We start from the raw sequence: 576,716 nt of genomic DNA, 5'->3' as shown, positions 1-576,716 counted from the left end.
TCTACAGCTCCTACAGTTATGTCCACTACAGCTATTACAGCCGAAGCTAATTTAACCCAGCCAGGAGATACTGGGGGTCTTACTCAAAAACCTGTAGAGATACATCGAGCTAGTGAGGGGTCAATTAAGTCAGCACAGACTCAGGACATGGATACTAATATGAAGAGAGCTAATGTGACTGTTGAAGACGCTGAAGACGCAGTCTCTAATCTAAAAGACCAGCCAAGCAACCGAAACTTAGGCTCCACAAACATAGATACAACGAGTGTGACTATTGTAAATGCGGGAAACGTCCTGCTCTGATCTTTATCTAGGAAAGGGTAGGACTCTGCGAAAGTTGATGTCTCAGGAGCTTCCGGTGTAGAGTCTAATCAGGATGAATATGAGGATCTGGTTATTGAGGAAGGGGTTGAGGGTGATGAAAATGAGGATGACTCTGTTACAGTCATGAATGGCAAGACTATCAGTCTACTTAAAAGGGGAGGGAAGGCAAAAACTAAGACCAAAAAGGGCAGAAGCTTGAACTTTAATCCCATGCCATCGACACTAGCATCTACAAGCGCCAGGGAGAAACTCTTGAAAGATCAGAGTCCATTACGTAAGTGGATACAAGCCAAGGGTGGTGTTAAAACCTTGGCTAAGCGTCTTTCTGGTAATAACCTCACGGTGGGTATGAGCAATACTAAGACCCCCTTTGACTCATTAACAGCAGGTGTTCCAAGAGTGGTAGATGATGAGGATTCTGTTTTAGATACAACAGAAGGTGAGACAGTGGAATCACCATCTCCTCAACCCTCTGTCTGTGTTGATTCAACCCAAGCCACTTTTTTGACACCTTGCCCTTCTGCGATACTAACTCTCCCCCAAAAATCACACCCAGAATCTACAACAGCTCCTGCTGCTGTGGGTACTTCTTTGGATCTGATTTTGCAGACCTTTCTGGAGCACCTTCAAGAGGTTCTGCATAACTTCTCTCAGTTAAGGGAAGATAATTGTAAAATGCAGAGTTGTCTGCAGGAGGTCACAGGTAGACTACATAATGCTACAGAGGAGATAGTCGAAATCCAACAGAGGATTGTTATGGTTGAAGAAACTTTGGCTACTACGGTTGTTTCTTCAGAATGCCAGGACAAAGACATTGTAATGCTTAAAAATAAAGTTGAAGACTTGGAAAATCGCCAGCGGCGCCAAAATCTGCGCATTTTTGGAATTCCCCAGGGATCCGAAGGGGCCGACGCTCGGGCGTACATGGTCAAGCTACTGCACAAAGCTTTCCCAGATCTCTCTGATTGGGATTGGGACTCCCAAGTACAGAGAGCTCACAGATTGCCCATGTTCGCTAAAACCAAGGATAGCAGATATCCAAGGCCCATCCTGATCTATCTGGGGAATTTTTTACTGAGACAAGCAATATCCATCAAGGCTAGACCTAATACTCCAGTGACGGTAGATAATATCACGTTTTTCACGAAGTCCGACTTGAGCAAGGCCACAATGGACAAGCGATGGGAACTGAGAAAATTGATAGATCCTTTGAAATCGAAGGGGGTGATGGTCTATCTACAAGAACATGCTAGGCTAAAAATCATAAAGTCAGGTCACACCCGCATTTTTAATGATTTCAAAGAGGCCGAACAATTTCTCGCATCATTAGCAAATGATCGCTAATAACACCAGAAGTATTGTACTTTATTACTTAAGAGACTTGATTAGTTGTTTTACTTCCTTTTCTCCTCTATCTTTGTTAATTTGATACTACTATATGAAATAATTTGTTTTCGTTTTTTTGCTCTCTACTCCGATAATACGATACTTAAATATGTATGATAGAACGCGGAGGGGAAGGATCCTGGGAGGGTCCACACTGTCTCGCTGCCCAATCAGCGGCAGCAGAAGATAGGGTTAGGCTTCCGGGTAGGTACAGGGTGGGGGGAGGGACATAGGTTCAGACCTAGGGGTGGTTGTGGGAGGGGAGGGGGTTAACTAAAAAGAAGATCACAGGCAGGAACGAATTATGCTACAAATTTATAATTTCAGAGGGGGTATATATGCCATTAGAAGCGGTTATTCCGAACATTTTTGATTTAAGAAATGTGTCAAGTTAATTGCCTTGCATGGAACGTATCAGGGTTGAATAATAGGAGTAAAAGGCAGCTTGTATTTGAAGAGTTAAGGATGTATAACCCTCACTTGGCACTGTTAAATGAAACACATATAAGATACCGAGATAGGAAAATGCTGGCGCAAGGGGGGTATGAGTTGATAGCTAGTACATCTCTAAATACCTCGATACGTGGGGTAGCTATACTAAAGAAAAAAACATTCAAGGTTGAGGTTAATAGGGTAGCTTCTGACAAAGCGGGTAGATGGGTCATCGCTCAAATCGCGTTATCAGCTGTTAAGTATAATATATGTGCAGTATATGGGTCCAATCATGATGATGCTGCAGTTTTTGATCGTTTAAATATAGAACTGCTAGGGTGGGAGGGAGAGATATTAAACATGGGGGATTTCAACTGTGTTATAAACTATGCAATAGACACAACCAAGAGTACCCCCTCGCAGCGAATGTGTAAGACTAGGGCATCCATTTTAGAGCTGGCCCGTATACATAAATTAAAAGACATCTGGAGACAGCTACACCCTACATTGGCGGGATACACTTACCATTCTATACCTCATAAAATGTATTCCCGTATAGACATGACCTGGGCAACGAGCCAAATCACTAATGGCTGTAAAATGGAGATCTGCCCAAAGGTAACGTCGGACCATAACCCTATAATGGTAATTTTTAAGGTACTCTCTTCAAAGAAAGAACCCAGGCTATTTTCTTTACCCAGACACCTCTTATCTGATAACACGTTCATTTCTTTTCTGAAAGCTCACATTAAGGAATTTTTAGAGTTTAATATTGATTCTACTAAGATTACTACAGTCTGGGATTGTTGCAAGGCCAGTATTAGAGGATTTGCACAGCAATATATTATTCAGCAGAATTTTAATCAGAAAGCAGAGACTCAATGCTTAATCTCAGGAATTAGAGGGTTAGAAGAACACCTGGCCGAGATTGCTAGAAAAGAAAGCGCAGGAGCCCCGAATAATTTAAACAAAGATAGACTTGAACTTAAAATAAATACGCTGCGCTGCGAGACTAAAAAATTCTTAAGAGATGAAGTTACTGCTAAATTACACAAATATAAAATTACACAGTATGAGAGCGGTGACAGAATAGGAAAAATACTTGCTTATAAAATAGCCGACGAACGAGCCACATCTCTAATTAAGAGTATAAAAGGAACAGAAGGTACTATTTATACTCAACCCGATAAGATACTGCAGCAATTTGCTGATTACTATACTAAGCTGTATACCCCCGAGAATGTGCCTCCAACTGATTTGGTGGAGAATTATATCAGAAATAACTGGCAATCGGAGAATGATTCGATATGTATGGAAGAGTTAGAAAAAGATGTTACTGAAGAAGAATTAAAATTAGCCATTTTCTCCCTTCCATCTGGAAAGGCTGCTGCAGATGACACCCTCCCTATTGAAATTTATAAATTATGCTGGGAAGAGCTTGTGCCTATACTTTGTTTGGTTATTAATCAGATTGTTACAGAAGACGGGGCCCCGTCATCTTGGAATACCGCCAAAATTATATTTTTTTTAAAAAAGAATAAAACTCCCACGGAATGTGGATCTTATCGCCCAATTTCTTTGATCAACGCTGATGCCAAGGTTTTTGCCAAATTATTAGCTTTGAGACTGTCCCCTATTATGCCGAGAATGGTTAGCAAACATCAGCATGGTTTTGTATCAGGTAGAGATACGACGCAGCATGTAAATACGGCCATCACAGTGCTTGACATGGCCGCAGCTAACTCCACCCCACTCGGTATTATACTACTTGACGCTGAAAAAGCATTTGACCGAGTGGGGTGGGACTACCTGTGGTCAGTTTTGAAAGCAATGGGGTTTAAAAGTAAGTTCATTACCAAGATAAAAGCACTTTATTATTTACCTAATGCATTAATTGGATACGACTGACTACTTTCTACTAAATTTCCCATTAGAAGAGGAACCCGGCAGGGTTGCCCTTTATCACCCCTTTTATTTGCCCTCTCCATGGAACCTTTTATCAACGCCATACAGCTTCAAACTATGATAAAACCATTTACCTTTGGGGCAAACTCTCTTAAAATAACAGCATACGCCGATGATTTGGCAATCTATACAAGCGATGTGACTGAATCCATGTTAGGTATAGTTAAAGAGGCAGAAATCTTTGGAAAAGTTTCAGGTTATAAGCTAAACCTAGATAAAACACAAATAATAGCTAATTATAAACCGCCAATACCTGTGGTAGGAGTATGTTATTCTGCTACTTACCTAGGCATTAAGCTAACTTCCAATATAATGGAAATTAATTCACTGAACTATGATGCTTTATTAAAAGAAACTGAGGCCCTCCTTAAAAAATGGCATAAGGTAAGTATCCACCTCAAGTAATAATCATTATCCTTCTCAGAGTGAACAACTAAATGGCTGCAGTAGATCAGAGCTTAGGTGCACTTTGACGCTGACCACTATGGTGCGCAGGCCAGATGCACCATTCAGATTCGTTCTGACTTAGACCTTTAAGTGCCAATACACCAATGGAGTGCACTTCTAAAAGCCCCCATGACTCACTGGGTGTGAAGGTAGAAGCTAACAGCAGGGTCTAATCCAGATCCAGTTGCCACTGGTCACCAGGGCACTTGCAGGTATGGCCTCTTGTAGCTAGTTGTTTCACTGTCTCTTCAACAGGAAGCCAGCCTTATGTCTTTGGAGTGCACCACTTTGTCCTGATTACAAGAAGAGAGTTCATCAAGTCTTTAGGGCTCTTGTCAGGTTTCAGAGAGAAGATTAAGTCATTTTTTATTCTTCCACAGGTCCAGGAGTGTTCTGAATTGGGTGCGGAGAGAGGACAGTGTTATGCCTTGTGCACAAGCTCGTTCGGGCTGGGGAAGTAGGGATGACCTCTGGAAATGGGGTAAACAATAGGGTAAAGGTTTCCAGAGGTAACACTACCCACTTTGGGCATTTCAAGACGCCAAATGTCTTTGGACACACTAAACATGGGGTCAGAGGACTGGATGTGTGTGGAGGGGGTGAATAATGGCAATCCTAATGTCCTCCCATATCTACAAATAAAGTCCAGGTCAAAGCAGCCATTGTACCACTCAATAAGCCTGGAGACAGAAGTCTGATAAAACAAAAAGAAGTGCTTTCAGCAAGCAGACAGTAGATACACAAGAATTGGTTTGGCATTCTGTTAGCCTCCTTTGAAGCCCGCCTCAGGTTTTATATGAAAAACCTAAGCAGATCAGTCAAGCAGGTTTTGAGGCTCCAGTAAGATTTGACACTGTAATGTTAAAAAGAGGCCCACTGTTATTGAAGCCTGTCTGACTGGGAGGACAAATGAATGGGAAGGCCTGGGTGTTAGCTACATCTGCTTGTGACAAGGTAGGCCTCTGGGAAGTTTATGGAGCTTTGGGCCCAGTCAATAGGCCAGCCTGTCAAGGGCACAACAAATCCTCCCTAAACCCAAATCCTTTATCACAACTCTGGGAACAAGTTCACAACTCATCAAGAGAGCTATTCAAATGCTAATTACTGGTTGGAAGAATTGGGAGAGCAAAATTCAGATTAGCATCAAGGAACTTCAGGTAGGTAAAAAGTAACTTTCTAAATGTTATTTTTCCTTTATACTTGGGTGAAATATGATTTCACCTTTAAATTGTATTTTTAATAACTATTAAAATAGGTATTTAAATATTTTTCCAGCTAGTGCTATTCCAAGATGCAATATTCGTATTTAATGCTGGATCCCACTGTTTTCCTATGGAACAGCATATCTTGCTATTGTGAAAATCACTTTGGGGGCCTTTTCACTGTAAGGATATGTCAAATAAATGTTTACACATCCTACATTTAAATACCATGCCCCCTGCCTTATAGGCAATAAAGCCTACTAAGGGGTGACTTTTACATATTTAAAAGAAAGGTTTCAGACTGGTAAAAGGTTTTTTGTTTGACAGGTTGAACTTGCAGTTTTAAAACTGCACAGTGAGGCTATAGAATGTATACATGCAGTCATGTTTACACTGTCACTGTAATGGATGGCACAATGGAAACTGCAGTCCACTTGTGGAATTTAACTGACAGGTCGTGGGTTTTCTTTTGTACCAAATATTAGGGACTTGTATGTATGTTACATTTGCCAATCAGGGGAATGCCAGTTTAGTTGGGGTTAAATGCACAGCGTTCTATAGCCCGTAAATAAAAAAATAGAGGCAAATATCTGGGGTATACCGCGCATAAGATAGTAATTTCCTTCTGAGCAAAGTAGGGTTCTTTTAGTTTTCCTCTATTACACTATGTCTATGGGTTCTTTTAGTTTTCCTCTATTACACTATGTCTATTGTTTTCTATTTAACTCATACTGAGCAATGCAAAGTACCAAATCTCCAGTCCATCCCACTTATTGCATTGTTATGCTGGCTGCTCAACTGGGTAGTGACAAAATTGAGGATGGACTCCTGTGGAGCACACAGCAATGTGCCAGCACTTGTGCTCCCCTATACAGTGAATGGGACAGGGCCAAGACTGATTTGCATATGGGACATCTCTGCATGTACTTGCACAACATACCAAAACATTATGGACTGAAATGTAAACAAGAGTAATTACCAGTGTCTCAGATTAATTCATACATCCCATCCATTACTTTTTGTTTTGTGGGTGAATAACTCTAAATAGTACGGGTAAGCCCAAATTTCAGTTCATAGCTCTCTGTGCCATAGGACTGAAGCTGCAGCTCACTGATGGGACTAAAGGAGGCTGAAACCAGGTAGGAGTTGCAATTGTTCCCTATAGAGGAGACTTGTCCTAGCATTTTGGGCTGGACTGTACATTTTTGTGGTGTGGCCAAGATTAATATACATATGTTTTAAATATAAAGAAATATAAATAATGGCCTAGAACACAGCAGAGAGTGGTGGTTCAGATTAAGTCAAACAGCCTGTCCATCACTGTGCGAGAGAAGTCACTGGTTTAATGTAGGATAATTGGCCAACATATGAGTGAGGTCCATGGCCCTAGGTTTCACCTTCAATAGGGTGAGTTTGCCCTAAAATGTAATTCACAGAATTTAAAGATATCTATGTTATAGAAGCAGAAATATGGGTTTCGGAAACGAAACCCCCCACCATTCATTCTGGACTACCATTCAAGCAGAAGTTAGGTAGTCACTGTTAGGTTGTAAAAAGATCATAGAAAAATTCCGACTCACATTTCTCAGTTCTCTCTCCATCTGGCACAAACCTCATGCCCCCCTCAATGCTGCAGCTGGCAGTCCATCAGTCCTCTGGGCTCCAACTCCTGTTTTTTTCTTTTCTTGTGAGCTGCAGACTTCTTGCAATCATGGCTGCTTGATGTTCATGAGGTTCTGGGTGGGTACATTATTTGCTGATTGCTGAAGTCTTTGTTCACCCCCTTGCCACTCTAGCACTTGGAACTTGCACATTAATGATGGAGTCCACACACAGCCGGGCCATTTCATCATTGGCTTTACTCCATGGATTCTTACTTTCATGTTCCAGCCACATAATGTACACATGCATCGCTCTACCAAAACCACAAGAGTCTTCATAGCTTAGCCCTATGGTCACTCAGAATCAATCAAATAACAGTGGAAGAAACTTCACTCTGGGAACATCACACAAGTGCAGATCCAGGAACGTCGCAGAGACATTCACAGGTGACAGACAAGGTGCAAAATTTTGCTTCAAGTACACAAAATAGGCTTTGCACTTCATGCTACAGATGCTTTGAATTACTGCTACAATGTTGCCTTTAAAGTCCCTCTCCCTGGAGTTACCTTGGCTTTACTAAGAAAAATTAGTTGAAGTGCAGAAAATTGATGCCAAGGAGGAGAAATAAATTAAGCAAATAAGCCAATAAACACATTTATTGTCTCATTATGTGCCCCACATTAATATTAAAAAATGGGGGCAGGTGATAATTGAGTCTAATGTCACATTCTGAGTCGAGCACTAATTACTCTTGCACACAGGGTTTCCCCCACATAAATACCCCTAAAGTATCCATTTTGACAGGAAAAACAAGGAACTGAGTGCAAAAACTGCCCAGGGTAATATCATAACTGTTGGGTAACAGTATATCAAGCGTCACACTGGAATTATGCAGCAGGATTGAGTAAACTATGTGGCAGGTTTGAGTGAATTATGCAGAAAGAAAAAGCTAATTCTGCGGCATAATGCAGTGCATTTTATAATAGTATTACTTCATAATTTGTCATTTTTAAAGTCGAGCCTGCGAGAGCATATGCTAGCTCATGTGTCTTGCCATGCGAGACACTGTTGATAACAAAATGGGCTTGGTGCCCGCCTGTTGCTTACCATTTGTTGGCTTATGTGGCACTCTTCTTTACAGTTTCATAATTCGTCAAGGCTGGGCTTACATCATTTTCGTTCCTCTCCGTGGATCAGGGACCAAGCATTAATTGATTCAACTTAATCAGTTCCCGTCCGCTGCTCCCGAAGTGATTGAGGTACCATTTTGTTCTTTTTTACGTTTAGTGTCCTGCCAACAGAAGGTGTGTGATTGCCTGACTGGCAATGACATACCCAGGAGGACAAACAAAATTGCAAAGAGTTACTTAGTATAGTTAACTTTCTTTTATTTTGCCAAGTCTTCTTTTCTCACTTTGCACTCATGTTGTCTTTTGTTTTTGATTATGGGAGCTGTTCTCAAACGATGAGACTTACCTTATTGCAAAACAACATCATTTCTTTCTTATGTGTACTTTCTGAAATAATGCTTTAACACATAATAGTGCGGTACACTCCAATTCACTCCACTTCAATCTGCCCCACTCAAATCCACACCAATCCACCACAACTCACCCCACCCCAGCCTATTCTTCCCCACTCCAGTGGATTACAATCTGCCCCTAATCCAAAACATTCTGCCCCTCTTCAATCTGCCCCACTCCAATCCAAAACATTCTGTCCCTCTACAAACTGCCCCACTCCAATCCAAAACAATGTGCACCACTCCACTCTGTCCAACTCCAATCTGCCCCACTCCCATCCAAAACAATTTGTCCCACTCCAACCTGCCCAACTCCAATCTGCCCCACTCCAATCCACCCAACTCCAATCCTCCCGATTCCAATCTGCCCCACTCCAATCCTCCCCACCCAATCCAAAACAATCTGCCCCACTCCAATCCAAAACAACCTGCCCCACTCAATCCAAAACAATCTGCCCCTCTCCAATCCAAAATAAATGTGCCTCACTCCAATCAAAAACAATCTGCCTCACTCCAATCAAGAACCAATCTGCCCCACGAGAATTTACCCCACCACTTCCTTTAACAATCTACCACACTCCAATCCGCCCCACTCCAATCCATCCCACTCCACTCCAAATCAATCTGCCCCACTCCAATCTGCCACCCCTCCAATCTAAAACAATCTGTCCACTCTGATCCACCCCACTCAAATCCAAAACTGTCTGCCCACTCTAATCCACCCCACTCCAATCTGCCCTAGTCCAATCCTAAACAATCTGCCCCATTCCAATAAAAAACAATTGGCTCCACCTAAATCCATTCCACTCCAATCTTCCGCACTTCGATCCAAAACAATCTGCCCCATGCCAATCTGCCCCACTCCAATTTGCCCCACTCCAAACTGCTCCACTCCAATCTGCCCCACTCAAATCCAATCCATCTCATTCCAAACCACCCACTCTGCCCACTTTACCCCACTCCAAACCACCACAATCCACCCTACACCATTCCAAGCCACCCCTTCCAGCCCAATCCAATCTACCCACTTCAATCCAATCCACCTCACCCCAATCCAATACATCTCACTCCCACCTCAATCCACCCCAAATCCAATCCAATCCACCCCTATCCAACCTAACCCAATCCACCTCACCCACTCCAATCTAATTCACCACAATCCATCCCACTCCAATCCAAAGCAATCTACCCCACTCCAATCTGCCCCACACCATTCCAAAACAATCTGCCCCACTCAATCCAAAACAATCTGACCTTTCCAATCTAAAACACTCTGACCCTCTCCAATCCAAAACAATCTGCCACACTGCAATCCAAACCACTCTGCCCACACTCCAATCTGACCCACTCCAATTAAAACAATCTGCTCCACTCCAATCCAAAACAATCTGCCCCATTTTGCCACACTCCAATCCACCCCACCCCAATTCAATCCACCTCACCCTAATCCAATCCACCCCACTCCAATCTAATCTACCATACTCCAATCCACTCCAAATCCATTCTACCCCACTCCAATCCACCCCACTCCCATCTACCCCTACCCCAATCCACCAAACTGCAATCCAGTTCACCCCAGTCCATCTCAATCCACCACACTCAATCCAATCCACTCCACTGTAATCCAATCTACTCCACTCCAATCCACCCCACCCAACTTCACCCCAATCCAATCCACCCCACTCCGTTGTAGTCCACCCCATCCAGTTGACCCAATTTCAATCCACCCACTGCACTGCACTCAAATCTACACCACTGTACACCAATCCACCTCACTTTACCCCAATCCAATCCACCCAACCCCACTCAATCCAATGCAGCCAGCCCACCACCCTCCAATCCACCTCACTCCAATCCAATCCACCTTGTTCCAGTCCAATCCACCCTGCTCCAATCCACCCCTCGCAAATCTAATCCACCCCACTCCAATGCAATCCACCCCTTCGAGTCCAGTCCAATGCTCCCTCTCTACTCCACTCTAATTCACCCCACTCTTAAACACCCTACTCTAATCCAATTCTTCCCACCCCAAACCAATCTAATTCACTCCACTCCAATCCACCCAAATCCAATCCATCTCACCCGATTTCAATCCACCCACTCCTATCCAATGCACCCCATTCAGCCCACTCACTCCAATCCACCACACTCCATTCAATCGAACCCACTCTACCCCAATCCAATCCACTCCAATCCAATCCACCCCATTAGCTCAATTCACTGCGCCCTACTCCACTTCAACCCACCCTAATCCAAGCCACTCCACTCTACTCTGTAACACTGCACTCTATGACACTGGACTATACTACACTCTCTACCACTGAACCACTGACTACTACTCTCCTCGACTCAACTCTATGACTCTTTACTCCCCTACTATACTCTTTGACACTCTACTCCAACAAATGCAGTCAACGACACTCTAGCCCCCCACTCCACTCTAGGACACTCCAACTCACTAACTTTTAGCCATGCTGAACATCAGCCACAATGCTGTACAGCATGGCAAAAGCACATTGCCAAAGCCACAAGCTCTTGTATAGGCCTCCGAGCTCTCCCCACTGCCACTGCTGTCCTTGGACTGCTCCTGCCCTAGGAGACTGCCCCGCTGCCATCAGACCACTTTCCCTGGTTCCGGGCCCCTATGCCTGCTGTCAGCAGACTTCTCCTTCCATGCTAACAGCCCACTAGGTCCCTCGCCGCTCTCGCCGCTCGCCCACCTGTTCCTGCCTCCTGTCTGCCCACAGTCCCCTCTCCCAGTCTTCCCCACTCCCTCCTCCCCAGTCCCCCTGAGACTTATTTAATGAAGGCAGCAGCCTGGTCCTAATTGAGCAGGCTCCCATGTCTCCCTGCTGCCACTGCTGCATGGCAAAAGCACATTGCCAAAGCCACAAGCTCTTGTATACGCCTACTAGCTCTCCCCACTGCCACTGCTGTCCTTGGACTGCTCCTGCCCTAGGAGGCTGCCCCGCTGACAGCAGACCTCTTTCCCTGGTTCCAGGCCCAAGTGCCTGCTGACTTTCTCCCAAGGCTTTCACCCCCCCAGGCCCTTGTCACACTCGCCCTTCTCTTCCTGCCTTCAGCTCTGCCTAATTTTCCAACTCTGTCCCTTAGGCCTATTTAATGAAGGCAACAGAGCAGCCGAAGCCACAGGCGTGTTGAAGGTGTGCCAAAGGCAAGCCCATCTATGCCCGTCTGTGCCTGGACTGTGCCCAGTGCCAGGACCCCTGGTCCTCCCACCATCCACTACTACTCCACCAATGAGCTCCTGGACCTCAACACCGGACGCCAAGACTCCCGCTGCTACATTTCCTCCCATAATTCCACTGAAGGATCCTTCACCTGTCTCCACTGCTGCGTCTCCTGCCTCACAGGATCACCTACGCACACGGGACCCAACACCACTACTTCAGAGAAGACCAACAACAACTGAGGGAGCAATTCCAGCTCCCTTAGCAAACATGCCACGCAAATTTGGGACACCGTCACCACCCTTACCTAAGACGGTGCTTTCATCATCGACACATGGCTCAACCTTTAGCCTCTAACCGACATTGCAACACCATCTTCTCCTCCAGCTACAGAATCAAATTCACCCACACCACAGAGCTCTCCTTGACCGACCACAAAATCATCCATTTTACCATCTCCAACGCCCATCACACCATCACCCAGCACCAAAGCACCACCCACTTCCGCATTGGGAAAAGTAACTGGAATCTCAGCACCACACCTCCCGACACATCAGTTGCCCTTGACCTGGCCATCCAGTTCTTCTCTGTTTGGATCAACAAGTGCGCCGACAAAGTCGCCTCACTGAAGTCGGCAAAAGAGCAGCCGAAGCCACAGGCGTGTTGAAGGTGTGCCAAAGGCAAGCCCATCTATGCCCGTCTGTGCCTGGACTGTGCCCAGTGCCAGGACCCCTGGTCCTCCCACCATCCACTACTACTCCACCAATGAGCTCCTGGACCTCAACACCGGACGCCAAGACTCCCGCTGCTACATTTCCTCCCATAATTCCACTGAAGGATCCTTCACCTGTCTCCACTGCTGCGTCTCCTGCCTCACAGGATCACCTACGCACACGGGACCCAACACCACTACTTCAGAGAAGACCAACAACAACTGAGGGAGCAATTCCAGCTCCCTTAGCAAACATGCCACGCAAATTTGGGACACCGTCACCACCCTTACCTAAGACTGTGCTTTCATCATCGACACATGGCTCAACCTTTAGCCTCTAACCGACATTGCAACACCATCTTCTCCTCCAGCTACAGAATCAAATTCACCCACACCACAGAGCTCTCCTTGACCGACCACAAAATCATCCATTTTACCATCTCCAACGCCCATCACACCATCACCCAGCACCAAAGCACCACCCACTTCCGCATTGGGAAAAGTAACTGGAATCTCAGCACCACACCTCCCGACACATCAGTTGCCCTTGACCTGGCCATCCAGTTCTTCTCTGTTTGGATCAACAAGTGCGCCGACAAAGTCGCCTCACTGAAGTCGGCAAAAATATATAGAACACCAAGACAACCCCAGGGCTCAGAGCCATCAAATGCAACTGTCTCCTACTTGAGAAGCGATGGCACATCACAAAGGACACCCTCCGACAGAGCCGCACATAAAACAGAACTCAGCGACTACCGCCGACGCATCAAGGAAGCCAAAAGGGCAGCCATCACGGACCGCATCGATGCCGCAGCTAACCACACCAAGGAACTCTTCAAAATCATCAAGGAATTCTCCAACCCAACTCCCACAGAAAACATGCTACATCCCTCCCAACATCTCTGCGACTCCCTATCCAACTATTTCTACAGCCAGATTGCTGACATCTACAACAACTTTATCCCCTAAACCACCTCGCTCAGCTTCGACAACCTCATCCAACCAACGAACCCCAGTCCAGCCATACCAACCTGTTCTCCAGTCGACATGCAGACCATCTTGACCATCATGGCCTCCATCCACTCCGGGGCACCAACCGACCCCTTGCACCACCATCTCTTCAACCTCCTATGCAACACAATCAGCCCTGAACCGACAAAACTCCTCAATGCTTCCATCACCACAGCATCCTTCCCAGACGAATGAAATCACTCAGAAATCAGACCCCTTCTAAAGAAGCCCTCAGCCAATACCAGGGACTTCAAGAACTACTGACCGATTTCCTTGCTCCCATACTCAACCAATGTATTCGAGAAGGCCATCAACCGACAGCTCACGACTACCTGGAACAAAACAGCCTACTCAACACATCCCAATCAGGATTCATGGCCAAGCATAGCACCAAGATCGCACTTATCGCCGCAACAGATGACATTAGAACCATCCTCAACCAAGCAGGTACAGTGGCCTTAATCCTCCCCTACCTGTCTGCAGCAATCAACTCTATCACCAAATAAATCCTCCTCGACAGATTCCACAACATCGCATTCAACAGCATGCCCTCAAGTGGATCATCTCATTCCTCTCAGGATTCACCCAGAGCACCCGTCTACCTCCTTTCACCTCTGCTCCCAAAGACATCATATGCGGTATACCCCAAGCATCTTCCCTCAGACCCACTCTGTTCAACATATACATGACCCATACGGGACAGCTGCCTCAAACTAAACTCTGACAAAAAGTAGGTACTGATCTTCGGAATGAACATCCCTGCAGCTGGTGGCTGGAAGAACTCAGACCCATACGCACACCGACTGACTACGCTCGTAACCACTATGTAGTCCTGGACAGCCAACTGACCATGAAACAACAAGTCAAAGCAGTTGCCTCCTCCTGCTTCCACAGCCTCTGCATGCTCGGTAAAATCTTCAGATGGATTCCAGTATACACCAGAAAGACGTCACACAAGCCCTCATCACCAGCCGCCTTGACTATTGCAATGTTCTCCACACCAGTATCTCCACCCAGCTCCTCAGAAGACTCCAGACAATACAGAACATGGCAGCCAGACTCATCCTTGACCTCCCCAAGTGTACCCACATCTCTCCTCACCTCTGAAACCTCCACTGACTCCCTGTCCAGAAAGGAAGCCAGTTCAAGATGGTCACATACGCTTTAAAAGCTCTCCACAAACAAGGACCATCTTACATCAACCATCGTCTGAATTTTCATCTTCCCTCGAGACACCTGCGCTCCAATTCACTCGCCCTCACACATGTCCCCTACATCCATCCCACCCACAGCAGGGGCCGCACATTCTCCAACATTACTGCCAAAGCCTTGAATGACCTCCACCTCTGTATGGCAACCTCCCTGGCAGACTTCAGAAAGAACTGGCTTTGCAACGCAGACGCAGCAAATTTAGCAGCCAGATAACCCTCGGGTGATATTTTGAAATTATTGATTAATTGATTGATAGGCAAGACCTTTTGGCTATGCCAATGCTTGTTAAATATGGTAAAGCTGTCTGGAACGCTACTACTAGTTTAATACCATAATATAGCAATAAGCAACAGAAAGGTGAACAGTTCAGCTTTGCAAAGAACATTTCACTGCACGGCAACACGTGTTGCTGCACTTTAGTAACGAGATGCGTTTGAGTTAGAAATTTTTTTGAGGAGTAAAAATCTTCAGATTATATGGCGGAGGATGGATTAGGTACCAAATGCTGAAAATCTATAATTATGTGAAAATCGCCACCGGCACACAATCGCATAATTCCAGTGACCCGAGTATATCCCTGGATGGCCTTTGCAACCAAAAGTTCTACAGAAAAAGAGCCTCTGTCCATGAAAGCCAACTAAGGGACACATTGAATAAAATGTGCACTGGAGCAAAAATGGAGCAAATTCTCTTTTGCGCTGTTTTTGCTACAAGTGTGATAAGGAAAGTATCAAACAGATTTGCTTTTAGATGAAAAATTCCGGAATGAAGCTGAGCGGTCATAATAAATAACTGCACAAATACGTTTTTCTCCACTTTTATAAAGTCAAACATGAAATAGATGTTAGTATATATAAGACAACCTACATAGTAATAAATCGGGTAGGTACTCAAAATGCTGTTTTCTTTACTAATAGCCAATACTTATATAACATGATTTGTACGAAAATTTAATGCCGTTTATTTATTTCAATTGCTTCACAATCTGTATTCTCCTATTTTATTCTGGTGCAAAAAAAATCTTCATTATAGGGATCAGAGCACGATCAGAGGCCGTCTTAAAAAGGTGTGCAGGAGAGAGAGAGTCCATTACTGCTCATTGTTTTCTAGCTGTGCTGTCTGCATTACATGTACATTCACCACTAACGCCGAACAATTCTGAGTTAGATGTGTATGCACTTTAGAAAGTTCAATCCCATAAAAACAGTGAAAATGCCGAGCCCTTCACACTTTCGTGGCACCTGCCCCCGTTTCAGCCATGTTCTATCAAGCGATAGCAAACAGTGCAGCTGAGCAGAGGTGCCATCTTGCAGCGGTGCAACGTTTATTTAATTGTGAGTGGCAGCAGCCTATGAGGCGAGCTCTTCACATTTTCGGCTGTTCGAGGCAGTTAACGGACAGTCAGTGTTTAGTTTGCATGTTGCCACCACAAACAGATTCGCAGGAGGGGGCCAGCATCGGAAGGGAGGCGAGCGCCGGCGAGTTGGAACAGGCTGGAGTCGGAGCCGAGGCGGTGCAGCATTGGGCGCTGGCGGCAACGAGGCTTTCTGAGATAAACTAGGAGTTCCTGCGTTTGGGAAAAGGCACAGAATGTTACACGCCTGGGTGGGAGTCTGTGCAACGCCCTCAAAGCAGGTGTGCGCCATTCTGCCTGAACACAACAGGGGAGTACAGACGAAGGCCCTTTTGAAACCTCTAGAACGTAACTTTTTTGGAGTTCCGGTGGCGCAATGTGCCTTGGCATATTTATAATGCCACGTAAAGCTACTTACGTGGCTTTTCATGGCCTGATAAATATGTGCTCCTTTCACGCAGAAAACTGCGTGAAAGGGGCGTTCCATGGGTGTTGCTGTAGGTGTTCCCAGCAACACCCATGCAATCTGACACATTCCGAGATTTACGAGAAATCGTAAACCTGGGAATGCTTCTGAACCTAGGGAGGCGCAACCAGGAGAAATTTTTCAATTTCTCCTCTTGCTTTCCTTTTTCTATGTGTGCTGCATTCTGCAACACACATATGAAAAGGAAATCACCTGAATTGATTGATTTTGTGCACAAAGGTGTCCCTTCTTGCACAAAATCAATCAGCCCCGCAACGCAGGCACCCTTGCAATGGTGCTTGTGTTGGCGCAGAGCAGCCCATTGTGCACCAGCGCTGGGTAAAAGGACAGCAATGCATCATACCACATAGATATAGCTCATTCCTGCACTTTTGTTATGATGTACGGCAGCACATCAATATTCCTTGCCGCACTGCCCTACGTCAAAACCACATAAATGAGACCCCAAAGGTGCAGCAGGTGCTGTAGCACCAGGGCGCCAAGGCGTGAGAGGCTCACTGAGCTTCAATTATGGATGACTTTTACTACCCAAACAAGGCGTAGTGAGGCTATTTTTTAAACAGTGTGAAGGGAACACATCTCTCTTCCTTGCATTAGGGCCTGTTCCGCCACTGGAAAGCCAGAGAGGTCAGTGATGCTGCATGGATGTAGACGATTCTCAAAAACATAAGGAAATCTATACTTTTAGATTCTTCCATACAATTTTTAAAAATGTCTGCATTTCTGAGTCATTATAAAAATACCCAGAAGAATCTATAGTAATCTACCCAAGTTGTATATCGACCGACATATTACTATTCCATACACGCACTCCTATATCTCGTTCAGGGTGCATACAATCCGTAGCGTTACAGGGGGTTTCGAAGCATGCAAAGAATTATATCCGACTAAATAAATCCACTACTTGCACCGCCAAAAAAGTGATGCATGGGGATTTTCACTCTTAAATGCACAATTACATATTTTACACCAAAGTGAATACATTGGGTGTAAAGAGTTATTAAGAATTTTTGAAAATAATCGAAAAAGCATCATTAACCTAAGGAATGCCGAGCACTCCACTGACAGCACCCATGTTTTCACCTTGAAAGCTAAACTCATACCGGTGGAAAATCCACCACACTGGTGAATTTTCCACAGTAGTTCCTACTACAAGTACAAATTTCTGACACTGGATCCATCATTTGCAGCTGACAATTTTTGCACACATATATGAAACTTAGGGCATATTTACGAGTAAGTGACGGAGCGCGGCGTTAGCCTCCTTGGCTTAATGCCACGCTTAATGCCATTTACAAGAATACAGTGCAGCCCTGTGTTTTCTCCTGCACTGGTACTAATTTAGTCGCCTAGAACCAACACAGGCACCCTTGCATCATAGTGCAAGGGTGCCTGCATTGCAGGGGAAGATTGTTTATGTGAAGGAAGGTGTCCCTTCCTGCACATAAACAATCTGAATTGGTGTTTTCTAACTTCTATGTGTGCTGCTTAATGCAGCACGCATGGAAACAGCAAAAACAAGGAGACATTAATAATTTCTCCTTGATGTTCCAGGTTAAGACCAGATTTTCCCTGGTCTTCATTTTGGCGCTGCCCCATATTTATGGCACCCTTGTAAATATGGGGCAGCATCAAATCAATGGGTGTTGTGGTGGAACGCCCACCACAACACCCATTGCCCACCTCTTGCACGCTAAATATGGCGGGAAAGGTGGCCTTATTTACAAGACAGCGTTAAGCCACATTAAGTGACTTAACGCTGCCTTGTAAATAAGGCGATGCGCCTATTACCCCCACAGCATTAGAAAAAGAGACGTGGTGGTGGTGATAGAGGCTTGTAAATATGCCCCTTCTGGAATATAATGGGCTATCTGCCAAAAAGTTGTGGTGGCCCTTTCCTTAAAGCTTTTGTTTCCCCTGGCTGATTTAGATGTGGGGGAACCAGTGTGTTACCAATAGGAGAGACACAATTGTCCCCACTGTGAAAAATTGTCCCATCTGCCAGCAAGAATGCTTTCAAATTAACTGCCCACTTTACATGAGCCTTACAATGCATTTCTCACCAGTTATTTTCCTATCTAGCACGTGGTGCACAGCACTGTGTTCCACGCTAGAAAGGCAGTAATGACCCTCACATCCTCAGAGAAAACTCCCAGAGTACCAGGGCAAAAATCCCACTTTGAAGGTCTAATGCTGCGGTTCCCAAAGTGAGTGTGCGCCGCGGCAACCCGGTGCGCCGTGATGAGCAGCCAGGGGCACCACGCCGCCACGCAGGATGTGGGTGATATAAATTGCAGCCCAACATGCGGGGGGGGGGGGGGTTAAAATGCCATCTTCGGAATGATTTTGCCCAGCAAAGCCATACGCATCCATGTGTACGTACGCACTCACGCGTCGTAGTTAACCTGCGTAGGCTCACCATTACTGCCTTAGCAAGCTTGTACCGTTGGACGAAACGTTGCTGTTGACCCCCGTGCCCTGCCCTGCCCTGCCCTGCACTGCCGTGCCGTGCCTCTCCTCTCCTCGTGGGACCCTGTTCAACTAAAATCGGTAAGCAAGCACATCTCAAACGAGGAAATGTGACACACAAACTCGTCAGCGTCAAAATATGTTCTCATTCAAATACCTCATCACTACACTCTCCCTATGCAGACACGTTATGCTGCCTGACTCCCCAGCACTAGCTTCCTTATTTTCTCTCCCCCTCGCCAGACCGTATTATTTCTCACCTGAATCATAATTCTCAGATAGCAACATGGGAATGGTATGCGTCATTTAAAGCAATACCGCCACCCGAGTGTTGAAAATAAACCTGTATGGGCATCCAAGCCCAGACCCCTCCCCTCCACCTCAACACAGCAGGACCTGGGGAGGCTGGGCGGGCTCGAGAACATGCATAGGAATAAACTCTCAAGGTGTTGTGTAACCTTTGGCATGTAATCATATAATTGACACAACAACTCCCCATATGCATTGATTCCTAAGACATGCCTAGTGCCTATTCATGTAATATACACCAACTAGAAACAGATTAAGCATTTCATGTTATACTTAAGAGTGCAATACAAATCACAATGAGCAACAATAACCACTGGAATAAATTAACATTGGGTACAGCAGCAGTGTGTTGCCCGGTGTAAAGAGCTCTACCTAGTGGCAGTAAAGCTATGTCAATGTAATAATACAACGATTAGAGCCTCCTGACGTCCTACAGGTGTTGTGGTGGACACATGGAGAAAAGAATACTATATCCCTTTTCCTATGTCACTAATAAAATTGTACATTGTCAGTCCACAACGTGGTTTCCTATGCATAGTGCAGCCAGACATATATTGCGGATTAAATTCCATATCGAGGAGGGAGGGGCAGGGCTGATGGCTAAAACCTGCTCGATAAGGTTGTATAACTGCAACTAAATGTTACCTTTCTCATATTACCAACAGCTAGATTGAGAGCTCCCTGGGTAAGTGTTGCCCTTGGTTTGAAAAATAGCTCAACATGTGTAAATATGGATGTAAATTACAAACTCAACAGGAGCATAGATGTTTCTGTCAACTCCCTTTAGATATGCTCCCTAATTTACTCCAGACCTAATACTCGACTCTCTTACCCCCATCTAGCGACGTCGCGTGGAGGAGTAAAGTATGTTCAACTCACCCATCACTACCTCATCCCTGTGTAGCCCACCTAGGCTACCTGACCTATACCGTGGGTGTACCGCATTAGCTATTCATAATCTTGACACTAAATATGTACTACTACTTGCGGCAGTACCAATGATATTTCTAGATTTAATTTATTTGTGTTTATTATTTAGTGTACTTTCATCAATTACGGATATACCCAGAAGTGTCAGGGCACTGTACAATATAACCAGTTACGTTACATCAGATAACTGTTACAGGGATAGAACAAACAAAAGCGTTGAAGCAACACAGGCAGAAGGCCACAATCTCAAGCACTGCAAGCACAGCTTTACAAGCAAAGTAAGAATAAATGTGACAACATTTTTAATGACAAAGAACTTCCTGGCGAACAATCCTGCAGCAACTGTTTCCATTATAGCCGGCCCACTGACCACAGTGTGATAAACCAAATTAACCATTCGATTTCCGCCACGATGTGTGATCCTACAAACTCATCTTGCTGAAGTCCTGCAGTGATAAAAAATTAAAGCAATCAATACCTTATGCCCGCCCCCCCACCACCCAACACTGCCCCGTTCACTTCGTGTTTGTCGACCTTCTCTTTGCCGCTCTCCTGCTGAAAGACAAAACAACACGTAAAATTCCTCAAGCCTGAAACCCCCCCCACCATCGTTAAAACATAATACGGCTCCCTGCAGTATCACAACGAGGGGGCCTAGTACCCATAAGGTGATACTGTTCTAATAATACCAGACACCTGCGTGTGAAGCGCAACAAAACCCCGAATTACCAAATTCCCAAAACATAGACAAGCCCACCCCCTGCACCGCGAAGGGCAAGGGGGCAGCCCCTCCGAGCCGCAGCAACGAGCGTGGCGAACAATGCTGCCCCGGGGGGGTTATGTCAAGGGCTCGAGGACAGCGCATGCGCACAAAATGCACGTGCGCGAGTCCGCGACAAAGACAGCGGCCATATTGCGCCCAATACAAAGTCTTACGTGGGCCCCAACCACGAGGACCGACACCAGGTCAAGGGAAAAGCACCTGATCCTCGACTGGCCTTACGAGATCTGCCCAAAGCTGGATCATCCCCAAGCTGCAAAGCAAGATCGAGCCAAAACCTGTACTGCGTGTACCCGACACCATGAGGACATGCATAGCAGCAGGGCGGCCCCACGAGAGAGCGCCAGCACAAGAAAGGTGCGCGCTGCCCCTGTTGAGGCTCAAGGAAGACCCCAGCCAGCCCGCAAGCCGAGAGAGGAGGCAGAAGATCCAGCACAGGCCACCCTGAAGACCCTGTTGCCCTGGACCAGCACCGGCTGAGCGCAGGAGCAAGGTGAGCCCCCTGCCTGCAGCACCACCCTCCCGCAGCATCCCGCCTCCACCCCAAAGCAATCCCCGGAGACAGCGAACCAGGAGCAACACCGGCACCGAGCCACCCTCCCGCCCGCATGCAAGACAAAGCCGCACATCAAACGCCGGGCACCCTCTACCCGTGCACGGGGAAAGCCAGCCCTGCCCCCCACCGCACCCCCACCCTGCCACCCATCAACCCAGGCCAGCAAAACACGAAGACCAGAGCACCTGGGGCTGAGGCCGCGTGCCGCCAGCACTGAGTAACCCACCACCTCCCTCACCCCTGCCCTCCCCCCGCACAGAGAGAGAAAGTCAGTTACACCGGGCGTTATCAGCAGCGACCACGGGGCCACACCACGTCACAAGCACCCCCCCGGAACGAATACCCGCACTCCCCACCGCCCGCCAGCAAAAGGCACAATAACCCGAGCAGCAACGACCCCACACACCATAACCAAAGAGCCTTCTTACTAAAACAGCGCACGGGCAGTCGCCAGCTCGGGGTCCGGGAGGGCAGTGGTCAGCATGTCGCAGCAACCAGGAACAAAGAGGGCGCTTGACCCTCGCCCCCTTGGATATATACCCCCCTAGGACCCCTTCCGAGGCCAGAAGTGACATCACTGGGGGACCATCCGGTCCCTCCAACACTAGACCGCAAATAGGTCTGTGCCATACTATGGCACTAAGGGTGGCCGCCCTCGTAGGTGGCCACCTTTGGTGGCCCGGGCAGCCAGTCAAACGAGGAAATGTAACACACAAAATCGTCAGCGTCAAAATATGTCCTCATTCAAATACCTCATCACTACACTCTCCCTATGCAGACACGTTATGCTGCCTGACTCCCCAGCACTAGCTTCCTTATTTTCTCTCCCCCTCGCCAGACCGTATTATTTCTCACCTGAATAATAATTCTCAGATAGGAACATGGGGGTGGTATGCGACATTTAAAGCAATACCGCCACCCCCAGTGTTGAAAATAAACCTGTATGGAGGCACCAGTTGTTGCTATTATAACTGAGTCTGAAGCATAAAATTGCATTAGCCCAAATAAATTATGTATGTATCTTTGTTGCTTAACGTCTCTTATGGGTAATACATAACGGATGCATTTGCCTCGATGACGAGGTTGCACACAGGAGCACTGTTGCCTCCTTATGAAAGATTTTGGTCCAAAAAAATATGACTAGAATGAAATCATGTAAAATCAGATGTCCTGTCTTTACCACCTACCTAAGAGAAACACTTAAATTGCAATATAATTTCGAAGCACGCTGGTTTACCTCGCCAATAAATGTATTGGATCAATTAGTATTAACACGCATCTCACAGGCCCATACAACTTGTTGGAAATTACTTGTGATCCAGAAGGAAAAAAGTAAATGAAAGCCTTTTTGCAATAAATGAGATCCTCCAGAGATGCGGATCTGCGGAAAAGACATAGAACATTAAAAAAACACGAGGAACGCTACCATCAGCTCATTTGCCTCATACACCAACATGCAAATCCGACTCTGAATAGGAAGGACTTGCTTGCTCCTTTTACCCAGGACAAGCAGGCAGGATGCATTTTATTGATGGATGACATCTTATCAGGTACCTTACAGGAGGAAAAAGTGACATATGTTCAAGTTACAAAAATGTACAAACTACTAGTAGAGTTATAATACTGCAATAAATGGCAGACACTCAGGCACAAGAACAAACGTTATGTAGGCAATGGTGGCACTTGTGCAAATATCTAAAGCAAACAAAATGTAAGAGGTAGCAAACAGTGTTACAAGAGAAAAGTGACATGTGCATGTTACAAAAGAGTTCCAAACACAGGTAGAAGGATAATACTGCAATAAATGGCATACACTCCAACCACAAGAACACACTGGGAAGGCACTTCCATAGTCATGGAGAATAGAATTTTCTGTACTGGAAGGTCTTCCTTCAGATAATAGAGAGGGTGTGAGTTAAATTTGGAAGTGTCTTTCAAGGAGGAGAACTTTGAGGTCAGTTTTGAAGGCCTGGGAGGAGGTGGTGGCTCCCGAACACATGCAGACAAAATGGGTTTTCTCTGAGAAAAAGGCCCCGAGCCGGGCGAGTTTGTCACTCCCTGGTGAAACTAGTGACTGGTAAACGGAGTGTGGCTTATCCAGGGGCCACCATGTCCCGGGCGCCTCCATGCAGCAATACTTTGATGAACATGCTCTCTGTTCATGACTCCAGTCTATCTGCGGCTCAAAGCTGTTCTGCTGCGCTCCCATTGTTGCTTTATGACAGGTGCCATGCACAGTGCCTTAAGTTTTTGCACTAATGCAAGCATTCTGTACTTGGCCCTTGATGCCCTGTTTTGGTGCTGACTGCTGTGCGGTAAGCGCGTGGTTTTACCAAATGCCGTTCAATTTCAGTGGGGGAGGCATGGGCCCTCTCGACCAGTAGTAAGGCCCACCAGGATGTTGCAGATGGCTCAAGCCCCCTCCAGGAGTGAGAGGGAGGGTAGGAATGGAACCATAAATGCGGTGGGGGTATTTAGACTGGGGGGTATATTTTATTATACAGAAGTTTTTAAACTATTGTTGTGTGGTTAAAATAATTTGCGTGTAAAGATATTTGGCTATTAATCTTGTATTGTTTCTCACTTAACGAGTTTTTATTAAACAACTGTTATCATCTTGTTTTGTTACAAATATGATTATAATACCTTCATTGCGTCCCAATTACTTTAAGGAAGACAACAGTAAGTACTCCCGAGGTCGGATTACATCCGGCCCACCGGTAAAAAAATGGTGGGGAGCCACGGCCAACTGCCGATTAGGTCAAGGGAGCCACAGGTCAAACAAGTTTGGGAACCACTGGTCTAATGGATGCCTGCAGACCTCAAAATGAAGACCTGGCCTATTGTCAAGAACTCCTCAGTAACTGCTGATGCAGGTAAAGTTAGCTTTAACTCCTTAGCTTCTGAGGCTTTACCCACCCTCGTGTTGAGCACTTTTTTTTTATGTTTGAGCACTTAAGTCTACATAACATTGTTTCCACAAAAGGTATTCTTTTTTCACACATTTTGAGGATTCTAAGGGTACCTTGAGTTTATGGATACCCCAAGAGGAAACAGAGAAAATAGCCTAAATATAGCAATTGTTTTTTTTAATGGGAAAATGGGACAACATTTTGCTCAATAAACTGCGAGTTTCCCCCCCTAAAAATAGCATCAACAAAAGATTTTCTGTGTTATATTTGTCATCTTCCTAGCATTCGGAAACCAGCAGAGTTGATAAAGAAAATTATTATTTTACCCCAGTGTTTGCATTTTTCAAATTGGTAGTCAATGTTTTCTATTCTTTTCAGTTTCAACCTACCTCATGGTGAAAACAGGTGTAAAACTGAAGGATAAACCAGGAAAGCTATACATTTCTGAAAACTAAGCGAAATTTGGAATTCAGCAAGGGGTCATTTATGTAGGTTATTCATCGGTTGCCGGCAACATTGCTGGGGTGAGGTCAGAAAGACTGTTGGGCTGGGGAGAAGAAGAGGCCCATTCCAAGCCTCCTGAATTTTGAAGATATAATAATATAGCATAGAACTATCGAGGCCAGAATATTGAAAAAAAATAACAAAAGGTATGTGCATATAAAGGAAGTGTAGAGGTTCTATACCTAAATCCACATATCTGTACCTTGACTATATATATATATACATATATATATATATATATATATATATATATATATATATATATATATATATATATATATATATACGCTAACGCTCCCGCAGCACACTGCACAAGACAGCGCTCTCCAGGAGAACAAACGGACTCAAAGTCTGCGTGGTAGGTTTAGCAGAGTTTTTTTATTATTTTTTCATAAGCGTGATCCCAAAGGTGCCACGATATATATTCACTGAAAAAACCATAGGTTTTACAGACATTATAGTTAGGAATTAGCATTAAAAAAAACTTTGAAATTCACTAAAAAAACATAGGTTTCAGGGATGTTATAGTTAGTTGGACGAATGTCTGACATAATATCGACAGACAGAATATCTACATACAAAAATATCGACACAAAAATATCGAAATCAAAAATATCGGAGTCATATCTTCATAAAGGTAAGTACAAAAATATCGAAAAATTAATATCGTAGTACAAAAATATCGAAATTAAAAATATCGTTTTTTTAAATGTATTAATAATAATGTAAAAATTATTTTAAAATACATATAATTTTACAAATATTAAATAAAAATATTAAAACATAATTTAAAAATTAAAACTAATAAGTATACATTTAAAATAAATTAAAAACGTAATAATTTATTGTAATTTTATTTTTTTTAATTTCATTTAATTGATTTAATTTAAATTTATTTTATTTTTACCCTGTACGCCTGTACCCCAAAATCCCAAAACTGACCCTGAACCCTAAAAATATCCCTGTCCCCAAAAACCCAAAACTGACCCTGAACCCTAAAAATACCCCTTTACCCAAAAACCCAAAACTGACCCTGAACCCTAAAAATACACCTTTACCCAAAAACTGAAAACTGACCCTGAACCCAAAAAATACCCCTTTACCCAAGAACAGAAAACTGACCCTGAACCCTAAAAATACCCCTTTACCCAAAAACTCAAAACTGACCCTGAACCCTAAAAATACCCCTTTACCCAAGAACTGAAAACTGACCCCGAACCCTAAAAATACCCCTTTACCCAAAAACTGAAAACTGACCCTGAACCCTAAAAATATCCCTTTACCCAAAAACTGAAAACTGACCCTGAACCCTAAAAATACCCCTTTACCCAAGAACTGAAAACTGACCCTGAACCCTAAAAATACCCCTTTACCCAAAAACCCAAAACTGACCCTGAACCCTAAAAATACCCCTTTACCCAAAAACCCAAAACTGACCCTGAACCCTAAAAATACTCCTTTACCCAAAAACCCAAAACTGACCCTGAACCCTAAAAATACTCCTTTACCCAAAATTAATTAATATTATTTAATTACCAATTAATTATTAATTAACAATAACAATAAAGTAAATATATTAGCACATTAGCTGTAATTAATTTAATGTAATAATTAATATTATTTTTTCCCAATTAATTAATTAACAATAACAAAAAATTATATATATAAAAAAATTACTCTAATTAATGTAATTAACTAATTAATATTAATTAATTACCAATTAATTAATAATTAAAAATATGTACAAAATTATATTAATTAATTAACTAATTAATATTAATTAATTACCAATTAATTATTAATTAAAATTATTTACACACATATATTAATTAATTAATTAATATTAAATTACTTCCCACCCTATTCCCCTATAAACCCACAACCCGCTCTGATACTAAAACGCAAAATGTAAACAAATTTACATTTTTTCAAACATACATTACAAAACATGTTTAACAAACATATAAACAACATAATAAAATACATAACACTAAACAAAATTTCGATATTAGTAAAATTCGATATTAGTAACATACATACCTTAAAAAAACGATATTCTGTCTGTCGATATTTTGGACATCGATATTCTATACTGTCGAAATTAAAACATCGATATTATTGTATATCGATATTTTAATTTCGATATTTTGTCTGTATACCAGTTGCACATTTGACTCAAAGAGAACCAGAGAAATGTGCTTGTTATAGTTAGTTGAGCTAACTATAACTTGCGCCCCGCAATGCACTTCTTATGACGTCACATATTACATCATTCATGACATGGTCAGTGACATCACTGATGACATCTCAAATGACATTACTGATGACATCAACCAGTGAATGTGTTTTTCTTTAAAATGTAAATATGTTTTATATACATATGCCAAGGTTTATTAAAGAATGAATGGGTGTATAAGAGTCAGGATGGATGATTAAGTAGGTGTGTGACTGACTGTGTAACTGAGTGATTCATTATGTCTTGCTTAATACATGTGTTACCAACTGATACAGACATTCACACAGCTCAGGTTGTCAGTTGGTGTGTAAGCAGTTGCATGGTTTGGTTAGCAGCTAAATGAGCATCTATATCAGCTATGGATTGCTTGTCTGAGTATCTGTATGGGTGCCTGAGTGTCTTTGTGGGTGGGTGAGCGGTGTGACTCTGTGCATAGATATGTGAGTAGATAATTCACTGGGTATATGTGTTCAAGTCTATATCTGTGAAGGGCTCTATGGCTGGGTGAGTCTGTGTATGAGCGTCTTGGTGAGTGAATGGATGCCTGAGCGGTACATGTGTGAGTAACTGTATATGCAAAAAGGCAGTATATATGAGTGTTGGAGTGTGTAAATGAGTATATGTGAGACTGAGATATTGAGAGGGCCTGTATGGATAAATAAGTGAGGTGGCAGGTGTATAACTGTACAGGTGAGTAAATGAAAGTTTGATTGATTATTTCCATGACTGACTAGGTGTGTGAACAACTCTATCAATGAGAGGCGGTGTGGGAATGTCTGTATAAATATGTGACTGGATATGATAATGCTGCATTGATGGCTGACTGTATGTGTGAGTGACTGTATGGGTGAATGAATGGATGTATGTGTAGTCCTAGGAATTAGTGAGTGGATATGTACTAACTGGTATTGGTGTGTTCATGCTTTTGAAAATGATAGTCTGTATTTTAGAGTGGGGGTATTGAGTGTTATATTATGCTCAGATGAGGTGCATCAGATTTTCACGTGAATGATGTCATCAGTGATGGCATCAGTGATTAAGCATGGGCGAATTTTGCGAATTCGCAATTCGCGAATTTGCGGATTTGCGAATTCGCAATCCGCAAAATTCGTGAATTCGTGCAAATTTACAGATTTGTTTGTTTTTGCGTGTTCGCGAGGCGCTTTGCGTGTTCGCGGGTGTTCGCGAGGCGCTTTGCAATTCGCGAGGTTTTTTTTTTATGCCTGCTTAATCACTGCCACCCTCTCGTTTTTTATGCCCATCTGCCCTCTGTACCACTCGTTTCTGTGCCCTTCTGCCCTCTGCCCCACTCATTTTTTGTCCCCTTCTGCCCTCAGCCCCACTTAGAATGGCGCCGGCAAGCTGCCAGCGCCATTCTAAAATAGCTAGAAATAGCTTCAACAGGAAGCACTAATAGATAAAGTAAAGCAGGTGCTCCAGTTGAAGGTCAAATTAAGTTACACAATCATTAATCACCCCAAGTTTGGGGTGATTAATGATTGTGTAACTGAATTTGAGCAGCACCTGTTTTACTTTATCTATTAGAGCTTCCTGTTGAAGCTGACTTTTGTAACTATTTTAGAATGGCTCTGACAGCTTGCCGGCGTCATTCTAAAAGAGTTACAAAAGTCAGCTTGAACTTTTGACCCAATCCGTTCCGTTCGCTGATTTTGCGGGAATTTCGCGAATCTCGCGGATTGCGAATTTACCGAAAATCCGCGAAATCCGTGAGTGGAACGGATTTTCCGCCCATGCTTATCAGTGATGTCACAGACCATGAAATGAATGATGTAATATGTGACGTCATCAGCAGTGCATTTAACCTCCTTGCACCTCGATATGCGATTGCCACAAACCTTAAAAAAAAGCATTTGATTAGTTCATAACATTTCCCATTTTAACAGTTGGAGAACCCCACCAATTTTAGTCATTCTCTCTACAGCGTTTGCTGAGACACACCCCTTCTGCTCAGAGAGCTTTTTTTGGCCATTCAATGTTTACTAACAGCATCTCATTAGCGATAGTTGCCGCCCTCCCGGTACATGCTACATTAATGTAAACTGCGCATTCTGCGACATCAAAACTGCAACAGAAACACACATAAGTACACATCCTGGCCAGGCAGGAAGTGAACAACGCCAGGTCCCCGGAACAAATATTCACACCCCTACGCTGGCTTGGCGTACGCAAGCCGAGCCCACTTTGGATACATAGAAATAGGATTACGACAACGCCACATGTCCCAGTTCTTCCACACTGCCTAATGTGATTTGGCGGCTTCCACCTCACATATCACAATACTCAATAAAAAAAGGGATCAATAAGGCGTACGTCATCCTGGCAATCAACACTGGACATCAATTGTGAACCCTATTGGACGTCATGTTACAAAAGGGATCCATGAGGTGTACATCATCCTGCAATCATCACTGCATCTGAATTGTGAACACTGCTGCCTGTGGTGTTTGGACACAAAACAATGACAGCAGGTGAGCAGTGGGGCCTGGGTGCAATTGAGCGCGGTGTTGCGGGAGGAGTGGGTTGTATCAGCCTGGGTGCGCAGGTGCGAACAAGTGCACCTCCATAATGATGTGATCTCTGACCTCATTCAGTCACATGTCATTCTCATTTTAAGGAGGGCCTGCTGGACCGTACTGTAGGCCTTTTAGGGCACTGTAGTGAGCTGATTACTAAGTGTACATGCACAGAGGCTTGCACCAGTTCATTACACACGCACATTATGCTTCTAGCATGCGCTCTGTTCCTTTATATGTAAACGTTGGCATAACATATTATTATTTAACCTTGTGTATTCTCGTGCACTCCAACTCCTCTTTGAACCATGATTACCACTAACAGTTGGTAGATCCTACTTCAAGAAGCAAGGATACACTGAACTTCTGTTCTCTATTAAGCTTGAAATAAACCTTCATTTACCTCCAGAAGTTTCCACCAAAATATTTTTTCTCCTTTTTCGGACAATAAATTGGTTGCGCCGCAATGGGCGGAACGGGTGCTCATCCCGTGATGATGCCCTGGGCATTCTGACGCCTTCCATCGTGGTATCAAGACACCGTCCCCGACCGGGCACCTGCTGTGCCACCCTACAGAAGCACCCCGGAGTCGGAGCTTGCACCGGGACGTCGTTCAACACACCAATGGTGGCAGGTGAGCAGTAAAGCCTCGGTGCGCAGGAGCTACAATTGAGCACAGTGCCGGGGAAGCAGCTAGGGTACAGCACCCTGGGTACACAGGTACCAACAAGCGATGCTGCCATGCGTAATGATATGATCTCTGACCTCATTCACTCACATGTCTGTCTCATTTAAAGGACCTGCTAGACCGTTCTGTAGTTCATCAACAGGGGTGCAGGGGGAAAGTATTCGGTAGGGCTACCCCCCACTCAGACCAAGATTAAACAACAGATGCCCCACCAAATCAAACTCATCCGTATACCAGACCAATTCAAAAAGTATAGTATCCTAATTTAATACTTATACCAAAAGTGTGTAAAATAACACTACTTCAATGGTCAGGATGTATAGGTAACTTGACACACAAAAGACAACAACACGGGCCACCACATTCATAGACTTTGAAAGAATGTGAGAAATATGAAAAATATTAAAAATATGTGAAGAATAGAGTGAGTGCCTCATGGTAGCAACACCCAAGGGGGTTCCCGGCTAGCAATTACCGGTATACCCACTTCTCATCATTGGTCACTCACTGTATAAAAGAAAGCAGGAGTGCACATCTACACACTACAGAGTGCACACGTGAGAATATCGACAAAGACAAACCAGTGTGTACACATAAACACTACTAAACACAAACGTGTAACCATAGACCCCCACACAAACAAATATAAAACAGGGGAGAGGTTTGCTAGCTACTTATCCTTTATTCTGGTGCTGCAAACACCTCCCGTTTAAAAATGGTTAATTAAATACCATGCAGATTCTTCCTCAAGCCGACATGTTTCATTGCTCTTATTTTATGCAATTTCTTCAGGGCATATGAGGGTTTTTTCTATTCTCAAACTTCACATATACAGTATGTCATAGGACCTTGTGGTGAACCAATCAGTGTATACCGGTCACCACCTGTTGGACTCCGTGTCATTAGATCACGCGTCTGCCAATGGCTCCTCAATGATGTGAGCCACTACTGCCGAGTCCCTCCGGCGCTTCCGACGATCCTACTGTACTGTAGGCCTAAGCAAACGGACAGTGCTGCCCTACAGACACGTGTTGAGCGCACTGCTGTGGGAGGGGTGGGGTGCATCAGCTTGGGTGCGCAGGTGTGAACAAGCGATGTTACCCTCCATCATGATTTGATCTCTGACCTCATTCAGTCACATCTCTGTCTCATTTTAAGGACCTGCTGGACCGCACTGTAGGCCTGAGCCTGTGGGCACTGCTGCCCTACTGACACGTGTTGAGCGCACTGCTGCGGGAGGGGTAGGGTGAATCACCCTGGGTGCGCAGCTGCGAACAAGCGATGTTGCCGTGCGTAATTATGTCATATCTGACCTCATTCAATCACATCTCTCTCTCATTTTAAGGACCTGCTGGACCGTACTGTAGGCCTAAGTCAGCGCACAGCGCTGCCCTACAGAAACGTGGATTCAGAAAAGGGGGTGGTGATGAACAGAGTGTCTGAATTAAGCAGACCACTCTTACCCAGTCCAAAGATCAGGGCCTGATCCATCACCGTTATTTATCTCACTGCACCATCCCAGCTCAGAACCTGGCTATATGCAAATCAGTCTGTCCCTGGCCCAGTGCATCATGGGAACAGGGCAGACTAAACTACCAAGCCAATTCTTCACCAGAAAGGAGACAAGCTACCGGGGACCAGTTTCTGGCAAGACGTCTGAAATGCCAGAAACCGGTCCCCGGTAGCTTGTTTCCTTCCCAGTATAAGAATTGGCTTGGTAGTTTGGTCTGCCCTGTTCCCATGATGCACTGGGCCAGGGTCAGACTCATTTGCATATAGCCAAGTTCTGAGCTGGGATGGTGCAGTGAGCTAAAAAACGGTGATGGATCAAGCCCTGATCTTTGGACTGGGTAAGAGTGGTCTGCTTAATTTAGACACTCTGTTCATCACCACCCCCTTTTCTGAATCAGCCCTACAGAAACGTGGCGTTGCCTTTTAGGGCGCTGTAGTGAGCTGAGTACTAGGTGTACATGAACACAGGCTTGCGCCACTGCATTTCACATTCAGATTATGCTTCTAGCATGTGCTCTGTTCCTTTGTATGTGAATGTTGGCATAACATAATATTATTTCACCTTGTGTATTTTCGTGCACTCCAACTCCTCTTTGAACCACGATTACCACTAACAGTTAGTAGATTGTACTTCAAGAAGGAAAGATGCACTCAACTGGTGTTCTCTATTAATCTTCAAATAAACCTTCATTTACCTTCAGACGTTTCCACCACTATTTTTTTTCCCCCTTTTCAGACACTGAATTTGTTGCATCGAAATGGGTGGAGCTGGTACCCATCCCTTGATGATGCCCTAGGCATTCTGACGCCTTCCATTGTGGTATAAAGATACCGTCCCTGACCGAGACCTGCTGTGCCACCCTACAGAGGCACCCCGGAATCGGAGCTTGCACCAGCACGTCGTTGAACACACCGATGGTGGCAGGTGAGCAGTGAAGCCTCGGTGTGCAGGAACTACAATTGAGCACAGTGCAGAAGTACAGCACCCTGGGTGCACATGTGCAGGCAAGCGATGTTCCCGTAGCTAATAATGTAATCTCTGTCCTAATTCATACCTGTTTCATTTTAAGGACTTTCTGGACTGCACTCTTTATCGCGGACCCCAGCGTCCTAGACACACGAGTGACGGGAGGTACACAGTGAGAGCTGGGTGCAGTAGACCGACGCTTTGTCTCCTCCTACCTCTGTTCTTTTGACACTCCCTCCCCTTCTCCCTTCCACCCACTCCCTCTCTGACCCATTCTCACTATCTTCCTTTTATTCTGACTACTTTTTTTTTTCTCTTGAACATAGCACACATACTTATGTTTCCTATTTGCCTTGCAGGTTTTGTACGCTGCATCTGGAGGAGTCCCAGCCACTTATTTCATGTTGCACTGTTGTTTCTTCAAATAAAGTTGCCGTTCAATTTATTTGTGTTGTTTTAAAAAAGGTTTTTTTTTTTACCAATAAATAATTGAGTGTATACGTCTTCTTTTTCTTGTTTATTATGAAAAACATTTGTAATTTTGTGGTGCACCTACCAAATATAAACCAACAGACTATTACATAAATGAATCCTTCGGAATTCTACTACTGCAAGGGTTCTATGCGTGTATCACTTTATTACAACACCATGAGTACTGCTCGTGTGATTACAAACCATTAAGGCACTGCCTAGGACCACTGAGGCTTCAGGGACTGCCGAGGCCCACCCTGCATATTTAACCCCTTCCATGCTCATGATGAGCTCAGCTCGTCATGAGGCACAGTGGAGCTGTGCTCATGATGAGCTGAGCTCGTCATGACCACACTCATTAACATTGACCTTCAGCACAGGAGAAGATCCTCTCAAGCAGCCAAGGTGTTAAGTAAAACCCCGGAGGGTGGCGATCCCCGGACTTGAGTTGGCCTTCGAAGTCCCCCCGAACAATTAGTGAACAATACCTGGGAAGCGAAACGCCTCTGTGCTCTCCCGCACCTAATGTACATGTGAGATTAAGGTCCCCAGTTCTGCGCACACCCGCAAGATAATAATAGGATTGCATGGAACATTACCCACCAGGGGGATCATTTAAATGAATGGCTGAGACCTCGCTTCATTTTTATTCTCTCCATTTTTACCATCCAGATCCGCTTTATTGAAGCGATACGAAGTTTTCCTCCTCTCACTTCAATGAGCCAAACAAGGATTTGCTATCACAGGGTGGAAGCCATGCTCACGCCCTGTACTAGCAAACATAAATGTTCCGCAGATGCACACCCCGGGACATTGTATGAGCTGCGTCTGTGACGTGGCGCTCCTTAGGACCAAAATGCATTGGTTACTGCATAACTACAGAATTAAAATAAAAGCATACCAACACTACTTGCACACGTGTAGTACAACAACCAGAGTGTACTGAAGAGGCAGAGGAAGCCCAAAATCTAAAAATATAAATCCTACCAGAGGTCGGATGACATAGTTCAATGAGCCGACGACCCTGGGATGAGCAAAACAGCTACACAAAGAAAACGGGTGTTCAGCCCAATGCAAGCAAGCTCAAAACATTAGTGAGTGCTGCCTTATTTTTAACTTCTCCCGCTCGTCCCCAAATTGGTGTACTGAATAGGCAGACAACAGTGGATCCGATAACTAGATTTATTGCATGAAAACAAGACAGCTTAAACAGCCACCAACAGGACCAGACAGCAAGGCAACCATCTTCTCCAGCACCGTGTACATAGTCCCCAAGTTTCGCCTCATGACTGCCCTACATTCAAACATTACATACTTACATTCTACTAGCATTACATACTAACATTTTACTATGACTTACATTGGAATACAATGGAATACTACACAAAGCACATAACTTTACAGCAATGAGCTCATGGTTTCATCCAAGAGTTTTGAGACCGATAGGGGTGAGTAGTTCGTTTCCCACTCCCTGTATTGTATAAACGCAAACTAACACTATTTCCTTAGGCATTCTACAGCGCCCAGAGCACATCACTTTACAGCAATAAACTCATGATTTAGGCTCACAGTTTAATCCCTGAGTCTTCAGACCACTAGGGTGATTAGTTTGCTTCCAACTCCCTCTATACTATAAACGCATACTAACACTACTTACACAGTTATACTACAGCAGCCAGTATGCTACAGTGCCCAGAGCCCATCATTTTACACCACTCAGCTCGGTTTGATCCCCGAGTCTTCACACTGGTAGGAGTGAGTACTTCACTTCCTGTATAGTATAAATGCTTTGTAGTGGTCAGTAGTTCGCTTCCCACTCCCTGTATGGTATAAACGCCTACTAACACTACTTCCACACGTATGTTACAAATACCAGACCACATCACTTTACAGTAATGAGCTCACGGTTAGGCTCTCGGTTTCATACCCGAGTGTAGCAGGATCTCATCTCAGCACCATGTCACTCTTAGCAACACCGCACTTTCAAACCGGTAGGAGTGACTACTTCCCTTCGCACTCCTCCACAGAGGTTACAGTGCTCCTACCCTCCCCTTTCCTCCTTTTTTTGCCCCTTTTTCCTCTTATTCACTTCAACGGAATCACAAAATGGCGGCCAACACTTCCTAGTTGCAAACGCTTGCACCGTTCGCAGCCACTAAGCAGCAAGCTCGTGCTCGTAACGCCCCAGCCAATCAGATGGCAAAATTCCCAAATATCGATATCTGTACATTTTGATATTTCTCCAAAACTACTGAATGGATTTACACCAAATAGACAAAAGCGTGCTTTCTAGACCAAGACCCTTCTCACTGCCAAATTTGGGGTAATTCGTTCACCCGTTCAACCTGTAGCCTTTTTTAAAGTTTCAAATGGAAATCAACATGGGAAAAAACTGTTTTGGGACACCCCTTTAATCTTGGCCCCCCCTTGATGAATCACCCCCAAACTTTCAACATAGGAGCTGATATGAACAAAGAATTAGTTTGGAACATTTCATGAAGATTCATCAAACAATTGGAGTTCTGGACTATTTGGTTCCGTCCAGAGGTGTCAGGGAACAACACCCAAAGACCCCGGAGTTCCACCTGCCTTGGTGCGCAAATGAACAGAAACACGGGCTTCTCGATGGTGGCGTCAAAGACCAAAGGTTTATTACTGCAGGGACACAGAAGTCACAGAAACTACGCATGGGCAGTATCTAGGAGCCTGTTCAAATTGTACAAAGAGGGTTGCTCCTTATATACTGAATTTTGGCCTTCAGGCGAATTCTTCACATGTTGGTACATTCCCAAAACCCTTGTGTCCTAAACAATATATATTTGGCGTTACACAGGAACCGTCGATAAAATCTGATACCAAACATCTACGAAGAGGGGTTCCCACTAGTTCATCACAATCCCTTGTCAATATTGCATTCAGGAGCCGGACCGCCTCATCGTAAATTTCGTTACCTCCCCCTAATAAAGATTCAGAAAGAAAGGAACGGAGCCAGGTGTGGAAGATAGGAAAGCGGGATAAGAGATGTTTGTGGGTTGTAAATGGGCAAGGCTACCGGCTTCGGCCGCCTAATCATGATCGGGACAATGGACACGAGAACCAGTTCAGTTGGGCTGGCCTCGGGCAGAGGAGGCAGCCTTTGTCGAGTCATGTAGCTACAGCGTGATCTGGTTTAAGGTGCACGTGTCATGAAAGAGGTGAATCCCCGGCTAAGGCTACGTGTCCTTAATCGAAATGAAGTGATCAGAGGTTATTGCGTATGTGAGGGCAAGAAACACAAAATGGCTGCCATGATCTAAGATGGATGCCGTGGGTAGATCAGAAATGTGTTCATAACAGGAGTACTCTTGCTCGTATCGTAGCGAGAACACCAGGATATGCTACATGGATAATTTGCGGTTCGCTGATACCAATATTATGTATTTCCGACAACATTGAAAACACGGGTTCAAATCGTCACGGAACCTCAGACCCTCCTTTTGCCCTTACATAGGCAATTACTCAGTCTATGTCAGAATCTAATTCTATGCTCATCAGGTCAGTGACATGCTGCTGTATCATCATCCTTTCTCGTGCCTTTTCTCCAAACGCAGGTGGTTTCTTAAAACAGGTTGCAGCACAAAGGCTACACAGGGCTGGACCACACTGGATAATCAGGCAGCATGAGAAGAGGAATACTAAGATGACACCAATGACCATTAGAACCTTCCATCCCCACGCTGAGATCAGAGTCCAAAACCATTCCATGAAGGACCAGTTTCCCTTGTCTACGTGTATAGAGTCGGAAATCTTGTGTAGCTTAGAGATCGCCTCGAAGACTGTTGGAGCATTATTGGGAATAAAGACACAGCAGCTCGATTGGATCATTCTGCATACCCCACCTCGATCTGCAAGTATAACGTCTAGAACCATACGGTTCTGCAACGTCATGAGTCTATCCGCCTGAAGCTCAGCTGTCAAATTGCTAAGGGCACCAGTAGTTTCGGTAATAGTAGATTCAACTACCCGTGTTAGCTGACGTATGTTTCTACTATTGGCCATAGGCCCCCAGAAAGGAAGGAAGCCTTTGAAGAAGTCTCCAGCTTCCTGACCAGCAGTATCTTCCTTGCTGAAGACACCTCTCGCTACTCTGATCTTGTGGTAATCAGATGAAGCAGTGTATGTCGGAGGTAACAATCGAGCAATATAACATGAACCTGAAAAGTCAGCAGGCAACCATGTATAAGCTCTGTCTCGACAGATGAAGTAGGTACCCCTAGCAGTAAGGAAGGCAGGGGAAGAGTTAGCCGGAAACACATAAGTCTCTACGCACTCACTCCTCCCTAGCTGAGCTCTCGGATTTCTCCCATTACCTTGCAAACAGACCTGACCTCGGTGAGGTACGACCCAGACTGGAGTTGGGCTTTTACGCTTGCTTTCTCCCAAACTAAGGCGATACTCTGAAGAATTCCAACTTAAATATACTCGCAATTCGTCTCTAGGGTAAGATGGAGTATTATTGACGTCTTTGATCATGTCAATAATTCCCTGGACTAAGGCTTTGTTGGCAGAGTTATATTTAGTGGAACGTGGTGGACGCGGAGAATAGGTTTCAAGGGCATAAGCAAAGATGGTTTGAAGGGCCTGAAATGATCCATTGTAGCTGAAAGGCAAAACCAGATAGGGAATGCCTTTATCCATAGTGTGGGGTATCAAGCCACACACCCAGCAGTCTGTAGTGTTAACTATCAGTTGGTGTTGGTGCAAGAGCTGTACAAAAGTGTTATTAATGAATTCTGAGCGTCGGGCTTGCTCATGTTCAGGAAACGAGTGAAAAGAGTGTATAGAGGAAACAGTAGAAGTAACAGGATCAAGGGGAGGTACTGTAGTTACTGGCACAAAAATCAAACTTATACCGAAAACGATTCCACCCATCAACGTTATCAAAACAATTAAAAATGTAATGGCACATTGTATCAAAAAGCATTTGCTGTGAAGGATTCTGTAAAGTCTGTTTCTGCGAACATAAATCACATTTTCTCGTTGCAGCGCAGGAAGCTCCATCTTCTACAATCCGCTCGCGACCACTGATGATGTGTACGTAGATGAAAATGCCTCTATCAGCCCTGGGAGTTCCCAGAACCAACAGAAAGATCGACCTTGTGTCAGACCCCCGCAGATTCAACTAGGCACACAGCCACGACCCTACGGCTACCCAGACGGCAAGGCAATTTTAAAAACAATAAAACAATAGCAAACTTCCTGGCTGAAGGCAAAAGTTCAAAATTTCAAAATATCACAATGGGCAGTTGCCTGCTTTATTTGTCCATTTTACGAGGTCGTAAATTATATCTTTGCTTCGCAGGTACTGTTTGATCGGAAAATAGCGTATCCCTGGTAGCTGTTGCAGTGTTCAAGTTCGCAGATGACAGAGTTTTTTCTGATGCAGGGGACAAATGTTCAGAGTTCAAAGGAGTCTTTTCAGGAGGAGAGTCAGAGTTTGGAGTGTCAGTGATCAATTCGGTATCGCTGAAAGGGATGAACTTTGGCGTGCGTTCAAATTCGGAGGCACCAATTCCCTTCTTCACCCAGTCGTCGTAAGGAAGTGGCAAAGGTACACGCTTAACATGAGATGCGTGCACCCAATGCTTGCGACCAGCTACACGAACTGCGGTTCTTGTCACAAGCAGGACCTGGAAGGGGCCGATGTATCTGGGCTGAAGGTTCTTCGTCCTCGCGAAATTCCTTATTACCACTTGATCGCCTGGTTTCAGCTGATGCCCTGGACTCTACGGAGGCTTTGGTAAAGCATCGAAAACCTGTTGGTGAATAAGACTCAATTTAGCAGTCAAGTCGTGAAGGTAGTCTATCAACATAGGATATTCTAGAGAACAAAACTCCTTAGGCCTCGGCACACCCCAAATATTTGCCGGGCGGCCAAAAACGATCTCATACGGGCTAAGCCCCACTCTAGAATGTACGGTTGCTCTCGTTGATAACAAAGCCAAAGGAAGTGCGTCTGGCCACGGTAAACCTGTGGATGCTTGTATTTTAGCTAGTTTCAGTTTGAGGGTGCCATTGTAACCCTCCACTAAACCAGCAGACTGGGGATGGTTCGCACTGTGGAACTTTTGTTTCAGACCTAGGCCGGCACACACACTCTGCATAACTTTCCCTATAAACTCACTTCCGTTATCTGACCATACAATCCGTGGCATACCGAATCTAGGGAAATATTCTTTGAGAAGAATTTTGGCAGTTGATAGGGCAGTGTTGTCCTTTAGTGGGTATGCTTCGATCCACCTGGAAAAAGCACAGACTACCACCAGGACATATTTCAAATTATTACAGCGATCCATGTGAATGAAGTCTAACTGAATCACTTCAAAGGGGCAGGAAGGAGGAGCGAAGTGACCAGCAGGAGTTGGAGTTCCCTTGCCGGGATTATGCATCAGGCACACCATACAATTTTTCACCACTCTCTCTGCACACTTACTGATCCCATCATTCTTCCAGACTGGAGCCAACATCTTACAGATTCCTTAAGAACTTATATGCGCTACTCCATGCGCCATCGTCACCACTGCAAGCACATACGCATCAGGCAACATCCAACGCTGCTGTTCTGTCAAATCAATCCAACACCCATTCGAATCCAACTTGCCCGTACTTTCTCTCCATACACGTTTTTCCTCCTCAGTTGCCTCTTTCTGAATCTCTTTCACACTTTCCATTGTATCCTCACACATTCCAGACTCAGCAATCCATCTTGCAGACGTAGCAACATACATTCTACTCATCATGTCTCTAGCTGTCTGTTTAGCGATCTCATCAGCAAAAGCATTCCCACGACCAACATCATCCGTGATTGCTTTATGAGCACTGCACTTCACAATTGCAACTTCAGTCGGCAAGGTTAGAGATTCCAACAAGTCGTTAACTAGCTGACCATGTTGAATCTTAGTCCCATGGGACGTAATGAAACCTCTTTCTCTCCACAAACGGCCAAAACTATGGGCCACGCCAAATGCGTACTGACTATCTGTAAAAACATTCACTCTCTTTCCCTTAGCTAAAACACACGCTCTTGTTAGAGCTATTAATTCTGCAGCTTGGGCAGAATTCTGACTCACTCTTGCAGTCTCCACAATCGTCTTCAAAGTCGTTACTGCGTAAGCAGCAGTCACATCACCATTCTCTAGTTTAAAACATGACCCATCCACATACAACGTGCCATCTGGATCTGATAATGGAGTATCCTTTAAGTCAATTCGTCCTTTTGTCTCTTCCTCCGTTTTAAAACAACAATCATGTGGCTCGGAATCACTCGACTCTTGATTAGCCGGCAACAGCGTTGCTGGATTCAATACATTACATCTTTTGATCTGAATATGGCTCGCTAGTAATGTCAGCTTGTAACCAGATAGTCTCGCACTGGTAAGGTGTTGTGTCTTCGTTCGGTTCATGAGTGTATCCACCTCATGAGGAACCATGACCACTAGCATGTTGTTCATCACCAAACCAGCAGATTGTCGAATGGAAGCCGCAGCTGCCGCTGTAGCTCTCAAACAACTAGGTAACGCTCTGGCTACCGGATCTAATGTCGATGAAAAATACGCACAAGGGCGTTGTTTATCACCAAATATCTGTGTCAGAACACTCAACGCGCAACCTTCTCTCTCGTGAACGTAGAGCGTGAATGGCTTACTGTAATCAGGTGTACCCAATACAGGAGCTGAACACAATGCTTTTCGTAATTCAGTAAAACTCTCCTGACATTCATCAGACCATGGCACCGGACTCGGAACATTTTTTCCAGTCAAAGCTACCAACGGTTTCGCTAAAAGAGAAAAATTTGGGTCCACTGCCTACAGTAAGAGGCAATACCTAAAAAGGCACGTACCTCTCTCTGTGTGCGGGGAACACTCATCTGCGTAATTGCTTTTATTCTTTCTGGGGTCAACTTCCTTCCCTCCTTTGACAAGAGATGACCTAGGTAGGTCACTTCTTGGCAGCAGTATTGCATTTTCGAAGGTGATACCTTGTGATTCAAATTGGACAAGTGATGTAATAACGAGATCGTAGCTACTTTGCAAGTTTTTTTGTCATCGGCAGCCACTAGAAGATCATCCACATACTGTACTAGAGCAGAACCTGGAGGAAGGACAAAGGAATCTAACTGGCTCTTTAATGCTTGACTGTAAATAGATAGGCTCTCACAATAGCCTTGTGGAGCGCGTTTAAATCTGAAACTGCGACCTCCTAGACAGAAGCCGAAAATATCTCTGCTTTCCTCGGCTATCGGAATGCTGAAAAAGGCATTCTTTAAGTCGATAACTGAAAACCAAGTAGCTGTAGCAGGAATCAATGTTAACAAGGCGGTGATGTCTGGAACCACAGGAAACTGCGGGACCACAATCTTATTGACTTCTCTGAGGTCGATAACAAACCTATACACTGGAGGCTTTGTAGGATCAGTTCGTTTCAAAATCGGTAATACAGGACTATTACAAACATTTCCTCTAGTTTCTTCAACCACACCTTTCTTAATTAAATCCTGCACAATCAATAAAAGCGCACGCTCACCTTCACTAGATATTTTGTATTGAGGAATTCTTGGAAATTTCACATTTGCTTTCAAAGTTACTACATATGGTGGTATTTCTAAGAGGCCTACATCATTAGGACCAGTCGCCCAAAGAGAATCAGGGAGTGAACGCAGCTCTGGCGGGAGTGCATCCATTGACAAGTACATCGGAGAGATGATTCTTTTACCCAATGTAAGCTGTACCCCTTCCGGAGAACAGTACAATGTCGCATATAGTCGTTTTAACAAGTCTAAACCAAGCAGATTTTCATTACAACCTGTCGTCAAAATCAGGGGTGCTTTCAGTTGGCACGGTCCAACAGAAATAGACAAAGGACCAGATATGGGGTTGTAAACAGGGGCGCCTGAAAAACCTACAGAAACATTTGTTAAGCCGGACAAAGGTGCGCCAGGGAGTTTCGCATGAATGATAGAACTTTTTGCGGCACCAGTATCCAACAGAAACGGTTCGACTACACCTGATGTTGCTACTGCGACATAAGGCCCACTCTGATCCACTGGAACTGATACTACTCCCTCTCTCTGTCCATGGCTGTCCTAGTACCCATTTTGCTGAAATCCCTCATCTACTTCACAATAGTCTTCAACAAGATATTGTTGAGATCTATTTTGCTGGGCTGACTGTCCATTTCGTTGATCAAAGTGATTGGAAGGACGATCATTCGTCTGTGGAGGCATAGCACCTCGCCCTCGACCTCTAGAATTCTGCACAAAACCACCACGACCTCTCTGAGCTGCTGCTGCATTATTTTGCGCTAAGATCGGACATTCATTCTTATAGTGACCCTCTTTCTTACAGTACGCACACTGGTTCCACTGATATTGAGGTCTCGGTGAACTATAATCTGTCCTTTGATACGAACCCTGTTGCGTATTAGTCTGATTCATGCGAGGCGGATACGCCTGTTGCAAAAGAACTTTAGTTTTTAAATCTTTCGTTTTCTTGTCTGATTTCTCTTTTTCCTCTTTATCCCTATTTTCGTAATATTGTGCAGTTGCAAGTATTTGCGCAGTTGTAGAAACAGCCCACGCACTCTCTGAATCCTTTAATTTATTGCATAACTCAGGTAACAAATTATGCACAAATTTATCGACAAACAGTCTCTGTCCTCCTTCGGTGCTCATATCCTGACCACTATGATCTACAAAAGTCTCTTCGAACCTCGTGAAAAAGTCGGAGACACTCTCGTCTTTTTTCTGCCTGCATGCAGATAACTTGTCCCAATTAACACGTAATGCGGGCATCAGAGTCTTCATTAAGTCTATTATCCTACCTGGAAGATTAGCAATTAGGGGTTCGGGTTTGGCACCACCCGTTTGCTGACCATCCGCTGCAGTGATAGCTGCCCAATCACCACCTAAGGCAACTTGATGATCCTCTCTACGAATTTTAGCCCACACTGGTTGCGGAACTACATTGCCAAATAACATATCAATGTCCGCTAAGTTCATTATACAAGCCTCAACTGTCTGTGTTAATTCCTTGTAATATCCAGCAGGATTCTTACGCAGATCTGGCAAGGCTTGTTTCACTGCTAGCACTTCGGCTCGCTTCCACGGAATGTGTATCCACACCCTTTGGAATTGGGCCGGAGCAGCTACAATACCACGAACATTATCAGCTTGCACAGCTTCGCGCCAAATTGGAGGAACCTCCCTCATTGGATATTGGCGACTCAGCTTCGTCTTACCTTTCTCTAAATCTCTCGGTGAACGAAGAGATGGATCATTTCTAAAACTTAAGATCAGTTCCATCGCTTCTTCTATATTGTGGCCTACTATCATTCCTGCAGCAAAGTCTTTCTGAACCTTAATTAAGTCTTCTAGATTTGATTCAACATCATCTTCTTCTATCTCCTCACGTAACAACGAGCACATCTCATCAAAGACATACCGTTGCGTTGGTTCCTTCCACTGCATAAATGTATCTAGCACATCTCTCGTACTATATCTCCTACTCTTCGAAATCCATCTGAGAGCCGTGGAATCTAAAATTCCCCGTTCCTCAGTACTTGGAAGCTGACTACGTCTTTGAACAGAGTCAGAAGTAGGAGTCTTGATTAAAGTTTTATAGAAAGGAGACAGAATATTAGACACAGAATCAGTGATTCTTCGACGAACAGAAAGTGGAGTCAACACACTTGCAGATGTAGAGAACACAGTAGAGGTAGGAACAGATAGCGGAACAGTAGGAGTATCGAGAAAAATAGTTTGTGGAATAGTAGGTGTAAGCGAGACAGATACAGGCATAGAAGTCGGCAACCCAGGAAGAGGAGGAGCCGTAGGAACATTCACATTAACCACAGGAGGTACAGGAGCTTGATTCTGAGGGGCAGGAGCAGGAATACCAGGTTGTCCAGCAACCGGTAATTGAACATTCGGTAAAGGTGGAGCCGTAGCACCTTGTGCATACGGTGGAGGTGACCGTAACAGATAAGACAACAGAGGATCGTTTTCGGGGTCCTCTAGTATCTTAGCTGTTTTCGATGGCAAGGCAGGATAGCACTTGTCGATCGCTAAATTATGCTCTCTAATGGCCACCTCTATGGCCTTCTCACACTCGTTATCTTGCAACTGTCTAGTTGCTTGCTCTAGAGTCAACTCTTCTTTCTCTTTCTGTTCTTTCTTCAACCTTTTCATTTCTCTCTGTTTGAATTCTTTTCGCCAGTAACGGAAAGAATCAAACATTGCCGGCCGGGCTTTCTTCCTAAACAATTTCGCTTCTAAATTGTCAAGAATTTCGGGTTCAAAACTACCATGCAGTGGCCAACTAAGGACACCATCTTTCTCAGTGTAGCGGACCCACACCTCATTATAAGATATAGGACCCACACCATGTTTACAGTACAAGTCATATAGGGGAGTCCCAATCGGAGGAACCAGACATGAGTCCTCCAATCGTGAATCACTGTTGCAACCGAAACAAGACAACATACAGTTTCTCCGACTTACCATTTTTCAGTCCGGAACACAAAACAAACAAAACAAGAAACAGATATGTGCACCTGAACCAAGAACTTAGGCCTACCAAAACGAACTGATGTATCGATACCCAAACTAAACCAAATAGATTATCGTAACCAGAATAATCAGTGATAATCTTACGAAACTAAACCAAACCAAGAACCAAAAAGGATTTTAACAACCCTCACAAAGTAACCAACTAGCTAGCAACCACTAAATACTTAACTGAGGCACTGAAGACGTCACCAAGGAGAAACCCGTCACGTTTCGCCGTACTAAGGACTGCACCTCGGGTCCAAGACACGGCGACGGTCAAGGCAACGGCCCACTGCAGCCGTCCTGAACGGGAACCCTCGTGGAAGAGAACTTCGGGCCACTTTTGCGATATGCCGGGATCGATGAAGTGGGGCGCCTCCCTCAGGAATCTTCACACGAAGCTTCTCGAACTCTTCAGGCTTTTGGACCGGTACCGAATGACGTCGCCCCACGTTGGGCGCCAATTGGAGTTCTGGACTATTTGGTTCCGTCCAGAGGTGTCAGGGAACAACACCCAAAGACCCCGGAGTTCCACCTGCCTTGGTGCGCAAATGAACAGAAACACGGGCTTCTCGATGGTGGCGTCAAAGACCAAAGGTTAATTACTGCAGGGACACAGAAGTCACAGAAACTACGCATGGGCAGTATCTAGGAGCCTGTTCAAATTGTACAAAGAGGGTTGCTCCTTATATACTGAATTTTGGCCTTCAGGCGAATTCTTCACATGTTGGTACATTCCCAAAACCCTTGTGTCCTAAACAATAAATATTTGGCGTTACACAGGAACCGTCGATAAAATCTGATACCAAACATCTACGAAGAGGGGTTCCCACTAGTTCATCACAATCCCTTGTCAATATTGCATTCAGGAGCCGGACCGCCTCATCATAAATTTCGTTACCTCTCCCTAATAAAGATTCAGAAAGAAAGGAACGGAGCCAGGTGTGGAAGATAGGAAAGCGGGATAAGAGATGTTTGTGGGTTGTAAATGGGCAAGGCTACCGGCTTCGGCCGCCTAATCATGATCGGGACAATGGACACGAGAACCAGTTCAGTTGGGCTGGCCTCGGGCAGAGGAGGCAGCCTTTGTCGAGTCATGTAGCTACAGCGTGATCTGGTTTAAGGTGCACGTGTCATGAAAGAGGTGAATCCCCGGCTAAGGCTACGTGTCCTTAATCGAAATGAAGTGATCAGAGGTTATTGCGTATGTGAGGGCAAGAAACACAAAATGGCTGCCATGATCTAAGATGGATGCCGTGGGTAGATCAGAAATGTGTTCATTACAGGAGTACTCTTGCTCGTATCGTAGCGAGAACACCAGGATATGCTACATGGATCATTTGCGGTTCGCTGATACCAATATTATGTATTTCCGACAACATTGAAAACACGGGTTCAAATCGTCACGGAACCTCACAACACCAAAGTTATAAGCAAAACAAAAAATGTTCTTCCTACGGAAACTTGGTTGTAACTATAACTACCACTGGCGACTGCATGTCTGTATGTATATATATATATTTTTTATTTTTTATTTTTATTTATTTATTTCAGTTTTGTATAGCGCTAGCTGGACCCGAAGGTATCAGAGCGCTTCACATCAAATACAAATAAGCATCAACAAGACGAGTAGGACGAAAACAGGGCAGGGTGAACAGGGGGAAGTAAAAGTCTATGCAATAGCAACATGAGCGTACAACATGGTGGAGATCAAGGGTGAGACATCCAGCTCTCTCTGGGAGCATAGAGATAGTGATCTATCAAAGTCAAACAAGGGGTTCTAGTTACGATCCAGCCCGCTCAAGAAAGAGGGCTTTGAGTAGCATCTTGAATTTCGTGAAGGAGGCGGTCATCCTGATGTGGGGGGGATTGGAGTTCCATATCTTGGGAGCATTACCCGCAAAGGACTTACTAGATGTTTTATGTTTCTGTGATTTCAGAGGAATGAGTAGGAGCATGTTGGAGCTTCTGAAGTTCCTAGACTGACCGGCTCTATTGAGTTTGTTGGCCAGGTATTCTGGTTTGCCTGTATGCAGGGCTTTGTGTGTGAGGCAAGCTGTGCGGAAGCTGGCTCGTTGATCAATAGGAAGCCACCTCAGATCCTTATGAGCCGGGGTGATGTGCTCATATTTCTTAGTTCCCGTGACCATTCTAGCTGCAGCGTTTAGGGTAGTGGTCAGAGGTCCCAGGTGAGATTTGGCTGTTTCAGTCAGAGTAGCAATGCCATAGTCAATTCTGGAGAGTTCCAGTGCCTGAGTGGCCTGTTTCAGGTCTTTCGAGGGGAGGAAGGGTTTCAATTTGTAGAGAAGTTTCAGGTAAGGAAAGCACTTTTGGCGGTTTTAGAGATGTGCTCTTTCATGTCCAGTTTGGGGTCAAGAGTGATCCCAGTGATTTGACGGAGGTTGTAGGTACAAGAGGAACAGTAAGGGCGTTTAAGGCTTTGAGCCATTCAAGTATTTGGGGGTTTTCCTCTTTATTTGAGATGAGGAGCACTTCTGTCTTTTCTTCATTAACTTTTAGGTGGTTGGATGAGAGCCAATGTTGGACCTCTGTGAGTGTGCCGTTTAGTCTGTGGATGTCTGCGATCGAAGTGGTTTCCAGGTAGAGTTGTGTGTCTTCCGCATAGAGGTGAAAGGGGATGTTGGTGTTCCTTAGAACTGTAGTGAGGGGCTCCATGTAGATGTTGAAAAGTTGTGGAGAGAGTACTGACCCCTGTGGGACTCCTCTAGTAATGGGGAGGGGGTCCGATTTGAAGCTTTCAATTTTGATTTTTTGTGTGCGGTTGTTGAGAAAGGAGGCAAACTATTTGAGAACTGTCTTTTCCAAACCCGCTCTCTTCTGGAGGACATTGAGTAGCAGGGTATGATCCACTGTGTCATACGCTGCCGAGAGGTCTAAGAGGATGAGAAGGCTACATTGGTTGGAGTCGAGCGACATGTGTAGGTCATCCATCACATTGAGGATTGCGGTTTCTGTGCTGCAGACCTCTCTGAACCCTGACTGGTGTTGGTCAAGAAGATTTGCGATCTCTAGGTGATGGGTTAGCTGGGACAGCACACATTTTTCCAGAATTTTCGATAAAAGCGGAAGGTTCGAAACTGGTCTGAAGTTGTTCATGACCTTAGGATCGAGGCCGGGTTTTTTTAGGAGTGGTGTGACTTGACCTAGTTTAAGGCAGTCAGGAATGGAGCCATCGCTCAGAGAGCTGTTGATGATCTTGGCCCAGATAGGGGCTAGAGTAAGCTTCAGGTCTTTGGTCAGCCTCGAGGGTAGCTGATCAAGGGAGTGTGACTAGAGATTAGTGGTGGCAATGAGATCGCTTATCGCTTCAATTTGGATGGGTCGGAAGGAAGACCAGCGAGTGGCTGCATTTGTTAGTCTTGAGAGGGTAGAAGCAGTGGGGAGCGACTCTGTGAGGGCGGTGGGCAAGTCGCTGAAAGATCGGTCAATTGCGGCAATTTTTTTGTTGAAGAAGCTAGCAAAGTCATCACATTGGGATTTGGAGGCTGCTAAGCTGTCTGTTGTAGGAATGGAGGTTTGGTTCCTGATAATATTGAAGAGTTCTTTGGGGCGGTTTTTAGCCTTATCTAGAGCAGAGCAGAAGAAGGATGACTTTTTGTTTTTGATATGATTAAAGTAGGTTTTGCAAGCTGCCTTGTGTTGGTCCCGGTTGAGGGCGGTGGGGTTGTTCCTCCAGGATCTTTCCATGGCTCTTAGGAGTCTACGCTCTTCGTTGATGTCAGTGGAGAACCAGGACCTGGAGGGGATGCTTCTGGGTTCTTTTAGTTTTCTAGGTGCTAGCTTATCCAGGACGCGCTCCAGGTTGGAATGATAAAGCGAGGTGAGTTCCGTGGTTGAGAGGAGCTCCGTCGAGTTCAGGAGGAGTGAGCTAAGAGCATCTTCTAGCTTGTCAGGGGGGACTCTCGATATGTTTCTGACCCACTTGGGAGATGTTTGGGTGGGTGGGAGGGATAGAGCTGAATGGTTAATATGAAAGAGGATGGCGTGATGGTCTGACCAGTCCACTGGGATGATGTGGTCAATTAAAATAGTTTTTTTGTCCGCAATGATTGCATCCAGAATCGCTCCTCTATGGTGTGTTTCTTCTGAGCAGTGTTGGATCATATCGTGGTCTTGTAGAAAGGAGGTGAGAGATTGGATGAGCGGGGTATTGGTTTCATTCCATCTTAGGTCGAGGTCACCTAGAATTATTCTGAAGTCACTGTTGAGAGCGGTTTGAGTGATCAGATCCGACAGCTGATCGCCAAATTCAATAGCGTTGTCTGGAGGGTGGTAGAGGAGAAGGCATTGAAGTGGGCTGTGGTAGGGCGAGTTGATGTTGACCGAAAGGCATTCAAAGGAGTTATAAAGGAAGGAGGGGGATTCAGTAACGGAGAGGTCACTTTTGTGGATAGCTGCGATTCCGCCTCCTTTACGAATGGGCCTGTCTTTGTGGATAAGTGAGAAGCTGGGAGGCACCAGCATGTCCAATATGGGAGGGGATAAGGTGTTCAGCCAAGTTTCAGTGATGAAGGCTACAACTAGGTCATGGGAGAGGATGGTTTCGGCTAATTCCGTTGCATGTTTGACGGCTGATCTGCAATTGATAAGCATGCAGTTAATGGGGGGGGCCTGCATTCGAGTTCAGGTTGACAGAATTCGCTCTGGGTAAGGAGGAGAGATAGGCTGGGGGTCTGGCGGCTTTTCGGTGGGGTGGGTCTCTCCTCATTCCAGTGATGACTTGAATCGAAGAAAGGGGTGAGGGGTGCGGGGGTAGTACTTGGGCTGGCTGGTTAGGAGGGGGTTTGTAGGATGAGACGAGGGAGCTCACTTCCTGGGGGTAGAGGGAGGGAGAAGTTCTTCTGGGACTGTCAACTCGTGATTCAGTCCAAAGTTTAGTGAGAGGAAGCCGGGAGCCTGGGGGGGACAGGGACCCGAAAGGGGGAAGGAGTCATTCCTTATGGGAGGTTGCTGGAGGTGGGAGGTGAGACGAGAGAGGGGGGTAGCTGGAGTTTCTCTAGGGAGGAAAGGGTTTCTTTCAGTCCGATGGTCAGCGTGGCAATCTGGGCTTCTAGAAGGTCCAGGCGATGTGTTGTCATGAGAACTGGGGGGGGGGGAGGGGTTAAACTGGGCCTTGAGTGAGAGGGGCAAAGGCGCAAGACCTTAGTAGGGGGAGAGTAGAAGTAGGAGGGACCGGTTCCGGTTTAGAGAGGACTAGAGAAGGAGAGGTGTTTTGAGGCGAGTTGCTGTTAGGAGGGATAATAGGGGAGGGAGGGTCTGATTCGGGATTGGAGTTCTGAAAGGCGAGGGCTAATGAGGAGGAGGGGCTATGTGGCGAGTTATTGATCGGAGGATAACAGGGGTGGGAGGATCAGGTTCGGATTTCGAGATCGGGTGCTCGAGGAAACGAGAGGGGGGAGGGTTGTGGCCCCTTTGGGAGAGGTGGTTATCTTCACTGAGTGGGATGGTGTGAGCAAGTAGATTAGGGGTTGGCGCAGGGGGCTGTGACTCGGAGTTGCTAGAGGGTCTGGGATCTCTACGGGTAGTAGATTGGGGACCTGGGGTGTTTTGTGTTTGGTGGAGAGGAGGGTTGGGAGTCGGATGGGAAGGAGGGGGGGCAGAGTTCTGGGAGGTTGGGTGGACGGGGAGGGGGCCGGGGATGTAGGGAATTGGGGGCCGGGGCTGGGGGAGGCGAATGACTGGTGATGTGAATAGGCATGGGGGGATCATTGAGGTGAGGGAAGCCTGCTCTGCGGCTTAGGGGTTTGACGGGAGCCACTGGGGGGGAGGTGTGTGGCTGGTGAGGGTAGTGAGCAGTAGCCGTCTTTAGAGTGGGGAAGAGGGAGTCGAAGAACTCTAGGTTTTCGTCTTTCGCTTGAATAAGGAACTTTGTGCACATTTTAATAAATAAAAATAATCCTGGGTGGTCTGAGGGGCAGATTGGGGCTAAACATCAACAACCCGTCCTCTGGGGACAGAAATACTCTTGTCCCCTGGGGTGAGGATGGAGCACAGGTCCATGCCCAGGGGGGCTGCTGCCCCCAAACAGTAAATAGAAATATTGCCTGGCGGTCTAGTGGGTTTTCTGTACCCTGGTAGTAGAAAGACTGTAGTGCACAAGTAGAGTGGAGCAGAGGCCCATGCCTAAAGGGCGCACGCCTGCCAAACAGTAAATACAAGTATTTCCTGGTGGTCTAGTGGGCTGTTTGCCAACCCATGGGGGCAGATTGGGGGTAAACACACCATATACCCTCTCTAGGGCGGGCAGAAAGACCCTTGTGCCTGGAGCTGGGTGGAAGCATAGGCTCATGTCTAGGAGGCAGCTCCCCCATACAGTAAATATAAAATATTCCCTGGTTGGGTTAGTCGGATTTCTGCCCCCTTTGGGGAATACTTCCCCTGTCCACCTCCCCAGAGGGTGCACCAAGATTGATGTGTCTAGGGGTGAAGCGGAGCACAGGCTCATGCCACAGTTTTGTACTGCTGCTAAACACTTCCTCGTGTCTAGTAGGCTTTCTGACACACTGAGGGCCAGGTGGGGATACTTATCCCCTTTTCACCACCAAAGGCATAGAGCGACGGCTGTGCCATTGAGCGGAAGGGTGCTCATACACCACCCAGGGGAACCTACCACTCCCATACATTTCGGCAAACTACACACCCAAGGGAGTCCGGAGTGGTGTGACTTCTGTGGATTCCTTTGTGTGAGCTACCACTACCTGCACCACGGGAGAGGGGGTGGGAAGGGGGCAGAAAGATTGCTGGGATGGGAAGAATAGACCCTTTCCCAGTGGGTGTGTCCCTCAAATATTGAAGATATAATAACATAGTATAGAAATATTGAGAACAAAATATTGAAACCAAAATATCGATTCCAGAAATAGCATGATGGTCCCAGATGAAAAAGTCTTAAAATCTACCTCGCATTCTGGAAGTAAACTCCCAGAACACAGGGACACTATTTATGCTATTTCCAAAGATGACCCATGCGTTTGAAGATTCTATTTATGGTAAGAACATTACCAACATCATGCAGTCTTACCACTATTGATCATTAGGCCTCACTTGAAACATTGCATGAGCGACATGTTGTTACCTTAAAGTGGACCTAGAGCCCACACATTGTTTACCATCTGTTGGCTTTGTCAGGAGGTGAGTAACGATGCAGAGCGTGATAGTTTTCATGGCGCCATCAGGGCCCTGAAACAGGCACGAGATCAATCATTATACCTAAGGGGGGGTTGGTGTGGGGGGTGTTCATGTGTTCACAGTACCCTGTGTTGAAGCATAGCTGCCAAGGATTCAGATTGCTATGTGCAACATTTTCATAATTTCAATGTAATTATGAGTGGCATTTCAACAACTATGAGTGACACTTTCTCGCAAGCAAAACCAAGCAATGAAGACGAGGGAAACATAAATATCAGAAACTGGCGGCACAACCTGTAAAACTAGTTATCATCATTGGGGAAAAAAATGCTTTCTGTTTTCAATGACAGATGCTTTCAGTGCCATTTACTCGTACAGCAAAGGTTTATCTGGAGAGCAACAGAGGTTTCTGTGTAAGGCAACTCAGCAACTTAGAGCTAGACCTCGCGAAGGAAATAGGAGCAGCTACTTATAGCATCGGGTCCTGGACAAGGGATGTGCCCCACTGCCACTATGGGTGTGACTGGACAGAAAGAACATCTGTTGTTGTGGTAAGAACTGTGCTGATGTGGAGACCCTACAAACTGTGTGCAGCAACGAGTGCCACATTAGTGAGTGGGGAGGCGATGCTGTCATGTGTAGTCCTGTGACACTTTCCTATGGTTGCGAGAGATATTTTCAAGATTAACGCATGACTCTCTGGGCCAGGCTTACTTTATTAGTGCTGGCACCTGCGCGATTGGTGGCGGCGCTATCAGCTGTCCTGTATGATTGCTCTTCACCTTCAAAAGGAGTTTTGCACCAGAAGTTCACACGTGTGCAATCTCAATTGCTCAGGAAATGTTCGTAAAATACCAATAAGAGTGCAAAACTGTAGGGATCCACAGAAAGTCAGATCAGTGTCACACGAAGCAGCACGTTGTGGCTTTGTGTGGTAGCCTAGAAGCAAATGAAAAGAGATGCAAACAGTGGACAGGTAGGGGGGCAGGGTGACTGATTTTTCTGCTCGTAATTCGAGAATTTCCACAAGTGGCGCAGTGCTCACCTACACCAAACAAAAGTGTGTCTTAGCCCTACGAAACATAGAGGGCAGCAAGTGAATTCAAGTTGTGTTTACTCACTGTCATCCAGCAGACCCGGAATCTTGCCTACAAGCCAGAATGCGTCCTCATCTGCAGCATAAACAGCACATCGGTCACGTGTGAATAACATGGTGCACCACTTTGGGTGGCGCAGCCACCATAAGAAAAACCAGACATGCCGCCTAAAGCGCCAATCAGACATCATCACGGTCATACAATTGATGGCGCCTAGCCAGAAAACACCAGGCAAATCGCCACCCCCAGAGCCACTAAACTTAGTGTCAGAAAAGGGAGTCTCTGGTTGGCAGATTGTTACCCTGTCCAAGTAGGGACCCTTCTGCCTAGTCAGGATAGGGGGATACCCTTCTAAAATAACCCCTGCTCATCCCCTTGGTAGCTTAGCATGAGCAATCAGGCTTAACTCAGAGGCCGTTTTATACAGCATTTGCACATAACTAGGCTTTCCTGTTTTCAGTTTCTATTTTTGGTAAACTCTAGTGGTGTTTTTTCAGTGTTTTCAAGTGATTTTCACACCTTAAAAAAGCAGTGGTTATCACTGGTTACACATTTTCATGCCATTAAAAACAACAGAAACAGTGGGGCATATTATCAAGCCTGTGCGCTAAAATTATCGCCGCTTTATCGGCCGAAAACGGCCGATAAAGCGGCGATAATGGGCTTGATAATATGCTCTGTAGAATTCCAATCGAACCCCATGTTAGATGTCTTCACATCTAACATGTGCTTCGATTGGAATTCCATAGAGCATATTATCAAGCCCATTATCGCCGCTTTATCGGCCGTTTTCGGCCGATAAAGCGGCGATAATTTTAGCGCACAGGCTTGATAATATGCCCCAGTGTTTTTCCAGTGTTTATGGAACATTTTCTTTTATTATTGCTTGCTTTCTGCATTGATAGTGTATGGTATTTAGACAGTTTAAGTACAGTGTATATGAGGTCCAAATACATTTTTACAAATCAAACTTATCGTAGTACCCCATACAATACTTCTTCAGTGAGTTTTTGGTCATGAACTCTCGCGCTTTCCTTCCCATGTAAACTTTTATCTATGAACAGGCCCTCTCAACATTGGCACTTGAGACATGCAACGCCTAAATAGCCAGTATACAATTTGCTAACTCTGGCCACTGACATAGCTTTCCATCCCAATACTGGTGCACCTGAAGATTGTGATTCTCTGTGACAGGCTCTGCAACATATGCATTAAACTGGGAGCATATGCCCTTAAGGTTATTGAAGCAGTCAAAAATGAGGCTGCATTTTTGAAACTCCGGAGAAAATTTCGCCTTATGGAAGGGATCTATAACTTTTGCAGAGTACCACAAAGAGGCTTCCTTGACTTGAAATGTCATGGTTGGTGAAGGGCTATTTCTCATACATTATAAAATAAAAGTTCCTGAATTGCTCCTCAACATTTCTTTGCTTACCAAGTGGCAAGAACTCTAACATGGAACATGTTGCAGTGCCAAAGTCACTAAAAGTGTCGCCCAGCCTACTCTCAAGGAGATATTTAACATCTACACCAATTATGCTGAACACTTGGTAGACAAGGATGTTTTCTGACTCTAGTTTTTTATTATGTCCACCACAGCAGTCATTCTTTCCTGTAAAAATCTATGAATGCAGTAGTGTACTTTTTTCAAATCACTATCAATATGTGACCAAAGATCCTCACATTTCTTGTCTTTGGCATCATCACTCAGGAAAAGTTCTGTAAAAGGTTGCCACATGGCATCTAGAACTGAGAACCACCAGCTAAGGGACACCGGTAGGATGACTCTTTCTTTGATGCCATACAAAGCATAAAATGAGAAATATTTGTGTTTTAGTTTCCGCGCATAACAAAACAGTGCACCAGAATGGACTAAAAAGTCAATAGCATTCTTCATTAACTCTGAAGATTGTAAATATGCTTTCAGAAAACGATCTAACAAGTGGCAAGGATCCCTTACAGGGAAGCACTTCAGCTCAGGTATCGTTTTTGACAGGTCATCACACAACTTATTTACATAGCTGAATCACTGCAAATACAAACACTATTACTCCAATCTTTGTTGAACTTGGTAAGAAAGTTTTGCAGCAGCATTCCATGTTTTCCAAATGTCTGGTTTCATGCTTTCACCAGTATCCCAGATGCTTTGTGACTGCACTCTTTTCACATAGGCCTGTCACTATACCTTGCATTGAATGTTTAAAACCTGGGGTGTTGGCAAATCACCTGCTATCAATACTGACCCACTAGAAATGGGGGATGATGTATCAAGGATTTTTACCCATTCTCTGTGGGTAAATGTGATGGTGCATATTGGGAAAGATTCTTATGAAACCTACACTTTTCCTAACAGTGAAACACTCAAATGTAGCCAAAAAATCAACTATGATTTTGATATTTCCTGATTCTCTACAGTTTATAAAATAAATAAACAACACCTAAAACATGCTTCTAACCCCTAGATCTTTAGACCAAGGACCACATAACTGAAAAAAGGAAGAAGAAACAATATTTTAGTGACATCCCTACACAACAAAACTCAAGCAGAATAATGTTAGCCCAGTCTTTCTTACTACTATCTTGTATAACAAAGTAACATTGTATTGGCCCCTTCAGAAAGAAATAAAAATGACTCCTTCACTCTCCTTTTCCTTTCTTTGAATGGCATTTAGTTTGTGGTTGTGCAGGTTTTTTTCAGTGGCTATATGTTTACATTGGTGATAGCTATTTCCCTTCTGGTGGGGTTTTATCAGTTATTATATGTTTAAACTTAAAACCGGACAGCCTACACATAACATACAGTAATACAGTGAAACCACTACAAAATGACACCACACCAGTTTTAGAAAAATATCCAATATTTTATCTGTGCAAACAAAACCAAAAATGATACAAATCCACCATACAGTTCTTAGAATTATCAATAAGCAAAATTAGCCTTAAAATACAGTTCCTTGAAGTTGATAATTCCGTCCAGGGCTATCGTGGTGTCATAAACAACAAATCCAAACAGTTCTGGCTGACCACGGTGTTGTGGGCCAACTACGGTGTCGGAAACAACCGCTATACAGTATCTTTAGAAATGCAAAGAGTCAGGGACCTCGCAGCGAGCTTCAAAGAGCCGGCATTAGCAGGCATTGGTTGCGGAGATCAGTGAAGGAGCCGTCGGGCAGATCAAACTCTGTGCGGTTGAAGTCAGGAGCGCCGGCGTCGGCGGGCATCAGGGCTTCAGTGTGAAATGCAGAGGTGTGGCGTGCTGTGCACTCAGGTCGCTGTGCAGGCAGCGGCTGGTTGACGGTTGTCCAGCGGTGTCAGTGAGACCAGGGCTGCGGTGCGAAGTGGTGCGGTGTTCGTCGCAGTGCTGGCAGGTCTCGGTGCAAGCAGCGGCGTGGTCGTTGCTGAAGCATTGTCGTTGGCTGACGAACCAGAGTCGATGGGACCGGCGTCGGTAGGCCAAGGCGGCGGTGTGGGACAGATGGTGCGTCGTGTAACTTACAAGCGGTGCCCTCAAACCTCAGTGAAAGCAGCGGCATTGATGTCGGCATGAAGCGGCGTTGTAAGGGCGGCATTGTAAGCGGCGTTTTAAGGGATACCAGGGCGGCAGTGTGAAGCAAGGCGGTGCGAAATGCAGTGCCCACCGGTCGCTTTGCAAACAGCAGCTCGGTGGCAGCAGCAGCATCGATGAGACAAGGGTTTCGGTGCGAAGTGCGGCGGTGCCCTCTATGGTGCCTTAAAGACAAGGAGCTGGCAGCAGCGTTGTTGATGCCGTTGGGTTGCTTTTTATCTGCTACAGCACAAATCAGACAGTTCCCAGTGCTGGTAGCAGATGAACTTGCAGTCTTTGGTGTTACTGAGAGTTTTTCAACAGGAGGCAAGCTCTACCTCAAGCCCTTGGAGAAACTCAAACAAAGAAGTTGCAGAAAGTTCAGTCCAGTCCTTTCCCTGCCCAAGACAGAAGCAGACACTGCAGACCAATATAGCAAAGCACACCGCAAAGTAGTAGTTCCTCCTTACAGCTTTTCCAGCTCTTCTTCTTGGCATGTTTTTTGATCCAAAAGAGTTTTAAAGTTCTGGGGTCTGGGCGCCAATATTTATACCACATTTCCCTTTGTTCTCTTGTGATAATAAAACCCTTATCTTAGTCCAAACCAGTTCTGTTCTCTCTCGACCAGCTTCCTGGCAGGGGGTGTAGAAAGCATTGTGAAAGGGAGACAGAGCCCATTCAGGTTCAAGGAAAACTCCTCCCACTACTCTAAACACAGCCCAGGCCTAATCAGCTCAGCTGTGAGTCACCCAGGAAAGTCAGGACATGCCTCAACCCCCTGTAAATGCACATCCCCAGCTCCTGTCACTCCAAAACTAGACAATCAATACACATCCCAACAGAGGCACATAGGATGGCTAATCAAGACAATGGCCACTTTCTAAGAGTGGCATTTTCAAACACACAATTTAAAAACCAATCTTCACTAAAAGATATGTTATTAAATTAGAGAGCCCAAACTCTATTTCTCTACCATGTCCCAATGGAAAGTTATATTTGTAAGGTGTTACAAAGCAACTCCCATGTTAGCCATGGGACAGATAGCCTTGCAGTAGTGAAATACGAAATACACTGTATTTCACTATCAGGACATGTCACACACACCAGGCCCTATCCTACCTTTCAGATACACTGCACCCAGCCCAGAGGGGTACCTTGGGCCTACATGCGGGGTGCCTTACATGTAAGAAAAGGAAAGGTTTGGGCCTCGCAAGTGGGGCACTTGCCAGGTTGACATGGCAGTTTAAAACTGCGTGCAGACACTGCAATGGCAGGTCTGATACACCTTTGAAAAGCTACTTATGGGGGTGGCACAACCAGTGCTGCAGGCCCACTAGTAGCATTTGATTTACAGGCCCTGGGCACACACAGTGCACTTTACTATTTACTTAGTAGTAAATCAAATAAGCCAAACATGGAAGCACCAATCCATAAACATAATTTACATATGTAGCATATGCACTTTAGCACTGAATAGCAGTGGTAAAGTGCCCAGAGTCCTAAAACCAACAAAAATAATGTCAAAAACAGAAGGCCAAAAAGCAAAAAGCCTGGGTGTGAACCTGTTGGAAAAGGCAAGTCTAACGCATAGTCACTGTTGGGTCCTTATTGCATTTGTTTACACCGCACAGCAGGTCTATAAGAGACCACGTGGTATTGGGGCAACAGCACCAAAAAGTAAACACTTCTGTGTGGATGGTGTTGTGGTACATTTGTCATAAATGCTTTATTAAAATGGTGTGCTGCTGTGTATTTTAGACAGCAGGCAGGCAGCACAGCGCGCACTCAAGCAGCGTGGCGCTTTCTGCTTGAACATAACTCTTAGTCCTGCGCTCTTCGCATGTTTAGTCAGGGTGCTGCAAATTCCTGACATTGCATTTTAACCCCTTCCATGCTCATGACGGAACGGTTCCGTCATGAGCGTCGGTTGAGCTGTGCTCATGACGGAACCGTTCCGTCATGAGCCGATAGGCTCATTAGAACGTTCAGCACAGCGCAAAAATTCACGCCGCACTGAAGGGGTTAAGGCAGTGATGTGGATATCACACCTAAAATGTGTTAGTCTAACGCCTGATGCATAGTACTTGGCAGGGCTGTTGAAGTTCATGTCTACTAATGGCCTTTCTGTTTTAGCACAGTGCTCAAGGGCACTACGTGTCCCAAGAACCAGAGAGGCAGTAATCACATGCAGCTGGTCTGGGCAGGGCTCGAGCATATGAAGGCGCTCATGCACGCCAGCCGACATGCATAATTAATCTGGAAAAACGCACTTTTTAGGTTTTGCCTAGCCAATGCGTACAAAGTACGCATGTGCTAGGAAAAAGCTAATGAGTATAGTATGGGGGCAGGGAATCCGCCCCCGTCTTTCATTGGCTAGCTCCATCAATGGAGGCTAGCCATTGGAAGACACGTTTGTCCGTCAATGCAGGACCAGATTCGGGGGCGTTCCCGAGAATTTTTGGCTTTTTTGGCTTTTGGCTACGTCACGCTACGTCAGCCGAAAGCCAGTTCTCGGGAACGCCCCCGAATCTGGTCCGGCATTGAGCCGTGTTTTGTTTACTCTCGTCCTGCCTTTTGCAGGAGTGGGCTGCGCGATTTATGTTGCCGAGCAGGTAAGTGTGTACCCGTTCCCGCCCCCCCTCCCGCTGTCTAATTTGTTTTTAACTTTGTTTGTGTTTCCGTTAACCCGCCCCCCTCCGCCGTTCCCGCCGGCCCCTCCTCTCGCTGTCCGTGCCTTGTTGGCTAGGGTAATCGTGAACCCTGGCTTTCAGTCGCTCCCTTTAAAACCTCCCCGTGCTCGTTTTAGCTTCCAATCCTCTGCCTTTTAGCACAGTAGGGTTGGGTGCCATCATCCATGATTCAGGCGCGAGGTGGTGGCTCGAGGGTTCACAAACGTTTGTTGATTGCGGTCACAGTAAGTGAATACCATATTTGTGAAGAAGGCCGCAGCAGCCCTTGGGGATTTCCTGTTCAAATCCCTCGATCAATCACAGCCGCTCCAAAAAGAGGTACCGGTGCTTTACGGGCATGACTTCGACTGCCAGGCATAAATAAGCAAGGCGCAGGGCCCTCGCTCTGGGTCATCAGAGCATTACCTCAGAAACCTGCAGAGCCTGGGCGGTGCTGGGTGGGCTCACACATCTTGGAACACACTCTCTGTATGACTGAATGCAGCACTATGCAGCACGCATTCACTTTTTGCTGTAGGAAATGCTTTTCTATCGACTTTAAAACTTCTGTTCGCATTGGGAACCTAGAATGTGCAAGTGAAAGTGTTGGCTCTGTTCCAACCTTCGCCCTTGGTCTGATCGTTTTTTGCCGTACTGCAAATACCTCTGGCATAGATCACGCTACCTTTTGGACGGCAATATGCACCTGAGTCATGCCCCAGAGTGATTGCGTTTGGTTGTCCGTATGGGATATCCCAAAATCCTGATACTAGTAGAAATAATGGAGCTGTCTCTTGTCGTGTGGACCAGAATGAACAGTGCGCATTCAGAATCCAAGTTGTTGCCATGGCCGGGAGTGTGCGGCACGTCCTTGTCAAATTCCTGCCTTGACCCCGAGGCTTGGCTGTCCTCGCGTACGCCCTTCTGTGGAGTGCGCGGACACAGTGCCATTGTTAGCGGCCTGGAGAGGGGCCTATGGGCGGCGCAGGGCTCTTGCTTCTGCTGCATTCCACTCAAGAGATCCTTATCACCTACTGAACGCAGCGCTTCAAAGACTCTCGCAGAATAGTTGGCGTTGTAGCTCCCACCTCCGCCACTCCTATCATGTTTAATATGTTAAGGTGCCCATGAATTCAAGATAGTGTTGAATGAGTAACATTTCGCATTTTCTGAGAGGAAGATACATCGTTGCAAGTTCCATAAAGCACTGCCTGGATTAACTCGGATACGAGTGATACGCTCATTCTCCTCGTGTGATGTAGGTCAATGTCCTCTCTCTTTTGGTCTTCCTGTCTTTGAGATCACTGAACTAAAAATTCACTTGCTATTCTCCACAATCTAAGGGAAGGCAGGGCACTCCGTTCTTATATTAGTATCATGGGCTTCCCAGGAGTTAACAAACTATACGAGCAGTTCTTTGTCCATCTTTGTGTATTTGCTGCTGTATGTGTATTCTGTTGCAGTGTCTCTATGTGCCTGTCCTTTTATTTGTATGACTGTTGGAATGTGTCTCTATGTGCCAGTTTGTGGATTGTGCCTGCTTGATTTTATATTTCTGTGTCCGTTTGTTGGCGTTTCTCTGTGCCTGTCTTTCCTTGACTTTGTGCCTTTTCCAGTGCGTGTCTCTGTGCCGTTTTCTGTCGGTACCTGACATGAAGTATTTCCCTGAGCCTAAGGTTGTGCTTGGCGATGTGCGGGTTGGCCTGTTGTCCGTTTACCAGGATACTTATTTTGCCTATCTTATAATGTGCGCAAGAATTTATGTATATATTGTGTGCGGCAATTTTGTGTCTATTGTGTGAACGAGTTGTGGTGTACTCGGGTCTACTGATCTTGTTTGTCGGTTTGTCGCTTCTTGTCTGGCTACATGTGTCATTTAATTTCTTCATATATTCATGCGAGCATGTTGGGCTGCATTGTTCCTTATGGTGTGTGCACAAACCATGCTTCCAGGTGTTTGTGAGGTTGTCTTTCTGTCTGAGTGTAACTGACTCTGTTGTGGACTGTGGTAAGCATGCGAGTCTGTCTCTGTATTAGTTGAAGCTTGTTGTTTTAGATTTTGATTCCTGATTGCGACACAAGTACACGGATCTCAGCGGGCTGAGTTCTGAGAGTTCCCAGTTGATAACTAGTGATTGTGGAACGGTGAAACCAGCTATTACCAGCGAGTTTGGGTGAACTGTTTGGTAAGTAGCGCTCAGGACTTGAGGGATACCCGGGGAAAATGAAATAAGGATTACCCCTTTAGGGAACCTGGGTTTGCCATCCTGGCTTTGACGAATGTGCGGTTCTGATTCGAGGCACATGTTTTTTATCTGTCCCTCTTACAGAATTTGTCCCCTGTGACTCTCCTTCATGAGTTTGACAACTCACCGTTGCCTTTGAGTCATGCCCTAAACCCAGGAAGCTGATACAGTGAGTGCAGATAGTGCTTACTCTGTGAGAAGAGATGCAGAGCCTCTGAATACTGTTTTTGAGAGCCGAAGGGCTAGTTGGGGTTATGTGCCTTAGCTCCTGACATCTTCCTTAACCTGGTTCACGTTGTTGTATGTGATCCCCTGTCACATAATTCGTTGCTCCACTGTCACATAATTCTTTGCTCCCCTGTGATGCTGTGTGTGTGTGTGTGATGCTGTGTGTGTGTGATGCTGTGTGTGTGTGATGCTGTGTGTGTGTGATGCTGTGTGTGTGTGTGTGATGCTGTGTGTGTGTGTGTGTGTGTGTGTGAGAAGCGGTGTGTGTGTGTGATTCTGTGTGTGTGTGTGAGATGCTGTGTGTGTGGCTGTGTGTGTGTAGGGCTGTGTGTGTGGGGGTGGGCTCTGTGTGTGGCTCTGTGTGCGTGTGGCTGTGTGTGTGTGTGTGTGGGGGTGTGGGTGCAAATGCAATAGGTCTCGCATTTGCAAAAGATTAAGCTATTGACATTGTAAATGACCATGCCATTTATTTATCTGTTTTCAAAACTAACACATAAATAAACAATTTGTCATTTAAAGTGCCAAAAGCTCTAACTTTGTCAAAGGCAAAACCGTTGCATTGTACTTGGTATCGAATCCAACAGCGGCCATGATGCTATGGAAAGAAAGGACAAAGCATATTGACCCACTGTTGACACTATGGAAAGAATGGAGGAAGTATCAAAGAAAGACAGGTGGAGCATAAGAACCGAGCTAGGGGACGCTCATCCATGAAAAAGGAGGCTGCTGTTCTTTCCATGCCCTCAGAAAGTTCTCTTTAGGCCACAGCCCCCTAGATTTGAAATGGCTTGCTACCTACCATTTTCAGAACAAAGAAAGGGGCGTGGCAGTTATTTTGATGAGGAGAAAAGATAATGGGCCAGAAGGTGTGTGGGGGGGGGGGCTCTGTGTGGGTGTGTGTGGGGGGCTTTGTGTGGCTGTGTGTGTGGGGGGCTTTGTGTGGCTGTGTGTGGGGGGGCTTTGTGTGGCTGTGTGTGTGGGGGGCTCTGTGTGGGTGTGTGTGGGGGGGCTCTGTGTGTGTTTGGGGGGGCTCTCTGTGGGTGTTTGTGTGTGTCATTTGCGAGAGATAAAGCTAGTGGCATTGTAAATGACAATGCCATTTATTTATGTTAAAAAAACATAAATAAAAATAATGTCAAGAGCAATGCCAATCGCTCTAACTTTAACAAAGGCAAAACCATTGCATTGTAAATGCTTGTTGTTTCTTTGTTGTTTGCTGGCTCCCGCTGTCGGCTGCCTTTGTGTCATTGAGGAGGCGACGAGGTTCCCTTACTCCTGGCTGACAACAGTAACGGAATCCCAGGTAAAGAAACGTAATTTCAAATCCATAGAGATATACTGTGTATTGCTGAAGGAAGCGTGAATAGAGCTCAATTCTTATTTTGAACTTTTGAGTACCGCTTGGTGCTGGGCCCTGGAAATACTTAATTGGGATCAACAAAGCAGAATTCAAGGCAACTAATTGCGGGACATGAGAATCAATTGTGTTGCAGCGTGCTTTAGCCTTAACCCTTTCTCCATTGATATAATTGCATGCTGACAGTGCGAATTGCAGTCTGCAGCCTTTTCTTTTGTTGAGATATTTACTGAGTAGGTCGTTCTGCAAAAGTCTTTGGTGAAGTTGATCAAAGCAAATAAAGGCTGATAATCTGCAGACCCTGTGAATAGAGTGTTCGTTGGCAAAACGAAAAGCCATGCTTGCGGTATGTACGAAAGTTCCTGTTCAAATGTCAAAAGTATTTATGTTGCTGGAGTGAATGCATTGGTGTTTCATGTACTCTTTGTTTTTCAGCTGACGCATTCGTGGTAACACTATCCAGTGGGGGAGACCTTTTGAGACACGTACTTCGTAAATAGTCTGACTGCCGGTACTAAGTAATTATTGTATGCATCATTTTAGTACAGTAACAATTTAAATAATTACTATTTTGTTTTAGGTTTTCATTCCACGCTGTTCCTATCCCATACCCTTTCTCTCGCTTGATTCCCCCCCCCCAATATTCTGTGCCTTTATGGTAAGCAGAATTGGGGATATCGAGAGGCGGATCCATTTTGTACGTTGCCTGGTCCTGAGGAGCGTTCTCAAACCATCTAGTCTTGACAGGCTTCATCATCACAATCCTTTGCTTGCTTCTCCTTGGTCAGTGCACGCTGGCTTCACTTCCTCTTCTTGTATTTGTCAGACCTCCCAGGATATAGCGGCATGGATTAGCAAATTTAGCAGCACAAATATGGAAATTTAGCAGCACAAATTATGGAAATTTAGTGCCATTTTTGCGGCACTTTATTTTACTCATATTCATTCATTTTCAGCTTTAAAACAATGGAAACTGTTTTAGCAGAGTATTATACTTTGAAAGAGGCCCTGATGTGATGTCATTTCCTGTGATGTATAGGGCAGCAATGTGATTCTTATACAAAAACTAAAAATGGAAAACGTTTAGTGTATGTCAAATGTTTGTGCTAAAGAAGTCAAACCCTTTGTAAGTGTTCTTGTTTTTAAGACTCTCTCTCACTGCTCTTTTGAACCAGTTCACAGTCATATATATAGAATGTCCCTCTATAGGAAAAAATACATGCTTTATTTAATTGTGTACCTGCTAAATATGTTGTGTATAGGGAACTTCACCTAAAACATTGCACACTGTAAAGAAATAGAAACATACATCGAATTGAGAGTATGCATCAGGGATTATCTCTTTGTGCTGCAGAAGGAGGAACTAGATCCTGTTGATTATAATTGGAATGGAATGAGTAACTTATGTGATTTGCAAACCGAAGCCTTACCAGTTGGATGGAAAGACACTCGGCTTAGGAGGAGGAGCTACATGCACGCGAGCTGCAGGAGCTGCCAAAGCTACTGAAAACGCCAACCTCACGCCGCCCTGCCCCCGTGCCTTGCTGCCCATCCATCGCCGTTCACTGCTCACCCCTCCCAGGTTCCATTGAGTCCTGAGACGACAAACAGCAGGCGTCTAGGAGACAATGGAGCCCGCCATATCAGGCCTGTTCTGCCATCGCCCTCACACCTATGGACAGTGGTTCCAGTAAGGCTGTGTGTCCGGCGGCGGTTTGTCGAGGCTGCAGCTCTGAGAGCAGCGGACTTAGGCTCCACAGCATTTGAGAGAGTCCCTGGTTGAAGATACGGTCCGACCAGATTGAGGCTCGGCTTGCCACCAGGGTGTGCTCTCTCCCGCACTGTGCCTGCCTGCGTGCCGATACTTTTCCTCCTGCCCTTTCTGCCAATGGGTCACACTGCCATCCTCCGTCTTTTTAAATGGGTACAGCTTTCTCCCTTGCCCATCATCTGCCACCCTCCACATTACAAACAGGAAAGAGTAGCTGAGACCCTGAGAAATTGAGATAGAGCTGACCCACAGTACTCCCCACCTCCTTCATTTTCATAGACACTTAAGTAAAAATCGTGGCATTTTTACAAAAGAGCCGATTTCGCGGGCACTTTTGTAAAAATCGCAGCATTTTTATTAAAGTGCCGATTTTGCAGCAAACCGCGAAATCACGAACTCCTGGAGGGTCTGATTTGTCCATCCCATTGAGCATGGTCCAAGTACTTGTGTCCTTTCACTGCTCATGCTTGAGGAGGGACTTTTTTCTTTTTGTTGAAGCACTCCATAAGAGTGCATATGTTTGCAGGCCTTCTCCATCATGTGCGTCTTCCCTGTCTCTTACAAGTGTGCTTTTGTTCCCCTGTCTCCTGTCGTTGCTTGCCCCGTCCTGCCCCCTCTAACACCCATGTTGTTGCTCGTCTCATCAGACCCTCTTTGTTGTTGTTTGGCCCTCCTGCTCCTCCTGTCCTCTGTGTTGTCGCCTGCCTCCTCCCACCTCCTCCCGCTGCCCATGTTGCCCCCTACCCTCCGCTATTAAAAGAAAAATGCAGTGATGCTGCCAGCTGGAACTCATCACAGCGCTTTAAAAAAAAGGTGACAAACGTATTTGCAGTGTATTGCTCAAAAAGCAGAGGCAGGAAAGACTGCCTTGGGATTCCTGTCATTCTGTTGCATATAAAGGGCTAGAGTCAAGAAATGTTTGCCACAGCAACTCATTCTGTTCCACCCCACTAGCAAGGTGGAGTCAAATGCAGGTGCCTTATGTGGAACTGATTCTGCAGCAGCCCCACCATGCTTTCAGATGAACTAGCTTGCCAGAAATCATCCCAATTTCTTCTATCGCCCGGATGCCCAAGAGTGCCAGTTTTAAATAAGAAATCTTAGTGGTAATAGCTGCAATCTGTGGTTAACCCCACAATAAAGTGTTTAAATTCTAGGCCAACATAGCATTTAAACTTTCTGAGGTCGATACTATAAATACCAATACGTTGGGCAGTAGCATCAGTGGTACAGGACTATTAGGCTGCATTTATTTGAGGTACTGATGTGTGTTGTGCTTATCTTTATGTTCTTTGTTAAACCCAGACTGTGTGATGAATGATTGGGTGTCGTTCCTCCATCACCCACTCAAGTTAATAGAGGATACATGGGCTTGGAAGGGTTTGATGCACACTTCTCAAGACTAACTGCTGCAATGTCCTGTCTATGCCTAGAATCATGGATATCATTTAGGGGTCACCAGGAGTCGCAGTTGTGACCTTGCACCCTGGCACTGCCTTTGTTACCACAGGCATCAGAGAATGTAAAATCAGTGTCAAAGACACGGGGGGGGGGGGGGGGGTGAGTGCTCCACATTACTTATTGTCTTCTTGACTATGGGTGCTAATGAGACCCTGCTGTCTAAAGTGCAACTGGTGATGCAGATTACTGCAGTCAGACTTGTGTGCATCCTCCTTTCAGTCTCTTCCTCTGCTCCTATTTTACACTCTCTACATTGGCTACCTATTAGGAAAAGGCTCATGTTTAAGATGTGCTGCCTTACTCACAAATCCTCCTGCTTACTTACAATAGAGACGTACATACTATCTTCCGACCAGACTGTTGAGATCCATTGCCAAAGCCCTACTTCAAATTCCTCAGATTCGTACCTCCAGATGCGGCGGCAGGTCATTCTCCTATCTGGCACGCCTCTACCGGAATACGCGTCCACTACAAATGTGTTTGTGTACAGCACTAGGAAAGTTAAAAACACTTTTCGTTAGTTCCACTAGACTCATACTTCAGCACAGCACAGAGATATTCCTCTGGGATGATTTGCTACGCTCTACTAAGTAATGGGAACAGAACATAAAACTGTCTGCCTGTTTTTAAAAAGTGAATAATATTCTATTATTTACTATTAGTGTAATAAAAAATGGAGCACACTTAGGACCTGTAGTGGCAGCTGTGGCAAGTAAAAATGGTTTTAAATGTATGTCGTATGCATGCTTGAGTATGAAAGTGTGTTTAAGTGAGAGTGTGTGTAAGAGTGAGAAAGAAAAAAAAATCTGTTTGTGTAAGCCTGTGTGTGTGTGTGAGAGAGTGAAAGTGAGTGACAGGTAGTGAGTGAAATTGTGAGAGATTGCAACACAGATTTACTATTGTTTGACACAAGGCAACACTGCATCAAAGTTTCTGCGCTGACTTGCATCAAAGTGAGAGAGTAAATGGTCCAGATATGTTGTATTTTTTCTCTCCCCATCCACTGCTGCACTTTTGGCAGCAATGCGTCAATGCACATACCCTTGTTCCAGAGTGCAAAGAGTGTGCATATTCTGAAGCACAGGTTTTGTACTGGAAGGAGTACCTTCCAGTACAAACACTGTGCTTTATGCTTTTCCCACTTTATATGTGTGCTGTACAACTCAGCCCACATTCAAAGTTGGAAAAACAAGATGAAATAAAAAAAAATTCTCCTTGTTATGCTATTTGATTTTGGTGCAAATTCCTGTCTACCAATTGTTCTAGATAGGGCTTTGCATCAACACCCCTGGGTGGTTGCATGGAAACGCATATGCACCATCCATGGAATGCCCCTTGATACATAATAATGCAAAGCAGCGCTCAGACCAATTTTGCCTTAATTTGTGATACTATCCAATGCAAATCCTCCATTGTTGTGGTGTTAGGTCATGTGACATGCCTTCCTGGCAAAAATCTGGTTAGGGGGCCATATGATGTCCCTTCCTGTGATGTCATTAAGGTCACCAGGTATGTGATGTCACGTCTGCTGTTTTGGTTACTCAATGCCCATGCTTTCAATCTGCAACAGAAATGCAATATGCCAAGTGATGCTCATGCAGTGCAAGGAGTGTGAAATATTTGAATGGAATTGTTTACTAAAGGTTATGACCCTAAAAGCATCAACTGCAAGTGCATTTTATAATGCTGGATATCATTCTCTTATAGGTAATATCAGGCGGCGGGTAATGCTTATTGGACTGGAAGGGCTTCAATACCCCCATGTCGTGTTCCGTAGCCCGGGCTACAGGCCTGCAGCTGTGTGGGTTGCTGGCCATGGGTGAAGTGCGGCTGGAGAAGAGTTTGTCAGAATGAACATTTTCTTTTCTCTGATAGACAACTTATCTTGCTGCTTGCAGCATCCTAGAAGGACACAATATGTGGGGGTCACAGGTCCTTCAGAACATCCAGGACAAAACATCCACAGTGGGTTCGAATTGTGCAAGGCAGTGTGCTTTACTGATAATCTGTGTTTTAAAGAGAGAGAATGCTTGCCCATATACACTTGTTATGTGAGACAGCATCTGCACTTTAAAGCCTTCTTCCTCTGCTTTCAAGCAAGCTAGACAGAAATCCCAAATTGCCTTGAATCACAATTCCATTTACATAGTACTTACTACTAATGTATGGGGTAATAGGCGCTAAATACATGCTACAAAGGGAAGGAAGAGTTTTTTGTTTTCTAAATTGATTGACCATACAGCAAGCCAGACTTTTTTTTATCAAGTACAGGGTGTGATGAGGGGCATTTTGTGGTCTACGTTTTAAAAGTACAAAGTACTGACTAAAACATAAGCCATTACAAAAAATGGGGTCACCCAAAAATGGTCCTGGATCTGGGTACAGTCTGGTACAAAAAACAGTGGTCCTAAACCTTATTTATAAGCAAGAGGTCAATCAGTAATTCTTTGTATATTCGTTAAATCATTTCTTGAGCCTGCTAATGAAAACAACAGTCTGCTCATGATACTTAATAAATTATTCAAACAATAACAAGGAGAATGCAACAAACCAAATTCTAAAACCACATGCATTTTATTTTCACGTCAGGTGGTGAAGTAAACACATTACTATACACTCTACATTAGGTATTTACCATGCTTGAGACATGATTTACGGAATATACAAAGGATTACTGATTGACTAAAACATAAGGACATGCTAAATTATTTTGGCAAATTAGAAGTGTGGTGGCTAGAAAGCAAAGAGGGCCCATGGTAGCTGTTGCGGTCCTCTTGGTAAAATGTTCCTGGCTGCCTGTCGTTGTTTATCTGTGCAGTTTTATATTGAGCAAACCTGGCCCACAGGTATGAGCACCAGACTACATTACACAAAATCATATTTTTTCTTTTTTTAGGCACTGGGAGATTAAGTGATTTGCCCAGGATCACAGGATGTTGATTTGATGCTGAGATTCATTATATCAAATCTCATCACTTAGTATTGGCATCAGTGGTGGCTAGTGAGCTTTGAAAGTGGTGGGTGTACTACCTCCCAGAAGTTTACCCCATTTTGTCAAAATTTGCCTCACTCATTCTTATTTCCACTCACATTTAGACTCAGATTCACAACCATTTTATGTTGGGTTTGCATTTTCATCACAGCAGTGATGCAAACCTCTGCAACATGTATTACTGATAGTAATGCAAAGCAGTGCAAATCTCTGCCTTGTGTTACTCTGTGTCAAAGGATCATTGCAGGGGGCATTCCCATGTAATCATCCATGGTGTTTGACATAAAACCTTATCTACTAACAATAGTAGATAGTGTTTTGCATCAAAAAATAAACGACACATGAAAGCAGGCATTAAAAAGGAAAAATGCTTTTATTTCTCCTAACCTTTAACACTTTGCATGTGTACTGGACTGTAGTGCATAAATCTAAAGTAGGAAAAGGTTTAAAGGTAGTCAAAGCATAGTATTTTGTACTGGAAGGACACCCTTCCAGTACAAAACCAATGCTAGACTCACAGAGACTTCGTTACACTATTGCGTAAAGGTGTGTGTGTGGTGCTCGGTAGCCTAATTGTGTGCTAGGGAGAGAGCAGGATGGTGCCATATATTGGCAGATATGGTGTTTTCCTGCTCTCTCCCTCTCATGGAATGCAGAAACTTTGGGTACTGTGCTGCATTGTGTGAAAGTTTTGATAATCTGAGTCTTAGTCTCTTTTACCTCACTTACTCTTAATGCTCATTCTCTCACCTTCCCCTTGTCACTCATACTCCCTCTCAGTCACTGTTAATCACACACACATGTACTCATACTCACTCATTCTCATTCTCACTTACTAAGACACTTACACACACTGACTAACTCTGGGCCCTGGTTCATTTGCTCCTACTGCACTATTGAAAGCTACACCCACTCCCACTCCCTTGCACAAGCTCCAATCAATAACAAGTTCTAACCCACTCATACTCCTTCACTCACTCCCTCATACTCACTTTCAGTTATTCATCCAACCTCTGATTCTCTCTTTCATTTTCATTGACACTCTCAAACACACACACTTTCACTCAATCCCATTCACTCTCAATCACTCACAAACACAGTCACAAACACATATACAAACGCATGGAGAAAAATATTTTAGGTGGCATCTTGGAAGCTCCATGGTAGCAGCAGAGCAGGAATACTGTGCTGGGCATTGGAATCGGCAAGCCTTGATTCCCAACAAGGAGTTGGGTGGCACAGCAAGGGCAGGATTGGAAAGGGGAACCCACCTCAATATCTCCTGAGCTACTTGATAGGCAGAGCCCCTGGAATTATGCGTAAGGGGAGGGCTAAATTATGCAGCAGGGTTGACTAAATTATGTGGCAAGAAAATGCTAATTATATTACGTAATGCGGCACATTTTGTAAAAGTATCATTTCATTATTTTGACATTTTTATACTTGTTTTTCTGGGCACAGGTTGCACCTCATTGGTACCAATGTAAATGTGATACCTACATTTACCAATAAGCAGCAGAACGGTGACCAGTTAACCTTTCCAAAGGGACTTCTTGTATGCAGAAACACATGTCACTGGGTTTTTAGTAACATTTGAATCGTTTGAGCTAGAAAAAAGTTTGTTTATTATGCAGCAGATGATGGATGCTGCTGCGATGCTTGCCCTGATGATTGCAAAAAGGCTGATTACACAGCACTGGAAATCCTGCATGCCACCACGCGCGGGTAAATGGAGGTGCTACAGCGGGAAGAATATAGGGGATTACAAAAGCGTCCAATATCTTTAGACTGGGCACACTTGATAGAACTTTTTAAAACAGAGATGGAGGAGGTCTCGGGAGACTCACATACCCCACCAACAAACAGTGGAGTAGATAATCGACACCCCCCCACACATAGTGACTTAGTTGATAGCAAACATCCTCAATGTGGATAGCCAATTCCTTACCTCCTTTTTTCTTCTTTGCCCCTCGCATTACTGTTGTCCCCCCCCTTTCCTCCTCACTACAATCGGTAGTACTTATCACCTGGTACCCTTACTGGGATAAAATGCAGTACCTACACAGCGGCACTTGTTTTGGTTTCGTTTTGTTATGGGTTGGGTTTACGCTGGTGGGATAGGGTAGGTGGGTTGCATTGGCTACTTGTATAATGTGAGACTCGTATTATTGAAAATTCAACACGTATGAAGCAATATTTAACATTGTACTGTTGCAATTGTAAAGCCTAATAAAGTCTGTGTTTAAAAAAAAATGCAGCAGTTGATGAATTATGCGGCAAATGAGACTAAACCATAATTATCCAAAACACACTGCAGCCACACAATCACATATTTCAAGTGGCCCTGTTAATAGGACTGGAAGCACAGAATTATAAGAAGCTGGGACAGTGCAGAGAATACTGCCCCAGCAGCACTTTGAGGCTTTTCATTGGCTGCAGCGATGCACTGATGTGTCCCCTGACAGCTCCATTTTAGCAGGTAGAGTGTGCTGCCTGAGGCATGCACAATATGTGTGCTAAATAAAAAGGACTGTGCCTGTGTGAAGAAATCATAATTGACCTACACCTCTTAGACATCTCACATTCCACCTCCCAGAAGGTCCTTGTGTGCCTCTTGCGCTTTTTTGTTTGGTGGACAGACACATAATAGACTGAATAGGCTGATCAAATTGTGCATCAAATTGTGCCGATTGCTGTGGAGGGACGAGGAGGTGTTAGTTTCACTTCCGGTAGTCTGCCTTCTAGCATTTTGCTACCTGCCTTCTGTCCTTCATAAGGCGGGCTGTGCAGCGGACGCGGGCAGCGGCGCACCAAAGGCAGGCCTGTCTGCGCCCGTCCGTGCCAGACCGTTGCCAGCTGCCCTGACCCTTGTCCTTTCCATTTAAATGTTTATTTTATTCCCTAATGGTCACTGCCAAGATGTCCTTGCTTAGGTATTCCAGTCAGGAGTTTAAGGATCTTGATCCTTCTTTGTCTAAACACTTAGCTGGTTCAACAGTTGTTTCATCCTGTGGGGACCCAATTATCCCTTGTTCTCCTCTTCCAGCTCCTGTCTGTGAAATCTTAGCCTCTCATACATCCACCCTTACTAAAGTTTCCAGACCATTAAAGGCACTCTATTTTACTGCACGTTCCGTTCCCAAACATGCTGTGGAAATCTGGAGTCCTATTGACTCGGAATCACCAGATATTTGTTTTATTACAGTGACTTGGCTACATGAGCACGCCTCTCCAGATGTGGTCATTGCGTTTCCTCCACAACACAAAGTAATAAGAGTGGATAGGGGAAAGAAGAGAGGAGGTGGTTTACTCATTGCCACTACCCCGGCTGTGAATATCCCTTCTTTAGAGTCCATAAGTACATGTAATATGGAAATATGTGTCTTTAAAATTGATGGTCTGTTAGGAGGAGCGTGGAGAGTTGCATTAGTATACAGACCTCCAGGTTCAAAAAATGATTTTCCACATAAATTACTGGAGATCACCGCTCCTCATGTATTAGCCTCTGATTTTTCACTTTTGCTAGGCGATTTCAACTACCATGCTGAGTTATTACATGATACCGATACTGAAAGGCTAATTTCCACTATTAACACCTTGGATTTAGTTCAATTGGTAACCGGGCCAACTCACATTGCGGGTCACACACTCGATCCTTTGTTGACAAATTTGACAGAGATTAGGGTGGAGTCTCCAATACCATTATTGTGGTCTGATCATTTTTTTATTAAAATGTATCATTCCTGACCATGTTATCAATGTGGTCCCTTGTAAGGAAGTAGTCTGGAGAAGATCATAGAGTAAAGTCACTCTGCTTTTTTTTTCTGCCACTTTTAGGCCTACTCCATCTAGCCCTAATGATAACATTGATTCGTGTGCGATCTCCCTAGATAGAGCTATAATTAATACCTTGGATAAAATCGCTCTTCTTACTAAAGTTACTTTTAAAGCACGAGCTGCTCCCTGGTTTACCGACCAACTAAAGTTAAAGAAGCTCTCTTGTAGGTCCGCGGAGCGGAAATGGAGGAAAACCAAAGAACAGACAGACCGAGTATTTTACAAAGGTGTTCATCATAAGTATATGGAAAACATAAGGCATACAAGGAAAATGTTTCTCCTGAATCGTATTGAGAAGGCTTCAAACTCAAATAAAGAGCTCAATCAAATTTTTAAAGAATTTTCTACTCCTCCTGCTCAGTTTCAACTTTCTACTTCCCAGGATTGGATAGATTCTTTCTCTAAATTCTTTGAGGACAAGATTATGGCTATCCATACTTCCTTTCCAGTGCATGATAACTTTAATGATATGGGGAATTCTTCGATATCTCCTTTTGATCCCCCACATATTTTGGCGGAATTTACCCACTGCAGCTCTGCAGAGGTGACTGAAGCCTTTATTAAAGTAAAAACTGGTTCACCTACTGACCCACTGTCACCAAAATGTTTTCCTACCGTTGCCCCTGCTCTACTCGACTACCTCACTGACTTATTTAATAAATCATTTTCAGAATCAGAATTTCCTACATCATGAAAAACTGCCAGGGTCCGGCCCATATTGAAAAAATCTACTGCAGACCCTAAACTCTTAACTAATTATCGTCCTATATCGCTGCTTCCTCATTTCGGTAAAATGCTTGAGTTCTTGGTCAACAAACAGCTTGTTGTCCATCTAGAGAACCATGGACTGCTTGACCCTTCTCAACCCGGCTTTAGAGCAGCCCATAGCACCGAAATAGCTTTGCTTGAGGTAACTGATAACATCAGACGGGCATTGGACGGGGGCAGTCATCTATCCTCGTCCTGCTTGATTTATATGCTGCGTTTGACACCATCTCCCACAGCATTCTTGAGCGCCGGCTTTGGGAGATTAGTGTCAGGGGAAAGGCTCTTCTGTGGCTTAAAAACTACTTAACTAATCGTACTATGATAGTACAGGTGGGATGTACTAACTCCTGTAGTAGATCTGTTAAGATGGGAGTACCGCAGGGCTCCATTCTGGGTCCTACACTTTTTAACCTTTATGTGACCCCTCTGGCCAAAGTGATTCGTTCCTTTGGTTTTGAAGTTGTGTCTTACGCCGACGACACCCAGATCTTGGTCACTCTCGGTCCAGACCCATTGGAAACTAATTCTCGCTTTAAAGACTGTATGTCTCAAATTGAGAAATGGATGTGCACTAACCACCTTCAGTTGAATGGTGGGAAATCCGAGATAATGCTTTTTGGTAAGGCAGATGAGTATTGGAAACCTGATTGGTGGCCCTCTAGCCTTGGCCCTTGTCCTACTCCAACTCAGTCAGTAAGAAATTTGGGCTTCCAACTAGACAACAAATTGTCAATGAAAGACCATGTCAATAAGACTATTGATGCCTGCTTCGGAGTTATGCGTAGCCTGCGTAAAATTTGTAAGTGGATTCTAATGGAAGCAAGAAAGCCCCTAGTCCAAGGAGTTATCATCAATCGTATGGACTATGGGAATGCCCTACTGGCTTCCACCAACGAAAATATTTTATCACGGTTGCAGGTTCTGCCACATACTGCAGCTAGACTGGTACTTAATCTTCCACCTAGATCTCCATCGGCTCCCAGTTTGAAGCTTTTGCACTGGTTGCCCATACGAAAACGTATACGCTTTAAATTGCTCTGTCTTACGCACAGGAACATGTACGTAAAGGGCCCAGCTTTCTGGCCTAAAAAACTAACCCAGTATTTACCAGGTCGAATCCTGAGATCTAGCAATCAAGCACTTCTTGTGCCTCCTAGAATCGCACTAATACAAGTGGAGGGAGATCTTTCTCTTACCTTACGCCGTCTTTCTGAAAAAAATTACCCTTACACCTACGCACCTTAAGTGATCACAATTGTTTCCGTAGGAATCTAAAGACATGGTTGTTGACATCTAGCTGCATCTAAAATCTTATCCTCTCAGAGACATCCACCAGCGCCATGAGACTCTTGAGTGATATGTGCGCTCAATAAATGTTTTATGATTTGATTTGATTTGATACTGTGGCTAAACAGCAACTGTCACTTCTACCAACAAAGCTTTCTACCACAGCAGCATGGTTTTCACAAGATTTCTACGCCCTTGTATGTTCTACCTCTTGATCATCCTTACCGGGTCCGTCTCTGCAAGTTGGAATTGGTGGTTGGAAAACTTTGAGCCAAAGGAAGAACAGTGCCTGCTCCAAATCCAGGGGCTATTAACATTTCAAAGAATCCAAACAGGCATTGCATTGCCCATATATAGTCACCTGGACCTCAGCACTGTTCATCCTCCTCTGTGTTCTTCTTGTCACTCTCTTCACATGTGGCCGTCTTCTCGCCTGTTCTCTGTCATTCTCCCTTTTCATTTTTCTAAACCTGCTCCTTCCCATTGGATACAATTCACCTTGCCTCATTTCTTATTTCCTTGTCTCAGCCCGATCTTCCCTGCTCTTTCAACTTTTTCTCACACGAATGTAGACTAAAACAACATACCAAAATAACAAAAAAGCAATGAACATCAAGAAGACGCTCACACAGTCGCGGCCGGCATGAATCGCGGGTGGGGGAGCGGCAGGTTGCGCAGAGAGGGAGTCGAATGGAGGGGAGTTAATTTTAAATACATTTTTTAAAAGTCTAACTTACCTTTGCAGCTTGGTCCAGTCCCACGTCGTCCTGCATCCTCTCCTCCACACAGGAAGCAGCCAAGCAGGCAGACTCCCTCCCCTAAGCCAATCACAAAGCTGCAATGTCAGCATTGTGATTGGCTGGGACGCAGACCGCACAGGCGTCTATAGGGAGGCTGTTTTCTCCATGCAGGCTGGCTGCAGCCTACATGGAGAAAACAGAGTGCGTATGACTGTGGCGAGCCAGTCATCCCCTGCCCTGAAGCAGGACCGCCCACCCGCCCGCCCCCAACGGGGGTATTAGTAATACAACCATTTTATGTTTCTGGTTCTCGCACTGCGAGAAAGCAGTGGGGCGACGCTCCTCTGCCCACATGGAGGAGCCGCCCCTACTTTCACAGGAAATCCCACTGTGTGAAGGAAGAGAGTGCCATTGAGAGGGATAAGAAGACAGGGTAAATAGAGATCATCGCCATGTGTCCAAAATCTTGCAGTGCAATGTCCATTAATACATCACCATTCAAAAGTGTGAAGTCTGCTTGGTATCAAGAAGCTTATTTCGGTGCTAATGTTATTAAGGAAAGGAAGTTGGTTGTTCTTCTTGAGATTGGCTGATCACTTAGGCCTTGATTATGAGTCTGGCAGTCCACGGGCCGCCAGACCCGCGGGGCGACGCCGTAGCGGTCTCCAGACTGTCCTATTATGAGTCAGGCGGTGGAACTGCCACAGCCTGACGTAGCCACCAGGGAACTGTCGTTCCCTGGTGGTATTGCAGCAACAGGAGATCACAACATGATTGGCAAGACCGCAGCTGTCCTGCCAAGCATATTGCGAGTTTTCTCTCCGCCGGCAGTGACATGGAGGTTCCACCTCCATGAACTCCATGGCGGAGAGGAACCAAAGGGGGCCCTGTAGGGCCCCCTCTGTCTCCTCCGCATGGGGATGCATGCATTGGGGCACAACATGTGCACCCCTATGTGCATGCTCCCCAGTTCCTGCATGAAATGGACTTTTCAGTCCATGCTGTGCAGGAACTTTTTTGGGCATTCCCATTGCAGCACCCATTTCTAGAGGCACTGCCGTGGGAATGCCAAAAACCAGCCCACCAGACAGGAGAAACTCCTATTCTGGCAGGCGGTGCGGCAGCTGGGCAGACCCAGCGCCATACCACTACAGTCGTAATCAGGCCCTTAGAAGACATACATTCCACAGACAAAAGTAGGATCTTGTGCATACAGGGAGAGTGAGGCTCTACGACAAACATACCTTATCATCCTTTTGAGCTGAACTCACCCACCAGATAGAGCTGAGCTCCAGCACACATTCATCCGAGTTCCTGCATGCATAGTGCTGGACCCATGCACAAATGGAGCACAGACCGTGTACCCATGGGTAATTTCTTTCCCTGAGGTGGAGATAAGTTCATCCATACAGAGCACTGCTACCCTGGGCAGACAGAGCTGAGCTCTTCCAAGTATGGAGCTGAGCTCCATTGCAGAAAGTGGTGAGTCCCTGTGCAGACATAGATATCAAGGTGAGACAGTACGCAGCCAGAGTTGAGCTGTTTCAGCCTTCATTCATATAATGTAAAACCTGAGGTACTGTGTGAACTGAGAAGCCAGGACCAGCTAATATTCTGTGGGAGTATCATACATCTCTCACCCAGGTTAATCTTCCTGTTAAGGAGTGAGGAGGTCAAAGTGAGAGTGAGGATAACAGTGAGAGAGAAGAGATTGCGAGAACTGATTGAAGAGAGAGAGAAAGACAAGGTAGACAGTAGTGAAAGAGAACTAACATTGTGTGTGAATATGGACAGAAAGGTAAGAAGAAAATTAGGAAAGTATGACTGAACTGGAAAAGAACAGAGACAGAGTGGGAATGTTATGTTATGTTATGTTATGTTATGTTATGTTATGTTATGTTATGTTATGTTATGTTATGAGTATTTGTGAAGTGCATCTGTTCAGGTGAATGAGCACAGGCTCCTCACTAGTTGAGAGAGCAGGCATTGTGCACTGGCTAGAGCTACAGGAGCACTTTGAGGGTGGTGCAGCATTGTTAAGGGCACAGACTTTTCCAGATAAATGAGTCTACTCACAGGTCTCCTTCTGGCTATATCAATCGAATCCTGCAGAAGTGTCTTATGCTGTCGATGCTCACCATAACAAGATTAAATGCATTTTTTGCATGCCTTCTGTTCCTTCAATAATATGGTTACTAACTCTATTTCCCATGATAAATTTCTGTTGCAGCATGCACACATTCAAATCTATGCATCTTTACCTAACCTTCTTTCATTTGGGGAGAAACAAACAGTAACGGAGTGCGAGTTTAGCCTAGGTGTAAGTGTGCATTTTTACAAAAAAATAAATTTAGAGCTAACAAAATGGAAATTGGCTGTATAGTTGTAATTTACCAAATAGCCTAATTTCTCTCACAGCTATTTTTAGCCATTTTAAAGAAGTATTTCAGGGCCAAAAACTGAAGAAAGATTCAGCCACCATTTGAACACTCCCATGGATGACAGAAAATGCCACAATAAAGAGATTCTCATTCCCACATCGATCTCTGCTCTACACTGAGTACAATGGTGATTATTGAGAAGTTGTCACATCTTCAAGTAAAAATGCATGTATTACGTGATTTGGTGCTTTCATTGCACAAAAAGCAGCAGAATTAAACCCACATATTTTTAAGCAACAGTGAAATGGGAAAATATTTCAGTTACGTGTGATATAAAGATTTTGTCTCCACTGTGCAAAGGTTTTACATTATCCAGGCTCTTAGGATTATGCAGCTTTGAGAACCAAGGTTATCGAAACTATGCGACAAAAAATGCAAATCATGGGGCACTTTGTGAGGCAGAATTAGTTTCATCCTTTTGAGCTGGAAACACATTTGGTAAAATCAACATTTTTTGGGAATTACGTTTCAAATTCAGTAAATTCATAATTATGCTGTAAACTCTGCAGCCACAGAGTCACACAAATCCACTGGTCTCACCATTGCCTATTGTTCTATCAAGGGTTTGTGACTGGTTAACAAAACCAAAACATTTGAATTCCAGTCAATGCCCATTGTGATCGCATTTTGATTAAAACAGCTTGCCGTTGCCATCTCAGACTTCTGATGACATTTACAAACCACAGGCCCAAAAATATCACCAGAACCTCTCAATGGTAATATTGGAACAGGTTTCACAGTTACTCATTATGCATATTCTGAATGTACTGAACTTTAAACAATTCTGTATATGTAACTAGATAAACCTTAAGTAGGAGAAAATAAATGTAGGTGCTACCCATGTATAAAACCTAAATAACAAAATAATATGTATTCAGTCCACTCACTAGACAACATGAGGAATGCAGCCTAATGTCTATATTAAAACATCAACAGACCATGAGTGTTCACAAGGAGTGGTGATATTGAATGTTTAAAGCTTCATTTAAAGGTTCTAGTACATCAACTAAGGAAGAAGCTGTCTAGTGGCTAAGCTGTCGATCTGAGGACCTAATACAGCTTGGCATTGACTGGAAATTGCATAGTTCAGGGAAATAACTTATTCACAATGTGCCTAAACTTATAAATGTTCGAGATACTAATGCAAGTGTGCAACAGAAAGGTATAAGCCACCACTTGATGAATACAATCTAGCATCATCTGCCGTCACCTCCCATAACGGGCAACGCTCTGTTGCTCTCGGTTGCGGTCCATGCCATAGAAATGCCAACACATACATGCTTTTACATTGTGAGCAGATACCCAGCTTATTAATCTCTATGGATACCCTTTCCTTTTGAGCTGTTGGTGAGCCAACCTCATTTTGTTACAACCAGAAAGATGCTCCCTTGATTTTCTTTATCCCTATTCATTCTTCACACCTTAAGTCTATTTCTCAGTGTCTATGGGAACTCTTTATTTTGCACATTGGGAGATTCCTACACACACATCTTCTTGTTCCCTGGAAGCAAGTTATCATTATGCAATTTATTCTACCTTTGATCAGAAAAGACACTTTTCCAGTAAGCCTTCAGTGCTTTCATTTTTTACATGAACAGGACGTGCTTGGTAACAACCATCTTGAAGACATCTTATGCTCGGAGGACTGGCTGTCTGAACTCCAGCAGTGCTCGGTGTCTTGGGGGACTGCATTGGTGAAGACAAAAGATCTGGCTTTAATGTGCCTCTGAAGAAAAGATCAGGCCTGGACATATGCCTTTTCTATGTGTTAGACCATCAAACCCTGACTTATTGGCCTTCCAAATGTGTATTCTAATACTATCTCAACCTCCAGTGTGTGAAATGGTAGCCCCACCAACACTTTAGTACTAGCCCCCAGACTTTCAGGGCTAGTTGCGCCCCTGGGTATTATCATGTTGCATCCGGTTGAGTACCTCAGCAACACTACTCTATCTAGGTCCAAGTGACACTATCGTGTCCGATCTTCAGTGTTTGGATTCCAAATCTGTTCCGATTCCCTAAGAAGGCTGCGGCCCGCCGTTCGCCAATTTCAAGCCAATCTATTCAATAGGATCTGTTGGGTTCGACTGCAGCCTCCCTTGTTCTTTGCGCTGGTTTATCATCTGGTCTTGAACAAGAAGAATCAATTACTGAGTTACTGAAAGTAGTATTGGCAAAGCCAATAGGTCTTGCCTAAGAAAGAACTAGTGGATTTTTTAAAAGTCATTCTGGACATTAGGTGCACTGCTAAGAAACATGAATAAACATTGGCAAACCCATTTGCTCTCGTTTCCTAGGCGAGACCTACTGCTTTAAAAAATACTTGTTTTTTCCTTGAAGTCTTTCTGGTGCAGTACACGGGAGCTGTTATGGGGGGAAATAGGTCTTTTAAACCCGTAGACATCTTTAAGTGAGGCAGGCCAGCTATGGCTGGGATGCAGCTGTACCATGGCCCAACTAACTTTAAATAGGGCCATTTATTATTTTATTAGTTTGTTATATACAGATTGGTTTCTGCCTGATCATGGTAACTGTGTAGATATTTAAATTCTGTAACGACATATAATAAATAATAAAGACTGAATGGGCTCATTCTTCCCCAACAGTTCGTGAAGGAAATAATAAATGTGCTTTCTTTTGTTGACAAACTCTTGGGGAATTTCCCTTGCTGCAGTTTGCCCACCTGCATCGAGTGCAGTTCGGTTACTCTATGCTTTTGCATACTTAGATGACAGTCTTAAATCGAACAACCGCCTGTTCGCTCATCTTTAAGGGGGCGCGGGGGGAGGGGGAGGGGGATTTCCGTTCTCAAATGAGTAGAAAAAATGCAGATGTTCCATGACCACAAACTCGCCAGAGCCCTGTTTTTACAAGACTTCACTATGCAAATAACCTATTTGGCCTTGGGCTGTCTAGGTTGCGTGAACGCAGCGCGAGGCATAACAAACCAACTGAGATGTTAACAAACAAACTTGTTTTATATTCGCGTCGTGATAGTGTTTTGATGTAAGTAATCATGTGAACGTTATAGACAAAACAGACGGCGCAGCACCTTTACTCTCTTGGCTGAGGGTTGGAGTTTTCTGTAGGTCGAGAGTTCGAATCGTGACCTGGCAGACTTAGCCTGTCGTCTTTCCGAAATTGGTAAACCGAGTCCAGTTAAGCTTAGTGACAGTTACGCTTATTTACGTGCTTAGCGGCGGTAATCCGTCATTTAATGAATTTATAGAATAAAGATAGACTCAAGAAAACAGGATGATGCAATTTAATTTTCAGATAAAAGTTGCAATGAGGAGAGACCTTTTCCACAAAAGTATTTTTCATTGTGTAAGATATATGTTACTTTTAAAGGTCAGCCAGGTATGACGGGAAAATAAGGTGGATTTCCAGGATGGGGAAGACTAAATAGGAAGGGGGTTGTTAATAAAAAGGGAGTAAAGTAATAGAGGGCATAAAGGGTTAAAAAAAAATGTGAGTAAAACGGGAAGGAAAATAAGAGGCTTGAAAAAAGTGTGTAAAGCAGGAGTGGCAGTGAAGGGCTGATAAAAAAGGAAGTAAAGCGAAAGGGAAAGTAAGGGATTTGAAAAAGGAGTAAAGCTGGCATGTGAGTAAGGGAGTTCGTGAAAAAAGGGATTGGAGTTGGACGGAAAGCGAATGGTATAAAAAAGAAGTAAAGTGGGAGTATGAGGTTTGTAAAAAATGGTAGGAGCAGGAGTAAAGAGTTGCAAGAAAAAAGTAAAGTGAGAGTGGGAGTAAGGGAATTACAAAAAGGTAGTAAAGTGGTAAAGGGAATAAGGGGTATGTAAAAAGAGAGTAAATCAGGAGAAAGAGTAAGCGCGTTTGTAAAAAGAATACAGGAATAAAGCAGTGTTGTTTTAAGGATTTTTGGGGCCCCTGGCATGACATATTTTGGGGCCCCCTGTTTGTAAAAACTTTGAATTTTGTTTCCAACTTATGTGCTAATTGTAGTAGCCTGCATGATTTGCAAGAACCCAAAAAATCATTAAGATGACACTGAGCAAACAGAAGAAGAGAGGTTTGGATAAAGAACAGAGGGCTAACATACCGAAATCTGGTTACCTTCAGTTGTGAAGGCGAAAGTGTGCATGTAGGGGTAATCCAGACCCCTCTCATTTGTTCTGTGACATACATATGTACATTAATGCCTCCACCTGACTCTCTGGCCTGGGTACTTATCTCGTACAAAATAATGCTCATATATGATTGGTTCCCAACATCGAATATTTATCACAAGTAATGTTCTTCCAAGCAGAGGTGACAATCTCGATTGGTACAAAGAGGTAAATTAATTTACAAAGAAATACCACATTCACCTGTATGGATGGGACAGAAAATCACAGGCAAGTATTTGATCATGAAATCTGCAACCAGCAGTACACTGATCCTGGGCAAGGCAGGCACTATCTAGCGCGCGCCGCCATTATGGCGGTCGCGCCAGACCCCGGCAGTGAACCGGAAGCACTTTAAGTGCTTCTGGTTCACACGAACGCCGGACGTTTGGGGGAGACTGGTTTAGACCAACCTCCTGCCAGGTAGTCCCACTGCCCCTCTTAAAAAGGGGCAGTGGGTGCAGGAATATTCTCTTGCTCCTTGCGCCCCCACCTGGATTTCAGCTAAATTTAGTGACCCACTCGTTTAGAACTAGGGCGGCCACCGAAGCTAGGGCAAGGGATCTAAGGGAGGAGCAGGTCAAGAGGGTCAGCAGGCGGGCCTCTAACTGCTACAAGTACTGCGTGCGGCTGCACATGCTTTAACCCATCGGTTCCGTGCACAGTTAACTGCAAGTTCTTCATTCTGCAACTCAGAGAGAAGCTTGCGCAGGTACACAGTTACTTAGTGCTATGTGCTGTTGTGTATGTGTTAGCCCCCCAGTGGGACAGTGGCCTGATGATTGTTCTTTTCACGTTTGCCTGCAGTTTCTTCACCCTGTGACTCAGGGGGGAAGTCTGCATCGGCCCATCATCACGACAGGAGGAAGTCACCTTGTCACACAGATGGACGGCGATCAACAGTCCAAGAACGAACAGCTCAGGTGTTGGCCCAAGTGCATTCATGGGCCCCAGAACAGCAGGAAACCTGGGTAGTTGGTCATTCATATGTCCATCGTTTAAAGAAAATGTCTTTTGAGAAACCCGCGAGGCAGGGCGGAGCACCTTCTTTTTCACAAAACAGTGTTTCACTTATCATCCAAAGGGAATCAAGCATTTATGGAAGACGTCTTAGCATGGTTGGAGAGCACCAGACACAGGGCATGACCTCCTAGTGAGCGCAGGTGGAGGCCAGATAGTCTGGAAACTATGCTGGCCTGTGGCGGTAAAGTCATGATTGGTAAGCATACTCTTCTGCCCTTAGAAGCCAGCATCATGTAACTCTGGGGGCAGTGACAGCCGGTCAGTAGCCTGTCGGGCTGCGGGGGCCAGGGGAGTCTCTCTTTCCAGTAGGCCAGTGGCCACACTCGCACGCACATGTGCATCAGTGCGCAATTATGCAGAATTGCAGCCCCCTTTATGGAGTTAAAGGCCTAGGGCATAGGGGGGGCCCGGGAGAAAGTATCTGTCCGATAAGCTGTACCCCCTACGCAAGCTTACTCTGGTGGAGAAGTATTTGTAGTTCTACCGGAATCTGGGGCTGCCAGTGCACCCATTATGGAGTTCAAGGCTTAGGTCGTAGGGGGGGCCCGGTAGAAAGTATCCGTCCGATAAGCTGTACCCCCTACGCAAGCCTACTCTGATAGAGTAGCATTTGTAGTTTACCAGGATCTGATCTGGGGCTGCCAGTCATTAACCTTGCCGTAGGCTCTAGAGGGGACACGCAGAAAATAAAGTATATACATTTTTAGATTACGTTAGGAGTGGAATTTGTATTAGAGCATGTCAAGGTTAGACAAGTGACATGTGTCTATCAATGTAGCTGGACTTTCTGCGTAAAGTGTACGTAGTAAAAATGTATAATCAATGTTTTAATATGTAATAAATACGGCCATGGGGTCACTCCCCCAATCCAAAATAGTGAGGTTTGAAACCCTTGCCGGGGCGGGGTACCCATCCATCCAAGGGCAGAGTTGGGGGTTTCTTCTTTAAAAGGGTCGTAGGCAAGTACCAGGCCATATGGGTAAGGCAAGCGCTATCTAGTGCCTGCCGCCATTATGCAGGTCGCGCTAGACCCCAGCAGTGAACCGGAAGCACTTTAAGTGTTTCCGGTTCACACGAACGCCGGACGTTTTGGGGAGACTGGTTTAGACCAGCCTCCTGCCTGGTGGTCCGACTGCCCTCTCTTAAAAAGGGGCGGTAGGCGCAGGAACAGTATCTTGCTCCTTGTGCCGCCACCAGGAACGCACCTGGGCCAGCGGCAGCCTATAACTTGTTTTCCCCACCCACCATCCCTAGGGCAGGCAGTTTGAATGTGCATTACAGTAATAAGTGCTGTGCTTAATTTTTTGTTGCAGGTATCTGTGATATGTTCAAAGTGAATTCTGATGTATTTGGCAATTTGGTAATAAAAGTGTGTGTTGTATGATGATTTTTTGTTACAGGTAACTTTATTGGAATACTTGGTTAATATGTAATGATATATCAGTGAAATATCGTAGTAATAGGTGAAGTTTATAGGTCTATGTTGCAAGTAATGTTTGTCGTATTTTAGTAGTGTGTCCCTGGTCAGCGGTAAGGTCATGATTGGTAAGCATAGTCTTCGGCCCTTAGCGGCCAGCAACATGTAACTCCAGGGGCAGTGACAGTCAGTCAGTAGGATATCAGGGTGCGGGGGCCAGGGGAGTCTCTCTTTCTAGTTGGCCAGTGGCACCCTCACGTGGGTATGCGCATCATTGCGCACGTATGCAGAATGTTAGCCCCCGTTATGGAGTTTAAGGCTTAGGACATAGGGGGGCCCGGGGTAAAGTATCCGTCCGATAAGCTCAACCCCCTACGCAAGCTTACTCTGGTGGAGTAGTATTTGTAGTTCTACCGAGATTTGGGGCTGCCAGTGCCCCTGTTATGGAGTTTAAGGCTTAGGGCATAGGGGGAGTCCGGGGGAAAGTATCCGTCCGATTAGCTGTACCCCCTACGCAAGCCTACTCCGGTAGTAGCATTTGTAGTTTACCAGGATATGATCTGGGGCTGCAGTCATTGACCTTGCCGTAGGCTCTAGAGGGGACATGCAGGAAGTAAAGTATATACATTTGTAGATTACGTTAGGAGTGGAATTTGTATTAGAGTATGTTAAGGTTAGACAAGTGACATGTGTCTACCAATGTATCTGGACTTTCTGCGTAAAGTGTACATAATAAATATTAATAATCAATGTTTTAATATGTAATAAATATGGCCAGGCGGTCACTCCCCCTAATCCAAAACAGTGTGTTGTGAAATGCTTGCCCAAGGGGGTGACCCATCCATCCAGGGGCGGATTTGGGGGTTTCTTCTTTAAAAGGGGTCGTAGGCAAGTACCAGGCCATATGGCCATTCCGCTACCCTAACACTCAGCAAAGTGGTCTACGAAGACTTAAAGAGTACCTTAGCCTGCTCAGTGTCTGTGCACCTACACTTTCTCTGCCTCCCTTTTGGGGTCAACTTGAAAGCAGACAAAAAGGTGAAGGGAGCACAGCTGGGTCTGGTGAGCCAGTGGGGCCACTGTACTCTACAACTCTAGCGTGTGCCGAGATATGACTATCCCTACAGTTACTTAGTAGGAATGATTATAGCCGTAAGCATATGCTGCAGCAGCTACTCGGCCTCTAGGCTACATCTGAGTCTCACCTGACCCACAAAAAGCCCACTACAGTGGTGAACCATCATGTATTGTCTACTTACCCACTCATTCCACTTGGCTAGCAGGACTGAAACGCTTGGCGAGAATACCGTTACGGTCTGGGCATCGTATTCCCCCAAGTGCTGTAATATTTAGTAAGTAAGAATAGTTTGTAGTTTCATTTTTATCCCTTGGTGGACTGTTTAACCGATGCAAATTGCTTTAGGTAATACAAAAAGGCATTTGCACAGGGAAAACTGCAGGTCAAAGAGCCACCTTACTCAGAATCTGGTGCTTGCATCTGAGAGAGATGACTACATTATTATAATTCAACATATATTAGCACATTAGAAATGCAACTTAAAACGTTTAAAGTAAATTAATGAAATGGACGTTTAAAAGTGACTTACAAATTGTGTAATTACCTTTAGTAAAACAAATAATTAAAACTGAAAAATATTGTAGAGTGACAGTTGTGGACGCAATAAACATTATTAGAAATGTTCATTTATAATTGCATGTTTCCAACATTTTGCACCAAGCAACTATATTTAAGCCTGTGCATCGACTAGGCTGAGACTTTCTTTTCAACCTCTGCTCACAGTAAAGTACACTGTGCAATGGCTTAACATTGAGGTGAGCCTAGCAATGTGCTGACTTTAATATTATGTTGGATCACTGACAGAATATCGAGGAGCAAAATATCGACCTGGTAAAACAACGAATGACAGAATATTGACTTCCTATCTACAAACAGATAAGTACAAAAATATTGAATCCAAAATATTGTTGTAAATAATATAGTATGTAAAAATATAAAAAAAAAATGTCTTAAAAGTAATGTAAAATAATGAAATAATGAATATGATTCAGTAAAACATACTTAAAAATACTTAAATAACCTTAAAATTAATAAATATGTAATGTAATGAAAAAAATAAACATGCATTTTTATTTTTTAATACATATATATGTTAACTTAATAATATTAAAAAATATTAAAGATTTTTAGTGTTGGATAGCGGGAGGGTAAATTTTACTATTCCCACTCCAGTGAGTGCAACAGTAGAGAAATCATTGGATAGCAGGAGGGTAAAAATTACTATTCCCATTCCAATGAGTGCAACAGTAGGGAAAGCGTTGGACAGTGGGAGGGTAAAAATTACTATTCCCACGCCAGTGAGTGCAACAGTAAGAAAGCGTTGGATAGCGGGAGAGTAAAATTACTATTTCCACTCCAGTGGAGTGGGAATAGTAGTGCAACAGTAGGGAAAGCGCTGGAGTTAAAAATGACTATTCCCACTCCAAAGAGTGCAACAGTAGGTAAAGTGTTGGATAGCGTAGGGGTAAAAATTACTATTCCCACTCCAATGAGTGCAACAGTAGGGAAAGTGTTGGATAGCATAGGGATAAAAATTCCTATTCCCACTCCAGAGAGTGCAACAGTAGGGAAAGTGTGAGATAGCGTAGGGGTAAAAATTACTATTCCCACTCCAGTGTGTGCAACAGTAGGGAACATTTTGGATAGCCTGTAGGAATAATTTACTATTCCCACTCCACCAAATGTAACAGTAGAGAAAGTGTTGGATAGCGGGCAGGTAAATATTACTAGTCCTACTCCAGTGAGTGCAACAGTAGGGAAAGCATTGGATAGAGGGAGGGTACAAATTACAATTCCCACTCCAATGATTGCAACAGTAGGGAAAGCATTGGATAGCAGGTAGGTAAAAAATACTATTCCCACTCCACAGAGTGCAACAGTAGGGAAAGTGTTGGATAGCGTAGGGGTAAACATTACTATTCCCACTCCAGTGAGTGCAAAAGTAGGGGAAAGTTTTGGATAGCTTAGGGGTAAAAATTACTATTCCCACTCCAGTGAGTGCAACAGTAGGGAAAGTGTTGGATAGCGTTGGGGTAAAATTTACTATTCCCTCTCCAGTGAGTGCAACAGTAGAGAAAGTGTTGGATAACGTAAGTGTAAACATTACTATTCCCCCTCCAGTGAGTGAAACAGTAGGGAAAGTAATGATTTAATAACTAAATATATATAAATTAATTATCAATACCAACAAAAACATATTAAAAATGAATTACCATTTACAAATTATTTAATAATTAAATAATCATAAATACAATACATTTTATTTATTAAAAATTAATTACCTATTCATAATTAATTAACAACAAATTCATTTTCAATACCAAAAATAATAAGTAATAAAAGAAATGACCAATTAATAATTAATTAACAGTAAATTAATTATCAATACACAAAAATAATTTCAATAATTACTTAATTACAATGAAATTACTCCCCACCCTATTCCCCTCTAAACCCACAACTCGCTCTGAATAATAAATGAATACAATTAATATAATTATCAATGAATCAATTAATAAAACATAATGACCAATTAATAAAAAATAATTACCAATTAATAAGTATTAACAATACATTATCAATACCAATCAATAAAATTAAATAATTACTTAATTACAATGAAATTACTTCCCACCCTATTCTCCTATAAACCCACAAACCACCCCAAATAAATTAATACATTTAATATAATTATCAACTTATCAATGAATACAAATTAATTACCAATTAATGCAAATTAATTACCAATAAATAAATAATTAACAATCAATTTTTCATAAATATCAATAAATAAAAAAAAATACTTAATTACAATTAAATTACTTCCCACCCTATTCCCCTATAAACCCACAACCCGCTACGGAATTAAATTACGCAAAAATTAAATAACATAACATTCATTACTTCAAGAAAATGCAAACATACATTACAAAAATAATACATACTTTTAACACATATACTAACACTTAAACACTAAAAAAATCGATATTTTTAACAACTATATTATGACCGTCAATATTACTAACTTCAATATTATGAAAATCGATATTTCTTACCTGAATTTCGATATTCTGCACCACTATATTTTTGTGACTCAATATTATGTCCACTCGATATTTAAAACTCAATATTTTGCCAATTCGATATTAAAAATTCGATATTGTGACTGTTCACCATTATGTGCATGTATTTCCTCTCTCACCCCATGTTAGATAATTTCCACTAAGAATAACTAAGAACAAATGATGATGTGGACTTATAAATGTTCTTCAATATTAACTTGATGTATGTTTTCTCATTTTCTGACTAGTTTTCGTTTCTGTATTGAAACTCACTATGCATCTTTAGCTTAGGTAAGAGGGTTCTCATGGGAACCTTTCCTCATGTAACAAATATGTTCGAAAATTGTAACAAGCCAGATGATGAGAGTGCAGACTCTGGGAATCGAAAGAAGATGAATTGTTTGACTGACAACCCCACCTTACGAGCTGTTCAGATTGGATATCGAGTGAAGGCATCATCAAGGAGTCGATACATGTATTAAAAAGTTAGAATAACGAGTGTTCCTAGCTAGTTAACACACCACACCTTTACTTCCCTTTTTCCCATCCTGTAGTCTTGCTGCTGATTTTCCCCTTGGCCTGAGACTCTTCTTCATGGAGAGTTAATTTCTTTCCAGAGATCTTGAAGTGATTCCTTTATTAAACTGTGATCAATGCTATTGCACAGATCACTACTTTAAACAGTTGCTATGGCAATTTTGGGGAGTTTTCAGAGAACTACTCTTCATGAGAAGTTCTATCTTCATTTACAGCTCTTTTTCAATGGAACTCTTTATGGTTTTTTATTTAGAATAGGTCCCTTAGTTGGTTTATTTGGGGTCCTTTATGGACAGGGCCGGCTACCGGGCAGTTTGGAATGCTGCTAAGCTGGGGACTGATTTCCTTAATGGGGACCTGCGTGAGCTAAACAAAATTCGTTTTGCTTTCAGTATTTCGAAGCACACGCAGGTCTCAATAAACAAAATCAGCCCCCACTGCAGTAAAATCAGCCAGCAGCTCGGCAGCATTTCAAACTGCCCGGTAGCCAGTCCGGCCTGTTTATCAAACAAATATTTTTATTGCTGATTTCTAATCCCTCTTTCATTATTTCTGTAAATTACTAAACGGAATCAAAAGATAACATTCTTACCTTATTGATAATAAAATCCTTTATAACTATCTTAACATCTCGTCATTGACTGATAGTAAATTATTCCTCTTGCCTCAATGCTTCTATCACCCAGAGACTCGTCATAGTAATCTTAGCGCCAAGACGCCCACGGGCAAACGTATGCGCTCTACAAGTTGTATTAATAAATAAATAAATAATAAATAAATAAAGACTATGATGTTTTGATGATTTTATTCCGCTGAGAGCTCTAATTCTGAGCACAGTGGAAAAGGTTAGTTGACCTCTCCAGAGTCTGGTGGTGCTATTTGTAAGTGGGTGTATGTAAAAATCTGAACCTCAGGAGAGTACTTTTGGTCGCTAGCACACCTGAGCCCGGATCTCATGTGGGTTGTGAAAGAAGATTCTTGCTTTCAAGCGCTACAAGCCACCTTTAGCCACTTTTCTGTCAATCAAGGCAGCACGTGTTAGGTAGGGATCAGATATGGGCATGCTTACCTGCTTGGAGTACTGCTCCGGGACGGTGGGGCGTGAGATGCATGGCAACCATGATGTATGGTGTTTATAGGATTTGTGGGGAGTGAAGAAGCACAGGGGGCTGGCAACTAGTGGTGTAACTCGGAGGAAAGTATGATGATCTCTGTCACAATCTAAAATGGTGGCCTCAATTGAAATGCCAACTTCCATTCCCACTTGTGAAAAACCGCTCCACTGAAGTAACACATTTTTTGTACTTAATATAACTAGTCCTTCAAGGAAACAGGAAGTTATCTTGTAATCATGGATGCTACTCCCTGTCACTGTTTTTGACTTCTGAATCTAAAAGTTGGTGCTTTTTGTTTTGTTTTGGGATAAAAATTCTCCTCATATCTTTTTCAGCATTACAAATGCAATTTCAACAATAATGGAGACCCTTTTCTTAGCATAGAAGCAATTGCTTGGTGTACAACAATTACTTAGGTGGTGTTTCTTTCTTAGCCATATAGGTCAGGTGGATGGTGGACTAAAGGTGGGGGAAGATTCCTGTTATAACTCGTTTTAGCCCCTGGGTTTACGCCTTCCTAGACTCATTAATCCCCAGTTTACTGAGCTTGGTGTGGCCATGGGACAAGCGTGTTCTAGTTGACCAAAGTGATAGTGCCCTGTCATGCAGTGCTACTCCTGAGCCATAGGTGATTATGTACGCAACAGGCAGCAAGGCATTGTCCCTTGAAACCCAAACATTACTGGCAATGGGCAAAGGTATTCAAGGTATGGCCAAAGCCATACTGAATATAATGAACACATAATTCATTGCCTCCCAGCATGATCCTGCAAATTGTCTATAAATACCTAATTTTACATCAAGATAAAGTGGAAACCACCACTTATTTGAAAGGGGACTCACGTGGGTCACCCACAGGGATTAGGAGTTGGTACTTGTACAGTGATGGCTGGAGTGTAATTGTAGGAACTTCTGCCCGACCACAGCTCAGGGCACAGTGACCTCACTTGTTTCACCAGACAACTCCCCTCTTCCTGACCAGTGCATACTATGGGGCTGATTAGGATGGAGGATTTTCCGCATCCTCCGGGCCGGCGGAAGCCACCGCCGGCCTGGAGGATGCGGAAAATCCTCTGCGGAAAATCCTCTGCGGAAAATCCTCTGCGGAAAATCCTCTGCGGAAAATCCTCTGCGGAAAATCCTCTGCGGACCCACCAAGACCCACCGCCACATTAGCATGGCTGGTGGGTCCTGGTTTCCGTCCGCAGCTTTTCCGCCGCGGCTGGCTTACAACCGCAGGGGAAAAGCACTAATATGGTGACGGTGTCTCTCAGACACCGTCAGCCAGATTAGGATGTGCTTGGAAACATGCTTTTCCGCGGCGGCTTTTCCGCCGTGGAAAAGCATGTGTAACTTCACTGCGGGGGCCCGTTGCGGGCCCCCTAGGTCAAGGGGGGTGTGGGGGGTGCACATGGGGGGTACCTATGGTACCCCCCTGCATTTGTATGCAGTAAGCGGCAGGCACCGCGCAGTGCCTGCCACTTTCTACATACAAATGCAATGCGTGCATTTTTAACATTGCTGCAGGTGCAGCTTGAAGCTCCACCCGCCGCAATGTTAAAAATAGAGGATGTGACCGCCACCCTGGGGGTCACATGCTAATCTGCACAGAGGGAACGCCGCAGCCCATGCGGACATTCCCTCCTACTCAGGGGTCGCGGACGGACTCAAGTCCGTCCGCGATCCTAATGACCCCCTATGTTTTATGAACTTTCCCAATGTAAAGATTTTGGGAAAGTCAAGATGTTTTCCCCTCATGAATCTAGGTGGCCGGTGCTTGGGCAAGGTTCATCATTGATGGGTTGCAGCCATCCCCTGCTTGATGGTTATGACTTATTTTGACTGATACTCAAAGCCATGTTTGAAAAATATACAATTGAAAAATCCTCCATATCAAAACTCGTGGGTCTCAGTCAGGGAAGCTGTCATCTAATCACCTACATAGGCCAATTTAACTATTAGACAAAACTCAGCCAGTGAGCTAAGGGCATTTTGATTTTAAAGAGGTTTAGGAGACATGTTCAACGATGCTCTCACTCAAGTGATGTCACCCCTAAAAACTATTGATGAGCTCATATCTTTAGCAACCAGATTGGATCCCTGAAAGCGACTTCAAAACTGCTGGTCCAACCCCCACACTCTCACATTCTAGACTACACATTGGGTGCCTCATAAGCATTATAAATGCCACTGCACATCTCATCAAGCGCCTGAAGAAATATGATCACAGCACTCCCATTATGATGGAACTCCCCTGGCTCACCTTGCTGGCATGCTTGATCATCAAAACCAGCTGCAGCATTTACAAAGCCATCCCCACTAGCAGCCCAATCTATCTGGTTTACAAAGTCACCATACCTGGTCGCTCCCGGGACACTATCAGAATGGAGATAAAGTAGTTTAACAAATTAAAAACAAGGCAGCAGGCATTTTCCACCTATGCACTGGGGATCTGAAACAACATCCACATACACATCAGGACCACCACAACACTGTTAGAATTCAGGAAACATTTGAAGACATCTCTTGAAAGAACACTACATCTCAATACAATAAGAATACACTCTAAGCTACTTCTCCAATGACTTGTTGACTGCATTCTTGCCTTTGACACTGAACAGCACTCTGCCCCTTTTTTGGCTAGGCTCGCACTATACAAACACCCCAAACATCCATATACAAATTACATACCCATTTAGATACATACGGATATAAAGCAAAAGGGCGGGTCATGAAAGGGGCTTCTGTTGATAATTTCCCAGAAAACACATCCAACACTTCCACCTCTGAATCCATGAAATTAGGTAGTCTGAAAGAAACATAAATCCCCAAATATATAGAGAGATCACAGATTGAGAACTTATGTGGTCCCATGAAGCATCCTAGTTGTGTGTCAGGAAAAGCTCGAGCTGATCAGTAATAATAGGTTACTTGTGGATCAATCCAAAATGACCCATCTACCTGTTTACCATCTCAAACATAGCCTTCATAATATATTTATAGTTGACATACTAGCTAAGCTATTGTTGTCCCACTGTATTTAATACTCAATAATTGTGTGCTGTATTATACAACAAAAACTTTGCCTACACCCAACCACTTTTCTGAGAAAATTATTCTTAGAAAAAGGGGCAAATTTTTCAATGAAATTAATCAAAATCTATGATAGAAGAAAAGACAAAGTCAAAAAGGATGACTATGCTAGTGTACCTCAGTGCATGTTCATGGCCTCTGTTCGACTCGTACTGTCGCCGGTGGCCACTCGTTCGTGTGTTTTTCAAGCTTACTGGCTGATTCTTTCGTGGTGCGTTGCTTGTCAAATGCTTGCTATTGCAAAGCACTCCTACAGTCTGCCTATTTCCGGCTTCGGCAGCTGCCAAATGCACGCTGGAATGGAGGAGGCACCGATATATTAAGCGGCTCACACTATTGATGAACATGCCCTGAGGTACACTTGAAGCCACCATCTGTTTAATAAACATTAAAATAAGCTAAACTTGAGCTGGTCTTTGACATCATGAAAGGCCGGGACACCAGACACTGAGAGAAAATTGACAAAACCCTGATGACAGTCCGGGAACTAGTTTCCCTGGACTAGAAACGTGTCGGCACAACTGAGGGAGCGAACAATACCATTAAGTGTTGGAACTGGCATGGGCTGGTCACAAAGTCATCTTTACTTTAGGATTGTGCTCCTTTTTGACTTTGTCTTTTCTTCTATCATAGATTTTGATTAATTTCATTGAAAAATTGCAATTTTTTGTTTTTTGTATATTGTATTCATTGTGGAATGTATGACAATTGTAAATATGTGTTTGTAAAATGCGTGTAACGTAATTGTAATATAGTGAATGTACAGTTTATCCTTTTTTGTGAAAATTGAAAAAAATTGTGTATACAATTTATAAATAGACAGGTATAAATAAAAATACCGGGTCAAATCACAAATATCTGTTTGCCCCTCTTTCTAAAAATAATTTTCTCAGAAAAGTAGTTGGGTGTGGCAAAGTTTTTGTTGTTTGATATAATAGGGTCCAGCCTACGCCGCACATAACATGGACCTAACTCCTTAGCTTCATAAAGTATTATACTTAAAAGCATGTACATCAGAAAACAAACAAAGATTACTCCGTTTGCAGATGCCTTCCTGGTATGTTGATTAGTGTATATCAGTTTCTCCTGGATCTGGAAGACCATTAAGTTGTATGCCATGTATACCTGGTGGAGCGATATTTGTCAAAAATACCTTGAAATGCAAAAGGAGTTGTGATACCAGTGGTTGATCTAAAGCTAGACTTGCTCTACTGATTAGGTGTTTGTATTCATTGCCTGTGCCTACATTATTATGCCACACTTTTTAAAAGTATTTTGGGTCTCATTAAGAATTTGGTGGATAGGCTACACTGCCACAAACTTTGCAGAGTATTCTGTGTGCCAAACCCACAGTTCAATCGCTCTATTGAGAATCAGGCAGGCTGTATATTTTTTCCAGCAGAGCCCTGCTGTCTCCACCATTGGAAACCTTACATGAATGGGCCAACAGACTTGTGGTCATCTGTGAAAGAACATCAGACCATCCACCCTACATAAGGCAGACGTACATGTCTGGGATGGGTGGCAGCTACACTTGTGCATTCTCTCTAGACAATCTCAAACACAGGAAGAGCTGGGTGTGACAGAGGACTCATATGCATTCTGATAGACTTCCTAGGCAGGAAGGGGGAAAGGTAGCTCACACATTTACATCTGAATAGGCTGTGTTCTTTCCTCACACAATGGGCTGCTTAACCCCCACAGATATCCTGGCAGGCACAGTTGGGTTGCAATGAGTCCATGTGCACTTCAGAGAGTTATTTTGAAGTAATCCCCTACATCAAAGGCACTTGTGGGTATAAGTACCAGGGCTCTGACTCTACCAAATCAGTAGACTACTGGACCTTGGAAGAACTCTGTTGGAGTAAAGACTGATGTGCTGTAAAGTCTGCCACTTTGCCTTGACTGCCTCTTCTGAGGAACTGCTTCTCTGTTTTGCTGAGCTGCCCCCCTGCCTGTTGATCTCTGCCCTGCTGAGGACAAGGGCTCAACCCATCCCTCTTGAATTTAGTGTGACTCCAAAGGCTTGCTGGCTTGCCTCCTGTGTTCTGAAGTCTCAGGGACCCAAAAAACTTCCTGCAATCCCGCTGGTGCTGCTGGACTCTGCCATCTGTGAGTCCTACCCTTGACTGAAGTGCCCCGCGCTAGTCCAGGGCCTTCTAAGTAGGCTCTGCAGCTGATTTTTAATGTCTGGCTGGGGGCATTGAGTAGTATGGTTTAACTATTATCTCATACACTGACAACACTCATCTTGTCATAACTCTGTCCCACAATAATGAGCAGATGGCATCCTCTTTGCATGTGTGTGCCTGTTCGATGTTGCCATTTGGATGGACCTCAACTGCTTAATACTGAATGCTGAGAAGACTGAGGTCCTGGTACTGGGCAAGCAGTCAAACATTTGGTCTAACGTCTAGTGGCCAAACAACTTTGGTACTTTACCATCCCCAAGCTCAAGATTTAGAACTTGGGCATCTGGTTGGATGAGAAGCTCTTGTTCGATGCTCAGATTAATGCCCTTGCCTGAAAGTATTTTGGGATTTGGAGATCTTTAAAAAAAATACTTCTCCTTCTTCCTGAGTCTACCCACAAAACAGTAATCCAGGTGCTAAGTATATCCAGATTGGATGACTGTGATATTCTGTACTTGGGTGTCTCCTGTTGGGATTGAACAGGTTTCAACGTGTGTAGAATATGGCAGCTCAGACATTACTCAAGCTTTCCAGGTGAGACTCTCTAAGCACTGCAATGTAGAAGTTGTACTGGCTACCAGTGAAATAGAGAATCACCTTTAAGGCTCTCTGTTGTTGCTACAAAGCTCTTTCCTGTCAATATCCTGCAATACCTGCAGGATATTGTCACTCACTATGCTCCTAGCAGAACTCTGAGATCGGCCACGGCCAATCTGACCTCCGTTCCTAGAACAAGGAAGGCTAGAGCTGGTGGTTGCGCCTTCAGTTACTTGGCTCCCAGAATTTGGAACTCACTACCACTGTACCTTTTGATGGCACCCGCTGAACTGTCATTCAGAAAGATATTGAAACTTGGAGGCATATGTACATGAAAATGGTGCAGCGCAGTTATAAAAGCAATTATACTGCACCAAGCTGCATTATTTGCTAAGTGCAGAAATGCATCTTATTTACAACAATACAGTTCATTCCTGTACTCACCCCTTAGCCAGCTAAAAAAAGCAGCTTAGCGCAGGCACCCTTGCACCATATTACAAGGGTACTTGCATTGCAGGCATGATTGTCGGGACACCTTCCTGCATAAAAACAATCATCAATGGCGTTTTGTTCCTTCTATGTGTGCTGCAAAATGCAACACACAAAGAAAGAGCAACAAACGAGGAGAAATAAAAGTAGTACTCCTCGTTGCGCCACACTTACATCTCCCCCAAGGATGTGTAATTTTTTGGTACTGCCTCAGATTTACAGACCCATGTAAATCTGGAGCAGTTTAAAAAAGTAATGGATGCTGCATGGGAACACCTACAGCAATACCCATTGCACGCCCATTTGCCGAAGAAAAGTGCATCGAGGAGGGCCATATTAACAAGACAGCGTTAAGCAATGCAAAGTAGCTTAGCACTGCCATGTAAATATGGAGGAGGGCACAGCACCACCGGAGCGTCAAAAAAATGTACTCTTCGTGGCACAGTGCCTTTGTAAATATTCCCTTTGGTTTTTTGTTTCTAGTTAGACTTTTCCTGTTGTGCTCTACTTTTGCTGCACTCGGCTTCCTAACGCTGGGACACTTCTGATGAAGTAAAATGACACAAAATATTTCTGCGAAAACCAATGCATTGTCTCGACTGCATGAGAAATTCCACCTCATCCCTTTTCGATGCAGATGCAGAGGCTGCTAAACGACAGCGGACCCATAGCCGGCGTGGCTTGTCGAGGATGCTCTGCATTACATGATTATGATGCAATGCATTCACTTCAACGGAATTGGATAAGGATGCAGGGCCCTCTTTGCGCATCGCAATGATGACACAGTAGGCTCTCGATGTTGACAAAGGCTCCATCCCGAACAAAAAGAATCATGCCAACAACACAGACACCCTTGCACCATGGTGCAAGGGTGCATGCATTGGTGCACAGCTGCAAACCGTGCGCCAGTGCTAGGTGAAAGGACAGGAATGCACCATATCTTGTAAATACTGTTCTTTCCTGTCATTTCAAATTAGCGTAGGGCAGTGCAGCCAAACTCCTTGTATATATGCTCCCACATTTCTAGCAATGACCCAACAGCCAAAGGATTTGCTGACCTATTTCTAGAACAGATACTTTCTCTATCCATGCTATGGTGTATTCAAGGAAGTAATCATAGAAAGAGGACCATAGTTCATCATCAAATCCTGTAAGGATTTGAGCAGATTATTGTTAGGAATAATGGTCAGCCTATCATCTGTTTTCTATTCTGAGACAGAATGGCAGTTCAGAAAAGCTAGCCAAACAGTATAACAATACCCACATTGCTAACACATTAGCACAGAAGTCTTCAAACTGGGAGGCGCCCCCCCCCCCCCCCCCCCAGGGGGGCCTTAGGTGATCTCAGGGGGAGAGGCACCATGCTCTGGCTAAGAGAAGCATTATGCTTTGTATTAAGTGAGAAAAACATGAGCAGCAGTAAGTCACTGTGTAGTGGTCCATCACTAACATATTTTGTCATTTATATTCTGACTGAGAGTATGTGTGAAAGGGATAAAAGAACTTAACTGTAATGTTTAAATATGTTTAGACATATTTAAACATTGCTATTTTAGCAGAATAATTGTGAGAAAATTGAGGGGGGGCGTGAATTTTTTACAAGTGGGGCGCCACCTTAAGAAGTTTGAAGACCACTGAAATAGTATTTTCAGAATTTACATAAAGAAATTGAAAGGAACCTGATTGGGAGGTTAAGGGGGAAAGAGGACCTAATCTTTATATGAGCTAATATTTGAGCCTCAGAACAAGCTAACGTCTAAAAGTAAAAGTAGTATGGTGGACTAGAGTCTTGTCTAAGTTTCTATCCCTCTATTGACTGGCTGAGTCCAAAGACAAAGCCCTTGTCTGAGTAGGCATTTGATTAGTGACGTTATGTCTTTGGCAAATGGCTGTCAAATAGGAAAAATGTTTTTTTGCAAGAAGCCTCAATTGTGGAGCTGAGGCTTTTCCCAGGCTCAGAGATGTTGCGCTAGAAAGTCATTACATTGCACAGCCGGCAGTTCTGGCGGGGGAAGGGGTCACAGCCACCAGACTTAAAGTAGGCTACTTAACCCCTTCGCTGCTGATGACGAGCTCAGCTCGTCATCAGCTACGGTGGTCTTGTGCGGATGACGAGCAACCCGGCTTTTAGAAAAAAGCCGCACAGCGGAAAAATAACCGCTGCAGCGATGCGGTTAAATCAGGAAAGTAGCAACCTCATAAAAGGTCATTAGTGTGGCATTCAAAATAAAAATACATGTTGACTACTGATGTTTATCTTCATTAATTGGTTGTGTGCCGAGTGGTATTTCTATCTTGTCCAAGACACATAAGCATATTTTGACACTGCACATAATTACAAACATGTAAACAACTGCAGCATCCCTAGTAGCATAGCACATCATTCCAGGAAGGATTTGAATACGTATAAAAGCGGCAAAAAAATTCAAAAGAGAATGCCAAGAAAATTGTTTGTTTGACAAATGTGTTTTTCCATATCTGCAGCTCTCATATTTTTCTCATTTAACTGTTTTCTCCCAATATATGCCATGAGCTGTGTTGCCTCCAAACACTGACATTCTTTTTCCATGGTTGTCAATGGTGAGGAAAAAATTGAGTTGAGGAATGTCTAACATGAGTAAGATGTTGGAATCTAACTATGTGTGGGGTCATTAGCAAGGAGAGATGACTCTCACTTGAAACAGCTTAATTTCCCTTTACACATTCCAGGGTCTTTCAAAAGGCATTTTGTGTGGGAAATCTGCCCTTTCTCAATAGCCACCCTGGATATTTTGCATTTGCTGGATCCTATTTTTGGTTGCTGGCTGTAGAACTCTGCGCAATTTACCCCTTGTAGCCAGTGGCAAAGTGCATGTATTCCCTCTTTAAACATGATTCAACATGGTTGAATTGGCCTATTACTAATGAGTAGTTTGTGAATCCCTAGTTTCTGGTGTAACAAGCAGGGCCGGACTGGGAATCAAAACCGGCCCTGGCAAAGTGCTCGGCTGGCACCCGGGGGAGGCGGAGGGGTTGGGGGTGCGACCGAGCTCTTTGCCAGGGTTGGTTTTCGGTCATTTTTGTTACAGAGCCTATTTTGCAGCTATGCTGCAAAATCGGCCCTGTAACAAAATTTGCCCCCAGGGGCCCAAAACCCGCCCCCACCCTTGCGGCCCACCGGAGGATTGCCCGGTGCCCGCAACAGCCAGTCCGGCCCTGGTAACAAGTGCATCCTGGGTCCGGAAGTGAAATGTTACCCATAGACTGTAAAACATTTTGTGCTATCCACTAGTGTGAAAAGGAAAACATGGTTTCAGGCATACCATTGTAGCCTGACAACTGCAGTCTAAATCTGCAGTATGACCTGTTAAAATAGCCTTTTCCGACAGGTAAAAACCTCCTTTTAACCCAAACGTAGTCCCTATGGTCCACAAGGGAGGCTGCATGGTATTTAAAAGTGAGACGTAGAAAATTAATATTACCTCGTCTCTACAGTGACTAGGCCCTGAAAACTATTTACACTGTGGCAGGACTCGCTGTCCTATGTAGAAAACCAGAGTATAGATTAAAATACAAATACTCTATCTAGGGAATGTAACCAGATACAATAATAACAAAACTATTTTAATAGTTATTAGAAATCAAATTCAGTAATGAAGTTAGATTTTAATAAATATTAAGATAAAGCAACTTTTAGAAAACTATCCTTAATTTGCTCGAATGGTCAAAAGTGAAGTTAGCATAATCCTCTACCAGCTCTCATGATTGTGCCCAGCCTTGAATAGGTGTGAAAAGGGGTGAAATGCCACCCAAGATCAAACAATAGGTAGACCTCAATGGGCGGAGATTATTCAACTGAACTCCACTGAATATGCAGGGTGGGGCGATGGGCATCACTTTTGACACTACAGTGTCAAATCCCGCTTGACAGGTCTGTTGTGCCATATGTAATGAAGCATATGTAACACTTGGGCATGCTTGAGGGAGAAAGAACAGGATTCCAAGACAATTCTTCTGGATCCCCTGTCTGACTACTGAAGAACCCTGCTTTTGTTCTACCAGATGTCTGTCTCTGGGTTTGTTGTGGGTACAGAGGTGTTAGTGTGAGACGTGGGAACCATAGGATTACCATAGTACACTCCCCACACAGACCTCAACCATCCGAGCCCTCGTTGAGTGTGGTCATCTTGGAGTTGCCCCAACAATTGCCTTTTGGACATGTTTGCAGCAAGACAAACAGAAATTAATGCAAAGGTAGGCAGGTCAGGGCCTAGGAGCTATTACCCCATTGTTTATGGAGGGACAGGAGTCACCCCACCCACAATCAAGTACCAGGACCAAATGTGAAACCCACATCAAAACACTTTCTGGACCTGTGGAAAATCAGAAGGAGATTTGACCTGCTGTATGTAACATTTAGGAGAACTGAAGGACTGAACCTGCTCCCTCTTATACCCAGGACAAAGAAGTGGACTGCAAGGGTAAGTTGGCTGACCTGTGTGTCTACAGGGAGACAATAAACTACAACAGGCCTTTTCCTGAAAGTACCCAGATGACCAGTGGCAACTGGACCTGGACTGAACCCTGCTGTTGGCCTCTTCCTGACCCCCTGGGAGTCTCTAAGTGCCTCCCTTTAGAAGTGTACTCCTGTGGTTAATTGGGACTTCAAAGACTTAGTGCCTGATTTAGATCTCGACGGACGGGTAACTCAGTCGCAACGGTGAAGATGATCCCGTCTGTGAAATATAAATCCAATTATATCCAATGGGATTTATATTTCGTTGGACAGGATATCCGTCACTGTTGTGACTGAGTAGCTTGTCTGCCGAGATCTAAATCAAGCCCTAAGTCAGAAGGTCAAATCTTTAACCAGGACAAACCTGGTGGATAGATCTGACCCAGAATCGCAGACTGACTCAATTCTTACCTATGTCCTGATCCACCATGACCATTTACTATCATTGGCATTTTACTTTTTCTTGGTGCTATTTCTTCTAGAAACTTTAAAAAACCATGTCTCTGGTTCCCCTTATTGGATATTTGTAATTTTGCTGTCATTTTGTTTATTAACTGTCACTCTATTTTGCCAATTTGGTTTGAATTTCTATTGTTTCGCATTTTAACTTTATTACTGTGTTGGTACTGCATTAACACTTTACTTATTGACCTAAGTTATGCCTATCTGCCTTCTGTCATGACTACCGAGGCGGTTTGACCTCAGGATAATTTAGGGATTTTAAGCGTTCATCCTGACAAGAATTGTGACGATTTCCTGAGGTAGGCAGCTACACACCTTAATTAATAATCCAATCTGTTTTATGACTCCAAGGGCCAGATGTAGGAGCCCAAATACCGGTCAGTAACAGCCGATTTTGGCCGTTACCGACCGGTATTTGGGTATTGTAATGTAGGGGGCTAGAAAATTACAGAATCGGTATATTTACCGATTCTGTAAATTTACCGATTCGGAAAAAAACGAATCGGTAAATATACCGATTCTGTAATTCAATATGTAGGTGGCACAGGCCCTTAGAAATTCGTTATTTACCACCCAATACTATTGGGTGGTAAATTACGAATTTCTGTGTACATGCACATCTGTGCATGTACACCTGTACCATGTGACACACATACATGCCCCTAGGGCATGTATGTGTGCCACATGGCACACAAGCCAGAAAAAGGGGTGCAACAGGGTGTCAAAGTGACACCCTGTCCCCCTTGGAAATTCGGTATTTTTACCGATTCGGTAACTACTGAATCGGTATTTGCTATTGAATCCTATGGGCTTCAAGGCCCATAGGAATGAATGGCAAATACTGATTCGGTAATTACCGAATCGGTAATTAACGAATCTTACCGATTCGGTATTTTTACCAATTTTTTTTCCTACATAGCAATTACCGATAAGTAAATACCGAATCGGTAAAATTCTGTATTTACCATTCGGTAATTTGCTATTACCTACATCTAGCCCCATATCTCTTCACTGCACATTCTGTGCTTTGTCCATAGTTAGGAGCTCATTTTTGTTTTATTTTCTAATATTTGAAGTGCTGTTTTTTTCTGGACTGTAATTGTTTCAAGAGTAGTAAAATACTAAAAGGTATTTCTTTGAAGGAATATCAAGGGGGTTTATCTCCGCTTTTTTGGCTTTAAAAGCCAAGAAAGCGGAGATAAAATGATCTCCCTATTACCTAGCTGTCGCTAACACCAGTTAGCGACAGCTAGTAGGAGATAGCGACCATCTTGGGCCCCACTTTGCATGTCAGTGATATTTATCCCTAATGACATGCAAAGTGGGTGTGCCAAGATGTTAGCGACTGAAAACAGTCGCTAACATCGCTATCTCCTATTACCAACTTTTGGAGATATTCGCGCTAAGCATGAATATCTCCAAAAGCTAACACCTGCCCTGAGCAGTTCTTAGCCATGTTATCCAATGGGAGGTGGATAACATGGCTAAGAGCATTAGCTCGGTAATGCATGAATATCGCTGACTTTTCAGCGATATTCATTCATTTGCGGCGATTTTTATCGCATTTACGATAAACCTTGGTAATACCAAGGTTTATTTGCGGTAAAAATCGCCGCAGCTCAGCGGTAGATATTTGTCTCTAACCAAGCAATAGCGATAATTATCGCTATTGCTTAGTAATATGCCCCTTATTTCCCAGTGCCAGAACCATCAAGAACATTTTGCGATATAAATGACTTTGGGCAAAACAAAGCTTGAGAGGAAAATATATGTGGTTAGATATATCAGCGGTGCCCTCTGTATGTCATGTTATGCGGTTAATTGTAAAGCCGTTAAAGCAACCTGAAGTCACCTTCAACTGCTGGGGGAGAGGAAAAGAGAGATTAGGGGAGTGGAAAAATGCAGTCCCAAAACACCCATACCGCACTGACAAACAGAGCACTACTGCCCATGGATAGCCCGCCTTACATCATCAACATGTATGTCATCCCTTCTACCGAGTAGGGCAGCAAATCACTTTCTTAATTTCGACGTCCTTTTCAAACAATCATTGGTGTTTCGCAAATTAGTTGTATATGAATATTTGGTTGTATTTGGTTTTGTTTCATTAGCAGAGATTTTAAGTCTTTAGTTTAGTAACGGTAATTAAGGAGAAAGTAACAAGAGTAGTATCATACACAAAAAGATCTGCTTGAATAGACTAAAGGAAGGTAGAGTCAGTGTGGCACGCCAGGACAGCCTGTCATGAGCGAGATATATCTTAAAATTGCAATATGAATCTATAGGATGCGGAATAAGGGGAAAAACGTCAGGAAATAGTTGCACTCGAAACCCAGTGGTTCATTTTGACTGCGAATGACTCAACAGAGCTCAGGTATGTTGCTTTACAAGTAAAATCCGACTTCTCTTCGCCCCTTGACAAGCAGCGGTAGCTCACTTCTGGCACGCAAAGAAAGACAATATGCGCAGACACACCCCGAAAAGAACACATCACACAGTCTCCGCCGAGGCTCTCTTTCAACACACTGAGAAAGCAGAGGCTAAGACAAATCACACTATGCTTCACTTGACAAAAAGAATTCGAGAGTACGACAGCAAAATAAGGCGTCAAGGAGGCGATGTAGAATAAACAGGCAGGAGGAGCAGACAGACTCCGAAATAACATTGGCAAGGTCCCAAAAGGTTATTTAATCTGATTTAGCATTGGACTGTTTATGGAGCCAGTAGAAGTCTTTGTACTTTCTCTTTTTCTGTCGTCTGTGTCTATTTTGATAGGCCAGTGGGTGTATCTGTGCCCCCTTCAAAGACAGTCAAGGAGTGCCCTGACAAAGACCGTGCAGCGCTAGTGAAACTTAAAGTGTCCATTCAGAGGGCATGTGTCACCTTGTAGCACGTCACTGCTCTCACTCTCGCCGGGTTGAAAGGAGCATAACGCTAAAGCCTGCAGCCACTGCGGTGTGGGAGGGCCCCACCACGTTTTAACCTTCATGCAGCACCAGCCCATCCCTATTGGCTGAGGGGCCACCCCACCATCCCTCCCCCCTTTTACCAGCCAAGAAGAGTGTCTAGCAGGATGAACGAAGGTCAGCCTGAAAGACACTCTTCTTGTCCAGGCCAGTGAGCCAGGAGCTGGACATGCCCTAAACGTCCAGGCTTCCAGTGGCCAAGCTCAGAATTTCACAGCCCTGTGGGCATGACCTCCCCAGCCTAGCAAAAGTGCCTCAAAGTCCTCTCCCTGGTGATGAGGGGGAGTGTCACTGATTGCCTCAGACCTGGGTGCTTCAGTTTTAAGCCCTGAAGTGCCCAGGGCTGAGTGTTAATCAATGACAGCTCGTCACAGGGTGGTCTCACTGACTCCATCCCCACTCTGGTACCAGGTTAGCACTGCTGCCTTTTGTAGGTGAATGAGGGAAGGCAGCAGTCCCAACCCTCCTGGGACCTCTGAGGCTTGGGACTGCTGCCTTACCTCCTAGCCTGGTCTGCTGGCTTAGTGGACTCATGCAACCACTGTAGAGGCTTGTGTTCGACCTCATAGTCACAGGCTCAAATCTAAGTGTGTCCACTCCCCCTTTCATCCTTCTGAGGTTGTTAAAATGAGGACCATTGAGCTGGGTAACAATAAACATCTGTTATTCAGTGCCAAAAGGCCTACAGGTGTAGGTGTGCTTTACAAATACACGTTATGTTATTGGATGGCCTAAGGTAAGTAAATGAGGGAAAGCAGCATTCTCAACCCTTCTGGAACCTTCAGGGCTTTCCTCTCTGAGAGCTGTAGTTCCGTTAAATTGTATTTTTTTTAATGTTTCGTGCATGTATGTATGAATGCATATGTATTTGTTAGTGAGTGTGAATGGGTGTGCGTGCATGTGTGAATGCATGGATGTGAGTGAGGTGTATGTGTGCATGTGTGGACCCTCTCCATGGTAAAAGTACCAGCCCCCACTGCCTTTCAGGGCGCCCATGCAGGCCAAGGTAGATGCATATCTGTGAGATATGGAAGGCCAAGGGTTCCGTCCTTGAATTGTGCAGTGGAGTCCCATCACTGCACGTTACGCCCCTGCATGGGTCCATCAGTTCCTCCTCAAAGTTTGGAGCAACCAGCACACAAACAGAAAAGACTGTGAACAGTTTCTCTGTGGTACTCTTAAGGGAAGAGGCAATGATTTCAACATTCAACACAAACTACTCATTTTGTAGGCAACCCTCTTACGTTATGTGCTGCACTTGCTGCAGTGCATGCAATATCTTGTTGAGTTAGTGCATGTGCTGCAGGCAGTGATATTCTTTGATCATCAAATAGACATCCTCAATCCGTACTACCATACACTGTCATAACATGGACCAATGCATTATATGACCCTTGGTGTCCAGTGGTTGGAGTATGTTTTTTTAATAACCAACTGAATTTCCATAATTTTTATTCTGCTGGACCTAGATAGTCGAAAGGCTAACAAGCAGTGGCAAAACCAATAGGTCTCGGGTCTCGCCTTTGAAAGAGCTATTGGCTCGGCCAATGTGTTTTAGCCATGTTGTACACTAGTGTGGCTGCTGTTCAGAATGGTTAAAAGTTAGTGGCATAGAAGAGAGTGTGGTGGAGTGTCATAGAGTGAAATGGCGAAGAATGGAGCAGAGTGTCCTAGAGTGGAGTGGCATAGAGTGTTGTGTAATGGAGTGGTATAGAGTGGAGTCACTTAGAGGGAAGTACAGGTAAGTGGCAGAGAGTAGAGTGGACCGGTGTAGGGTGCATTGGAGTAGTGTTTCAGAGTATAATGGTGTACAGTCCAGTGGAGTAGAGTTCAGCAGCATAGAATTAAGCTGTATACAATGCAGAATTATAGAATTCAGTGGCATAGATTATGTTTATGTTTTTGTAGATTATTTCTAGAGTGCAACTGTTACTCCAAGGAGTGTCCTGGTGCTAATGCAGAAGAAAAGGTCAATTGAGGGAATAAGAGGGTTGGCCTTAGGAACTAGAAAATAGCCAAGTCTTGAGCTTTTTTCGAAACACTGGGGTAGCCTTGATGCATCTGATTGTCAGCTTAAGTTTATACCATAAAGATGGGTCCAGGAGAAAGAGAGATCTGCCCCTATACCTTGCCTTCCTAACCCACAGAACTTTGGCAAGACAAAGGTTTGCAGATCGAAGGTTTCTCCAGGGGGATATAGAACTTAATTCTAGCTCATAGATAGCCCAGGCCAGTTCAGTATAAAGCTTTCTGGGTAAAAAGCAAGATCTTAAAGATCATTCTTTTCCTCAACTGAAGCCAGTGAAGACCATGAAGAAGTCATGTTGCATGGGAACTACAGGGTTACCCGAATATTGCTCGAGCTGCTGTGTTCTGGACAAGCTACAGCCAGTCCATCAGGTAGTCGGGTAGGCTCATGTAGAGTCTACTCCCATAGTCCAACGTGTTGTGATCAGGGCTTGGACCTCTTGTTGTCTAGCTGTCCAGGACAAAAGATACAGAAACTGTCGCAACATACATGTATAGCGCCTGGTTACCCGAAGGCATCCCAGCGCTGAGTATCCATCACCGAGTAGACCTGGGTGCGAAACAGCAGTTGTCCATCAAATTTAATGCCCACGTTTTTCACCTAATAATTTTGGGTAAGTGGTGTGGGGGGTATCAGATGCACAGAAAGACTGCCAATATACCTCTGCATCATGACCGAAGAAGAGGAGCTCGGTCTTCCAAGCATATTATTTGAGTTAATTTAAAGAGAGCCACCTAAACACTACACTTATGCAATTACGGATTTCATCACCTGGAAATGCCTCCTTTTTCCTCCAAGAGAATAGCAGTTGGGTGTCATCTGCATATGACACGATTTTGGACCCTAGGGATTCTGCCAGGGTAGGCAAAGGAGTAAGATACACATTAAATTGTGTGGGACTCAATGCAGAGCCCTGTGGCACTCCTGCCCTCAATTATGAAAGTTGGCAGAAAAATGGGATCATCACACCTCTTGTCCTCTTCTCTCCAGAAAGGATGTAAGCCAATTCCAGGCCTAAACTGAAATTCCTACCCAGCAGAGGCAGGCCAGTAGGATATGGTGAGAGATCGTATCTAAAGCAGCCAATAGAGCTAACAAAACCAGCAGCGCCCTATCACCTACATCCAGTCTAATTCTGATGAAATCGACTACTTCCAGCAATGCTGTCTCAGTGCTACAGTCGGGGTGAAACCCTGATTGACTAGCATGTAACAAGTTATTGATTTCTAAGTGAGAGGATAGCTGTTGATTTACATGTTTTTCAAGAACTCTCAAGAGAGCTGGAAGGAGAGAGATCGGTCTGTAATTGGCCTTATCAGTTGGGTCCGCCTGTTTTTTTTTTTTTAGAAGAGGCACATTTTTCGCCTGATTCCATTTTTGGGGATAATAGCTGAAGAGGCATTTGTTAAGCTGCTGATTCACAAGTGGGTTAATAGCCTCCGCCCCACAGGATAGGCTAAAGGTGGGACCTGGATCCAAGGGGGAATCTGATTTGAGGCACCTTAATGCTGAAAGAGAGTCTTCCATGGGGATCGGAGAATAGGACTCAAGAACAAGCATTGGAAATGCAATAGGTCTCGCATTAGAAAAGTTGGAGCTATTGGTTTTGTAAATGACATTTTTTTTATGTGTGGGTATTGAAAATAGCAATTTTTTTTTTCATTTACAATGCCAATACTTTAAACTTTTTCAAATGTGACACCTATAGCATTTCTAATGCAACATGTTTTGTATGTACGTGACTTAGATGTATTCATCTAGCAAATACAAATGGTTTTAAAACATTTTAATTAATTAAGACTGAAATAAAAAAGATTGTAATTTATAATAGCAATATCTAAAACTATTTTAAATAACTTTTCTGAAGAATATGTTCAGTGTATTTTATTGTGACGAAAATCCAAGAACAGAGGTGAAATATTAACATATTTTTGTGACATTTGTAATAAAGCTTTAAACATTGATCGAACATATTTGAACCAGTTGTTGTTGAATGGTTGCATTGAGTGATGTTGTGAGGGTGATAGATAGATAGAGTGAGGTCGATAGGTAGAGTGAGTGCGATAGATAGAGTGAGGGTGATAGATAGAGTGAGGGCGATAGATCGATAGATTGATAGAGTGAGGGGTGATAGATACATTGATAGAGTGAGGGCGATAGATTGATAGAGTGAGGTGCCATGGATATAGTGAGGGGCGAAAGAGTGAGGGGCGATAGATAGAGTGAGGGAGATAGATAGATAGATAGATAGATAGATAGATAGATAGATAGATAGATAGATAGATAGATAGATAGATAGATAGATAGATAGATAGATAGATAGATAGATAGATAGATAGATAGATAGATAGATAGATAGATAGATAGATAGATAGATAGAGGGCAATAGCTAGATGTTGATATAGTGTTATAGAGAGGGCGTTGTATTAGTGTTATGTTTTTGTGTATGGCGATATATTGAGTGAGCGTAAATTTTGATGCTGGTGTTTGAGTTTATATTTTGAGTGTTATTTTGTAGTGGTGCATTGCATTTTGAGGTAGTAATTTGAGATTTTATTTTGAGGCTGCATTTTGAGTGTTGTGTCCGATTGTTTGTTAATTTTTTGTTTGTAGGTTGACTTTTTTTTTGTGGTGAGTTTTGATTTCGCATTTTTTTTTGTTTGGCATTTGGATGGTGAATTTATAAGTGTTGCTGTAGTGTTGTTGAATGTTATTGTGGTGGTGCTGAGTTGTGCTGTGGTGGTTGTTAATGATGCTGTGTTTGTTTTTAGTGGCGCAGTGTTGTTGCATATTTAATCTGTTATTGTTTTTATTAATATTGTGTTGGTGGAGAGTGTTTTTGTGGTAATTTTGTGTGTTGTTGAGTGGTGCTGTGCTTGTGTTCATTGTCGCTGTGGTGGTGCTTAGTGTTGTTGTGGTGGTGCTTAGTGATGCTGTTGTGGCAGAGAGTGCTGCTGTGGTGTTGCTGATTGTTGCTGTGGTGTTGCCGAGTGATGGTGGTGCGGCGCTGAGTGTTGATGGTGTCGGGGCCTGGGCTGTCCGGAGTAAAGAAGGAAGCAATGTGTAATTGTGTTACATGTCTCACAGCTCACCTGGACATGAAGACCCAGGCTGTCCTATTGAACCTCAGTACATCAAAATGCTACAGCAGCGTCACCAATTCTCAACCCAGACTAACTGAAGTGGGAAAACTTCACACAGCTGCAAACTGGCGTGCACCTCGAGGGGACGGGCCCTGGTGGCCACCTCCAATCAAAACCCAGATTTGTGCACATGCTCTCGAGCCTGAACAGACGAACACACAGAATGGCCGTGCACACAAGCGGAGCTCCGTGTGCTAGCACAAACCTGGAACACAGACCTGCCGTTCACACAAGCGGTGTTCCGTGTGCTAGCACAAACCTGGAACACAGACCGGCTGTGCACACAAGCGGTGCTCCGTGTGCTAGCGAGAACCTGTAATAGACGGCCCATGCACACAAGCGGAGCTCTGTGTGCTCGCACAAACCTGTAACAGACGGGCTGTGCACACAAGCGGAGCTCCGTGTGCTATCATGAAACTGGAGGCTTTTAAAGATAAGCGACTAGAAGGGGCGGAGTTAGCACCGCCCTGCATTGTATCGCAGGACTGCATAAAGCAATGGTTAATCCCACAATGGCTCGCAGCACTGTACCCCCTGCAGACTACAGAAGTAGCGGAGACCTGTGTAAACAGCCCAGAGGCGAAAAGATAGTAAAAGAATAGGCAAGGCAGATTTACTTCCGCCACCTATCAAAGCGCTAACTGGAAATATTTGCTTAAGAAGGAGAAAATAATAAAAGTTTGCCGAGCATGGTCAAAGCCAATAGCTGTGGATTTTGTATAGTGAAGACGAGTTTGTGCTCACACGGACACTCATGGCAAGGTAGAACAAGGGAAGAAATGGAGACGAGAGGAGTGTAAAGGGAGGGCGATTAAGATACTGTAGAGCACTCCCCACAAAGGCAGGACACAAGAGGGGAGAGATGTGAACACATGAGAAAGGTGGGCAGCACAGCCCTGGCTAGAAAGAGGTAGGCATGGAAAAGGGAGCGGCTTATAGACGTGCACAGGCGTATCATGTGTAAAGGAACAGTGGAGAAATCTGGGGGCGGGGGGAAGGGCAGTGCAGATCTGGCTAAAGGTGGGTGTGGGTACAAGGGGACACAGGCCAAAGGGACACATGGGAATCATGGGTAATGAAACATTGGTGAGATCGAAGGGCTGGGGGGGGGGGGGCGCAGTCCAGCCAGGTGCACGTGGACACAAGTGCACCATTAGGGACGCCGGGGAATCATAGGTAAAGGAACAGTGGTGAGATCGGGGCAGGGGAGTGCAGGGGGTAGTAGAGATGTGGCACGGGGGGCAGGACATGTGCTCTCTAGTCTTCGGCAGAGGCAGGAGGTGGCCGTTGAGAGAAGTCTGCATGAGTGAGATCTGTAGTGCGTGAGTGCACCAGGAAGAGGAAGGCACACATTATCAGAGCAGCTTCCGGGAAGAGGTCCTGCACTAAGGTGTGAGCTCTGAGAGCAGATGTGTAATAGGAGAGAAGAGGGGGTGAAAGACAAGAGGAGAAATACAACAAGAGGAAGAGAGCAGGCCGATTAAAGTGAGGGAAAACCAATTCCACCATGACGCACTCAACACTTTAAAGGAAGACTACAATGAAATGAGAAAAAAGTAATAGCTGCGTGCCTACAAAAACAAAGCGACCGCGGCCGCTAACCTCAAAGCGGCTGCGGTCGCTTTGATGTTCTTGTCTTAATTTGTGGGAGGAGTAGGGGGAGTGAGGCGCGCGTGAAGTGGCTGGTGGCAAAAGCTGTAGTTGTGGGCTTCTCCGCCAGCCGAGCCGTTTTCCAAAGCCTTTGGGAGCATTTTCTGCAGCCCCTACAAAAGTTCTCGCTTCGCGCTAGCGGAGACTAGAACTAATAAAGACGGGCTCAATACTCAGCTGAGAAAGTAAGCAATGCATAAATACAGATATCTGGAATTATCCGGCGGTTCTAGGTGTCAATCTGAGCAGGCAAGGAGCTGGTGCAAAGGGCTGTGAATATCTAGCAGCGAGATGGTCATTAGCACAAGCACCATTCTGCTGAAAACTGCCAAAGGCTGACAGTAAAAACAAATGTTAACATACAACAGACAATATACAATAAACAATCAACAAAAGATAATAAAACCACTAAACAAGAGCGTCACAAGAGAGTCACGCACGGACTGTTGCTGGAGGTTGTTGTTCCAGCTCAGGTACAGTCTACAGATCATCTGGTGACATCCAAGAATAAGACCAAAAGAGACAAGACGGAGGGAAGGCAGAGAAGGGGAGGGGGAGGAGAAATGCGACACGGCGGGCAGGGGAGGGGGCGGAGCGGGGAGAGGGTGTGAAAGCAGCAGGGGCCTGGAGTGCGGCTGAGGGAACTGAAGAAATGCGACATGGCAGGCACGGGAGTGGTGGTGTGGGAGGAGTGCGCCTGAGGGAAAATACGGTATATGAAGGGGGGTCCCAGTTCATACAAAATTAAATCAAAAGTACAAACTTATAACTTCATAAAGTGAACAATAGAGAAACTTCATAAGATTAAACTTAGAGAGATGCTATTTAATATACATCCTCATTTGGCAAAATAATTGCAATGTCTTTACAACAGAACATTTTTTAGAAATTCAATAACCTGCCCAGGACAGGGGGCGTGGAAAGGAAAGGAAGGGTGAAAGGTAGGAATAGTACAAAATAGTCAAACCAATTATGCAATTAGATAGTCTGTGGTCTCATCTACTTTTCACAGCTATTACCACATAAGACATGTATTACATTGTCATTTATTGATTCTGATACTAGAGAGCCTATCCTGTTACAGCTTGCACAGTCATAAATGATCCGTTGCTAACAGGTGGGAACAAACAAGGGCGTGTCGACGTTTCGACCCCAGACGTGCAGGCGACGCTATAGCCCTACGGCGGGGTCTTCCTCAGGACAGACAGTGTTAGGGTGTGAGGGTGGTGTGGAAGGGCACAAGGGGACGGTGATTTCCGTGACTTCGTCTGAAGCAGAAGGTGGGCGCAGGGCTCCTGATGAAAAAGAGAGCGTAAACCTATTTACGCTAATGCTTCGCTGTCTTACTTTCCAGTACAACGTTCCTCTTTAACAAAACCGAAAAGGCTTCCATTATTCAACGTTTTTATCCCGAAAGGAAGTTCGGAGAGCGGAATAAATTCATGTATTGTTTTACTCTTTTGGAAACGAGAAAAGCTTCCCTTCAAAAAAAGCGATCTATTCCACGTTCATGTCTCGAAGAGATGCTTTTGAGGACGGAACAAATCCGTGCTAATCGGGGGGTCTCTGTGCGCGCATGGACTCCTCTGCGCGTGGTGCAGGACGCCGAAGAAGGAAGTACTTGCAAGGCAGGCGGCTGGGGGAATGTGCACGCGCTTTTAAGCTCAATGCGCATGCGCATTGAGCTTGAATTTCACGGGCACTGCAAGGAATAGCCACGATTCCTTGCAAGTTGGTTAAAGACTGTTTAAGCCCCCATAGTCTCCCAAGCTCGATGCGCATGCGCATCGACAGGCGAGACCTAAAAATGACTTAGGGCCAGATGTAGGTGTCCAAATACCGACCGGCATTTGGACATTGGTATGTAGGGGATAGAAAAACTTACAGATTCGGTAATTCTACCGAATCGGTAAAATTACAGAATCTGTAAATTTACCGATTCTGTAAATTTGACAGATTCGGTAAAATTACCGATCGGTAAAAATACCGAATCTGTAATTTGCTATGTAGGTAGCACTGTTGACAGTGCTACAGGCCTTCAGAATTCGGTATTTTACCACCCAATACAATTGGGTGGTAAAATACCGAATTCAGGTGTACATGCACATCTGTGCACATACACCTGTGCCATGTGACACACAGACATGCCCTTAGGGCATGTCTGTGTGCCACATGGCACACAAGCCTGTACTTGGGGTGCTAGAGGGTGTCAAAGTGACACCCCCTGCACCCTTGCAGGATTCGGTATTTACTGATTCAGTAAATACTGAATCGGTATTGCCCATTGATTCCTATGGGCTTCAAGGCCCATAGGAATCAATGGGCAATACCGATTCGGTAATTACCGAATCAGTAAATAACGAATCCTACCGATTCGGTAAAAATTACTGAATTTTTACCTACATCTTATTTACCGATTCATAAATACCGAATCGGTAAAATTCGGTATTTATGAATCGGTAAATAAGATTTACCTACATCTGGCCCCTAATCTTTAGGAGGGGATTCTAACTGATCCAAAGCTGGACTGTACACTTCCTCATCCTCCCTTTAGGCTACCGTATCTCAAGCTAGCCTGGCTGATGAGGACTGTTAGCCCGAAACCTGTCCCAGGATGCTTGTTTCCGGTCAAGGGAGTACATGGCTTGGCAGTTCGGGCTGGACTGTTCCCATGAGGCACAGGGTCAAGACTGATTTGCATATAGCTTTGTCTGGACTGGGATGGCGAAGTTAGCTAAAGAACGATGATGGATTTGCATCTGTGAACGGGGGTGAGTGTCTGAAAAGTTTCAGCACCCCGTCCATCATCTCCTTGTGTTTGCTTTGTTTGCCCTAAGTTGGCAGCGTATGCACAGACATGGGTACCTTGCTCACTTTGCCACTGAATTCAAGCTAGCATGGCTGATGGGGGCTGTTAGCCCGAAACCGGTCCCAGGATGCTTGTTTCCGGTCCAGGGAAGACATGGCTTGGCATTTGAATATAACTGGGTCTGAACTGGGGTGGCAAAGTGAGCTTAAGCATGATAATGGCTTCAACCCAGATCTGTGACTGGGGGTGGGTGTCTGAAAAGTTTCAGTGCTCCGTCCATCATCTCCTTGTGTTGACTACCGTATCTATGCCATAATCCAAGTAATCGAACCTGGATATTAGCTATTTTCTCATGAAAGAAGAGGGCGAGTTGTTCACACCATTCATGGGAAGGTACTTTATGGTTTGTACATGCTTTGGGAGAAGTGAAAGATTTAATAATTTTAAAATTCTCTTTGAAATGATTTCCAACATTTAAATCTTTTGCCTCAAAGTAGAATTATTTTGCTAATTTAATTTCTCTATGATATTTTCCTAGAGCTGCTTTATACTCCACTTTTGCTGTAGGGCAGTAGGTCACCCTCCATTGTCTCTCTTTATGTTTACATTCTAGCTTTGTTATTTTGAGAGAATGATTATACCATGGGCAAGACGGCTTAGTCCGATGCAACTGTTTCGGTCTTACTGCGGCTACGGCTTAAATGAAGGGCTTGATCCAACTATCAAAAAGGCTAACGTTGTCTTTGACCTTGCCAATGAGAGGGGGTTTTCCCTCCTCCAGCCTACTGCAGTGAGCTTCAGGTTGAACTTTATGAAAGGGTCTTACCATACAGGATAAGTCTCCTTTGTTAGCAGGTGGGCCTCTAAACCTGACCCATCTGAACCTGAGCATGTGGTGGTCTGGCCAGACCATAGGGAAAAGAATGTCAACTTCAAGAGGTAGAGAAGTAAATATTTGGTCTGGAGTGTGACCAGGGAGATGAGTTGGAGAAAAGTTTGCCTGGGTAAGGCCCATAACGACCAAGTTCTCTAAAAGTACAAACTTTCTCGTACATTTTCACATTGCATGTGTAGATTGAAGTCTCCCCACAGGATGCAATGTACATACCTAAGGGCAAGTGGGGCAAAACCATCGCATAGGGAGGATATGAACCCTCCTGTGGGACCTGAGGGCCTATAAATTAGTGCCACAGACACAGATTGATTAGGGGGAGGGAGAAACAAAGACCTAAAACATCCACTCTATCCAAATTTATTGAGGGCAGGGGGACAAGGGTGTAACACTGCTTATAGATAATCGCTAGCTCCCCCGCCCCCTCTACCATTGTCTCGATCTTGCCTCAAGATTGTAAAGCCTTTGGGAACTGCCGTTCAGATGTCAGGGCCAGAGGAACCTGTAAACCAGGTTTCTGTTATAAAGAGAGTGTCAAGATCCTCCCCATACAGAAGGTTGTGAACATTGTCTGCATGTTTTGAAAGGGACCAAGAATTAATCAAAGCTGCTACAAAGGTAGAGATCAGCGCTGATTGGTTCTATTGTAAACTGGTCCCTGGATTGGTGTGGAAATCTCATGAGGTGCATTTGATCTCTATAGAATATAGAGTGTTAGAACAAAGGGTATGTGAGTCGGGGTTGGAGCCTGATCCCAAAGTTGAGAGGGGTTTTTGGAAAGCCATGGAGTACCTTTAATGGTGGCTCAAACATATTGGCTAGCACTGGACGCTGCCAGGCCCGGGTGGGTGCTGACAGGCTTGTCTTAGGCACACCTTTAGCACGCAGTTGGCGCGCCTGCACTGCATCATTGTTTAAGTACATCGGGAGACTTAGGTAAGCTAGAGCGTGCACTAACCAATTAAAAATGGCTGCTCTTGCTGTCCGTCTAGAAGTAAAAATGGCCACAGTGCACAAGCACTCTAAAACAATCAGCCCTATGAGATTTTTAGCTGCCCCCACCTCCCACTGTGCCAGAGAATGGCGTTGACCAACAACACAGGTCAGATTAAAATTCAAAAGCAGTATGTAATATAGTATAGTTATATATCACAGAATCATTAAAAACTCGATTAAAAGCTTACAAAACGTGAGTCAAGTAGCCCTCAGTTGTCCCTCGAGTGTTGCATTGTAAAGTGATGTGGTGTAGAGTTAAGTGGTGAAGGGTACAGTGATGCAGAATGGCGTGGAGTGGTGCATAGTAGAGCATAGTGCAGTAGAGTGCAGTGGCATAAAGTGCAGTAAAGTAGAGTGGAATGTTCAGAGTGCACTGCCGTAGAGTGGATTCATGCAGAGTAGAGTGGCATAGAGTACAGTAGCGTAGAGTGCAATAGCCTAGAATGCAGTAGTGCAGAATAGAGTGAGATAGAGTTCAGTCGCATAGAGTGAAGTGGTGCAGAGTACAGTAGAGAGCAGTGGTATAAAGTGAGATAGAGTGCAGTGATGAAGAGTAGTGTAAAGTAAAGTGGCGTAGAGTGCAGTGGTGTTGAGTGCAGTGGTGCAGAGTAGAGTGCGGTGGTATAGAGTAGAGTAGAGAGGCTTAGAATGTAGTGGCATAGACTGGTGCAGAGTAGAGTAGAGTGCAGTGGTGTACAGTGGAGTGGAGGGGCATCGAGTATAGTAGACAGGTGCAGAGTGCATCGATGTAGAGTGTGGTAGAGTATAGTGACAAAGAGTACAGCCGTATTGACTTCAGCAGAAAACAATACAGCATCATAAAATGCAGTGGCATAGATTAGACTGGTGCATAGTTGAGTGCAGATGCATAGAGTGCAGTAGTGCAGAGTGGAGTGGTGCAAAGTAGAGTGGCATAGCGTGGCATAGAGTGCAGTGAAGTAGAATTCAGTGGCATAGAGTGCAGTTGTGCAGAATAGAGTAGAGTGGTAAAGAGTGGAGTGGCATAGAGTGCAGTGGCGTAGAGTGGTGCAGAGTGGAGTGGAGTGGCATAAAGTGCAGTTGTCTAGAATGGAGTACTTCAGAGTGCAGTGGCATAGACTGCAGTAGTGCAGAGTAGAGTGGCATTGATTTCAGTGGCAGAGAGTGCAGTATTGCAGAGTAGAGTGGTATACAATTGTGTAGGGTGCATTGGAGTAGAGTGCAGTGGCATACAGTAGAGTGACGTAGAGAGCAGTGGCGTAGCCTAAAGTGGTGCAGCATAGAGTACAGTGGCTTAGAGTGCTGTAGTTTAGAGTAGAGTGGCGTAGAGTGCAAGGGCATAGATTGGAGTGGATGGTGTGGTGTGGAGTGGAGTGGTGTGAAGTGGCATAGCGTGGAATGGCATAGAGTGGGGTGGTGTAGAGTTAAATGGCATAGCGTAGAGTGGAGTGGTGGGGGGAAGAGTGCATTGGCATAGAGTAGAGTAGCGTACAGTAATGGCACAAAGTGGTGTAGAGTGCAGTGGCATAGAGTGCAGTGGTGCATAGTAGATTAGAGTGACATACAGTGTATTGCCATAGAGTGCATTGGCATAGAGTGTATTGACATAGAGAGCAGTGGCGTAGAGTTCAGTGTTGCAGAGTGGCGTAGAGTAGAGATGTGCAGAGTAGAGTTGAATGGCCTAGACTGGTGTGGTGTAGAGTCGAGTTGGGTAGCGTGCATTGGCATAGAATAGAGTAGAATGGTGCAGAGTTCAGTGGTGTTGCGTACAGGAGTGAACAGTAGAGTGCAGTAGGGTAGAGTGCAGTGGCATAGAGTGGCATAGAGTGCAGTGGTGTAAAATGGTGCAGAGTAGACTAAAGTGAAGTGGTGTACAGTGGAGTGGAGTGGCTTAGAGTAGAGTGGACTGGTGTAGAATGTTGCAGAGTATAGTGGCATAGAGTGCAGTGGCATAGAGTAGAGTAGAGTGGCTTAGAATGTAGTGGCATAGAGTGGTGCATATTAGAGTAGTGGTACAGATTGTAATGGTGCAAAGTAGAGTAGTATTAAGTGCAGTGTCATAGACTACGGTGGCGTAGAGTGCAGTGGTGCAGAATAGAGTGGCATAGAGTGGAGTGGCATAGTGTGCAGGGGCATAGTGGAGCAGATTAGAGTGAGGTAAAGTGCAATGGTCTAGTCTGGAGTACTGCAGTAGAGTGGCATAGAGTTCAGTGGCAGAGGGGCCGATTCACAGAACTAATTTAAGACAAAATCCTAAACTTACTACTTTTGGTATTCACAGATGTTAGGATTTTGTCTTAAGTTTCTCTTAAGACAGACTCAAGACCGACTTAATACAAACTTAAGACAGACTTAAGACAAATTTAAGACAAAATCCGAAGTTAAGTCTGTCTTAAGTCGGTCCTTAAGACAAAATCCTAACTTCTGTGAATACCAAAAGTAGTAATTTAGGATTTTGTCCTAAGTTAGTTCTGTGAATCGGGGCCAGTGAGTGCAGAATTGTAGAGTAGAGTGCCGTGGTGTAGAGTGGTGTGAGGTGCATTGGTATAGAGTGCAGTAGCGTACAGTTGAGTGATATAGAGAGCAGTGGCATAGACTACAGGGGTGCAGCATAGAGTGCAGTGATTTAAAGTAGAGAAGCATAGAGTGCAGTGGCATAGAGTGGAGTGGAATGGCATAGCGTGGAGTGGCGTGGAGTGGCATAGAGTGGAATGGCATAGAGTTGAGTGGTGTAACGTTTAGTGGTGTAGCATAGATTGTTTCAGAGTAGAGTGAATTAGCGTATAGTGGAGTGGTGCAGGGTAGAGTGCAGCATAATAGAGTAGAGTGGCATACAGTAATCAGGGTAGAGTGCAGGTGTCCATAGTAGATTAGAGTGACGTACAGTGGATTGCCATAGAGAGCATTGGAATCGAGTGTATTGACATAGAGTGCAGTGGCATGGAGAGGAGTGGAATGGCATAGAGTGGAGTGGTGTGGAGTGGCATAGAGTGGAATGGCGTAGAGTTGAGTGGTGTAACGTTTAGTGGTGTAGCATAGATTGTTTCAGAGTAGAGTGAAGTTGCGTATAGTGGAGTGGTGCAGGGTAGAGTGCAGCATCATAGAGTAGAGTGGCATACAGTAATCAGGATAGAGTGCAGAGGTCCATAGTAGATTAGAGTGACGTACAGTGGATTGCCATAGAGTGCATTGGAATAGAGTGTATTGATATAGAGTGCAGTGGCATAGAGTGCAGTGTTGTAGAGTGGCGTAGAGTGGAGTTGTACATAGTAGTGTGGAGTGGCCTAGACTGGAATGGTGTAGAGTAAAGTTGGGCAGAGTGCATTGAAATAGAGTAGAGTGGTGCAGAGTGGAGTAGAGAGGTGTAGGGAGCAGTAGCATACAGTGATGTAGAGTAGAGTGGTATAGAGTGCAGTGATGTAGAATTCAGTGGCATAGAGTGCAGTTGTGCAGAATAGAGTAGAGTGGTAAAGAGTGGAGTGGCATAGAGTGCAGTTGTCTAGAATGGAGTACTTCAAAGTGCAGTGGCATAGACTGCAGTAGTGCAGAGTAGAGTGGCATTGATTTCAGTGGCAGAGAGTGCAGTATTGCAGAGTAGAGTGGTATACAATTGTGTAGGGTGCATTGGAGTAGAGTGCAGTGGCATCCAGTAGAGTGATGTAGAGAGCAGTGGCGTAGGCTAAAGTGGTGCAGCATAGAGTACAATGGCTTAGAGTGCTGTGGTTTAGAGTAGAGTGACATAGAGTGCAAGGGCATAGATTGGAGTGGATGGTGTGGTGTGGAGTGGCGTGAAGTGGCATAGCGTGGCATGGCATAGAGTGGGGTGGTGTAGAGTTCAATGGCATAGCGTAGAGTGGAGTGGTGGGGGGAAGAGTGCATTGGCATAGAGTAGAGTAGCTTAAAGTAATGGCACAAAGTGGTGTAGAGTGCAGTGGCATAGAGGGCAGTGGTGCATAGTAGATTAGAGTGACATACAGTATATTGCCATAGAGTGCATTGGCATAGAGTGTATTGACATAGAGAGCAGTGGCGTAGAGTTCAGTGTTGCAGAGTGGCGTAGAGTAGAGATGTGCAGAGTAGAGTTGAATGGCCTAGACTAGTGTGGTGTAGAGTAGAGTTGGGTAGCGTGCATTGGCATAGAGTAGAGTAGAATGGTGCAGAATTCAGTGGTGTTGCGTAGAGGAGTGAACAGTAGAGTGCAGTAGGGTAGAGTGCAGTGGCATAGAGTGCATTGGCATAGAGTGGCATAGAGTGCAGTGGTGTAAAATGGTGTAGAGTAGACTAAAGTGAAGTGGTGCACAGTGGAGTGGAGTGGCGTAGAGTAGAGTGGACTGGTGTAGAATATTGCAGAGTATAGTGGCATACAGTGCAGTGGCATAGAGTAGAGTAGAGTGGCTTAGAATGTAGTGGCATAGAGTGGTGCATATTATAGTAGTGGTACAGAGTGTAATGGTGCAAAGTAGAGTGGCATTAAGTGCAGTGTCATAGACTACGGTGGCGTAGAGTGCAGTGGTGCAGAATAGAGTAGAGTGGCATAGAGTGAAGTGGCGTAGTGTGCAGGGGCATAGTGGAGCAGATTAGAGTGAGGTAAACTGCAGTGGTCTAGACTGGAGTACTGCAGTAGAGTGGCATAGAGTTCAGTGGCAGAGGGGCCGATTCACCGAACTAACTTAAGACAAAATCCTAAACTTACTACTTTTGGTATTCACAGATGTTAGGATTTTGTCTTAAGTTTCTCTTAAGACAGACTCAAGACCGACTTATTACAAACTTAAGATAGACTTGAGATGGACTTAAGAGACTTAAGACAGACTTAAGACAAATTTAAGACAAAATCCTAACTTAAATCTGTCTTAAGTCTGTCCTTAAGACAAAATCCTAACTTCTGTGAATACCAAAAGAAGTAATTTAGGATTTTGTCCTAAATTAGTTCTGTGAATCGGGGCCAGCGAGTGCAGTATTGTAGAGTAGAGTGTCGTGGTGTAGAGTGGTGTGAGGTGCATTGGTGTAGAGTGCAGTAGCATACAGTTGAGTGATATAGAGAGCAGTGGCATAGACTACAGGGGTGCAGCATAGAGTGCAGTGGTTTAAAGTAGAGAAGCATAGAGTGCAGTGGCATAGAGTGGAGTGGAATGGCATAGCGTGGAGTGGCGTGGAGTGGCATAGAGTGGAATGGCATAGAGTTGAGTGGTGTAACGTTTAGTGGTGTAGCATAAATTGTTTCAGAGTAAAGTGAAGTAGCGTATAGTGGAGTGGTGCAGGGTAGAGTGCAGCATAATAGAGTAGAGTGGCATACAGTAATCAGGGTAGAGTGCAGAGGTCCATAGTAGATTAGAGTGACGTACAGTGGATTGCCATAGAGTGCATTGGAATCGAGTGTATTGACATAGAGTGCAGTGGCATGGAGAGGAGTGGAATGGCATAGAGTGGAGTGGTGTGGAGTGGCATAGAGTGGAATGGCGTAGAGTTGAGTGGTGTAACGTTTAGTCGTGTAGCATAGATTGTTTCAGAGTAGAGTGAAGTAGCGATTAGTGGAGTGGTGCAGAGTAGAGTGAAGCATCATAGAGTAGAGTGGCATACAGTAATCAGGGTAGAGTGCGGAGGTCCATAGTAGATTGGAGTGACCTACAGTGGATTGCCATAGAGTGCATTGGAATAGAGTGTATTAACATAGAGTGCAGTGGCATAGAGTGCAGTGTTGTAGAGTGGCATAGAGTGGGGTTGTACATAGTAGAGTGGAGTGGCCTAGACGGGAATGGTGTAGAGTATAGTTGGGCAGAGTGCATTGAAATAGAGTAAAGTGGTGCAGAGTGGAGTAGAGAGGTGTAGGGAGAAGTAGCATAGAGTGGTGTAGAGTAGAGTGGCATAGAGTGCAGTGATGTTGATTACACTTGTGCAGAGTAGAATGCAGTGGGGTAGAGTGCAGTTGCTTAGAGTGGCATAGAGTGTAGTGGTGTAAAGTGGTGCAGAGCAGAGTAGAGTGCAGTGGCGTAAAGTGAAGTGGAGTGATGTAGAGTCTTGCCGAGTATAGTGGCATAGAGAGCGGTGGCACAGAGTGCAGCGGCATATAGTGCAGTATCATAGAATGCAGTGGCATAGATTAGAGTGGTTCATAGTACAGTACAGAGGCGTGGAGTGCAGTGGTGCAGAGTATAGTGGCATAGAGGGCCGTGACATAGAATACAGTGGCATGAGTACAGTGGTGCAGACTTGAGTAGAGTGGCTTAGAGCAGAGTGGGGTAGAGTGCAGTGGCATAGAGTTGTGCAGAGTAGAGTGGCATAGAGTGCAGTGGTGTAGAGTGGTGCAGAGTTGAGTATAGTATCTTAGAGTGTAGCGGCAAAGAGTGGAGTAATGCAGAGTGCAGTGACATAGAGTGCAGTAGGGTAGAGTAGCTCCTGGTGGAGAGTGGAGAGTGCAGTGGTGTAGAGTGGCATAGAGGGCTTTGGCGCAGAGGGCAGTGCAGTACAGTAGAGTGACATAGAGAGCAGTGGCATAGAGTGGAGTGGCATAGAGTGGAGTGGTATAGAGTGGCATAGAGTGGCATAGAATGGAATGGCATAGCGTAGATTGTTTGAGAGTACAGTGAAGTGGCGGAGAGTGGAGAGGTGCAGGATAGAGTAAATTGGTGTAGAATATAGTGGTGCAGGATTGCAGTAGCATAGAGTAGAGTGGCATAGAGCAATGGAATAAAGTGGTGCAGAGTGCCTTGGCATATAGTGTAGGCAGAGTGCATTGGCATATAGTGTAGTGGTGTATAGTAGATTAGAGTGACATACAGTGGATTGCCATAGAGTGCAGGAACATAGAGCAGAGTAGTACAGAGTAGAGTGCATTGGCATAGAGTGTATTGGCATTGAGTGCAGTGGTGTGAAGTGAAGTTGTACAGAGCAGAGTGAAGCGGCCTAGACTGGAGTAATGTAGAGTAGAGTGATGTGAGTGCTTTGGAGTAAAATGGTGCAGAATAGGGTAGAGATGCATAGAGGGAAGTGGCTTAGAGTGAAGTGGTGCCGAGTAAATTGGAGTGGCATAGAGTGGAGTATGTATGGTGTGCTAGCACACTGCCAATACAGATACCACATTTACAATTGAAATGACCCTTACATTTACACAGACATACGGTTTTACTAATAAAACTATCCAGTGCACAAAAAGTAAGTGTAGGTATGGCATCATCTAGTATATTGATTTTATTTTGGTCACATTAAAGTATTTCTTTCCATCACACTTCATAATGACAAAAAAGAGCTTTATTTGTGTTAACTGCTGATGTATTTTGAAATATTCGTACAGTCCATTTACAGGTATTTAAATTTAGTTTTGTTAGAAAAAATATACCACCCTGCATCCTTTCCTTTCATACTCCCTGTACTCAAGCAAAAAGGTCACATAGTTCTATTTACAAAATCCTCTCACTGCTTAGTCAGAGAATGAAAAGTAAACCCCAATCTCCATGTTAAATGAATAAACAGCAACTTGATAGCCTGCCATTTAAGCTCTCTCCTTGAACCTCTGAATTCCAGCATGGTTATTTGTGGGGGTGCTCAGTAGTGGCCCACCCCCTGTCAAAGTGGCGGGGTGGGCCAGGCCAGAGGAGGGAGGTGGGGCGGGAGGTGGTTAGGTGGAGAAAAAAAGTTTTTAAAAAAACAAAAAACGTACCTTAACGCAGCCGCATCACGCCCTTCCTGCTTCTAGCCATAGACACAGGCTCCCAGCCTGCCCTGCAGCCAATCCTGAAGCTGCTCTCGAATGAGAGCAGCTTCAGGATTGACCTGAGCGCCGGTAACTTGTGCTCCCAGACAGACTGGGAGCCTGTGCCTGCTCTCTCGGGCTGAAGAGAGCTTAACTGTGCATGAGGGTTTGGCTGGCCAAACCCTCAATCGCAGTGAAGGGAGTGCCCACTACTCTCCCACTAGCAGTGTCATCCCCTGGACCTGCCCCCAAGACTCGTCAGATTTCTGGGGGCGGGTCCAGGGGATTAAAATAAAATGATAATAAAACAGGTTTATAACCCATTTTATTATCATTTTATTTGCTGCTGGTGGCTGGGGGTGCTCCTCTGCTCTATTGGAAAGGCTGCTGCTAGGGGTGCTGCACCCTCCGCATGCCTGCTTCCAGCGCCTATACTGAGTCGGCTCTTTCATGAGACAAGGTGATGTTTTAGGGCGCTACCTAGAAGTGGTGTCAAATTAAAACAAAAAACGATAAAAATTGTCCTTTACAATATGCTCATAAAAAGACCTTCATGATGCATTATTTTATTTTGTTATCTCTACGCAATTTCTGATCAATGTTCACCTCATCATTTTTTACCTTAGACCTTTATTACGTTTGCTACTTCTGATATGTTATTTTAAGTGGATACCCACTAATCCTTTATAGCAGGCCTTCTGTAGACATGACAAAGGAAAGTATTAAACAAATCCAGAAGAAATAATGGTCTGCTCTAGAAGTAAAGAAACTTAAGCTTGAATCCATTCCAGACAAGCTGAATGACGCTGGAGAAGAAATTATGATACCAAGTAAAAAGCTATTTCTATTGTAAAGAATGCAGAGTACACTACAGGCAAAAAAATAAAAGATGACAATTACCAGTACTATAACACGCACATTACCCAGGCTTCCAATTTAGCTAAATACTTTTTTTCATATAGTGAAGGAACTGCAATTTCCAAATGCAACGTAAAATGCAAACCCTGGCTCTGTCTCACTTTGCGATAACTGCCCTTATTTTTACGAATATATTCAATCTTATTATGATTAATATTGGTAACAAGAATATTTCTGCACATACTCAATGTGACCCTTCTCCTCTTATTATTGTTCATGATCTTGGTTTTCATACATTTGCTCTAATCTCAGGTCATATCCTACCCATTGTTATTTCTTAGTGCAGACCCTCACGTTTTCCTTTAGACCTGGGTCCAGCAATTTAATTTTGAGAATTCAGTCTTCCTTTCATTGAAGAAATATCTAAGCTGTTTAACCCGTCTGGAGCTGTACGTAAATGCTGGAAAACTACAGTAGTAAAACCGCTTCTGAAATAATCTGCCCTGGATCCCACTGATAGGCACAATATTTGCCCATTTTCTCTTTTATCCTATTGGTCTAAACCCCTTGAAAAACATGTCCAGCATTTTGTTGAGTCACACGATCTTCTGGGCCCCCTTCTTTGCGGTTTTCATTCAGGCAGGAATACAGAACTTGTGGTTCTGTCTGTAGTGGATAATATATATGTCGGCTAGTAGATAGTCGACGCCAGCCTTGGTCCTTGATGACCTATCAGCTGTATTCAACACCATTGGTCATTCTATCTTCATTACAATGTCAATGTAAATGTATTTGAGCTTATATAGCGCACAGCTACTCACATTGGGTTTCCCTGCACTTGCTTAGGGAACCTGTCCTTGTATTCCCCTGTGAGATATCCCGGCAGAGTATCCACAAGTGAAAGCCAGGCATCCCGCCGCGAGGGGCGGTTGTGGAGATTAAGCAAGCTATTGCCCAGAGTCGCAGAGTGTGAACCCATGAGTCGAGGAGGCACCGGAACGAGAATTATCGAGTCCGTGGAATTTTTTAGCCCAAGACCCGCCGATGCGGGGAATTGAACCCTGGTCCAGGGCCGATCTCAGCTTCCAGGTCTGCAGCCTCTAACCCCTGAGCCACACTTCTCCACTTAAATAAGAAGGAATTTCTGATGATGCCCTTGCCTGGCTCTCTTTATATCCTACAGACAGGGTTCAAGTCAGTACAGCTTTCATTTTGCAACCTACAAATAGAGCTCTCAATCGGGGTGTTCCACAGGGTTCTATTCTTTCATCACTGCTTCTTAGGCTGCAGCCTACCAGTAAGCACAGCTGTCTGGCTTCCTAAAGACATTTTGGGCACATTCAGAAAGTTGACCTAGGGATGCATTCCACCCATTGCTTAGCATTGGTTTCGTGGCCGCTCGCAGCCGTAGTGCAGACTTTGTGCTTTCCCGTTTGTCCCTGGAAGGAGAGTCAATTCCGTGCCCTGGACCCTGGGAGAAGCTTTTGCTGACTGTGGATTGTTTGGGGCGGGACTGCGAGTACCAGCAGGAACCGCGCTAGAGTCACCCGCGCACCTGCGTCTCTTCCCGCCCCCACCGCCCTTTGATGACACAGACCTCGAGTATTTAACCCGCCTCAGTCCCGCGTGCGCGGGACGTGCACGGGACGGAGCACGGGGCGAAGCCCGGGCAAAGGGCGGGCCGTTGTGTGGCCGTTAGGTGGCTGAGGGAGGCGGGGCTGGGCCCTGTCTCTTTCTCCCCCATTTTGCTTCCCCATAGACCTGAGTTCACTATACAAATAGCTGTGCTGACAGTTACCCTGTGTGTAGCATTTCGTTTGGCGATTTCACCTATTCTGGGTTAGTTTTTGTCTCAGTACCACTGTTTGGATAGGTTTTTTCTCTTCTTTGTCTTCTACCCTTCCATGGGCCAAAGTTTCTAAGTATCTTGTGTTTCTGATTTGATATTCCTGCCCAGGCTCCAGCATTTCCATAGTCGTGTAATCCCCTGCCAATATGGACACTGCTTCTCCTAGTACTCCAGGGGGAAACCTCAATAAGGGCACCTTAGATAACTATTTTAAGAAATCGATTTCTGAAATAGACAGGGAAGAAGCCTTAGCTGAGAGAAGGGTGGAGCGCCGCTGTTCCATCGAAGGTTATAAAGCTAGACTCTCTCTGACATCAACCCCGCTTACTTTAACATCTAGTTCAGGGGTGGCCCCTATTACTGAGGATTCTTTTGCAACCCAGGGAATTCCTGAACTCTTCAGGGACACTTCTCCTTTACCTTCACCATCTTTACCTAGGGCCCTAAATAGCTCCCCTACTACCGTTCCCTCTCCATCCTGTAAATCTGGCGTAGGCCAGGAAGTTACATCAGCTGCCCTCCACACTGCTAAAAACATCGCTAAAAATCAATCAAGGAAGATAGAGGTCCCGAAAGTTCATGGTCCACCTCCCAATAAGAGAAGGAGGAAGGGGGGTTCTCTTCAAAAGGGCAGAATTAGTCACTCTGAATTCGGCAAGGGGAAAGGGGGGAGATTAGTTCCTGCCCCTAAACCAATAGTGGACACAAGACCCGAAATTACTTTAGTGACTCCACAAGAAACTTCACCTACAATCGCCACTGCCTCTACAAGTGCTAACATCACGGACACTCAGCCGACTGCCCCCACCCTGGAGCTTCTTGAGCAAATACTCAGGACGTTCACTTCTCCTATCTTAGACAGATTACTGGCTATCGAACACCGGTTGGGGAATTTGGAACTGGCTATTCTTAACAAACCGGATAAACAGAAGGCCCCTCCCATTCCTACTCCAGCATTGGCTGCGGTTGGTTTACCCAATACCCTAAAACCTACTTCAGCCAAGGCGGCTCACACTGTATCCACTACCACCACAACGGTTTTATTCCCAAAGCCTAATGCTCCTATCAAAACAGTGACCCACAATCCTCAAGGGACTACAACCTCTATTATTCCATCCCGACCAGCCACGCAAGCTGATGGTGCCATCCCAAAGGGTGGAAACAGTTCGGCTGCAAGACCATTGCAGAGAGGGAATCTCTAAGTAGAGTGGCAAAACGTAGGATTCCTCAGGTTGAACTTCCTCCTGAAGCACTACCTTATGTGGTGGTGCTCACGGGTGTTCCCACACTTGACCCAGACAAGCGAGAAGGTCCTCAACAGCTTAAAAATAAAACTATGTACTGGTTGTCCAAGAATAGACCACTCCCGGGCAATATTAACGGGGACATTGTGCACGTGCGCCGACTCCCCTGGTTGGGGGGGCGGGAGAAAGACATTGAGGGCGATTTGATTGTGGTGAACTTTAGGGATCCTGAAGCAGTTAGGCATATTTTGAGCTGGATGCCTGGGAACCTAGACAAATCAATTATGCCCTGTGACCTCACTTATTTTTATCCAAGAGCCTTAGTAGCTCCCATGTCTTGCCCCTGGCCACCTATGGCCCAGCCAGGCACCCTAGGCCATAAACATAACAATCATTATTTCCCCCCGTTGCCTGGCCCCATGGCCCCAAAGAATGTATCTGGGTGGGAAACCATTCCGCAAAGGGGTTATGGAATCAACTTTAGGAGGTCGGACTATGCTCATGAAACAGGGGGGATGGATCACCTGATCCCTTTCACTCCCTTGGAAGTTAGCAATAGATTCGAAGCATTTTCTGGTTTGGACTCCTGCGATTGACGCCTGGGCACCTCCCCTAGTCTTCCTGCTCCAGAGAGGGGGTTATGTGTAAAAGATGATAAATCTTATTTCTCTGGTGTACACTCCCCTCCACAGACTTCATGTGATTCCCCTGGCCCGACTCCAACTCCTTCAGCTCCATCTAACCAGAGTCCATCTCCTCTTCCTGGGATCTCTATCTTGCATGCAAACAATGATAGTGGCATTACGGGGACGCAGGGACCCAAACCTAATACTCCTTCTAAAGTCCTGAAGGTATTGTCATGGAATGTTGCAGGCATCGCCAATAAAATACACACTGAAGATTGGGATTCCCTAGTAATAAATAGTGACATCTGTCTCTTTCAAGAGACATGGGCGAGGGAACCCATGTCTAAAATTGGTTACGCAATTTTTGAAATCAAGGCTACCTGGAATGGTAAGGGGAGGCCCTCGGGTGGTCTGGCGGTGTGGATAGCGTGTCACATTGGTTGCACAGCGGAGACCATAGCCACGTCCTCGCAAGACATTCAGTGTGTTGTACTGAACTGGCCAGGTGCCCCCAAATTGGCAATTATAAATGTCACCTCCCGCCCTGTTGGCCCTACGGCGGAGTCCACCACACTAGAAGATCTTTCGTCCTTTCTGGGTCAGTTGCCGACTGATTATAAGGTGGTAATGGGTGGAGATTTTAACTGCCACTTCGAGCCCTAAGAGGGCTTGAGGGAAGGGGCTCTTACGGCAGAAGACGATTTCTGGGGTGTTCCAGTGTGTCAATCGCCCCACCCCAGATCCTGGTCCCCACTCGCGGTCCAAATTACGTCCCTGACCCTCAATTTTGCGCTAAGAGCCTGCAATGGACGAACAGCCTCAGACACTCCCTCAAAATGCACATTCAATAGGAAAAATCACGAGTCACGACTAGACTACATTTTCGTAGATATTAGTCTCTGGCCAAAGGTAGAGGATTTTAAAATAATCCCCCGTACTGATAGTGACCACAATGCTCTCCTACTCTCCTTGGTTCATCCCCCAGCAAATCCCGGACCTCTACCCCTCGAAGATAGAGATGATCTGGGTAATCTGGTATTAACCTCCAATAGGCGTAGGGTGAGATGGGAGAAATTTTCAAATTCAGAAAAAAATATTAGGAAAATCTTCGAGCTTGTGCTGCCAAAATTTGAGGCTCTGGGTGAGCTAGTTAGCCAATCTAGTTCTCAGGATTTTGACAAAACTTTAGCTCTTATTCATGAAGACCTAGTGGGAGCTCTAGGTGAGGTTCTCTACCCTGAGGTGGTGAAGCCTAAGCAAAAGACCCGAACCTCCTCCTGGTATAACTCTGAATGTAGAAAGGCTAAATCTGACCTAATCACCGCAGTTAAAGAAGGTGTTGCTCGGACCAGGGTGGCCGACCTGAGGCGCCAGTATAAGGCCACAACGGCCCGTGCGAGGTCAGGTTGGGACTGGGATAGATGGCAAGACCTTTCAACAGCCCTAAGACCCAAGGACTCTAGAAGATTCTGGTTACTAGCTAATACTGGCTCAGGAGAACCCAAAGCTGCAGTTGAGCCCAATATTGCAGCATCCATATGGGAAGATCACTTTAGTAAACTTTACGTAGATAGCTCAGAGAATACCTTTGATGTTGTCGCAGCACTCCTATCCTTCCCTGGAGACATCTTGGAGTTCAGTCTGGGGGAAGTGGCCAGTGCAATAGACGGCCTAGCGTTGGGAAAGGCCCCGGGCCTTGATGAATTACCAGGTGACCTTTTTAGGTCCCAACCAGAGATCTGGGCGCCATACTTTCACATCCTTTTCAATTCAACTGCACGTGGAATGGCGATCCCCTGTACTTGGTTGGGGGCAGAGATAGTCCCTATCTTCAAGAAGGGCTGTCCTCTGCTCCCATCCAACTACAGGCCAATCAGCCTCATAGATGTCCCCCAAAAGCTTTATTCTCGACTTCTATTGGACCAACTCCTGGACTGGATGGAGGAGAATGACATCCTAAGCCCCCTCCAGGCTGGCTTCAGGAAGAATACGTCCACCATGGACCAAATCTTCCGCCTCGTCCTCCTTTTTTGGAAATCGGTGAGGATTGAGGGAGGGAGATTGTACATGGTGTTCGTAGACCTGAAGTCAGCATTTGACTTGGTACCACGGAAAAAACTCTGGGAGGTCCTTAAGGAGTTGGGAGTTCCCACCCACCTACTACAGGCCATAATAAGACTCCATGAGGGTAATTTTGCCCAGGTACGATGTGGGAGGGGTGGAGTTCTGTCAAAAAGGTTTCCTGTTTCCAGGGGGGTTAGGCAGGGATGCGTCCTGGCGCCTACACTCTTTTGCCTTTACGTTAATAATGTCATCACACATTTAGTTAACGTTAGGGACAACGACGCCCCGGTTTTGGCGGGCAGGAGGGTGCCGGCAATCATGTTTGCTGACGACACCCTCCTGCTCTCCAAATCCCCTATGGGAATTCAGCGAATCCTAGATGGATTTGATCTTTTCTGTAGGAAGTATGGTCTTGAGATCAACACAGGGAAGACCAAATTCATGATTTTCAACCCCTCCCCCACAACTAGACCCAACCCATCCCTGAATTTCACAGTACTGGAGAGGGTAAAAACATTCCAGTACCTGGGCGTAACCCTGCATGAGAACCTATCCTGGGGACCACACATCTCAAGTTCGCGAATAAGGCTTTCTCAACTGTCCGGGGCTATTTTAAGGGTCACGAACACCTCAACTTATAAACCCATAGCTCCTGCAGTTGAAATGTATAAAACACAAGCGAAGTCAGCTGCACTATACGGCAGCGAACTATGGGGACATCAAGCTGCAAATGAGTTGATGTGTGTGGAAAATAACTTTCTGAGGCGTCTTCTGGCCCTCCCAACTGCAACTCCTCTGTTTCCCTTACGCCTAGATTTGGGTCTACCGTCTATTAGGGAGGACCTTGAATCTAAACCATTAAGATTCTGGCACAGACTTTGGTCAACAAATGAGCTAAAACACTACAGGCAAGATCTTGTGCATGTCATGAACGTAAACCATAGTGACAAGGTCCCTTGGCTATCCTTTGTCAAGCAAGAACTGTTCCGGCTGGGCTTCAACGAGTTGTGGGAGGCCCCGGAATTAGGCTGTAATAGGGTCCCCCGGAAAAGACTCGTAGAAGCTTACAAGGAACAAAGCCTTGCCTCCCATGTGCTTGCACCCCGCACTGGTATTTTAACCCAACGTTTTATTGAATCCAAAAATTCTTATAAGTTTGAAACCTTTATGGACTTTATTTACCCGACTTTGGCAAGGAAGCTATTTATCCAGTGGCGGTTTGGCACCCTACCTATTAAATCCTTTACTAGCAAATGGACCATTGGAGGGGACAAAATATGCCCTGGCTGTAATTCCTGCGATGAGGAGGAAATCCATGTTCTGTTTTCTGCCCTTCCTACAAGTCACCTAGGAAACATTGGCTTGTGCCCCTGTGTAGGAACATGGGTATAAGGAACTGTGTAACATCGTTCAGAATACTGAAAACTGATTCTTCCCCTCACATTGTATTCGCAGTTGCAAAATATCTTTTGGCCATGTGGCGCATTAGGTCCAAGTTGCTCAAAGCAAGACCACCATAGGACTGTATGCCTACCCCCCTGTGCCATTGTAACCTTTAGCTTTCGCGGTCAATGTCTCCCAATACACTATGTCTTACCCTCACACCCAATGTTATGAAATGATTGTTGCTTGTATGTTTTTATGTATTTCATATGCCCACATTTTAAATGTCATCAAATGATTGTATGTTTGTATGTTTTTATGCATCTTTTATGGCCTAAATGGCCGAAATAAAGAATTTTTGGATTGGATTGGATTGGTAACACACATTTTATGGCTTTCTATTTGCTGGCTTTATTTGCTTTAGGCTGTCCAGCTCGAGTTCATCCCTCCTATTGCCCAAACCTTGTTTACTGTATTCTTCCATAAACTCGCTCTGTGTAAAAAAGCCTTTACATCTTGCTCTTAACTTGTCACATTTGCTGTGCTTTCAAAGAAAGATGTCAATTGTCAGGCTGTGTCTTCCACGGCGCTTGGTGTTTAGTTTTTTTTCTCTGACTTCAAAGTGAGAGATGTTATTTTTTCCTAACACACAACGTTTAAATGTCTGTAAATGTACTGTGCTGGTGATTAAATCAATACTTTGGGAGATGACATTTCCACACATTCTCATTTGTGTGCTGTATACTTTTATCAATAAAACTGTGAGTGCAAATGCAAACGTAATTTCAATTGAAGATGTTTTGTCTGAAATGGCAGTACGCTACCATACCATGCAAACTCCATGCTACCCCAGTCCAATCTACTCTGCAACACTCCACACCACTGCACTCTACTCTGCACCACTCCACACTGTGTTACTACGCTCTTCTCTAATCTTCTCCACTCTATGCCAATGCACTCTACCCCACTCTACTCTACTATGCACCACTGCACTCTTCACCACTGCACTCGCCAACACTCCGCATCACTTCACTCTATGCCACCCTACTTTGCAACACTGCACTCTATGCCACTGTACTGTACGCTAGTGATACCTCTTTACTACTCCATGTACGCCAGTGCACTCTATGCAACACTTCTATGCCACTCTAATCTAATCTGCACCACTACAATCTACACTGAACCAGTCTACTCTATGCCACTGCACTCGGTGCCATGGCATTCAGTGCAGCTTCAGTCTACCCTGCACCACTCTACATCACTGCACTCTATTTCAATGCATTCTATACCACTTTACTCTAAATCAATGCACTCTATACCAATCTGCTCTGCACCACTGCACCCTATGCCACTATACTCTTCGCCATTATACTATACACCATTGCACTCTATGTCACTTTACTCTGCACCACTGTACACCACTGCACTGTACACCAATGCACTCTATGCCATTCTGCTCTGCAGCCCTGAACTCTTTGGCACTGAACTCTATGCCACTCTACTCTATACCACTCTACTCTATGCCCCTCTACTCTGCATCCACTCTATTCTGCACCACTCTGGTCTGCACCACTGAGTCACTTTTCTCTATGCCACTATGCTCTACACCATTGCACCCTACATCACTTTACTCTGCATAACCGTCAGCCACTACACTCTAGACTCTACTCCACATCACTACACTCTACACCACTTCACTTTACGACACTCTACTCTGCAGCACTGCACTTTCTGTCACTGAACTCTATGCCACTCTACTCTATGCCACTCTCCACTGCGCTGCTCTACTCTGTGCTCCTCTACTGTGTGCCACTTTACTCTAAGCCACTGCACTCTAATCAGCACCACTCTGTGCCACTTTACTGAACTCTATGCCAATGCACTCTATGCCACTTCACTCAGCGCCTCTCAACTCTACTCTGCACAACTTTTCTCTATGCCAGTGCACATTACCCCACTCTACTATACACAACTGCACTCTTCATCACTGCAGTCTACCACCTCTGCAGTCTAGGCCACTCCACTAGGCAACACCACACTCTATGCCAATTCACTCTATGCCACTTCTCTATATCACTCCACTCTACCATGTACCACTACACTCTATGCCACTCACTCTACTCTGAAACAATCTACAGAACTGCACTTTACCCAACTTTACTCCACTCTGAGCTACTCCACTCTACGCCATTGCAATCAATGATATGCCAATCTAATCTATGCCACTCTACTTTATGCCACTTTTCTCTTTGCCACTACTCTATGCCACTGCAGTCTATCCTGCACCACGATTCTCTACCTTGCACCTCTCAGCTCTTCTCTAAAACAATATACTCTGCACTACTCCACTCTACTCCACTGCATTCTATGCTGCCCCACTCTATGCAACTGCACTCTACGCTAAACTACTCTACTCAAAATGACTGCACTTTGTGCCAATTCACTCTACACCACTTTATTCAAGACCAATGCACCCTATGCTACTGTAACTATACCAACCGCTTTCCAACACTGCAGTTTACACCACTGTACTGTACAATATTCTACACCACTGTATGCCACGTCACTCTATACCATTGCCCTGTATGTCACTGAACTCTACGCCACTCTATTCTACTCTGCACCACTGTACTCTACGTCACTGATCTCTGCACCACTCTACTCTGCACCACTCTACTCTGCATCACTCCATTCTGCACCACTCTATGACCCTGCACTCTACAAGCCTGCACTCTACAATCCTGCACTCTGACACTTTACTCTGCATGACTGCACTCATTGGCGCTGCACACTTCTATGCACCACTCAACTCTATACTACTCTACTCCCCTTTACACCACTGCACTCTACACCACTACACTCTAAACCACTACACTTTAAGCCACTGCACTCTACGCCACTGAACTCTGCACCACTATACTCTACACCTTTGCACTCTACCTTGCACAACTTCACTCTACCATGTAAAAACATAGGGAAGATGGCCGCCTGGTAGGAGCTGCCTGAAGGAGCTCCCCGTGCTTGGGATCCCTTAACCGGGTATATCCCTGTTAGCAGCAGCCAGCGATCGTTTTCCGGAATAAGAGTAACAGGAGCAACGTTTTTGGAATGTTTTGTGCAACACCGCTGTGACCCGCCAGCACCACAGCAGAGGAGCCCCTGCAGCGACGGAGAGCTGAGAAAGGCTTGGGGTGCAGATCAACGTTGTGACCGGCCCACACCACAGCAGAGGAGTCCAAGTGGCATAGGAGGGCTGAGAGAGGCCTGGGACGTCAGTAGTTGCTACCCCGATAACCTCAACAGCCGGCACCGGGACCAAAGCGGAATGAACACCGGACCCCTCCCCCACTCCCGAACAGAGGCAGATGCTGGCTGGTACTCCGGGACCGAAGGGGGTCGAGGCAACAACAACGGACCACCCTCCCGACGCCAGCGGAGGACGCTGGTCGCAGCACCGGGATCAGCGCGGGACGAAGCCACGATGACAACGGAACCCCTCCCCCACCCCCCTCCCGCCTGCTCCGCAGCAGAGCTCCGCTAGCGGACAGCAGGCACCAGGACCAGAGCGGGACGATCACCGGACCCCTCCCCCACTCACGACCTGAAGCAGGGACCCCCTCCCGACGGCAGCAAAGGACGCTGGTCGCAGCACCGGGACGAGGCCACGACAACGCAACCCTCCCCCCCCCGCCCGCTCCGCAGCAGAGGAATCCTAGCGGACTTGAGGGCTGAGAGGGACCTGGGACGCTGGTTGCTGGCAGACACAGGGGTGTCACAATCTCTCGCAGCGGACCCGCGAGAGCTAAGCACAGTTTAACGAAAAAAAGGTATTTACTTGCATTCGCCGGTACTCACTTTCAAATCTCCATCCATTGTTCAAAATGGGGGGGTCTAAAAAACTAAGGCAATAAATCACCTCCTTGGCCCACGAGGCTCCTTCAAGATAAGACTCCATCACAGCAACCTTGAAACTGGGCTAGCATGAAAGTGAAACTGCCCTCCCTGCTCACAAAGCAATCGCAATAAACAGAGGACTAATGTCTCCTTCCCCCCTATGTGGCGGCCATCTTTGTCCAGTCTCTCTCTCGGGTCGCCATCTTGGACTAGTCATTGTTGCTGAGCTATTAATTAATTCACTATCTGAACTGACACTAAGAACTCACCACTTTAGACTAAGCCCAACTACCGTCTGCATTTGTATTCCGCTTTATATTTCTATATTTTATTTATAGGTCTATATTTTATCAGAACTATTTCTACAATTGTACTCTGCACTACTCTGCACAATTCTGCAGTCTGCACCCATTTTTCACTTTTCTCTCCAGTAATTTACGGACTGCTACCTCATATATTGTAGGTTTACATTTTTATCAGAACTATTCCTCCAATGGTACTCTGCACTACTCTGCACAATTCTGCAATCTGCACCCATTCTTCACTTTTTCTCCTGTAATTTACCGACTGCTACCTCATATATTGTAGGTTTATATCTTATCAGAACTATTCCTCCAATTGTACTCTGCACTACTCTGCACAATTCTGCAACCTGCACCCATTTTTTCACCTTTCTCTCCTGTAATTTACCGATTGCTACCTCATATATTGTGGTCGCTCACTAGTGTCACTCTCGCTTCTTAGGGTCATTCTTGATCCGCGTAAGCTGGTGTAGGCTTCTGTATCTTGCACTCAGCACATTTATGCAACCTGCACTCACTTCACTTTTCTCTCCTGTATTGCACCGATTGCTACCTCTTATATGCTGGTGGTCTCACTAGTGTCATTTTTGCCCGCTAGTGCCACTTCTGATCCATGTAACCTGTTGTGTTTGCATTTGCATCTTGCTCCTGCATATCATTATTGTTCACCCTCGCGCACTACCTCTGCTGCCATACCAACATGGATCTCATAGGCAGGTACACATATAAAATCAACTACCCATCCGTGCTCACCAAAAAAGCCGCTAAACGCTTTAAACATGACCTTCTTAGGTCCCACCCAGAAACCCCCTTTGCCGACACCTACTTCTCATCGGTCAATGGACCCTTGAACACCGACATCATTTTCCACACCACACGCAGAGCTCAATGGAAAAAAGCGTTCCTCACCCTACTCACCGTCTCCACCACCAGGAAAGCCGCCCATGGTCTAACACTCTCCATCACACCATCCCAACTCTTCCCAGGCAGAACCACCATCACTATTTACAATAACGGGATTGTCCTAATTCAATCGACAGACAGGAACCTGTGTTCCCCACTTTCAAAGAGCACCTATCCAACCCTCGGGCTTACACTCATATCACCTCCTGTCCTACCACCCCTGACCTCACAGCACACACCCTTAACTCTCCTAACCCAGTTCAGCACCAGACCGACACTCACCTTACCCTCACACCCAGCACCATAGTTAATTACCCACCTGCTGCAGCTACCCCTCCCCACCCATCAATCACAGACATAGATCTCGCCCCCTCATACACCACCCGCTCCCCCATCCCCCCTACCAACCCTCGTACCTCCGCTCATCTTCCCATATCCCCCCCACACTTGGCACCCCCGTCCCGTCCTCCACACCAATCTTCTCAGAACACCCCTCCTCCCCCAAATGCACCCCACACAACATGACTCTCTCTCCGCCTATCTCCCCCCACACTTAGCACTCCCGTCACGCCTAGCCTTCACCCCTCCTTCAACCTTTCACCCCCCACTCTCACTCCCCATTATCCCACCTCCTCCCCACAACAGCCAGCCTCCACACTGCCCCCATTTACCCTTCCCCCCCAGCACTGATGCCCTTCCCAATAACACCAACACCAACCCTAACACCTATCCTCTCGCTAACACATCCATCCCCTTCACCAGCTCCACCTCCCCACCCCGATTCCCTCCCGTCTCCAGCAACCTATTCGCCTGTTCACCACCAGCCCCCCCCCCCCCAACGCTGCGCCCATCACCACGCTGGACATGATTATGTCCACCCTCCTCCAAATGAAAGAAGATCTACACTCCATCAAAGAGTTGCTCATCACATACCCCAGACACCCTCCTCCCACCACCACCCTTACACCTAATAACACTTCCCCCTCACCTCCTACTCGCCTTACCACACAACATTCCACACACCGGACCTCTATCCCCCCTCGCAATACCACCAATCGCAACACCATTTGCAATCACATTACCACCATGCGTAACACTCCCTCTACACCTAACAACACTTCCTCCTCTCCTACTCGCCTTATCACACAACTCTCCCCACACTGGACCTCTATCCCCTCTTGCGATACCAGCAATCGCCCCAGACGCACGACCAATACGATCTCAGACCATGACATACACACCCTTCTCCACTCCTACGTCCCGGCTCCCCAATATCGCCTAGCCACCAACCACATGTCCATCCCAACGATTATCTCTAACCCCCTCAGGCACCAAAAGGATAACAACAGAGGCGCCGTTCCCAACAACCTCACTAATGTACCCCTCACTATAGAACCTTCCTCCACCCTTTGCACCCCCAGCCTCAAATGCATACTTCTCAATTGCAGATCAGCCCAAAGACATTCCGCTGAGGTCGCCGACCTCATCATGTCTCTGGAACCGGATCTAGCCATTCTGACTGAAACATGGCTGTCTGATTCCTCTACACCTATCTTGGATATCCTAGTCCCCCCAAACTACTGTATCATTAGACTTGACTGGACCAAAAAGACAGGCGGTGGAATTGCCTGTATCTACAGAAGCAACCTCTCAGTCACTAAAGCGTCCGCCCCCTCTCTGACTTCCTGTGAATACCTCTGCCTTGATGTAACCAGCGAAAGCAAACCAGCATGCTCACTACACATTATATACCACCCACCTGGGGACAAGCTCTCCTTCTTCCAACAACTCATGGATACAATATCAACCAACTCAGGACGGCAAAACACCCAAATTTTCCTTGGCGACTTCAATCTCCACTGGAATGACAGCAGTGACACAGTGGTAAACAGCCTCAAAAGCTTCCTCAACGCACTTGATCTCACCCAAATATGCAATAGCCCGACCCATGAGAGAGGTTCTATCCTCGACCTTATCATCTCCAAAGAGGACGCTATTCAACTTGAGTCAATCCAACCTTGTGACTGGTCAGATCATCATATTGTCTCCTTCCTCATCAATGAAAAAATTAAATTTAACCCAGTTCAACACTCTAAGCCCAAAGTTTGGAAAAGAGACTTGAAGAAACTCAACCCAAACTCCTTACCGCCTAACAGCTGCAATCTCCTTCTTCCCCCTTCTGGCACTACGGACGTTCAACTCCTGACTGACCACTATCTCAATGCTATGTCCACAATAATCAATGAGGCTGCACCCATGCAACTGAAAAGATTTTCATCCAAGATCTCCAACCCATGGTATGACGGGAGCCTCAATGAGGATAGACGGGCCATGCGAATGGCAGAGCGCACTTGGAGGTCAGCCCCCTCTGCACTGCACCTAAAAAGCCTGAAGAAACAGAGAAACGCCTACTTCAGGAAAATAAAACGCTCAAAAAGAGATTTCTTCAGCCTCCAGCTCGCCCAAGCAAAAAACCGCCCAAGAAAACTGTTTGAGTTAATCAGAACACAATCCAAAGAACAACCCCAGACACTCAGCACCATGGGCGTTACACCTTCCTGTGAAGACTTCTCTGCTTTCTTTAACCTAAAAACTGACAACATAAGAAGCGATCTCCTCAATGATGCAATCCTTTACTCCAACCCCCAACACACAGCAGTGCCTGAACCAAAGAACAATGCTACATGGTCATCCTTTGGCACCTACTCCGAAGAAGAAATTGGCAGATTGCTCAGCACCCTGAAACCATCCAATCACCTCATTGACCCCCTTCCTGCTAACGCTGTAAAAGACTTTACCCCCTTGCTCCTCCCACTCTGGACTAAGATTATCAATAGCTCTCTTCAACAAGGATCCATCCCTAATGCCCTCAAAGTCGGGCAAGTCACACCGCTGCTAAAAAAAACAACAGCAGACCCTACTGACCTAAACAATTACCGCCCTATTACAAATATTCCCACCCTTGCTAAACTGTTGGAAAAATGCGTACAGCTACAACTGACTAAACACATAGATAAGTTTGATCTCCTCAACGCTCATCAATCAAGCTTCCGAGCAGGGCACAGTACTGAAACTGCCATGACTCACATAGTGGACGACGCCCTCCAAATCCTAGACCAAAACGATACCTGCCTCCTCATCCTTCTGGATCTCTCCTCAGCATTCGATACAGCTAAACATGAGAACTTACTCGATCTGTTAAACACAAGAATGGGCATATCTGGGACTGTTCTCAAGTGGTTCACCTCCTTTCTACACAACCGATCACAAAGATTCAAAAGTAACAACCTGATGTCCTCTCCGGTACCTGTATCGCTAGGCGTCCCTCAAGGATCCTCCCTCTCCCCAACACTGTTCAACCTAGTTATGGAACCTCTCACTACCTTGCTACAGACATCCAATGTTCACTTTCACATGTATGCCGACGACACCCAACTTTATCTCAAAATACAATCTCCCAAGGACATCATGCTTCTGAACACCACGATCAGAAACACCCAATCCTGGCTTGCCGAGAATCACCTCAAACTCAATGCGCTGAAGACTGAGTTCCTCCAGATCTCACCTCCCGCAAAAATCTCTACGGCTCAAACATGGCTTAAGCACTTAATGGCTCTAAATGTACAACCTACCGTCGTAGACTCAGCAAAATCTTTAGGCATAACACTTGACGCCAATCTCAACATGCAGCAGCACATCAGCAAGGCAACCAAAGGAGCGAACTTCCAAATCAATACCTTGAGAAAACTTAAACCCTTCCTTCCTGCCAAAGACTTCCAAACTGCAGTACAATCTATAGTCATCCCGCACATAGAATACGGTAGCACCGCCCTCTGCGGGCTCCCCCTAACTACAACGGCACCCCTAAGAGCATCCCTTAACGCTGCAGCGAGACTCATCACTGGTTCAAAAAAACACTCGCATTTAAATCCCTGAACTGGCTACCTTTTGAAGCCAGAATACATCTGAAAATCGCCTGCATGACACACAAGGCTGTACACATGAACTCACCCGCCTACCTCACTCAAAAGCTGACAATTTCGGGTGGCTCTAGAACTACTAGAAGCACAAACAATCTTCTGCTGAAGCCTCGAAGATTTCGGAAGGAAAAAACCTATAAACGCTCCTTTTCAGGAATGGCACCCAGGATCTGGAACTCACTCCCACCTGAAACCAGGCTCTTCTCCTCCAACAAACTTTTTAAGAAAGAAGTAAAAGCGATCCTCATGGCTAAATACACATGATCTATTATTCTGTATCTCTCATGAATCTTCTCTGTAAGACCTGCTTTACCCCTTGGTCTATCTGTATTACTTGTATTATCGACTTACTTGATTGTATACGTTCCCTCGTTGTATATTGATTGTATACGTTCCCTCTTTGTATATTTTTATATTGTTGACGCACCTGTCTGACTTTGCACACTGTTTCCTACACCACCTCAACGATCCCTACTCTTGTACTACTGATGCACCTGTGTGACTATACATCCTGCACTCACCCACCTCAACTATGCCCACCTTTATGCTATCTCCAAAAACACTTTAATCACGCTTAAACAAGTATATGCGCCTTATTTTTGTACTTTTTATTATCGGCGCAACTGCTTGACTATGCACCTTGCACCGACACTACCTAACCTATGACCTACCTCATGTTTTTGACCTACCTATGTAACTACGCACCTTGTACCTAACTACCTCAACTATTACATTGTATTACTCTATCACCCCCGTGTCCTGTAAAGCGCTCTGATATCTGCAAAGATCTTGTTCGCGCTATATAAAACTTTCAAAATAAATAAATAAATAAATGTGCCACTGCACTCTTTCTGATGCATGTGCTCCTAATAAATCATTAGTTGCATCCCCTTGTGCACACCTTCTTGTTCCTAGTATTACACCTAGGACTCCGTAAATGAAATTTGCCTCTTTTTTTAAATTTCAAACTTCATTTGTTTTCCTTATTCATTGTTGTAGAAATCCATTCATGAAATTGTTTCATCATTTCATTATGCCCTGAGGGCATTTGAGAGAGGCGTGATAAGAGAAAGAACAAAAGGTTTTCTGTTAAAACAAAATCCGAAAAGTCCAAGTTTTTACATGATACCAAAGGTTCATAAAAACGTGAGGGATCCCCCTCTGAGACCAATAGTATCAACAAGAGGGAGCCTGCATGAACCAATGGGACAATTCCTAGACAGATACATGCAACCCACAGTAAGGAACATGGCCACATACGTAAAGGATACAACGGATTTTCTTTTGAGACTTCAATCAGTGGAGGTCAACCAAGAATTTCCAACAAGAAGGAAACATTTTTAGACGTGGATGTCACCTTATCAGAGAATGGTTTGGAAACAGACATTTTCCGAAAAAGCACTGATAAGAATAACACACTGCTTTATAGCAGTTTTCACCAAACTGCTCTTAAACAACATCTCCCAACATCACAGATGATGAGAGTCAAGAGAATTACATCTAATCCGATAAAAGCCACACAGAGGATAGATGAGATGGGAGAAAGATTCATCAACAGAGGCTACCCTCAAGAAATAATCACCACAGCTAAAAAACAGGTAAATTCTATGAAGCGAAAAGACCTTTTGAAGGAAAACAAAAAAACTGATAACTCCAGGATGGTAGTAGTCTCGAAGTTTTCAACATCGAGCACCAATTTCAAGAAAATCATCAGGAGACATTGGTCCATTTTAAATCTAGAGCCCGACTTCAATTCAATTTTTGACACCCCACCACTGTTCGCTCACGCAAGGAGCAAGAACATAGGAAAGATACTCAAATCCAAAACAGAAACACCGACACTGTTCAAAGGGACCAGACCATGTATGCATTGTGGGAACTGCAACAACATCATTAGAGGTTCCGTAATAACACACCCTATGAAAGGGCATGATATCAAATTGAGAGTTAATGCCACGTGTGACACGTCTAACGTTGTGTATCTATTGAAATGCCCATGCGGCAAAGTTTATGTCGGAAAGACCGAAAGGAAAATTAAGACACGCATAAATTAACACAAATCAAACATCCGGACACATAACCAGAAGTCAACAGTGGCTATTCATTTTTCTGAGGAACATCACAATGTTTCTCAATTGAAATTTTTGGTATTGGAAACTGCAGTGAGAATAGAAGGAAGAGACATTAGTAAATATTTATTACAGCAGGAGAACATCTGGGTTTATAGGATGAACTCAAGCAAGCCAAATGGTCTTAACAACCGCATTGAATTTGCATGTTATCTGTAATTGAACTGTGAACTGTTTGCATTTAACCTAACAAGATTATGACTTTTGTCAGGGCTTTGGTCCACATGGTTGTTTTTTGTTGCCTGAAAGATCGGGTGGTTTACATCATTGCAATGTTTTAATGGTCATATTACACATCTACACCACAGTTACGACAGAGATGCAATTATTTTTGCAATTACCCCGTTTTTTTTATTAGGCAGTATGTTGGCGTAGTTTTTTGCACTTATCACATTTTCATTATCGCCGTTTTATATATCCGCACAGTTCATCAATGTTGAGTGTTAGACCTGACACCCTTGGCGTGGTTTTTCCCCTATCTTTTTGCCTCTGCCTCCTGTATTTCTTATGCTGTGCTGGATTTCGTTTTTGCTTGTTTAGATGCTTTGGACACTCTGCCACTGCTGATCAGTGCCAGAGTGTAAGTGCTCCCTATGGAAATTATCATATTGATTGGATGTACCTGATTGGCATATTTGTATCACCCCGAAGTCTCTAGTAAAGTGCACTGGGTGTGCCAGGGCTGGTGATGACAGATGCTACTAGTGGGCCTGCAGCGCTGATTGTGCCACCCACATGAGTAGCCCTAAAATGGTGTCTCAGGCCTGCCACCGCAGTGCCTGTGTGAAGTCAATGAACTGCCATGTCCTCCTGGTCAGTGTCCCCACCAGCTAGGCCTAACCCTTCCCTTTTTGTGCACATTGGTCACCCCTATGAAAGGCTCAAGGTACCCCCTTGGGCAGGTTGCAGTGTATATGAAAGGTAGAGCATGTACTAGTGAAGGTAACATGCTCTGGTAGTGAACAGCACCCATTTTGTGTGATCACTGCTGCAAGGTTATCTTGCTCCATAGACTAACATGGGGGAGGCTGGTCTCAATGGCTACCAGCCTATCTTCCCATAGGAACAAGATAGGACATAAGTGAGTGATATCCCTGAACTCAGAATTTAATAACACATCTTTTAGGAAAGGTTGTTAAAGTCTGTGTTTGAGAACAGTACTTTTAGAAAGTGGCTGTTCTCTTGTCTGACCTTTCTGTGTGCCTGGACCTGCTTGTGGATTGACTGTCTGGTTTGAGGGTGACCTGGGCTGGGGAGCCCCCAGGAGGTTGTCTGAGATAGCACCTGGGATTGAATAGGGCTGTTCCTGCCTGCCACAATGTTGGCTCCACCTCCTGCTGGGTGGCTGACTTCTGCCCCTAACTCTGAAAAGAAGGAAGAAGCCAGGAAAACAATGTACTCCAGAAACACCAAGAACTGGTTTAGACCGGGCTCAGGGCCCATTTACACAAAGACTTTTAAGGGTATAAGAGAAGGACCCCTGACAACAGATCTTGAGATTTCTACAAACAAGAGGAACCTCTGCCAGAAGAAGAACCGCTGAAGAAACTAGGAAGACTGCCCTTGCTGTGTGCTCTGGGGCTGACCTGTTTTGCTGCTTAACTGAAGGAGAGGAGAAGGGGACCTTGCTGTGTGCTGTGACCCCTGCCTGCTTGAACACCAGACTTTTCTGTGTGCTATGTCTGCAAGAATCTCCAAGGGTCTGAGAAGAGCTGGCCTCCTGTCTTGGTTCCCCAGAAACTACAAGACGCTGTGAAGATCGTGCTTTATTTGCTACTGAGTGCGTGATTTGTAACTGCTGGCCGTGGAGGAGGATCGGTGTGCTCATCGGCACATTATTGCAGAGGAACGGAGGTTCGTTGAGCCTCCCTTCGTAATTTATCCCCCAAAAGGAACTGATGGCTTCACGAGCGCTCTGCCCGCCTCCTTCACCCTAAAAATCACTGAGCCGCGTATCTAGATTCCTCTTTCATCAGTGGGGAAAAATGTTTGTAGGTCGCTGGACGTGCTGCCGCAGTTTCCTCAGGGTTAGTGCCACTCTCAGCACGCCCTGCTGACACGTCACAGCTGATTTACCTCATGCATCATGGTCGATGTGGTTCAATGTTGCTCGCTTCACACACAGTTCTCACAGTTTGTTGGCCAGTGCCAGTACCAGTATTCTTTTCAAGTGTATCCCCAGACACGTGTTTCTAGATTCCTCTTTCATCAGTGGAGAAAAATGTTCGTAGGTCGCTGGACATGCTGCCGCAGTTTCCTCAGGGTTAGTGCCACTCTCAGCACGCAGGTGCTCAGAGAGCTCGTCAGCTCATGGCCCACGGGAGCCATCTTAAACAGTCAAAGGGATTTGGAGCACCATATGATTTGCATATGGCTGGGTCCAAACTGAGGTGGCATGGTGTGCAAAATAACGATCCACTGGGATGCAACCTGAGTAATTACCAGTGGTCGAGACTAATTCCGGTATTCAATCCGTCACTTGTATGTGTACTTCACATGATTTTCTAAGTCTTTCATCTTTTTACAGCTTTTCCCCATATATCCAACTGAATCTACCACTAACTCAATTGATGCAATAAGATCTCCTACTCCTTGTGGGACATTTAAATCTTCTTCCCTACTCATCGGACATTTGATGTGACAAATAATCTCTGATTGCCTAGATTTTTTTCACAAATTAAGCTATGGGGACAACACAGTTTTTAGTATATTTAAGGAATACAAGGCAGAAGGGTGAACACATAATTCCTTCTCACATCTTTACTATGAAATAATAGCTGTTAGAAACTGGGTTGCTGGTTGACCAAAATCAAGCTCTGTTCAAGCAAGAACCATAATCCTAGTTAGTGTAAGAGTCAGGCTGACCCTAAATTAACCTGTGCTCACCCTCTGGTAGCTTTGCACAGAGCAGTTAGGCCTAAATTTAGAGGCAATGTATTTGTGTAACACTTCAAACAGTAAAACAGTGAAAACATCACATAAAAAGATTCCACACTGGATGAGATACATAGAGCTAAATTTAATAATTAAAACGAGACCAAAATAACAAAAAAATACAATAATTTGACCTTGAGATGTTGAATTCAAAATGCTTTAAGTGAAATAGAACGTAGAAGCAAAAGTGCTATTTGTAAATATCTGGTTGCGCTGGACCATGAGAAATTCAAATGTCCATGCCAACCGAAATGGAGCCCGGCCGGCTACAGGGACCCACTTAGGCCTGCTGAGCCAAAGTACCTTAATCCTGGTTGTGGAGTGATTGCGTGGATCCAGGTCAAAGATGTGTTTCACAGTAGAGGCTTTACATTAATTCTGAGACATGATGAGGCTGTGGTGCAAGGTCCTGATGTGTTGTCTTTGAGGACCCTGTCAACTGGGCTTGCGAAGCAAAGGCAGGTTTCGAGGTTGGGAGTTGCAGTGAAGACAATACATTGGTTCCAATGAGCGGTGAAGCTGCGATGCAGAAGGTTATCATCGTCATTGAGGCTGCAGGCGACAAGGGATGCAAGGAGCTTGCACCAGGGAACGCGTTGTGCAGTGGCGGTTCAGAAGGCGATGCATCAGTCCCAAGACTTGGGATGTAGTGGCAATGCAAATCTTTTGCAACAGGTCCAATCCAAGCAGCAGTGGTAATGTGTCTGTTCTGCTTGAAGATGAGTAGCTGTGCCGCTCACCCGAGGAAATGGGTCAGTTCTGCTCGGGGATGAGTCGCTCAGCGGAGTATGAATAGGTTACACTGGAGGAAACAACTTAGGCCAACTTGCAAGGGTCCAGGACTGGGGTGGCAGCACTTGGGAAGGTAGACTCACAGATGGCAGAGTCTAGGTGCAGACACAGGTTGGTTGGAAGTCTTTTATGTCCCTGAGATGTCAGATCAGAAGCCCAGCTACCTAGCCCTTGTAGTCACTCTGGGTTCAATGACTTAGCTTATCCAGTCCACTAACACATGCAAGAAAGCAGCAGGTCAGCACAGCAAGGCAGGAGTACAGCAAAACAACAGTCCTGCAGAGTGGCAGTACTTTTGGCAGCACAGCAGTCCTTCTTCCTGGCAGAGTCTTCACAGGTCCAGAAGTGCACTGAAGTGGTGGTGTCAAAGGTCCATTACGTATACCCAGTAGAGCCTTTGAAGTGGGGGAGACTTCAAAGACATGCATTTGAAGTGCACAGAGGTTCTGCCCGTCCTGTCCTGGCTCCAGACTCCCTACAGTGGGTATGCAGCCCTTTGTGTGGGTACAAGGCACAGCCTATTCAGGTATAAGTGAGGCTGGATCCAGCTCCTCCATCCCATCCTGCCAGGATGGCCCATCAAGTCACACCTAAGCTCCTATTATGTGTGGCTGTCTAGGGGAAATACACAAAGCACAGCTTTCACCCATCTCAGATTGATCAGAGACAGGCAGCAGGGATCAAATGGCTAAAGTAAGAAAATGCCATCTTTCCAAAAGTGACATTTTCAGAATTGTAATTTAAAATCTGACTGCAACATAAGATAGGATTTTAAATTAGGATTCCAGAGACAGCAGATTTGTATTGTTTATCGCTTCCCAATTGGGAATTACAATTGCAAAATATAATAAGGTAATCCCAATGTTATCCTAAGGGAGGGATAGGCTTTGCAGTAGTGAAAAACTACTTTGAGAGTTTTTTGCTACCAGGACATGTAGAACTTAGGAGCATATGGCCTGCCTATTAAATGCATTGCGTCCTGCCCTCTGGGTTGTCCAGGGCCTACCTTAGGGGGGGCTTATATATTTAAAAAGGGAATGGCTGGGCCCAGGTCAACATGGCAGTGTAACTGCACACACAGTGTGCAATGGCAGGCCTGAGACATGGTTAAAGGCCTACTTGAGTGCGTGGCACAATCAGCTGTGCAGGTCCATTGGTAGCATTTAATTGATATGCCCTGGGTATAGAAGGCACCATTTTACTAAGGACTTATAAACAAATTAAATATGCAGAGTCCTAAAACCAGCAAAATCAAGATCAGAAAAGTTGCTGTCAGGTCTAACAATAGGATAATCCATACTAATATTATAAAGAGAGAGCCCAAACATTTGAGGCGGGTAAGCTCAGGAACCACAGTGCCAATCACAACACCCAATACAACATTGGAAAGGACAGTTTCAGTAGATGGACATAGGCTACACAGCAGCCCACCATATACATTAGAAGGGTAAAAGCACGTGGTGTGACAAAGTAGTCCTTTGAAAGTAGCATCGGCTCTGAGGTGGGCCTGTGCGTACGATTGGAGCGTTTGAATATCGTTCTATCCCTGTGTACGCCGTCGGGTGACGTATGGAGCGTTTGAACAGCGTTCTATCGCAGCAGCTCAGTACGCCGTCGGGTGACGTAGACGCAGCGTGTGGCATCTCAGTGCATCACGCCGTGTTGTTGATGCAGAGGCCGGGTACGAGAGCCCGATGTGCACAGCAGGATGGCAAGAGATGCATATCGCTGGAGCAGACTGTAAGGCCAGAACTTCAGAGCAGGTACACAATCGTTGGCGCCTGCACATAGCACTGGGGCGCATTCTAATTGCGCACATGTCTGTCATACCAGGACAACGTCGGGACGGGATGCTAGTAAATACTATAAAAATATATATTTGTGTAAAAGTGTAACATTTAAGTTTTCACTAGAACAACGAATAAAGACTTAAACTCAGAGGTGCCAACAGTCACAGAGAAACATAAAAAGGAAGACATTGAAAGGAGTTTATGACATGGGAAGGTTATTTGCTGCCATAATTCATGCAGCTCATGTGATGTCTGACTTCAAAAGCCTGATTGGTAAGAGGCAGAGACAAACTTGTCTTCCAAGAAGTTCTAATATAGTTGAGTGTTCTTATCACGTTGCCAAGAAATGTGAGAATCACACCTAGGTGATACCCCACGCAGCCACTTGAATCAAGGCCAAGTTTCTGAAGGAGTGGTTTGCATGTGAACGCGGACACCTTTTCCACGAATTAAACATAATAATTTTTTACCACTGGGATACTTTATAGAACATGTATCATGGCAGTACCTGATCGGAACCATTTCTTCTACAGCATTCGCCAGCATGGTAGCTCCAATTCATTGCCACTACCACATCATAGATTCACTTGACCAATATTGCTAAATTGAGAAAAAGAAAAAATACTCCCCTGATACAAAGGCAAGCTAAACTCAGAAAACTCAGATATAGACATTTGCTCAGTAAGCTTACAGGCATCACTGCCTTCTAAGCCCAGGTGTTAACCTTCCAAAACCAAGATCGGCTAGGCCACATCAGCCATCGACAATCACAGAGCACAGTCCAAGCAGTGCCACCAACTCTTCAAAGTAGCCACAGAGGAGAAACTGCCCATCCTCGACCACACTTGTCCATACCCCAGTGCCGGTGAGATGCACCTAGCCCTGCATATTGCACAATAAAAAGAACCAGAAAATCAGCCTCAGGGGCATAATTCGATGTGAAGTGAAGAAAATGAGGGAATGAAAATTGATCATGTCAAGTAATAATGAAAACAATCCAAGAAACAGCAGAAACCTATATTTTCGTTATGCTTTCCCGTTGGACTGCAACTGAAGAGCTTCAGTTATCTAAATAAAAAAGAGAGGTTCCAGTCTACATTATAGATAACATTGGTTCTCACAAAGCAAATTCAGGAATAAATTGCGATAAATTACAATGTTTCAAAATGTTATCAAAAACAAATGGTCTTCCATAAAGTCATTTTACAAAGCTGTCCTTCATCTCCTTGTGTTTGCTTTTTTCGCCCTAAGTGTGGCAGGGTATACCCAGACGTGGGTTCCTTGCTCACTTTGCCACTGGATTCAAGCTGGCAGATGATGGCTGGTTGGCTGATGACGGGTATTACCCCGAAACCGGTCCCAGGATGCTTGTTTCCGGTTCACGAAGACCTGGCTTGGCAGTTCGGGCGGGACTGTTCCCATGAGGCACAGGGGTTAGGGGAGCTGTTGCTCCATTACCAGTGCTAGTCATACTGGGCTCCAGGCCACGGAGTACATTCCAAAAACAAAATTCACAAATTTGTATGCAAGACACTTCATCTGGTTAAGAGACTGGTGGCACCAGACCTTCCACACAAACAGCATGGCCTCCGGACATGAAGTGTTGTAGTGAACGGAAGGGCAAATGCATTGCAGTTGTGAATCCTACAACTCTGGAAACCTCTCAGATCCTTCCTGTTGCAGCACGAGTCGATCCTGAGTCGCGAGCGTGTAAGTCCTTAAATATTGTTCTGAGCCCCTACTAAGTGTAGCAGTAGACCTTAATCACGGACCGGCTACAACATGTTACTCATTTTAATACAGTTCGTGTGGGGTAGATACCATATTGTGCCAAAATGTAATGGATTCAAAATGAACTGCTTCAATTTTTGTGAATGCCCCGAGCAAGTTTTACTACTTTACGATTGAGAAAACAAGACTTGCCACTTGCTGAACACGTTGTTATGTGCAAGTTATCAACATGGTTCTGCTGTATTGAAAGCCTGTTGGACAACTTTTTGTTGAAACAATGTTTGTATTGTGAACATCATTAATATGTGAATCGCAATCCTTAAGATGGCACGTTATGTTTCAGTAGTATTTTCTTTTCTGTTAAGGATGCATGTTCTGAAACGCACAATAATATACAATTCTAGGAGAACTTACAGTGGGCCGTTGGTGATTTGTAGGTGTTCCCAACACCCAAACATAAGAATTTCAGGTCTGTCTTTGCAATGCTTTTGCTAGGGTCTGGGTGGGCTCGGTTTTCTTTCTGAGTCTTGTCAAAAAAAAAATTTTTTATTTTTTAAAGGAGGGTGTTCACACCAGACTTTCGTTGCACTGCTGGGTTGTGCATATATACTAGTTTTCAATACTGCTTAATTGAGTACGATTTCCGTGATGTGACGTCTTAGCTTCTCATCCTCAAGTTGTCCTGAAGGAGTGCTTATCAGATTTCCTATTTGCCTTTGGTGGTATACAATGCTTTCATGGTATATGTATGTTTTACTTTTGTTTTCTTTATTGGTTTTAACCTGCATTGAAATGTGCTCCATGAGAAATTAGTTGATTGGAATATTGCTTAGAAAAAAATGCTATTAGTATACTGTTAAATACTCTTCTTTACAAAGCTTTCATGTCTGTCTGTGCATATGATAGAGCTACAAATTTACATAAATTGCAATTTTGTTAATTTAATCACAAATATTGAAATGAGAGGATTCTGAACTGAATCATCCTGATAATTCTGACCAGCTATTGATCAATACATGACATGCTTAAATGGGCACCTCCTCAGGACAAAACTATTAGCTTGAAATAACAAACCTGCTCAGAAGAATGTAGTGAGCCTGAGATGATTGCTGTAGGAATTATTTTTGTGTATTTTGTAATATTCTTTATAAAGCGAGTGTCCTACAAATTAAAAAAAAAAAAAAAAAAAAAAAAAGGATTCAAAATGAACTGTGCCCCCTGGTGTCTGGATTGCGTGTTGTTTATATTTATCAAACATGTAAATAAAACATTCAAAAAGAATAATGTTTTTAATTTATAATATGATATGTTTGTTGTTTGTCGTAAACAATGCTTGTATTGCCTGTCTGCCATCAACTCAAACAATAAATTAAACTTGGACTTTGAAACTAGGGTGCTGACAGTTGGGGGAAGAGGGGGGAAATAAGGGAGCAAATTAAGGCAACTGAACAACAAGGAAACTTGGGGCCTCATTTATGAGGCTGTGCGTCACTTTTACACCGCTGGTGCGTCACTTTTTGTGACGCACCAGTGGTGTACAAAATGCTCCTTGTTGCGCCATATTTACAAAGTGACGCATCTAGGTAGATGCGTCACTTTGTAAACCCCTGCGCCACATTATACCTGCGCCAGGTATAATGTATGCAAGGGGGGCGTATTGACGCAAGGAAGGGTCGTAGAAGTGACGCAGTGAAATCTATGAGATTTCACTGCGTCACTTTTAGGACGCCGTTGCGTCAAAATCTTGCGCCTGTCTCACAGCAGGCGTAAGACTGACGCAGGCCCTTTCACATGGGGCTTGCCCCATGTGAAAGGGCGCATTGCTGGAGTTGTGTCACTTTTGTGACACACTCCAGCAATGTGTCACTTTAGCGCTTACAGATACGTCAGAAATACTGACGTATCTGTAACTCCTTGCGACATGATGCGTCATACATTAAATATGACGCATCAGGAATGTCGCAAGGAGTCCGCACTGAGAAGTGAGGCATCGCTGCTTTCATGCAGCGATGCGTAATTTCTCATAAATGAGGCCCTTGAGACCTTCCTGAAAATTGCGCGGATGCTTAGTGAAGATGGATGAGACATTGGAACTGTAGGACCACACCAGGCAGGGCAATCATCTTTGAGTATTAGGTGCCCCAGAAGGCACACTGCAGAATACTCTTTTGTGGACCATGGAGGGGGGGGGGGTACTGACTGAGCTTTTGGAGATTAGACAAAAGTAACAGCTGGATGTAGTGCTGAAGACTCTCCGACTGTCCCATAACCCAACGCAATCTGGAGGTAGCCCTGGCTGCACGGAGATGGCGCTAGTACATTCAGTGGAAATGCGGGGGCAGTTATCAGAAGAAAAATAAGAATATGTGGGAAAACAAATTCTTAATATTCCCAAACTTACATGCTAATACTTTGCTCCGAAATCTCTTTGGGATGCAATTTCTTGTAGTGGGGAAAGATCTGTAAATGTGACAAACAACCCACATTCATATTTATTCATCTGAGAGACCGATGGAGCCTAGCTAACCTTTGAGAGGAGCTGGCACACGCTGGAATTTACAGAACGTTTTCTGCATAGAAGCCAGAGCTTGACGGCTGGGAAAAAATGTAACGATTCCGTTTTCAACCTTTAGGGGGCGCTGCAATTCTTGCTATAGAGGTTGTCTTAAAAGGAAACACACGCGCGAGCTAATAGAGATAGCTGGATAGATGTTTATTTTATTTTATTTTATTTCTATGCATTTTTATATAGCGCGGACTTTTCCCGAAGGTGTCAGAGCGTTTCACAATAGGAACGTTAATGATACATGAGGAGAAAATTACAAGTGAACAAAGTTCAAAAGCAAACGTTAAGTTACATGAGGTAAAAGTGACAATTGCGAGCAAACAAAATACAAGAGGAAGCAAACGGTACATTACAGGAGGAACAAGCACTGGCGTTGCCAATAGGTTTCGCATTTGGAAAGTTGGAGCTATTGGTTTTGTCAATGACATTTTATATTTATATATCGTTATTGGCATTGTCAATAACAATATATAAATATAAAATGTCATTTACAAAACCAATAGCTCCAACTTTCCAAATGCGAAACCTATTGGCAACGCCAGCGCTTGTTTTTAACTCCTGCCAAAAAATAGAAATGTCTCCACGAGCGAAGCACCATAACGGTGCATACTGTGTACAGTTTTTGTTCCAAACTGCGAGGAGGAAATGCAGCAACCTGCCGCGGCCCTGAACTTAAACATGTTTCGGGCGCTGCTTGGCTGAGTAAGTGGTGACACCTCCGGCCGAGCCCTGATAAAAAAACATCCTGCTTAAGAACTCTGGCGTACTCCGCCAACGCCAAACGTATGGCGACCTAAATCACGGACTCAAGTAGCCGTGCGGCACTGATTGGCACACATCTTAATTAGCTTTTAATACAAGTAATCTGATAACTGCCCCTCGCCCCATCCACGGCGGAACTGTCACAGCGATGAAAGAGGTTTATAAAGAAAAAAAAATTAACCTCTCCGCCTCCAGCCGACCCGCTGACCTTTGTCAATGAACCCCATCTGCTGGTTGCCACGGTAACTGAAGGCAATTGATCAAGCCGAACAAGAGTGGCGTCGAGAAGTTTGCCGCCAAAGGAATGCTGCAGTATTTTAGAACCGAGACGGGGCAGCGCGCGCGCATTCACGTTATGCAAATGCACTTTCGCAAAAGCGGTAGTTGAGGAATGGAGGAGAATGGTGCACCGCTGCCTGGAATGGCGCACTTATGCTGCCCGGAGAAGTTTCCAACTCGCGTACCAACCACCGTGGAAAATGTACAAGCAAACATACACGTTTGAATTAAATGGCTGTTTACAAACTGGAGCGTAATGCTATATAATTGTGTTAATTGTGTTGATAAAAGTGAGACAGGGAAGCATGATGTGATTAAAGGGCGGTGAAGCAGTCAGTCTAGCGCTGCTAGACGCTTTTTTCAACGCATGTTATAATACAACATCTTAAACCGCTGTGGGGTAGGATCAATACGGAGTTTATTCTAAAAAAATGTCGACTTAAGCCTCCTAGAAAATTGAAAAAAAGTCTCCAAAGTGATAAATATTCCGTTTAAAAAAGAATTATTTTCACGTTCAAATGAGAATAATAAAAACTGAGTATGATGCTTTTTTTCGTGGAAACAAAACGTAGTTTTGTCAAAATAGAAGAAAAGTCACTTGGAACGAAAAATAGGCATTCACTGGTAACAGATATCAACCTCGCATACATATTGTTCAAGTGATAACATTTAGAATATCGCTTAAATAATAATATATTTTTGCAAGAATCATCACGAATTCTCTGGAAATCCATAATTTCGTTACTGTTTTTGATAAACACCCTCAACATCTTAAAAGGTTTGATCGCGTTTGGTGAGCAAGGCCATTTTGCTCTATGAACTTGCTAAAAGAGGGTTGAACGGCCATTTTAATGCTCGTTCAGTTTCTAATCCCATAGCCGCATTTTTAGGGAAAGGGTGCCCGTTGATGGTAGTCTCCGCCTTCAACAATGAAGTAGGTAGGTTTGTAGTGATGTGAACTTAATGTTTACGTTTGGAGGTCATACTGAAATGTATAAACTCACGCTACAGCTCTATGTTATTTTTGTTACGCTCGCGTTCATCGAGTTACAGGCGACTGTCACTAAATTCTAGAGTGACAGCTCGTGGGTGAAATTAGACCATATTTCGGAAAGAGAAACGCCACGAGTGTGGCGGCCATTTTAGGAAAGGAAAGCGTGATCTCGTACATTGAAACGAGAACATGCTTGGTGTTTTTTCTTTCAGTTTGTCAATGACAACTGCTTTTCTATTTTTGGATAGAATGCTTAAATGGTCAGTGTTCGACAAACCCAATACCTAAACTACCGGACCTTACCTTTACTGAATTCGGTGGTACTTTTAATTTCATTGACATTGGAGTGTGTACATTGCAATAATAATTTGTGCACATTCTCTGGAGACGTGGTGGTGTTAACGTTTCAACCATGGCTGACGTGTAAGCAATGGCACATATTGATTGTGCGAAGATGTTTAGAAAAGAGCCTGGTGGTGGGGGGGCGGGAATGCGAGCGAGGGGAGGAGAAGTGTGGCAGGCGGATTAGGGAAATGCGCGGAGGGAAGCCGGATGGGGGCGGGAGAGCCTGGTGGGGGGGCGGGAATGCGAGCGAGGGGAGGAGAAGTGTGGCAGGCGGATTAGGGAGATGCGCATGCTTGTGTGGTCACATGACCCGCTTTTGTGGTCACGTGATTCACATGCACTGTGGAAAAACCTCAGTGGTTTGACGAGTCGAATGGAGCACTTGAATTTTCGCCTATTACATTCGCAAGCGAATGATAATAGGCGAAACCTAAAAAGTGACGTCTGCAAGTTACAAAGGCGTACACAAAACAAGTAAAGGTATAATACTGCAGTAAATGGCAGACACTCAAACACAAGAACAAACGTTAGGTAGGCAATGGTGGCACTTGTGTAAGTATCTAAAGCAAACAAAATGTAAGAGGTAGCAAGCAGTGAGTTACAAGAGAAAAGTGACATGTGCATGTTACAAAAGAGTACCAGACACAGGTAGAAGGATAATACTTCAATAAATGGCAGACCACTCAACACCACTCAAACCAAAAAAACACACTGGGAAGGCACTTCCATAGTCATGGAGCATAGAATTTCCTATAATGGAAGGTCTTCCTTCAGATAATAGAGAGGGCGAGAATTATATTTGGAAGTGACATTACAGCTCATTGATAGTTTAGGTGTTGCAGCAGAAGTTTGGGAAATAACAGGTTTGTGCATGGGAGCAGTCAGGCAGGTGGGAAAGAGACGGCACACAAAGAAAGAGGAAAAAGAAGGAAATAATAAGAGAAAGAAGAGAAAAAAGAAAGGAGAGGAAGATAAGAAAAAAACAAATGGTAGAAAAGAGGAAAAAAACAAAAATAAGATAAGTATAACTAAGAATGGTATAATTAGCATGAAAAAAGATTAAACAAAGCAAATAAAACAATGACGGAAAGAAAATGAGGAGCAAAAAAGGGAAAGAGTGGAAAAAAATCAGCGAAAGAAGGAGCGAAAAAATATTTTTCTTTACCTCTAGTATAGACCAGCTACATGATATTACACAATGAAATGAATTACGAAATTCAGTCGTAATATTTAATGCCCAGTTCCTTAAATCACACCACGGGGCATATTATCAAGCGGCAGCGATAATTATCGCTGGCCGCCCTCAGCGTGAAAATGTTTATCGCCGGCTATCGCTGATAATTATCGCCATGCTAGCGCTGTATTAACAACGCATTGATCCCGACAGAACCATTATTGTTTGTTTAATTACCCGCCCAGGTTCTGAGGGTTACCCCATTACTATTACTTGGTATTAAAAACGCATAGCGCAATGGCGATAATTATTACAGCGATAGCTATTTTTTCCATAGAACATCGCTGGTTTTTCAGCGCTGTTCCATGGAAAACGGCGATAACCTTGCTGATACGACCCTGTGGTCGTATCAGCATAATCCACGCCCAATGGTAAGTATACCTAAGTCAGCGTTTTAGCAGACGTTAGTTTTTGACGAAAAGCGCGTTTTCTGCCAAAAACGAACGTCTGCTAAAATGCGTGGGCCTCCTTGTAAATATCACAATGTGCACATCAGCGATAATTTACAAGCAGTACTGCCCAGTGACGCCCACTTTGCATTAGAGATGCAAAGCCAGGTCTCAGGAAAACGGGTGCTAACATGTGCTAATGCATGTTAGCATCCCCTTGTAGATAAGGCAATAATATTATCTCTGCTTTTTTGTCTTTTAAAGTAAAAATACGGAGATAAGACCCTTGTTAATATGCCCCATATTGTATAGCAATTCCTTCCACTTATACAGAATAAGGGGCATATTGCCAAGGGCCGGCGATAAAATTATTGCCGCTTTAGCATCCATTTTTCGGGCGCAAAGCGGCGATAATTTTATCGCATTATTTACAAGGACACGCCTGAGCGTGTTTCCTTGACTTAGCTCCCATTTTTCACACACCTCACCTCGCATCGATAATGAGATGCAAAGTAGGCGTGGCTGTGGAAACAACATGGGAAAAGATCGCGAATTCCTAACTAAGGCATACCTAACATGGGAGGTGGATTGTAGGGCTTAGGCCACAGGGCCTATCATCAAGCTTATCGCCGTTTTCCATGGGACATCGCTGGAAAACCAGCGATGTTCCATGGAAAACCCCGCTATCGCTGGAATATTCATTGCCATAGCGCTAAACATTGATAATACAGTGCTATTTGGCGATATATTCCAGCGATAGCCAGCGATAATTAAAAGCGTGCTAAGCGAGCTCAGCGATAATTGGCTTGATAATATGCCCTTAAGTTTGTAGAACACACTGCCAGAAAAAAACACAGTCTCAGAAAAGGTATGTAATTTCACCAAAAAGTACAGTAAATTAATTAGAAAGCAGAGCTATGCCTGGAACCCCGTTTAAATGTGAGAATTTGGGACTATAAAAATCCCAAGTAGATGGCTAAACGGCAAGTGAAATTGTTTATAGCAAAGGTTTACTTTTGCTTTTGGGTCGAGAGAAGGCAGTGCCACGCCACAGTGTTGAGCAGGCTAACAACGGATCATTAGGGTGACCTGTGATGGGCATAGTATGACTATTTGATTTTGAAAATGACTTCTTGTTTCTGATAAGTGCAGGAAGTGTCCCCACATTTTTTGCTAATGGCCTGTTTGTAGTGTCTTCCGAGTTGGCAATGACGGAACCTTTTTGGTAGATCTGTGACTAGAGCGAAATGCAGTGAAAGCTGGTTTAGAATGTTGAGTTTGCAAAGTTGAGATGACATTCAACTTTGTCTTAACAAATGTTGCCGATTGGCCTTACGGGTGTGCGTTGAACGTTGCTTTTGGAACTTTCTGGGGGCCATTTGTCTTCGCTCCTTTATGAACTTTTTCCTTTTCTTTGCAGATGATCGTTCAGAAAAGCATGTGCATGTTGAGATGGTTGTATACAAAGAAAAATGTCAGTCAAAGGAAACTTGACATGCCAAAGCACCAAAGTCATTCAAACATTGTCCGAAGATTACACTGAACATAAATGGTTGTTGGATAACTTTCATTATTGACAGTGGTGCATCAATAAACATTATGGCTGAGGAGAAAAATAATGAATTAATTAATGCAATTTATGCCATCAAAAACCATTTTGATATTATAATCCTACAGAACAACAGAGACCTTCGCAATACCTGCCTGCTTCTCTTACAGCTTAGACCACTTTCTTTATGTTTAGTACTTATGTTTCTTATGTTCACTGTCTCCTTGCCTTTTGTGTTACATTTTTCAAAGATTTTCAATAAAAACTATTTGAAAAAAAAAAGTGTTTAAATAGGCTGCATCGTCACCCTTAAAATCCAAGGTTCATTTATAGCAAGGATGAAACACAGTAAAATTAAGGTGCAAGCCCCTTTTATGTTCTTCAAGGTACAGCGTCAAGTGCCTGGCTCCTCAGTTTCAGCACAGCGGCTGAGATGGGACTGATTTCCGTAACCTACAACATGAATGCTCACCACAAAGTAGCAAATCAATTCCCTTCATTGTTTTGTGGTTTAGGAAAGCTTAAGACTATGAAAGTAAAGTTGCATATTGATGAAAATGTCCGTCCTGTTGCTCAAAGACATAGACAAATTGCTTTTCATTTACAAGAAGCTGTTGAAAAAGAACTTGAATTGTTACTTAAGCATGCTATCGTTGAGCATTCTACTGGTCCAACGCCATGGGTTTCTCCCATAGTGGTAGTGCCCAAAAAGGAAAGTGAAGGAGCTGTACGCATATGCGTTGATATGTGGCAGGTAAACAAGGCCGTTGACCGATAATGACGTCCAGTTCCACACATTGCTGACATGATAATGCAAGTAAATGGTGCGAAGGTCTTCTCACGCTGTGATTTGAATAAATGTTATCATGAGTTGGAACCAGAAGAAAATTGCACGTACATTACAACCTTTTCTGCACATGTTGTTCTGTTTTGATACAAAAGACTGAGTTTTGGTGTGTCATCGGCTGCAGAACTTCTTCAAATCATCATTCGACTTACCATATAGTCTGTCAAGAATGCGTTCAATTATAGGTATAACATATTGGTTTTCGTAGTGACACAAAAAGACAATGATAAAGCTCTCACACAGGTATGTTGTTTGCTTGCTGATGCAGGTTTGACTTTGAATGCAGGCAAGTGTGAGTCTATAAGGCAAAGCTAAAATTCTTTGGCCATAACTTCTCTGATGGGAACATGAACCCTGATTTTGCTAAAGTACAAGCGCTGTTAAATGTTGATTCCCCCACAGGATGTTTCTTTGGTGCTTCCATTCCTTGGCATGGCCAGTTGATGTTCCAGATATATACAAGACTAAGTCTCCATTGGGAAACTTGAAGCAAAAGAATGCTTCATGTCATTGGTCACATGAATGTGAGAACATTTTTAAGAAAATCAAACAAACCATTGAAAATGCTACTGAAATGGTAAACCTCAATCCAAAGCTTCATTCAGAGGTTGTTGTTGATGCTAGCCCGGTCGGGTTAGGCACTATCCTTGCACAGCACAACAGACACCCAAATGCTCAAAGGCATATTATGGCATAGGCAAGTAGGAGTTTGTCCCAAACAGAAAGTGTATATTCACATCCTGAAAAAGGCAGTTTAGCCGCAGAATGTGCTTGTGAACATTTCCATGTATTCCTGTATGGAAAGCCTTTTATGCTGGTAACTGATCATCAAGCTTTAGTGACTGTATTTTGCAATCCAAAGGCCAAGATGTCTCCTCTCATTGAATAATGGGGACCTCGATTACAAGAGTACAATTATACCATTGTACATCATCCAAGGAAGGATCAGAACCCTGCCGACTACTTTTCCAGAGTGCCTATACAAGGTCACGGTAATCCATCGAATACGGCTGAAGCCTATATCAATTTCATTGTAAAATCAAACACACCAGCTGTCATTTCATTAACCCAGATTATCCATACCATTAGCCATGATAGTGACATGCTAAAGTTGTAAGATATAATTACACATAAGTTCTGGAGCAAACACCTCGACCTCTCACCAGTGATGGTGAATGTCAAAAATACAACAATGTCAAAGATGAACTGTCCATAAATCAGGAAGGAGTTATGCTGCAAGGGTCAAGGATCCTGATTTCGAAGAGTTTGCGACGGAACATAATCGAAGTGACCCACATAGGACATTGTGGATTCGTTGCCACAATACGAGCTCTTCAAGACCAAGTCTCGTTTCCTTATCTCGGTGAGAGGGTTGGAAAAGAATTAAAGGCCTGTCATGTTTGTAACTGCCTTTCTACAAAAGTTACTCAACACACCTTAAACATGTAAGAACTATCAAAGCATGCATGGAAGAGAGTCGCAAATTGACTTTTTCAGTACACTTAACAATGGACATCACCTGATGGTGATTGTGGATGAATATCACGATTTCATTTAATTAAAGGTCTCTCATCTACCACTCAAGACCGATTCATTGAGAGACTAGATGGCATCTTTGTGACATGGGGTGTTACCGCCATATTGAAATCTGACAAAAGCCCGCCTTTCAACAGTCGATAGTTTAGTGATTATTTTAGAGCATATGAGTATAAAGCATTAGAAGAACACACCTCTGTGGCCAAAGGCCAACTGACTCGTTGAGCGCTTATGAGTATGTTAAAGAAAGCAGTGCAGAGTGCTACTCTTGAGAAGCTCGATTTAAAGACTGTGTTAAACTCTACCCTAAGAGCTTATCGTTATCACCTCACTCGACCACAAGTGAAAGATGTGATATTGATGTTCGGGACATCAATGACAACCTGCCTCAATAGGCCAATCAGAGAGAGAGAAACAAGAATTAAACCCTTCGGAAGGACTTGGGGGCATATTATCAAGAAATGGCGTCAAAATTATCGCCTCTTTAGCAGCAGGAAACTGCAGCTAAAGCGGCGATAATGGGCTTGATAATATGCCCTTGTGAATTCCAATTGAAGCCCATGGTCTGGTGTGAACATGGGCTTCTATTGGAATTCTCAAGAGCATATTATCAAGCACATTATCGCTGCTTTAGCAGCAGTTTCCTGCCGCTAACGCGGCGATAATTTTAACGCCGTTCTTGATAATATGCCCCTCGGTTCATAAACAAAAGAAGAAAGCCTATGCTGACAAAAGGCAACATGCGAAGAACATTGTCTTTAAAAAAGGAGATTGAGTAATGGTGACAGTTCCCAGTTTGCCATGACAAGATCAGGTCATACAATTAAAGTGCCAAGAAGACTGAATGAAAAGATTTAATTGTACATATGTATATATTAGGCAATTTTCATTTTCTATTTAACAGAGGGGGAGATGTAGTGGCTTGCGAGTTAACAATGACTGAACTTTTTACTCCTGATGGACTTCATAGAGCTGTGACATAAGTGTTGGAGCAGAATGCAATGAAGGCTAGTTTAGAATGTTGAGTTTGCAGTTACACATGGGAGAATAAAGGTGTGTAATATTAATCTCTGTGTGTGCCGTAGTCATTGGCAGGTACTCAGGCTGGGGAGAACGCAACACTGCTGACTTTTGCTCCCCACACCAGAAGATGTCTGTCATCCCATTAGCCATTCATTCATACCAACATTTTTAGCCAAAAAAATCAGGAGTTTCCCACCTGAAACAGGTTGATTGGCATATGTGCATTAGCACATAAATGCTTCTCACTGGTCCTCGTACAGGGCTGTGAAAAAAGGAGGACATCCCAAAAATAGAATAGCATTTTATCGCATTGTCCCACCAGATTAATGTGCAAAGTGGGACAGCCTCAAACCATTGCCACCATATGTGCTGGATGCCATTAAAAAAAATATTTTCATTTTTAGTTGAAGGCAAACAAAAGTGTTCGGATTTTTAACCCTTCACACATGTATTATAAATACTGATTATAGCCCATACATTACCTTTATATGTATTTTATGTATAATCTTCAAGCAGGGATGGCGTACTCAACATCCTGGGATTCTGGGAAAATCTTTTAATCGCCCCATGCCTTCATGAAATGAATGTGAACTTGTGTAATGTAACTGACACAGATGTAAAGTGCTACAATACCTTTGGGTTGGGTTGAGTTGGAGCTAAAAAAAAAAAAGAAGAAATAGTACCGAACAGACACTAGTTAACAAAAATTAATCTGTACTTGGCCCATGCGCTACAGACAGAAAGGAAGTGACGCATAAAGTTACACCTTGCACACGCTCCAGCATTAGAAGACAACAAAGGAAAGTTATAATCATGCCAATGAATGGCAAGCAATAGGTGGGCTAAAAGCCCCTTTTTAGAGTTTTTAAACAAAACAATGAGGTCATCAATCGAGGCTCGATCAACAAATGGCTTCCAGCCTGGTTGCGATATAGGTCTCCCACTAACAGTGTTTTCTTCCAAGCATCCCTCACCCCATCCCGTCTGCTTAGAACTGTGACTGTAAAGCCGTACAAGCACTATACACAAGTCCTCAATTGACTACACAGCATTGTCAGAATGAATGACCGGTTGTTCTTTTTAATAACGGCTTCCAGGAATATTTGCCACTATCTCACGCTTGCTGATATATATAGTTGCATGAAGTAAGGAAGTGCATAAGGCATGACGATTTTCCCACTCCTACGTGCCCAATGTAAAACTGCAGCAACATTATTTTCTCACCTTCAAAGTGCCTACCTATTTAACTTCCCAAGAACCAGTGTCCCTAAAGGCAGAGCAGAATAAAATGAGCCTTAAATATTATATTAACGCCTCTGCTAATGACTTCTCATAAGTGTAATTAGAATGTCACGATGCATTGTAATAAATCTCGCAGAATGGTGCAATTAATATTTGATACTTTATTACAACCATGCAACATTCCATGGCAACAATTTTATTCAGAATGTTTTCCTTCCTAAGCAGACTTCCCCCGCCCATTAAGCACCACGAGACACGCACTTTATAAGATTACTGATTGACGGGTGAGTAGTCGCACTTTATAAGATTACTGATTGATTGAAAGGAGGGAGGTTATCAGTGACACCTTAATGGTGTAGTGTAGATTAATCTATTGCTCTTCTTTCCAAGAGCTACTAGTAGTCAAACGCAACTTTATTACCAATCAAGTGTGAGGTGTCACTGATCCACCCTTGTGGTTTAACTGTCAGAGTTATAATTTGTATCTACTTTCATTCTTTATTAAGCACTCCTCTAACCCCAGAGGCAGGGCCGTAAAGCAAAGGGGGCCCCCAATTCAACTATTAGCCAATAAATGTCTGTCGGTTTACAGAGCCTCAGCGGCCTTCACCACATTCTGCAGAGGATGGTAGGCATGATCTTGCATTACACTACTGCCCAGGGGCAGTGTGTTGCTGTGCGAAAGAAACATCGCAAAAAATGAAGAAAAAAAAATCAGCATACGAAAAAGAATAAAAACACGCCTCGTTCTTGAAGTAATTACTTTTAATCCTTTCTAGAAGACCATCAATGTTGGAGAAAGATTAATTTGAACAGGCTGAGAGGAATCCCACATTCGAAAAGCAATAGCAGAAACAGCGTATTTTCAGATGTTAGCTCAGAAAAAGGTTAAAGATTTCCTACTGTCTTATGTCCCTGGTCCTGACTGCAGAGAAAGACAAGAAACAATCAAGTGATGGCAGAAATGCGTGAATTAATCTCAGCCACTCAGCCATACCTAAATGGCTATGTTCAGACAAGAACAGTCCAGCCCAAACTGTCTGGCCAGGTGCTCTCCAGACAGCAACACAAACAACGAAGATCGGTTTTGGCCTTCTTACGCCTCATCAGTGATGTACAGCTTGAGTCCTGAGTATAGCTTGTGTTCCCATCAGGAGGGGACTTGGCAGTTCAAGCTGCAATGTTCTTATCGGGCAGGACCAAGGCTGATTCGTACATTGCTGGTCTGTGTCTAGAGTGGCACTGTGGAGTTAAAAATGATGCACTGTGATGTGGATCCATGCAATTGCTAGTGGCTGACATTACTTAAACCACTCCTTCCATCACATTGTTGCTTGTTGCAGGAGACACCCTATGGGCAACAAGTATGCCAGAAAATAAATGGGTCCCGTACGCTCTGTGCTGCAGGACTCAAGATATACCGATGAGACCGAAGAGGTCTAAACCAGTATGGAGTTGCTTGTGATCATGGTTGGAGTAGGCCTGGCCAGGCAGCTTACAGATTGTCAAAATCAGTCACATGCTCTTCCGTTCCCATTAAAATTCTGATTCACTAGTTCTAGAACCTCCATCCATTACATTTGTTGCAACACATTGTATAACATACCAATGGGCGAATAACACACATCTGTGTCATTCTCTGCCCCCATTCCACACTATCTGTGGTCACTCATCTTGACACACTGAAGGCATTCACAGCAGACTTGTCTAAGTCTCCAGGAAGCTCAGGACCCTAAAAAGGTATTTGGTTCCATAGGTCATATTTTCCCCGTGGCCCTTGCCTCACGAGTCACTGCCTTTAACTTTTACCACATTCTTAGAAACCACAACAACTTGCTGACCAAACACCCTTAATTAAATCAACCAAGAGCCATATTATCAAGAAAGGGCAATACATTATCTTCGCTTCTATCGGCAGGAAACTGCCGCTAAAGCGGCGATAATGGACTTGATAATATGCCCTTGTGAATTCCCATAGAAGCCCGGGTTCTGGTGTTAATCTGGGCTTCTATGGGAATTCACAAGGGCATATTATCAAGCCCATTATCGCTGATTTAGCAGCAGTTTCCTGCGGATAAAAGCGGTGATAATGTATCGCCCTTTCTTGATAATATAGCCCCTACTTTCCAAATTCTAATCTAATCCAAATTCGAATCCAGCCCTACACTTGCAACATAACTGGTCTTCTATACTTGGTTATTTCCAATATCCCATTGGTCTGAGATTTGTACAAATGCCCAACAACACTTGTGAAACATGATTATTCATGTTAAGCAAAGTGAGCTGAACCCCATTTCTATTGTAATCAACAATGGAATAATTTCCTTAGCACAGATCTGTTGCAAGAAACTCAAAACACCACTTATGGTAAGAAAACACAGAAACTCATATGGTGGATGAAATGATTGCTAGTTCCAATGGCAAGTAAGTGTATCAGGAACAGGTGTCTTCTAAGAAACGGAAGTAGGAGGGAAAATCCCACCAGTCATACCAAACCTTTAGGACAAGGACCAGGTGGACCAGTAGCTGAACACTGCCAGGCAAGATTAGAAAGTAGGGCAAGCAAAAAGGAAATGTGGGACAGAAATATGTTGGAGATGATACAACAGTCCTGTTGAACCATACATTTGACTGCATTTGGATACAAAGAGGAGAACGTTCCTTATATAGCAGTAGAGAGGATATGGGAGGAGATAGAAGAACATATAATTGATAGTGTGAAGAATCGACGTGTGGTAGTGTGATAGGTTCAATTGGTATAACCATTACAGGTACCAATCTTGGATTGGGAAAATAAGCCTAGTTTCCCAGGATTAGTCCCAGATGGTTCTTGCTACCCATTCCCCTACAGCCCCTACTCATTCTCCTTCTACAGTGTGAAGCAAACGCATGCCATCACCATAGCACTCAATATCCATACAGGCAGTGTGCATACCAATGTTGCAAGATCCCAAGGCCCCATCCCTGTTGAATGAGCAGAAGGATGCCACATTAGAACCCGCACCTGAGATTGTCTACCCACAGGTAAGATCAGTGGCCATCAGGTCTAGACAAGCTCCAAATGTAGGCCCAAATTTACTATAGCTTACTGCCGGCACTTCAGTGGTAACAAGCTTTTGAGAATGAAGCAAAGTGGCACAAGCAGTAACCAACAATCTACCATAAAAGCTACTTTACACCAAAGCTTGGAATGACCACAGTACCAAAAACAGATTGCATTGCTCAGGATCACCCAACCGCTGATGGATGTAAAAAGCGCGTAACATGAAGGAGGCAGCTCAAATATTCTTAGGATTTGGAACATAGCAAATCAAATGAAACAGCGTTATCTGACTTGGCGTGAAGTCATAATGTAAAATGAAATTGGGCACAAGCAATGGGCAAGAGAAATATAAAATTATCCATATCCGTAACCTTTTTAATTTATGCAAGCGTGTATGTGGGACTTGGCCCTTTTTGGCTAAAGTTCCCTGAACTTTTTGCTTTTCCCCTAGACCTTTTTTCTGACATGTGCTGTCAACTTAGATGCTCTGGACACTGAGTAATATGTTTTCCACCCTATCTCCACAAGGGCTTAAGATGGAAAGGTGAAGTTTAGTATGCCTGCACTCATCCTGCAATAACACATCTTTTTGTGAAGATGGTTTTTCACATTGTGTTTTTGTAAGCCACTCTTTTAGAAGAGGCTGGGTTTTTGTGCTTTGAACACTTCTGTGTGTCTCTACCTGGTTATGGATTGACTGGCTGGATTTGAAAGCGAGGGTGAATGTCTAGAACCAGGGGAGGAGGTGAGACAGCATAGGATGACCTATTCGTAGTGGACAGGGAGAGTGTGGACCACAGAGGGGGGGACACTCAGTGTTTTGTAAAATACCCCTCACACACCAACAGGCCCCTTGGTGTCATGCTTCATCATCGGGGTCTTCGCACCCCTCTAGCGGGATGCGGCGTGCTGCGACCTGCGACTACGCGGGAGCACTGAAAGGGTAGACTATGTGTGGTGCGTGTGATGAAAGTGATAGGGTATTAATGGATGTGAGTGGTGAGGTATGGTGAAGGTTTAAAAAGTACCTGGCTCGTAGGTTTCAGGAAAAAAACTTTATTCACAACCTCCGGCTGGTACTAGTAAAAGAAGTGCAGTGTGAGGTTAGTTGTCGTAATTATAGACATTACCTCTGGTGTGCGTCGACATGTTTCGGAACTTGTGTTCCTTCTTCAGGACGGGGGCACAACTTCCCCACCTTACTCACATATCTCTATAAAAAAATGTAAATAACTAAAAGTGGAAATTATTTACAGTGATAAACTAAGGCTATGGTGTGCCTACAGCGGTATAGGTCTATGCAGTTGCATGACCTAAAAAGGATGAAAAAATAAAGAGTAAATTTGTTTGCCTCAATGGGCTGGCTCAGACAGGTGCAGTCACCTGGAGCCCCAAAAGATGCATTGATCCTGTAAGGGAAAAGACAAACACTACACACAACATATATGACACACATAAGGTCAAGGTAGCCCTGTGAACATACTCATTATGCAATGTTGTCTGGCTTCATGAGCATTTCCTGAACGTCGGGGTTGGTTGTTAGATTCATAATCTATATGGACAGAGAAGTGGTTTCAGTATCCTTTACTCACTGTTTTGGTCGAAATTGGTGAGTTTTTGTTTGTCTACTCAATACTCACAGAATCTGGACGAGATTACCTCCGTGTTACCCCTTACGCTGCTCCGCTGGTAATGGTTATGAGACAGAGCCCTGTCTTATATAGGCCCGATTCCTCTGATTGGTTTACCTGTCATACGTTAATTGTCGGATGTATGTCTAAGCCCATACATGGGTAATCCGATTCTACACCAGTTAGAACTGTCGCCATATGTGGTGTTCGTATGACATATGTAAATCGCTGTGCGCACGTGTTCTGTTCAGTCTCTGTCAGTTTTGCAGAGCGCATGCGTGCAGACGCATCACGTTGACACTAGCCTCTGCGCATGCGCAGTGTTTCCGTTTAGTTATTCAAGGACTAGCGAGATCGCTCGCTATTGCGCATGTGTTTTCTTTCTTATTACAGTAACGCTAATCACTGTTTTATATGGTGGTGCCATGTGTTCGGTATATGAAGGCCTGGAGCAGTTTCTAAAGACATCTGTGAAATGTTATGGGTATTCTCTACAGAATGTTTGGTAGTTTGAATGAGGTGTCCATATGTAGTTTTCATAACACTCCTATGTCTTTCCACAATGTGAGTGGCCATAGGTCACTCGGGTTATGTTGGTAACACGTTGGTTGTGAGTGAGTGGAGATTGTCAGTTTTAAGGCCCAGATTAATTTAGATTTGACAGTTGGCCCCAGGAACCATCATCGTTGAGACCATGGATATGGGTACATAAACAGAACACCCATCGTTGCTCCTTCTGAAAAAAGCCAGTTTCGGATGGCAAATGTTGAATTATCGTCCATCGCAGATCATTCACACAATGTTGTTTTTCTAGAAAATGGGACGCCATTTTCGTGGTTGACTTCTTGCAGCGTATGTTGCTTTTATGTTCTCCCACTCTAGTTTTTGCAGGTCTGGTGGTCATGCCAACGTACTCTAAGCCACATGGGCATGTTATCATATATACAACATTCTTCGTATTGCAATTCGTGAATTGCCATTGTTCCCATGTTGTCCCACTTGCTGAATGTCAAATTATTGCTTTTTTGTGTGAGATGGCAGCTGCTGCAATTTCCACACGGAAAATGTCCTTGAAGTCCAATTGTGGTCTGCCTAGTTGCCGGATCTTGTTTAGGTCTTGTGTGGACCAATATGTCCTTGAGGTTTCTTCCTCTGGGATGTGCATGCATCGGTTTCTCTGAGATCCAGATTACCACAGTTAAGTATTCTCCAATGTCTGTTAATGATTTTTGACACCTCATTTGGCACGGTGGTGTAAGTCGTGACGCATATGGGTCTTTTGTTTCCTTCTTTTTCCTGTGGTTTGTCTTCTAGGAGTGCATCCCTATGATTATTCTTGGCCCTTTTCATTGCCTTATCGATGGTTCTAATGGGGTATTGTCTTTGTATCAATGTCTTTTTCAAGTCCCCTGCTTGTGTTATGAACTGGCTTAGTTCTGTGCAATTACGTCTTAAACGCAAAAATTGTCCATATGGTAGATTCTCCCTTAGGTGTCTGGGATGAAAACTATCATACCGTAACAGGCAGTTCCTGGAAGTTGGTTTGAAATGAGTGGTACTCTTTAGTCTGCCATCTTCAGTGTAGATGTTGAGATCCAGGAACACCATGGATACGTTTGAGATAGTACTTGTAAATTTTAGGTATGCATTTTGATTGTTTAACCAGGTCACAAAGTTGGAAGCAGTTTCAAGATTTCCGTCCCAAATGATGAAAATGTCATCAATATACCTTTTCCAGGTATTGATGTGGGATCTGTATGGGTTATCTGTGTGTAGTATTTTATGCTGTTCTAGGTGGTGGACATACAGTCCAGCTAGACTGGAGCAAATGTACTGCCCATACTGGTCCCATGGGTTTGTAGGTAGATGGTCTGGTTATACTGGAAAAAGTTCTGTTGTAGTGCCAGAGAGATGCATTCCAGCACCAAGTTCCTTGGAGTTTGATACTGCCAAGAGTTACTGAAAAGTACTTCCTCTATGATTTGGAGTGTTTCTTCATGTGCAAGACTAGTATATAAACTCTCTACGTCGAGGCTTAGTAGGAGTTGTTTTGTTGGGTCAAAAGTTTTTTCTTCAAGTAGCTGTAGTACTGACTTTGTATCCTTCAGGTAGGTGTTGGTAGACTGTACCAAAGGGCGAAGGAAGGCATCTGCAAACTTTGACAAAGGCTCTAGGATGGAGCCGATCCCCGAAACAATGGGTCTTCGCGGTGGGTTGTTGATGTTCTTATGAATCTTGGGGATGCTGTAAAAGTATGGGATTTGTGGTGAGGGTTGTTGCAAGAATTCTGCTTCTTTCTTGCTCAGCCAATCATGGGCTAAGCCCTCCTCTACCATGCCTTCAATTCTGATGCGTAGTCTTTCAGTGGGATCTTCCTTCAGGATTCTGTAATTGCGTTCATCTGATGGTAAGCGCATACACTCAGTATTGTAAGCATCTAGGGTTTGTAGAACAATGGCTCCGCCCTTGTCTGTCGGCTTGATGATTAGCTCTTTGTTGTTGGTTAATTCTCTTATGGCTTTTTGTTCATTGCCACTGGTGTTGTGGAAGGAATTTTTATCCCTCGTATTAAGTTTATTAACCTCAGTGATGACCGCTTTTTCAAAAGTCAGAATTTCCACTGGTATTTTGGAGTCAGTTGGGGTGAAAGTTGACTTTAGTTTTAGACCAGTGTCTGTTTTATCGTTGGGCGGTGGTTTGTCTTGAAAAAAAGCCTGTAATTTCAATTTGCGCCTAAAAAAGGCTGTTGCTGACCGTAATATCCCTCGTTGTAGTCATAGTTCCACTGTGGATAGTTCGGTACTCCAGAGGGGGGCCCATATTGGAATGGGTTGAATTGCGGTGGGCCCACGTATTGTGGGTATTGTGTATGGTGTTGGTAGCCCCTCCATCCCCGTTGTCTGGGAAACTGTTGTCTCCTCTGCCTCCATCCCCCTCTTCATTGTCTGGATCCTTTGTTGCCACTTGAGTTTGAGCCCGAAGATCCGTTATCCGAGATGTCACTGTCAGCATCACTGTAGGAACATTTTGGAACATAATCAGGTTTGGTGTAAGGATATGCACTCTCTGGTGTGAATTTCGCCTTGTCCTTGGTTAATTTATTAGATTTGCTTTGTTTTAGGGTAAATTCAAAATCCGTCATCTGCTGGTTTAATTCATCCAGCCTGATTTTTAGGTCTGCTGGGGAAATGTATGTGTTAAGTTGGACCTCTATTTTGTTGATCTCAATTTTCAGCTCCTGGGTTATTCTAGCCGCTGTTTTGACTATTAGTACTAGCCAGTCTCTTGAGCAGTGCCAGGATATCAGTGACCACTCTTTTTTAAAAATGAGATCGTTTTGAAAGATAAGTGGTTCATTTTTTACGATTAAGCCTGGTGGCGCCATTTTGTTGCGCAGATATTCAGTCATGAACAAACCATGAAGGGCTGCTTTTATTTGGTTGCGTCTGAGATTTACCAACTCATTCCAGTCATTGATGTTGGGACCGGTTTCTGGATTGCTCAGGCCTTCAAGGGATTGATGGCTGTGAGAATTTTGTCGATTTCGTCCTCCCCAAACGTGAGGCCGTGTTCGTCTTCCATGTTGAGATGACCGCTGGCTTCTTTAACTATGGTGTGTGTCACTATGTGTGTGTACTGTGTCGGGAAGAGACTCCTGCAGCTCTGCGCTGCCTAGATATATAATAACAATAGGGGGGAGGTAGAGAATAGAGATAGGATTCTCACTCCACGGGCACTGTTACATAAACAAAAAGAATCTTATTCGTAGTGGACAGGGCAACAAAATGGCGCCACCAGGCTTAATCGTAAAAAATGAACGACTTATCTTTCAAAACGATCTCATTTTTAAAAAAGAGTGGTCACTGATATCCTAAAAATCAGGCTGGATGAATTAAACCAGCAGATGACGGATTTTGAATTTACCCTAAAACAAAGCAAATCTAATAAATTAACCAAGGACAAGGCGAAATTCACACCAGAGAGTGCATATCCTTACACCAAACCTGATTATGTTCCAAAAAGTTCCTACAGTGATGCTGACAGTGACATCTCGGATAACGGATCTTCGGGCTCAAACTCAAGTGGCAACAGAGGATCCAGACAACGAAGAGGGGGATGGAGGCAGAGGAGACAACAGTTTCCCAGACAACGGGGATGGAGGGGCTACCAACCCCATACACAATACTCACAATACGTGGGCCCACCGCAATTCAACCCATTCCAATATGGGCCCCCCTCTGGAGTACCGAACTATCCACAGTGGAACCCTGACTACAACGAGGGATATTACGGTCAGCAACAGCCTTTTTTAGGCACACGCCCAGCTACACGGGGACGCAACCGGAAGGGCAACACCGTCGCATGGGAAGACCAGGACCAAGTCAACTCACGGACAACCAGGAGCATGACCGGATCCCTCCCGAACCAGCCATCAACGAGCGAGAGAGGGACCTAGTGGTCAATCTCACCCCATGGCCTCTCACAGACATACAGAAAAATGTACTGAACAAAGGACTAGGTTTCGTACCAACACAAAAACCCGACATCTTCAAACTAAATATGGAACTTCAGGAATTCAGACGCAAACTGAAATTACAGGCTTTTTTTCAATACAAACCACCGCCCAACGATAAAACAGACACTGGTCTAAAACTAAAGTCAACTTTCACCCCACCTGACTCCACAATACCAGTGGAAATTCTGACTTTTGAAAAAGCGGTCATCACTGAGGTTAATAAACTTAATACGAGGGATAAAAATTCCTTCCACAACACCAGTGGCAATGAACAAAAAGCCATAAGAGAATTAACCAACAACAAAGAGCTAATCATCAAGCCGGCAGACAAGGGCGGAGCCATTGTTCTACAAACCCTAGATGCTTACAATACTGAGTGTATGTGCTTACTATCAGATGAACGCAATTAAAGAATCCTGAAGGTGACGCTGTGCTACTGCTGAGACACTGTGCCTGGAGCAAAATCTGGAAGATTTATTTGAGCGAGAGCCTACCTCGCAAACGTTGCTCACCGCGGATTCCGGACACTGGTGCCTGCTGGTCTACGCCCCGCCCCCGCCGCCGCAACCGTCATCTCAAAGCGGCCGCCGAGCGGAGGGGGGCTCAGGACTGCATTCCCCGCCCTGCCTTGCGGTAGGAGACGCCGCGGAAAGCGCGCCAGGCGGCGCATAAAGAGAGCGTCACCCCGGTGGAGCGAGTGACGCTGTGCTACTGCTGAGACACTGTGCCTGGAGCAAAATCTGGAAGATTTATTTGAGCGAGAGCCTACCTCGCAAACGTTGCTCACCGCGGATTCCCGACACTGGTGCCTGCTGGTCTACGCCCCCCCCCGCCGCCGCAACCGTCATCTCAAAGCGGCCGCCGAGCGGAGGGGGGCTCAGGACTGCATTCCCCGCCCTGCCTTGCGGCAGGAGACGCCGCGGAAAGTGCGCCAGGCGGCGCATAAAGAGAGCGTCACCCCGGTGGAGCGGGTGACGCTGTGCTACTGCTGAGACACTGTGCCTGGAGCAAAATCTGGAAGATTTATTTGAGCGAGAGCCTACCCCGCAAACGTTGCTCACCGCGGATTCCGGACACTGGTGCCTGCTGGTCTACGCCCCCCCCCCCCCCGCCGACGCAACCGTCATCTCAAAGCGGCCGCCAGCGGAGGGGGGCTCAGGACTGCATCCCCCGCCCTGCCTTGCGGCGGGAGACGCCGCGGAAAGCGCGCCAGGCGGCGCATAAAGAGAGCGTCACCCCCGCGTAGCGGGAGCGCGCGGGAGCGCCCGGGGCGAAGCCCGGGCAAAGGGCGGGCCCTCTCTGGCTCTCAGTGGCCGAGGTAGGCCGGGCTGGGCCCCGTCACTTGTTTTTTATTTTCTACACAACCCCTATCAGTAATTGGAGGAGTGTAACCTGTGAAGGAGGTATTTTTGTATACTGGCCGAACATTTAGCTCAATTTCTCTGTGGATTCACTTTTATGGACTATTTATTGTTATTTAAATATATTTTCGGTGCAAAAATCCCGCTGCTTGGTTGATTACCCTTCTGTTCACCATGACTGCAAAGAAATTACGCTCTGGAAGAGTCCTAGGGGGGAGGTCATGTATAAAAACTAGATCTAATCCCTTGAGGAATAAACATGATAATAGTGTATTACTAAATGGGACAGATGCAGCTATTGAAATTATGGGAAAAACCTGTTGATAAGTCTATGGCAGTCCCGATAGTTGCTGATGCCGAGATGATAATATTGACGGATGCACAGAATGAAGTAGTGAAAGATCTTAATCTCGAGCTAACTCCGGAACAACACTTGCTTTCTCTGTCCCGAAACAATGAAGCTAACCTCCCAGTATGTTCACTAAAAGGAGACCACCCTGAGATTATGATAACAGATACGGAAGTCCCTCTGCCTAACATTCTTAAGGACGCAGAAAATCAGGAAGTGGATATAAAAGAAGAGTCTATTCCGTCCAGTATCGATCTTGAATTGTGTGGTCGCTATATGGACGAGAGAATTTTGAAACATCCTAATCTTAGTAAAACACCAAACGGAGCTACGCCATCAGGATTATTGCTATATAGTAGTAATCCATCTATAACTTCTAATGATATTCCCTCATTGCACAATGATTCGAGGTCTCCACAACTTAATCTATCTGGTATCTGCTCTCTCTCTGCATCCGGGTATCCAAAAAATGATAAACCTATTTCTGATTCCCTGATAGCTCTAGAACACTTACTGGCTTCCATACTGTTTTTATTAGGCAAATTTGTTGGGAGCTCTGATTGCATCTTGGACTCTGTGACAGAGATATTGAAAGTACTATTGGTAAAAAACACTGAGAATGGAACTACTTCTCCCATGGAGACTGTTGTCCAGAATGTCCTAGACAGCAATAACTTACAGAGAAAAATGTGCCTGGGGGGATCCCAATAAAGGTTGACATACATGAGCACTCAGTGATGCCTACCCCATTCGCCTCAAATCGCAGGAAGGAATCTGAATCATCCTTAAAGGAAGAAAGTTTGGTGGTGGATAACCAGAACACTGGAAATGAATTATTTCCGATCTTCAACCAGGATAAAAAAGAACCTGAAGGAACTCTAGTGGTAAAGGGAACAGTAAAAGAAAAAAGTAGAAAGAATAAAGGGAAAAATAGGAAACCTGTTCGTAAATATAAGAAGAAAAGACAGAGGCAAATTATTTTCGAAAAGCACATAAATACAGAAGCGCTTAATGGTGCAGAAATTGTAGATAATTTATTATTGGACGCTTCTTCTAATGAGGCTGCTATTTGCACTACTGGCTTTGTTGTTGAAGGTCCCCTCGAAGTTAGCGCTACGGTCGGGGGAGTCCCTTGTCAAGAGGATAATGGATCAGTGCCCCCAGCCCCAGCGGAAGAAGTGACAAGAACCATGCCTGCTGTTCCAGGGTCACTTAATCCTTCTGCACCTACTTCCAGGCTGCCGGTTGTTGTGGCCACAAATTTATCCCCTGTACCCTTAAAAGCCCCTAATCCATATGTGGATACCTTGACACTGGACTTTCTACCCTTATTTGACTCAGACCTAAACTTAAATAGGTCATGGTTACTTAACTGCTTTAAGGATATTGAAAGTTTAAAACTGATTTTGTCGAGTGATATTGACTTGGTTTCCTTAATAAGATTTGAAAATGGGCAACGAGTACGGGTAAAATTCTGTTCTAAAATAATTGCTAATCTTGTCCTTCAACAAGCGGAAGCATTCCAATGTAGAGGGATTGATGTGTTACCCTTTTTTAATAATGGAAAATGTTTTTTCTCTAGAGAAGGGGCCACAAAGTTGGGTTCTAGGCAGGAAGATCCGTCCCCTTACAATAAAGACCTAAAAATCTGGGTATCTAGAGGTAAACGTATGGTTTCCCAGGTAGTCCCTATCCCCGTGAATTTGACTATGCCTATAACAGAAGATAATCATCGGTGGAACTGGTTGCCAGGAGTTTTATCTAATAATATATCGAATAACCCAAGACTGTTTCAACATCTTTAACAGTCATTTAAAAGTCATATCCTGGAATGCAGCAGGGCTACATAATTGTCCAGAGAAGCTCGATGTTTTATTCTCCTTGAATGCAGATGTGATATGTATTCAAGAAACTTGGTGTAAAAATATCCTATACGGGGGGAAAGATTATTTTGTCCTTGAGGCTGCAGCTACACCTTCGAAAAAAGGTCACACAAAAGGTGGAATTGCTTGCCTCTTATCTAATTCATTACAATGGCAATTTTCCCATTATGTGGACTCAAGTAATCTTTTTCAATCAATAACTATTAATAGCCTAGCGAGTGTAGGTAGCCAGTCTTCTCTGGTAATTATAAATGCATATATTCCACCGAAGATATTTTTAATGCTGTTTTGAAGCGAATGTTTTCCTATGTTAAACAACTATTAGAGCTTGACCAGCCCCCTTATATTTTACTTATGGGTGATTTAAATAGCAAAGTGTCTAATTTAAGCATAGATTTGTTTAGAAATAAATCTAAGGAAGAAGCATATAATATACCCCAATCAATCTTTCCTAATAAAATAAAAACTAATAAAAGAGGAAAGATATTGCTAGAAGAACTTAGCTATTTACAGGGGCTAATTGTAAATGGTAGGATGCCATCTGATATTCCCGCTAATTTCACTCATAGGTCCTCTAGGGGTGAATCCATCCTGGATTATGTAATTACGGACTATGATACGTTCTCTTTTATTCAAGACATAATGATTTCTCAATCCTCCTTGAGTGACCATAATGTGATCAGTATAACTGTCTTATTACAACCTCCGGACACTGACTCTTGGTCCTTAAGTAATAGAGGAGTTTCTATTCATTGTAAGTCTGGAAGGTGCTTCTGGGACCCTACCACTATGAAGCATGTGCAAAACATCCTTGCACAAACTTTACTTGAATTAGAAGAATGGCAGGGTAGGGAATTCTTACATTTTGAAATCTTTATGAAGAAACTTACTTCGACTGCAAAGAAGCCAAGATATCCTAGGAAGTTGAACTTTGTTCCTAGTATATTATTACCCTTAAATAAAGAAATAAATAAACTTGTGAGGCAACAATTCCTATGTAGATCCAGGGAAAATGACCATAAGATAGCCTTACTAAAAAGAAGGAGGACCAGACTGAGAACAAAATTAAAAAGAGAAAAAGAAGACTCGCTCTGGATTAGCTTAAGGGAGGCATCGGTCTTTGGTAAATCTAGAGAATTCTGGTCCATAATTGGTAAGGGATGTGGCGCAAGAACTTCCCCCATTCCCATCTCTATTGCTGAAGATGTTTGGATTTCATTTATATCGAACCTGTACGCATCTAACAGCGTAGAGGGTGATGACTTTGATCCTGTCTTGAATAGTGAGCACAATATAGAGCTCCCGTCCGAGAAATCCATAGCTTCCGTGATAAAGAGTATGCGCTCATCCGGAGCAATGGGTCCGGACGAGTTGCCCATGTCAATACTGAAGCAAGATGTCACTTCATGGAGTAGGATTCTCCTTCCAGTGTTTCAAGCATGCTTCTTATCGAGATTAGTTCCTACATCTTGGAGGGGAAGTATATTAATACCTATATTTAAAAAGGGAGAGCGGGATAAACCAATGAATTACCGTTTAATAGCTTTATTGGACTCAATAGGGAAAGTTTTCGCTAAATGTCTTTTAATATTAATTATTGATTGGGTAGAGTCTAATGGAATCTTACCCTTGAAACAAACCGGATTCCGTAAAGAGCATGGTACACTTGATAATTTAACAGCCCTTCAGGTGATTGTGGACAAATATGTACGAGTTCGAGAAGGTGGAATATATGCGGCATTTATAGACTTCTCCACAGCGTTTGACAAGGTGGAGCGTCCAACGCTGTGGAGAAAGCTGGCTGCTTTGGGTATGCCACCACAGTTACTCGATCTTGTAAAATCCCTCCACTCGAACACATGGTGTAAGGTATTCCAAGGCGGAGAAAGGGGCCTTTCACAGTCTATCCCTTCTCCGTATGGATTAAAACAAGGGTGTATATTAGCCCCTATACTGTTTTCTTTATATACTGCAGACCTACCTGTTTCCATTGCAGCTTGTGGTGGGCTAGCCCCGATAATTTGAGGGACACCTATTTCCGTTTTAATGTATGCAGATGATATTCTCATCTTAGACTTAACTCCAAAGGGCTTGTCTAACCGCCTGCAAGCATTACATTTATATGCAGAAGCACATTATATGAAGATCAATACTTCCAAAAGCAAAATCATGTGCATTTTTGGTAGGAAAAAATGTAGGTCTGAAAACTTTAGATGGGCTATAGGAGGACAGAAACTAGAGGTGGTTAAAACTTACTCCTTCTTAGGTAAAATAATTTCAGCAAACCTAAGTGAGAAACCCCACATTGAGCATAATTTGCGTAAAGCATTGGCTCATGGTATGGGGTTATGTTTCTTGTATTCCGCTACAGGGAAAAGACACTTTGCACGATTTTTGGAAGTATATAGAGCAAAGATCCCCGCAACTCTACTGTACGGAATAGAATTGGTGGAGTTAAGACACTGGGGATTCTTGCAGGTAATGGAAGGAAAGGTACTAAGAAGAATTTCTTCCCTTAATACAGCTTGCTCTGTGTCATCATGCCGGCTGGAATTTGGACTCCGGAGTTGTTGGGTACAGGGGTTGATTGCCCTAGTAAGGTGGGTGGCCTGTTTGGCCAGAGGTAAATCGTGTTCCTTACGTGAATCCATCAAAAATGAACTTCTGGGCAATTTAAACGAGTTTTCCCTACTAGTAAAAAACTTTAGAAAAGCGGTAATACTGTTAGAGTTGGATGCAAGTACTTTGTTTTTACTTCCTCCTTCTCCTTCTCAACTAAAGTCTCAATTAAAATGTGCATCTTGGGAGCTCTGTTTTAAACTGGATATGATTGCTCAACATGGAAAAAAAGGAAGGGATTTACTGTTAAGTACGTACTCACCAAAGCAGGCCCAGCAATATCTCACTTGGAATATTCCTCATAGAGTCCGTAGGCTATGGTACCTTTTATGACATGATTTGCTTCCACTAAATCTTCTATTAGCAAAGTGGAATGGATCATCTCCAGTATGTAATCTCTGTAATAATGCAGTGCAGGACCGAAATCATGTGCTGTTTATTTGTCCTGCATTACGTCCACTACGCTCTAAATGGTTAAAACCTATTTGTCTACAATTTGGAATCTTAAATGTAAAAAAATGTTTCCATGCACTTTATTGTCCACCAAATGAAATGTTCTGATTCAAAATTTTTAACTTTTTTAAAGGGTTTTTAGATATTTATTAATGATACCTAGAGATATTGTAGATGATTGTTCGGCCAGTACCTATGAAGTGATTCCTTTATCTTCGTTCTTTGTGATTTTATTGTAAATAGAGGTGCATAACTATGTGTTTGTTTTATGTGGCCCTCTTTCGAGAGCCAAAAACATAATAAACTTAAACTTGAATCCTGAAGGAAGATCCCACTGAAAGACTACGCATCAGAATTGAAGGCATGGTAGAGGAGGGCTTAGCCAATGATTGGCTGAGCAAGAAAGAAGCAGAATTCTTGCAACAACCCTCACCACGAATCCCATACTTTTACAGCATCCCCAAGATTCATAAGAACATCAACAACCCGCCGGGAAGACCCATTGTTTCAGGGATCGGCTCCATCCTAGAGCCTTTGTCAAAGTTTGCAGATGCCTTCCTTCTCCCTTTGGTACAGTCTACCAACACCTACCTGAAGGATACAAAGTCAGTACTACAGCTACTTGAAGAAAAAACTTTTGACCCAACAAAACAACTCCTACTAAGCCTCGACGTAGAGAGTTTATATACTAGTCTTCCACATGAAGAAACACTCCAAATCGTAGAGGAAGTACTTTTCAGTAACTCTTGGCAGTATCAAACTCCAAGGAACTTGGTGCTGGAATGCCTCTCTCTGGCACTACAACAGAACTTTTTCCAGTATAACCAGACCATCTACCTACAAACCCAAGGGCAGTACATTTGCTCCAAGTCTAGCTGGACTGTATGTCCACCACCTAGAACAGCATAAAATACTACACACAGATAACCCATACAGATCCCACATCAATACCTGGAAAAGGTATATTGATGACATTTTCATCATTTGGGACGGAAATCTTGAAACTGCTTCCAACTTTGTGACCTGGTTAAACAACCAAAATGCATACCTAAAATTTACAAGTACTATCTCAAACGTATCCATGGTGTTCCTGGATCTCAAAATCTACACTGAAGATGGCTGACTAAAGAGTACCACTCATTTCAAACCAACTTCCAGGAACTGCCTGTTACGGTATGATAGTTTTCATCCCAGACACCTAAGGGAGAATCTACCATATGGACAGTTTTTGCATTTAAGACGTAATTGCACAGAACTAAGCCAGTTAAAAACACAAGCAGGGGACTTGAAAAAGAAATTGATACAAAGACAATACCCCATCAGAACCATCGATAAGGCAATGAAAAGGGCCAAGAATAATCATAAGGAAGCACTCCTAGAAGACAAACCACAGGAAAAAGAAGCAAACAAAAGACCCATATGCGTCACGACTTACACCACCGTGTCAAATGAGGTGCCAAAAATCATTAACAGACATTGGAGAATACTTAACAGTGGTAATCTGGCGCTCGAGAAACCGATGCATGCACATCGCAGAACATGAAACCTCAAGGACATATTGGTCCACACAAGACCTAAACAAGATCCGGCAAATAGGCAGACCACAATTGGACTTCAAGGACATTTTCCGTGTGGAAATTGCAGCAGCTGCCATCTCACACAAAAAAGCAATGCTTAGATATTCAGCAATGGGACAACATGGGAACAACGGCAATTCACAAATTGCAATACGAAGAATGTTGTATATATGATAACATGCCCATGTGGCTTAGAGTACGTTGGCATGACCACCAGACCTGCAAAAACTAGAGTGGGAGAACATAAAAGCAACATACGCTGCAAGAAGTCAACCACGAAAATGGCGTCCCATTTTCTAGAAAAACAACATTGTGTGAATGATCTGCGATGGACGATAATTGAACATTTGCCATCCGAAACTGGCCTTTTTCAAAAGGAGCAACGATGGGTGTTCCGTTTATGTACCCATATCCATGGTCTCAACGATGATGTTCCCTGGGGCCAACTGTCAAATCTAAATTAATCTGGGCCTTAAACCTGACAATCTCCACTCACTCACAACCAACGTGTTACCAACATAACCCGAGTGACCTATGGCCACTCACATTGTGGAAAGACATAGGAGTGTTATGAAAACTTCATATGGACACCTCATTCAAACTACCAACCATTCTGTAGAGAATACCCATAACATTTCACAGATGTCTTTAGAAACTGCTCCAGGCCTTAATATACTGAACACATGGCACCACCATATAAAACTGTGATTAGCGTTACTGTAATAAGAAAGAAAACACATGCGCAATGGCGAGCGATCTCGCTAGTCCTTGAATAACTAAACGGGAACACTGCGCATGTGCAGAGGCTAGCGTCAACGTGATGTGTCTGCACGCATGCGCTCTGCAAAACGACAGAGACTGAACAGAACGCGTGCGCACAGCGATTTATATATTTCATACGAACACCACATAAGGCGACAGTTCTAACTGGTGTAGAATCGGATTACCCATGTATGGGCTTAGACATACATCCGTGAATGTGTGTGGGTGCTGCACACTATTATCAAACTAGTACGTTTTGTACGTTTGTGTGCTGCCTTTGATTGGTGCCTGCTTACACCTCTAACAATGTGAATAAGGCCTGACCCCTAATGGCTGCCAGGGCTCGAAAGCGCACTACTTGCAAAGAACAATTACTCCTTTATAGTATTTCAGTATATTTAAACCATTGGTATTCAGTTCATTTTACAATTGAAATTAACAGAAGAAACCTCGGCTTGACCCTGGCAGTAAAGAGGACTCGCGATTTCGGCGGACAAAACTACTAATACTCGTCGACTACAGCTGAACAGATACCGCGGTACCGAAGCACAACAGCGTAGGACCGCAGGACACTGTTAAAAATACGAAGCAGGCGAGTGTGAAGACTTCACGCTTGGCTGCGCAAGCACTTGTCTATATTACCAAACGAGCGAGACTGATGTCAGATTACTCATACCCACAGGGTGAACACCATTGATATAAACGGCATTCTACCAACAGATTGATCTAAAAGCAAGTTGCAGATCACAAGTATAATATCTGAAATTAGCTTCATGAAAAATATTAGTTTTTCCTCAAAGATTGAGACCCCCGACGAAGGGGCTTTTTAGCCCCAAAATGCATTGGGTTTATGTACTGATTATGATTTAATTATTTCTTGATTGTGTGTATTTGGATTTCTTTGCAATTATACTGTGGAAATGTTAATTTCAATTGTAAAATGAACTGAATACCAATGGTTTAAATATACTGAAATACTATAAAGGAGTAATTGTTCTTTGCAAGTAGTGAGCTTTCAAGCCCTGGCAGCCATTAGTGGCCAGGCCTTATTCACATTAGACATACATCCGACAAGTAACGTATGACAGGTAAACCAATCAGAGGAATCGGGCCTATATAAGACAGGGCTCTGTCTCATAACCATTACCAGCGGAGCAGTGTAAGGGGTAACACGGAGGTAATCTCGTCCGGATTCTGTGAGTATTGAGTAGATAAACAAAAACTCACCAATTTCGACCAAAACAGTGAGTAAAGGATACTGAAACCACTTCTCTGTCCATATAGATTACGAATCTAACAACCAACCCCGACGTTCTGGAAATGCTCATGAAGCCAGACAACATTGCATAATGAGTATGTTCACAGGAATACCTTGACCTTATGTGTGTCATATATGTTGTGTGTAGTGTTTGTCTTTTCCCTTACAGGATCAATGCATCCTTTGGGGCTCCAGGTGACTGCACCTGTCTGAGCCAGCCCATTGAGGCAACCAAATTTACTCTTTATTTTTTCATCCTTTTTAGGTCATGCAACTGCATAGACCTATACCGCTGTAGGCACACCATAGCCTTAGTTTATCACTGTAAATAATTTTCACTTTTAGTTATTTACATTTTTTCATAGAGATACGTGAGTAAGGTGGAGAAGTTGTGCCCCCATCCTGAAGAAGGAACACAAGTTACGAAACATGTCGACGCACACCAGAGGTAATGTCTATAATTACGACAACTAACCTCACACTGCACTTCTTTTACTAGTACCAGCCCGAGGTTGTGAATAAAGTTTTTTTCCTGAAACCTACGAGCCAGGTACTTTTTAAACCTTCACCATACCTCACCACTCATATCCATTAATACCCTATCACTTTCATCACACGCACCACACATAGTCTACCCTTTCAGGGCTCCCGCGTAGTCGCAGGTCGCAGCACGCCGCATCCCGCTAAAGGGGTGCGAAGACCCCGATGATGAAGCATGACACCAAGGGGCCTGTTGGTGTGTGAGGGGTGTTTTACAAAACACTGAGTGTCCCCCACCTCTGTGGTCCACACTCTCCCTGTCCACTATGAATAGGATTCTTTTTGTTTATGTAACAGTGCCCGTGGAGTGAGAATCCAATCTCTATACTCTACCTCCCCCCTATTGTTATTATATAGCATAGGATGACCTTCATCTGGAGTGTGTAAGGGGAGGGGTAGGCCTAGAGGAGAAGAGGCATGGGCTGGTGCTATAAAACTATTGTCCCACCTCCTGGTAAGTAATTGAGAATACAGACCCCACTAATCAAAGGAAGGAGGTGTCACTGGTAGGGAGGCACCCAAAACTGGTTTGAGTAGGGGGTCAGTGCCCCCTGTCCAACAGAACGCAAGCAGTGACCCTGGGCGCATTTCAATCCACTGAGCTCGCCCTTCCATGTGGCGTTCCGCAAGGCTCATCCCTAAGTCCGACATTCTTTAACATCTATGTGTCGGACTTAGCGAGGGTAATTAAGAACTACCGGATGAGCCTTACCTCATACGCCGACGACACCCAACTGGTGATCGCAATTAAGAAAGATGGTGAGGAGGTAGCTGTCAGATTCCAAGAAGGCATGATGGCCATCAAGGAATGGATGTCTGAGAACTGTTTACGCCTCAACTCAGACAAGACTGAGGTAATGATTTTTGGAAAACTTTCACCACAGTCGTCCACCTCTTGGTGGCCGACACCACTCGGAGCCCCTCCAGAACCCGTGCAAAAGGTTAGGAATTTAGGAATCTTGTTCGACGACAATCTCAATTTTTCCAGCCATGCCAATCAGGTTGCGTCGTCCGCTTTTTATAAGCTTAAGATCATTAGGAAAATCCTGCCCTATCTTCCTGAGAGTACTAGGAAAACAGTGGTGAGTTCCTTAGTACTCTCATCACTTGATTACTGTAACGGACTGTTCGTAAATGCTCAGGCACGGGTGGTGGCCAAACTGCAGCTAATTCAAAACGCTGCAGCAAGGCTACTAGCTGGCATTCCCAAGTTTCAGTCCACCAAACATGCGATAAGGAACTACCACTGGCTAACGGTGAAAAATCGTATTAGATTCAAGACCTTGTGTCTCACATATAAAGCTCTGAAAGGTCTTGGACCAGCATTTCTCAAACAGAAACTCCTCCACTACCAACCGAAAAGATCCCTACGATCAGAACAGAGACATCTACTGGTAGTGCCACGCACCAGTACGGTCACATGGGGCGACAGATGTTTTACCAACTCTGCAGCCAGACTCTGGAACACGCTTCCAAAGGAAATAAAATTGGCACCCTCCCTTCTTCAATTCAGAAAATTGATAAAAACTTGGTTATTTGACCAATAATCTGATCAGGCCAACTCTTCCTAAATTAGACACATGCTTAATCTGAGACCGCTAGCTAAGTCATAGCGCCAAGACACCCACGGGTATACGCTGCGCTTTATAAATTTTTTAAATAAATAAAATAAATAAAGACTTCACAGCGATTGAGGGGTATAACTATGCAGCTGAAGCCCCTGAACGTTGGAGAATGGCTTGATCAAGTGTGAACAAAACTGGAGCTATTTCGTGGACCAAGAGGAGTCTTTGCCAAGGAAGAAACAACTGAGACTTCTGGATCGGACTGCACTTGCTGTGCGGTCTGGGGCTTGCCTGCAGTTTGCTGTTTTAACCAAGGAAAGGCTATTGCTTTGTGCTGTGTCCCCCTGCTTGAAGGACTTTGTTGTGTGCTGTGTCCTGAAGTAACTATCCCCAAGGGCCTGAGGTAAGCTGGCTCCCTGTTTGGAAACACAAGAACACAACATTTTCAAGAGAAGACTCTCAGATATGCGAAGAACCGGAATAACCCACTTACTGTGTCTCGGCGGCGGGGGAACCGCCCAAGTCTTCCATACCCTTCATACGTAGAAAAAGAAGACACAGGAGCCTTTGTCTGCAGGAGGATCCCAGATTTATTCAATTAGCTCTGGCTATGGAACAGAGTCCCAAGCTCGTTAGAAACAAGACATACAGCATACAACAGCATACAACAGCAATGGGACACCAGCAATGGCTTAAGGCAACGTTGGTAGTATTTATACCTGACAGGTGCCTGGTTTGACGCAAGTTTGCTGGACATAAGACGTCAATTAAAGATGTCACTAGGAAGTGATAGCTATCAGTTGCTCATTAGAGTTCCATTACTAATCAAAACACAGCAAGCGGGGATTTCCAGGTTTGCTGAGTTTTTATCTTGTTGAAGAACTCGGAGTGTTAATCTAGGAATATCAGATAGTGACTTCTGCTCTGCCATTGCACTAATTGGTTGCAGAGGAAGTGGCAGAGAACTATTCTGGAATGTGGCTCTGTTCGTGTGAGGCCAGAGATGACTTTCTGAATATCGCACTTGAACGGTTATGCCAATATAGGGAATAAATGGATTTATAGCCGAATAGGGGCATAAGGTCACAGTATCGATCAGGAACCTAGATAAACACGCAACAAGAGGTAATGTCTATAATTACGACAACTAACCTCACACTGCACTTCTTTTACTAGTACCAGCCCGAGGTTGTGAATAAAGTTTTTTTCCTGAAACCTACGAGCCAGGTACTTTTTAAACCTTCACCATACGTCACCACTCACATCCATTAATACCCTATCACTTTCATCACACGCACCACGCGTAGTCGCAGGTCGCAGCACGCCGCATCCCGCTAGAGGGGTGCGAAGACCCCGATGATGAAGCATGACACCAAGGGGACTGTTGGTGTGTGAGGGGTATTTTACAAAACACTGAGTGTAGTTCCTAGTTTCCCACTAGGCCCTGCGCATTGGAATAACATAAACAGTAGTATCGACGTGGAACTGCGGATATTCCAGGCCTCCACTGACTATGCTAAACTTAATTGGGTTTGTTACCAACTAGCTCAGAGGTCACTGGAAACTTTCTTCTCTGCATGGGAAGTGATCAGCTTCCCTGGCACAGACAAGAAGGGATTCAGCTTTCCAACAACCGTGCAGCATGACAACTTTGCTCCTCAGATCAAGAGTCAATCTCTAGGGTCGTGTGAAACAATAGACAGGTATTTCACTCACTCAGGTTAGTGCAGTTTACTTTCACGATATGTAGAGAATAGAGAGATGGGCGTTTGTCAATAAAGGGTTAACATTTATTGAACAGTCTTTCTTCTCGTACAAGAGAAATGTATTGCCACAATTGCAAGACTTGTTATTATAAAAAGTACGTACAGTAAGATAAGTATTGCGAAATAATACTGTAAAAGCATTGATATGGTTTCTTAGCCATACAATGGTTTAAAAGTAATAAAACATATATACAGTCATATATACATTAGGCTAAAATACTCAACTGGTGCTTCTAACTAAGCCTACCCCCTTGTGCCTGACTTAAGCCTAACACGTGGAAGGGGAGTAAGTAAGTAGCTTTAAGTTAAGTTGGTTTTGCCAAGGTTTGCTTCAAGAATTCTCATCTAAGGGTTTAGTCAACACCATACCTCTGAATAGAATGATGGAGGTCTGGTATCTCCTTCAGGAGGCACTCGGTATCCCAGTCACCCGCGAGGGTACACCGGAAACGCTGGAGCTGGATTTCTCTGCACGAGAAAGGCAGCGTCTCTTCTCAGCGCGTCGAGGAGGAGGCGGGGGGACAGCGTCCGCGGGCAGCTTGGAATCTGCTGGGCTCTTCGCAGAGGGACGGCTGTTCAGCTCCTAAGCTCACCACACCATCGTTCGCGCTTGAGCAGCGATAATGGTATCAGTAGCTTCACCACCAAGGGGACAGCAGCAGCATCAGCGTACTGCATACAGCATACAACAGCAATGGGACACCAGCAATTGCTTAAGGCAACGTTGGTAGTATTTATACCTGACAGGTGCCTGGTTTGACGCAAGTTTGCTGGACATAAGACGTCAATTAAAGATGTCACTAGGAAGTGATAGCTATCAGTTGCTCATTAGAGTTCCATTACTAATCAAAACACAGCAAGCGGGGATTTCCAGGTTTGCTGAGTTTTTATCTTGTTGAAGAACTCGGAGTGTTAATCTAGGAATATCAGATAGTGACTTCTGCTCTGTCATTGCACTAATTGGTTGCAAAGGAAGTGGCAGAGAACTATTCTGGAATGTGGCTCTGTTCGTGTGAGGCCAGAGATGACTTTCTGAATATCGCACTTGAACGGTTATGCCAATATAGGGAATAAATGGATTTATAGCCGAATAGGGGCATAAGGTCACAGTATCGATCAGGAACCTAGATAAACACGCAACACCCACTCCACGTTTTCATGTCCATCAAATTACTAAAACTAGAGCAATTAGATGCATGTGTAACATTGCCCACCCCAAAATACATAAATGCATTCGAAATAGGCGTATATTGTAATACGTGAAATTTAGGTACTGTACGTTTTTGAAGCATAGAAATCATTCAAAAATTATTGCATATGAAATCAATGAACGATTATGCAAAAAGAATTACACATGAAGTATCTCTGAACAGAAGAAGGGCGAGATAAATCATCACATATAAATGCATTGCAATAACTGTGCTAGAGGCTGATGTAAGTTGTTATGTCTCTAGATGTGTGTAGAAATAGAAGTTTGAAGCTTCTGTTCTCTAAGAATAGTTTTTACGTTAAGCAAAGAATTGTTCGTGCCAAAAAAAGGTCAATATTAAAAAATGTCCAATTCAAAAGAATTATTGCTTGAACGGGGAAATAGAGTTCCAACGCTTTTAGCAGTTTTTGTTGATCAAAACTGAAGGCTGAATTCAGAGTTCATGGGAACGCTGTGTGTCGGAAAGCTTCTCCAAAAGTTCTTATTTTTGCGTGGGTAAGAACATCGTATCAGACAGGCTCTCAAAGAATTGGTCTACAAAATCAGGTGACAGTTCAACCAAATTCGATAGTGCTGTAACTTGGCAGGTGTGAGAATGATTGCTGTCATCATAATCAGGAGCAGCAATGCTCACAGATGGTCGTACCTGGGTGATGTTGCTTTTGTCACTCGCTCCACTGTTACCACCTAGTCGTAGCACAGGAGTCTCAACGAATGCCGTCATCAGGATTGGTAGCCGCTGGGGACAACACAATGCGTGAGCCCTTATTGGACTGAGCAAAGTATCGACGTCCATTGGTACTGCTGATGGAAGTGAAAGACAGATGTCCAGCACGCACTCATCTCCGCATAGCATACATCGAAGTACCGGTAAGATACAGTTCTGCCAAATAGGTCTGAATGAAAGGAACCAGGTCATGTTTAGATCTCTCAGCCTGGCCAATCCAAGGACGTTAGTTATCCTGTCCCGGTAGCGCATTGCTAGGATTGTCTCTTCCATTCCCATGGGAGCTATGTCTGAGCTTTGGCTTGCCATAACGAAGCAGGAGGGTCAAAAATAAAATCCCTGCTACAAGTCCCAACATTAATGGTATGCCGCCAAAAACAGAGTGTACAAAATTAGGAACGATTCCCAAAATTGCCTGGAAGGGTGTTAGTAGTCCCGTAAAAATCGACTTAAATATGCCTGGGATGCTTGTGGCACTAGACATGTTAAGGAGTTGGCTAAGCATTTCTACGAAATGCACGGGGCAATTTGTTGATAAAAGTTCATGAACTTCAGTAGCTGTCCTTGCAACTAGAAGATCATACGTCTCTTTTGATGACGTTATAGGCACTGTTGTCTGCAAAAGCACAGACTTCATTTTGCTTAAAGTATCAATTCGTATAGAATAGAGGTTCAGATGAGGCCAGATGGGAGTCACTGTGTCTGCAGGCCCACTCGGGAACAATGCCTGCATACAGCATTTGACCATGGATGTTACGCTTACTAGATAACTTTTCCCTGGCACAAAAGTATACCGCTTAGTGAATGTTTACAGTTTTCACCACTAAGAAATACATTTTTGTCGCTGTCACTATAGCAAGAATGTGTGTATGGTAATTTCCATTCTGATTTTACATATCCTTTACCCAATTGTTCATACTGGCCAGCAGGTATGTACTCAAGGCATTTTTTAAATCGGAAAGTTGTTATCGGAATAGTGATAATTCTGTGTATTATCCATTCAATGGCAGGACTCTCTGACATTGTCAATGGTAATCTCTCAAGTTTTTCGATGCTCAGGATTGTATAGTCTGCTCCTTTCTGTGCCAAACTGATCTGTTTATCAGTAAGGTTAAAAATGGAAAATAATGACGTTGTGTTGATTAAACGCCAAGGCACATAGCCTGAACAAAGATTTTGCAGCGTCCAGCCTAATTGTATAATAGAACGTAATTGCGACTGGCCATGTTGTAACATTAGCAAGTCTCTGTCTATCACATCAAAGGCAGAGGATACAATATTGTCCAACGAATATATTCTGGAAGACAGAGTCATTAACCCATTGTCTACTACAGAAAGTGATTTCTCCAAATTAATGCGATCAATTTCTCGTATTTTTCTGCTGTTTCAATTTGTTTGACTTTCCAAGCCTCGTTGTACGCAGCATAGATACTGGTCGCTATGAAACGCTTTTGACGCTGTTTGCGTGGTCCAAGAATGAAATCGCGCAAATCAGCACCATCTTTTAGTAAAGACAAGTGTTGCTTAATTTCAGCCAGTGTGGATGATGTTAGCCATTCAAGGCAGAGTTTCCCTACACTGTATGTTGTTATTATCCCTGGATGTTGTCTCTGGGAGTATCTCGGGTCTAGTCTGGTCATTTTTAACCCCTGTGTTTTATTCAGGAATCTATCTTGACAGTTGTTTGTGTCAGTAGGCCAGATTAACCACTTTTTCCAATCAGGATGTGTTGAAATGTAAAATTTTTGACACGTCTAACTCAATATCTGCAGTTATATTTTCAGGTATTGGCTTTGGAATAGACGGTGTTTTAAGGTCTTTGATCTTAGCTAGGCCAAGACAAGATGTTTGTTGTATTGTGTCATTTAAAAACATCATTTGTTCTGGTATCATGCAGGTTCTAAATAGTGCTTCAATGCCTTGTACCTGCCAATCTTTTGTACCCCAAATGGTTTTCGTTTCAATGTTATTTTTCCAATAATCAAAACCAAATGTCATCATTTTGTCATAAAATGCTTCTGAATATATCAATTTAGAATTTGTCAGCATTGTTTTCATTCCTGTTTTATCTAACAGTTTGTAATAAAACGTTTCTGCATCACTGGTGTTAAACCCTGAGAAGTATTTGAATTTCTCAAAAAATGCTTTAGAACTGCTTTTAGGTGGTGTAGCACAATGTTCCCATTGATTATACATAAAAACATTTCTAGGCTATGCAGATTTATGCAAGTAATGATCACCATAGTGTGTGTAACAGAATAACTGCTCATAACTAGATGGACCTTGTAAATAATCATGATCTGTGAATCTAGCTGACATTACTAAATCAGACATCATGTCATTAATACTGTTAAAGTCCCAATCATCAGAGAATGTACTAGGTGTTACAAAGTCACTTAAGGAAACCTTTAGTTGATGAGGATACTTCAGGATTTCGACCGGACCATATATCTCATAGTCTGTTTTCTCCCATACTACCCCACCAGGTATTGGAATTGCTGTGACATTTACTATTGACAGTTCTCTTTTCTTCACATGGGATGATCTGTGTGGTTTCAGGACTAGGTTGATGTTCTGACTTGCTGTGTCCATTGCAATATATTTTCCCTCAAGGAATTTTCCCAAACAAAGTACCATGATGAGCCAAAGCAGGAGGAAAAATACACCTAGACCGAACCAGAACTCTAACCAAGGTGAAATAAGGTATATTTCCTTTAGTTGATGAAAGAGTTCCGTTGCTTTTTCTTTGAAAGTCTTTTTTGTTTCTGGCATCACTTCGGGGTCGTTTTGATCTTCAGAGAAGTTGTCGAAGTTGATGAAATAACCAGAGGCAGTTCTGTCAATTGATGGGATTGTTCTTTCAATCTGTCTCTCGGTAGCATTTTCTGATGCCACGTTAGTGTAGACTGGTGTTGTTTCTTGACGAACTGTTTCAATCTGTGTCTCAAGAGGCACGAGTTCCATGGCATTATTGCATAGTCCTTCATTGTGCACTGCAGGCTGATCGAATGTGATTAGTCTTTCAGTTTGAATCTCTTGGATTGTTGCAAGTTTGGGTATTCTGTTGTTTCTTGGGAGTCCACTGGGCCTACTGTTGATTATAGGCCACATGCTTGTGGTTTTACCAGGTCGATGGACACAACTCTGTGTTCTCCTTTTTACCAGCAAGGGGCGGTAGTACAACTGATCTTGTTCCGGTGACTGCCAAGACAGGTACTGCTTTTCTGTAAGAAGGCCCAAATTCCTTCTTCACCGCAATCTTTTCTCTGACTAGATCCCCAATCTTTGGAATCCAGACAGGCCTTGCTGGGGCTGTTGCTGGTGGTGCCTCGTCAGTGGTAGATGGCTGTTGCTTTAATTTTATGTTGCTTAAGGATTTTCTTGTTTCATTTAGTTCCTGTAAAACAGCCAAACGATCTTTGATGTCAAAGTCTGTTGTTTTTTCTTGTACCACTGACATTTGACTATCGAGGTCCTGAATGTTCATTCTAATTCCGAACAATAGTTCGTATGGGCTGAAACCTTTTAGAGAATTTCTTGGCAAGTTATTAAGACTAGTCTGGACACTTATTAAATGTTTGACCCACCCAGCGCCTGAACCTAATACCTTCGCTGTTATAGATTGCTTTATGTCACAGTTTTTTCTTTCTACCACACTATTCCCTTCGGGGTGCGACGGACAAGAATACCGCAACCCAATTCCCATGCTGGGCATGGCCTCCTTATAGGCTCGAGAGCTGAAAGCAGGACCCTGGTCAGAATGGAACGTGGTAATTGCGTATGTGCCGATAAAGACTCGCAAATCTCTTATAACCGTTCTAGCGTCAGCCGAGCGCTGGGGCCACATCCATATGAACCTCGTACAGGAATCCACTGCTACCATGATATATCTATAGTTGCCGTCCCTTTGTAGGGGACCACAGTGGTCCAGGTAACACATGCAAATGGTTTATCCGAGATAAGGGGTGTCTGCGCTGGTCGTTTTACTGTTGATACTTTCATCCTTTGGCATATATCGCATTCTAATACATACTTTTTAGTTTGTATTCCCAAGCGAGGCCACCAATATCTCTGTTTTAATAGTGATATTGTTGCGGAAACGCCAGCGTGTGCAGATGCAAGCCCTTCGTGTGCCGCTTTGATTAGTCCTAACCTGTGTTCCCTGTTTGGAATTACCCTATCCCCCACTCCAGGGATTCGAGCAAAAGGAACATTATTCGTATCTGTTAAGTACAAGTACTTTTCAGGAAAGCCTTTTGGGAGTGTTTTCTTATCATTTTTTACTGACGCACTGACAGCTTGTAGAATATCGCTGTCTATTTTTGTTTGTGACCGAGTTATCGCAGCTACGGAAGCCGTTTGCACAGCTGCCTTCGCGGCTTCATCAGCCAATGAATTCCCTGCAACGTGAACGCCATCACGTTGATGACTCAGTGTATGTATCGCGTGAGTCTTTTGTAGTTCTTTCTGTAAAAGAACTACCTGTTCCCAAAGCATTTTATGCCTTATTGTGCCACCTTTTGCATCTTTGAAACCATTTTCCACCCAATTCTGCAAGTATTCATTATAAGATTGTACGCAATAAAAAGAATCGCACACTATTAGTGTAGGGAATTCGCGATCGGTATTTTCTAGCACCATCTTAAATGCTACTAATTCAGCTCGTTGAGCCGAGCAATCTCCTAGAGATTGTGTTTTAGTGACCAGTGGTCTAAATTTTCCTTTGTGCCAGCGACCTTTTACAATCGCGCACGCAGCACTGTAAGCTTGCTTACCCCCAACTGCGGGTTGTGCTGATCCGTCAGTATATATAATACTTCCGTATTCTTCGAGAGGCAGAATTTCAATTGGCAGAGGACATTCATATTCATATTGTAAAAATTCCTGTGTTTTTAAGTTAGGAACAAATTCATAAACTACGTCTGTTGCAGCAAGAGAATTAACCCACTGGATCCATCTCGGATGCAAAGCCTTAGCATTAGGAATGCTTGCTTTAGTTACCGCTTCTAATGCCGGTATAGGTGTTACGATTATTATTTGTTTACCTTGTGCTAGGGGCCTTTCTTTTGCTACAGCAGTCTGAACCGCAGTTAGAATTTTCTCAGTTGAACTGAATTTTATTTCAGCCTTTGTGTACAAATGTGATTTGTAAGCTATTGGTACCTTTTCTCCCTCATTAGAGGTCAGGTATGTGAATCCGCATCTTCCTGGGATGACTCGGATTACAAGATCGCGTGTATTGTCACGTGTATCTAATTTTGTTTTAGCTAACATGTCTGTTTGCAGTGATCTAAAAATTTCTGTGTGTTTTTGAGTCCAATTGATTTGTTTAAAATCAGGTTTAATTAGTTCGTAGAGAGGTTTAACCCTCTCTGCGTAATTTAGAATGTATGTTCTTCCGAAATTCAGAAAACCTAGAATGGATTGTAAATTCTTCAGCGTTTTTGGAGCTTGGAGTACAGCGCACTTCTCTAAGAAGTTGTCCGCTAGGCTTTTCCCTTCACTTGATAATTCGTACCCTAAGAATAGTACTGTCAGATGGGCAATTCGAGACTTTTTAAAGTTGAATTTGTAACCCTCTGCCGCGAACCCAAGTATAATGGTGTTCACTCTTTTCAAGTGAGTATCCAAGTCGTCGTCTGTGAGATAGATATCATCTACGTAAGATAATGCCTCATCATCATATATTTGTAGTAACTCTGTTACCCTAGCTGAGAATAGTCCTGGGCTGTTCTTGAACCCCTGGGGGAGTCGACAGAATTTTTTCTGCGACCCAAATGCTGAGAAAGCGGTCAAATATCTGCTTTCCGGTGCAATGTTTTGACAAAAGAAACCATTAGATATGTCTAATGTCGTTTTATATTTTTTCCTAACTATGTTATTCATTAGGGCTGCACTATGCGAGTTTTGTACTGCAAATGTTTTACAACATGTGTTAAGGTGTCTGTAGTCCAAAACTAGATGATATGAATTGTCTGGCTTGGAGACAGGAAACAAAGGATTGTTTATTTGAGAGGTGCATGTTTCAATCACCCCCTGGTATTCAAGTTGATCTAAGATCTCCCTGACCTGTTTTTTAGCTTCTTGCTTAATGGGATACTGCCGTTGGGCAGTTGGTTCACTTTTTAATTGGATTTTGTGAGGAGTTGAGTCCTCATCCCATCCTACATGATTTGTATATAATGCAGGTGCCTGGGCCACTGCCCATTTCCTTGCATATGTATATTTTTTGTGAATCGGAATGTGATTCGAGAAGGCAGGCATAATCACTTCTTCGCCACGAGGGCACTCCCTGACAAACTCTGGGGGCCAATCTTTTTCAGCTAACAGAATATCATAGCCTTTTGAGAGCTTATCCCAAAATAGACCCTTTATTTTCCTAGTCTTATCACCCTCTATGCGCAATGTACTTTCGTATATTTTATGGGGCTCGCTAAGTCTGGTGTCGGCAGTTTCAACCTGAATGAATTCATTCGTGTCCACTGTCTCCAGATGACTCATCAAGATCTTGCGCGCTATACTGATTTCTGCTGCACTGTCCAACATTGTCAATGCCCACTCCCAGTTTCTCAACTGTGTCCTCAGTATTCTCGGCATGGTTGATTACTCTAATACTGGCTACCTTCTTTTTAGGAAATTGTGATTTCTTATTTTGAGCAGGTTCCTTGTCTTTGGACTTGGTGTGCTCTCCTGGGTCTGACCGTCCTCTTCTTTCCGATTTCTGTGGAAAAGATCGAGAGGGACGTGTATCAATACTTTGATATCTATCAGGTTTTTTCAGATTATCCCTATTTCTAAGGTTATATCTTTTCTCAGAGGGCTCCCTCTGGGGAGACTGGTGTTCTCGAGTCGGAGTTCTTTCCCTCCGTCGAGGAGACCTTCCTCTGGTCTGGAAAACTTTTTCCTTGGGAGTGGATTGTTTATTTCCATCCCAGCTCTTTTTAGGAGTGTTTAAATTATTTTTAATAAATAATTTTTCAGGATTTTCGAGCAGTTGGGGCTTAACTGGGTTCCCACCCAAGCTGTCTCTACCTAATTCTTCATAGCATTTTTCTATGATTTTGGCAAGCTCAAATGGCTGATCTTTTATATCTGTTTCCTTCAACTTCTGGCGCATCGCCACAGATGCTGCTTCTCCTTTTATATTGGCTAATAATATAGCCGAGACCTGCTTGAAGTCTTTCAGTAATTTCATACCTAGAGTTAAAGCGGGCTCTGGACCGTATTCATTTTGAATCTGTTTTAGCACTTCTGGTATTACCGCCATAGACGGAACACCGTGTGTTTTTGTGTAAATGGAAGCAAAGACTGTACCCCAAGTGTTGCAGTCCTCCACGTGTGGTGCGATTCCCATAGGAAGGCAGATTGTCAAGATTCTGTGTTTCTCTATAGGGGTAGTATCAGGAAATACTGCCTCTATTTGAGTGATTTTCTGTGCTAACCAGAAAGGAATTTGTTCCCGTTTTACGGGTGTTTTACCAAGACATGACTGTATGTTCTGTGGTGTGATTTTATTAGTGTTCCCCTGATGAGGGGTCAGCTGTGGTACATTAACAGCTGGCTGGACTGTTGCAGTCCGCATTACATATTGGACTAATTGCCTATGTATTTTTATTAGTGTTTTTAGCTGTACTAACAGCTCTTCTCTAGACATTTTTGCAATGTCAGGATGTGTTGTGTAGCTGGCTAGAACCGGCCACGTGGCTCCTGGTCTACCTAGTGGACCGAGCCTGGTAATGTGATCATTATGTTTTAGGGCGCCATTAAACCAGAGCAGGTGCTCTTGAAATTTAAGTGGAATTTCAATCTCCTCGAAAGGAGCGTACTCTTCCGGAGGTTCCTCTATTTTGTAATAGTGAAACTCTTTTGTTGTAGCGTTTGCCGCTGGAAAGTTTATCCATGAATAGAATACCTCTGTCTGCCGATACTCGTGAGCCTCTATCACGAAAATTACTGTACCACCTTGTGGTGTCAGTCCGTTTTCTATACGTTTTAAAGTTATAGATTTTCTTAAATGTGCCGGGATGATTATTGCACCCGGTACTGTGTCGTCGGGACCCTGCTGAGTCGCATCTGCTGCGGCCCCAGTGGTTCCGTTTTCTCCTGGCATTGTATAAATGCAAGGTTTGCAGAGTAGGTCTCCAAGGAGACAAAGATTAGGTGCACAATATTTTGGAACACTGTATCCTTCAACGTTGAATAAACCAGAGCTTTACATAGGAATCTCTTCCTACTGAGTTCGGGCGGATTTTAACCTTTCACCCACTCCAGACGTCTATTGGAGTATTTACGGGAGAAAGGGGTCTGTGTGAAATATGCACGACTGAGTTACTCTAACGTCTTGCGTTAGTTTATCGCCTTACCAAACGTTGGGCGCCATGTAGTGTAGTTCCTAGTTTCCCACTAGGCCCTGCGCATTGGAATAACATAAACAGTAGTATCGACGTGGAACTGCGGATATTCCAGGCCTCCACTGACTATGCTAAACTTAATTGGGTTTGTTACCAACTAGCTCAGAGGTCACTGGAAACTTTCTTCTCTGCATGGGAAGTGATCAGCTTCCCTGGCACAGACAAGAAGGGATTCAGCTTTCCAACAACCGTGCAACATGACAACTTTGCTCCTCAGATCAAGAGTCAATCTCTAGGGTCGTGTGAAACAATAGACAGGTATTTCACTCAGTCAGGTTAGTGCAGTTTACTTTCACGATATGTAGAGAATAGAGAGACGGGCGTTTGTCAATAAAGGGTTAACATTTATTGAACAGTCTTTCTTCTCATACAAGAGAAATGTATTGCCACAATTGCAAGACTTGTTATTATAAAAAGTACGTACAGTAAGATAAGTATTGCGAAATAATACTGTAAAAGCATTGATATGGTTTCTTAGCCATACAATGGTTTAAAAGTAATAAAACATATATACAGTCATATATACATTAGGCTAAAATACTCAACTGGTGCTTCTAACTAAGCCTACCCCCTTGTGCCTGACTTAAGCCTAACACGTGGAAGGGGAGTAAGTAAGTAGCTTTAAGTTAAGTTGGTTTTGCCAAGGTTTGCTTCAAGAATTCTCATCTAAGGGTTTAGTCAACACCATACCTCTGAATAGAATGATGGAGGTCTGGTATCTCCTTCAGGAGGCACTCGGTATCCCAGTCACCCGCGAGGGTACACCGGAAACGCTGGAGCTGGATTTCTCTGCACGAGAAAGGCAGCGTCTCTTCTCAGCGCGTCGAGGAGGAGGCGGGGGGACAGCGTCCGCGGGCAGCTTGGAATCTGCTGGGCTCTTCGCAGAGGGGCGGCTGTTCAGCTCCTAAGCTCACCACACCATCGTTCGCGCTTGAGCAGCGATAATGGTATCAGTAGCTTCACCACCAAGGGGACAGCAGCAGCATCAGCGTACTGCATACAGCATAAAACAGCAATGGGACACCAGCAATTGCTTAAGGCAACGTTGGTAGTATTTATACCTGACAGGTGCCTGGTTTGACGCAAGTTTGCTGGACATAAGACGTCAATTAAAGATGTCACTAGGAAGTGATAGCTATCAGTTGCTCATTAGAGTTCCATTACTAATCAAAACACAGCAAGCGGGGATTTCCAGGTTTGCTGAGTTTTTATCTTGTTGAAGAACTCGGAGTGTTAATCTAGGAATATCAGATAGTGACTTCTGCTCTGTCATTGCACTAATTGGTTGCAAAGGAAGTGGCAGAGAACTATTCTGGAATGTGGCTCTGTTCGTGTGAGGCCAGAGATGACTTTCTGAATATCGCACTTGAACGGTTATGCCAATATAGGGAATAAATGGATTTATAGCCGAATAGGGGCATAAGGTCACAGTATCGATCAGGAACCTAGATAAACACGCAACAAGAGGTAATGTCTATAATTACGACAACTAACCTCACACTGCACTTCTTTTACCTGTACCAGCCCGAGGTTGTGAATAAAGTTTTTTTCCTGAAACCTACGAGCCAGGTACTTTTTAAACCTTCACCATACCTCACCACTCACATCCATTAATACCCTATCACTTTCATCACACGCACCACACATAGTCTACCCTTTCAGGGCTCCCGCGTAGTCGCAGGTCGCAGCACGCCGCATCCCGCTAGAGGGGTGCGAAGACCCCGATGATGAAGCATGACACCAAGGGGCCTGTTGGTGTGTGAGGGGTATTTTACAAAACACTGAGTGTCCCCCACCTCTGTGGTCCACACTCTCCCTGTCCACTATGAATAGGATTCTTTTTGTTTATGTAACAGTGCCCGTGGAGTGAGAATCCTATCTCTATACTCTACCTCCCCCCTATTGTTATTATATAGCATAGGATGACCTTCATCTGGAGTGTGTAAGGGGAGGGGTAGGCCTAGAGGAGAAGAGGCATGGGCTGGTGCTATAAAACTATTGTCCCACCTCCTGGTAAGTAATTGAGAATACAGACCCCACTAATCAAAGGAAGGAGGTGTCACTGGTAGGGAGGCACCCAAAACTGGTTTGAGTAGGGGGTCAGTGCCCCCTGTAACATAAAGACTTCACAGCGATTGAGGGGTATAACTATGCAAGCTGAAGCCCCTGAACGTTGGAGAATGGCTTGATTAAGTGTGAACAAGACTGGAGCTATTTCGTGGACCGAGAGGAGTCTTTGCCAAGGAAGAAACAACTGAGACTTCTGGATCGGACTGCACTTGCTGTGCGGTCTGGGGCTTGCCTGCAGTTTGCTGTTTTAACCAAGGAAAGGCTATTGCTTTGTGCTGTGTCCCCCTGCTTGAAGGACTTTGTTGTGTGCTGTGTCCTGAAGTAACTATCCCCAAGGGTCTGAGGTAAGCTGGCTCCCTGTTTGGAAACACAAGAACACAACATTTTCAAGAGAAGACTCTCAGATATGCGAAGAACCAGAATAACCCACTTACTGTGTCTCGGCGGCGGGGGAACCGCCCAAGTCTTCCATACCCTTCATACGTAGAAAAAGGAGACACAGGAGCCTTTGTCTGCAGGAGGATCCCAGATTTATTCAATTAGCTCTGGCTATGGAACAGAGTCCCAAGCTCGTTAGAAACAAGACAGAGGAGGCTGCTGCTTTACTACGCAGCTTACAAGCCTTTTATACTTTTTCATTCTAGTCTTTTGCCTGTTAGTCCATTGTTCAATCAGGGCAGTGTTTGCAGTTGATAACCAGATCCAGACGATGTTTGTAGTTGGTGACCTGGTCAAGGCTTGGTACTCAAATCATTGTTCACTCAGTTTGATCAAAGCTCGGTCTTTCAGGTCATTGTTCACTCAGGTTGATCAAAGCCCGGTCTTTCAGGTCATTGTTCAATCACCCTGATCAAGGTCCAGCAGTCAGACCATTGCCCAGATAACCTGATCACGGTGTTAAGGATGTTTACCAGGCTGGGAGCAGGAGATAGAAAACAAATCATTTACACAGGGCGTGAGTGTCTCATGGCTTTCTGCTGGACTGCAAAGAACAGGGGGGTTGGCTGTGCGACAGTTCCTGGGCAGAAATGCAGGCTGCAAGACGGTTTTTGTCGGGTCAGTTAGAATTTTCCCAGGCATCAGCAGAAACTACCAGGTGGGTCGTGTGGAAGTGTTTGACACGAGATGGCAATGAAAAAACAATGGAGTCCCGGTACAAATGATGCCGATCAGAAGAACACTTTTCCTCATATGCAGTGGGTGTGTGTGCTTTGTATAGCCTGAGACCTTCGCAAGTTGTGCATTGTGATCTTGGGCACCGGGAGTTCCAAATGAGGCTCTGAGACGCGGTGTGCATGTGCTCTGTCTAGCCTGACTCCTTCAAGGGGATCGTCCTGTGAACGTGTGTGCCAAGGAGCCAAGTTAATCTCAACGATGCTGTGTGCGTATGCTTGGGGGCAGCCTGAGACTTTCATGTAGATTGGGCCGTGATTGTGCACACCAGAAGAGCGAGTGTTCCTCACCGATGGTGTGTGCGTGTGCTGTTCACAGCCTGAGACCCTTGCTGGAGGTGCCCTGTGATCGGGGGCACCGGGAGATAAAGTGTGTCTCAAGCGATGCTGTGTGCGTGTACCTTCTACTGCCTGGGACCTGCGCAAGGGGTGCCCCTGTGATCGGGGGCACAGAGGAGAAAGTGTATCTCAGCGTCACGGAGTGCGTGTGCTTTCTACCACCTGAGACCTGTGCAAGTTGTGCCTTGTGATCGTGGGCACAACAGATCAAGTGTGTCTCAGCTCGCTGAGTGCGTGTGTCATGCGTAGCCTGAGACCCTCGTGAGGAGTTGTCTGGTTAATGTGTACCCGGAGTTACTGTGAGTCTTCGCGACTCTGAGTGTTGGTGTAGTGTGCAGCCTGCGATCGTCCCATTGCCCGGAAAGTCAGAGATTGCATCAGAGGCCCAAGTCGCCAGACGAGGAGAGGAGATGGGGTTTGCGCCCCCCAGGTAATGCGTGCCGACTCCTGGAGCGCAGGCTAGGAGGGAGACGCTCTTGGCCTCTCTCTGTGTTCTGCAGTGCGAGCCTCGGCTTCGGCTAGGATTGAGGCTGTGTGCCAAGCGAGTGGCAGCACCGGGGCCTGAGTGCGAAGCTGAAGTTACTGTGTTCTATCTTACCTGTGTGGGGGCGCAACTCTGGCCGGAGACTAACCATAAGCCAGCATGAGGGCGGAAGAGACCACCGGAGGCACCGTGAACGGTGCTGGAGTAACTTACGTATTGCCTAACTTCTGCGTAGCGGAGTATCTGATGATTGTAAAACACATTGTTTTACTTCTGCACAACGGACTGCCTGTTTTGTCGTATTGCAAATTGTATTAGCTTACCTAACAAACTGCCTGATAGGTGTGTTACGCATTGCACTAGGTTTGCATAACAAACTGCCTGATAGATGTGTTACGCCTTGTCTGAATCCTGCACCACAATCTGCCGGATTGTCGTATTACACATTGCATTAGTATTGCATACTGAACTGCTGGATATATGTGTTCCACATTGCATTAGTTTTGCATAACAAATTGCCTGATAACTGTATTACACATTGCATTGCTTTTTCCAACCAGAGTACCTAAAGGGGGACCGTACGCATTGCATTACAGGGGCATAACACTTTACCGCGTTGTTTCTTTATGTATTGCATTACAGTGACAGTACAAATCGCCAGATAACCGTATTACGATCTGCATTATTCTTATGTTGTGAAGTACCTGACTGTTTCATATCGAACTGCATATTACGACATTAGGAGTAAATAGTCAAGTCAAGTCAAGTCATAGAATTTATATAGCGCACTACATACCCAGAGGGTTTCAAGGCGCTTAGGAAGGGGAGGAGGATTACTTGTCAAATATCCATGTTTTAAGTTGCTTTCTGAATGCTAGGTGGTTCTGGGTAAGGCGAAGGTAAGCGGGGAGTGAGTTCCATGTTTTAGCAGCCAGGTATGAAAAGGATCTGCCTCCCATGGTGGTCTTGTTGATGCGAGGTACAGTGGCGAGGGCTTGGCTGGAAGAACGTAGTTGGCGGGAGGGGGTGTAAAAGGACAGTCGTGAGTTGAGGCATTCTGGTCCGATGTCGTAGAGTGATTTGTGTGCGTGGGTAAGCAGTCGGAAAGTGATCCTCTTATTGACGGGTAGCCAGTGGAGGTCTTTAAGGTGACCAGAGATGTGTTCGTTGCGTGGGATGTCTAATATGAGCCTGGCTGAGGCGTTTTGGATTCGTTGGAGTTTCTTCTGGAGTTTTGCGGTAGTACCTGCGTAGAGGGTGTTTCCGTAGTCCAGTCGGCTCGTGCCGGGGGGAACATTACCCCAACACATATGTTGGTTTAGTATTGTGTGTTCGCATCATATATGGTTTTATAAACATACACTTGTTTTCTATGAAACTTGTGTGGAGTCTATTTGTGGTGTCATCATTGGATCGCTGTGAGCGTAATTGCATATACTTTACACATTAAGCCTTGAAGATAAGCCTGGCTGCTCGTGCCAAGCTACCAAGGGGGTGGAGCGGGGGCTATCTCTGGATGCGACCTGTCTTTTCCCTAACTTTGGGGCTCATGGGTCCCTGACAAGGGCCTGCTTGGCCTGCAGAACCTACCTCAGCCAACCAGGGATCTTGGGAATTCTAACAGTATACATTTTATATGTATTACCCTAGGACACCATTCATCGCATAAGAATTTGTACTTTGGCATGTTCTGTGAGTACCAGTTCCATGCAAGACACTGCTTCCTCATTCTTGCAATGTAGCACAACACTTAGCATTGTGCTGAATCAACAATTTTTGAATGAGCACCTCTGATGAGAAGCTGTACAATTTTCCCTCATCTGCACAATGCAACACTGCAATTTTGCATGCAATGCCCCAATTTTTGAACACAAAGTTTAAAAATCTTTAACTAGTGATTGTGAGCCATACACCGCACATATTTCCACCATCGTTGTCATGCACATGTCCTTTTAAGCGCAGGTTTTGCCTTTATTAACTGGGTCAGACACTATAGCATCCTCAGTACTTTAGGAGTATCTGGTGTGTGAGAATGGCAGAACCATTTCTACTTGGTCCTGGTTGCTCTTTATTCTGTAGCCGATGAAGATTGAATAATAAATAGTATGTAAGTCTTTCTTCTCTTCAGATTACCCTCTGGCAGCCACCTTATCTTCATTAAAATCAGGAGAAGACAATGAAGAACTCCAAGAAGGAGATGATACTGACCAATGAGAATCACATGAGGATATAGGTGAAGGTAGAGGAGGAAGACTATAGGCTTGATGAAAGTTACAAGCATTAGAACATGACTTCTCCAGTGCCTGAATTTGTCTCTATGATAATTCTGGGAAGAGCATCTTTCCCTGTATCCATGGCCCTTTTCTTCACCCTTTCTTTTCGTAGCTGAATAAGGAGGAGAGGAAGTATGATGATGCCTATGTGTGCCCTACTCCATCTTGTCAGGAGAATAAAAGCACCGTCTTCAATCTGCACTTTCTACAAATACACCCTAAACACCCCAGCCCAGCGTGCCCAGTGTAATGTCAGACAGTGAAAATTTGCATCTATTTCTTCCCACCTTTTTTCCTTTTTCTGTAAACATGGAAAAATAGCTAGAAATTAAACGAGAGCAAGAACACCTTCTTTTTCTGGCCCATTTGTGTATTCATTTTAGGAAGCAGACTGCTGCTTTTTTTGGCAAAATGAGAGCCGACAGTTTCACTGAAGTCATCCCACTGCTTTTGCGGAAGCTTTTATGGGGTTAAAGTAGCCTACCTAAGCAGGCAGACAATCATCAACAACCCTCTGAAAGCCACATGGGAACTTGAAATAGTAAGGGAGAATGTGTATTCACTACCAGAATTGCATACATACATTTCCATTTCTGCAATAGAGCTACATTTAAGGGTAATGTCAGGCCACAGTCTACAAATGGCACCACGTACAGTGCTTCCTCTTTCCCGTGCTGTAGAACTGGTATGATTCAGAAAAGGGGGTGGTGATGAACAGAGTGTCTGAATTAAGCAAACCACTCTTACCCAGTCCAAAGATCAGGGCTTGATCCATCACCGTTTTTTAGCTCACTGCACCATCCCAGCTCAGAACTTGGATATATGCAAATTAGTCTGACCCTGGCCCAGTGCATCATGGGAACAGGGCAGACCAAACTACCAAGCCAATTCTTATACTGTGATGGTTTATTTTCATTTGCCCTCCTGAGACTGGTCTCTAGACTCAGTCTGTTTTGTGTATAGTGATGCTTCTCACAGCCGGCAAGGCCACCCACAACACAAGAACCATGAGGTGTGAAATGTCTCCATGTGGCAATCAGCAGCTTTCCTGAAGCAGCAATTAGGGAGAGAAAAAGGGATAGTCTTGTCTTGAAGCTTCCTGGCCTTCAACAACATAAACTGCAGTCCACCCTCAATTCTACCATTGACTAAATACTGGTGTTTGTGAAGAACTAATCATCAGCCCTTGATAACAAGGAATTTCTATAGGGAGGCCCATCCTTGAAGCTGACCACTTCAGTGCCTGGATCTCCAGCCACATGAAAGTATACAGCCAATACGCTTGGGAAGCCGTCCTCACCCGCATTCTGTGTCATGATAAACCAGGAGCATCCAGTGATCCCACCGTGTTCTTCTAATTCATACTGTGAGTCAAACTGAGGGCTGAACATCAGAAAATATACTCTCCACCATTTGCAGAATCTCCTTTTCAGTGATTGCCTTATTTATCCCATATATTCTCATATGTTGCTGTGATAAGGAGGCAATTGCTTCATCCGAGTGCAGCCTTAAGCTATCAATATTTTCCCATATATATGCGGGATAGCTCTTAATTTACACTTCCAACTGCTGAGCTGATCAGCTTTCCTTGCTGAAGTGGTGGTATAGCAGTAGTTTAGCAGCACATAGAATGTTTGTCTGATGCTAAGGCCTATCAAAGTACCAAATATAGCACTATATCACATGCAAATAATGTTGGTTCTTTCCATAGTTTTGAAACCTCAGGTTGAGTGCCATCCCAAAAAGCCTCCTTGGTATTACCAAAACCTTACATGAAAAACGTACCTTGATCTAAACTTCAGATTGTACCCTCTCTCTTTCTTTTGAATTACCTTCTCCTTACTTTCCAACCTCAGCATGCTCCCTCTCTCTGAACACAGCCTATTCTAAATCAAATGCATGTTTGCAATAATCTTTATTACTGTATTTCTGCAAATTGCCCTAATTTCAATTCAGCATTTCAAAAAATCATCTCTTCCTTTTAAAGTGATGCCTACATTCTAGCAATACCCAATCTCTTTTTTAATTCAAATCATTTTTATTGAAAATTTAGGAAAAAAGAAAGAAAAGACAATACAATAAATCTTCCATTACATAGATTGATACAACCATGGTAATAAGTGACGTCTACACAAAATCAAAGAAAGGTAAGGACAAGTGTATCCGGTGCGTCAAAGCAAAGCAGTCAGCGGGAACATTAACCACAGTGCATACAAAGGTAGAATATACATTCATTGGAGCACACGGGGTGGAATATAGAGCCAGTGGAGCATACATAGATAACCGACATTTATAAGTTTACATCATGGGGGATCAAAGTAGGAGGACGATGCGTCTAGAAAGGACCACAAGCAATACCCAATCTCTATCTTATCTATTTATCCCACCATCTGCATTCACACACATACCCTCAACCCTACTAATGATCATACCAAACTCCTATTAATATAAACAATAAAGAAACAGAGAAAATGTGTTTTGAGATCACAAGACTAACCTCAATAACTACCAATAACCAATAATCACTAGATTAGCAATTTACCTTGGGTTTCGGAGCAGTGTGCTGCCCAGCATAAAGCGCTTCAGGGACTCATCAGGGGTAATGTAGGAAATAACCTTCTTTGGGGTGAATTACCCCCAACCTTTGGCCTATCAGTTCAGTTCATTATAACTCCGTTCCCTTTATCCCTGGTAAACAGGAGTAAAGAGCACATGCTCCACCTTTATTCATGGTTAAATGGCTAATCCTAGATCAGCATATTTAACTTTCCGACAAATCCCAAATATATGGTGTAGAAAATGCATCAAGGCCTGGAAGTTAAATGCTATCTGTTCCCAGAATGGGCCTTAAAACATGGTGTCAGGACTACTATACTGTGCATAGCATACTGAGGCAGCCTAACAACTTGCTGTCATATGTGTGAAAATAACCTTTTTGGACAAGCAGGAAACCCATCTTTTAAATAATTAGCATTAGTTTGCCAACAGCCGCCCAGCCAGTATCTGGCCTTAATCAGATAGGAAAATTGCTCCCAGAACAGGACAATGGCTTAGGCCTGGTGACAGGATAGACTGAAAATGTGGGGCATGTGATCCATATCAGCTCATTAAGGACAACTTGGAAGGTTCCAGGAACATCATTAACTTGAAAGGGAAGGAGAGACCTTGAGGGGAAAAGCCTTTGTTCCCCAGGCCCACACTATCCAGGCTGGCTCTGAACATAGTGGGAGGAATGCCATCACAAGAACCAGTTTGAAGTGGACACTTTTCTCTGACAATACTTCTAGGCTAGGTGGGTACAAGGGCTCTGCACAATGGAGGAAGAGTTCCTCCATTTTGAATTTTAGGAGCAAGGTGCCCTGTGGGAATGTTTTCTGTAGGGCAAACAGGAACTGTTGAAAAAGTGGTTAGGGTCACCCCTTGGAACGTTTACCTAATTGCTTAGGGAGGTGCCAAGAGTCACTCCCTCTCACTGGCAAATGTAAACCATAAATGCAGAACCCCAAGGAACAAACCTTCCTCAGAACATTTTCTGTACCCGTGGAAGAACAGAAGAGGACTTGACCCAGCCTGTTCTATCCTCAGAGGGGCCCTGAAGTACTGGGCCTAATCCCTTGTGTACCCATGACAAAGCAGTGGGCACTAAGGGTCATTTAGCTGACCACTTGTGTGGCTGTGCTCACTTTTCCAGAAGTAACCAGGTTACCACTACCATCTGGTCCTGGAATAGACCCTGCTAGTGGCTTCTGCAGGAGTGATGCCCACCCCCTACGTGCTGTCCTGAGATCCTGGGAGCCTTAGAGTTGAGACAGAGAAGCTGCTCCAGAAACAATGAAAATTTGTGAGTTAGAAAAGGTTTCGACTTCTAGGACCTCCAGAGCATCAGCGGGACCTCTGATCAGTGTCCAATTTCAATGCAACTTCATTGTAGATAACTTTAGGCTTGTCGCTCTGAAAGTTTTTAAGCTCTATAAAAAAAGATGAAGTAGCTGATTCAAAATTTGGTGGAGGTACTCTGTCGCAAGGTGACTGAATACGTTCTCTAACAAGCTCTCTGCCAGACTTCCCAATTTAGAAGTGGACAAACCACCAGGATAATGCTGATGGAGTAAAATTGTCTATGTTGGCATACGCCTTCCTCAGCCAGTCCAAGAGAGAGGGGGATATGGGCCGTCGGCAATAAGCCATCTGACTGTCTGTGTACTTAGAGTGGGCAATCGAATGGCCTTTTTAATGTCTCTCACCTCATATCCTGGTGGTGAGGGACAGTAAAAAAAGAAAAATGACCCCTACACCATGAGAAAACTCCTATGGCGTGGGGGTCATTAGATTCGTTTTTTAATTTTTTAAAAACAAACTCCCCCTTTGTGAGTTTGTTTTTGAAAAAAAAAACTTTAGAAAAGTTTGAAAGCTGCCAGTTATGCTGACGGAACCGTTTTTGAAATTTTTTCTTCGTTGACAGAAACCACCAAGATGTCAATGGGCCAGAGGACATCTCTAAATGTGGCAAGTAGAGTAAAGGAAGGTTGTTAGACATAAAGTCCTCCACCACCCTATTTTCCTTTACTCCATCCGCCAAACCATAAATCAGCCCCTAAGTCAGAAGGTAAAACATTTCACCAGGACAAATCCGTTTAGTGTATCTGACCTGTGCTCCATTGTGGTTTGTCCTAAATTGCATCTAGGTCACGGTCTACCACTTCCATAGACTATCATTGGTGCTTAGTGTTTTTGGCAGTATTTTGACTTAAAACCCCCCATATTAGATTTATGTCATTCTGGTATCTTTTTTAAAATAAAATGTACTCTACTTTCCTAATTCAGTTTGAGATTTACACATGAAGTAAGTCAGATGGTTGTATGTGATTTCATCAAAAATAGATTTCATGGAAGACCATTACTGAGAAACTTTTTCATCTTAACTGTTTAATGGAAATTTTCAGAAAGAATGGCATTTACCTTTTTGTAAAAACCAATTCATAGAATGTATTTTTGGTCAAAATTGCCTTTTGAATACTTATTTGTAATCCAATTGTGGCAGGTCATACTTTCAGAAACAGTTTTGTCGGAGATATTTATTTCAGTGCTTTACTTAATGGAGACATTTTTTCATTTGTATATCTTTTATATTGTCAAACAATTACTTCGGATGCCTTCAATTCACTGACCCCCATCACCACCCTTAATCATCCATCACTGAGCCCTCACCACAACCCCTAAACACATCAATCTCTGCCCTCTAAAACCTCTCACCACAGCTAAACTACACTCATCCCTGAAGCCTAAAACCCCTTTCTAGCCAAAATCTAACATCCCTGAACCACAAAATCACTCTCTTTCCCTAACTCCATCCAGTCCTGAACCCTAAACCCCCCTTTCTATGTCAAAACCCCACCCACCCCATACCCCTTTAAAAACTCAGCACACCCAAACTCCACTCATCCCGGAACCCTAAAGAACCCTCACCACCATTAAACACCAGCCATCCATGACCCATAAGAACTCATCACCCTAAACTACTCTTCCCTGAACCCTAAAAACTCATTTCTCCAGCTAAACTCCACTCATCATTTCTACATCTAAACTCCACCCCGTCCTGAATCCTAAAAACTCTTCACCACCACAGTCGCTACCAATAATTGAACATTAAAATCCCTCACCAGCCCTAACATCTGCCCATCAATGAACCCTAAAACCCTTCAACACCCTTACAGTCCATCCATCCCTGAAACCTAAAAGCAGCTCACACACCTCAACACCACTTATCCGTGAACTGTAAAAAACCCTCAACACCCCACCTCTCCACCCATATCTGTACTCTAAAAATCCCTTTTTATGCCCGAACTCCAATTATTCCTGTCCCCCCTAAAAACCCCTCATCTCCCTAAACATTACCTATTCCTGAACCCACAAGCCTCACAGTAGACATAAACTCCATCAAAGTTGAATGTAATTTTGTAGTTTTCCTTACATTTATCTTTCTAATAAAATCTTTCCTTTTTGTATTTCTTTCAAATCGTCTTTCGTTAAAATTGGTTTTCCATGAATTGGTTTCCTCCAATGTGGTTTCTCAGTTTTTGTATGCAATTAATTCACACACATCGAAGTAGGACATCTTGCCCCAAACCACACAGCCCTTGGAACCCGAATAAAACCAACCAAATAATTATATGGGTTGACGCACCGTAAAAATACATGAGATGGCCCGTGTGCCACCTACTTCGTTACTGCAGTCTTAAACTGCACTACAGCAACAACCTTTCTTTCGATGGGAAAGTGAAAGTAATAGCTGAACACAAACTAAAACCATGATGTGAGGAAGAAAGAGGAAGCCTTGACAGGTTGGCCTAAGCCAGGATCATGGCAAGCGATGTTTGAGCTTGAATAAGGGAGTGTTAAACTGTGGAGTACAGTTATTGTTCTAAGTGTAAGGAATGGAACGAGGACGGAGATGAGGAGGTACTGACTTTGAACCATTCTGTTCAAATGTTCAAAATCCTAATACTTCAGAAGTCCTCTGGGTAGCATTATGAAGCATCAAACTGGAAACAATATACGGACATGCAATTGTTTCTGTATGCCCAGGGCAAATTTCTGCAGCCGTGCTTTCTAATTGTTTTCACAGTTTACAAACATGCCCACTGTTACACTGTTATGCATGGAAAGCTGCTCCAGGTGTGCCAGATGTGTACTACTGAGAATGCCATTTGGCATGTTATGCAGGCTCCCATTTTTCCAATACATAAATGAATATGCTGGAAAATTAGGTGCTGGAAAAATGACGCCCTAGGCACAAATGCAAATTATTTTCTTTTCTTTTTTTTCCCTCCACGTGAAAAACATTTTCCCTGGGGAGTAAGCCCTTCCATACATCTTCTCCAGGTCCCTTTGCTGTAGTAGTTCCTTTGATTTCAGGGTTGGAAATCTTTGGACTGGAGTTTGTTAATACAAACAAATGCAAATGTTTGATTGAGGTCATAGATTTACAAAACAAACCACATCTTGCTCGGCCTACGTCTCATTCCTTGTATGATATTTACTACTACGCAATTCCACACACCTGCATTACACAGTAGTACAACTAATTACGCCTGTTAGGAGTCCTTCTGTGAATATCTACAAAGCGTAAAGGTACATCTGCAGCTGAAAGTGCCACTGGGAGTCATCCCTTTGGAATCTGGCAGGACTACAGGTCGTACAAATTCCCGGCAGCACTGGAGGGAGGAAAGGAGAGGAAATTAGGCATAAGCAGTTTAGCCTGTCCCTGAGAAACACTGGGTTGTTTAGAATTGCTTTAAAATAGGGACGACATTTACAATTACACATTGGTTCATTTCTCTCCATTGATGAAACTACTGCCTCAAGAAAGGATTTCCAGTTTGACCAGTTGATTGCTTCGCTTGAATCTGCTGTGACTTTAAATGACAGCAGGTTTTGTTCTGCAGTAATAACTAGGCAATCTTTGGTAACTTTCCTTGGATTCATTTTTATTCTCTTTCTTTAAGATGGTGGTTTGTTCCTCTGGTGTCATCACATTGGAATCCACTTGTCCATGGTATTGTAGTGAAACGACTGTTTTTCAGCTCTCTGTGGATAATAGGCATCTGCAACAACAACATATTTATTGGTAAACGAATAGGCAAAAACTTCACAATACTTTGTGGGCACTACAAGATGTCTGAACAAAACCCCTTTGATTGTTCATTTCTAGGATCATCATTCAGATGACATAAAATCCAGGCTTGAGTCAACAAAACAACATTATCCAAGAGTAAGTCTAACTTGTGAGAAGAAAATGTCATAACACATGCATGCATTGTGTATGGCTCATAAGCACAGTGTGAAACTGGTATTACATGAAAGCAATAAATGACTATTCCAACGTAGGTCCAGAATCCATGACACATTTTTATGATAGCCACATAACATACATTTATATATAATGACTATATATATAGAACTCTCTTAAATATTCATAGATAGTCTGAAAATCTGACTTGGGTCTAGGCTGCCTATTCGTGATGTTGCCGACTCTTGGTGCTGTAAACCAATTTTACCCAAACTTGTGGGTCGCAATCCTTTCCTGTGTGGCCAGACGATTTTTGGTGGATCGCAAAAGCCCAGGCAAAATATAAAGAAGCTTTTAAATTCAGGAACTTATGTAGGAGAAGTGCGCCCTCCTTGCAACATGATGGATGCGTCATATTTTCTGTTTGACGCATCATGTTGTAAGCAGTTACAGATACGTCAGTATTTCTAACGTATATGTAGCTGCAAAATTAATGCATTGCTGGGGTGTGTCAGAAAACAGACACCACTCTAGCCATGTGTCCTTTCACATGGGGCAAGCCCCATGTGAAACGGCCTGTGCCAGTTTTTCGCCTGCTGTGGGGCAGGCGTAAGATATTTATGCAATGGCATCCTAGAAGTGGCGCACTAAAATCTCATAGATTTCAATGCACCACTTCTACGAGGCTTTTTTGGGGGGAACACCCACCGTGCATATATTATAGCTGACAGGTATAATGTGGCGCAGAGGTTTAAGCAGTGATGCATCTGCCTAGATGCACCATTTTGTAAATAGGGCACAACATGGCAAATATTTTATGTCGCCGAGCATCACAAAAGTGACGCACAGGCGGCGTAAAAGTGACACAAGGCCTCATAAATAAGGCCCTCAGTGTTTATATTTTCACATTTGCTGCGCTTCAAAGACAGAGTTCAAATGTCATGCCATGCCTTCTGACAAGTTGCTGCTTGTTTTTCATAACATAGGAATTTACAAGCTTCTCTCACTTTGCAGTCAGAGAAAAAAGTAAAGTGAAATATGTGACAATCTTGATGGGGTACAGGGAGAGTGAAAGGAAAGCCTGTAGAATGTCACTTTCTGACACACAAAATGTAAATACCTGAAAAACCTGAACTGTACACATTCAGAGGTTAGGAAAGCAAAATTGTAACACTTTTTTGTAATTCTGAAGGGTGATGGAAACGAACATTTTAATAGGATTAGAACAAATTAAAGCCCTTTATTTGGTGGCGCGCAAATGATAAATATTCAGTGAAACCTGATTTCCACAGATTATCATGTGTGCAATATTGCTTATCAATAAGACTGTATGTCTGTTTAAATGTAGTGGACATTTCAACAGGAAACCTGCTGTCCGTAAATCACTGCATTACCAAACAATGTTTTAGTTACATTTAAAATCTCCAGCCTCATGTCCATTAAAGGTCGGTAGGTCGTGAAATTTGTCATTCTAAAAATTGGGTCCTGGCTCTAACAAGTTTGAGAAGCACTAGTGTAAACTACTCATTCATCAGTGGACTTTGGGCATGGGTTATTTAACTTACATTACTTCAGTCAGAACTTCAAGGGATCTATCACATGATTGGTCAAGGATGTTCCATGCAAATATGGCCAACAGCCACATAGTAGAAATTTAATTGGGATTCAAAGAAATTCTGAAAATGCATTTCTCACAGTAATAAATACATCTAAACTACGGGTCTCATTTACAAGCCCGTTGCGCCGTCGGTGCTTCACTTTTTTTGACGCACCAGCAGCGAAGTGCTTCTGCCCATATTTAAAAGGCCCTGTTTGAATTTTCCTGGCCTTGTAAATAAGGGCCCCTTTCATGCATTACTCTACGTGAAAGGGGCATTCCATGGGTGTTGCTGTGGGTGTTCACACGCTACATCCATGGAACCTGACTCATTCCCCGATTTACAAAGTTTTGTAAAGCTGGGAATGCGTCTGAATCCTATGCCTCAGGGGAGGCGTAGGAGTGGCGCAACAAGGAAAATACTTTTATTTCTCCTTGTTGTTTCCTCTTTCTATGTGTGCTGAATTTTGCAGCACACATAGATAGAGGAAAATACCATCAATGATTGTTTTTGCGCAGGAAGGTGTACCTTCTCGCACAAAAACAATCATCCCCATAACACAGGGACCCTTGCAACATGACACAAGGTAGCCGGCGCTGGTGCATGGCAGCCAATTGTGTGGCAGCCCAGAGGTATGCACTTGGATGCATCATATTGTTGTTAATATGACACATCTCTGTGCATTTAAAATGACGCAGCTCAGCACAGCAAAATAGCTTGCAGCACCACTCTTTGTTATTTTTTTGTAAATGAGGCCCTACACCTCTAAGACCCAACTGCGAGTGCTCCAGAAAGAAGTGTCAGACAGTACTCCAAACTATATAAAATCATGAGGCAGGTGTGGGAAACACAGACATTTGAGTGACAGGCATTAAAAAAGTCAAACAAATTATGCATACTGCCCAGAGTGTATAAACAATGCATGTGTAAAAGCAAAAAACAAATAATGACTCCACAAGCAGGGAGAGAACTTCCTGCTTCCTGAGCATTAGGGCTATTGTGTTTTAGTTTTTAAAAACATTTTGAAGTTTGCTATTGAAAAACAAAAAATCTTCATAAAGCAGGTGAAATAAACATAGAGCCCACTCGGCAAAGTCCTCTGCTTTAAAAACAACCACTGAAGCAGCAGTAATCATGGCCGACTAACTGCAGCATCTTTAGTCAGGGTTTCATTGCCACATTCCCCAATCAATATATTTGTCTTTGGAGCAATAGCGAAGATTTTCTTAGGTGTACAAAATTAGGGGGGACACAGGGAGCTACATAAAGGTCCAGTGACTCGTGCTCCCGAGGAGAATCTTACAACCAACGAGTCACTGTTCAGAAGAGAAAGAAAGTAAGGGAAAGGAAGTGTGTCCTAATCTTGAGGCCCTCACACACCTCGAAGGATGTCATGCTTCATCACTGGGCTATTCAGGTCCACTCTGCAGTGCCCTAGAGGTCCTCCAAAGGGTCACTCTGTCGGAGGTCTTTTAATAAAGTTGTGTGGGTGTGAGAGACAATGGAGCCCTAATATGGTTAAAAAATGACTGGAAGACTAGTAAGTGAATTTATTGAAAAAGGAAGTCCCTCTGTCATTGTTAAAAACTAAGAAGGTGGTGCTGTTGTGAGGGGTATAATGGCCCTCTGTTGCTAGGTGTGTAGCATGCCCCTAATGGATACCCTTTTCGGTCAACATGTTTCGCGTTAAATCACAGTCTCTGGAGGAGATCCAAAAGCCCTTCTTCAGGATTAATAAAGATAATTTATAAAGAGTTAAAAAACATAATGGCCTATGGTAATCCAGTGCACGGACGGCTTGAGGTTGGGTAAGTGTAACAGCGCCTTCATCTATGAGGCACAGTTTCGAGGGACCCACAGATCATTTCTCATGGGGAATTTTACCTGCATTTAAGGGAATACTACTCCTACACTTTCCCAGTGGAACTAGATTACCCTAGGCCATTATCTTTCTTACAACAATAACAGTAAAGTCCTAGCACCTTTTTCAGTCAAACATAGGTAGTCATTTCAAACGCTGATCAAGATGGTCTCAGCTCTATGTTTGAATCTGAAATCCCACTAAATGCTTAAGGGACATTGGTGGATCTCAAAGAAGTCTAGTTGTGAATTCACCAATCTCTTCTCTAGAATCTTTCCAAGGCTAGCCATACAGAAAACAGAACACATACTGGAAAGTACAATATTGCCTAAATAATTGTTTTAGCAGATAGGTCCCAATGCATTCCTTTACCAAAGTTTATATGGTACCTTCCAAAATCTTTGCTGATAGGGCAGTGTGAGTAACAACATATTTAATAATACACACAAGAGCCCCATCTAAGGATGAATCAGTAGGACTTTACTTACTCATAAGAATTTAGATTTATAATTATAGTATTAGGGCCTAGAGAATCGTAAGTAGGGTAGCACTTTACTTCCCTGGGCTTCCAACGCTTTTCTAAGTTCTAAAGCCTTGCACCAGATGAATGTGGGCAGGCACCACAGTGTCAGCCTCTATCCTCACTAGCACTCCAGAGAGGTCTCTCTAATCTAGTGACCATTTTTGAATGGGGTCTCCACATTAATTATTTAAACATGACTATCTAGACCAGCAAATAGTATCCTTGCAATGACACTCCATCACAACTACTCATTCACCCTGGACTGGTCTAATTAGCAAAATGCGTAGTGTACAAGGGATGACACACTGGCTAGAAGTCCAGGATAGTGTAAGGCATGGCAATCTAACAAGTCTATCCTTTTAAGAAGTTATGTTATGTTTTCTGACCCCTTTATAGAGGCTGGACTATTCTTAAGTTATGACAATAAGTGTAAACACCACAGTTAACAGTGGCAATACACTATCACCATAAAATACACAAGGGCTATTAACAAGTGCATAGTTGTGAGAAAATGGTTTCTGTTGCAGTACCCCCCTCCCCCCAACTGTTTGTCTGGCTTGTGATGCAACTTTGACTGTAGAGTACTGGGTCCCTGCTGTCCAGGTTCCCAGTACCAGTGTTCTTTCCCTAAAACTGTTCCACAATTGGCTCTTTGGGCCCCCTGTAGATCCCCAGTAAATGGTACCTGGGTACCTAGGGCATTGGGACTGAAGAGGGTCCCCTAGGGACCCCCAACCAAGGCCAGGCAGACTGCCACCGTAGCATGCATGGGCTGGTGCAGAAAAAACAAAGTTGACATGGCCCACTGCCTGTGTGCCATGCCAACAAGCACTGCCTAAAGTATAGATAAGTCACCCCTCTGGCAGGCATTCCAGCCCTAAGGCAGGGTGCACTATACCACAGGTGTGGGCATATCTACATGATCAGACATGCTACTACAATATTTAAGGCCTTTCTGAGATATTTTAAGTGCCAGGGAAGCCATAGACTGTAAATAGGCTGGAAACTCGACAACTCGAGTTCCCAGCAACATAATGGTTTTCTGAACCCAGGAGTGTTTGGTACCAAACTACTCCTTTCAGTAAACCCACACTAATGCCAGTGTGGGATTTGTTGCACCATGTACTCAGAGGGCACCTCAAAGATGCCCCCTGAAAACTTACCAACCCTGATGTGGTCGCAGACTAGCCGTAGGTAGACATGTTTCTGGACCCTTGGGTCGAGAGACTCTGTTCTCTTGGACCATGAGGACAGTACATCCTAGGTGAAGATGTCACACCTCCTTCCCCAGGATGGGCACAGTGCTCAAGAGGGAAGTTTCAAAGGCCTGCTTCCAGTAGCAACCAGCGTGCTTGTATGAGCGGCGGGGCAGGCGGGGGTCAGGGTTTGAGGGTAGGGGCAGCATGAGGTGAGAAAAATAAAAAAAAAAATGTTTTAAACTCACCTGCAGCTGGCCGCGTCCCACTCTTCTGCTCCTGTTCTCCAGGCAGCACAGGCTCCCAGAATGCCCTCTGGCCAATCCTGAAGTTGCTCTCACACATGAGAGCAGCTTCAAGATTGGCCTGAGTGCCATCAATTTGTGCTTGCAAGAGGGCCGGCCAAACATTTATGTGTACTTGGAGCGGGCAAACCACTCCCCCTCCTGCTCCTCTGTCCTCGGATCAGCACTGCCCGCCCGCAAATCTGCAGCAGCAGGAAAACATAAATGATAATAACCTTGAGTTATTATCATTTTATGTTTCCTTTATTTTATTGCTGCAAAAAACAGTGGAGCGACGCTCCTCCGCCTTAACGGAGGAGCCGCCGCTGGATCCCTGCACCATTAATGAATGGGGCATTGCAAATTATAGCATGCAAATTGAACTTGGCTAGGAATATGGTTCAGTGGGTTAAGTGCTAACTGCTGACATGTGTGTGCGATACCAGTTCACTTCTTTGAATCCTGGCAAGGCCAACTCATCATTTCATCTTTCTGCGGTGGATAAATCAAGTTCCAGTATATTGGCTGATACAGGGACCTAACAACAAACAATGTCTAGGGGTCAAAGGAGAAAGGGAACTCGACTGTGAGAACCATCCAGGATACAACTGATTAATAACGAGAGTGGGAGAGAACAAAAGTGTGTGTGTATGTGATGAATCTATAGACAAATCTCGAGGATATGGGAAAAATATTCCCATCAGTTGCCACTCTGTACCGCCCTCTTACATTATATGGGTTCTCCTTACCCAGGAGATGTTGCCCACAGCCTACAGATGTTAGTGTAGCTGGAACTATTGAAAAATATGTGTAAAAATGGATGGTACAGAAGAATATATCGTGAGTGTATAACTGAATAGCAGTGCAAGAAGTGAAAGTGAAAAGTATTAAAATTGGATAGGACTGAGTAGAAGATCAATTTTATTAATTACTCTCAGTTCGTCCAAATCTTAAAAATAGTGTAACGTGACAACGGATTTAACATAATATCTGTTTGCAAATAAGGGTCGACATGTTTCAGCAAACGTGGCAGTTATACCACTGCTTTTATCAGGACCAGAGTGTTATGCTACTGCAAAAATAGTGAGAATAAAAATTGTATCACCTGTTGTTTCCAGGTTGTTCTAATTTAATTGATCCACCACATCACAATTAGGTATGGGGATAACGCTTCACCCCACCTGGCCGCAGCTCAGGTAAGAGGAGCACCGCTCTGTCCGGCGGTATCTCCTAGCGTCCTCCCCAGACAGCGCAGAGGGAAAAAGCAACGGTGGGACCTGATCTGCCAACATCTAAATCAAGCCCTTAATGTCTAGATAACCTAAAATAATCCATAAGGGCTTCAAATTCAAACGCGCCGCATGCCCTGTGAAGTAAAACCAATCTGGCAGTTGTTGATCTTTGAAAGTGGTGTGGTATAATACCGGCCAGAAATTCATCCCCTTTTTTTCAAAATTTGCCTCAATCATACTCCTTTCCTCTCACATTCACTCTCTTCTCCCTCACTCATTCTGACATTCTCTCACTTGTTCATTCTCACTCATACACATTCCCAATCACTGCTACATAGACACAATGATACTCATACCCACTGGTTCTCATTCTCACTTACCAACACACTTACACCAACTTACTGACTCTGGGCCCTGGGGCAAATGCACCTGTTGCACCGTTGGTAGCTACACCCCTGACTCACTTACGCTCCCTCTCGAATCCTCCAATCAATCACTCATTCCAATACACTCATACTAATTCACTCACTCCCTCGTACTCACGTTCTCTTATTCATACACATTCTCAAACTCAGATCAGATTCTCAATCACTTTCACTCTCATTGACACTCTCAAACTCACTCACAAACACATTTTCAATCGATTCCATTCCCTCTTAATCAGTGCCAAACACACTTACAAACGCATACACACATGCATAGATAAAAAACTTTTTTTTTTACCTACTTTGCTTTCTACGATGGAAACTCAGAGGCTGCATGGCAGCAGCGGAGCAGGAATCCGGGGCTGGACAGTGGGACCATCAAGCCATGATACCCAACAAGGAGCCAGACAGAGCTCAGAATGTTTTTTAAAGGACTTTGAGCACAGCCCTATAAGATTCTGTGATAGTGCTGGGGATCCTGCCCTTGCTGCTCTGCGCTGCTTTTCATTGGCTTCAGCGGTGCACTGATGTGTGCCCTGACAGACACATTTTAAATGAGGCATGCACCATATGCCAGCTAAATAAAATGGATGGTGCCTGTGTGAGGAGATCATATTTGAACTACACCCACCAGACATGTCCAATCCAGACATCCAACTACAGAGTTTTTTATTTTGAAAAAACACCATAGCTGGATCATGTCTCAGCCCCCCTCCTCCCCCTCCTCCTGTCATCAGGAGCCTGGAGAGAAGGTAATGAATGTTGACCTGGCCACTGGTAGTGTTCACGAAAACATTAAGCTAGTACTTTTATAAGCACAGCTAAATTGAAAATGCACAAGTGCCTCACAGGTTGCAGGGGGCTGCGCCCTGCAGCCCTAGATAAGGAGCCCTGCAAATTTAAGATTAGTGCTCTTCACTCCCTACACCAGAGGAGCAACTAGAGCCAAATTTCGGAGGGGCAGGGGGGGCGCTGAAAAATTTCGGGGGGGGCTAATTCTTCCAGCAATATGCAGAGTGGAGCTGCAGGGCTCTAAGAAGAGGTGAAAAGCAACAAAGCCTCGTTACCACGTAATGGTCTTTTAACCCCTTGACTGTGGGGCAAATTCTGCCACGGTGCTGGGGAATTAATGAGTGGGCGTGTTTCGGACGACCCCCAGCTGCCCTCCGCACACGCCCACTGTGACATCGGACGGCCATGGGGCTGTCCGGCGCACCCAACGGGTTAAAGACCTGTGAAGTACTGGGTTGCGGCTGTGTGTGTGCCCGGAAGGCTGTCTTAGCCCGGGCCGACGCACACGACGGTGGGGCTGAAGCCCTTTGAGCCCAATAGACGTTGCACGCCTGCCCTACACCCTGATGTAGTCTCCCTGTAACTGAATGTTTTGAGCACCAGAGCTTGTTGCCAAACTGCATCTGACTGTCAGGGGAACAGAAACCACAGAAATATTTCCTTGTACTTTAATAACCCTCTTTACCTGCCCATAGCCAGGGTCAGTAGACCCCTTGGCCCCTTTTGCCCAAGCCTCTCCCCTCCTCTCATTTTTTCATGGGTGATCTATAATAATCTTGGTCTGGTAAACATTTACGTGACAGTTAACTTGCCTCTCTCTTCACTAAGGGACATATTAGCAAGAACCTCATTAAAATTATCGCTGTTTTAGCGGCAGGAAACTGCCGCTAAAACTGCAATAATGGGCTTGCTAATATGCGTTATAGAATTCCAAAAGAAGCCCAGGTTAGATGTCCTGCTCATCTAACCTGGGCTTCTATCGGAATTCTATAACGCATAATAGGAAGCCCATAATCGCCATTTTAGCGGCAGTTTCCTGCCACTAAAACGGCGATAATCATAAGAAGGTTCTTGCTAATATGCCCCGTAGTTCGCTTTAATTAGTACTTCTCAGCGCAGTTTTATAATGTGACATAATAATGTCAAAACTTCCAGATGCTGTAGAAATAGACTTTTTTGAATGTTGAAAAGACTATCATATTTTAAGTGATGTTTGTTTGCTTTACATAGCAAACATTTTTAGGGCTCGGCTTGTGTAGGCTCTAAGATACGAGCCAGGCTCTTGGCTCGACTCTGGTTCAGCTGACCCTGTTAATTTGTTGGCTCGCCCAACAGTAATAAAAACAGCTTTATTTCTATTTTGGCTCTCGAGCTCACCCTTATAACTCATCGCCACATTAAAAACATATACATCCAGCCAAAGGACACAGCGCCACCTGCTGGCATTAGCACCCCATCACACCTTTACAGACTCAACCAGAACAAAACGTTAATCCACAAGGGAATCCTCGTTAACAAACCTGTCTCAGGGCCGGACTGGCCGTTGCGGGCACCGGGCAATCCCCGGTGGGCCGCGAGGGTGGGGTCTGGTCTTGGGCCCCTGGGGGCCGCTTTTTTACAGGGCCATTTATGCAGCATAGCTTCAAAATCGGCCCTGTAACAAAATCGGCCGAAAACCGGCCCCGGCAAAGAGCTCGGTCGCACCCCCAACCTCCCTCCTGTGGGGCCGGCCGAGCACTTTGCTGGGGCCGGTTTTGGCTCCTGTTTAAATCCTCCCACTTTCGCATCCTTTCCACCTCTAAACTCCTGCCCTCTCAAACTTGATAATGTTGCCATTGTGATACCTGCCCCTTTTAAAATCACTCTGCTGGTGACCTACCATACCCCAATATCTCCAATAAAAGAGAAGCATTTTTCTAAATTTCACTTCCATTCTGGGCACATTAACAACACAGATACTAAAGGAATCGGCTTGTAAAAGAAAGAAAACGAATAGCAAAACCTACATGATAAAAATCTGCTTTTAAGAAACATTTTTGTTTCTTTGTTATCGACAAATCTAATTGACTTACGTAATATCTACATTTGTATATTGTAATTTTTGACACTCCTTTATAAGCCATTTTTACAGGCATGATATGGTTAACTACAACCCACTCATTTAGCATTTTTTGATCTCTGTTTTTTACAAACAACTTAAGTTTTGTATCCAGGGCACAAACACATGAACTTCATGCAGCAGATCTGAAAAGCAAAAAAGAAAGAAGGGTCATATTATCAAGAACTGCGATAACATTATCGCCGCTTTAGTGGCAGGAAACTGCCGCTAAAGCGGCGATAAGGGGCTTGATAATATGCCCTTGTGAATTCCTATAGAAGCCCAGGTTCTGGTGTGAACCTGGGCTTCTATGGGAATTCACAAGGGCATATTATCAAGTCCATTATCGCCGGATTAGTGGCAGTTTCCTGCGGTTAAAGCAGCGATAATGTTATCACCGTTCTTGATAATATGGCCCCAAATGTAGCTATGAACTGAGGGGGATAGTCACAAGCAAGTGGCGGAGAGAGGCGTTAGCCTTCTTGGCTAAACGCCTCTCTCCGCCACTTGGGAAAAGCAAGGCTGCACCATATTCACACGGACATGATGCAGCCTTGCATTTGCCCCTGCGATGGCGCTAAGTTTCACAACTTAGCGCCAATGCAGGCACCCTTGTACCAGAGTGCACGGGTGTCTGCAAGCAGGGATGTTCGTTTATGTACAGGAAGGTGTCCCTTCCTGCACATAAACAAACCTAAAATGCCAGTTTGTAACTTACATGTGTGCTGCTTCATGCCGCACACATGTAAATTACAAAACGGCATTAAAAAAAAAAAAGATTTGTTTATGTACAGGAAGAGGCACCTTCCTGTACATAAACAAACCATGGCATTTTGCATTTTCCATGTGTGCTGTACAAGGCAGCACACATGGAAAATACAAAAATGAGGAGAAATAAAACATTTGTATCGCCAACCTAGGACCAGGGTTCTTCCTGGTCTAAATTTGGCGTTCGCTCCTATTTACGCTGCCCTTGTGAATAGGGGGCAACGTAAATATCAGTGGGCGTTGCGGTGGAACACTCACCACAACACCCACTGCGCGCACCTTTCACGCTAAACACAGAGTGAAAGGGGGCCTAGTTACAAGGCAGCGTTAAGCCACGTTAAGTGGCTTAACGCTGCCTTGTGAATGAGGCGAGGCACCTGAGAGTGACATTGTGGTGGCGATAGGGGCTTGTGAATATGCCCCTGAGTGTCAGGATATACGTTAGTGAAACAGGCTTGATAGAGTACAGTACTGCAGGGCGTTCTGCCACTTTGCTCTCAGGGTTATATATTAGTTACACTTTCATCTCCTTCACCCTCCAAGGACGTTAGCCCCTTATTCGTGCAAAACGAATGCTCTCCGGAATCTCGGAACCAGCAGTTCCCTGTCCCTCTTAACAAGGGTCCTAAAGGGCAGCCATATTTTGTCGAACTTAAACATCTTGTCGGAAAAGATGGCAGAAACTCTTGCCATGGCATAGATGTGCCAGGGTTTAATCCATCAGTGAAAATGCATTTAAATACCTATGGTAGTAAGAATGTATGGGCAACAAAAAAGAATACAGAATGCATGAGAGTCAGAATGACTCAAATTATTGTATATATGTATGTATGTATATATGCATGTATATGGTAATTCTATTCCGTCTATAATTGAGCTAGGGAGGGTTAAGAGAAAGTGTAAATGAATTCCAGAATAATAAACTGCACATTAAAAATTCATGCTCAGCGTTCAATTATATGCCAATAAACACAAGCTATTAAGCACCCTAAAACGATGTCCTATAACTGAAATAAAAGTGGAAAAAATGAAGTGAAAGGCAAAATACAATAATATGAATAATATTTACCAATATTTAGGAATACACAAATAACCATTACCAACTTAAGGGGATTACATGGGACAACTGGCATTTACATATAATGAAAAATTGAGGCTGGACATATATGTCCTCATCTTAAAAAGGCTAATCAACCCATTTGATTATCACCTGTTCTAGGGATGGAATTCAAAGTAATAGAGAGTTTAGCTTCCGATAATAGCGAATGATCCAGGGATAATTTGGCAGCTAACAAACTAATTTAGTATCTTTGTGGTAGATGTTATTGAATAGGTGGTGGCTACTGTAAATGTGAGAATTATGGCCAGCCTGAGGTAAGAACCCGCAAGGTCTGCTGGTCGGATTAGTTCAGCTGGATAAAATGCATTTATCTACTGGACACTGCCTTCATTGTAAAGGGCTGCACTGCTGTACATAAATAAAACAGATAAGGAGAGCACAGCAAAATGAATTCACTTACACAGCCAAAAGCAGGGCCATTGGGATGATGCGATTCTGGGGTCACGGTGTGTTTTTTTCACATAAGTATGGATTTGCCACAAAAACACACATCTGCATACATTACAGGTTTTGTACAAAAAAGGTTTCAAACTCAAATGGATCAATATGGACTACGAGCACTAATACTTATGTTGCCACACAGTTGCAGCCTTTTGTCACGCAGAAGGAGCTCACCTTTCAGTAGCTGATTACTGTACTTCGTGTTAAACTGATATTTATGAGTTGAATCCTTAGCCCATACAGTGTTTGGATGAGAAGAAAATACCAAGGCAACACTGCCTAAAAGTGTGCCACATTCTGCCACATAATTTGCCGTTTTTGTGCTGCATTAATTGGTGCTTTTGCATAATTCCAGTAATCCTAGTCATCAGTTAGGTGATAGCTCAGAAGCTGCACAAACCAAAGCTCCCACATAACATGCACTTGCTCCACCAAATCAGGGTCCTGAAGAAGGTATTTCCCTTTATCTCTTAAATGATCATAAATTGATACTTGTATAGCACACTACTCACCGCAAGGGTCTCAAGGCGCTTGTACGAATACCGCTGTGGAACCCATCCTGGCTTTCCCTGTGAGGCGTCCACTCCTGGGCACCCCCAAGGTGGAGGCCAGGCATCCTTAGCGTTGTGGGGGCCTTTGTGGTGATTAAGCAAGCTATTGCCCAGAGTTGCCCAGAGTTGCAGAGTGGGACTAGTGAAGTAGTGTGGCTCACCGGTTAGAGGCGGCAGACACAAATAGTTAATAATAGTATTCACTATTTGTATAATAACATTGACAGAAACCAGGCAAGTGGAGCTCCAACCAGCGTCCATTAGGCTCCTGTGTTCCAGGCACTGATTTTACCACATCGGAGACCAGGGGTTGCAAAAGCAGTGCCAGTGGTAGCAAGGGGCAAGCCATGGGTCGCAGCTGCGAACTCTGACGACCCATAAATGACATCCAGGAGCTTTTCTAGAGCTATGTATTTTCTCTGTTATTCTTCTGCTGTTTCTTAGTTTCTTTCTGTGATTTATATACTTTGCTGGTCAGATTAGTGTCAAGAAGTGTCTGTACCTTAGAAAACTCAACAGACATACATTCCTGCTACCTGGACCCTTTCTGGGGTGTACTGGAAACAGGCCCTGATACAGGCGTGCCACAGGACGAAGAACCAAGCGTTCCCTTGTAGGAAGTACCGTTGTAGTACTAAGAAGTACTCTGGTGGTGGGTGCACCCTGCTCAGTAGAAATAACCCAACTAACGCCTATCTTTTATGTTGGTGCCTGAGCCCCAGTGAGGTTTTAGTACCGTTAGAAAGCCATGCTCTTTATTTGCTGAACCTGTATAGGACTTTAGTCACAGTATGAATCAATCAATCAATATTTATTTAAAGATTTGGAACTCCTAGGAGGTCCACATATGAATACAAACGTGTCAATATGAGTAATAAAACATTACAAACTCAATCCACAAAGCAACCTGTAATTATAAGGGACCTGCATTAGGATAGCTAACATTTCATTTAAGTGAAACCAAACAATATTGTCAATTATCATGAAACATAAACTACTAAAGGTTTTCAACATTGCATATCCTATGATGCTAAAAAATCAATTTAGAGTTAGCAGCAAAAGAAGAAGACAAAGCATCTAATAAAAAGTGGAAGGGCAGTATATATAAACCAGGTCTTATGTGGCAAAGTCCAAAGTTCAAGTTCAACTTAAAATGTTCAAATTGGAATTAGCAGCAATAAAAGGATAACCAGGCATATCCAGGCTTGTGCAAAAAAGCAGTTCATGTACAAAATGCATCCCGGGACCCACTTCAAATACAATTTGAGGCTAACATCAGGTGCATCACGGGAAACAGACTCAACATAACCCTGTTGTACAAAATAGCCAAAAATAGCAGCCAGTGTGCAAAAAAATGTAAAATTCATAAAAAGACGACAAGCAGAGATATGCTAAAATTTGACAAGCAGAGATATGCTAAAATTTAGAATATGTACATAAACTCCTTAAAATAAGAGTTTTGCACACACTGCTTTGTTTTGTGGACAAAAGAGATAGTCTCGGGCTGATGCTACATTTTTAACACAATTTTGTAAAAACATCAGACAACTCGAGGCCAATGCAGGGCAAATAAATAAAACATGGTCCAGGATCTGAGTGCTCAGATTACACCAGAAACAAGTTTTTCCATTATTCAGATTCTTGGACCAAAGAGCTGTAAGGTCATTTAGAGGAACAAGATTCATACAACATAAGATGAGCAAACAACAAACTCTGTGTTCTAAATTCCAAATTAAATATTTTTGTGCAATTCTCTGAGAGTTTGTCCTGGCTATTAACTTAAATCTTTCTTTAGAGTTGCAGAATGTAATGTCTCTATTGTACCTAATTGTGCCACTTAAGGATTTTAGGATAGACTTGAATCCTAATGGTGGAAGTGTGAACAATGATTCTTCTTGTATACCAAAGGTTTTTAGTGCCACTGAAAAGGCACGGTAAAAATAATAATTACCTGCCTTAACATCAAAGATTTTATGGCACAAGAAACCTCTTAGTGAACCTGGCTCGCTATGTTTTAACTGATAACCCCAGCGTAAAACCCTGGATAAACCTTGGATATAGGAGCTTATCAGACCGAATTCCAGTATAATTACTGTTGTTGGAACTAGCGTATTAAAATTACATATTTTACGTTGTATATGACCTTCAAGCCTATCTAAAAAACTCCAGTCCTTGATAGGAATTGATTCGATTTCATAAAGCAAGGTAGCGGGAATTTTAGTCTAAAAAACCTTCAGTAAGTGTAAAAAATGTCTCCTACCCATAGCAATGTAGAAAATACCCAAACCATTGGCATGAGATGTAGCTTTACTGGAACAGTGTTCAATATGAGGTTTATTCCTCAAACTACCAGTTAAAGATTTCCCTAAGTACAGGTATGAGTCTACCTGGTCCTGCGTGCGTTTTCACCGCCGGGGCTGCCTGCCCCCAAAATGGCGGCCCGCTAGTCGAACCATCCGGGGAAAAAAAGCGAGGCCATACAATCTGTAACGGCCCCAATTAGCTGCCACCCCTGGATTGCCGCGAGAGGACCCCGCGCCGTCCCTAAGGGGCGCCAAACTCGTGGCTTCGCAGAAGAACCTCGAGCCCAAACTGGATTCCCATTTAAGGCAGCCGGACCGTAAAATGGCAGCCAACTCCAGACATCTACTGCTCATTTAAGGAGCAAATTGCACGGACTCTAACCACCTCTGCGAAGGCCCAGTGGAGGTCGTAAGCATAATACTGACCCCAATAAACATCCGTCTCAGCTGCAGAGTCGCCTCTATAAGTAAACGCCGGCCACATCATTGGCCTAACTCTGGGCCACTCTCCTCTGGGGTTGCCTGCCCTCAAAATGGCCGCACACTTGCCTTAAACAGCCTAAAATGAGGACATCGGACCTATTTGATGCCTGCTCCGGATCGAGGAAATAAGACCTACGCTACGACCCAAGGGGACACTAAATTCACTGCATCACCTGATGACAGCAAGCTCCAGCTCACCTCTAGGCAAAGAGGCTGCCTGGCCTTAAAATGGCCGCCATATTTCAAACACCAAATGCTCAAGCAAGGAGCGTGAAGCTCACCATTGTCCGCCTTTAACATCCAATTTTAAGACTCCCCGAGGACTTGGCGCCTATATGAGCATTAACTCTAGGGGGCCGCCAATTCCCATAAGGCATCTGTAAAGCCTGCTTTCCTCACTGCAATTCATTTTGGTCCTAGGAGCAACGGCCCCCCCTGCATCATCCAGGTGGCCGGAGTGTCCCATTGCAACCCAACTAGAGGACCCACCTGGTTGAAATTCTCAAGTGAGCAGTGTGAAGGTGATGCCCAGCTCAGCCCTCAAGAAGATCACTCTGCTAAGTTGTGGGACAGCTCATGCAGTACAGACCCTCGATGCCTCAGCAGCTCCAGGTTAGTGAGGCCCCCGATCCTACCCACTCCCTTAACCAGGAGAGCCAAGGGCCTCTGCACTCTCAGCCCACCACTGCCCGCCCCCAGAGCGGTCCCCTAACTGCTCCTACTACTTCCCCTCCCTCCTACTCGGAAATCAGCTTCCTTCCCCCTCCCGCCAACAGCCCTCCCCTAAAGAGTGACCTCAGTGCGCTATACCCCTCATCATCCCTTATCGAACAGCCCAGCCCCCACCCGACACAACACTCCCCCGCCCCTGCACCCGAGGACCCTCGCCTCCCCTACCCACTGAAGATGCCACCGGCCGTTCAATTGGACACTTTTTCATGCCCTCCTCTTAACTTCCTGTCACCTCACGGACAGAACACCTTCGCTATAACCTGCCCCCACAGCCTCTCCTTCAAAGCGAAAAAACGCTTTAAACAGAAATTAGTCAGGCAACACCCCGAAACACTAGTTATTGACACTTACCACTGCTCTTCTAGAGGGCAGAGGAAAACAGACTTCATGTTCCATACCAACAGACCAGACCTCTGGGTCACTATCTTCAACTATCACCTCCCCATCTACAAAACCAACATCACAGAACACAACCGTAAACTAACCATCTCCCCCTTGAAACAACAATCCCTAACCAGTGACATTTCCATTACCATCTTTGATAACGGTACCATCCTAATTCAGGCCAAAGAGGAGAACCTCGAGTCCTTCGACTCTCTTTTCCCAGCATTAAAGTCAGCAAGTTCTCACAACTCACACCTTTCAATCCCCCCTAGCAGCACCTTACAACCTTCTAGCCATCTATTCCCGATTACGCCAGCACTGAGATCCCATCCCCCCGCGTTTCGTCAATCCGCTAGCCCAGCGACTCCCTCATCCACAGCGCCTCCTATCTCCCAACCCCCTCCACCTCCCAACTCACCCAGCCTCCCAGAACTCAGCCCCCCTCCCAACCCCAACCGAGCCTCAGCCCCCCATCACCCGCAACACTCCCAGTCCACAGTCACCTGTCCAAAGAAAATCCTGACCCCCAAGCAAATCCGACTCACAGCCCCCCTTCTAACCCCTTCCCTTCAAGTACTCAACCACCCCCCAGAGAGGAACTCTACTCCCATCCCCAACTAGGCCACTTCCCCCCTCCCCTTTATGCCTTTCCACAGTTGAACTCTGAGCCAGAATCAGCACCCCCTCCTCCTCCCAACCCCACCAGTTCTGATTTGACTTGCGGCCCCTGACCCAGAAGGCTCACCTCTGCCCATCCTCCCCTTCTCACCTCCTCAGACAAGCTGACGCAACGCCTCGATCTTCGGGAAGCGCAGCTCGGAACCTTGATTCATGGCCTGAAGGAAACCTTATCCTCCCTAGGGAAAATCCTTCTTCCCACCCCTCACTCCGCATCATCCCCCATCCCACCACTTCCCAGTAGGAATGACTCACCTCCCCCCAACCAGTTTCTCGGCCATCTCTCTCCAAACCCTGGAATGAGTCACGAGCAGACAGACCCAGTGGAACTAGGCCCACCCTCTCCCCCCAGGAAGCAACCGCACTCGCTGCATCATACGATCACCCCAATAACCAGTTAGCACTGGCTTCGCCGTTAAACTCCCATCTCCCTGATCCAAGTCATTACTGGACTGGGTAGGGACCCTCCCCACAGAAGAGCCCCCAGAGCCCCACCATACCTTTCCTCTATCCCCAGAGCCAAGTCTGGCAATCCGAAAACAAATGATGAACCTTCCATCAACTGTATGCTTATCAACAGCAGGTCTGCTGTCAAGCATGCAACGAAAATAGCAGAAGCCATCCTCTTCCACAACCTGGATGTAGCTTTCATCTCGGAAACCTGGCTGAACTCCCTGTCCTACCCCAACATGGACCTACTGGTACCGCCCGGTTTCGCAATAATCCACAAAGATAGACCCGAGCACAAAGGGGGCGGCATAGCAATTATTCACAAAAGTAACCTCTCCATCCTAGAAAGTCCCTCCTGCCTTTATAACTAGTTTGAATGCCTTTCGGTCAGCATGAAATCAACCACAAACAGTCACTTCCATGCCACCTCCCATACCACCCTCCAGGTAACTCCATCAAATTCGGTGCGCAGCTATCGGACCTGATCACCCAATCCGCACTCACCAACGACAACAACATAATCCTGGGCGACCTCAACCTAAGATGGAACGAAACAAAAAACGTCTCCTCCAATCTCTCAACAACCTCCTGGTAGACAACGATATGATCCAACACAACACTGCTCAGAGGAAACACACCATAGAGGAGCCATCCTGGATGCAATCATTGCGGAAAAAAATGCAATCACTATTGACTTCATCATCCCCGTGGACTGGTCCGACCACCACATCATACTCTTTCATATCAACCAACCGGCCCTATCCCAACCACCCACTCAGGCCGCTCCTTTGTGGGTCAGGAACACTTCCCGAGTCCCCTGAAAAAAACTGGAAGAAGGTCTAAGCAAGCTCCTCCCAAACACGGCGGATCTCCTCTCAACCACTGAACTCACTTCGCACTACCATTCCAACTTGGTGCTCACCTTGAACCGGCTGGCACCCCTGAAACTAAAAAACCCAGAAGCACCCCCTCCAGGTCCTGGTTCACCACAGACATCAATGAGGAAAGAAGACACCTCAGAACCCTAGAAAGAATCTGGAGGAACAACCCCTCCTCCCTCCATCAGGATCAGCTCAAGGCAGCACTCAGAAAGTGCAATGATCTCATCAAGAGCAAAAAGACAACATTCTTCTGCTCCACCTTAGACAATGCTAAAAACAGCCCCAAAGAACTCTTTAACATCATCAAGAGCCAAACATCTAAACCAGTGACAGCCAACATGGAGGCGTCCAAAATCCACTGTGACAACTTTGCCAGCTTTTTCAACGAAGAAATCACCAAAATTGATTGATTGCTCAGCCTTATGCCCACCACCCCCATGGAGATCCCGACACAAGCAACCAATAGCAATACCCCAATGATCACGCCTACTCGCTGGTCTTCCTTCCGTCCCATCCAGGAAGAAGTGGTAAGCAATCTGATTGTCACTGCTAAACCCTCTTCCCACGCCCGCGATCAGCTTCCCTCGAGACTGACTATAGACTTGAAGCTTACACTAGCCCCAATTTGGAGCAAGATTATCAACAGCTCACTGAGCACGGGATCCATTCCAGACTGCCTCAAAATTGGACAAGTCATGCCGCTATTAAAAAAATCTGGCCTCGACCCTAAGGACATGAACAACTTTAGACCGGTATCGAATCTTCCTCTCCTTTCCAAAATTCTAGAAAGATGTGTTCTTCCACAGTTAACCCAACACCTGGAGAACATCAAACTACTAGACCCACACCAATCAGGATTCAGAAAGGGCTGCAGCACCGAAACCGCAATCTTAAATGTCTTAGACGATCTCCACATGTCACTCGACTCTCACCAATGTAGCCTTCTCGTACTCCTAGATCTGTCGGCCGCCTTTGACACTGTTGACCACACCCTGCTCCTCAAAGTCCTCAAGGAGAGAGCAGGCATTGAAAAGACGGTTCTAAAATGGTTCTCCTCCTCTTTCCACAACCGTACACAAAGAATAAAAGTCAACAACTTTGAGTCGGACCCCCTTTCCATTAGCCGAGGAGTTCCACAAGGATCAGTTCTCTCCCCACAACTTTTCAACATTTATATGGAACCCCTCACCACACTGCTAAGAAACTCCAACATCCCCTTCCACCTCTATGCGGATGACACACAACTCTATCTGGAAACTTCCTCGATCGCAGACATTCACAGACTTAAGGGCCGATTATGATGGCGGACGGACCTGAGTCCGTCCGCCACCATAGAGTAGGAGCAAACCTCCGCATGGCCTGTGGAGTTCCCTCTTGTGCAATTAGGATGTGACCGCCACCCTGGCGGTCACATCCTCTATTTTTACCATTGTGGCGGGTGCTGCTTCAAGCTGCATCCGCCGCAATGGTAAAAATGCATACATTGCATTTGTATGCAGAAGGCGGCAGGCACCGTGCAGTGCCTGTCTATTTCTCCATACAAATGCAGGGGGGGTACCATAGGTACCCCCCATGTGCACCCCCCACCCCCCCTTCACCCAAGGGGCCCGCAACGGGCCCGCAACGGGCCCGCACTGAAGTTACACATGCTTTTCCACGGCGGAAAAGCCGCAGTGGAAAAGCATGTTTCACAGCCCATCCTAATCTGGCTGACGGTGTCTGAGAGACACCGTCACCATATTAGAGCTTTTCCGCTACGGTTGTAAGCCAACCGCGGCGGAAAAGCTGCGGACGGAAACCAGGACCCACCAGCCATCCTAATGTGGTGGTGGGTCTTCGGTGGGTCCGCAGAGGATTTTCCGCATTCTCCGGGCCGGCGGTGGCTTCCGCCGACCCGGAGGATGCGGAAAATCCTCCATCATAATAGGCCCCTAAATGTCACGCTCATTGAGGTCCAACATTGGCTCTCAACCAACCACCTCAAACTTAACCAAGAGAAAACTGAAGTTCTCCTCATCTCTAACAGGGACAAAAAAAAACAAATCGTCGAATGGCTCAAAGCCTTAAATGCCCTCAATGGCACCCTTACGACCACAGACTCAGTGAAATCCTTAGAGATTACCCTTGGCCCCATTTCAAAGACTGCCAAAAGTGCATTCCTAAATCTGAAACTACTCTACAAAATTAAACCCTTCCTTCCCCCAAAAGATCTTAAACAGGCCACTCAGGCATTGGTGCTCTCCAGAATTGACTATGGCATCGCAGCACTGACCGGGTCAGCAAAATTGCACCTAGGTCCTCTCTCCACTACCCTCAACGCCGCTGCAAGAATGGTCACAGGAACAAAGAAATATGAGCACATCTCTCTGGCACTCAAGGAACTGAAATGGCTCCCTATTGACCAGCGAGCTAGCATCCGTACAGCTTGCCTCACACACAAAGCCTTGCACACAGGCAAACCAGAATACCTGGCCGCCAAACTCAAAAGGGCAGATCAGTCCAGGAACCTCAGAAGCTCCAACACGCTTCTTCTCATCCCACTCAAATCACGGAAACACTAAACCTCAAACAAATCCTTTGCGGGAAATGCTCCTAAGATCTGGAACTCCATCCCCCCATATCAGAATGACCACCTCCTTCCTGAAATTCAAGACATTACTCAAAGCCCTCTTCCTAGAACGCTCTCGGCCGTAACGAGAATCCCGCTTTTGACGGGGGTAGGACAGCTATCTCCCCCTCCCGAAACCCCACAGCCGGAAGTGGCGCTCTCGAACTCTGTTCCTCGTTGCTCTTAAGTTGATAATCTACTGACTTTTATTTCTCTTATTGTTCTTGTGTGCTTGTTTGCCGCCCAAAATTTTCTTGTTCATAAATGTACATGCTGTGAAGTGCTCTGATACCCTCGGGTCCAGGTAGCACTATACAAAACTTCAATAAATAAATAAATATTTGCCGATAATTACTAGGGGCCTTATTATACAGAGGAATTAAGATACTACCCGACCAAGATGGAGGGGTCTTTCCCTTAGAATAGCGGAAATTATATAGTGGAGCTAGATAAGTAGCCCACAAAAGTGGCTCCTTTTTAATTACCAACAGTTTGATACAAAAAGAACCTGTGAAATAAACAGGTATTATCACTGAAGTGCACGCCTCCCAGTTTTGTTTAGGTAGACTCCATAGATTGACAGGACCTTGTACCTGCCGTCGCCGCACCCGCCTCACCAGGGCAACGCAGTTGAACTTTCCAATCAGAGTTTAGGATGGTACAGAATAAGTGCAACCATAAAGGGGAGTGTCAGTCTAAGCTACTATATATGTAAGTATGCAAAAGTAGATGATTGGGAGAGGCCAGAGAGAAATGGAAAGCTTTACAGTGAGGATATTAAGATTTAGCAAGAGCGCTAAATGGATATCAGCAGGAGAAAGTTTCAATAAGTTAATAAATTACAGTATGGGACAAGTTGAGGTGTTCCTAACATATCAGTTAATATTCGTTGTTGTAAATTTAAATAGAACATGTAATGAAATCTCAAAGTATTTTAGGCTGAATGTATTACAACACCGTATTCAGGCATATCCTGGCCTTTTCTTCAGTGTTTGGCAAGTATTGACTTTACCACCAGTGTGCCAGGGACATGGGTAAAGTTGCTAAGACTCACTATCCAATAGAGGCTCATCAAGCACTCATGAGAAACTCTGCAAGGTGGACTAGGTCTGGTCTTGATGCACTGTTGTACAGGCACTCCATACCCAGGCAGTGGCCTTTGTTTTTAAAGGGGGTAGGACATCATGGCATCACAGAAGAAGAACACAAGAGTGTAGGTCTTACTTTCTTGGGAACAAAGTTACTAGACCAAATATGTTTCAGCTCCTTAAAACAAACTACCATGGAGGAGGGCTCAGTGTTGTGTTATGTTATTTATGTTACATTTCCCCGGGGAGGGTATCCTGGGACCTTCAAAGGGGGAAGAGTCTGGCCTGTCTGACCTGGCTGATGGGGGTAACTTGGAAGAGCCAGGTGTTTAGTTTCTTCTGTAATTCGAGGACCAAGCTGGCAGTTCTGATGTGGCAGGGGAGCATATTTCAGGCTTCTGGAGCAATGCAGGATAAGGACAACCCTCTGCTTTGGCACATCACATATGAGAGAATGTTCTATGGGGATCAGCTATTACAACACGGTCATAACCATGCATGACTTTACCATACGTGATGTTACGTCAAAGCCATTACCATTCATATGCCTTTAGCAAGCATGCCTTTAGCACGCATGCTTTTACCATGAGTATGCATTTACCACGCATTCCTTTCCAACAAATTTCGTTGTAAGCAATGATTGATAAGATTTTTCTAAATGACTTCTTTTTTACACATCGTCTTATATTTGGAAGGCAGAAATGCACAGAAAGTCAATCGGTAATACCACTTGTTCTACTGTTCTGTGTTCCCGGAAGTCTACTGATAAAAATGGTACCTCACTTGTGTTGGTAGGCCTAATGCCCGCGACAGGAAATGGCCCAAAATGCAACTTGGGCACATCACATTTTTCCAGTGAAAACTGACCTTTTTTTGCAATGTGCCGTGCTATGGATATTGGAGCCTAGCTCAGCCGGCACCTAGGTAAACCTAGAAAACCTGTACATTTTTGAAAACGATATACCCAGGGCAATCCAGGAGGGGTGACTTGTGTGGCTTTCACTAGGTTCTGTTACCCAGAATCACTCACAAACCTCAAACTTTGTAAAAACAAAAATAAATCTTCACTTTGCTGTGATGGAAAGTTCTGGAATCTGTGGGGAGCCACAAGTTTCCACCCACCCAGCATTCCCCCAAGACTCCTGATAATAATGGTACCTCACTAGTGCGGGTAAGTCTAGTACCCGCATTAGGAAATGGCTTAAAACGCAACTAACCCTTTTTCGCAATGTGCCTAGCTGTGGATTTTGGACCCTAGCTTAGCCGACACCTAGGAAAACCTACCAAAAGCTGTACATTTTTAAAACTACACACCCAGGGGAATCAAGGGTTGGGTAACTTGTGTAACTCTCAGAATCCCTTGCAAATCTCAAATTTTGTAAAAAAAAGCACATATTTTCCTCACATTTCTATGATGAAAAGTTCTGGCATCTGTGGGGAGCCACAAACTTCCACCCACCCAGCATTCCCCCAAGTCTCCCGATAAAAATGGTACCTCACTTATGTGAATAGGCCTAGTGCCCGCAACAGGAAACGCCCCAAAAAGTACTGTTGAGACTTCAAAATTATCGATAGAAAAAAGACTTGGTATTGCGAAGGAGACAACTGCGTTTTTGGTCCCGGATTGGGAGGGCATCTAGGTAAACGTACCACACCCAGATATTACTGAAAACTAGAGTCCCTGGGGAGTCTAGGGAGGTGTGGCTTGCGTGGATCACCCAACATTTTCCTTATTTGCGATTAGCAATTTGCTAATCGCAAATAAGGATGCGATTTCAAGGGTGCCAGGGGTGTCCAAAGGACACCCTGTAGCACCCCTGAAATGTAAATGTAGACTGATGTTGCGCACACACATGTCCAAAGGACATGTGTTTGTAACATACAACTTTGAAAAATGCACTAAAGTGCATTTTTCAAAGTTTTCGCTATTTACCACGAAGTCAGACTTCGCGGTAAATAGCGGCCAAAAATAGCGATTTCGCAATTCAAAAATGGTTCATGAATTGCATTTAAGGAATCTCAAATAGAGATTCCTTAAATGCAATTCCTTGCAATTTAGCGATTTCGCAATTTGCATTTTTTGCATTTGGGATGATGAATCCCAAATGCAAAAAATTGCGCTCGCAAAGGGTCAGATTCTCAGAATCTGGCCCTTTGCGAGCCGATTTTACAATGATGAATCTGGCTGTATGTATACATGCATTGCTTCCCCTTCACCAAATTTACGGTCTTTGGTGTGGCCCTCGGTCACACCAAAAACCGAACTTTGCGGCCCTCGTGTAAATGTTTGTGAGTACCCATGCTCTAATGATCCCCTTAGCCACAGCATGTCTCCACAAAAAATATGCACAGCTACAAGTTGCATAAAAACAAGGCAGCACATGGGAGGCAGGCGCCTATTCTGCTTCCTCCGTCAGACAAATCAAAATAAAAGGTTAAAAGAGACAAACAGAGTGAGCTGTTTAATCTAATAAAAATGTTAGTAAAATACAAGGCTGTCAAGCTGCGAAGACAGCACATATACACAACGAAATATATTGTGATGAAAAAATAAACTAATAGATGTAGATAAGAAGCTGTGCCACTGCTCAAGGGTCTTTAAGAGCAAATAAAATCAGAAATATTAGTCTGGATCGAACAGAAGTAAGGACATTGTAGTTACGAACACTTGTTTTGACACCACAGGGTTCACTGCTTGGGGTTTTCAAGGTGCCCAAGGGTCCGGGTAAGAATCATTTTAGAGAATCTTGCGAATTCAACTATGAGGGGGTTTAGTCTGAGACAAAAGTATTTTTTTCCTATGTAATGTGTATATTATTCAGCCGAAAGTTGCTTTTTGAGGTTATGGTTTCAATGTACCTAAATTCATGAATAAAATTAGCGTCATTCTTGTGTCCTCGGTGTGGCAATGTTCGTGCATGGCTCAGAGGAGGAAGTCACTCGAATATATAGATATGGAAAATATCCCTAGGCTTCATGGTGCTCTGGTTGTGCAACAAGCACAGGCTGTGGGAGGAACACGTCACGCATTTACAGAGAATTTGTCAAATTTCCGTACCATTTCTCATGTTACAGTACAAGGGATGGGTTTTTGTTTAAGGGCAAGACAAATGCCTGTCATTGTAAATCAACGAAGCATACCCTGTTTGACGGTAAATAAATTACATTTAATCAACTTCTGTAGAGTTATATAATCTACATATTGTTCTTTTTCTTTTTTATGTTAGTACAACATTTACATTTTTCTTTTCCAACACAAAAGCTTCCTTCGTTGCACTCCAGCCAACCCGGGTGACAGAGAAGCACAGCAGCTTTCTTTTAGATGCATACATTGCATTTTGTATAAAAAAAAATTGAAAATACATATATCGGAAAAGATTCACTTAAAGACTTACATTATAATAATATATTGCTTTTTTCGCCCTTTGCATAAAAGCCTATCTATAATCCATTTTTTATCTTTCATGAAGGCTATTTATTCCCAAAATGCAAAGGGGCTTATTTACAAAAAACTGGCACATCTGTATAGATGCGTCAGTTTCCCTGTGCCTACATGTGAAACCCTTGTGCCACCATGGATGCACCGTATTTACAATACGCCGCACAATGTCACAAGGATTCCCCAATACGTCAGGAATTTTGGCTCATCTATTGGTGCAAAAGTCACACATTGCTGGAGTTGTGTCGCAAGCACAACGCAACTCCAGCACTGCATGGGAGACCTATTCTTAAAACACTGTGTCACTTATTATGCCTGCTCCAAGCAGGCGTAGGGTTTTGACGCAGTGGCGTCATAGACGTGGTGCAGTGAAATCTTGTAGATTTCACTCCGTCACTTCAACTAGGCTTTCCCGTGTGGGAACGCCCAACCTGAATACATTATACCTGACGCAAGTATAATGTGACACAGGGCTTTACAAGGTGACGCATCTCTCTAGATGCGTCACATTGTAAATGGGCCGCAATGCGGCACATTGTTTACACCGCTGCTGCTTCACAAAAAGTGACGCAATGGCAGTGCAAAAGTACCGCAAGGGGCTTGTAAATATGCTCCAAAGTGTGATGTGAGGATCAGTGCACCATGACAGGGAACTGGGGAATGAGTTGAAAGAACAGGGCACCAAGAAGCAGGCAGTTGAGGGGGAGGACACGGTCACTGTGATGAGAAGTGGGTGGGTGAGGGACAGCATAGAACTATAGATGATGAGATAGAGTGGCCTATGAGGTTGTCTCCTGTGCTCTTAATATGGTCCTTGAAAGTTGTGAGCAGAGCAATGGCGCAGACATATTCTGGAAGATGGGCTAGAAGCAAGGGCAGAGCAAGGATATGATAGATCCAAAGTTTATGTCAGACATTTTTATTACAGGGTTGTGATGAGGATACAGATATAAAACAAAAAAGAAGAAATATACTGATAGGAGGCTAGTTTGCCAGCATGTAAAGATTGATATACACAAGAAATTGCTTATATTGTATACAAGATTTGTTTATATACCATACGTTTAGATGATATGTTCCTTTAAAGTCAAACAATGTTGGTCTCACTGTGATGATTCAATCTGTATTTGAAAGAGTCACTTTAATGAGCCAGATGTCGACGGATCAGTGAAAGTGAACTGAGGCAGGCGAACGTCCAGACCCCAGCTGTATGATATAAATCCGTATTTGTAAAGCACAAACTACTCACCCTTACGGGTCTCAAGGCGCTGGGGGCAGTTGTGGAAATTAAGTGAGCTATTGGCCAGAGTCATATAAGAGTCTTTGCAGGGTATGTTCACATAAAACACTAACCAGAGCTTTAAGTGGACCAGGTCCTGCCCCTGCTCAGCACCATAATTTCTTAAAAGCAGGTACTGAGACGGGGTCCCTAAGAGGCTTCTCCGTTTTTAGGTCATGACTAGGGTAGGCTGCGCTTGCGCAGTCTCGCAGTGAGACTTCATGTCTCAGAGTAGCAAGGGTAAACCCAGCCCCTCTTCTCCGTTGGCTGGCCTCCTAAACGGGGCCAGTCCAAGTGATGTCATTCTTTGTGCCTAAGCCCTGTCCTTTTCGGATTGGGGGGCGTGTTTTTTTACTTTCTTTCTAGGCTGCAAACAACAGTCAAAAACACGCCCCCCAGTCTGAAAAGGACGGGGCTTAGATCCAAAGAAGAACCATTTGTCTTTAAGCCCCGTCCTTTTTAAGACTGGGGGTGTGTTTTTGACTGTTGTTTACAGCCGAGAAAGAAAGTCAAAAACACACCCCCCCAATCGCAAAAGGACGGCGCTTAGAGACAAATGGCAGCGCTTGTTAATCGCAGCTCTGAGGAAGTCCTGGTACTTCTAGAGGTGCTTCCTGTTTCTGGTATTTCTTCTGCCTCGCTCACCCAATGTTACTGCAAATGATCACGTTGTAATAATCTCTGTCATTCATTTAGGTTTACAGAAAACGACTGCTTCTGTATACTTGTTTCTCCTATTCTTCTCAAATTTGAACTTGGTATTATGCCTGTAGGAATTAAACATATAGTGTGCGACTTAAAGGGCCACTCTGTGTATAGTATCGCAATAGATCTCAAAACTCCCGCTGATATCATCAAACAAAGCAACATCTTGAATGCTTGTTTTGGTGACGATTAGTGACGCAGGACTAGTAGACGAGAATTCTTTTTTTCTCTACACGGCATGACCACTTTGATTATGAAATGGGCGTAAAACACCACAAGAGAACAAAAGGGGGCACTCTTGCAGTGCACCGCGGATCTGTGGCATCTTTGAAGTAATCCCTATAGACGGGGGCAGCATTCCCAGGTCACTATAGAGTAGTGTCTATGGGGCCTGATGTAGGTAGCCCTTTACCGATCCGAATCGGCCGAAAATACCGATTTTCGGCCGTTTCCGATCGGTAAAGGGCTACCGAGATGTAGGGGCACATTTTCGGTAATTTTACCGAATCGGTATCATTACCGAATCGGTAAATATACCGATTTGGTAATATGTACCGAATCGGTAAAATAATTACCGATTCGGTAATATTTACCGATTCGGTAAAATTACCGAAAATGCAATGTAGGTAGGCAATGTACCTTCTGCACATGGCTTACAGAATCGGTATTTTACCATGGAATACAAATCCATGGTAAAATACCGATTCCGGTGTGCATGCACATGTGTGCATGCACATCTATGTCATGTGACAGGCAGACCTGCCCTTAGGGCAGGTATGCCTGCCACATGGCACCTGTGCCTGTTTTGGGGGTGCCAGAGGGTGTCAAAGTGACACCCCCTGCACCCTTGTGAATTCTTTAATTACCGATTCGGTAAATACCGAATCGGTAATGCCTAATCATTCCTATGGGCTTCAAAGCCCATTTAAAGGCGCCCAAGCAGCGCACTACATCCAAGCTACTCTAGGCTGCTGACTTAGGGTGCCACACAAGATGCCCCAGGAAGGTGCCAGATAATGATTACAACCAAAGGCCGTGTTGCTAGTGAGGAGGCGCACTCAAACGGTAAACTGCAGTGGTGTTACTATTATTATTCACAAATAGTTACTAAGTATTATACCTAATATTATAATGTTGTTATTGTCATTATTTTTTAAAATAATTTACACCAATAACTATTTTTGTTACTTTTATTAATACGAATAATCATGATAATATGATAATAATAGCTGATAGTAGTGGTGGGGGCAATACTGCATTGAAAAGTTACCCTGTGTCAGAGAAAACAAAAGTAAACTTCAGTAGAATGTTCAGGTAGACAATCTCTTGTTATCATTGCCAGGATTTGTACTTGTTTGTTATCATTTGTATGTTTGCTTGTTCTTTGTACTGCTACTTGTAGCTTTTGTTACCTATAAGAATTGCCACTCATCCCTTGACAAACCTTAAGAAAAAACCCAGGTTTAGTCGAGATGTACCAACTTCGCATATCTGACAGGTGGAAATGACGTTTGCGGTCTGAAAAAAAGGAGCTTGTACCGTCTACCTGTTGCAAGCCCATCAAAGAGATTCGTTTGCTGAAGAAGTTTACATACTCTGATGATCAATACAACTTTGGCAGCCATCTTAGATTGGGCAGGCTCGCCGGAGAGCTCGACGCCCCTCCCGCCCTCCCTGGGTATTTAACAGGGCGTAATTCGGTTCCGCGAGGTAATTCTTGCTGTTTCCCTCTGAGGCGGAAGCCAGAGGTTTACTGTGCTCTCTTGCACCTTTATACTATTAAAACGATTGACTGATAATTGTTTTTAAAAATTGTATTATATTTTAACTGGAGCGCTTTTAAAACTTCCCTGACCCCCCTCAGCGAGATCACTTCGCTGGGCACCCCATTTCCACAGCCTCGATCCACTGAGGCGCAGGGAACATTTCAATACAACTTTGGCAGCCATCTTAGATTGGGCAGGCTCGCCGGAGAGCTCGACGCCCCTCCCACCCTCCTACCGCCCCGCCCAAAGTATGTATAAAAACAACAACATCGCCCGTCCGCGCAGCGGGCGGGCGCAGCGGGCGCGCCGGAGGCCGGGCCTAGGGCCACAACCCCTGGCCCTCCTCTCTCATACAACCGGAGCACACTGCTGGAGATTGGTCCCTCCTACGCCCCTCTCTGTACCAAATACGATTTCTCCATAATGTCACCAGAGATGCAAATACAATGCCGACATTGTAATACTACACTCGCGTTCACGAACCCAACCAGCCTAGTTCAAAACCTAGGATCTGAGAAAGACACTCACGTGACCATGGCGCTAATTAACGCGCGTTCCCTGAGCAAGCACTGCCAGGAAATAGCCGATCTCATCAGCGATCTCAACTTAGATGTTCTTTACATCACAGAGACCTGGTCAGATGAGGCATCTGCCCCAGACTATGTTACGGCGGTTCCCTCAGGCTTCAGTGCCTATCGGCAGGACAGGCCCAAAGGGAAAGGTGGTGGGCTAGCCATCATTGCGCGAGACCATTTGGAAGTTCGCTCCTCGCCTATACCCATTACCTCATGCGAAGCCATGCATTTTAATATAAAGCTGTCCCCGACTTACAACTTCAAGGGAGTGCTCCTCTATAGGCCCCCTGGAAACAGAACTGCGTTCCTTGATAACCTTAGTAACATCACTGAGTCTATAGTGACAGAAGAGTCTACCACATTTTTGGGCGACTTTAACTTCTATCTGGAGCAAAGCAGCGATAAGGACACTATTTCCCTCATATCCGACCTAGAAATAATGGGCCTCAGTCAATTGGTCACGACCTCCACCCATCAAGCAGGTCATACGCTAGATGGAATCTTTTCTAATGTGGAAGGTCTGTGCATAGCCTCAGTTCTCCCCATGACATGGACTGACCACTCAGTCATTCTTAGCAGCCTCACTATTAAAGGCTCGCCGAGAAAAAAGGCTGCTCACATGAACAGTGGCACCTTTAAAGCATGGAAGGACATCAACTCCAATGACCTTACGATGCTGTTAAACAACACCATCCCGGATCTATCCACTGACCCCAATACCGCCACCAACCAATTTCAGAAATGGTTGGCCGAAGCCACCACTCAGTTGGCACCTACCAAATCTCTGTCAAAGAACAGAAATTTGCCTAAAGCTCAGTGGTATACAAAAGAACTGAAAATTCAAAAACAACTAACTAGGAACAGAGAACGGCACTGGCGAAGAACTTATGACAGCGAAAATAAGGAAAAATATAAACAAGCTCTTGCTTCTTATAAAGCTATGATAGTAGCAGCAAAAAAACACTATTTCACCACCAATATAGAGACCGCGAAAAATTCCAGCAGACAGCTATATAACATTGCTAAAACCCTTTCTGGAAATACCCCGGACCTCAACCCCCCCCCCATCACAAGCACTATGTGATGCCTTATCCAAGTTCTTTTTCACGAAGGTCAATGACATTTACCAAGCTTTTAACTCAGACCCCGCCAGCAGTCCTGCCACGTCCTCAATGATCACACCGAAAAACACCATGACCAATTTTAAACCCCTCACCACGGATCAAATTAAGGGCATAGTAAAATCGATCAAAGCTGGGTCAGCTCTGGATCCCTGCCCAACCTCTGTAATTGCAACCGTACCAGACACAGTCATTCCCATTATCACACATGTCTGTAACACTATACTGACATCTGGAATTTACCCTGATTCATTAAAAAACACGCTGATTAAACCCCTGCTAAAAAAGCCTGGTCTAGATAAAGGTGAATTAAAAAACTATCGCCCTATCGCGAGCCTCCCTTTTCTAGCAAAAGTCACCGAAAAGGCCATGAACCAGCAACTATCGGAATTCATTGAGAGTCACAATCTGCTGGATGATACACAGTTCGGTTTCCGTAAACACCACGGAACGGAAACCGCTCTCATCAAGGCAGCTGATGACATAAGAGTCATCCGTGATCAGGGAGGAACAGCACTGCTCGTCCTTCTTGATCTCTCAGCGGCCTTCGACACGGTCCACCACAAGATCTTGGTCGACCGTGTCGAAAGGATGGGTATTCAGCTTACTGCCAAGGATCTTCTTGCCTCTTTCCTGGCCAACAGAACCCAGGCGGTCACCATGGGTCTTTTCCAATCAGCGGATCTGTCGTTGCCGTGTGGGGTCCCTCAAGGCTCATCCCTCAGTCCGACACTATTTAATATCTATGTGTCGGACCTTGCAAGTGTCATCAAAGCACACGGGATGAGCCTCACCTCATACGCTGACGACACCCAGCTGGTCTTGGCCATAAAGGGCGATGGACAGGAGGTGGCAGAAAGATTCCAAAGGGGGATGATTGCTATCGGTGAGTGGATGGCAAGAAATTGCCTGAAGCTCAATTCCGATAAAACGGAGGTGGTCATCTTTGGCAACCTTCTGCCAGCCTGGTCGGCAGCTTGGTGGCCATCGGCTCTTGGTGTCCCTCCTACCCCCACCGCTAAGGTTAGAAACCTAGGAGTGACATTTGATGACAAGCTCTGTTTCATGGCCCATGCAAATAAGGTGGCAGCTAACGCCCATTTTAAGCTCAAAATAATAAAAAAGATCATCCCTTATTTACCAGATTCAGCAGCCAAGACGTTAGTCACCTCCTTGGTCCTGACATCGTTGGATTACTGCAACGGTCTATTGCTTAATGCACAAAGCAGAGTCACGAAAAAGCTTCAGACTGTGCAGAACGCAGCGGCACGCGTGCTATCCAAAAAACCCAAGTTTGCTCCCATCTCGGACACCCTGAAAGATTACCACTGGCTAATCATTCAAAATAGGGCTAAATTCAAAGCACTATGCATAGTCTATAAGACCCTGCAGGATCAAGGACCGCGCTTCCTCAAAAAACTACTAATTCCTTATAACCCGTCCAGAACACTTCGTTCCTCCTCGCTTAACCAACTTGTGGTTCAACGAAGTAGACCAGTCTCATGGGGTGATCGCCGCTTTTCTATCGCAGCCCCTAAAATCTGGAACTCCTTACCGAACCACATTAAAACAAGTTCCACACTCCTCCAGTTCAGAAAGAAACTGAAGACGTGGTTATTCAACCAGTAAACCCAGCCACCAATCTTCTGATCAGGGATAGACAGCATTGCACACCAGCGCCGAGACGCCTACGGGTAATTGCACGCCCTCTACAAATGCCATTAAATAAAAATAAATAAATAAATGATAGATGTAGGCCGTGGCGTATTGCACACAGTTTAGCGTCAGGACAGAAAAGATTGAGCAAATCAATTTTGCATACTTTCATGTTTGCATGTTACAGTGGAGAAAAGCGATTTTCCTTTTGCATACAATCTGATGGAGCAAAATCACATTTTTTACCGCTTTTCTAAAGGTTATGTATATTTAGAACGTTCAAGGCAAAAAGTTAGACCACCTCCCCCGTGATCAGGTTTCTCATTGCAGACGTTTAAGCATTAAACCCATCCCATAATGCATTTACTTTCCTGCACTGACATAGTCCAGAGGACTTCCTGCGTAGGAAAGCAGTAGTCGGCACGTGGCATTTCACACTAACAATACACACGCTCTAATTTGAAGACTTTTTAATTCTATAACTGCTCGACTACACAGTTTTTTAAAAAGATAAATTGCACGATTCCAGGTGGCGTCTATTCTGCTTCGTCGTCGGAACCTTGTATCCCGCGCTGAAACGTTGACAGCTTTTATTAATCGCAGGGAATGCTTTATAATTGCAAGAAAATGGATAACTCAATCTAATCTATCATCATTTAGGCAAAATTACCCACGCTGCTGCACAAAGGTGTGCAACTATAAGGGGATACCTTCCAAGGCAAACGTGCCCCCATCAAAGATGTATTGACTTTGTTGTGAGTTCATTTCAATACGTTTTCAAAGGGGCATTTATGAATTGTCCCTTTGTGATCTGTTATTTCTTCCTTGATACTCTGAAAACATTTGCCTGGATTTTTACCTTTCTGATAACCAAAGCTCAGAAGTCACCCTGTTTAGCTGGTGATTTAACACCTCAAACAGCTTATTTATATGCTTTGTTCCATACATGAAAATCTCTTGTTCTCATTTTTTAAGTCTCGCTGTTCCTTTGAGACCTTTTGTTTTCTAATAGTGGTCCCAGAGAATGCCCATTGCTTACCATTTGTAGGCTTCCTTCTTCTTCGTGTTTGTCCCCCCCGGCACATGGACATTTTACTTGGGTTCCCCCTTATTCTTAATTTTGCATTCTACAACCGCAGTCTCCCTAGTTTTCTTGCCCACATCCATGTTTCATCATCCACACATCCTCCACTGTCTGCCTTTTTGTTCCCAGCCCCTACCTCCCTATGTGGCTCTGTGTGTGTGTGTGTCTGTGGCTCTGTGTGTGTGTGTGTGGCTCTGTGTGTGTGTGTGTGGCTCTGTGCGTCTGTGTGGCTCTGTGTGTGTGTGTGCAAATGCAATAGGTCTTGCATTTGTAAGAGAGTAAGCTATTGGCATTGTAAATGACAATGCCATTTATTTATCTGTTTTCTAAACCAACACATACATAAAAAATGTGTCATTTACAATGCCAATAGCTCAAACTTTTGCAAAGGCGAGACCGTTGCATTGTAAATGCTTTTTGCTTGTTGCCATTGCACTCAGGGTGAAAGAAACAAAACACTTAACTCTGTGTAATACCACACTTCCATCCTTTTGATGTATCTACAAAGAGACTCGCATTTTCAGTTTCATATAGCACAAACTTGGCTAAGAGTATTGGAGCGCTTTACAGGCGCACCAGTTACATTATACAAGGAGATATTCATTTGTTGAATCACAGGATGTTGAGCCGAAATCAGGCTCAACCGCCTTTCTCAGCTCGAAAGACGTTAGCTCTAGCCTTATGCCAGAACCACGCGCACAAGAACTGAAGCATTTTCAATATTGTATACAATGAAGTCATAGTTGAGTTGTTCCTTATTTATCTTATGCAACTTACAACCATTGACAAAGCCAATAGTCCTGGCATGTTGTATGCGTAATGTTACTTGTTGTATTATATATCTAGATGAATGTACAGAAGCAGCAAATTACCAGTAGGGCAGGACACTATCAGCCTGATTCATCAAAGACCCGTTCTGCGAGTCTATAATAGTGATTCATAAGGAATCGCTATCACAGACTCGCAAAACGGGATTCATGTAGGAATCGCAAAAAGAATTGCGATTCCTACACATTCTTTATTTGCGATCAGCAAATTGCTAATCGCAAATAAGGAATAACTCCCCAATCATTCCTATGGGCCAAAAGGCCCATAGGAATGAATGGGGAGTATTCCTTATTTGCGATTAGCAATTAGCTAATCGCAAATAAGATAGCGATTTAAAGGGTGCCAGGGGTGTCCAAAGGACACCCTGTAGCACCCCTTAAATGCAAATTGAAACAGGTGTTGCGCACACACATGTCCAAAGGACATGTGTGTGTGCAACATGCAACTTAGAAAAATGCTTTTAAAAGCATTTTTCTAAGTTTTCGCTATTTACCACGAGGTTTGACCTTGCGGTAAATAGCGGGCCGAAATTGCGAATTCGCAATTTTTAAATGGATGATGAATTGCATTTAAGGAATCTCAAATAGAGATTCCTTAAATGTAATTCCTCGCAAAATAGCGAAATCGCTATTACCAATTTTTGCATTTGGGATGATGAATCCCAAATGCAAAGGGCCAGATTCTCAGAATCTGGCCCTTTGCGAGCCGATTTCGGCTTGATGAATCAGGCTGCAGGTTAAGTAACGAGTTTTAGCTTTCGTGTTTTAAGCTCTTAATTACATCAGCCACGTCCCTGTGAGAGACAGCAACCCCCCACTCCCCATTTTTTTATACCACTTAAAGCCCTGACATTACCTACATCTTGTGGTGAAAAGGCAGTAGCGATCCAACCGCCAGATTCATGAAAAACGTCATTTGCGATTCTGTAATAGCGAAAAAAAGCGAATCGCTATTCAGAAATCGCAAATCCGAATTCATGAAGATTTGCGATTAAAAAAAGCGATTCGCACGCAATCGCAAATTCCGTTAGCGGTTACCGATAATCGCAGAAAAATCGCTATTTTCGGCTACCCGCGCCGGGATTGCGAACTCGCAAATAGCGATATCGCTATTTGCGATATCGCTATTTGCGAGATAGCAAACTCGCGAGATCGGGAAAACAGGAAGTCGCATTTCGAGCCCAGTGATGACATCACAACCAGGAAGCTGCCAGTTCCCACCCCCATTCTCCACAGTGAGGCTGACTTCGAGGGAGCAAGTGGGAGAGCTGCTGCAATACAGGAGATTACTACACATCTACTACTTTGCTACATTGTCAGAGGAACCTGTACTTGGCACCAGCAACTCCTCTGGGTGCAAAAGGAAGCTCAAATTTTCCGAGCAGGAGCTCGAACACTTGATTGAGGGGGTGGTGGCTAACCACGAGAAACTCTTCGGAAAAGATTCCAGGAGGGTCCCTGAGCAAGAGAAACGTAGGATATGGCAGGGAATTGCCTCCACTGTGAACTCCGTGGGAGTGGCCGACAGGTCCCTAGAGGAGCTGAAGAAACGGTGGTATGACCTCCGAGGCCGTGCCAAGGAGAAGGTGGCGGCGCGCCTTGGAGAGTTGTCAGGCACTGGAGGTGGTGGACCAACAGTCCCTCCCAACACAGCCATGGAGGACCAGGTGGAGGGCACCCTAGAGAGGGAGGCCTGTATAGGCTTCACACATCTCGACTCATCCCGCACCACCCAAGACACCCAAGGTAAGTGGCATGCGACTGCGACCCTGCCCCCTATGAATGTCCATGACCAAATAGGCTCCCCTAATGTCCCATAGGCATGCCATAGTTGCACATCAAGGAATGTCCTGATGCATTGTGGGAGATGTAGTGTGGCCACAATGTAGTAGTACCACAATGCAGCCAGACAGATCCCAAAGCACACAAAGCCACAGCCATTCAGGGAATGTCACCCAGCATGGATGTAGCAACTGCACGTCTGCCAGATACATGCAACTAATGATCCTCCACTTACCCCCACAGGTGGCGACGAAAGCAGCGATAGTGAAAGGCTGAAAATTGATAAGGAGGTCCAGGAGGAGGAGGTGCCACCACCAACCCAGGCACCAGCCCCTGCTGCTGCTACAACACCAGCAGCCAGATCCACCTGCAGTGTTCCCCCTGCGACTGGTGCAGCACCTACAGCCGCTGCCAGGCCAGCTACCATTGTGCCCCCTGCTACTGCTGCACCACCTAGAGCCGCAGCCAGGCAAGCTACCATTGTGCCCCCTGCATCTGGCGCACCAGCAAGGCCAGCTGTCACACCCCCTGCATCTGGCGCACCAGCAACGCCAGCTGTCACACCCCCTGCATCTGGCGCACCAGCAACGCCAGCTGTCACACCCCCAGCAGCTGTCGCCACAACATCTGGGCCCGCGCCAGTTGCAACACAGCGGCCAGCCGCAGACTCAGGCCAGCAGGGCAGGCGTGGCAGGTCTCGCCAGCACACCACTCCAGCAAGCAGGAGGGGCAATGGACAGGGACTGGCGCGTCTGAGCGTTGAAAGACGCATGTTGAGGATACACCAGCGCCAGGCACAACAGCAAGGAGCCATTCAGCTGCAGCTCCATAAGATAGGGCGCAATGTGGCCACAGTCGCAGACCACATGGACTGCATGACGGCGGCCATGGCAGGTGTGGGGGAGCGCATAGACAACATGACTGCAGCCATGGCAGGTGTGGGTGAGGGAATGGCCCGCATGGCTGCAGCCATGGAGGCCAACACCTCTGCGATGTCCACACAGCGCAGTGCAGCACGCCGCCGCCACCATCAACTCATGAGCCGGCTGGCCTCCTACAGCAGGGCGAATTATGTTGCTGCAAATGCAACTTCTCTGTTGGCGCGGCGGTCCCTAACACAGCAGCACCAACTTTTCCAGTGCAGTGAGGACATGACCAGGGTCCTGGAGCACCTCACCACGGCCGTTACGGCACTACACCCTCCAGCAATACCATCCACTGTGGGGGGTGATGATGCTAGTGAGGGGGCATCCAGCGTCAGAAATCCCACCACACAGCCGCAGCACCAGGCCCACGCCAGGTCCTGAAGCCCCGGAGGAGGATGCCCCTCAGAGGCGGTTGGGCGCAACGCGCAGTGGGCGCACTTGAGAACATTTGACTTTCATTGGCACAGGCTGACGTTAAGCCTGCCATGTCCTATGACACAGCAGTATGCTGTAATACTGTTAGTGGGAGATATTTGTACTGAAACCTTATTTTTTTGTGATTTGAACAAATACATTTATTTTGCTACACACATTAGCGTTGTGTCATCATTACATTTTGCATGCATTGTTGATTTGTGGGGTGATGGAAGAGGTTGTACTAGAAACTGTTCACTGTGATGTGGTTGCGACGTCTGTGCCCTTCTGCTGGGTTCTCCCCACGTGCATGGCGCGCATGTGCAGGTGGCCGGTTGTCCCCTTCAGATTCACTGCCAGAGATGTCAACAGGTATCCGGCGCTTGGTTGCAATGTTATGTAGTATTGCGCAGACAGCCACAATGCGGCAGCACACTGCAGGACTGTAATGCATGGCCCCACCTGTCTTGTGCAGTATGCGGAACCTGCTCTTGAGCAGGCCAAATGTCCTTTCTATGCAATTCCTTGTCCGTATGTGTGCAATATTGTAGCGCCGTTGCTGGGGTGTAGCAGGGTTGAGGTATGGGGTCAGGAGGTATTCACGGAGGGCGTAGCCACTGTCACCTGAATGAGAGGAGCAGATGGTGATTGCCTGTGCTGCGCTGTTACATCTTAGCAATGTGACATTTTCAACAAAGTGTACTTACCAAGTAGGTGTCCTTCCCCAAACTCTCCCCTGACCAGTCGTGTGTGGAGGCCACGGTGCCGGAATATGAAGGAGTCATGGGTACTCCCTGGGTACTGTGCGACAATGTCAGTGATGTATGTCTTAGCATTGCAGACCATCTGGATGTTGAGGGAGTGGTAGGACTTTCTATTGCGGAACATATACTCCAAGGCAGGTGGTGGGCAGATGGCGACGTGGGTACAGTCTATGCATCCGAGCACATGTGGAAAATGGGCTACATTGTAGAATTGTAGCTTGGTCATGTCCAATTCCTGTTGGCTGGCGGGGAATTTGATGTGACGGTGTAGCTGGGTGAGCATGGCGTCAACAAAAGTGTGGAGGCAGCGTGACATGGTGGGCTGGGATATCCCCCCAGCAGCCGCTACTATCCCCTGGAAACTCCCGGAGGCCAGGAGGTGCAGGCTACACAATACCTGCACATGTGTAGGCACCGCATTGGTACGGCTTGTTGGGTGCTGCATCAGGGGGTCAAGGTCCTGTATTAGCTGCATTATCATTTCCCCATTCAGCCTGTATTTAGCATATATCTGCTCTCTGGTTTGGCCCAGCAAGGTGACCCGCTGGCGGAATATCCTGTCCTGGATCCTGCGTCTCCTCCGTGCTAATCGCTGTAGCCTTCGACGCCTCACCACAATGTACATTCCTGGCATTGTGGGACTCCTAATGCTGCTGCTGATGATTGTCCTTATGTGTGATTGGTCAGGCCAGAATCTGTTGGTGATTGGACAACGGTTTTTTAAAAGTAATTTTTGCATGGCTTTTATGGTTACCACCTGCTTTGAGTTGTCCTTTTTTTGCGCGGCGCAAAATGCGATTTTTGGGTTTTTCGCTATTAGCGATTTTTCTTGAATACCGATTGCGATTCTATAGCGAAATCGCTATTTATTTAGCAGAATTTGTGGTTTCTCGCATTTTCCGATTCGCTAATGCTCACCTGCCGGGATTCTGCGAATATGATAGCGAATTCGCTATTCTGTGTTTGCGAATTCGCTATTTTGATGTTGAATGCCGATTACGGAAATTGCGCCCGCAATTGCATTTTCGCAGCGATTGCGGGCGCAATTTTACTTCATGAATCAGGCTGTAGGTTCCCTCGCTCGGCACCGTATCTCACAAGAAATGCTCCCTTTCCTCAGGAAAGTTATACAGGACAGCCCAACCTGCAACTAACATGAATGCAGCTGTACATAGAGGGCTGACCAGAAATACATACTACACATGAAAAGGCACATGATATGTGAGTGCAAAATAAAGGAAAATGTACTGTGCTGTAAACAGATATGAGAAGTGAAAATTACTTATTAGGAACTACAGTGACATTTGAAAAATATATATTCTGAGGGATACCAAGGTGAAAGTGTCATCAGTTATCTTTACAGAGCAACTAGATATCTGATCGCAGAGGGGGCTGCTCATTCTCTGACAGGTTTCTGTACTAAGAGGGATGTGTCAGTTTCCTTGTGTGAACTTCCTGCTTAGCTGCGCCCTATTGCAGTTCCCCAGACACGAGGGAGATCAGATCGGGGAGCTGATTTGCCTATCCTCTGCTTTCAATGTCTGTTGTTGTATTTCAAGGCGCCAGCAGCACCTGGAATCGTCCACCTCTAAGCTCGCTCATCTGAATTTGGCATGACAGATTGTTAAAATGTGATGAGAGAAGGGGCGTGGCAGCTTTGTTAATTTTCCAAGAAACAGTGTCATTGGATTTCAGAGCTGCTGTTAGGTCTTTTACATTATGTCTCAATCTAAAAGCCTGGCGTGTCCTTCAAAGTTTCTGAGTGTGCGCTTTAGGTGAGGAAGAGATTACAATGGTGATTTGATTACTGGATAGGACAATGGATAGACTGAAAAGTGGGTGTACTTTCCAAGAACACCTTATTGGAAGTTTTGTACCCATGACCACTGCGCTCACATATTTTGCGATAATTTTCGGTGCTTCAGGCAAAACATCATTGCGCCTGCTGGAAATCGTTCTCTTAAAAAAAGGTTATTTTCAGGCCTTTTTGACCTACACTGATAGAGTGTCTCTGGCTTCCTCTAGAAGCCAGAATGACATTTAAATCAGTGTGCATCACATACAAACCCATTCACATTCAATACCCGGACTACTTAAGAGCATCTCTTAAAATCTTTGGTGACATCAAGAACTGGCAGAGAATCACTAAATTTAGTCTGAAATCCAAACACCTAAATTCCTGCAAAGCTACTTCTTCTCTGCAGCCCCAAACTATCTGGGACTTACTACAGTTGATGTGACATGCCTAAAGAACTCCCCCAATGTCGCACTGGACACAAAACTCAGGAGCATACTTAAAAAGCATTGGTGTAGGGTAGCGCAGCAAGACATTTTGCTGTGCTGCCCTATGCCAATTCCAAATGGTAAGAATGCAACGTATTTCAAGATACGGTGCATTAGCAGCCATGCGCCAACGCAGGCACCCTTGCACCGTGGTGCAAGGGTGTCTGCGTTGTTGGCACCTTCCTGCACAAAAAGAATCATAAGAGGCTTTTTCCTCTTTCAATCAATCAATCAATCAATCAGGGCATTTGTAAAGTGCACTATTAACCCATGAGGGTCTCAAGGCACTGTGTGTGCATCACAAGTGGAAAGAGAAAAAACAAGAAGAAATGTGCACATTTCTCCTCGTTACACCTGCTCTAGGGAAGTCCAAGGTTTTGGTGCTACACCAGGTTTGCGAGCTATTGTAAATCTGGGTCAGTGTAAAAGTTCATGGTCGTTGGGTGGGAACACCCACAGCTACACCCATGGAACACCTCTTTGCCGCAGCATATGGCAAGGAAGCAACTTGCAATGCTTCACCTTACTCCATATCCACAAGGCCATGAAAAGCCATGCATAGTGGCTTAACGTGGCCTTGTTGATATGGCTACGCACTGTGCGCCACCAGAACGACACAAAAAGTGACGTTTTGGCAGTGCAAAAGTCTTATAATGTTTAAAATCTGCCTGTTAATTTTAGTCATAGGCCTTCTGATTTTCATTTCCTGCTTCCCATTTTTAGACCACCGCTCATCAACTCTGCCTGTCTTCACACCCGTCTCTACCTCTGCCTTTCCTCTTCATATAATCCCTTAGGACCTTTTGTATGTAAGGCCAAAGTTCTACATTCCCTGACCTTATTTTCTCTCTACTTCAGTCTTCTTTTACAACTCTCTATCTCACATGACATGAATACCACAAACCTTTCATCCCCACTGTTAGAATTCCCAGGATCTCTGGTTGGCTGAGGTAGGTACCATAGGCCAAACAGGGACCACGAGCCCCAACGTTAGGGATAAGACAGGTCGCCTCTAGAGATAGCGCCCGCTCCACCCCCTTGGTAGCTTGGCACGAGCAGCCAGGCTTACATTCAAGGCCAATGTGTAAAGTATTTTCAATTACGCTCACAGCAATCCAATGATGACACCACAATTAGACTCCACATGAGTTTCATAGAAAAAACAGTATATGTTTATTAAAAGATATACAATGCGACCACACAATACTAAACCAACATATTTGTCGGGGTAATACTCCCCCTGGCCTAATATTATTGAGCTAAACTAAACAATCCTACGTAATCCTAATGTCCTAATATGCAGTTCCTTATGCAAGGATCAGGTACTTCACAACCTAAGAATAATGCTGATCGTAATAAGGCTATCTGGCGATTTGTACAGTCACTGTAATGCTATGAGTAAAGCAACAACGTGGTAAACTGCTATGCCCCCATAATGCAATGAGTATGGTCCCCGTTCAGGTACTCTGCAATGTGTAATACAGTTATCAGGCAGTTTGTTATGCAAAACTAATGAAATGCGGAACACATATATCTGGCAGTTCAGTATGCAACACTAATGCAATGTGTAATACGACAATCTGGCAGATCGTGATGCAGGACTAAGACAGGGCGTAACACATCTATCAGGCAGTTCATTATGCAAACCTAGTGCAATGCGTAACACACCTATCAGGCAGTTTGTTAGGCAAACTAATGCAATGGTCAATACGGCAAAACAGGCAGTCCGTTGTGCAGGAATAAAGCAATGCGTTACACAATCATCAGATACTCCGGTATGCAAAAATAATGCAATACGTAAGTTACTCCGGCACCGTTCACATTGTCTCCGGCAGTCTCTCCGCCACTCCTGCTGGATTGCAGTTAGTCTCTGGCCACAGTTGCCCCCCCCCACATGGGTAAGACAGAACTCAGTAAATGCTTCTTCGCACTCAGGCCCCGGTGCTGCCACTCCCTTGGCACACTGGCCTCAATCCGAGCCAAAGCAAAGGCTCGCACTGCAGGACAGAGAGAGAGGCCAAGAGAGTCTCCCACCGAGCCCGCGCCCCACCCCGACACATGTTACCTGGGGGGCGCAAACCCACTCTCCTCTCCTCGTCCAGCAACTTGGGCCTCCAATGCAATTTCTCTGAATTTCCAGGCAACGCTGCACACTACACCTGCACTCAGAGTCAGTGAGACTCACGGGAACTCCGGATGCACGATAACCAGACAACTCCTCACGGGGGTCTCAGGCTAAGCACAGCACATGCATGCAGCATCGCTGAGACACACTTGATCTTCTGGTGCCACATCGATCATAGGGCACCACTTGTGCAGGTCTCCGCCAGTAGAAGGTACACGCACACAGCATCGCTGAAACACACTTTATCTTCCGGTGCCCCCGATCACAGGGCACCTCTTGCGCAGGTCTCAGACAGTAGAAGGTACATGCACACAGCATCACTGAGACACACTTTATCTTCCGGTGCGCCTGATCACAGGGCACCTCCAGTGAGGGTCTCGTGCTGCAAACAGCACACACACAGCATCGCAGAGACACACTTGTTCTTCTGATGTACACGATCACGGGCCAATCCACACGAAAGTCTCAGCCTGCCCTCAAGCACACGCACACTGCGTAGCTGAGACTTACTTGGCTCCCCGGTACACACATTCACAGGACGATCCTGCCAAAGGGCTCAGGCTAGACAGAGCACACGTACACCGCATCTCTGAGTCTCGTTTGGAACTCCAGGTGCCCAAGATCACAGGGCACGACTTGCGAAGGTCTCAGGCAAAACAGAGCACATGCACCCACAGCGCATCTGAGAGTCTTCTCTAGAAACTTTTGGTTTCCTGTGTTTCCAAACAGGGATCCAGCTCACCTTGGGCCCTTGGGGATAGTTACTTTAGGACACAGCACACAGCAAAGCCCTTCAAGCAGGGGGACACAGCACACAGCAAAGATCCCACAGACTTTCCTTATTAGAAACAGCAAACTGCAGGCCAGCCCCAGATCACACAGCAAGAGCAGTCCTATCCAACAGTCTCTTCAGTAGCTTCTTCCTTGGCAAAGTTTCCTCCTGATCCACGAAGTAGCTCCAGTCTTGTTCACACTTGATCAAGCCATTCTCCAAAGTTCAGGGGCTTTAGCTCGCATAGTTATACCCCTCAATAGCTTTGAAATCTTTGTGTTGCAGGGGGCACGGACCCCTGCTCAAACCAGTTCTGGGTGCCTCCCTACCAGTGACACCATCTTCCTTTGATTAGTGGGGGTCTGGATTCTCAATTACTCAGCAGGAGATGGGACAATTATTTTATAGTACCAGCACAGGTCTCTTCACCTCTAGGCCAACTCCCCCCCTACATACTTCGGATGCAGGTCAGCGTGTGCTGTCTCACCTCCTCCCTGGGTCAAGCCATTACCCAAATCCTATTGCTTTCAAATCCAGGCAGTCCATCCACAACCAGGCAGAGACACACAGTATTGTTTAAAGCACAAAAACCCAGCCACTTCTGAAAGAGTTGGTTACAAACACATAATGCAAAAACCATCTTCATAAAAAGATGTGTTATTGCAGGGTGAGTTCAGGCGTACTAAACTTCACCTTTCCAGCTTACGCCTTTGGGAAGATAGGCTGGCACACATATTACACAGCCTTTCCATTCTATCCTAATGGGCAAGATGGCCTTTCAGCAGTGTAAATGAAATGGAGATTATTTCACTTGCAGGACATGGTACACACCTTGGTACATGTCCCACCTTTCACATGTACTGCACCCTGTCCAGGGGGTACCCTAGACCTCCCATAGGGGTGCCTGATGTGTATGGAAAGGGAAGAGCAGGGTCTGGTAAGTGTGTGCGCTTACCAGAGCAACATGGCAGTTTAGGAAACTGCGTGCAGGCCCTGCAATGGCAGGCCTGAGTTCTCTTCTCAGAGCTACTTGAGTGGGTGGCACAATAAGTGCTGCAGGCCCACCAGTATCATTTGCATTATCAGCCCTGGCACACACAGTGTACTATACGAGGGACTTTACTAGTAAAGCAAACATACCAATAATGGACAGCCAATCTCCATTACACTCTACACAGGGAGCACTTGCACTTTGACACTATTTAGCAGTGGCAAAGTGTCCAAAGCATCTAAGTTGGCAACAAATGTCAGAAAAAAGGTCTAGGGGAAAAGCAAAAAGTTTAGGGAACTTTAGCCAAAAAGGGCCAAGTCCAACACCCACCTCTCTTCATACCCTATTTTGCTTCACCCTTGTCTCTTGGCCTATTCTCCAGACTCATTTCTACTTCAGGTCCCCTCCTCAAGTTCTCCCTTATTTCCTAAAGTTTATTGTCCAATAGCTTGTATTTCCCTATCCTTTCTAGCCTCTGTCTCCTTCCTTTTCTCCTCTCATATCCCCCATCTCCACAAGTCAGACTTCTGTGTTACTGATTTACTTACTGTTTTCTTCCCTGTTCACATCTTGCTAAGACTGGTTTTGTAATGTTGCCATTATCTTTATGTGCGGTATTCTATCCTCATCGGTTAATTGTCTGTTTATGTAGGAGACTCACCCGCCTGTTGTTCTCTGTGTACAGCGCACTGACTCCTCCGCGGTTCAGTTGGGCTTGAACAAACCAACGTCATGAATTACCTCACCCTATGGAAGGGCTGGTCTTAATTGCACTCATGTGGGGAAAGGGTGTTCAGTTTTGTTTCCCCAGGATATTATTATATTTTTCTTTGTAAATATATTTTCTTGATGCAAAATGTTTCATTATAGTTGTTTTTCGGGTATTAGCATCGTTTTTCTATGTAATTTTATACCCAGACGAGTACAAGGTTTCTTTACAACTGTGTTTCTACTCCCGATTTACTGTGATTGGCTGTCTCCAAGTGAACAATGCCTGCTATTGTGCCAAGTGACACATCTCACTTTTGAGCTTGAATTGTGTTTTTGCTCTCACTAAACCACTTTACTGCAGGAGACGACTGCTCTCCCTTCAAAGAGCTTGCAATCCAATGTTCTATTTTACAACAGAGATTGACAACAGATTGGCCAAAGCACTTCGTCATTGTTAGTAAGGTGATGTTGGATTTTGCCTTCTCTGACACTGGATATGTGAAACCGTTTTTGTGTGTTTGCTTTACCTTTTCTTTGATCTGTTTCACATGGGTTGTTTTTAGAGCCATCAGAACAGTCAGACATGTGAGATCCTTTTTTTTTCTTTTCCCACACAATGTTCTCTATTTCTTTCGCAGTTGAATAATCTAAAAGTACTCATATCTACTTCATGTTGTATTAATGTACTTTTAGGCATATTGGCCTGTAAAATTAGTGTGACACGCATTCTACGAAATTCCTTCATTTGTAACCCAACCTTATGGCAAGTTAAATTAGGAATACATTTAATGCAATGTGCTACCACAAACAAGACAAAGAATAGCTTCCCTTGATTTAGAGTTGTACAACAGAATCAAGACATAAACAAAACACCTGTAGACTAAAGTTTTATGTTTAATTTACTACATCACATTGCAGAAACAGGCAACACCGGGAGAGGTTCCACCCATTACAGAAAGGGGCAGCATGAACTGGAAGAGGGTCCCGCTGGAGGGTCCCTCCATTCAGTAATAGGCAGATGGTGCAGTGAGGGACTCATTTACAAGGCTATTTTGCTGCTGGTGGGTCAAGTTTTTTGATGCACTGGCGGCGCAGTGTGCCTGCCCATATTTACAAGGCCACGTAAAGTCACCCTGCGTGACTTTTCATGGCCTTGTAAAGATGTGTATCACCATAGAGAATCAAGAAAAATTCCTAATAGGGTGTGTAAATGACAAAAGGAAAGAATGTATCCTTTTGTTAAAAGCGAGTCCCTGTGTGTCGAATGAGTTATACGGGTAATCTATGCACATTTTCAAAAACGAACCCCGCGACCACAATAATAGGGATGCGAGAGGAAAATATCGCGCCACAATAATTACTGCGAGTGCACGAGATTGGAATAAAAGTATTGTATGCCACGGAGCACGCACCTATTGATCAGTGTGCGTGTGTTGGCAAAATAGAATGCCCTCAGTGGGCCAAAGAACAGCACAACGATATCACGCTGGTACCGGCACGAGTACAAGATAATTAGCCATAAAACTACGTGCCTGGGTAACACAATTTCCTAATGAGAGTGGCATGAAGCATGCTGACACGGAGATACGACACTGCACAACGTAACAGGCATGTAATATTGATCACGTCTGACGGATGTTTGTTTTTCTCCCAAACAGGTCTTTTGATTTTTACTTCACATGCTCGCCCACCGAGGTAAGAGCCTTCACCAGTAGCGATTTTCGCTAACTTGGTAACGAGGATTTAGGATTGGGTGCGCCTTGTAGGGGGCACATACCGTCCACTTCCTTGTTTTTTGGTCCTGATTAAAACCTGGTATATCCCATCTAAGGTTGAAACATGTAGATATGATCACAAACAGAGATACTGTTGGCCGTAACTACCCTCATAGTATCTCACCACACTTTTTTAACATTGTCCAGTTGCTTGTATATAAAATTTATCTTCCCACTAAGTTAAACCAGGACAATTTTTAACACACCTTTTTTTGCACTTACACCCACAACCAGCTCCACTGTAATTCAGATGTTGTAGCACACCCTGCTGACGCTAGGCCACCAGGGTGGACCCCGATGATGAAGCATGTCACCACTAGGGTGGATAGTAAGGGGTTTTTAACAAAAGGATAAATTCTTTCCTTTTGTCATTTACACACCCCATTAGGAATGTTTCTTGATTCTCTATGGTGGTACTCCTCTCTTTGTTTATTTAGTCCTTAATCAGGGGAACAGGAGTACTCTCCGTTCACTCTAGGTGAACACGATCCCTTGCTCTCCCTTTTGTTAGTCCTTGTAAATATGTGCCCCTTTCACGCATTACTCTGTGTGAAAGGGGCATTCCATGGGTGTTGCTGTGGGTGTCAGACGCAACATCAATGGAACCTTACACATTCCCAGATTACAAAGTTTTGTAAAGCCGGGATTGCGTTCGATTCTTAAGCCTCCCCCGGGAAAGCATAGGTGTGGTGCAAAGAGGAGAAATACTTTTATTTCAACTCCTTTTTCCTCTCTCTTTGCGTGCTGCATTCTGCAGCACGCATAGAAAGAGGAAAATGCCATCAAAGATTGTTTTTGTGCAGGAAGGTGACCCTTCCTGGAGGAAAATGATCATCCTCGCAACACAGGCACCCTTGAAACATGATGCAAGGTGCCGGCGCATGGAGCCAATTGTGCGCCAGCGCAGGGCAATGCTCACAGATGCGCTGTATTATTAATACTGTACAAAGGGGGGTGGTGATGGACGGAGCATCTGATCCAATCAAACACTCACACCCAGTCAACAGATCTGGGTTTAATCCATCACCGTTCTTTAGCCCACTCTGCCACCCCAGGTCAATATGGGCATATGCAAATCAGTCTGACCCTATGCCTCATGGGAACAGTCCAGCCCGAACTGCCAAGCCATGCCTATCCTGGACCGGAAACAAGCATCCTAGGACCGGTTTCTGGCATTACAGCCGTCTTCAGCCAGGCTTGCTTGAATCCAGTGGCAAAGTGAGCAAGGGACTCACGTCTGAGCATACCCTGCCAACTTATGACGACAAAGCGGTACAAAAGGGGGTGGTGATGGATGGAGCATCTGAAGCAATCAAACACTCACACCCAGTCAACAGATCTGGGTTTAATCCATCACCATTCTTTAGCCCACTCTGCCACCCAGGTTCAGACATGGCCATATGCAAATCAGTCTGACCCTGTGCCTCATGGTAACAGTCCAGCCCGAACTGCCAAGCCATGCCTTCCCTGGACCGGAAACAAGCTTCCTAGGACCGGTTTCTGGCATTACAGCCGTCTTCAGCCAGGCTTGCTTGAATCCAGTGGCAAAGTGAGCAAGAGACTCACGTCTGAGCATAACCTGCCAACTTATGGCGAACAAAGCGGTACAAATGGGGGTGGTGATGGTCGGAGCATCTGAACCAATCAAACACTCACGCCCAGTCAACAGATCTGGGTTCAATCCATCACCGTTCTTTAGCCCACTCTGCCACCCCAGTTCAGACATGGCTTAAATGCTCCGTCCATCATCCCCTTTTGTATCGCTTTGTTCACCCTGAGTTGGCAGGGTATGCTCAGACGTGAGTCCCTTGCTCACTTTGCCACTGGATTCAAGATAGACTGGCTGATGAGGATTATGAATGCGAAACCGGTCCCAGGATGCTTGTTTCCGGGCCTACCCCGCGGACCAGTTGGTCCCACACCCAGCACTTAGTCGTGAATCATAAATGGCAGAGTCCACACCAGTGAATGCACGGAGAGGAGTAAGAGGAATATGCGGCTCAGTCCGGACGAAAGCCCGATCAGAGTCACAGAGGTGATCAAACACTATCAACAGCTGACCTGGTGCCATCAACCCTGTTCACCGCAAGTCCAATTCCTGTGGTGCCGCTGAACCAGAACTACGCAGGTAAGTGGGGCCATCCAACCTAAGCCGTCGACACTCGGTGAATGGCAAATGCTGACCGCTGCCTCAGGCCTACACTGCGACCGTAGGTCACACATGTGGAACTGTGTCTTGGTTAAGATGTGTTGAAGTCCACACCATTGAACACGCCTCATCGAATGCGGCATCCCCTAAAAGCACTGGTGCCACTAACTCTGTGCACAATGAGTCTTGGACACTATCTGGTTGGTTGGCCTGATGGTTTCCTGCATCTTCATCTGGCTGGATCGGACTTGGTGTTCGACATGTGTCTGTTCCATTCATCTCCACCATAGTGACTGTTTCAGTGTGGTCCTGCCCTCTGCATCATGTGGGTACACCTTCCACTGTCCACCGAGACACTCCGCGACATGCTCCTTTTACATCTACTGAAACCTGCTCTGCACTCGTGACCCTGCCCCAGTGCCCCGCAAGTCAGCGTCCCGTGGCGGTAGGCCCGTGTAGGACTCTGTGCATCTGGGGCCACTAACTCTGTGCAGCACAAGTCATGGGGCCTTTATGGTTGAATGGTTGTGTCCTTTATGATGTACACTGTTGTTGATTTCTGACTGCACCAGGCAGCCCTTCATGGCTGTTGTGCACACACCCAACACACATTCAACGCAGGTGTCACTCGGTATGTGTGCCTGCTAACAAATGTGGCTGTGCGCACGTGCCCATAGCCATTCACACCATCTGAGCAAGTGTGTTCGTATGGTCATTGTGTCAGCTTGATGGGCACAGGCCCTGCAACATCACAGGGTGCTGTCTTCAGAGGACGTTACCATGTCACCTCAGCGTTGGCAGTGACCCTGGACATGTAGCTGCGCATGCACCCCCCTGCATGCACAAGTGGCGTGTGCTGGTCGGGCATACGTCAGGTCAGTGCAGGGGTGTGCTGATTCAGCAGGGGGAGCAGGGCGTGTCACGGACCTGGTCTTGGACAGGAAGTCCGGTAAGTGTGTCTCTGTGTTGGGGTGTAGTCGCCACCAGGGCCACAGTAGTCGATGTTGCAATGTAGCATGCACCAGGAGGGCAGGCCCGCATGTACAGGGACATGTAGGAGCGCAAGACTGCTTGAGGTCGGGGGTGGTAATCATGTAAATAAATAAAACAAATTCTGTTGCGTGCACTGCATCGCATTTGGGAATGCAGTGCGCGTAACAAAATTTGTTTTATTTATTTATATGTTTACTTACCTCTAACCGCCCGGCAGCTCCTCCCACCACCACCCGCTACAGCAAGACAGTGCCGCTTCAAGCCGAGCCACTGATGCAATGGCAGACCATCTGGGACACATGCTCGAATCCAGTCATGTGGACCTGTACCGTGCATGTCTGCTGCATGTACTAGGGGCACTGCCGTTGGCCCTCTTGCGGATCAGTTATCGGCTGAGCTTCCGCCTTGCGGACGTCACCTGCGTTCAGCCTGTGTTGCATTGTCGCTCATGCATATTCCAGTGGTACATGGATGTCTGTCTCTCTAAAGTAACGGTAGCTGACCTGGATTACGACGTGTGTGTGCACCCCCTGTTGGCCCACGACCTGGAGTGTCACTGTGATGCTCATTTATGGCATGCATGGATGTTTGGCATGCAGGCTGGAAACTGGACCTGGGAGATTGCACAGGTCCTTGTGTGCAGTTAGCACACTGAGCCACTACCCGATTGGGCTTTGGTGTGTCTGGGTCCGCTGATGGATTACGTGGATTACGTGGACGACATGTCAGATGTGGTGGACGACGATCGCTCATTGGAGATGTTGGCCTACGCAGCTGAGCTTGCGTTCATGGACGAGTGACAAGGTAACTGCAGCCACAACTGGATGTGACCCAAGGCACTTGTCCCAACACCTGGTTGCATGTTGTGAATCTGTTCACATGTCCCAAGCAACAGTAGGCATGGCTGCATTCGCCTGAATTCATGATCCATGCGCGGACAACCGACGCAGGTTGGCACTGACTTCTGTTGGTGATGGACTCCCCCGAGGTAGAAATGGGCGCTTTCCTATGTTACTCATTCAGACATGCTGCTGCATTGGTCTGCATATCTGGGCACTTCTCTTGGCCGTACTCACACGCACTTGTTGACAATTTTTCCGTACTTTCACTTGTCTCCAACTGTGTTGTGTCTTGATTTGTATACCAATGTGTGTGTCACGGACTCTCTGGCTCCCTGCCATACGTGCATTGCTACCCCATCAGGTCTGTGGGTTTGTACTTGTGCATTGTCATGTCCCTGTTTCATGCTTAGCCAGATGCATATGGCAGTTTACAGGCAACATGCGGGTGCACTTGTGTCCTGTGTTCGGTTGTGCAAATGTTGGTGTTTGTACCACATTGTGTTCGATGTTGGGGTGCTCTGCTTCCTATGTGTGTGTGCTGCATTGTGTGTGAGATGTCCCTTCAGCTCTGATTTGACTCACCCTTCTCCCAGGCAGTGTGGTTTTCACTTCTGTGCTTCTTCAGTGGTGTGATGTTGCTGGGTTGTGTGACTTGTGCTCTTGCCAGATGTGTTACTCCTGGGCAAGGTTTGTCTGCAGTTGTGCTGTGCTTAATTGTGCATGGGTGCCAATGTGCCCATCTCCCCCGTCCCCCCAGTCCGTGCTTGTTCCTCTCCCTGTTGCTGTTGTGTCTGTTGTTTTGGGCAGCTTCCGGTCCCCGAGTTCTGCCACCATCTCCAGACTGATGTGATGGACACCATTTCCTCCATGTCATCCAGCTCCTGGTGTGGCGCTGGCCTCCCTCCTCCGGTGTGCATGGCTGCCTTCTTGTTATCGGCGTGTTTCTGATTGTTTGTGCGTTTCGCATCATTCCGGATGTTCTGGTTTTCTTCCATTGTCCTCCTCCGCTCTCAGGCTGCATTCACCTTGTCCAAGATGTACAATGTTTTGTTGCCAATGGGGCTTGTGGGGTTGTATACTGGCTCAGGTTGCTTCCATTGTGCTTGGCTGTTGTTTTCTGTTTGGTTTGTCTTCATTTTCAGGCTTTTGTTGAGCTTATTCCAGCCTGCCGTGTGTGTCGCTGGTCTTGCGGTGTTTATCCCTGCTTTCCTCATCGTGAATGGGCTCTTCCCAAGTTTTTTCGTGTTGAGGTTTGTGTTTTTATCTTTGTTGAGGTGGCTGTATCGCGAACATTGGCCACTGTTTTGGCAGACTATCGCATGGTACCGCCTTGTTGTGAATTCCACGTTAACACTGGGTTATTTTCCCGCGATAGGCTGTGATGTGTAAAGGTGTGTTAGCATTATTTGGTGATGTTTAGCACACATTCTTGTGAATATACCCCTTAGTGAGGTAAAGTTGATACAAATCACAAACTACATTGTAGGCTGAGTTAGGCCAATGGTTGGATTACCACATCAGTGTCCAATGTACACCCAAGAGGACCAATCCATGTCAGACTTTCATGATATTCATGTGACATAAATGTACATACCTTGGTCCCTATTCACCTAGATTGTGTTCGTTTTTTTCTATTGACAAGCATTCCAAAAGGAACACCTGAAAAGCTGCACAGTGTGCAGGTTTCCAGGCATACTCTTGGGAATGTCATGAGACTTTTCCCAAAGCACTTATTCTTTTTTGTGGAGTTCTCTGTAGCAAAGAACTCCACACATGAGGAATAGAAGCTACCTGTGCTAATGCACTTTTTCTCCACAGAGGAAACATTTTTCCCTGGGAGGGCATATTTCCCCTATTATGTCAGCAAATCTGGAAGTGATCAGATGCCCTTCTAATCCTGGAATGGGAGTTCTAGGGTAGGTAGCGTTCAGACAGGAGACTGGTAATACCCATAGATGTACATGTTTTTGGTCACTCCCAAACTTCCAAGGCCAACTATACCTTGAAATGCCCATTTCCGGCCCCTTAAGTGGGCTTTACCGGAGCGAGTTTTCCCACACTCATAAAAAACATTTATGCCTGTAAGGAATCACCTTGTAAATTCCTGGAAGGTGTAAAAAAGGAGTTTTATACTAAAATGATATTTATGAACAAATTTACCTTCGGGCTGTTAGACCTGGCATCCTTAGCGTGGTTTTCCCAGTCTTTTTGTCTCTACCCCCTGTATTTTTGACTGTATGCTTGTCTTTGTTTTTGAACTCTTAGCACTTTACCACTGCTGTTCAGTGCTAAAGTGCAAGTGTTCCCTGTGTAAATTGTGATTATGTTTCATTATCCATGATTGGCATATTCGATTTACTAGTAAGTCCCCTGTAAAGTGCACTGGTTGTGCCCAGGGCCTGTAAATCAAATGCTACTAGTGGGCCTGAAGCACTGATTCTGCCACCCCCATGAGTAGCCCTGCAAACCTGTCTCAGTTTAAAACTGCCTTGCCGACCTGGGAAGTGCAATCAAATGCCAGGTCCAAACCTTTATTTTTTATTCTATATAAGACATCCCTAAGTTGGCCTAAGGTAGCCACATGGTCAAGGAGCAGTGTACATGAAAGGTAGGACATGTACTGGTGTGTTTATGAGATACTGCAAAATGTGTTTTTCACTATTCCAAGGACTTTCTCTTCCAAAGGGTATCATTGGAAATGCCCTGTAAACATCTTAAAAGTGTACCTTTCAATTGGGAAGAGATAGATATTTGGACTTTGGGTTCCCTGAACTCAGAATTTAAAAACACATCTTTCTATGAAGGTATCTTTTATTTTGTGTGTTTGAAAATGCCAATTTTAGAAAGTGCAAAAATAACAATTGATGAACAGAATGCAGAACAATGTCATACATTCACCCCAGTACTCAGATCTGGACCTAAATCCATCGTTTTTTTGCTCAACGTGCCATTTCAGTTTGGACCCAGCCATATGCAAATCAGTCTTGACCCTGCGCCCAATGGGAACAGTCCAGCTCGAACTGCCAGGCCAGGTCCTCCCTGGACTGGAAACAGGCAGCCTAGGACCGGTTTTGGGCTTTCATCCCTCATCAGCCAGGATAGCTTGACTCCGTTGGCATGAAGAGCACGGGACCCATGTCTGGGCAATTGATGGACCGAATGCAGACCAATGTCATACATTCACCCCAGTACAGAGATCTGGGCCTAAATTCATCGATTGTTTGCTCGCCATGCCATTCCAGTGTGGACCCAGCCATATGCAAATCAGTCTTGTTTCCAGTCCAGGGTGGACCTAGCTTGGCAGTTCGGGCTGGACTGTTGCCACAAGGAACAGGGTCAGGACTGATTTGCAAATGGCTGGGCACAAACAGCGGTGGTGTGGTGAGCAAAAGAATGATAGATTTTTACCCAGATCCTTGTGACTGGGGATGAATGTTTGCATTGTCCAGCATTCCGTCAATCAATTGTTTCTTTTGCATATGTCAGCCTTAGTGGGAAGGATATGCCCAGACGTTGGTCCCGTGATCACTACACCACTGGATTGAAGCATGCCAGGCTGATGAAGGGTGATGCCCTGAAACTGGTACCAGGATGATTGTTTCCGGTCCAGGGAGGACCTGGCTTGGCAGTTCGGGCTGGACTATTCCTGCAAGGAACAGGGACAAGACTGATTTGAATATGGCTTGGTCCAAACTGGGGTGGTGTGGTGAGCAAAAGAATGATGGATTTAACCCAGATCCTTGTGACTGGGGGTGAATGTTTGCATTGTCCAGCATTACGTCCATCAATTGCTTCTTTTGCATATATAGCCCTAAGTGGGAAGGGTATGCCCAGACGTGGGTCCTGTGCTAACTACACCACTGGATTCAAGCTAGCCAGGCCGATGAAGGGTGATGCCCTGAAACTGGTCCCAGGATGATTGTATCCGGTCCAGGGAGGACCTGGCTTGGCAGTTCAAGCTGGACTGTTCCCACAATGAACAGAGACAAGACTGATTTGCATATGGGTGGATTCAAACTGGGGTGGTGTGGTGAGCAAAAGAATGATGGATTTAACCCAGATCCTTGTGACTGGGGGTTAATGTTTGCATTGTCCAGCATTCCGTTCATCTATTGTTTCTTTTGCACAATTTTAGAAAGTGGTAATTTTCTTGCCTTACCATTGTGTGCCACTGCCTGTCTGTGGAATCCACATCTGGTTTAGACTGACAGTTGGGCGGTTTGTGCATTCACTCTGACAGTCACACAAATGGAGCTGAGGTGTGTTCTGCATATCCTGATGGGCCTTCCTAAGCTAGAGTGGTGGGAGGAGTTTCACTGACACCTGAAAACGGCTGTGCCTGTCCTCTAACAATGCTGTCTCCACCCCCTGTAATATGTCTGGAGTCTGGACAGGGCAAAGCAGGATCTGTGCACTACAATATCTATCCTCGGAAGTATTTCAAAGGCGAAATGGGGTGTCTTGGCCCTGTAACACCACATTTTTAGAATACTTCTGGAGGAGGTGCCAAGAAGAAGAGTTGGAAAAGCTGTAGGAGGAAAACTGTCACTCTGCTGTTGCTGTTTTGTGCTGGCCTGCAGCTTGCAGTTACTGAGTTGGGTAGAGGAAGTACTGGACTGTACTTTCTTATCCTGCTTATCAAGGTTCTCCAAGGGCTTGTATTTGCTTGCCTCTTGGTGGAAGTCTCCTGGCCATCAAAAACTTAATCTGCAGCTCCCCTTACCATCATCTGCTGGGAGTTCTAACCTGCCACATGGTGCCAACTCCAGTTCTGGGCCTGGGAGGTTATTTTTCTGCTTCAAGAGCTGAAAATCCATGCATTGCCTTTTCAGTGACATTTTTCCCACCGCAAATTTGCTGTGCGGTTGAAAAACCAATGCATCGCCATGGCCGGAAAATCGACGCAGAGCCTGGAAGAACCACCGCAGCCCAAGTCTAGAGCACTGTGTTTCCGATGTGTGAGATACCCGCTCCAACTGAAATGCAGGCCCTGTTGTGCGGCTGAAGGAATCAATGCATCACCTGCACGCAGCTGAAAGAATGGATGCATCACCTGTTTCGCCACCACCGCATTGATCACAGCGTGGCGAATTTTTCAAACATCGCACATGTGCACCAAGTTTACAATGCATCACCAGCAGTAAGGAGCTTATTTCGGAATTTGACGCATTACTTCTTGCAGTAAGAAATCGATGCAACACTTCTCCTGCGACGCCTTCATTCCCCTGGGACTCAAGAATCCACACATCACTGGTGTTTTCTTACACTTCACTCCTTTCCGGCTGTTTTTCGTCTCGGATTTTGCATCCATAGAGTTCTATGGACTGAATTGCTTAAACCTTTAAAACGTAATATGTTGACTTGTTTGGTTTTGTTTTGGTTATTTATCTAAACTGGTGTAGTGTCCATTTGTAGTGCTTTCACTGTGCTACTGTGTGTTTTATGTACAAATGCTTTACATATTGCCTCTGAGATAAGCCTGGCTGCTTGTGCCAAGCTACCAAGGGGGTGAGCAGGGGTTATCTTGGGTGTGTAACTCCCTTGCCCTGACTAGAAGGAAGGATCCCTACTTGGACAGGGTGCTTACTACTGCAAACTGGAGAACTCCATTTCTAACACGGGCATAGGGCCCAGTTACTTTAAATGGAAACCATGAACTCACATTTAAAACTCAGGCTCAGAAGACATCAGCCTCATGTTACAGGATCCTTAAAATGGTCCGAAAGGTTCTTCCTCTCCTCCCTTTTTAGGCTAGAAAAATAACGGTCCAGGCCCTGGTGCTATCCAGCTTGGATTACGCAAACGCCCTTTACCTGGGTGTGCCTGTTGCTACTCTATCCAAACTACAGACCACTCAAAATTGGGCGGCAAGACTTTTACTGGGCATTCCCAAACATCACTCCGCCAGACCTGCCCTTAAATCACTTCACTGGTTGCCAGTTCAGGAGTGAGTTAAGTTCAAAACCTTATGTATCATTCATAAGTCTTTGTTTAAAACTGGGCCCTCCATTCTTCAAGGTATCATCCAGCCTTATGAGCCCAATAGATCCCTTCGCTCCAAAACTAAGAACCTGGCCACCATCCCTAGGCTTAGGAAGGCCAGAAGCGGGGGTCGATCTTTCTCCTTTACCGCCGCCAGACTCTGGAACTTCCTTCCTTCCCATCTTCGCACAGAACCCAACAACCTCTCTTTTCGTAGATCTTTGAAAACATTTCTCTTTCCAAACTGAGTGACACTGCCCCACTGCTACTGTAAGCGCTGGGATGCCTCCGGGTAGCCATGCGCTATATAAGTGTCTTTTACAATTACAATTACAATTACATAATAAATAAATAAATAAACATAGTTGAGGCCTAGTTGGAAAATTTAGCACGGATCTGACAACAAAGACCTACACAAGTTACCTATTTGCATATGCTAGCATATGTATGTAGGTGACTTCCCAACTTCAGTCCTGTGTTCCTCCTGATTGGTATAAATAATGTGCATATCAGTGGCAGGCTTTTTTGTGTCAAAAACATATTGTTAAGAATTCTGTTGAAGGTCGTGTGCCACGAATCCAAAACATAAACCAGTCTTGGAACTAGATTCACCTGAGTATTTGCTGATTATTTAAAGATCATTACACAGGTATCCAGTGCCCTGAGCCGGCTCAGGGTAATCAAGGAAAGAATGTAGTAGGCCTTGCAGGAGGTAGTGCCTCAGTTCTCGGCTCTCCACCCATCCCCGTAGGCTACTATTTGTCTTCATCAGTAAGGAATGTGATACCGCGAGTTGGGAGTGTGGTTAAGGAGCTCGCCTCTTCTCGCAGGTTTATAACCTTATTCGCAAACCACAATTGCTGCTTTTCGGCACATTACAATGTGATAAACAGAAACCAGACTCCTAGGAGGAGGTAACCTGAGATTGTGTTTCATCGTGCTTCATGGAAAGTGTTTAATTTTTTGTACATACTCCTTGGGACAGGTTTTTGCCTATGCGTATTGTTTTAAGTGTCAAGTCCCATCTCCATGGATACAGACTTCTCATTGTTGATCCCTTGTCCCACCCTTGTCTGTGCAAAGGTCTCCTATTTCTTACTCTTGAGCTAGGGGGAGAGCAAGGAGCAAAAAATAAGCACTGAAGTAAGCAAAATTGGACATGGATTGCTCTACAGAACTTGAAACTAAATAAACAGGCTATAGGGAAGCTAACATGCATGGCTTTGGCTTCCAAGCTGTGAGGTTTGCCACTGCCAGTGATTAGTTGTGCTGAATGATTTTTATGATGTAAAAAACATTTAAAGTTGGCCGCCCATACATATGCCTGCTGGTGGTGCACTCAAGGGCAGCTATCTTCTAATGTTTTTTGCTATGCTTTGTCATAAAACATTGTAAGGTAGCCACACGTGCATGCACATGTATTGGCAGCCATCATGGAATGTTTTTTGTTATAAGATATAACAAAAACAATTACAATATAGCCACCTGTGCACCTGCACATCCGCGGGGAGCCATCTATGAATGTTTTTACATTAAAAAAATTCTAAGTTAGCCCACATTACTTCAGTTCCCATACATAGCTGTCAGCCCGTTAAAAAAAAGGACACAATGGTTTCATCCCCTGAAACCAAGAGTGGCAAGGACAGTACCATCGTTACCAAACAGCAAGCTAAGGCCAGTGGCAGTGGTATCCAAGGAAGAATCAGGGTAACAGGCGCTATCCCTGTTTGGAAAAAGTACCATTAAATGGCACTTTTTGAATGTCCTTACAAACCTTAAAAATGATGTTCTCTGTATTAAGCAGTGGCTCAGGAAAAAATAAAACTGTAAAATATGTACAGATCTGCTTCAAAACTACATGAAAGTCAAGTCTATGTTTCTAGAAAACTAGAATACAAGGCCTGCCCAATTTATTGTATACTATTGTGAGCCTGTGCTCGAGAGTCAGTTGATTTGGCAGAATGCACCGGCTGAATTTCCTCCATTCTAGGGTCAGTAAAGTGGTAGAAATTCAGCCAGTGGCTTCTACTCGATGCTTTTTAATGAAACTGGAGGATTTTCAGTTACCGCCAAAATCTAAAAGAGGCTTTATGCCTATTTAACCAATATATGTAAAACATTGTGTACAATGTACAATGATTGACAGAGCACAGCACAGTATAGTATGTAACTGACTATTTGATATTTTCATTAAATTTAAAAATCTGACTTTGAATAGTTAGTTACATACTATACTGTGCTGTGCTCTGTCAATCATTGTACTATTTGTATGTATAGAGGTTTCCTTTATATGTTATTTAGCACTGTGGATGGCACAGTGCTAGACATTGAGCATGCCGTGAGACATTGGAATTACTGAAAGAAAACGTATGTGCAAACATAACAGAGGTGCTGGCTATTGTTCTAAACCACTGCCATCATTTCCTTTTTTTCATTTTTCCAATGTATTGCACTGCCCCATTCATAAAAATATATTAATGGGGGGGGGGGAATGTTGTGTAGCGGGGGGGCCACCCTCCTGCCGAGTACTGCGTGCTAACGGGCCATGCAGCGCGCCGCAGGAAGACACAGGCACAGAGTGTGGGTTGCTCGTGGACTGCCTGCGCATCTCCGCCTCCTTTATACAAGCTCTCACGCCGGCCGGCGTGAGCGCAGGGGCGGGGATAAATGAGCGCGCGCCAGCGGGGAAAGCTGGTGCGCTAACTGTTACATCCCATCTTAACTCAGTCCTTGACTGGTTTACAAAAAGTCTCATAGCTCACTTACTTGCCAGGCAAAGTCTCTCAGGTGGGTGCTTGGCAGAGGATTCTCACTCAGAGCATACCTGGTGGCTGGTTGTGGGTGCAGGGCCCGGGGTGCTAGGGACAGGAGGTAGATCTGGTGTGGCCCCGGTGACTCCTGGACTACCCAGCACGGGGAGCAGCCCTGGACGTTGGTCATCGGCTCTCTGGGGAGCACCCTGGCTGCCCTCAGCCTCCTCAGTGTGGTCCTCGATGTCAGCTGGAGAGACAGGCTTGTCTACTTGTTTGAACCACAAGATGCTGCGGGTCACTGTTTCTCCAGCTTTCTCGACCATCACCATGGTCCCTTGTCTTCCGGCTACTGTCTAGTGTCCTTGTTCATACTGAGTTCGGAACTTCCCTCCAGGCCTTCCGTCTCTCAGGATGATGACGTCTCCTTGCTGGAGCGGGCGGACTGCCAGTCTCCGAGTCTGCCTGGCATTGTTATTACGCTTTTCTCGCCTCCTGAGTGCCCCCTCTTCGTCGAACGGAGGGGGTGACCAGCCTGGGGCAGTGGGGATACCATCTCGGCAGGTGCTGTTGAACATTAGCGCCCAGGGTGTTTGGCATGTTGAACAATGTGGCGTGCTCCAATACTCTTGTAGGAATCTCTGATGCTCTTGCTCGGGGTCACTCTGCTCTGCCACGACAATATGAAGGGTCTTTATCGTTCTCATGAAACGTTCAATCCCCCATTGGCTTGGGGCCATTGTGGGGTGATGCACCGTTGCCAGATGCCGTGGTGGTGCATGAATTTGCGGAATTCATGTCCTTGGAATGGGGGGTCCATTGTCACTGTGGAGTTCCTTCGGACATCCGAACATGGCAAATATTTTTTCCAGGGCGAGGCTAACATGTAGGAAAGTTGCTGAGTTCATGACTTCTACTTTCAGATATTTGGAATACCTGTCAATGAGGGCTAGTGTGACTAGCCCATCATGGATACTCCCAAAGTCCGCACTTATTTTCTCCCATGGGCTCTGACCGTGTTCTTCTGTGTGGACGGGCGCTGGTCTCTCGGGCCCGCTCGTTATTTGGCATGAAGGGCACTTTCGGACGATTTCTTCTATCTGGGCATCCATACCGGGGAACCAGACCTTTTCTCTCATGCGGGCCCTCATCTTTTACAAACTCTGGTGTCCTCGGTGGGCCCGTTGTGTTGCCCGCAGCTGCAGGGATGCCAGAAATGACAATGCGGGCCCCCTCAGGAGAATGCCACCTTGGGTGAGGCTCAGTTTGTTCCTTGCCCTCCACACGTGCATCAGGCTTTCTTTCTCTGGGCTTGACCATGTGCTCGCTGACTGCAGGAACTGATGCCATAGCCCTCCTTGGATAGTGTTGCGAACTTTGATCATGACAGGGTCTTCTCCGGCTGCAGTGGCTACTTCTTCAAGCACCAGTGCTCGGGGGCACGTCAGTGCCACTATCATGTCCTGGTGGGCTTCTGTGTCCTCACAGTTCTGCTCCTCTCTCTCTCCCGGTGGTGTCTGGGTGCCTTGACAGGAAATAGGCCGGGTTTTTGGCACCGGGCCGGTAGATCACGTCCATGTCATAGTGCTGGAGCCCGAAGGCCCACCTCTCAATGCGTGGTGGGGATGGGGCGCTAATGCTCGGAATAGTGGTGCCAGGGGTTGGTGATCCGTGACAACGGTGAATGGGTGTCCGCGTATGTACAGGTGAAAATGTCTGCAGCCCCAGCGGATCGCTAGAGCTTCTCTTTCAATTTGCGAGTATCGTTTTTCCATTGGCAACAGTGCTTTGCTGGCATATGCTAAGTCAGCCCATCTCCCGGGTTCTTGCTCTTGTGTAAGGACGGCTCCTAGACCCACGGGGCTGGCATCTACAAGTATTTCAGTTTTCTTCGCCGCGTCGAAGTACACCAGCGTGGTGTGGTTGAGGAGGGCTTTCTTGATGGCTTGGAATGCAATCTCTTCGGCGGGCCCCATTGCCACATGGCATCTGCCCGGGTGAGGTTCCTGAGAGGTTCAACAAGGGTGCCTAAGTCTGGAATGAACCGGCCACAGTACATGGCCATTCCCAGGAAACTGCAGGCCTCTGCTACGGTGAGCGGTGCCACGGTCTTGATAGCTTGGGACTTCCGTTTGTCGACCTGTATGCCTTTTTGAGTGAACATGTATCCAAAGAACTCAATTGTTTGTTGGAACAGCAGGCACTTCTCCAATGTTCTTCCAAGGTCTTCGAGTGGATGAGGATATCATCACTCACGTTTAAGACCCCAGGGAGTCAGACCAGGACTTTTTTTTTTTTTTTAAGTCCTCATCAAGCAAAATCCCTTAAGGTAAGGAGGAGTCAAAGGCCCCAGTGTCTATTCAGAGCTTTGGTACGGGGGCCCCGGATTTGTCTTGAAAGACACAGTTTCTTTTGGGGCCTTCTTTTGTCCGAACCGAAAGGTTGACGATTTTCGGCCCCGGGGGGAGCAAGTCATTATGACTACTCTGATAATCGTAGTCTCTTTTGCCTTAATCATTGGACCCTCGGATAGATTGTAAATTGTAACTTTCCCACAGATTCCAATATCTATTTTTCTTCATGTGTTTCTTTTGAGTCTCAAGTTTATACACCCTTAATACTGAATTTAGCCAATCTGTGTGTTTTGGGGGGATGTTTTAACCCAATTAATACAAATCTCCCTTCTTGCCAAAAGAATCAAGATAAAAAGAATATTTTCCTCATCTTTAGTTAGAGGCAGGGGTGTTTCTTTATTTGTTATCCAAAAAATAACCATTTTTGCGCTTACCTTTATCTGTCGATCTATCACGTCAGAGAGGATCTTACCGATCTGGACCCAGTAGCTGTTTAATGCCGTGCAGGCCTGGAACATATGTACATCGCCGGCTCATATGTAAATCGACGGCTCTTTCCTCTCCACATCTAGGACATTTCTTTTGTTCATTACTGGTTATTTTGGAAAGCCTTTTTAGGGACCAGTATGCTCTGTGGATCGTGAATAGATGGTTTTTCTTCAGTGGGGCGGATTTTACTACCCGTGCCATGATCGTGTTTAAAGAAAGCCAGAGGTTTGAGGGGTCTATATTGGGCATGTCTTTTTCCCAGATATCTTGTGGCGTTTTGTACGCTTCCTCTCCTGCTCTTATTAGGGCACAGTACCAATAGGAGACCTCTTTTTTAAAGGTGGCTGGGTTCAAGAGTTTTTGATCAATGATCTCGTCACCTTGCAGTTTTTCTTTTAGCGTATTCGCCCAGCTATTTAGCTGGTAGAATTTAAATCTTGATATCGACCCCTAGGTTTCTTCGTATATTTTCTCCCATTTCACAATCTGGTTTCTTTCCAAGAGCTGTCCCCAGTGGTTTATGCTATGATTTCTTAGTGGGATTGATAGTGCATCTTTTAGACAATCAGGGGTGCCCGGTGATTCCCAGATTGGCGCATGTTTGCTAAAATACGGTATTTTTAGTGTTCTTCTTATTTCCAGCCAAGATCTAGCTGCAGCCTTTATCATTTTAAGTTTTATTTTTGGGAAAAATTTGTATAGGTAGTGGTCTTCATTAGTGCCAATGAGTGCTTGTAGGCCAGTTCTCCCATTTGGTCAATAGGATCCTGGTGTTTTTGAACTGAAAGGATCTACAATATTCCAGTATATCCGGGCTGGCAATTCCCCCTTGTGTTTCGTTTCTTCTAAGTTTTTCCAGGCTATTCGGACACCCTTAGCGGCCCAGATAAAACTAAATAGCTCTCCCTGAAGGTTTTTTATTTGCTCCGTACTAAAGCTCAGAGGGATAGAGTTGAATAAGTATGTGCATTTCGGTAGAATAGTCATTTTAATTAAATTTGATTTTCCTAGGAAAATTTGTTGTAGGCCTGACCAGGCCTTTAGTAGTTGTCTTATTTCTTTGTGTATCCTTGAGAAGTTCAGGTTGGTTATATCTTTTATGTCTTTTGTATATTCAATTCCTAGGTATTTGATTTTGTCTTTAGAGAGGGGGTTTCCTGAGGAAGTGTTCCACTCAAGAATTTCTGTTTTGGTTTGGTTGACCTAGTATCCTGATACTGCTCCAAACTGGGCTATAGTGTCTTCTATTATGGGGAGTGAAATCATTAAGTTCCCAGTAAATATCATCAGGTCGTCAGCATATAATGCTACCTTTTTCTCCCATCCTTGATGTTTAAAAGTTTGCATTTCTTCTTTCCCTCTTAGTAAGATGGCCAAAGGTTCAATGTAGAAATTAAATAGGAGGGGGGATAAGGGGCATCCTTGTCTGGTGCCTCTTTTAATAAGTACGCTGTCAGTAAGTGCATCATTTACTAGAATTCTTGCATTTGGTTTTGAGTAAATATTGGATATAGCGCTTTCCATTTTTTCACCTAGATTAAATTTAGACAGGGTAGCGTTCAGAAAAGGCCAACTAACTCGGTTGAAAGCTTTTGCCGCGTCAAAAGTTATTACAGATAATGGTGCAGTATTTGGAATTGCAATGTCGATGGCAGCAATGAGCTCGTGGGATAGTTCATGTATTTGCCTGCCTTTAATGAAACCCTTTTGATCTGGGTGGATTAGGGACCCTGCCACTGCCCCCAATCTTTTAGCCAGGATCTGTGTATATATTTCATAATCCGTGTTCAAGAGGGAGATGGGCCTGTATGATTCGCATTTTGTTGGGTCTTTCCCTGGTTTTAGAATAATATTGACGATTGCGTCGTTCCATGAGTTTGGGAGTTTTTGGTTATCTTGAAATATGCAGTTTAGGAGTTCCGTAAGTGGAGCTAATAGTGTTTCTTGGAAATGTAAGTATAGTTCATTTGGTAGGGAGTCTGGGCCGGCGGCTTTTCCTCTTTTAAGCAATTTAATTGCAGTTCTGACTTCCTCTTTAGAGATCTCTTGGTTAAGGTCAAGCCTCTGTTCCTGTGAGGTCACTGGGTTAGTTAAATTCGTTAGAATGTTTTGAATTTATCCTCTGTGGTAATTAGATCATCCGTGTAGAGGTCTTCAAAGAAGCGTTTAACACCTTCAGCGCGTTGTGAATTTTCGCGCTGAGCTGAAGTTTCTAAGAAACGGGTGTGGCCGTGATGGAACGGTTCCGTGATAAGCACAGCCCAACCGGCGCTCGTGAGGGAACCGTTCCGTCACAAGCGTCGAAGGGGTTAAATTCTTGCCTAATTGTAGTACCTTCTGAGGTGTATCCTGTATTGTCCAATTTTTGTATCTTTGTGATTATATTTTTATTTTTTTCAGTTTTTGCTTTCCACGCTAGCGTCCTCCCGCATCCTTCCCCATATTCATAATAGGAGAGTTTCCTAGCTTCCCATTTATCTCTTAGTCTTCTTACCAGGAAGTCATGGAGTTCTGTTTTCTTATTTCTTATGTTTTCCTCTATGTCGGCGGTTAACTTGCTACAGCCAGCAGTTTTAAGGTCCAGTTCTAGCGATAGTATATCTTTTTCAATCTGTTTGACAATTAACTTCCTTTCTTTATTCCTGTACGATGCTATGCTGAGGAGTTTCCCTCTGATAACTGCTTTATAGGCGTTCCAGGCAGTTTGTTTTGTAGTTCCGGCCTTGTTAAGATCAAAGAACAGTTTTGTTTCTTCCTCAAGGTTTTTGTTATAGTCCTCCACTAGGAATATACTCCTATCTACAGTCCACCGTTGATGAAGTGCTGAAGTTTTAAGCATCAATATAAGTTGTACCGCTGAGTGTTCAGAAATATGTGCAGGGAACGGCTCGACCATTTCTGTTTGTTCCACCAGACTCCTACTGATGAGAAAATAATCTATTCTGTAAGCGTATCCTAGTCTTTTGTTCTTATACGTGAATCAATGGTTTATATTACCTTTTTCTTTCCATACGTCGACCAGGACCAGGTCCTCCGTATAAGGCCCTATCCATTCTCTCATATTTGGCAAGTTGGGGAGGTTCTTTGCGGGGTGTCTGTCTTCTGAGGGATTTAGTAAGATATTAAAGTCTCTTCCCATTATAATTGTGGAGTTGGTTGCTAGGAGGTTGACGTATAGCTTCTTTAGTGGTTCAGGGTCATCCGAATTTGGACCATAGTAGCCGACCAGGGTATATACATTGTTATAGATCATTGCCGTCACAATGGCCCATCTGCCTTTTCTGTCGACTTCTGTTCTTTTGATTACTGCTTTCAAAGATTTTTTTAAGATGATTGTGACTCCTTTTATATTACAGTTTTTATTCGTACAGATACAGTGCTCTATCCAACCCTCAGTTTTACATATTGGTTCCCACTCCTCCTTCCTTAAATGTGATTTCTGGATTAAAATTACTTTGCTATTACATTCTTTTAAGTACTCCAATATTTTCATTCTCCATGATTTAATTCTTATTCCATTCGTATTCCACGTTAATATTTTTAGTTCCTTTTCTGTCTTCTTATTACTGGCCATCATTGGTCTTGTCCTTATCTCTCTCGTCTGGGCCTTTGTACTCCTTTAATGTTGCTGCTTGGACTTTATTTTTTCATTTTTTCCCCCATTTTGCTCCCCACCGTGTGCTTTATTTTTTTCTTTTTTCTTTTTTCGTGCTTGTGTGTATTTTTCTTCCCCCCACCCTGGAGAAGCCTCCTTTTCCTTGTTTTTCTGGGCATTGAGACAGCCCTTTTCGAGCTCCTTGCCTTTGGTTTGTTCAGGTTTAGCTTTTCATTTTCTTTTCCCACCGGTATATTAGCCATTTTACTTCTTTATCCTCCTCTTCCTTTTTATTCCCATCTTTTATGGTGGTGAATAATTTGTTTCTTATTTTGAGCGAGTTTGGTCTTCCTGCTGGGTCTTGATTTGTTCGATTAGCCCTGCCACTTCTTTCGGGTCTCTTATGTTGAACATTTTATTGTTCCACATGATTTTGAGAAGCGCTGGGAAGCGCATCTGCCCATTTGCTCCGAGTGCCTTCAATTGGGGCATAAGTTGGCCGAGCTCCCATTGTCTATCTTGTGTTGTTTTAGATAGACCAGATCTAATTTTACAGGACCAGTCGTCCCTGGTGTATGATACAGCTTTAAGGCCTTCGTTAAGTATTTGCTCCTTCAGTGGGTAGGTCATGAAGTTGATTAGAACTTTCCTCAGTTTTTTTCTTAGTTTCCCCTTCCTAAAGGGGTCTCGATGTACCCTTTGGATGTCATCATTTAGATTTACAGATTTAGCCCAGGGGATTTTTTCCTCTAGTAGCTTGATTATGAAGCCTTTAATATCGTCACCTTCGAGTCCCTCCGGGATATTCAGGATTTTGATGTTGTTTCTCCTGGCGTGATTTTCCAGGGACTCCATTCTTTCACTGATCTCAGCTTCCTTGGTCTTAAGTTTCGTAATTTCTTTGTGGTTTGCCTCTGTTTTCTTGTTTAGTACTTTGATTGCGCCTTCGGCGTATGTCACCCTGTCAATCAGAGTATTTATTTTCTGATCCAGAGCCTCACATACTTCCTGTATGTTGGACTGTTTTTTTCAGAGGTTGCAAATTTAGTTCTAAGCTCCTTCATCATCTCGAGAACATTCTCAGGAATGGTAACACTCTTGGCAACTGTAGCTTCTGTGTTAACCATGGTGTTTTCGAAGGGCGGAGGCGCTGCTGGCGGTGTTTGTGAGCAAGCCTGTGGGCTTTTTTCCAGCGATGTCTTTGTTGTTTCAAGTCGGTGCACACTTTCTTTTTCTACTTCTATTTCTTTTTCGTTGACCGATAGTGCCTGATATTTATTGCTTACTGTTAAGTCGAGTATTCCTTTGCTTTGTTTACGTTGCTGCTTCTGCTTTTCCACCATTTTTAGATTCTGGGTCCTGCCTGTGTTGGGTAGGCCTTTGTGTGTTGTTTCTCCTCCCGAAGCTTTATCAGGTGTACGGTTCTTCATTTTGTCCTGAACTTTAAAATAGGACCTAAGTGAGGGGGTGATTTTTAGGGCGTTGCGACCTGTGGATTTGAGGCTTGCTCTGGATCGAGGAGCTTGCGTTGCCCTGAGATGTATCTCTTATTTTTCCTTTTTTCCTCTCTGGAAGGGGCACTAGCTGGCAAATGGTCGATTTTTTTTCTCTTTAAGTGGTGTACTGGCTTTTATCTCCTAGTATTTACTTCTTAGGCTGTACCACTTTCTCTCTTGAGCTGACTCCTCCTTGTTTCTGTTGGGAGGTTGTGGATTCTTGAGGTCTTCAGAGGTTTCCAGCTTCTGTAGAGATGTTACTGTTTGTACTGTTGATTCAGTTGAATCAAGGCCTTCTTGGACGGGTTGCTCCCTTCTTGGAATTGCTCTATAAAGTGTTGATGGATTGACAGTTGAAGGTTTTTGCCTCCCTGAGTTATGTAGATATTGTTACTGTTTTAATGGGTGCCTCTCTGTAGCGTCGCGAACCTCTTGAACCTCTAGTGATGCACGACTTCTGCTACTGCTACTGCTCGTTCCTATCTCAGCTGCCACTTCCTTACTTCGAAAGGATAGTCTGCGTCCTGCCTTCCTGTTTGTGCGGCGCGCTTTCACTGCTTCTGCTCACACCCCAAGAGAGTGGGGGTCACTTCGGCCACTTCGGTGGTAGGCCCGTCTTTTTTGGTTAATGTTTTTAGATTGGGAGAGGGGGAGGCCTTGGCCTAGCAGGGTCCTTATCTTGTCCGTCTCTTTAAGTTGCTTTCAGTTCGCAACTCCGTATCTTTCCCATTGAATTTTCTCTCTTCTTGAGACTCTTCTGACACAGCTTTTTCTCCTATTATTTGAGACTGTGCTGGTTTAATGTTCTTAAGTGCTCTTTAACGCTCTTTTCAGAGTGTGGCAGAGGGTGACAGGGGAGACAGGTCAAGTGGTTAATTGGTTAATTAGTTAATTCCTGCACTCTTGAAATTGAAAATATTGGGGTAGTGAACATACATCGCGGGTGCATGAGATGCCCAAGTGTGTAAGGTGTGCAACCTGAAGGGGGTACACAGTACAGAACCCCCGAGTGTAAATGCAGGGCACCCTGGGTGCTCAGAGTGATTCAAGCAGCTTTTCAGGGCCGTATGGAAGCAGATCCATTAGTTTTACATTTTAGTTATTAGTTATTTGCCAATCTCTGCCGGTCTCTACCAGTCTCTACCAAGTCTCTTTCATGCTCTCCAAATAGTCAAAAGACCTTATGCTGCTTTATAGTGCTTTAACCTTCCTTTATATTGCCTTTGTCCTGCCTTCAACCTGCTCAGCACCGCCTCTTTGTAGGCTCTTTGTATTCTCTTTGTCAAAAACGTTTTTAAATCTTTATACCTTTTGTAAGCGTTTGTAGATTTTGTGCACTCCTCTGCGTTTTCTGCCGTTTTTCAGCCGCAGTCACCTATGTGGAGCCCCGAGCTTGCCTGGAGGAAGGAGCGAGAGAGAGAAGCGAGGAGCGAGAGCAAGGGGCAGAAAGCGCGGCTCGCCTAGGTCCTGGGACGTCCGCTATGTTTTGTTCTGCTGCTGCAGTGAGCTTCTGAGTCTCTTCTGAGTCCCTTGTTCCCAGGCGGGTGGCCTCACACTCGGACTTCGGCTCGGGCTTGAGCTCGAGTTGGCACTTGCACTTGTACGTGGAGGATGGCAGGTAAACCGGCAACACACAGGCACACAGGCACTCAGGCACGCACGCACGCAGTACTCTTTAGCTTAAGCGGCCTGTGGATGCGGGTGCCGAGTGCCTGAATTCCGATGCTGAGTGCCGGATGCCGGATGCTGGATGAAGGACGCTAAACCACTGTTGAATGTGGATGTGAATGCCACGCGCGCCACGGATGTCACAGGATGCTGCAGACGCTGGTGTAGATACGGAGACAAAGGTAATGTGAGGTAGGCGCTTGCGTGATGAGTAGTCCAGTTCCGGACCACAGACCGCGGGGTTTGACAGATACAGAAACAGGGCAAGAGACAGTTGTTTTTTCTTCTCAAAATGTCGCCATTACGCTGATGTACCCCAGTATATTCGACCACCTCACTCGTGCGAGATAGAGGTTTAGGTAAAGCAGCATCTTAGTTTCACATGTTACCTGCATTCATCGGTCAGGGATCGTGACGGATTAGTGTTCAACCCCGGTGGGCATTTTTGGCAGTACTGCTCTATCAAGCAAGGAGCTCGCGACTATGTTCTTCACTCAGCCACCATCTTCTCCCTTCACTCATCGACCAGGATTTCTTTGACGGCGTTTTGGAATATTTCACCGGCGAACGATATGTTGAAATTCAGCCTCTTATACCTCTTGAGGCCTAGGTGAGTGCTGAACGTGGTTATGTACGGGCTATCTTTGACAAGTGTTAGTTGGTGATAGCCGGCATTCAGGTCCAGCTTCGAGAACCACCTGGAGCCGTTTAGATCGGCCACAATGTCATCCATGGTCAGCGTTATGTGACGTTTGCGCCGAATGCCCTTATTTGGGAGGGTCATATCTATGCACAGTCTGATCTTCCCTGGTTGACGGGGCTTTTCAGATATTACCAGGGTTGACACCCATGGCATGGGCCCTGACACTTTCTCAAAGACCCCTTGGTCTTTGAGTTACTGTAATTCCTCTTCTACCAGTGTCGGAGGTGAAAGAGAATCCTCCGGTGTCTTAGGGCTGTTGGTGGGACAGTCGTGTCTATGTGTAATTTGATGGGGTCTCTCTATGTTTTGCCTAGCCCCTTAGACAAGTCTTTGAATTGGCTCAGCAACTCTTCCATCTGGTCTATCTGTACCCTCCTTGCAAACAGCACCAGGCCTAAGTCCTCGGCCGTGTGGCTGCTGAGCAGCATGTCCATCTCCTGGTTAATTACGTGGATGTCGATGGTGATTTCGATGCCTCCTGACCGTACTGGCACAGTCATCTTTCCTTTGGGCGGCAGTGGCGAGTCGCTGCCGTATGCTAACATTTGGGACTTCGACGGTCGGAGTTCCGGCTTGGGTTTCAGCTTGTTGTACTGTTGGATCCCCATTACAGTCACTGATGCACCCGTGTCAATCACTGCATTGACCTCAGACCCTACAACCTGGATCATGCAGCGAGGATGGGGTCTCCTCCTACTCTTCAGGGCTCGGGTGAATGAGACTAGATATGTCTCCCCTTCATCCTCCGATGTGGACTTGTCCCTTTGGTAGGCTGTCTGTTCCCTTTTCTTGCTCCCGGGTTGTGAGACTTGGGACAGTTGGCGGACCATCCTTCTCATTGGTTTGGGCCGGTTTCCTTCTTTGCGCTATGTCTTTTTCCTGGAAACAGATGCAAAGTGGTTTGCGATGCCACAGTTGGTGCAGGTCTTCCCTTGTACCGGGCATGACTGTGAGGGATGTTTCTCATACCCACAGTATCCGCAGTAACTCTATGCAGCCTGCGGCTGGCGATCTTGCGGTCTGTGGGTCTTGTCCCTTGTTCTGACTGCGTCAGTTCTTTCCAATTTGACCGTGATGCTCTTCTCCGCCCCCACATCAGTGCCATGGCCATCTCTTCCGTACGCGCCGCTGACAGGTTGTGAGACCGTGCTAGTACCAGGATATCATTCATCAGTATGTTAGGCTGCATTAGTATGAGGCCACGTAGGACTTTGCTGTGCATCCCAAGGATCAGCTGGGCTCTGATTTCTTCTGCGGCCAGTCACCCATGAGGTGAATGGCGGCTAGCTCCTTGAGCTGTGCATGATAAGAGTCTACTGACCCACCCTCCCTTTGCTTGGCTTGCCGCAGCTTGAAATGTCCGAAGTCTGGGTTCATCTGGGGATCAAAATGGGCATTGAGGGCTGTGACTGCTGCAGTGTAATCATCGGGGTTCCTGTGTCCAGTAGATGCTAGAACAGAAAGTAGATCTGTTCCCCCGCATAATGGAGTAAAAGCAAGCATTTTACTGCCTCATCCTTTTCCCGCGTGGTGATGAAGTAGTTCTCCAGGTGGCCAAGCCATGTTAGCCATCTTGGTGCGGCCGTGGAGGGGTCTGCTGTTTCACTGAAGGGAGGCAGGATGTCAGACGAGGGTGATGTGGGGTCGCTGGCACAGGGGCCTGGGTGGCGTCACCTTGAACCTCCATGGTGCTGGACGTGGGTGCCGATGTGCGGCCTAGCGAAGATCCTTGTGGGTGGCCTGCGGGCGCGGGAGATTGTGCAGCAGTACTGGGTGTTGTGTGAGCACACCTGTGCTCAGGCACGTGGCACTCACCGGGCTGGTACGGATCACCAGGGTGTCCTTATGGTTCTTCATGGGGCATGCATGACTCACCTCTTTTAATGTGGCGTCGGTGACCCACTGGGCTGTTGCGGCAGCCAGGAATAGTTGAAGGGTTCGTAGGTGCCTCCAGGAGGTAGCCTCTCCCGTGATACCCAGTCAGGGAGCACGTGTGGTGGGCCTACGGAACTCTGGAGGGGTCTTGTGGCTTTAGAGGGGTGAGGCTGTCAGTTTCACACACTCCACAGGGCAGGAGCAAGCTTGTTCTCTCCTCCCTCGTCGCCAGTGTTGTGTAGCTCCAGGGGGGCCACCCTCCCGCCGAGTACTGTGCGCTAACGGGCCTCGCAGCGGGCCGCAGGAAGACACCGACACAGAGTGCAGGTTAATCGCGGACTTCCTTTGCAGCTCCGCCTCCTTCATTTATACACTCGTTCACACCAGCCGGCGTGAGCACAGGGGCGGGGATTGATGAACGTGCACCAGCTGGGAAAGCTGGTGAGCTAACTCTTACAGGGAATCCCTTATTTCTCACTGGGGAGGGTCAGATGTGCTTGCTTTGACCCTTGCCCTGAACAACTTTGGGCTGTTATTAAAACATTTTCCAACCCATTAGCTTTTGTTCCAGCCCTGCACGTTTAGGCTGATAATATGGACTCTCGCAATGGATGCAAACAAATATCCCAAATGATTGAGACAGTCAGCAATACTAAAAAACAGCCTACTGAAGGCAAGCACCTTCACCATTGCCACTGGCATCCCTAAGCCCAGAGGCTGTGTCTGGTACACTGGCCTGCTTCTTGAACTCTTGCAGCTACCATGGAAAACCTCTTGGTGCTCAGCAGTGCAGCACAAATATCAGCTATTGTAATTGTATTTATATGGCACTTTCTATCCCTGATGAGGCGTTGAAGCGCTTTTCAGTGAATAGCACGCTACTCCGAAATCCAAAGAGGATTATGAGGACACGTGAGTCTGTTAGATTGAAAAGGATAGAGGTGGGACAGAATAATAATATAGTTGTAAAAATAAACAAAAATGATTATCTTCTCGCTTGTTCATTTCTATATCACCTTCCGTGCGGCCCCGATTTCCTCAGTGTGCTGGACATTCCATAACTGTGTGTGGTTGTGACGGAACCATTCCGTCATCAGCACAGCCTAACCGTGACTGATAACGGAATGGTTCCGTCACAAGCATCGAAGGGGATATACATTTTTTGGGTTAATATTATTTGTATAATTGTTAATAAAAATTTTAAATAAAGTTGGAACCTGTAAGGGATTTATCATTTTTATTTAATTTGTTTGTAGGCGTGTAGGGTGGGAAGTGAATTAAGTATAAATAATTAATAATTCATTCATTAATTATTTTATTGATTATTAATTATGCAAAATGTGTAATAACTACAGTTCTAAAGTTATTTGTTAGATGCGGTTGCTGGGTTTGTATGGCTATGGGGTAGGAAGTTAACTAAGTAATAATTAATGAACAATTAATTAAGAACGTATTAATCCTTATTTAATTGAATAATAAGTATGTACATTTTGTAATAATTACATTTTATTAAGTTATTTGTTAGAAGAGGGTTGGTGTGGCTGTAGGGGTATAGGTTATAGGGTGATATGTTAATTATTAATGAATAACTTAATCAAAATATATAGTTAATAATTAATTAATAATTAATACTTAATTGATTATTTAATTAATGATTCATTGTTAATTAGTTATTTATTATGTCAATTATGTTACATGTATTTATTGTTGTTATATTTTAATTTGGGCTGCTAGGTTTGTGGGGGGCATAGTGTGGTAAGTTAATTAAGAAATAAATAATGGCCATTTTTTTACATTGATAATTAATAATAAAATATTAAATAATTATGTTAAATTTTTCATTGTTTTAATATAGATATATAATTCTTTTGGGTTCGTTAATATTAAGAGTTTTATATTTTTATTAAATTAATAGGGTTATGTTTAATATATTGATTTATTTTTTTATTTATTTGAAGCTTATAGAGCGCACAGCTACCTCCGGCGGAGGTGTCCCGGCGCTAGGATTACATGATTGTCCCCCTAAAGAGTAACCAGAATCATATCCCACAGAGGGACTAGGAGAGTGCGAGGATCTGACAATGCCAAGCCCTAGCTCTTGGTGAACAGCCAGGTCTTGAGTTTGCGTCGAAAGGCTGGCTCAGATTCGCAAAACCTAAGATCAAGGGGGAGGCTGTTCCAGAGCTTGGTGGCAGTGACGGTGAAAGATCTGCCGCCACTCCGAGAAAGCCTGAATCTTGGTACCATCAGAAGACGAAGGCTGTTGGATCTCAGATGTCTAACTGAAGCAGAGATTATAAGACGCTTCCTCAGATAGAGCGGGCCAATTCCATGAATAGCACGAAAAGTCATGTTAAACCTTAGGCTGCAGCATCAACATTATCGGCGCCATCTTGCCCCCTTTTCAAGCCCATTCATGCGCGTAAGCAGCAGCCATTTTGAGCACCATGGCCTCTCTGCCCATCGTTGATAGCCAGCGCGTCTCTCTCTCTCTCCTGACCTCGCAAAGCATCCCCCGCACGCTGACAGCCCCCGCTCTCACATGCCTTGGGTCATAAACCTCTCTTCCATGTAGCTCTGCCTCGGAACCCCATCCTGTTCCCAGCGCGACACTTCCCTCCATCCCTTTCATGGTCCCGGATCCCTTGATAACACCCCTCTTTCCTTTGTGACCGTTTGTCTCACTCGTTCCCAAGCCACCACCTGGCCCGCGGATACTGTCATTGCCCCCTTCCTCCTGTACAGTAGGAAACCCCCCCCCCATCAAAGGATCCTTGAGCTGATCAAAGCCCCCACCCCATGAGATCCGATCAACCTCACACATTCCGTGAAACGGCGGAATGTCCAGCTGCGCGATAAACATCATCTGTTGTGACCGGGGTGGGGACTTCAACTGTAAATATGTGTGGGAACGGGCCTGAAGCGGGGATTCCGAGGATGTCTTTCCGTACATCAAAGAGTTGACAGAGATGTGTTTTATGCAATAAAGTAATAAACTCATGTATAAGAGGCCAGGCCTCAGAGATGCAGTTAGAGCACCTCGAGAAGATACCCTGTTGTCCGATTTGACGTGTTCTGCTCCGTCGGAATAAAAATTCTGTTTCCTGCCTTTCGGTCTCCAGCGCCTGCCTCTTTGTTTGGTAACTTGAATGGGTATAGAGGCGGTTAACGCCGGGCAACTGCGGAAAAGGGTCTTCTGCCTGTACCTTTTTCCGATCAATTGGCGTCCCAAGCGTGGGGCCCATCAGCGACTCGTGGATCCAGTGGGAGAGGTCCTGACGACAGAGTGAACGACTGCAACGATCGGGAGTGCACCTGTCCAATAGACCCTCGTCTGACAGCCGATCATCCGAACTTCACTGGTTCCGAACAGACCTCTCTCGAGTGATCTACGGTCCTGACTGGGAACCATCAGGAGTGCCGTGAAGATTACGAAGAATAGAGGACGATCGGACGCTGGATTCGGAAGACAAGAAACTGTCCATGCGGTCCGGGTAAGGTCGTGTAGACACGACAAATTGCGAAATGATGATTGTTTAAAAAAATACTAGTATTACTCTTTGATTGATCCATTTGGAGATTCGCTGCCTGCAAACGGAGAAAACAACAGGCTCTCTCTTTGCAAGCAGTGAAGGATAGGTAACGTAGACCTTTGTCCACATTGTCATCCATCGCGTCTATCCTTCTCCCCCACTGATTAATTGATTGAACCCGAACTACCGTTCGCGGATTATTTTCTGAAGATTCTCTGTCTACAAACAGGAAAGAACAGGTTCCCTCTTTGCAGATAGTGAAAGGGTAGGTAACGCAGACCTTTGCGGGCCTACTTATTCTTCCCACTGATTATTTGATTGAACATTGACTGCTCGATATTGGTTCATGTGGTATTCACTGCCTGCAAACAACGTAGAATAGAAATATTCTGTCTAGTCTTTGCACACAGTGATAAGATAGGTAGTGCTGACTCTTGTCCCCATTTCCGTCATTCCTGTCTTCTCCCCACTGATTGGTAGCCTGTTTAGCCCGGACCGCTTATTAGAGATGAACCATCCGGCTCCACTGGAAGGCACCCCTAATAAGGACATGTTCATGAAGCATGGATTGATCGCTATAGCTTATAGCAAGCTGTGGCATAAATATACGAAAAAGGATCGAGAAAGTCAGTGGCCACTGATAGGATCCTTCGATGACGATAAAATGAGCGCGCTAGAAACAGCCCTTGGTAAAAACAAGACAACGCCCACTATGCTTGATAGTTTCGGCATGTGGCGCAAAGAAACCGAACAGCGTAAGAAGAAGAATGAGAGTAGGTTGGGAAAAGAGCTGCGAAAGGCAGGCCACCTAGCTGCTAAGAAACTAGAAGAAGAGATCAAGGAAAGAGAGGAAGCCGATCAGAAACCAGAGATAGAAACATCAAACCAGTGTCCGGTTAGAACTCCCTCCACACTCTACCCTGAATTACCCGCGAAACAGCGAGCCAACGATGATCTGCTGCTAGGTCCTCCGATCATCTACATGCCCCCTCCATATGCCCCTTCCCAACCCTTAGCTCAGCACCCACCACCCCCCACCCCCGGGCACGAACAAAAGTAGCACCACAGCTTCGGCCCCCGTGGCCTCTGTGCCGGCACACAAACGACAACGTTAGGCGACCATGAGACCCGAGGGGCTGGTTCTACAAGAACAAACAGGTTAAGCAAAGATGAGCGAGCAGGGATTGACAAGATAGCAAGGATGTTGGTAGAAAGAAAGGAATATGAAGAGTATATCACGGATATGTTTAAATCGTATACAGGAAGTCACAGACAACACTTTATCGTTCGACTGTGTTACTATGTCTTGCACGCATACGAGGACCGATATCGAGACAAAGGTCCCCTGAGCTTGACGACTCTGTACCGGAAGGTCGATATCAGGGATGAGAGCGAGTGTGATGTGACGGACCTCCTTACGCGCACGCTTGAGGTTTTCCGCCACCTCACTGAACAAAAATCGGGAACTAAAACCATGACATCCGTAGTGACCGAACCACAAACTGAGCAATCTAACGCCATGATGCCGATACGAGAAGCTGCCCCTTACTGGGTTCCCCCACGAGGTGAAGGGACTCATGATGACGCAAACAACAAAGATGCAAAAGGAAGGGTAGTGTACAACTCGGTCTACCAGCCGTGGGACCGGCAAGAGATTCTGACGTTTCGGAAATCTCTGCCTGATCTACGTAAAAACCCCACTGCCTTCTACACTGAGTTAGCCACAGCCCTAGGCTCAACGATTATGACCCTGGCTGACATCGACTTGTTCTTCGGGTTATGTCTACCAGCTGATGTGTGGAAGCAAATCCGGAAAGTCGACCACCTTGAGCTGTTTGGACATACCTGGTCGCAACTCGATGGCATTGATAAACAGCGAGAGCCTGGACAAAAGCCCTTGAAATCTATTTTAGACCTCCCAGACAAAATCGTACAGAGATTAAAAACCCTGATTCCAGAAAAGAAAGTGGACTGGTCGATAGTAACGGCCTGTCGCCAGAAACCCCAAGAGGATGTATCGGATTACTTCTCCCGGTTTGAAACGGTGTTCTCCGATTACAGCGGCCAGGACATGACCTCTGCAACCGGACACCATCTGTTCGTCCAGAATTATGTTAAGGGTTTGTCCCCAGAGGTCTCCCAGAAACTGCAGGCCAGCGAGAGTAGTTGGGCAGCCTCCAAACCCACGGCTATCCTCCAGATGGCCCAATATTACGAACATCAGAAAAAAGAAAACGATAGAGCAACAGAGAAAAAGAAGAAAGATTTGAAAGAGAGGGTGATGATTGCACAACTGCAAGGGGTGACTATAGGACGCGACCAATACAGGGGAAACTATCAGATGAACGTCCCTAAGACTGCACCACCCAAGGACCGTACTTCGACTCCCCACATTGGACGTACGGACATTAGAGAGGATCAGTGCGCTTTCTGTAAAGGAACTGGCCATTGGAAATCCCAATGCCCGATCCTTTCGGAAATAATCAGAAACAAAGACCCCAGGGACATAGCAAACGGACCAAGAAATAAGGGACAGCAGCGAGGGCCTTCAAATGACACGACTAATGACAGATCAGGCAGACCAAATACATTTGACCGACCCAGACAGAACCAATGCCAGCAGTCTGACTATGACGACGGCCACGACTTTGCATAGGACTGCCAAGGGCAAGGGAGGGATCCAGTCGAGCTCTATGTTGACCAGCAAGGCCCTTATGTCACTGCTAAGGTCTTGGGTACAAAGTCTCCATTTCTGGTAGACACTGGCGCAACACGTAGTGCGTTATCTAAACGACTGATTCCAAGGGCACCCTTGTCTGGCTCACTTATAACATCGACAGGTTTCGATGGAACGCCCTCCACTAACCCTTTGTCCGCCCCAATCCTCTTCGACTTAGAAAACAACACCACTGACACCACGTTTTTGCTCTCTGCCAATAGCCCTGACGCCATTATGGGACTTGACCTATTGAAACACTTCCGAGCGACAATTAGATGCTCTCAAGACGGAGTTCGAGTTTTCCTTTACGACAACCCCGTTCTGCTTAGACATTGCCCTCCCCGACGCATGTTTTCCATCACTGACGCTGACGCTTCCCTGCTTGACACCCTGCCTCCGTATCTATGGGCCAAGACAGATTCGGACGTAGGGCGCATGATGATTGACCCAATACACATTACTGTCCGCCCAGACGCAACACTCCCAAAACTTCCACAATATCGGATATCGCCCGAGGGCGAGAAGGCATTGGTAAAGATTATTCAGTCACTGATAGATGCAGGAGTGGTAGAGGAAGTGGTTAGCAACGTTTGCAACAGCCCTATCTTGCCCATCATCAAGAAACAAGGGGAAGGAGATGAGAAAACATACCGCTTTATCATTGACCATCGAGAGATCAACAAAGTGGTGGTACCCCAGTACCCCGTGGTCTCGGACATCACCACCATCCTGACATTGATTCCTTCTACTGCTACTACCTTCACTGTCATTGACCTCAAAAACGCATTCTTTTCCATCCCCATTCACCCAGACAGCCGATATCTCTTCGGCTTCACCCTAAAGGCCCGCTCGTATAGGTTCTGTCGAGCACCCCAGGGCTATACAGAAAGCCCTAGCATTTACAGCCAGGCCCTCAAGAGACAACTGGATCAAGTCCAGTTACCCGATGGAGTGGTGATGGTGCAATACGTCGATGATATCCTTTTGGCGGCCGACACCACTCCGCTAGCAGTCACAGCCACCATTCAACTCCTACACTTCCTTGTGGAAAATGGCCACAAGGTCTCCAGGAAGAAGCTGCAATTCTGCCAACCCCAAGTGACATACTTAGGCCACCTCCTGTCCAAAGACGGAAGGAAGCTCACTCCCGACCGGATCCAGACCATTCTCGAAACTCCTGTCCCTAAGACTCAGAAACAGGTTCGCTCTCTACTGGGCCTCACCTCCTTCTGCCGACAGTGGTTGCCAAACTTTAACCTCGTTGTAAAACCACTGCTTTCTCTGCTAGCTAAAGACGTCCCCTTCCCACTCCCTTGGACCCCTGAGTGCCAAACCTCCTTCACGGAACTACGAGACGCCCTCTGTCTGGCCCCTGTCCTAGGTACCCCTGATTATACAAAGCCCTTCTCCCTTTACACTCACGAAAGGGAGGGGTGCGCTTTATCTGTACTGACCAAGTCCATTGGCCCAAAGCAACGACCGTGCGCTTACTTCTCTGCCACTCTTGACCCTGTAGCCAGAGCCTTGCCTGCTTGCCTTCGAGCTGTAGCTGCCGCTGCTATCTCTATCCGACAGAGTGAGGGAATCGTACTCTCGAATCCCCTCACAGTACTGGTACCCCATGCAGTTGACACCCTCCTGAACCAAACCAAGACGCAACACCTGACGAGTGCACGACTGACTGGATACGAGCTCACCTTGCTAGCACCACATATCACCCTAAAAAGATGCACCACACTGAACCCGGCAACTCTGTTACCCTTACCAGAGAACGATCCCAATGTGCTCCCTGTACATGACTGTGTGACTCTTACGGACGAACAGACTAGAAGTAGGGTTGACCTCAGAGACACAGCTTTTCCTGACCCTGACGGAGAGCTGTGGGTGGACGGCTCTTGCATCAAACTCCCCGATGGCACCACCTCAGCTGCCTATGCAGTCACCACGGCTCGAACTGTAGTCGAGACAGCCCGCATCACACAACGATCTGCCCAGGCAGCGGAACTGATTGCCCTCACACGAGCCTGCATTCTAGCAGCAGGAACCACAGCGAACATTTACACTGACAGCCAGTACGCCTTCGGGGTGGTTCACCATTTTGGGCTCCTTTGGAGGGAGAGGGGATTCTTGACCTCACACGGCACACCCATCTTGCATGGAGATCTAGTCTCCGCCTTGATCGAAGCTGTCCTTCTCCCCAAGAGGCTTGCGGTCATCAAATGCCAGGCACACAAGAAGGTGACAGACATTATCGGACAGGGAAATGCACTAGCCGACATCACCGCCCGAACGACAGCCGAAAATAGGACGACAACACGTATGTACGTGACCAGGTCACAAGCAGAAAAATGGACTGACGCTAGGGACACTATTAGAGACATTCAAATGGCTAGCACACCACACGAACTGACTGAATGGACACGGGTGGGGTTGAAGGATGACGAAGGCTGCTGGCGAACAAAGGACACAAACAAATGGTTGCTACCTGACTCGTACCTGATTCCCATACTGACTATGGCACACTCCCCTGCCCACATAGGATCAGCCCCCATGATCGAACTTGTCTTCAGAGTTTGGCACAATGATAAAATCACAGACTCCGCCAAACGCCTGGTCCAACAATGCTTGATATGCCTACAACACAACCCCGGGAAAGGAACTGTAGTACCCCGGGGAGGGTTTGGGGTCCCAAATCACCCGTTTGAAGTCCTGCAGATGGACTATATTCAACTAGACAGATGCCAAGGCCTGAAGTACGTACTCATTGTGGTGTGTGCATTTAGCAAGTGGGTAGAGGCATATCCAACCCGTGACAACACCGCCATGGCCACTGCAAAGGTACTATTTAAAGGAATTCTCCCTCGGCCTTTGTCGGATTTTATGGAGCGACAATGGCCCCCACTTCATAGCCGAAGTCATCCAGCTCATCATAAAGGGGCTGGGCATCAAGCAGAAGTTCCACGCAGTTTTTCACCCCCAGTCTGCGGGTCTCATTGAGCGACACAATGCCACCCTGAAGCTCAAATTGGCCAAGATAGTGGCTACCACGGGTCTGAAATGGCCAGATGCCGTCCCACTGGCATTACTATCGATGCGTTCCACCCCCACCAAACATCACTTGACACCTTATGAAGTTGTTTTTGGCCGACCCATGAGTGTCTGGTCTGCACCGAAACCAACTTCCATACATGACGTCCCGGACGTCCTAATGTCTGATTATCTGTATAAATTGACTGAAACTCTGTCTGTCATTCATCAGCAGGTGCAGCAGGCCATCCCCGATGCTTCCAGGGGTCCGGGTCACACCATCCAACTTGGAGATTTCGTGCTGATCCGAAATTTTCAGCGAACGAAAAGTCTGGAACCCAGGTGGACGGGCCCCTGGCAAGTGCTGCTCACCACCCGGACGGCTCTTCGTGTGGAGGGGAAGCGGCATTGGCTGCACGCGCACCACTGCAAGAAGGTCTCCTCGACCTTGACCACAACAGAAAACATCAACAACCAAGAAGAGCTCCTGAACAAGGACCGACCGTCACTAGCCTGCTATCCTGATTCCGAAGCCCTTGAACTTGCAAAATTCTCTGATCCTACTGTGCCATCCAGAGAAGGGTATTTCCTGCGACGAAAGGAGGGAGCTTCGGCTAAGTAGACCACGGGCTAAGTTAAAATCTCAGAACTGTGACCTAAAACACCATCAAGGGTCACCCGGAGAGACGCTAAACGAAGTCTGTGGTTCTGCCCGCTACCGAGCACCTTGAAGATGATGGAAGCGCCAAATGAGAAGATGATGGAAGCGCCAAATAAGAAGATGATGGAAGCAACAGGAAATACCCACTACAAAAACCCGAAAGCAGACAGACTCCACAGCTCAAAGACAATTGCACTTTTTATCACGATCCTTTTCTGCTTTCTCCTCATGACCACGCTCTGGATTGTGGAAGAAAATACACCCGCTCACGAAACATTCCTGACCACTGCTCAGCCTACCACCATGAAAGAACATTATCTGATTTCGCTCTCCCCACAACTCAGAGAGAGACGAAAGGAATTTTGGAATAACTCCTTTGTACAGTTGTTGCACCAGCACAATCTTGCCACCAACGCCACCAACTGTTGGATCTGTGGGTTGCTACCCCACGCCACTGGGCACTCGATACCTTTCATCCCTTCACCCTTTTCAGTTCACGGCTCCTGCCTCGCTTGGCTGATCCTCCTGCAAGAAAGTTATAAAGACAATGCCACTTCCGGCAAAGCCATGACGCACTTCTATCATGGGGTCTGGCGAAACCGGACAAAGACACACTTCTGCCCGCAGACCTCCAACGACTCAATCCACATGGACATCCCTGCTAAAGAACGAATTGAAATGCAGGTGTTCAACAATCCAACCAGACCCACCTTCTCTTACCTGCGGAAACGAACGGCCGCCACTCTGACTGTGGCCCTGTCAGTCATCAACGTCACAGGCCACATGTGCATAGAAGGGCTTGGGACACAGCTGGTAGGCCGCAGCGCCTGCCGCTTCACCAGAACTTTGGACTCCACCGACCCACCTTCCTTTGTATCCTCCCCAAATATGTACTTTGTTTGCGGCACAAAGGCTTACACCTGGCTCCCCAAAGGCTGGGGGGGCATTTGTTTCATCTCCTTCATCCTTCCTCCGACTTATGTGGCTCCAGCGAACCATCACAGACAAAAACGAGCCAAGGACATTGAACAAGCCGACTCAACAGGAGCACAGTTCCTCGATGCCATGAAAGGACTTGTTCCGCTCTGGGGCCCGATGGCAAACAGCCGTGCCATCCGACATCTGACTCAGGCAGTTGAGACGACAATGAACATCACAGCTGGTATCCTTGCTAACAACACCGCCGAACTTCAAGCGGTCCGCCTGGTGGCCCTCCAGAACCGCCTTGTCCTAGATGTGGTTCTTGCGGACCGTGGTGGAGCATGCCGAATTATTGGGTCCAGCTGCTGTACATTTATACCAGACAATTCACCCTCAGTGTACAAGGCCATCGAACATCTCCACAGACTCTCTTCAGAAGTCCACCAGGAACAGGAAGAATGGTCGCTTGGTGGCTGGTTCTGGAGTACTGTTAAGAACTGGGACTGGAGACTGTTTACCATTATCCTGATCCCTGTAGTTGTGATATGTGGTCTATGCTTAGGAATCCAATGTCTGCCACCTCTGTGTTCACTATGCACAAATTGTATTTGCCCTAAAACTGTGGACTTCAGAAATGAACGCATGGGAGCATTGTATGATGCTGAGGTCAGAGATCTAATGAAAATTGATATCGAATAGACAAGCTGGCTAGATATGTTGAAAAGGGAGGACTGTTAAACCTTAGGCTGCAGCATCAACATTATCGGCGCCACCTTGCCCCCTTTTCGAGCCCATTCACGCGCGTAAGTGGCAGCCATTTTGAGCACCATGGCCTCTCTGCCCATCGTTGATAGCCAGCGCGTCTCTCTCTCTCTCCTGACCTCGCAAAGCATCCCCCGCACGCTGACAGCCCCCGCTCTCACATGCCTTGGGTCATAAACCTCTCTTCCACGTAGCTCTGCCTCGGAACCCCATCCTGTTCCCAGCGCGACACTTCCCTCCATCCCTTTCATGGTCCCGGATCCCTTGATAACACCCCTCTTTCCTTTGTGACCGTTTGTCTCACTCGTTCCCAAGCCACCACCTGGCCAGCGGATACTGTCATTGCCCCCTTCCTCCTGTACAGTAGGAAGCTCCCCCCCATCAAAGGATCCTTGAGCTGATCAAAGCCCCCACCCCATGAGATCCGATCAACCTCACACATTCCGTGAAACGGCGGAATGTCCAGCTGCGCGATAAACATCATCTGTTGTGACCGGGGTGGGGACTTCAACTGTAAATATGTGTGGGAACGGGCCTGAAGCGGGGATTCCGAGGATGTCTTTCCGTACATCAAAGAGTTGACAGAGATGTGTTTTATGCAATAAAGTAATAAACTCATGTAAAAGAGGCCAGGCCTCAGAGATGCAGTTAGAGCACCTCGAGAAGATACCCTGTTGTCCGATTTGACGTGTTCTGCTCCGTCGGAATAAAAATTCTGTTTCCTGCCTTTCGGTCTCCAGCGCCTGCCTCTTTGTTTGGTAACTTGAATGGGTATAGAGGCGGTTAACGCCGGGCAACTGCGGAAAAGGGTCTTCTGCCTGTACCTTTTTTCATCAGTCAGGGTCAGAATTTTGAACTCGATACGTCGTGGAATAGGAAGCCAGTGAAGCTCTTCTCGGTAGGCTCTGACTGAAGTACGGGCAGGGATATTACCGATAAGCCGAGCTGCCGCGTTTTGAGCTATTTGCAGACGGTCGATAAGGTATAGGGGGGCACCTGCATATAGACTGTTAGCATAGTCTAGATGGGTGGTGATGAGTGCCTGGACCACAGTTTTGCGTGAAGATTGAGGGAGGAAGGGGAAGATTTTCCTGATCATACGTAATTTGGAAAAACAGGCCCCTACCACTTTGTTGACTTGTGCACTTCCAGACAAAGAGTTGTCGAAAGTGAAGCCTAGGTTGCGGGCTGCCTGAACGGGAGTGGGTGGAGGATTCAAGATGGTAGGCCACCAAAGGTTTGCAGGGGGGGGGGATTTCTTGCTGAAGAAAAGAACCTCCGTTTTGTCGGTGTTAAGGGCGAGATGATTGTCTGCCATCCAGGGGCAGATGTTGCCAAGGCAGCTTCTAAAGTTGGTAAAAAGGGAGTCAGAATGGTCTCGAAAGGAAAAGATAAGCTGAGTATCGTCAGCATAGGAGACCACCCTGACACCCCAGGACTCAACTACCTTGGCCAGAGGAGCCACATAAGCATTAAACAATAGAGGGCTCAATGCAGAGCCCTGGGGCACTCCGCACAGGAGGGGCTTGTCCTCAGATTCAAAAGGGTGCATCGTAACCCTTTGAGAACGACTAGACAGGAAAGAAGTGATCCAGGCCAGCACTGTCCCACCGACCCCTAGCTGTTGCAAGCGGGTGGTCAGTATTTTATGGGAAACAGTATCAAAAGCAGCGGATAGGTCGAGGAGGATCAGCATGGCCTCCTCGCCCCTATCCACTGATTCCCTGATGATTTCTGAGACTTCAAGCAACGCTGTCTCAGTGCTATAGCCGGTTCTAAAGCCGGACTGGGAGTCGTGCAACAGCTGGTTTGACTCTAGGTACAGTGCCAGCTGTTTCTGTACCACCTTCTCCAGAATCTTGGCAGGTTTGGGCAGAAGCGAGATAGGTCGATAGTTGCTAAATAGTAAAGGGTCAGCACCGGGTTTTTTCAGTATGGGGACGAGCATAGCCTGTTTCCACACTGAGGGGAATTGGCCACGCGACAAAGAGGCATTCCAGATGGAAAGAAGCGGGTTCACTAGAATGGGGGCAAGAATGCCCATGATTTTGGCCGGGACTGGATCCAAGGGGGAACCAGACATAACGTTGCGTAGCAAAACTAATGCAAGGTCTGGAGTTAGCTCACTAAAGGAGTTGAAAGAACAGGAGAGGGGGCAGGAGCGATCTTCAGGGTGATTAGGAGTCGTCACTGCAAAGGAGGAGGAGAGTTTAATTATCTTCTCCTGAAAGTAATCAGACAGTCCATAGCAGAGATCTTGAGTGGGGGTACAGAGGGATTTCGAAGCAGGGGGGTTTACGAAGTCTGTCACAATGGAGAAAAGAGTTTTAGAGGAATTCTGCGCCTGTTGAATAAGATTAGAAAAGTAAACTCTCATTGAAGAGCGTTTAAGTTTGTGAAATTTATTCAGGGCGGATTTATAAGCCAATTTGGCTAAAGGATCATATTTCAGTCTCCATTTGCGTTCCAGCTGTTTACACTTGCTCTTTTCCTCACGCAGCAGAGGGGAAAACCAAGGGGCAGAGGGACGAGATCTGAAGGAAGTAAGAGGAGCAAGAGGGGAAACAGAGTCAAGCGCCTCGGAGAGAGACGAGTTAAATCTCAAGGTTTCTGAGTTGAGGTCTTTTTGCTGGTTGAGATGAAAATGAAGATGAGCTTCCAAGGAATCACAAGTCACTTTGGTCCATTTTCGCCCTCAAACTCGATTAAGGGGGATAGGGGGAGGAGGGGTGGGTGTCGTGAAAGAAAAAGGAATGAGAAAGTGATCAGTCCACGTCAAAGGAGTGGGAGGGAGGGTGGAGATGGTAGGATGATTTGAAAAAATGAGGTCAAGTGTATGGCCTGCTATATGAGTCGGGCCTGTCACTAATTGGGGCAGGGTGAGTCCTTGTAAAGTTTCTAACAGAGAGGAGGCAAGTGTACAGGAAGGATTATCAATGTGAATATTAAAATCTCCTAATACAGTAAAATGGGAGTGTTTGAGAGAAAAATCAGCAATAGAATGCATCAACGTAGTAAGGGAAGAAGAGGTAACGGCAGGGGGGTTATAGATCAGTATGCCTGCACAAATGGTACTAGCGGGGTCCATAATCGTAAAATAAGCGGCCTCAATGAGGCCCAAATTGGGAATTTTCGTGAGGTTTAATTTGAGATGAGATTTAGCAATTATCGCAAGACCCCCTCCGGTCTTGGAGTTGTCTCGATTGATGCCAGTGAAACAATAACCAGGGGGAGTAGCTAGAGTGATGTCCGGTTTGGAAGAATCTTTTATCCAAGATTCAGTAAGAAACAATAAATCCTAATTGTGGGTGTCAAGAGACAACCAGATATCATGGGCGTGGGCTGGAAGAGATCTGCAGTTAACTAATGCGGCCTTTAAGATGGTGGGTGGCTGATCATTAGCAGTTAAGGATAGTAGCGGTGCTTTAGATACCACAGGAAGAGAATAATTGCAGTGTGGGCAGGAATATGCAGTAGATTCTAGGCTAAGAGTATTACAGCAGATTGCGGAGGAGCAAGTAGCAGGACGGAGGTGAAGCAATTGATCTGAGGACCAGCGGATTACTGGGGCGTGTTGAGCAGGGGTTCTGGCGCTAGGCGCGGGTCCGGCGCGGACGGGCGCAGACGGGCTTGCCTTAGGCGCGCCCGCTGCGCCCGCCCGCTGCGCGGACGGGAAGGCCCCTTCCTTATATCCATGTCTAGCTGGGGGGTGGGAGGAGGGTGGGAGGCGTCCAGGAGCTGGAGCGCTACCCTGCCTCCCCCCAAGATGGCAGTTCCGCTTTACCCAGCCAGCGAGAGCGCTGTGCTCAGCTGCACCGGTAGAGGAATGAAGATCGGGACCCCTGTGACGACTAGATCTCGTCAAAACATGCAGGCGGTCAGTGTCCGATAATTAAAATACCACTATTTAAGATATTTACAATTTTTTAAAATGCCGGTCAGCGTGACTGTACATAGGTCGTAAAATCACCACGCATACAGTATAGAGCTATCAATTCACACACTCTCACAAAAGGTAGTTTAGTAGCAAATTAGGGAAGAGAAATTCCCCCGGCTTCCGCCTCAGGGGAAAACAAGTAATCTGAGTGAATAGTCACCAGGTCTCCTTATGAAGTGAGGGAGGGCGGGAGGCGTCCAGGAGCTGGAGCGCTACCCTGCCTCCCCCCAAGATGGTGGTTCCGCTTTACCCAGCCGGCGAGAGCGCTGTGCTCGGCTGCACCGGTAGAGGAATGAAGATCGGGACCCCTGTGACGACTAGATCTCGTCAAAACATGCAGGCGGTCAGTGTCCGATAATTAAAATACCACCATTTAAGATATCTACAATTTTTAAAAATGCCAGTCAGAGTGACTGTACATAGGTCGTAAAATCACCACGCATACAGTATAGAGCTATCAATTCACACACTCTCACAAAAGGTAGTTTAGTAGCAAATTAGGGAAGAGAAATGCCCCCGGCTTCCATCTCAGGGGAAAACAAGTAAACTATGCTATGTATTTGAATTAAAGTACTTTCCCTACTGTTGCACAGACTGGAGTGGGAATAGTAAATGTTAACCTTCTAAAATCCAACGCTTTTCTTACTATTGCACAGACTTGAGTGAGAATAGTAAATGTTACCCCTCCGGAGTCCAACGCTTTCCCTACTGTTGAACAGAGTGGGAAATGCAAATTCTACCCCTCCAAATTCCAATGCTTTCCCTACTGTTTCATAGACTGGAGTGGAAGTAGTACATTTTACCCATCTGGAGTCCAGTGCCTTTTCTACTGTTGCACAGACTGGATTGGGAATAGTAACTTTAACCCCTCTGAAGTCCAGTGCTTTCCCTACTGTTGCAAATACTGAAGTGGGACTAGTAATTGTTTGTCTGAAGTCCAACGCTTTTCCAAGTGTTGCACAGACTGGAGTGGGAATAGACATGTGACCGCTCCGGAGTCCAACGCTTTCGCTACTGTTGCACAGATTGAAGTGGGAATACTACATTTTACCCCTCAAAAGTCCAACGTTTCCCCTGGGGTTGCACAGGCTGGAGTGGGAATAGTAAATTTTACCCCTCCAAAGACCAATGCTTTCCCTACTGTTGCATTGACTGGAGTGGGAATAATATATCTATTATACTACAACTTCAATGCATTTTTTAATATTGCTTAAATCTATTTAATATTATTGTGTGTATTTGTTTAATTTGATATTATTTGTTTATATACATTTTTAATTTATATCATTTAAAAAATATTTTTAGTACATCTCATTTTTTATGTTTTTTTAAATGTAACTAATTTGGTAATTTATTGTATGTTTTGCAATTTATTTGTTAACATTGTTTTAAATTAAAAAAACACAAAAAATGTAACATAATGTATGAAGTATATAATTATTGTTATATATTAAAATATTTAAGAGTTGCTATTTTAAACCATATATACATTAAAAAACTATATTATTTATGTTTTTAACAATATTAGTGTGAAAAGATATATTTTCTTCAATATTTTTGTATTTACATTTATAAGTATAGGAAAATTATATTTTGGTGATATATATGCTATGATATATGCTATATAGCTATGACGCTGAAATGCATCCGCCATTCTGTGTGAACTGTGAATAAATGCTGGCTCCGAAACTTCCCCTGTGTGGCCTCTGCTCTTTCTTCGAGGGAGTTTGCTTCGACATTTGTCCGCGCAGTTCCAGTGCTGCGCTTAAGAGGCCCTCGCAGCTCTAAGTTGGTCCTGGTTTGCTGGACACTGCTTCAGCGGTTTTTCGTGTTTCTCCAGGTTGCTGGATTTGCCAAGACTCACCTTCAGGCACAGGAAGACAGGTGGCGGTGTATGCGGTCACTGACTGCACTGTGGCAATGTGTATTCACACACTTGCTCACGCTGAATCGATCCCTGATGTCTGGAGGGTGCTGCAGCATGGGGACCAGAGGAGAAAGCAGAATTCGCACTAACACGGACTTTGGAGTTTTGTGCTTAATTACGTTGCTGTTCCACCCTCGCAATACCTTCCCATCAAGAACAAAGCATTTTGGGACATGTAGGCGCCTGCCACTGGGCGGCCCACATAAGGTATCAGCGCAAGTGACTCACCCGAGGGAGGAGCATCCGAACACCTATCAGGACGGGGCAGGGTATTTTAAACCCGTGATTTTGTACCTGCATCCTGATCACACTCCGGGCGCTGAAGAAGGCTATGACGCTGAAATGCATCCGCCATTCTGTGTGAACTGTGAATAAATGCTGGCTCCGAAACTTCCCCTGTGTGGCCTCTGCTCTTTCTTCGAGGGAGTTTGCTTCGATATATATATATATATATATATATATATATATATATATATATATATATATATATATATATATATATATATATATATATATATATATATATATATATATTATATACATATATATATATACATATATATATAAATGTATATTTGAAATCTTTTTCTTAAACAAGCTCATGATATCACATACATTGGTTTTGACACAATATTTATTTATCAATTGTTTTGGTAAATATGAGGCAGTGATTCAGAGAAAACATATATATAGAGGGATAAGAACATGTGTGGCAAGGTCCAAAAAAATAAAAAGCATTGAAATAGAATTCTGGATTTGCCATGGAATTTTAAAAAAAGCTTCAAAATTAATCGACAGTTAATAAATAAATAAAAACCTGAGACAAGACACTGAGAAAAACAAATGAAATCCAAGTACCAATACTAGTATATACTGCAGCCCATGAGTGTAAAGCAAAAGTGGACTAGCTTATTTTTTAACATTATTACGCATTGCCTTTATTCTAGTTTCAGTTCTTCAAGACCAGGATCACACTGATTATACTTGGTCTGATCCACAAAACATATTACACACCTAAAATGAACTTAGTCAGACAAAATGACCACTTTGCATTTGTAAATTAACAATTCCAATTCGAAGAATCTGTATTTGAAACCTTAGGGGCACATTAGGATGGCGGGCGGACATCCCGACGCAAAAAGGGCAGGGGTCTCTTGGGGGCCATTAAGATGCTCCCGCCACACTGGTGGGCGCATCCCGCATTTTTAACATTGTGGCGGGCGGTGCTGAAAGCACCGCCTGCTGCAATGCTAAAAATGCACTTCATGCAGTTCAATGCACAACGTGACAGGCACTTTGCGGTGCCTGCCACGTTGTATATTGAAATGCCCATGTGCACCCCCCACCGCCAAGAATCCCTGGGGGCCCACACCGGGCCCCGGGAAGTGATTCCTGCATGCCTTTGCCGCCACGGAAAGGCATGTGTCCGCCAGCATCATAATATGGTTGGCGGTGTCTAGCAGACACTGCCACCATATTAAACTCTTTTCCGCCCGGTTGACTTGTCGACCGGGCGGAAAAGCGGCGGACGGTCTTTCTGTCCGCCATGGTCCCCCCGCCATAGTAATATGGAGGGGAAATGGGTTGCGGGCGGGGACGGATGTCGGGCGGATCGCCACCGCCATGCGGGAGGTGGCGATCCTCCCGCCATCCTAATGGGGCCCTTAATGTTTAGGGGGGATGAGTGGGCATTTCTGTGAGGGCCACCATCCAAAAATACACTGACGTCTGTGATTGGGAAACCCTTATATGTTCGAGTTCAAAAAATACCACATCCATGATGAGAAAGCTTAAGACAATGCTTCTGAGCTCATTGGGATCTATGGTGCAAGCAGCATTCCACGACAGTATGTAGTTAAGCTCCACCGATTAGACTAGGCTACCAATATGAAAATTACGCTGAGAACCATTGACAGTTGGGTAATACTATCTCATAAACAACAAAAAACTACTTGTGGATGATGAAGTCACAACTGTCCTATTGTAGCTCGGCCTTATTAGAGAAGAGGGCAATTAAAATATTTTTGAAAGGTCGTCTCACCCTTAACGTATCAAGGCATGCTTCATCATTTGATGATCTCTCACACTGGGGTAAGATCAAGGTCACCCCAGTAGACTTAACAGAGGGACACTATTTTATACCCTGGGCCTGGGTGTTCTTATGAATCTATTTTCAGGACAATTTATTTGGTCCTGTTATTTTGGCAAGAAAAAATGTATAAAATATACCTACAGATACACCTATAGATTTTCCTTATTGGTGAGTACCTCTGTTATGGTTAAAAACATTGAAAGTTGGTCATGAGGTGAAATACAATGAATCACCAGACCTGAAAAATCCTGTAATTCCCAAAATGTTTTGACCACTATATCAGCCTATTAATGTCTTCGGCCTGCAATAGGACAGTTGTGACTTCATCATCCTCAAGTCACCTCCATTACTCTCCTACGGGGACAGATAATACTATCTCATAACCTTAAAGTAAAACACAAAATGAGTTTTGACTCTGATGTAAACAGTGGTAAAAATCATTATCCCTATCATCAACTGCTTGTAAAGGTAAATGTTCTGCTGTAATCACTTCGGCTTAGTCTAAATCCAACCTGCACTATCAAATTAAGGGAGCAATTTCACTAGCTTTGTTTGATTATTTTAGACTATTGGTGAATTTGTGAATGTTGAACACATTACTCTGCCCTTTGACGACCACACAGCATTTGAAAGGAGAAATAAACTTGAATAAATGCAAAAGAGACAGTCATCCGTGCCTTAATTCTCTCGAGGTTAGACTACTCGAACGGACTGTTCTGTGGATTGCCGGCATACCTGATTCACCGCCTTCAGGTCATTCAGAACGCCGCTGCCAGGCTCTTGTTTAATGCACCGAGGCGCTCCAGTGCCCGCCCCCTGCTTTGTGCCCTCCACTGGCTTCCGGTCGCCCACAGGATTTTGTTTAAAGTTCTAGTGTTGGCCTACCGAGCCATTTATCAAACTGGCCCTGTCTATCTCAGAAAAAGGTTCTGTCTGTATGTCCCTAATCGCCCTCTGCGATCGGCCAACATGTGCCAGTTGTCTGTCCCCAAATTTAAATATTGCAGACTTGGCGGTCAATCAATCTCAGTAAAAGCAGCAAAATCTTGGAACGCCCTTCCCCTCCACTTAAAAACTGCACCGTCTCTCAATGCTTTTAAGAAAGGACTAAAAACTCACCTTTTTAATATTAAAGTCTAATTTTACTGTTATGTTTCCTAATATTTGTCCTCTCCCAGTCTGTTCCGCCTTTACCGCGCCAGGATACTATTTTTTAGTAATAGAGCGCGCTATAAAAGCCTTTAATAATAATAATAATAATAATAATAAAACATGTTTACATTCTGACCAGTAGCGATCGGCAGTAGGTGTTTCTATAGGGCGGTGACGTGGGCAGGAGGAGGGGCAAGGTGGGGGGAAATAATGTATGGATTACGGAGTTTTACAGGTAAGTAAACATTTAAATACATAAAACGAATTTCGTTGCGCACACTGCATCACCAAATGTGATGCAGTGCGCGCAACGAAATTCGTTTTATGTATTTAAATGTTTACTTACCTGTAAAACTCCGTAATCCATACATTATTTCCCCCCACCCTGCCCCTCCTCCTGCCCACGTCACCGCCCTATAGAAACACCTACTGCCGACCGCTACTGATTCTGACAGAAGCTACTCTGTCAGGTTACCTCTAAATTGTATTCCTGGCTAATTGAAGGCAAATGATAAGATACTCAGGTAATTAGAAGGGAGAAGAACTGGAGAATTAGATTGAACACAAATTGACTAGCAACACCATAGGTGGAGGTATGGACATGAAGGGAAGCCTGGTCGAGGCAGAGAAAGTTTTATTTTGTTTGGTGCATGGTACAGAAATATAAAGGAACATTGCTGTGATCTCTCTTCTTCCTTTGCCATTGTTTTCCTTTTCTTATGCCCCGCTTTTCACCCACTGTAACTTCCCTAGTTCAACATTCCCAAGGGAGCTTGCTTTGGAATGTTGGTATTGTCAGTTGGCAAGCTGTGTCGGAGAGTAGATGACCAATAAAGAAGATTCTCAATTACCTACCTTGCGTTCTTCCTTTCTTCTTTTTAACACAGGCGACGAGTATGGTACCTCTATACGCAGGTAAAATGAGGCATGCATGTATGTAAGACACTACAATTTTAAAAAATCAATAAGTTTAATATTGTGTCACTATTTATGTAAATTAAAGAACACAACCAAACTGATGGGGCAATGACTCAGACTGGACAGAATATACAGAGGTGTAACACCTGAAGAACACCCAACAAGGCTTTTACCTCACTCCATCCGCAATTGAAGTGTTTCTGACAAAATATTCAAAACTATTAGGTAAGTATAAGATGACTAGCAGTGCTTTAAGAAACTACAAACTATATATACGAAAGCCCATATCAATATTATCTGTGGTCACTTCAATTATTCATTTTATCTTATCTCCTCCCTGAAGGGAGTCTGACAATAGCAGAACATGGGAGACCTAGCACCTAGAGAAAGTAGTAGAGGTGCAGGGCCAGGTATGTTTTTGGGTAGAAGCCTGTGATGCACGAGACAATGAGTTGCAACTGTATTCTGGGAACACCCACAGTGACTGAAGCAAGGCATTCTACAGGATTGAGCTTGCAAAAGCCAAGGATTATAGTAATCCTTCAGGGGTTTGGAATTTATTAAAATATCTACTTGTCCATGGGGCAGGTTGCTTCATAAATCTACTTGTCCTGTAACAAAATCCAATTGTCCCTTTGGTGCCATGTTGTGCGGAGACAAATTATGGAAGCAATCTCATTATATAAGAGCTCTAATATAGCCTTTCTGATTATGCCAGGGCTCATACTATAGTAGTGTTTGAATACTAGCAATCCTTTTATGTTGCTACGTTTCCGCAGATCTACATACTGGGACTGAAGGTAGTGGTAAACAATAGTTCCAGGGTTGGAATGTCCTTTTGAATATGTGGAAACCTACTAACTTGCATGTTTTAAGGGTTTTCAACAACTCTTCTCTAATCTTGTCCAATACTGAGAAATGTTGGAAATTTACTCCTGACAATGGCAGATGTAAACCTTCTTCCAGAGTTAGGAAAAAAGTGGTTGGAGGGAAAAATAAACTTGCAAACACTCAGGAGTTCGCATGAGCAAATCTACACTTGCATATTTGCTCATGCTAAGATGCAGTTCACAAATATTTTCTAGGAGTACTATTTCTTGCCCTACTGCTGTAAATTCTTGTGAAATCACGAAAGCCATATAGCTGCCCTTAATGCAAGGACATATACCAAGGGTGCACGTTTGAGACTCTTTAATAATTGGGCCCCTAATTTGGTCTGCCGTTAACCATGACCTTTGGTGTTTATTAAAATGATCTCTCTGCATTGGCTGGCTTCACGGTGAGTGACCGCATTCTGCTCTTTCACAAGGAGCATATAGGCACACAAAGTAGTTTTGTTCAGTGCCAGTAACTAATGTGGCAGTGTGTGCTTTTTTGAGACCAAAAAACATTTTTGCTTTTGCCACTGTTTGTTATATTAGTGAGGGTCCGGCAGCTCTCACATCAATAATGTTTTACAAAAACCATGCCAAAACATGTCACGCATTGCCAAAACTAAAAACCTGACTACCATTTCAGACCTAATGGCTTTGCCAATGCTTATTTATTTTTGTTTCCCAAAATCTTATTGAAACTGGTTAGACTGATTTTCTAATATTTATATTGTGGGGAAATACTAGCATGCATCATCACATTTTATAAAATGATGCTGAAAAGAAGTGGTAACTGTAATTTTACAGTAGTTTAGCAAAAAAATGTTTTTCCTACTTTCATTTTTTGGGCAAATAATCATTAATCTTGCTTTCAAGCTTCTGCAAATATTTGCATCTAATCAGAGAGCATTCTGGGAGCATTATGCATAGCCTCATATTGCTAAACTTTGAAACCGTGTGTCCACGTTTTTATACTGGAAGGACTGTCAGTAGTGCAGTCAGAACTTAAATTTACTGAGAGCGCTCAGACTAATAATAAAGGCACTCAATTAATGAACCATAAATACTAGTTTGAACAGCATTAACATATGCACACAAATAATAACTTAACTGCAGGCAGAGCCCTTCCCTGATCCTTAATGTGGTACTACAAACTGGCAGCCAAAGGGTTTGCGCTGCAGGGGGTTGAACCTGCTTGTCCCAAGGATAAAATGCACATTAAAACTTGTTGCCCTTGACCCCAAACAGTATGTCCTGGGCGTCGGGCTATAGGAATTCCACATCCCTGAATCCTTGATTAGTTGCCTACAACCAATAGAAAACAGACTCTAAACATGTAAGACCTACCAATTATAAACCAATCAAGGATGAGCAAGAAAAGCCTACAGGGAGCAATGAGCAGACTTGAAATAGAAGCACATATTTAATGTAAAATGTATCTGATTCTCTATCTTAGTATTGTTAGACCTGGTATCTTTTGGCGTGTTTCCCTTGTTTTTTTGCTTTTTGCCCTCCTGGTTTGACTCTGTTTTGCTGGTTTAGTGTCTCTACTATAGATTTTGTTATGGATTGGTGTTTCCATGATTGGTATGTTTGATTTACTAGTCGGTGCCTAGTAAAGTGTACTGAGAGTGCCAGTGCCTGTAAATCAAATGCTACTCGTTGGCCTGCAGCACTGATTGTGCCACCCACAGAAGTAGTCCTGTAAAGGTATCTCAGACCTGTCACTGCAGTGTCTGCGTGCAGTTTTTACTGCCATGTCGACTTGGCAAGTGCACCCACTTGCAAAGCCCTAACCTTCCCTTTTTAGTACATGTAAGTTACCCCTAAGGTAGGCCCAAGGTACCCCTATGGGCAGGGTGCAGTGTATGTGAAAGGTAGGAGATGTGTGTGTGATATGTCCTGATAGTGGAATACATTGTATTTCTTTTTTCACTATAGAAAGGCTATCTGTCCAATAGGATAGAATGGGAGATACTTTGTAACATCCTACAAGTATGACTTCCCATTGGGACAGATAGAGAAATGGAGTTTAGTATAACTAAACTCAGAATGTAAAAATGCATCTGGCTTTGAAGTAACAGGGGCGGGTAATGTGGGGGTGGGGGTTGAGGTGTGTCCTGCCTCTCCTGGATGAGCCAGGGCTGGCCTGAAAAGACCTGGACTGCATTTAGAGTAGTGGGAGGAGATCTCATTGCACCTGAATAAGCCTGGTCTGCCTTAGACAATGCTGTCTCCATCTCCTGCCAGGAAGCTGGGCCAGAGAGGACATAACTGCTTTGGGCTGAGCACAGACGCTCTCTGCCACAAGAGAACAAAGGGAAATGTGGTATAAATAATAGGGCCAAGACCTCAGGACTTTAGAACTCTTTTGGACTCAGAAGCCTGCCAAGAAGAAGACCTAGAGAAGCTGTGAGGAGGAACTACCACTTTACTGTGTTGGCCTGCAGTGGCTGCTTCTGTCTTGAGCAGGGAAAGGACTGGATTGAACGTTCTGCAACATCTTTGTTTGAGTTTCTCCAAGAGCATGAGGTAGAGCTTGCCCCATTCAAGAAGTCTTAGGAACAGCAAAGACTTCAAGTTAATCTGCAACCAGCAAGGGGAACTGTGTGTTTTGTGCTGCAACAGAAGAAAAAGCAACCTGATGCTGTCAAGTGCGCCGCTGCCTGCTCCGAGTCCTGAAGGCACCGCCAGACTGCACACCGCAACCCTGGTCTCACCGACGATGATGCCAGATGCCACTGCTGCTTGCACCATGACCTGTGGGCAATGCACTTCGCACCGCCAAGCTTCACGGCACCGCCCTGGTATCCCCAACCATGCCGCTCCACACCGACATTGACTGCGCTGCTTGCACCGTAGTTCGAGGGCACTCTTCATAAGTTACACAACACACTGTCCTCATCCTACACCGCAGCCTTGGCCTACTGACACCGGCACCATCGACTCCAGTTCGTCAGGAGATGACAGTGCTTCAGCAACAACAACAACGCTGCTTGCACCGTGTTCGTGACCTGACAGCACCGTGACAAGCACTGTATCACTTTGTACTGCAGCCCTGGTCTCACCGACGCAGATGAACGACTATCACCAAGCCACAGCCTGCACCATGACCTGAGGGCAATGCACACCGCTATACTTCGCACCGCAGCCCTGATGCCTGCCATAGCCAGCGCTCCCAACTTCAAATGCGAGGAGTTCTATCTGCAATGCTTATGACTTCAAGGGCTCGACGACTCCTGCACCAACCTCCGGAACAGACACCTGCCGATGCAGGCTCTTGGGAGATCACCGAGAGGTTGTGATGCCCTGCATTTCTAAAGGTAATGTTTTGCCGGTCTGCCACAACACCGTAGCTGGCCCATGACGCCACAGTCAGCCTGAACTGTTTGGATTTGTTGTTCACGACTTCGTGGTCACCCTGGACGGAGCTATTGGCTTCAAGGAACTGTATTTTAAGTCTATTTTTGATTATTGAACGGTGGCTTTTTAAAAAAATAATTTTTGGTCTTGTTTACACAGATAAAATAATGGTTATTTTTCTAAAACTGGTGTGGTGTCCTTTTGTAGTGTTTGTAGTGTTTTCACATAGCAAATGCTTTACACACTGCCTCTGAGGTAAGCCTGACTTCTGATGCCAAGCTACCAAGGGGGTGAGCAGGGCTTATTTCAGTAGTGTATCCTGACTAGGAAGAAGGATCCCTACTTGGACAGGATAACAATGTGCCAACTAGAGACCCCCATTTCAACATGTATTATCGGATCAAGAAACAAGACTTACCTAAAAAAAGGGAAGCAAACCTGAAACTATTAAGAAATGGGCCACAGGCATAGCAATAAGATACGTTATCCTGTGTATAGCTTCAGAAATCTAAAGACATTAAATTCATATGCACACTCAGATGGAAATGGAGACAATGGCATCACTTGAAGAGTAAGAGCCTAAAGCATAAGAAGCCAGAAAGGGATCCTATAGAAAGAAAGAGGAAGAAGGGCAATATTGAGAATACTAGAGTAAAGTTGAGAGGATAGAGTGTGGCAGGAAGGATATAGATGAAGAATAGAGAGAAAGAACAAATGAGTGAACAAAACAAAGAAAGAGCAGAAGTGGGTCAGAGACTGAGGATGGGTGGCTGGTGAGGGTAAGGGAGATGTAAATTAGGAGAAACAGCTAGGGAGAATGAGAGGCTAAAGAAGGAGTAAAAAAGAGAGATAGTACAATGGAGTGGCAGAGAACAAAGGACAAAAATGAAAAGGTAGATGAGCGGGGAGAAGGAGAAGCAAAAGGAGAAGGTAAAGGAGATGGGGAGGGAAACAGATAGGGAGTGGCTGGCAAAACGAAAAGAAAACTACTCAAGTTGGAGTCAGAAATAGGTTGTCAAGGCCAAGTCATGTTTACTTTATAACATCAGGAAAGCTGTTTAAAGTGACTAGACAGACTCCAGAGAAAGAGAATAAACTTGCTGAAATCAGACAAACACCTAACAAGAAAGCCAGGATTGGCACAATGCTAAATTTCACCTTTCAAGACCTCTCTAACACTAAGGGCCTGATTAAGGGTCTGGTGGTCCACGGACCACCAGACTCGCGGTGGTGTGGCAGTCTTTGGCCACCCTTTTATAACTAGGGTGATCGGACCGTCATTGCACCGCCGCAGCCGCCAGGGATCTCTGCTTGAGGTAGTGTGGTGGTCTTGAGCTGCAAAATGATCGGCGGAACCGCCGAGGTCCCACCAATCATATTATGAGTTTTCTCTCTGCCACAGAGAGAAAACATAGGGTGCCCTAGAGGGCCCCATGTAGCCTCTGGGCCATGGGTACATGCAGGGGGCACAGGTACCTGCACGGCATGAACTGCACCAGTCCATGCCATGCAGGTACTGCCTTTGACTTTCCCATTGCGGCGCCTCTTTCATAGGCACTGCAATGGGACCGCAATGGGACCCCCAATGAACCGCCCTCAGGGGCCTGAAAAAATCATTATCTGGCAAGCGGTTCACACCCGGGTTTGGCAGTGCGGATTCGGGCTGTCCCACTCCCACACTGCCAAACTCGTAATCAGGCCTTAGAGGAGCTGCTGATGGAAGCCAAAGAGTCATCAAATTCATACTTAATGGATATTGACAAAGTACGTCAATCTGTATGTATTTGTTTATTTGTGTAGGTAGGATCCAAATATTTGAGGAAAACAAACATTTACACAACATCAATAACACAATAACACAATAGGTGTTCATGAACATGCTATTGCTCATGTGTGTTTCAACACCTTTCAAATGGTTTTACCTGGTCCTGGTATTCCTTTCCCAGAAATGTCTCCCGTCCAGCGGCTCGTGTTGGACAAGAACACAGCACTAGAGATACACTGCTTACAGGGGCCGTCAAAATCCACTATTTCATACTGACCAGGTGCAGGAAGAGGCGGAGGTTCTGGTACAGGCAGAGCGGGGGCTGAGATACACAAGTAGTGTTTTCGACTGTAATGAAAAAAGTTCACCTAGGTCAATGCTATCAACATTGGACTTTAGTAGAAAACGCAACCAGGCCATATAAGTTACAAAGTAAAACTAAAGAGCTCAGAAAGGTTCAGAGCAACATCTTTCCAGTGTCATTGCCCGCAAATGCCTATATAGTCAAGTATTGGCTTTATTAGCATTTTCTATGTTGCATACAACTGCTGTAAGATTGACTGGTGGTGCATCTGCTCACTAAGTACAGTGTTTAAACTGCAAAATCTGTCCTATTTGTTAGATTAAAATCATTTTATGAGCCAATAAAGGTGGTAAGCTTTAATTCTGCATCAGACAACACACTACATCCAAGTATGACAAAACCAAAGTTGTGTTAGAAAAGAATATATTTTACATAGATAAACCGCACTACAAACAGGACAAACCAAGAAAAGAGTAAACCACAATACTACATGCTATACTGCTCCAATAAAAGAGTTCAGAAAAATGGAGGACCTCTTGCTCAATTCATAGATTGTTGCATCTATGTTAAAGACTGTGAAAACATCAGTAATGCAGTGTTCTGATGGTCAAATACTTTCAGTTTTTGGGATCAATTTATTTTTGGTTCATGTGACAGTTAAATTCATCCCGCATTTTTGTGAAGTTGCTAAACTTTGTCCTTTGTGAAGTTTTCTAACCTTGAAAAACAATTCCTGAGTGGAAATTCCAGCAAAATAAATTTGGGGAAGAACTGCCCCCCAAAATCCATTTTGCAATAGAATTGGTCCACTGAAGGTGTGTATTGACACAGTCTTTTGCAACACAACCTACATGTGCAGGACGTTATTTTCACAACTGTTTTAAATACCTTACAACCTTGGGAAACCACAACAACTTAAACATTTTTAAAAAAAATTCACGTAGTTAATGGGGTTTGGACAAAATATTGGAAGAAAAATATTGAGATGCAGAAATATCGTGTCAAGAATGGCAGGACTTCAAATATATCGTAGACAGGAATATAGATGGTAAAAATATAATTTTTTGTGTTGTTCTTAATATTGTGAACAATATCAACTTAGGAAATGTTGTATATAATATAGTTTTTTATGTTGATTAGTACTTATTTGCTGTATTTATTTTTATTATATGTGTTTATTAATTTGTTTTTATTTTAGTTAAATTTTTACATTGTTAAAAGCAAATCTTATTAAAATACTTTTAGACGCAGGATGTTGGGTTACTAGGGGTTACAGGTGGGGAGTATTTTTTTTAATCTATTTAAATGTGAACTTTAATAATTTTAAAGATATGCAAATATAGATTTTTTTATTTCAAAATATATTTTATTATAATAATATTTATAAACAAATTAAGGGGTTGCCACCGATGTAGGACCGCGCCTGCCCGCACCAGCAGCCTACGGCGCTATCAGTACAAAGACCGCTGTATTACAAGTTGACCACACAGCCATCTTTGTGGAGGGGATCTTGCAACGGTTGTGAGTACTTTTCACAAATATATTGATGCCTGTGTGGCTATTTCAACTGCATATGTGTCGGATGCACAAATATGCATAATATATGTGGAAAAATACCATATACCCATTACTGGGGTTCAGCTCAAATGTGCGATATCCTGCAATGGGTATATAGTTCAAAAGGGACTCACTTGAAGATCGCAGCACACAGGGTCATAATCCTCAGGTGATGATCCTGCTGTGAAGGGGGGACCTGGAGAAAGCATCAACACCAGAATCTGCTTGGAAGAAGAAGAAAGGGGTGAGTTGCACCCCAAATCTTTCATCACAGCCCCCATGAAGCAGGCAGTTGGACCACCGCAGTCCGCTCGTGGTCTGTTATATGTGTATATCGATATTTGCAGGATCGATATTATGTCAGAGATTCACAGTTAATAGGGGAAATCTGCACCTAGCACGAAAACACATGACAAGGAAATGTCATTGTCTGGGGCAAGATTGATTCTTTGGGATACCTTCTGCTATGATGTATAGAACTTCAAACTAAACCATGTTAGGTGCACAACTGTTACCTTCACCAGCTTTGCATTTCCAATGGAAGCCCTTAACAGAAATACCCCTCTTTACAGGCTGTGTTGGTGTTCATTGATCCCTGTTTACAATTCACACCTGTGTTGCTGTGCAACCACGCACAAGAAGCAATTGTTTCAATAAGTACAGCATACGGACTAAGAATTGATGGAAATATGCTCATTCAGTTTATGTGCCCATTTTAGGGGAATGTTGACATGTTTGTGTTACAGTGCAACATAGTAGTTTATATGTGACTGATGCTGTGTGCCTGTCTAGGCCAGATTGATTTCATTAATGAAGCAAATGTAGACGGATGTCCAGGTTGTCTTTAAATTGCAGCTTGGAGTAGCTTATATGCTTGAACCACTGTTCCTGTCAGGCATTTTGTTCGTAGTAATGTGCTGTAGGAGATATATTTACCTTTTTGTTTTTAAAAACCTCTTTTTATTTGAATATTATTCATCAGACAATACATGTGGGTGAGGAATACACCTCCCAATCAGTGTCGAGTGTCGAGTTCCCGCTGAGAGGTCGTACAATTTCAACAGGTAAATCAATGGTGTAGTCACTATCGGAGTTTGTACGGCCTGATGACGACATAGGACTTTTAATACTTGCGATACTATTCAGGTATATACTCCTCCTCCCCCCTTCCTCCCTGGTTCTGTCATGACAAACCGCTAGCCTCAAACCGTCAACATCATCCCCGAGAGAAACCGGCTTGCTCGGGCTGAGTCGCGAGAGTCGGGAGCCGGGACTCCCAAGCCGGGAGCTGTGAGCCGTCATTGATGCGAGCCGTGACTACAGCGGACCCCTGCGGGTCGGCCCGCGACTATCACCGCGTTGCTGCAGGGACCGAGGAAGGCTTGAGGAGGCTCGAGCAGTGGCGCTGGAAGTTCCGTGGGAGTCGGCCCCTGCCCTTTGCCCACCCCCCCCTTCAGCCTGGGTGGTGAGAGGTGAGAGTGGCGTGCGGTGATACCGGCAATGCAATCAAGCAGCTAGCAGGGACCTGCAGTCCAGGCGAAAGTTGCGGGGGGCACCTTAGCTCGTGTCTGTGGCTACAGTGGCAGGTCTTGCTCCGGTTTTTCGTGACTGCTGTGCCACCTGGGTGACCCCAGGCCAAGTAGCAAGCAGCAGGAGCCTAACCAGACTAGCCCCCAACGTGAGCCGATCCGTTGGTCCTTCCGGGCGGCCTCAATCAGTGGCACCAGGTCAGCCGAGGGAACCCACAGAGCTGAGCAGAGCACCGCCGAGATTTGCAGAGGTGGAAGAGCGGGGGCGAAGACGAAGGCTCAACTAGCGGAAAAGTGAGGTGAACTGCTGCATCCCCTACCCCGTCCCCTGATGCACGACTCGAGCCATCAGAGTCAGCAGCCCTACCAAAACTGACGACCCCAACTGGAGAGAATACACGCCTGAGTTTCCCTTGCAGTCCCACTGCAGTTCGGCCGCACCTCTGCCTCCTGCAAGGTAACAGGCAACAGTTGGATCATCCTAGCTGCCATAAAAGCTACCTGACGTCAAAAGAAACAGGCTGTCTTGCCGTTCAATCACACTAGCGAACTAGTGCGCCACAGACGCAGTGGATGCAGCTCTGCTAGCTTCTGCGTAGCCTAGCAGGGAGCAGCAGGGAACAGCAGGCTGTAGTAAAATTCTCTTCGTGAACAGTGACCAGGAGGGTCAAGGCTCAAACCCTGAGAACAGGTGCCTCCCCCAGGGTGGGGTGGAGAAATCTAGAGACTAGCGCTGAGAACCAGCATCCCCTTCCCAGCGCTTTCCAGTCCTCCACTCTGCAAGTCCAGTCTCTGAACCATTTCCCTGGAGCAAAAGCCAGAAAAGCCAAGCCAAGCGCACTTCTGAACTTATTGGCCTAAGCTACTGGCAAACCTCAGCATGAGGTTAGGGGAAAAAGGGTTCAGCTTGAGAACAAGCCGAAGATTAAGGCAAAGGCCAATGCCGCGCAAATTGCGGTAGCAACCGCTAACAGAAAGGACAATACAAATGAAGCTAGCAGAAGCTGGGTATATCCCTAGGAGAACGCGAACCGGCTAGCGATCAAGTTCTACAGGCAGTGAATCCTTGCCCCAACCTTCGGCAGCCAAAAATTACATCAAAATTCAACTTTCTGAAAGATCCATTCTCCTCTATCTTTTTGTCCAGTGGAAAAATCATGGGTCTCCAGGATTCACTACTTCCGCTATCCCCTTGCGAAGTGGAAAAAGACCAACCCTTGGGCGAAGGTAACGGCACTACGAACTGCTCTCATAAAGCAGACGGCCAACCTGAAATAGGCTCACCTGCAGAGGGGAAACCAGGTCCCGCAGGCGAAGGCGAGCTCACAATTTCGTCCATCTGCTGCCCACCCGCCCCACGGTTGGGTGACAGGGGGGCCACGTCTGACCCACGCTTATCTTCATCTTCCATGTACATCAACCCCCGACCGTCATCCTCTACTTCACCTGCACTAGAAACCAGCCAGAACCCAACGTATGCCTCGCACAACCTAACAACCTGTAGCGGCAAGGACTGCTCTCAATGGCAAGAAACGCTAAGCAGCGACAACCTTCATAATCTAAACAACCTGCTGACCACCGACAAAAGCCTTCAGGACCAACTGGACAACTTAAAAACTCAACCAACGCCAAAGGAAGGCTCAGTAAAAGTTCAGATCTCCGATGCCCGTTTAAAAGAGGACAGGGGCAATACATCAAACCTTGGGAATGACGGCCTCGCCAACCTCACCTACCTGGGCTCACAAGAGTGGCTCGAACTAGTTGCCTCCTACATTCCGTCAACATCGGCCAAACCACCCTCGCCCACTGAGAAACCAATCAAAAAAATCCAGCAAACAAAAAGGGGCCTCGAACGTGAGGGCACCTCTACGGGTTCAACCACCCTATTGAATTCATCTTTGTCGTCAACCCCTAACAAAATGCCAACCCAAAATAGTCCCCTACCAAGGACTCAAGCAACGGACATGGCAAACACGTGGGACATCTTGCTGAAAACCATGCAACGAACAGTAGACACCCTCCATTTCCAATCCGACAAAATGGACTTACAGCTTACCTTACTTGATACCCTGGCTGTCTTTGTTGGGCGAATAGATGAGAAACTTGGCCAATTGAATTCACTAATCAGCAGAGCCCAGCAAGAGGCAAAGCTAGTGTGTAGCTGTGGGCCTATCATCGACAAACTGTCAGCCCTTCCTGAAATAGTATTCTCTCTTATTGAAGGGCTGCCAAAAGTGCAAAACGAAAGGCACCAGCTCTCCACTTTCAGCGAAACATCCTTTCCCGGACCATCAAAAGGAGAGCCTACCACAGCCAGCTCTGCAGACAAGGGGGCATTGACGCCGGCAATTGGCGATCAGGTGTTGCCAGCAGGCCATCTGGCAACATCTTCTTCTCCATCCTTGAAGAGCAACCCTCCCACCCTGAACGCGAAAGGGCGGCGGCCGCAAAGGCGGAAAGGCCGCAATAAAACAATAACCTCAAGCATGCCAGAAGTGTACCCTCTTTTTAAGCCAGGGAAAAGCCAGGAGCACCAGGTCCCGGTCCCGGGAATAGGAACTGACGCCAGCGGAGAGCCTATTTTTAGGGGGCAAAGACCCTGCACAAACTGAGTGTACGCAGTAGCCCCTATAGGGGCACCCAATCAGGAGGAGGGGTCGGCCCGGCTTGGTTGTGAAACACAAAAACAAAACACGCTTGAAAACCGCAACTTGGTCAAAGAAACTGATGGTAGCCCCATTACACTACCTTTAACATTCGGATTAACTGGGGAACAGCCAAAGCGCAGTCCGGCCTCGTCACAAGAAGGGCTCATCAGCACCCACCGTGAAGGACACCGAGTTCATGAACAGAGGACATTAGGACTTCTGCCCCCCCAAGCTATTTTCCACCGCAGCGACTGTCCCCACTGTTCCATCTGCCCCCGCCTCTAAGAATCTCTCTTTCGGGGGCACTCTCTCAGGGAACCTACCTCAGCCCGACAACAGCGACTCAAGGACCCAAGTCCACACTCACCTGCCAACAGTTCAGCGGAACGATCCAAGGAGGACCTCTATTACGATCCTTTTCACTCCAGAGTATGAATCAAAGGGCCCATTCGATATTTTGAATAGAGGTAATTTGCTACGATTACTAAGCACTATGCCTGCCCTAGCCAACATATCCTCAGCCGATCTTCTTTCTATAGAATTTATTAAATCTGACAGACCATATGGTAACAAAGCGACAAAAGCAACATGGATTTCATCCGAAATCGCAAGCAAAATCTTAGAAGAGCAAAACCTCCTAAATCAATGGGGGATTAAATCTGCCTTTTATTACAACACAGGATACCCACTGCCCCTGCTTGAGAGACCTAAGGAGGGAACACTCACAACAATATCAAAAACAAGGTCGGTGCTGAAGAGCGCGTTGGGTCGATCTCCAACAACCAATCAGGCGTCGGGGATTAAAAACAGCTCAATGGTAAACTCTTACAGCACGGTAGAAGATCGGCTCTTCAGAATATGCAATACATCATGTAACCGCCAATGACAAGGAAATCTAACGGAGTCAGGCCTGCGCCCAGCCAGCCCCCCCTTGGAATTATGCTTGTGGAATTTAAACGGCCTCAACAACAAAGCAGCTGACACTGACTTCCTACAATATGTGAAAGCGTTCGACATCATCCTCCTCCAGGAAACATGGCTGGAGGAGCCGGTTCACCTAGAGGGCTATACCTGCCACCATTCCCCAGCCACAAGGAAAAGTAAGTTCGGTCGGTTGGCAGGCGGCCTAGCTACATACATCAAAATCTCAACCGTCGGCAACGTGCAGGTACTTACAACCAACTCACCGGCCATAAACACAGTTGGGATTGTATTAAACTTTGGGGGAAAAAAGATAGAGGTCCAGCTGATCAATACCTACATTAACCCTAAAAAGAAAAAAGACGATGCTAAGCGCCTAACGGACCACCTTCCCCATGTCTTGACAACGCAAACCTCACCCTGTTTAATTCTTTCCGGCGACTTCAATCAATGTATCCTAGGGTCATCCTTGAACAGCGATATTCAGGCTCAGTCTTACCACTGGAATATCCCAAACCAAACTTTCAGCAGTCAAGGTAAAATTCCAAAGCTCGCAAAGGAACTGCTGGAGGACTTGGAACACATGGGCTTGAGGGTCCTAAATGGAAGATTTCCTGAAGACTCCCCATCCGTGGCTTCGTTCAATTCAGGCAACGCAACCTCGATAATAGACTTCACGTTGGTCTCCCTTTCTCTTTTTCACAACGTCCTGGGCTTCAACCTAGGGGACAAGGGAGACAGTGACCATCGCCCTCAAGAAGTCTCTTTTTGTGCCCCTCCGGACCTAATTCTTACAAACCCAACAGGCCCACATGCCAGTCACACCATAGACTTTAAACGAATCAAAACCTGTGTCGCAAACACGCCTGAGGTACTACAAGTAGCAAAACTTCAATTAAACAGCTTAAGCTATCCTTCAGGTAACCCAGTAGGAGGATGGGAAAAATTTACGGCCGTTTTTGCAAATCAATATTCAACTATTGTACGGCACTACCCATCCGCTGGCTCTGGTGTACTAAGGAAGATCTCCAGTAGCCAGAAATCAGCCCTACAAACCCACAAAAAGGAGATAAACAAATCACTAAGACTGTTGAGAAAAAGCCCGGGGGACGGGGCTCTTCTTGTAAAACTACATAAGCATCGGGCGGACCTCAAAAAATTGAAATGGGAAGTCAAAAGATCCAACGAAGACGCTTTCTGGGCGAAACTACACCACAATTGCAAGGGAAACAATTGCGCCCAGTTTTGGTCCACAATTAACAAAATTATAAACCCAAATATCAGCGGAATAACGTCCCATATAACTAAATCTTCTAGGGAATCTTTTTTATCTTCACACTTCAACCAACAGGTCGGGACAGCAAGTAAGCCCCAGGTAGCCCCAGTAGGCCAGCCGCCACAAAACCCAACAACATGGGCAGAAGCCGAGTTTGGAACTACCGTGGCTTTACTCAAGAAACTAATAACGAAGGGTAGGAAAGATGGCGCAGCAAGGCCAAATGGCATTCCTCCAGCCCTTTTCAAATTGGAGTCAGAATATTGGGCAGAAACGCTGACCACCCTCTACATGTCTGTGAGCAGATCCGGGTGCCTTCCTGCCTCGTGGAGGGGCTCAATCATTTCACCAATCTATAAGGCAGGGGACAGAACACTGCCAAAAAAACTACAGGCTGATAGCACTCTTGGACATTGAGGCCAAATACTTCACGGGGCTCTTATTGACCCAACTGCGCGAATGGGCAGAAAACCGCAATATAATTCCATCTAGCCAAACGGGGTTCTGTAGAGGAACAGGAACAACATAAAATCTGCTGGCAATTTCGCTACTTATCGACAAAGCAAGGGTGACCAAACAGGCTCTCCACTTTTGCTTTGTGGATTTCAAGGGGGCATTTGACAATGTCAACCGGGGCTACCTTTGGAGAAAACTGGCCGCTTGGGGGATCCGCGCGCCTCTATGAAACCTCCTGATTGAATTACATACAAACACGTGGATTCAGGTAAAGCTCAGCAACGGCACACACCTCTCCAGGCGCATTCCGACCACAAACGGCCTAAAGCAAGGGTGCGTTCTGGCACCGACCCTTTTCAATTTATTTACCGCTGATCTACCACCTGCCCTGGAAGCCTGTAACGCGCACGCTCCACGTCCGGGGGGTAAAGCGATGCACAGCATATCCTAAGCAGACGATGTGGTCCTGGTCAGCCACACGAAAGTAGGTCTCCAAAATCTTATTAATGCACTGCACGGATACGCCGAAGTAAACCTATTAAAAGTAAACATCGATAAGACCAAAGTTTTGTCCATAACTGGGAATAAAAAGCTGCACACTTGGTTCCTTGGAACAAAAGCGGTCGCAAACTGCTCAGTATATAAATATCTTGGAATCTTGGTCGATAAAGGAGGCCGCTTCTCAAACCAACTAGAGGCGATTAAGAGGAGAGGGATGCTGATAGCTACTACGCTTAAACAGCTAAAGTTAAACCTGAACGGTCCCACTTTTCTCCCACTGCTCCGCGTGGCACAAGTCAAAATAGAGTCATCCATCACATATGGTAGTGAGGCTCTAAGAGGTATAGACGCGAGACTGTTGGACACAACCATTGCAAAGGCCTACCGACTTCTCTTTAACCTGCCAACTTACACCTCGCAAGCCCAGATCCGCCTTGAATTTGGACTGACCTGCCAAATGCTTGCAAGAAGAGGGTCATACATAAAGTGCTGGCAGAAAATAAAGAACTCACCAGAAAACACACTGAACCATCAGTTATGGCAAGACTTAAGAAACTCCCCGAAACTGCGGGCGAAAATATTGCTAGAGGAATCTCTGACGGTCACAGGCCTGAAAGAACTATGGGAAACTCCATTACCGCATGCGCAATTCAAGCATATTGTAAACAAGTGCATAAAAAGATTATCGCATGTGGAAGACAAAGCTACCTTTTCTCATAGGCGTCACGCCTGGATGACTTTGTCCACATACAAATCGCCGGGGTCACAAGCATACCTTGGTCTGGGATACGGCAGAAAATCTAAAGAAGCATTTTTAAAACATAGGCTAGGAATTCTACCAGCTATTCCACATTTAAAACCATGGCTGAGAAGGGATTGTGGGACAAAATGCAGCCTGTGCGGTGCAGTGAATGAAGATTTCGAACATCTATTATGCACCTGCCCGAGGCTGAAAGAGGAAAAAGTAGCCCTGCTAAAAACTGCATTCAACAAACAAAAAATCCGCACACGCAGGCAAGCCGTTCTCGCTTGCTTCGACCCAGGCCTTCCGCCATTAAATGGGAAGTTGGTCAAATTCCTGAAACTTTTGGAACTGAAACTAAAAAATCAGGAAGTCGGCCCAGACCTGATTAATTGAACAACGGCCAAGCCTCCACACTATGGACATGCTCCCCATCAAACTGTTTCTTAACCAAAGCTTTCTTTGTTTTTAATAACCTGTTTCTTATAACTTTTTACTTGATGACACAAGCTATTAATGTATCTTTTGTAATGGTTTTAATTAACCTAAGACAATAAAAACTTACCTTACCCTGGTTCTGTCATGAATCAGTGCCTCTAAATTCTAACCGGGGCTCCCAAACCTTTTCCCATACTTGGGGCAGGCACAGCTCCGATAAACTACTTCTTCTTAAAACAAACTTAAGTTAAACTTAAATTTAACTTAAGACAAAATCCTAACTTTGGACAGAATCCTAACTTAAGACAAAGTCCTAATTTAGGACAAAATCCTAATTTAAGACACAATCCTAACTTAGGACAAAATCCTAGCTTAAGACAAAATCCTAACTTAAAACAACATCCTAATTTAGGAAAAAATCCTAATTTAAGACAAAATCCTAACTTAACACAAAATCCGAATTTAAGACTACTAAATGCCTACTGTGAATACCAAAAGTAGTAAGTTTAGGATTTTGCCTTAAATTAGTTCTGTGAAACGGGCCCTACGGCTGGTAGTGGTCCCACCTCAGCCAACACAGAGGCTCTACTCCTCTTGTCTATCTCAGGCACCATGACAGCATTCATATCGAGGGTACCCTGAGGCATTTCTAAGAGTAAGGCACCCACTTTCAGCAATATCGTGGAGTGGAGCCTCAGAGGCACGTAGAGAGAGCAAATGTTTAATGTAATGCCTTCCCAGGTCCCAATCAAGGCCACAAAACATCCCTGAGTATACATGTACCTCGTGTAGTGTAGCCCACGTGGGCCAATAATTTGTAGCCAAAGCAATCAAGGGTTTTATAATGGCTGCCCCATAGGTGTGTTTGCTGTAAGAGTATTAGGTCAAGAGCATGTCACCACAAATATTGAAGAACTAGTGTGCACTTTACTTTGTTGCCTCAGCCACTAACATTCCATGTCCAGGCATTGAAGTCACGTTTTTTATGTCCTGCCATTGGTATTTGGGTGTAGTGTGAATGGAGTCGGGATCTCCAAAGGTAGAGGTATCTTGGTCTGGCCCCTCAAACAGTTTGTATTGTGGCATCCCTCTTGCTAGCCCCCCTCAGTTGCATATCAGTGTTGATGTGTCTGGAAGGTAAGTAATAAAGTAAAATATTTCAAACCCCTAAACTCCCCCCTCCTTGCATTCCTACCTCGTGAGTTCAAAACAACCCACAGCCCTAACTTGCAGAGTACCTGTCGCCCTAACATGTGCACATAGCAGCAAGGGTGCGATGCTCCCGCCAAAATGAACAGATTCAGGGTCGATATATTCAGTATGGCCTCTCCCTAAATCCTGAACCCAATAACCATTGAAGGCATCTGTGTATCCTGTGCCCTTTATCATACTCAACTTGGGAAATCTCCCCAGCCCAGGCGTGTATACCTCAATGCATTGTACAGTGTTCAGTGTTTGCATCTCCCCACCCACCACCATTTTACCAGTCCCAGAGCACAATGCAGATAGACACTCATGTATTCATGCAGGTGTCTCTGAGTCGCGATCCCACAGAATGAGCGGACTGAGGCGCCTCAGGGTCTCTGTCCAAGGGTGGGGACTTGCGTTCGCTGCCCCCTTTTCGACCAGTCATTCTCCAATCCTCTATCCAGTCCCACGCTTCAGCTGGCAAAGTTTAATTTAGTGGTTTACCCTCTGCTGCTATTCAGAGCATGGCTGAATACAGCATTGTGTACTTAATTTCTTTATCTCGAAGCGCCTTCCTAAGTCAAAGCTTGAGAATTGGAATACATCGCTAATTTTTCCACTTAGGGCAGAGACAGCCCAATTCACGCCGGACTACCCCTTGGTTTGGACAACAGACCCAGTTAGGTACTTGGGTATCAAGGTGCATACTGACTAGGAGGTGGTTTTTAAAGAAAATTACGGGACAGCAATATCTAAACTGGGTGATGCTGCAGACATGTGATTACAGTTACCTCTATCCATTGTGGGTAGAATATCTATTATGAAAATGGTGGTACTACCATGTTTTTTATTTTTATTAATTAATATTCCTGTTGTCCTCTTAGTTCCTTTTTTTGGACACTGACATCTCTAATGGTGCGGTTAGCTTGGGCTGGGAAATATGCGAGAGTCAAGTGGGAGATACTAACACTCCCATAAAGCATGGGTGGACTGGGAGCGCCAGATCTAAGCCTTTATTATAGAGCAGCACAGGGTGCTCACGCCCACCCCTGGATACACGGTCCTGTGGATGCCCCACAATTTTGGATAGAGAAGCTGGTAGCAGCCCAACTGCATTGCCGGCGCTCCCGTTCAGGCCTCATGATCGTAGAACAGGGATACTAGACTTCGTTAATGCCACAACACATGCCTCACATAACCTTTTGAAATTACAAGCTGCTGTCATACTTTACTCCTCCGTGACGCCGCTTGATCGGTGCGACTGTTTACCCCTGTGTAGGGAAAAAGGGGTGGTTAGGGCTTTGAAAGCCATTAACATTCACACAATAGGGGAGTTGTTTGACAAAGGCAAAGCGTTATCATGGGAGGATCTGAGTTTGGAGGGTCAGACGACAACTACATTGACCCACTTTCAATTCCACAGGGTAAGGCATTCCCTACGGGCATACTGGTTCCTAAATTGGAAGAACCACCTGAGGTTGCTCCACTCACATATGTGATCAGAGCGGTGTCGCCTGTACATGTTGTCTCAAGAATCTATAGTATAGCACAGAGCTCTGGAGCCAACCACTATACCAAGGCTCAACTAGCATGGCAGATAGACCAGAACCGAGCAATTGACGACGCAACTTGGAAGTATTGTTGCGAGAATATGAAATATCTCGTTTAACGGGTATCACAGGGTGATACAGTTCAAATTTCTAAACAGGGTTTATTACAGGCCAGAGCGACTCTGCAGATATGGGTTAAGTGACTCTGCGGCGTACGAACACTGTGGAACAGACCCAGCAGATTTTTATCACCTGGCCTGGCTATGTCCTAGGGTTGTGCCATTCTGGGAGCTGATATTTAAGCCACTTGGCGAGGTCACCAATACTACTCTTGACCCAGACCCTATGCTCGCTCTCTTGGGGTACTCCAAACATTTACCTAAGGGAATACGGAGACTGGTGGATATGGAAATTCTTATGGCTGACGTAGGGTGGCGATCTGCTGGTCCCGAGGCCCAACCCCCACCCTGACGGGATGGACTCACAACTTGACGTATGGTAGTACGCACACTGAACACTATAGCGAATTATTACCTCCCCACAACAGACCTAAAAACTTCTGGGGGCTTTATCAAGCTTATTTGATTACCAGGACAAACAACAAACACAGTGCCAATTCTCCTGAAACATATTATAACTGTGAGATATGTAAGATATGTGGCCATGAGGTATGATTAAATGTGGGATCTGGCTTAGGGGCCTGATGTTGATGCCGCAGACTCAGTTTAAGTTCTAGGTGGGGGACAGCATTGAATTGTAATGAACAAACTATGGCTGTGCACTGCATAGTGATGATATGGACTCAGAGCACTTTAGGCTACTAGACCTGTCTTGAAGTACCGCTTCTTGTGTACTGTGTCTGAAACAACAAGAATGTAATGTCTCAGTTTTGCTTTGTTTTCTCAATAAACCTTTTACAAATAAAAAAACCTAAATCAAAGCGTCTTTGTTGTCGCTGCACCTGGAGGATGAAGTCGGGAAAGAATCGGAAAGTTGTGTTTTCAAATTGGAGGTCTCCAAAGGTGTGGGCCACCTGGGGGATCACATCCCAATCCTTATAGTTCAACACATTTGCTATCATTGTGTATGGAAGGCCCATCGGGGTGAGGAAGGGTTCCCAGTGCCCTATGTGCCCTGTCAATCCAAAAATATTTGGACAGTCTCTGAGGATGGAGTGTCTTTAGGATGAGGTCCTCCTAAAGGAGATTGGTACCTGACACCTCTGCTCCCTCTGGGACTCCAAATAAGCGTATGATGTTGCATTGGACAAGTCCCTCCTGGTCCTCCAAGCTCCCCATAGTAATGGCATTCTGTTTCGTTAGCGTTTCAAATTGTTTTAGAGTCTTTTCGTTCTGGAAAGCAAACCATTAATGTGTGTTGCTGCTACTGTTACTTTTTGGGTGATATTTTAGACATCAGCACACAGTAGGTTAACTTCAATTGTGACAGTGTCAAGTTTAAGTTCCAGCGTGCCCTGAAGTTCTTTTATCGAGGCCATTATTTCACATACGGAAGGTTCAGAGACAGGACAGGTCTCTTGGTCTGTGGTAGCACTCCCTTGATCCCCCTCCGGCCCACCAGCTGCTGCCATGACAACCATGTATTCATCTGTGTTGTTGGTCTGCTTGAGTCTAAGGCCTCTATTGTGAGCCATGTCCCTAGGAACTCCAGGGAGGGCACGGCACAGGGCAGGGGCCACCAGAACCTCGGTCTCCTTCACCCACAGCCAAGTGTGGGGTTACCTCCCCCATTTAAACCGCAAGAGTTTTTGTGGCAGCCTTATTTAAGGGTCTGCAGGTGCGCCCCTCTACTTCTCTCACACATTGTTTCCTGGAGTGTTGTCTGTCTCATCAGTTTTTACAGGCTGGAGACAGATATGCAAAAGAAACAAATGATGGACGGAATGCTGGACAATGCAAACATTCACCCCTAGTCACAAGTATCTGGGTTTAATCCATCATTCTTTTGCTCACCCCACGACCCCAGTTTGGACCCAGCCATATACAAATCAGTCTTGACCCTGCTCCTTATCGGAACAGTCCAGCCCGAAATGCCAAGTTAGGTCCTTCCTGGGCCGGAAACAAGCATCCTGGGAGCGGTTTTAGAGCATCACCCTTCATCAGCCAGGCTAGCTTGAATCCAATGGTGTAGTGAGCACGGGACCCACGTCTGGGCCTACCCTACCCACTAAGCGCCACCTATGCAAAAAGAAACAATTGATGGACAGAATGCTGGACAATGCAAACATTCACCCCACTCAGTAGAATTTGGGTTTAATCCATCATTCTTTTGCTCACCCCACCACCTCAGTTTGGACCCAGCCATATGCAAATCAGTTGTGACCCTGCTCCTTATGGGAACAGTCTAGTCCAAACTGCAAAGCCAGGTCCTCCCTGGGCCGGAAACACACATCATAGGACCGGTTTCAGGGCATCACCCTTCATCACCCACGTCTGGGCATACCCTTCCCACTTAGGGTGACATTTGCAAAAGAAACAATTGATGGACAGAAAGCTGGACAATGCAAACATTCACCCCCAGTCATAACGATCTGGGTTTAATCCATTATTCTTATTTTCACCACACCACCCGAGTTTGGACCCAGCAATATGCAAATCAGTCTTGACCCTGCTCCTTATGGGAACAGTCCAGACCTAACTGCCAAGCCAGGTCCTCCCCAGGCCAGAAACAAGCATCCTGGGACCGGTTTCAGGGCATCACCCTTCATCAGCCAGCCTAGCTTGAATCCAATGTTGTAGTGAGCACAGTACCCACGTTGGGGCATACCCTTCCCACTGAGGGCAACATATGCAAAAGAAACAATTGATGGACGGAATGCTGGACAATGCAATCATTCACCCCCAGTCACAAGGATCTTGGTTTAATCTATCATTCTTTTGCTCACCACACAGCATGCGCAACAGTGGTCACAGGTCCTCCGTGGTGGTGTGTCTAAATGGTGAGGACCCCAAAGCAACTAGCCCCAGGGCATGCCAAAAATCAATGGGGGGAGGTCATCAAGACTTTCTCAGCATTAACCTTGGGAACGGCAGAGGTATGTCCCCACCACAATTCCCGATCACACAATGGCGCCCCAACGCCCCCTCAGGCCAGCAGGATGTTCGCAGCCGGCCCCCTAGACCCAGATAGAGCCCAGTCGGGTAATGTGCCCAATCAAGTACACCGTCGGTCATGGTTTTCCTCCTGAAGACTCCGTTTTTCACCCATAATCAAGGGCCCTGGTACCACAGTTGCTCAGTGCTTCTGATGCGTCCCAGGCCCTGCGGGCTGCCAGCATGGAGTGGGAGGCCTGGCTTAGCACTCTAGAGTCAGGCAGGGGGACGAAGGGGGAGGCAAGCCAGGAGTAGCCACCCTCGTGATCACAATTCTAATCCCCATCTAACAGCCAGGGACCCGCTCACCATGGTTGTCCGAGGATCCGGCTGACAGTGGTATCACAGGACCTTCAGCAGCGGCCCACCCGGACAGCACTGCTGGCTTCATGAACGGTATCGCTCTCACTCAACCCCACCTCAGGGGCGCCGCAGTCATGGGTCTTCGCGACATTGACCCCTCCGCTGCCTGCACCACAGGCCTCCGATGCGGAACGTGCACCTGGGAGCGGGGGAATCAGCCGAGTGTCAGTCCATCACAGGCTCCGTCCTTAATGGGCGTGCCTCGTAGTTCTCCAGGTCCTGCGATCTCTCGGCTCGACAGCCTCTCAGATAGTCGGTAAGTCTGCAGCAGTATGCCACAGTCTCTGCAGCAGAAGCATACAGGCAGTTTCTATGTATGCAGAAGTCGGATATGGGCTGGATGGTGAGGATGATTCACTGGCGGCTGCAGAGCTCACTTAGGGCCCGATGTAGGTGGCCATTTACCGGCCGGTAACATCCGAATTCAGTCGTTACCGACTGGTAAATGGGTTTTCAGATGTAGGGGGCCTATATTTGACCAATTCTGTAAATTTACCGAATCGGTAAATTTACAGAATCGGTAAAATACCGAATCGGTATATTTACCGATTCGGTAAATCCACATGTAGGTGGCACTCTTAAGAGTGCCACAGGCCCTTAAGAATCGGTATTTTACCACCCAATCCTATTGGGTGGTAAAGTACCGAATTCAGGTGTGCATGCACATCTGTGCATGCACACCTGTGCAATGTGACACACAGACATGCCCTTAGGGCATGTATGTGTGCCACATGGCACACAAGTCCGGAATTGGGGTGCTAGAGGGTGTCAAAGTGACACCCCCTGCACCCTTGCTGAAATCGGTATTTACCGAATCGGTAAATACCGATTCGGTAATGCCCATTGATTCCTATGGGCTTCAATGCCCATTGGAATCAATTGGCATTACCGAATCGGTATTTACAGAATCGGTAAATACCGAATCTTAACAATTCGGTATTTACCGAATCTGTATTACCTACATCCCCCCCTCTATTTTACCACTTCTTAAATACCGATTCGATATCATTCGGTATTTGAGCAGTGGTAAAATTTAATTACCTACATCGGGCCCTTAGTGTACAGCCACCTTGTTTGGCGGCTGGCCATGCGCTCCCCCCCCCCCCCCCCCCCCACACAAAAAGGTATGCTTCATAGACATAACCTCAATGAACAGAAAGGGATTCACCACACGTTTACTCAATATAGTTGCTCAACATTTGTGTCAGTGATCACTACAAGAATGCACCTCATAAGTGTGATCTCACTTAACAGTTAACAAGGTCTATGGTTCATTCCAGGATCTTCTTGATGTCTCCGTTTTTACCCCTTTGTATTCCTGATAAACGCCGGAAGGCAAACGTGTCCTACTGACAAAGCCAGGACATACACTCCGAAACTGAGTAAGTTTATATCCCTAACAGTTGTGGCAGCTGCAATTTCCAAAAGGCAAGTGTGGTGGTTTATCATTCCAATGAAACTTCAGGCGCATTCTATTTGTCAGAAGAGAAACATGTCCAGCACCAGTTGGACCATTGGCAAGCAGATAATTATCTTTTTAGGGCGACTCATTTAAATTAAGTTATCTTTATCCTAAATGGGCAAGGTTAAGTTGAGATGATAGATTCAAATGTGTAGGAAAGTGGATTATTAGTAGATGGGGTATTCACCCTCAGCTAGTAACAATACCACAATCACTAATAGGTCCAGTGAAGTCTCAGCAAATGAATCCCTGCTTAACCCATAGTAGCTTAGCAAATGAGCAGTCAGGCGTAACTTAGCGGACAGGTATGTGTATAGCATTTAATACCACCAAAACAGTAAACACGTTAAAGACAAAAAACAATAAGAATCCAACACTAATTTTTAAAAATGTAGAATATTTCTATCTTGAAAACAATACCAAAACATCAACAATCCATTTTAGGGAACCGGAGATATGAATTAAAAAAAATTAAAAAAAACATTTTCATTCTAGTGGCAAAAAGCTTAAAGCCCTTGCAAAAGGTACGATGCTTGCGCACCTAGCTGCTGCACTGTGAAAATGAGGACAAGCTTTCCGCTTGAAGTAAACCATATTTTTCAAAGTACACCAAATTAATCCATAGTATACCAAACAATGTTCAGATATTAAGTAATCTATATATTCAAGGTTTGTGAAATCACTCCGGAGTTGAGCCAGAATTCTTTATTCCGCATTTTCAAATGCCTCGTGCTGCCAATCCAGGCTTAATACAAAGGCAATACGTTAAAAACCCAATGCATTTTGAATTCTAATCATTCTTCATCAGGGGTAGCTGTAACAAATCAGAAAGAGCTACATAAACACAAATTCAAGAATAAAATTCACTCGTTGTCTACAAAACATAATATCAGCCTTACATTCTCCCCAAATTTACCCATGTCAGCCCCTAAAAGCTTAAAGCACCACTCCTCTGGTCGAGCATGCGCTGGACTGGGACAAAGTCAAAGTTTAGGCTGACCACTTTGGAGCGCAGGTCGGATAAGCAGAGGGCTAGGCCTGGGTCAAAGGCTGACCAGTCAGAAGAGGCTGCTACAGGATGCTTTAAGCAACTTCAGGATAGTATTTATTTTATATATTTATTTATTTTTATTTTAAAGGGTTTATTTAGCGCTGGCTAGACTCGGAGGTATCAGAGCACTTTACATGAGTATCAGACCATACTTTCAGGTTACATCGTTACAAAGGATACACAGTTATTAGAGCCTGGCAACATAGTGACAAGTAAGGTCGAGACAAACATAAAGGACATATACGTAAGGGAAAAATCAGGCAAGGGGAGATATTCAGGGGAGGGGGGTAAGAGCAGGGGAAGTAGACAGAGAATGGAGGAGGGAAAGAGGAGGGGAGGGTGAGAGACACAGCATGGAAAGAGGAGGGGAAGGTGACGGGGACACAAACCGGTAGACGAGTCAGAGCTGCGTCCAAAGTCCAGTAAGCTGTGATCCCAGGGGAAGTGGTATCATGTACCCATCTCTGTTGCGAGAGGCTCCCTATACGCAATGGAATCTCTCAGAGGGGTCTCTGTGACTGCAAGGCCTACATACTGGGTCCTTACCCAAAAAGGGGAGCTGGAGTGCTTTGGCAAGGGGTGCCATATCATGCTCCAACTGTAAGTGGCTCCCTAGGCGCTGTGGACTCTCTCAGCGAGTTCGCTGAGACTCCAGAGTATAAATATTGGATCTTTCCCCAACAAGGGGAGAAGGAATGCTTAGTCAAAGGGCACAAAAGGACAGGGGGCTAGGCAGCTTAGTGGGCAAGGGGAAAGATTCAGGTGAGAGAGGATGGGATAGGAGCAAAGGAAGTAAGACAAAGAAAGAAAGAGTGCTAAATGGAAACAGATAGATAGATAGGAGACAAGGAATATGCAGAGTTACAGAAATACGATGGGGGGGTGGGCAAGACAGGGAGACGGGGAGGAAAACTGTGCCCAAAGTTCGGCTGGGTAGGTGACGATCTGGGGATGAACCAAGGCCGATCTCCTCCATAGCTGAACAGAGCAGCTCTACAGGGTGTCAGACGTAGTGCTCGGACTCTGCCGTCAGGATGGAGATCTGGAGTACTCAGAGATTGTCAGATTTTGGGGGGGGGGGAAGAAACCATGGTCCAAATGAATTCCAGGCGCCATCTTGAGGTCAGGCATAGTCTTGATAGGATTATGTAAGGAAGATTTCAGCTGGGGGGGAAAAAGTCACAACTGGCAGCCATGTTAGGGTCAGGCACCCATCAGCCTCAGCTGCGACCCTGTTGGATTGTGAACTAGTAACACTTACTTAGGACTCTTGGAAGGCAAGACACTTGCTAGGGATCACACGTCAGGCTTCCTACCGAGAGCATCTCCAAAGTGGAGCCACCATCTCAGGTATCAGTGAACAGGTCAGTCCAGGCAGATCAGACTTGTGCACATCCAAAGGAGATTGTTTAAATGTTTAAATGCTGCTGGCATACAACTTGGATAGCCCCTCCCACCGTCCTGTGCCACCTCGCACCTCCACCTTCTCTCCTCAGGAGTCTCGCAGCTCTTTCTAGTGTCTTGCGCAGAGGCTCCAAATCTTCCAGGCCCTGTGCGAGGTCTCACCAATAATAATCATCGGTCCTGGCCATTCCAATCAATGGCCTGGGCTCCCCTACCCCGCTTCGTGCAGTCGTTATGCAGGCTTCAACCATCCCATGGTGCTCCACCTCAGCAGGCACTCCAACTCACCCAGCTGTGGACCCGAAGGGCTTCAACCCTCTCAGAGCCCACCAAAGACTCCGATGTGGCCGCTGGGAGAGGGCTCTCTACTTCTCTAGTGCTCTCCGGCGCGACTGCTGCTGATGACCGCACCACTTAACTGGCAGCCAGGCCACTCAGCCCGCTACACACTGCCCGTGGCCCCTAGGTAACTTCCCTACCAGCACGGTGTTGGAGCGGTCCCTCTTCGGAACTCGCATACTCCTGTGGTGTCAGTACTCCCTTCAGGCCGTTTCCCTCCATACTTCTCCGAGGTTCACGGGCTCAGTAGCCAATCTCAGCTTACAGGCGCCATCTTAAGTGCTGCCTCCAAAATCCTCTGCATCGCTGGTCTCAGTGTTCCTGAGTGTTTTGTCGCGGGTCGCCTCGTCTCTGCCTGCTCGCTAGTTCCCGGGGTGGGTCAGCTACCGATTCCTCTGCGTTTGGAGGTGCCGGAGGCTCAGGATGATGTCATACGAAGTTCTAAAACTACTTTCCTGTAAAAGTTACATTAAATCCAACTTTGGCAAGTTGTTGGATTTAATGTGACCATTAATTTGATACTTTGAACGAAATTGCTAGCTAGCCCCAATGCAATGATAGACTTTATTAAATGTAATAATGTCTCCCCCCTTGTTAGCCTATGGGGCTAGCAGCATTACAATAAGGAAACACTACTTTGACTGTTTTTCCTTACAAGGGCATATAAAACGTATTTTACATTGCCTCTGCTCTGTATGACAATGCCCGCTACCTTTGGGGCACCTAGGCAGACTTAAGGAGTGACTTTTAAGTATTAGAAAGGACGGTTTTGAGTTTGGAAGTACTTTTAATTCCAAAGTTAAGTTTGAACATAGTCTTATTATAAAAACAGCCTGAGAGGCAGGCCTGGCTGTAAAATGACACCAGTCACCACAGCAGTCCAACCTTAAGTGCATTCAGTTTACTGGGGTCTCTAAACAAACATGGTCTACTACATACTAGGGGCTTAAAGTAGGTTGTCTTTGTCAATAGAATTATACCAATTACCATATATCTTTAGAGGACAGAGCACTTGCCCTGGGCCTGGTTAGCAGAGTGCAGGGCACTTTCAGAGTCAGTAACCACCAGCAACAGTAAAAAATTGGAGGAGATCAGGCAAAAAGGATGATTTTCCTACAAGGTGACTGGATTTTGGGAAGAAATATGGTAAAAATCATGTGGGCCATACTGGTACTCTTCACATATACCAACATTACCAGCTATGCATTCCTTTCATCACCTCAATGGATTATAATAGCCCTAAATATGTGTTACAAAACAAGATGCTGAGACTTGTGGTAGTTCGAACTATCTCCATTTATAGTATGACCTCAAATATCAGCAAAAGCATCTTCTGTAAATAGTGTACTGGCCTTGGAAGAGAGAGAGAGAAGGGGGTTTGATCATCAAGAGATATTTGTCTGCATACATTCCCATTTTTTAATTCAAGGTGACTTTGCTTGACTGGTGAGTATAACCAATGGTTCCAAAAGTATTACAAAAAGCAGAAGTTCAGAACACCGCAGTTTCCTCTACATGGCTGCCGGTATGAAGCACAGACCAAACAACTGGTGAAAGCATGTGCTAGTTTTGAGCTGTACCATGGGGTTCAGTTTGATACATCTTTGCATCCAGCAACACTGGTTTCCAAGATACTGAACCAACGTTAAAGAAAAGTTAATAATTTGCCCTTCCAAAAAATAGAACTGGAAGTCAGGTACCCTCGCACCCTCACTGGCCCGCCTCATGCCTCATAATGGAAAGGTTTGGAGTGGAGGCAGAAGGCACGGTGAATTTCCCACAGTGCCTATCAGCGGATCATTAAGTTGTTCGGACTACTTGAACATCCAATCCTTTCTTACCCGCTCACACAGCAGTGGTGGCATGTGCCAATTGTAACTGTGATTATATGTGAAGGTCTGTGAAGGAGGTTCAAAGCTGTTAAAATCTTGACAGGGCCAACATGTTTACTGATGAATGAGTGTGTTCTGTTCTGTGTGTAAGGGGTGGTTTAGTGAGTGAGATGCCAGGAAGTAAATGCAGAAGGAGAGAGTGAAGAGAGGGTGCAGAAGAAGAAGGCAATAATGTGTGAAACATGAAATTGGAGGATTTCAGAAAGATGTGGGGGAGAAAAAGCCCTTGGACCTGGCTTCCTGTAGTGATTTATTAGAGGTCATCAGAAGTCAAAAGATTAAAAACCACTGTTCTAATCCATTAACAGTGCACTTCTACAACTGGACTATCACACTCACCTCTGAGTGCTCATTTCGAGCACAAAATGCAGACCACTGGAACCTTCACTATTTGCCTTCTTGCCTTCTCTTTTGACAAAATAGCAAGACCAGTAAGGAATTTTGTAGATCACTCACTCTCTTAATATTAATCTGTGCACAGAAATACCCAAGAAATTATTGTATTTACAATGGAGCCAAAGGCTTGTATTTGCCCCTGTTAGACTTGGCTTCTTTTTGCGTGTTTCCCCTGAGTTTTTGCTTTCTGACCGCCCGGTTTTGACTCTGTTTTTTCTGGAGTAGTGTTTCTGTGCACTTTCCTCACTGCTGATCAGTGGTAAAGTGCAAGTGCTCCTGTGGTAAAATGTGTTATGGATTGGTGTTTCCATGATTGGATATTTGATTTACTTGATAGCCCCTAGTAAAGTGCACTGAGTGTGCCATGGCCTGTGAATCAAATGCTACTAGCGGGCCTGCATTACTGATTGTGCCACCCACGTAAGTAGCTCTGAAAAGGTAACTCAGACCCGCCATTTCAGAGTCTGGGGGCAGTTTGTAACTGTCATGTCGACTTGGCCAGTGCACACACTTGCCAGTCCCTCACCTTCCCTTTTATTACATGTCAGCCACCCCTAAGGTAGGTCCAATGTACCCCTGTGGGCCAGGTGCTGTGTATGTGAAAGGTAGGACATGCCCTGGTGTGTGTGGCATGTCCTGAAGTGAATTACGACCAATTGTATTTTTCGCTATTGCAAGACAAAATGGGGAGTTTGTTTATAACATCTTATAAACATAACTGGCCCGGGGAATTAGGTAGGAAAATAAAGTTTAGTATGCTAGAACTTAGAAGCTACAGATGCATCTTTTAGTGAAGGTGATTTTTACATTCTGTGTTTGAAAATACCACTTTTAGAAAGTAGGTATTTTCTTTCTCAAGCATTCCATGTGCCTCTGCTGGAATGTGAATTGCCTGTCTGGGTTTTGGATGACAGACGGCTGGGGAGCAGGAGTGGCTCCAGATAGTCTAGGTGGGTCAGGAAAGGGCTGAATAGACCTGGGCTGCAATTGAGGAAGGAGGAGGAGATTTCCTTGCATCTCAAAGGGCCTGGTCTGCCTCTGCCCATGCCATCTCCACCTCCTGCCAGGAAGTCACACCAGAGAAGGCAGAACTTGCTCTGGCTGGGCACACACACTCTCTCCCTAAGAGATCAAAGGATTGTGGGATATAAATATTGGGGCCCAGACCCCTGACTTTTAGACATCTTTTGGACCAAGAAGACTGCCAAGAAGAAGAGCTGGAGAATCTGTGAGGAGTAACTACCACATTGCTGTGTGCTTTGCTGTGTTGGCCTGCAGTGACTGCTTCTGTCTTGAGCAGTGAACGAACTGGACATAACTTTCTGCAATCTACTTTTGTGAGTTTCTCCAAGTGCTTGAGGTAGAGCTTGCCCCCTGTTCAAGAAGTCTCAGAAACAGCAAAGACTTCAAGCTCTTCCGCCCTGAGCACTGGGGACTGTGTGTTTTGTGCTGTAACAGAAGAAAAAGCAACCCGACAACGTCGACGCCGCCACTGCCGACCATGTCCTGAAACAAAAGACTACTGGGTTTGGGCTCCCAACAGCACCGCTTGCCACAAGCTACTAACCAACAACAGAAATTGCATGTGCTGCTAATAACTTAACTCTCTTATTCTCAGTTTAAACATCTGACAATGAAACAAATGTTACTAATGACCAAATGTGTCATTTATTTATTTTATTTTGAAGGAGAATTATTTATATTTAGATCTCTACAGAAATTAATATTTTTTCAGTGCAAAATTTAAGACCTTATGTACAACACCAAAACGATAATTATTCAAAAAATACTTTTTTTAAAGTAGAATTTTTTTTTAGGCTATTTGGACAACATATAATACATACATTCAATCATGCCACTCTCAAACCACGCTATTTACATATTCTATACAAACACAACAAAAAGAAAACATATAAGTTATTTTGACAATGTAATCACTTTGATTTACAAAGAAGCCAAAAAACATTCGTATTTTTTCAAAAACCATTCAAGAGTTAATATCACAGTTTTTATATTTTTATGCTTGAAAAGTCTACGTGTTTCGAACTCATGTGAGTAAATGAGTTCTCGTCAGGACCAAGGTCTGTAAAGAGAGAAAGGTGAAACTTATGGGTATGCTGTATTTATTGTGCAACTACACTGCCTGTCCCTACTGCCAGCTAATGCCTCTTACCTCTCAGTCACTTGGAGACCAGAATTACATGTGAAGATGCCGGAACACCAAACCATCTGTCATGGGAAAATGTATAACACCATTATCTGACAAAACCTAACTGTTTGTCAACCACAAGCGTACAACCACTTCTCACTTCATGCTTACATGATTATATGGCGGGTCCGGGCTCCGCAGTGTGCCAAGGGGGTTGTTATGGCGGGCACCGGCTATCTGTGGGAAAACGGGAGCTTGTCAATAAGCTGCAAATAGGGATCCGGAAGCGGCGTTTCGCCGAGAGGTGAGTGTGTGCTCACCTGGTAACCGTAAGTGAATCCCGATGGCCAACACCAATGAAAGGGTCTCGTGGGGCGCGTTGTCCGTAAGCGTTTGAGATGTATCTGGGAGAATGGGATAGAAAAGTCCTGTCAGCGAGTGTGTAACGGTTATTGCGGAATGTTAAAGAGCACGCAAACTAGGCGATTCTTACCTTAAGACGGTCACGTCAATACGGAGCAGGATTCCGTTCTTTCTGCCAGTCGTCCACAATACGCAAAGCTTCCGGGTCTGCAAAGGATCCTGGGAGCTGGGGCGGATGCGCAATGATCAGTGCTTTGAATCTCTTAAAGGGCCCGAGGCATGTATATTGGGCAATCGCAAATTAATGCGGCGGACAGACGTGTGATCTGTTTGTCCTTAATTCAATAAGATTCTTGATGAGCCTAAGTCGCGAACAACAGAGGACCAGTCATCTAAGTTTTTGTCCATTGATGGTGTTCAATGGGTTCTGGGAGTTGTAGTGCTCCGTTTGAAGTTACAATGATGACGACTTGTGAAAATAATATATGATTGCAGTTTGTGATTTTGGGGTGGTAGCGTGGTGTATCCTGTGAATGGTCATCTGAGATGGAATAGTATTGGTTGGTGGTGACCAGATGTCGGGTGGGGGCCCACATGGCGAGAAACTATCACTGTTGGTTGACTTGTTGTAGTGTGGTTGTTATAAGTTTGGGATAAAGGTGCATGGAAGACTCATAACTGGTGTCCTTAACAAGGTTGCCAAAGTGGAAAGTGACACCAGAGGTGGAAACCTAGATGCCAAACTAACAAAAATGGAAGCGATGTTAATCGTTAAATTCAACGCAGCATTCTATGGGATAAACGAAATGTCAGAAATGTTCAAACTCTAACATCAGCGCTTGTTAAGGACACCAGTTATGAGTCTTCCATGCACCTTTATCCCAAACTTATAACAACCACACTACAACAAGTCAACCAACAGTGATAGTTTCTCGCCATGTGGGCCCCCACCCGACATCTGGTCACCACCAACCACAACTATTCCATCTCAGATGACCATTCACTGGATACACCACGCTACCACCCCAAAATCACAAACTGCAATCATATATTATTTTCACAAGTCGTCATCATTGTAACTTCAAACGGAGCACTACAACTCCCAGAACCGATTGCACACCATCAATGGACAAAAACTTAGCTGACTGGTCCTCTGTTGTTCGCGACTTAGGCTCATCAAGAATCTTATTAAATTAAGGACAAACAGATCACACGTCTGTCCGCCGCATTAATTTGCGATTGCCCAATATACATGCCTCGGGCCCTTTAAGAGATTCAAAGCACTGATCATTGCGCATCCGCCCCAGCTCCCAGGATCCTTTGCGGACCCGAAAGCTTCGCGTATTGTGGACGACTGGCAGAAAGAACGGAATCCTGCTCCGTATTGACGTGACCGTCTTAAGGTAAGAATCGCCTCGTTTGCGTGCTCTTTAACATTCCGCAATAACCGTTACACACTCGCTGACAGGACTTTTCTATCCCATTCTCCCAGATACATCTCAAACGCTTACGGACAACGCGTCCCACGAGACCCTTTCATTGGTGTCGGCCATCGGGATTCCCTTACGGTTACCAGGTGAGCACACACTCACCTCTCGGCGAAACGCCGCTTTCGGATCCCTATTTGCAGCTTATTGACAAGCTCCCGTTTTCCCACAGATAGCCGGTGCCCGCCATAACAACCCCCTTGGCACACTGCGGAGCCCGGACCCGCCATATAATCATGTAAGCATGAAGTGAGAAGTGGTTGTACGCTTGTGGTTGACAAACAGTTAGGTTTTGTCAGATAATGGTGTTATACATTTTCCCATGACAGATGGTTTGGTGTTCCGGCATCTTCACATGTAATTCTGGTCTCCAAGTGACTGAGAGGTAAGAGGCATTAGCTGGCAGTAGGGACAGGCAGTGTAGTTGCACAATAAATACAGCATACCAATAAGTTTCACCTTTCTCTCTTTACAGACCTTGGTCCTGACGAGAACTCATTTACTCACATGAGTTCGAAACGCGTAGACTTTTCAAGCCTAAAAATATAAAAACTGTGATATTAACTCTTGAATGGTTTTTGAAAAAATACGAATGTTTTTTGGCTTCTTTGTAAATCAAAGTGATTACAATGTCAAAATAACTTATATGTTTTCTTTTTGTTGTGTTTGTAAAGAATATGTAAATAGCGTGGTTTGAGAGTGGCATGATTAAATGTATGTATTATATGTTGTCCAAATAGGCTAAAATAAAATTCTACTTTAAAAAAAGTATTTTTTGAATAATTATCGTTTTGGTGTTGTACATAAGGTCTTAAATTTTGCACCGAAAAAATCTTAATTTCTGTAGAGATCTAAATATAAATAATTCTCCTTCAAAATAAAATAAATAAATGACACATTTGGTCATTAGTAACATTTGTTTCATTGTCAGATGTTTAAACTGAAAATAAGAGAGTTAAGTTATTAGCAGCACATGCAATTTCTGTTGTTGGTTAGGACCATGTCCTGAAGGCACCGCACAAGACACTGCCGCCACGCTGGACCGCGACCTGTGGCACCGCGCTCTGCGCGGCCTCGCTTCATAATGGCGCCTTGGTATCTCCGACGATGACGCTCCATGCCAAAATCTACGCTGCTACTTGCACCATGGTTCGAGGGCACTGCTTGTAAATTTTGAAGATGCACCGCCCTCATCCCGCATCGCAGCCTTGGCCTACCAACGCAGGTGCCATCAACTCCCACTCGTCAGACGACGACAGCGCTTTAGCAATGACGACAACGCTGCTTGACCGCAACCTCCCAGCACCGCGACGAGCACCGCATTCACTTCGCACTGCTACCCTGGTCTCACTGAAGATGCCACCTGACGCCGCCACCGAGCCGCTTCTTGCACCGCGACCCGAGGGCACCGCACGCCGCACCGCAGCCCTTCACACTGCATCACCTAATGCCTACCAACACCAGCTCTACGGACTTCAACAGAGAGGAGTTCGATTTGCAACGTGTGTGACTTCGAGGGCCGCAACGACTCCTGCACCGACTTCTGGAACCGACGCCTGCTAACGCCGTGCTTTCGGAAGCTCAACGAGAGGTCGCCGACACCCTGCATTTTTAAAAGGTACTGTTTGCGGGTCTTCTTGACACTGTAGCTGGCCCGCGACGCCGCTGTCAGCCAGAACTGTTTGGATTTGTTTATTCACAACGCCGTGTTAGCCCCAGATGGAGCTATCGACATCAAGGAACTGTTTTTCAAGCATATTTTGAGAACTGAGGTTTTTAAAGTACTGTATTGTGGATTCTGATCGTTTTTGGTCTAGTCTTAAGTATGTCAAAATATTGGATATTTTTCTAAACTGGTGTGGTGTCCTTTTGTAGTTCTTACACTGTATTACTGTTGGTTATGTGCAAATGCTTTACACACTGCCACTAAGATAAGCCTGAATGCTCGTGCCAATCTACCAAGGGGGTGATCAGGGGTTATTTTAGGAGTGGAACTCTCTTATCCTGACTAGAGTGGTGGTTTCTGCCTGCCTGGCACATGCCCTAGCCAACAAAAATCTAGTTTCTAACAGCCCCTATCATCACATAAAACTGTTGCTGTGAACTAGAGCTTCATAGCAATTACAGAAATACTGTAACATTGAATGTGGCCTGTGGCAAGACAGGCCTGTTGGCATACAACTACTGACATATATGTTATTATTGCTGTTCCCCTTAAGAGAACATATGTGTATGTCAACGGAAGGTCTCAAGAGACACTGTGTGAGTCTTAAGGCAAATAAGAGGTATATGTCCACTTTTCCCTCCACTTCTCTGTGTGCATATGGTCTACAGGTAATTGTATGATTTAACCCTAAATAAGGAATCACAAATACTTACTAAGTTACTTACTAAGTTCCCTCTGTTGGCAAAGCCAATCCTGTCCATTTTGGAAGTTAAAGAGGTTTTGGTACAAAACCTCTAGATGTAAGTTGACTTCCTTAATTCTTTTTCCAAAAATATATTTTGATGAAGTTTAAAAGTTTTTAAACTTAGAATACACACTCTGCTGCTTTGACAGTAGGAGTGACATACTTTACTATGCTAATTTGGTTACCTGGGAATATCCTGAGCCGAGGTTACACCTTGGACAGCCCATCAATTATGCAGACCAAGCAAAAAATTGCAGATGAGGGAGGGGCCAAATATGTCATTATACAGGTCGCGAAAACTGTTGTAATTTAAGACCAGTATTTCTGGACTAGTAGAGCATTTTGCGAACCAACCTATGTTCTTATAGGTCAGTTTGTAAACTGTCAATTGGAATGGATCACAATCTGACCTACTTAATTTATCTTCATTAGCTAGGTCACAAATTGTGACTCACTTTATTGGATGCAGTCAGAGAGATGGTGCCCTGCAAGGCTGAGTATACCACCATGTCTGTGACCGCATTTACATAAAGAAATGTTATTTAACACAGCATCAAAATGAGGCTAATATAAAGAAAGAAGTTTTCTTTTTTAAAAGTTTCTCTGAGAGTTGGCAGTGGTAGACGGGCTGTTGTCTACATACCTAGAAACATTTTCTACAAATCACAAAGTGGAAGGAGTCCATAGGGGACCCCTCCCCTTTTGCACACCAACTTGGAGGTCAGAAGCTTTTCAATGATTTGCAACTGGAATAACAGTCGCAAATATTTAATACATATAGTACAAATTTGGTAATTGAAAGGTATGCCTATGCCACACCCCTTCCAAATACTGAAGCAATATCAAGTCACAATGCCAGTTCAGGAGTCGAAAGCCTCTTAACATGCGATTGATATATACAAAAAAAGGATGGGTTTTTTGCAGATTTATAGAGCATGAACTCGACCCGAAGGTATTGGAGCACTTTACATGAGCACCAGTTATGTTACACAAGGACACATTCATTTTTTGGTAGCCATGAGGAAATTAGGTGATTTGCCCAGAATTACAGAAGGCTGAGCCAACGCGGAGTCTCAAAACTGGTTCAGCAGCTCCAATATGCAGCTCTAGCCGTCAGGACACAACCTCTCTGGCTCAGTGTGTTTGTGATCCTAAAAGGTTAGTACATTTGGCCGTACTTTTGAAGAGGCACTTTACATCATGTACAAATTATTCACATGACTCAGTAATATTATGTGAGTTGAGTTAGCGGCATTAGCACATGGAGTAGGCACCACTAATACATGGCATAAGATACTCTGGTGTCCTCAGCAGAGAGTAGAGTACTTTGCTGATGGTGTTTCGATGCTTGTCCAATAAACAAGTGAATAGATAGATTAGAAAAAAGTATAAGGAAGCAGAACTCACGGATATATTATCTTTTGCCCTGGTTCAGATGACTCATATGGATAGTAGGATGCTGGTCCGGGATTTGCTGAGTGGCCAGCCCAACTGTCTCGTAAGGTTTTAGATTTAAACGAAGATTTGATGATTTTGGGTGATTCCTTCACCAGAGAATCATTAATAGTGTAATGGCCTACACATTTAAAGAGAAACAAATAATCAGTATATGATCAAATAATGAGTTCAACATGAATCAAAATAAAATATTGTTTGAATAGTGTAATGTTCTCTCTTTTTTTTCAGGGGCATGTTTTTATGCTGGATTTTTGTAGTATGCTTAAAGATTTCTCAAAGCAACCTTCTTTTGGACCTGAAGATAGTGATAGAATGGTTCTGAAGGCACTCGGTTACTTTGGATAAACGTAATGGCTCTTACACCTTGTGAGACAACATGAGGCTATCTATGTCCCTCTGGCAAACAATCATAAAACAACGACACTGGACATCTTGAAGGGATTCTGACAGTCACACTGGATCTGTATAGGTTCACTTGGGAAGTACCTCCTCACCCTCACCTTTAGAAGGGCTTAGGGCACCACAGCAACCAACAACAATTAATAATGGGACTGATTCCCAAAACCTTTTTCCATGAGGAGGTGTGACCTTTCCTAGAAATTCAGGAGACCTGTAAGCACGTTGCACTAAGTCGTAAAGGAATCGTTGGGAATTAGGACCTAGTTTTCCTAGCACTTGGAGCCAGATTATGACCATTTCATTTTGCAACTCGCAAATTGTGATTTTTTAGCAACCTGCAATCAGCGAGTCGCAAAATTAAATGTACTAATGTGTCTCAGACCTACTTTGTTAATATTCATGTGGCAGTTTGCAATTTGTGACTTGGGAATGACCTGTAATCAGGAGGATGGTGGTCTGCTGGGGTCAGCAGACCATCATGTCTGTGATTGCTTTTGAAATAAAGGAAAACGCAATGCAGTTAAAAAAGAAAAATGAAAAGTTTCCATTTAATTTTTTAAGAGTGGGCAGTGGTCCATCTTAAAAAATGTTGGCGACCACATTTCAAAGGGGAAGGGTTCCCTTGGGGGACCCTTCCTATTTGAGAATGGGTTACCACCTCCTTCATGCAGTTTGGCAACCGCATTCCAGTCACAAAACAATCATACATGCCACTGCGTCTAGCTATTAGGAAGGGACGCCCTTAAAATACCCCTTTCTAATAGCGACTCGCAAACCCTATTTTGTGAATCGGTGATAGGTTATTGGCTCTCAAAATGGGGTTGCTATATGCTGACAGACATTTTAGCGGTCGGAATTCTCCATTTGTGACCGCTAAAAATGGTCATGCATCTGGCTTTTGGCTCTAAAGAACAAATCGAAAACACATTACTTGAATGGCAAGGAAAAAGCATGACACTGGTCCCAAAGCTCGCTTAGGGAAGAGGCCACACTTTTATGTAGTCCTCTTCAACCTTTGGCAAGCCCTGTTGGCTAAAGCTGTTTCAGTGGCAAAGGGAATCAATATCCCTTGCCATTATTACAGGAGGCCCCACCTCATGCAGGAAAATATGCCCATCTGCAATATCTTTTGGGAACATGTTAGGCTAACATTCACCTTTACTTCTAATTGATATTTGTGTGTCAGAAAAGGATAAGAACCCATCCTTCTCCACCCAGGAACCCCTCCTACTGACCAAAGATGGCTTCAAGAATGCATCTGATGGCAGGATCCCTGCTGACAAATCACACTCCCATCCCACCTCACTAGGAGTTCCATTAGGTCAACCATCCTTGGAAAAAAAAGAGTATGAATGGTCTACTTTAGAAAAAGACAAGCTCTGAACATAGCATTCTGGATGGATGAAAATAAGTTATAACATTTACAAAATCAGATTGTTTTGAAGTATACCTTTAAAAATGTCTACGTATACTTATGACACGGTCTGAGACAAGCAGTAAATTTACATTGTAGTGAGCTAGACATACACGTTTTAGTTTGCCTTACATCAGACCAGTGACATTTTGCATCTTTCTCCTAAAATTAGCTTGAATCCTGTGGCAGGGTTTGGTTAAATACATTTATCACCCTTCTTAGAGATGCAGGTGGACAAATATAGGTGTTGTCTTTCATATACAACACATTCTGGCAGAATGATACAGAGCATTAATTGGAATCCTTGCTTAGGTCAAAATGGGGTTGAACAATAGTTAAATATGTTGAATTCAGATTCTCACTCCTAAAATTGGGAATTCTTGCCTTTTGCTCCATGCCCACTATAACCCATTCCTGTCTCCCAAACATTTGCTAAATGTGGATCAGTTACTCCCAGCTAGTCCATGCACTTGCTGGGGGTTTGCTGCATGGGCTCCAGGATATGTCTCTCAGGAGAAAGGCTCATCAGTGTTCCCTGTCCACCTCGCTTAAATCACACACAACCCATCCTCAGACTCACAGCTTTCAAAGACACAGCTTACCACCCCACCCTTCCACTCTTGCATTTTTACACCCATATTTTCCCTTTTAAAAATCAGGCATGTACAAGAAGCTATAGATTAGTGAGGGTGAGAGCTGTTTGGGTGTAGACCATCTCTACTGACAATCCATACCCTCTCTTCCTGACTGAGTGCTTGTCCAAATAAACTGTGGTTGTGTCATCTACTCTCAGAAATAAATTTCCATTGTAAGAAAGATGAATCTTAAATCTTCCAGAAAAGCTGTGCCAAATGTGTTGCCATAGTATGATGATAGAACTTTCAAGTGATGCAATGCAAAACCACAAAGTACCAACGGGCAGAAATTTGCCACCCTAGGCATGTGGCATTTTGCTTCTCTTCCCAACATCAGGAATGTGGCTTATTGTTGGTAGTCATAAAGCTTTACCCTTCCCAAAAAAACTGTCTCTTCCAAACCACATTCTGCCACATCTGATCCATCCCAGTTCAATTATAATGATTTGGCTACTTACAGGGGGAGGGTCCCTTCAGAGGTCGCAGAGGCAGCAGTTCCCGTCTGGTTTTGGATAAAAATGCAGAATGAGCAGATACAGCCTTGTTTGGTATGCAGCAAGCAAGCGAAGCCTAGACAAAAGATAAAGCCCATCAAATTTACTTTGATTTACAAATATCTCCTATCTTCAAATAATTAAGAGATGAATACATTTCCTGCTCCCATTTAGTTTTCGTCAAAACATTGCTTTATAGTAGGAAATGGAGTAAACGATAGTGCAAGAATCACCTTTAATTATTAATTATTTAACAGTTTTAAATAACACTCAATCAGTTTGAATTATGTGGGGAGTTTACATTAAAACACTAAACACTAAAGACCTTATTACGAGTTTAAAGAAATAATACAAGTGACTCACTGTCACTTGTTCCTGCCTGCAATGCAATGCAAACCCTGTCGTTTGCTATGTTAAAACCTAAATTACTTGTTTTACATATACTTTTGTTTACTCAATCATATGTTTACAAGACCTGTTTTTCAATCAGTAATCATTTGTTACATATTATTTTCCAAAAAAATCACAAGTATATCATCCATTGTTCTGGTTATGTCAAACTAAAAACATGTCTCAAATTTGTATAACAAACTCATATATTGAATTGACATCAACGCTGTTGTAGGTCCCAATGCATTTCGGGATATTATCCCTTCTTCAGGGGAACTGTAAAACCAAACAATATACATCAATGTTCTATCCATACCTAAAGTAGGTGAATATTCGTAAACAATTCGTCAAATCATATGCAGATTGTAATTTCCTAAAAATAATACTAAATACAGATTAAACAATCGGTTTCTGTTGAAATAAAAGGGAAATCATCTCAAAAGTTCACAAGATTCTGAATATGAAGAACCACCACCTTGAGATACACACAAATGTACTACCTCCAGTGCTCTAAAGTGAATGCAGTGTCTGTATTAGAAAGCTTTCTTACCACTGCGTTCAAATTAGTGTCACCTATCCAGGAATCAATGTTCTCACTATTTCGAATGCACACTATGCTGGAACTCGAACAAACATTAAAAAATATTCAATCCAACCTTAAACCTCATAGGTTCCTGTTAAACCCTGATCATAATGTAAACTAGTCCATTCACAAAATAGTCCAATTAAGATTCGCACTGTAAATCAGTATTCTGCAATTCTGCAAACAGCGGTCACTGGCACCTCGTAATTATCACCTGGAATTCACAAATATACAATGATATGGATACTTCCCATCTGACGTCTCTTAACAGATTCCTATTACATAGTATCTCACAAATACCTGAAAAGCAGGCAGGTGTTCCGTAGCTTAAACTGGATTCACTGTGTAACACTACTTCTTCCAATCAAACCTGCAAGGTTTTAAGAATCGTATTACACCGTCACCAAATGTTATCATCACGTAAGAAGAGCTATAACTCCACTGCCATGATTGTCACCCGATCGTACCTCAACATAACAATATATCCTCCTCCTGATAGACAGAAGCTTTGTGGTAACTTCAAACGCGATTTTCTCACTCTGCAAACGAATAAAAAATAATCTTGTCACTCTCCCTGCATATGATTCAATGCTCTAAGATAATACAACAGACCCACAGCAAAATAATCACTGCGGTCCAAATAATCTAGTTTTTTCTTAGAAAACCGAATGGCTCCGTATATCTGTAATCTGTGCACACCGAACTCACTTGAAACCTCCATTAACCGCTACACTATTTCTCCTGCTCTGAGTCAACGGAAAAAACGCTGCACTGCTACTGACATAGAAAACGAACCAAATATATTACTAAGTGCCCGCCATCTTAGAAAGGTAACGTTTCTGTTGAATACTAGGTCATTGGATCTAAGAGCTCCGTGTATGTAAACTGTATCAACTGCTCACGTATCCTGTCTCAGCCATGAACCAAACTGACACCCATGAAATCAATGTAAGGTCCCCAAGAGTCCTGTAATCACAATCTAAACCGCACGCGTCATTCTATCCCGCACTAATCCTTCTTCGCTTTCCTACATCTACATGATACCCCAAGTCATGCTCCAAGATCTTCCTGTGACTGCTATGTACACAAATAGTCATGTTAGATTAAAAAACTGATATGAGAAAAAAATTAGTAACATGCAATAGTGATATCATTGTGAGTTGTGCACTTAACAATTATACATAAAATTCAAATTAGATCTTGTACGATATGGTAACAATTCAGTCTACCGTTATGTTCATATTCATTACAATCCATTAAGCATGTTGAGAAGCAATCAGACCTGCCTATGCAACTGGTAAAAATGTAAACATAAACATGAGATTAACAGACTCTATATTGTAAGTGTGATGCTCACTAATGTATTTGTAAATACTCCTTCATCAAAACTAATTGATTTTCAACCGCCTACCTCAACCAAATCTTGGGATTTTGACCATGATGTCACAATTTTATTCCAACGTTTCTTTCCTCATACTAGTTGAGTGTAATTGTAACCACAGATTTAGTTATCTGGTCTAACGGGTACCCTATTTATTATTATAAGAAACAGATCATGTCCAGCTTGTCATTCAACCCTTTTGGTATCATTGTTTCCAAAGACTTTATCCACCAAATTTCTCTTTGAGAGCCGTTTGGCACTATCAACGTCTGATCTCTGTTTCACTACTTCTAGGACTTGAAAACGTAATTATAGAATGGTTGAATTCTGTCCAATGTGCTGCCAAACTTGACGAAATGGATTTGTTTCTGATGCAGCTCTTGTATTCTGTAATCCGAACCTTTACCTTCCTCTCTGTTTTACCAATGTATAGTTTCCCGCGGGGACACTTAATGCTATACACAACAAATGTTGAATTACAATCAGCCTGATCTCTTAATTTGATTCTTTTCCCTGTTTGGGGACGCTGAATAAATGATCCTTCAATAACGTTATTACAGTGTGTGCAATTTCTGCATTTTTTCATTCCTCTTGTTATTTTTCCGGAGCTCACCTCTCTTGTGCTTTGTCTTGACAATCATTCTTTCAGATTGTGACTTCTTGTATGTGCAAACAATGGACGTTCTCAAAATAATCCTTTGAAATCCTTTTCGTTTTGCAACAGTTCCCACCGGGTGTTAATTATGTGTTTATGTGATTTGGTTGAGGTAGGCAGTTAAAAATCAATATGGCTGAGATACCCGCCACCCCCTCTCAACACACTCCCCAAGGATGGGAAACTGGAAACCGTTCTTGAACTTTTGGAAGTCGGGAAGGGAGTTACCCTTCCCGGCCGTATTTATTAAAATATGAAACAAAATTAAAACATTAAAATAACAGTTTCATAATATGTACAATTTCATTACCACATTGCGATGTTTGGCTAACCTTAACATATCCTCTAATACAAAGGTTCTCCTAGCCGAACTAACATCCTACAAAACATTTACTTGAAATTTTGAAATTGTACATCCTAACGTTTAAGGGCCAACGGCAAGGTCGTAACCGGTGTCAAGATCCCTAACCCAGACATGTCCCCCTCCCTTGTGAGGGGCGGCACGGAGGCATACCTCCAGTGCAAATACCAATTTCCCTTGACTTGACGGGGGCCCCAGTAAAACTCGACGCCACTTAAAGGTCGTACGAGGCTCGTGTGAGGTATCTAGAAGGTAGCGTAGACCCCCCCCCACACCCCACACAACTTACCACATCTGCCGTCGCAGACGTCCTGGCCCCGGGAAATTCCCCAGGAGGGGGCTGTAACCCCTCCTACCCATGAAGGGGCCTTGACCGCCTTCCCTTTCCTTTCGGCGACCCATCCTTAGAAGGGACCGCCTCCCCGTTGAGGGGCCAATGGCCACCTCCCCCGAGCGCCCCCATCCGTAATGGGTAACGCCCACTCATAGGGATCTTCCAATTAGTGCTCACCGATCATGACCTTACCGCCCGACCAAAATAAATACGACAATGCTAACTAAATACTAAATGACTATATCTAACCAACAGTAGCAACAACAACTTTATTCAAACACATGCGTACTGATGAACACTAAAGCAGAATTACTTTATTTGCAAAACATAACACAAATCGACCATTCTTTATTGCATACTCAAAATCTTCACGATAATACCACAACCTGTAAACGAAAATCACAGTTATCCCTCAAACTTTATTAAAACCACTCGCTGTCTTCAGGGGCTGGTGGGTGGGTCAAAATTGGCTCTTCGTTCCGTCTCGAGCTCACGTGCAGTGAGGAGGTGCAGCTTCAGAGCACAGGAACAAGAGGATGCCTTCTGGTCTTGTTTCTCCTTTTATCCGTCTTCAGGGCGGGCGTAAACCCGCCCCTGCCTGCCCCAAGGGCGTGGCCAGCCGCGTTAGTGTCTAGGCCAACCCACTCGAGGGCGGGAAAAGGCGCGCCCCGGCTACGCCGCTTCGGGCATACCAGCCGAGACTCGCCTCCCGCCCAAGATGGCTTCCCGGGGGGATCGTGGTACTCTGCCATACGTTCGGGGGGACCGATTGGTCGCTCCTTGCCATATGGCTGAGATACCCGCCACCCCCTCTCAACACACTCCCCAAGGATGGGAAACTGGAAACCGTTCTTGAACTTTTGGAAGTCGGGAAGGGAGTTACCCTTCCCGGCCGTATTTATTAAAATATGAAACAAAATTAAAACATTAAAATAACAGTTTCATAATATGTACAATTTCATTACCACATTGCGATGTTTGGCTAACCTTAACATATCCTCTAATACAAAGGTTCTCCTAGCCGAACTAACATCCTACAAAACATTTACTTGAAATTTTGAAATTGTACATCCTAACGTTTAAGGGCCAACGGCAAGGTCGTAACCGGTGTCAAGATCCCTAACCAGAAATACCCCCCCCACTTGGGAGGGGCGACAGCACTGAGGCGTACCCCAAGTGCAACTACCAATTTCCCTTGACTTGACGGGGGCCCCAGTAAAACTCGACGCCACTTAAAGGTCGTACGAGGCTCGTGTGAGGTATCTAGAAGGTAGCGTAGACCCCCCCCCACACCCCACACAACTTACCACATCTGCCGTCGCAGACGTCCTGGCCCCGGGAAATTCCCCAGGAGGGGGCTGTAACCCCTCCTACCCATGAAGGGGCCTTGACCGCCTTCCCTTTCCTTTCGGCGACCCATCCTTAGAAGGGACCGCCTCCCCGTTGAGGGGCCAATGGCCACCTCCCCCGAGCGCCCCCATCCGTAATGGGTAACGCCCACTCATAGGGATCTTCCAATTAGTGCTCACCGATCATGACCTTACCGCCACAGGTCCGGATAGTTGACCGGCTATCCGGACCCCCCACCAAACTCCTATCTAAAGGTCATGTTTCAACATCTTTAGCCAAGCTATGAAGTCTCCTATGAGTAACTCATTCCCCACCCGAGACAAATGAACACCGTCCCCCAAATACATACTGTCATTATTAATACACCCATGCGAAATAGAATGCAGTGCATTGGACCGGAACAACCTACTCACTTTGTTATTAATTTTTCTCACCGAGTGATTTAAAGCAGAAACAGAAATAGCCCCCCGCCACACTTTTCGTGGGATCATATGGGACCACGCAATTGTGCACCCCGGAACTCTCCTCGCTAACCAACTTACAGTGGAAAGCATCGCCTCCAGGAGAAGTCGTCTACCAGTGGTGACCAAATCATTGCCCCCAAGATGTACTATGACTACAGACGGCGGTGACCTCGTCCGCCCTAGCAAACCCTCGAAAAATGATTTAAACTGGTCAATACAGAGACCGCCCTTTCCGTAGAAGGACACACTGTACCCGTATTCCCCAGCCATGTGCACCATGTCACCTGCTTTGAATACGTCCGCGGCACGCCTCACGTATGAGTGGCCCACGACCCACACCTCCTTTTTCACAGCCGGTGATGTCTGACCGCTGTCCCGGTGTTGGGTCGACTGCATAGTCCGCCCCGCCTCGTAGGCTTGCGTAACTGAAAACCAAACAAAAACAAGAAGCGTGAGTACATCATTACAGCTTCACAACATGTGCAAACGCACATACCTTTTATAACAATTGGAGGACCAACGCCCCACACGTTTGACTTGTTCTACATTCAGACCCCTGGCTGTAGCCTCTGTAGCAGCCCCTATCCGAAAGGAATGGGTCCCAAACTCGCCCGGGTTCAAGCCCGCAGCTGTAATTGACATCGCAAGCACCCGCTGAAACTGAAACCTTGTCAGTGGGGTGGCGTCCGCGTGTCTCAACAAGGTCCCCCCCCATGATGCCACCCTTCGTGTCAAATAATCCTCTAAACACTTCACTGGGCACATGGACGACCCGGGAATCCTGTGTATAATTATGCAGTCGCCCATCCCGCTTTGATCGGTCTTGGACCTTACAAACGAGACAGTCATCGTCTCCCCTCTGATTTGAACGTGCTCTGCGCACAACCCTCCAGTGACATCCTGCTTGTTCCTCGCCACTAATTCACTTACCCGCATAGCTCCATGAAATGCCAGCGTAAAAGCGGCTCGGAATAACACTGTCTCAAAGTGAGATGAACATGTTGTAGGGAGTCTGGATAATAACTGGGCCAACCTGTCCAAACCTATCGGGCGCCTCTCGTCTACTCTGCGACCCTCAAGGCGTTGCCACCCTCGTAGCGCTTTTTGCACAGTGAAAGACGCTGTCGGGTCCTGTATCCCATGAGCCCTAGCAACAAAGGAAATGGCAGCCCGATGCCTCTGGGCCGTGGCCACCGATTTTCCCGCCCGATGTAAAGACATCAGAAAGTTCACTACCCATTCCTCTTGCCCCCAAAGCTCATTCCTAGCAGTCCCCAAAAAGGCTAAATAGGAAAGGAACGCCCCTTCATATGCCTTCCTCGTCCTGGGTGCTAAACTCTCTCCCACGAGGTTACGAAGTTCGGGGCACCGAGAGACCAGAGAGCTTCGGGAAAGGGTGCTGGCTCCGGGTCCGCTGTGGGAAGAAAACCCCAGAAAGCCTGCATACGAAGACGAGAAAGGGCATCAGCCGCCTGGTTCATTATCCCCGGGACGTGTCTTGCTTTGAAAAGCACATTCAATTGCATACATAATAATACAATTTCTTTGAGCAGTCTCAAAATCCATTTGCATCGTGCTGCCTGGCTATTGATACACTCAACCACGGTCATATTGTCAGACCAGAATACTACAGAGTGATCTCTGAACCCTTCAGGCCACGTTCTCAGGGCCACCAAAATGGGGAAGAGTTCCAGGAAGGCAATGTTACTTGTCAGCCCACTGTCTCGCCACCATGCTGGCCATTTTTGTGCAGACCATCGAGTACCGAAAATGGCACCAAAACCTATACTCCCTGCCGAATCTGTCCATAGCCCCAGTTCCTCAGAGGACACGGCCGGTTTGTTCCAGACGACTCGACCATTGAAATCCGCCAGGAATGCCAACCAAATGCGCATGTCCTGGTGGACCTCGGCCGAGAGCCTTGTGCGATGATGGCCCTCCTTCAGTCCGACCATGGCTTGAGCGATCGAACGGGAAAAGGGGCGAGCCATTGGTATAACTCTTAGGGCAAAATTCAACTGCCCCACTAACTGCTGTAATTGATGCAGCTTAACCTTAGCTTCACTTATACACATTTGCAGGGATGCCCTGAACTTTAACACTTTATCACCTGGTAAACGGAAACAACCTTCTCCGGAGTCTAACTCGATCCCCAGAAACTCGAGGCAAGTCGAAGGACCCACCGTCTTACCTGGTGCCAATGGCACGCCAAACTGATTCATTAAAACACAAAATGCAGCCGAAGCTTGCCCACATTCCGGATCCCCGGCTGACCCCAGGAACAAAAAATCATCGAGATAATGCATCACATGTTGGAAACCCGTCTTTTTAGTAAAGACCCATTGTAGGAAACTACTGAATTTCTCGAAATAGGCACAAGAAATAGAGCATCCCATCGGCATACACCTATCCATGTAAAACTGACCCTGAAACATGAAACCCAGTAGACGCTGATCGTCTGGATGTACCGGGAGCAACCGGAACGCTGACTCGATATCAGATTTTGCCATCAGCGCCCCGGGCCCCAGGCGATTCAACATGGCCACGGCCTCATCGAAAGATGCGTACCGCACCAAACACATTTCCGGGTCTATCGCTTCGTTTACGGAAAGACCACGTGGGGCTGACAAATTATGTATCAGCCGAAACTCACCCGGGTCCTTCTTGGGGACCACTCCTAACGGCGAACAAACAAAGTTAGCCACCGGGGGTACACTAAACGGACCGGCGACTCGACCTCGAGTAACCTCCTTCCGGATCTTGTCCTGTACCACGGTCGTATGCTGCAAGACCGATATCTGATTTTTGCATTTTTCCACACCCTGAAAGTCCCCTACTGGGATGCGGAAACCATATGAAAACCCGTTCCGCAACACCCCAGCAGAAGTACGATCCGGGTATTCACTGAGCCAGGGAATCATTGCCAAGGTATCAATCGGGGTAGGTAAAGGCGCCCCTCGGACTATGTTAGACCTGTTTGGCACCTCCTCTACCCCCGTTATCACCCGTTTTGGCTCTGCACGTGGACTCAGGATGGGATGATTGCCCACACCCACTACATTCGTGTCTAAATTTGCACGATCCCTGGGGCCTAGTACATTTACCCCTGTTAAAGTTCCAACAAACCCCTTTTTTACCTGCATTACCGGTAGGCCTCGAGTGATTGTCGGTACCCGTACTTGATCGAAAGGGCGTCCCCGCATACTGACGGGAGGATTCGCCCACGTTACTCCCTACTAATGGTACTTTCAACATACCAGTATCCTTCATTTTTGACCAGGACACAGAATCATAACAATCCCACGTTAAGTTTTTATCATGTTCTTTCGCTTTTCTGAAAAGATTATCATAGCAAAACCAATGATTACCCTCGTGTGATACCGAGTACCCCATGATCCGTGACTGATAACTCGGCAATTCGGGTAGCAATTCGGGCCTCCGTTCTCCCAAGATCGATGTGAAAATCCCCCACGCCTTGCCCCAATTGCCAATGTTTTCATTAACCTTAAAGGAGGCCATCTTTGCGCGCCAAACACTCGGATGCATGAGGTCCTTCTGACTTTTAACATGCTCCATCTCATAATGATCAGTAAGCAACGAGAAGATGTTTACATATTCCCCTGCCCATATCTTTTCTTTAATAGCTAAAGGGACATGCTGACCCAACCTCTCCCTTCGAGAGGGTGCCGACTCTTCCCTCGCAATCGGCAATGGCCGCTTACCTGAACCGGACGCTGTCTCTGCGACTAAAACCGTCCCCTGTGGCTTCTCTACGGCCGTGACCGGCGTGGACACCCTCGCTGCTTCTCGAGTTTCCCGCAGTTGCTTCATTAACACCTGCGCATCGACAGCCGTGGCGCCCTCGCCACCTTTACCCAACCACGCTGCTAATTGTGCTGCCAGCTCGGGCGGCATATCTTCCCCGGACACGGGGGTAACCACCACGGGAATCGGATTCCCTTCCTCCGGCACAGGAGTGGGTGCTTCAAGCGGGACACAGGGACCCGGGATATCTCCCCCAGCTGCTCCCCTCCTGGGCCTTTTGCCTTTTTCTCCCGGGGCCGTTCCCTCCAAAGGACGTTTCGGGCCCCCTTCCTCATTTTTATCCATTCGCTTCTTCAGGTCGGTCACCTCTTTCATGAGAACACGCAGCATCTGGTCGGTAGTCATTCGCTTTCCCGCCTTCTTCGGCATTCTCCAGCAGATTATCTAGAAAACAAACAAGAGGATTACAACGCTCAAAATTGGCTCTTCGTTCCGTCTCGAGCTCACGTGCAGCGAGGAGGTGCAGCTTCAGAGCACAGGAACAAGAGGATGCCTTCTGGTCTTGTTTCTCCTTTTATCCGTCTTCAGGGCGGGCGTAAACCCGCCCCTGCCTGCCCCAAGGGCGTGGCCAGCCGCGTTAGTGTCTAGGCCAACCCACTCGAGGGCGGGAAAAGGCGCGCCCCGGCTACGCCGCTTCGGGCATACCAGCCGAGACTCGCCTCCCGCCCAAGATGGCTTCCCGGGGGGATCGTGGTACTCTGCCATACGTTCGGGGGGACCGATTGGTCGCCCCTTGCCATTCTTTTTGATGAAGGAGTATTTACAAATACATTAGTGATCATCATACTTACAATATAGTCTGTTAATCTCATGTTCATGTTTACATTTTTACCAATTGCATAGGCAGGATGTTAAGTGCACAACTCACAATGTTATCACTATTGCAATGTCACTATTTTTTTCTCATATCCGTTTTTAATCTAACATTGCTTTTTGTGTACACAGCAGTCACAGGAACATCTTGTAGCGTGATTTGGCACATCCTTTAGGGGTATCATGTAGATGTAGGAAAGCGAACAAGGATTAGTGCGGGATAGAATGACACGTGTGGTTTAGATTGTGATTACAGGACTCTTGGGGACCTTACATTGATTATATGGGTGTCAGTTTGTTTCATGGCTGAGACAGGATACGTGAGCAGTTGATACAGATTACATACATGGAGTTCTTAGATCCAATGACCTAGCATTCAACAGAAACGTTACCGTTCTAAGATGGCGGGCACTTAGTATTATATTTGGTCCGTTTTCTATCTCTGTAGCAATTCGGCGTTTTTGACGTTGACTCGGAGCAGGAGAAATAAAAGTAGCGGTTAATGGAGGTTTCGAGTGAGTTCGGTGTGTGCAGATTACGGAGATACGGCGCCATTCGGTTTTCTAAGAAGGCAAGGAAAACTAGATATATTGGCCCGCTGTGATTAATTCGCTGTGGGTCCATTGTATTATCTTAGAGCATTGAATCAAATGCAGGGAGAGTGACAAGATCATTTGTTATTCGTTTGCAGAGTGAGAAAATCACGTTTGAAGTTACCAGAAAGCTTCTTTCTATCAGGAGGAGGATATATTGTTATCTTGAGGTACGATCAGGTGACAATCATGGCAATGGAGTTATAGCTCTTCTTACGTGATGATAACATTTGGTGACGGTGTTATACGATTTTTGAAACCTTGCAGGTTTGATTGGAAGAAGTAGTGTTACACAGTGAATGCAGTTTAAGCTACGGAACACCAGCTTGCTTTTCAGGTATTTGTGAGATACTATGTAATAGGAATTGTTTAGAGATGTCAGAAGGGAAGTATCCATTTCATTGTATATTTGTGAATTCCTGGTGATAATTACGAGGTGTCAGTGACAACTGTTTGCAGAATTGCAGAATACTGATTTACAGTGAGAATCTTAATTGGACTAAGGTATGAATGGACTAGTTTACATTATGATCAGGGTTGAACAGGAATTTATGAGGTTGAAGGTTGGATTGAATATTTTTTTAATGTTTGTTCTAGTTCCAGCATAGTGTGCATTCGAAATAGTGAGAACCGTGATTCCCGGATAGGTGACACTAATTTGAACGCATTGGTAAGAAAGCTTTCTAATACAGACACTGCATTCACTTTAGAGCACTGGTGGTAGTAAATTTTTGTGTATCTCAAGGTGGTGGTTCTTCATATTCAGAATCTTGTGAACTTTTGAGATGCTTTTCCTTTTATTTCAACAGAAACCGGTTGTTTAATCTGTATTTAGTATTATTTTGAAAAAATTACAATCTGCGTGTGATTTGACTAAGCATGGGCGGAAAATCCGTTCCGCTCGTGGATTTTGCGAATTTTCTGTAAATTCGAAATCCGCGAACGCTCGCGAATTTACCGAAAATCCGCAAATTCGCACGCAGCGGATTTTTTTTTCTTGGTGGTACAATTTTGCGGCGTGCGGTGTAAGTTCGCAATTGCGAACATGTAGGTGTGGCGGGCAGCAACAATCTCGCACTCGCGAAATTACAAAAATTGCAATTCTGCACAACAAAATCCACTAGCAAGCAGCATAGACCTTCTGAAAATGATGATTTTTATCAGAATAACTCCTCAGGTTGACATTTGCCTGCACTTTTTTGGTTTTGAGGCCTTTTGACTTTCTTTGGATCACTTTTGGATTAGAAATCAAGTTTCACAAGTAAGCTTGTTTGGGGCATCACAGTTGCTGTAATGCTGTTCTGCAGAAAAACAAGTTTTGCAAAAGTGAAAGCATTCAGCAGGTGCAAAAGTTCAAACTCATCATTAGTAACCATTCCCTGTAGTGCTTCCTGACTGGGAACCCTCCAGAGTTCAGTTGCTAGTTGCAACAATTGTATGACACTGCTCTGACCCTCACAGCAGGCTCATAGAATAGCTACAAGTAGGCCACAAAGGTCCTGGAAAAAAAATTGCACTGCAACAGAAAGCAAATTACAGATAAGGAAGCAGGTGCCAGACTGGAATTTTAAAACAGTGACACATTAATAAATCAACCCCAAATTAATTCATGTCAGTTGAAGCAGGGCAAGTGTGCTTGCTTTTTCCCCCCATAATCTACAGTGATGATGAACCAGAGGGTGGCATTGATGTTCCAGAGGGTGGCATGGGTGAAACAGAGGGTGGCTGGGGTGAAACAGAGGGTGCTGGGAACCTGTGATGATGAACCAGACGTAGAAACAATATAATCGCGACTGTTGTGAGCCGACATGTAAGTTCGCAATTGCGAACTGGTACAAAACCCTCGCGAACTGGCAGAAATCCTTGCGAACACAAAAAAAAAATCTGCAAATTTCCAGTTCAGTTGCTAGTTGCAACAATTGTATGACCCTGCTCTGACCCTCACAGCATGCTCATAGATCAGCTACAAGTAGGCCACAAAGGTCCTGGAAAAAAAATTGCACTGCAACAGAAAGCAAATTACAGATAAGGAAGCAGGTGCCAGACTGGAATTTTAAAACAGTGACACATTAATAAATCAAACCCAAATTAATTCATGTCAGTTGAAGCAGGGCAGGTGTGCTTGCTTTTTCCCCCCATAATCTACAGTGATGATGAACCAGAGGGTGGCATTAATGTACCAGAGGGTGGCATGGGTGAAACAGAGGGTGGCAGGGGTGAAACAGAGGGTGCTGGGAACCTGTGATGATGAACCAGACGTAGAAACAACATATTCGCGACCGTTGCGAGCCGACATGTAAGTTCGCAATTGCGAACTGGTACAAAACCCTCGCGAACTTGCAAAAATCCTTGCGAACACAAAAAAAAATCTGCAAATTCGTGAGAATTTGCGGATTTTGCGGATTGCGAGTTCGCAAATTCGCAAAATTCGTGAACGCCAGATTCGCAAAATTCGCCCATGCTTAGATTTGACAAATTGTTTGCGAATATTCACCCACTTTAGGTATGGGATAGAACATTGATGTATATTGTTTGTTTTTACAGTCCCCCTGAAGAAGGGATAATATCCCGAAATGCATTGGGACCTACAACAGCGTTGATGTCAATTCAATATATTAGTTTGTTATACAAATTTGAGACATGTTCTTAGTCTGATATCACCAGAACTATGGATAATATAATTGTGATTTTTGGAAAATAAAATGTAACAAATGATTACTGATTGAAAAGCAGGTCTTGTAAACATATGATTGAGTAAACAAAAGTATATGTAGAACAAGTAATTGAGGTTTTAACATAGCAAACGACAGGGCATTGCAGTGCAGGCAGGAACAAGTGACAGTGAGTCACTTGTATTTTTTCTTTGTTTCTGTTGGAAGGTAGCTACCTCCTTTCCTCCTAGCACGCTCGTTGAATTTCAGGTACAACAATAGTTGAATAAAAATGATTTTCAAATGCTAGGAGTGCACAGTACAACCCAGTATTGACACTACTTTCATAGCTAGCGGTACTGTTGCACCCAACCAGATCAAAATGCAGTTTGACTCAATTTCAAATATAACCGAGAACAAAGCAGATACTAAGACTTACACATCAGCTCAGGCTGTGGACATTTACTCATTAATCTCAGATATACAAATCTTCAGCAAACAAAGTGGGTCAATACCGCAACAATTACGTCAACTAGAATTCTTATCAAAAAGAGTGTTAAATCAGAATCTGCATGCGTCAACTCTAATTGAATACCACAAGGTACAAAGAATACCCAGAGGTCTACGATTACCCATTAAGCCGATGTTATACAAATTACAATTCAACAAACAGTTTATGGAAAAGTGGCATGCCATTTTAAATAAATGCTCGCTTGACTTGATCCTATTACTAGTGGAAGAATTGGCGAAAATCATCAAAGACTTGGAAGAAGTAATTGAATTATTGAAAAAGGAGTTAACCACGCAAATAGAGAATGACGAGTGGGATGCTATACTGAAAGATCTCAATGAGAAATTGGATAAATATGGTAAAGACAAACAAGATCGGAAATTAAGGAAATATAAACGGGACACTATAGATTACAAACTAAATGAAGTGTACACTTGGGCAGAAGTGTACACACAACGCAAACCCGTAACCAGATTCACAACTTCATCTCAGGAAAGCATAGTTTCAGATCAGGAATTATTAGCATCTTGGCAACCTATAAAACCATTATCAACAGCACCAACCACAGAAGGAGAAGGAACATCAGCCACAACAAGTAGTTCCATTTCTCAGCAACAACAAGGTTTTTTAGAGAAGGGTCCATCAACAGACAAACCGCCAGAAACATCAGAACAAAAAAAAAAACTGTTGCAGCAAAGCAAACTATCAGTCAGAACTTGAGAAGCAAGGGCAAACCTTAGTCATCAACATTTCATCCAAAGTTTTAAGCAAACAACAATTGCAAGTGTTAGAAAAAGGGACATCATTTGTTCCCACCTACAACAGCAATCAGTTTGAAACAGAAGTTAATTTTAAAAAATGTATGCGGTCATTGCAAATTCGTAACTTTTATGAGAATGTGGTTCCTACCATGCCGGAATTTGGTTGAAAGGAAATTCCAGAGTACAAAGAATTCAGACCACCAAGCAACTTCATGCCACCTGTATCGCATAAGATTTTAGATACATTTGAAATATTGGTTAAACAGGATATGCAAAACATTCAATGGAATAAAAAAACTGAGGAAAAATATCAACAAACATGAGCAACACATTATTAAAGATTGGGCTAATGATGAAACAATCACTATTCAGACTGCGGATAAGGGGGAGAATTAGTAATAATGGACTCCTCGTTCTATGACCAAAAAGTGAATGAACACGTGCACGACCAAACTACATATCTCAAACTGACCAATGATCTGGTAAAGGAGATCAAACAAACACTTGAGAAACTTCTGGATAATGCATTGGAAATGAAATGGATAAATGCCAACACCAAGAGATACCTAACAACCCAGCATCCTAGGTGTCCGAAATTGTATATGTTACCCAAAATTCATAAAAACTTACAAAATCCTCCCTTTAGACCAATAGTAAGCGGTTGCGGTTCAATTTTTGAACCGTTGGGTCATTATATTGACACATTTTTACAACCATTTGTACAAAATTGGATCACATCAGTCAAGGATACATCGCATTTTTTGCAACTGCTTCAAACAGTCCAAGTGGCAGGACATAAAATCATTCTGTGTTCATTTGACGTATCTTCATTATACACATCAATTCCCTTAGGAGAAGGGATAGAAGCGTGTGAATGGGCACTACTTCAATCTAATGAGGTACCAGCAAACAAAGTATTCATACTAGAATTATTGCAGTTGTGTCTACACCATTCTTATTTTGCTTGGAAAAATGAATATTTTCTCCAAATCAGTGGAACGTCTATGGGGTTTTTGGGAGCACCTGCTTTTGCAAATACCTTCATGGCCAAGTTTGAAAATAATTTCACAATCTATGATGAATTATGGGACAACCACACAATCTTCTGCCAAAGATTCATCGACGACATCTTTCTCATATGGAATGGGTCTGAGTCATTACTCATTGAAAAAATCAGTGTACTAAGCACAAGGAACAACAGGATACAATTCACTCATGAAACCAGCCCACAAACTATTGCGTTTTTAGATGTCTTGGTGACCATCAGTGACAACAAATTGGAAACCTCAGTGTAACATAAACCCACGGACCAGAATAATATTTTAATATACACTAGCTTTCATCCTAGATCTCTCCTACAGAATTTACCATATTCGCAGTTATTACGCATTTCTTAAACTGAACAAGCATTCCATGATGAGATTGACAAACAGAACCACAGATTTTTGACTTGTGGCTATCCCGAAGACATTCTAGAAAAGGCTGAAGCTAGATTACAAACAACATCAAGGAATGAACTGTTGCAAACTAAAGCGAAACCAAAAAAAGACAGAATGGCCTTCGTTACAAAATTGTCAACGGAATCTGAACAAATAAAACACATAATTAACACCCAGTGGGAACTGTTACAAAATGAAGAGGATTTCAAAGGAATATTTTGAGAACGCCCATTGTTTGCACATACAAGAAGTCACAATCTGAAAGAATTATTGTCAAGACAAAGCACAAGAGAGGTGAGCTCCGGAAAAATAACAAGAGGAATGAAGAAATGCAGAAATTGCACAAACTGTAATAACGTTATTGAAGGATCATCTATTCAGTATCTCCAAACAGGGAAAAGAATCAAATTGAGAGATCAGGCTGATTGTAATTCGACATGTGTTGTGTATAGCAGTAAGTGTCCCTGCGGGAAACTATACATTGGTAAAAGAGAGAGGAAGGTGAAAGTTTGGATTACAGAACACAAGAGCTGCATCAGAAACAAATCCATTACGTCAAGTTTGGCAGCACATTGGACAGAATTCAACCATTCCATTCCACAATTACGTTTTCAAGTCCTAGAAGTAGTGAAACAGAGATCAGACGTTGATAGTGCCAAACGACTCTCGCAAAGAGAAATTTGGTGGATAAAGTCTTTGAAATCAATGATACCAAAAGGGTTGAATGACAAGCTGGACATGATCTGTTTCTTATAATAATATATAGGGTACCCGTTAGACTAGATAACTAAATCTGTGGTTACAATTACACTCAACTAGTATGAGGAAAGGAACGTTCGACTAAAATTGTGACGTCATGGTCAAAATCTCATGATTTGGTTGAGGTAGGCAGTTAAAAATTAATTCGTTTTGATGAAGGAGTATTTACAAATACATTAGTAAGCATCACACTTACAATATAGAGTCTGCTCATGTTTATGTTTACAATTTTACCAGTTGCGTAGGCAGGTCTGATTGCTTCCCAACATGCTTAATGGATTGCAATGAATATGAACATAATGGTAGACTGAATTGTTATCATATAGGTTTCTGTAAGATCTAATTTGAATTGTATGTATAATTGTTAAGTGCACAACTCACAATGTTATCACTATTGCAATGTCACTATTTTTTTCTCATTTCAGTTTTTTAGTCTAACATGACACTTTGTGTTTATAGCAGTCACAGAAACATCTTGGAGCGTGATTTGGCACGCCCTTTAAGGGTATCGTGTAGATGTAGGAAGGGAAAAAAGGATTAGTGCGGGATAGAATGATGCGTGTGGTTTAGATTGTGATAACAGGACTCTTGGGGACCTTACATTGATTTCATGGGTGTCAGTTTGTTTCATGGCTGAGACAGGAAACGTGAGCAGTTGATACAGTTTACATACACGGAGTTCTTAGATCCAATGACCTAGTATTCAACAGAAACGTTACCTTTCTAAGATGGCGGGCACTTAGTATTATATTTGGTCAGTTTTCTATGTCAGTAGCAATTCGGTGTTTTTGACGTTGTCTCGGAGCAGGAGAAATAGAGTAGCGGTTAATGGAGGTTTTGAGTGAGTTTGGTGTGCACAGATTACGGAGATACGGCGCCATTCGGTTTTCTAATAAGGCAAGGAAAACTAGATTATTTGGACCGCTGTGATTATTTCGCTGTGGGTCCGTTGTATTATCTTAGAGCATTGAATCAAATGCAGGGAGAGTGACAAGATTATTTGTTATTCGTTTGCAGAGTAAGAAAATCGCGTTTGAAGTTACCACGAAGCTTCTTTCTATCAGGAGGAGGATATATTGTTATCTTGAGGTACGATCAGGTGACAATCATGGCAATGGAGTTATAGCTCTTCTTACATGATGATAACATTTAGTGACGGTGTTATACGATTTTTGAAACCTTGCAGGTTTGATTGGAAGAAGTAGTGTTACACAGTGAATCCAGTTTAAGCTACGGAACACCAGCCTGCTTTTCAGGTATTTGTGAGATACTATGTAAAAGGAATCTGTTTCGAGACGTCAGACGGGAAGTATCCATATCATTGCATATTTGTGAATTCCAGGTGATAATTATGAGGTGCCAGTGACCGCTGTTTGCAGAATTGCAGAATACTGATTTACTGTGAGAATCTTAATTGGACTAAGGTATGAAAGGACTATTTTACATTATGATCAGGGTTGAACAGGAACTTATGAGGTTGAAGGTTGGATTGAATATTTTTTAATGTTTGTTCTAGTTCCAGCATAGTGTGTATTTGAAATAGTGAGAACAGTGATTTCTGGATAGGTGACACTAATTTGAACGCATTGGTAAGAAAGCTTTCTAATACAGACACTGCATTCACTTTAGAGCACTGGTGGTAGTAAATTTGTGTGTATCTCAAGGTGGTGGTTCTTCATATTCAGAATCTTGTGAACTTTTGAGATGATTTCCCTTTTATTTCAACAGAAACCGATTGTTTAATCTGTATTTAGTATTATTTTGAGAAAATTACAATCTGCATGTGATTTGACAAATTGTTTGCGAATATTCACCCACTTTAGGTATGGGATAGAACATTGATGTATATTGTTTGTTTTTACAGTTCCCTGAAGAAGGGATAATATCCCGAAATGCATTGGGACCTACGACAGCATTGATGTCAATTCAATATATTAGTTTGTTATACAAATTTGAGACATGTTTTTAGTTTGATATCACCAGAACTGTTAATGTTAATGTTAATGTTAATGTTAGCCAAACTTTTAGAGCGCACGGCTACCCCAAGGGGTGTCCCGGCGCTTTAGCAAAGAGGCCCCTAGAAACAGAAAAACCACAGGTAAACATACTACAGTTAACGCAAGTTACTAGGTGAAGAGCAGAGTCTTCAGCTCCTTCCTAAAAGCCAAGAGGTTATTTGCTTTCCGAAGGGAAAGTGGGAGCTCGTTCCACAGGCAAGCTGTTACGTGTTGGAAGGAGCGACCTCCCATCCGCACACGTTTGACCGCAGGCACCTCCATTTTGGCCAGATCCGCCGACCGCAGAGACCTCCGTGGCACATAGAAAGCAGTACGCTTCCTCAGGTAGAGAGGGCCAGTCGCATGGAGAGCTTTAAACGCCAATGTAAGGAGTTTAAATTTAATTCTCCCAGCGATTGGTAGCCAGTGCAGCCTGGCTAAGAGCGCTGAGGCTCTTGCTCTCCTGGGCAGGCCATAGATGGCTCTGGCCGCCGAATTCTGTACGATCTGCAGCCTGTATAGCAGATATTTAGGTAGGCCCGCGAAGAGCGCATTTGCATAGTCCAGGCGTGATCCCACCAACGCCTGAACTACATTCCTGCGGTACTGCAGAGAAAGCAGGGGCAAAAATTTTCTAAGCATCTTGAGGATGCTGAAACATTTCCCTGCTAATCCCAGGATGTGGGGACGAAAAGAAAGGTCATCGTCAAACACCACTCCGAGATTTTTTACCTGAGCAGATGGTGTCTCAGGGGGGAACATGTCCTGGGGCCACCACGACTTCCAGCCCGGGTCTGGGGCACAGCCAAAGAAAAGCAGCTCAGACTTGTCTGAGTTGCATTTCAAGCTGTGCCGCTGAAACCACGCAAAGACTGCGCTTAGACAGTCCTTGATTCTGCCGCCGTTGAAGACCTCTCCCTTCCTGCAGGTGAACAGAAGCTGGGTGTCATCAGCGTATGAGATGACCCGGGCCCCGAACGCCTCCGCTACCTCCGCTAGAGGGGCCATGTATATGTTGAAAATGGTGGGGCTAACTATGGAACTATGGATAATATAATTGTGATTTTTGGAAAATAAAATGTAACAAATGATTACTGATTGAAAAACAGGTCTTGTAAACATATGATTGAGTAAACAAAAGTATATGTAGAACAAGTAATTTAGTTTTTAACATAGCAAACGACAGGGTATTGCAGTGCAGGCAGGAACAAGTGACAGTGAGTCACTTGCATTATTTCTTTGTTTCTGTTGGAAGGTAGCGACCTCCTTTCCTCCTAGCACGCTCGTTGAATTTCAGGGACAACAATAGTTGAATAAAAAGGATTTTGAAAAGCTAGGAGTGCACAGTCAAGCCAGTAATGACACTACTTTCATAGCTAGCGGTACTGTTGTACCTAACCAGATCAAAATGCAGTTTGACTCAATTTCAAATATAACAGAGAACAAAGCAGATACTAAAACTTACACATCAGCTCAGGCTGCGGACATTTACTCATTAATCTCAGATATACAAATCTTCAGCAAACAAAGTGGGTCAATACCGCAACAATTACGTCAACTAGAATTCTTATCAAAAAGAGTGTTAAATCAGAATCTGCATGCGTCAACTCTAATTCAATACCACAAGGTACAAAGAATGCCCAGAGGTCTACGATTACCCATTAAGCCGATGTTATACAAATTACAATTCAACAAACAGTTTATGGAAAAGTGGCATGCCATTTTAAATAAATGCTCGCTTGACTTTATCCTAATACTAGTGGAAGAATTGGCGAAAATCATCAAAGACTTGGAAGAAGTAATTGATTTATTGAAAAATGAGTTAACCACGCAAATAGAGAATGAAGAGTGGGATGCTATACTGAAAGATCTCAATGAGAATTTGGATAAATATGGTAAAGAGAAACAAGATCGGAAATTAAGTAAATATAAACGGGACACTATAGATTACAAACTAAATGAAGTGTACACTTGGGCAGAAGTGTACGCACTACGCACAACGCAAACCCGTAACCAGAACCACAACTTCATCTCAGGAAAGCATAGTTTCAGATCAAGAATTATCAGCATCTCGGCAACCTATAAAACCATTATCAACAGCACCAACCACAGAAGGAGAAGGAACATCAGCCACAACAAGTAGTTCATTTTCTCAGCAACAACAAGGTTTTTTAGAGAAGAGTCCATCAACAGGCAAACCACCAGAAACATCAGAACTAAAAAAAACTGGTGCAGCAAAGCAAACTATCAGTCAGAACTTGAGAAGCAAGGGCAAACCTTAGTCATCAACATTTTATCCAAAAATTTAAGCAAACAACAATTGCAAGTGTTAGAAAAAGGGACATCATTTGTTCCCACCTACAACAGCAATCAGTTTGAAACAGAAGTTAATTTTAAAAAATGTATGCGGTCATTGCAAAGTCGTCACTTTTTTGAGAATGTGGTTCCTACCATGCCGGAATTTGGTCAAAAGGAAATTCCAGAGTACAAAGAATTCAGACCACCAAGCAACTTCATGCCACCTGTATCGCATAAGATTTTAGATACATTTGAAATATTGGTTAAACAGGGTATGCAAAACATTCAATGGAATAAAAAAACTGAGGAAAAATATCAACAAACATGAGCAACACATTATTAAAGATTGGGCTAATGATGAAACAATCACTATTCAGACTGCGGATAAGGGGGAGAATTAGTAATAATGGACTCCTCGTTCTATGACCAAAAAGTGAATGAACACGTGCACGACCAAACTACATATCTCAAACTGACCAATGATCTGGTAAAGGAGATCAAACAAACACTTGATAAACTTCTGGATAATGCATTGGAAATGAAATGGATAAATGCCAACACCAAGAGATACCTAACAACCCAGCATCCTAGGTGTCCGAAATTGTATATGTTACCCAAAATTCATAAAAACTTACAAAATCCTCCCTTTAGACCAATAGTAAGCGGTTGCGGTTCAATTTTTGAACCGTTGGGTCATTATATTGACACATTTTTACAACCATTTGTACAAAATTGGATCACATCAGTCAAGGATACATCGCATTTTTTGCAACTGCTTCAAACAGTCCAAGTGGCAGGACATAAAATCATTCTGTGTTCATTTGACGTATCTTCATTATACACATCAATTCCCTTAGGAGAAGGGATAGAAGCGTGTGAATGGGCACTACTTCAATCTAATGAGGTACCAGCAAACAAAGTATTCATACTAGAATTATTGCAGTTGTGTCTACACCATTCTTATTTTGCTTGGAAAAATGAATATTTTCTCCAAATCAGTGGAACGTCTATGGGGTTTTTGGGAGCACCTGCTTTTGCAAATACCTTCATGGCCAAGTTTGAAAATAATTTCACAATCTATGATGAATTATGGGACAACCACACAATCTTCTTCAAAAGATTCATCGACGACATCTTTCTCATATGGAATGGGTCTGAGTCATTACTCATTGAAAAAATCAGTGTACTAAGCACAAGGAACAACAGGATACAATTCACTCATGAAACCAGCCCACAAACTATTGCGTTTTTAGATGTCTTGGTGACCATCAGTGACAACAAATTGGAAACCTCAGTGTAACATAAACCCACGGACCAGAATAATATTTTAATATACACTAGCTTTCATCCTAGATCTCTCCTACAGAATTTACCATATTCGCAGTTATTACGCATTTCTTAAACTGAACAAGCATTCCATGATGAGATTGACAAACAGAACCACAGATTTTTGACTTGTGGCTATCCCGAAGACATTCTCATTTTTTCTTTTTTTTTTTTTTTTTTTTTTTTTTTTAAAAACCTTTATTCTCTTGCAGGATATTTTACACAGCGTGCAGCCTACAACCCGGGGGCCGGCAGAAGAATTTCAGGGAACATACCCGCATTGACCAGTTACTTCTTACACAGCCAATTAGCCGACATCCCGGAGGCCCGGCGGCGTTCAATTATGATGTAATGCAAGGTACCCCAGTTTTATCAACAGTTCCAAGGTATTATACTCGTGTCGCCCTCCCTGCAAATGTGCATTCTCACACCAACTAGCAATTATCGCGCCAAGCCCAGTAGGCCGTAGGCCAAAAGCAGTTTCTATATGAAAACTTAATTCTTAAGTCCTACCCCAACAACCCCCCCACCCACAACACGCCAGCAGTTCACCCACCCGACATGAGTTCCCGGAAGTATGCAATCAAGCCACCCCTCCTTATGCCTATTAGGGGGAAGCTAGCAACCTGCCCGGGTTCTAAACTTCAACATCATTCCTACAGTGCCGCTCAGATCTCCCACCGACCAGCTCCCCTGTCAATATAGCTAGATAGAGCTGTGCTCCCTGTCCCTGCACTCCCTGCAGACTAATATCATCTCCTTCCTGATTCCTACTTTTCTCTGTGCACTCCCCACTCCCAGTAAGGGCCCCCGCTAATCATGTTCAGTTTGCTCCACTAGTGCGTCGGGTATATCAATGTCCTCGCCATGTTCTGCCTCCTCCTCTTCGCCTGCGCGGACATATGTCTGGTACAGACCCCAGAAATTCTTGGGACGACTCTTAGGCGGAAGTAATTCACTGTATGTTTCCGATTGAGTACAGCAATATAACATGTCCCTAGCCTATCTCCTCTTGGTTGGCAACGGACCCCTCATCCAGCAAACAGCAACAACCCGCCTGGCTATTAGCAAAGCCATATCTGCCAGGCGTCGCAGTGCACCGGAAGTGTCTTCGAATATCCCAGCAGAGCCAGCGCCGGGTCGGCCAGTATCTCTGTGTCTAATATCTGGCTAAGTTCCAAAAAAACTTCTTTCCAGAATTTGTTAATGCCAGGAAAGTTCCATGCCATATGTATAAAATCTGCTACTTGCGCATGACAGCGTTCACACTCCGCTGACTGTCGAAGCCCGTACCTGTGTAGTCTCTCTGGTGTATAGTAAACACGTTGCAGATATTTGAAATGCACCAATCTGTGCCTCCTGTTTAGAGACAGTTTTCTAGTGCTGGTGCAACAATACTTCCACATCTCGTCGTCTATCTGAATGTGCAGATCACGTTGCCATTCTGTCCTAGCTTTGGAGTATTGAAGCTGCTTATGCTGGACTCCAAGCTTATTGAGATTTGTAACCAGTTTGTGAGATGACACCGTCTTAATCACATACGTAAGCTCCGGTACCTCTGGTGGTTCTGCCAGATCCGGGTCTAAGAGGTCTAGTAGTAGCGTACTTTGGACCCTGTGAAACTGGAAACATAACAAAAGTGAGGTCTCCGTCTGCAAGGAGAGGACCTGTTCCCAGGTTTTCACCACCCCGTCAACGAACAGGTCTTCCAACTTTGTGATTCCCAGTTTGTTCAGAGCCCTCGTGACCCCTTTCTCTTTCAGTGGGGGAAGCCATACCGCCCAGTCTATCTGCATTAGTGGGGAACACAGTAGTTCGTAGTCCCGTGCCTGTAACAACGCATGCCAAGCATGGTTCGTGGTCTTGATTGAGTCCAACCTACCTGTGCAGCGGTCAACCGGAAAACAGACAGTAGCCGGCAAGGGAAAAGGGTCTGCAAATAGTCGTTCAAGGATCACGTGAGAGATGTTCGGATTTCCGTGTATCCACGTATTCAGATGAGCTGCCTGTGCTACCCTGTAGTATCTTTCCATGTCCGGGGCACCCAGGCCCCCCATCTCATATGGAAGAATTAAAACCTTCCACTGGATTCTGGGTTGTTTGCCCCCCCAGGCAAGCTTAATGAGTACTTGAGTCAATTGTTTGAAAAAGGCCTTGGAGAGGACCACAGGGATATTATTGAACAAAAACAAGAATCTTGGTAAGACCACCATTTTCATGATGGCTATCCTTCCCATTAAGGATAAAGGGAGCTTGCACCATGAAGCAACATCCTCCCCTAGTCTTGTATACGCAACCCCGTAATTCTCCCGTATCAGTATGTCTGGGTCTGTGTGAAGTTGTATCCCCAAGTACCTGACCGGGTCCGTAGACCACTGCAGCGGATATTCCATCTCAAACAGCAGTGTAACAGGGGTTAACGGGAACGCAACTGACTTGGCCCAATTTACTTTCAGCCCTGAGAGGGCCCCAAATCTCACCACCTCTCTTAGTACTGATGAGAGGTTCGTTTCTGGGTCGCGAAAATACAGCAGAGTCTGTGTCCGCGTACGTGGAAATACCAATTTTGTATGTTGGAAAGCTGATACCCTCCAGACTATGGTATTCCCTAATCGCACATGCCAGGGGTTCCGCAACCAGCGCATATAGGAGGGGTGAGAGGGGGCACCCTTGTCTAGTTCCCCTGCTTATTTCGAAAGCTTCTGTGACACTATCCCCTATCCTTAGTCTCGCCGTGGGCTTGTAATTCAATGTCCCTAACATCTGCAGAAAGGGTTCACCCAACCCCAGCTTTCCTAAGACTCTCAGCATGAACGGCCATTCCACGGAGTCGAATGCCTTCTCCATGTCAAGGAAAATTGCAAGCGCTTTGTTTTCCTGCCGCACATGCTGTATAGTCCCCAGTACTGTGCGGATATTATACATGAGATTCCTATCTGGGACAAATCCGGCTTGCTCCGGCGCCACAAGCTCCGGAACCAGCAGTGCTAGACGTGTAGCCAATACCTTAGCATACAATTTGGCGTCCACGTTAACAGGGAAAGTGGTCTATACGAACCGCATGCATTGGGAGGTTTCCCAGGTTTTAAAATAGTGACAAGCAGGGCCTCCCTCATAGAGGCCGGCATACTGCCCTCCCGGCAGATGTCATCAAAGAGAGTTATCAAATGTGGCACAAGTTTGTCTTTAAAAGCTTTATAAAAGCCCACTGTGAGGCCATTTGCCCCTGGGGCACTGCCAGAACGCATCCCTTCCAACACCTCCAAGATCTCATCTTCTTGTACTGGCATCATCAAAAATTCCCTTTGTGAATCGGGCAAGAAGGGCATTTTAATGTAGCTAAGATAATCGTCAATTTCCTCCTCCACCTGGGAGGATTTGGACTTATATAGATCAGCATAATAACCTCTGAACTCTTCAAGAATCTTCGCCTCATCAGTGATCACATCCTCTGTAGTCGTTATCAGCTCATCAATCACCAGGGGTCGTCTGTCATTACGCATTATTCTAGCTAATAAAGAACTCGGTCTCTCCCCTTCCCCGTACGTTCGAGCCGTAGCATACTTGCCCATGTGTTGCACTTCCCTATCCGCCTCATCATTATAGTCAGCGAATAATGTTTTGAGTTGCATTGCAGTATCAGCATCTGGGCTGCTCTGCTGCCATCTCTCAAGGTCCATCAGTTGGGCCTCGAAGTGCTTCAGTCTTTGTCTTATGGTCTTAAGGACACTTGAGTGTTTGGCCATGGCCACCCCCCTGACATACACCTTGAATGTGTCCCATATTGTCTGGAAACTGTCAACAGATCCCAAATTAGTCTCGAAAAAGCTATCTATATCTTCTGCCAGTTCACCTCTGAATACATTGTCCAATAGGGAACAAGGAGGAAACCGCCATGTGAATGGTGGAATTCTCTTCACCGAGAAAACCGCTAGTGTCAAGAGCAAAGGGGAGTGGTCCGAGAGAGTACGCGGCAGCACCGTAAACTTCCTAAAACAATTGAGTATTGACTGAGATGCTAGCAAGTAGTCAATTCTTGTGTGTACATTGTGATAGGCAGAGTAGTGTGTATAACCGCCCTGTGCGGGGTGCTTATATCTCCAAATGTCCACAAGGTCTAACTTAACCAATTCAGCCTGCATGAGGAGGGCCGCAGCAGCTGGTCGTCGGGGTGGCCCCACAGATCTATCTAGATCCGGATTGAATACAAAGTTGAGGTCACCCCCCCCACAGCATTCTGGAGGGTACATAGGATCTACAGCGTGCAGCCAGAGCAGCGTAAAACTCAGGGTTGTCATAATTGGGCCCATATACAGTAACTACTATGAGATTGGGTCCTTTGCCAACACATCTGGCGATTAAATAGTGTCCTTCTCGGTCTGCTTCAATCAGTGTTAACTTTAGTTTGGACCGAGGGCTGACCCATGTGACCACCCCTCTGGAGTGTGTGGTGAATCCTGCTGCAACACTGTTACCCCCGAGCCCCTTAGCAGACAGCATCTTACTCTTGAGTGGTAGGTGAGATTCTTGGATAAGGGCGAGGTCAATGTGATGACTGTGGAGATAATTTAGGACCTTTCTAAGCTCGTGGTAGTCATTGAGCCCTCTCACATTCCAAGTCAATGCTCTCAGCGAGTCAGGATGGTCTATTGTGGTCATTTCACTCGTGTCTGTCATCCCAGGAGTGAGATTTGATAGGCAACAAACAGGGTTCTCCGGGCCCTGCATAACATTCTCTGTAAAGCCATATCTATAGTGACTATTCTTCGACAAGGAAAATCAGGCAACATAATGCTTGGCGTAACTTTCAGTACCCCCGTTTCAAAACCAAAACATCTCCCACACTCGCTCCCCCCCAGCCACAGCCGACCACCCCCAACCTGGCCAGACAGATCCCCAGTCCCTCTACCTCCCTCCCACAGCCGACCAACCTCAACCTGGCCTGGCAGCACCTGATCCCTCCCGCCATCCTCCAACTGTTAGAACCTTCCTGATCATCCCCAAAACTTGCCCTCTTAGGGGCGGTTAGAGCTATAAGCGCCAGGGCAGAGGTCGCCAGTAGAATCACACAACAGTGCTCAGTATTGTACATTGCCTAGTTGCCCCATGCGCTATCACCCTCATCAATGTCCATCAATGTGAGGCTGGTCCAGTATTCAGTGAGTTTCAAAAGAGGCATCTCCCAATTGGTCCCCTCCCTCCCCCCCACAGCACACCCCGCATAGCAAAGTTCTATAACTATGTGCATTAAGTTTTATGCTGATACCATTTCCCCAAATAGTCTAATTAATGTCACTTGACTGCCATCAGGTATATTTATAATGAAATGATCTCACCCATCCACAATGCCGCAGTCCAATCCCAGGCCTCTACGCTCTCTGGTCAACAGCACTTCACCATTCCCAAGGGTCATAGCAAGACGAGGTCCCGTTGATATGACACCGCTCAATTTCCAGTGAGTCTGAAATTGAGTAGACCGGCAGACCACCAGTCAATCTATTCCTGCTCGTCCAGGTGGCTGTTCTCTTCCTGCTCTCCAGTCTGGCTTCTAGGACTGTTCCTCTGTTCCTTGGACCACTCTTTTAATGATTTCTGAAGTTCTCTAGGGTCTGTGAAAAAATGTGAGTGGCCCCGTCTATTTATCCGCAATTTTGACGGATACAGCATTGCGTAGTCCAAGCCAAGGTCCTGCATTTGTTTCTTATATGGGGCGAAGTGCCGTCGCTCCTCCTGAACTTTCGCTGTAAAGTCGGGGTACAAGGAAACCTCCATGCCTTCGAATTGAAGCTTCCCTTTGTCTCTGGCCACCCGCAATGCTGTATCACGGTCTCTATAGTTCAGCAATTTTGCTATTATCGGTCTCGGAGGCGCCCCCGGGCGCGGTTGCGGCCCCAGCGTGCGGTGAGCTCTTTCTACAAAAAACATTGGTGGGAAGACATCCTCTCCCAGGAAAATGGCCAGGAGTTTCTCTACGAAGAGTTCCATCTTCCCAGTTTGTGTCGTCTCCGCAATCCCCGTGATACGGATGTTCGAGCGCCTCGAGCGGGCCTCCAAATCCTCTGACTTATCCTGTATGACCTGGAGTAGTCTAGAGAACTGTTTGTGGTCTGTATCCCATTCTGTCTGCGTTTCTTCCACCTCGGTGAGCCGTGTCTCTGACATGTCGAGCCGCTCCGCGTGTTTGTCCACCCGCTCCGACATGCGATCCATACAGTAGGTGAGGGCGTCCATCTTTGAGCCAATTGACGCCATGCTGTCTTGCAACCCTTTCTCCATCGAGACGAGCATGTTTTTTAAGTCCGCATACATTGTGCCTTCTGGGCCTTTGCTCCTTGGCGACGGGTCGGGTGCTGAGGCTTCCGGTACCTTAGTTCTACGTTGGTCGAACGCAAGCTTGGTCTGGGTCTTATCGCTCTTGCCCATAATGAGTAGCTAGGGTCTTTGGTGTCCTGCCTCCCAGTGCTTGATCAGGGATAATTACCACAGCAAGGGATGGTTCCCCGTCGCGGCAGTGCTCTCACACTTCAGTACATTCTGGAACTACCATCCAGTGCACACGACGCTCCCAGACCTAACCCCCCTCTTGGCCTGTTACACTCCGAGCAGCGCTTGTCCGCACCCCCAGAGCGTAAATATCACAGGCTTGCCTTCCTCTTCAGTTGCCTTCCACAGCGGAATGCCAGGGCCGCAGTAGTAGGTTTCCGTGATGGCTCCTCCGGGGTGAAAACAACAGTTAGTTGATGTCGCTACTTTGGCCTAGCATTTGCAAACTTATAGCTTCTTTCCCCGAGCAGCAGGCAGCAGGGCCGCTCCCTTGTCTCTCATCAGTAGCAGTAGCTCTCATCGATCACTCGGCCAAGGGTCCAACCACTTACTCCGAACCGACAGGAAGTAGCACTGTCACAGGCTCAGCAGTCAGCACATATGAGGGGTGAGCGTATATAAGTCCTCTAATCCGATCCCCCCAGCCGCTTCTCCTAGTGCGGAGCGCTCACACTACTAGCTCTTTCCACTGCGAACACACCGGCGTTATGCTGGTAGAGGTCGTCAATATGGCGCTCAAGTTCTGGCCTCAGCTGTTAGGCTGTTGCTCATGCTGCCCGTTCACACGGCCACTCAGTGTCTGGGAGGGGGGAGATATCTCATATAGCACCACAAGGATACAGCCTGCAGCGGGGGTACTGAGGGGGTGCCTGCATCCGCCTGCTCACCACTCTGGACATCACATCCCCATCTCTTTCAAGGCCGTGCGCCCTCCACCAGATCGGTGCCTCCCAGGTCGTGATACCGCACTGTTGTAACTGCAAGGGGAGGGGGCACCCGGTACAGATGGTCAACGCGTAGCGCCACAAAATTAGCCTCGCTGCACGTCTCTTCGGTGAGAGAGGGAGAACCCAATTCAGGCGGGCTGGCGCTCAAGTCATGCAGACTGTTTCCGAGCCTCGGTAGGAAGCCCGCTGCCAAACCGCCAAAAAGAAAGCAATGCGCGGTTAAATACCCGCTTCTCCTTCCTGCGCTCTCTCAGATTAATACACGTTTCCACAGCGGTCCGGAGCGTGTACTGCTGTGTCTCACCTCCGAGCACTTGAATGTCTCTCCGCCTCTCCATCCGTTGTGCGCGCCTCGGAGGTATTTCGGTGATCCCCGGTTTGTTGCTCCCCCACCGGTCACACATAGGATCACGCACACCGGCCAGCTGTCTAGGCGAGTCCGCTGCTCTGGGCCTGGTCCGTCAGCAGCCCGCGATATTCCAAACTTCTCCGCTCTTCGTCAGATGTCCGCAGGCGGTCTCCCAATCAGTCCCAGCGAGGTTCAGAAGGTATATCCTCACTCTAACAGCTCGCAGCGTCCTTTGATAGAGGATAAATTACAGGATTTATTGGGTGATAGCGCGGAGCTCAGCTCCTACACGTCTTACATCGGCGCCGGCAAGCTCCACCTTCCCATATTCTCCGTTATTACGCATTTCTTCAACTGAACAAGCATTCCATGATGAGATTGACAAACAGAAACACAGATTTTTGACTCATGGCTATCCCGAAGACATTCTAGAAAAGGCTGAAGCTAGATTACAAACAATATCAAGGAATGAGCTGTTGCAAACTAAAGCGAAACCAAAAAAAGACAGAATGGTCTTCGTTACAAAATTGTCAACCGAATCTGCACAAATAAAACACATAATTAACAACCGGTGGGAACTGTTGCAAAATGAAGAGGATTTCAAAGGAATATTTCGAGAACGCCCATTGTTTGCACATACAAGAAGTCACAATCTGAAAGAATTATTGTCAAGACAAAACACAAGAGAGGTGAGCTCCGGAAAAATAACAAGAGGATGAAGAAATGCAGAAATTGCACACACTGTAATAACGTTATTGAAGGATCATCTATTCAGTATCCCCAAACAGGGAAAAGAATCTAATTGAGAGATCAGGCTGATTGTAATTCGACATGTGTTGTGTATAGCATTAAGTGTCCCTGCGGGAAACTATACATTGGTAAAAGAGAGAGGAAGGTGAAAGTTCGGATTACAGAACAAAAGAGCTGCATCAGAAACAAATCCATTACGTCAAGTTTGGCAGCACATTGGACAGAATTCAACCATTCCATTCCACAATTACGTTTTCAAGTCCTATTAGTAGTGAAACAGAGATCAGACGTTGATAGTGCCAAACGGCTCTCGCAAAGGAAAATTTGGTGGATAAAGTCTTTGGAATCAATGATACCAAAAGGGTTGAATGACAAGCTGGACATGATCTGTTTCTTATAATAATAAATAGGGTACCCGTTAGACTAGATAACTAAATCTGTGGTTACAATTACACTCAACTAGTATGAGGAAAGGAACGTTCGACTAAAATTGTGACGTCATGGTCAAAATCTCATGATGTTGTTGAGGTAGGCAGTTAAAAATCAATTAGTTTTGATGAAGGAGTATTTACAAATACATTAGTAAGCATCACACTTACAATATAGAGTCTGCTCATGTTTATGTTTACATTTTTACCAGTTGCATAGGCAGGTCTGATTGCTTCCCAACATGCTTAATGGATTACAATGAATATGAACATAATGGTAGACTGAATTGTTACCATATCGGTTTCTGTAAGATCTAATTTGAATTTTATGTATAATTGTTAAGTGCACAACTCACAATGTTATCACTATTGCAATGTCACTATTTTTTTCTCAAATCAGTTTTTTAATCTAACATGACATTTTGTGTACATAGCAGTCACAGGAACATCTTGGAGCGTGATTTGGCACGTCCATTAGGGGTATCGTGTAGATGTAGGAAAGCAAAAAAGGATTAGTGCGGGATAGAATGACGCTTGTGGTTTAGATTGTGATTACAGGACTCTTGGGGACCTTACATTGATTTCATGGGTGTCAGTTTGTTTCATGGCTGAGACAGGATGCGTGAGCAGTTGATACAGTTTACATACACGGAGTTCTTAAATCCAATGACCTAGTATTCAACAGAAACGTTACCTTTCTAAGATGGCGGGCACTTAGTATCATATTTGGTCAGTTTTCTATGTCAGTAACAATTCAGTGTTTTTGACGTTGTCTCGGAGCAGGAGAAATAGAGTAGCAGTTAATGGAGGTTTCGAGTGAGTTCGGTGTGCACAGATTACAGAGATACGGCGCCATTCGATTTTCTAATAAGGCAAGGAAAACTAGATTATTTGGACCGCTGTGATTATTTCGCTGTGGGTTCGTTGTATTATCTTAGAGCATTGAATCAAATGCAGGGAGAGTGACAAGATTATTTGTTATTCGTTTGCAGAGTGAGAAAATCACGTTTGAAGTTACCACAAAGCTTCTTTCTATCAGGAGGAGGATATATTGTTATGTTGAGGTACGATCGGGTGACAATCGTTGCAATGGAGTTATAGCTCTTCTTACGTGATGATAACATTTGGTGACGGTGGAATACGATTTTTGAAACCTTGCAGGTTTGATTGGAAGAAGTAGTGTTGCACAGTGAATCCAGTTTAAGCTACGGAACACCAGCCTGCTTTTCAGGTATTTGTGAGATACTATGTAATAGGAATCTGTTTAGAGACGTCAGACGGGAAGTATCCATATCATTGCATATTTGTGAATTCCAGGTGATAATTATGAGGTGCCAGTGACCGCTGTTTGCAGAATTGCAGAATACTGATTTACTGTGAGAATCTTAATTGGACTAAGGTATGGATGAACTAGTTTACATTATGATCAGGGTTGAACAGGAACTTATGAGGTTGAAGGTTGGATTGAATATTTTTTAATGTTTGTTCTAGTTCCAGCATAGTGTGCATTCGAAATAGTGAGAATAGTGATTTCTGTATAGGTGACACTAATTTGAACGCATTGGTAAGAAAGCTTTCTAATACAGACACTGCATTCACTTTAGAGCACTGGTGGTAGTAAATTTGTGTGTATCTCAAGGTGGTGGTTCTTCATATTCAGAATCTTGTGAACTTTTGAGGTGATTTCCCTTTTATTTCAACAGAAACCGATTGTTTAATCTGTATTTAGTATTATTTTGAGAAAATTACAATCTTCATGTGACTTGACGAATTGTTTTCGAATATTCACCCACTTTAGGTATGGGATAGAATATTGATGTATATTGTTTGTTTTTACAGTTGCCATGAGGAAGGGATAATATCCCGAAATGCATTGGGACCTACAACAGCGTTGATGTCAATTCAATATATTAGTTTGTTATACAAATTTTTTTTTTAGTTTGATATCACCAGAAGTATGGATGATATAATCGTGATTTTTGGAAAATAAAATGTAACAAATGATTACTGATTAAAAAACAGGTCTTGTAAAAATATGATTGAGTAAACAAAAGTATATGTAGAACAAGTAATTTAGGTTTTAACATAGCAAACAACAGGGTTTGCATTGCAGTGCAGGCAGGAACAAGTGACAGTTAGTCACTTGTATTATTTCTTTGTTTCTGTTGGAGAGTAGCAACCTCCTTTCCTCCTAGCACGCTCGTTGAAATTCAGGTACAACAATAGTTGAATAAAAATTATTTTGAAAAGCTAGGAGTGCACAGTACAACCCAGTATTGACACTTATTACGAGTTTTGTAGTCTTGCAGTGGCCACCATGCCAGCTCCCGTAGAAAGACTGCCAAACCTGTAGGCAGACATCCCGCTGGATTACGAGTTAATCCTGTGCTGGCGGTCCTGCTGCAGTGGGCCCACAGTGGCACGTATCTAAGGCACATAGGTGTGTCTTACACATGCACCGCCATGACATCGCCGCAACCTGTTCCTGCACGGAAAGAAATGCTAAATGTTTTGCATTTCTTTTTGTGCAGGAACAGGGCCTCCAAAATGATAGGGGGGCACAGCATGTGCCCCCCTGCATGCATCCCCAGGCCCAGAGGCAACAGGGGGTGTTGTGAGGGTCCTCTGAGTTGGCTCACTGCCATACATTCCATGGCAGGCACACCACCATGGAAATGATGGCAGTGAGGTACCTCGTAATATGCTTGGTGGTGTAACTGCGGCATCTCCAGCATATTGCTGCCTCTGACCGCTGCACAACTGCAGCGGGATCACGGCTTCCCAGTGGTTGCAGCAGTCCTGTGGCAGTTCAACTTCCCAAATCGTAATAGGACAGTTGGATTGCCAGTCTGGGGGTCCACAGACCGCCACTGCGACTACGACAGTCCTATGGACCACCGTAGTCTTAATAAGGCCCTGAGTCCTACATCAAAAAGCAAATAGACTAAAGAAATTAGGTCAACCATTTAGTCTGTAGTGATTAGGTATAACGCAATAATCAAAAGACCAATCATTGTGTAACAATCCAATTAATAGTAGAGAGAAACCAATAGTGAGATAAGAGAGACATTAGAGAGGAGAGAGAACCAAATTAGGAGGTCTTGCAAGAAGGGATGAATAAGGCTGGAAAAAAGGGGGAGGACCAAGTCGAATACGATTGCAGTAGCAGTAAAGGGAGACCAATAGAGTAGAGACAGTAGGATAGCAAAGAGGTGGGACAAAAGTGCCCATTGGAGAAAAGCCTCAAGAAATAAACTGGAGAGAGGAAGCAGGATCAAGCTCATTTGCAGTGACTGAAGTGTAAGAATATGAGGACCGAGAATATTCAGGTAGAGAATTAGGTATTTTGAGTTAGATGGTGTCTGAAGACATTAAGCTTCAGGTACTGCCTGAAACAGTAAGGTAGATTTGATTCTGAGGTCCCATTGAAAATAGTTCACTAAGAGTGTTGCAGCTACTGTGATTGAGTGATGTTGGCTGTGTGTTGTACTGAAAGCAGCCTTTACTCCCGAGGTCTCTCATGCTGCCTGATAAACTTAGGAGGTTGGAGAAGTAGAGTGGTTAGTGGCAAGGAACTGCTTTGTAGGTTAAGCACCCAATTTAGTGTGATTCTTCACTCACTAGATAGGTGAAATTGGGCTGATTTGGTCACATTTCTTAAATTAAGGAAGAATTCTAGCTGTGGAATGGAGAACCAATTTAAGAGGGGGCTTTAGGGTAGGCTCACTACTACATCATTGCCAAAGCCCAGTCATGAAGCATGAGCTTCTCATTTCAGGAGATATGGAGGAAAAAATATCCCGATTTTTTTTCAGTTCCTTTGGATACAAGTTTTCTGCTTTTATTACTTTGTTTATGAGAAGGATTATGGATAATGAAGGACCATGAATGGTTCCAAGTAAGGTTACCAAAGTTGAGAATTTGGCAAGATTCAGTTTTTTTAGTTATTCAGGGTTCAAGCTATTTTTGTATTTTGGAGAAAAAAGCATTAGGATTTAGTTTTAGGACATTTACAGCCATTCAGGAATACAACAGAACAGACCAGAGGTTGATGAAGAAAAGTGGTGAGAAGGCTTTTAGGTAAACCTGGGTGTCGGCAAAGTAGTGGATTGTGACCGCCGTATGGTCACACACCTTGCATAGGGAACAGTATGACTGAATTTGTCAAATGCTGAAGTGAGATCTGAATGTACAAGGAGGTAGGAGTTGCCCTCATTCAGTGTCCAAAGAACAGCATCAAGTACTTTTTTTGTAAGAAAGTTTCTATGCTATATCATATTCAGACACCAGGTTGGTGAAAGGTGAGGAGGTTTTCTGCATTGCTATATTCAGTTAATCAAATAGAGACAAATAGGGACAAATTCTTTCATTGTCTTGCTCAATCATGTGAGGTTGGAAATCCGATGGTAGTTGGACAAAACTCAGAGCTAAGAATGGGTTTTTTCAATAGTGAGGTGATTTAGATACATTTCATAGGGTCTTGGGAAAGTCCCTTACTCAAGGGATACATTGACAATTCAACATTGTGTAGTACCATATATGTAGAAATAGGCATTGATGATGTGAGATGGGATGGGACCTCTGTGGTATGTTGTTGGGGTTTTTGATGATCACGCAGAGCTTCTCAAAGCTAATAGGTTTGCAAATGTCCCAGTTTTCCAGTATTTGTGATGTTATCTGTTTGGTGCTGGGGTTTGTGAAGGTAAACTTGTTTTTGATTGTAAGGACCTTGTTATGAACGCATTCTGAGAAAACTCTATATTTATTTGTTGATCTATTAGCAATTGATTGGATGGGGAGCAGATCCTGGAAAGAATGAATATGAATTGTGCTTTTGCTGGGTCTGTGGAGTGATCCATTTGAATCTGAAAAAAATTGGTGTTGGGCATCGTGATTGACTGGACCTTGGCAGGGACAGAGGCGGCAGCCTGATTTCGGCGGTGGGGCGGAGCCGGCACTCACTACTGCGGCTGGCTTTCTGACGAACCCCGGGTGATCTGCGGCCAACCCAACAGCCAGGCAGAGTGGACCCGGGAGGGGCGACGCGCATCGGCGCGGATCCCCACAGCGGCCCAGGGAGACCACGGCCGGTTCTGTGGGGGCGAGCAGGTATTGCGCTCCATCTCACTCCAGGACCGCGATTCCCTCAGTGTGGAAGCCCCGCTAGCAGAGAGCGGATATGGCAGAATGCGACAGCGGGAGGAGTTAACTTTGCTGCTCCGCGCCGAACAAGGGAGCCCGCATCCAGCTTTTGAAGACCCCACGGGGCGCCCTCTGCAGCGTTGACCTGCCCCCCTAGCCACCATGGGAGCATGGCCTGCGCACCGGACTCCTGGTGAGGCGCTCTTTCCCCCTTCTGTTGATCGGCGTGGCCGCCCGGAAGAGCGTAGCGCTGATATCCAATCGGGTGCAAAGCTCAATCATAGAGCAGGCCAGAGAGGAGGCTCCCTGCGCCTGGTAAGGACCGGGGCTGACCAGACGGAGGGAGGATGGTGTGGTCTGCCCTAGCACCGCGGCCACGCTCGCAGAATCCACAATTTGAGAGGGCCGGCGGGGAGTCTCCCTAGTGTCCAGAGATGAGCGCAAACTGGGCAGGATCAGTAAAGCCACCCTTGCCCTACCCACGCCAGGTCCTGCGGGTAGCGGAGCAGGGAGAATAAGCCATCCGGGACCCCTGACACCCCGCAAGACAGGGGAGCAGCGATATGCTGTGAGAACAGACCGACCCACCTCTAAGTGCCCATATCTTCGTCCGAGGGTGGCCCTATCCTCTCCTGGTGGGTGAGGGATGCTTATTTCCTGCTTTCCAGCTCTCAGGCTGATCTTTGGAACACAGTCATAGGCTTCCTGGTGGGACCGAAGTCCCAGGTAGCCCGTCTTCATTGCCCGCATTTCTGAACCAGTGCATTCCACTATGGGGGACCAGAAGTCCCAGGGTGCACCGGACACTCCTTCCCGACGCTGCTCACAAGCGGAAGGCACCACCATCGCGCTTAAAGCGCTGCCTCGTGCCTCGCGACGCGGGACGCGAGTGGGCTGAGCCTGGGCCAAGGGCAGACCCGTCCTTGCCCGTCATAGACGGGAAGAGACTGGACTGGGCCACGGCTCTAACATTTGCCCCACCTAAGGTACTGTGTTATTGACCCTAGTGTGCGCATTTAGGAAGGAAGCAGGAATCTGAGTAGTTTTAAATATTATAGTTATTGTTTTACTCTTCTTAACGTATGTACTAAACCACTGATACATCTTCCTTATTCAAACTGTCACATCAAGCCACATAACATATTGGACAAAATTTAAAGGAGATCTTCATCTAAGGTTGACATCATCTTACTTCAACGGTTAATCATTATTATGGGGAAAAGTTAAACGCTAAAGGCTTCAAAAAAGAGGCAGCCCCAGGAAGGGACTCAGCCATGTCAGACCTTGCTTAGCTACCTTACAGGAGCAGCAGAGGCCATTGAGCGTCAGATCACCTCGGTAGTAGAGGCGATGAAACCAGGACAAAATGGCCCAGGTGGAGATACACCTATAGCGGTAATCAGACAAAATATAAATAGTTTTTAGGTAAAGGAATATTTTTGGGGTTCTGGGTCAGTGTTATGATTTTGGGTAAAGGAGTATTTGTAGGGTTCAGGGTTAATTTTGTGTTTTTGGTACCTAGTTCTACAGGATAAAAATATTATTATTTTACATTTAATCAATTAAAGGAAATTATACATATATAACATTACACCAACTCTAATTTACTGTAGACTACAGTTGGAATAATCTATTCTAATTAATTAGTGTACAGCACATATTAACATTTTATGTAGAATGCAGTAGGAATATTAATACTTATGTTATTACTGTGCAACACCTACTCTAATTTAATGTACACTGGATTCGGTATATGAATCATTACATTATTAGAGTACAACATATACTCACATGTCATATACAGTTAAATATTTTTTTTTACATTGATACTTTTTAGTAAGATAATAATACAAATTATTCACCATGATTGTATAAACTTTTATTTTATTAACGTTTTAACAAATAAAATAAAATCATAATAACATTTTTTTTTTACATTTCATTTGAAATAAACTTTTATAAACACACTTAATAACAACTATACAGAACCATTATTATTTTTCTTTTTTCCATATGAAATTAACATTCTTTATTATCTCTTTTACAAATTGTTATGTCAGAAAATAAATGGAAATATCACACATATTTTTCTGTTAAGCTTTTTTCTGCTTCATTAGTTAAGATCAAATCTTTATTATATGAATAAAAAATTATTCATCTTTTATAATTTTTTATTTTTGTGACAATGTACTTACATTTTTTTACATTGTTAAAATAAACATTATTGTTTTAATCATATTTAATTATTACATTCATGTACATTTTTTTAATGAGTTCTTTATAGGATAAAAAAAACAAATTTTTCAATATAACATAAATTAATACATTTTTAAAACACATTTGGTTCTGTATAGATATTATATTTTATACTTGGGACTATTTTATTGATTTTTGGTGCTTTCTTTTGTAACCGGGTTAGGTCGTTTTGGGTTATTTGGAAGAAGGGCTGATCGCGGTTGGGAGACACTTCACGTCGCTGCAGGTAAGGTTCATTTTATATGTTATATGTGTATTATTATTATGTTTTTAGACTAGTGACATTATATTTAGTGTTGTTGAATGTGAGGGCGCTATGTTTTTGATTTTGAAATCAGATATTTACGTATGGTATATACACGTTGTGTTAGTTAGTTAACTAATTATTTATAGAGTTAATTTAAGTCTTTTAGGGTGTATCTAACTTTAAATCATCAATGTTAATATGTTGGTATGTAATTATTAGCTAATTATTGTGGGTGGGAATGTCTGTTTCCTATGTTTTTTTCATAGGTGTACGCTACGCGGAAGTTCCGTTTTTTTTTAAGGAAGTGTTACTTTTTTTCATCCAACACTGATTTACAAACACTTCTTTACATTTTTCGGGTTTTCCGGAGCGATTCTTTCTTTTATTCTACTTTTTCGGGTTTTTTATGGTAGTTCGATGGCTAAGGACCCCGTGGATTTCTTAATTTTGGAACAGTTGTATTTTTACATTTTTTTTGGGTTACTTTTGCACTACCTGGATTACTTTGCTGGTGAAGGACGTTATTGGATTGACTACATAATTGGTAAGTCTTTGCTTTCTAATATTTTTGTGGGTGGGTAATGTCATATTTATTATGGAATTGTTTTTAACTTATTATTTTGTTTTAATGTGTGCATATATTACAATAATATCAATATATATTGCATACATGAAATACTTTAGAAGGTCACGTTACATATTTTTGCTTACTTAGGTGCTACTTTTGGTGTTTTATAACAGTTTCGGAATTATTTACAGTAATGTTTTGGCTATGTTGTTTAGGTATTCTATGCCTTTCGTATTAGGGTAAAGTTTAACTTGTTCTTCCAGGTACTTGTGCATTTGTTTATTTTGCTTGGATGTTTTAGGGACAAGTTCGGTTACAGATTGGTCCATTCTAAATTCTTGATAGCTCTGTTCTTTCTGTAGGCATTTTATGAATTTTTCGAGAGTAGGTTTGCTTCTGCCAGTTGATTGGACAAATGCATTATGCCAACCTTCAACGGCATTGTTAGTTTTTGACTCCCCGTTAAGGGTACTATTGTACACATTCCACCAGGGAATGAGGAATTTTGGATTTCTTCTGTGGCCAGATCTGTGGAGTCTGCCTACCCAGGTGTCTTCAAAGTAATCGAGAAAAGGAGTTAATCTAGCTTTGTTTTTTTTGTAGAATGGACTGTCTATAATAATATTGTAATGTTCAGCTACATCTGTTGTCGGGACGTAGGCAAGTGCAATAAGTTTTTTGATTTGAAAAGCAAATGATGAATTTGTAGCATATTCGACACTTAGGGTAGTTTTTTGAAGGTGTCGCCATAAACACTGGTTGAAATGATAATAGCAGCCTTGAATGGAGGTATGGGGGTGGATTTTTAGAATAGTTGAGAGCATTGCATGCTCAAAATCAAGAATGATTTTGTCAGGAGAGAAATCATTCGTTTTTTGTTTTATGACATTTAATAATTCCATATATGTAGAATTGTTTTTGTTAGGCAATAGTGCATATAACAAAGGGATGTTGCAGTTGTGATAGAGGCCATGTATTGTGTATAATTGGATGAATGGTTTGGGACAGATGTTAAATGTCCCATCCATCATCCAATATTGGCTTTGCTGCAGTTTTACTAAATTCATACTGATACCATAAATTATAAGCCTATTATCATTGCTTTCGTTGTCATAAACTATAAAGGGTTGTTTATTTAAAGTTATTATTTCGTTAGCAGTAAAATTAATATCCTGATATGTTCTGGGACATGGTGTTGAAGAAGTTGTAGCTTTTTTGGTTTGTGCTATAGTTCTTTTTAATGATAGGATATTTGGCATTTGGGTTGTGGCTGTTTTGGGAATTTTAGGAATGGCTTCTTTTAAAATTACATTAGTTTGCTTTTGGGATCCGGTACTAGCTTCTTTTATACTTTCGATAGCTGTTCTAACTTCTATTTCTGTTATATTAGGTGGATGATTATGTTCCCTAGTATATAGTACTGTAGCTTCTTTTGTTGTTGCTCTGCCATAGCACTTGTTCGAATAATATTTGCAACATTTCCAATTCACTTTCATGCCATATTGTTTTTCCTGTGTGTACGTGTAACCCATGTAGCATAGTAATAATTTTCCTTTTTGGCTGGTCACAAATTCGGCTCCTTCGGTCATTTTGTACTTTGTATATCTATAAAATATATATATAATAGTTAATGTCAATTTAAATGTGATCAATAATCTATGTTAGTGATAAGTAGGAATGTTTATACTTACGTGTTTTAGAATGTACAGCAAAACTTAGGAGTTTCTTGCTTCTTTAGTTGAGGATAAATGGTTGTGATGTTGTTGTAGCTGTTATGAGAAACATGAAAGTAGTATATTATTAATTAATGTTTAGGTAAATTAGCAATTTTAGAGCTCATTTTTCCTACAACAGTGTATCTTCATGATTCACATTGTGAAGATACTTACATAATTTTTTGAGGTTGGTATTTGCCAGTAGAATTGTTTCTTCAGCTTCTGTAGAATAGTTTGTAGTGTTATCTTTAAAAAATAAGGAACATATGAGTTTGTTTAATCAACATGTTGGTAGGTTTTTTTAAACATGTGGTAAATATGTTATTTAATATACTTACTTGGTGATTTGTATTACTATTGTTTAGAATGTGAAGTTCTGGTTGTTGTCTGTATATCTATGCACCGTGTTAGCTCTGTAAATAAACAATATATCATAGAAATTTCTTAGAACAGTTATAAATGTTTGTATTGTTTTACCACATTTATTGCAGTTGCATAATACTTACTTACAAAAATGTTTTTTAGAAATAGTACTGAGGTCCTCAGTTAATTAGTAGTGCAGTTTTCAGTAGTCGAATCTACATAGAAAAAAATATATGTTGAGCACAACTGATTATTTTTGTGTGTTTAGATTTGTGAGCACATATTTAAACAATGTGAGCTAACTTACATAGTTATTCGATTCTGTATTCCTATGCTTTGTTCACACTTTGTTTGAGCAGAATATTCAGTTGTTGTAGTATCTAAAAAAATAATTATATTTTATTATTTAGCATGTTAAGTAGTATGAATAGCAAAGGGCAACAGGGTATTTAGCAGGTAAATAATTAGTAGTACTCAATTATGCAGTTTCTATTTTATGTACTTACTTAGGAAAAAGTATTGTAGAAATAGTTCTGATGTTCTTACTTCAGTAGTACAGCAGATTTTAGTAGTATAATCTGTAGAAATAAAAAAATATGTGGGGGACAAATGATTATTTCAGTGTGTTTAGATTTATGTGGACATAATGAAACAAGGTGACATTACTTACATATATTTTTGAATCTGTATTCCTATGCTTTGTTCACAGTTATTTTGAGTAGAATATTCAGTTCTCGTAGTATCTTAAACAAATAGTTGTAGAAAATTATTTAGCATGTTAACTGCAATGAATAGCAAAGGGGTACTGGGTATTTAGCAGGTAATTAAGTATTACTAGCAAATAAAGCAGTTTCTATTTTATTTACTTACTTAGTAAAAAGTATTGTAGATGTAGTACTGATGTCCTTAATTCAGTAGTAGTGCAGTTTTCAGTAGTAGAATCTACAGCAAAATAAAAAGATGGTGTGCAAAAGTCATTATTTCTGTGTGTTTAGATTAATGTGCACATAATGAAACAATGTCAAATTACTTACATCGTTTTCAGAATCTGTATTCCTATGTTTTGTTCACAATTATTTGGAGTAGAATTATCAGTAGTGGTAGTATCTAAAGAAAATATTTTTATATTATTATTTAGAATGTTAAGTACTATAAATAGCAAAGGGGCACTGGGTATTTAGCAGTTAAGTTAATACAATTAGCAAATAATGCACTATCTATTTTATTTACTTACTTAGTAGATGTAATAGTAGGTTTATAGTCTGGTTCTTCTAGTTGTTGTTCAGCAATACGGATAGAGATGAATCTCCTTTTGTGACTTTTGGCAAGTAGTTTGTGCTTACGTTTTCATTGCTTATATAGGGGAGTGTCAGTAGTAATTACTTTCCTATTGGTTCATTTAAAAAATTAGGGTTGTGATTGGTTAGTTAGTAGATTTGAATTTCTGTTGAGATTAATTAGTATTAGAATTGAAAAACCAATAATAATTATAAAAGTATACAAAGTAGCATAGAATATTTTTATATGTGTAGGTGACATTATTTTTACCAATATTAAACATTATATGAATTTATAGTGTGTGTATAGTAGAAATTAAAGTGTGGTATGTTATTTTTGATGTGAAAACATATAAAGCGTTAATTAATTATGTAAAGAAATGCTTTTAAAAAGTCGATATATTTTATAATCCGATATTTATGTGCACGATATATTTGATGTCGATATTTTTGTAAATGTCATTATTTTGTGTAGATTGCGATATTTTTGTCTTCCGATATTAATGTAGTCGATATCACAGTAAACGATATTTTTATATATCGATATTAAGAAATCGATATTTGTGTAGATATATAGTTAAGTATAGGATCCCGATATTTTTGACATCGATAATTTTGTTCCAATATTTTTGTACATCGATATTCTAGTTCTCGATATTTTGTCAGACATTCACCTATAGCACAGGCGTTAACTGATGGCACTACTCTCCCCACTATGGCCTTAAGGCACACAAAGTTGAAAACGGTTGCATTGTAAATATCTCAGATAACCCTTCTCCATGAATGAAATGTTGATTGCATTTCTCTGTCTAACTAGCCAATCTGCTTGTTCTTTTGAATGGAACGTCTTTTTGATTATTTCATTTATGTTGCCGGCATAACCGATGAGACTTATTTTCCAGACTGTATGGTTGTCTTTTTTCTAAACCTAAATAATTCTTACTGTTGATACTCTTACCTACCAGCCCAATTCTCACCATCTCACGTGTCACGTTATCCCCTTTTTTGGGTTCCTAGCCAGAGTACCGACTCTGTTCTTTTAGATTATTGATATTGGTTGTTTTTTGATTTCTTGTGTTTCTTCTCAGTATTCACGGAACCATATTTTTATATTTCCTCACCTGGTTTCTACCTATCTAATGTGTGATGTCACTACCTAACATGTGAGATGTATTTATTTTTTTATCGCTTTCACATCCATAAGGGTTACTCACGTAAGGTGATCTTCTGCGCTGTGCACCATTTCACAGACAATACACCATGTACATATTTTTCCATACTGTACTATGTTTTTTCATCTCACCCCCAGCGCTGAAGAGTCACGGGCTCCTTGCCCCGTGACAAAACACGTGTCGGCTGGTCATTTGTTTTGAAGTTACCTTTCAACAAAGGAAGGTCAAATACAATTCTTTGAAGAACAAAAAGACTTTCTATCGTGTCAACTTTGTTTCATTTACTACCTATTGTGTTCTTTTGATTAAGCATGATACATGTATACACCTCGCTTAACGTGTGCACAGGATTCTTGTCATATGAAAGCTAGGAACCCTGATATTTTAACATCAGTTACGGGTGAAGTGGCACTAACTAACAGGGAGCCTCTGCTGAATACCCACAAAAACACAAACAGTAAGGATAAAAAATGATCAAAGCCGCACTCAGCGAAAGGAAGAAAACGAACAGAGAATGCTAATGCCCGCTCACATAACGAATTGATAATGGTAAAAACCAAAGTCAAGGCCTTAGACTCTTTCCTTAAGGAAAGCCTAAACAACCTGACACACAGAATGGGTTGAATTGAGGAGCTGTAGCCAACTTACAGATTTCAGGGAACAGGACAAGCACAGTGCAAACTCTTGAGCACAGATCCCCTTCAAACAATCAATGGCGCCCACAGATCCAACATGTTACTGCCAATCGTGATCAATCACCATTGATATTTGATAACCTTGCCCGACATATTGCTAACCTTAAACTCAGTCCACCTCCACCCATTATCCCCAGGGTTACAGCTACCTCTAAAATCCCTAACGTTCCAAGATACGAGTATGAAAATGTAGGGGAGACTAATCTGACATGTTTAGATCTACCACCGGCGGCGACCCCGTATGTGGTGGTTCTAACCAATGTCCCTATTTTACAACAAGAAGTAGATGAATCATGGGAGACACGTTGGAATAAGTCGTTGCACTGGTTAGGGGGAAAGACAGGCTTTACTGAGAAGTTATTTGCCGAATTTAAGATGGTAAGGCAAGTAAGTTGGTTAAGCAAGGAACGGTAAAGCTGCTCGAGTGATTGTGTGGTACTGACCTTCAAAACCCCCATCTTGGTGGAACAGATTCTGAGTATTATGGGAAACCAACCTAACCTAGGGAATGGGATCAATATAGTTCCACTAGGATATTTCTATTGGCTTACTTACGATATTAGACTCACAAACAGAGTACCCCTGGTTACGCATCATAGACACAGGTGGAATATCCCCACTCACAATCGTTTTGAAGCCCTAGCCAATCTGGAGTCAGTACACTGACTGCAAATGATAACCCCAAGGCAGTATGATCCCCTAGACACAGAGGATCTAACTTCTCGTGGGGGGTATGGGTTATCTTTATCCCTGCCTATAAACGTCAATGCTAATCCTTTTCATGCTGACGGGTTGACGGAGGAGGTGGCTACCTCCGATTTAGTACAGAGTTCGAGGGTCTTGCCGATCCTGCCACCCATCATAAAAAATGATCAAAAGTTACTTAGAGGGGCAGAGGAAACGGGGACAAATCCATGCCTCGGAAAGATGAACACTAACCAGTTCCTGTTTTGGGACGTGGCAGGGTTAATGTCTAAAGTAACAAATATTTTTTGGATCGATTTTATTAGGAAGTTTGAAATTATTCTTCAGGAGACTTGGGCGATAAAACCGATTCACATTGAGGGCTATAAAACCTTCCATACTGTAGCCGTCCAATCACCATCTGGTAGAGCCAAGGGTGGCCTATGCACCTATGTCTCTAACCTTTTGGACTTAGAAAAGATAGCCCTAATAGTGACAGATAAGCACTACCAGATAATTGCATGCTTTTTGATAGAGATCCTTACATCCTGGTTGTGAATTTTTATAACAATGTGGCACCTGAACTGTTTGAGGGGACCATGAGATGCATGTGTGAAGACCTGATTAAATTACAAGCTGGTTTATCCAAAGATGTGTACGTCATTTGTGTGTGGGGGGGGGTTAACTCGTATTTATGCCCATATGTTGACAAAGGTATTTGTGGTGTAGGTCATGAAAAGGGTTCAGGCTTCCCCTATTTCTCTAATTCTAGGCAAGGAGACCTTTTAAACGAGGTTATGTTCGAACTTGACATGGGCTTCGCAAACAACTTATGTTCTCTCATGGCCCTTTTCGCCCGAACTTTAACGGGTAAGGTGCTTTCACAACGATAGATTTCGTCCTAATCTCATGTAAACACTCTTCCTACATTAAGGACTTTAGGACACACAAGATCGCGTTAAGCGATCAATTTCCAATTACCAATAAGCTGATAGATCACAAAAATTCTAAAAAGCCTAATGGTAACCCTGTTTACTCTGCAGAAAATATTACCCTGTCCAGACAAAATGGTTATGCACTTAAATGGGCAAAAGTGGATCCAGGGCTTTTTATGGAGAAGGTAGTGAAAGGATGCCCAAACAAGGTTTCATCTTGTTTAAATGAACATTCATCACACCTCGACATTGTAAATAACTTTTTTAATATTTCTAACTTCGATAAAGAAACCCTACACTTAAAAAGGAGAAAAAATTGTAATATCAAACATGGCTGGTTTGACAATAAGTGTACGAAGGCCAATACTAATCTAAGAAATGCCTTACATGCCAAAGTGAAAGATCGAGATCATATTAGAAAGGCAAGACATGAATATAGGAGAGTATTAAAGGCAAGGAAGTCAGCCTTAAAACAGAAGCATGGCAAGCCTTACACGATGTTTAGACCAAGCGCGACTCCTCAGCCTTTTGGAAGGCCGTAAACGCCTCCTTTCTGGCTGGAAGTGATAATGCTATAATAGAGACTGCAATAACTGAGCATGATTGGATCACTCATTATTCAAGTTTATATGGAAATTCGATCCAAATAGATCAGGACAATCCGGGTATTGAGGCAGAAACTGACCACCCTTGTAATTTTAGTAACATCCCTCTACATTTCATTCTCAGAGAGGTAATTTCAGCTATCAATTCAAGCCAAGGGGGGAAGGCCGCGGGGCCCTATGGGATCATTTTAAATTTAACGTAGATTTCTGGGGCCCACTATTGACGCAGGTCTCCAACGCTTGCTGTTCAAGTGTCTTCCTGCCAACCTGGTATGAATCTATAATAGTAACCATATTTAAAAAGGGCGCTAGGGAAAACCTAGCCTGTTACCGCCCTATATCTTTGATGGACTCTACAGGTATGATAGTGGGTAGAGTCCTCCTAGATAGATTACAGCTGTGGGCGGAAGAGAAGTCAATTTTAAGCGATCTTCAATATGGTTTCTGAAAAGGCCTGGGTCCCATCGAACAGGGCGAAATCTACACATCTTTAGAGATAAATATACAAAGCCCAAGAGGGAAAATTTGTGGACCTAACAGCGGCATTCAACTGCGTTAACCACTCGAAGCTCTGCTTGGTTTTAGCAGAGATAGGAGTAGAGGTCCTAATAATTTCTTTTTTAAGACAGTTATATTCAGGGGCACGTGGTAGGGTCTGACACGGACGAGGGAGTGAATTCTCAAAACACTTTGATTTGATGAGGAGAGTAAGGCAAGGGTGCATCTTAGCCCCGTTTCTCTTCTCACTCTATATAAATAATTTAGAAAGGTTCTTGGTTAAGGAGTGTAAGGGTCTACCAACAGCCTTGTCCCGGCCAATTCCCGCTTTCTTGTACACGGATGATGTGGTCCTCATGGCCAGCACTCCGAATGCTTTACAGAATGTTGTCAACTCACTTATAAATAATATTTCAGGCTTGGGACTTTCAGTAAACTGCTCGAAAACTTACACCTTGTACTGCGGGACTGGGCTAAAAAGGAAGCCAAAAACTCTCCACATAGAATCCAAGCCTATGGAGAATGTTTCAACCTTTTCCTACCTCGGAATTGCATTTGACCACACAGGGTCTTGGACGCAGGCAATCAAGTCCAGAAGACTTCTATTCATTAAATCCCTGATGGCCTTGCAAACTTTTAGTAACAAATTAGGCAGACGCTCCCCATCTGAAATGCTACAGATCTATAGAGCTAAATGTGTGGCCATTGCCACTTATGAGCAGGAATATGAGGGCATGCAAATGTGAATATATTGCAAATTGCAGAAAATAAGTTTCTCAGGTCACTTCTGGGTGTCCCAGATAGTACAGCAAACTATATATGTCACCAAGAACTGGGTATGCACTTTTTGGAGGATTTCATTAAGATCCAACCCATCCTCTTATGGTACAGAGTTTGGACTTCAGAGGAGACGGCCATTAACCGCCACATATTAATAGATGCTCAGGCATTGGAAGGAATTAGGCGGATAAGATGGTTGGAATACGTAAGAACATTTTTGAACAACTTAGGCCGCCCTGAATGCTACAAAGAACCACATACACTGTGTAGTGTATCTAGGAGAGACTGCAAAGCAATGTGTATACAACACTTGTGTGAAATTAGAAACACCACAGAAATGAAGAAGTCCATGGTCCAAATATATTCTATGACCTATACACATACTGCTATACAAATGTATATCACCCTGACTACTAATGATTATGATAGATATTTGTTGACCCAGTTGAGATTTAATATTCTATATAGAAGCCTGAGCTTTCCAACTCCTAACGACTGGTCAAGAATATTAAGCAAATGTCCTTGTGACGACGTCTCGACTCAATCAACATTGCATGTAATGTTTTTTTGCTAATTTTATTCTAACCTCAGAAAAATGTGGATTATTCCAATGTTAAAAAGATCAGGCCTGAGACAATGTCAATTAGCGTTCCGTTTTTTGCAGTCGCTAAAAAATTAATTTATTATAGCCTCTGTAACTGCTTTTTTTAAAACATGTTTTTAAATACCGCAAATCTATTTTGTAAAGTTTTTAATATGGTTTTTAAACTTTGTAGGAATTGGTATTTTAAACTGTACTGGCTTAAGTAAATGAACTTTTATGGTCAACTTTATCCGTTACTGAATAAAGTAACTTTGAATTGAATTGAATTGACTGGACCTTTTCCTAAGGGATTTGAGTCTTGTGAGGAGAACTGATGATCTAGACAGTATAGAGGCATTTTACACGATTGAGGTTCTTTACGGGTTGAGTTCAGCTCATCAAAAACCATGGTTGGGAAGTTTTCTGATGCTGCTTCAATTTTAAGGCAGGGGGGTACTGTGTATACAGCTAAAGAAAATATATAGTCATTAGTCTCTAGTATTGTATAAATAGCTTTTTGTGTAAGTGTAACATTTTTGTGATATGTACTCCTATGGCATTCATAAGGTTTTTGAAGGAGCTTTTCCATACCTTTTGAGTTTGCTATTTAACTGGAGTGGGGTTTGCACAAGTGGTAACAGAAATGGAACAGGGTAGGGGTTAGACTATTAAACATGGATCACGGCTGAAGTGGATCGACAAGGGTTGGCAATGGTGAGGTCTAGTCTATGACCTTTGATGTGCATTAGTAAGGGAGAGTGTTGATGTAGGTCATGGAATTGTGAGAGGGAGTTTTGCTATTTGAACTATTTGCATTTCTCATTTCCCCAGTAAATGCTGAAGTCATCTAGAATGATGTTCTTTGAAGAAAGCATTTGACAAGTTGAGATGTGATCTGTTATTTGCAGCACAAAACATGCATTACCTTGCAGGGTTGTTACATGATATGCAGGTAGTCGAGACAGCGATTGTAATCTTGAGGTATTCTAAAGAGATGTGGGATTGAGTTGTATCCTGGCAACATTTAATAGACTCTTGTGTGATTTTACCCCCAAGCTTGGTTTGTCTTTCTATCCTGCTTAAATTATAGTTTTGTGGAAATAGGGAATCTATGAAGACTCGATGTCGTCATTTAACCAGGATTTCATGGAGCAAAAAAGGTCCTGTTTGTTGAAAGCGAGGGGCTATGCAATATCAGCAGGATATGCATTTGCTGATCAGAGGTTGTGGAACATGCACAGTAGGAAATTTAGTGGGTGTATTTTTGATGAAGGAGAGGAAGCTAGACATTAAATGTGCATGAGATTCCTCTTATTCACTCATTGTTAGTGAGCAAAATTAGGCTGTGGGAGGTGTCGGATATATGACGTTACAACGCGTACTATTACAACGCATACCATTACAACGCATTTTTTACAACACAAAAACTATTACAACGCATGTTTTTACAATGAGTACTATAACAACGCAAAATAGTAAATTAAATGTAAAAATACCATTACAACGCAACAAATAACATCGCATACCATTACAACGCAAAAAATATAATTATATATATTTTTTTTGTATAATAAAACCTGGCACGGGATGCAGGGAAAATAGGGGTTTTGGGTGGGGAAGTGTATTAAATAATGTGAAAAGAAACTACCATATTATAAACGAACCTGCGCGCAAAAACAAATTAATACTCGAGTATGAAAATTAATACTCTGGTACTTAAATTAATACTCTCTCTGCTAAAAATCATCTAATTGTACCAGACTACATTCCGAAATCGAAAACAATAAAACATATACTTATATACATTTATTTATAAATAATTTACACGATATTTATCACATAACAAATTCTTACATAAATGAAATGAAAGGTAAACGCCATTTTGAGACAGTATTTCATAGATTAGTCCTACTACTATTTTTATCAATTAATACCACAACACAATATCCAAAATGGATGCCAAAACGGCAGAATAAACGCAAAGCTAATATCTTTTAAGTAATTTTTAAAATAAACGTTTACAGAGAAATAAAACAAAGAAAAAAAAGCAGATGTAACGCATATTTTAAAAATTAAAATAGAGACAGTAACCCAAACTTATAAATACGAGGCAGACACCATTTTAGAACCAGTTGATCCTCAACTACCCGAGTGACCAGACGTCAAACCTGAGTCTCTGACCTATTCACCTTTTGAAATCCGTTATCAGAACTGAGCAAAATTATTAATCGATTAACAAGTGAGTAACGTTATTAGTAAACGACATAACGAAGAAAGTAGTTTATTTTAAACGAATTTACAAAAATGTTTAAAAAAATTATTAATATTAATTAAAAATGTAATTACTTTTCAAAATATATTTCTGAATAATAAAAACAGATAAACGTGATGAAAACCCGTAATTTTAAAAAATGAGAAATATATATTTCAAAATGCGAATATTTTACTAAACAAACAATTAAGAACGCAATAATATTTTTTGGGATAACATATGGTAAAAATGTGTTTAAATTAATAGTCGAGGAATTCACGACTTGGCCAAAAAATACGTATAACCACAGAGAATATTCTTCAGAACACTACCAACAGTACTGCGCTAAAATAAATAAAACGATTTACAAAAGGGGGTGGTGATGAACAGAGTGTCTGAGTTAAACAGACCACTCTTACCCAGTCCAAAGATCAGGGCTTGATCCATCACCGTTATTTATCTCACTGCCCCATCCCAGCTCAGAACCTGGCTATATGCAAATCAGTCTGTCCCTGGCCCAGTGCATCATGGGAACAGGGCAGACTAAACTACCAAGCCAATTCTTCACCAGAAAGGAGACAAGCTACCGGGGACCGGTTTCTGGCAGTTCAGCCTTCTTCGGCCCAGCTTGCTTGAATCCTGATGGAGCAGTGAGAAAGGGACTCATGTCTGAGTATACCCTGCCACACCTATAGTGGCCAAAAACGATTTACAAAAGGGGGTGGTGATGAACAGAGTGTCTGAGTTAAACAGACCACTCTTACCCAGTCCAAAGATCAGGGCTTGATCCATCACCGTTATTTATCTCACTGCCCCATCCCAGCTCAGAACCTGGCTATATGCAAATCAGTCTGTCCCTGGCCCAGTGCATCATGGGAACAGGGCAGACTAAACTACCAAGCCAATTCTTCACCAGAAAGGAGACAAGCTACCGGGGACCGGTTTCTGGCATTTCAGCCTTCTTCAGCCCGGCTTGCTTGAATCCTGATGGAGCAGTGAGAAAGGGACTCATGTCTGAGTATACCCTGCCACACCTATAGTGGCCAAAAACGATTTACAAAAGGGGGTGGTGATGAACAGAGTGTCTGAGTTAAACAGACCACTCTTACCCAGTCCAAAGATCAGGGCTTGATCCATCACCGTTATTTATCTCACTGCCCCATCCCAGCTCAGAACCTGGCTATATGCAAATCAGTCTGTCCCTGGCCCAGTGCATCATGGGAACAGGGCAGACTAAACTACCAAGCCAATTCTTCACCAGAAAGGAGACAAGCTACCGGGGACCGGTTTCTGGCATTTCAGCCTTCTTCGGCCCGGCTTGCTTGAATCCTGATGGAGCAGTGAGAAAGGGACTCATGTCTGAGTATACCCTGCCACACCTATAGTGGCCAAAAAAGATTTACAAAAGGGGGTGGTGATGAACAGAGTGTCTGAGTTAAACAGACCACTCTTACCCAGTCCAAAGATCAGGGCTTGATCCATCACCGTTATTTATCTCACTGCCCCATCCCAGCTCAGAACCTGGCTATATGCAAATCAGTCTGTCCCTGGCCCAGTGCATCATGGGAACAGGGCAGACTAAACTACCAAGCCAATTCTTCACCAGAAAGGAGACAAGCTACGGGGGACCGGTTTCTGGCATTTCAGCCTTCTTCGGCCCGGCTTGCTTGAATCCTGATGGAGCAGTGAGAAAGGGACTCATGTCTGAGTATACCCTGCCACACCTATAGTGGCTAAAAACGATTTACAAAAGGGGGTGGTGATGAACAGAGTGTCTGAGTTAAACAGACCACTCTTACCCAGTCCAAAGATCAGGGCTTGATCCATCACCGTTATTTATCTCACTGCCCCATCCCAGCTCAGAACCTGGCTATATGCAAATCAGTCTGTCCCTGGCCCAGTGCATCATGGGAACAGGGCAGACTAAACTACCAAGCCAATTCTTCACCAGAAAGGAGACAAGCTACCGGGGACCGGTTTCTGGCATTTCAGCCTTCTTCGGCCCGGCTTGCTTGAATCCTGATGGAGCAGTGAGAAAGGGACTCATGTCTGAGTATACCCTGCCACACCTATAGTGGCCAAAAACGATTTACAAAAGGGGGTGGTGATGAACAGAGTGTCTGAGTTAAACAGACCACTCTTACCCAGTCCAAAGATCAGGGCTTGATCCATCACCATTATTTATCTCACTGCCCCATCCCAGCTCAGAACCTGGCTATATGCAAATCAGTCTGTCCCTGGCCCAGTGCATCATGGGAACAGGGCAGACTAAACTACCAAGCCAATTCTTCACCAGAAAGGAGACAAGCTACCGGGGACCGGTTTCTGGCATTTCAGCCTTCTTCGGCCCGGCTTGCTTGAATCCTGATGGAGCAGTGAGAAAGGGACTCATGTCTGAGTATACCCTGCCACACCTATAGTGGCCAAAAACGATTTACAAAAGGGGGTGGTGATGAACAGAGTGTCTGAGTTAAACAGACCACTCTTACCCAGTCCAAAGATCAGGGCTCACCACCCCTTGTTGTAAATATTTTTGTCCACCTTAAGCGTGGAAGGGTATTCTCAGATGTGAGACCCTTGCTCATTGCACCATCAGGATTCAAGCAAACCGGGCCGAAGACGGCTGTTATGCCAGAAACCGGTCCCCGGGAGCTTGTTTCCTTCCCAGTGTAAGAATTGGCTTTTGTAGTTTGGTTTGCCCTGTTCCCATCATGCACTGGGACAGGAACAGACTAATTTGCATACAGCCAGGTTCTGAAACTGGGATGGTGCAGTGAGCTAAAAAACGGTGTTGGATCTAGCCCTGATCTCTTGACTGGGTGAGAGCTTTCTGCCTAATTCAGAGACTCTGTCCCTCACCACCCCTTGTTGTAAATATTTTTGTCCACCCTAAGCGTGGAAGGGTATTCTCAGATGTGAGACCCTTGCTCATTGCACCATCAGGATTCAAGCAAACCGGGCCGAAGACGGCTGTAATGCCAGAAACCGGTCCCCGGGAGCTTGTTTCCTTCCCAGTGTAAGAATTGGCTTTTGTAGTTTGGTTTGCCCTGTTCCCATCATGCACTGGGACAGGAACAGACTAATTTGCATACAGCCAGGTTCTGAAACTGGGATGGTGCAGTGAGCTAAAAAACGGTGTTGGATCTAGCCCTGATCTCTTGACTGGGTGAGAGCTTTCTGCTTAATTCAGAGACTGTGTCCCTCACCACCCCTTGTTGTAAATGTTTTTGTCCACCCTAAGCGTGGAAGGGTATTCTCAGATGTGAGACCCTTGCTCATTGCACCATCAGGATTCAAGCAAACCGGGCCGAAGACGGCTGTAATGCCAGAAACCGGTCCCCGGGAGCTTGTTTCCTTCCCAGTGTAAGAATTGACTTTTGTAGTTTGGTTTGCCCTGTTCCCATCATGCACTGGGACAGGAACAGACTAATTTGCATACAGCCAGGTTCTGAAACTGGGATGGTGCAGTGAGCTAAAAAACGGTGTTGGATCTAGCCCTGATCTCTTGACTGGGTGAGAGCTTTCTGCTTAATTCAGAGACTCTGTCCCTCACCACCCCTTGTTGTAAATATTTTTGTCCACCCTAAGCGTGGAAGGGTATTCTCAGATGTGAGACCCTTGCTCATTGCACCATCAGGATTCAAGCAAACCGGGCCGAAGACGGCTGTAATGCCAGAAACCGGTCCCCGGGAGCTTGTTTCCTTCCCAGTGTAAGAATTGGCTTTTGTAGTTTGGTTTGCCCTGTTCCCATCATGCACTGGGACAGGAACAGACTAATTTGCATACAGCCAGGTTCTGAAACTGGGATGGTGCAGTGAGCTAAAAAACGGTGTTGGATCTAGCCCTGATCTCTTGACTGGGTGAGAGCTTTCTGCTTAATTCAGAGACTCTGTCCCTCACCACCCCTTGTTGTAAATATTTTTGTCCACCCTAAGCGTGGAAGGGTATTCTCAGATGTGAGACCCTTGCTCATTGCACCATCAGGATTCAAGCAAACCGGGCCGAAGACGGCTGTAATGCCAGAAACTGGTCCCCGGGAGCTTGTTTCCTTCCCAGTGTAAGAATTGGCTTTTGTAGTTTGGTTTGCCCTGTTCCCATCATGCACTGGGACAGGAACAGACTAATTTGCATACAGCCAGGTTCTGAAACTGGGATGGTGCAGTGAGCTAAAAAACGGTGTTGGATCTAGCCCTGATCTCTTGACTGGCTGAGAGCTTTCTGCTTAATTCAGAGACTCTGTCCCTCACCACCCCTTGTTGTAAATATTTTTGTCCACCCTAAGCGTGGAAGGGTATTCTCAGATGTGAGACCCTTGCTCATTGCACCATCAGGATTCAAGCAAACCGGGCCGAAGACGGCTGTAATGCCAGAAACCGGTCCCCGGGAGCTTGTTTCCTTCCCAGTGTAAGAATTGGCTTTTGTAGTTTGGTTTGCCCTGTTCCCATCATGCACTGGGACAGGAACAGACTAATTTGCATACAGCCAGGTTCTGAAACTGGGATGGTGCAGTGAGCTAAAAAACGGTGTTGGATCTAGCCCTGATCTCTTGACTGGGTGAGAGCTTTCTGCTTAATTCAGAGACTCTGTCCCTCACCACCCCTTGTTGTAAATAAAATAAATAAAAGGTACATATTCACATTTATTTCGAGTACTCTAAAATAAAGAAGCCAAAATAAATCACTTAATAAATACCTGTGTTTTATTACTTTGACAGAAAACCTCACTTCATAAATAAATACAATTTGATAACTGACTGAATAAAGTGAACCGACATCTTTAGAAAAAGGTAAATACATTTATTTTTAATAACAAGTAATACAGAAATTAGATTAAACATTCCTAGTGTAATTACTGACCCATATTATAAAATGTTGTTACCATATCCAAAATGTTGTAAATAATAACAGTGAAATATATATATATAATATTTTTACAAATATGGTATTTACATTTTTATTAAAATAAATAAACATGAACATTTCTAAAATATAAAAATCATGTAAACTAAAAACGTGAAAATTAATATTATATTTTTCAATGTTTTAGAAACGTAAACAGAGCTTTGGACACAGTAAAGAAAAAATCATCCATTTAAACGAAAATCAGACAGCGAAACTTCATTTTAAAAGGTAAATTAAATAAAATGCATATTAATGAAAATGATCAGGAATGTATATCACTTTATGTAGGGAAAGTGCTGGATAGTATAGAGGTATAAAACACTATTCCAACTCCAAGTAAGTGCTGCAGTAAGGAAAGTGCTGGATAGTATAGAGGTATAAAACACTATTCCAACTCCGGATAAGTGCTGCAGTATGGAAAGTGCTGGATAGTATAGAGGTATAAATTAATATTCCAACTCCAGGTAAGTGCTACAGTAGGGAAAGTGCTGGATAGTCTAGAGGTATAAATTAATATTCCAACTCCGGGTAAGTGTTACAGTAGGGAAAGTGCTGGATAGTATAGAGGTATAAAACACTATTCCAACTCCAAGTAAGTGCTGCAGTAAGGAAAGTGCTGGATAGTATAGAGGTATAAATTACTATTCCAACTCCGGGTAAGTGCTACAGTAGAGAAAGTGCTGGATAATCTAGAGGTATAAATTACTATTCCAACTCCGTGTAAGTGCTGCAGTAGGGAAAGTGCTGGATAGTCTAGAGGTATAAATTACTATTCCAACTCCAAGTAAGTGCTGCAGTAGGGAAAGTGCTGGATAGTATAGAGGTATAAATTACTATTCCAACTCCGGATAAGTGCTGCAGTAGGGAAAGTGATGGATAGTATAGAGGTATAAATTACTATTCCAACTCCGGTTAAGTGCTACAGTAGGGAAAGTGCTGGATAGTCTAGAGGAATAAATTACTATTCCAACTCCAAGTAAGTGCTGCAGTAGGGAAAGTGCTGGATAGTATAGAGGTATAAAACACTATTTCTACTCCAAATAATTGCTGCAGTAGGGAAGGAGCTTGAAAATTTAAACATATAAAACACTATTTTTAATCCTTGAAAGTGGTTCAGTACTGAAAATACCAGAAAATGTAGGAGTATATTTTGCAATAATCCAACACAAATAACCATATGCTAAACACAAAATGTTAGTTATTTTTGCAGAAAATAAAATAAAGAAATGTACCAGAAAATAAAATACCAACTTTTTATCTTTTCAGGAAATGTCTACACATCCTACTGCCAAATACATCAACTCCAGGAAAGGAAACCGACTCCTTAATCATGCAGGTTACATTTATTGTAAGGAAAGGATAAGTTTTCCAAGGAATCATTGGAGATGCGTGCAATACTTTACAACCCTTTGCAGCGGCAGAGCGGTTACGGTCGACGACATTATTGTAAGAACAACAGACCATAACCACTCTGCCTCTGCAATGGAAGTTGATGTAAGAGAAACAGTCAATGAGATGAAAGTAATTGCAAGCACCTCCAATGATTCCACAGGATCCATTTTGAGAGAGGTTGCTCAGCATGTCCCTACCCATGTAGCTAGTAATATGCCTACCATTCATAATTTGCGTAGAATTATACAACGTCAAAAGCAGGCAAGTAATACTCAAACTAATACACCACATACCTTTTCTGACATAATTATACCACACAAACTTACTATTTCTTTTGCTAATGAACCTTTCCTTCTGCATGATAATGAAAACCCTCTAAAGCGTATCTTAATTTTCAGTACACCCCGCAACCTTTTAAAGCTAGAAAGTAGTGAAATTTGGATGATGGATGGGACGTTTAAAAGCACGCCCCATCCATTCTGCCAAATTTATACTATACACGCTAAAATTAACAATAGTGTAATTCCCCTAGTGTATAGTTTGCTGCCTGATAAGACTTCTGCAACTTACACAGAATTTTTAACTGTGATTAAATCAAAAACTAACCAAAGCCCTAGGAAAATAATAATGGATTTTGAATTGAGCATGATCAATGTGATCAACAAAATGTACACGGATACCCAAATTCAGGTTTTTTTTTTCCATTTTTCCCAGGCATTCTGGCGTAAGTTACAAAAAACACCCTTGGATACAGAATACTCAATAGACAGCAAACTTCAAGTCGAATTAAAAAAAACTAACAGCTCTTTGTTTTGTCCCTCCCGAAAGTGTAGACGAGTACTACACTGCCATTACAGAATCTGAATATTATTTAACAAATGAGGATAAATTGGCACCAATTCTAAATTATATGGAAGACACATGGATTGGACACCTAGGCAGATCGGGTCGCAGGAGGAAGCCACGTTTCCATGTGGAGTGGTGGAACTGTTATTCGAGTTGCCTACAGGGAGAGGCTAAAACAAATAATGCTATTGAGAGATGGCATAACTCCTTCAATCATGTAATTGGAAAACCCCACCCGAATTTCTACTAATTTCTGGAAACTTTGAAGAAGGAGCAAAGTTTCCAAGAAATGAGAATATCTCAAACTCTCACAGGTAGTCTAAACTCACGGATTACTCAACAAACTAAAGAAATGTCTGAACGACTATTGGGACTTATACAACAGTTTTCGTTGTGTGTGGCTCTAGATTACCTTGAAAATCTAGCTAACATCCTGTCTTTTTAAATACATATACACATTACTTTCCTGCTTTGCTCTAAATTTACTTCCTCTCTAATTTAAATTGGCAAAATATATATATTTTTTTAAATTCACTAAATTGTATGTTGGGTCACATATCCTTTTTTTTATTTTTTTTAAATAACTAATTTGTATTTTTTTTTTTTAAACACCCCTTATATTGAAATCATTTTCTGAAATACAAAATAATAAACGTATATTATTTCCAATGACTATTAACCAAAAATATTTTTTTTGTTCAGCAAAACATTTCCTGAATATCTTTCAAAATATGAAAATGCATTTTTGATAATAATAACTCTTCTTCTTTTCACTCTCCCCCTTACAATTGTTGGTAAAAGTATTTATCAAATAAGTACGCTGATATTTTATTAATATTTCCAATATTGTCATCTATTTTTCAATTAATTCGCAAAACATAGTTACCAAAATTCTTCTATCTGCTTTAACAAATACTCTATTTTTTTGTTCAAAACAAAAATTTATCAAACTTGTAAATAATGAAAAATATTTTTCAAAATAAGTTTTTTTTTTTTTAAAATGATCTTCTATTTCTAATTTGGGAAAACAACACATCCAATATTTTTTTTATACATAAATAAATTCACATTTTTGAAATCAAACAAAAATAACTTTTTGATTGTCCTTAAAAAACAAGTACAATTTCACAAGATCAATTCTGTTGTCTATATTAAAATAATCTTGATATTTTTAGAATAAAATATATCAAGTACAACGTATTTTCCTTTTTTTACTACTCTAGGTATTCATCCGAACAAGAAATGTGCAAAATTGGTATATTTTTTACTAAATTTAATAACACAAAAATAAACCATAAATGTAAGCTTCACCCTATTTTTCAGAAATAGGTAAAAAACATTTCAACCTTCATAATCTATTTTAACCGTATTATACAAGACATCCAAACTAAGAAACAGATACCTTTAACACAAACAAAGAAAACAACAATGGAAATATCAAAGTTTACTATTGATTATTCTTTTTCCAACAATTATGTAACATCAATTTTCAAAATCTTTTTTTCTCAAAACTTTCGATACTATCTAAAATGCATTTTAATACATTGCTTTCAAAACGATTACTAATTTATGATACATTAACAGAAAATCACTTCTTCTCCTTGAAATACAACTATTTCCACAAACATTTAAGTTTCCGATCTTCCCCCACCCACAGACCCAACATAGGCATATTCTAGTTATACGAGTATCGACATGTCTTCATATTTTACATTATTTACTATTTGAGCAACCTCAACTTATCATTTCCTTACAATAAATGTTAATCTTTTTAACAATATTTAGTTTAAAGAAGGTTTAAAGTGTTTCCTACCTGGACGTAGATCAGCTTCCAGCTGCTTCCTGCTCCGATGCTCCGCAAAATGGCCGCTTACGCTCACGTAAACGTCATGACGTCAAACAATGCTGCAACGATAAAAAAAGGACTACTGTATATTTGTATATATTTATATTATTATAATAAACTTTTTTTTTTTTAAATATTACGTTATGTTGTAAAATAAGCAAAAATATGCATTAATACAATAAAAAATCGTACTTATTTTCTATATTTTTTTGATAAATAAAATTTGAACTAAATTTATTTTAACATATGCGTATTGTTTTTATTTTCAAATGCATTATATCTTTAAATTTACATTTCTCTTCTAAATTAACTTCTTTCACAACTTACCTGTTTTCTACTTTCATCTCCCTTATTTTCCTTTTCTTTCTTTTTCTTTACTTTATTCTAATTCCGTACCGCTATACACATATCCAGAATCCCGGAAATAAAAGAAGGACAAATTCACCCATAGCAAACAATGTTAAACCGTGGGAACGAAAAAAATAATTATTAATTTTATTTCCCTAAAAAGTATTTTTTACATAAATTTAATACCAAGCTATTTAAGTAAAAAAAATTATATTTTAATTAATATTATTTTGAAATTTTTTATAAATTTTTAGTTTTAAAAAAAAATAATTGTAATACTTATTGTACACAAATTATAAATACCTTTAAAAATAAATATTTTACTAAAAAATAATAAGAAATATTTTTTTAAATCAATAAAAAAAAAAAATTTTTTATTATTAAAATAAAAATAATTCCATACATTAAGACTCTGGTATATTTTTTTTCATCTTATTTTTTTAAAATTATTTACATTAGTTACATTAGTTTAAATAATATAATATATTTTTAAAAATAAATTAATACTCTATTTAATAAATTTATAAAAATAATAAAGTAATATTTATTTATTATAAATTAATACTTTAGTACCCTTTTAATTAAAAACATAAATACTCAATCAGTCTAATAAGAATTTGTAAATTAAGAAAAATATTATGAGTATTAAGTAATAAGTATTAAGAGCAAGTATTTAAATAAATTTATAAATTTAAAAATAATATTAAAAAAATATAAATACTCTAATACAAAAGAAATAAATACAATAATATATATATATATAAAATAAATTAATACTCTTCAAACTTAAAAAAACAAAAAAAAAAACTAATTCAAATAAACACATATTAATAAGAAATGCGTTGTAAAAGTACCTGCGTTGTAACAGTATACGTTATAAAAGTATGCGTGGTAAAAGTATTTGCGTTGTAAAAGATGCGTTGTTATGGTATTGCGTTGTAAAAAATGCGTTGTAACAGTTGTATACCGGAGGTGTCTAATGATCAAAATAGATGTTGTCTCATAGGTCATTGGGTATACTAGCATGTCCCTCAAAATGTGGTTAAGTAAAGTCTGGGGTCTCCCATCCCACAATTCTGTGAGCAGAAATGCTTGTATTACGTCATTACTAGCGCATTGTATATATGCTAGGGTGTATTGATACTCGTTGTGAAAATCAGGAAGTGCTGGAACTTGGAACCATTTTTCCAAGATTTGACTGCACCACTGATATAAAATGCGCATACAGTGTATTTCCTATTATTTCCATCATTACATTGCCACCTCCCTTCTGTGCTATTGCTTTGTTTTGCACGCTTTAAATGCCCTTTGCTTCTTTTGAAGAGCACCAAAGATATATGACAAAGTATGCCAAAGCTCTCAGGGGAAGTTAGTAGGACAAATGTTAGTCAGCAAACATCGCAAAAGACAGGGATTTAGAGTTGTATAGTGTATTAGTTGCCTTCAAATATAGCGTATGAATGTCCAAGTATTTATAGCTTACTTTCTTAGCAAGAGGAAATAGGAAAATTAGCAGCAGTAGAGATCCTGGGGTAAAGAACACTCTGTTCTACCAAACAACATTAATTCTGTCATCAATTTCCACCTATTAGACATTATGAATACATGTATAGATGTTCTTATGGCATGTTTTCAGAATATAATAGTAGTATTCATGAGAAAATCAGTTACGGTTGACTTTCACACTACACATCTATGCACAGCACAATCCATTATAGCTATTGACTCCTTATGTATATTGACTTTTGGTTGATCGAAAATATTTGTGCAGTCTGTGTTTTGTTAGATTAAGGGCCTGATTACAATTATGGCAGTCCTTAGACCGCCATGCACGTGGATGGTGGTCCGACATCCGCCATCATTTTAGACCTCCCACTCGATTAATATGGTGGCACTGGGACTGCCGCAAGACTGCCACCACGAGCATCCCCTGGCAGTGGGAAAAGCAGTCTGGAATGACAGTGGTGATTATGGCGGTACAGCCGGGTAGGATACGACCTGCTTTTCCGCAGAGCATTTCATGATGGGGACCCCGCCATGAAACGCTTGGCAGAAAGACGTGTAAAGGGCCCCCCGGACAAATCTGCACATGGGTGTGTGTGCAGGGAACACATGATGTGCCCCCGAAAAGTGCACTGTCGTGCATGCATGACATGGTGCATACCACAACGTCCACGGACGTGCTGGAGGCACAGTCACAGCAGCAGTATGCTTTTTTGGCTTCATTCTCGCCGCAGTGACCCCTGCCGCCGCCGCCACCACACCGCCAATCCTGGATTACTGTTGTAATCTGGCGAACGGAAATGCAGATGGCTTGGCGGTCTTCCTGGTACAGCCATGGTGGAAGTTCTACAGGAAAACTGAAAAAGTCATAATAAGGGTCTAAGTTTTTATAATTCAACAACACCATGTAGCAATGGGTCAAAAGAAAAATGGCTGACTAGGTATCTGAAGAAGGAGAAAGAACCAAGATTAGTGATCAATATAAATCAACTAATTGTGTGACTAAATAATATAACACTAATCAAAACAAAAAAGGGTACTCTTTCCATGTGAAAAAATACCCATCATTTGTCGATCGATACCGCCCTGTTCATCATCTGGGATCCTTCACACAAGAAGGTAGGGTTTTGTACCCACTGCAGATGAGAAAAGATGTATCCTACTCATCTGACCAGCGAGGCCCAGTGCATGCTATAGTGTATCTAGGTGTGGGATGACAACTGTAGAGTAGTGCATAAAAAGTGAAACAATAATGAGTGAAAAAATGTGCTTCAGTGTCTAAAATTGGATAGTGAAGAGGCTAGGAAACTTTAATAAACACCTCCCGCTTCCAAATCAATAAAAAAATAAAAAGAGTGCGACAGTAGTAGTTTCAATAGATAGCTACAACTTAATGTATGTGGTCAACATGTTTCTGCAGACTAATCGGAGCCCAAGGGATATCCTGCTGCTTTCATCAGGACCAATTATCGCTACTACTCACTTTGTAGGTGAAAAAGAAAGAGAATTTATCACCTGGGTATTAAATCGGTCAGCATTCTCCTGGCTTTAGGTCCCCAGCACATCAAGTGTAATAGTAAAACACGCAATCAGATACATAGAAAGACAAAAAAACAACAATTAATGTTAGTTTAATTATAGGATCCATTACATTTCTATCAAGTGAACCAATTTTGGGAAATTTTTAAGCCTATCTAGTATATTATTGAGATATACCATCTCACTTACCAAGAATGGCAGGAGAGAAAAGCTCCACATCTCCTGGCCACAGCGCAGGTAATTGGAGCACCGCTCTGGTAAGCGAAAAAACATTAAAAAGAAGGGTTTAATCCAACACGTCAGGCACAAGGCTGAGGGTTGCTGTAAGCGATAGACTTCAACGCTAACTCCTTCCATCCTTTTTTTGGGGGGGGCTTGACAAATTATAAATTAGGCAGACACTTTGAAAAATGAACACTGTTTACTAAATGAGTCACTGATCTTTGATAAAGATTTCCAAACTAAAACTCCCAAGCGTCTTTGCGACGACGCAATTTGATGACGCACAAGACGCGGCTAGAACTCTGTGGCAATACGGTTAAATATGGGTTGTCTCTACCGGGTCGGTACCTCCCCGAGACAGCCCAGAAGGATGCCTGGAGTACCGACTGGAAGGAAAGAGTAGCAATCCCCCCTCCTTTTCGCCAACAACAGAGAATAACCTACGACTTGGCTCGTCTTCGCTCCACAGTCGCGTGAATGGGAGTGAATGAAAGACGGAAGTGGTTTTCGTGCTAAACAAACAACAACCAATGATTCCACACGTCTTCTCTCTCCAGTCGTGTGAATGTGAGTGAACGAAAGATGGAAGGAGTTAGCGTTGAAGTCTGACGCTTACAGCAACCCTCAGACTTGTGCCTGAAATGGAACAATCGCTGACCCGGTGTGTCTCTGTTCCGCGATTTACTAAACTGGAGTGAATGAAAAATGAAAATTGCTAGCATGTCTAAATTACCTCTTACAACTGACAACAATCTCCATGCATTGTGAGGTTTATCAAACCTACAGTTGGTTTTGCACGAATACTAAGATATGCACATGAAAAGTCTCTGGGCCCTTAAAGGGTCAGTGCGTGAACTGGAGCAAAAGTATTGATATTTAAACTGAGACTACCTCACCCTTCACCCTGTGACTTAGTCTGGTTTTATGATGTCAGTGCTACTGACGTGTTGGATTAAACCCTTCTTTTTAATGTTTTTTCGCCCACCAGAGCGGTGCTCCAATTACCTGCGCTGTGGCCAGGTGAGGTGGAGCTTTTCTCTCCTGCCATTCTTGGTAAGTGAAATGGTATATCTCAATAATATACTAGATAAGCTTAAAAATTGCCCAAAATTGGTTCACTTGATAGAAATTTAATGGATCCTATAATCAAACTAACAATAATTGTTGGTTGTTTGTCTTTCTATGTATCTGATTGCATGTTTTCCTATTACACTTGATGTGCTGGGGACCTAAAGCCAGGAGAATGCTGACCGACTTACTACCCAGGTGATAAATTCTCTTTCTTTTTCACCTCCAAAGTGAGTAGTAGCGATAATTGATCCTAATGAAAGCAGCAGGATACCCCTTGGGCTCCGATTACTCTGCAGAAACATGTTGACCATATACATTAAGTAGTAGCTATCTATTGAAACTAATACTGTCGCACTCTCTTTATTGATTTGGAAGCGGGAGGTGTTTATTAAAGTTTCCTAGCCTCTTCACTATCCAATTTTAGACACTGAAGCACATTCTTTCACTCATTATTGTTTCACTTTTTATGCACTACTCTACATTTGTCATCCCACACCTAGATACACTATAGCAAGCACTGGGCCTCGCTGGTCAGATGAGTTGTATACATCTTTTCTCATCTGCTGTGGGTACAAAATCTTACCTTCTGGTGTGAAGGATCCCAGATGATGAACAGGGCGGTATCGATCGACAACTGATGGGTATTTTTTCACATGGAAGCAGTAGCCTTTTTTGTTTTGATTAGTGTTATATTATTTGGTCACCCAATTAGTTGATTTATATTGATCACTAATCTTGGTTCTTTCTCCTTCTTCAGATACCTAGTCAGCCATTTTTCTTTTGACCCATTGCTACATTGTGTTGTTGAATTGTATATGGTTGGGGGCGGTAGCGGTGTGGTCGGTAAACATCCCCTTGGGCCCTCACTTCTCTCTGATGTTCATGTTCTACGTTTTTATATGCAACTGTAGCAGCCAGACAACTAACAAGGTAAGAAGGAGCGATACTCTTGGTCTTAATGTTACCAGTCCTTTAAGAACTGGCAAACAATGTTTATATATTTTCCCCACACATTCTGCATATTGCAGATTCCACAGGACTTAGTGTCTAGCAACTAGCAGCACACCCAAATCCCAAAAGAAATCGTAATAATTAGCTGGTTTTCCAACTCTTTGAAATATATTAATCCTTTGGGAGGTAAAACACCTGCAGTCCGCCAAAGAATACCTTTAGAAGCAAATACAGCAGACATTGTTCTGATGATTACTGCACTGCCCAGTCAGTAAACAAAAGCCACTGAAGATAGGAAAACAGGGATCATTTGGGGAAGTAGGCGTAAGTGTCAGATATTGAGAGCTGATCAAATGTATGGGTGCAGAATGCAGAATCAGGCAGTTTAATTGTGATTGTATGTCTGCCACTTTAGAATAGCTGAGGGGTCATAATTTTGTCACCATTGCCAATTCAGGTAACAAATTGTTCCTATCAGTGTGTTAAAGTCTGAGGAAACCAGGTGTTCCATGGTTTTAAAGGTATCGTGCTGTAGAATTTTAATGTTGTTTCTGTTATAAAGCATAAGTTAAGTGTTGGGTTTAACAGCTCGAAGGTCAAACTATTGGCTTTGCCAAAGTGTTTTTGCCCAGCGCCTAGAACGCATACATCAAGTTACAAGCACAAGCAAGACTGACAATCTTACAATGGGTTTTCTAAAGAAAGCCCATTCCAAGATAGCTGCATGCATCCTGATTGCGTTTGTGAGCATGCCTCATGATACATGGTGGCCATTTCTAGTTTTCCACTCTAACAATACAACGGTAAATTAAAATGTATGAAAAGTTCATTGGAAGTAGACGTGAATCACAAAAAAGCATGCAAGTGGCCCAGCAGCACTGTGAGGTTGCTGGACCAGCATAATGAAAAGAAAATAATATTTAAAAAAATAAAACACAGACGCAGCAGCGAGCATCTGAGAGCCAGGGGTAGCAAAAGGGAAACCTATGTGAGGGAAAAAACAAGGCGAGAGAGAACAAGGAAACACATGAACTCCCATGAAGTGCACGATCGAACATTTTTAAAAAATGGCAAAGCCAATAGGTTCCACCTATGCGAAAGCTATTGGCTTTGCTGCATGGCTAAATGTAAAGTTAGAAAAAAAGCCCCTTGACGCGGCCAGCACTGGCAGTGTCATAGCACCTTTTTTTCTTGTGGCAGGTGAGGGGGCAACGTACACAACGCAAGAGTGGGGCGGTGAAGGGAAGAAGTAACATGGACAACAGGAGGGTTGAATATGCATGGAAAGAAGCTACATAGAGATGGTAGAGGATGGGAGGGTAAGAAGAAACATGGACTATGGTGGGGGTGCGAAGCTTAGAAGAAACACAGACATGGGTGGAGGTGAGAGGGGAAGAAGTAACACGAACAACGTGTGAGGGTGGGAGGCGATGAAGGAACAGGGTGGGAGGGGAATGGATGAAAATGGAAGAAAATAGTACCTGAATCACAGAGAATAGTGAATGGACAGCGGAAGGTCACTAATCAAACTAAATCAACCATTACTTAGTTCATGCTCTAAATAAAAGAACAGGAAGTGAAATCAAGAAGTGCTAGCCAATCAGGAGGCAGCAAATAAGAGTGACAAAGAAGGCAACAAATGGTAAGCAATGGGCAGGCTCCAAGCCCCTAAACATCTTGCAGCAACAGCGCAAGCACTGTTGATGGGCAACACCTAAAATGAGTCCTCAAATTATGCAGTGGAAGAATACAATTCACTTCGTCAAAACACTGTGATACCAAAGTGCCCCTTGTTGGACGAATAAAAAAATAGAGAGGAATCTCATTGAATTAAGAGGAGACAACTAGTGCAGACAAGAAAGCTATCAACCATGAGCAAAACCCACTCTAAATATATAAATATGTGTTATGGACTTTAAAACAATAAATCTGCAGTAAGACAACTGTACATGAAACCTAATGACAGAACCAAATGATTATGAAAAAATACACAATTAATAGTTAGATGAAGATTATCTGAAACACAGACACACATTTTTATAGAAAAAGTGTTTGTCTTACATTATACTGATTTGGTGCTGGTGTTGGCTTTCTTTCTACCTTCAGAGCAAGAGGTCGACGGAACATGTGTGAATAACCCATACTAAAGTCATTACGGGTCATAAGTCTTTCTGGAATGCAGTATGCATTTGCTGCAGGGGTACTTGCTATCCTGCTTCGGGAAACACGAGACACCTGTGAAAATTATGAACAAAATGTAAATTCCAATGGCAAAAATCCAGTCATAGGGTCTTTGGTAAAATAAATGTAAATATGACCACATCTCTTAAGGCTCATGCAATGTGCATCATACACAATTTTACAGAATTGATTGAAAAGTATACTATTTGAATGACTAACAATGTATGATACCTTTATTACTTTTACTTTGGGGCACATGTACGACCATTTTTAGCTGTCCTAAATGGAGATTTGGCCCGTTTGCGACCGCTAAAACTGCTTTTGTCATGTACAAGCCCAATTTTGCGAGGCGTTAACTTATTACCAACTTGCAAAATAGGGTTTGCGCGTCACTATATTCTTAATAGGTAGTAGCAGGGGGATGTACAACAGTTTTTTGACAGAAATACGGTTGCACACCAATCGCAGTTTACTGTCTCCTTCAAGTAGGTGGTAAGCCAGCTGCAAATGGGCAGGGGTCCTCAGGGGACCCCACCCCCTTTGTGAATGGTTGAGAAAATGTTTTTAAAAGCCGGCAGTAGTTCCACAGACCACTTTCTACTGTGAAAAAATGAAAAGGAAACTTTTCATTTTTCTTTTTAAATGCATCCTATTTCCCTGTATGGAAAACGGGCTGTATGTGAGAAAAAATAATTGTTTTATTTAAAAAGGAATCACAGGCATGATGACTTGCTGACACAGCAGGTCATGATCCCTGTGATTACAGGCCATTCCCAATGGGAAGCAAATTGCGAATTACCTTATGAATATTAAAGAGGTAGGTCATTGGCAACCCCATTGGAAATTGCTAAATGTGTCTGAGACAAATTTGCGAGTCACTAGAAATCGCAATTTGCGAGTTGAAAAATGAAATGGTCATACATGTGGCCCAAGATGTATTATAGAGAAAAGCAGATGATCCTCCCCAGAATGTTCTGGAAATTTTTTTGGCCTAGATGTATCAAGCCTTTTGCGATTCGCAAAGGCCGAAATTCACCTAATTTCGGCCTTTGCGAATCGTAAACGGTCTTTTTGCATGTTTTGAGATGCATTAAAAAATCGCAAAATAAAGAATCGCTAAAATTTGCGATTCCTTATTTTGCTATAGCATTTAAGGAATCGCAATTTTGCGAATCCTTAAATGCTATGTATGAAACTTTTAAATTTTGTGATTTTGGGTTAAGAAATCGCAAATTACCACCAATGTAACCCCTTCCAGGCTCATGACGAGCTGGGCTCGTCATGAAGTAGCCTCCTACCAGGCTGATGACGAGCCCAGCTCGTCATACATAATGTACTTTTGAAAATCCCAGCACAGGAGCAAAATATCACTAGCAGCGATGGTGTTAAAGTTGGTGGTAATTTGCGAAATCTTAAAATAATCACAAATGTTGCATTTTTAAAGGTGAAAAAACGTGCTTCTAATGGAGCATTAGAAGTATCCCCGTGGGCACACCATTCTCCCCTCAGAGCAAAATGAGGGTTCTCTACACCATGTTAGTGTTGTACATTTTCAATGTTTTATTCACATGATATCTCTTCAAATATTTTTTGTACTTTTCTCAGTTCATTTTTCTTCTTGATCTTTTACAATCCATTCATTTCTTTTTACATATGCGGCATTATTTTAAATACAATGCATTTCGGGCATAATAATAAAGCAATGTCAAAATGTAGTACGATCTAGATGTTAATTTCACCTACTTCCTAGTGTTTGTGAGCATTTACATTATCACCTAGAAACCCACGTGTTCAATTCAGGTTCTAAAAACTGTGTGCATCGCACCATCAAGTACAAGATACGGTGAATTTAACCTGCCACCTTAAATGACCTTACATCCTGTGTAAATCCAACGTTTAACCGTTCAACCAACTCACATGCCGGTTCTGCCGCATTGAATTTTACCACATGTTCGAAAGCTACCAAAAACAAGAAACAGTAATCGGACCGTTAAAATCAAAACTCTGGTATCACCATTCTATCCGCTCTCTTTCAAATATCTATTACCAAAACTAACCTGTTTTTTCCTCGCTTATCCAAAGCTTTCTCGAGTGTTTACCAAACATCCAAAAGACTCCATTGTAACCATCTTTACTATTCCCAAGAAGGCATTCATTGGCCAGCATTCCGGTCACGTGGTATAGAACTGAAAGACATACTAAGTACTGACTCTGTTTGTAACTTGAGCAAAAAACTCCCAGTCATCCAATATGAACTTCGAAAATAAATTCAAATGATCAGCAAGTGATGCAACATTAATTACGTGCTTAAACTCCCAAAATAAAGGGTAATCAAGAATTGAGACGACCAGGGGATACGAACCCTGCGCTGTCTAAAATATGATAGTCTCTAGGGGTGCCATGTAGATGGAGCTATTGTGATTGTTGTGATGACGGTACAAAAAACATTATGGCCGGGATGCCTATCACCCCCTCCCAACACAATCCCCAAGGATGGGGAGACGGACGCAGTTCTGAACTTTTGGAAGGCGGGAGGGAGTTACCCTCCCGGCCGTATTTATTAAAATATGAAACAAAATCAAAACATTAAAATAACAGTTTCATATCCTGTACAATTTTTCATTTATACATTACGAGGCAGTCATGTTTATTGGCTAACCTTAACAAATCTCTAATACAAAGGTTCTCCTAGCCGAGTCTAAACATCCTGCAAATGCATACTTTCTAAATAAAAATTGTACATCCTAACATTACGGGCCAACGGCAAGGTCGTAACCGGTGTCAGATCCCTACTACCAGAACTCCCCCCTCACGGTGTGAGGGGCGGGCGCACAGAGGACTGTACCTCTGTGCCAACTTCCAATTTCCCTTGTCTTAGCGGGGGCCCCTTATTTAACTCGACGCCATCTTAATGGTGGTCCGAGGACTCGTGTGAGGTGTCTAGAAGGTAGCGTGGACCCCCCTCCCACCCCACACTGTTCATCACATCTGCCGTCGCGGATATCCTGGCCCCGGGAAATTCCTAGGAGGGGCATCGAGCCGCCTCCTCCCCTGGGAGGGGCCTATGACCGCCTTCTCTTCGGCGACCCCATACTTAGTGGGTGCCGCCTCCCCGTGTGAGGGGCCAATGGCCGCCTCCCCCCGGGCGCTCCCATTTATAATGGGTGGCGCCCCTCCTCTAGGGATCTTGAAATTACTGCTCACCGATCATGACCTTACCGCCCGACCAAAATAAATACGACGTTTTTTAACCTAATGAAGAGAGTGATAAAGCGGTTAAACTGAACATTGTAATATTCATCCTCTTATCTATACATGCAACACATTCTAAATTTAGACTGTGGTACTCCGCTCAACTGAGAAAAAATGTTATGAAGCAAATCATTTTATTGCAGTTCAAACATCGGCATCTTTATTATGCAAAAAACCCTGGAAAAAAAGATACTATCAAAGCAAGTCAACTTCATTGCACTACTAACGTTGCCATAAGGGGCTGGTGGGTGGGTCAAAATTGCTCCTTGTTCCGTCGAGGGCTCACGTGCAACGAGAGGGTGCAGTTTCCAAGCACAGGAACAAGAGGATGCTTCCTTGGATTGTTGTTCCTTTTATTCCTCTTCGGGAGGGCGTGTACCCTCCTCTGGTACGCCTACGGGGCGTGGCCAACGGTGTAGGTGTCTAGGACAACCCTTCTTGGGCGGGAAAAGACGCGCCCCGGCTACGCCGCTTCGGGCATACCAGCCGAGACACGCCCCCTGCCCAAAATGGTTTCCCGGGGGATCCGGGCCCCCTACCATACGTTCGGGGGGACCGAGTGGTCGCCCCTTTCCAAGAAGTGTGCCACATTCAATGAGGATCATACAAATATTAAAACAAACGAAATAATAAAATTACAAATCTCGCAAGAATCATTTTCTGTCCCAAGGAAAATTCATAAGTTCATAAGTAACATGATAGTTCTATGGGGTCATTGAGACCGTTGGGCTTATGTGTGCATAATTTATGGATCCAAAAGTTCTCCTTTTGCAGGAGATATTTTGTATTGTCTCTTCCTTCTTTCCTCTTCGCAGTCTCCAGTACAATGAACTTTAACTGTGATACATTGTGTTGTGCCTCAACAAAATGCGCAGCAACTATCGACTTCATATTTTTTGTACGAATATTGGATTTGTGTTCAATCAGTCTTGTTTTTATGCGTCTTTCCGTCTTTCCGACATATAATTTTCCACAGGGACATTTCAAAGCGTAAATGACATTAGCTGTGTCACATGTTGCATTTGTCTTGAGTTTTATTTCGTGACCTTTCATAGGAGGATTAATCTTATTTCCCTTGATGATGTTATTGCAGTTTCCGCAATTTAAGCAAGGTTTAGTTCCTTTGAATATCTCCTCCTTTGTGGGTTTGTTTTTCAGTATTTCTCCTATGTTATGAGCTCGTGTGTAAGCGAGTAATGGTACTCTTTCGAAAATTCCATTGAAGTCTGGTTCAAGATTCAAAACTGGCCAGTTTTTTGTAATGGCTTTTTTGAAACGTTCCCTCAATGTCGAACATTTTGAGACTGCTACTATTCTTGTCTCTTCACCTTTTAATCTAGTTTTTAGTAGTTCTCCTCTTTCAATTGAATCTTCTCTCTTCCTTGACTCCTCAATAATGTGTTCGGGGTACCCTCTCTTGGAGAATCTCATTGCCATTTCATCCATTCTAGATTTTAATTTGGATTTATTAGAGGTGGTTCTTTTAACTCTCGCCTTTTGAGAGAAAGGCAGATTTTTTTTAAGCTCTGGTGGTGAAAACTTTGATAATGACGCATGTTATTTCTGTCTGTATTTTTCTTGAATATGTCCGTCTCAAAACCCTTGTGTGTGACCGAAATCTTTACATCCAAAAATGTAACCTCTGTTTCCGAGATGTCCCAGGTCAATTGTATGCGGTCATCCATTCCATTAAATTTAGTGAGTTCTTCGTGGAGTTTCTCTTTTGAGTTTTTCCAAATAATAAATATGTTGTCTATGTATCTTACTAGAAACTTCAGATTGTCCTGCCATTCCTTTTTAGTGAGAATATGTGTCTCTTCGTAATCCTGCATGAATATATTAGTGTATACCGGTGCCGCTGAATTGCCCATAGCTGTCCCAACAAGTTGTTGATACCAGTCATCTTTGTAGCAGAAGTAACTTTGGTACAGAGTAAATAACATCAGTTCCATGAGGAACGTCTGAAATGGTAATTCTAAGTCCGAGTTAAGCAAGGCCTTTTCCACCGCCTCTATTCCCAGTGAATGGGGTATTGATGTATAAAGTGAGCGAACATCTGCTGTGCATAGAATCAGCTTTTCTCCTGGTTAAGTTGATATTGTTTCAAGCTTCAGTAAAAAGTCGGTAGTATCTTTAACATATGTTTTCATATTTTTGACTATGGGCTGAAGATATTTGTCCAGTAGTTGTCCTATCGGTTCATGTAAACTCCCACAGGTTGTGACGATCGGACGGAGAGGTGGATCCAAAAGGTTTTTGTGAATCTTGGGTATCATATATAATACCGGGCCTCTTGGATTGATTTTAATCAAAAAGTTCTTTGTTTTGTCGTTGATTGTTCCCATTTCATGGGCTTTTTCAATGATGTCCCTTAAGATTCTCATGTATTCCATGGTGGGATTACCATCCAGCTTCATATATGTATTTGCGTACATTATATGCTCTCTGACTTTCTCCTCGTACATTGTGGTGTTCATGATGACTAACGGGCCACCTTTGTCTGCCTTGGTGCACGTGATCTCTTGTTTGGACGCTAATTTTCTTAAGGTATCCATATCCTTTTGGGTAATGTTTTTTTTGGTGCGCACCCCATATTTGAATTTCAACAGATCTTGTTTTACCAACTTTTCAAAAAGATCTAAAGTCTTATGGCTAACTGGTGCCTGAAAAGTACTAGTTGTTCTCAAAAAAGTTGAGCTTAAAAAAACATCTGCCTTTCTTTCAAATGGCGAGAGTTAAAAGAATCACCTCTAATAAATCCAAATTAAAATCTAGAATGGATGAAATGGCAATGAGATTCTCCAAGAGAGGGTACCCCGAACACATTATTGAGGAGTCAAGGAAGAGAGTAGATTCAATTGAAAGAGGAGAACTACTAAAAACTAGATTAAAAAGTGAAGAGACAAGAATAGTAGCAGTCCCAAAATTTACGACATTGAGTGAACGTTTCAAAAAAGCCATTACAAAAAACTGTCCAGTTTTGAATCTTGAACCAGACTTCAATGGAATTTTTGAAAGAGTACCATTATTTGCCTACACACGAGCTCGTAACATAGTAGAAATACTGAAAAACAAACCCACAAAGGAGGAGATATTCTAAGGAACTAAACCTTGCTTAAATTGCGGAAACTGCAATAACATCATCAAGGGAAATAAGATTAATCACCCTATGAAAGGTCACGAAATAAAACTCAAGACAAATGCAACATGTGACACAGCTAATGTTATTTACGCTTTGAAATGTCCCTGTGGAAAATTATATGTCGGAAAGACGAATAAAAACAAGACTGATTGAACACAAATCCAATATACGTACAAAAAATATGAAGTCGACAGTTGCTGCACATTTTGTTGAGGCACAACACAATGTATCACAGTTAAGTTCATTGTACTGGAGACTGCGAAGAGGAAAGAAAGAAGAGACAATACAAAATATTTCCTGCAAAGGGAGAACTTTTGGATTCAGAAATTATGCACACATTAGCCCAATGGTCTCAATGACCACATAGAACTATCATGTTACTTATGAACTTATGAATTTGCCTTGGGACAGAAAATGATTCTTGCGAGATGAGTAATTTTATTATTTCGTTTGTTTTAATATTTGTATGACACACTTCTATGTTTTGTGTACTGTCATCACAACACTCATGATAGCTCCATCTACATGGCACCCCTAGAGACTATCTTATTTTAGACAGCGCAGGGTTCGTATCCCCTGGTCGTCTCAATTCTTGATTACCCTTTATTTTGGGAGTTTAAGCGCGTAAATAATATTGCATCACTTGCTGATCATTTGAATTTATTTTCGAAGTTCATATTGGATGACCGGGAGTTTTTTTGCTCAAGTTACAAACAGAGTCAGTACTTAGTATGTCTTTCAGTTCTATACCGCGTGACCAGAATGCTGGCCAATGAATGCCTTCTTGGGAATAGTAAAGACGGTTACAATGGAGTCTTTTGGATGTTTGATAAACACTTGAGAAAGCTTTGGATAAGCGAGAAAAAAACAGGTTAGTTTTGGTAATAGATAGTCGAAAGAGAGCGGATAGAATGGTGATACCAGAGTTTCGATTTTAACGGTCCAATTACTGTTCCTTGTTTTTGGTAGCTTTGGAACATGTGGTGAAATTCTATGCGGCAGAACCGGCATGTGAGATGGTTGCACGGTTAAACGTTGGATTTACATGGGATGTAAGGTCATTTAAGGTGGCAGGTTAAATTCACCGTATCTTGTACTTGATGGTGCGATGCACACAGTTTTTAGAACCTGAATTGAACACTTGGGTTTCTAGGTGATAATGTAAATGCTCACAAACACTAGGAAGTAGGTGAAATTAACATCTAGATCGTACTACATTTTGACATTGCTTTATTATTTTTCTTTTGTAGTATTATTCCCTGATGAAGGGCTGTTTATTATGCCCGAAATGCATTGGATTTAAAATAATGCCGCATATGTAAAAAGAAATAAAAGGATTGTAAAAGATCAAGAAGAAAAATGAATTAAGAAAAGTACAAAAAAAAAATATTTTAAGAGATATCATGTGAATAAAACATTGTAAATGTACAACACTGACATGGTGTGGAGAATCTTCATTTTGCACTGAGGGGAGAATGGTGTGCCCACGGGGATGCTTCTAATGCTCCATTACAAGCATGTTTTCTCAGTTTAAGCACAAGCGCCTCAGGACGTCAGACGCCTCCTGTGGAGCACCTAAATACTCAACAAAAACTCAACAAGCTCATCATAAAAAGCAGTGCACTTGCCTCAACACATTCACTTCAAACTGCATTTTTAAAGGTGGCATATGACGCACATACATGCCCATAGGGCATGTATGTGCGCCATATGCACACAAATGCTGATTTCAGGGGTACAGCAGGGTGTCCTTGACACCCCTGCACCCTTGAAATCATTCTCATTTTGCGATTAGCAAATTGCGAATCGCAAAATGAGATGTATTTCACAATAATTCCTATGGGCCTCCTGGCCCATAGGAATGAATGGGAAATTATTCCTTATTTGCGAATTCGCAAATAAAGAATATTAAGAAATCGCCAAAAAAATAGCGATTTTAAACATACATCCCATTTTGCGATTTCTAAATAGCGATTCATTAAAATCGCTATTAAGAAATCGCAAATAGGAGCAATGACACATCTAGGCCTTAGTCACTTATTTGTGATTTGAAGTGCAGTAAGAAAGAGAAATAAAAATCAAAGTGTGCTAATGATACCAAAAATTCAATCTATTTAAAATTTAAAAGTGTAGAAAAATAGAACAAAACACAAGTTCTTCATTAACAGAAAACAAAGTGAAAGAGACTGATCAAGTGAAAAGAAAGTCAACACAATAATGTAACAAACTTAACATCTCTATGCTGCCTCATTTATGGCTTAAATAAGCATTTACTCGAGAGCAATAACAAAGCTCTTTACTCCAAAATTGTTCTTGACATCAAACCTGTTAATCTAGCTTTACAACTGACACCCACGTCATTTCGATCCCAAACTATAGGTCTAAGTTGACACTATTTTGGAGTTAAAGGGATCAAAAAGTCTAGCATAATAGAGCTTGCATTCCAAAACTATAAATAAAGGCATAATATTTATGTGGAAATCTGCAACTGCATTGCAACATAATTTTAATTTGTTTTGCATTGACTTTCCTATAAATGTAACGTTGCCTCCAAATCCTCTCTGATAGAATATCTAAACTGTATTTTTAATAATGTAAAATCATTATGTTCCCCTTTATGGCTATGAAAGTAAAATAATTTTCCCATTTTACCACAGACAAAAAGTGCAGCTAATATCAGTTCAATAAAAATAATAACCTTATGTAATCTAAGCAAGCACAGCAAGTGAGTCCACCACAAGGGTGTTTGGTATTAATTACCACCCTGTGGCTGTAATTAGAGATTAGAGATTTTACAAGGGTTTTCCAATTATATTTGCAAATCCGGGGATTAAAAGGGATCTAGGTGATGAGGTAAACTGACAAATTTAAGAGCCAATTATGAAGAAAAATGCATCTTACAATGTACTGCCATTTATGAAGGGAATATTATGAATAATACCAGAATTAAGTAATATTCCTGTCAATCCTAACCGCATAGTTCACACTATTCAAAAGCTGAACCCTAATCAGAGCTCAATAGCTAACCCTCATATTAGTCCTTGCCCTACCCCTTACTCTAAACATAACTTTTGGTACAACCTTATCCTAACCGAACCTAACTCAGTCCTATCCCTTTCCCTAATTTAAACCTTGGTAATAAACTAAGGGACTGATTAGGATGTTGGTCAGTAAGCCTTCGACTGTCATCGGAGGCTTACCGACCGACAGCCTTGGTTTGAAGTATGACCATGATGGTGGTCGGAGTCTAAACCCGCCGGTCTATCTGACTGGCTTCCGACGGGCTCAGGAAGCATGTGGGCCAGTCGGAACCGCCACATAATCCCTTATGGACGGCGTTTCTGCAAACAGGATTATGATGTTGGTTTCCGACAGACTTTCCATGTAGGGCTTCCTGACATGGAAAGCCTGTTGGAAAGTGAATTGAGGGCCCCTAGCAAGGGCCCCTTCCCTCTGCAGCCTCCAGTTCTTGGCATGGGGGCATCTATGGTGCTCCCTTGTAAATCCCTGCACTGTGTAGCAGGCACCTCATGGTGCCTGCCACATGGTGCAGGGATTTACAGTAACTCCCATTTCTCCATAGGATCTTATGCTGCGGCCGGGTTTCTGACCATCGCACAAGCCGTAGGGAAATGGGAGTTTGTGACCGCACCACGTGAGATCGCATCGTAATTGCGGTTTCAGAATGCCACCCCAAGGTCAGTCAGTTTAGAAACTGCAGAGATGTATGTGAGAGGTAACTCCGACCAACATCATAATCAGGCCACATCCAAAATGAAATAAACTTTCTTGTATAAACATAGAGACATCATAGACTGATTTAAAGCTAATGAAACTGAGTCTTGGGGATTAAAAGCAGGTGAAGATACAGATATTTAGAGTTAGACCAGCTAACATTGATTGGATGGATTCCCAGCTATAGAGCAGGGGTATCCAACATAGGTCTAGGAATGCTTGATCTTATTGATGTTAACAAACTTACATACAGAGACCCTAAATTTACCTCATTTACATATTCAGTGATTATCCTAAGAACCTGTCATGGATTCAGAGCCCCGTCACCTACTTTTCTGGGTTACCCCTGGTGATGTGCTACCTGAGCTTCACTTATGGCTCTGTTTTATCTATGAAGAAGAACAAGATTCACCACTAGGACTAGGATCGGCATAGTTAGTTTTACTTACCTTGGAAGGGAAATATCCTGTGCCTTTCTTTGACAGGGATGTGCTGGCTATCTCCGCTGACTTGTGAGCGACATTATAAAACCCTGGACCTGGATTTTCATTCTAGCACAAAAGAAAGCATAACACGTGAGAAACAAAGTGTGTATGTGTCACTCCACCTGTTTTCCACAAACACCAATCCTCTGACGAACTTAACAGCACAATCTACAAACACACTTCCCAGCCAAGCTCAGGAGTATTTCTTACCCACACATGAAAAATTCCACATAACCTCTTCAAAGCTAGCCTAGAACATGGTAAACATGAGATCAATGTGAATGCCAATCAAGCAACACTATACACTACCTCTATGCAGATGTTCTAGGTAGGATAAATATGCTACCCTCTGCTTTTGAACAGGGTAGCTATTAATCAGAATTATCTATGTGGCATTATGGGATGAATATGATGCAGTGTGCTACATAAAATGGATAGTGATGTTACACTAATTTGCGCAAGGGGTGATGTGAGAAATGATGTTTGCCTCATAATATGGGAATGTAAAGTACTGAACTGTTCCTCCACTCTACTCATGCTGAGCCATTCACTCATCCTTTGGAAGTGGCCTAATGCGAAAAGGGCCATGGAGTCAGCATGGACTAGGAGAAGATCACTGAGATCTTCATCTATAGTCAGTGTACCTCCCGAGCCCCCTGAAGGCTTCAGCTCTCCACACTGAGGGCCTGCTCACTGTTAACAAGTGCATTGTCAGACAGTCCGTTTAAATACTGCAGGGACATGGGGTCAGATGTACGAAGGCATTTCACATTTGAAAAAGGTCTGATTCACCAAATTGGGTCGTTTGCGACCCCAAAAAGGCCTTTTGGAATGTAGCAAACCCAAATTGTGAATTGATAACACATCACCAAATCGCAAATCGTTTGTTTGCAACTAAATACGTATTCATGCTTGTCCCTTCCACATACTGATTCGGAATGGGATGTATTAATATTTTGTGACCAAAATCCAGTCCGAAGATATTAACATTTTACTCACTACACAAATGTAGTGATGACCCCGTCCCCTTTGTGAAATTTGGCAAAAGCCTATTTTAATAGTAGGCAGTGATCCTTTCAAGCAATGCCTACTCTTAAAAAACTGTTATTTAAACTTTTCCTGTTTTTTAACCACATACCGTTTTTCTTTAAGGAAAACGGGCTACATTAAAAAAAAGAGTGTAGCAATGACAGACATAGAGGTCTGCAGACCCGAAAAGGCCACCATCCATTTGACGGCAGTGAATCATAGCGGGTCGAAATTTGCGACATAGCTCATTATTATTAATGAGGTAGGTCAAACTGCAAACCACTACAATTCAGTATTTTGCAAACCCATCTATTGGTACATAGGTCGACTTGCAAAATATGACATTGGCCACCAAAATACTTGTCGCAAATTGCATCCAATTTTTTTAGACCAGTGCTTCGGACATCTTGGCCCATAGAGAGAATTGAAAAGACTGCAGGAAATTAAGCCGGCTAATTACAGCTCTTCACTGCTGTCAGTATGTTGTTGTGACACCCTTCTGCCTGTCCAAGCTTCTCAAGGTTCCAGCATTAATTAAGTGAGTTTTCTGGCACAACATCTAGTCCCGAACAGATAATTAAGTATGAGCAAACTGGCAAAGCATTTTATCCCAATCCACAGTCTTGGTGCGCAGATCCGTACTTCTCTCTTCCCGCTGCCTATTGATTGTGGGTGATGCCCTTAATATAGTGCTCTGAGGCACAGAAGTGGCAAAGCCAAAGCACAGTTGGCGCAGGCTGCAGGAGACACACCTAATACAGGAGGCCCTGAAGACGCACCTACAATTTTCAGAGAAAATGCTAATCTTACTCAGAAGTAGGTGTGCTTGCAGAAGGTGGTGACGTTGAAGAGTGAACAAATGGGAGGAGCAGAGTGAGAGGGTTGAGAAGCATGATTGACACCTATGAACCAGCTTTTTTGTTTTACCTAGCACCTATCACCAGCTTTTTTAGCTTGATGGCCTTATTTACTTAATTGCTGGGAATAATGACTGTTTAATTGTGCCCCCATTCTCTGCTTTACCAGGCACCCACTTGCTGATATTGACCTTAGCTGTAGTACAAGAGGTCTTTCACCTGCATATCGACTCATACATACTATGTGAACATATTACCATGATCAATATATCATGACTACAAAATATTTTGGACCAAATAGCAAAAGTAAATATATATTTTTTACTTTTTTACAATAATATCAATGTTTAAAATATTGTTTACTGTAATATATCTTATTATGTTGTTTATGGTACTGAATTATGTATTGTCTATGCTACTGTGAGATGTATTTTTAATGCATTTTAAATATTATTGCAATGTATATTTTTTATTTGGGTTGCTGGGATCATTGGATGATTGATTAGGCATTTTTTTTAACAAACAGTATATCAATTAATATCAAGCCAAGAATAACTTTATTTCAGATCAAAGAACCATTAAAAGATTACCAATTTCAGAAAATATACCATACATGAGACATCCGCAGTAAAAAGGTTAAAAGCAATTCATAAAATTACAGGTATATCATGTTATTTCTTTTTTTCCTTAAAAAAAATGTCAATTTAAGCAGCAAACTGTTACCCTACTGATCTTGTACAATTTTACTCATAATGCTTTCTGCTTGTGATAGAACCCCGAATATAATTACCGCAATGCAAATGTTAGTGGTTGCCAGTGTGCGCAAAGAATTAAAACCATCAATATACGAACAAGGGCGAATATTTCTTAATAATGTCGGCAAAAGTCTTGTCCTCATTGATTTATACAATGTGCAAAATAATACAAAGTGCATTATCCTTTGACTGGAAGAATTATCACACGAACAGGGCATGAGCCTGCTTGTCCACCCTTCTTGGCGTGAAAATGCCAACAAAAAGTGCACAGTGCATAAGCGGAACCTTATTCGACAAAATCTAAACTGAGAGTTGATAGAAAAAGTTAAAAAAAATTGTAGCAGAGCCTGAAACAATTGGGGCTCTCCCATATTACCATGTTGCTGATGACTGCGCATTTTGCCGCTAGTGCAATACGCCTCTTTAATGATGACCTTGGCAATTGGAGGGCTTCTATTAGGATTTTCAAAAAAGTGTCCCAGACCTATCTCATAATGTTTTCCCCTCCTATAATGAAGTCAAGGTATCTTTAAGGCATTATCTGGTTTTAAGCATTCTTTGATAACATCTCTTGAAAACATTAGGTCATTCGAATGCCAAATTTTGCCCCATAAACACAGAGAGGCGCTGCCTATATGGTCTTCTATAAACTCTAGCCCAATTCCATACGACAGAGTAAGGTAGGAGCACTTTTCGGTGTAATCAGTAATCTTTTGATAAATTTGTATTCTACTACTTGGAGCTGTTGATGTTTATTATAGCCCCAAAACCCATCCCCATATATGGCAATAGAGAGACACTTAGCTCTGGAGAGGGTAATCAATTCCTTCACAGGCTTGTGCCCCAATTTACAAGCAAACTGAAATAATGCATCCACAGCCCTACTTGTCTGCTGCACACTCATGATTAAAAGTGGTTCCCATTTCATCTGGTTATTAAATAAATAGCCCTGCTATGAGAAATTATTTACTTTTTCTATCTTCTTTCCCTGGACAAAAAAAGTTTTTGTTTTTGTGGTTTTAGGGCCACATAACATTTTATATGATTTGATAAAATTTTCTTTTAGATCAAGAGAGGCCATAAAATCAGTTAAAGCATCAAGAGATTTCTGCAAGCTCATAGCTGTCCTTGCCAATAGAACTGTATTGTCTGCATATGATAATAGAGGAACGGGTTTATTAACAATATTGGGGAAGTCAAGTTCCCTAATTAATAAAAAAGCCTCCAGGCCATTTGTATAAATTAAAAACAGGAAAGGGGCTAAAATACATCCTCGCCTAACACCCTCTGTTGAGATGATTGGGTGAGTTTTTTCCCCTTTGCTACCATATCTTACAGTGACTGTGGTGTTGGACTGAAGCATGAGTAGGAGGGTTACTAACACTTTTTCAACACCCATGCCTTCCATCATGGCCCATAATGTATCCTGGTTGGCAGTATTAAGGGCACTAGATAAGTCCATGAAGGTCAGCTGGATAGAGCTCTTTATGGACCTCACTTGCTTACTGATAATTAGGTATAAGTTAAGGCATTGTTCAGATGTACCCCATCCCCTCCTGAAACCTTATTGTGTATCAGACATGATCCCAGTAGTGGATGTCCAATCTTCCAAACATGCAAGAAGGACCCTGCCCAGTACCTTGCTGTGGCATCAATCAATGAGATGGGCCTATAACATGCCAGATCACTTCTATCACCCTTTTTGAAGACGGGGACCACAACTGCTTCCTTCCATGACGCGGGCAATGGGCCGATAATGGCTGCTTTAAAAACGTTCGCTATTAGAGGTGCCCACAGATTAGGATTTCTTTTAAAAAGGTCAAGGGGCATCCCATCTGGGCTTTCAGACAGACACACTACATTAAACTCGCTTCCCCCTCCTCAACTGTGATGGGCAAACTAAGTTGTGTGGCTAAAGTTAAATCAATGGGTATTTCCCCTGGTTCCTCCTCTATCTCCTTGTGTACCGGGTTAAGAATGCTCGTTTTTTTCAAACTGGAATGGCATGGTGAGCAAATGAAAGATGGATTTAGGCCCAGATCTCTGTACTGGGGTGAATGTATGACATTGTTCTTTTTGCTTCTGTTTCTTTTTACTACCTGTGCCGTTTTCCTTTTCCCCCTAATAACTTGTGGGCATCTGGTTTCCTCCATAGTCAGATTAGGTTTTTGTAAATTTGGATCAACATTTATATTAAAATTGGCTTTGTCAATAATGTTCACCACTGGAGAGACTGTTAATAGAGTACTAGACACAGCATCACTAATAATAATGTCTGCAGTGGCCGGAGGAAATAATGATGGGATAGGGACGAGTGAAAGTCTTCGCTCCGTCAGTTCAATTTCCTTACTGATTGCACCCACAGCTTTTTGCAGAAAACCATCCAATGTGGCACTGGTGGGATTCAGAGCTGATGTGGCTTTCCGTTGACTCATGACTTAAGGCCCAAGCTTAAAAACAGTTAGAACTAGTCAAAGCATCACCTCAGGGAAGCTTAGTTCGTCGTTGGCAGTGTTATAATTACAAAACGTGCCCTACTCCAAAACTGAGAACAATCCTAACTTTAAGACTTTCGGTATTCACAGAAGGCATTTAGGAGTCCTCAAGTTAGGACTCCTAACTATACTATTCCTAAACCAAGAGAAATTCTAACTTTAAGACTTACGGTATTCACAGAAGGCATTTAGGAGTCTTAAAGTTAGGAATCTTAACTTTAGGACTCCTAAATGCCTTCTGTGAATACCGAAAGTCTTAAAGTTAGACTTTTTCTCAGTTTAGGAGTAGTAAAGTTAGGACTCCTAACTTTAGGACGCCTAAATGCCTTCTGTGAATACCGAAAGTCTTATGGTTAGGATTTTTCTCAGTTTAGGAGTAGTAAAGTTAGGACTCCTAACTTTAGGGCTCCTAAATGACTTCTGTGAATACCGAAATGAGTAAATGCCTTCTGTGAATACCAAAATGAGTAAGTGCCTTCTGTGAATACCAAAATGGTAGTAAGTTTAGGATTTTGTCTTAAGTTGGTTCTGTGAACCGGGCCCCAAATTTTTAATGTTTGATATTTTTATGTTTTTCATGTTTTATTCTCATACTATGTTTTGGATGTTGGGTATGCTTGAGAAATGTATGGGTATCTTTTAACAAATAAATATTTATTAATCACATTGAAATTACTATCATTTTTATTTCATGAATGATTTTATTACTTTAATTTTAAGCATGTGTCGTATGATAAGAATTATTTTGGGCTTTTGAGAATTGTTCATATATTTACATTTTTAAAGTTTGCATTTACATTTATGAAATATTTTTAAGTTGTGTTTATTTTGGTGTGTTGTATGTAAACTCTCCAATGTATGTACATTCTCAAATGTTTGTTAGACTGGAGTTACAATAGTAAATAGGATCACCCCAATGTATGCATTTCCCCAATGTGTGTGAGACTGGAATTAGAATAGTGATTCTCATCTCCCCAATGTGTAAGCTTTCCCCAGTATTTACTAGGCTGGGGCTAGAATAGTAAATGTTACCACTTTCCCATATGTTTTTTAGACTTTCATTACTCTGTATTTTTCTGTTATTAATATGGCACCCTGTCTACAGGTCTCTGGAAGCAAGATACCTAGTGTTTGCAAATGTGACACTTGGAAATAGGTGAAAGTTTAAATGATGAGTTTCATGGAATCCATATGAAGATAAAGTTAACTCTTCAGGTTAGTTTTCTCCCATTTCAGTGTCGCCTTTAGTCACAGCAGGCATCTTGCGCCCAGTGGACAGCAGACATGGTGCCATATTTGTAACTGAAAAATAGAACCATTATTTTACGTGGGAGAAATTTAAAGTGCAGAAAAAAAGTTTTATATTATATATATTGTTACAGAAAATGTTTTTGCTTTTTAAAATTATCCAGTTTAAAACCCATGGATATATGTTTGTATTATACATGTAATTGTGCCACATATGGATGAAGGTATGCCCTCTGCCACAAGTGCATAAGACACAGGTTCTCAGTCACCCGTATACATGTATACAATTCATATACACACATGTTTAAACATCCCCAAAGACCAAGCTCCTTTTGGCACACATGGCAACCCTGTCATAGTGCCCCCAGTATTTTGTTTAAACCATAGTAATTGGCTCTATGGACAATAGGCTTAAAGTCAATGAACCTTGGTGTGGTGGTGTATGTTAACAATGCCCGAGTTGCTTAGTCTTCAGTAGCTCACAATGATTTTCACTGATCAGAAGTAGCTCTCACTACAGAAAAGTCAATATCCCTTCCTCCTTTATTAATGCCCTCTCCTTCCAACTGTCTGGTCAAATCCTTTCTATCCTCCCCACATAGACCCTGTGACAGAACTCACCCAATTCATCTGCTACATACTCTTCTTGTCAACAACTATTACATTCTGATGAACGGGTAGAGGGTTCATCAGTAGCCATATCCATGATGGAAGAAGAGTTTATCATCACTTCCTTTTCTGTCTGTTCCACTCACTTCTCCTTTCCCTACCCCATGTGTATTTCAAACACCACCTTCATTTTGAGTGGAGATTATCAAATCTCCTTATGAAGCATTGAGTTGTGCTTTATGAAGAACCCTGGCATTGGTCACCAAATGAATGTATCCGGGCTAGTTCTCCCCATCCTCAAGAAACCTACAGCGAACCCTGATGATCTAAATAACTTCCGACCAATCACTAACACCCCTACTCTGGCAAAGCTCATTGAAAAATCGATACAGTTACAACTATGTAACCACATTGAGGAATTCCAGCTCCTAGGTCAATTTCAATTGGGCTTCCGTCAAGGCCACCGCACCGAAACAGCCATCCCTCACATAGTTGATGACGCACTTACCCGACTTGACCGAAACGAATCCTGCCTATTAATCCTACTCGACCTCTCATCAGCCTTCAATACAGTCAAACATGACAACCTCCTGAGCCTTCTGGAACATAGGATGGGACTGTCTGGCGCAGTACTAAAATGGTTCGCCTCCTTTCTCCACAATAGAACACAGAGAATTATATCCAACCAATCCCTTCCTCATCCCAGTCCCTGCACCCTGGGAGTGCCCCAAGGCTTCTCACTATCACCCACTCTTGTTAACCTATTCATTGAACCCCTCACCAAAATCCTCAAAGCATCTAACATCCAATATCACATGTATGCAGACAACACGCAGCTGTACATGAAACTCTCCTCACCAGACAACATCAAGTCACCCAACAGAACCTTGCACAAAACCCTCAACTGGCTTACCTTCAACCATCTCAAACTAAAAGCCCTCAAAATGGAATTTCTCCTCATTTCCCCACCCAAGAAAGCACCCATCATTGAGAAATACATGAAAAACCTCCCTGCTCCCAACTGCACACCACATATTATAGACTCTACGAAATCCTTGGGTATAGTGCTGGATAGGAACCTGAGCATGCAGGACCACTTAAGTGCTTCTACCAAAGGAGCAAACTTCAAAGTGAGCATCCTAAGGAAACTAAAACCTTTCCTTCCCCCCGATGACCTCAAGTCCGTAGTACAAGCATTAGTCATCTCCCAAATGGAATATGGCAGTGCAACACTCTGCGGTATGCCTAAGTACAGACTGGCCCCCCTCAGAGTGTCATTGAATGCGGCCGCCAGGCTAGTCACAGGCTCCAAGAAGTACAACCACATCTCCCCGGACCTGAAAACACTCAACTGGCTACCGTTCGAAGCAAGGATACACCTTAAACTTGCCTGCATGAACCACAAAGCCCTTTACTTCAACACCCCTCTCTACCTCGCACCCTCCTACTTAAACCAAAAAAATTCAAAAAAACTAAAACCTAAAACTCCCTTCCAATGGAAATGAGACTGATTCCATCAACAATGTCCTTCAAAAAAGAAAGGAAATCTCTACTGATGAATACCTACCTGCCCTAAAGTCCAGTAGGAGTCCTGAATCACCTCATATACTATCACGCTGATGACTTTCTTGCCTTATCCTACTGGCCAATTATTTTGCCCACTATTACGTCATGATGTAAATATTGCTTTTTCTGCCTATCATGTCGTCACATAAATATTGCTATTTTGTTGTCACGTAATTATTGCTATTTTTGTCTATCATGTCATCAAGTAACTATTGCTATTTTTGTCTATCATGTTGTCACGTAACTATACTATATTTGTCTATTGCTATGATTCTGCCTTGGTTGCCCCTTCCCATATATGTTGCACACCTCTGTAAAGTGCTCTGATACCCTCTAGGGTCATGTTCGTACTATACAAAACTTTCTAAATAAATAAAATAAATAAATATCACAATAACCAGAACATTTTGCAGGGTCTGCGTCACAACAAACACCTGGCACTATCTAGCAGTAAGGCCATGTTTAGCTGCCCCATTGGTAAACCTTTACAATCTATGTGTATGAAAGTCATCCTTTATGCCCTGATCACCCTAATTTTTGACTGATGCTATTGTTTACTGACTCTGAAAGTACCCTGGGCTCTGTTAACCAAGCCTAGGCCTCTGTCGTCTAACGGTATATAGTAATTGGTATCATTCTAATTGGCCAAGACAACCTACCTGTAAGTCCCTAACATATGTAGGTTTAGAGACTCCAGTGGACCTAATGCACTTAATTGTGCACTGTTGTGGTGTCTGGTGTTATAGTAAAGCGAGGCCTGCAGGATGGTTTTAAAATAAATCGATATCCAAACTCGACTTTGGAATGAAAAGTAGTTCAAAAGCCCACAAGTACTTTTCTATAACCTATAAATCACCCCTAAGGTCTGACCTAGGTGCCCCAAGGGTAGGGTACATTGTCATAAAAAGCAGGGACAATATAACATATTTATATGCTCTGGGAAAGAAAAACAGGCAAAGTAGTTTTGCCTATTGTAGTGGTGCTAGCCCCATAGGCTAACATGGGAAGGCTTTATTAAACTTAATAAAGTCTAACTTTTCATTGGAGCTAGCTAGCAATGTCATTCAAAGTATCAAAATAATAGTTACAAAAAATCTCTAACAACTTGCCAAGGCCGGATTTGTGATAACTATTACAGGAAAGTAGTTTTAGAACTTACTATCCTGAAGGTATCTAAAGTGGCTTTGTAGCAACCTCATCTGATTGGTCAGCCTACGATAGCCCGAGCCAAGTTACTTCCTGACTAGATGTGAAGAGGCCTGGTGCTGAAATAATACAGACATTTGGTGGGAGTAGATTTGCTTCCTGGAGAACCAAGGATATGCAGAGGAGATAAGCTGGACTTCAAAGGCAGGAAAACAGATGTCAGAGAACCCAGGCCAGCTACCACTTCCTTAACGTCATTACGCCCAATGCCAGGTCAGGGGTGGGGCCCCCCACTGCTGGTCCATAAGTGTGTAGACTACATGGTATGTGCGAAAGGCGGCCATGGGTGATGCCCAAACTTAACGCAGTAGCAAAGCTGTCTAAAAGAGGCATGGCTGGCGATGTAATATTTGCACAGCAGTTTGCATAGCTAACAAGCGTATAAACAGAACTGTAATACTTATTGGGCACACAGGTATGCCGTCCTAGGTACAAAGGTATGGCTGGTATTAAGAGGCTTGAGATAGTAACAGGCTGCGAAAAAATGTATTGGATTATGCCATGTGCGGTATGTGTACTTTTGTTTTCTTTTACATTAGGATTAACATGTTTTCTTTGTTTAGTTTTAGTTGCTCAAGGTGTCACGAGATTTGCCACATTGTGTCCACCATCCAGCTCGCACCTGCAATAAAAGCACTCATGTCTAAAAACTGAACACGGAGTATCGAGGATTGAAGGAGAGTCAAGCAGTGCAGTTACTGGCAGCTCCTGAAATGGCTCCCGAAAATGCAGTTTCCTCACTATGCAGACAGCACTGAACTCGGGTATGGAGACAGCTTTCCATTATATTTGTTGCAAGCTGAGAACAAAGCCTTTGCTCACATCCCCGCCTAAATCTGACAGCTCAGAAAGGTGGAGTTCAGAATAGAAATTGTGTTGTCCGGACTTTATTCAGTGAAATCTTGAGAAAATCTGATATCGCTGATGCTTTGCGAAACTCTCCTTTAAGCATGATAAGTTTGGAGCGCAGGACAGTGAATAACTCACATGTTTGTTGATTCGGCATATTTCAAGGAGTGCTTCTGGAAACTAGAGCATGGTGTTATTGGTGCGCATGTAACGTGTTCCTGAGTTTGAACATGATAATCAAAGTGCATGGAACATCTTGAACATCATTTATTTGTGTGCGCAGTGCAAGACTGTGAGATGTCTTTGTTACGGACGCATCATATAAATGTTAATTGCACAAGTACAATATCTAAAGATAAAGGTGATTGATCGCAGAAGCATTGCATTTTTTCCACAAAATGATATATATTGTATCCTGGGAATATACTTTATTTTTCATAGTGTTGCAATAAGGAACTAGGTATTAATGTCTGGACATCTCTGTTCCAGCTTTCCCTCCCCGCGGTACCCCCCACGCCCATCCTTAATTCCCTTCCCCATCTCTGGCCACTCTGAACCTCCGTACTACAATACATGGAGTTGGAGCTGCCAGAAGGTGTTCTCCTTGAGAGTACTGTTCCTGAGGAAGCAACAAGACCTGACACTGTATCCCAAATCACATGGGAACCTCCTAATTAGATTAGGAGAGGGGCTGGAAGGGGAGTGTAGTGAGTTGTTAGCCAGACCTTTGGGTTGTGTTATACAGAAACACACACCAAGGAGAGATTTTCTCCATTTTGATTTTTGTGAGAAAAGTGCATTCTGTGTCAAAAATATGCCACACTTCACAGGAAGTGGTCATAGCAGAGGGGGGGTAACTTTACCCCTATTGTTGGGATCCACCCCCTCTTGCCAGCCCAGAATGGAGGATAAATATGGGAGAGCTGCAGGAGCTCCTCAGATCACTGCCTAGGACATCAGAAAAAGGGCTGCCCGTTGAACCCTTGGACTGCACCACAAAAGGCTTGCACTCAGACGGACTGCATATGGTGCACTCACAAGCCTCCACAAAGAAAGAACTATGCCTGACTTGAAGCGAAAGGAGTGGACTCTCTAACCAGCAACAGGTACAACAGAACTGGAAGAAGTTCCCACCCAAGCCAAAGTGAGGACCACCCCAACTGTCCAGTTGCAAATTGATTTTTCCTGGACAGTGGGAGATTCAATCCTTGGCTGGTGCTACTGGACACTTCTCTCCCCAAAGGAACAAACAAGGAACAGAATCTGAAAGTTTGGAAACTTTCTACAAACCTTTTCTCAAAGCTCCAGGAGGAAGTTGTCTCGAAGTCGAGAGCCAAGCCCCAATCATCAACTTGCAAATCCGCCTGACTGTGCTGATTTCCCCCACTGAAAGCTCTGGAGCTGCTCGCCATCGATATTGAGGATAAGCACTTCCAGAGGCTCACCAAAGCATCGAGCTTATGCAGGCTGCAGTCATCAAATCAAACTTAAAATCCAACGAACCTAACAACTCAATGTCGAGAGTAAAGCTCATAGAAAAAGACTAAGGGCCTGGTTACAAATTTGGCAGAATCTGACCGCCCGCTGTATTACGATGTTGCCAGTTTAATGAACGAAAGACCGCCGGAGTATAACCGACTACGCCAACCATTCACCGAGGGGGAAAAGCAGATATTAGAGAGGGTTGCAGACAGGGATTCCACCGTCCAGATCACAAAGTGCCTTGCTGTCCAGCTGACAGTGGTGGGAGACTGCCTGCTTCAAGTTGGAGGAATTGAAAGAAATGGGGTGCAAACTCACCCATTTCCTTCTTTTCGCTTCAGTCACCGATGTGGACCCCTCTGTCCTGGGCCCCCTTCCCAGCAGCAACTTGAACCCGAAGAAAACAACTGTGTCAGAGCCTAAATTGAGGTAAGTCCATTTTGCACTTTTCTCCCATTGTCTGAATTGCACTCATCTGGTCCAGACTCCAGCAATGGAAAGGTACTCGTTCAAGGTATTTTTTTTCACGTATCATGCATATATGTACATTTGACACATCAACATATATAAAAATATATTCCACACCATCAGAAACACCGCCACTGGGCCTGCGGTGACATCATAATACAGCAGGCGAGAGACCATCAACTCAATGGAGTACCTGAGACCACCACCGCAGCAGTCCAGCTGTAAGACCGCCAAACTCGTAATCGGTCCCTAAGTCCGAAGAAAAACTTTTGACTGGGACCTAGAACTCAGCCTATCCGACCTGAGTTCCAAAGAGGTGGGCCTAAAACTTTTACTTGGTCCTAGACCAGTCCGACCAGATAGCCGGGAGTGGCACTTTAAGCTTTTTGGCGATAGAATGCACAATTTCTATTTAATCTTTAGAAATTCATATATCCAGTTCCCTACATTGGATTTTTGTTGTTTTGGTATCATTTTAAAGATAAAACTTTACTCTATTGTTATAAATTGGTGTTGGATTTTTATTGTGTTGTATCTTTTACTCATTTACTGTTTTGGTGATATTAATTGCTTTATAAATACCTATCTCCTAAGTTAACTGCTCATTTGCCAAGCTACTAAGCATTGAGCAAGGATAAATTTATTGGGTCTTGACCTTTAGTGACTCAATGACATTTATAAAGCGCACTACATACCCGTAGGGTCTCAAGGCGCTGGGGGGGAGGGGGGGGGGGTGCTGCTACTGCTCGAACAGCCAGGTCTTCAGCTTCTTCCTGAAGGAGAGGTGGTCTTGGGTCAGGCGCAGGTCGGGAGGGAGGGAGTTCCAGGTCTTGGCGGCCAGGTAGGAGAAGGATCTTCCTCCTGTTGTCGCTCTTTGGATGCGGGGGGCGGCGGCGAGGGCGTGGTTGGCTGATCGGAGGTGGCGTTTGGGAGCGTAGAAGTTGATCCGGCTGTTGAGGTAGCTCGGGCCTTGGTCGTGTAGAGAGTTGTGTGCGTGGGTGAGGAGGCGGAAGGTGATTCTTTTGTTGACGGGGAGCCAGTGAAGGTCTCTCAGATGTCCGGAGATGTGGCTGGTTCGTGGGATGTCGAGGATGAGTCTGGCTGAGGCGTTCTGGATCCGCTGGAGTCTCTTCTGGAGCTTGGCGGTGGTACCGGCGTAGAGGGCATTGCCGTAGTCCAGTCGGCTGGTGACGAGGGCCTGGGTGACGGTCTTCCTGGTCTCGGTGGGGATCCACCAGAAGATCTTCCGTAGCATGCGTAGGGTGTTGAAGCACGCTGAGGAAACGTTGTTGACTTGCCTGGTCATGGAGAGGGAGGAGTCCAGGATGAAGCCCAGGTTGCGTGCATGGTCTGTCGGTTTGGGTGCGGTGCCCAGGGCGGGAGGCCACCAGGAGTCGTCCCAGGCGGAGGGTGAGGAGCCCAGGATGAGGACCTCCGTCTTGTCCGAGTTCAGTTTCAGGCGGCTGGTCGTCATCCACTCGGCTACCTCTTTCATCCCTTCGTGCAGGTTGGCTCTGGCGGCGGCGGGGTCGTTGGTCAGGGAGAGGATCAGCTGGGTGTCGTCGGCGTAGGAGATTATGTTGAGGTTGTGTTGGCGTGCGATGGCCGCGAGGGGGCTCATGTAGACGTTGAAGAGGGTGGGGCTCAGAGAGGATCCTTGAGGGACGCCGCAGATGACTTTGGTGGCTTCTGACTTGTACAGTGGTAGGCGGACTCTCTGAGTTCTTCCGTCGAGGAAGGAGATGACCCATTCCAGCGCCTTGTCCTGGATTCCGACGTTGCTGAGGCGCTGTACTAGGGTGCGGTGGCAGACAGTGTCGAATGCCGCGGAGAGGTCTAGGAGGATGAGGGCCGCTGTTTCTCCGTTGTCCATCAGGGCTCGGATGTCATCGGTGGCGGCGATGAGGGCGGTCTCGGTGCTGTGATTGGCTCGGAAGCCGGACTGTGAGGGGTCGAGGGATCCATTCGACTCGAGGAAGGCGGCCATCTGCTTGTTGACGGTCTTCTCGATGACTTTGGCTGGAAACGGGAGGAGCGAGATGGGGCGGTAATTCTTGAGTTCGTTGGGGTCCGCTGTGGGTTTCTTGAGTAGAGCGCTGAGTTCGGCGTGCTTCCAGCTCTCAGGGAAGGAGGCGGTGTCGAAGGATGTGTTGATGATGTCTCGCAGGTGGGGTGCGATGACAGCGTCAGCCTTGTTGAAGACGTGGTGAGGGCAGGGGTCGGTCGGTGATCCGGAGTGGATGGAGTTCATCGTGCGGATGGTGTCTTCGGTGCTGATCGGGGTCCAGGCGTGGAGGGTGGTGGTGGTTGTTCGGTCTTGGTGTGCGTTGGTTGGTTGTTGAAGCTGTTGTGTATGTCCGCGATGTTGTTGTGGAAGTATGAAGCGAGGGAGTTGCAGAGGTCTTGCGATGGGGTGATGTCGTTGTTTCCTGCGCTGGGGTTGGATAGCTCTTTCACGATGTTGAAGAGTTCCTTGCAGTTGTGTGCGTTGTTGTCCAGCCGGTCCTTGAATGCCGTTTTCTTGGCGGCGCGTATCAGCTGGTGGTGCTTCCGGATGGCTAGCTTGAAGGTGGTCCTGTTGTCCTGTGTAGGTTCCCTTCTCCAGACTTTCTCGAGGGCTCGGCAGTTCTTCTTGGAGCACTTGAGTTCGTCGGTGAACCACGGGGCTTTCTTGCTGCCGGGTCTGCTGGGCGGGGTCCTCAGTGGGGCGAGTTCGTCCGCGCAGTTGCTGATCCACTTCGTGAGGTTGTCGGCTGCCTGGCTGGGGTTCGCTGAGCTGGCAGGAGGGTGCTGGCTCAGGGAGGTGGCGAGCTGGTCTGCTGTGATCTTGTTCCAGCGTCTGCGGGCGGCCTGTTGCTGGTGGTGGTGGGTCGTCGTTCTCTTGAAGGTGAAGTGGACGCAGCTGTGGTCCGTCCATTGAAGCTCTGTGGTGTGGCTGAAGTCGATGTCTGTGCTGGAGGAGAAGACTGCGTCGAGTGTGTGTCCGGCGAGGTGGGTGGGGGTGGACACCAGCTGCTTGAGTCCAAGATTGGCGAGGTTGTCGAGCAGGGTGCTGGTGTTGCAGTCGTTGTTGTTCTCCAGGTGGAAGTTGAGGTCCCCCAGGAGGATGTAGTCGGCGGAGGGGAGGGCATGCGGGCTGACGAAGTCGGCGATGTCCTCGCTGAATTGTGTGCGTGGTCCCGGGGGTCGGTAGATCAGGGTGCCTCTGAGGGTGGTGTTCGGGTCGGTGTGGATCTGGAAATGCAGGTGTTCGGCGGTGGTCAGGGTGTTGTCGGTGCTGGTCGTGAGACGGATGGTGTTCCTGTGGATGATGGCGATGCCTCCTCCCATCTGGTTGGCGTTGCGGTCCCTCCGGACGATCTTGTAGCCCTCTGGGATAGCGATGGCGATTTCGGGAGCTGAAGAGGCGTTCATCCAGGTCTCTGTGAGGAAGGCAACGTCAGGGGCTGTGGTGTCTAGGAGGTTCCAGAGTTCGATGGCGTGTCTGTGGACGGAGCGGGTGTTGAGCAGGATGCACTTGAGGTGGGTGCTGCTGGTGTTCGGCTTGGCGGGTGCTGGTGCGAGGCAGGTCCGGATGCAGGTGAATTTGCAGGCGTGGCAGCTGAAAGGTCCGTGGGTGCGTCGTGGTGTGGCTTGGTGGCAATCTGGGAGTCGGCCGGTGTTGAGTGCGATGAGGGTGGCGGCGGAGTACGTCAGGCGGGTGGGTCGGGGTCTTCGTGGGCCAGGGGTCCTGGCGCTGGTCGCGATCCGGTCGCGGACAGGCGCAGACGGGCTTACCTTTGGCGCGCCTTCGGCGCACAATCGGCGCGCCCGCTGCGCGTGGCCGCTGCGCATTCGCACGGTCCCCATATAAGGCAAAGTGCGCGGGTGGGCGGAGCAGCTGGGAGGCGGGAGCGGGGAGGGAACAGAAGGAAAAAAGGGGCGGGGTCTGCGGTGGTGGCGGGAAGCGGGGAGCGGGGAGGGAAGACGGAGGGCGGCGAGGCGGGCAACAGGAAGGAAAAGCTGACACGGAAACAAAATAAACAAAATACCAAAAACAATACAAAAGGCGATTAAGACGCTAACACGGGCACAGAAAAAAGAAAAAGGAAAACAGGCACAAATGCGGGTAAAAACAAGGCCAAAACAGCCAACAGCGGAGTCAGCCGGCAGCCGGCAGCGAGGCAGGCAGCGAGGCAGAGGGGAAGGCAATGGGCACACGCAGCAGCTGGTGGCCGTGCGGCGCGGGGGTGTCCCACAAGTGGGTCACACTCACCCGCGTCGCACGGTCGCCATATAAGGCGAAGTGCGCGGGTGGGCGGAGCAGCTGGGAGGCGGGAGCGGGGAGGGAACAGAAGGAAAAAAGGGGCGGGGTCTGCGGTGGTGGCGGGGAGCGGGGAGGGAAGACGGAGGGCGGCGAGGCGGGCAACAGGAAGGAAAAGCTGACACGGAAACAAAATAAACAAAATACCAAAAACAATACAAAAGGCGATTAAGACGCTAACACGGGCACAGAAAAAAGAAAAAGGAAAACAGGCACAAATGTGGGTAAAAACAAGGCCAAAACAGCCAACAGCGGAGTCAGCCGGCAGCGAGGCAGGCAGCGAGGCAGAGGGGAAGGCAATGGGCACACGCAGCAGCTGGTGGTCGTGCGGCGCGGGGGTGTCCCACAAATGGGTCACACTCACCCGCGTCGCACGGTCGCCATATAAGGCCAAGTGCGCGGGTGGGCGGAGCAGCTGGGAGGCGGGAGCGGGGAGGGAACAGAAGGAAAAAAGGGGCGGGGTCTGCGGTGGTGGCGGGAAGCGGGGAGCGGGGAGGGAAGACGGAGGGCGGCGAGGCGGGCAACAGGAAGGAAAAGCTGACACGGAAACAAGATAAACAAAATACCAAAAACAATACAAAAGGCGATTAAGACGCTAACACGGGCACAGAAAAAAGAAAAAGGAAAACAGGCACAAATGCGGGTAAAAACATGGCCAAAACAGCCAACAGCGGAGTCAGCCGGCAGCAAGGCAGGCAGCGAGGCAGAGGGGAAGGCAATGGGCACACGCAGCAGCTGGTGGCCGTGCGGCGCGGGGGTGTCCCACAAGTGGGTCACACTCACCCGCGTCGCACGGTCGCCATATAACACCAAGTGCGCGGGTGGGCGGAGCAGCTGGGAGGTGGGAGCGGGGAGGGAACAGAAGGAAAAAAGGGGCGGGGTCTGCGGTGGTGGCGGGAAGCGGGGAGCGGGGAGGGAAGACGGAGGGCGGCGAGGCGGGCAACAGGAAGGAAAAGCTGACACGGAAACAAAATAAACAAAATACCAAAAACAATACAAAAGGCGATTAAGACGCTAACACGGGCACAGAAAAAAGAAAAAGGAAGACAGGCACAAATGCGGGTAAAAACAAGGCCAAAACAGCCAACAGCGGAGTCAGCCGTCAGCCGGCAGCGAGGCAGGCAGCGAGGCAGAGGGGAAGGCAATGGGCACACGCAGCAGCTGGTGGCCGTGCGGCGCGGGGGTGTCCCACAAGTGGGTCACACTCACCCGCGTCGCACGGTCGCCATATAAGGCCAAGTGCGCGGGTGGGCGGAGCAGCTGGGAGGCGGGAGCGGGGAGGGAACAGAAGGAAAAAAGGGGCGGGGTCTGCGGTGGTGGCGGGAAGCGGGGAGCGGGGAGGGAAGACGGAGGGCGGCGAGGCGGGCAACAGGAAGGAAAAGCTGACACGGAAACAAAATAAACAAAATACCAAAAACAATACAAAAGGCGATTAAGACGCTGACACGGGCACAGAAAAAAGAAAAAGGAAAACAGGCACAAATGCGGGTAAAAACAAGGCCAAAACAGCCAACAGCGGAGTCAGCCGGCAGCCGGCAGCGAGGCAGGCAGCGAGGCAGAGGGGAAGGCAATGGGCACACGCAGCAGCTGGTGGCCGTGCGGCGCGGGGGTGTCCCACAAGTGGGTCACACTCACCCGCGTCGCACGGTCGCCATATAAGGCCAAGTGCGCGGGTGGGCGGAGCAGCTGGGAGGCGGGAGCGGGGAGGGAACCAAAGGAAAAAAGGGGCGGGGTCTGCGGTGGTGGCGGGGAGCGGGGAGGGAAGACGGAGGGCGGCGAGGCGGGCAACAGGAAGGAAAAGCTGACACGGAAACAAAATAAACAAAATACCAAAAACAATACAAAAGGCGATTAAGACGCTAACACGGGCACAGAAAAAAAGGAAAACAGGCACAAATGCGGGTAAAAACAAGGCCAAAACAGCCAACAGCGGAGTCAGCCGGCAGCCGGCAGCGAGGCAGGCATGGAGGCAGAGGGGAAGGCAATGGGCACACCCAGCAGCTGGTGGCCGTGCGGCGCGGGGGTGTCCCGCAACTGTGGTAATATTACTAGCTGAAGGTGAACACCCCCATCAACTAATAATTGATGACAGACTTTCTATGGAGGAGAATGTAAAAACTATATCGGGCAAGTGCTTTGGTATGATGCGCATGCTGAGAAAAATCTTCCCTTGGATTCCTCTTTCTACCAGAAAAGTCCCCACGGAAGCGCTTCTAGTCAGTAGACTAGATTATGGAAATTCTCTATTGGTAAGGATTAGGGAAGACTTATTATCATGGCTGCAAGTCCTCCAAAATACAGCAGCGCGGCTTACCCTCAACAAACCCGCACAAACTCTTCACTAACCCTGTTGCGACAATTGCACTGGCTTCCTATCAGGAAAAGATCAGTCTTTAAACTCCTATGCTTAGTGTTTAAATCACTCCAAGGGTTGGGCCAGGCATATCTAAGAATAAAACTAGAACCTTAGATTCCGGTGCGCCAGTTGAGATCAAGCAGTCGAAAGCGGCTCTGCACTCTGAGAATTAGGAAGGCCAAAATGGGCGGGCGGGCTTTTTCTCATCTAGCCCCCGCCCACTGGAACAGATTGCCAGATGAGATTGGAGCATGTTTCAATTTGGCGCAATTTAAGAAACTTCTTAAAACCTGTCTGTTTTAATGAGCCCTCCCTAATTATGTTGTCTGCTGTCCAGGCGCCGAGAGATCCACTTGGGGATGATTTGTTTCTCATTACAAATAATAATGATAACAATAATAATAATAATAATAATAATAATAATAATAATAATAATAATAATAATAATAAATAATAATAAATCCACTTTCGTACACTACAAATTAACTGTGCAGTAGTGGTGCGGCGCCCTCAAATAGAACGGGTCCTAGGACACAATGCCCCCTTCACCCTCCCTTTGTGACAGTCCTGAGAAGTTTAATTCTATTTCTGAGAGAATTGTGTTTGACAAATACATATTTTGAAGACTAGCTGAGTTGTGGACTCGTGAGTTTGGAGGATAATGAAAATGCACAACACTTTTGACACAGGAACCCATTGATTATGTTAGGAAGAGCAAGTTTGGATGTCGGCAAGTGAGTGTCTAAACTCATTTATTGGATACACTTAATAGAAAACGAGCATCTAGGTGACAACTAATATCTACAAGATGTCCTTTTACAATTGCAACAATAACCAGGTTTTCAGGATATTACTAAAGCTTGACAAAGATGTACAATACCTTAGGTTTATGGGAAGGGAATTCCATCTTTCTGTATCCTGGACAAAGAACAGCCTTTCCCCTCTCTCTGGCTCTTGAAAGACAGCAACCTCCCATCATCTGACCTTCATAAGCAGATAGGGTGATACTTATAGACTGATCGCTGTAGATAGGTAGGAGATAATTGGCGATAACACCAGAAACCCATGCAAGAAAGAATGAATTTCACTCTGCCCTGTATGGGAAGCCCAAAAGGAATCGCTAGGCATAAGAGAAATGGTCTTGTTCCCTCAGACCCAGAACCAGACAGTAGGAGTCACGGGGGGAATAAGGTCAGGCCACCCCTCACTCAAACCAATATCAACAATAAAGGGCCTCACCTTAACTGCACCTCTCCTAAAAAATACCAATCCTAGGGTTTTCAATAATTCTGTTAATTCCCCCGAGTGTGTTAATTAACACTAGCCTGATTAGTCATGGTGCATACTTTCTAGTTAATCTCTGATCTCACTAACAAAAGAATGTAGTGAAGAAATGTAGTGAAAAAAGAAAGAGTACCTCACGGTAGCAACACCCGAGGGGGTTACTGGCTGGTGATTGCCAGTTTACCCATTTGTCATCATTGGCCACTCCTTCTTTTTGTGTGTGGGAAAGAGAAAAAGGGAAATGAAGAAATGTGTGCCCCTTTCAAACAATGAGTGTGTAGTGAAGAGATGGTGAACGCAACCACTGTGCTCGCTATTCAAAATATATGCTCAAAGAACCCCAGTGAGAAGTAGTGAACATAGTTCTCATTTTTTAATAACCTAATAGAGCTTGCTGGCCATCCAATTTTATTCTAAGCCCTCCCAATTAAAAATGGTTACCAATATACCATAATTGTTTCTACATTGCCAACATGTTTCATTGCTCAGATTTCTCGCAACTTCATCAGAGCTAGTAGGGGTTCAATAATATCAATCTTCGCTCTCAGATGCTCCCAAGACTGCAGTGACATTAAAAAACAAGGGCCAGCAGTGAGTCTCCAACAGCTTCCTTCGTAAAGGCATGATTGGAACCACAGTTCATCAAAACACACAATGCATTATAATTTAAATTTTAATGCATATTTGATCGTTTAGTCATTACCTGATGGTTACCAAGTTACCGCATACCTGCAACCATCTATGTATTGGACCCCGTGTCAAATGATCATGTGATCATGTGTCCACGGGACGACTATTCAGTGTCTAGCCCCATACGAAAAATAAACGAAATCAATCAGAACAACTTGAGCTGATGCCTTCAACCGCTGTTATCAGACCTCTCCGACATGTCACTCAGTCTAAAGTATACATTTATTTAAGTCCTGTGGTCTGAGGTATATTTTATAACGTGATTTCTGTCACTCCATCTTTTCAAGTCCAAAAACCAATGCTCCACAAACTCTTCAAGCATTCTAAATATTCTCGTTACATTCACCAAGGTACCTATCGGTAAAGCATCATGCTCATACTGCCGTAGGACTATAAACACCGTAGCCACGCCTTAACGTCACGTCAACTACTAGCGTATGCGTGCTAACGTCAACAACAGTGGCGGCCATCTTAGAATGGGATAAACTGCCATGAACCATTCAATAATGTTTTTCAAAAGCCACTCGTCACTTTATGTTCCTAAATATCGAAAGACTGTAATCTCAGCAGTGAATCGTATGTATGTCACAATTAAAAGTACCGTCCTTCAATACATCACAAGTGTTCAAAAATGAACCCGATGATACATTAAAACAAGGGGTTACACAGAGAGCAAAAATAAACTCATTTACAAATTTTTAATTCTCATACCCTTCAAGATATTCCTCCAACGACACTCCAGCTCTTATTATTCCAACAGAGCTGCATATTTTCATTGTCCATAATCCGTGGTTGTTTTATATATGGTACCAACTGCCACATCAATGTCACGTAATAGTGGCAACTGTATCTTAATCCTCATATCGCCTCTCCTCCAAATATTAAAAATAATAATCAAGCTTGTTGATCATGGTGATGTAGATAAACATCGCTAGATTCATCACCATCTCATGTGCCACACATTCTTGATGCTAACCGTTGACACAAGGACACAAGAGGAAAGGGATGCCTACACTTCCTCGATTCCAATAGGTACCATCTCACCTCCAACCATAAGTTAAAAATTGTCCCAATAGTCTAGGATCTGCATAATGTCGTTTAGACAATACCCAGAAAGCTAGTCCTTCAGGGGATTTAGAGGTTGGAACCGCTCTTTATAAATGGCTATGGGAATGGTGAGTTAACAAAGTGGATACTCACTTATCATGTTTCATAGACCTGCCCATCTTAAAGCTTGCTGACCTTATTCCATTCAATGGATTCATTAAATTCCTCCTGATCCGCTTGTTTGGAAAAAATCCACTTGGCCTCCTTTCTTGCTAGAACCGCTTCAAGATTATGTGTGTCACCCACCACCTCCTCAAGGACAGTCCATCTCAGATCTCTCAGATGATGTCCCTTTTCAGTGAAGTGTTGCACTAGGCGTGTTGTTAATTTCTTTGCCTTGATTGTGCTGAGATGTTCTTGTATGTGCACTTTAACCTTGCATGAGGTCAATCCAATATAATGCATTCCACAGCTGCAGGTCAGCCTGTAGATCACATATGGGGTATTACAATTGCTGAACCTGTTTAGAAACCAGGTTCTCCTATCACGTAATACTACACTCTTTGTTACTTATGTCAGGCAGCAAACTGAGCATCCCCCACATGGGTGGTGCCCAGCCGGAAGCGAATTTGATTGTGACATTACCGGAGTCGGAGTGTGAACCAGTTTATCTTTTGCCCAAAACTTTTAAGAATGATGATGGATTAAATCCAGATCAGTTGACTGGGGGTGAGTGCTTGCAATGTTCAACACTCCGTCCATCATGCCCTTTGGTTTTGCTTTGTTCGCCCTAAGTTGTCAGGGTGTGCCCAGACGTGGGTTCCTTGCTCAGTTTGCCACTGGATTCAAACTAGCCTGGCTGATGACAGCTGATTAGCCAGAAACTGGTCCCAGGATGCTTGTTTCCGGTTCAGGAAAGACATTGCTTGGCAGTTCGGGCTGGACTGTTCCCATGAGGCGGAGTGTCAGACTGATTTGCATATGCCCATGTCTGAACTGGGGTGGCGGAGTGAGCTAAAGAATGATGATGGATTAAACCCAGATCAGTTGCTCGGGGTGTGTGCTTGCAATGTTCAACACGCCGTCCACCATCCCCTTTGGTTTTGCTTTGCTTTGCTTTTTAAATAAAGCAGGTTTTTTTAAAGGAAAAGGGGTTGCATTTAAAAAAGAAAAATGAAACTTTTCTGTTTCATTTTTTAAGGGCAGGGTGTGGTCCTGGGACCCCTGACAGCTCTTAAAAAATATTTACGCACCCATTCACAAAGTGGAGGGAGTCCCGTGGGTGAGTGGCTTACTACCCTTCTGAGAAGGGTGGTAAACTGGGATTGTTTTGCGACCTTAATTGCAGTCGGAAAACAATCATACATAGGTGATAGTCTCGCTATTAGGAAGGGATGCCCTTGGTACGCTCCTTCCTATTATTTTATTTGTGTCTCTTATATAGCGCGCATCTACCCCAACGGGGTGTCCCGGCGCTCCAGAGGGTGTGATAGCTCTTTCTTCCTAAGTGATTAGCAGAACAGGTATGTTTTTAGTGCCTTACGAAAGGGAAGTTCTTCCGAGATTGAGCGGATGGCCTGTGGAAGTTTATTCCAGTGGGATGCTGCACATATTTGAAACGTTTTTCCTCCTGAACGTGTCTTTTTAAATCTCGGAGTAGTCAGGAGGTTTTTTGAACTGGATCACAGAGATCTGATGTTTTTGTAGGGACGTAAACAGGAGGAAAGGTAAGCAGAACCCTTCCCCTTGATTGCCCTATGAGACAGTGTAAGGGCTTTGAATTTCACCCTTTTTTGTATCGGTAGCCAATGAAGGGAGCGGCGATGTGGGGAGATGTGTTCTCTGAGGGAAATCCCACATACCAATTGGACTGCCACGTTCTGTACCGTTTGCAGCCGATGGCAAAGGCCTGCAGTAAGTCCGATGTAAAGAGCATTGGCATAGTCCAAATGCGATGTAATTAAGGCTTGGACAATAGTTTTCCTTGTATTACTGGGTAGGAAATTGATAGGTTTCTTGACCATCCTTATTTTAGAGAAACAGGCCGCAGAGACCGTTTGGACTTGGGTGTGAAAAGAGAGGGAAGAGTCCCACCTGACTCCAAGATTTTTTACAGATTGTTTCGGGGTGGGGGGTGTGCTTAAATCTTGTGGCCACCACAGATTAGAGTCCAGGGGGAAGATTGGTGGGAAAAAAGGACTTCTGTCTTTCCAGCATTAAGTCGGAGGTAGTTCTGGTCCATCCAACATGCAACTTTACGTAAGCAGTCTTTTAAAGGATCAAATGTAGACTCAGAGATGTTATCATAAGAAAATAGCAGTTGGATGTCATCCGCGTATGAGGTGGCTTGATTCCAGATTGAGCAATCAGCTCGGCCAAGGGGGAGAAATAAACATTAAAAAGAAGGGGGCTCAAGGAGGAGCCTTGAGGGACTCCCCACTTGAGTGGTCGGTTTTCTGAGGTAAAAGGGGGAGTGAACACCGCCTGAGTGCGGTTGGACAGAAAAGAAGATACCCATTTCAGGGCCTGGCCTTGGATGCCTTTCGAGTGAAGACGGTCGATGAGGACAGGATGAGAGACGGTGTCGAATGCTGCCGATAGATCCAGCAGCACCAACACCGCCCTCGATCCTGCATCAAGTTTTCATCGAACTGTGTCGGCCATCTTGATTAATGCCGATTCCGTGCTATATCCTCGTCTGAAGCCATGCTGGGAGTCGTGGAATGAACCATGAGCTTCCAAAAAGTTTGCCAGCTGCTGTTGTACTCGTTTCTCCAGTACCTTGGCAGGAGCTGGTAACAGGGAAATTGGCCTGTAATTGGCTGGCTCATTGGGGTCGGCGTTAGCCTTTTTCAAGATGGGGACAATACATGCGTGTTTCCACGAATCAGGGAAGATGCCGGTACTTAATGAGTCATTCCAGATACTATTCAGAACTGGATTAAGGATTGGGGCCAGATCTTTATATTGTTTGGCCGGCCACGGGTCAGTTGGCAAGCCGGATCTACACTTTGATAGTTCTGCCAGAGAGCGATCGAAGGAGATCTCTTCAAAATCCGAGAAGATATGGGAGGGTTCAGGGCAGAAATTTAGGTGTACTGAAGGATTATCGATGAGGTCAGTTTTGTTTTTGCAAGGAAAAGAGTCATAGATGGTTGCAATTTTATCCTCAAAAAAGTCTGATAGACGGTTACAGAGGGATTGTGATACCGGGGGCTGTCGTTTGAGGGCCGGGGGATTAGTAAAAGATCTTACAGTGTTAAAAATTTCTCTCGCCGAACCTTGGGCTTTATTATTTTTTTCCTCAAGGTACTGTCTTTTATGATCAATGATCTTTTTCCTATAATTTTTAAGAGCTGATTTATATTTCAGTTTACTAACTGGGGAGTATGATAGTCTCCAGCGTCTCTCCAGGAGTTTACAGGCAGACTTACACTTTCGGAGTTCATCTGAATACCAGGGTGAGGAAGGGGCAGAACAAAATGTTTTGATAGGCCTGATGGGAGCAATAGAATCTATAGCAGAGGAGATCCATTCGTTAAAGTTATTCAACCTGGAGTCTAAGTCGATAGCCTCCCTAGGAGTGGTTGAGGCCAGTTGCACTCCTAGGTTATCTGGGGAAATCTTACTCCAGTTGCGACCAAGGGTTTTAGGTAATACTCGTGGTCTTGCTTGATGGGGTAGAGAGATGGAAAATGGAAAGGGTCACCAGTAGTATGGTCTTCGAGGTTGGAGCATATAAGATCAAGAGTGTGACCTGCCTTATGAGTAGGTCGGAAAGTCAGAAGGTTTAGTCCGCCGTCTGAAAGTGTGTTGAGGAAGTTAGTACTTGTGGGGTTGGAGACATTGAGATTAAAATCTCAGAGTAGAGTGAAATTGGCATAACGAGAGCTCGCCTGGAGGACGTAATCCAAAAAATCCGGAAGCATAGAAACCTTTGATTTAGGGGGGCAGTATACTAGTAAACCTGTAAGGGTGGTATTGGCTGCCAGATGGATACAGAAAGGGAGGGCTTCAATAGATTCTATTTGATTATAGGGAAAAGAGGAGATGGTCCATGAAGATCTAAAAACAATAGCGATACCTCCGCCGTGGTTGGAGCTTTGTCTGTTAGCGCAATGAATATGATAGTCAGGGGGAATAGCAAGAGACAAAGCGGGATTAGTTTCATCTCCAAACCATGTTTCCGTTAGGAAGAGGATATCCCATTTATTATCTACAAGGGATTGAGCTATATCCAACGAATGTTTGAAAAGAAAGCGGCAGTTAATGAGGCCCGCTTTGATGGTAATGTTGTTATTAGAGGTTGGGGCCCGTTTAGTGTTAGTGTGAAGAGGGCAGTGAATCCCAGGGGTGCTTTCAGCCTGGACGGGTTTACAGGGCATGCACGGGAAGGTACGGGTAGTAAGGTCAGGGGGAATAGCATGTAAGAATCCACAGTGTTGTTGCCTTGATTGGAGTAAAGTTCTCTTATCATACCTAAGTGTAGAATGAGTAGCCGGCTCGATATAGTGATTAGCCATGGCCACGACCTGGTCGCGGACGGGCGCAGACGGGCAGGACTCTGGCGCAGATCCGGCGCGTCCGCTGTACGCGTCCGCTGCGCGGAGACATGCCCTTTCCTTTTATGCTGTCTGCTAGGGTGCGTGATGACGCTTCCCCAAGCAAAGATTGCCGCTATAGAATTCGACCCACCCGGGACACTCGCTGTCTATTAGCGAGTCGAAAACCACATGTTGCGAGTATCTAATAAGTTAGCGACTCGCAAAATATGGTTTGTACTAGGCCCGGGCGGTGAACTCTGCTCTGCTCGCAAGAGTTTTCAGATTTTTCCACTCTCCACATTACGTCAAGGTCGCAGAGTTGCCAAAAACTCTGCTTCACGCAGTGGAGCAGAGCTTTTTCCTCGCTCGTGTTCACCAACGCCAAGTTGGCGAGCCAAGCAAGGAAAATCAACTTCCCGGAAAGATTTTTCCTCGTTCGCAATCGTCAACATCAAGTTAGCGAGCGCGACAATGGAAAATAAACCTCCTGGCGAGATTTCTCAACGCGAGGGGCAGGTTTCTCATTTGAAGTGGTCGTATATGCTCGCGACTGCTCGCATTGAGAAACCACCATTCATGTTGAGAAAGCTGCCGCACAAGTAAATATCTACTCAAGAGGCAGAAAAGGAAAGCCTGCGCTGTGCATGGTGCCGTTCGTGATGATCGCACAGTGCGAACAAGCATTCAGCACTGTGCAATCACCGCGAACAGCATTTTTCTATCAAAGTCTGCCTTTTTTACCACTTCGTGGAGTTTCACAGAACACAACTCCGCGAACTCCGCCCAGGGTTAGTTTGTACATGTGGCTGAACTATTTTGTGATCGCAAACGGGCAAATTCACATTTGCAACTGCAAAAAACGGTGGTACATCTGCCCCTTAGAATCTAAGTGAAAGGGCTTTGCAAGTTTTTTAACAGGAAGAATTGCGTACGTTTCATAGATGTTTCTGAACTGTCAATCTGATCCGACTTTGTCCAAGTACAACATAAGCAGCACCACACAATCAGGCATGAGGTAGAAGAATTTGGGTGTCGTCAGCATAGGAGTGACAAGAAATTGTTAATGTAATTGTCTTTGCATTTATATAGCGCTTACTACCCAAGACGAGGCACAAAGCACTTTTTCAATAAGTAGCACCCTACTCCGGAACCCAAAAGGATTAGTGGTGGATTAGTATAGTGAAATATGAAATTAATTTGAGCTTTGGACATGTTAGTAAATTATTTGGATTGAAAAGGATAGTGGAGGGATGGATAAGGGAATGGTTTGCATTTATATAGCACTTGCTACCCCTGATTAGGTGTTGAAGCATATTTTGGTGAGTAGCACACTACTCCAGATCCCAAGTAGGATTAGTGCTGAATTAGTGTAGGGAAAAATGAAATTAATTCGATTTGAGTGTCGTACATGTTAGTTTGTTATTTAGATTGAAAAAGAATAGTGGAAGGATAGGCGAGGGAAGGGTATTCATTTATATAGCGCATGCTAAACCGATGAAGTGTTGAAGCGCTTTTTGGCGGGTAGCAGGCTACTCCAGAACCCAAACAGGATTATTAGGGAATTAGAATACGGAAACATGAAATTAATTTGAGCTGTGGATATGCTAGTCTGTTATTTGGATGCCACATCCCTAGATGGACACAACGTTTACTCTAAATTTAGAGTGCCAAGTATGGCTTCATAAGCAGTATATTCAATGTCATTTTAGTATCTTATAGGATAATACCTCACCTTTCACACAGCAAGTGTTCAGAATTTTGCAAGTTTTGCAGTATTATGTGCGTGCCTAAGGTACTCCGCCCACAAATCCATGCTGCGTGAGAATCTTTGGTGGCATCTGATACGGTATCCTTATGTTGTCAAGTTGGGGGGTCCACTATAAAGTCTCTTACAATGTACAGTAGTTGGTTTTGATGTTCTAACTGGTTTAATATGTCTACACTAGCCTGCCTAGCCAGGTGAGAGAAATAGGCGAGAGCGCCTTTAGGGATATCATACTAATTGTGCGTAAGTGATCTACATTGTAGAATTTCCCTGTGAGCGCAGGATGAATGAATCATTTCTGTCTAACACACCCTACCTGACTCAGCTACCTTGTAATCACCGAAAAACAGAACAGGGAGGATTATTCTAAATATAAAGGTAGGCGAAACAAAGGAAAACCACAGGGGACAATTTGTACAGTGAATGTGCAGTAACACAAACTGTGTCACCATATGAACGTCAAAGAAACAAAAAGCAGAAGTTGTGACAAAAAACATACAAAAGATGAAAAAATTATGTGAGTCTGATTACAATCTACATTTAATTTCCAGTTAAATAATGTACAGTTTTACACTGTTTTGTTCATAGAACACACATTGTGTCAAATATCAGTAATAGGACATGTATGATATACCAGGGAACTCAAATTATATATGGGATAAAGTACCCCCTACATACTAAAAAATATTGGAAGTGACTAAATAATTCCATGACATTATAAAAGAGCAAGGCCGAAGGCCAAATTCTCTTATAAAGTCATGGATCTCCAAAGTAACTTGCAAAATCCTTAAAATGTATGGTGGGGAGTAATGTATGAAAACAAGTTACTTACCTGTAACTTTGGTTCCCCAGTATTGGTAACTTTCATAGGTTCCCACGTTTTTGTATCATTCCCTGTCTTCGGAATGGGAGTCCCGGTAACAAAAATACCATAGCAGTAGGTACAAAAGAGAAAGAAAAAGGCCTAGGCCTCATTCCCTTTTGTAGCATATCACCCTGTTTTTGTAAAAGAGACCAAACTTAGGCATCAGCCAATCAGAAGTGCCTCACCCCTTAGAACCCTCCTGAAGGAACCTCAGAGCCTCAAATTTTCGTAGCCGTTGTGTACCTGTCACCATATCTGTTGTAGGCTGAGCTTTCGTCGGGGAGGTGGGTGGGCGCATGGGAATCTATGAAAGTTACCAATACTGGGGAACCAAAGTTACAGGTAAGTAACTTGTTTTCTTGCCCCAGTATTGGAACTTTCATAGATTCCCATGCTTTTGTATCAGAGTAGCAAGCAGTTAGCAATAAAAAAACACATTTTGTGTCATAAAACTATTGCAATAGCCAACATGACATAAAGATACAAAATGTGTAACAACGGAAGGTGGGATAGAAAGGAAATCTCACCAATTATTGGAAGAGGTTCCTCAGGACAGCCTGTAACACTGCTGCATCATCTTGTTGTAAGGACTCCAAGCAGTAATGCTTAGTAAAGGTGTGAACGCTGCTCCAAGTAGCAGCTCTGCAAATGTGTTTAATCTGAACTCCTGCAAAGAGGGCCGTTGAAGATGCCACAGATCTTGTGGAATGTGCCCGAATCCTGCCAGTCAGAGGCTTTCCTGCCGCAGTATGGCAATGCAGAATGGCACTTGTGATCCATCTTGAAATCCCCTGTTTGGATAGCGGGGAGGCCTTTACTTGCACCCCCAAAGGCAACAAACAATTGAGAGGATTTCCGAAATCCCTTAGTAGAATTTCAAGCATTGTGTACATCCAAAGAATGTAGTGTCTTTTCCGCTGGTGTAGCCGGTTGAGGAAAGAACGCCTTCAGAATAACCGTCTCGTTCAAGTGGAAGTCCGAGGGTACCTTGGGCATAAACCTAGGGTTAGTTCTCAAGATTACTATATTCCTTTTAAATTGTAGGAAAGGCTCCTGGATAGTAAAGGCCTGCAACTCTCCAACACATCTAGCCAATGTGAGAGCGAGGAGCAGAGTCAATTTCCATGAAAGGAACTTCATGTCAGAACGATGATAAGCTGAGAAAGGACTAGATTTAGATGCCAAGTAGGAGGCGGAGGCCTCACTGGTGGATAGACTCTGAACAAGCCCTTAAGAAACTGTTTGACAATCCTGGAAGACCACAAGGAAGGCCCAGACCCAGACCTTCTGTATCTCGAAATGACCGCCAAATGAACCTTAATTGATGAATGGGCTAGTCCTGACTTAGCCAGGGACAGCAGATAAGGTAGGAGCTGATGAGGCTTGGAAGCAAAGGGGTCAATCTTTTCTCTCCTACACCAGAAACAAAATCTTTTCCATTTAAGATGGTAAGTCGTGTTCGTTGAAGGAGCCCTTGCCTGGGAGAGGACCTCCTTAATTTTGCTTGAGATGGGGAGATTCATAAACTCTCCCTGCTCAGGAGCCATGCTGTCAGGTGTAATGACTGTGGATCTGAGTGCCAAACTTGTCCTTCGGACATTGTGAGGAGATCTGGTATAACCCTCAAAGGAAGAGGAGAAGCTAGCGACAACAGAAGGAGTTCTGTGTACCAGAACTGTCTCAGCCAAGCAGGGGCTATCAAGATCATCCTGCATGGCTCCACCTTGATCTTCCTGATGAGCCGCGGGATCAGAGGGATGGGGGAAAGGCGTAGACAAATGTCCTTGACCAGGCTATCGAAAGCGCATTCCCCAGTGACCCTCGATGGTGAAATCTGCTTGCATAAGACCGGCATTTCTTGTTGGTCGGTGTGGCAAAGAGATCCACCGCCGGTCTGCCCCACTGGCTGTAGACCTCTTTGGGAACTCGCTGGTTCAATTCCCACTCGTGGCTGATTGAGGATGACCTGCTCAGTCTGTCGGCGCTCTCGTTTAGAACTCCTGGCAAGTATTCCGCCTTTAGCGATATTCTCTGAAGGATCCCCCATTCCCAGATCTGTTGAGCTTCCTGCGACAACGGACGAGATCTGGTTCCTCCTTCCTTGTTCACGTAGTGCATGGCTGTGGTGTTGTCCGTCCTGATAAGCACTTGCGAACCTCCTAAGCGGGGAAGAAAGGCTTGCAGAGCCAGTCTTATTGCCCTTAGCTCCAAAAGGTTGATGAGGAGTCGTTGTTCCTCAGGAGACCAATGACCGCTGACATGTAGGTCTTGCATCACTGCTCCCCAACCCTCCAATGATGCGTCCGTTGTTACTACTTGAGGAGACGGGTCGTTTACGAAGGATAGACCTTTGGACAAGTTGTCTTGATCTGCCCACCATAAGGCAACTTCCCTCATCATTGAAGTGATGGTCACCTTGTCCTCGAATGATCCGTGAACCTGCTTCCATTGGTTGTCTAGTTGCTCCTGTAGAGGACGCATTCAGTAAGGAACCAGGGGAATACATGATGAAATTACCCCCAGCAGAGATTTGTAGCGGCGTACTGAAAGACACCTTCTTCCTTGTAAGTTCCGAGCCAATGCCTGTAGTTTTTCCCTCCTTTCCAGGGTCGGAAAGGCTTTCGAGAGCTTTGAATCCAGGATGGCTCCTAAGAAACGAGCTTTTGTGGACGGGACTAGGGATGACTTTTCCTTGTTTAAAATGAGTCCCAGATTTTGAAACAAGTTTGTACAGACCCGAACAGCGTCCCACGCTGTGTCCCTGGACGGTGCCTTCAGCAACCAATCGTCCAGAAGGGGAAGTCTTGAAAATGGTTTCTTCGTAGGAATGCTGCTACAGGCGCCAACACCTTTGTGAAAATCCTTGGGGCTGAGCGAAGACCAAAGGGTAAACCCCAGAATTGAAAGTGGCTCTTGGCTACTGTGAATCGTAGAAACCTTCTGTGCGCTGGGTGAATCGGGACATGGAAGTACGCGTCCTCGAGATCGAGCGTGGCCATGAAATACCCCGGACTGATGAGCCGCAAGAGGTCTTGAAGAGAGACCATCCGGAAGGACAGGGAGATGAGATAGGTGTTGAGCTCCCTGAGATCTAAAATGGGGCGCCATTTCTCCAGCGTCTTCTTTACCAGGAAGAACCTGGAATAAAATCCTTGTCCCTTTTGATTGGAGGGGACCAGCTCTATCACTCCCTTCCGGAGCATCTGTTGGACTTCGAGCCGCAGGGGAAGCAGGTGTTTTGATGGAATGGCTGCCGGGGGCTTGGGTGGAGGGACTTGCGTATATTCCAAGGTATGTCCTTTCCGAATGATGTTGAGCACCCAACGGTCCGATGTTATCCTGGACCAGTTCTGAAGGTATTTGGTTACCCTGCATCCAACCGATGACTTCTTGGAGGAGGGTCCAGTAGGAAGAGCCAGGAGGCCGCTATTGGCGCTTGGATGAATCCCGTCCTCATCCTGCCTGTTTCCACTTATTGTAAGGCCTGGAGTAGTTAGAAGATTGGCCTTGTCTCTGTTGATAAGGCTGGCAGTATTGCTGGGAACCTGAGCCCGTGGATGAATAGCGCTGCGGTTGATAGGATCCCCTGTAGTTATTACCTCTGCCTCTGGAACCCTTAATAGGAGACTTGCGGTATTGAAGGGTACCCAAGGATCTGGCAGTTTCCGTATCCTTTTTGATTTCCTGAAGAGTGTCATCGATCAGTTTTCCAAATAATGCCTCCCCATCAAAGGGAAGATCCAGGACTTTGTTTTGAATCTTCGGTCGAAACTAAGTAGCCTTCAGCCACCCCTGGCGATGGAAGACTGCCGCCCCAGCCAAGGAACAAAACGCTGTCGTTGCAATGTCCATGGCACAGTCAATGATCTCCATTGACGTCACTTTTCCCTCCTGGAAGATCTTTTTTGCCTCTGATGTTGACTCTGGAGGTAGCTGGTCTAGGAACGGAGCAACATCACACCAAAGTTGGCGGTCGTATCTACCCAAGATCGCCAGGGCATTGGCAGCTCGCACCAGAAGACTCGCCATCGACTAAAATCTTTTCCCAGCGTTATCCAATCTCCGCCCTTCCTTGTCCAGAGGAGTTGTTAAGGGAGCAGAGGGGTTACGGGATTTCCTCTGCGCTGCTTGTGAAATAACTGAGTCTGGTTAGGGATGGCCCGTTAAGGCCGCCGGCCCATCGTCAGGTGCTCTGTATTTCTTATCCAGACGCGGTAGCACAGGGACCACCGTCGCTGGGTTCTTCATAGCCTTCAGGCCTTCCTTCCACAGATGATCTACAATAGCTATGGACCTTGTTGTCTTCCTGAAGGGTTCCTTGAAGTCGTACAAGAAACAATCCATAGCCACAGCTGGCTTGGCCAATTTGAACCTGCCAGCTGCTCTTTCCATCAGCTGATGGAAACCTCCTATGTCCGCTGGCGGGGAATCTACCGGATCCGGAACTGGAGATGAAGGATCCGGAATGATGTATTCATCCCATTCAGTTGTATGTACAGAGTCATGATCCGAATTTTGATCCTCATCCGAGGAATCATCATGGGCATCTGCCAGCCTGGAAGGATCCTGTGGAAAAGATGTCCGAGTCTGAGGGGATACCTGAGCAGGTAATCCAGGAATAGCCATTGAGGCAGAAACCAAGGCAGGCGTTAAAGGCGCTGCCGGAACCAGAATTGGCCTAATAGCCTTAGATTTGTAGTCCTGCAGCATCTTATGCAGGTCCTCAAGGAAAGAAGATGGTACTGTAACCATATTCTGCCCAGAATAATGTTGTGACTGGGCGGCCTGATGATGTCCACCATCCTCCTGGTCATATCCCCCTTCAGAGTCCGTCTCTTGACATTTAACCAGAAGTTGAGAGGGACTATTGGCATAGCTATATGAGTCCTGGTCATCCTCATCCGACTCCCCTTCCTCAAAGAGCAAAGCTGGTGGCAAGGGGGTCACTCTCCTAGGAGATGTCATCTCCGGCGTAATTCTTGTCACTAAAATTCGAATTCTTTTTTCAGAGAACAATATCGTTGACGGTTCCGTCGACGATGGTTGCAGACACGTCGACGAGATTGGGGTCGTCGATGTCGTCGACGATGAAACTGTCGATGATCCAGCTGTCGTCGTCGTTAAAGTCGTCGTCGTTGATGCTCTCGTCGACGACACCGTCGTCGTCGACGACGTCGTTGACGTCGTCATTATCGTCGGCGAAGCTGTAACTCTTGTTGTCGATGCTGTGGTACTCGTCGACGCCTTCGTTGTTGATGCCGTCGTCGGCAAACCTCCCGTTGACGCTGATGAACCTGCCGTCGTCGCTTCCTTCTTGGACGACGATCCCTTCGTCAAAGAATCCCCCGTCGACGAGCTCGTCGACGAAACCAATTTTAATTTTGTCTTCAATTTCTTCGTCGACGGAAACTCCGCCGTCGGCACCTTCGTCGTCGAGGACTTAGAACTCCTCTCATAAGACTGGGAAGAGGGTTTCTTGAAGGCTGAGTCAGTCTTCTCACCCTTGGAAGGCGTAGCTGGTCCTACCCTCTCCTTTTCACCTCGGTGAGGAGATTTGCTTGGGCCGTGGCTCTCAGACTCACTGGGGGTCTTTTTTGAGGCCTTAGAAGGACACTCCAGAGAAGGAGAAGGGGAACCCCTACCCCTTTTCAGTGACCTTCTTGAGGAAGATGCCGATGCCGTATCCTCACTGTCACTGGAGACAGTATCCTTCCTGGATTTCAATTTCTGGAGCCATGTCAGAAGCCTACAATCACGGTCCCGGAGGGTCTTGGTTGAAAAGGTGCAACAGATCTTACAGTCCGCAGCCTTGTGGTCAGGATAGAGGCAATAGATGCAGTCCTTATGCTTATCCTCCACGAAAAGCCTTTTCTTGCCACAGGTGGAATATGGCTTGAAAAGGGCCTTCTTCTTCTCCTTGTCAGACATCCTGGAAGGCAGCTAACAATTCTGAAATGAATCTGAAGAAAAAACCTTGAAGAAACTCTTTGAAGAGTAGAAGTTGAGCAGAGCTCAAAGGAGACTGCCTAAGCACAACGTGCGGTAGAAAATCTGAGGCTCTGAGGTTCCTTCAGGAGGGTTCTAAGGGGCGAGGCACTTCTGATTGGCTGATGCCTAAGTTTGGTCTCTTTTACAAAAAGAGGGTGATATGCTACAAAAGGGAATGAGGCCTAGGCCTTTTTCTTTCTCTTTTGTACCTACTGCTATGGTATTTTCGTTACCGAGACTCCCATTCTGACAACGGGGAATGATACAAAAGCATGGGAATCTATGAAAGTTCCAATACTGGGGCAATCATTATAGTTCATGGTCACACTATCACCTTTCCCACATACCACTTATAGGACTTGGCCTTTTTGGCTAAAGTTCCCTAAATTTTTTGCTTTCCCCCTAAACCGTTTTCCTGACATAGAGTTGCCAATTTAGATGCTTTGGGTACTTTGCCACTGCTGATCAGTGTCAAAATACAAGTGTTCCCTATGTAAAGTGTAATGGTAATTGGTTGACGATGATTGGTATGTTTGCCTTACTAGTAAAAGCCCCTAGTGATGTGCACTGTGTGTGCCAGGGCTAGTAATGCAAAGGCGCGCGGAGAAGGGAACTAAGGCCTCCAGTGTAGGGCCTGCGTGCAGTTTGCTAAGTTAGCATGTTGTCCTGACAAGTGCAACCACTCGTCAGGCCTTACTTTCCCTTTTGCATACACATTGGGCACCCCAGTGGTAGGTCCTAGGTAACCCCAGGGCAGGGTGCAGTGTAAGTAAAAGGCAGGACATATAATGAGGTGTGTTCTATGACCTGATACTGAAAAACACTCCATTTCGTTCTCACTTTGGAAGAATGGGGAGGCTGGGTATTGTGTTTTGGTACACGATAAAATGACACAATAAAATGTATCCCTCTCCTCCCCCGCGCAGCGGGCGCGCCAGAGGCAAGCCCATCTGGGCCCGTCCGGACCTGGACCGGGACCAGGGCCACTCCCCCTGGCCCTGTCCACATAGATAACCACACCACCTTCACCCGATACTCCGCATCTCAGCTACGAGAACTAAACATCCCTATCACTAATCCGTGCTGTCAGACCCTGTCACCCCTCAGTTGCCTCATGTCTGTCCCTGTTTCATGTCCTGGATGTAAATACATTCTCCCCCGCCCTACCCCGTCTGCCCTTAACATCCGTCCCAGACCCAAGCTTAACTTTCTTTTGGCCCTTCTTAACGCCCGCTCCCTCCCGAAACATAGCCTAGACATCAGAGATTTGATCGGGAGTCAGGAGCTGGACATTCTATTTATAACTGAAACGTGGGGTGATGAGGCTTCTGGCCCCGATTTCTGCGCAGCCACTCCTGAAGGTTATTGCGTGGTCAGACAGGAAAGAACCACGGGGAGAGGCGGTGGATTAGCCATCTTTTATAGAATGACTTTCCAAACTAAAATCAAAGCTATTCCCAGAATGAACTGTGAAGCATGTACTTTTTCCATCATACTGAATCGCAACCAAGTCTTCAAGGGAATTCTCATTTATCGCCCCTCCCCCCCCCGGTCCACACATCGGTTTCTTGTCGACCCTAGGTGATCTTACGGAACTCTCTTTGGGCTATCCGGACTACACCATGTTGGGGGACTTCAATTACCATCTGGAAGTCCTAGGGGATAAAGACACTGCCCAACTGATCACCAATTTACGTTCTGTAGGTCTACAGTAGCTGGTTGCAACTCCCACTCATCAGGCAGGACACATACTCGATGGCCTCTTCACCAATAACCCTAATATCGCACTGACCACAGTTCTCCCGGTAGTATGGTCAGACCACTCAGCAATCATCTTTACCATTCTGGCCCATAATCCTAACCCCCCGCAACACATTTCCCGTACCCCCTTTACTACTAGAGCCTGGAAAAACGTAGACCTTGCTCTCTTGGCCAAAATTCTGGATGATTCCTCCTATGAGCCATCACTAAATCCTCTCCTGTTGTCTAATAGATATCAGGACTGGATTCTGGACGCCATCAATAAAGGAGCCCCGGCTAAATCCTTCAACCCCAACCGGGCTAAGCCATCTGCCCAATGGTTCACTGAGGATCTTCGGCTACAACGCCAATAATGTAGGAATTTGGAAAGGCGATGGCGCAAACATTACAGTATCTCAGATAAACAAACTTATAAAGATGCGCTTGCATTATATAAGAAGGCCATCATTAAGCACAAGAGCGCTTTCTTTTGTGATCAGATTGAGTCTGCTCCAAACTCGTCAAGAAGGCTTTTTCAAGTCGTTGAATCTCTCTCCAATCCCACAACAGAGCCTATAAATGAACCATCTTAAGACCTTTGTAACACACTGGCAAACTTTTTCCTCACCAAGGTCATGAACATCTACTCATCTTTCTCCCCTGCAATGAGTTCCGATCATGCTGAACCTCTTTCTCAGTCCCTCCCTCTCACTCCCTCCTTTTCCAATTTCCATTTGACTACAACAGATCAGATTAGCATGCTAATCAACTCTATTAAATCTGGGTCTCCTTTAGATCCATGTCCCCCTTCTATCCTGAGCGCCTTAAAAGAGGCCATTACTTCCCCTCTCACAGACCTGTGTAATTCCATCTTCCAAACAGGTATATACCCTGAAATCTGGAAAACTGCGATCATCAAGCCCTTGCTAAAGAAGTCTTCCCTGGACCCCTCAGACTCAGTCAACTATAGACCGATTGCATGCCTCCCTTTCCCGGCCAAAATATTTTAAGCTATTATGAATAAACAGCTGGCGAGTTTCATCGATTACCATCAGCTTCTAGATGACACCCAGTTTGGTTTCAGGAAGGGCCATGGGACTGAGACGACATTGATAAAGGCCTCAGATGAGATCAGGACTATACTGGACCAGGGTGGGGCAGCGGTCCTGGTACTTCTAGATCTCTCCGCCGCCTTTGACACGTTCGATCATTCCATCTTGATCGACCGTGTCACATCCCTGGGAGTGATCCACCGTGCCAGGGACCTCATTGCCTCCTTTCTGGCTAATCGTACCCAGGCAGTAAAACTAGGCTCCTTTTACTCGCCAACATTTACCCTCCCGTGTGGGGTGCCGCAGAGCTCTGCGCTAAGCCCCACATTATGTAATATATATGTGGCAGACTTGGCGAGAGTCATTAAAGCACAGGGTCTCCGCTTAACCACCTATGCGGATGATACCCAATTGGTGTTGGCGATACACAAAGATGGACCAGCTGTGGCTGCAAGATTTCAGGAAGGAATGAGGATCATCAGTTCGTCGATGTCAAGTAATTGCTTGAAGCTAAACTCGGACAAAACCGAGGTTATGACCTTTGGCAATCTTGCACCAGAATGGTCTTCCAGCTGGTGGCCCAGTGAAATGGGTCCACCCCGACCCCGGTTGCCAAGGTCAGAAACCTCGGCGTTGTGTAAGCTGGTGTTTAAACATCATGTGAACATGGTGGTCTCTTCATCTTTCTTCATGCTAAGAAAAATCAGAAAACTGCTGCCATACCTCCCGTCAGGAGCTGGGAAAACCTTGATTACCACTCTTGTTTTCTCAAAATTGGACTATGGCAATGCCCTTCTCCTTGGCAGACAGGAACAGATTCTATCTAAATTGCAGTCTGTGCAAAATGCAGCGGCCAGAATTCTGCTTGATATCCCTAGTCGCCGCTCCACCTCCATGGCTATACGCCATCTGCATTGGTTAAGAGTTAGAATCGTGTAAAATTTAAAGCTCTTTGTATTGCCTACAAAGCCATTCATGACTCTGGACCAAGGTTCCTTAAAGATCCTTTTTGAATTTATGCCCCACAAAGATACCTTCGCTCTGCTAGCACCTATCTTCTTCCTGTCCCGCGTAGCAGAACAGCCAGCTGGGGGGGACAGGCGTTTTTTGGTAGCCACCCCCAGGCTGTGGAATTCCCTTCCTTTGCCCATCAAAACCAGTCCAACCCTCACTATCTTCCGAAAACTCCTGAAAACGTGGTTATTTGATCAATGATTTTAAGGTAGTTTCATCTCAGGAATCCGATCTGCGCAGAGACACCCTCAGGTATTTGCGCGAATTAAAAATCTCAAAAACATAAACATAAACATATACGTTTATATTGGAGAGGTGAAGTTTAGTATGTATGAACTCACAGTGTCATAGCACATCTTTCTATGAAAGTGGTTTTGTCACTGTGTGTTCAGAAACCACTCTTTTAGAAAGTGGCTGAGTTTTGTGCTTTAAGCATTTCTGTGTGTCTCTGCTGAATGGGGATTGTCTGTCTGGATATGAGAGGTGAGAGGAGCTCGGGGAGGTCTTGACCCAAGAGAGGGGTGGAGATGGCACCACGCTGACCTGCATCTGGAGAGTAAGCGAGGAGAAGCCCCAGGAGGTGAAGAGACCTGGGTTGCTGCTATAAAACAATTGACCCGTCTCCTGCTGAGTGATTAAGGATCCAGACCCCCAGTATCACAGGGAGAAAGGTGACACTGGGAGGTAGACACCCAGAACTGATTTAGGCAGAGGTCAGGGACCCCTGAGCACAACGAACTTCAAAGACATTGAGGTGAGACCCCTGAACGTTGGAATGGAATCAAAATGGATTGATACTAAAAAGGCTTAGACCCATTTCATGGTCAAGAGGAACCTTTGCTAAGGAAGGAACAACTGAAGAGACTGCTGGGAAGGATCAACCCTTGCTTTTTGATCTGGGACTGGTCTGCAGTTTGTTGTTTTAACCAATGAAGAGGCTGTTGGGACTGTGCTTTATGTGCTAGGTCCCACTGCTTGAAGAAGACTTTGCTTGGTGCTGTGTCTTGCTACCCCAAGGGCCCAAGGTGAGCTGGCTCCCTGTTTGGAAATACAGGAACGTAAAAGTTTCCGGAGAAGTTTCAAGTGACGCGGTGGGTGCGTGTTGTGGCAGCTTCAGACCCTCAGAAGGTGTGCCCTGTAATCTTGGACACACAGAGGAGAAATGAGACTCAGACGCGCTGGGTGCGTGTCGTGCTGCACAGGAGGCCTTGGTGAAGAGTGCCTGGTCAATGTGTGCATTGAGGGTGAAGTGAGTCTCGGATGCGCTGGGTGCGTGTCGTGGTACACCGCAGGCGTTGGTGAAGAGCGCCTGGTCGGCGTGTGCATCAAAGATGAAGTGAGACTCAGAAGCACAGGGTGCCTATTGTGGTGCACCGCAGGCGTTGGTGAAGAGCCCCTGGTCAGCGTGTGCATTGGAGGTGACGGGAGTCTTGGAAGCACATGGTGCATGTTGTGGTGCCTGGTGAATGTGTGCATCAGAAGTGGAGTGAGACTCGGACACGCAGGGTGCATGTCGGGGTGCACAGGAGGCATTGGTGAAGAGCACCTGGTCATCGAGTGCACCGGGGGAGAAGTGAGACTCGGACATGGTGAGTGTGTCAGGGTGCGGCAGAAGGCGTTGGTGAAGAGCACCTGGAGATGGGGGCACCGCAAATGGAGTAGGTCTCAGTGAAGCAGTGTGTGTGCTTTCATACAACCCGGGACTGTGGAGATGATCGGCTGATCATCGTATGCACCAGAAGAAAATGAGTCTCTACAGCGTGGTGTGTGTGTGTCTTGGTGCCAACTGACACCGCAGGAAAGAGTGCCTGCTGAACGTGCACTCAGAGTCGATGTCAAGTCCCATCAGTGTTGTGTGTGTGGCTTGGTGCCAGAGGAGACCCAGAGGGTGCTGTGGTGAACGTGCACCCGGAGTAATGTAATCTCGGAGGCGTGGGGTATGTGTGCCCAGTGGCTGCCTGAGACCTTCCAACATTCGCAGCCCGGACCGGCAGCCCCGGAGGAGCTGAGCTGCCAGGCCGTGCCGCTGAGGCCCATTGAGAAAGTTCTGCACGGAAGGTCCAGTTCACTGAAGGAGGATAGAAGAGTGGGCTTGCACCCCCAAGGTAATGTGGATCACTGCCTGGGCGGGTTGCGGGCTCAGATGGGCACTCTCTCGGCCTCTCCGTCCTTCTGACTATGTGAGCCATTGCTTCAGCTCAGATTGGGGCCTGTACTTACGAAAGAAGTGGTAGTACTGTGGCACGAGTAAGAAGCTGTACTTTGTGTCATCGTTGATATGTCTGGGAAGGAAACTGTTATCGAAGAGGCTGATTGTCGTAATACACATTGCCAATATTGCTGATAACGAACTGCCAGACTGTCTTATGACACCTGACATAATTTCTGCATAACGAAGTACACGATTGTAGTGCTACGCATTGCATTATTTCTTCATTGCAAAGTACAGGATTGTAGTGGCCCGCAGTGCATTATTTCTTCATTGCGAAGTACATGATTGTAGTTCCGCATTGCATTATTCCTTAATTGCAAAGTACATGATTGTAGCGGCACACATTGCATTATTTCCTTATTGAAAAGTACGTGATTGGGGTGTGACGCATTGCATTATTCCTTCATTGCGCAGTACATGATTGTAGCGGTATGCATTGCATTATTTCTCCCATTGCAAGGTACTGGGGTGTATCGTTACGTTAAGTTTATACTAGTTTTTATCAAACTTGTGTGGAGTCCATTTGTGGTGTCACCAGGGGGTTGCTGTGGACGTGGTTGCACATACTGTACACTCGTGCCATGGAGATAGGCCTGGCTGCTCGCCCCAAGCTACAAACGGTGTGAGCAGGGCTATCTCAAACGGTGTCCTTACTTGGCATAACGTTGAGTGGTGCGCCCCAGGCCTGGCACTTGGTGACAGTAGTGAGGGACTAGGACTCCGGCTTCCAATACCACTTTTGGTGAGTGGCTCTACCTTATGAAAGAGATAGGGTTATGTAAAAGCGTAAAGTAAAGGTAGAATCTGTAGTGAAAAATTAAACACATTAAAAAGCAGTTAGATATTTGTGGCACAATATATTAGAATCTGTTTAATAAAAGTCATATTATAAATGCTGTAGCTCCGAATGTAGCACAAAGAAAGATTCTAGTTTCTCATAATTTTCAAAGGCCTGCCTAACAGAAACATGTTGCCATAAATATTTCCTTTCTGCTGATAATTGTTCAGCTAGAAAAAGAGAGCAGAAGCAGTAAAACATCAGTTTTGTTTTTGTAATTTAAACTGTAACTTTAATTATGCTCCATGTCCTGCCTTTCATCTTTGCTTCTAGCTCTGGTAGCAGGCTTTATGACGCTAGAACTCAACTGTCATAGGTTATTACAATGGTCCGGCTACATAATTTCTTTATTACAGGCAATTAGTTGTATCACAAGTCGCCTGTAATAAGCAAATAAGAGATATGCTTTTCTATAGGGATAGCAGGCTCCCATGTATGATATATTTATTTAATTTATTGCTTAATATTGGATATTTAAAACCATATGTACTACATTATCCGAGGCGTTTAATGGACAATTTTGCCATAATATGCTAACAGTGATACCTTCTCCCAACCCAGGGGTCGATTGCAATGCCGGATGGACTCGGGTCTGTCCAGCATCGTAATCGGCCCCTGGAACAGACCGACTTCCAATCATCAGTTCCAGCCCAGGAGTTAGGATGCGACTGATCCTTGTTCAGTCGCAATCCTTTACTAATGGAATGCATGCTCCCATAGCAAAGACCAGCAGCTCAGTTATTCCCTGCACCCAGTGCCTGCCAACGGGTGCAGGGATCAACAGGGGGGCACCATATGTGCCCGGTAGGCCGCCATTCGGTGGCCTTGCAACCATGGGTCCCTGCTTGGGACCTGCTTGGGCCAGAAAGTCTGGCACGAAAAGGCAGTGGGAAACTGCCATTGTAATCCCTTGGCTGGAAAGAGCCGGCAGGGGGTTAACTGTGGGCCTTCCGAATGGCGGCCGGGCTCTCCGAGCCCGTCGTAAGCCATTCGGAAGACTGATTTGGATTCCCTTCCGGCCTAGCCCTTTGAAATGGCTCGGTCGGAAGGAAATCCGAATCGGTGATTACGATGCAGGCACCATAATCAGGCCCCTAGTCTGAGATTAGAGTCAAGAAAGTGAAAGCTCATTCACATTTCCTTTTTTGTCAAGGGTGGCACAAGGCTGTTAAAATAGTGGACCTGGGGCCCGATGTACTAAGGGCATATGCATGTCAAAACAGATGGCCAAATGCACTTCAAAATACTCAGGGTTTGCTGACATGATCAAAATGTTATATGTCACAATGGAGGGGACATATGTAAAACTGTGCCTACATGAAGCAGACAACATTACCTTAGTCCTCAATGGCTCTGTACTCAGTTTGGTACACCCCACCTGCTGATATGGTGGGTGTGGATCCTTATAATCAATGGCAAAATATTAATGATAGTTAATATTGAACCATGTTGTTATGCGTAGCAATATATGAAAGTTTTGAATATCGATTACAAGTATATTTTTCTTTTGTGAACCGCAGTTTTAAATATTACTTAACAGTGTTATTTTTATATTGTTTTAGGTGCTTTAATCTTGGTAATGTTTAATTTGATTGATTATTTTTTCTGAAATCTTTCATTTTCAGACTTTTTCCAGAGTGTTTAAGGTTTTTTCAGTTTAATATTCATTTTTTCAGATTGTTGATACAGTTTGTAATTCCAATGACTATGGGTTGTTGGGTAGATAGTGTTTTAAATTAATGTCTTAATTTTTACTAAAAGGTATTTTCTTTTTTAAAATTTCAAATTACTTTTCAAAAATATATACTTTTTTTTAATGTTGGATATTATAAGGGTTTTGTTTATGAAGCACTTTAAGTAATGTTCTTATATTTGTTAAGTTACATTTTTAATATAATTTGAATGGGTTCATTATTTACTTAAAAATTGTATATTGTTTATGCTTCAGGTGTTGGGATTTATAATGGTTTTTATTGGGTAGTGTTTCAAAATTGATATGTTTTACATTATTTTTTTAAAGATTTCCTTCGTTATTTCTTTTTTTTGTTAAAACTTGTTCTGATATGTTTTTGATTATTATTTTGGGGGAAAAATGGATTCACTTTAGAGTGGGAATAGTAAATCTGCCCCGGAGTACAGTACTTTCCCCAATGTTGCTAATTTTGGAGTGTGGATTTTAAATATGACCCCCAAAGTCCAAAACGTTTCCCCAATATTGCTTAGCTTGGAGTGGAAAAAGTTAATTCAACACTCCTGAGAGTCTATTATTTTCTACAATGTTGGTATTTGAGTTGGAATAATAAGTCTGACTCCCTAAATATATGCATTTTCCCCAATGTTAGTTGGACTGGAGTTAGAATAGTATATTTGACTGCACTGACAACATGCATTTTCTCCGGTATTAGTTGGATTAGCGTGAAAATGGCAAATCTGACCTCAGCTAAATAGATGTACATTCCCCATTTTTGTTGAACTGGAGTTAAAATAGTAAAGCTGTCCCCCACAATATATATATATATAAATATTACTTCTTAAAATGTAAAATATATTTTTTTAAATTGCAATTACTTAGATTTTCTTTTTTTAAATATTTTCTACAATTTTAAAAATGCATTTTTTTTGTGAATACATGTAATATATTTACAGACGTTTTTGTGTTTTGCATGGGTCTATGTTTTGTAAAATATTTTTTTAATGTAAAACATCTTAATTGTTTTTAATTATTCGAAATTTAAAAGACACACGACATGAAAATCCATTCTTTTTTTTGGTATAAAATCTATTTTTTATAAAGTGTTATAACTTATTATAATGTTAAATCGATTTTAATTAAATCAATGAAGTATTTTTCAATGTTATTATCAGTATTTATTACATTACATTTTGGTTTTCAATATTTTTACTATTTCTAATTTTATTTTTTTGAATCAATATTATTGTAATTAATATTTTTGTATTACATATTTGTTAACTTTAGACATTTTGTGGGACAATATTTAAGAATCGATACTCACAATAATATGGTAGTCAGTATTTTGATCTCAATATTTAGGTAGGTCTATACTTTCGTAGTCGATATTCAAGGCCTCATTCATTATAGTGAATACCTTTCATAGATTAAGAAGAGGATCCACATTTACATTGATTGCATCTGTTTTTTGCCATACAATTGATAGAGGCATCATCTTCGTGAGGTGCCCTGTGAGACTCACGGAACATGAATGGCAAAGTCTTGCTGTTCTGCGTACCTAAATTCTTAGGGCGTACCACTTTTTTCACCAGAAGGGTTGACATACAGGTATTTAGGATGTGGGCAAATCATCACTACAGAGAAACCCTAATGAATTGAACACAGAATGCCCAAGTGGTTTTAGAGAAGCGCTATGAAGAGCTTCTCGCTGTGTCCTGGTGCTCCATGCATTGACGCAACACAATCACACGTACACAGTGAAGTGGGGCATGCAAAAATGATGATGTCACACCACTTGCCCAGTGTCCCATTGCTTTTCTAGGTAGGCACAAGGGACCCAGTCTTTTCAGCTTCCAGGGCATGACAAGATGGCGGAATACAAAAGTAGAGGTGAGAACAAGGGAAGTCGGACCTGCAAGCACTGTGATCCCAAGTTGTCAGCTTCAGTGGGTACCCTTGGGGTCTTCTGCACGTCTTGGCCCTATTTTTGCATGCAAATGTACCAGGAGGGACTCTGAAGACCATTTGCCAGGATAGTAGGATTGCTCATTTTATTAGCTCCGGAATATTGGACGCCAACCTGAGTAGCTGAAGATGACCAGGGGCAAAAAGGCTGAGACCACAGGTTTGCTACTTTAGACATTATCAACCATGCAGGCCACTCTATGACATGGTATCACATAAAGGATTCATAATATTGAGTAAGGGGGAATTTGTGGAGTGATAAGCACTGAGTGGTTTGAGATTTAGCACATAAGGTGAAAAAAACAAACAGGCATGCAAAATAGAAAGCCACAAGATCACCAAGCCACTTTGGTAGTCCAGTCCCTGTGGTACTGATGTCAGACAAACATGCATGAAAAAGAGCACTAGAAAGCTGGTGAGGAAGAAGAAATAGAAGGGCTAAAACCATAATGCACATGTAGAAACTGGGATCAAGCTGGAAGAAGGGAGGGGGTCTAAGATGGTGAAACACAAGGTATTGGCTAATGGGTACTTGGTTGATATAGATTTCGAAAGCCCTTCATGGTTCGGAATCGGGGTAAGTGAAACAAAGAGCAGATCACCTAGCAGCTTGGTCTTGTAAGGAAGAAAGAAAACGGGATTGGCCGTAAAATAACTAGTCCATGTGGCTTTGCTTAGCAGGTACTAATTTCATTATCAAAATTGCACAGTACCTGGGATATGATTTTCTGTCCAGTGCTCGGTCACTGACGCAATGTGCCATGTTTTCATTAAATGAATCATAGGCAATTGATTACTTGCACAAGCTACACTGAGTCTTATTCTCTTCGAAACTCATAATAGTGTGAATTAATTTCCATGGAAGTGTCATTTCAATAAAGATGAGATTATAATATGAAATATTCAGTGGAGGCGTTTCCAGTTACATATACTTGGATCTTTCACTGCAAGTGCAATGCAGGGGGCTACACTGCTATCAGCTATACAAGTAAGATTTTAAGTGAACATCTGTGAAGGTCTTCCAGCTTTCGATAAAAGACTGAGGATGAAGAATAAATGCCAGAGGGTTTCTAGGGCACTGCCCAAAGTTGCAATGGAGGTCTTGGCATCTAAGATAGCGATTGTAATGAGGAAATGAAGAAGGAAAATAAATCTCTACATGTAGGATGGGCATCTTTTTATTATCATTTTGCAGGACACTTGCCTCAAGCGGAGATATCAGAAGATATCTGTGGTAAGCAAGGGAACTATGGGTCATGAAGAATAAGGCCCTGATTAGGATGCCGGTCGGAAAAGCCATCAGACAGGCATGGTAGCGGGAAGAATCTGACCGCCGGGGACTATCCAACGGCCCCATTACGATACATGCACTGGAAAACTGACCATGGCGGTCGAAAAGTCAGCGATTCTGACCAATGAGGTCAAAAAGCTTACAGCTCTGACCGAAGCCAGTAATTTCATATACGGCAGACGGCAGGAGTGGTGGGGTCAGCGACGGCATCAGATTTCCTAGTAATGGAGCAGGTAGAGCAGCTGCAGGACTTGTAAGGCAGGATCCATGGCGTCCCAGGATGGGGAGAGGTGTGTGGAGTTGAGTTTGTGCCCTCTTTGTCTCTTTACCGCTAACTCTGACAAGCCGGTTTAAACGCCTCTGTCGGATGGCCTGGTAAGCGCATCGCGATAGAGTGGGCGGTCGGAGTGACTTTCCGCACAGCTGTTTGTCTCCATGACCCCTTCTGACACCAGCACGGTTGGACTTTCCTGTCGAAGACGGTTAGACTACATCAGGTGGAAAACTGCCTATCAGTGCCCAGCAGTCGGGAGGACCGCTTCCGTGGCGACATCATCAGTCTTTCCCAACGGGACCATGGAGACCCTTCTGGCCCCATTCGTAATCAGGCCCTAAGTTACTCACCTCCGCTAATGCTCTTTCTGGTAGAGACTCTATCTACCTGCAGATTCCTTACATTTTGAATACTTACCCAGGCGTCAGTCTGTAAACGGAAAATCTACGGCAGTAGGTGGCTGTTCCGCGTTGACATTGTTCCGTGCCAAACGTAGCAGGCCTATATAGGTGCCACCCTTGCACCTGACATCAGTTGCATTCTTGACACTTATGCTCCTGCAGACAGGCTGCCAATCATTTTATGTAAATTGACTAGTTGACAGAATGGGGGGCGTGGGAGGGTCAGGAAGGAATCTGCAAATAAAGTCCATACCAGAAAGAGCATTACCAAAAATAAGCAACGTTTTCTTCTGAGAGAGGCTTCTGACCATAAATGCCTCACCTTTTGAATAGACACCAAGCAGTACCTCATAGGTGGTGGGTCCGTGAACTGACTCAGTCCAAAAAGTAATGAAGGACCAAGCGGGCAAAATGCTATGCAGACCTTATTGTTCAGGCAATAGTGCCTCAAAAATGTATGGAGTGACACTCACATAGCAGCCTGACAAATGTCTAGAACCAACACCCGACAAAACAACGTAGTGATAGCAGCCTTGGCTCTAGTGAAATGAGCCCACAGGCTCTCAGGGTGTTTGCTTTTTGGCCAGTGCTTTGCAGATTTTAATACAAAGCACGATCCAGCATGAGATGGTCCTTTCCTGCAAAGCTTTGCCTTTCTTTGCTCCAGTGAACCTAATGAAGAACTGATTATCCACCCTGTGGTCTTTGGTACAATCGATATAGAAGCTGAGGGTTCTTTAGGATCCAACCCGTGAAGCCTCTCCTCCTCCTTAGAGTGGTGAGGTTGAGCAAAGAACACCAGAAGGGTGATTTTCTGAATGGAGTAGCCACATTTGGGAAGAAGGAAACTCAAGTCTACAGAGCCAGCTTGTCGCTAGGTTGACTTGGGGCAGGAGTGGTATCGCTGAATGGCGTACTGAAATCCCAAGTTCCACTCTACATGAAGCGCGTCTCCAAGGAAGAGACACCTTGGAAACTCCAATGCACAAAAGTGTTGATATTGCATGTTCTCAGTGACGGTTAAAGATTGAGCCAGGGTTCTCCCCATTCGTGTATAAGACTTTGCATCACCTCTAGTGGTAACTGCCATTCATGATTCAGAAGGCATCAACGGCTTTGTTTGTTCAATCTGACATTCAGGGAACCTGCCAAGTGCTGTGTCAACAGAAAAACTATTTGGCGGTCTAGCCACATCCAGCTCGTTGCAGTATACCACCTGGTGGTGGTTTTGTCTGTGAGCACCTGCACCAGATTCCATTAGATGGAGGGAAGGAAGGTTTTAATGACAAGCAGATGGCTCCAAGCTCCAGAAAGCTGATATGAATCCGGGCCTCCACCGGAGATCAGATGCCTCTGGTCTTCACCTCTCGCAGATGGCCTCTCCAACCCAGAAGTGAGGCTTCGTTCACCATTATGAGCTGAGGGTGGGGTAAGGAGAGGAGTCTGCCGCAAAACAAATCATGGTCCCGCAGACACCAGTGCAGATTTTTTGCAGTCTCCTCCAAAATCTGGACCAGATGGGAAAGATCCCCTTGGTGCTGTCTCCACGGGAACTTCTGATCCCACTGCAGAGCCAGAATATGACATCTAGCATGATTGAACAGCAGGATGTAGGGGGACATCAGTTCCAGCACCCTAAGAGTCATCCTAAATGGGATCAAGGACATAGAGTGAACCATCAGGATGAAACTCTGAATACACCAGACTTTCTTTTGTGGGGGATAAGCATGAAACTGAACCATGTGAAGAATGGCTCCAATGAAGGGGAGATGTTGTAAAGGAGTCAGGTATGACTTTGGCATGTTGATAGTGAACCTAAACGAAGCTAAGGGATTTGCTGTAGTCTAGACATAGGGGACGACTGCCTGTGGTGAGCCTGCCTTCAATAGGCAGTCGTTGAGGTAAGGCAAGACTGGGACCCCTGACATCTGAAGACGTGTTGCAACCATAGCCTTCACTTTCATAAACGCCAGAGCAGCGCTGTTAAGGCTAAAGTGTAGTATCATGAACTGGAACTGCTTGTGGCCTAGAGTGAATCGTTAGTAAAGACTGTGGGCCTTCAGGATGGGGATGTGAACATAAGCATCCTACAGGTTCAGTTCGACCATCCAGTCTCCAGGAGGAGGGCAGACCCAGGCCAGGGTGAGCATCTTGAACTTGTCTTTTTACAGAAAGGCTTTGAGAGGGTAAATATGTCTAATAAGTCTAATACCATGGAATAGTTGGAATAACAACCATGACTGACTTCTAGCGCTGGGACTTTCTATATGGCTCCTTTAGCTAAAAGACCCTGTGCTTCTTGCTGCAAGAGAGAAATTTGATCTTCTCTCAGCCATTCTGAGGATAGTGGAAGGTGTGGCAGAGATTCAAGCAAATTGCAACTCCTATCAACAATTTGCAGGACTCACCAGTTCAAAGTTATCACCTGCCACCCATACAAAAAGCAGTGCATCCTGCCTCCAACAGGGTGGCTGTGTGCCATGAAGGTCACTCTAAAATAGCTTGGAGGGAACAACAGCTGGGGTTGTTGAAGACTGGGCTGCCCACTGTCCCTGTTATTCTCTCCTACGGGTACCACAGTCGTGGCCTCTACTGAAGCACAGACAGGGTGCAACTGTTGGTGTGGGTGGTGCAGGGGAGCAGAAAGGCCCAAGGAATGCGCTGTGGGCCTGCTATCTTTGAAGTGCTCCAGGGCCTAGTCCACTTTATCTCCAAACAGTTGGGAGCTAATGAATAGCATGTCCATTAGATCAGCCTGAACGTCTCCCAAAAAGCCTGTGGACCGCATCCAAGTGTGTCTGGCAGCACTTATGCCAATAGCCCTGCCGAAGAAGTCAGTAGTATCCATTTCACAGCGGATGGTGATATGGCCATATCACAACCATCTTACATGGCTTGAGAAAAAATGCCTGTGCTTATTCTGGAACCATGGACAACACTTGAGCCACAGATTACCACCAGGTGTGAGAACAGCAGCCTAGGTGGCAGCTAGCATTAATTGAGCAAAGGTCCAAACTTACAGAGCAGAAAACCTTCATATCAAAGTCTCTATCACCTTTGATTCCCAGTCAGAGAGAGTACTGGGAAATCGGTTTGGGTTCATCCGGAGAAAGGTGACTGGTGATCTGGGGATGAACAGGTGGACTCGAGAAGGGTTTGGCCGGGGAAACAGCCTATACCATGCAGCTGGACCCACGCAGTGCCTTTACAACATGGGCACTGCAAAAAATGCATTGTTACCATGAGTTCAATTACCATTCAAGTCATTACAACGATTTGCTTTAGGTAATGGGCTGGACTGGTGTTGTATTTTAAGCCCAACACTTTCCCTACTGTTGCACAGACTGGAGTTGGAATAGTAAATTCTACTATTCCAAAGTCCAGCGTTTCTCTAAGCCAAATCGTTGTAATGACTTGCGTGATAAAGGAAAGTGTGGTAGCAATGTGTTTGTTGTATTGCCCAGATTGTAAAGACATGCCTGGTAAAAGCATGTGTGGTTCCGTCATACAACACTTTGGCACAGGTATCCAAGAGCATGTCTATCTGCAAGAGTCTCATTGAACAGGGGAACTCTATTGGCCAGGCTGCAACACCTCCGTCATAACAGTGGTTTTAACCTCTTGGGTGGGAAGATGAAGGTCAAGGACCAACGCCTCCTTTTGCATGACCATAGCGAGGAAGGAAATGTCTTCTGCAGCAAGCCCTGGGGGATAAATCAGACCAGTGTCCGGGGAGGTATCCAGACCACTGGCATCCTGGAGATCAGCATTCTAGTTTTCCTCTTGGTAAGGATTGGCAATCTCATCCCCAGTGTCATAACCCCATTATCGGAATCTGTGTCAAATATCTCATGAAGAGTATGAGCCCTTGCGAAAGGCAGAGGCACTGTATCGGAATCAGAAGGGTGATAAAGACGTTGTGAGATAAAGAAGTGTGCAGCCTTGGTCGAGATTGGAGTGGCACCCTCTCAGCATTGGACTGCTGTCATCATCTGGAGTCGATGGCCCCCGCATCAGCACCAGTAGATTGGATTCCAGCAAGGTTGTGCTACCAGGGAGGAAACCGGTAGTGGATCCACTAGGCAGTCTAGAATGAATTCAGAGGTTCCGACTGGTGCCAAAAGGAACCACCCTAGCAAAAGCTCAGTTGAGAGTCCTCTCGGTTCTTTAGGGTCAACAAGTTCACCACAGGGACCCAATAACATGCCAACAAGGTGCAGCATGGTATAGCAGAATTCTTCTTTTTGCTGTGCTGTCACTTACAGGCCAAATTCTAGCTGGCGGAGGACCAGAGGTGGAATCGACGCTGAAGTAGACTGACTTTGGGAGATTGACCCAGAGACACAATGACGGCTTCATGCCTTCTCAGGAAACCCAGAGCTGAAGCATGGGGCCAAGCATGCCACTTGGACTTTTGGAGTGTCTTCTTGTATTTTTCTCGAGGACTTCGAGTGCAAAGAAGACCGGTTATAGGAACGACCTTGGGAGCTGAATCAGGACCTAGCTTTAGACCTCACTTCATTCCAGAGTGTGGTTTTGCGGTGCTTTCCAATGAAGAGCTTAGCTTCCTGGCTCCTGGTCTCTGGGTGCATCAAAGTGCAATCACTGCAGGACTCAGATGAGTAATTTGACCGTAGGCACTTGTGGTGGGACAGTTATTCTCCACAATTCCGGGTCCTGTAGATTTGGGAGGTGGCATATTTTTCTTGCACAACCAAGGATTTAGAAGAGTTTAACAATCTTAATCAGATGAGGGATAGCTCTGCAACTGTGTCTGTCAGAGCCTATATAGGTTTGGGTATGTCACATCCAGTGCAAAACAAATCTGGTGAGGAGTCACCGGCGCCAACTAATGTCATACAAAATACTGCTGGAGATTTTCTGGATCCAGTCTGATATTGGGGAAGTATTCAAAAGGTGAGGAATCTCCGGTTAGAAGTCTCTATCAGAAGCTCATATTTTTATTCATTTTAAATCAGGGTTCATAAAAGATATAACTCAGAATTATTTTAAACTTATCGAGTGTGTGGGAAAAGCTGATTTCCTCCACCTCGCCTGGAGGTATCTGGGGACTGCAGGTTTTTCATCATCAGTGCTACACATTGTGGATGAGATAAAGGACTCTTGAATTCCTGAGACGCCCCTCGTCGCTCAACTTGCTGCCACCATGCTGGCCCAATGGGGAGTGGTGATGCCCTGGGGATGCAGCCCATTACTTCAAGTTAAAGACTGGTTGCCAGATGCCAGGGTAGTTGCTTTTGGCATCAGTCAGAACTTCTTGATTAATTCTAGACTGCCGAGTGGATCCACTACCGGTTCCCTCCCTGAGCAGTTGAATGCTAGCTAGCTGCTAGCTATGATTCAGCTGTGTCCCAAGAACATCTGGGGGCCATTCAGACAACATTCAGCTCCCCTTGAGGAGTTGCAGCCTTCGAAGTGGATGCATCCTCACTGTCTAGATATTTGGGATATGGGCAGGATCAAGTTGGTGCTGTCGGTGGCCACCCTGGCGACAGGGCACTAGCCCTATGCTTGCTAACCCATGGACACACCTCAAGCAGTGTCAAAGAGACTGGATGATTACATCTACTGTGAGGCGAGAGGGAGGCTGGAGGGAGGGGTTGTGCTTATGCAATTCTGAGTTTCAAAATACGCCCTGTGCGCCTTAATGTTGAATAGCATATTTGCTTGCTAGCCAGCAAAAGCTGCCATATATGTATGTTTCCTTACAAGGTAAATAATTACGATTAAGTCACAATATTACAGTGAAGATTGGGTCTGTTTGTGTGAAACGTTGACAGTTTCAAAGATTTATTCACAATTTAATTCAAACAAAATAAAACATAAACCGGTGAGTGAGCAGGACATGACAGGGTATTGGGAAATCAGCCCATTTCCATATTACAGGCAGGTGACTTAAAAGTGACTTCTAGTGAAAAAATGTCAATTAGCAAAAGTCACAATCAAAATGACATCTTGAACTCCACATATATTAAGAATTACAGTTTAGAGTTAAGATGTGAGTGTCAACGACGTTTCGATCCCCAACAAGGTCATGGGATCATCATCAGGACCACTGTCTCTTAAAATAACTACTGTCTTTGATCCCTTTTTGATTTTAAGGGTTTCCTTGTTTCTTTTTCCTACCTATGTATGTATATTTGGCACTTTTTTATTCCAAATAAAACAAAAAAAAGCATAGTGAATGTGATTATTGTGTTAGTGCCAATCCCTTCACCACCTCAGGGAGTGAGCCATGAATGCTGATTACTGCCACATTTGAGAGACAACTTTACAGAATGAATAACAGTATCATCTAAATGGAATGAAATTGCCTAAAGCACTGAAACATCAATGGCAAATATGAGTATCCATCATGGATAATGGCCCATTGCACCTACTGCCAAAGGACCTAAAGAACATTTTTCTCAACCTCTGTATGTCTTTTTCACATTATATGAAAATAGTGTGAGAGCTTAAAAGCAGGCTCAACACAGGAAGTGATTTCCATAAATTAAATACCTAGTGAGTAGCCATATCAAAGTGGGCAAAGTAACTTGGGTGGGCAGGCAACAGGCCTAGATGTCCTGTAAGTATGTGTTCAAAGCAAAGGGACTGGATACTACCTTGGGAAGGAGGTCAGTGCCCATTTTCATGGTATAGTCACCAAAATGCACTTTTGTGGTAAGCTTATAGCCATTTATGCAAAGCATACCCTCTCTGTAGCTCTGTCCGCTAACATGACAATAAGTGATCCCTTTGAAACAGGCTTATTGGAAGACATAAACACTGAAGACATATTCACAGTAAAGAACCCTAGCATTGTTTCATCATTTTCAATCCCACATTCCTCTCTCTTAATTTAATTTTAGTACATTGGCTTCAAACTGTGAATAGCTTAATTCTATCCTTGATCCATGTCTCTAACGCCACAATTCAAACATTTTTGCATACTATCCCTTAACGTTAATGGCCTAATGCACTACTTTAGGAGGAAAAAGGATCGGTCCTACATTGCATCGAAATTTTCGGACATAACCTTATTGCAAATAAACGCATTTTTCGGTTCTGGAGTCTAGTAAACTAAGGAGGAATTGGGTAGGTTGTATTATTAGTAGCAGTATACTGCCCTCTGCTCTTTCTGATTCTTGGTCCTCTTCAAAAAGGTGTGGAGTTGCCATTCTCTTCCATAAATCTGTACCCGTTACTGCCCTGCAAACATAGACAGATCCATTGGCCCATTATGTTTTATTTAAAAGTATGAACCACATTTTGATTCTAGGATCAGTGTACACCCCTAACCAGACTCGGGCATCCTTTTTTTCAACACTATCCAGACTGTTGACTAAAGTTTGGTTCCACAAAGACTATTATTGGGGGAGACTGAAATGTAGCGCTTGAAACCCATTCAGATCATTCTGGCCCAATGGATAGATCTAACGCAAGAGATAATGCAATGTTGAATTGTGTAATGAATGATCATTGATTGTAGGACCCATGGCTCTCAACATACTCTATGGATAGGGAGTATACATGTATCTCTTGTGCCCATTAAACTTGTTGTTGGATAGATTTATTTCTAATGTCCCATGTCTCGTTAGCTTTCCTGAGTGATTGTTGGATTGTCCCTGGGGAAATCTCTGAACATGCACTAACATGTTTTGGAATTGGATCTAGGACATGTGTTCAAAACATCAAAGCATTGGAGACTGAATGTCTCCTATTACCATACCCTGAAGAGTAAACAAAAACGTATTGGCCATTTACATCAATCCCTATTAGATAACACATCCTCTACAAAGCAAATTCAGCACAGATGTTATGGCCAGCAGCGAAGGCCACCTTGAGAGGTATGCTCACGCGGGATTCAACAATACGCAAGCGGGAAATTATTGATACACAACCTCGTTTGGAGAGGGTGGTACGTGATATTACTAAAACATATGTACAGCATCCCACAACGGCTTCCTTATGTCAATTAGAGCAATCAAAATATGATCTTAATTCGCATATCACTAAGCAAGCAGGATATGCCCTCCTTTATCATAAGTGGCGTCATTATGCGCAAGGTCAAAAGGCAGGCAGGATTCTTGTAGCTTCAATTGCATCAGAGAGGCAAACTCTGCTATTCCAGCAATTCATAGCGAAACTCATGTTTTACTCACACACCCAGTAGAGATCACAGAAACGTTTGCGCACTTCTTCTCAGTACTTTATAGTTCAGACGCCTCTCTTGATGCCGCCTCTGAACCAGATTTTTACGGGATCTTCATTTGTCTTCCTTGTCTGAGGAGGGTAGTCTGCTCCTGAAGGGAGCGATCACAAAGGAGGAGATCTCAGCGGCTATCAGGAGTATGTCAAATAATAAAGCTCCAAGAGATGACGGTTTCCCAATTGATTTTTATAAACATAGAATTGATGGTTCAGCTTCTTTATAGGCTTTATAAGGAGCCAGAAGGTGATGCTGTCATTCGACCAGAGTTTAAAAGAGCAACTATCAGCCTAATCTTGAAGCCAGAGATAGATCCTGAAAATTGTGCAAGTTATCATTGTTATTAATACAGACATGAAGATACTTGCAAAGTTCCTTGCAACTCGCTTAAAGAAAGTTCTGCCTATCCTGATACACAGCTCTCAAGTGAATTTTGTGCTAGATTGTCCTTCTCTTAATCGCATGCATTTCTTGTCCAATGTAATATGGCAAGTACAGAATGATTCAGATGACTGCTTTGTTTGGATGCCGAAAAGCCTTTTTGCCGGGTTTCAGTGGAGGCATCTTTTCGTACCTTAAGCAGGGTGTGGATAGGTCCCATTTTTTTTCCAAAATTCAGTTGTTTTACTTAGCCCCTTCAGCGAAGATTGATTATGGTGGTCATTTTTCAAAGCCCTTACAAATTTTATGAGGCACGAGTCAGGGTTGGCCACTGTCGCGTTTGTTGTTCCTTTTAGCACTTGAGCTATTGGTGGGGCAATATGTCAGTCTTCGCTTGTTATGGGATTGGGAACATCTGTAGGTGCTTGCAAGATCTTATTCTACACAAAGGACCTCTTGTTGACTTTGAGAGAGCCTGCCTCCTCTGTACCCCAACTCATGACTTTAATCAAGGCTTATTCATTCTTCTCCAAATATAAGATGAATTGGTCTGAGTGTGAGGCGATGTCACTCACCTGTAGGAATCAGTGAACCATACAAGACAATTTTGGTCTCATATGCAAGGCCTCAGGTTTGAAGTATCTGGGTCTGCTGATAAATAGAGGTTTGGATAATGTGGTGGTTGATAATATCCAGCCATTAATGAATAACATGGAACAGGACTTTGTGAGATGGTCCACCTTACAAGCCTCTTTCCGCGGTAGGGTACAGATGATTATGATGGTGACGGGTCCTAAATATATCTATGTTTTTGGTATGCTGCCCTTGATTATTCCTGCACGTACCTTTCACACTGTAAATTGGAGTATTGAGAGTGTTATCTGGGCAGGCAGGAAACCAGGACTTAAATAGTCATGGTTACAAGCAGATTCTGGGTCTTGTGGTCTTCGGCTCCCTAACATGTGCCTTTACTATTTAGCTCAACATTTTTTGCAACTGGCTCGTCTGTTGGTTCCTGTTACTGATCAGCCAAATTGGGAGTGGAATATTGTTAAGGCTCCTGGGGGCTTAGGTATGTTGTGCAATTCTCATGTCTTAGCAGCAACACTTTGTCCTCCAACCATAAGGGCTATGTGGGCCGCTTGGAGAGATTTGCTCTGACTCTTGAGAGTGTATAGTACCGTTCATAAGGATGCACAACTTTTGAACAATAAGGGAATCATTGTAGATCGAAAGCCATTTAGATGGGCTCTGTGGGAAGAACGGGGAATTAAAACAATTGGAGATCTCCTTGATCGGGAATCCCTTTGTTCCTTTGGGTCGTAAAATCAGAATTTTCACTCTACCAGTCGCAGCTTTGGAAATATTGGCAAGTGCACCATTGTTTGAGAGGTAAACTAGGGCAAGACCCAATTCATCTCTCATTCTTGCCAATCGTGGACTATCTCAACCGGTGGGAACTTTCTAATAGATGGTGTGTCTAATATGTACCAAATACTTATTGACAATTTATACTCAAGTGAAACTTGTTTTGTGGCTAAATCCTATTGGCAGGAGTGGTTAGAAGTGGAATACTGAGAGGGCAAGTGGAAGGAAATCTTAGAGTATCATGGGCCACCATGAGGTACATTGTGGGGTACTTTGCACATTATAAAAACTGTTTTGTGTAATAATAAAAATCAAAATAAATAAATGTTTTAAAACAAAATCAAACATACAGGGCTGTTTACCAATTGCTGGATGCAGTCTGTATTTGCAGCCCTTATGCTTAATGTGTTCCTGAAGCAGCACTGCTTAGGACCCTGCCTAAACTGCAGTTCTTCTCTCCCCGTCACTATGTAGCTCTTTTACAGAGCATATAAGACTGAAAAAGTGAGATTGGACACCCTGCCAGGCCACTGGAGGAGTGTGCCTGGAAACACCAATCCTCCTTTCTTGCTTGTCCAGTGAGTGGCAAAATGTAGGGCATTTGGCATCCTGTAGCAGCTCATTAAGGACATTGGAACAGACCACTGAAATGGAAGACAACCCCACAGAAAATGGGACTTTTGGAAATCCTAACTTCATGAGAGGATAAACCAGTTATCAAATGACAAGGGTTACAACAAAGTGAGTCAAAAGTGGTTATATAGGTACTCAAGTCACCATCAAAGACCACAAAAATAGAAGGGAACATAGTTATGAATTGTGGTTGCAGCCATGTCTCGAGTGAAAGGCAACAGGAGGGTAGAAAGAAGTGAAGGAAGGCAATTAGGCCAGGCACGGGTTATGTAGGAAAGTCGGTGAAGTGGCTGGTGGAACCAGGAGAGGGAGAAGGAGGAGGTTTAAAAAAGAAATGACATGCGGTGGCGCCGGGTCGCATGTAAAATGGATATGCTTTGCTGAGCTGCCAAGCCGCAGTAATCCTATAGCCTGCTCCAGACCTCAGGGACACATATGTTTGGTGGACAGTATAAGGAGATGGAGGAGCAGGGCTTCCATACCAGGTGTGCACTGCCTGCCCTTTAGGAGACTTGAGATGGGGATCAATGTAACCAAAAAAAGTCTGAATAGAGGAGCACTGGAGGCCTGGGTGGGCGGGGTGGGTTTAGAGGTAGAGTGTTCGGTAGACTGGGGCTAAGCTTGGAGACCCTATGAGGCTCTGGGCCCCTCTTTTGAAGACTGGGGCTCCTATTTGATGGTTTTCAACGTGTGGAAACAATCCACAATAACACCAGACTTTTCCACCATGTAAAGTGGGGAGGAAGGAGGTGGAAGAAGAGGATAACAGAGAGGAGTCCATGTGAGATGTCCTTTGGGGTCAGAGAGATATTATGGGGTACTGGAGGTGATTACTAAAAAAGGGCAGAGTTTCAGGGGCAGAGAGAGAGGTGGTCATAGCTGGGAAATGTACTCAGGCGGCAGAGGAAGGTTTCTCGACTTGGAACCTGGAAATCCTGCATGAGCCATGAGTGTCCCGAATGCACTAGATGGCAAAGTGGAAGTCCTGGAACATTTGAGGTGGGCCCCAAACATTCATGTCATGGGATTCTTTTGGGGGACTCTGAAAAGAAGCAGATTCAAAGGATATTCCACAATTGGGGGCCATGGTTTGCTATATTGATTTATTCCATATGAGACAAAAAGTTACATGTTCATGAAGAGTTTCTAAAGGTTGTTTAAAGAGAAAGCCAGTTGTGGGTGGTGAATGTAAGATGAGCAGTTCAGAAAGTACAAAGACCCCAAAGCTGAGGGGCAAACATGTAGTCAGAGGAAGCAGGAAAGGAGTCCAACAGGTTAGAAGCCAAAGAAATGAGGGATTGCGGGGTACAGTGGGAGGGAGGATGTCAACCGTTACTTTGGCTTCAACGCTGGAAAGGCTTTGAGGGGTATGAAGAAGGGAAATTACTTCTCGATAATTCATTTAAAATCTGCCGGGAAGTAACGAAAAGTCGCAAAGGGATAAGATTACAAATATGTTATTTGTTGGGGGCGGGGTGGGGTGGGATCAGGGGCTTTGCAAACTCTTTCCAGGAGAAACCATTTCAGCCTGGGTTCAGTATCCACCATCTGTTTCAAATTAAGGGTATTTCACAAAACTGGCACCTGGATTTGCATATTGGATTTAGGATCCTTTGAGGATCTCAAACAATTGTCAGGATGAGGGGAAAACCAGGTAAATGTGTTGTACTATTTACTGGCAATGTAAATAAATTTACAGGTGCATATCTTAGGGAATTTTCGGGCTCACTCTCTGCCAGACAGTGATCTAGATAAGTTGTATCGTGAAACAATAATGCAACCAATGTGTGCAAATGTTTTTAAGAAATTCCCATTTCTTCCCTTCGTATGCTCAATTTTAAGGCTTTCTATGGGAGAGAAACTGAAAGCTCTCTCATTGAACAATTAAGTACTTCAAACCCCTAATAATTAAAAAAAACGTTTGATTACCTGGTTGGCATCATATGGAAATCTGTGTGCTTTAGAACTAAAGCCCTTTTTTTCAGACTGAGGGATACAAACTGTCTGGTATTTCGTGGGGATTGAGGGTGTACTTGTCGTCATACGCTTGAAACCTTAAGAGGATAACAACATGGAGAAACAATTTTAACATTGTAGGAAGAAATATAGAAACTTTTATTTACAAGCTCTTTTATTGAGTTTGAAGAACCTCCTACAAACAATTTAAAGTGTAAACACATAAAATAAGAAAACCAAGCATAATACAGTTGCTCTTGTTCAAACTTGCATAATTTCGTTACAAAACACTTGAAAAAAGAAACTCATGATGAATAGTATTTGCCTTCATCAAATTATCAATCAGTTCTTTCTCAACTAGAGACCGTATTAGTAACGTCTAAGCTTTCATTTAGATTTTGGCAGAAGAGATTGTGTTCGAAATCCACACCACACTTGCAACATGTGTGATTTCGGAATTCTCCATGTACCTTTAATTACCATAAAAGGTAAAGGACTGAACCAAAAATCATAAATGAGAAATCCTACATGTTTATCTGGTTTTTTTTATATTCATGGTTAAAAAATACCAAGTCATAAGTATAGCTTAGGAAATCAAAAAGTTGAATTTGAGGTTGGAATTTGTAAATCCTGATTCATAAATTCAGGATTTCCAGAATTTTTCAACCACAAACTTCATTTACTACAACAGAAAAAGGTGGTAAGTCAAAATACCTATACTGTAATGAATAAAAACAATGATATAGAAAGCAAAAAACATATGAATACCTAAAACTATAATTATAATGATAATGACTATAATCCTGAAAATATAGTATATGTATGCACAAAAAGGTTAAACAACACATCTGAAGAACTAAAACTAAAGTCAATCCCAAAGCTTACTCAAAACCCTAACCCTAAGCCTAATGCTAACCTTATGTCCAAGAAAATCACAGTCTTGAGCCTAAGCTGTACAATCTGCCTAATATCACCCGTAACCTGGAGCCTAACGCTAACCCTGAGAGAAGCCCAAGGCTAGCACAGTGACATTAAAATTAATGTTACTCCTAAAACATTTTGATATCAACATAAAGGGCCAGGTGTACGACCATTTAAATTTGTGAGTCGCTAATTGTGACTTTTTGTGACTCGCAATTAGAGACTTGCAAAATGAAATGTACTAAGGTGCCTCAGACATATTTAACGATTCGCAATGGGGTCGTAAATGACCTGCCTCATCAATATTCATGAGGCAGGTCGCAGTTTGCGACCCATTGAGAAAGGGCAATAACACACAGATGGTGGCCTGCTGGGGACAGCAGATCACCATATCTGTGTTTGCTTTTAAATAAAGCTACTTTTTTTTTTAATTCGGCCTGTTTTCCTTAAATGAACATGGCATGCGTTTCAAAAAGAAAAATGAAGCGCTTCTGTTTCATTTTGTCCTGGGACAAGAATTCCCCACAGATGCCAGGTGGCACATACTGTGGGTAACAGAGGAGCAAGTATGGCCGCAATGCCAAAAACTCTGGCTAATGGTGGAGGCGATGGTGGCCAAGAGGAATATTGCCTGGGCGTGGGGGGTGGCTCTGCCACCGAGCGTGGATCAGTGGAAAGCTGACTTGGATTGGTGCTTTATAGTGGAAAAAGTTGTATATGAGGTCAGGGGCTGCCCCAAGAAGTGGGAGAAGGTGTGGCATCATCAGGCCGCTCATAGGGGTTGGTAATGTAACGGGCAGGGAGGGGTGAGTGGGGGGCGGTGCGACCACCAAGTGGCGCAGGAACATTAGTAACAGCCTGCACTGTACTGTCAGTTCGGGGATCCAGCAAATAGATTGCTCATGAAGAAGTGCTGTATTATACAATGTATTTGCCATCCATGCTCTTAATTACTGTACTGCACACTACACTTTGTTCAATAAAAAGACTTGTTAAAAAAAAAAGAGTAATCGGTCAGTAATAGGTTACCGACCTGCAAAACAAGGTTGGTACATTGCACAAGCTCTTTTAGCGGTCACAAACAGCCCGATTCTCCATTTGCAACCTCTAAAATGGCCGTTAACCTGGTTCCAAATATTTAAAAATTCAAATATTTTTACATCAAATTTTCTATATATGTTTTATTGTTTCATCTATTTTCACTTCTTATTGAGCAGCCTGGTGGTACGGAATCCGAAAAGGTACAGGGTAGTAGCCTTTGAGAATGTATGAAACGCGACGAAAGTTGTTACTGGGGCTATTGTTACAGGGGCTATTTGAAAGTGTCCCCAGTGACTGTTCCCATATTGTCTGCATTCTATTTATACTCGTGGAATTGGATGAGGACCAACACACGTTATATTTTAATTTCTGAGAGAGAGCAGGATAAAGCTTTCTCTGCTGGACAATATACGTTCATTTGCAATTCTTGTCTATATAGAATAACATATGCTGGGTAGCTTAGAAAAACATGTTTTTAAGAGTCTACCAAAAAGGAATGAAGTCCAAGAAGAATACACGCTGAAAACAGCATTTACATTTCGGCAATACCACTTTATTTCAAAAGAAAACGTATCTTCAAATAACCACTAGATGGCAGCGTAGGACGTAAAATCAAAAATAGTTTACGACGACAGTAAAAGTTGTGATATGTCCACTAATCATTTTGTAAATGATTGTTTTTCTACAGTATTTAGTTATAGACTCCCACAGGCAAAGAACACATATGTAGGTATTATAAACCTGATGGTTTAGGGGCACGGTATTTATGACTGGTCATTAATCTGGTCGGTGATGAAAGATTTTAGAAGCTACGTTCGTTTTGTGGCTTCTGCCCGAGGTATAACTGATTGAGCAGGAAAGGTTTAGGTCTGCTTGTTGTTTCTTGCAACCACTGCGGAGTGGCTTTTGTGTGGTGCTCACAAGTAACTTTACAAAAAGACCCACAAATATTCAGACGCAATGACAGACAGGCAGCATATCCCGTAGGCATGGACATTAAAACAAAGACTTGTAGGTGCTCGCTATGTCACAGTATCGGTGTTGTGTAATATCTGGTATTGCCTGTTTAGAAGTGCTGATACTCTTCTTTCAAATTAAGGAGGTGCAGCTACTCAGAATTAAAAAAATTGCGGCAAGAATTTTCAGTTCTATTAAGGACAAGGAGGTGATGATTACGCTTCTCTACCTTTACAGCACAAAATACAGCAGCCAATGAAAAAATGTTTTACATATAACATAAACTACATATTGTATTGTAATGTAGGTACATTTATATAGCGCACTATCACCCAAAGGGTATCCTGGCGCTTAGAGTTACCAATCAGCTATTGCGAATACTGCCCACAACAGTAGGGAGCTAATCTCTAGGAAACAGCCTCGTTTTCAGTGCTTTTCTGAAACTTGACAGGTTATTTATTAGTCTCAGTTCCAAAGAAAGGGCATTCCAAAGTGTAGATGCTGTGAATGAGAAGGATCTACCACCCATACGGACCCTAGTCACAAAGGGAACACAAATCAGATTAGCTGAGGAGGAACGCAGACATATGACAGGAGCGTACCATGTGAATTTCCTTTGCAGCATCTTTGGTCCAATTTTATGTATTGCTCTAAATACAATACAGAGTGCCTTAAATTGGACTCTTTGTGCAATGGGCAGCCAGTGTAGATCCTTTAAGGCAAGGGATGCGGAGGCTCTGCGTGGCCGGTTAAGTGCCAGCCTAGCAGCCATATTCTGCACTCTTTGTAGTTTTTTTATCAAGGAGGCAAGAGTGCCCAATAGGAGCGTGTTGCAATAGTCCATTCTGCTTAGGACGATACTCCGTACCACCTGAGATCTCGCTGCAAATGGTAGAAAAGGGAGTATCTTCCGAAGAGCCCGAAGCAGAGATAGACAGGTGATCACAGTTTTATTTACCTGGGAGTCTAATTGTAGATTATTGTCTAACATCACTCCTAAATTGCGCACTGTCTTAGCCAGCAATAAGGTATTATTAGCCGAATCTGGCCAAAAATCAGCAGGGAGAGGCCGCAGAGTTTTACCTGCAGTACAACACAGGACTTCCGTTTTTCCCCATTAAATTGTAATGAGTTTTCTTTCAGCCAGTCTGCAGTTCTGCGCATGCAGCTGTGAAATTTTTCTAAAGATACTGCTTCATTACCCCCAATAGAGAAGATAAGCTGAGTGTCGTACGCATAGTTAATTACATCCAAGCCATAGGATTTGATCAAGACAACGAGTGGACGGAGATAGAGATTGAACAAAACAGGGCTGATAGCCGAGCCTTGTGCGACCCCATGTTTAACGTCCCTATTCTGGGAGGTAAATGGTGGTAAGGTCACTACCTGCTGCCTGTTAGACAGAAAAGATTGCAGCCAGTCTCGTGCCTTACTCACCACTCCCATCTCCTCCAATCTCTTAACCAGGATCCGGTGGTTGACCATGTCAAATGCTGCTGAAATGTCAAGCAGCACTAGAAATACTGTCTGACCATTGTCAGCCTGCATTCTCAGATCATCCAAGACTGAGACCAAGGCAGTTTCAGTCCTATGTGCAGGGCGGAAACCAAACTGTACTTCGTCCAACATCTCATTATCTTCAACAAATATGGACAGGGATTTACTCACAACCTTCTCCAGGGTCTTAATAGGATACGGCAGCAAGGATATAGGTCTGTAATTAGAAGGACACTGGGGATCTAGAGTAGCTTTCTTTAGTAGTGGGGAGACAACCGCCTTTTTCCAGCAATCTGGAACTACACCACTAATTAGAGACTGACAGCAAATTTGATACAGATAAGGAATGAGTTCATCCCCAAACATATTCCATGACGCTTTGCCCATTAACCACTAATCATGGCTCAGTAGCCCATATAAGTACAGTCAACACCATCTTGAGAGCCTCTTTCTTTGCTCAGAACAGTCCATAAGAACTTAAACATCAGCGATAAACAACAGTAGCCAAAAGGAAAACGAGCGGGCATCATCAATTCGTGAGCAGCAGCTCAGCCAGCAACAGGAGTGCGAAGAGCAAACTCAGGGAATGACATTTGAACGTGTTCAATCCATCTTCTGATAGGAACCTATAAAAGAAACAAGGCGTCATAATAGCCATATACCCCAGAGGGATAAATACTGGTAGGGTAAACAATGAAAGAAGAACAGCCAAATCGTGACATTCCAAATCAATGAATGATATTCCTGGGAGGGATCATTTTCGCCTCCGTTTCCATAAAAGAATTGAAAATTCTTGGTAATGTCACCCACTTGTTTGTAATAACATTGCTTAACCCCTTCACTGCGGCGGCAATTCCGCCGCAGTGCTAGGGGATGGGGGGGAGTCGCACGGCTCACCTGCGCTTGTGACGGAACCGCTCCATCACGCACCTCGGGTGAGCTGTGCTAGTGACGAACAGTTCCGTCACGAACGCGCCCGCTCAATAGAACGCGCCGCGCAGGAGCGAAATCAGCACCGCGCAGGCGCGTCGAGCGGGCCGTGACGGAACCGTTCCGTCACTAGCACAGCTCACCCGAGGCGCATGACGGTTTCCGTTTTAAGCGCCAAAGGGGTTAAAAGTAGAATCAGATGACCAGTCAACCAATTTCATGATACCCTGAATAGTGGAGCCTAACATAAAGGATTTAGAGGCCATATCACCCCGAACAGTATGAGTTCTAAACACTTGAGTATCTATACCCGCCTCTGCCATCACTGGTTTTAACCACCTGGCTATAGTGGCCGATGACACAGGTTTAAAAGGTTTTTGTAAAGCAATCAACAACTAACCCGAGGTATCACTTCTCAATGTGTGCAGGGCCAGCTTTAGGGCAGTGTGACCTGTGTGGCTGCACTGAGCGCTGACCTGTGGAGGGGGTCCTGACCTGGGCGGGTCATGGGGTGCTGTCTTTAGCAATAACTAATGTTTGAAGAGATGAGGGGCACTTTTGCGCTGTGTTAGTGAGAGAATCTAAGGAGGCGGTCATGGTATGTGGGGGCACCAAAAACGATTGTCGCACTGGGTGCTACCAGTGGTAAAGCCGGCCCTGAATGTGTAAGCACATTCCTCTTAAGCTTTCAAGCATTTTACAACACACACTTTATCATTATTAGGAAATACATGATGCTCAATACACTTTGAAAAAGTTTCTGTCCTGCAGTAACTGTTTATGAAACTCCTTCAGAAGTAAATGCTCTATCTGCAATGTCCAGAACTCTGGCAACCGAAGTCCTTTTACTGAACATGAGACATAAGAGCATAGCTAGTTTAGCCGACAACTGTTTTCTAGACAATTGTTCATTACCCGGCCATCTTTCAAAAAGGTTTAAGACCAAAGTCATGCCCCATAAAATGGAATACTTAGACTTGGGAGAATTAGTAACCCTAATACCTTTAAGTAGTTTACAGATGACAGGTTGCATCCCAACAGACCTATCATTAAACTGTACATGTCTCGCTGAAATAGCAGAATGAAAATTGTTCACCAACCTGTATGATAAACCCTCAGCTGCTTTCTGAGACAGGAAATTCACTGTGTGAGGTACCTCTGCCACCATGGGATTCACGTGCCATTCCAAGAACTAACCCATCCAGCATCTCCATGCCGAAGAATGCCTCTTCCTGGTGGAGGGGGCCCAGTCCTGTTTAATGAACTCTGTAAGCACAATCTGAAAGCCTGGCAAATCCCACTGTTGCCGGAAAACCTCCAGGCCATCAGGAGCAACTGCTCCGATATTGCCATTGGATGCAGTTCCCCCTGAGGGTCCTGGAGCATCATCTGAGATCAAGGAAGAAGGATATGGAAATTGTACGTCAACTCAAAGAGGTCTGTGAACCAAGGATGTGTTTCCACACAGGGGTGACAAGCACCACCCCTGCTACCTGCAGCTTGATCCAAGTTGCTGCCCTGGAAATCATTGCGAATGTGGGAAAGGCATATTTCAGGTCCTTCGATTAATCCTGAGAAAAAGCGTCTGTTGCCTTTGACAATGGATCCGACCTCCAGCTAAAGTACTCGTCCAATTGGCTGTTCAGTGTGGAAGCAAAAAGGGCTACCTTATAGGGACCTCAAACATTCTGGATCAACCAGAACAGACAAGACTGGAGCTTCCAATCCCTGTAATCTATCAGGTACCTGGAGTTCCAATCCGCCACTTTGTTGAATTGTCCCGAATGTACTCACAGATATCTTGTGACTCAGGCAATAGTGCCAAAAGTCCTTGGCTATCTCCACCAGCAGGGACAATCTTGTGCCCCCTAACTTGCTGATGTACCTCATTGCCGATATATTGACCATCCTGAGGAGGATGCAACAAGACATATTCTTTGGGGGGGAGTCCTGAAGGCAAAGGACCCCGCCAGGCAATTGATATGGAGTTCTAACTCTCGGAGAGACCACCTGCCACCTGTTGAGATGTCTCCACAACACACTCCCCAGCCCCTACAGCTGGTGTCTGACCCTGTAACTACTATGGTTGAGACCCAAGGATGGCTCTGCCATTCCACGCATCCACATGTCCCAGCCACCATTGGAGCTCCACTCTCACTCTCAGAGTTACCTGATCTTTGTAAGCTAAGCCCTTTATTTAAATGCTGGATTTCTAACCTCTGAAGGGCCCTGTAGTGAAGAGGCCCCGGAAATATTGCCTGAATGGAGGAGGTTAGCAGAAAGACTAGGCGAGTCATTGCCTGCAGGGAGACTGACAGGAAAGGACAGATTTCAGTTCCTTTTTTATGTCCCGTAACTTGGTCTTGGGATGCTGCAGCTGAGCTGACAGAGGGTTGATCACAAACCCCAAGAAATCTATGGTCTGGGAAGGACAAAGGATTGATTTGGTCCTGTTGATAACAAATCCTACGTCCTGTAAATGAGATATCATCATCTGCAGATGTAGAGTGACTAACTCTTGCGAGTGCACCATGTTAAGAATGTTGTCTAAATTAATGATCATGAGTACTCCCTTCTCGTTCTAGTGGGCTATCACTGGCTTCATCATCTTGGTGATGCACCATGGTGCAGAAGAAAGCCTGAAAGTAAGGACCAAGTATTCCAGCTACCTGCCTCTCTACGGGAATTGAAGGAACCGCCTGTGTGGACCAAAGATGGGAGCAGATAGATAGGCATCTTTGAAATCCAGACGGACTATCCCATCGCCCTTCTGCAACAAGTCTGTCAGAAGATGAATACCCTCCATCTTGAAATGCCTGTAGTTGAACTACTGCAAATTCAGGACAAATCTGTGTCCACCCCCTGTCTTTCATACTAGAAAGATGTTGCCGCAGAAACCCTCAGGATGAGAATCGCAATAGGCCCCTGCTCACTTCTGCACCAAGTCTACTATTTCAGCATCTATAAAAGTGAAGTCTTGTAGAGAAAATTGTAGCTGTTGAGTGAGCCACTGTTGCCTGGGTGCCTGAAAAAACTCCAGCCAGAAACCCTGAATGGTTTGTATTACCCATGCATCCTGAGTCAAAAGACTCCAATTGCGAAGAAAGAGTTGTACTGGATCCCCCTATTGAGCCTCAGAGACATTGATGACCCTTACCTGTGGAATTCGAGTACTGGAATCCTGTTCTGGGCCCGCCTCTGGAAAGCGGTGCCTGGAAAAGCATTGTCTGGAATGGAAGAAAGTACCCATTCTTTTGGAGTCTTGACAGTCTCCTCGACCTTGGTAGTAGGGACTGCCTGGAGTGCTGCCCCTGCCTCGCCCGACCTGAGCAAAAAGCCTGCTTGGAACACCTTTTTGAGGTTGGATTGCGCCTTATCTAGGGTTGTAAACGTGGTAACAAATTTTGATATGTCCTTCACAAATTTGTCCTGGAAGAGCTATCCCTCAGCTAAGGGACCAGAGTCGGACAAAACTAGCTCAATCAAGTTTGTGTCCGTACGCATCAGAAGGGACTTACAGCTCTCAGAGGACATAGCACAATTGGAGTTTCCCAGTAGGCATATGGCTGTTGTTGTAATACTTTATTCGATATATTACATATCATAAAAGTACAAACATTTATATACATAAAATCAATGTACAAAAGTATTACATCCGTCATCATTTAAAAAGGCTAAAATCTATGTACAATAAAAAAGTAATGGTTACAGACAAAGTGCAATTAATCTAAGATTCATCTATGTGGGTACGGGGATCTGGTTATTAATATTGCTTGTCAGCCTGGTCCGAATGAACCAGGCACTAGCCAAATACTTTGCAATCCCGCAAACAATAAACAACGATGTAGTGTCCGATAGGAAAATACGCAAGGCAATCCTGAAATCTCTCACTCCCATCTCCCTACACACAGGTTTTAGCCATCTTGCTCTAGGGTGTTTATAAGCTTTACAAGCAAACAAGAAACGGGGCAGAGTTTCCCTCTTGCATGGGCACCCTGGGCAAGTAAGGTTGTGATCCCTCGCTCCTTTCCACCCCTCTGTGAACTTTTTGAGGGGGAGTATACCGTACCTCATCTTCAGGAAGAGGGATCTATCTCTCGGGATTTGGATATAATCCAAAAAAGGCTCCAACTTCCTCAATGGCTTATGTTCAAGGAATTGATTAGTTAGTTGGCCCCACTTTGTGCTTTTTAAATCCTGAGACTCAACCCACTCCCAATACATTTTCTTAACAATTTGTTTATGAGGTGGCGTCTGAGAATTCCAAGATTCTACCATTCCTAACTTCACAACTAACTGTCTCAGGGAACTTTACCATTTTATCTTGTTTGCCACATTCAGTTTAATCAGCTCGTCCAACACCCTAGCATAATTTGCTAATTCTGGGGTCCTTCTCAGGCGTACCCAAAATAGCAGTGGACGAAGGCGTACTATATCTGCGATTGAGCGTTTACTCATATCGTTGTACAGGGGTTTCAGAGGGGTTGAGAGGGGGAGTGATACTAAGTCTCTCACAAACTTATTCTCAGCTGTAACCAGATCTCTCGTGTTTTCATCTCCCCACAATTCAGAGCCATAAACCGCCGAGGCCAGCGCCTTCCCCTCATAAACCATGAGGGCTGATGCTATTGGCCTGCTAGTAGTCGCTCGCTGGTCTCTCAGGATAACTCCAGAAACCCTTTTCAGGTTTAAGAGCATCTAGCTCTAAGTGGGAGTCCCATTTCATGTTGTTGCATAGCCTGACCCCCAGATAGTCAAACTCTTCCACCACCTCTAGCATGGACCCATCTAAAGTAAGATGAACCTTCCTGGCTTTTCTTTGGTAGATAAAACCATCAGCTTAGTTTTTGTTGTATTAACTGTTAGCCCTCGCTCCTCGCAAAACAAACTAAAGCGGTCAAGCAGCTTCTGTAAACCAGATGGGGTTTTAGACATCAGGAGGGCAAAGAGTAGGGTTGGTGTTTTTTCCCCTGCCAGGACTAGGGCATCGGCATTGTCCTCCCTCAAATGGTCTACCACCCCATTTATAAAGAGGGAGAACAATGTCGGGGCCATAACACACCCCTGGCGAACCCCTCTGCTAACTGGCACCCTCTCTGTTAATTGACCTTGACTCCCCCACCGGACTCTGGCATAATTTCCCTCGTGGAGCCTATTAACCAACTGTAGTAAATAGCTCGGTAACCCCATGTCCAGCAAGACTGTCCACAACTTCTCGCGGGGGATTACATCGAATGAGGTTTTGAGATCGATAAAGGCAAGATATAGACTGCCCCTCTCGATGGACACAGTTTTCCAATACACTGCACAAAACCTGAAAACCTGGTCCATCGTGCCAACATTCCGCCTAAATCCCGCCTGATATCGTGTCAAGATGTTGTTATCGTCTAACCAGGTCCCTATTCTAGTTACAATGACCCTGCCAACTAACTTCTGAATTGTATCGATCAGACTAATAAGTCTGTAGTTGGCAGGGTCCTCCCTATCTCCTTTCTTATAAATGGTTACCACCTCCGCCCCTTTCCAAGTAGGCATATGACACAGTGGCTCTACCCTGCTAGGATTTCGGGGTCAAAAGGGGAAACAGTCTCTTAGGCAGCTAACGCCTTTTCTAGAATTTTTGGAAGGGGCCCTGTGACATCCAGCATCTTATCCTGACACCCACGCCAGGAGTGGTCTATGCCCTTCTGGGGATCCTTGGCAAACTTTTTCAGACATGTTAACATACTAAGGTTGATCTTGGAAGTTTCTGCAACGTTGTTGGGAAGGTCTAGTCTCGGACATTCCGCCCTAAGCTGATTGCAAACTTCTTTGTTGATCTTTTTGCGCAACTTATCATGTAGGTATTCTAACGCCACAAGAGCGGCGGCCCAGGCAAATGATCTTGGATGGAATATGTCCTCCAGGTTGAAGTTGAAGGGGTTGGAAGGGGAATGGGGAAAAACCAGAGGCCTAAAAGAGGTGGACTTTGTGGCCTTTTTGCGTCTCAAGGTGATATCGTGATCAGAATTAGTAGAATCTGTGTCTGTGTTTACCTTACGCTTGGACTAAGACTTTTTGGAGGGATAAGGGGCCAAACAGTATTCATGATCCCAAGAGAGCATTGGGAAAGGATGGACAAGGGGTCAGCATGAGGCCAATCAGATGACTTGGCTTTTGCCTTGCGAGGCGGATCAGTATTACCTTCTGTAGATTTCAGGGAAGTCTGCAGGTCAAACACATGCCATTTGGCAAACCTCTCCAAGTGGGCTGTAATGGGCTTCAAGGCAGCCACCAAAACCTGATAGACTGTAAGAGGGACTGCCGTCTCAATTGTCCTGTTGATAGACTGTTGCCCTAAAGCGTCCAGTGGGTCAACCAGATTGTCCTCTAAATGGTGCCCTTGATCCTCTTCATAGTAGGATTCATATTCCTCCTCCTCTTCAAAAGGCACCCACACAGTAATGATGGAAAATATGACGATTCATAGTCAAGTCTATGACAACGGATAATGAGGGGGGGCAACCCCAAGGGCAGAGGGAAAAGTGTTGTAATCAGGTTCCACAGCATTTGCTTTACTCAGAAATTATTGCAGGTCACCTGTACAGGGAGATTGGAAGCATCAGGGAGAGACAAGATGTAGAAAGTAAATGCTGTGTGCACTCCGCTCGAACCAAAGGGCAGATGCTCTATTATTACAGCCGAGCCTGCGACCAGACCGCACTGTCAATCAATAAATCAATCAATCAATGGTTTCTAAAGCGTGCTACTCACCCGTGAGGGTCTCAAGGCGCTATAGGTGGGGGGCAGCTCCAGATCAGTCGAGGAGCAAGGTCTTGAGGTCCTTCCTGGACGTGTGCAGGGTTGGGGAGCATCTGATGTTCACAGGGAGCTTGTTCCAGGTCTTGGCTGCGATGTAGGAGAAGGCTCTCCCGCCTGTCCTGTTTCTGCGGATGCGGGGGACCTCAGCCAGGACGAGGTTGGCGGAGCGGAGGTTCCTTTTGGGTACGTGGAAGGATACTCTCTCATTGAGGTATTTCAGCCCGATGTTGTTGAGGGATTTGTAGGCGTGGGTGAGGAGTTTGAAGGTGACGGGGAGCCAGTGGAGGTCTTGTAAGTGTTGGGTCATGTGTTTGTGACGAGTGTCCTGAGGTCGAGTCTGGCTGCGGCGTTCTTGATGGTCTGGAGCCTGTGTAGGAGAGTTCTGTTGATTCCGGCATATAGGGCGTTGTCGTAGTCCAGTATGCTGGTTAAGAACGCGTGGGTGACGGTCCTTCTGCAGTCGGGGGGGATCTATTTGAATGTCTTGAGGAGGATGTGCAGGCCGTTGAAACTAGTGGAAGCAACGGCGTTTATCTGTTGGTCGATGGAGAGGGAGGAGTCGAGAATGATGCCGACGTTTCGTGTGTGGTCTGTGGGGTTTGGTGAATGCCCGAGGGCGAAGGGCCACCAGGTGCTGTCTCAGACGGAGGTGCAGGGTCCGAGGATGAGGGCCTTGGTCTTCTCTGAGTTGAACTTCAAACCGCTGTCTTTCATCGAGGCTGCCAAGTTCTTCATTCCTTCCTGGAAGCAGAGTCTGGTGTCTTCTGCATTTTTTGTGAGTGAGGGGATGAGCTGGGTGTCGTCGGCGTAGGATACAATGCTGAGCTCATGCTGTCTGATGATGGTGGTGAGGGGGGCCATGTAGATGTTGAAGAGTGTGGGGCTGAGCGATGATCCTTGGGGTACTCCGCAGTTGATATCGGTGGGTTCGTATAGTAAGGGAGGGAGTCTGATCCTATGGGTTCTGCCGGAGAGAAAGGATTGGATCCAGTCGAGGGCGGCTCCTTGTATCCCTGCGTCGTGAAGTCTAATTGCGAGCTTGTGATCTGAAACAGTGTCAAAGGCTGCGGAGAGGTCCAGAAGGATGAGGGCTGCAGTGTGTCCGTGGTCGAGTAGCATGCGGATGGCATCAGTGGCGGCGAGGAGGGCGGTCTCGGTGCTGTGGTTGCTGACGAATCCAGAGTGGGAGGCGTCTAGGTTGGAGGTCTCTTCAATTAAGGCAGTCAGCTGGGCGTTTACGAGTCTCTCTGTGACTTTGGCCGTGAAGGGGAGGAGAGAGATAGGCCGGTAGTTTTTTAGGTATGGAGGCTCAGCCGTTGGTTTCTTGAGGAAGGGTTTCACCTCTGCTTGTTTCCCGTCAACTGGGAAGATGCTGGACTTGAAGGAGGCATTGATGGTCCATCCTAGTTCGGATGTGATGGCGGCGGAGGCCTTGTGGAATATGTGAGGTGGGCAGGGGTCCGTTGGGGCTCCTAAGTAGGTTTTCTTCATTGTTGCTGTGGTGTGTTCGATGGTGGTGGGATTCCAGGTCATGATGGTTGGCTTATCGGTGGAGTTGGGGGGGGGGGTGTCCAGCATCTGTTCGCTGAAGTTGTCGTAGAGGACCTTGATCTTCAGATGGAAGTAGGAGCTGAGCTTGTCGCAGAGTTCCTGGAAAGGTGTGAAGTCCGTGGCTTAACTGGGGGGTTTTGAGAACTGCTGTATGAGGTTGAACAGTTCCTTGGCATTGTTCACGTTGGTCTGGACTTTGCCTCTTATGAAAGTCCGTTTGGTGTCTCTTATGCGCTGGTGGTATTTCCTTCAGGGCGCTCCGGTGGTTGTTCCGTACTTCTGTGGTTTTCTGGTTTCACCAGGTTTTCTCTAGGCATCTGCAGGAGCGTTTGGCTTCTTGTAGCTCTGTGGTGAACAAGGATGCCTTCATAGGGCGTTGTTTGGAGGGGTGCGAGCTTGTCGGCGCAGCGGGAGACCCAGCGGTGAAATTCCATGGCTGCGGAGTTGGTGTTGGTCGTGGCGCTGGGGGGGGGTTGGAGGTTGGTGTTGAGGTGTTCCTCTGTGACCTTGCTCCAGTTCCTTCGTGGCGGGTGCTGGAGGGCTTGGGTGAGGTTGTGGTGTTGAAGGTGAAGTGGACGCAGTGGTAATCCATCCAGAGCGGACCTTAGTCCCTCCCGCGAAGATTGGGTCGAGGGTGTGTCCAGCTCTGTGAGTGCACGTGTTGACCAGCTGCTTCAGTCCGAGGTTGTCAAGGAGAGTGGTGGAGTCTGGGTCATTGCAGTTGTCGAGGTGGAAATTCAGGTCCCCTTGTAGAATTTAGTCAGTGGAGGTGATGGCATAGGGTGCGGCGAACTCGGCGATGGTAGTTGCTGACTGGGTACGAGGTCCCGGCAGTCAGTAGATGAGGGTGCAGAGTAGCATGGTCCTGGGGCTGGTACGGATCTAGAAGTGGAGGTGTTCTGTGTTGGAGTGGGGGGCCAGTCGTGCTGTATGTGGAGAGTCGGAGTGGGGGTTTGTGTGCAATGGCGATTCCTCCTCCTGGGCAGTGGGGTGCGGTCCTTTCTCTGGATCTTGTATTCGGCAGGGATGGCCGTGGCGATGTCAGGTGGAGGTGGCGTTGGTCCAGGTTTCCGTAAAGAAGGCAACGTCGAACGAGAGGGTGTAGAAACGGTCCCAGATCTATATGGGGTGTTGGTGCAGGGAGTGCACGTTGAGGAGGATGCATGTCAGGGTTTCGGAGGTGCGTGCATCAGGCAGGCCTTCAGCAGATGTGGGGGTTTTCTCGATGGTAAAGGATCTGTGGCAGTATCTGCACGAGAAGTGTCCATGGGTGGTGTCTTCCGGGATTAAGTGCGTGGAGGGTATTAACTCGTAGTGGTAGTGTCTAGGAGAAACAGGGTTCCGGACGCTGGTTGCAGTCGGGTCGCAGATGGGCGCAGACGGGCTTGCCTTAGGCGCGCTTTCGGGGCGGCAACGGCGCGCGGATGCCATTAAGTGGGTGAGGGGGGCGGGACTAGAGATAGGGAGGCGGGGGCTGAGAGGGGGGAGGGGCAGCAATGGCTGGAAGGCTAATGGAGTGAGCGAAGCAAGCAAGGAAATGAGAGGAATAAAAATAAAATAAAGTTAAAATACCCAATGAGGAAGAGTAAAAACAGGAACCAGGAGAATATGGCAGAAGCCAGTGAAACCGGGAACCAGTGAGCGGGAGCGACACCAGGCGGAGCTGGGGCCTGAATCACCTGTGCGTCCGCGGCGGGCTGCCAGGGCGAACCCTGCTGGAGGGAGGGCTCAGCAACTGGGCGCTGTGCCAGAGGAGCGGAGCTGCTGGGGGGAGTGCTGGCCTGGACCGGAGGTCAAGGCTTCACACGCGCTCCCCCACAGCGGCCGTCATTAAGTAGGGGAGGGGAGCGGGACTGGGGTGGGGTGGGGGCCGCGGGGGCAGCAGTGGCAGGAAGGCTAATAGAGAGAGCAAAGCGAGCAAGAAAATTAGAGGAATAAAAATAAAATAAAGTTAAAGTACCCAATGAGGAAGAGTAAAAATAGGAGCCAGGAGAATATTTCAGAACCCAGTGAAACGGGGAACCATTGAGTGGGGGGCGACATCAGGGGGAGCTGGTGCCTGGATCGACTGTGCATCCGCGGCGGGCTGCCGGCACGAACCCTGCTGGTTGGAGGGCCCAGCAACTGGACGCTGTGACAAAGGAGCGGAGCTGCTGGGGAGAGTGGTGGCCTGGACCGGAGGCCAAGGCTTCACAGTGAAGGCTTTGCTGTGAAGGATTTTTAAAATTAGCACGGTGCTGAGCGTTAAAGGAATGCGCTGGCGAGGAGGAGTTGCATGAGGACTGTGTATAGCCCAGATGGAGCTTAAAAGTAGCCCAATTGGGCTATGCACGCGCACCAGGCTCATTAGCTCAGGCCTGATTAAGGGAGGCGGCGAGTAACAGAAACAGTCAGATAGAGCTGCGTCAGGTCCAGAATTGATTTTCTGGAACAGGAGAACCTCACTGTGTGCCACAGCCAGCCAAAGAATGTGCGCACCCTCTCCCGGTCGCGAGGGCTGGGAACGGGACGCAATAGACAACCCCCACAGGGTTGAAAATGGGTGCAAAGGTATGCAACAGCGCATGAAAACTACTCCATAACACCGTTATGTTGATAAGAAATACACAATGAGAATAAAGCATATGTCAAGAAATACAGAGGCACTTATCTTGACTGCCAAGCAGCAAAGAAAGAGGCTCTCAAGAAGGTGTTGACTGTACTTGTATGGGCTGCTGGGCTATGATTGGTGGGTAATGGCAAGGCATCATTGAATATATAGACTATGTTATAAGTTTTTTCATTGGCTGCTGTATTTTGTGCAGTAAAGAAAGAGAAGCGTAATAGGAGCCTCCGGTCCTGAAATAGAATCTGGAAGTACCTGCTCATTTAAAGCCTTACCCATGTGCACACACAACTAGAACCACAAAGAGGCAACCACACTCACCAACATCATATGTACAGGTTCAATAAGGGGGACTGACAAAAACAGGCATGCTGTCACAAATGTATACACGTAGGTGAACAGATGAATGATTGGTTGTGGGTTTAAGAAGGAACAAATAGATGATGGGTGGATAGGTTTGTGTGAGTAATGAAAAAGAAAGGAGGATCGATGGGTATAGTGGTGTGGGTGAAAGCATACATGGCTTTGGTGGGTAGATGACAGATGGATAAATTACACATATTTTCACATTTTTGTAGGGTAATCTCTGCAGGAGTTCCATGTGGCTTTTCCAGAGCATTTGTGGACTCTCTTCAACAATATGGCTCAATCTATAACTTTACGTCAGGGAGCTGCTGGTTTTATGTCAACTGGATTGTTGCCTCTCGGAGGAGGAAATTATCTCTGAGGTTTAAGAAGGAGTAGAAGGTAATGTCAGTTTACTCTTTGGTATCTCTCTCAAGCAATCACCTAAAGCGAGTGTTCAATGATTTCAGTTTCCAAGCCTTTTCAATTATTGGCCCCACAAAAATGTTCATCTGCAAGTACCACAGTAGTCTAGTTTGCACACATGCTCATTTCTTAGCTTCTGGTTCCTATCACACAGATGCGGTTGTGATATCCATGTTCTGTATGCTCGTTCAAACCTTGATCTCTGTTGTGTCGTCACACTTACATAAGCCTGCAGTGCACTTCTAACTGAAGATTGTTCGCCTTGTGAATAAATACCAAAGCAGTACCTCCCAAGATGAGGAGTCTGTCGAATGGATCAACTAAAAAAGTCCTGCAGGACTGAACGGGCAAAGTGCCCATCCCACAGGACTTGGCTATCACAGCTGTAGCGCTTTGTGAACGTGTGAATTTACACCCATAGCACAGCCTGTCAGATTTCCAAAATGGGGGCAATATGTGCTGTCTCTGTAGTAGCACCCTTGAGTGTGGTCATATTAGCTCTCAGACTCTCCGGAGTCTGCTTCTTGGCCCATGCATAGCAGATCTTAATACAGAGGGTTATTCATCTCAATATGGTTCTTTTCTGCACTATCTTACCCTCCTTTGCCAAGAGAACCCCACTAAGAGTTGTACGTCCACCCAATATCCTTGGTAAAACCGATGTAAAAATTTAAAGCATTTCTAGGGTACAAATGATGGAGTCTCTCCTCTTCTTTTGAGGGGTGCAAGGAACTAAAGAATGCCAGAAGAGTGATGGTCTGGCTGACAAGAAACATAGTTGCAAACATTGGTAAAAAAGCTGATCTTCTCCACAAGACTGGTTTGTCCGAGTCTAGGGTGTTGTATGAAGGCTGAATGGACAGAGCTTGACACAAGATGAGCTGAGTTTATTGCAATCAGAAAGACTATTTTAACAGTCAAGAAATGCAATGGACAGCTGTGCATTTGTGCAAATACTGTATACATAAGACATGAGAGAACCAAATTAAGGTCCCACTGTGGCAGCAAAAAGAGAGGGGGTGGGAACATTTGAACTAAAACTGTAAGAAAACTTTAAGAAAGCACACTACAACTGGTGATATAAACAAGCTCAGCTGGTCCGGCAAATGCTAAAAAGCCAAAAGGGCAGACAAATTACTCTAACGGTGCCTACGGCAAGTCCTTGCTGGGCTAAAGATAGCATCAAAAAACAAAACAGCCGACAACTGTGCTTGAAAAGACTTTGGGTCTCAGTTAGATCTTGGCGGGACTCCCGTCGTCCTTATGTGGCACCGATTACAAGTTCAGCCCGCCATATTTAGATGTGGGCTCGTTGAACCTCAGTCTGCGTCAATAGACTGTATTTCGTTGCATATGCAATGCACCTCTGTTGTTGCGGTTGACTTCTCTACTGCCTAACAGTACTCCTTAGCCGTCAGGCCGAAGGATTTGTGCCAAGCCTATTTATATCTCCCGTTGTGCTGGTGATGGATTCTTGATGGATTAAGTCCCTGGTGGAGTGAAGAGTGGTAAGTACTACTTATTAATGTGTCACTACACATATTTGTTGAGTTTGCTTCAAACATATATGTAAGCAATGTGTTAGGCCACTTTTGTTACATATAGTATAGCACACAAACAACATACACACGCTATTGAAAGTACAACTACAGGCACCGCAGCACAACACCCACAACCACCATAACAAACAAATATTTTTTAAGTGTCAATACAGGTTTTAGATCAAGGGGTTCTTGAGTCATTTTGCTGAAGCCATTCAATGGTCTAAATGCCCCTCCACCATGAAGGTTCACTCCCATCATTAACAAGCTTTTCAGAATTGGTGTACATCAGTCATAGATTCTGTTCAGTCTGGTCTTCTCTTCGCAGGTCAGTTCTTCAATTCATTTGAGAAGGTTTTGAGAACTATTCAGCAGTTTCTACGTGGAGTACCCTTCAGCCAAAAATTGAGAATGCAATGCTTGCCTTTAGAGTTTTGAAGGAGTTTTCCTTGTCTAGTCCTGGGTTCAACCCCTCATGATTCTATAGAATTTGCCTAAGTTTTAAGGTCTTTCGCTCTTTGAATCTGTGCATATTACATTTTTGATAATGAAGGTTGTATTACTAGTGGCTATGACCACTGCCAATGGGACTGGCGAAGTAGGAGTTTTATTGTGCCGATACTCCCCTATGTGAGAATTCATGAGGATGGGGGGGTCATTAATAAACCTGATCCAGAGTTTCTCTCCAAGGTTGCATCTGTGGATCTAATGAATCGGAAGTTTGATTTGTTGTCTTTTACTTTTCCTGAATTTCAATGCCACGCTTTATTTTACTCTTGGGGTGTCAGCAAAGCTATTCATTTGGACCGGTCCAGTCCTTTTTGCAAGCAAGAACAACTTTTTGATCCTTTTGGGTTGGTGGGACAGGGCTAAAGGATATGCTCCATTTAATTTGTAGTTGGATAGATTCCATGCATAGCGCCGAGACGCCCACGGGCACGCGCTGTATAAATCTCAAAAATAAATAAATAAATCTTGCTTATTTCTCATTAAAAAATACCTTGCCAGGGCCATTCAAAGCAGACTCATCCAAGGTACGGTGGCGCTTGGGTGGACACTCAGGTAGTGTCATTACCTGAAATTTTCAGGGCAGCAACTTGGGCTTCCCCATATACATAGCCCTATGAAAGACTTGGGGAAAACATGCAGGAATCGGCATGGAAACAAAGATTCCCATATGTTATTACCCAAAATCGGTTAAACTCAGTTATTCACCAGGAAATAACATGAACAACTGTAACAATAAATTCAGAGTGGTGGTAATTCCGGGGCACTCATACTCGAGGCCTAAGAGGTTTACTATGATTGTGTGACCACAGTTCATCACCAAGTCACTCTTAATAAGAAGGCACATATTGCATCCGCCCACAAATGAATAATAAATGGCTTCCAATAGATCTACTACCTATGAAAAGGCAAAGTGAGTACACTGGCATTAGGATTAGGCTAAAACTGTGAGCAGGTAGCAAATAGGAGTTCTATTAGTATAGAGTCGAGAGAGTTCAATACATATGTCCAAGACTGTGGGATCCAAACCAGATATTCAGGATATCCCATAAGATAGACTTACAGACAAAAAAACTAAATGGAAACCATTTTTGTTCGCCATTGGCATTCTGAAAATCTGGCATGGATTTATGTCTGCTTGACTTTGCATTGCATACCCTTGTACTAGGCTTGAATCCATGGCTCCCATCCTCAAGGTTAGATACGAAACCCCCAAGGAGAACAACAAAGCCTGATATTTTTTGGAGCTTTACTTTGCTAATTATACACTACCTTCTCGTTGAAGGGAACTCATTCAAGAAGGCAGCAGGAGTGACTTTAATGTGATTCTGTCCCTGGCATCATTAGAGTATTCTTGCCCTATAGGGGTGACATGAATCAATCCATAGGGACGCAAGCCTGGTCAGTGTACACAGCTGTTGGATGACCATGTCTAGCATTTTCAAAAGGGACATTGTACAATGTGGACCGAACACCCTAAAAAGCATCGAGTTTCAAAGATTGATACTGATTTCTGACACATATGAAACCAACAGAAAAGCCAAGAGATTGGCAACACAAGACAAGGCAGCTTCTAGCATGCATCATATTACTACTGATGTCCCCCTCTTGATGCTGAGGAGTAAGAGTGCATCTTTTAAGAGAAGTCAAAAGATCTGAAATAGGATACATTACCTTTCAGAAGTCTTCCTTGAATCTGATTAAAGCGCGGAAGAACACATTCCGATCCAGGTGTCATCATGTCACAGCAGTGTTAGGACACCTCAAGAGGTTGTCTAAAGAAAAGTAATTAGCATTCTTCAACGGGCTCTTGAATAAAAAATCTGAAATTATAACATGGTTTTTAGTTGTGTAGGGGCAGTTATAAAATGAATGATCTACTGTAAGTTACAACAAGGTTGTGCAACCTATCTATGAAGGTGACACACGTGCAATCACAGAGCTCCAGAAACAGTGCAAGCAGAATTGCCAAGTGGGTCCTGGCCCTCAGGGGCACCATTATGTATTCCTGGATTTTGAGCCAACATCACTTAGCACTGGGAAGTGAAGGACTGGTCTTGTTCCAGTATTGATTAAAATGCATTGGTTGGGAAAGGTGATCATCCGGTTGACATGAGGCCAGTTGGCAAATCTCAGCGTTCTCCCTAGATTCCCAATATTCTTTCAGATCAAATAACATTATCCACGACGATTATGTTTTCCTCTAGATTTAGTGTGAAGCTGCCTTGATAACAAAATAGGCATGTGGTAGAAGTTGCAGTACTTTGCACTGGCTGGTGTTGTGGGTCCTAATGTGGTGATCTTGGGATCAGGATAGGAAGACTGCATGTGGCTGCGGCCTACCCTTGGTCAGGAGCAATAACTCAGGCCCTTGCAGCGCGGGTGGGCCCTCAACCTTCATGCCCTCTGCCAATTCCACCTAGGCCTATGAATATCTCTGAGACCTGGGAGCGACAGGTGCCCTTCACCACCTTCTGTAGTGGGACCCCATCAGAGAGCGTTATGCCACTGACATTGATGGAAAGGTGTTTAAAAGGTTACCAATGAGTACACATTTTGGAAGAGGGTGAATGCTTGTGGCTTGCCTGCATGGAGTGATAAATTAGTGTCAGAGCAGTACATAGGCATATGTCATGGCACGCGATGCATGCGTGGTTCCCTTTGACATGAATAAATATCAGTGTAGCTAAATGATATGCACCTGTGGCTGCCATGCATGAAGTGCATGATGAATGAGGGGCCGTGCAGAGGCAAGATATTTGGATATGGACTAGCCTGCATGAATTGGCCCCCTGTGTAGTGAGTGAGGTGACTATTTCTGCCAATGCAGCTTTAAATTCCCTGGCTGCTTTTTTCTTCTGTGGTCCATGAGGTACAATGCAGGAAGAGGGTGTTTGGGTGTTGTCGACCACAGATGAAAAGTGATGTGTTGAGCTTCCTGTCTTTGTGTTGTGTTGATAGGGGGTGGGTGGTATCTTCTTCTTCCATAAAGAAGGAGTAGTGTTGAATCCCTGGGTGTTTGCCCGGTCATGACTGAGTGAGTGACTGATGATGTTGTGGACTGTGTTCTGACTGCCCTGCATGTACAAGCTGTTAGAAACTTTGAGGGGGAGGTAAGTCAGCTCCATGTTGGGCATGTGTGTATATTGTATCCTGTTCAGATGAGCATCTTGCAGCTATAAAAAACAAAATCAAGTTTCCTATGTGACTGAAATTGTGTAGGCAAAAAATGTTGGTGATCTATTGTATGCCGGAAATCCAGTTGGTCTTGTCAGCCTATTTTTGTTGAGCAGGGTGCAAGGTAGAATGTCCCATCCTTGCCTCTACCTCAAGGTGCCACCATGCGAAGGAGGACTCGGCTTCTAAATCTATGCTCCACACTGTGGGCCTGATTCACAAAGGGTTTTTGCACTCGTGGCGGAGGCCCCACAGTCATGGTGGGGGCCCCGCACTCATGCGGGAACTCTGCATTGCAGTTTCTTTTTGCAGAGGTCCCGCCACAAAAACGGGCACCCGCCACGACTGAGGGCCTCCGCCACAAGTGCAAACGCCCTTTGTGAATAAGGTCCACTGTGTTCAAGACTAGAGTTGTACATGAGAGACTCTGCAAACTGCTACTTCAACAATGACCCCACCCATACTACCTGCAGGTTCACTTCACGAATAAGAGTTTCAATGTTTGCCATCACTACACAATTACCTTACTCACGTCCTGTGACATCCTACTCTCCATCTCGGATGCTATAAAACCGTCATTTTCCAGTTCCAAATAAAAAAGAAAACATGCGTTTAGGTTTGAATGGTGTGTGGCCTAAAACAATTAAAACAGAAATCCCATACTGGGTGGAATGTGCTGATGGAGGTACTGATGAGCAGGAACTCAGCATAACACATCTAAACTGCTTTCTTCTTTAAATGAAACAAATTACAGTGAGTGTTTCCGTAGGCCTTTGTCCTGCCCCATGCACCCATCACATCTATTGGATGATGTGAACAGACAGTCTCTGACATCAGTGCCCACGTCCCCCAATCACAATAGACAAGCCGTGATGTCACAATCACGCTGTTGGCTCAGAGTCCGAGCCCTGCCTCAGCTTGCCTTGAACACCTGTAGGTTGGGTTGCAGTCCTTGAGCCTGCTCTCCTGAGTGTCCAACTTCCTGTCTCATTCTGGCACAAGACTCGACTCTGAGGGCATTAGACTCCTCTCTGAGCTCTAATCAACAGCATATCTGTGCCTAGGCTCATGAGGTAGTCTTCAGTCAACAAGGCTTTGCAGTCAAACTTAAGATTTGTTTCCAGCCTTCAGGCTCTCCTGGCTGTGGGACTGCGGCAGGGTTTCAGATCAGTCTTTTCCAGCCTCAAGCCTTGGTAAGATTGTTCCTTCATTCAGACTCTAAATTAGTTGTTTCTGCTTGAAATGTGAGCGATACTCACCTGGCCCATTTCTCCTGGGGCACTGCTTCTACAGCAGGAGCAGTGGCATTGGGGACCAAAGGCCTGGGGGGCCCTCTGAACTCTAATTATTGCTATATTTTATCAAACAAACAGTAGCCAGTAGGCCTATTTTCTTCTTTGCACTTGAGCCCATGACATGCTGGCTACACTACTGCATTTCTCGTCTAGCCTCCAGTGCTCTTCCACATTTCTGCACTTTAACTGTGAAGTCAAGCTTGAGTACTCTGTCCCAGGCCTGTAACTGAAGGAAGTTGTCCTTTTCTCCTTCTGTAGCCAGTCCCCCTCAATACCTGAAAGATAATTATTCTGTGACACAACCTGAATAAAAACTATTAAAGGTAACAAAAGAAAAAATACAGAGCTACAGTGGACAACATAATGGTCAGTTAAAATAACCAAATACGTATATCTTAACACAAACTGCTCTTTCTGCAAAACAGGTCAAAGGCCATAAATGAGAGTTTCTGTACTCTGTAGAAGAGCAAAAGAGGCTGACGTAGTCGAATAATTCCTTCACCTGTAAGTCTACATTGCGTTCTAACTGTTGACTCATCCTTAAAGATCTTCAACATATCCCGGCAAGCCAAACACATTTTAAAAAGGTACGCATGACCTATTTTGGGTGGAGTATATGGTGGATCAATCAATAATTGTTTGCTAAGCGTGACTACTCACCTGTGAGGGTGTCAAGGTGCTGGGGGTACCGATGGGTGTTGAGGATCAGTTGAAGAGCCAGGTCTTGAGATCCCTCCTGAATTAGATAAGCGACTGAGATAGCCTGAGGTGGAGAAGCAGGGTGTTCCAGGTATTGGAGGTGAGGTAGGAGAAGGACCTTCCTCTGGTATGGCCTCCAGTCAATGACAAACCTTCCAAATTAATTGATCCCACTGAGCTATGGTGGTAGTTCAGTATAAAAGCTGTTCAGGTGAAAGAAGTGATATAAATTAGGCAAAACTCACAAGTGTCTCAACTAAGTGATCTGCGGGTGCTCCCGTTTCCCAGTTCCTTGTGTGAGTAGCTCATCTGTTTGGTTTTTAGGTTTTGCCAACAGACAGCTTTTATCTATCTTTTGTCGAAAGACCTTTAGTGCAGTGGTGTAGCAAGGGGGGGCGGAGGGGGCAGTTCGCCCCAGGCGGCAGGAGTTTTGGGGGTGGCGGCACGCCCCCCCCTCCATGCGTTTGCCGCGGGTGGCAATCGCAGGAATATCACCAGCACCTCCCCCAGCTCTTACGCCTGTGGCTAGCTAGGCCACTGCTTTAGTGGTATATACCAAGAACAAGCAGTGAGTTTAGAGCCAGCCTATAGCTTAATATTATTTGGCTTCTTATTCAAAGGCTTTCCTTCTTGTTTTATTCGTCCCTCTCCTAGAGCAGAGCTTCTTTACTATCCTTTTGATTGGATGACTTGTATTTAAATTCAGGGAGCGACTTTTTTTTCTTTAAGTACCCCATGGTAGTGCATATGTTTTCCAGCTCTCTCCCTCTGTGCTGCTTCCGCCACCCTTCCTCGAATACCTCCTACGCTCTCTGTCTCTTTATTTTCCCCACCCCCAGTTTGTCCATTGCTTCCCACAAAACTCTCTGGCTCTCCCTTCCTCACTGCCTCCATCACTTCTGTTGCTACTGCTCCCTCTCCATGTATTTACCTTGTGTTCACTTATCTCGCCAGTGCTTCTGTTATTGCTCCCTTGCCTCTTCTGTCGTGGTCTTTAAAAAAAAAGTTTCTTTGTACATTTTTGTAGGGGCTGGCAGCTGCCATTTGCGTACGGGCCACTCCTTTTTTGAAATGCACTAATGTACTTGTATACATTTGCTTCTTTGTTGATGGTCGTCTGGCCCTATTGTTGCTACCCTATCTCTCCATGGTGATCCTTACTTGAGAAAAGTTTATTTTTATATTTTTTGTAGGGCCTGTCAGGACATTCCTAATTTAAAATGTGACCCGGTTAATTTGTTTTTCTTTTATTTACTGTTCCATGATTTGCATTATGGAATAGCAAATAAAAAAATGAACAAAATGGCAGTCTCATTGTGCATAAGTGCACACGTGTGGTAACGCATATGTGCACATAAGTCACTGTGGCGTGCCACCACAGCATCATGAGGCATACATGTGCGTCATTACTCATGTCCGCTTTCAAGTCATTGTGTTTTTTTTCTTCTTTTTTCCCTGATGCTTCAGTCAGTGCCAAAAAGATTTTCTTTTTGCAGATGATGAATAGCATCAGCAAGTAGCACTGGCAATGCGAATTGTGAAGTAGTGTGGCTCACTGGTTAGAGGCGGCAGACCCGAGAGCAGAGGACGGCCCGGGACTAGGGTTCGATTCCCGGCGCGGCAGGTTTCTGGACCAGGGTCAGCGGACTCGATAATTCTCTCGCCTCGGTGCCCACTCTGATCAGCGATCACACTCGGCAACTCTGGGCATTAGCTTGCCTCATCTTCACTAACGGCCCCACCAGACCGCCGGGGATGCCTGGTCTCACCCTGGAGATACCCATTAAGGGACCATCTCTCAGGGAAGCCAGGAAGGGTTTCGCAGCGGTCGAAGCGCGGAGATACTCCCCCGGGAGTGATTCTAGCGCTATATAAAAAAACACGCAAACACGCAAATGCTAAACGGTCAAAAAGGTGAGACCTATTGGCTTTTTCAATGCTTGCTGTTTTTGCAGCCTTGTATTTACAGTCTTCTTAATCCCATTATAAAATCGCCACTATAAATCCCAGAATACACAGAAAAATCCTGAAATTCATAAACCACTCATGCATGGAACTGGGAATTATGAATATTCTACCTTACCTTAGCAAGTCTTGTCTCAGAAATGAGGTTCAGTCTCATGTGTATGGAAAATATTTTCTAATATGTGGTGCCTACTTTTTATTTTTTTAATTGTGAGGTTACACGCAGTGCAACGGCAGGGACGCAAGTTATGGTTAGTTTACTGTAACATAGTAGACAAATCCCAGTGGGTTTAAGGTCTCTCTACAGGTAGCTTTTGCTTTCATCAATGTAACAAAAAAAGCAACCTTATAGACAGAGAATGGGCTTTTGGTCAACCCTCTTCAGCCACTGGCTTTCATGTGTTTTTCGTTGTTTGCCATTGGTTGGATGGGATGTCCATCAAGAACATGGCACTTTGAGGATGGTTACATCAAACAGACCTTTTGTTAAACTGCAGATGTAACATGACCTATTTGTTGAAAATGGGTTATGTATGTGTTTTTTAAAGTATTTACTTTGTTGGCACAACTACATTTTAATTTCTGGTGTATGACTTTACTGTCTGCTGCTTTCAGTGCCAAACCCCATCAAAAAACAAGGATTTTCAATGCAATAGGTCTCGCTTTTGCAAGCGTTTAAGCGATTGGCTTTGTAAATGACAATGCCTTTTATTTATGTGTTTTAAATCCAACACATATATAAAAGTCGTTGTTATTTTTAATGTCAATCGTTAAAACTCTCGCATATGCAAGAGCACTTTTATGTTGGCTGTCCCCCTTTCTTTAGATGCTGCTCGCTGTATGAGGTTATTTGAACACCTGTGACCACATTGCTCTGCTCTCCCCACCCCGCCCGCCTCACCACTCATCCACATTGCCGGCCGCTACTGCCTATGAGGGGTGGTCTTTAGAAGTTGTGGGTATATATATTGCGATTGTTTAACAAGATATCTCCTTTTTTGTGTTTTTCAACTTCACAAATCCTCCACAGCACCAACAGAAACAATACTATGGTGTCGCACCACCGTGAGATCGGGAAAGGAGGACTTCCTTTCCAGGTACCAAGACACCAAATACATTTTTGCGAATCCCATAACATTTTACAAAATTGAATCTGACAAGAAAACAAACTCGTTTTTACTGTTTGAGGTCAGGAGTTTATAAGGGCAACTTGAAACTCAGTTCTTTAGTGGTACATTTCAAACTTTCTATGTATCAATCCTTTTAATAACTGTGGTACTTGGGAACAAAAGTCCAGAGTGTGACATTGGTTCATTCTCCTTCCTAGCCGCCAAGACCTGGAACACTCTCCCCACCCACCTAAGGCAGACAAAAGACCTCCTCACCTTCAGAAGACTCCTCAAGACCTGGCTCTTCGAGCAGTAGCAGCCCCCGCCCCCCTCCCCTCAGCGCCTTGAGACCCTTGCGGGTAAGTAGCGCGCTTTATAAGTATATTGATTGATTGATTGATTGATTGATTGGTTCCACTGAGGATCTGCAAATCCTTGAACACCATTGGAAAGATGTAATTGGTTTCTGTGACTGTATTATTCAACAGTCAAGTAAATCATGTCCTAGTTGTACATATCACTACACGCCATGCTATAGGAAAGAACTGCAGTAAAGGAAGCTAGCTAGATTTATTTTCTGTTCTTTCCTTTTTTCCACCTTTATCTTTATCAATTTTCTGCGCAAGAGGCCAGCACCCAGGAAATTGAGAAGGAAACTGCTCAGGAGAGCAATGAAGAAGAAGCCCAAGATTCTAGATATCCACCCAAGTCCATCATGTAGAAGTTATTCACAATCCTTGCTGGAGAAAAACAGTTCCTGTCCAATATGTCATATCTCATATGTACATCTCACCGCCGACAGAGATACTGGCAATTAATGGGGATGAGACCAGTAATATCCAGACCCCGTGTGTATCTGTCCATTAGGTGAATGGCCCGAGAGGATGCTATGATGTGGTGAGTAAGGCACAGCCAATTTCGATATATGGAATGCATGTTGAATAGTACATAATGGGCACATTCTTTACCCAGCTGAGTGTAACAATGAGGAAAAACATTTGTCTAAATAATGTATGTGTCTCACGTTCATTTCTATGTTTATGTGCTATGTGTTGTGTGTCAGAAGATATGCAAATTTTATTAGAGTACTCACCACTATTTTTTAGCATAGATTAGTTCTTTAGTTATGACACAAACAGGTGGTGTTCAGAATGTATATAAGCAGCACATATTTGGAGTACTTTAATATATAAGTGTTGGTTGAAGTATGTTTTCTGCCAAACCTTTGGCAGACTAATCCTCCCATGATTATATATTGCAGATTATAAAACAGTGAATACCAAGCGGGTATAATCACCTTCTTCTATGTATCATGCAGAGTACTTGAGCGCGATTACCACCAACAGCACTACAGGAGTGGTATCAAAGAGGTAGGTCCTTGGTCTGTAGTGTAGTTCCTATTTTCCCTATAGGCCCTGCGCATTGGAATAACATAAACAGCAGTCTAGGTCTCTACTGACTATGTTAGACTTAATTTAGGTTTGTGCCAGCTAGCTCAGAGGTCACTGGAAACTTTCTTGACTGAATAGGAAGTGATCAGCTTCCCTGGCTCAGACAAGAAGGGATTCAGCTTCCCACAACCGCATAAACATGACAACTTTGCTCCTCAGAATAAGAGTCAATCTCTAGAGTCGTGTGAAACAATAGACAGCTATTTCACTCAGTCAGTTGTGCAGATTTACTTTCACCAGGGTGCAGAGAATGGAGAGACGGGCGTTTTCAATAAAAGATATTATTTATTGAGCAGTCTTCCTTCTCATGCAAGAGAAATTAATTGCCACAATTACAAGACTTGTTATTATAAAAAGTGCGTACAGTAAAAGGAGTATTATGAAATAATACTGTAAAAGCATTGATATGGTTTCTTAGCCATAAGATGGTTAAAATGAACAAAATATATACATTCATATATACATTGGCTAACGACCTCAACTGGTGCTTCTAACTACGCCTACCCCGGTGTACCTGACCTAAGCCTAATACATGGGAGGGAGTGAGTAAGTAGCAGCTTAAGTTAAGTTGGTTTTGCCAAGAGTTTGATTCAAGAATTCTCTCTAAGGGTTTAGTCAGCACCGTACCTCTGGAATAGAATGTAGGAGGTCTGGTATCTCGTCTCAGGACCCGATATCCCAGTCACCCGCAAGGGTAGGCTGGAAACGCCGGAGCTGGATTTTCTCTGTAGGAGAAAAGACAGCGTCTTTCTCAGCGAGTCAAGGAGGAGGGGCAGTGTCCGTGGGCTCTCGCATCTGCTGGGCTCTCTGCAAGGGGACAGCTGTTCTGCTCCAGTATTCACCACCACCGTGTGCTTGCTTAAGGCAACGTTGGTATATTTACACCTGAAAGGTGCCGAGTTTGACGTAAGTTTTTGGACATAAGACGTCAATAAAGATGTCACTAAGAACTGGTCATTCTTACAGTGCTCGCAGGAGTTTTATTACTAATCAAAACAAAGCAAGCAGGGCTTTCCCAGGTTGCTGGGGGTTTGGTATGTCGAAAGAACTCGGTGTGCTATCTAGGAATCTAAGGAAGTGGCTTCTGCTGTGTCATGGACTGTCATGGACTGCAGAGGCGAGTTACTGAAATATGGCTCTGATTATTATGCCATTTATAGGGATATGTATTGATTATAGCCGTATAGGGGTATGAGGTCACAATATTGATCGGGGTCCTAGATAAAACACATCACCCACTCGACGAATTTATGTTCATCAAATTACTAAAAATTAAAGCAATAAGAAGCACCTGTATTCCTACCCACCCCAAAATACATTTTGCATTTGAAATGGTGTATATGAAATACATGAAAATGATAATAGGTACTGTACGTTACCAAGCAGAGTAATCATTCAAAAATTTTGCATATATATTCAGTTGAACGATTTTGCGAAGAATTACACATGAAATGTCTCTTAATACAGAAAAGAAGGGCGAGACTATTTCATCACATATAAATACAATTGCTGTAAAATGTGCTAGAGGCTGAGGTAATATTTTTGTCTCTAGATCTACTAAAAATAGAAGCTCTGTTCTTTATGAATAGTTCTACTTTAAGCAAAGTACGTGTGCCAGAAAAAAGGTAAATATTTTGGAAATTTCGGGAAAAAAAAATTTCATGGTGAGCTGGGAGAAAAAAAGTTCCAAACACTTTTCAGTAGCTTTTGTTTATCAAAGCTGAAGCCCGAATTCAGAGTTCATGGGAACGCTGTGTGCCTAATTGTTTTCCAAAAAGTTATTGTTTCTATTCAGGGGAGAACATCATTTCAGACAGGCTCGCAAAGAATTGGTCTACATATTCAGGTGACAGTTCGACCAAGTTTGATAATGCTGTAACTTGGCAGTTGTGAGAATGATTGCTATCATCGATTTCAGGATCAGCAATGCTCAAAGAAGGTCGTACCTGGGTGATGTTGCTTTCATTTCTTGCTTCACTGCCACCACCTAGTCGTAGCGCAGGAGTCTCAACGAATGCCGTCATCAGGATTGGTAACCGCTGGGGACAACACGATGCGTGAGCCGTTACTGGACTTAGCAAAGTATCGACATCCATTGGCACTGCTGATTGTAGTGCAAGATAGGTGTCTAACATGCATTCCTCTCCGCATAGCATACATCGAAGCACAGGTTAGATGCAGGGCTGCCATATAGGTCTAAATGAAAGAAACCAGGTCATATTCAGATCTCTTAGCCGGGCTAGTCCAAGGACTTTAGTTATGCGGTCCCGGTAGCGTATTGCTAGGATCGTTTCTTCCATCCTTGCCGGAGTCATGTCTGCGTTTTGGTTTGCCATATCGGAGCAGGAGGGTAAAAAATAAAATACCTGCTACGAGTCCCAAAAGTAGTGGTAGGCCGCTAAAGATCGAATGGACAAAATTGGGAAAGATGCCCAGGACTGCTTCAAATGGTGTTAACAGTCCCGGAAAAATTGTCTTAAATACATTCGAGATACCACTGGCATTCGACATATATAGGATTTGGCTGAGCATTTCTGTGAAATGCACGGGACAATTTGTTGATAAAAGTGTATGTATCTCTGCAGTTGTCCTTGCAACTTGGAGATCATACGTCTCTTTTGATGACGTGATGGGCGCTGTTGTCTGCAAAAGCAGAGACTTCATTCTGCTTAAAGTATCAATTCGTATAGAAGAGATATTCAAAGGAGGCCAAATCGGAGCCACTGAGTCTCCGGGGCCATTTGGATACAATGCTTGCATACAGCAAGTGACCATGGAACTCACGCTTAAGAGATATGCTTTCCCTGGCACCAAGCCACAACAGCTGTGATCCGTTATTAGAACGTAACTCCTGTTAGAAAGTTGCCTAAAAAATGGCTCTATCTGTGTTGCAGGTGTGCCGTGCTGGTGGCATGAAAGGTTATTCGAAGTACCCTCACAGGCCCCATGCAAGTTAATACCTTCGCACAAAAGTATACCGCTTAGTGAATGTTTACACTTATCACCACTAAGAAATACAATTATGTTGTTGTCACTTAATGTATCCTTTACCCAAATTTTCATACTGGCCTGCCTGTATATACTTAAGGCCATTTTTAAACTGGAAAGTTGTTATCGGAATTGTGATAATCCTGTGTATTATCCATTCAATTACAGGTCTTTCTGACATTGTCAATGGTAATCTCTCAAGTTTTTCGGTGCTCAGGATTGTATAGTCTGCTCCTTTCTGTGCCAAACTGATTTGTTTATCAGTAAGGTTAAAGATAGAAAACAATGACGTTGTGTTGATTAAACGCCATGGCACATAGCCTGAACGGAGATTTTGCAACGTCCAGCCTAGCTGTACAATAGAACGTAATTGGGACTGGCCATGTTGTAACATTAGCAAGTGCTGGTCTATTATATCAATAGCAGATGATACAATACTGTCCAGTGCATATATTCTGGAGGACAGAGTCATTAACCCATTGTCCACAACAGAAAGTGATTTTTCCAAATTAATACGATCAATTTCTCGTATTTTATCGGCTGTTTCAATTTGAGTTTCTTTCCATGCCTCATTGTAAGCAGCATATATGCTGGCCGCTATGAAACGTTTTTGACGCTGTTTGCGTGGTCCCATTATGAAATCGTGCAAATCAGCACCATCTTTAAGTAAAGACAAGTGTTGCTTAATTTGTGCCAGTGTGGATGTTTGTAGCCATTCAAGGCATAGTTTTCCTACACTGTAAGTTGTTACTATCCCTGGATGTTGTCTCTGGGAGTATCTAGGGTCTGGTCTGGTCATTTTTAACCCCTGTAATTTGTTCAGGAATCTATCTTGACAGTTATTCGTGTCTGTAGGCCAGATTAACCACTTTTTCCAATCAGGATGTGTTCTGTTTTCATTTAAAATTTGGGATACGTCTACTTCAATATCTGTGGTTGTATTATCAGGTATTGGCTTTGGAATAGACGGTTTGTTAAGGTCTTTAATCTTGGCTAGGCCAAGACAGGTTGTTTGTTGAATTGTGTCATTCAAGAACATTATTTGTTCTGGGATCATGCAGGCTCGAAATAATGCTTCTAGGCCTTGTACCTGCCAATCTTTTGTACCCCAGATGGTTTTTGTTTCAATGTTATTTTTCCAGAAATCAAAACCAAATGTAATCATTTTTTCATAAAATGCTTCTGAATATATCAATTTAGTATTTGTCAGCATGGTTTTTGTCCCTGTTTTATCCAACAGTTTATAATAAAATGTTTCTGTATTACTTGTGTTAAACCCTGAAAAGTATAGGAATTTCTCATAGAATGTTTTTGAACTGCTTTTCGGTGGAGTAGCACAATGTTCCCATTGGTTATATTTAAAAACATTTCTAGGTTGAGCAGATTTATGTAAATAGTGGTCTGCATAATGAGTAAAACAGTACATCTGTTCATAATTAGATGAACCTTGCAAATAATCATGTTCTGTAAATTTTGCTGATAAAACCAAATCCAACATCATATCATTTATACCTTTAAAGTCCCAATCATCAGAGAAGGTACTTGGTTTTATAAAGTCACTTAATAAAACCTTAAACTGATGGGATATTTCAAGAGCTCGACCGGGCCATATATTTCATAGTCTGTCTTGTCCCAAACTACCCCTCCGGGTATTGGAATGGCTGTGACATTCACTGATGATAGTTCTCTTTTCTCGATGTGAGATGATTTGTGAGGCTTCAGAACTAAGTTGATGTTCTGACTTGCTGTGTCCATTGAACTGTGATAAATTTTCCTAAAATAAAAACTAAAATTAGGCATAGTAGGAGAGTATAAGTACCCCTGATACAATCCAATGCTCAATCAATGATGCATTCAGATATGCTTCTTTGACTTGATGAAAGAGTTCTGTTGCTTTTTCTTTAAAATACTTTGTTTCTGGCATCACTTCAGGGAAGCTTTGACCTGCAGAAAAGTTATCGAAATTGATGAAGTAGCCAGATGCAGTTCTGTCGATCGTTGCAATTGTTTTTCCCATTTGGCTTTCATTAGCACATTCTGATGCCACATCATTGTAGACTGGTGTTTCATGACGAACTGTTTCAATTTGGGTTTCAAGAGGCACAAGTTCCATGGCGTTTCTGCATAGTCCTTTTTTATTCACTGCAGGTTTATCAAATGTGATTAGTCTTTCAGTTTGAACCTCTTGGATACTAGCAAATTTGGGTATTCTGTTACTTCTTTGGAGTCCACTGGGCCTGCTATTTATTATAGGCCACATGATTGTGGTTTTACCAGGTCGATTGATACAACTCTGTTCTCCTTTTTACCAGCAAGGGGCGGTAGTACTACTGATCTTGTTCCGTTGATTGCTAAGACAGGTACTGCTTTTCTGCAAGAAGGCCCAAATTCCTTCTTCACCGCTATTTTCTCTCTGACCAGATCCCCAATCTTTGGAATCCAGACAGGTCTTGCTGGGACAGGTGGTGTGTCTTCAGTGGTGGTTGGCTGTTGCTTTAATTTTATGTTGCTCAGGGATTTTCTTGTTTCATTTAAGTCCTGTGAAACAGCCAAACGATCTTTGATGTCAAAGTCTTTTTTCTTATCTTCTACCACTGAAGCAAGACTATCTAAGTCCTGAACATACATTCTAGTTCCGAACAATAGTTTGTACGGGCGGAAACCTTTTAGAGAATTTCTTGCAAGTTGTTAAGACTACGTTGGACACTTGTTAAATGTTGGACCCACCCATCACCCGAACCTAATACCTTTGCCGTTATAGATTGCTTTATGTCTCGGGTTTTTCTTTCCACTACCCCGTTTCCCTCAGGATGGAAGGGACAAGAGAATCGCAATCCAATGCCCATACTGGTCATGGCCTCCTTATGAGCTCGAGAGCTAAAAGCAGGACCTTGGTCAGAATGAAGCATGGCAATTGCGTATGTGCCGATAAAGACTCGCAAATCTTTTATAACAGTTCTGGCGTCAGCCGAGCGCTGGGGCCAAATTTTTAAGTGAATGTAGTCTTAAATAATTAATAGGACGCTGGATTTCATGTGCGCATAGCCCTATGCTACCTTCAGAAATGTCCATGGCATTACTCCCCTTGACTCGTTACTGCGATCTCTGTCGCAGTCTGGGCAGCTCTTTACAAATTTATAATGGTGCAGGCTCATCCCCGGCCACCAATATTCTGATTGTAATTCAGTCAGAGATTCCTTCATCTGTTTGTGCCTTGGACCTTCACCCATGTGTGCGTCTGCTATTAATAAGATTCTCCGATTCGTGTTTGGAATTACCCTATCCCCCACTCCAGGGATTCGAGCAAAAGGAACGGAGTTCGCATCAATTACATATGTATAATTGAGTGGATAGTTCACAGGTAGTGCTGCACAGTTGCCTTTTGAAGACGTTTTTACTGCCAGCATGGTTTCCCCGTCTATGTATTTTTCTGAACGCTTTTTTGTGGCTATGGATGCCGGTTTAGTTGCTTCCGCTGTGGCTGAATTAGCCAATGAATTCCCTGCAACGTGAACGCCATCACGTTGATGACTCAGAGTGTGTATCACGTGAGTCTTTTGTAGTTCTTTCTGTAAAAGAACTTCTTGTTTCCAAAGCCTTTTATGCTTGATTGTGGCACCTGTATCGTCTTTGTAATCATTTTCAACCCAGCTCTGCAAATCATTATTGTAAGAATTGACGCAAAAATGCGAATCGCACACGATTAGTGTCGGGAATTTACGTTCGGCATTTTCAAGCGCCATCTTTAAAGATCTGATTTCAGCTCGCTGAGCCGAACATTTTCTCAGTGATTCAGTTTTTGTTATTTTCGGTCTGAATTTACCGCAGAGCCAGCGACCTTTAACAATCGCGCAGGCTGCATCGTAGGATTTATCATCTACATTGTAATGCTGTACAAATCTATCAGTATAGATTATACAGGAGTACTGTTCAAGGGGCAGAATCTCGATTGGCAGAGGATATTCTTTTTCATATATTAAATCATTCAGTTTTTTCATGTTCTGGACAAAATAGTATTTCACGTCCTCTGCTGCAAGAGAATTTTCCCACTGTATCCATTTCGGATCTAGTGCCACTGTTTTTAGATTTACTGGGCTGAATAGCGCCTCGAAGGCTGATTCTGCTGTGAAAACAGTTATTCTTTTGCCTTGGGCTAGGGCTCGTTCTCTTGCTACAGCAGTTTGCACTGCCTTTACAGTATTTTCTGTGAGACTGAATGTTTTTTCTGCTTCTGTGTACAAATGTGATTTGTAAGCTAGTGGTACCGTTTCTCCCTCATTAGAGGTCAGGTACGTGAATCCGTGTCTTCCTGGGATGACCCGGATTACAAGGTTGCGTGTATTGTCACGTGTTTCTAATTTTGTTTTAGCTAACATGTCTGTTTGCAGTGATCTCAAAATTTCTGTGTGTTTTTGAGTCCAGTTGATTGGTTTAAAATCAGGTTTTATTAATTCGTAGAGAGGTTTAATCCTCTCTGCATAGTTTAGAATGTAAGTTCTTCCGAAATTCAGGAAGCCTAGAATCGATTGTAAATTCTTCAGCGTTTTCGGTGCTTGGAACACAGCGCACTTCTCTAAGAAGTTGTCCGCTAGGCATTTTCCTTCACTTGACAACACGTATCCTAAAAATAAGACTGTTAGATGGGCAATTCTTGATTTTTTAAAGTTGAATTTGTAACCCTCTGCTGCAAACCCAAGTATTATGGTGTTCACTCTTTTCAAGTGAGTATCCAAGTCGTCATCTGTGAGATAGATGTCATCAACATAAGATAATGCCTCATCATCATACATTTGTAGTAACTCTGTTACTCTGGCTAACACTAGTCCTGGGCTGTTCTTGAATCCCTGTGGGAGCCTACAGAAATTTATCTGTGACCCCATTATTGAGAAAGCGGTCAAGTACCTGCTTTCTGGTGCAATATTTTGACAAAAGAACCCATTAGATATGGCTAATGTTGTTTTGTATTTTTTGCGAACTATGTTGTTCATTAGTGCAGCACTGTGCGAATTTTGTACCGCAAATGTTTTGCAACATGAATTAAGGTGCCTGTAGTCCAAGACTAGACGATACGAATCGTCCGGTTTGGAGCTAGGAAACAAAGGATTGTTCATTTGAGAGGTGCATGTTTCAATTACCCCTTGGTATTCAAGTTGATCTAAAATCTCCCTGACCTGTTTTTTAGCTTCTTGCTTAATTGGGTACTGCCTTTGTGCAGTTGGTTGACATTTTAACTGGATTTTGTTAGGAGGAGAGTTCTCATCCCATCCTACATGATTTTTATATAATGCTGGTGCCTGGGCTACTGCCCATTTCCTTGCATATATATTTTTAGTGTGAATTGGAATGGGATTTGAGAAGGCAGGCATAATCATTTCTTCGCCATGAGGGAACTCCCTGACAAACTCTGGGGGCCAATCTTTCTCGGCTAACAGGATGTCATAGCCTTTTGAGAGGTTATCCCAAAATAGACCCCTTATTTTCCCAGTCTTGTCTCCCTCTATACGCAGTGTGATTTCGTATATCTTATGAGGTTCGCTAACTCTGGTGTCTGCAGTTCTACTTGAATGTATTAATTTGTGTCCACTGTCTCCAGATGACTCATCAGGATCTTGCGAGCTATGCTGATTTCTGCTGCACTGTCTAGCATTGTCTGTGCCCACTCTCCGTTTTTCAGCTGTGTCCTCAGTATTCTCTGCATGTTCGATTACTTTAATACTGGCTACCTTCTTTCTTGGAAATTGTAATTTTTTACTTTGAGCATGTTCCTTGTGTTTGGACTTGGTGTGCTCTTCCCTTGGTTCTGACCTTCCTCTTCTTTCTGATTTCTGCGAAAAAGATCGAGAGGGACGTGTATCAATACTTTGATATCTATCAGGCTTTTTCAAGTTATCCCTATTTCTAAGGTTATATCTTTTCTCAGAGTGCTCCCTCTGGGGAGACTGGTGTTCTCGATTCGGAGTTCTTTCCCTCCGCCGAGGAGACCTTCCTCTGGACTGGAAAAATTTTTCTTTGGGAGTGGATTGTTTATTTCCATCCCAGCTCTTTTTAGGAGTGTTTAGATTATTTTTAATAAATAATTTTTCAGGATTTTCGAGTAGTTGGGGTTTTACTGGTTTCCCACCCAAACTATCTCTACCTAATTCTTCATAGCATTTTTCTATAATTCTGGCAAGCTCAATTGGTTGATCTGTTATATCTGTTTCTTTCAATTTCTGGCGGATCGCCACAGATGCTGCTTCTCCTTTTATGTTGGCTAGTAATATAGCCGAGACCTGCCTGAAGTCTTTCAGTAATTTCATACCAAGAGTTAAAGCAGGTTCTGGACCGTATTCATTCTGAATTTGTTTTAGCACATCTGGTATTACCGCCATGGACGGAACACCATGTGTTTTTGTGTAAATGGAAGCAAAGACTGTACCCCAAGTGTCACAGTCCTCCACATGTGGTGCGACCCCCATTGGAATGCAGATAGTCAGAATTCTGTGTTTCTCAATAGGGGTAGTATTCGGGAATACTGCCTCTATTTGATTAATTTTCTGTGCTAACCAGAAAGGAATTTGTTCCCGTTTTGTGGGAGTTTTTCCAAGACATGATTGTATGTTTTGTGGTGTAATTTTATTTGTGTTCCCCCGATGGGGGGTTAGCTGTGGAATATTAACAGCTGTTTGGACTGTTGCAGTCCGCATCACATATTGGAATAACTGTCTGTGTATTTTAATTAATAATTTTAGCTGTGCTAAAAGTGCTTCTTTTGACATTTTTTCAATGTCTGGATGTGGTGTGTAGCTGGCTAGAACCGGCCACGTTGCTCCTGGTCTACCTAGTGGACCGAGCCTGGTGATGTGATCATTATGTTTTAGGGCGCCTTTAAACCAGAGCAGGTGCTCTTGGTACTTTAATGGGATTTCAATCTCCTCGAAAGGAGTATACTCTTCCGGTGGTTCCTCTATTTTGTAATAGTGGAACTCGTGTGTTGTAGCGTTTGCCGCTGGAAAGTTTATCCATGAATAGAATACCTCTGTCTGCCGATATTCGTGTGCCTCTATCACGAAAATGACTGTACCACCTCGCGATGTTAGTCCGTTTTCTATAAGTTTTAACGTTATAGTTTTTCTTATGTTTGCAGGGATGATAATCGCACCCGGTTCATTAATTCCTGTAACATCGGGACCCAGTTGATTCGCGTCTACTGCGACTTCATTGGTTCCGTTGTTATTGCCATTTTCTGACATTGTATTAATGAAGGTTTGCAGAGCAGGTTTCCAAGGAAACAAAGATTAGGTGCACAATATTTTGGAACACTGTATCCTTCAACGTTGACTAAACCAGAAACTCTACATAGGAATCTCTTCCTACTAAGCTCCGGGGGATTTTAACCTTTCACCCACTCCAGACGTCTATTGGAGTATTTACGGGAGAAAGGGTCTGTGTGAAAAAGCACGACTGAGTTACTCTAACGTCTTGAGTTAGTTTTATCGCCTTACCAAACGTTGGGCGCCATGAAGTGTAGTTCCTATTTTCCCTATAGGCCCTGCGCATTGGAATAACATAAACAGCAGTGTAGACGTAGGACTGCGGTCTTCTAGGTCTCTACTGACTATGTTAGACTTAATTTAGGTTTGCGCCAGCTAGCTCAGAGGTCACTGGAAACTTTCTTGACTGAATAGGAAGTGATCAGCTTCCCTGGCTCAGACAAGAAGGGATTCAGCTTCCGACAACCGCATAAACATGACAACTTTGCTCCTCAGAATAAGAGTCAATCTCTAGAGTCGTGTGAAACAATAGACAGCTATTTCACTTAGTCAGTTGTGCAGATTTACTTTCACCAGGGTGCAGAGAATGGAGAGACGGGCGTTTTCAATAAAAGATATTATTTATTGAGCAGTCTTCCTTCTCATGCAAGAGAAATGAATTGCCACAATTGCAAGACTTGTTATTATAAAAAGTGCGTACAGTAAAAGGAGTATTACGAAATAATACTGTAAAAGCATTGATATGGTTTCTTAGCCATAAGATGGTTAAAATGAATAAAATATATACATTCATATATACATTGGCTAACGACCTCAACTGGTGCTTCTAACTACGCCTACCCCGGTGTACCTGCACTAAGCCTAATACATGGGAGGGAGTAAGTAAGTAGCAGTTTAAGTTAAGTTGGTTTTGCCAAGAGTTTGATTCAAGAATTCTCTCTAAGGGTTTAGTCAGCACCGTACCTCTGGAATAGAATGTAGGAGGTTTGGTATCTCCTCTCAGGACACGATATCCCAGTCACCCGCAAGGGTAGGCTGGAAACGCCGGAGCTGGATTTTCTCGGCAGGAGAAAAGACAGCGTCTTTCTCAGCGCGTAAAGGAGGAGGGGCAGCGTCCGTGGGCTTCTCGCATCTTCTGGGCTCTCTGCAAGGGGACAGCTGTTCTGCTCCAGTATTCACCACCACCGTGTGCTTGCTTAAGGCAACGTTGGTATATTTATACCTGAAAGGTGCTAAGTTTGACGTACGTTTTTGGACATAAGACGTCAATAAAGATGTCACTAAGAACTAGTCGTTCTTACAGTGCTCGCAGGAGTTCTATTACTAATCAAAACAAAGCAAGCGGGGCTTTCCCAGGTTGCTGGGGGTTTGGTATGTCGAAAGAACTCGGTGTGCTATCTAGGAATCTAAGGAAGTGGCTTCTGCTGTGTCATGGACTGTCATGGACTGCAGAGGCGAGTTACTGAAATATGGCTCTGATTATTATGCCATTTATAGGGATATTTATTGATTATAGCCGTATAGGGGCATGAGGTCAAAATATTGATCGGGGTCCTAGATAAAACACATCAGGTCCTGATGAAAAGCCATGGGGATGGCTTGAAACATGTCAAACCTTAAGGAAGGCAGGTACATAGTTATCCACCATTCCCTCTCCCTGTTTTTAATCATACCAACTAGAGGCCAGAGTAAATAAGAGTTTACCTACTAGCCAGGTATTTTTAAGGTTTTCTTTCCGCATTAAATAACTCCCCCACACTCCTATTATCATCATTCTAAGCCATATTAATACATCCATAAGTGCTCCCACGTAATTCATAGTTCGTAGCATGGCTCATTCTGTAGTGGCATGATGAAACATGCCACCAAGGGGCAATCCTGGTGGGTGAGTTTTATACAAGAAAAAAGTGTGTTTTCTTCACCTTGTGGAGGGTTATTTCACAGTAAACTGAGTGGCTCCCTATATTTTGATGTTAAATCTCAGCCCAAGACAAACAGTCCATCCGCTGAAGTTCAGCTTGAACCTGAGTTTGCACCAAGGATATGCATGGTGCAAATCCCAGCCCACTGCAACAATTTTGATAGCGGTGAATGGTTTCCGCTGAGGTTTAGGAAGTTAGAATCTATCTCAGAGCCAGTTAGAATCTGCCCCAGCCCAGGTCGCATCATCAAAATTGCATAGCCCAGATAGGAGAGTTGGTGTTGTTTTGGTGTTCCTGAAGCAGTTGGGGTGTCCTAGAAGTGTGAGTATATCTTTGATTGTGTGTTGCTGATCGTTGCTGTGTTTGCGGTTTTGTTGTGTTAGTGTGTTTGCAGTGGGGTATCCATTTCGGTCCATAATGGCCCCATGTAGAAATGAGTTCTGAAATGCTGCTTGAGTATATCACTTATTAAGAGAAACATGATTGCTGAAAAGAGTTGAAGTTTGGTCATTATTGGACTCGTCATAGCTAAAGATTCTGGGATAGATATTCAGTTATATTAAGTGACTTGTGTCTTTTCGTTTGTGATGTGTAGGGCTATCGATCTCACAAAAAAATAGGAACTTGGTACACTTCTATTGTGAGGGTGTACTAATTGAGATTGGTATTCTGTTGAATCCTTGTGCACAGGAGTAGACTTCACTTGTCAGGATGATTTCTTGCTGTTCGAGATTTCACTTATGCGTGAAAGTGCAGAAGGGTGTTATTTCCCATTCTTTCCCTAGAATGAATAGTAGCTGATTTTTCTTTAGTGGAATAGCTATTGTTTTGTTTTTGGTATTTCAATCATTTGCTTATGCAAAGCTGATAGCTACTGAGTGAGAGCTGCAGTGAGGTGCTGCAACTTATGTCACGCAGTGCCACCCAGATTTGGGTCGGGTGGAGTGTGTGACATGGTGGGACTGGATCATTACGTCATAGAGTGCTTCACTGTGAGTGGTCGGTATAGTGGTGCCCGTCTGAGATTGGGAGTTACTGTTTTTGCGTATTGCATTGTGATTTGCTGAGTACTACCACTTAGTTCAACTGAAATGTATTAATTTTGTGATGAGCCATACACAGGGTAAATATGAAAATGCTCAAGAAATTGAGAGCTTTGTTTAGTGATGGTGTGAGAATACTTGTTAATGAGGGCAAGGAGGCCCCTCCAGAGGGCACATCGGCAAATTACATGGCAACCAAGGTTAGTCACAACATTTGTATCTGGGTCAAACAATGGAATAAGATCGCAGCAAATGAAGAGTCCTTGCAGTTTCCCTCACATGATCCCCCCTTTACTTTGAGAATAACTGAGAATTTGAGGCAAGTGTTGGAAGAGGTGAACCCTCTACTGAGATCTGCACAATATGAGGCTTTGAATGCATGAGAAAAAACCACACAAGTGAAGAGAAGGAGAAATATCAGACCAAAACAAATAATACAGGGCCAGATGTAGGTAGCCAAATACCGGTCGGTAACTGCCGAAATTCGGTAATTTCGGCCCTTACCGACCGGTATTTGGAAAATGAGATGTAGGAAGCAAAAATTTACCGAATCGGTAAATATGAGTCGGTATAGTACCGATTCGGTATTTACTGAATCCCTATTTACCGGGTCCTCATTTACCGAATCGGTAAATAAGAAATGGTAAAAAATGTCCATCCAGATGTAGGAAACCCAAAAAATACCAAATTCCATGAAATTCTGTATTTAAGAGTCGGTATTTACCATGGTTTGAAAGCAGGTGGTAACCAGGTGGAGGCTATAAAAGAAGGTCCCAAAATGCAACAGTGCAAGTAAAATGGCGGCATTCTACGTCATAGCAAGGCGGCTACGGCTACAGGCAATAGGAGAGAGGATATGGAGAAGGGAGGAGCAGGTCTACAGGCAGAGGATAACGCTCTTCCAACTGACTGAGCCAGAGATACTGCAAAGGTACAGGCTACACCCCAGAACCATCCTGGACTTGATCAGGGACCTCCACCCACACCTGGATCACCCAACACCAAGGGCGCACGCCATCCCACCCCATGTGCAGGTGCTGTGTAGTCTACACCTGCTTGCCTCTGGGAGCTACCAGAGTGTGATTGCTTCAGTAGGTGGTGTGTCCCACAGCTGCCTGTCCTGTTTCTTAAGGAAGTTCATTGAGGCCATGATGCAGAGAATGCATTACATTAGGTTCCCTGACACACCTGCGGAACTTGCAAAAACCAAAACTGATTTATATCAACTGGCACACTTCCCTCACGTAATAGGCTGCATAGATGGCACCCACATCCCACTCTGCCCACCTGCAGCCACAGAACACATATACAGGAACCGGAAGTGAACGCAATCCATCAATGTGCAGGTGATATGCAACGCTAGCAACATCATTACAGACATTGTGGCCAAATTCCCTGGGAGTACCCACGACTCGTACATACTCCAGAACAGTGGGATATGCACACGCCTTGTTGCTGGAGAATTTGGGGACGGATACCTGCTAGGTAAATGACTGTGACACACCCTGATAGTTATAGCAGATGAATGTATCATGAGTATGTAACTGATGCCACTCTCTTTTCCACCTAGGCGATAGTGCATATGCCCTGCGGTCCTTTGTGCTCACACCCTACCTCAATACAACTACCAGGAGTGAAAGACGTTATAATGTGGCACACAGATCTACTCGCAACGTAGTGGAACGCACATTTGAAATCCTCAAAAGCAGGTTCCGCTGCCTCCACAAGAGCGGAGGAGCATGCCAATATACTCCAATCCTGTGCTGCAAAATAATAGCGACCTGTGCCATGTTGCACAATCTTGGCAGCAAGGAAGGCACAGAGGTGGAAATCACACATCATGAGGACATTGATGATGACACAGAACAGGCAAAGCCCCATGCAACAGGAGCACCAGCAGCAACAGATGGGAGATTGAGACGGGCAGAGATCACACGCCGATATTTCTAAGTAAGTAAGGAGACACAGACAGGCATAGAATGTGAAGTATGTAGTTTAATTGTCACTACAACACATAACAGATACCACACCATGGTACTACACTTTCTATTTCCATGACTGGGTGGTCACAGTTAATCTCACTGTGACCTGTCCTGTGGGTAGAGGGCATTTTCAACGTTTGCACCCATGCACTACAGTGCGGGATGCACAAGGCTGGGTCTCAACACTTTCGGTGGTGCCTGGGTCAGCCAATTGGCGCCTGCTGCTCCTACGCATGTCAGTGACAGGAGTGCTAGAGCCACTCCTGCTGGTGGAGTCTTCTGTTTCCTCGACACCTGTGTCTCCAGCAGTGCCTGCCTGGTTTGTGAGCATCTGCTCCATGGCAGAGGTGACTCTTCCCATCCCCCTTGACAAATCCGTGCAGCAGTGCACACATCCATCCTGTACGGCGACAGAACGCCGGCACAGCAATGAGGTTGCTGTCGCAAAGCGGTTCAAGGTTTTTGACTGCTGCCGCATACACTGTCGCTCCCTGCACCGATCTGAGTGGTCTCTATCCAATTTGTCACAGAGAGAACTCATGTGCTGTGTCATGTCTGTCATCCCCTTTGCAATGGTCTGCATGCACCCTGCCATGTTGCCAATACCATGGTCAATGTTTGACATTTTACAATTGATACTGCGCACCTGCCTATGCACTGCTAACATTGCCTTTGCCTGCAGGCGCTGGACCTTTACCATGGAGGCCTCTAGTCCACAGAAGACACCCTCTCCATCCTGGCCTTCACCTCTCTCCCGTGCCCTTCAGCCTCGGACACTGGCCCGCACAGCTCCTGCAGTACTCTGCTGCCCAGGGGTGTCATCCACAGGTGGATTATTTTGAATGTCACCCTCCTCATCCTCCTCATCTGACGTTTGCAGGATCCTCAGAGGGGGCACATCAAGCCTTTTTGCCCTTACCTGCACAGATGACAGTGATGTTGGTATAGGGGAAAGCGCTGCTGGTTCCAACTCTTGTGTCCCGAACAACAGAGGTGACTGAGGCTGTGGTGTGGTGGGTCTGTCAGGTGTTGTGGCTTCCTACGCTGTGGTGTTGTTTTTCGGAACAGTGCTGTGATCTGCTCTTTCTTTTGTGTTTTCCCTCCTCTCAGTTGTCGGTGCCCTCTCCTCCCTTTCTGTTGCTGTACTGCCTGATGACTCTCCTGTTGACAGACATGGACATTGGGTCAGTGGTGTTGGTCACCTGTGTGTCATGATTAAATCACATTTCTATCACACAATTGCATAGTCTTCATCAGCTTGTGAAAGTAGTGTGTGTCATGCCTTGCTATATTCTATGGTGACTGCATTGCATGTATGTACCTATGACTACGTCTCCCATGATGCGTTGCTGGACATAAGTAAAACCTGTTCTGGAGAGTTATGCTTACACACACAGTGGGGAAGGAGGACAGGGAAATGGGTGTGGATTACTGTCCATGCATCTTACCTTGCTTCTTTGCAGCTCTGGCAGAGCTGTCAGCGTCCCCAATCCCATGGATACTTTCAGGCTCCAGGGTGGATTCAACCAGCTCCTCAAGGTCTGTCAGTCTTGGTGCTCTGTTTTTTCTTCCACCTGTGGCTCCAGCTTCCTTTCTCAGTTCTGCAAGTTTTTTTGGGGGGATGATACGCAGATCGTACCATCACAGATCTCCCTGTGTGTGACCCCAATGGCATTGACCTTGGTCTGGATGTCAAGCCAGGTATTACGTTTGACAGACTCTGCAACATGCATGTTTTCTGAAACTTTTGGTGTGGTGCTTAACCACCTCTTCAACAAGCACCTGCAGTTCTGCTGGGCTAAATTTTATTTTCCTCCTGCGCTCAGCTGCATCCTTCTGGCCATTCTGGGACTCCAATCCAGGTATGCTCAGGGAAGCCTGCTCCTCTCTCTTTCCTCCTGCTCTGCAAACAGTTCAGTTGCTCTGCACCTGCATGGGTGTGGCCACTCTCAGGTACTGGGGAGGGGTGGTTGCATCTGATTGGTTGGATCCTGTGCAGCTTTGTTGTGGGGTGTGGTGGGTGTTCCTGATTGGTTCACAGGCTCACATTGGGTTCTTTTTCAAGTTCCCGATTCGGTATTTACCGAATCGGTTTTTACCGAATCAGAAAATACCGATTCGGAAAATACCGAATCGGTTACTCCCATTCATTCCTATGGACCAGGAGGACCATAGGAATGAATGGGTATTACAGTATTGGTATTTTCCGATTCAGTAAATACCGATTCGGTAAATACCGATTACATTTTCCGATTGTTACCGAATCAGTAACTTTTTCCGACTTTTTTCCTACATCCCGATTTCAGATTCTTAAATACCGATTCGGTATGAGTCGGTATTTAAGAGTCGGTAATCAGGATTTACCTACATCGGGCCCACAGTCGGTAATTGGATGGAAGGGAGATTAGATGCAGGAAAACAAGAATGGAGGAAGAACTTAACTGTGGGGGTATAAGGATGTACCCTGCATTGAAGAGGGACAGAGCACAGAGGAAGAAAGTGTCTGAGGGGTGGAATTCATGGAAAGAAAGATGGGACTAGTGATAGTGGTTCTAGTGATGACTTTTAGATAATCTGTTGGCTTCTCAATCGCCTCTGTATAATGTTGTTCATCAGACTGGAGGGAATCAACAGCCAGTAGGAACCCCATTGACTGTAGACACAGGTGCAAGTGCCCCAGTTGAACAAGATCTCCCCGGAGGGAGGTGTGTTGCCCTTTGTTGCGTCAGCTCCACTATCAGGAGCCCCGAGTACTAACATCATTGGCACAGCCCCAGGTATATATAGAGTTATAATAGTCTCTGCTCCACCAAGCATTGGTGCCACCTTAGATTCAGGAGCACAACTTGAATAGGAGCAAACCCAGTTGTGAGTATGCCTGTTGCAGGGATTGAGGATAGTCAAGAGTCAGAAACCCCAGATGGGGATGCTCCAATAGGATCCTTGGATATTTTGAGAACTAAGGCAGAATTTTAGGAAATTATTGTAGGAATTTTAAAGTTATGATTTATAGATGGGTACAACATAGAGGAACTCATGTTTCTCTGTAAAGATGTAAAGAAGCTGCTAGGTGTGCTGTGAGACTCATAGAATTCTAGAAGAAGTAGCCCCAGAGTTTGGGGTTAAATCTGAAACTACAGAAGAATTTCAAGATGCTCATAGGTTAGGTGATTATCAGGAATATGAAAACACCTGGACTAAAATTACACCTAAGGGAATTAGTTGGTAACATTCAAAGGTGGAGTGATGTACAAAAGGTTAAAGATTGATGGGCTCATAAGGAAAATGAAGAGACAAAACAAGATGATGCTGGAGGACTAGATAGTAAGAGTAGACAAAAAGTGCACAGTGTTCAAAGCTTACCCATTGAGAGAGGTGCATGGGGGTGGATATGTGCACCTCACTGAATTATGACAACAAAGGGGTATCGAAATAGCACACCTAACAGCTGCAAAAACATTTAAGAGGACTATGTTCCCTAGAGAGACATGAAAGCATCCAACCATTGTAAAAATAGTCATGATCAATCGAACCCATGGCTGCACAATGAATACAAGGATTATGCAGAGAAAGCAAAGACATGCCCAGAATTACTTTAAACTGAGAAACATCAATCGAATCAAAAAGAATTTTCTCTTGTTGATTTCCACCATAAACCAGAGAAATCACATATGTATGAAATATAATTAAACGTGAGTGTATGTTAGAACCGTCACCTGCCTTTACATCCTCGGGAGTTCTGTTCTTGCTGCACGCGGACAGCTGTACAACTAACTCAGCTTACACTTAATAGGCGGGTTAACCAGTGCCTGTATGTTGACTATGTAAGGCCTTAATCCTCTGTATCTATGTCTATTCTTATTTGTTGAACTTTCTCTCGTTATTTCCTCGTTTTGTTCATGAAATTCTAATGCCTAATATAGAGCTGCTGGTACAGAAATCTATCCCCTAAGAGAACTATCAAGACTAGAATTGTTAATAAAATAAACACACTCGAAGTGCCGACCTATCATCCAGCTAGTAATGCAAACTGTTAACAAATATGCACTGATGTATCTGGAGAGCATAAAAATTAGATAGTCTGGCGTTTACTATAAGTTGGTGTTTGCACTAAAAAGCTAAAAAATGTACATACATTCATATAGCAACGTCAATAGACCCGCAAAATATAGAAATAGAAACTGAGTTGTAAATATCTCTAATATAGAAGTGTGTCTGAACTGTAAATATATTTAAAATATGTCTTTTTGTTCTTGTTCTTTCTGTGTAGGTTCAAAACACTGTTTGTGATTTATGTTTAATATACGAATGACGGTCACCTGACGAAGGCCTCAGGCCGAAACGCGCGTAGTTCCACTCAACCGCATTGCCTTCATCAATTTACCAACAACTGAATATTTTCGTATATCACGGGGTTTAATGTATATATGTGATTGTGTTTATGTAAATTTTTCTATTCTCACTTATTAATGTTTTTTTGACAACCAGGGATTACACAAAGTTAAATTCTTAAAATGTAAAAAATGATTCAAAAAAAGTAAATGAACTGTGTATAAAAGATACAAATAACAAACAAAATATACTAAAAACAAATAATATATAATAAACTAAAGGATTTTTTGTATAAAGTTTCGTTTCAGCACACATTTATTTGATTGCTCTAAAGGGTCTATTATTGTGTTTAGATTCTATTTTAGGGAGTATCAATCCCTTTAGAGTTTAGCTACACTACTTTTCTCTACATAGTTTACCTTCCCTACGAGTAGCTAACTGTTCACATTGTAGGGGCCCCTTCTTTCTCATAGAATTTATACTCATGGCCTGTCCATGAGGGGTTTTGCTTTGAATAACTGTTTTTTCTAAGTATTATTATATTTATATAATTCTTATATATGTTTCGAACACGTTGCTATTTCCTTTTTGCTGTTTTGCCAGATCTATGTAACATTGAACTATTCATTTACATCTTGATATTTCTCTTGGGTAAACTTATCCAGCAGTTCTGTTGTTCGCATATCTATATCTTTAGTCTTTATCTTATTGCTGACTTCTTTCCCTCTTTGTCACTTCATCCCTCTACCGACACTTTAGCCATTCACCAATTATATTATGGCCTCACTTAAATCTCATGGCTTTAGTGACGAAGAATTTGCCTCTATGGTAGGCTCTTCGGTCAGTTTTGATACTAGACACACTACAAATAATGAGAAATGTGAAGACTTACTAAAACTACTAGCCCTAAAAAAGAAAAGTAAAAGAACGGAGCTACATGGTAAGTTTATTTTGGATTACCTGAAAGCAGGAGTCATCCCGCAAGGCCTTCAGGTAAAGAACATTCCAGGGCTGTTCATCCATTTAAAGCATTTTCTCGAGCGTTGGTCCCTCATCTCCAATAGATGTTCAAGGGATCATATGATGCTTATAGTGGAAACAGTGAGAGAGGTCCTAGATGAATTAGCTAAAGAGATTACAGAACTTGAAGATAAAATCAAAAACTCTACAATAATCACGGACATCAAAAAAAAGTTAGAAAATGTGGAGATGGACTTAAACTCATATAGTGACTATCTATTTAAGCGTAAAATGGATAAATACCAGAAAGATCTACATTTTTTCAGTATGGAAAAAGTATATCCATACTTGGCAGACAACTTTTATGCCCAGGAAAATGAAAATGACCAAGACTATAACACCCCAACAGACTTGAGATCAAAAAAATATTCCACCTTTTCTAACTCCTCGGATTCAGGAAGTAATTCTAGTATGCCACCGTATCAACCGAGGGGCAATCGCTTCAGATCAAACCGAGGTTATAGACCTTTTTTAGGGAGACGTCAAGCGAGAAGAAATTGGAGGCCGAACTATCAACCCCAATATCAGCAACCACAACAATATCAGTACAATCAACAGTATCCACCACAAGATCAATACCCATCGAACCAAACATATCAACCTCAGGGCCCTTACCAACCTCAATTCCAGGACAATCAACAGAATACGGAGAGATATCTGGAAACAAGAAATGCAAGGTATTGGAGACAATAAATACAATACCTATCTTCAATTTGAGCAGTCATAACACCGACTCAGCTACCATTGCAGTACTCTCTAGAGGTCTCTCGTTTGTCCCACACTCTGGTTTGAATAAGTTCGAACTATTCAACGATATGATAAGTTTTTTTCGCAAAATACGTTTAAAAAACTTTTTCTCACACCAAGGAAATGAGTTACCAGAACTAAATAGATCTGGTTTATCCCTGAAATCGACCTTTACTCCTTCTCTGGACCAAGTTGACCCAGAAATAGGGATTTTTGAAAAAATTGTGACCTCCAAATTGCAAAACATCACTAAGCATATACCCCATACCCCTTATAATATATCCATTGATGAACACAATGCCTTGTTACAATTGAAAGAATCAACTCAAACTATTGTGAAAAGCTGTGATAAGGGAGGAGGTATAGCCATTTTTGACACCACAAACTATATCGAAAAAATGGAAAATATGCTTAGTGATACAAAATACTATCTAAAAATCACTAAAGACCCAACCAGTATAATTAAAAACAAGATCACTAAACTAACTTCTAAAGCTTTAGGAAAAGGAGACATCTGTCAAAAGGAATATGACTACATGAATATAGGAAACCCGAAAATGGCTAGTATATATGGGATTCCAAAAGTCCATAAAAATGAACAGGACCCCCCGCTACGCCCTATAGTTACAACCATCGGGAGTGTGACAGAACCTATATCTAAGTATATAGACGCTATTCTTCGTCCCCACATAGAAAAAATACCAGGTCACATTAAAGATACTAGAAATGTGATCACCCAATTTGAAGGCACCTCCTTTAACGCTCATCGTCAATGGATGGTGACATTGGATGTAGAGAGCCTCTACTCCAATATACCTTGCATTGGCGCAATAGAAGCCACTGAGTGGTTTATAGAGTCATATAATATCGATTGCAATATGTCATTCATCTTGGACTGTCTCCAAATCATTCTAGATAACAATATTTTTGAATTTGCAGGGCAACTTTATAAACAGATTAGAGGAGTTAGTATGGGTGCTTCCTGTGCTCCGACGATCGCTAACATATATGTTGCCCTTTTTGAAGAAAAATTTGTTTTCAATGAGGTCGCCCCGTTTTTTGAATCGGTTTTTTACTGGTCACGCTTTATTGACGACATCATTTTCGTTTGGGACGACAATGAGGATGTTTTAGAAGAATTTGTTTTGTGGCTGAACGCTTGCGATCCAAATTTGAAATTCACAGAGAAAAAAAGCAACTCAGAAATTGAATTCCTAGATCTGAGTATGAAACATGATGAAGGGAAGTTAATCATGGACCTTTTCACAAAGCCAACAGCACGCAATACTCTCCTTCATTATAGTAGCTTCCACCCCTTGTCTCAGAAAGACAGCATTCCCTTCAGCCAATTTTTGAGGCTGAGGAGAAATTGTACTAAGTTAATAGACTATGATCAGAAGGCTACTATAATGAAGGAGAAGTTTATGGAACGTGGCTACCCCAACAAATTAATACGCGACTCCTTTAAAAGAGCCAGGTATTATGACCGCCAACACCTTCTCACAGGTACAAACACTAAACGGGATGCTAGTTTGGTGTTTGTAACTAGGCACTCCATGTTGAATAAACAAATTCAACAAATTCTGTATGCAAACTGGCATATCCTTAATGTCAACAAAAGTGGTACTGAAAGCATAAACAAACCCCTTTTCGCATACAAAAAAAATAAAAATATCAAAGATATAATTGTCAGATCTAGGATGCCTACTCAAAAGGTTTTGAGTCAAAGAAATATCGTCACTGGGGCTCCAGTGACTGGCAACCATAGATGTGGTACTTGTAAAATCTGTCCACAAGCAATCGAAACTGCCAAATTTACCTTCAATAATACATCGATTCCCTTGCCAATTATGACAAATTGTAAAACTACGAATATTGTTTATCTTTTGATTTGTCCTTGTAATAAAGGCTATGTGGGTGAATCGTCACGCTCTGTAAATACTAGGATCACAGAACACAAATCAGCGATACGTACGCAAAAGTTAACTGCCCCCTTAGTATCACACTATATCGATAAGGACCACAAACCTGATGACATCCGCTGGATAGTCCTAGAAAAAATCGTGGCAAAAGCTGGCACTAATATAGACAAAATCCGTCGCAAACGTGAAGTTTTTTGGATATTTACTCTGGACACGTTCAAAACAGGCCTGAATTCCGAAATTCCGTGGCATCAAGCTATCCTTTAATGTCTCTATCTGAATATAGGCTTAAATAAAAAAGAGATACGTGACCTTAACCCTATACCAAAAAATAATATACATATTTACCTAACAAATAAGCTAATTTAGATGTTAGGCCCCTTAATGAGAGCATGTTTATATCTTAAAACAAAAGGGATACATGAATCCAAATCTGTAGGGAACTTTATAATAGAGGAAATGTGCTATTATTTAAACTTCAATTTACCATATAACTATAGAATACGACTTGTCCAACAATATAAACAACTCTTAGTCGATTAATTCTAACACCCAAAAATATAATATCCATTAAACGATATATATATATCGACCCCCATATTGGTCTCATATTTGTGAAACCGGGAGTCAGATTAATTTAAAGCGTCTTTTATTATATATTTTTTTCAATAGCTTAACAGCCGAAACCACAATATTACAAACTTCGTACTAGTCTGTTTTCTACCTCTGTGTAAACAAATGGGATTTGTGTCCCGTTCGGGCTACGTCATCGAGCTGCGCACGGAGTAATTGGCCACAGCTGCCAGCCCTGTAACGCGAGTAAAAGAACGCGCGTCTTTTTAAATAAAAAGCTCGCACTCGCTCAGTCCGTTTAGATCGCGGACATCGGAAGCACCATTGAATCAGAACCCCCGATAGAACGCTCCGGCACCGGTAGTGAAAGGTACGTTTGGAACTCGCCAATTATACCGTGCGAGCTAATGGAGAAACTGTTTGTGGAAAAAAGGCTAAACTATATATGGGTATGGTAATTCTAATTCTGTTCCCATTCTGTTTTCTATCCACCAGAGGCAAATACCCTCAGCAAGCATAGCTGACAGCGCTATTAAATTAAGGTAAAGACATCAACATGCACTAGCTGGGGAACATTAAATAGCTGTATTTAAATATGGTACTATAGAGTTGTCCTTCTTCTTTTTCATGTCCCCCTGTGTTTATAGTAAATAAGCAGAAAGTGATTCAAAAGCTTGTACCTCTCCGGTGGCCCACCATGCGATAAATATACTCCAGAAATGCCAGATTTTTAAGGTATGCGCCTATGCAGTACGAAAATTGTGTTTAAAAGACCAATAATACCTAGTATGTAAAGTATATAAACACATCAAGACAACATTAGAACTTAGTATAAAGCTAAGACTTGTCTCTGTTTTAAAATCTAAACTTACCTGTACATTGCCTACTTCTAAATAACAAATGAAAGTCTTTAGATCTAAATAACATAGAACTTATAAAGGCACCTAGTTAATAAAATTTTAATCGCACAAATAGACTTTCAAATAATAATCTTCTTTTGTCCTCACTGAAATTTAGAACCAGTTCTCTAAATTAAGGATCCCAAAGCTTCACAATATCTTTCAATATATGATGTGATGTGATGGACACTAAAACCACGTGGCAGAAGTAAATAAGGTATTTCTTTATAGAACAGAGAACACTATATTAAAAAACAATACATAGCCTAATTGGAATTCAAATGGGTACATATCTATCTTTCAGAATATCTAACACTGGACTAACGATATTAAATGTGTCATCACAAGAGGCAAAAACGTTGATAAGCCATCCTGTCCATTGTCGTGTAAGTAGATATAGTCCTCACTTCCTTCCAATGACATCTCTAATCCTTATCTTTTTATCCCATTAGTTAGGTTGCCTGTATGTTGACTATGTAAGGCCTTAATCCTCTGTATCTATGTCTATTCTTATTTGTTGAACTTTCTCTCGTTATTTCCTCGTTTTGTTCATGAAATTCTAATGCCTAATATAGAGCTGCTGGTACAGAAATCTATCCCCTAAGAGAACTATCAAGACTAGAATTGTTAATAAAATAAACACACTCGAAGTGCCGACCTATCATCCAGCTAGTAATGCAAACTGTTAACAAATATGCACTGATGTATCTGGAGAGCATAAAAATTAGATAGTCTGGCGTTTACTATAAGTTGGTGTTTGCACTAAAAAGCTAAAAAATGTACATACATTCATATAGCAACGTCAATAGACCCGCAAAATATAGAAATAGAAACTGAGTTGTAAATATCTCTAATATAGAAGTGTGTCTGAACTGTAAATATATTTAAAATATGTCTTTTTGTTCTTGTTCTTTCTGTGTAGGTTCAAAACACTGTTTGTGATTTATGTTTAATATACGAATGACGGTCACCTGACGAAGGCCTCAGGCCGAAACGCGCGTAGTTCCACTCAACCGCATTGCCTTCATCAATTTACCAACAACTGAATATTTTCGTATATCACGGGGTTTAATGTATATATGTGATTGTGTTTATGTAAATTTTTCTATTCTCACTTATTAATGTTTTTTTGACAACCAGGGATTACACAAAGTTAAATTCTTAAAATGTAAAAAATGATTCAAAAAAAGTAAATGAACTGTGTATAAAAGATACAAATAACAAACAAAATATACTAAAAACAAATAATATATAATAAACTAAAGGATTTTTTGTATAAAGTTTCGTTTCAGCACACATTTATTTGATTGCTCTAAAGGGTCTATTATTGTGTTTAGATTCTATTTTAGGGAGTATCAATCCCTTTAGAGTTTAGCTACACTACTTTTCTCTACATAGTTTACCTTCCCTACGAGTAGCTAACTGTTCACATTGTAGGGGCCCCTTCTTTCTCATAGAATTTATACTCATGGCCTGTCCATGAGGGGTTTTGCTTTGAATAACTGTTTTTTCTAAGTATTATTATATTTATATAATTCTTATATATGTTTCGAACACGTTGCTATTTCCTTTTTGCTGTTTTGCCAGATCTATGTAACATTGAACTATTCATTTACATCTTGATATTTCTCTTGGGTAAACTTATCCAGCAGTTCTGTTGTTCGCATATCTATATCTTTAGTCTTTATCTTATTGCTGACTTCTTTCCCTCTTTGTCACTTCATCCCTCTACCGACACTTTAGCCATTCACCAATTATATTATGGCCTCACTTAAATCTCATGGCTTTAGTGACGAAGAATTTGCCTCTATGGTAGGCTCTTCGGTCAGTTTTGATACTAGACACACTACAAATAATGAGAAATGTGAAGACTTACTAAAACTACTAGCCCTAAAAAAGAAAAGTAAAAGAACGGAGCTACATGGTAAGTTTATTTTGGATTACCTGAAAGCAGGAGTCATCCCGCAAGGCCTTCAGGTAAAGAACATTCCAGGGCTGTTCATCCATTTAAAGCATTTTCTCGAGCGTTGGTCCCTCATCTCCAATAGATGTTCAAGGGATCATATGATGCTTATAGTGGAAACAGTGAGAGAGGTCCTAGATGAATTAGCTAAAGAGATTACAGAACTTGAAGATAAAATCAAAAACTCTACAATAATCACGGACATCAAAAAAAAGTTAGAAAATGTGGAGATGGACTTAAACTCATATAGTGACTATCTATTTAAGCGTAAAATGGATAAATACCAGAAAGATCTACATTTTTTCAGTATGGAAAAAGTATATCCATACTTGGCAGACAACTTTTATGCCCAGGAAAATGAAAATGACCAAGACTATAACACCCCAACAGACTTGAGATCAAAAAAATATTCCACCTTTTCTAACTCCTCGGATTCAGGAAGTAATTCTAGTATGCCACCGTATCAACCGAGGGGCAATCGCTTCAGATCAAACCGAGGTTATAGACCTTTTTTAGGGAGACGTCAAGCGAGAAGAAATTGGAGGCCGAACTATCAACCCCAATATCAGCAACCACAACAATATCAGTACAATCAACAGTATCCACCACAAGATCAATACCCATCGAACCAAACATATCAACCTCAGGGCCCTTACCAACCTCAATTCCAGGACAATCAACAGAATACGGAGAGATATCTGGAAACAAGAAATGCAAGGTATTGGAGACAATAAATACAATACCTATCTTCAATTTGAGCAGTCATAACACCGACTCAGCTACCATTGCAGTACTCTCTAGAGGTCTCTCGTTTGTCCCACACTCTGGTTTGAATAAGTTCGAACTATTCAACGATATGATAAGTTTTTTTCGCAAAATACGTTTAAAAAACTTTTTCTCACACCAAGGAAATGAGTTACCAGAACTAAATAGATCTGGTTTATCCCTGAAATCGACCTTTACTCCTTCTCTGGACCAAGTTGACCCAGAAATAGGGATTTTTGAAAAAATTGTGACCTCCAAATTGCAAAACATCACTAAGCATATACCCCATACCCCTTATAATATATCCATTGATGAACACAATGCCTTGTTACAATTGAAAGAATCAACTCAAACTATTGTGAAAAGCTGTGATAAGGGAGGAGGTATAGCCATTTTTGACACCACAAACTATATCGAAAAAATGGAAAATATGCTTAGTGATACAAAATACTATCTAAAAATCACTAAAGACCCAACCAGTATAATTAAAAACAAGATCACTAAACTAACTTCTAAAGCTTTAGGAAAAGGAGACATCTGTCAAAAGGAATATGACTACATGAATATAGGAAACCCGAAAATGGCTAGTATATATGGGATTCCAAAAGTCCATAAAAATGAACAGGACCCCCCGCTACGCCCTATAGTTACAACCATCGGGAGTGTGACAGAACCTATATCTAAGTATATAGACGCTATTCTTCGTCCCCACATAGAAAAAATACCAGGTCACATTAAAGATACTAGAAATGTGATCACCCAATTTGAAGGCACCTCCTTTAACGCTCATCGTCAATGGATGGTGACATTGGATGTAGAGAGCCTCTACTCCAATATACCTTGCATTGGCGCAATAGAAGCCACTGAGTGGTTTATAGAGTCATATAATATCGATTGCAATATGTCATTCATCTTGGACTGTCTCCAAATCATTCTAGATAACAATATTTTTGAATTTGCAGGGCAACTTTATAAACAGATTAGAGGAGTTAGTATGGGTGCTTCCTGTGCTCCGACGATCGCTAACATATATGTTGCCCTTTTTGAAGAAAAATTTGTTTTCAATGAGGTCGCCCCGTTTTTTGAATCGGTTTTTTACTGGTCACGCTTTATTGACGACATCATTTTCGTTTGGGACGACAATGAGGATGTTTTAGAAGAATTTGTTTTGTGGCTGAACGCTTGCGATCCAAATTTGAAATTCACAGAGAAAAAAAGCAACTCAGAAATTGAATTCCTAGATCTGAGTATGAAACATGATGAAGGGAAGTTAATCATGGACCTTTTCACAAAGCCAACAGCACGCAATACTCTCCTTCATTATAGTAGCTTCCACCCCTTGTCTCAGAAAGACAGCATTCCCTTCAGCCAATTTTTGAGGCTGAGGAGAAATTGTACTAAGTTAATAGACTATGATCAGAAGGCTACTATAATGAAGGAGAAGTTTATGGAACGTGGCTACCCCAACAAATTAATACGCGACTCCTTTAAAAGAGCCAGGTATTATGACCGCCAACACCTTCTCACAGGTACAAACACTAAACGGGATGCTAGTTTGGTGTTTGTAACTAGGCACTCCATGTTGAATAAACAAATTCAACAAATTCTGTATGCAAACTGGCATATCCTTAATGTCAACAAAAGTGGTACTGAAAGCATAAACAAACCCCTTTTCGCATACAAAAAAAATAAAAATATCAAAGATATAATTGTCAGATCTAGGATGCCTACTCAAAAGGTTTTGAGTCAAAGAAATATCGTCACTGGGGCTCCAGTGACTGGCAACCATAGATGTGGTACTTGTAAAATCTGTCCACAAGCAATCGAAACTGCCAAATTTACCTTCAATAATACATCGATTCCCTTGCCAATTATGACAAATTGTAAAACTACGAATATTGTTTATCTTTTGATTTGTCCTTGTAATAAAGGCTATGTGGGTGAATCGTCACGCTCTGTAAATACTAGGATCACAGAACACAAATCAGCGATACGTACGCAAAAGTTAACTGCCCCCTTAGTATCACACTATATCGATAAGGACCACAAACCTGATGACATCCGCTGGATAGTCCTAGAAAAAATCGTGGCAAAAGCTGGCACTAATATAGACAAAATCCGTCGCAAACGTGAAGTTTTTTGGATATTTACTCTGGACACGTTCAAAACAGGCCTGAATTCCGAAATTCCGTGGCATCAAGCTATCCTTTAATGTCTCTATCTGAATATAGGCTTAAATAAAAAAGAGATACGTGACCTTAACCCTATACCAAAAAATAATATACATATTTACCTAACAAATAAGCTAATTTAGATGTTAGGCCCCTTAATGAGAGCATGTTTATATCTTAAAACAAAAGGGATACATGAATCCAAATCTGTAGGGAACTTTATAATAGAGGAAATGTGCTATTATTTAAACTTCAATTTACCATATAACTATAGAATACGACTTGTCCAACAATATAAACAACTCTTAGTCGATTAATTCTAACACCCAAAAATATAATATCCATTAAACGATATATATATATCGACCCCCATATTGGTCTCATATTTGTGAAACCGGGAGTCAGATTAATTTAAAGCGTCTTTTATTATATATTTTTTTCAATAGCTTAACAGCCGAAACCACAATATTACAAACTTCGTACTAGTCTGTTTTCTACCTCTGTGTAAACAAATGGGATTTGTGTCCCGTTCGGGCTACGTCATCGAGCTGCGCACGGAGTAATTGGCCACAGCTGCCAGCCCTGTAACGCGAGTAAAAGAACGCGCGTCTTTTTAAATAAAAAGCTCGCACTCGCTCAGTCCGTTTAGATCGCGGACATCGGAAGCACCATTGAATCAGAACCCCCGATAGAACGCTCCGGCACCGGTAGTGAAAGGTACGTTTGGAACTCGCCAATTATACCGTGCGAGCTAATGGAGAAACTGTTTGTGGAAAAAAGGCTAAACTATATATGGGTATGGTAATTCTAATTCTGTTCCCATTCTGTTTTCTATCCACCAGAGGCAAATACCCTCAGCAAGCATAGCTGACAGCGCTATTAAATTAAGGTAAAGACATCAACATGCACTAGCTGGGGAACATTAAATAGCTGTATTTAAATATGGTACTATAGAGTTGTCCTTCTTCTTTTTCATGTCCCCCTGTGTTTATAGTAAATAAGCAGAAAGTGATTCAAAAGCTTGTACCTCTCCGGTGGCCCACCATGCGATAAATATACTCCAGAAATGCCAGATTTTTAAGGTATGCGCCTATGCAGTACGAAAATTGTGTTTAAAAGACCAATAATACCTAGTATGTAAAGTATATAAACACATCAAGACAACATTAGAACTTAGTATAAAGCTAAGACTTGTCTCTGTTTTAAAATCTAAACTTACCTGTACATTGCCTACTTCTAAATAACAAATGAAAGTCTTTAGATCTAAATAACATAGAACTTATAAAGGCACCTAGTTAATAAAATTTTAATCGCACAAATAGACTTTCAAATAATAATCTTCTTTTGTCCTCACTGAAATTTAGAACCAGTTCTCTAAATTAAGGATCCCAAAGCTTCACAATATCTTTCAATATATGATGTGATGTGATGGACACTAAAACCACGTGGCAGAAGTAAATAAGGTATTTCTTTATAGAACAGAGAACACTATATTAAAAAACAATACATAGCCTAATTGGAATTCAAATGGGTACATATCTATCTTTCAGAATATCTAACACTGGACTAACGATATTAAATGTGTCATCACAAGAGGCAAAAACGTTGATAAGCCATCCTGTCCATTGTCGTGTAAGTAGATATAGTCCTCACTTCCTTCCAATGACATCTCTAATCCTTATCTTTTTATCCCATTAGTTAGGTTGCCTGTATGTTGACTATGTAAGGCCTTAATCCTCTGTATCTATGTCTATTCTTATTTGTTGAACTTTCTCTCGTTATTTCCTCGTTTTGTTCATGAAATTCTAATGCCTAATATAGAGCTGCTGGTACAGAAATCTATCCCCTAAGAGAACTATCAAGACTAGAATTGTTAATAAAATAAACACACTCGAAGTGCCGACCTATCATCCAGCTAGTAATGCAAACTGTTAACAAATATGCACTGATGTATCTGGAGAGCATAAAAATTAGATAGTCTGGCGTTTACTATAAGTTGGTGTTTGCACTAAAAAGCTAAAAAATGTACATACATTCATATAGCAACGTCAATAGACCCGCAAAATATAGAAATAGAAACTGAGTTGTAAATATCTCTAATATAGAAGTGTGTCTGAACTGTAAATATATTTAAAATATGTCTTTTTGTTCTTGTTCTTTCTGTGTAGGTTCAAAACACTGTTTGTGATTTATGTTTAATATACGAATGACGGTCACCTGACGAAGGCCTCAGGCCGAAACGCGCGTAGTTCCACTCAACCGCATTGCCTTCATCAATTTACCAACAACTGAATATTTTCGTATATCACGGGGTTTAATGTATATATGTGATTGTGTTTATGTAAATTTTTCTATTCTCACTTATTAATGTTTTTTTGACAACCAGGGATTACACAAAGTTAAATTCTTAAAATGTAAAAAATGATTCAAAAAAAGTAAATGAACTGTGTATAAAAGATACAAATAACAAACAAAATATACTAAAAACAAATAATATATAATAAACTAAAGGATTTTTTGTATAAAGTTTCGTTTCAGCACACATTTATTTGATTGCTCTAAAGGGTCTATTATTGTGTTTAGATTCTATTTTAGGGAGTATCAATCCCTTTAGAGTTTAGCTACACTACTTTTCTCTACATGGGTTAACCAGTGGTGCCAGAACAATTTCCAACTCAGTTCGATGGCCTTGGTAAAAAAAAAAAGATGCCCTCTCGACTGAATCTGGTCATATAACTCAATAGATTCCGATGAGTATGTTTTAAATTAAGTATCAAATTATCTAATGAAGGAGCGTCTCGTTTTCTAGCTAACAATTTTTAAATCTGGTTACAAAAAGCAGAAAAAAATGTAAAACAAAGGATCATTTCACTCTAACAATGGAATACTCAAACTGGCCACATTTTCACCCAGATATGAAAGAAAAGGGCCAACTTTGTTTGCTCTGGCCGCACAAAAAAAAGTAACTGAAACTGATTTAGAAAAAAAGCACATTTTGTTGACTCTCAAGAGAACCTCTCTCGAAGTGCTAAAGGTATAGTTGGGATCAGTGAAGAACAAGGTAACAAAGTCCATAAATCTCAACTCTTTTTATCTGTGGGAAAAGGTACTTGACTCACGTCTTTCTTCTCGGTCTTTAACAAATTGCCTATCTCCTGGTTAATGGTAACTAGCTATATGGAGTGGTGTATTCTCTGATTTAATGACACTACTTCTAGTTGTAATTTAGTTATGATTTTGGATATCTGAGACAGAGAAGTGTCCTAATCCATGGTTCGTGATGGATAATAATGTGGGTTAGGCAATCTGTCAAGTTGCACCAACATTGCTAACAGGAAACAACACAAACAATGCTCTTTTCCTTCTCTCGCCATCCCCAGCAGTGACCACATGTACGGGATTAGTAGGGCCAGTGGTAGAAGTAGGATGAAGGGGAATTGGATGTAAAGAAGATAGAAAACCACCAATTTGCCTCAGAAATTTAGCAGCTCAATGAGCATGCCTGCCAAGCATCACACAACAAGTGTGATGCTCACGCATTTCAGTGTGGTGTTCCGCATCACCGCACTGAAATGTGTTGTCACGCATTTATGCCACTCGCCAATGCGCGCCACCGGCGGCACTGAGGTCCTTGGAAAGTACTAGAGCCATACTAGACAAATAGATATATTAAGCTTGTATTGATAATGCTGGCATCAGCTGTTATGTGCTCGAATTCTTTTACTTTGGAAATAGGTATTGTCGTCTTCTGTATGTTTTTCCTGTGTTATTGTTATATTATGGGTGTTTACGGCCCGAAATGCTTTATTGATATTTTACTCGTTCCGCCCTAGATAAAATATTGTGCATAGGTTATTTTGCGCTGTGTTCGCCCACTCTCTCAATAGCAACAACTTAAAAATGTGACACTACAGGGTTGTGTCAACTATGGTCCTTCTTCTTCGTGGGGGGGATTTTAATATCCTTATGGATGCAAAACTGGATTTGACTGTCTTTTCTAAAAAACAGTTTAAGCCCAAATCACGAAGATCTATTATTCACAATATAACAATACTTGATCTCTGTGACCCTTGGCGCTCACATAATCCACAAAAAAAAAGATTTTACTTGTTGGTCGGGAAGACATAAATCTTCCTCCCGCATTGATTTTTTTTTGGCCTCCCGGCAGTTAGAATTTTCCTGTCAAAGTTTCTTTCACAATGGGTTCTCAGATCACGCTATGCTGGCTATTGAATTCGTGGTTGGAGAACATATTAAAATCCCTAAAAGATGGCTATTTAATAAGGCATATTTACAGGATGATAATTGGATTATTTCATTAAAACTGGAGATCTCAGAGTTTATAATACGTAATTTGGATACTGCCCCTCCTCACATTGTTTGGGATTTGTTGAAAGCTTTTATCCGCGGCATCATAATAAGTAAGGATGCATCGGAATGGCTTGCTGTTAAGCAAGCGAGAAACTTCATTTATCAAAAAATAAATACCTTAACTTTACTACGACAATCTGATCCCTCTAGTGTTGTTCAAAATAAATTAAATGAAGCAAAACGTGAACTTAGCGCAAATTTTTTTAAACAGAGTGAAGAGCAATTTCGAAGACAATCTCAGAAAATTTATGAGGAGAGCAACTTTTCCGGCAAACTCTTGGCCTGGCAGGCGAAAGAACAAGCTGCCGTGAATCAGATTTGTTTGAAAAAATGCCCCACTACACGTATAGAGACATCGCAGGCTGCAGCAATTGGTACTAAAATGCTCTCTCATTACCAACAGATATATAGTCAACATCAAAATATAGATCACTCTAAGCTCGCTAAGTTTTTAGATAGATATGAAATGCCTTCTCTTTTCCAAAGGGATCAGGAAGCAATGTCGAGCCCATTCACTAAGGCTAAATTAGAACTGGTGGTCAAGGACTTACCAATTGGTAAGGCTTGTGGCCCGGATGGCCTTCCAGCCGAATTCTTTAAGGTTTTTTTAACTCTTTTTCTGACTTATTGCTTCAATTGTTAAACTCCATGTTAGACGGTGGGCAAGTACCTGATTCTTTCGGTGAAGGTACTGTTGTCAGTTTTCCTAAAAAAGGTAAAGACCCTAAAGACCCTAACTCATACAGGCCTATCACTACCAAACTACTATCAATGCGGTTTAATACCATTGCGGCGGATCTTATTCATCCCGACCAAAATGGATTTATTGCGGGATGTCAACTGGTTACTAACACTCACTTTTTGGTTGAGGCTTTAGATTATTTTCAGACTAAGAAGATTCCTGCTTTAATTTTACTGTTGGATGCCGAAAAGGCTTTTGATTTGGTGGTTTGGACAACATTATTTGTTATTTTAGCACATTTTGGAATTCCCCCACAAATTATTAGTTTAATTCAAAATTTATACACTGGTGCTAAAGCTAATATAATTATTAATTCGGTTATGGCTGGCACAGTGTTGGTTCAGCGAGGGACTAGGCAAGGCTGCCCCTTGTCCCCCATTCTCTTAGCCTTTTTCATCGAGCCTCTAGCTGTAGCAATTCGTAACTGCGTCAATATTGTCCCTCTGATTTCCTCCATGGCTAAAATTAAAATGTACGCAGACGACATTATGCTATTAATTAAGCCGGATATTCAATCTCAGTCTTTGGCTTTACAGCTTTTTGAGGAATTCGAAGCCTTAGGTGGCTATCGGATTAATAAAAAAAAGACCGAAATATTAGTCTGTGGAGGTACGGATTTTAACTTGCATCCAGATTTAGCTGGATGTATCAACTTAAGGCCTAAAAGGTATTTGGGGGTCTTGTTCTCCGTTTCGGTGTCATACTTATATAAACTTAATTTTGAACCTCTTCTTCGGAAAATAAACTCCATGTTCGTTAGATGGAATCCCTTGCCACTTTCAATTTTGGGTCGTGTGGCCCTGATTAAAATGTCTGTACTCCCGCTTTTTAATTTCCTATTTTCAACTATCCCATGTTCTTTGCCTGTGGTTTTCTTTTCAAAAGTACAATCTTTATTTGCAGGGTTTATTTGGGCTAAAAAAACTCCTAGATTAGAAACAGGAACACTCTATGCAGACACAAAACATGAAGGTCTTTCTCTACCTATTATTAAAGATTACGATTACTATAGCGCATATTTTGCTCAATATTTAGAGTGATTTAAAACTGGAATACACAGCCCAAATTTATTTATTAACTTTTTTTTTCATCTAATTTGTTATGAGATTCAAATTCCCTCTCCTCTGCAAATTCCTAAATCTCCAAAACTAGTGCAATATAAGATCATGAACTGGTTCTTTAAGCGACGGGACGCTATCCTTAAAAGATACTCTCTCCCGCATTTCAATTCTAGGACCCCCTTAAAATATATTTTTATACATACGGGGACTAAAATCGGTCCAGACATCGTAATGCATTGGAATCGCATAGGGTTCAATACCCTATCAGATTTTTTAAGGGATGAAGCTTGGCTAACTCCCGGTGAGATGCAACAGTTGATTCAGGGGAACTATTTGTTAATGGGTTCTTATACTCTGATTTATAAGATGTTGGAACAACTGCACCCTAGAAATATTTGTTCATTTATTCAGCTATGGGATGATTTGTTTTTGATTATACGGTCAAGGAAACCTGGGGAATGGAAACGCTGTTTAGCTCAGCATATTGAGGTGGATGTGAGCTTGAAAGCCATTAAAAAATGGCAGGAACAAGAGAACCATGCTCTTTCTGGTAATGTATGGAAAACTTTAAATAAATTGAACTTTTGTGTGCTGCGTGGTTCTAACTGGAGAAGAATGTTATTTTTTAATAAATGATTTTTATACCATACCCTGGTGGTTATTTCGAAAATGTACGTTAATACTTCTGCTAATTGTTTTAGATGTCAGCAATTTACCCCAGCCAACTGGTCTCACACTATAGTTTATTGCTCTAAAATTGTACCCTTTTGGAATGAGATTTTTCAATTTTTGCAAACTTACTGTGAGATTCAGATTACATATAATGTGAAATTAATGTTGTATGGTTATGATTCCGATCTTGAATTTGTAGATCAAACGGTTAAATTGCTGTATATTGCAATGGCAGTAGCAAGGTCTTCAATATTGCAAAATTGGAGATCAACTCAGGTCCCTTTGTTCCACGTATGGTTTAAAAAAATGAGGAATGTTAGAAGGAGTGAATTATTATACGCACAACGAATTGGAGGGACGAGGAAGTTTGATAAAATTTGGAGATCTTATTTTGAGTAAGTTTGGACTAATGTATTAATGTTAAAAATGCTGCCCTTTTCAGTATTTGAGTGTATTTTGCGTTAACCCTTTCTCTGGCTTTTGATGTTGTTTTTGTGTTTGTTCTGACTTTAAGACCCAAAGAACTTCAATAAAAAATGTTTTTAAACTATGGTCCTTGTTAGGGTGAACTGAACTGTGAGATAATAAAAGCAGGAGAACTGAGGGGTTATGAGGGTTGCACATTACAGTCGAGGCATCTTTAGGCAATGAAAATGGCAGGTCGGTGCCTGGCACAGAGATTGCGGGTTAAACACTTTCTGCAGAAAAAAAGCACGTTAAAGGACCCATCTGGGAACATGGTAGAGAATATGGAGGGTTTATTAGGAATTTTTCATGCATTTTATAAAGAATTATAAGGAGTGAGCAGGCTAGTAAGGATTTTCTGCAAAATGTAGATTTATTAAAACTAGGATTAGAGGAGCAGAAAATACTCGACACCATGATACCAATGGAAGAGCTAGAGGAGGCAGTGGGCTCGCTGGCCCGAGGAAAAGCAGCAGGGCCAGATATATTACCACTTGAGTTGTATCAAGTGCTGTTTCAGGTGTTAAAGGAGGATATGTTGGCTGTCATGCAAGAAGCAAGATTGGGAAATCGCTGCCATCATGGGACGAAACCAACATAGTGGTATTTAAAAAGAAAGATAAACCACCAGAATTACCCGGGTCGTGTAGGGCCATATCTTTGTTAAATGTAGATGACAAAATATATGCATAGATTTTGGCAACGAGGTCGGCAAAGGTGATTGCCCCTCTGGTTTCTATACATCAGCACAGGTTTATATCCGCCAGGAGCACGGTCAACCATATAAATAGAGTAGTTGATTTAATAGATTATGCGAATGTACAACATGCCAAATTGGGATTGATATTCCTGGACGCTGGGAAGGCGTTTGACCGTGTCTCCTGGCCTTTCTTATGGGCAGTTTTATATAAAATGGGGTTTAGCCCGTCATATGCTCAGGCTATTCAATCATGTATATATCACCTAGAGCTAGAATATGTGTAATTGGCGAAGAGTCGGAGCTGATGTTTATAACAAGAGGAACAAGGAAGGGGTGTCTCTGCTCCCCGTTGTTATTTGCACTATATATCAATCCACTTTTATGTATGCTTGAAAATAGCAATAGGATCAGATCTATGACCTATGGACAATACTCAGTTTGAGTATTAACCTACGCAGATGATATTACGGTGGCAGCATCGGAACCACCCCAGGCGATTGAGGAGATAGAAAGGCTGGCCCAAGGATTTGGTGAAGTGTTGGGATAGAAATTAAATCTGGCAAAGACTCAGATCCTCTCTACGGAGTTGGGGGGGGGGGTATCCTGGGGACCCCCGGGTGGTGATGGAGGCTACACATCTGGGTATAACAATTAGGATGGATTTACAGCAGCTGATAGATGTCAATTGGGGAAGTATAGTTGTGGGGGTTCAGCAGATGCTGGACCGATTGAAATGCCTTCGTTTGACACTAGTGGGAAGGTGTAATATACTCAAGATGTGTATATTACCCAAGCATCATGTATTATTTTAGAGCAGTACCATTAGAGCTAACTTGTACACAACTTCAAAATGTACAAGCTATTGCAGATAGGTTTCTGTGGGGACTAAAAAAGCCAGGAGTGCCTTTAAATATATGATGCTACCACGGGAGCGAGGTGGCTGGGTAGTACCCAACTTTGCTTTTTATTATTACGTTTGTCTCTTTCAAACTATGAGGGTTATGTTGACAGGGGAGGAAGTGGAAACATTGGCAGAAATTGTTTGTTTACATTTTTGGAGTTAAGTTATTATATGAGAACCCGATTTAAGATGGTAATAGCAGCATATAAAGCTTGGAAGCTAATTAGAAAGAGAATGGGGTAACAGGGATTTGTTATTATAGACCTACAAATACCACTACAATGTTGCCACCTGCATTTTGGAATATTAGAATGGAGAAATGGAGAGCAAACAGGATTAGGCAATTAGGTGACTTTTTTGAAGATGAGGTATTTGTTACATTTAAAATGTTTTCAGATAGATTTGTGTTACAAAAAATTGAGTTCTTCAAATTTTTGCAAATAAGAGATTATTTTTTGGAGCGGAAAGAGCAGAGGGGGATGAAAAGTTGCCTACTTGTCGAGGCAATTAAAAAGGGGGCTAGAATAGGAACACTGTATCAAATATTGATGGATGAACAGCAAGATGATATGGAAAAGCAAGATAGGAATTGGAACTCCCGGCTACATCAAGAAGGATTGTATATGCAGGAATCAATAGATATTGCAGGGGTAATTTTGCTGTCAGCTAATCTGAAAGTTCAACATTTTAAGACACTGTTTAATCTGTAACACAAACCATTAAAAATGATGAAATTGAGAGCTACAAATGATGTTTTCGGTGTGCAATGGAGAGGGCGGATATCATCCATATATTTTTTGGGTGTGTGCAACTAAACTCATGGAAGAAACATACTGAGGGTTTTTTATCTGAGATTAAGGGGGCTAATGTACAGATAACAATGGACATAATGCTGACAGCAATTGGAGAATCCCTCAAATCGGGGCAAGAGTGCTACCCATTTAGATACCTGATATTTGTAGCAGTGGCGGTAGCCAGGTTGTGTGTAGCAGCGCTGTGATTGCAACAGGAAGCTCCCTCTGTTGAAGTGTGGCGGGCAAAATTTTATAATATTTTTAATTTGGAATCTGTCTTATATTCTATGAAATCAGTGAAAACACAAAAACTGGTTACTCAGATATGGGGCCCCATTATAGAACATATGAAATAAGTAAGTTGAATAAGGGATAAATCCTGTATTGTTTTGCTTGATTGATTATTTACTATATTTTTATTGTGCATAAATGATATGGCGATTTGTGGGCTTATGTATTTTTTGTAACTGATTTTAATTGTTATCTAACATGGATTGAATAAAAAAATGTAAAATATATAAATAAATAAAAATGACAGGAATATCTCAACTTATCTGGCACTCTGGGTGGCATAAATATTCGGCCATCCCCACTTTTCCTTCTGCCATCTATTTAGCTACAACCCTGAGTAAGAGTTCGTGAGTTGTACCTCCCCAGGTGTCCAATGCACAAAAACGTCCCCTATCCCTGGTGGAAGGGAATTCCAGATTCTAAGCATGCTTCCAGTGTGTGTGTGATCTTTATTTCTTGAATCTAGGCAGTTCGAGCAGTAGCGCATATGACCTACGCTGTCAGTAAGTGAGCTGTGCATATGACCTACAAAGCCATTGTGTGAGTAGCGCATGTGGCATACGCAGCCAGTGTATGATTGCTTCCAGACCTGGTCAGTTTCTACTTGAGGTATTTCGGAGTCCCATGGTGAAGCGATTTGTTTGTAATGGAGGCTGTCTTGAAAAATGTGTTTTGCTTCAATCAGGAGCCATTCTAGTCTAGTGAGTGAAGGTGATGTGTCGAAGCTTCGTTCTCATGAGATGAGTTTGGCTGCTGCACTGAGAGGGGCCTTCATGGGAACGAGGTGGGTTTTCGTAGTGCCAATGAGAGTCATATTTCCATAGTCCAGTCTAAATACAACTAAGCTTTGTAACCCATTTGTTAGGTCCTTCTTGGCGATAATGGGTGTTATCTTTTTGAGGAGACTGAGATTGTACAAGGCCTGTTTCACCATGGAGTTTATGTAAGCAGTCATGTTCAGGCTCTTCTTTAGTGTGATTCCAAGCGATTTGGTGCAGCTAATGTTTATAGGACTGCAGATGAGAACATCAAGGTGAGCGATCCAGCCTTAGATTGGTGAGGAGTTGCCTTGTGAATCTGGGGTGGCGGGGGAGAAAGGGGTAGAGCTTTACGTGAAATATACAGCCAGTGTTGCACCTTTTTTAGGGTTTAGTTGAGGTGGAGAACATCACAGAGAGAGGAGATGTTAGGTGGAGTTGATTGTCATCTGCATATAGGTGATATCGCAGTCAGGGGCTCGGTGTTAAGGTTTAAGCGAGTGGGTGATAAAATTGAGACTTGGGCAATTCATTGGTTTTGTTTGGGGATGAGTTTGAGAGTGAACCGTTTAGTTTAATTATCAGTGAGATTTTACTGAAGTATGAGGTGATCCTGTTTTTTTTCTTTAAACATAATATTGATAAAAGAAAATCAGGGCATAGTAAAATCACATGGCATCTACATTTAACACTGTATGTATGTATGTATGTATAACACACTTATAAAGCGCTTTCTGTCACCCGACGGGCATCCTGGCGCTGAGATCAAACAGGTCCTGAAACACGGTCAAAGAAGGATCATAGAGCAATTATCCTAACCTAGGAAATAAATGAGTTTTTAATAGTTTTTTAAAAGAAAGGAGGTCTCCTGAGCATCTGAGCGACAGTGGCAGATCGTTCCACAGCTTAGATGCCGTGAAACCAAACGAACGGCCGCCCATTCGCTTTCTCCGGAACTTAGGAACAACCGCCAAATAGGCAGAGGCAGAACGGAGAGCTCTTGCAGGGGTGTACCAGGTGAACATCTCCTGTAAGGGCAACGGTCCCGAGCCATGCAGAGCCCGGAAGACCAGACAAAGCGCCTTGAATTCGATCCGTTGAGGGATAGGGACCCAATGCAAGTCTCTAAGAGCTGCAGAAGATGAATCAGAACGGCGGCGGGAGAGTGCTAGCTTAGCCGGGAAATTCTGCACTCTTTGTAGCTTACCTATCGCCATAGCAGGTGCCCCCAGAAGTAGTGCATTGCAGTAATCCAGTCTGCTTAGAATGATGCTGCGCACTACTTCTGGTCTGGCATTGACAGGGAGCAGAGGAAGAATCTTCCTGAGAGAACACAACAGGCCCATACAGGTGGATACTGTTTTGTCAATGAAACCATCCAGTTGAAGACTCGGTTCCATTGTCACTCCCAAATTCCGAACCGAGGTAGCTGCTGCCGCCGTGCCCTGAAAGGAGGGGGGCCAGAAGTCCTGTGGTAAAGATCGTGGGACCCGGTCCACTGAGCAGTGTAACACCTCTGTCTTAGAGCTGTTAAATTGCAGCGAGTTGTTACTCAGCCATGTTGCCGTGGTGACCATGCAATGATGAAAGGTCTCCAGGGACACCGCATTCTCCCCTTCAAAGGAGAAAATAAGCTGGGTGTCGTCAGCGTAATTGGTGACTGAGATGCCAAATGTTTTTATTAGCTTGACCAGGGGGTGGAGGTACAGATTAAAAAGAATAGGGCTGATGGCCGAGCCCTGGGGTACTCCCTGACCGACCCTTTTAACGGTGGACTTAAAGGGGGCAGGGCAACCACCTGATGTCTATTGGCCAGGTATGAAACAAGCCAATCCCGGGCAATGCCCGTCACCCGAACATCCTCCAGTCTCCTGGTCAGGATGGCATGGCTGACCGTATCGAACGCTGCCGACATGTCGAGCAGCACTAAAAAGGCTGCTCGTCCATAGTCGGCAAGCGAACGAAGGTCACTCAAGACAGTCACCAAGGCTGATTCTGTTCCATGCGCTGGTCTGAAACCAAACTGCGCCGCGTCCAGGCATTCATTAACTTCCAAAAAACTGGACAGGTGTCTTGTGACCAGTTTTTCCAGGATCTTAATCGGAAAGGGAAGTAATGATATGGGTCTGTAGTTGGCGGGGCATAAGGGATCCAGTGATTCTTTCTTCAATAATGGAGAAACAACTGCTAATTTCCAGCTGTCCGGGACCTGGGCAGAGCCAAGAGATTGGCAACAAATTGCGTGGAGAGGAGGGTACAACTCTTCCCGAAAAACTTTCCAGAGTTTGTGCGGGATTACATCAAGAGGGGACCCAGAGGATACACTATCCGCTAGGACACCAAACTCTGCAAAAGACGGGAGAGGGAAACTTTCCAGCCTGGCTTTCCCAGCCTCCAACTCCGATATAGGAGGAAGAGCAGCCCCAGGTGTCGTGGGATTTAGGTTACTCAGAATGGTCGCGATCTTGTCTTCAAAGGCCTTGGCCAATGAATCGCATAGTAGCTGAGAGGCTGGGATAGCGGTAGTAGCGCAGGCCGGTCGTGACAGCTCGTTAACAATTTTAAACAAAGCTTGTGCTTTGTTTGAGGCTGACAGTAAAGTTTCCTCCAAAAACCTTCGCTGTGTATCATAACAAATGCTGGCGACAGTACACACATTGCTAACACATGACACATTACAGTCGACACTGCTGGCATATTGCATAACTCTACCACCCCGTCCTCCCCCCTACTCTGACACATCGTCCATGTCCTGCATGGGCGAGTCACAAAAATAGCCCCTGAACTTGTTCCATGCACCTCAAACCTTCGCCCATTTGCGGGGGCATCCACGGTGTGTGTATACCGCCCGTTCCACCATCATAGCCTTATCCACATCTTTGCACCAGTCTCTAAGCGCTGGTAACTCCTCGGATCCCCATTTCCTGGCAACATTCCGTTTGGCAAACATTATTCCCAGCGTAACCCAATCTTGAGCTGAATGGGGAAGATCATTTGGTTCCCACAAATTCAGGCGACAACACCTCAGTTCCGGTACAAGTGACACCTCCACAACCTGTGAGATGGTTCGCATCACCTGGACCCAAAAGGTTGCGATTTGGGAACATTGCCATATGGTGTGAAAAAAGGTCCCCTCCCCCCCGCAATCCCTTAGGCAAAACTGATGTGTAGCCCTTCCTATTGTCACCCTAGTATAATAGGTATGGTGAAGTATCTTTAATTGCACTAAACGAAGCCTTGATGGTATGGCTACTTCTCGCGGGGACGACAGTGCTGTCTGCCAATCTGCATTGTCGATATCCCCCAGGTCAGTGGACCACTTGCGTCTAAGTGTCAGCATTGGGTCCGGCATGTTATTGATTAGCTTACGATAAGGGAAGGAGGTAGCCTTATTGGGTGTATGTTCAGTCAGAAGCCTGTCCTCTAAGGGGGTGGCCTCCGGTATGTCGGTACCGGGCAAGAGAACTGAATGTAATGCATGTCTAATTTGCAGGTAACTAAACATTTCAGTGGGTGCTAGTTCATATTGGATCTTAAGCTGCTCGAACGAGACCATTTCATCTCTCTTCCATAGATCCCCCACTGTAGAAATACCTATCAGGTCCCACGCCGGAATCCCTTGCTCTTTCTAAGCCTTCCAAGCTGCCATGCAGACCAGAGCAATGTCATCTGGGTGGTAGCACCCTTGCATTTTAGTCGTACCTGCGCCACATACCATATATTGACTGTGTGCGCCGTGGGGCCAATGAGGGAGGATGATCTACTTCTATCGTACAAAACACAGACATAGTACCTGCTTCACCCAACCCTTGTCTGTCCGCCTGAAACGCTGGCTCCGTCTGAGGCGTATGTATCCACTGGTTGATTATTTTTAAGTTTTCCGCCCAGTAGTAGCACTGTATATCCGGAAGAGCTATTCCGCCATCGTACCAACCCCTTAGCAATTTTCCCTGTGTTATGCGCGCTGGCTTGTGTCCCCAGAGCAAACAGGAAACAGTCGCCGCTATAATATTGAAGTATTTTAATGGCACAGCAAATGGAGTGTTCTCATTTTAAAAAGGGCTGCCTTGCCCAACAAGTGGTACAAAAGGGGGTGGTGATGGACGGAGCATCTCAATCAATCAAACACTCACACCCAGTTAAAAGATCTGGGTTTTATCCATCACCGTTCTTTAGCCCACTCTGCCACCCCAGTTCAGACATGGCTATATGCAAATCAGTCTGACCCTGTGCCTCATGGGAACAGTCCAGCCCGAACTGCCAAGCCATGTCTTCCCTGGACCGGAAACAAGCTTCCGAGGACCGGTTTCTGGAATTCCAGCCGTCTTCAGCCAGGCTTGCTTGAATCCAGTGGCAAAGTGAGCAATGGACTCACGTCTGAGCATACCCTGCCACACTTATAGCGGCCAAAAGTGGTACAAAGGAGGGTGGTGATGGACGGAAGCTTGTTTCCGGTCCAGGGAAGACATGGCTTGGCAGTTCGGGCTGGACTGTTCCCATGAGGCACAGGGTCAGACTGATTTGCATATAGCCATGTCTGAACTGGGGTGGCAGAGTGGGCTAAAGAACGGTGATGGATTAAACCCAGATCTTTTTACTGAGTGTGAGTGTTTGATTGATTCAGATGCTCCGTCCATCACCACCCCCTTTTGTACCGCTTTTGCCCAGCAAGGTCAGCGCCAGACTATGCCAGTGCGACCTGTCACATTTAAACCGTTCCAGGGGGGCAGCAGATTTTTCTGGAGAAATTCCTCTGGCCTGGGGGTTACATGAATGCCGAAATATTTGAAGGAGTCGTCCGTGATTTTTAGTGGGCAATCCACTGGGAGCGATAGGGAAGGGCTGTGCAAAATGAACTAGACCGATTTAGACCAATTGATGGTATAGCCCGACACACGGCCGAAAATTTCACAAATGTTTAAAAGCACTAAAATGGAGCGCCTTGAGGAGGTGAGGTATAGCAACACATAATCTGCATATAAAGAGATACGGTCTTCCCAGGTCATTGTCCATTTAAGTCTCTGAATCATAGGGTCCCATCGGATCCATGCTGCCAAGGGCTCCAGCGCAGGGAAAATAGCAAAGGGGACAGTGGACAGCCCTGGCGTGTGCCACGTGAGAATGATAAGTTCCTGGACATACGTCCGTTAGCCACCACGTGCGCCAGAGGGTGTGAGTATAACAATTGCACCCATGCACAGAATTTCGGTCCGAAGCCCAGATGCCGGAGGACCGCAAATAGGTAAGGCCAATCCACCATGTCAAATGCCATTCGCTCATCGAGAGAGAGGATAACTGCAGGTTCCTTAATGTACGGTATGCGTGTCATTACCGCCTACAGCCTTCTGAGGTTAAGTGCCGTATTTCTATTGGGCATAAATCCGGACCGGTCCAGGTGAATCAGGGTCATGAGGTGCGAGGTTAGGCGTGTTGCAATAAGCTTGGCGAGGATCTTAGCCTCAGCATTAAGTAAGGATATTGGCCGATATGATGAGCATTCTTCGGGGGGGTTTACCAGGCTTCGGGACCGTTACTATGGTGGCAACGCGCTGATCCCCTGCCAGCTCCCCTGCCTTCAAACTGCCAGAGAACATTTTTATTAGATACGGGGCAGTTAGATCAGATGTCCTTTTATATAGCTCGACAGGTATACCGTTGGGCCCCACCGCCTTTCCCGACAGCAGGGAATAGATGGCCACCTGCAGCTAATCAACCGTGGGGTCAGCCTCCAGTAAGAGGGCTTTCTCCGCTGATAAGGTAGGCATTTTAATATCCTTGATGTGAGTCAGAGCCTCCTCTGTTGTTATGTGTGAGTGTGAGGTATATACTTGCTCAAAATACCCGGCCAGAGTATCTACTATATTCTGCGGAGGGGTCACCACAGTACCTGATGGTGTGCGCAGTTGCGCCACTGTCCTCTTTGCTCTCTCCTTCCTGTCCAGCCACTCTAGAAGTTTACCTGCTTCATCCCCTACTTCATATATCTTGTGGCGGGTAGCTTGCAGCCTTATTCTAACCGCTTTACGTTGGTGTTCCCTAAGTTCGCACTGTTTAAGGCGTAGGGCCTGTGATGTCGCCGGGGAGGGATTTGCAGCGTGTAGATCAGTAGCCTCGGCGCCAGGTAGGACTCCAAGGCATCCAGCTCCACGTGCACTGCACGTTTATGGCCAGCTATGGATGCAATAGCCTGTCCTCGCACTACCATCTTGTATGCTTCCCACAGAATACTGGGAGCTTGCACCGATGACACAGTCTCTTGGAAGTAATGCCTTGTGACCGCTGCTATGTCTTTCCGTATCTTGGGGATATGTAAGTATCCTGGGTAGATGGGGTATATGTGCTATCGCACCTTAGTATGTGTTGTGTAGGTCAGGGAGATAGGCGAATGATCAGAAATGCCTCGGGCCGAATCTCAACATCCGCCACATTGGGAAGGCTTACAGCAGAAACCAGGAAGTAGTCTATGCAAGAGAGGCTTTGATGTACTCCAGATTGGAAGGTGTAGTGCCCCGAAGGAGGGGCGTCTATACCTCCATGTGTCTGTAAGGCCCAGGGCATCTATAAAACCCTCCATGCGGGAATTGCTCGTTAAGTCTTTTCTGGGGGGATAGCGGTCCCTGGTTCCATTGACCACTGCATTAAAACCACCCCCTAAAATCATTTCTCCCTCCGGAAGACCCAGTATAAATGCGCTAAGCGCCGGGAAGGCCACTGCCTGAAGGGCCGGGGAATGTACACTGACACTATATTAAAGCCCCTCCCTTCCCACCGACACTTTATGGCTGCAAATCGACCCTTGTCATCTGTCTGGGTTTGATGTATGATCAACGGGAATTGTTTACGCACCAAAATGCCCACACCCCTATAACCAGACAAGAACTCTGAGTGCACTACCATTTTAAATCCCCAGTGATCCAAGGCCCTACACGCTGAACCCACCAAGTGCACATCGCCTCAAATACTGCAACACCAAGCCCCTTTTTATCTTATCACCCAGTCCATGCACATTCCAGGTGACCAACGACAATGGAGTCACCGGGGACTTCGGGGGTCACACAAATCAACCTTAGAATGTAAAGACATTGTTCCTGAGACCATAAATAGTGTAGTATTCAGAACAGCATTAATGCAGTATGCCCAACAAACTGTAACAAGTATACATTCCATTGTTCTCGCTCTGTGGAAAAAAACATCAAACCCCAAAACAACTCTCAGCAACTGCCCCCCCCCCTCCCAACCACCTCCCTGCCTCCCTGCTCGACGGATTCATAACTACCCGCGACCCCAACAAAGCAGAGTGCTTATTACCCTTTCCCAGTTCTAAACGACGGGGGTGAGAGAAGATGACCTCCGCCCCCCCCAGAGCCCTCCACCCAGGATACCTTATAAACCCATTGCCCCTCCAAAGTTCTTGTCCCCAAAAAAAACAACACAAAAACAAGGGAACTAACAGTTGAAAGGGCCCAATAGTACCTTCATGTTGGGCCCCACCGGCAGTTTACATCAAACAATACCTGATCAGGAGCAGATTAGAATGTTAGCGCTATAGTCGTCTCCGCTAGGAACAATTCAAAGGTACCACAAGTATAAGTATCCTCATGAAGTAGAATAACGGTAAAACCATGGCTGTTCATGTCCGGTCGCCACACAGCAGTTTGCGCCATGTCAGAGCCCTGTGCTCACTCTTGTTCCATTTCCGTCTGGTGGTCGCCTTGCGTCACGTTTTCCTGTGCGGCCTGTTCATGTGGCCTTGTGCCATCCATCCAACCATTCCTGCACCTCTTCAGGCGTCGAAAAGAACCACACCTTACCCTCAGCTTCAACCCGCAGCTTGGCAGGGAATAACATTGAGAGGTGAACCTGTTTAAAACTGTTCTTTGATACACATGCATGATTTAAGGTTCTTTATGAGCGTGTTGTGGTTGACCAAGTTGAACATCGATGAGAGGTTGACCAGTATGAGTAGACATGAGTCCCCTGTTATCACCATCCTAAAGAAGTCATTGGTGATGGTGAGGATGGCTCTTTCCAAAATGCAGACCACCCTGAAACCTGACTGAATGATGCTGAGTAGGTCTGGGCTTCAAATGTTGACTGAGGTGGGACAGTATGCATTTTGCAAGGACTTTGGCCAAGAAGAGTGGGTTGGTCAAAGGACAGAAGTTCTTCAAATCTTCAGAATCTGCTACTGGTTTCTTGAGGAGCAGTGTGGCAAATAGTCTGAGATTGTTCCTTAGGCTTGTGAGTTGTTGATTATTTTGGTCCAAAGACGTGTGATGAGGTGGCTGAATTCCTTGATTAAGGATGAGTGAATGGTTCTAGCTATGTAAGTCACTGGATTCAGGTCTGATATGACTTAGATGAGTTTGTCTTCTGCAAGTGCCTTGAATTCATGCCATACAATGTTGTTCTTCTGGGGCGGAAATCGGGGTTGCATGGTGGTTTTGTCGGTTTTGATCCCCGGGCTTTGGTGTGCAGTCACTGAAGGCCTATTGTTATCAGAGTAGTTCATCAGAGTGTTTAATCTTCACAATCTTGCCAGCAAAGAAATTTGAGAAGTCCGCACAGTGGTGCACCGTAGAAGATGTTTTCAGAATGGTGATAGGGATGCCTGTTCCCTGATGTTGTTGTGGAGTTTATTGGTGCAGTATCATGCCCGATCTATTTGGGATCGGAAGAAGGTGGTTTTTGCTTTGAAGATGTGTTTCTTGTACCCGTAGTTGACTGAGGTTTGAAGATGGACCGTCTTCTCTAAATCTTCTCTCAGTCAGTCTGAGGTTTATCCTCGCTTCACTTGTTGTACCAGAAACAAATGGGTTGACCCTGAGTCTCTTGAGTTTTAATGGGGTGACTTGGTTGAGTATGTCAGCTATTATTTAATTTTAGTGTGAGGTCAGCTCATCTACAATATGCTGATCATCAGGTGGTTGAAAACGAGAGCCCAGTATTTTTGACCTAGCTTTTAGGCTTATTTCAGAGCTGGGGCAGGGAGAAATTGGTCACGGGGAGTTAGTCCGGGGGAGACTGGCTTCTTGCGGTGCTCCTCTTCGGGTAATGCACATAATCCTGGGTAAGGTCCTGAGGTATGGTGATTTTTTTATCTAGCCTCTCTCCTCTAGCTTGATGAGAGTTGGGGTCTAGACAACTGTATATAAATAGGAAGTGTTCCTGGGAGGTCTGCATATTATCTGGCTTCTGTATGGATTTCTGTTCCTCTTCTGCAACCCATTGAATGGAGCATGCCAAGGCACCCAGCAATAGGAATCATCCTGAACCTCCTGCAGATGAGGAGGTATTGTAGATATCTCAACATGACCTACAAGCCTTAATAAAACAAGCAATTGACACTGCCTTGAGTGCACCTGCTGCCACAAGGGCTCATGCAAAAAGAGCGATTGATGGACAGAATGTAGAACAATGTCATACATTCACCCCAGTACAGATATCTGGGCCTAAATCCATCTTTTTTTGCTCACCCAGTTTGAACTCAGCCATATGCAAATCAGTCTTTACCCTGCGCCCGATGGGAACAGTTCAGCCCGAACTGCCCAGCCAGGTCCTCCCTGGACTGGAAACAAGCATCCTAGGAACGGTTTCGGGCTTAAAGCACTCATCAGCCAGGATAGCTTAGCTCCAGTGGCATGGAGAGCACGGGACCCACATCTGGGCATACCCGTTCCAATCGGGGTGACAAATGCAAAAAGAACAATTGATGGACAGAATGCAGATCAATGTCATACATTCACCCCAGTACAGATATCTGGGCCTAAATCCATCGTTCTTTTGCTCACCATGCCAATCCAGTTTGGACCCAGCCATATGCAAATCAGTCTTGACCCTGCACCCAATGCGAACAGTTCAGCCCGAACTACCCAGCCAGATCCTCCCTGAATTGGGAACAAGCATCCTAGGACCGGTTTCGGGCTTTCAGCCTTCATCAGCCAGGATAGCTTGACTCCAGTGGCATGGAGAGCACAGGACCAAGGTCTGGGCATACCCGTCCCACTCGGGGTGACAAATGCAAAAAGAACAATTGATGGACAGAATGCAGATCAATATCATACATTCACCCCAGTACAGATATCTGGGCCTAAATCCATTGTTCTTTTGCTCACCATGCCAGTCCAGTTTGGACCCAGCAAGATGCAAATCACTCTTGACCCTGCACCTAATGGAAACAGTCCAGCCCGAACTGCACAGCCAGGTCCTCTCTGGACTGGAAACAAGCCTCCTAGGACCAGTTTTGGGCACTATGATTTATTCAGCATTCCGTCCATCAATTGTTTGCGCAGCTAAAAAGGGCTAGGACAGACTTAGATGAAGAGCAGGAGTCTGGTCTAAAAAAGCACTACTTTCAAGGATCTCATTTGCAAGAACTGTTGGAGCATATTCGAAATGCCCTGGGGTTTGTGTACACAAAGCTGAAACTGTATGAATTTTATTCGCAGTATAGCTACTTCCCAGTTTGCAACCTCTCTTCCTATTATGACATCAAAGACATTGTCATGAATGAGTGGGCGGACATTGATAAATCCTCTATACCTCGCTTCTTTCCTAAGAGGTATTGCATTGACTGTTTTGAAGAACCGCCTCCTCATCTTCTTAAGGTCAACACTATTCTTTCCTCTATGGCTTCTTCATCCTCTTTGTCTACGAAAGATGATGTATTATCGGATGTGGTAGAAAGGGGTTTTTAAAGGATTTATGCTACATCTAATTTTGTTTTAAAGACAAACATCTATGCAGCCTATGCAGTGTAGGTTCTCCTGAAGGACTTTCAGACATTATATGATGCATTACAGGAAGGTTCAGATCATGCTCCAATTTTACCTAATAATGGCAAGTTTTATGTCAGATATGTTTGACATCTTATGGTCAGCAGCATCCTCGGCTAGTGCAGCAATCCTGAGAAGGATACTTCTGTGGATGCACCCATGGAAACTAGATATGGCGCATAGGTTTCTCATCCAAAAGCTCCCTTTCACTGTTCCGAAGTTGTTTTGGAATGAACTGAAAGTGATGGTGCAAACGTCCTTGGATGAGAAAAACATATTTCAGCCCTTCAAGTTTGTCCCTGGGAAAATCATTTATTAAGAAATTAATGTTTCAAAATTAGAAAGACAAACGTCCCTTTAAAGGCCGGGTCCAGGGCAACCAGATCCTGGCAATAACCTTCTAAATCCACAGATCAGTCCAAATGACGACTGTATGAAGGTGGGCGGTTGATTGAGGCTCTTTTATCATCTATGAAAGAAGTCAATTCGAGACAATTGGGTCCTCTCCATCAAAAGAACTGGTTATCAATTGCAGTTCAAGGATGATCCGCCGATGAATCGATTCGAATGTACACCATTGCAAAGAGATCGGACAAGAGAGAATTTTATGCTCCAAGGGTCAAGCTCTTCTGGATAAAGAAACAATTGTTTAAGTTCCCACGAGTTTCAAGGCCTTTACTCTCAACTGTTTCTCATTCTGAAACAGGATAGTTCCTATCATTCAGTTATGGATCTGAAGGAAACAATCAAAATGGGGTCCCTTAAGAGCATTATATCATTACCATCCACTGGAGACTTTTTAGTAACCCTGTTCTTCCTTGTACCAACTCATCCAGCCAGTTAGAAATATTTGAGATTTTAAATCAGGATCAATCATTATCAGTTCCAAACTCTTCCTTTCATCTTGTGTACCTCTGCAAGGGTGTTTGCAAAGGTATTGGTTCCAGAAATAGCTGCATTACAATTGAAGGGCGTTGGTATAATTCCCTATCTTGATGACTGGTTTCTGTGTGCTTCTTCCTTCTCTAAGGCTGAGCAAAAAATGGAGATGGTCTGTTCCTTCCTTCAGGATCTGGGTTGGCTGATCAACCACAAGAAGTTTTGACTGGTACCATCACAGAAGGTGACCTTTAATGAGGCGCTCTTCAGCACCCAACAAGGGACTGCCTCCCTGCCACAGAAGAGGGTCATTGCTCTCCAATCACATTTTCAATGTTTGTTGGGAATGACACAAGCTCCAACCTGAGCCTGGTTGAAAGCACACCATTACATGGCACCAACCACTGCTGTGGTCCCATGGGCCCGAATGTATTTGAAACCTTTTCTCTATCATCTTCTGGATCATTGGGATCAGACGTCTCAGGATTTAGAGAGTCTAGTTCCCGTGTGCCAGGTGTGGTCAAACAGCTTCAATTCAGGCTGTCAGAGTCCAGTCTAGTGAAGGGATACCCTTTTCAACTACCACCACCACAAGTGTTGACAACTGATGTGTGTCTGTGGGGTTGGGGAGCTGTGTTTCGCAGTCAATAGTTCAACCAACAGTGGTCAGAGACAGAGAAGGCTTTCTATTCCAGTTTGAGAGAGTTGGCAGCAATTTGATGAGCTTTTCAATCTCACTTGAAGAGGGTGTATTTGGTAATCTGAACAGACAATCAGGTAGCCAAGTGTTACATAAATCGTGAAGGTGGCATGAGGAACTAGTGCCTCAACAATATGACAACTAACATCTTTTAAAGGACAGAGGAGTATATTTTAGCAGTGAGGGAAGTTTATATTCAGGTGAAGAGGAATTACCGGACATGCCCGAGATGGGGAGGGCGGATTATGGGTAATACTTGCTTGATGAAATAGGGTGGCCCCTTCGGGACTTGACTACCGCGGTCTGATTACTCAAGACGATTGTAACATTAAGGTAAATAACATATGCAATAGAAATTTAGCTATGTTACCTTATATCGTGCATGAACATTGAGGTATTACAATGAATGTGGTGCATAGATAAAATGCACTGGAAACTAGCGCAGTGAATGGAGAGTACGATTTAAAACCCAGAGGTATACCTAGACAGCGCGGTGTATTTACTTAGGCAGGCCCTGAATATCGACAGCCCTGGCAAAGCACAAAAGATATCTCCGTCCAACTCTTCCAGCCCATGTACAATCCTGGGAGCTGGCAAATAACCAATGTAGCTCGCCGGAAGCAAAGCCTAGCTGAAAACATTAATTTCGAAAACAGACAGCAAGTTATAGCAAACAATGCAGATCAGATAAACTATTACCGTAAGTACACGCGTAGACTGCATAATTGATTTTAAAAAAGCAGCAATAAATGGGAAATAAGATCTGCGACACCTGCGCTTTTATACAAGCCAAGGCAATATAATTATTTCAGTAAAATACAAGTGCAGGGGTGTGTGACAATTCCAATATTTTACGGCTCTGGGATGTGGTATTTATAGAAGTGGTGTAGACAGCTGTGCAATACCTGAGCAGGGACTTTTCCTTGTGTGTGTATATATAAACACTTTCATTTACCTGCAAGGTACGGCGAAGAGTCAATAGTTCCTTGGGACACTTTAACACTCCCAGCAGCCATACTGTTTACACCCGTCGCCTAGCGACGAATCGAATCTAACGAAATTGAAGAAGGACGGACAAACCTAGACCTATATCGTCTTCCTACTTTAGTACATGTGGCTCTTCCGCCATAACTTAATGCCGCGGCCATGCCCAGCGTACAGCTTTTCACATGCTAACGTAGCTATGGTACTTTGTCAACAATAGCAGGCTATTTAAAACGGAATACTTGATGAATATATAATTGACAAAATATAGTCAAATTGAGTAATTTCTGGCATTCACATTTTTATTATAGCTAAACTCGCTGGATGGTAAAATCTCCCGTATTTTTAACATATGTATTTACGGGTATATGTTACATAAGTACACTTTTTAGGTCTAGTTATAGTACCTTTAAAGTGTGTACTGGAGTTCACGTAATAACAAGCATTTGCAATGCAACAGATATCGTATTTGCGAGAGTTTGGGCTACATGCCAACATTTCAAAAGAGCAAAGTGGGAGATTTAAAAAAATAAATCGGGAGAATGGGGCTTTGAATCGGGTTAACGGCATGTATGGGCTTTGGAAGTGGCTGCTGCAGGATCGGACATTTGAAACTTAAATGCACGTTTTTTTCTTACCTTTCGGAAGCATGGAGCATAATGGCAGGCAGAGAGGGTGATGCAAGTGTTGGGCACTGGCCTGGCAGGTTGTTGGTAGTGCATGCACCCCCCACGCCCCCTGTGGCAGCCCGGGCTGAAACAGCTCCCCCCCAAGTACTTCGCAGGTTTTTGAAAGACGATTCCCAAGTTAATGACGCTTTGTTGTTTTTTCACCCCTTCGAGAGCCCCTGCATCGGCACTCTTTGTTGGAAGTATTAGCACTTTACACAATACCAATCCCTGTCAGCTGGAACCCCAGACGAATCGGGTTTTTGCTTGTACGAATCTGGAGGCGGGAGACTAGCCTTCAAATCGGTAGTCTCACGCCTGAATCGGGAGGGTTGGCATGTCTGTGTTAAATGACAATGCCTTTTATTTAAGTGTTGGTTTTTAAAACAGATAAATAAAAGGCATTGTCATTTACAATGCCAATAGCTTAAACTCTCTCAAATGTGAGGGCTATTGCATTGCAAATGCTTGTTTGTAAAAACGCCCCATGCCGCTCTTTTACTTTAATGGCGGCCATGCCTGTGATGTAGTCAGCAGTCTAGTAGTTGGGTGGGTGGAGCTAGCTGGGGATGAGGGGAAGAGGAGGAGTATAGACAGGATAGGGGCAGTTAGAGTAGGGACAGGGACATGCATGGAGGCAGACAATAAAGCTCCAATGAATATACTTACATGTGTCTGTCGTTCTTGAAGTCTCGACACGACAACTGGCGACGAGGGTGGGATGGGTGCATCCTGCCACCTACAGAACCCCGTGAAGAAGTGTCCCGTCCCCCTGCAGTGCAAAAAAGAATAAGACACTGCTGAGACAAGAGTGTTGGAAGTAAGCCCACCGCCTAGAGTAAGAGGCCAGTGGACATTGTCCCTATACCGCGATTTGCCAGTCGTGTGGAGCCCCCCTGATAGAGAAGCGCTACTGAATGCTGAGGGCATTTTGAAGGAGAACGTCGCTTCGCGCCAAAACGCGTCTCACCCCCGATGCGTGCAAATCGGCACGCGCCTACTGAGGAGAAGTCGGGAGCTCGCCCTGCTCCCACCTACTGTGCTGACAACCGAGGGGTCTCTAAAGCGTTGACGAAGCCCTGGGAAGTGCCCAGACGAAAGAGCGCTGTCGCGCGCCAAGAAAGAAAACGGAAAACGGAAAAGCTCACCCCCGATGCGTGAGGAATGGCACGCATGTAACGAAGCATAATCGAGAGTCTGCCTCGATCCTATCTGATCGTTCCTATGCACCAGAACACAGGAGGAAATGAAGAAACGTTGCTACCTGCAAGCGACTGACTGCTGGTGAGTGTCAACTGAAGCCCTGTGAGCCTGAGTGAGCAAAGTCAAACCTCGTGGGAGATGAGAGTTGCAAGTGTGCGGCCATCTTTGAGTCAGGCAGCCTAGAGGGACACCCCTGTGAAATCAATGAGCGGCCATGTTGGAGTCAGGCATCAGCAAGCATCAAGCACGAGCCAATGTAAAAGCATGAAAGACTAAACAAGCACGAGTCAAGACAAATGGGAATGAACAAACAAGCATTTGTCGATACAAGAGGAAAGTGGCAAACAAGCACTGGCAACTGAAAGAGTGAGGGAATAAACAAGCACGAGCAAGCGAAAGAATACAGCAACAAAAAGCATCAGCCAATGAAAAGTGAATAGAACAAGTAGACAAGCACAAGCGAACACAAGGGTCGACACAGGCAAGCACATGCAAATAGAAGTGTTGTAAGAAGACAAGCACTGGCCGTTATAAGAATTGTAGTCAAACAAACATAAGCAAATGCAAGAGACGGATAAAGACAACGGTGAGCACAAACCGAAGAGTGCAGAATTGCAGAAGACCCCGAAGAGGGCAGTCCTGCAGAAGACCCCGAAGAGGGCAGAACGTCAGAAGACCCTGAAGAGGGCGGAACCGACTACCTGCAGTTAACATGCAATACCAAAGAAAGTGTAAATCCGCAGAGCCAAGAGTCACACATGGTTCAGCTGAATGGTGACCATTTGACGTCAGGAGATCCAAGCTCAACACACTGAAGCGTACCGAGACCGTTGCGCCAGGGGCGGACAACATACAACAGTCACCTGGGAGCGGTGAACCTTACCAGTATTCAAAGGAAACAACCAAACAAAGACTAGTGGCCGAGGAGGGTCAGCAAAAGAAGACATGAAGAAGGGAACAGTCCTGTGACATTGTCATGCCAGCACATTCCACCATCTTGTCGGCGAGAGAAGAAACACATATATCTAGCCCCTGCATTGGAGTGCCACCCCCAATGACACAGACCCGCAACCAGAGTCTGGGTCCAGAATGGAACCGGTGGCTAGAATCACTGGATGCATTTCTTGACGTTACCGGAGAGCGAAGAGATAGCAAACGTCTACTACTACTACTTCAATTGGTGGGTCACGAAGGCCGACGCCTAATCAGAACCTTTTCAGCAAAGGATACCGAGACATATAGAAAACTCAAAAAGACGTTATGTGCTCATTTCACCACAAAAGAAGACGTCGATCATGAACGCATCGTTTTCAATGCAGCACGGCGGGAACCAGGGGAATCATTATCAAACTTCATAACGCGGTTACAAAAGTTGGTACGATCCTGTCAATTCAGTACATTCACAAATGAGGAAGCGATCCGGCTTCGGGTGATTGAGAGCTGTTCGAAACCGGACGCACAGCGCAAGATACTTCAAAGGCAATTCTCGTTAAAGGAAATCTTCAGGAGGGCTAAAGCTGGAGAGCGAGCCGAAACAAGAGAGTTGTCAAGAGAATTGCATATCGATGCAAGAAGAGAAGATAAGCGAAAGGACACCTCCCTCAGGTCAGAGCATAAAATTCAAGAGGCAACCGCAACCAGAGCGAGGAAAGGCGAAGGCAGACTAAAGATAGCGGGAGAGACAAAGTGACACGAAAGACTCTGAGTCAACAACGCGAAGACAACAGACTGGGATGATCCAGGATTATGACAGCCTCACAGACATAACCCCAGGGAGTTATTCAACTTTAAGGAGTACAAACTATTCTGAAGAAGAGTCAAGCGGGATAGATCACATGGATAGAACCGATGTCAGCCTACTCAACAAGTATAAAGGAAAGACAAGTTACAGAACACCGGACCAGTCATGTCAACTCTGGGAGCCGATACACAAACACACCGAGCAATCCGCGGGTCACCAATCTTCACAGACAAGTCGGAGGAAACATGCAGCCGTAGAAAACACCACGCCCAGGACACAGACACCAGGGCCCCCAGCAAGCAAGAAGATGAAAGAGACCTCACAAAACTGGGTGATTCACTCCGACACTAGGAAGCAATAGGCAAGTACACTCAGGACACCTGTGAAAATGAGGGAACTGAGAGGAGACCAGTAACATCATACGAGAAGGGCAGCAACGAAAGGCCCTGGGATCGAACAAAAGAAATACACGCTTGGTTGTCAGACAATCATTCCACTGAAACAGCATGGAAGACATGTTGAGACACATACTCCAAGAAGTGTCCCAAAGACAGCTCTAAATTTAAGAGCAGTTTGTCACAGCCTACCCGTTCAAGAAGTGTATCAGTCCAAATACATTTGAAAGAAGGGTCCTGTAGAAAAGCAGCAAGAGACCTCTCTGATTCAGAAGACATGTCGGTACGATCACTGGGGTCAACAGAATCAAGTTCACGACAACATCCAAGGCACCGATCACCTGAATGGACCTTGGACTCAGAGACTGCTCTACCCATCCAAAACAACATATCTCTGGCAGATGTCTCGGAACATTTGATTACCACGTCAAGCAACTTGCCCTGTCTGTTGCAGTCCCATCCAGACCAGAGGAGGGTACCGTCACCCCTGACGGGGTTTGCGAGGCTGACTCCAAGGGCTTTCAGAAGAAAGACAACCATATGGGACAATATACATTGGTGGGGGAAAGGACTGTCTCATCACTCCGTCAAGAAGACAAGGTGTGTTGGCAAAGATGGATCAGCATCACGAAGACAAGAGGGGACGAGAATGGAACGGGCCCATGCCCCAATGCTCAAGGAGTTAAACATTGACAAACGCGAGTGGGAGCAGATAGGACCAATAGAGCCTGCATATGAGTCCCAAAACCGAACCAGGACACTCAATGCTCCACTGTCCAATATGCAGGGTCGTGAGCACGAGAGCATTGATGCCCTTGACCGAATGGACAAAAGAAGTAAACTCACAAGCGGATGCTTAGGAAAACAAGTGCCACAAGGGAGAACAGACCGCCACTGCCACGCCGAGATATCAGTAGTCACACAGCAAAAAGAAATCATGACAACTGTGGAATCTGAGAACAAGCAGTTCACGCACGATGTCTCACATTGTTAAGAATGCGCTCCTGTGGTCAAAGATGTCTGTATTGAGACAACAGAAGGATCGACCAAAGACAGGCCCATCACTGATTCGACCTTACTGATGCTTGAAGACCTGATTGAATCTGAACTCATGCATGGGAACACCTTCTTGTGGCCCAAACAGACTGTCTGCCGATTCATGGGGCTGAGTGGACAAGTGCGAACTTGGTAGAAGTTAATTTCATTTTGTTAAGAAAGGGGGAGATGTGATGTAGTCAGCAGTCTAGTAGTTGGGTGGGTGGAGCTAGCTGGGGATGAGGGGAAGAGGAGGAGTATAGACAGGATAGGGGCAGTTAGAGTAGGGACAGGGACATGCATGGAGGCAGACAATAAAGCTCCAATGAATATACTTACATGTGTCTGTCGTTCTTGAAGTCTCGACACGACAATGCCCCGTTCATTAGACGCGGCTCGTCTAAAGAAAGGTGCGTGGCTGCTATTAAAATGAAACCGTAGTATGGGGTGCTTTTACAAAAAAAAGCATTTGTTTGTCAAGTTGGCCATATTGGTAATAAAAAATGTAGAAGCGGGAGCCGTGCTAAAAACGTAGCACGGTGCCCGGAGGCAAAGCGGGCACCCTTGCAGGAAAGCACTTTGTGCCTGCAATTGGGGAATATCATTAAAGAAAATAGTGCTCACAAACTGTAGATAAAAAAAACTGTGTAATAACACAAGTAAAAAGTCCAGTCCTCATGGGAGGTTACAAATGCAGTCAAGGCGGTACTAAGAAGGGACTACTAAGCCTATTCATAAATCAAAAGCAACCATTTAGAAACAACAGTAACAGGAGCCAATTGAAAAGATGGGTGAAAAATGGGCAAAGTCCATACCTGAATAAAAGCATGCCTCGCAGAGCAGCGCATGCGCTACCCAGGCTCAACCTAAAAAAAATCCACAGTGGGAGGCTTTATCTCACTTTAGCCATTGTTTTGTTTGGGTTGGCCCACGTCAAACACTGCTTAAATAAACTGTCATTCACGCTTTTTGTTTTCACCATGGAGTTCCATTTCTATGGCAGGACGGAGGCTCCGATTATGCTTTCTCATTTCTTTACCTCGAAAAACACAGCAGCCAATAACAACACAGTAAAGAAACAAAAAACTACATTTCCCAAGAGTACCACTAGTAACCATAGAGGCTACATACTATAAAAGGTACCATAGAGGACAACACTTTCTTTGCTGTTTCGCAGCCAGTTAAGTGCACTTTTCTGATACTTGCATTTCATATTGTGTTTATATTGTATTGCATTTGCTGTGCTTTTACCAGCTCTTCGCCGCCCTGTCGGCTCCACTGTTGCCTTGGTTGCGTGTTTTGGCGCCTTCGGCGGTGTTGCCGTGTCGCGGTGTTGGGGCTTCGGCCCGTTTCGTGCTGTTGCATTCCTTCGGTGTTTATCTTTCTTTGGGAGCGTGTGGCACTTCCTGGTTGTAGGCGCGCGGTGTCCGCGCCTGTTTCGTTCTGTGGAGCGGGAGTCGGGAGACAGAGAGACGCGCTGTGGCTCGCGCGTCTCTCCGTAGGCAGGCTGCTGTCAGCGCGCATGCGCGACAGCGTGTTTTGTTTACATTTGCTCTTCTGAAGTGGAGAGCATTCCTGTTGACGAGGCACGCTTCCTCCGAGAGCGTTTATTCACAGCTTATCCAGTGTGAGCCCACCTTTGCCTGTCGATCAATTGCCTCCACCTACGCCCCATTTACAGCTGAGTATTGGGGTTGTAAAATAACGCAGAGGCTCTGCCTAGAGTGGCATTGTTTTGAAAGCAAGCCCTCTCTCCACTCTTAATTGTGTTTGTGCTGTCAGGTTTTACCACCTGAGCTTACATTTGGCTTGCTTTGGGGTTCCACTCCCCCTGAATTGGCCTTGGCTATTTATATTTATTTTTTCCTCACATGGGCTTATTAACAACTTAAGGTTGCCATAATGGGAGACTATTATGATGAGGAAGAATATTATTATGACGAAGAGGAGCCCTTGGGCTCTGTAGACGATTTGATGGGTCAAGCTTTGTTCCACGCCATTGCCCCACTAAAGCGTCATATATCTGAGTATGCCACGCAACAGGGTTGGTTGCCTCCTTCGTCTGGGCATGCAAAAAAGTCTCCTAAAAATCCGCATCACGCGGATTTTGCTAAGTTGGCGAAAACTCTGTCCTCTGTGCCTCATTCTAAAAAATCTGCGAAGTCTGCACGTTCCTCCCCAGACTCTCCTTCTGAAGATGGTTCTTCCGCTGATTCGTCATTCTCTGACCCAGTGGTTCCTCCTCCTAAAAAGAAGGCTTGTAAGGAGCATTTTGTGGACGCACCTTCTAATCCTCAGCTGCTCACTTTTGATCCCTCGGACATTGTCCATCCCAATTCTACATCCTGGCTACCCTATCCAGAAGTAGCCGAATATGTCCAGACCCATATTCGCCGTCCTTTTGAGAAGGATGTTTGCGCCTGCTTGCGTTCTGAATGCCCGCGTCCAGACCTCTCAGATAAATTGGCAGATACGCCAGAAGTAGATCCGACCATGGTCACTTACATGAAGAAGTATTCCAAAGATCCCAAAAAGGGTTTGGACAGATCGTGGCGGTCCTGCCAGGACAAACTGTTGGACCTTCTTGGTCCCCTGAGGAAGATCTTAGATTTGGGATTCAGAGCCAAAGAGTCTGGTGCACTCATCGATCCAGATGAGCTAGTAGGTTGGTCACAGAGGGCTATCTGTATGCTGGGCAACGCAAATTGCGCAATTTCATGCGAGCGCCGCCGCTCCATTCTGCTTAAGCTGGACCCAAAACTCACAGATTTGGCTCCTTAAGAATCTGGTTCCCCGGCCCAAGGTTTGCTCTTTGCACAACCCTTCTTAAAGGAACTTACGAAGTTTGTGGCCACTTTTAGTGGCCTTGCCAAGGCACAATCGAATTTACGTCGGGCCTTTCACCCGGTTTTTGGAAGGGCCGGACGACGGGGACGCTCGTCTGGCCGGGGATACAACCAGCAAAATCAAAGCGGTTCCCAGTCCTAGAGAGGTGGACAAGATTCCTACGGTTCGACCAAGTCAAACTTTTATCCCTCTCGCAAAGGGAGAGGGCAGTTTAAGAAAGGAGGATACGGCGGGACCCAGGGAGGACGTCACGACTCCTCTAATTCAGGTGAGCTTGATTCTGGCTTCAGAGGTAGTTTTGGGGGGCAGGTTGTGAATTTTCCTCCCCAATTGGCAATTAATCTCGAACAATGCCTGGGTGTTGGAGACGGTGCAAGGTTAAAGACTAGAGTTCTACGAACATCCTCACCAACACCACATTCCTCTGCCCCTTGTTTTTCCCAACAAGATCAGGCGTTCATCTCCGAGGAGGTAGAGTCTCTTCTGGCCAAAGGGGCGATCGTTCCCACTTCTCTGCATCCCAACGGTTTCGTCAGCAATGTCTTTCTGGTGGAGAAAAAGGGAGGCGGTGGACGTTTGGTCCTCAATCTAAAGGACTTCAACGGCGGAGTGGTAGACCGTCATTTCAAGATGGAAGGTATCCATCTTCTATGGGACCTTCTTCAGGAAGGGGACTGGATGGTCCATCTCGACCTGAAGGATGCCTATCTGTCAGTCCCGATTTACAGTCCTCATCGGCGCTTCCTTCAGTTCCAGTGGCTCGGAGATTGGTTCGAGTACTCTATCCTCCCATTCGGCCTCTCGTCAGCTCCGTGGTGTTTCACGAAGCTTCTGGGCCCAGTGGTGAAGTCTTTGCGAGCCCGCAGGGTTCGCCTGATAATATATCTTGACGACATTCTGCTCATGGTGCAATGCCCTCTTCTTTTGCGGACTCATTTGAACTGGTCCATAGATCAATTACAATCTCTTGGTTTTCTTGTGAATCCTCAGAAGTCTGCCTTCATTCCCTCTCAGTCTATGGACTTCCTCGGTTTTTGGATCGATTCGGTCTCTTGTCAACTCCTATTGCCCGGTCAGAAAATCAGAGGGAATTGAGGATGGTCCTCTCCAAATAGATGGTCTAGTTGAGATCTGTGGCTCGAATTGTAGGTCTGTTGTCCTCTTCGATCCAAGCGATCTTCCCGGGTCCTCTGCATTATCGTGCTCTTAAGCGCTTCAAAATCAGGCATCTCCAGAAGGGTCTTCGCTATTCCGATCACATTCCTCTAACGGAGGATGCTCGTTGGGAGATGTTATGGTGGCTGGAGCACATGGAGAATTGGAACGGCCGTACGCTGTTCGGGAAGACCCCAGATGTGGTGATAGAGTCGGATGCGAGTCTGTGGGGTTGGGGAGCACAGTGCGGCCCCGTTGCGACGGGGGGCCATTGGTCCCGGGAGGAGTTGAGTCTTCACATCAATTGTTTGGAACCTCTAGCGGGTTCCTTTGCGATTCGTTGTCTGACCCCTCAAGCGTCGAATTGTTGCATACTCCTCCGCATGGACAATATCTCAGCGGTGAGGTATGTCAACAAACTAGGGGGGACCAGATCCAGACTCGTAGCGGAGATTGCAAAAGACTTTTGGCATCTTTGTCTGCAACGGCAGATCACGGTTATTGCAGAATACCTTCCTTGTTGCGACAATCGGATTGCAGACTGGAATTCCCGCCATCTGCGGGATTACAGCGATTGGAGGCTT

At 44.2% G+C, this 576,716-nt stretch overlaps 1 protein-coding gene across 2 annotated transcripts; it reads right to left on the bottom strand.

The window, feature by feature from the left end:
• Nucleotides 1-210,749: 210,749 nt before the first annotated feature.
• STPG1 (sperm tail PG-rich repeat containing 1) lies at nucleotides 210,750-567,140 on the bottom strand. Of its 2 annotated transcripts, XM_086956418.1 has the most exons (9): nucleotides 567,060-567,140; nucleotides 505,394-505,494; nucleotides 484,571-484,695; nucleotides 424,129-424,230; nucleotides 413,431-413,604; nucleotides 345,655-345,766; nucleotides 342,698-342,866; nucleotides 311,908-312,098; nucleotides 210,750-211,529 (listed from the first exon to the last, which is right to left on the bottom strand). In XM_086956418.1, the coding sequence occupies exons 2-9, from the start codon at nucleotides 505,458-505,460 to the stop codon at nucleotides 211,456-211,458; spliced, it is 1,014 nt and encodes a 337-aa protein (XP_086812544.1). In that variant the 5' UTR covers nucleotides 505,461-505,494; nucleotides 567,060-567,140; the 3' UTR covers nucleotides 210,750-211,455. The 2 variants fall into 2 exon arrangements, with proteins under 2 accessions (XP_086812544.1, XP_086812545.1); XM_086956419.1 differs by lacking the exon at nucleotides 505,394-505,494 and having other exon boundaries at nucleotides 567,060-567,120.
• Between the last annotated feature and the right edge of the window lie 9,576 nt (nucleotides 567,141-576,716).

Source organism: Lissotriton vulgaris, chromosome 2_1, assembly GCF_964263255.1.
Source record: "Lissotriton vulgaris chromosome 2_1, aLisVul1.2, whole genome shotgun sequence".
In the NCBI taxonomy this organism is placed as follows: domain Eukaryota; kingdom Metazoa; phylum Chordata; class Amphibia; order Caudata; family Salamandridae; genus Lissotriton; species Lissotriton vulgaris.
The sequence above is the reverse complement of the archived record's forward strand: the minus strand, read 5'-3'. Positions and strand labels throughout refer to the sequence as shown.

Bases quoted from the DNA above. Each gene is read 5' to 3' on its own strand.
- STPG1 (XM_086956418.1), bottom strand. From the start codon at position 505,460: ATGATGACACCTGGATCGGAATGTGTTCTTCCGCGCTTTAATCAGATT. The intron at 312,099-342,697 runs GTGAGTTCTGCT...TTTTCATTACAG, and splicing joins GGGCAAAAGATAATATATCC to TCGAAAACACTACTTGTGTA. The intron at 211,530-311,907 runs GTAAAACCATTT...TTGTTGTTGCAG, and splicing joins GAAAGGAATACCAGGACCAG to ATGCCTATTATCCACAGAGA.